At 41.7% G+C, this 561262-nt stretch overlaps 3 protein-coding genes, 3 long non-coding RNA genes, 1 other non-coding gene and 5 pseudogenes across 22 annotated transcripts; 7 read left to right on the forward strand and 5 right to left on the reverse strand.

The window, feature by feature from the left end:
* Positions 1-20561: 20561 nt before the first annotated feature.
* LOC110743970 lies at positions 20562-35490 on the reverse strand. Its single transcript, XR_002523876.2, has 2 exons — positions 30362-35490; positions 20562-20844 (listed from the first exon to the last, which is right to left on the reverse strand). It is a non-coding gene; the product is annotated as an uncharacterized LOC110743970 (long non-coding RNA).
* Positions 35491-44329: 8839 nt separating this feature from the next.
* On the forward strand, positions 44330-127804 carry RAVER2 (ribonucleoprotein, PTB binding 2). 4 transcript variants are annotated; one of them, XR_649051.3, is made up of 13 exons: positions 44330-44921; positions 66958-67024; positions 73819-74288; positions 77884-78075; positions 86632-86758; positions 99978-100063; positions 101754-101858; positions 102012-102126; positions 104163-104431; positions 109659-109770; positions 111586-111722; positions 120598-120752; positions 126087-126199. XR_649051.3 is itself a non-coding variant. In XM_009209933.3 (12 exons), exons 1-12 carry the CDS (start codon positions 44658-44660, stop codon positions 126231-126233), a joined length of 2091 nt encoding a protein of 696 aa, XP_009208197.1. In that variant the 5' UTR covers positions 44330-44657; the 3' UTR covers positions 126234-127804. The 4 variants fall into 4 exon arrangements, 3 of the variants coding, with proteins under 3 accessions (XP_009208197.1, XP_003892051.1, XP_017817663.1); XM_009209933.3 differs by lacking the exon at positions 120598-120752 and having other exon boundaries at positions 126087-127804; XM_003892002.5 differs by lacking the exon at positions 120598-120752 and having other exon boundaries at positions 44566-44921; positions 101793-101858; positions 126087-127804.
* LOC101001113 lies at positions 98172-98691 on the forward strand (annotated as a pseudogene).
* A 619-nt stretch (positions 127805-128423) lies between the features above and the next one.
* Positions 128424-365764, reverse strand: JAK1 (Janus kinase 1). 9 transcript variants are annotated; one of them, XM_021942485.2, is made up of 26 exons: positions 260156-260390; positions 179645-179727; positions 179132-179225; positions 176963-177161; positions 172686-172809; positions 168093-168246; positions 164033-164196; positions 161581-161923; positions 159508-159693; positions 155269-155426; positions 152819-152942; positions 150636-150825; positions 145909-146015; positions 142663-142806; positions 141788-141875; positions 140660-140787; positions 139906-140041; positions 139219-139370; positions 136608-136758; positions 136402-136496; positions 134763-134955; positions 133935-134059; positions 133392-133564; positions 131617-131734; positions 130921-131031; positions 128424-129819 (listed from the first exon to the last, which is right to left on the reverse strand). In XM_021942485.2, the coding sequence occupies exons 3-26, from the start codon at positions 179141-179143 to the stop codon at positions 129724-129726; spliced, it is 3471 nt and encodes a 1156-aa protein (XP_021798177.1). In that variant the 5' UTR covers positions 179144-179225; positions 179645-179727; positions 260156-260390; the 3' UTR covers positions 128424-129723. The 9 variants fall into 9 exon arrangements, with proteins under 9 accessions (XP_021798177.1, XP_021798183.1, XP_021798179.1 ...); XM_031669526.1 differs by having other exon boundaries at positions 129482-129819; positions 150636-150822; XM_021942486.2 differs by lacking the exon at positions 260156-260390 and adding an exon at positions 216175-216372 and having other exon boundaries at positions 129482-129819.
* On the forward strand, positions 136754-139328 carry LOC116276351. Its single transcript, XR_004185808.1, has 2 exons — positions 136754-136872; positions 137496-139328. It is a non-coding gene; the product is annotated as an uncharacterized LOC116276351 (long non-coding RNA).
* LOC108587306 lies at positions 213251-219082 on the forward strand (annotated as a pseudogene).
* On the reverse strand, positions 275241-281485 carry LOC103885777 (annotated as a pseudogene).
* LOC116272019 lies at positions 322206-322313 on the reverse strand. The gene has a single exon (XR_004180747.1). It is a non-coding gene; the product is annotated as a U6 spliceosomal RNA (small nuclear RNA).
* A 13494-nt stretch (positions 365765-379258) lies between the features above and the next one.
* LOC103885770 lies at positions 379259-385898 on the forward strand. Its single transcript, XR_002523894.1, has 3 exons — positions 379259-380018; positions 383414-383511; positions 385389-385898. It is a non-coding gene; the product is annotated as an uncharacterized LOC103885770 (long non-coding RNA).
* A 5002-nt stretch (positions 385899-390900) lies between these two features.
* LOC110742570 lies at positions 390901-392170 on the reverse strand (annotated as a pseudogene).
* A 68013-nt stretch (positions 392171-460183) lies between these two features.
* On the forward strand, positions 460184-542003 carry AK4 (adenylate kinase 4). 5 transcript variants are annotated; one of them, XM_003892004.4, is made up of 6 exons: positions 460184-460294; positions 460914-461188; positions 500969-501088; positions 528557-528729; positions 534565-534683; positions 535892-542003. In XM_003892004.4, the coding sequence occupies exons 2-6, from the start codon at positions 461044-461046 to the stop codon at positions 536004-536006; spliced, it is 672 nt and encodes a 223-aa protein (XP_003892053.1). In that variant the 5' UTR covers positions 460184-460294; positions 460914-461043; the 3' UTR covers positions 536007-542003. The 5 variants fall into 5 exon arrangements, with proteins under 5 accessions (XP_003892053.1, XP_021798211.1, XP_021798205.1 ...); XM_021942519.2 differs by lacking the exon at positions 460914-461188 and having other exon boundaries at positions 460222-460294; XM_021942513.2 differs by lacking the exons at positions 460184-460294; positions 460914-461188 and adding an exon at positions 461316-461777.
* On the forward strand, positions 465189-467440 carry LOC108587312 (annotated as a pseudogene).
* Positions 542004-561262: the final 19259 nt, after the last annotated feature.

The following is a 561262-nucleotide window of genomic DNA, read 5'->3' on the forward strand; positions in this document are numbered from 1 at the left end:
GCTCCTTCTCCCAGGTCTGCACCCCTACCTCCGCCCCGCTATCTGTTTCCTAGAATCCTGTCCCCTTTTGCAGTTGTCTGTGTGGTTCTCTACATGGGTATCTCCCCAGCAGTTCCAGTACCAGAGATCCCATTGTCCCTTCCCTACTCTGAGCTGCTGTCACTGTGCACCCGGACACTGCAGCAACCTCCCCATTGTTCTCTCCATTCCTTTTCTTTCTTTTTTTTTTAAGACAGTCTTGCTCTGTTTCCCAGGCAGGAGTGCAATGGTGCAATTTCGGCTCACTGCAACCTCTGCCTTCTGTGTTCCAGCAATTCTTATGCCTCAGCCATCCCCCAGATAGCTGGAATTACAGCTGTGCACCATCACACCTGGCTAATTTTTGTATTTTTAGTAGAGATGGGGTTTTGCCATGTTGGCCAGTCTGGTCTTGAACTCCTGACCTCAGGTGATCCACCCGCCTCGGCCTCCCATAGTGCTGGGATTACAGGCGTGAACCACCATACCTGGCCTTCCTCTCTCCATTCTTATTTCCTCCAATTCATTCTCTATGTGGCGGGCAGAGTAATCTTTTTGTTATTGAAGTGCCCATTCCCATGACTGATAAGTATGCATGTCACATATTATAAAACTAACCACTTTAAACTGTATAATTCAGTGGCATTTTGTGCATTCAAAATGTTATACCACCTACACTTTGAGAAGTAAAAAATGAAATCCTGAGCCCCTGGACCGACTGAACAGATACCCTATTGGCCAAGGGAACCCCAGAGAAACATTAAAAACTGATTTCCCAGTCATGATGGGATCAGAGGTCCAACGCGCCTCAGGATGCCTCTTCCTTACTAAGCTTCGACCAGAATTCTTTCATAAGGAGCAAGCAGAAACCAGCTCTGGAAAACAACAACAGACAACTCGTTCCTTCATTGCCTTTAGCCAATAATCTGAGACCAAACTGAACTCCTCTTCCCTTTTCAGTTTCAACACAGCAAGTGACCAGCATTTCTTACTGACACGAGAACACCCACCACGGACTGGTTCTGGAGGAGTTTTGTGTCTTCTAATTCATCTTTTTTTTTTTTTAAGAGTTAGGGTCTCAGTGTGTCATCCAGGCTGGAGTGCAGTGGCACAGTCGTGGCTCACTAGCAGCTTCAACCTCCTGAGCTCAAGCGATCTTCCCATCTCAGCCTCCTTAAAAGCTGGGACTGCAGACACATGCCATCAAGTCTGGCCAATTTTTAAATTTTTTGTAGAGACAGGGTCTTGCTATGTTGCCCAGGCTGATCTTGAACTCCTGGACTCAAGCAGTCCTCCTACCTCAGCCTCCCAAAGTACTGGGATTAAAGGTGTGAGCCACCATGCCCAGCTTTCTCTTAATTTCTTGAGTAAACCTTGCTCTACTCTACCTCAGAGTCTTTGCATGCACTGCTCACTCTGCCTGGACCACTTCTTCTCCAAGCCGACCTCTCCCAGCCCCGTCCCTCACCTGGATAACAACCACTCCTCCTCACATCTGCGCTTCCATGCTACTTTCTCAGTGACTACCCACGATGCACTAGCATGCAAAAGAAGTCACTTAAACACAAAACTAAGTTCAGATGTGCTCCTGCCCGCTAACAAGAGAGGGTAGCGTAATTCTTATCAAAGGGAAAATCTCTCTGTATACTGGCCTCTTCCACTTACAGAGGGAAACAAAGAAAGGCTGAAACTCTGACTCATCTGCCAGTTTTTTCTTTGTTATTAAAGGAGAAGCCTCTTTTTTTCTCTTTTTTTCTTTTCTTTCTTTTTTTTTTTTTGAGACGGAGTTGTGCTTTATGGCCCAGGCTGGAGTGCAGTGGCGTGATCTCAGCTCACTGCAACCTCCACCTCCTGGGTTCAAGTGATTCTCCTGCCTCAGCTTCCCGAGTAGCTGGGATTACAGGTGAGCGCCACCACGCTCAGCTAATTTTTGTACTTTTAGTAGAGACGGGGTTTCACCATGTTGGCCAGGCTGGTCTCGAACTCCTGACTTCAAATGATCTGCCTGCCTCGGCCTCCCAAAGTGCTGGAATTACAGGTGTGAACCACTGCACTCGGCTGGAGGAGCCTCTTTATTATGTGACATGGGTTTGCATAATAAACTGGGATAAATTGAGCTTCTGAATCAAGAAGCTGGGAGATATGTGGAAAGTCTTGAGGCAGAAACAGGACCCAAGCACAAAGGCTCTGGTACCCACAGAGAAAGGTCACCAGTGAGCATCATGACAGGCACCAGTGGAAGACAGCAGAAGGAGTGTTGAGTGTAAAGCTCCGCAAGTTTTCACTAGAGTTTCATAAACTCACACATCGAATGAGTGACTTGAAGGGAAATCAAGGAGAATGAACGAAGTTCCAATGGGCCAGGGCAGAGCAGAGAAAAGAGAACAGCTGCAGGGATGGGAGACAAGTGAAACAGAATTGAGTGGGGCAAAAGCTCAGAGCCAAGGATAGCAAAGCCCTGAGGAATTCACAGGAATCTTGAGAAGGTTATTGGACTTCCTGTAAGACATGGGATGAAAGGTCCAAGCTAATTTTATTTAAGTCTCCAAGGACAGCATGACCTCAGTGGACATCTGGATATGTGTCAGCACTCTATGCTAGATGTCTCCTTCTTGGCTCTCATCACACTTACTGCTATTTGTTTTATTTCTGCCTTCTAGCCAGCCTGTAAGCACTGCCTGGTCGGGGGGAAATCAGTCTTCATGCTACATCCTGATGCCTATCTCAAGCAGGCACATAAAACATATTTACTGAGTGAATACATTTTTTTGTCTGAACAGAATTTAAAGTGTATTTTATTTAATTTTTAATTTTTGTGGGTACATGACATATATACTTATGGGTTACATGAGATGTTTTGATTCAAGCATGCAATGCATAATAATCACATCAAGGTAAATATGGTATCCATACATCATTTATCCTTTGCATTTCAAGCAATCCAATTATGCTCTTTTAGTTATTTTTAAATGTACAATTAAATTATTTTTTACTGTAGTCACCCAATGGTACCAACAAATACTAGATCTTACTTATTCTATTTTTTTGTACCCAATAACTGTGTCCCCTTTCTCCCACCCCACCCCAACTACCCTTCCCAGCATCTGATAACCATCCTTCTATTCTCTATCTCCATGAGTTCAATTGTTTTAAATTTTAGCTCCCACAGATAAGTGAGAACATGTGATGTTTGTCTTTCTGTGCCTGGCTTATTTCCTTTACCATAATGACCTCCTGTTCCATCCCTGTTATTGCAAATGACAGGATCTCATTCTTTTTTTGTGGCTGAATAGTACTCCATTGTGTATATGTACCACATTTTCTTTACCTATTAATCTGTTGATGGACATTTAAGTTGCTTCCAAATCTTGGCTGTTGTTACGGTGGATTTTAAAGAGGAACATAAGACCCTAAAATAGGATATTTCTATATTGTTTATTTAGCCCCCATCTGAAAGCGCCCTCACTGCCAAACTGGAAATAGGGTGGAAAACACAATTGTAAATTCAAGATACCTGAAGTGGTAGGAATATGTTTACTTGCTAAAAGACTGGAAGAGATTGGAGTTGCTTTATTTATCCAAAGGTCCCACAAGCACATCAAAATCAACCTACAACTATAAAAATATCAGAAGGAAATAAAACCCTATGCTTATGACCTTAAAGTGAAGAAGACCTTCTTAGAGCCTGAAAAAGCAGAACTCATAACCCAAAGGTTGGGAAAATTTAAAAGTTTTGTACCACAAAAATAGCCTCTCCCCCGCAAAATGGGGTCGTTTTAATTACAAAAGAAAAAAAAAATAGAAGAAAGGCTTGGCACTTAGAATACTAATGTATATTAAAGCGAACTTCTAGAAACCTAGCAAGCAAAAGAGAAATGACCCAATAAAAACACTGAACTGAGAGTTCCTCTTCAGAGAAAAGACAAATAGCTAGTAATCATAAGAAAAAAAAAATTCAACCTTTTCAGAATTAGTGAAATACACACTAAAATGGGGTAAGATTTTTCAACCATAGAGAAGCCAAAACTTCAAAGTTGTCTAACACTCTAAGCATTAGTGGGAGTGCATACATTTGTGTAGTACTTTGGCAAATCTATTGAAATTTAAATGTATGTCACTCTCTGACTCAGAAATTCCACTTCTCCACACCTATACTACAAAAACACATGGGGCCAGGCGCAGTGACTCATTCCTGTATCCCGGCACTTTGGGAGACCAAGGCAGGCAGATGGCTTGAGCCAGGAGTTGGAGACCAGCCTGGGCAACATAGTGGAATCTTGTCTCTACTGAAAAAACATTAAAAGTTAGCCGGGTGTGGTAGCATGCGCCTGTAGTCCCAACTACTCTGGAGGCTGAGGTGGGAGGATTGCTTGAGCCCAGGAGGCAGAGATTTCAGTGAGCCAAAATCGCGCCACTGCACTCAGGCCTGGGCAACAGAGCCACACCCTGTCTAAAACCAAACAAAACAAAATAAAAACATATGTGCACCAGGAAATTTGGCAAATAGGTTTACTGCAGCATTTGTTGAAATGGAAAAAACTACAAACCATCTCAGTAATGACTCAAAATGTAGAATACCTATGTTATGAAATACTATGCACCATTAAAAAAAATAAGCTAAATTTCTATGCACAGACATGGTTATATGTATGATATACTGTTGGGTAAAAAAAGCGGTCGGGCACGGTGGCTCACATCTGTAATTACCAGCATTTTGGGAGGCCGAGGCGGGTGGACTGCTTGAGGCCAGGAGTTTAAGACCAGCCTGGTCAACATGGCAAAACCTCGTTTCTACAAAAAATACAAAAAGCACGTGCCTGTAATCCCAGCTACTCCAGAGGTTGAGGCACAAGAATTACTTGAACCTGGGAAGTGGAGGCTGCAGTGAGCTAAGATCGCACCACTAGCCTGGGCAACAGAGCAAGATCCTGTCTCCAAAAAAAAAAAAAAGCAAATTGCAAATATATATATATATATATAGTGATGCCTGCTGTCTTAAAACAAACACAATAAAATTATATGTTTTCTAAAAGAACAGATACATGTTTGTGAATACATATAAAGAAAAATATTATTAGGCTCTGCACCATCAGACCCCAGTAATTGCTGCCTGGTAGGGATAAGAAGGGGCAGCACTGGGCAAAAGATATTAGACTTCTGATCTGTCATGTTTCACATTTTTGCAAGATAAAATGTAAACATACATCCTTTGTATTATTAAAAGAATTTGAAATTCAAAATTAAATGCATAACAATAAGATACTACTCAGCAATAAGAAGAGATAAACATGGGCGGGGCACGGTGGCTCATGCCTATAATCCCAGCACTTTGGGGGACTGAGGCGGGTGGATCACCTGAGGTCAGGAGTTCGAAACCAGCCTGGCCAACACGGTGAAACCCTGTTTCTACTAAAAGTACAAAAAATTAGCCAGGCATGGTGGCGCACACCTGTAATCCCATCTACTCAGGAGACTGAAGCAGAAGAATCACTTGAACCCAGGAGGTGGAGGTTGCAGTGAACTGAGATGGTGCCACTGCACACCAGCCTGGGCACGACAGAGTGAGACTCCATCTCAAAAAAAAAAAAAAGAAGAAGGGATGAACATGATATACATAACATCACGGCTGAATCTCATAGATGTTATACTAAGCAAAAGAACACAAAAGAGCACATTTGTGATAGATCCTTTGATATGAAGTTCTAGAACAGGTAAAATTAATCTATAATGAAAAAAAGATCCAAGCTGCGGTTTCTTCTGAGGGTCTAAGGCTGACTGGTGAGGGACACTGAAGTCATGAAAAGATGTAGGTTATCTGAGTGAATCCATTTGTCAAAATTGTATAGTTGTGATTGGTGCATTTTGATGGATGTACCTTGAACTTCAAAAAAACAAAATTAACAAAATTGAGTATCTAGTGTTGTGTCTATCCTGATACAATGTTTTAAAAATCCATTTTACCCAAAATTAGACTATCAGTTCTTCACCAAACATGGTCATCCTGGAATTCCCATCTCTGCCATCCTATTGTTGATTACTAGTTACCCAAGACTCTATATGAGGATGGCCAGGCAGCTATGGCCACACACAGGAACATGGTTTGAGGAGAGGAATATGTTAAATTTGTTAAACGTGAACAGTTGGCAGGGGTTTTATTTATGAAGAATGAATTGTGAGTGCTGAATGGCCAGCCCCACCAAGGGGATACAGGAGAGGAATTGTGAGTCACTGACTGTGCTAACTGATCAGCATATGTCAGGAATCAGTTTACAGTGATGGGAAGCAGAATAGATTAATAGGAAAGGGATACCGTTCAGCCTTTTAATTATGGAAAAGTTGGAAAGAGCAAAGAAACAAAACAAATGGGCATGTACATGTAAGAGAAAAAGAGGCAGCCTTAGAGCTGCAGTTCTCTATTGGCTTCCAAAGGGCAATGGCCTTTTCATTGAGTCCTCTTTTCATATCTTGTAGGAACTGGGATGCAAATGTGGAATTTCAGCAGACAGTGTCTATGCTAGTGCTGAGGAGAGGGACAGGGTAGATGCCTTTCCTCCTAGGCTGATGACTAGAATTCCTGACAAAGGATAAGAACTTCCAGCCAAGTTCATCATAAGGTTTAAAATATAAAATATTTGAAGGATGTTATAAGGATTAAATGGATCCATAAATTAACAACATTACCTGGCATTAAAAAGCAATCAATAAATGTTACTTAGACCAAAAGTCACAGCAGTAGTAATATGAAGCAAAATTCAATTCAGACTAGTTTTGCTTTTTGCAAACACTTCTTAGTTAACTTCAGTTTTTAAGGACTCTAACCTTTCTCAGCTGGAAGAAAAGGCAAAGAGAGAAAATAGAATACTTTCACAACTTGATGCAGATTGATCGGATAGTTAGAAATTGCTAGTTTCCTTTTTGGGGTTAGGGATGGATGGCATGGACAGCCTGGATACTCAAGCAGTCCCTGCCATCGGGGAGGCTGGGGCAGACAGTGCAACAGCATCCAGACAATAAGGGTATGAGGCAGGCCATTGGGGCCAGAGTACCTCTGAACCAGAGCCATCCACATGAGCTGCCTTGTGGGCTATTTTCTCCATTTCTCACTGTCGCATAAGCCTCGTTCATTAATGGATTAAATAGCTGATCCTCAATGTTGGAGGACAATGGTTGAATCTATATGGGTAGTTTTTTTTTTTTTTTTCTTTGAGACAGAGTTGTGCTCTGTTGCCCAGGCTGGAGTGCAGTGGCACAATCTTAGCTAACTGAAACATTCACCTCCCAGATTCAAGTAATTCTCCTGCCTCAGCCTCCCAAGTAGCTGGGATTACAGGTTCACGCCACCATGCCCAGCTAATTTTTTGTATTTTTAGTAGAGATGGGGTTTTGCCATGCTGGCCAGGTTGGTCTCGAATTCCTGGCCTCAAGTGATCCACTCACCTCAACCTCCCAAAGTAGTGGGATTACAGGTGTGAGTCACTGCACTCGCCTATGTAGGTACTTTTTAAAATGTTTTTCTTACCATAAAATATATACAACATAAAATTTCCTATTTTAACCATTTTTAAGTGTGCAATTCAGTGGCATTAAGTACATCCAAAATGTTGTGCAACCACCATCACTATTTCCAAAACTTTTTCATCATCCCAATATGTGGTGTCTTTTTAATTCCTCTGACTTGTGAAATGATAATTTCATGACTGAATGTTAGAGCTAGAAGGAACTTGAAGATTATCTCCAATCACTGCATTCATACAAATAAGGAAATTGACACTCTTAAAGGTTTTACTCAAGGCCACAAAGCTAGATGATGGCAAGGACTGGAACTCAAATGCAGGCTTCTCGATTCTTAAGCACAAGGGAGTAGTTTGAGTAAATGAATTAATGTCTAACATCCTGCAGAGGGTCATAAATTCCTCCATCTAAACAAAGACAGCTAATTTTAGTTTATTATTGCCATCGATGGTGTCAATTTTTTAAAGAAAAAGGAAACATTTACATCTGAATATGAATAACATTAAACATTGTGTGGGGGAGAAAACATGTTTGGAAGGTATAATGGGTAATTTTATGTGTCAATTTGACGGGGCCACAGGATACCCGATATTTAGTCAAACATTATTCTGGGTATTTCTGTCAGGGTGCTTTGGATGAGATTAACATTGAAATGTGGAGGCTGAGTAAAGCAGACAGCCCTCTATGAAGTGAGTGGGCCTCAGTCAATTTGTTGAAAGACTGAATAGAACAAAAACCCTGGTCCTCTCCTGAGTAACAGAAAATTCTTCCTGCCCAACAGCCTCAAACTGTGATACTGAGATTTTTCCTGCCTTTGGACTCAAACTGAAACATAGGCTCTTTCTGGGTCTTGAGCTTTCTGGCCTCTGGAGTGGTGCTCTACCATCTGCTCTCTTAGTTCTCAGGTCTTTGAACTTGGACTGAAACTAAACCATTGGCTCTTCTGGGTCTCCAGCTTGTCAAATCACCCTGCAGATTTTGGGACTTGTCACGTGAGCCAATTCCTTATAATACATCAAGATATTCTATTGGTTCTGTTTCTCTGGACAATCCTGACTAATACAGGATTGAGTCAATATTAAGGTCCCTGGACCCCCAGCAATCGAGGTGTGCTGTGTGAGAATCACTGAAAAGTATGAATCCCCAGCAACTATCAAAGTGCCTGTCATGAAATACACAATAGATGGAATAGGCAATCAGTGTTTATTTGGATAACTAAATGACTATATCATGAATAAACTCCATCGTTTTCTCCACAGGCTAGAACTTTGGAGGTATTCAAGAAAAGCCTACAGAAAAAATGTTTGTCTTCAGTGGGAAGTTAAATAATTGACCAATCAAGTTACTTACTTATTCGTTCATTCATTTGTTGACCCACTGATGTATTGATCATATACTGCACTGTGTACCAAGCACAGTGCTAGATATTGAATATATAAAGAACGAGGATACACAGTCCTTGCCCTCCAGGAACTGGCAAGCTCACATAAATAATTATAACACAGTGTCATATATGTTACCAGAAAGATGGTGCCCCATGCAGATGTGATGAAAATGTACAAGTAGGGGTATATTTGAGGGGTTCAGGGAAAAGATAGGAGGGGTAGAAAAAATGAGTAATGGTCTACCAGTGACAGGTTGCAAACAGAAAATGAAAAAGAGGAAATGGTTGGGTAGATGGTGATTACTGCTCTAAAATTCTATACTCCTCTTTTCTATATTAGGAATGTTGCTTATAAATGGTGGTAAGAACAGTTGTTCAATTAAGCTCTACTCTAGTGCCCTGAAGCTACAGATACCCCTAATATCTTATGTTTTTGTCCCCTTTTATTGACTAAAAGTAATACCTATAGAAGTACATCAAGATTTATTTACAAGGATATTTAGTGTCTGGTGTGGTTTGGATTTGTGCCCCACTGCCTCCAAATCTCACGTCAAATTGTAATCTCCAATGTTGGAGGAGGGGCCTGGTGGGAAGTGATTGGATCATGGGGAAGATTTCTCCTTACTGTTCTCATAATCGTGAGTTCTCACAAGATCTGGTTGTTTGAAAGTGTGTAGTACCTCCCCGTTTGCTTGCTTCCTCCTGCTCCAGCCATGTAAGCTGTACCTACTTCCCCTTTGCCTTCTGCCATGGTTGAAAGTTTCCTGAGGCCTCCCCAGCTATGCTTCCTGTGAGCCAATTAAACCTCTTTTCTTTATAAATTACCCAGTCTCAGGGTAGCAGTGTGGGAATGGACTAATACACTATCAAATTATCTCATCATTTTCAATAGTAAAAATTCAGACATGAGAAAATCATGAAGAATTGACTAAAGAAACTATTATACAATTGAATACCTTGCAATCACTTAAAATTGTTTTTAAAGAATATATAATTACATGGGGGAAACGTACAAAATATAAGTTTTGAAAGAAATAAAAAATTGTATGTTTAAAACCAGATTTAAAAATATATAGACAGATCAATTTGCATAGGTAAAAAAGTAAAATGCAAATGGTAACAGTGACTTTTTGAATGTTGTGAATGTTACAGATATTTAAATTTTTCTCTATATGTCTTTGTTTTCCAAACTTGTAACAATGATTGTTATTTCTTTAGCAAAGAAAAAAAATTTATTTTACAGTGTTATTTTGGACACATAGTGAGTTAGCCAGACAGACAATTTTTCTGGAAAGTTTCCCCAAACTCCCACCCTAAATCCACAACCTCATGAAGGTAACTCCAGGATCTGTGAGTGTACAAAATGACACTACACCCTTGGCTACAGCAAATTGGTCCATAGGTGGACATCTGACCAAAGCTAAGCCAATCAGATTATATATCCTGAAAATTTGGAGATTAAAATGATTACCAAACCAAGTGTTCCTTTGAATGGAAGAGATATAAACTTGAGAGGGCGACCTTTTTTTTTTTTTTTTTTTCTTATAAACTAAGTAGAAGAGAAAACTAGTTTTCAGGAATAAGTTTTAAAAAAGAATGTTGCCAATGTATAGAGAGAAACACAGAGGAGAAAGAGCAGCAAGGAACTGCCAGATTGTCATGACAGATGTGACTCCACTTTTTATCCTTCCTGAGGCCTTGAAGCACCTCCCTTACATTCCACGATTCCTTGAGATATCCACATGCCTTATAAGATTTTTCCTTTTCCCACTTACTCTGAATCAATTTAGCTTTTTTCCCTCCAAACCAAGAAACCTATTAATACAATATCTTTGGGAGCATAAGGAGAGAAGCCACACTCGCTAAGAGAGCTTCAAATAACACTAACCCATGAGGACAAGAGCTGCATTTCTCAACTCAGGTTTCCATCACCTAGCCCAGTTTCAAGCATGTGGCTGATGCCCGTTACAAGCTTGCTGACTAACAGTCTGGAAGAATGAACGAGGTATTGCTGTGCCTTTACTCCCCTCGCCCTACATTCCTATTTAATAATTGGTAAGAGTGCATCAGAGTTAATCACAAGGACATATCTGAGTCCCCCTCTGCTCCCTATTATAGGAAAAGCACTCAGTGTAGGTGGCCTGGGAAATGTTATCTTTGGTTCAACTCTACATAATATTGTTGATGCTCAAATCCACTTGTAATTAAAGGTTAGGTGGTTAGGAGTAGCTGAAAACCTCTCCCTAATTGCTTAGGAGCAAAAAGCCTTCATTTGGAAAACCCCGAAAGTTTCTCATTAAAAAAAATAATAATGCAAATTGATGTAGAAAGGTAATCAAATGGTACTTTCTATAATTTACTATTCCTTTGCTCAGGCCTTCAAGAACAGCCATAATGTGCACCTTGCTGCCAGACCATTCTCTATGTTAAGCATTATGGTGAGTTAGAGAGAGAAAGTGCAGAGCACATTAATTGAGTCAATGGGATAAAATGTGAATGGTACATAAATAGGGTGACTTGTAAACGTTTTCAGTGTTTTTAAAATGATGAAACCAGGTCAAATTTCTCAAGTTTCTAACAACTCCAAAATCTTACTTTGGAAATGGGAACATATGTTTTAAAGTTGAGAAACCACTTGCATTAACAGCATGCCTGAATGTTGTAACAGTGTGAAGTCTTTAAGAAGTTGTCTGACCTACTAAATTTAATTAAGAGTTTTAAAAGGCTCTGGACATTGTGTAATGGACTACCTTCAAATTGCAATGTCAGGCTGTTAACTGATGGTTTTTATGGCCAATTTAAAACTCTTCTATCACACCTATGGCTTATACAATCATCTAACTCTGAAGGGAGAAGTTGATAGGACCAATAGCAAGAAAACAGAAACAGTGTGAATCACAGCTATCCAAATATTTTAAGTGCACAGTTTTAACTCTTTGGGAAATAGACTTGTAATTTTCATTCACAGTCTTTACAAGCTGCAAGTTGACATTTGTGTTAAATTTCTTTTTAGAATCATGAAGACATTCATTAAGCCTTTGCCACATGCCCAGTGCAGTGCTGAGTACTGGAAATATAACGATGAACAAAAGGGGCAACTTCTGCCCTCATATGACCTCCCTGATAAATGTCCTTCAGATTAGGATCAGAAGGATGAATACGATCATACGAAAAAGGAAAGGAAAACTGTTCCAAGCCAGGGGAGAGCATATCAGAAGACCTGAATGAAACAGAGTTTCCTGAGTTACAGTTTTAAACAGCTTTAAACAGTAACTCAAGCTTAAGGGACCTGGTGAAGTACTGCCCCTCCCAAAGTTAACTAATCCTCAGAGACTGCCAACAACCTACCTGTGAACATGCCTTTGATATGCAACCCAACCAATCCTGAGTTCACCTATCCCTGTGTTCTGAATTACATCAGGGCCAGGTGTAGCACAACTAAGGACGACTCTCTACAGCCCAGAGCCTGCCAAAATATTCGAACTGGCCAATCCTAAATCTACGTGCCCTGCCTTGCCTATTTCCCTTCAAAAAACACAATAAAGGCCAGTGCCCACGTTTTTCCCTCACTCCTGCATCCTGACCACCCTGGCACTTTCCCACGTGGCCCAGCATAGCGTGGCATGCTCCCTCCTCTTGGGAACTGTGAATAACAAACTATCTTTGCAACAGCAGTCATCTCCTGATCTGTTGGCCTCACCATAGCTGAATAAAAACAAAACCATGAATACATTTTAAAGCAGTACCTAACTCATATGTTATCATAGAATAATCAAAATGGAAAAAAAATGTTATCAGGATAAACACTGATGAGAGAAATATTAGTAAATATACTACTAACAAAGTTTTTAATACAAAACTGCAAAAAGGTTCTTACGGAAATGTTGTGCATAAGAAAGAGTGGCATTCATTCATTCAACATATATTTATTGAGCATGCTATGTGCCAGGGACTGAACTAGGTACTTGGATGCAATAGTGAACAAAACAAAGATCCCAGTCCTTGTGGAGCTTATATTCTAGTGGGGGAAGAGAGAAGATAGGTGGAACAAAAACCCATAAAATGTATAAACACAAAAACACAATGAGGGCTAGGGAAAAAGATTTGCAGGAACAAAGTGATCAGGGTGGGCTTCATGTAGAAGGTGGCATTTGATCAAAGACTTGAAGGAGATGAAGGCCATGTGGGTATCTGAGGGAAGAGCCTTCCAGGCAGAAGATGTAGCTACTGAATGGCCCTAAGATGGGATGGTGTGTGGCTGAGCTAGAACACTATGGCTCAAACAAGGTGAAGAAGGTGGAGAGGGCTGACTGGACTAGAAAAGTGACAAGTTTGGAGAGGTAAGGCTGGTTTTGGGGGAAGGGAAGTTTGTACTGGGTCTTTGGGTTCATTTTAAGCACTTTGGCTTTCACTCTGAGTGAGATGGAGACCCATTGGAGGGTTTTGAGCAGAGAAATGACCCAATCTTAGTGAGATTTTTTTTTTTTTTTTTTTTTTTTTTTTTTTTTTTTTTTTTTTTGAGACAGAGTCTCGCTCTGTCGCCCAGGCTGGAGTGCAGTGGCCGGATCTCAGCTCACTGCAAGCTCCGCCTCCCGGGTTCACGCCATTCTCCTGCCTCAGCCTCCCAAGTAGCTGGGACTACAGGCGCCCGCCATCTCGCCCGGCTTGTTTTTTGTATTTTTTAGTAGAGACGGGGTTTCACCGAGTTAGCCAGGATGGTCTCGATCTCCTGACCTTGTGATCCGCCCTTCTCGGCCTCCCAAAGTGCTGGGATTACAGGCTTGAGCCACCGCGCCCGGCCTTAGTGAGATTTTTAAAGGAGAATTTTGGCTCCTGTGTTGAGAATATAAAATAGAGTACAAGGGTGGAAGAAAGCAGACCTTCGGGACAACTACTGAACTAATCCAGGCAAGAAGTGATGAGCTCTCAAACTGGAATGGCAGCAGTGAAGAGGGCAAGAAGTGAGCCGAGTTTAGATAATTTTGAAGGTTGAGTCAACAGAATTTCGTGACACATTGGATGCAAAATGTGAAAGAGTCAAGAATAATGACAAGGTTTTGGTTAAACAAGTGGAAGGCAGAAGTTGCCATCAACAAAGATGAAACTGACTGTTGTGAAGAGACAATTAAATATAGATGAGAGGTTCATGTTGATAATATAAATTTAGCCGTTGTCATCATATCGATATTTAAAGTCATGAGATGGGTTGAGAGTGACTGCAAATGGAGAAGAGAGCTGGTACCTCTGCAGAACACTTTTCCTCTACCCTGCAAGATCAACTCCTCTTGTTTCTTTCATGTCATTGCTCAAATGTCACTTTGGTGCAACCTGTCCCCTCTAGCTGACCTCATAATTCTCTGTATATCCTGCTCTTTTTAAAGCCAATCACTTATCATCTTCAAACATACTATGTAACTTACTTACTTATGTTTATTATTTATTTTCCACTTGCCCATGCTAGAATGTAAGCTCCACTCAGGGCAGAGATTTGTATTTTTATTTTTGTTCACGGCTGTGTTCCAGGTACCTAGAACAGTACCAGCTTATAGTAAAGATTGCTGTCGAATTGCCCCATTACCATAGGGTGCATTTTTTTTTTTTTTTGGAACAGAGTCTCATTCTGTCACCCAGGCTGGTGTGCAGTGGCACAGTCTCGGTTCACTGCAACCTCCACCTCCCGGATTCAAGCGATTCTCCTGCCTCAGCCTCCCGAGTAGCTGAGACTGCAGGTGTCTGCCACCACGCCTGGCTAACTTTTGTATTTTTGGTAGAGACAGGGTTTCACCATATTAGTTAGGGTGGTCTCGAACTCCTGACGTCAGGTGATCTGCCCGCCTCAGCCTCCCAAAGTGCTGGGATTACAGGCGTGACCATAGGGTGCATTTTCTATGGGCCTCTTAGCAGTCCATCAATTCAGTATTGATCCTGGTTCTCCTGGAAGCTAGGAAAGAGATGATAACAGCTAAAGTTAATTGAGTGCTCACTCTGTGCCGGACACTGTTTTAACGGCATCACATGTATGTATATCATTTAATTCTTGCAATAACCCTCTGAGATGAGTGCTGTCATTTGCCTCATTATAGGGGAGGAAGCTGAGACACAGAAAAGTTAAGGTTTATGTCCGTTGTCATACAGCCTCGGAGAGGCAGAGTCGGTATGTCAACCCAGACAGTCTGGAAGCAGTCCGTGTTCTTCCTCTGTACTCTCTATATCCCTTAGAAGCACAGGCATTCAGGGAGTAAAGCCTCAATGTGACTCTAGATGCTAGATATCATGACCAGTATTTGCTGAAGGTGCCAGTGGCCTCCTCTTGGCATCATCCCTGATGACTCGAATGATTGTTGAGAATATTTTCTATTCACGGAATTTTAAAAGATCAAGTTAGTAAAGACTTGTTTCAATATTTTAACACTTCTTTGCTTTTTCTCATTGGTAGGAAAGAAAAAAACTGTTTCCCCAGCTTTCACCTGGAGAATATTCATATATTTCCTTCAATAAATTACTTTCCCAAATAAAATCCTTGCTTTAAGGGAAACCCAATCCTGATATTAATAATAATACTAAATTGAATATGTATTATAGGGTAACTAATTGAATATATATACCTTGGAAGTATTTTTTTGGCTATGAGAAATAAGTGGTATAATGTGCTCAGCAGAACTTATTTCTAAAAAATGGAAATAGGTTAAATTGGTCTTTCCAGTGCTGTTTGAATATTTTTATTGCTACGCTAGTGGGAGATTTTATATAGTTCTTTCCTTCTGTGTTCATCTTCCATGATGATTAAAAATTTAAATAAGTTTGCCAGAAGGTCTGTTTGGCAGCTGTCATGCCTATTAAATAGAGTGTATTCTTAGAGCATTTCATTCACTGCAAAAAGGAAAGGATTTTAGAGAAAAATAACCTAAGTTCCTGGGGGTGAGGAAGTTACAGTTGCTTCAAGTGATAGCTAACATGCAATGGATTCGTTGTGAATAGATATCACTATAATCAGCAAGAACCACAGGACTAATTATAACTTTGTGATTCAAACTTCTTTGGTTGTGGTGAATCTAACTGAGACAGCAGTTGACATATCTACCTTTCTTTGTGACTTCTTCAATTCTGAATTCAACAAGAGCAGGTTCAAAGTGAAAAACCCATGACCTCAATACTTGGCCCATGTGAAATATCTAGGTTTCACACAGCTAGTTATTGCTTGATTGTTTTGAGAGCATGCAAGTACACTTTTTCGTATTTATTTTTTCTGAGACGAGGTCTTGATCTATTGCCCAGGCAGAGGTTTCAGTGAGCTGAGATTGTGCCACTACCCTCCAGCCTGGGCAACAGAGCAAGACTCCATCTCAAAAAAAAAAAAAAGGACATGTGATCATGCAGTGGCATGATCATGGCTCACTGCAGGCTTAACCTCCATGGCTCAAGCAATCCTCTTGCCTCAGCCTCCCAAGTAACTTAGATTCAGACATGTGCCAGCACACCCAGCTAATTTTTTTTTTTTTTTTTTTTTTTTTGTGTAGAGATGGGGGTCTCACTACATTGCCCACGGTAGTCTCAAACTCTGGGGCTCAAGCAATCCTCCTGCCTTGGCCTCCCAAAGTGCTGGGATTATTGGCATGAGCCACCACACCTAGCCTGCAAGTAGGATTACATAGCCTCTTTGCAATCTATTGTCTTTTTTTTTTTTTTAATTTTTTTTGTGAGACGGAGTCTCGCTCTGTTGCCCAGGCTGGAGTGTAGTGGCACAGTCTCAGCTCACTGCAACCTCTGCCTCCTAGGTTCAAGCGATTCTCCTGCCTCAGCCTCCCGAGTAGCTGGGATTACAGGTGCATGCCACCATACCTGGCTAATGTGTGTGTGTGTGTGTGTGTATATTTATTAGAGATGGAGTTTCACCATTTTGGTCAGGCTCGTCTCGAACTTCTGGCCTCGGATGATCCACCCACCTCAGCCTCCCAAGGTGCTGGGACTATAGGTGTGAGCCACCACGCCCATACTATTGTCATATTTATCAGAGGAATAAGAAGTGCTATTCCTTCTGCAGAAGGACACTATAAGTGCTCATAGGAATTGTCGAAATAGTACTCTTCTATCTGAGCTCTTCAGGTATAAGTAGTATATAATTACTATTAAGAAAAATTATAACATTAGTACCATACATAGCTAGTGTTTTCAATTATCACTAATATTGAAGGTATTTATACAAGGAAAGTATTTAAAATGGGGCTGAATTAGCTAGGTAACAATTACCTAAAGAGCTTTTTTAAAATGCAGAGTACTGGGGAACATTCTCAAATATTCTGATTCAATTGGCTACAGTGGGGCCTAGGAATCTGGATTTCTAAAAGTATACCAAGCTGATTTTGATATGTAACCATGTATAAGAGCCAGAGTTCAAAGACATTCATATAGTCCTATCATAGATTCTTAGTCCCACTGCTAAGATCGTAAGCAATTTGAGATAGATTGTCTTATATATCATTATATCCCCCTCAATGCCCAGCACATAAAGATTTGTTGTTTGTTTGAAGTGCATTGCTTTGACATGGGAAAGTCATGCCTCGAAGTGAACACATAGTCAATAGAAATCTTCATCCCCTTTGCACAAAGCGATCTGTTAGGTAGGTGAGTGAGTCAGTTATTTCCTGCCACAATCACCCCATGGGAGAGAGTTTGGACTTGAGAGTCAGAGCTGGGTATAGGCATTGACTGTTGCCCTTGACTGCATATAATACTTAACCTCTTTCATCCTGTTTCTTCATCTGTTAAATGGGTATAATACCAACCATATAAGATCATTGTAAGGATTAAGTGACAAAATGTGTGTTAGATTCTTGCTACAAATAATGTGCTAAATATATGTAAACTGTCTTCATTATGTCTTTATATTCTTCTGTGTGGAGCTGAAAATCATGGTTCTATGAGCAGAATAGAAGAACAGCCCTGGCAACATAGCAAGACCTTTTCTCTACAAAATTTTTTTTAAAAATTAGCTGGATGTGCTGGAACATGCTTATGGTCTCAGCTACTTGGAAGACTGAGGTGGGAAGATTGCTTGAGCCTGGGAGGTTGAGGCTGTAGTGAGCTATGGTCATCCCATTGCACTCCTGTCTCTGATCATGCCATTGCACTCCAATCTGGGTGACAGAGCTGAGAACTTACATCAGAAAAATAAAAAGAAGAAATTATCATCAACAGTAACATTGTGACAAATGGCCACAAACTTGGTGACTTGAAATCACAGAAAGATATTCTCTCACAGTTTTGCTGGCCAGAAGTCTGAAATGGAGGTGTTGTCTAAGCCATGCTCCTTCTGAAAGCTCTAGCAAATAATCACTGCCTTTTCTAGCTTCTGGTAGCTCCTGGTGGTCTTTGGCTTGTGGCAACATGCATTAGTCCATCTTCATGCTGCTGAAAAAGATATACCCCAGACTGTGTAATTTATAAAGGAAACAGTTTTAATTGACTCAGTTCCACATAGCTGGGGAGGCCTCACAATTGTGGCAGAAGATGAAGGAAGAGCAAAGGGATGTCTTACCTGGCAACCAGCAAAGAGAGAGAACTTGTGCAGGGAAACTCCCCTTTATAAAACCATTGGATCTTGTGAGACTTATTCACCGGAACAGCACAGGAAAGACCCCCCATCCATGAAATGATTACCTCCCACTGGGTCCCTCCCACAACACGTGGGAGTTGTTGGAGCTTCAATTCAAGATGAGATTTGGGTGGGGACACAGCCAAACCATATCACAGCATAACTCCAATTTCTGCCTCTATCTTCACATGACCTTCTTCTCTGTGTCTCTTTGTATCCTCTCCTCTTCTTACAAGGACATCAATTTTTGGATTTAGGGCCATTTGAAATTAGGGATGATTTCATCTCAAGATCTTTAACCAATTACATCTGCAAATACCCTATTTCCAAATAACGTCGCAATCTGAGGTTTGGGTGGACATAAATTTTGAGGAGACACTATTCAACCCACTACACTAACCGCTTTTTATACAGATTGCTAAATTTCCCCCCACTCCATTTATTCTTTCTTTCTTACTTAGTAAGATAAACCTCAATTCTTAGTTAGACACAGGGCTATCCAAAGTAAAGATGTCATTTCCCAGCCTCACAACTAAGAGCATGATCATGTGACTAAGTTCTGGCCAATAAGATGTCATCAGAAGTATAGTGTGAATCTCTAAAGAGAAGAAACACGCTATTCTACCCTCTTATTCTTTCTTGTTTCCTGGAATGTAGGTGTAGTGGCTTGACTTAAGCAGCTCTTTTGGACTATAACAAATAACACACATGTTGAGGATGGTAGAGCCTGGGTTCCTGACAACTTTTTTTTAAAATTATTATTATTATTATTATTATTATTATACTTTTAAGTTCTAGGGTACATGTGCATAACGTGCAGGTTTGTTACATATGTGTACTTGTGCCATATTGCTGTGCTGCACCCATCAACTCGTCAGCACCCATCAACTTTAAGAAGTTGCCCTGCCTGGGCATGGTGGCTCATATCTGTAATCCCAGCACTTTGGGAGGCCGAAGTGGGTAGATCTCTTGAGCCCAGGGGTTGGAGACCAGCCTGGGCAACATGGCAAAACCCCATCTCTAGAAAAGAAAAGAAAAGAAAAGAGAAAAAGAAAGGAAAGGAAAGGAAAGGAAAAGAAAGGAAAGGAAAAGAAAGAAAAGAAAAGGAAAAGAAAACAACAACAAAAAAGAAAATTAGCAGGGCATGGTGGTGTGTACCTGTGGTGCCAGCTACTCAGGAGGCTGTAGTGGGAGGATCACTTGAGCCTGGTAAAGTCAAGGCTATAGTGAGCCTTGATCACACTAGGCTGGGTGGCAGAGTGAGACCCTGTCTCAAAAAAAAAAAAAAAAAGAAAAAGAAGAAGAAGAAGAAGCTACCCTATTCTGGGTTTTTACTGAACTTTGTGTAACAAAGAAATAAATTTGTCTTATGTAAGTCTTGTTTGTATAAGTCACTGTTGTTTAGGACTCTTCTGCCACTTTTCTGCTGGACCTAATCTCAACAAGTAAACTATCTGTCTTCTGTTACAAAATGGATTTGAGGTTTAAAAACTCAGAAGAAAACATTAGAATTTAATAAAAATCTTTGTGGTTCCAAATAATCAGCCCTCCATCTTAGAGTCTTATTTTCATTATAACCATATTAACTTAGTTAATAATTTAGTAAAACTTTATGTTATAGTTACTGGTTCTGTTTATTTTCTAACTTTCTTGTTAGGAGACAAACCAAATAAGATAATTTTCATGCGATGCCTCTAGCTCTTTACTTGGTTGGGCCATGGCATTGCCAAAATTCAGGAATGCCATTCACAGTGTAGCATTCTCAGGGCACCATTGCGATGTGAACAGTGTCCCCTGGAGGTGTTCAATATAGTAGCCCTGCTGCTAGGCTCCATGCCTGATGGGGAAAATTTAAAAAGCAAAAGATGGGTATGATCCTACAAATTTAATCATGTTTCGTTTTTAAACTCTATGTCAGTATCACATTCCTGAAAATAATCACTCAGGGCTCAATTGCAGACAACAAAATTCACTCCAGTTAGTTTAAGAAGGAATGACTTATTGGATTAACAGGGTTGCCTGGGCTGTACTGCAGTAATCAACAGCCTCCAAATCTCATTCTATAAAAGAAGTAAAGGTTTATTTCTCACAGAAACTATGTGAACATCATGTTGAATGGGGATTCCATTTTGTAGCATCCTTATTCCAAGTTAAAGGAGCGACCACTTTCTGGTAAATTGCTGTTACCCATGGTAGAAAGAGAGAGGTGATGAATTGTGCACTGTTTCTTGAAGCTCACATCCAGAAAGCACACTTTTGTTCTTATTTCATTGACTCAAGCAAGCCAGATAGCCAAAATCAATTCCACAGGGGCAGATGGAGCAATCCTATCATGTACCTAGTAAACAGAAAACCAGAAATATATTTGATAAACAGCACTAATGACTTCTTTGCTTACCTAAGCATCGGAAGGACTGAAGGAGGGACATCAGAACAACACTGCAGAACTGACCCATCAAGGGTGCCGCTGCCTCTGCTAAGACTGGGAAGCTACGGCCACGACAACTGATTCTACCACCACACAGCCTCAACCTCGTTGTTTCTGAAACACTCTCTTTCTTAGGGTTCCAAGGCACATTATCAACCTCCAAATACCCGCAGGGGTAAGGACCAGATACTCGAACCTTGGCTACCACTGCTACAGAAAAATAAATGGCCTCTGGGGAAAATTGGCAGACATATGCTCTCCATTTTACAAGAGCCATTTTCATCTTCCAGTTTTTGTGTAATATATCTCTGTGGTAGAAGTGAGGCTACATATGGAAAATGAGATGTAAGGAAGTCTGAAACACAGAGCCTTGAGCTTTCCAGACTTGATTGCTCAGTAAGGCACTGTACAGGGAGGTTGGAATGGAGACAGACATTCTACATTACTTTTCGTGCATTCAATATTCCTTATCTTTCATACATTCTTTCATCCATCTTTTTGTTTGTTCTTTCATCTGATACTGAATGAATTTTTACTGTTTCTAGACACAGTACTAAATGGTTGCGGGGGGAGATGCTCAGTGAGGAGGCATGTCAGGGAAAGAGACAGAAATAATGACATACTTTGAAATTATGTCTAAGAACATTTCCAGATCAAATTTAGCCATCCATGTAACTAAACTGGGAAACAAGTTTGAAATGGAGGTGTGGAAACACTTCTTTTTTACACATACCACAGGAAGTTGTTTTTTTTTAAATCGCCCAAAATTAAATAATTTAAAATGTGTAGAAATCAAAAGGTTTACTTATCCAGAGGGGAGTGATGGTTGTTGCTGCAGGAAAGTACTTGAGTGGGAGTTGGGAGACAAAAAGCACTTAGCAGATTAGTTCCTTGTAAACACTAACTGGTACCTTTATGGTTTTTCCTATTATAAGCAATGAAATACATAAAATTCAGTTTAATTAGCTGTATAAATAGCACCAGGAGAGCAAGTTAAGCCTCTTGTTCGCCACCAAGATGAGAGTAGTATTCACTTGAGAATGCAAAAATGCTTATAAAATTGTAGAACCCTTTGAACATATCTACTCTGTTGAATGAAAAACCACAGCTGTCCAAGCACCATTATTCTTCACACTGAGACGGTATTCCTGTTCTTCCTCTTCTCATCCCCCTTCCCACCCCTGTACATCTATACTAGCATCCCACAGCCTACCAGCAGCTCTGCAGTGAATTGTAACATCAGTTATGTGAGTTAGTTTTCTTTTGGAGATGGAAAAATTGCTGACTGAAAACCATTTCATTATCCATTTAAACTCTCATTCTCAACTAGCTCCTTTTTTGTTAGTACTTAAACATGATTAAGTCTTTCATTGTAAAATAAAAAATAAAAAACCTTCCTCCCACTCCCATGTTCCCCTTGAGCCCCACCTTATCTCTCCCTTCCCGTCACAGCCACACTGCTTGATGTGTGCTTGCAACGATGGCTATTCAGACTCCCTCACCTCCCTCTCACTCCTCAGCCCACAGTTACATAACTCATTCCCCACCATTCTACTAAAACCATCCTTGGCAAGGCCATCACATTCTCCCTGGGATCCAGTGGACACTTTTCTGTTCTTATTTTTCTTGGCCTCTCAACAGATTTCAAACTGTTGGAATCCTTCTTTCTTTTAGAAACTCTCTCCTTGGCTCCCAAGAATCTATGTCCTCCTGATTTTCTTCCTACCTCTGGTAGTTCATCCTCAGTCCATTTGGAGATATAATAAAATGCTAAATGAGACTCACCCTGATGTCTCAAATTTAAGCTGAAAACAAATGACATGTACCCCCATATTCAAAAGAGAAGCATAACTTGCTAAGAGAGGACAGATCTTGTCCTGTGACCCTTTGCTCACTTAGGGATTCACTGGAAGATTTCTTGAAAGACAGCTGCTGGCCAAGTATGGAGTGCTATGGCTTATTTCTGACCAAATAGAGGAGGTAAGGGGTGTGCTACTCCACTTGAAGCCAAATGAGAGAGGCAGAAAGTGAAGACTCAGACAAGTTTAGGCTTGGTGTTTTCCACAAATAAACACTGGCCTCTTACTTTTAGTTAGATGAGTGCTGAAATGCAAAAACTCTTTAGCCCACCTTCAGGCTCTTATTAGAGCCAAACATAAAATTTTGGAGAGCCTGGCACGGCCTTCAAAGGGTTTAGGAGTCTGTGTGATAAAGACAGAAGCTGGCTGAAAAGGCTCTGTCAGTGGAGTGAGCAGGAAGATGGGGAGAGATGATGGGAGCAGCCTATGTTCCCAGGGTTTGGAATTTTCCCTTGAGGTCACCTGGACTATGCGGAGATATGATAGTCATCAGAGCTGTTTAAAAATATTCTAATACTTCTCTCTATCTGGGCTTGTGGATTGTACTTTCTTACCCTCTTTCAGGTTAGCCTTGTATATGTGACCAGTTTTGGCTCATGAAATGTGGGCAGAAAGAGAGGTATTGCTTCAGGGTAGGAGCTTGAAGACTCAGTGTAGGATTCACTGTGGTTTTTTCCACCTGCTATGGTTATCACAGAAGCATGAGTCAAGAGGCATTCTCTGTCATCCTGGGTCCCTGAACAACTACAATAAGCAGAACCTTGCTGCTAACCTGAAACGTGCAGGTAGCATGAATGAGAGTGAGTATCTACTGAAATTTAGGAGCAAGTGGCATAACATAGCCCATCCTGACTAATAAAGGAAGCCAGCATTATCTTGCAAGGATCCTATCCAAGAAGTGGACCATGTAGGAGCTAGTGACTCCAGCAAGAAAAATAAAAGGTGGAGATTGTGAGGAATAGTAAGAAGCCAGTTAGATAATGAATTTTTTGAGTCAAGGAAGAGTAGAAGTCCCCAAAAGTTTTGGGGAAAGATGAGTAACAAGCATCCTGAGAGAGCTCACAAGGTCCCCCACAAGAGGAAGGTCATTTCATCATTGGTCATGGCTGAGGGCATCTGACAGCCAACTGCAAAAGAAATGTTTTTTCCATGTTTTCTCTTATCACACCTTCCTTTTTTTTTTTGAGACGGAGTCTCGCTCTGTCGCCCTGACTGGAGTGCAGTGGCCCGATCTCAGCTCACTGCAAGCTCCGCCTCCTGGGTTTACGCCATTCTCCTGCCTCAGCCTCCCGAGTAGCTGGGACTACAGGCGCCCGCCACCTCGCCCAGCTAGTTTTTTGTATTTTTTAGTAGAGACGGGGTTTCACCGTGTTAGCCAGGATGGTCTCGATCTCCTGACCTCGTGATCCGCCCATCTCGGCCTCCCAAAGTGCTGGGATTACAGGCTTGAGCCACCGTGCCCGGCCTTATCACACCTTCCTATCTTAACCTGGAGGGAACCAAGAGCAAGAGAGGAATGAGGGAAAATACGGACCAAAAAAGTGAAAGAACAGAACATAACCCTTTCCACTCCATGATTGGGAGCCTGGATCAGGCTCAAGCTGGAGGAAGGAAGAAAGTTTGGACTGGATGTGAGATAAAAGTTTTAACTTAGATTGGTCTGAATGTTTTAGTATATGAAAATGGGACTATCTGCATACCAATACATTAACAAAAATTAATAGATTTTGCTCACGATATTTTCCCCAGGTGTAATGGTTTTAATGCAATGATGGTAGAAAAAGAAAGCTATTTTCTAAGTATACCCTACCAAATGCAACAAATTCAATAGACAAGCTCTAATTCCTTTGAGAAAAACAGAACCTTAAATGTAGGTAATCCTCAGGGTTTTATCTTAGGCTCTCATCTCACAGGCTGCTTTCATACATTTACATGACTGCAAATTTCTGTGGCTATGCCTTTCCTCAAACCTGTTTTTCAGGCACAGGCCACTGTCCTGCCTGAGTTACAGAGCTGATATACGTAATTGCCTACAGGGCACTGATACTTGGATAGCTCATAGGAATTCATGCCAACTGGACTCATTATCCTCTACCTGTGGTCACCTAAACCCGTTCCCCCTCGGGGTTTCCTTTCTCTTTTCATTACCCAAGGTGGAAATGTTGACTTTTTTGCCCCTGCATGGCTCCTGATATTCAATCACCAAGTCCTAACTACCCTCCCTTCTAAGAATGTCTCCAATCTGTTCATTTCTCCACATCCCCCCTATGACTACATTGGCCTGAGTCATCTTCATCTCTCATTTGAAGAACTGCAGTGCCCTCCATCTGGACTCTGCTTCTAGTCCCACTGAATTCCAATGTATACTTTTCATTGCAACTACCAGTGATCCTTATAAAACGAGCCATTCATTCAACAAATATGTATTTCATACCTACTGTGTGTCAGGACCTGTGTTAAGCTTTGGGGGCAGGTACAGAGCACAAAACAGAGTCCTGGTCCTCATTTTTATTTATTTATTTTTATTTATTTATTTATTTTCAGACCCTGTGTTCAGCAAAATGAGCAGAAGGCAACTATTAAATGAACAAAATGACCCATAACAGGGGTCAACGAAGGATTTTAAAATCTGTAATTATGTAGTTAAGTATACTTGGAACTTTTCTGTGTATGATATGTGTGTCTGTGTTACATTAACAGAAATACTAGTATTAAGTTAGTGGATTTAGAAGAATGTGTTTTGACTAATAAAGACATAGACAAGACAAATAGATATAAAGTGTTTACATTTTACAACCAGGTAATTGAGATAAACTAAGCATGTGGGAATTTGACAACATAGAGCCAGGAGTCCTCCGAAGACTCCATTGTGCCAGCAACATTCCCAGCTGCCTTGGTTACAGGCTCACATCCCCTTCCCTGCATGGGAATGATGGCACAGAGAGAAGAGCCACATGCGAGTGAAGTCAACTATCATAAAGGATGGAATGATCTCCAGAATTTTCTGGGGATTGAAGGCCTGTTATAGCTCCCACAGATTTTATCATAACTAGTGTAAACATACTAGATGGAGGGTTTTTTGGGTTTTTTGTTTGTTTGTTTGTTGTTTCATTTTGCTTAAAGATAGGGTCTCATTCTGTCACCCAGGCTGGAGTCTAGTGATGCAGTCACAACTCACTGCAGCCTCAAACTCTTGGGCTCAAGTGATTCTCCCTCATCAGCCTCCTGAGTAGTTGAAACTAAAGGTGTGTGCCACCAAACCTGGCTAATTTTTTATTTTTGCAGAGACAAGGCCTTGCTATGTTGCCCAGGCTGGTCTTCAACTCCCAGCCTCAAATGATCCTCCCACCTCCTAAAGTGTTGACATTACAGGCACAAGCCACCACACCTTGCCCAGATCAGATATTTTTAAGTCTGTTTTGCCTGGCAACATCACTTCCTGGAAGGAACCTTGGATTAAGAGACAGAAAAAAATCTTACTTTCCTGGTGGCTTTTGTCATTAGCTTCAGTTGCAAATTGATATCTTGATGCCTGGCTGCTCTTCTACCATGCCAACCCAAGAGAGGTCAAGCTTACCCAAGGTGTAAGGAAGATATGAGGTTGCATTAGTCATAATAGACTAGGTTTGCTGTGACAATCAACAATCTACAAATTTCAGCAGCTCAGCACATAAAATATTATTTCCTACTCATACCAAGGCTGATGTGGAAGTGCTCTCCTTCCTCTAGTCATTTAAGGGCCTACATGACAGAGGTCTGTTAACTGGAATGTTGCTGGCCACTTTGTCATGGGAAGAGTGAGGGATTAGAGAACCACAGAGGGTCTTTCACTGCCTCAGCCAAGAAGTGACACACATCACTTCTGCTAACATTTTGTTAGCTAGCTACATGGCCTACATTAATTACAAAGGAGCCAGGAAGTGTAGCTTTCCATATGCTCAGGAAGGGAAAGAGAACTGGGTATTGGTGAACATCAGAAATGGCTACTATCCTAAGCCAATAGTCACTTTGTTTAGGGAGATTTCCTGACCAACACTCCTCAGTTTCCAGACTAGGTATGATGTTGCTTTGTTGTGCTTCCCTAGTCCCTTTACATCTGCTTCTATATTAGTTAGTATACATTATTTTACTGCTTATTTATGTTCCTGCCTTATTACATCTCCTCTCTGCCTAAAACACCCTTGCTCCTATACTTCGCCTGCCTAACTTTGACTTACCCTATGGATCTCAGTTCAAATTACTTCCAATAGTCATGAGGAAAAATACAATCTGAATTCCTAGTCCCATAGTTCTTCTCTTAAAAAAATTATTCACTAAAGGACTAGGGCTCCTTGTAAGGTATATAGTACCAGATCTTAGGAGAGGACAAAGCAAGAAGAGCCTGATACATCTCATTGCTGACAAACACTAAAGATGTTTTTGGAAATGCCTAATTAAGTGTTAAAAATAAGAGAGTACAGCCTAGAGAGAATAGTCACTGGGCAAAAGGTAACAAATTTGGCATTAAAAATGATCACAATAATTGGAAGATATTCAGTCTGTTTTTGTTTTTGATAGAGACAGGATCTTGCTATGTTGCCCAGACTGGTCTTAAACTCCTAGGCGCAAGCAATATTCAGTTTGTTAAAGAAGCTATGAGTTCATTGTAATTTTCAAAAGATAGAAGCTGTATAGTTTTTGTATAAATTTTGTATAAAATTGTTAAAAGGATGGCTTGAGGTTAATAAATATGTATTGAATAAATGAATGAATGAGTTGTATTTTGATACAAATAGAAAAATGGTAATTTACACAAAATTATATATTATATGAAATAAATAGTTACAACTTGGGGAATATGTTTGTCCATCGTGTAAAAATACACATAATAAGAATTTTAGTTGGGCACAGTGGCTCACACCTGCAATCCCAGCACTTTGGGAGGCCAAGGCAGGCGAATTACTTGAGGTCAGGAGTTCAAGACCAACCCAGCCAACATGGCGAAACCCCGTCTCTACTAAAAAAGTACAAAAATTAGATGGGTGTGGTGGCATGTGCCTGTAATCCTAGCTACTTGGGAGGTTGAAACAGGAGAATCACTTGAACCCAGGAGGTGGAGGTTGCAGTAAGCCAAGATTCACCACTGCACTCCAGCCTGGGCAACAGAGTGACAATCAGTTTCAAAAAAAAAAAAAAAAAGAATTTTAAATTTTTATATCAGACATAATAAAAATGGATTTGAGCTACAACAGAAACATTTTTATAATCAAAGAAGAAATTTCTGTCTGTACCCATTGTTAAACTCTAGGGTGAGCTTATTGACTAGTTTTTCTGAGGAACCTTTTATTCCACCTTGTTTGTGTATGTACACTTCTGCCTGAAAACAGGAGAATACAGTGGAACTGAAACTCCTTCAGGCATAAGATTCTCTAAGATGGTTATTTTGAGGCAGTTATAGATATGCATATCCTATGTTAGAATCAATTCAGTGGAAACCTGGGTAAGGTTTGTGAATGAACATTTTTTAGGTAAAATATAGTTGCGTCAATGTGCAGTTGCATCAAAGATAGGTTCCATAATCATGGGCACCTGGGAAACTTTCAACTGTATATATGGAATTAGCACTAACCTAGTTTACTGAGGTTTTCTTTGTTATGTCCTATCTTGGAATCTTTTTCTGTGTTAGAAAAAAATTCGCCAGCTGAAAAGTATATTAAGAAAAAGATCTGTACTCATGTGAAAACTATTCTGGAACACTACAACTTCAAAGGTTGAGTTTCTCTTACTGGGTGAATAAAAGCAAAATGCTGCCCGTAAATGGACAGTTGAGTGCAAAAGCAGAAGCAGTAATGGAATATTACAACCAAAAAAGAAATGGAAGAGCTGGCAAGAGAACTGGGATACAGCAAAATGGAGAAATACAAAATTAGCTGAAAATAGAGGCAATTGTAGGAACACTCCTTTTGAGTGGGCAGCTCAAATGTTAATGATTCTACAATAAATTCATGCTTTAACTAGAGAATCCTAGGAATTTAGATCCAGTAATATATTTGGAAAGGTGTGGGGAAAATTAACTTGAAAACCCACACCTCAGTTGGCTCAGAGGGGACGTGTGAATGTAGAATCTGTGAAAAGAAGTTTAATATGTTTTTAAAAACTGTCTGCTAAATGAGACCAGATAATTCATGCATTGATGACATGAGGCACCTGTTAGCTCAGTTTCAAAAGCAATAATTGTCCAAGGACTGTAATCTGTTACTAATCAACTATAAGACTGTTGTCAGACCTGACCTGATTGGATATGGTCTTTAAAAGTATGCCTGAATGCCAGATTCCAGTGTAGATTCACAAAAACAGCCTGGAAATATGCCAGGGGTGGAGCACTCAAGGGGCGAAACTGAAGGGGTGAAACTGAAGGGGTAAAACTGAAGTGGATTTATCTAAGACTGCAGAAGAATAAAACAAGAATGAACACATGTTGCTATGTTTTGAATGTTTGTGTTCCCACCAAATTCAAACGTTGTAATCTAAGACCTAATGCAATAGTATTAAGTGGTGAGCCATCAGGAGGTGGTTATGAGGGCTGTGCCCTCATGAAAGGGATTGGTACCCTCATAAAATGGCTTGAGGGAACTAGCTAGCCCTTTGTTGCCCTTCCACCTTCTGCCATGTGAGGACACAGCAAGAAGGTGCTATCTTAGAAGCAGAGAGCAGCCCTCACCAGACACTGAATTTGTCAGCACCTTGATCTTGGGCTTCTCAGCCTCCAGAGCTGTGAGCAATAAATTTCTGTCTTTTATAAATTACCCAGGCTCTGGCATTTTGTTATAGTAGCACAAAAGAACTAATACATATATCAAAGTTTGTAGCGGATTCTAAATATCAAAAGACAATTTGTCTCAGTTCAAGTCCTCCAAGAATCAAGACACCAAGAAAGAATGAGATGGGTAGGAGATTTATTGGGGAAAATGCCTGTGAAGAATAAAGGGGAGAGGGAGCAAGAGCAGGGGGGTGTCACAAAATACAAGTCTGAGTCTTGTACAAGAGGAGAAGAAAGGAGGATCTTGTAGAAAGAGCCCTAGACGGCAGTACAGCCAGGCCAATGGCAAGTGTGCCCTAGCATGGAATGCTCATTACAGCAGTCATGCACTGGGGAGCAATGACCCAGGGCTAGTGTCCTCACTGTGCTCTGTCATTAGCCAGGAGCACCCTGGGGACAGCATGGCTTTAGCATGAATGCTGTGCCAGATCAGAACATGCAGCAGTTAGATGTCGTCAGCCAGCTGTGTTCTTCACAGCAGGTTCTTTGGAAAGGACATCTGAGTGGCACACCGCATGGCTGCTATGGCTTAACCTTGTGTCACACAGATACGTGTTCCCACACATGTTTATAGAGCAGTCCTCCATGGTTCCTTTGAGCCTCTCTTCCTGAGAGGAAACTTCCAAGAGGGAGGCTGGCAGCACAGACAACACTCCTAGAAGCTGCAGCTGATCTCAGAACCGTAACTGGTATTCATCGTCTCCCTCCTCCACTGTCCTTTCTAAATCCCTCTCACTCTCAATCATCTCTGCCTTTCCTGGTGGCTTACCTGGTGGTATGACCCAAACTCCGATGCCTGAAGGATCTGATTCCTTGGTCATCACACCTTGTCAGGTTAATATGTCCATTCGTGTGTCTATCCATTATTATAATTGGGCAATGCAGCACCAAGAGGTGCCCAGGCAGATTGCAATGTGAAAATGCAGCCCTACTTCCTCCTGCTTTCCTGAGTCTATTACCCTGGCTAAGATTATTACTTCTCTTCTTTCCTGCTTGTCTCTGGACACAGGAGTACAAAATGCTCTGGGAGCAGCCATCGTTGTGGTTAAGTGGGACCTGTTCCATCCCTCTGGCAAGAGTATGCTTCTTTGGGGAGGAGAACCTCAACCCCTCTGAGCTCAGAGTTGTGGGAACAGGAAGTAAAAAGTTCTCCAGTAGGTCATTGAGAGTGATGATAAGTAGGTCACAATTGCTTCTATTCTCGGGTTCCGACACTCATGTATTCTTTCATTTGGAGACTCAGTACCAGATGGAGGTCTCTGGTTTAATGCAAATACTGCACCCTGAATAATGTCACCCCACCTGTCTTAGTCTGTTTTGTGTTGCTATAACAGAATACTCAAGGCTGGGTAATTTTCAAAGAAAAGAGGTTTGTTTGACTCATGGTTCTGGTGCTGGGAGGTTGAAGATGAGGCAGCTGCATCTGGTGAGGGTCTCAGACTGCTGCAACTCATGGCAGAAAATGGAAGGGGAGTGGGCATGTTCAAAGAGATCACATGGTAAGACAGGAAGCAGGAGACAGAAACTGAGGAAGCCAGAATCCTTTAACAACCCACTCTCAGGAACTAATCCGTTCCCTCAAGAGCAAGAACTCACTCACCCTCAAGGGAGGGTATTAATCTATTCATAAGCTATCTGCCCCTATGACCCAAACACCTTCTACAAGGCCCCACCTCCCAACACTGCCACATTAGGGATCCAATTTCAACATAGGTTTTGATGGAGACAAACCACATACAAACCATAGCACTATCCTTCAGATTATTGCCTGAGTTGGTTCTTCAGCTGTGCTTCAGCGAACTCTTCCAACACTTGATCTGGCTGGCTACTTTGGGATGGTGAAGGATCAGTGGATTCCATGGTTAAGGGCTCACTCTTGCACCTTCTTCACTTTAAAGCAGTTTCCCTGGTCAAATGGCATGTTGTATGGAATTCTGTGCCTGTGAATCATGTATTCTATACACCATTGGATAATAATACTGGCTGCAGCTCTTCAGGCAGAAAAGGCAAACCCAGATATAGTGTATATCACTCTGAGCATGAACCACTGGCCCTTCTAGGACAGAAGAACTCAGTAGTACCGAATAGCAGTTGGTCTTCTTGAGGAATAGTGTGATATCAGGTCTCAGTGTTGGTTTCTGTTGCTGATAGACTGCATATCCTGAGGCAGAAGTAGTTAGACTGGCGTAAGTAAGGAGGGATTCATTGATAGGGCCCATCTTTGCTACTACAGCCATTCCATTAATGTGCCCATTGTTCCAAATCTGGAGTGACCATTGCTGATGGCTAGCTAATGTCAACTGGCCAAGTCATTTTGATTATTTGGTTTTTCAGTGCCTTTTCCAAAGTGGATGCTTTCTAGGGGCATTAACATGTAATACAAAATAATCTTCTCATTTTATGTCCACTCCTTATGTCTATCCATAAGCTTCTGTGGCAGACTTTCTCATGTCTCATCTTCCAGTGGTAAGACTGCTTGAACTGCAGCCTGAGCTTTCAGAGCTCCGTTTGGCTCCAATTTCTACCCAAAGCTGGCTGTGTTCCATTTCACCCAGTTCACAGGCTGAAACTGTATTAGTCCCAATATTAAGTGTGGACGGGGTTGCCTCCAGAATTCCGAGAAGTCCAACAGGTGTTGCCTTTCCTTATTCTTAGTAGGAGATACAAGATGCAGCAAATTGTCTTTTACTTTGGAGGAGAAGTCCTGTGCCTGGCCCTGGTCACCAAATTCTTAAAAACTTTACTGAAGTGGCAGGTCCTGGGTTCTATAGAGGTCTTATCTCCTGCCTTCTGGATCTCATGTACCTTCTCAAGGCCTCCAGCATATAAGGCACCTCTTGCTAGTCCTGCCAGATCAGCATTATATCACTGATGTATTGGATCAATGTGATGCTACAGATTCTAAACCAGATGATGACAGAGGGCAGCGTGAATGTAACCCAGAGGACAAAAGTGTAAATTAACCTTGTCCAGTTCATGCCAATGTGAACTGTTTTGGATCCTCTTTTCTGATTGGAATAGATAAGAATACAATCACCAAATCAATGGCAGCATACTCTAAAGCTGAGGCCTGACACATTTACATCAACATCATGTCTCACACAGCAACTATGATTGGTGCTACTACTTGGTTGAGCATGTGGAAATCTATAGTCATTCTCCAGAATCCATGTGGTTTCTCTAGACGTCAGATTGGAGATTTCAATGAAGTCAATGGAGGTATGATCAGGACCACTCCCCATGCATCCTTTAAATCTTTAATGGTGGTTGGATTCGTCAGGGCTCTCCAGAGCAACAAACCCAATAAAGGGTGTGTGTGTGTGTGTGTGCGTGTGCGCGCGTGTGTGTGTGTGTGTGTGTGTGTCTGTGGAGAAAGAGAGATTTTTAACAAATTGGCCCATATGATTGCGGAAGCTTGATGAATCCAAAATCTGATGAGGGAGGCTGGCAGGCTAGAGATCAAGGAAAGAGTCCCAGTTCAAGTCTGAAGGCAGTCTGCTGGCAAGCTAGGAAGAGAAAATGTTGCAGATGAAGTCTGAACAAAGTCTATTGTCAGAATTTGCTCTTGCTCTGAAAAGGTCAGTTTTTTGTTCCATTAGGACCTTCAGCTGATTGGATGAAGCCCACTCACATTTTGGATGGCAATGTGTTTTACTTAATGTCCACTGAGTTAAATATAAATCTCACAAAGACATCTGGAATAATATTTGACCAAATATCTGTGCACTGTGGCCCAGCCAAGTTGACACATAAAGTTATCCATCACAGTGGTGTTAATGTCTGTCATCATTTCTGAGATGCAACGTTACTTTTGATTCACTATCTTGGCTCAGGAAAGTGGTTGTTTCAGAGGCTTCCTCTGGGCCTTCCATGCTATGATAGTTCTTACCCCACTAGCTAAGGATCTACATGATAAACCCCAAATGTAACAGGGGAGCCTGATGATACTTTAAGTCTTCAGGCATCAATATCAGCTCAAACAGTGTGTCCAAAGCCGTCTATGTGTGTTTATTCTTCTTTCTCTAGTGCATAGTCACATAAGTAAATGGGTGCAGGTCCCTTTGGGGTGGGACTGGGGAAATCACTACAGTTTATACTTACGGTATTGCACAGTGCTTCTTTAGAAACAGCCACATCTCGATCACTGCCTTCTGGGTCTGAAAATCATCTCATGATGCAGGAAGGGAATGGTGAATTATGAATTTTTATTGGCACAACTACCTTTGTCCTGCTGCCTTCTCTGTTCTTGCCTATTTCTGATGATAGATGTTAAACGGCAATCTCTTTGGCTACCTTTCTATTTTTCCCCTGGAGACACAAGATTCTGTAAGTCATTTCCACAACTTCTTGTGTGTCATGTCCCTTGACAGCTATTCCAATATTGCTGGCAGTTATAATCATGGCAGCCCTCTGACTTCTGGCAGTTAAGCATTGTTTCCTGACCTCTGCCTTCTTCGGGTACTATCGTCTCTATTGCTATTAATGAACCCAACTCTGTGACAGCTTCAGCTCTGACCCACAAGGAGAGCCACCACTAAACTTCTTACTGATGTTGGTGCCCCTCTCACCAGTGCATTCCTGATGGCCTTGGAGAATAGTGTGTTATCTGAGCCGTGCTGCGGAACATAATGTGGAATGCTGTGGCTTTCTGGTCTTGCATTATGAATTCACTTCCAGCAACCTTTATATTTTTCTTCCTCTACCATTTTCCATGGCAACTCCAGTATTTCCAGTTCACTCAAAATAGGCCATCACTGCCTCTAGGCTTCTGGGGAGCTACTATACAGTGAGTTTGCCCCATCTTGGGGGTAGAGATGGGGTTTTCCTTGCAATGATGTTAAACTCCTTGACCCAGGAAAGCACTCCAAGTTAAACAACCTCTCTGTCTCTCATACTTTGCCTTTTACTGTTTCATTATGTCTCAGTTTCTAATCTCTCTGCAGGAATCCATAGAACTTTGAGATAATCAGCCGATAGCACCATTCTTGTAGACATCATTCTCCCTATATCTCCCAAGTGCCTAAATATTTACATTAGCAAATCTGTTCCCCTCCACCAGGATGCATTTCCAAGCAGTATTCATTTCTCACATTCCACTTGGGATCAGATCCTCCTTGCCAGCCAGACATGAGTGAGCAGTCCCCAACTCTAATTTTACTGCCTGCTTTCTCAGGCCTTTTTTTGCCAAGTGTGTCAGTTGACAGCCTCTGAGTAGCAGACACCAAGCCAAAATAATATGTGAAAACAATTTTGGTGAAAACATCTGTGAAAGATAAAGGGGAGAGGAGCAGGAGTAGGTGGGGAGAGATTTCAAACCACAAAGCAGGTGTGACACTTGTGAAAGAAAAGAGGGACAGAGAAAAAATGGGGTAGGAAGAGCTCTAGGCTGCAGTGCAGCTCTGAAAAGTCTTGACCGGGTGATTGGGAAGGCTTCTCGCAAAGAAGAGGCTTTGCAAGAAGCCTCTTCTTGCAAAGAGGCTCCCATTGTAGATAATAAGCAAAAGCATGCGCAAATTCTACCTTTATTTACATGTGCATGGCTGTAGTGGATGGGTTTAGTGTACGGGTGTATGGACTGGTTTAATGTTACAAGCGTGAATGAGTTCATGTGAGTACATGGACAGCCACGAGAAATGTGCATTGATAAGGAAGGTGACCAAAAAAAAAAAAAAACAATAAAAAGCAGACACAAGAATAAAGAAGGTATAGCTTTATGGAGCCATTTAATATAAGAAGAAATCATCCTATAATCCTCAATATACCCAGAGGGTAATCACTCTATTACTGGAATCATCACGAAAGGGCAATTCAAGTTAAATGTCATCTATTTTAGGAGGTAAATATGTATACCTTAATATATGTTATTTTAAAAGAGTTTCAGCAAAATGATTTTTAATGTCACATACTTAAATGGTAAGTCCCTCCATCCTATACAAAATTTTTATAATTTAAAAAGACTTATTTCCCTGCTGGATAACTGGGTTATACTTTATTATCTTTCAAACATTCATGCTGCCTGCTCCATGGCTTCTTCTGTAATTTTATAGCTACCATTCTGCCAGTTTTATAAATTACCTTTCTGATAGAAAGTATACTACTCTCTTAGACTTCCACAATTCAGAAAGGAAGTGCCAAAAGAATCTAAGCTTTAATGTCCAAGAGTACAACTCTTTTTGTGTCATTTCATACAATTCAAGGTCCAAGGGAAATGTTTGTGGTTTGCATATTTATAATATTTATATCTTCCAAAACTATACAAATAAAAATAAATACAAATTTGTATTAGAGTAAGGGCTTAAAATATTTTTAAGGTATGTTTGGATTATGACAAACAAAAAGTCTATGAGTGACACTCTGTGGCTAAATTTAAACTAAGAAAAGTCATTTGTATTAAGTAACATCATTTAGTTGTAAGTACTCACAGGCACTGTGTTTTACTGCATAAAGTTAGATATGAGGCCATGACTGCAGTTAAATTTTGAATAGCAGAAATTTCATTCCTCTGTTTTCATCAGCACCATTATTGATTCATCTTCCTCATCATTGTTACTATTACTATATACTTGTGTATGAGTAATAATATTTATACTACTACTGCTATCATCATGTCTACACTTTCACATTCCCCTTGGTGACTCTAAATCTGAATGCGGTAAGAAAAGTGGAGAATGTGGGGACAGACCTGGGTTTGAGTTCTAAATTTGCCTCTTACTGGCTGTATGGCTTTAGGCAGTTTTCCTAACTTCATTATGTCAGGAGACTTATTTATAATGTAGGGATAATAATACGCACCCCAAACAGTGCTTGTGAGAGTTAAATATATGTAAATCACCTAGGAAGACAACAAATTTGAATTTCCTGCTAAAATCTTCCCACTATCGGAGGATGATTGCTTCTGCTTCTGGAGAAAATTAGAAGGTTTAAAGTTTATTGAACTTTTTTTTAAATATGTCACTCTCCCCTATTCTCTCTCCTTCAATAAACACTCCTGTTTATGGAAGTTGCTCTCATTCAAAGGCACCAGGAGCTTCCTAACGGCCAAATCCAGTGATCGTCATGCGCCGCTTAATGACGTTTCAGTCAACAATGAACCACATGTAGGATGGTGGTCCCATAAGATTGTAATGGAGCTAAAAAATTCCTACCACCTAGTGAGGTCTCAGCTGTCCTACAGTCATAATACAACGTATTACGCATGTATCTGTGGTGATGCTGGTGTAAATAAACATACTCCTCAAGAAGGGCCCCAGGCAGGTCCTTCAGGAAGTATTCCAGAAGAAGACATTGCTGTCATAGGAGATGACAGCTCCATGCCTGTTATTGCCCTGAAAATCTTCCAATGGGACAAGAAGTGGAGGCAGAAGACAGCAATATTGATAATCCTGCTCCTGAGGAGGCCTAGGCTGTTGTGTGTGTTTGTGTTTTAAAAACCACTTAAAAAGTAGAATAAAGAAATACATTTGAAATAGAAAAAAAGCTTACAGAATAAGGATATAAAGAAATATTTTTTGTGCAGCTGTACAATGTGTTTGCTTTAAGCTAAGTGTGCTACAAAAGATTAAAAAGGTTACAAAATTTTTAAAGTTTATAAAGTAAAATAGAGTAAGCTAAGTTTATTATCAAAGAAAGAAAATTAAAAAAAAATAAATTTAGTGTAGCCTAAGTATACAGTAGTTATAAAGCCTACAGTGTACAATCATGTCCTAGGTCTTCACATTCACTTACCTCCCATCACTCACTCACCCAGAGCTTCCAGTCGTGCAAGCTCTATTCATGGCAAGTTCCATACACAGGTATGCCATGTTCTTATCCTTTATATATTTGCTGTATTTTTTCCATGTTTAGATATATTTAGATACACAAATACCATTGTGTTATAATTGCTTACAGTATTCAGTAGGGTAACATGCTGTACAAGTTTGTAGCCTAGGAGCAATAAGCTACGCCATATATCCTAGGTGTGGAGTAGGCTACACCATCTAGGTTTGTGTATGTACATTCTGTGATGTTTGCACAGCAGTGAAATTGCCTGATGATGCATTTCTCAGACCATATCTCCCTTGTGAAGAGATGCACGATTGTATCTCCTTTATAGTCCTCATTCTATTTGTCCTCTCTGCTGCATGAATGTATTAACACTCTCCTTGAAACCTTTTGCTTCCTTGGCTTCTCTGAAGTCACTCTTTCTTTGTTCATTTCCTTTTTTCCCCTTAATTTGGGGTTTTTTAAATAGTGGGTATGACACGGATTGCAAGGTAAGTAGCAGAAAGCAGTGAATGGTAAGTTGGTTCTGCTTCTGATCCAAGAAGGAAGTCAAAGACATTCAAGGTCAATACTGTGAAGACACAGAAACCAAGGAGGTGACGTGCCAGAAGCTATCATGGGAAGCTGGGGCCAAGGATTAGGAGCTGAACACCAATAAGGTACGAGGCGACAGGAATACAGAGAATAATACCTAATGTAATCCAACTAGTTTTGCCTGACATCTTTTTCATTTTTACCTGGCTCTCATTTTGTGGGCTGGGCACATAAACAGTACAAGCAGAATCTTAACAAAAGTGCCAAATACTTTCTACTTCCTTTCCTTTCTTAAGTTGGTCCCTATAGTCCTATTTCTTGGACTTCTCTATCAATCTACAGACTTAGCTTGGATGATCTCATCCAGCCTCATTTTTTTTAACTACCATGTTCTCCTACAGTTTCTAAACTGTCTTCTGGGTCTGGCCTATTTTTTTTTTTTTTTTTTTGAGACAGGGTCTCACTCTATCACCTAGGCTGGAGCACAGTGGTGTGGTCATGGCTCACTGCAGCCTCAACCTCCCAGGTTCAAGCAATCCTCCTGCCTCAGCCGCCTGAGTAGCTGGGACTATACGTATGGGTCACCATGCTAATCTTTTGGGTCTTTTTAATCTATATGTCCTGCAATATTTGAAGCTCAGATGTCTAAATCAAGTTTAGTAACATGACTTCCTAAATTGCTACCTCTTTCAGTTGCAGCATCCACACCCATGCAATCTCTTATATGAGAAAGCATAATATAGCATTTTATTTGCTGACATCCGATAGCTCACCAAGAGTTTTATTTTTTTTTTTATTTTTGTACAGATAGAGTCTCCCTTTGTTGCCTAGGCTGGTCTCAAACACCTGGCCTCAAACGATCCTCCCACCTCGGCATTCCAAAGTGCTGGGATTAACAGGCATGAGCCACTGGGCCTGGCCTAAGATTTTTAAAAATACTTATTTATTATAATTATTAATATTTCAACATGACCGACTTTTGTCTAGCCCTTTTGCTAAGCACTCTGCTATCCCTTTATAGATAGTACCTCATCTCGGCTGGGAGCAGTGGCTCACACCTGTAATCCTAGCACTTTGGGAGACTGAGGCAGGCAGATGGCTTGAGCTCAGGAGTTTGAGGCCAGCCTGGGTAACATGGTGAAACCCTAACTCTAAAAAAAATCAGTACATGCCTGTAATCCCAGCTACTTAGGGAGCTGAAGCAGGAGGATAGCTTGAGCCCAAGAGGTCAAGGATGCAGTGAGCTGTGATAGTGCTACTGCACTCCAGCCTGGGTGTCAAAGTCGTCTCAAAAATAGATAGATAGATAGATAGATAGATAGATAGATAGATAGATAGATAGAATCTCATCTAATCTTCATAACACCCTTTAATGATAGCCTTATAGGTTTTGTTATCATCTCTGTTTTAGAGAGAAAGAGTCTAAGGCTCAGCACATTTAAAACAGTCTTTCATGCTTTAAATATTAGGTTGGTGCACAGGTAATTGTGGTTTTTGCCATTACTTTAAAGCAAAAACCACAATTACCTGTGCACCAACCTAATTGTTGTTCCAGTTACACAAAATTGAATTCAGGTAGTTTGACTCTAGATCCTGCTCTCTCGTCACTATATTCTGATGCTTCTTTGCTCTATGTGTTTTTCTCAGAAAAGTCTCACAGATCCAGCTCCTTCTCTGGCTACAGTTACACAAGGTTACACACCTGGGCTCCAAAAGCAGATGGATTTGCATTGGAACCCTGGGGCCCCTGCCTGCTGTGTGACTTCGAACAAGGCTCCTGACCTTCCTGACCTTCTCTGCCTTTGATTCCTCATTGGTAAATAAGTACATACTAGCAACATCACAGGTTGGTTGTGAAATTACATCACAGGTTTTAAATGAAATAATACAAAGAAAAAGGGAATGAATAAAAGCTTAGCTAACCTACGTAAAGCTCTATATTTATTATTATTACTCTATGCCAGTATAAGCCCTTAAATGTTTCTACTGTGTTTCAAAAGATTTCTAACTGGTCTCCCTAACATAAGAACCAATAAATTCATTGTCTTGATTGTCAGAATTACATTTTAAAATGCCAAATCTGATCATGTCACTTCCCTGCCACAAAGCCTCTAATGTTCTAATTCTCTGTTTGACCGCCTTTTATGCCATACTGAAGTATTGACTTAAAATGGAATCAACTTCTTTAAACTGGAATGACATCTTCTACCTTTCTCGTTTATTTCCTGCTGCTCTCCCAAAAGAACTATAGTCTTCATAAACGCCAAACTTATTCTTCCACAGACCTACCAGTCCCTTTGAGGCCTTTGGGCCTCTTTCTGTTTCCTGTTTCAGTACTTGCCCCATTTCATCTAGAAAACTCCTACTTGTCCTTAAGACCTAGCTCCTCATAATGGCTTCCTCTAAGTCAAAATTGAACGCCTCTCTGTGCTGCAAAGAGTACTTTATTCACAGCGTTTATGACACGGAATTTACAATTACAGAATTGCAATTACTTTCCTCAGGGAAAAGTCCATTCCCGAATAAAAATCAATCAAATCCGGTGTGTTGTTGTACAGTGTCTGGTACATTATAGACATTCAACAAATACTGCTAAATGAATAATGTGTACTGTTTATAGTTTACAAGGTCTTTTCACATACTTAACTTATTTTCATCATATTATCATAACATATAAGCATAAGAGTTTGGATACAAGAAGCTGTTGTTATTACTGTTATTATTAAACTGAGACTTAGTAAACATTTCTAGTGTTTTCCCCAATTGCAGAACTTTAAAAATACACAAAAATTACCACCAATATTTTAAAAAATAAAGGCTAAAGCTAGCATAGGGCTCATATTTTAAGAACACGGTCATTATATAGATCATGATAATTACCTGCGGGTATCGGTAAATATATTGCCGCTTGATAATTGTACTCCACTTCAAATTCAGATTAGAGTGTTCCTTTAGTATGCCATGGAAGCAGCTATTTAAAGAGTCAGGCTAAGCCTGGAATGCGAGGAACTCTTTGGAATTACAGTGGCATTCCAAAGTCTTTGCAGTTTCCATCCATTTCTTTTCTGTGGCAATAACAATTAATTCAGTTTTAAATTATTTTTAACCAGTAGATTCTGCCATTTCCCCTAATTCCTTGAAAACAGTTGAGCAAATGTAAAACATACTTGATTTGAAATCCAGGGCAGTGTTTATCAAAATGTGAGTAAGGACTCATTAGTGATATGCAAAATCAACTGTGTAATTCAAGCAATTTAAAAACGGAATAGAATAGAAAAGAATAGGAAATACTAGAATGTGCTACATGATGTAGGGGTGTGATGTTTTGTGAAATCTTCATTTCGATTGTGTGTGTGTTTACTGAATTGTGACATAAAATATATTTCCCACTGTGGCATATATTTCCCACTAGATTGGGTCAAAAAAGTTTGAAAGCCACTACCCTATACAATATAGCAATATTGCACAAGGAGTGGGATCAATTCCAAGTAGTCACTTAATAAAATTGGTTTAATAACTTGATAACATTGTAATCATGTCCCCATTGGGGCCAAAGCTGTAATTATATTACCATAACCCCCAAAACATAATCAACACCTGATTCATTCACCAGACTTAACCTCAAATAACATTTAATTATTTCCAAAAATTAAACCCATCTCTAAGAGGTGACTATTTGCTACCACAGAAACTATGCAGAATAATTTGCCATAGATTATAAAGTCAATTCCAAAAAAAGTACTTTGGGGCTGAACGCGGTGGCTCACGCCTGTAATCCCAGCACTTGAGGAGGCTGAGGCAGCCAGATCATGAGGTCAGGAGATCGAGACCATCCTGGCTAACACGGTGAAACCTCGACTTTACAAAAAATACAAAAAATTAGCTGGGCATGGTGGCACATGCCTGTAGTTCCAGCTACTCGGGAGCCTAAGGCAGGAGAATTGCTTGAACCCAGGAGGCGGAGGTTGCAGTGAGTCAAGACCACGCCACTGCACTCCAGCCTGGGCGACAGAGCAAGACTCCGTCTGAGGGAAAAAAGAAAAGCACTTTGGAAAACATTTGGAGCAAAAACAATCACTAAAGTTAGATTCAGACCACTATCCGTTTGCATGTTTATTATATTTAATTATAATCATTGCATAATTTTTTCTCAGTGAGACTTAGCCCCTATTGTACAAGAGCATTATTTTACTATTTCTGTCTTCTTAGTGCCTTTATATATGTATTATCTAGCACACAAGGGACATTTAATAAATGTCAAGGAGGTGGTATTCATTTGGAATATATACGTTGTGAAACATAATGAATGACACAAGGTTACAGCCTATGCTAAGGCTATTCACGCTTCTTTAAAGAATGTACTTTTCAAAGTCTGTCAGCTCTACAAGGTAGGGCTTTATTGGAGTTTAAAATGTATACCTTTTAAAATCAAAGGAATACAATTTAAAAGCAAAATGATACATTCCTTTGATATTAGAATATCATGGATGCAAGCAGAGAAATAAGTGCTATCATACAATGCTTGTGATAGGTAAAACTGAGGTAGTTTGGAAATACATACTAAAAATCTTTAAATATGTTTACTCTTTGATGCAGAAATTTTGCTTCTAGTTCTTCATTCTATGGAAAAGTAATGATCTTCAATTATGCATAGAGGGTTAAACTGAGTGCTGTTTACTATAGATAAACATGTCTAATACTAGGAAATAAGTGAATTATTTAATTCAATAGAATAATATGCAGTCATAAAAACCATGGTATTCAACTATATTGGCATATAAAGGGATTTAGGAGACATACTGTAAAAACCAGAAAACAGAGCTGTAAACTACAGAATATCTTTCAAAAACATTTTTATGTAGTAATAGTCACATAATGAAATTAACATTTTAAAAGTGAATAGTTCAGTGACTATTTAGTACGTTCACATTATTGGGCTACTGCCACCTCTGTCTAGTTCCAAAACTAGATTTTCATCATTCCATAAGGATGTTTGCGCCCATTATCTTCTCTTCCAGCCCTTGGTAAACACCAATCTGTGTTCCACTCTATGAATCTACCCATTCTGATATTTTATATGCATGGTATCATACAATATATGACCTTTTGTCTCTGGCTTCTTTCATTTAATGCTTTGGAGTTTCGTCCACCTTGAAGGGGTCCTTAATTCCTTTTCATGGCTAAAAATATTTCATTGCATATATATATCCCACATTTTGCTTCTCTGTTCATCAATAAATGGACATTTGGGTTGTTTCTACCCTTTGGTTATCAGGAATAGTAGTGGTATAAAAGGGTGTACTGCAGAATATCATTTTAATGATACAAGTATTAGCAGCCATTATTTTTGCGTGGACGGATTACAGGTGAATTATTTTATGCTATTTAGAACATTGGGCTTTGGAATTAATCAGAACAGATTCCATTTCCTCACGTGTAAAGTGAGGAAAACAAAACCTACGTAACTGAATGATCATGAAGAGTAAACAAATACGTATATGTAAAGCATTTAGAAATGCGTGGTTGGGGGGAGCACATGGTAAGGACTGAATGTGTAGTATTAAAAAAAAAAACTTTAAAACATCTTTTTTTTTTAAAATTAGCGTTAAAGTCTTTTATTTTATTTTATTTTATTTTATTTTTGCTAATGTACTTGTATGCTACACAATTAAGATGCATGGTTGCCTTCGCTGATGGTCATTTGGGCTAGTGCCAAAAGTTGCTGGATTGTTTGATCTGATGACATCCGTTTGACTAAGTATAGTTCTACACTGTAACTCTCCCTCCAAGTTTCAATTAAAATAATGTTCCAAGCAGCGTATTCTCCAGCCCCTCTGCCACAGCTCCTTTTCCATTCTAGTTTTTGTTTCAGCATCACTTTCTATGTTGCAGACGCCAACTACCCAGGTTTTACATTTTAGGAACCGCATGACAGGGACAGAGGGACAGGTGAAGGGCACAGGCTCTCTCATACACTGCTAGCAAAATACATTACGATCAGGTTTAACCAAACACATAAAATTTCTCCCACAATGTCCCTCTTTTTACTCCCCAGAAAATCTCATTGTAAACTCAAACTTTGCCAAATATGCTCATCTTGAACTCAGCAGAAGGGTTTTCCGTCGGGAGCCAGCCGGGCTGCGGGAGGCGCCCTCCTGCCACCCCTCCAGCCCCACCCCTGGTGTGGGAAGCCCAAGTTCGCGCCCGCAGTCCCCGCAATCCCTGGGCCGCCCCAGCGCGGGAGTTTCGAGGGGAGCCGGGGGAGAGCTGCGGCGTCACGTGGGGGGCCACCCGGGGACAGACGCCTGGGGCTGAGTCGCCCGGCGAAGCCACCGCAAAGGGGCCGCAACCCCCAGAGCTCGACCCTAGGCGTTCACGAAGGCCTCACGGAGAGGGGGAGCCCGCCCGCCCGTCCGCGCCCGCACAGGTGTTCGGGTTGCGGCGCCCGGCCCCGCCCGCGGACCCGCGAGAGGCGGGCGGGGGCGCGCCTGTACGCCGGGGCCGGGGGCCGGCGGGGGAGGTTCCCGCGAGGTGGTTCTCGGGCTCCTCCTCGGCGCCTCAGGTTTCCTCTCTCCGCCAGCCGGCTGCTGGCTGCGGCGCCGCCTCTCTCTACTCCCTCCTCCCTCCTCCCGCCGCCCCTCTTCCCCGCGGTTGGGCCCACTCTGCGGCCTCTGCCCGCCTCGCCCTCCCCCGGGCCTCCTCCCGCTTTCTCTCTCCGCTTCCCCTGGAGCCTCCCAGGAGTCCAAAGCCGCGGGGCGCCCGGGAAGATGGCGGCGGCGGCGGGAGACGGCGGCGGCGGCGAGGGGGGCGCGGGCCTGGGCAGCGCGGCGGGGCCGGGGCCGGGGCCGGGGCCGGGACTGGGACTGCGCGGGCAGGGCCCCTCAGCCGAAGCGCACGAGGGCGCCCCGGACCCGGCGCCCGCCGCGCTCCCCCCTGAGGAGGTCGCCGCACGGCTGCAGCGGATGCGGCGGGAGCTGAGCAACCGCAGGAAAATCCTGGTGAAAAACCTGCCCCAGGACAGTAACTGCCAGGTACGGGGACGGTGCTGGGGGCGACGCGTCCCGGGGGCGGCGGGGCGGCGCTCCGTGTCCAGGCTGGGATAAGGGGCGCCTCAGAGCGGTCCTGGGGAGTGGTCGGCTCCCTCGGTTTGACGGAACTCTTGGGGTTTCTAGCCTGCAGACGCCCTGCCAGGGAGTGGGGCAGATTGGGAAACTGAGGCTCTGAGAGGCGAAGCGGCTTCTCCAAGGTCACGGTAATCAGGGGCTGCTGCCTCCAAGTTCGGCCCGCTCTTTCCTTCTCCTACGGCCCGTAGAGGAGTAGGAGGAGAAGGAGAGTGGAGGTGAGTTGTGGAGCACACATTTTACTGGGGGTGGGTAGTGGGGGCGGAAGCTTCGGGACCACTTTGACAGGAGCGGGGGCTCCCGCGTAGAGTCCCCGGGGCTCGGAAGTGCCATAGGGGGGCAGGGGCACGAGAGAGCTGGGAGTGAGTTTCGCTGCTGTTGCAGCAGCACTTGACCAAGTTTCTATGAAACAACTCAGTCTCCTCAGTTTGCTAAGGCCCCAGAATAGAGTTATTGCTGCGCTCCTTGGAGCCTTGAAGCCGCCTCCTGCTATGCCAAGTACAGTACTGGAGGATTTGTTCCTCAGTAACTTGGATGAGATTTAAAGATAGCGACTCTGTGTCTTTAATCCAGATTAACTGTTGCTTTTAAGATTAGAAACTCTGCATCTATTTAACTTTTTTTTTCTTTCCTGATTTCAAAAGCTGCATGCGCATTATAGGAAAGCTAGGAAAGACAGAGAAGCACAAAGGGGAAACACAGAAATTACCCATATTTCTGATACCTAAAGATAACCATTGTTATCCTGGGATGTTGTCCTTTTCTCTTTTCCTATGCATATATATTTTTATTTTACCAAAAACATGAAATCATTTCTTTGATTCTTCAGGATTTCTTTGCTGTCTGGATGTTCACACATGTTTCACATATAACCTGAATTTATATATTGCACTGTGTGTGGTGGGCTATCCTGGTAGTTGCGGATTTGGGCTAACTTGTGTAGTTCCTCCTGTAACCGGATGCATGAAATTGCAAGAGGGCTGGCTATTGACAATTGCGTGGCAGTTCTTCCATGTGACTTATAAAATAATGAGACCAATGCCCCATTACTATGTAATGAGACCTTACTTAGCCCTTCACAATAAATATGAACATATAACCTTATAACCCGTAGGCATGAGGGGGTATTTTGTTTCAAAATGCAATGTCTGTCAATATTGTTTATCTCATCTGTCTTTCAACTCTTTCCATTCCGCCATGGTCCACTTCCCATCTGTCAGGTAATGTTTTGTGATACTACCTGTTAAGGACACCTGCAGTGGACTGATTTCTTGGAAGCAGCCTCCCCTGCCTATACAAATAGAGGACTGCAAGGGAGCTCAGGAAGGAGGAGGCTTGGAAGAAGCAGATGGCATTTTTTAAAAAACAAATTTAAAAAATAGCAGCTCTTTGTATAGACAGTCTAGGAGAAGAGAAATAGAGAAGTATCTCAATGTCTTTGTAGAATGTCAGCTGTTTTGGTTATCACAATTCCTTGCATTAATTCTAAAAATATTTAGACCCCAAATTCAAGACGTTCTGTCTATTCTTGCTTTGCTGTTGGTATCTTTCTCATTTCCCTTCGCAATAGACATGAAAAATATACCAAAGGGTCTAATAAAAGGAACAGTTTTAATTAGTGACAGAGGCTTTCTGATAATTACGCTGGGATTTGTATTTTTCAGATTTCATCTACTTTTTCTTAAACTAATATTTTCATGAATATGTTCTGCATGATTTTTTTTGGTATTTTGTGTTTTAACAATTTCCCTTAATTATAATGTCTGCTTTTTCTTATGACTGTGTTTTACTGTCAACTTACTAATGAAAGTTTAACTTTATTTTATTTTGTGTCTTTTTGCCAGTAAGGCCTACATAAAATCACCTGTGCTAAAACTACGTATTTACCCTTATGAAATCGTTAATAGGGTTTTTGTTCAATCATTAAGTAATCAGATATTTTTGAAATACTAAGTTCTTGTTCTTTTCCAGAAGAGTCTGTGTTTATTCATTCATTTCTTTCTTTCTTTCTTTTTTCTGAGACGTAGTCTCACTCTGTCACCCAGGCTGGAGTGCAGTGGTGCGACCTCAGCTCACTGCAACCTCTGCCTCCCAGGTTCAAGTGATTCTCCCTGCCTCAGCCTCCCAAGTAGCTGGGATTACGTAAGCCTGCCACCATGCCTGGCTAATTTTTATATTTTTTAGTAGAGATGTGGTTTCGCCATGTTGGCCAGGCTGGTCTTGAACTCCTGACCTCAGGTGATCCGCCCGCCTCGGCCTCCCAAAGTTCTGAGATTACAGGTGTGAGCCACTGCGCCTGGCCTCATTTCTTTATTTTAGAATATCACTTTAAGGATCAAAGACATTCATAACTCTAGTTCTCAAACTGTATTTATGTTTCTAGAAAATACTGATTAATAACTTACTAGTAGAAACCCAATAATTTCTTCTTAACCTTTGAAATATATGGGTGTTTTCTTTATTAAATGTAGTTTTCATAAATCTCAAATTTTGTTTTATTTTTTGTATAGCAGATTTATAATAGCATCCCACAACTTTATAGTTCCTATAATTAAAAGGCACACTGAAAGTATTATTTTTAACTGGAAGCTTTTAGAGGTATGTTTATCAAATACCTTATAGAAGTACTGGCTCTAAAAAAAACTGAACACCTTTATATTAAGTTCTCAAAAGCTTTCTCACTGAATAATTACTGTGCATTCAGTCAAGCCCTGTCTGGTCTGCCTAAGCTTTCTGGAATCTTCTTGGCCCTCTTTGTTTTCACAGCCTCAGCTCTGGTTCAAGTCCTTTTCATCTCTTGTTCACTGTTACAACTTTTCAGTTTGTCACCTACCTTCATTACTGTCCTGTTTCTTACATTTTAGCTCCTTCTGCATGCTGCTTCCCTTGAGGGATACTCCCGAAGCACAAATCTGATCATGTCACTCTCCTGCTCATAAAAAAAACTTCTCCTCAAATTGTCCTTAACAGTAAAGAACAGTGAATCTGAATTAGACTGTTGCAAGACTGAAATTGCTTTGAAGTTTTGTATTCTGTCTGAAAATTTTATATTAATTTTATGTTCTATTAGTAACATTGAATTTAACATAAAAACAGCATTTAACTCCCAAATTTTTTTCATAAACTTGACATGGAAAATGTACTATATTTGACTTTTGTTTTTCCATATTTCTGTATTACTGTGGAGTACTCAGATCTCAGTTTGAAAAGCATGAAATGATAGGACAGCAGTTTAAGATTTTTAGGCTTTTTGTGACTTGGCCCCTGCCTACATTTCCAGTCTCATTCCTTTTTAGTTTTTATTTATTTTTTTTGAGACAGAGACTTGCTCTGCCACCTGGACTGGAGTGCAGTGGAATGATCACTGCTCACTGCAGCCTTGACCTTCCAGGCTGAAGTGATTCTCCCACCTCAGCCTCTAAAGTAGCTGGACTACAGGCATATGCCACCATGCCTGGCTAATTTTTTAAAAATTTTTTGTGGAGACATGGTCTCTCTATGTTGCCTAGGCTGGTCTTGACCTCTTGGACTCAAGTGATCTTCCTGTGTTTGCCTCCCAAAGTGCTGGGACCACAGGTGTGAGCCACTGCACCCAGCTATCAGTCTCATTTCTGATTAGTCCCGCATTGGATTCTGTTCGTTTCTGATTAGTCTTGCATTGCATTTTTTGTTTGTTTGTTTGTTTGTTTGTTTTTTGAGATAGATTCTCGCTCTGTCACCCAGGCTGCAGTGCAGTGGTGTGATCTCGGCTCACTGCAACCTCCGCCTCCTGTATTCAAGCAATTCTTCTGCCTTAGCCTCCAAAGTAGCTGGGATTACAGGTGTGTGCACCACGTGTGGCTAATTTTTGTACTTTTAGTAGAGATGGGGTTTCACCATGTTGGCCAGGCTGATCTCGAATGCCTGATCTCAGGTGATCCGCCTGCCTCGGCCTCCCAAAGTGCTGGGATTACAGGCGTGAGCCACCACGCCCAGCCACTCCTGCATTGGATTCTATTCCACCTTTATCAAACTACCTAGATCCCCAAGTACCTCATGCCACTGTGATTTGAATATTTATACTTATGTCTTTGTTAGTGTTTTGGAATGTATTTATAGTGAGTAATTTATACTGAATAATATAATTATTTTTAATGAATCATTTATAGTCAATAGTGATGTTGCAAACACTGGTTCCTATTCATAGCCATTGTATATGTGTGTGTCTGGTCTTTTGCAACTGAATTTAGAATTTTGATTAGTTAAGGTAATGTTTTAATATTTTTTCTAGTATATGTGTTATTGTATTTCTGTAAATTGTATTATAGTTAACCTGGTTCTGTTTCAATATCGTTGTCATTGGGATTTCAAAATGGAGAAAACAGGGGCATTTGCTTCTTAGACTGTTTGTGTTCCCTTAGGTTTTTTTTCTTACAGGTCTTATGTGTGTGCATGTGTTTTGTTTTTGTCATATTGTTTACCCTAAAATCTGGAAGAGATTCTGTTGTGTAATTAGAAGACGATGTGAAGTGCTTAGGGCCAACATTCAGGATCAGTAATAGAGGAAGCAAAACATTCTATTGTCTCACTTTGGATATTATAAACTTACATTTCAAAGTACTCTAATATGATAGTTAATTTGAGAAGCTTGATGGTGAATTCACAGAGATCCATTTGAAATCATAATATTACCAAATAAGCACTTTTTAGAATCACAAACCACCAAATGTAAGAAACTCTAGTTAATCTTTTTTCGTAATTAATTTTTTTTCTGCTCTTTCTTTTTCTTTTCTTTTCTTTTTTTTTTTTTTTTTTAACGAGACAGAGCAAGATCGCTCTGTCTCCGAGGATGGAGTGCAGTGGTGCGATCCTAGCTCACTGCTGCCTTAACTCCTGGGCTCAAGTGATCCTCCCATCTCAGCCATCTGAGATGTTGGGACCATAGGCATGCACCACTGTATCCAGCTAATGTTTTTTAATTTTTTGTAGAGACACAGTCTCTCTATGTTGCGCAGGCTGGTCATAATCTTATTTTTAAAAACTAAGTATTCCTGTTTGTTTTTTATATCAGTATAGGAACAATAGAATTACATATTTTATGTCCTTTAACTGTGGGATTTAAAAATTTGTTTTCTCTAACAATATATTCGGTAATTATTACCTCTTTTAAAAATAGGGCTATTATTCTCTACTTTTTTCCTGACAATATTGGGGTGTTTTCGTTTTGAAATTATTCTTTCTTTAAAATAAAAATGCCATTGCTTACCTCCAAAAGTTACTTTTCTTAGTGTATACTATGCAAAAATTATCTATTATATTTTCTTTTCTAATGTAATTAAACATAATTGAATTATGGGTTCTACTTCTTTTTCATGTGTTTTGTTATCCTATTCTCAATGTAACAAGAACACTGAAAGCTGTTAGGGAAATGTACTTCTAGATTTCTGGGACACCACTGCCTCCTTGAGTTTCTAGTTTTGGAAGAAATTCTTGAAAAGTGTTTCAGAAATGCTGTTCTCTGCTATGAAAACACATTCAAGAAGAGGAGGAATACTTTGTGGTTAGCATCAAAATGCTGTGTTAACAGCCATTCCAAAGAAATCTCATGTCATCTATAGGTCATTTCCCAGTTAATGACTGGGTTATGCTTAGAAATTCTTTTTTGAACTTGTGACATATTTTCACATAGAATATGGTAGATAGTATTTAGTTTTCAGGTTAGCATGTTAGCCTCTATTTAAGTTATGATTGTTTATTTAAGTTATGATTGTAAGATTACACTAAGTAGTACGACAACATCTAACAAAGCTCCAGCTTTAAATGAAGTCAACTCTGATCAAAGGCTGTTACTGCAAAACGGCTTCCTATTACTGACTACCTGAGTTTTGTCTCTTGATTCTTCTCTTTGCACTTATTCTTCTTTCCTTGTGGACAAAAAGGTTTTGTTTTTTGTTTTTAGATACGGGGTGTTGCTATGTTGCCCAGGCTGGAGTGCAGTGGCTATTCACATATTCATAGGCACAATCATAGCGCACTGCACTGTGGCCTCAAGCTCCTGGCCTCAGATCCTGTGCTACCAAGCGCAGCCTTGATTTTTTAAAAATGTTTACTTTATTTTCTAATTTATTTTTTATTTTGAATTTAATTTAGTTTTTTAAAAAGCTTTATGCTTAGCTTTCCTTGCTCAGCTAAAACAGGCAAACCAAGGAATATTAAAATGTAAATAAAATTATTCATAAATTTTTAAATCCTAAAATTGCTTATCGTGTATCTCGGCTGTTTGTATTTTGTTTGCCTAATTACATAATTGCCTCACTCTAAGAGGATAGTATGAACTGAGAGGGGTAATAAGTGAGAAGTCGGAAGATCAGATCACTAGAACATTTGCCTATGCAGTACTGTATATTTTGGCTGATGATTATGTGCAGGATAGCCCTTGGTTGTTGTGCTGAATAGCTTCCATTTGCTATTCCAGATCTATTCTCCACCCTTCTCACCCCCTCCTTATCCAGGGAGGCTAACCTGTACTGTAGATTGCACCAACAAGGCTCTCTTATCCTCTGTTTTGTGGTTGCACTTGGCCAGAGCCACTAGTAGGGGATCAGAGGATTGAGGAGAGCAAGAGTGGAGCATTTATTGACCCAGCATTTATTCAGAGGTGACTGTGGGTTGGCTGCCTCCTCTTTAAAGGTGGGTTTCTATCCAGTGGCTCTCTCCATACAGCCCAGCTCTCCTGGTTATCATAACCATTCTTCTTGTCTCCTTGGGCCCAGGAGGAGTACAAGAATGTTGCTAGCCTAAGATTTCTTCAAATCTTTGTAGATAGTCTCTTTTAAAAGTTCTCCCCAATTAGTTTCCGAGCATGTCTTCTGTTACTTGCTGGGGCCCTGATTCTGTTGCCTACTCGGTCGCTTTTCTTCCTCTTGCCTATCCTAGTCGCACCCAGATTTCCCCTTGAAGACCTACCTCTTTTTTAGCAACTGTCTGATTTGGGTGGATTTAATCTCTATCCCCATCTGTAGGGGTGACATAAACGAAAGAACACAGTTTTCCCTTTCCCTAGAGGGATTGGTTAAAAGATGGGCAATAACCCGGACCGAAGCCCATCAGTCCATGATAGTCCCTTGGTCATGGTGATTATTTCAGCCTGGCTTAGCAGAGAAACTTAGGACTTGTGTTTGGTTGTTAAAGTAAGTGAATCTCTTTCTCTCCACTGAATATGAATGCAGAGACATATGACTCTGGCTGCAGCTGACAGACATTAAGGGAGCAGACACACAAAGGAGGACTGACCTGGTGGGGAAAATGTAGAGAAGCTGAGCTGGAGCCCTGATCGAACTATATCTGAAACTTAACCTACCTCTGGACTTCATATATATGCAAGCCACTAAATCCCTTTTATTGTTTCACTTATTTCAAGTTGGATCTTTTGTTACTACCAACCAATAGTATCCCAAATTAACAGGCTGGAGTGCTGTGGCAGAATCATGCCTCACTGCAGCATCAACCTTCCTCCCTTAAGCAATCCTTCCACCTCAGTCTCCTGAGTGTCTGGGACTGCAGATGCGTGTTACCATGCTGGCTAGTATTTTGTATTTTTTTCTACAGAGGGGATTTTGCCATGTTGCTCAGGCTGGTCTCAAACTCCTAGGCTCAACCAATCTGCCCTGCTTGGCCTCCCAAACTGTTGGGATTATAGGTGTAAGCCACCGTGTTTGGCTTTTTTTAAAAAAATATTTTTTGTTTCAAACAAATCCCCACAAATAAGTTATCCTACCCCATCTTCAGACAACTTTCTTTGTTATAAAGGTCTTATTTATATTTAATATATAAAATTTATTCACTTGAAGTCTTGATCCAATGTCTACCCTCTGGCAACATAGAGAATTTACAGTATTCTCCCTTTTAACTGATAACTTAAATTCCTTCAAATGAGTAGTTTTTAGGACATGATTCCAAGTTTCCTCACCATTTTGTTTATTTTTCTCTGAATACACATCATTACCACTTTGTCTTTGTGTCTTTTAAAATATGGTACCCAAAATTGAGTATGGTAGTCTAGTTGAGATCTCCCTATAATCCCCAGCCAGAACAAATTTCTCTTTCCTCTGGATGTCTATAATAACAATAACCTTTGTTTTTTCGGGTGCCTACCATGGCCAGGCACCATACTTAGAATTGTTTTAATATTATATTTAATCCTCATTTTAAGACTGTAAGATTGGAATTTCTTATTCCAATTTTATTGATAGAGAAACAAAGATGCAAAGTTGATGTCAAACAATTTGCCCAAGATCATTCAACTAATTGGTGGTAGAGTGGAGAACTGATTCTGTTTGATTCCAAAGCTCATATCCTTATCTCCCATTGTATTATAATTCCTCTGTATGCAGCTATATTGTTAGTGTTTCAAAGGGCAAGGATCGGGTAGTGTTTACCTTTGTATCCTCAATGTGTCACTTAGAAACTGACATACTGTTTCAAGAGAAATGTAAAAGAAGCAGACTACTCCCCACCTTGTTCTAAAATGCTCTACTTCCATTGATACTTGTGACCCACAGCACACTCTCAGGATTGATTTGTTAAATAAATTTTGCAGTGTAACACTGTTAGCTTTTTTGGCAGGGAACTCTCTCCATTCACTTATAATTATTCAATCAGTCAACTGTTTATAGCTTAAGAGTCTGTTGAAAGCTATAAACCCTCTCTCCAAGAAAGTGCTAATATTCATAAGCACGCAAAATTTGCATATTATTTCAAGGGGGTATGGATCTCTTCTAACTTATCCCTGATCTCATTAGGGAATTGTAGACCCTAGGTTGAAAAGTGCTGTTGCAGGCCAACAAAATTTTAGTCATGTCTTTGGGACTTTACCTGAGTAGGGACCTTTTGGGCAGATCCGAAGCTGTTGCTTCAGGAGAGTTTTCATCAGAAACTTCTGTAGGCCACATTTATGCATGGGGGTTTGAGTAGTGATCCTCTCTCTGGGCAAGAATATAAATCAGGCTCAATAATTTTCTTTTTAAACAAATCAGCCATGCTACTTCATATTTGATGCAAAAGCTTATTTCTCTCTGGTCACTCAGCAGCCCACAACTGACGTTTTAGGTTCTGTGCCTTGCCCAGGGTGGATGCTCAACAAAGTAAATTTTTAAAGAGATTTTCAAGAAGTTACAATGTAATATTTCCTCCTTAACATTTATTAAGAGTCAAACATTGATGCAAAGAATGTTTCTCTTTAAAACAAATCAAGAATATTGTCCATTCTGTTTAATGTTTTCACAATAAGTATTTCTTTATTTCTTAGCAAGAATATAAGTTTCTCTTTTGTTAGATTTTAGGGATGCAACTCATTGTGAGCCCCTAAACTTGTCTTCTAGGTATTTGGTGCTTAATTTTTTGTTTATTTGCTACTGTTATCTTTAGGTTTGTAAACTTATTTCATACTTCCCTATGTTAAGGCATTTTCTTTGTGTGTTTGAGGCTTACTGTCACATTTTTATTTCCATGTGAATGCCAAAAATAGCATTAGATTCATTGAAATTTGTTTGAATCTGTATTTGTACATGCTTTCATTGTCTTTCTTCCTGCTACTCTCTCATGCCTCTACCGTACCCCACCCTATCTGCTCTACCCTTGGACAATTGGTTTTTATCTTTCCTCAACCCACTGCCGTGATTATCTGCTCTTAGTTCCTGGCTTGCCTTTATTTCCTGGACTTTGGATGTTCTATTACCCTACCAGTTTAACTACTTGCTTTCGATTCCAAGTAGTCTCCATTTCTCTGACTTTATGCTTCGTAGTTTTTATTTTGTTTTGTTTTTTGCAGCCAGAACTAGACTAGAAAGTGATAGCAATAAACAAGAACATGTGAATCTGGAAAGTTTTACATTTTGAAATAATCTCAGACTTCCAGAAATGTTTTAAGTATAGCGTAAAGAACGTTTTCCCCCAGAACTATTTGAGAGTGCTGACCCAATGCCCAACCACCCTGAATACTTTATTGTGTATTTCCTACAAACTAGGACAACTTCCAACATAACTACAGTGCTACCCTCAGAGTCACCCTACTGCCTCCCAATCCTCAGATGCATTTAAGTTTTGGCAGTTGTCCCATCAATGTCCTTTACAGCGAAAGGATTCAGTTCAGATCACATATTGCACTTAGTTTTTATAGAATGTCTTTCCATTTTGGTCTGTATGATGTTTCTTCATGATTAGAGTCAAGTTGTATGTCTTTAGCAGGAACATCACAAGGTGGTACATGTTTTACATTTGTCTGATAAAGTTCACTTTGATCACTTTGATTCCCTTTGATTAAAGTGGTGTCTGCCAGGCATCTCCATGTAAAGTTTTCCACTTGTAATCAATAAGGATTTTGATGGGAAATGCTTTGAGACTGTTTAAGTGTCCTATCCCCCTTCAAGCATTCAGTTTATTCATTTATTTATAACAATATAGGCTCATGGTTTCCTATATAGTTATGCTCCATTCTTATTACCATTACTTATTTTGATGTTTTGTTTTAGATTTGGACAGTGGAAGCTTCAAGTTGGCCCCTGTGTCTTCTTATTGAATAAGCTTTTTATTTTGGAGTGATTTTAGATTTGCAGAAAGAGTTGCAAAGATAGCACATAGAGTTCCCATGTATCCCTTACCCAGTTTCCCCTGATGTTACATCTTATATAACCAATGTACATCAGTCAAAACTTAGAAATCAACACTGGTATGTTATTTTAACTAAATTACAGACTCTATTTTAGATTTCATTAGTTTTTCACTATGTTCCATGATTCAGTCTGAGACGCATCATTGCACTTAGTTATCGTATTTCCTTGGTCCCCATTCTGTGACACTTTCTCAGTCTTTTCTTATCTCCTATGACCCTGATGGTTTTGTTTGGGTATCTTTTAGAATGACCCTTAATTTGGGTTTGTAGGAGGTTTTTCTCAAGATAAGATTGGGGTTATAGGTTTTGGGGAAGAATACCACAGAGGTGAAGTAGCTTCCGATGACATCATATCAGGGGGTACATGACATTCACATGACTTACCGCTGGTGATGTTAACCTTGATCATTTGCTTAAGGGGATGTCTGCTAAGTCACTCCTCTGTAAAGATACTATTTTTCCTGTTCACTGTTCTTTGGAAATAAGACATTAATTCCAGCATACACTTAAGGGAAGGGTCCTATGTCCTTTTGACGTGTCCCCAGCATTCACTGAGTATGTCCTTTGTTTTCGACACAACAGGACATTGCATCTTATTTTGTAGTTTCTGTGCTCCAGCCATAGAATCAGCGGTTTCATGAAGATGCCTATTTTAGACTGAATGTTTGTGTCTCTCTCCAAATTGATATGTTGAAGCCCTAACCCCCAGTGTTACAGTATTTGGAGATGGGGCCACTAAGGAAGTAATTAAAATGAAATGAAGTCATAAGGGTGGGTTCCTGATCTGATAGGATTAGTGTCCTTATAAGAAGAGACACCAGAGAACTTGGTCTCTGCACTCATACACCAAGGAAAGGCCATGTGAGGACATAGTGAGAATGTGGCTGCCTGCAAGCCAGCCAGAAATTGAATCAGCTGGAACCTTGACTTGGACTTCTGGCTTCCAGAAATGTGAGGAAATAAATTTCTGTTGTTTAAGCCACTCAGTCTGTGGTGGTATGTAGGGTAGCTGAGCTGTTTGTTGCTGGGTCTGAAGATGGAGTGGGCATGGGCAAGGATGTTAAAGCAGTTTCTAGGAGCTGAGAGGGTCTTCAGCTGACAGCCAGCAAGAAAGTTAGTTCAGTCCTACCACCACAAAGAACTAAATTCTGCTAACTACCTCAGTGAGTGGAAATGGATTCTTCCTTAAGGCTTCCAGATAAGAGCCTAGCTTGCCTGACACCTTGATTTGGCCCTGGGAAACCCTAAACCGAAAACCCAATGGGGCCTGCCTGGACTTATGATCTACAGAACTTTGAGAGAATAATAGGTATTGTTTGAAGCAACTTAATTTGGGGTCATTTGTTGCACAGTAATAGATAACTAATACATTATTATATCCAGGTGATACTTGAATGAAAATATTAAATATTAATATTTAATTAAATATTTATTAATTAAATACAATTAAAATTTAATTAATAAATATTTAATTAAATTTTAAAATTAAATATTTAATTAATTTTAAATAGTTAATTTAATATTTAAAATTAAATATTTAAATATTGGAAAAGAGATTGTGATTTATGTACGGTTATTCTTTGGGATGGATGACTATCTAAATCTATCTCTTGGAGATTAAAGCCCTCTTTCTTGGGATGTCTGCAAGCAAAAACTGCTGAGAACCTTTTATAGCTAGATACGTAATGCTAATTAATTTGAGGTATGTAAGTATTTTCTTTTGAAGAAGTGAGTTATGAATTAGGTTAGTGTAAAGTAAGTATATTTTCAGGTTTTTAAAATTTTGTATTTTTTATTTTTTTGAGACAGAGTCTCACTCTATTGCCAGGCTGGAGTGCAGTGGCGCGATCTCGGCTCACTGCAAGCTCCGCCTCCTGAGTTCACCTCATTTTCCTGCCTCAGCCTCCCGAGTAGCTGGGACTACAGGCACCCACCAACACGCCCAGCTAATTTTTTGTATTTTTAGTAGAGATAGGATTTCACCGTGTTTAAGCTAGGATGGTTTCGATCTCCTGACCTTGTGATCCACCCGCCTTGGCCTCCCAAAGTGCTGGTATTATAGGTGTGAGCCACCGCGCCTGGCCTATTTTCAGGTTTTTTGAGCACTCTAAACATATATTGGTTTATGTTAATATTGTAAAATAATCTCAGAAAAAAAGATGCTGCATTAGAGTTGATAAAGGTAATCTATGGAAACAAAATGTCATACATTTAACAAATATCAAAGGTCTGCTTTCTGCTAGATATTGTGCTGGATGTTGGAGATCTGTTTATGCACAAGGCAGATATGTGATACTTGCCTACAATCTTATGAAAAGTGTAAGTATATAAACAGTTAAAATATGGATGATAGCTGCTGTAGAAGTTGTGATGTGGGAAAAAAAATAGGCTATGGAAACACAGATATTTAATCCAGACTTGAGAGGTGCAGTGACTGGTCGCATGGCGACAGCCTAAGTCAAATGCTGGGAAGCTACTTGCTGGGAAGGCTGAGAAATATAGTTGTTATTGGGCAGCCATGTGTTCAGCTATATGTTCTTTCACGTGAGAAAGAGAGAGCCGTCTGTGCCTTTCCTTCCAAACCCTTCTCCCAAGGGAGACAACCCCATATCAACTTCAGAGTCCAGAATCTCTGGGTGATGTACGTTCCACGAACCTTTAATTTAAGACAGAGGAAGTCACCTGAGTCGTGGGGAGAGAGATGGTAGCTAAGGGAAACAAGGGGAAGAAAGGGATGTAGAACATCCATGGCATTAGTAGTAAGATGTACCAAGACCTAAAGACAAAGAAAAGCATGGCCAAAATTAGTTCACTGTGGCTGAGGCATAGAGTTTGAAAGGGTTAGTGGTAAAATATAGGGCTGGCACATTTAGCATTACTAGATGATTGAAATTGTGTAGGCCATGTTAGGGAATTTGGATTTTATTTAATGGGATATATTTAAACAAAAGAGTGATGCAATGAGATTTCTAGCTGTCAAAAAGTAAAATTATATTGTTTTTGCTTTTAACTCCAAGGAATTGGCATAGACATCCCAAATGTTGTTCTTACCCCAATTCCCATTCTAAGATTAGGAGGCCAGTGATGCAGTGAGCTTTAGGAATGTGATGGAAATGAATATTTTATAGATTTTATTTTTGTAATGGCAATTCTTAAGATACACCACTGTACAGTTATGTTTGCTGTAGAGTCTGTCAACTGAGTTTGAATTACAGCTCTGTCACAAACTGTCTGTGCAAGTCGCTTAGTTTCTCTATGTCTCAATGTTCTCATCTTTAAAATCTGGATGATAAAATCCAGCTTTAAAATAAAATTCTTAAGGTTGTTAGGATTAAATGAGATAATGTCTATAAAGTGCCTGGGATAAAGTAAATAATCAGTAAATGATTGTTTTTATACTGCCAATAAAAAGCTGAAAGTTTATTAATTTATTTTAGGCCAAGTCAAAATGTTCTCCTGGCAAAAAGTTGGTATTGAAGTGAACTTTCCAGCCAAAAACCTGCATTGAAAGCAGTTAAAAATTTAGCCAAGTTAAAATTGATACCACATCCACTCAGCCAACATCATATATGATAGGACTGTGTTGGGCCCCCTCAAAATGCATTATCTAGTGTGGGACATCCAAATGCAGTTTCAAAAGAGGGGGAAGGGAATATATAGGCTTGGAGCTTGGGAGAGAAGTTTGAAGTGGAAATAAGAGTTTGGAGATTTACTGTCATGAAGGTGAGATTTAACTTATCTCAATGGGTGCAGAAAAAGCACTTTACAAAATTTAACACTCATACATCATAATACTTACAGCAAGCAGGAATAGAAAATAATTTCTTCAGACATAAAGATTATCTAGAAAAGCCAAAGGCAATCATATTCAATGGTGAAAGGTGAAATACTGATAGCTTTCTCTCTGAGATTAGGAACAATACAGGAATCACTAGTTTTCAAGTCTGTATTAGAAATCCCGGCTAGCACAATACACCTAGATAAATAAAGTTTAAAGATCTAAAACAAGATGTAAAACTGTCTATTTGCAGATAACATGATTGTATATAGAAAATAAAAAAGAATCTATAAATAAGCTATTAGAAATAAGTGGGCCAGGCTCGGTGGTTTACACCTGTAATCCTCGGACTTGAGGAGACCGAGGCAGGTGTATTGCTTGAGCCCAGGAGTTTGAGACCAGCCTGGGCAACATAACCAAAACCCTGTCTCTACAAAAATAAAAAATAAAAAAATTAGCTGGGCCTGGTGGTGGCACATGCCTGTAGTCCCAGCTACTCAGGAGGCTGAGGTGGGAAGATCACTTGAGCCTAGGAGATTGAGGCTGCAGTGAGTGGTGATCATGCCACTACACTCCAGCCTGGTTGACAGAGTGAGACCTTGTCTAAAAATAATAATAATAATTAAATGAATTTACTAAAATTGATACATGTAAGGTCAATATACAAGTATAGATGATATTTCTGTATACTAGCAATTGCTAGGAAATTAAATTAAAAGTCAAATTTTACAAATGGACTTCAAATAACATCAAAAATGTCAAATGCAATAAAAAAGCTAATAAAAATGCGCAAAATCTCTATACTGAAGACTATAAATATTTCAGAGAAGAGTTTAAGAAGACCTAAATAAATGGAAGAACATTCCACGTTTGTGGATTGGAAGACTCAGTATCATTTAGATGTCAGTTGTTCCCAAACTGATCTATAGTGTCAAGGGGTTTGTTTTGTTTTTTGAGATGGAGTCTTGCTTTGTCGCCCAGGCTGGAGTGCAGTGGCACCATCGCGGCTCACTGCAAGCTCTGCCTCCCGGGTTTACACCATTCTCCTGCCTCAGCTTCTCGAGTAGCTGGGACTACAGGCGCCAGCCACCTCACCCGGCTAATTTTTTGTAATTTTAGTAGAGACGGGGTTTCATGGTATTAGCCAGGATGATCTTGATCTCCTGACCTCGTGATCTGCCTGCGTTGGCCTCCCCAAGTGCTGGGATTAAAGGCGTGAGCCACTGGGCCCAGCCAAGGTTTTTTTTTTTTTTTTTTTTTTTTTAAATGGAAACTGATAAACTGATTGTAAAATTTGTGCAGAAATGCAAGTGACCTAGAATAGCTAAGATACTTTTGAAGAGAAAAAAAAAAGTTGGAAGGCTTACACTACCAGATTTCAAAGCTTACTATAAAGCTCAAATAATTTATTTAGTGTGATATTGGTACAGTGACTAGACAAGTACACTAGTGGAACAGAATAGAGTCCAGAAATTAACCCACAGAATATAGCAACTCAGTAGTAGAAAGAATAGTCTTTTGAACAGATGATGCTGGGGCAGTTTGATATTCCAATAAAAAAAATTGAACCTTGACCCCTACCTAATACCACTTAGAAATGTTCTATTAAGATGGATTATAGTCTAAATGTAAATGTTAAGACAATAAACATTGCAGAAGAAAAGATAGATCAATGTCTTCATGACCTTGGGTAGGTAAAGATTTCTTAAAGAGGTCCCAAAAGGCATTAACCAGAAAAGAAGTTATTATATGATAGATGGGACTTTGGCAAAATTAATGTCTTCTCATCAAAAAGACATTACTAATAAGTCAGTAGGCAAACCACAGGCTAGAAGAGGATATTTGCAATACCAATATTTGACAAAGGAGACTGATATCCAGAATTTATCATTAAATTCTGCAAGTTGGCTGGGCGCGGTGGCTCACGCCTGTAATCCCAGCACTTTGGGAGGCTGAGGCGGGCAGATCATGAGGTCAGGAGATTCAGATTATCCTGGCTAACATGGTGAAACCATGTCTCTACTAAATATACAAAACATTAGCCGGGTGAGGTGGCAGGCGCCTGTAGTCCCAGCTACTCGGGAGGCTGAGGCAGTAGAATGGCATGAACTCAGGAGGTGGAGCTTGCAGTGAGCCAAGATCACACCCACTGCATTCCAGCCTGGGCAACAGAGAGGCTCTATCTCAAAAAAAAAAAAAAATTCTACAAGTTAATAAAAAAGATAACCCAGTTAAAAATAGGTGAAAGATGAGAACAGGCATTTAACAAAAAAGGAATATCCAAATGGCATATTAAAAGGTCAGTAATATAATTATAAATCAAAGCAATACAAAGTAAGGTCATTGTTGGAATACACCACTCTCACCAGAATGGCCAACATTAAAAGACAGGCAAGACCAGGTGTTTGCTAGAAAGTAGAGCAGTTGGCACTCATATTCTGCCATTAAGTGTGCAAATTGGTCACAAATTTTTGGAAAACTGGCAGTTTCTCTTAAGCATAAACATATACCAGCCGGATGTAGTGGCTCATACCTGTAATCCCAACACTTTGGGAGGCTGAGGCGGGCAGATCACCTGAGGTCAGGAGTTCAAGACCAGCCTGGCCAACATGGAGAAACCCTGTCTCTACTAAAAATATAAAAATTAGCTGGGCATGGCGATGGGCACCTGTAATCCTAGCTACTCTGGAGGTTGAGGCTGGAGAATCACTTGAACCCAGGAGGTGGAGGTTGCGGTGAGCCGAGATCACGCCATTGCACTCCAGCCTGGACGACAGGAGTGAAACTCCATCTTCAAAACACACACACACACACCCCCCCCACTATGTAATTTAGCAATTCTACTCCTTAGTATATTCTACTCAGCAATTATACTCCCAGTCCATTCTTGATAGCCCCGAACTAGAAACAGTTCCAATTCCCATCAATAGGAGATGAGTTAAATTGTCGTATATTCCAAAATGAATATTGTACAGCAATAAAAAAGAGGATTTGTTTTGTCAGATATCAATATTTATAAAGCTTTATTTAGGACAGTGTAATATTAGCACAGAATAGACAAAATGTCTAATTGAACCAGAAGCAAGAGACAAAAATATCCATGTATATCTTGGAACTTGATATATGAAAGAGACGGCCTTGTAGATCATTGAGGAAAGGATGGATAATACAATTATGGTGTCGTAACAGTTGATTACCCATATGGGAAAAATATAAAACTGTTTTCCCATATGGGAAAAGGGAAAAAAAAAAAAACAGCACACAAAAATGAACTCCAAACTCACTAAAAGCTGAAATGTAAAAGGAAAAAATTTAGAATGATTGAAACACAAAATAAGATCCCTTTATGACCTTGTTTAGGAAAAGACTTCTTAAGACACAAAAAGCCTACATTTTAAGGAAAAAGATTGTTAAATTTGATATTATTAAAATGAAAACTTCTCTTCACCAAAAATCACACAAATAAACACAATGACTGGTCACACTGTAGGAGAATACATTCACAATACAGTTAACAACAAAAGGTGAGAATTCAGAATATATTATTTTAAGGATTTGGTTCACAAGGCTGTGGGGGCTGGCAAGTCCAAAATCTGTAGGGGATGCCAGCAGGCTGGAAACCCAAGCAGCTGTTGATGCTGTAGTCTTGAGGCAGAACTTCTCCAGGAAACTTCACTTGTTGCTCATAAGGCCTTCAACTGATTCGATGAAGTCCTCCTCTCCCCAAGGTAATCTCCATTGCTCAAGTCAACTGATTATAGATATTAACCACATGTACAAAATACCTTCATAGCAACACCTAGATTAGTGTTTGATTAAATAACTGGACACTGTAGCTAAATTGACATGTAAAACTAATAATCACAATGCCCTACATTATTTATTAATCATGTAATGGAAATTAAGAACACAATGAGACACAATTTTATATCCATTAAATTGACACAAGTCAGTTAACACCAAGCATTGAAAGGAGTGGATCAGCAGGACTTTTATCTACTGTTGATGGGACTGTACGCTGGTACATCATTCTGGCAAACAAGTTGGCACCTCCTTATAAAGTTGATCATTTGCATACGTACACCACAGGAGTTTCTCTCCTTGAGGAGCTCTTGCACATGAATGCCAGGGGATGAGGGAAATTTACAGGAATGTTACGGTAGTTTTTAAAAAATACAAACAGTGAACAACAACCTGGAAACAAACCAAATAATCAGTCATAGTAAAATGGATACATAAATTATACTATAGTCACAGAATGGCATAGCAAACAGCAGTGAATAAATGAATGATGGCCACGTGGAATGAGCGAATTTTAGAAACATAATATTGAGTCTAAGAATCAAGGTACAGAAGATTAAAAATAGCATAGTACCATTTGTATAAAGCTCAAAAGTGAGTAATACAAAACAATATAATGTTTGGGGCCACATGCCTACGTACAGATAGAGACCTACGTGTAAGGAGGAAGGTGGAGGAATGGGATAGTGAAGGAATGCAGAGGTGGATGCCAGTGTTGTCAGTGTTCTAGTCAAGTTTGGTAGTGAGTTTCTGGGTATTTATTTTGTTTATTACTACTAATAATAGATGTTTGGTGTTTCATCTTTTCATTTTATCAAATTACATAAAAATTAGAAAATGAACAAAAACGTGTGCTTCCATTTCCAGTCCAAAGCACTGAAATTTAAAAGTAGTGTGCTTTAATCTATGAAAACATTTCTTACACATTTTTTTAAAAACTGAAACTAAGTCTGTGAAGGGCTTAGAAGACAATGTAATTCAGGTTTATAACTAAGGTCATGCTTCATCGAAGAAGTCTAGATCAGCTGGAACAATGGTTAACTTTTTTGTTGAGGGTGGGGTGATGAGGTCATTGACTGACTGCTTTGCCATGGAAGCTATTGATCGTCTCTCTAGAAAGCATTTCATATGTGCAAAACTTGTCACTTAACTTCAGCAGGTGATACTGAATCTGGTGTGGAAATAGGTTACTAAAACTATCTAATACCAATTTTTATTAACTTGACATTGGCAGTCAGATGACGAAGTGTTTTCATCAAAGGTGCTACTTCATTCCTTAAAATCAGTAAGTTAGTGGAAATGTTATAAAGCTAGGTTAGTATAGGGAGGCTCTAATTTTGGTCTTTTTAATTATGTGTGATGGAGCATAGAATTATTTTGGCAAATGGTTATTGGGACTCTCTTTCAGGTTTTAAGTTTTTAATTTGGCCAACTTACCAAGGCGCAAATTGAGGGATGACCCACTTTTGCCTGGGTCAAAGCAACCAGGGCATGGAGAAAAATAATTGGGTTTTTCTTTGTAGGAAGCTTTGTAAGGTTTCCCAGTTGGCAAACTCTGTATCCCACATCTGATACATAGAAGAGCTATGAGTAGAAATATGGGTGTTTTCAACATAAAATTTCTAAGTTGCAAAATGCACTTTTGAATACTTAAGCTCTTTTAGGTAATTCTCTTAGCTGAATGAGTAACATAACATGCCATTTGTTTACAGATACTTGATAATGTGAAGAGCAGTATCATGTTTTCTTTATCTAGCATTTGATGGCTGTTAACCAGTGAAATGAGAGATTAGATTCTGTGCAACTAAAAGCACACACTGGATCCCTTCAAAAAAAACCCTGTCACCTTCTATATAAAGTATTGAATTAGTTGATTGACAAGATGCATATGTTATGCTATTGAGACAGTGATGTTTTCTTAATAAAGAGTACAGTAGATGTTTTTGTAAGTTCAAGAAAATGTTGAAGCTTACAAGATAAAAATTACCATAGTAATATGTGAACTAATCTTTGTAATTGAGCATAGTACCATATGATTCACCAAACACTATTTTACAAAATTGGTAAGTGTATGTATTTTTAAAAATTTCTAATACTGGTTGGTAATAAAGAATACTAAATTATCAACTTTATCTTTTATATCATAGAGGATTATCTTTTTTCACTCAGCTTTGTTTTTATACTTTGCCTAATATATCACTCTTTTTTCCCTCTTGGGTTGGGTTAAAAGGGAGAATATTTTTCAACTTCTAACTGTCTTCATATTTATCCATTTCTACATTACTTATATGATTACTTATTAGGGCACTCGTGGTATTGCTTTTATAACTGTTAATGATAGTGTACTGTTTTTAAAGTTAATGCTGGAGCGAGTAAGTCAATATGACCTAGAGGTTGAGTGTCATCCTTGGAGCCAGACGGATGGAGTGAATCTCCTCTCAGCAAGTTACTAGCTGTACGTCCTTGGCAACTTTACTCTGTTTTTCCTGATTTTTGATAAAAGTGAGTTCAGTGCCTGATGCCTTGTAAAAGCTAAACAAATGATAACTATAATGATAGCAATAATAAGATTATTATTGAATTTAGCATTTTCGGTTACATACTTAACATAGTAGCACCTGTGTCTGTTTAGCATATTCATTTGCAATATAGAACAGGTTGGCTGTAACTCCGATCTGGAGTCAGAATGTCTACCTGTGTGAGGGTCTAGTTCCTTTGAATATATTGTAACTGCATCTGCTATGTGTTATGAGTAAAATGTTTCAGGGCCACCTATTGATTTAACAGCAAAACAATTATATTCACTCTAATGTGTGTTTGAGTGCCTACCATATGCAAAGCAATGCAGGTAATATATAAATATGTAAAATCCAGTTTCTGTTCCTAAGTACTGTCAGTTTAACAGGATTAGGGAAATAAAGGAAATCTACTCTTTTAGGCACCCAAGTGGATAGAGGTTGTGCTATCAGAAAAAAAAGTTTAGGCTATGTTAGTAATAGAAGCAGAATGAACCATAAACCAGTTTAAACATCTCGGGGAGCCAAGGGGAAATAAATGGAACTGCTTGCTATGCCTTAGTAGTTGGTTTTTTCATATCTAGGGATCTCTAAGTTAAGGTTTACAATCTATTATATTTTTATATCTTTACAATTTATTTTTTCTACATGTTTGTACTCTAAGCATCTACGGGTGTATTACTTGTTAAAAGCTGTATATGTAGCATGCAGAAATGGAAATAAATATAATACTTATTTCCTCAAGAGAGGCATACATAAAGTTATGACCATTGTTAGCATAAAGGAGGGAGAGGTCACATTCTGTGGAAAATTATCGGAATCAATTTCATGAAAGAACATTTGAGCTGAGATTTCATAAAGATGCATGTGATTTCAGGCAAAGTTAGGGAAATTTAGTGACATGTTTACCTTGTGCTACGTCAAGGAATAAGTGTGAGTAGAAAGAGAACAGTATATGGTATACTCATGAGAGAGTGAATCTTCCATTTGAGCAGGATTGTGGGCTATGTGTAGGATGTCTGGTGAACCTGGAATACCTGTAATTTAAGTAAGTAATGGGGATCCATGAAATAATTTTTTTTTTTTTTTTACATAGGACATGGTGGTGGTAATGGTGGTGGTAGTGGTGGTAGGCTAATAGAGCTAGATAATCTAGTAACTGCATTTGGGTGTTTATTGAATTCGTGTTTTTTTCTCTTTCAGGAAGTTCATGATTTGTTGAAAGACTATGACTTAAAGTATTGTTATGTGGACAGAAATAAACGAACAGGTAAGGTTTCTATTTTAAGTATCTAATTTCATTTTGATTCTCCATATACTCATAGAACAAAAAAGCTTAGCGCTTTTCATATTTAAGCTAATCATGGAATTTTTAAGTCTTAAATCATGCAAATGTAACCTACACAATCTGTTTTCTGAAGGTAATATTGGTATCCTAAATATTAATTACATAAATGAATATAGTGTTACTAGAGACTTATGAATTGTTACAATGAATGTTCTGTTACAGTGAATGTTCTTCATAGGCTCAAAGTTCCTTGGTTTTAATTGTATATTACTGACTTAGTGAATAGATTGTATGACTTGACCTTTAGCTGGGGAAATTGAGAAACTCACTTAGGTTTTCTGAGTATTAGTTTTATATCTGTGAGATTAAAAGACTAGATTATTTCCTTTTTGTGCATGTAATATGCAGCTGTTTAAAAGCATCCTTTTAAGACAATAAAAATAAAGTATGGAGGATAATATAATCACTATGTACACATCCACTCCCAAATTATCAAATGGTAATATTTTGTCTTTACAAAGTATATACATAGCTAGAGCCCTCATGTAGATCTGTTGAATTTCTTGAGATTAAAAAAAATTGAAATTCACTTTCTACTATTCTGATTCCATTCCCTCCCAGCCTCCTTGTCTAGGGGCAAGCACTTATGAATTTGGTGCATATTTTCCAATTTATGCAATTATATTGTGATAGTCATTAAAGCTGTTCACAAATTCTTGTTCTTTTTCTTCTGAGCACAAGGTAAGATGGTACTTACCTGCGCCACTTTGAAGTTGAGAGTGGACTTGTAATTTGCTTGTTGATGAATGAAGTGAGAGTGGAAATGACATGAATCCCTTCCAGGTGAAAGATTTCAGAACCTGCATGTGATTTCCTGCTCACACTTCCCTATGCTAAAGTAATTGGGGAAGGTAACAGAACCTTTTTCAACTTAGGTCTCAGAGTGACTATAATGAGCAAAATGTCCTTCCTTCCTTACCTTCAGCATGGGATATGCAGCATGAATCAGATGAAGGCCTTTTGTTTTGTTATGCCATTGAGATTGTGTTGCGCAGAAGTTTGTTACCACAGTGTCTTGACTAACCTGTAATTTTACCGTATGTGCCTATATATAATTAATGGTAGTCTCTGTTTTAAGCTTTTTCATACATGGTATTCTAATATATATTTCATTTAGCAAACTTGCCTTTTTTTTGGGTTAGCTCAGTGTTGTTTTTCGGATCTTTCCACATTGATATATATAACTCAGGTTCACTGATTTAAGCTACTACATATAATTATCATGTGAATTTATTACAGTTAATGTATTTGTTACTGATTGGCATTCAGGAAGCTTTACCTTTCTCAGTATTTCAAACAGTGATGCAATGAATAGCCCTTTAGTTGACTACTAATATACATTTCAACTCTTTCTCTGTAACTGAAGTTCTGAGTCATAGGTGTGCACAATTTCAGTGTTACTAGATATTGACAACGGGATTAGAGGTAGCAGCCTTCACAGCTCACACAGAGCCAGGAATAGTGCTATTCCCACTAGTCAGGATGATAAACCTCATAATTCATGGGGCATCAGAAGGAATAATCAAAAAGTTTTTGTCTCAGGAATGGGAAAAATTAACTCAAGACAATGATGCTCTTGTCCTACCTAACGAAACTTAAAAACGAGACCAGAACGGATCAGAGTGCTTCCTCATAACTTAACCATATCCTGGAACAAAACTCAAGAATATTTATATGTGTCCAAAACATCTGACACCCAACAAAATAAAATTTACGGTGTCAGACATCCAATAAAAAAGTAGCAGACATGATGAAGAAGCAGGAAAACCTAACAAAAATCAATTAAAACTGGTCTAGAATCGACACAGATGAATTAATAAAAATGGACATTAAAGCAGTTTTTATAATAGTCTTCCATATGTATAAGAAGTTATAGTAAGATTGAACATGGTAAATAGAAACATGGAAGATATAAAATATCCAAATCAAACATCTGGAGATGAAAATTACAACATCTGACATGAAATACACTGGATAGGATTAATGGCAGAATAGACATTGTGGAAGAAAAAATTAGTGAACTTGAAAACAATGATATAAATGATCCAAAATGAAACACAGAGAGAAAAAAGACTGTAAAACATGAACAGAGTATCAGTGAACTGTGGGACAGCTTCAAGAACAATTAGAGTCCGTGGGGGTAGGAATAGTTAAAAAAAAAATTAAAGAATTAGTGGCTGAAAAGTTTTCAAATTTTGATGAAAATTCTAATCCCAGAAATCCACAGAGCTCAACCAACTTCAAGTACAAAAGCACGAAGAAAACTACAGGGTATGTTGTAATCAAATTGCTTACAGTTAGTGATAGAATATCTTAAAAGTAGCCAGAAAAAAAGTATACATCATTAATGCATTTAGTAGGACAAAGATTAAGATGATCATAGATCTTGGAAACAACACAAGCGAGAAGACTGTAGGGTAACATCTTTTCATTCTTTTCCAAAAGAAAAAAAAACAACAACAGGTCAGCATAGAATTCTTTACCTATTGAAAATATCTTTCAGAAACAGTGATGAAATAGAGATGTTTTTCAGTCATACAAAAGCTAAAAGAATCATCTCCATTAGACTTGCACTGTAAGAAATACTTAAGGAAGTTCTACAAGCAGGAAGAAAATTATAGATGGAAATCTGGACCTACCCAACAAAATGATGAATACCTGATATGGTCATTATGTGGGTAAAGACTTTTTTCTTAATATTAAAATATCTTTAAAGTATAATTGACTGTTAAAAGCAAAAGTAATAATATTACATCGTGAGATTTGTAACACATGTAGAAATAAAATATATAACGGCAATAATACAAAGGCTGGGAGAGGAGAAATGGGATTGCACTGTTTTCAGTCTGTTATACAGTACATGAAGTGGTGTGATACCATTTGAAAGTTGACTGTGATAAGTTAAAGATATATACTGTAAACCTTAAATCACCAGTTAAAATCACACAACACAGAAATCATTAATTGTATTAAATGATTTTGCCTTGGATTTTGGGACCTATGGTATTTGTGGAAGAATGTATAATAAATAACTCAATTGATAAAAGATGGTTACAGTTCTAAACTATAACCTTGCAACCAGAGATTTCTGTGGTAGATATGAGGAAAATATTATAGTAAAATAGGATACATTAGGGGAAAAAGTTTTGGCACATGCTTGCCTTCAAATTGGACCCAATAATAAACTAAATAGTAGACCATGCAATGACTTTTAAAAGAATTGGGACCAATTGTGGGATATTTAAATTTCACAGGGAAAATAATAATATAATTAATCCCAAATTCCCTTCCAGCCTTTTTTCTGTAGAGTGACATCTACCATTTCCATGAGAACCAGTGTGTGAATTTATTTATTTATTTATTTTTTTAGAGAATTTGTGCTCTTGGAAAAACATGGAAGAAGCTATAGAACAGAAAATGTGACCTCCTTTCCCTACTGCCTGAACTCTTAAATTTATTTCATTATGTTATTTAAATTCTTCCATAAAACCTGAGTTGAGCAAATGCAGATACCTAAGAAAAGGAAAAAGAGATTTTCAGTTTTAAATTTAGTTGATTTATATATGCATTTATTTATTCATTCATCTGACGCAAAACTTCTACCATACATCACGTACTAAGATAGTTGGTGGAATACATTCATTAGTAATTTAGGGAGCTCACAGTTTAGTAGGGTAGCAGGCATCTAAGCAAATAGATTATGATGTGATGTGATCTATGCAATAATCCGAGCAATGTTCAAGATAGAGAGGTATAAAAAAATAAGGAATGGTTAACTCTAAGAGAGGACCTGGGAAGGCTTCCTGGAGATCATCATGGAGTAATGCATGGACTGAATTTGAAAATCAGCTAAAAGGTTCCAGGTATTCTAAGGTATGGGGAGTGATGTTATAGGCAGGGGAATTAAATGTGTGATATATGGATACCTGAAATAACTGGATCTCTACAGGGAGCTGCAAATATTTGAGTGTTCTTGGAGAATAAAGAGCTATTGTGGAAGGGAGGAAGTATGGCAGTTAATGAGGCTGGAGTTAGATATAATGGGCATTGTAGAGTGTTATTAACAACCTGGCACTTGGCTTTTTCTGTGAGTAATAGCAGACCTTTGCATTTAAGGCGGTAAACAGGCACAGTTAAACTTCTGTTTTTTAGAGATCACTTTATTGTCACTGTGGAGAAAGGATTAAAAAAAGGAAAAGCTAGAGGAATGAAGAAAGGGAAATGGATTCAAGACCCATTAGACGAGTGGAATTTGAGGATTCCTTTTATATGGGAAATGAGGGAGACAAAGTTTAGGTTAATTCCCAGGTTTCTGATTTGTGAGTGTTGTGTGACCAGCTAAAATAGGGAATAAAGGAAAATGAGAAGTATTAGGATTTCTTTAAATTATACTTTAAGTTCTGGGGTACTTGTGTAGAACGTGCAGGTTTGTTACATAGGTATACATGTGCCATGGTGGTTTGCTGCACCCATCAACCTGTCATCTACATCAGGTATTTCTCCTAATGCTCTCCCTCCCCACACCACACTCCCTGACAGGCCCCGTTGTGTGATGTGCCCCTCTCTGTGTCCATGTGTTCTCATTGTTCACCTCCCACTTATGAGTGAGAACATGCAGTGTTTGGTTTTCTGTTCTTGTGTTAGTTTGCTGAGAATGATGGTTTCCAGCTTCATCCATGTCCCTGCAAAGGACATGAACTCATCCTTTTTTATGACTGCATAGTATTCCATGGTGTATATGTGCCACATTTTCTTAATCCAGTCTGCCACTGATGGACATTTGGGTTGATTCCAAGTCTTTGCTATTGTGAATAGTGCCTGCACTTTGGGAGGTTGAGGTTGGTGGATCACTTGAGGTCAGGAGTTCGAGAGCAGCTTGACCAACATGGCGCAACCTCGTCTCTACTAAAAATACAAAAATTAGCCAGGTATGGTGGCAGGCCCTGTAGTCCCAGCTGCTTGGGAGGCTGAGGCAGGAGAATGGCTTGAACTTGGGAGGCAGAGGTTGTGGTGAGCTGAGATCGGCACCACTGCACTCCAGCCTGGGCAACAGAGTCAGACTCTGTCTCAAAAAAAAAAAAAAAAAAAAAGAAAAAAGAAAGTAGAAAGGGAATGATTTATAGGTTCAAATGCCCTGAGAATTCAAATTAAATATGACCTGAGATTTTATGGGCTGATATGGGAACATAACCAGTATTTACAAACTGTTGTTGGCTCGTTTATTTGTTTTAGGGAAACAGAATTAAATGGTATTTTATGTCAGCATAAGGCAAAAAGACATAGAATCAAAATCAAGCCTTTTAAAAAAGGTTGTTAGAAACTAAGAGGTAGTCTCTCAATAAGGGCAGTAAAGCCATTTTTTTCTCATTTTTTGGAAAAGAGATGTTGGAACAGTTAGCTGTTCCTTTGGCAATAGTTTTCTTGCATGTGGGGCATGTGTTAAATAAAAAATGTGTTTCTTTAAATGTTAGCATCACACTCAGTATGGTGAGATACTGTTACTCTGAGAGCCGCATGGCACTAAGACCAATTGAGGGTAGGGCAGTTGAGTGAAATGACAGGCAGAATTGCCCATGCTACTTAAATTAAATCTCTGTCTCTTGCTATATCCATATTTGCTGTATACAACATATTGTCGTGCAGTTCTAATTGAATTTGGGTAAATTAGATGTTCATATGGAAGTAACTTCACTATATATTTCAGAGGGAGAGGGGGAAGAACTTGTAGGGAGCAATTTATTTGTAATTTGTGGATTGCTATGTATTTTTTTAATGGGGGCTTTAAACTTTTCCTATAAAATTGCTCAAAACCTTTTATATTCTTTTATTACAAAAGGTAAACACATTGATATGGTTAAAATGTAATTTTACCAGATATGAATGTATATAATATTTCTTCGACCTAGAATGTTATATTTGTATTATGTTTCCAGTTATATAAATTGTCATATGCATTTGTTGCTTGATGCTGGAACAACTTCATTAGATAGGACAGATTATATTTATTGTTTTATGAATATTCAAGATCTTGTCTTAAGATCAGAATCCTGTAATCTTTTCATTTTATATTATTCATCAAAAGTGTACCAAATTATAAGCGTCTGTGTGTTATATCAATCTAATTTGATATTAAGGAAATACATAAATTGGAGAAAGAAATGGCCTCCTTTATACATTTTGATGTTTTTGCTGTACCTTCATTTTTTCAGGTCCTTGCTGTCAAATAGGGTCTTTTAGAACTCTTTCTAGGCAGAAAGAAAGATTTTGTAATTTCATTTTTATTTCAGTGAAGTTTTATATAAAGCCTTCATAAAATTTTATATCACAGGTTTTTAGGTGGGAGGAGATCAAATATGTGTGCAATTGGAAATGATTACCAAAAACCCCCCAGAATATTGTCAGATTAGGAGTGAAACTCCTAATATATGATTAGGATTAGTGAAACTCCTAATATAATCCCTGTACTTTCTATTTTGGGTTACTGTTGATGAAGTTAGTTTAATGGAGGTGTCAGCATTAAAAAACACAGTGAAATAGAATAAAAAATATCACAATGCATTACATATAGTAGGGGTATTAACTCATAATTTTGTTTCAGAAAAATGTATGTTTATGTGTACCAGGTCACAGAAGTAAGATGTATTTCTTACTGTGTTTTCAATTACTGTGTTTTCACTGGCCTAGAAAACTCTTTCATTTGTTTTGTTATCTTCCAGCTTTTGTTACCTTATTGAATGGGGAACAAGCCCAGAATGCAATTCAGATGTTTCATCAATATTCTTTTAGAGGAAAAGACTTAATAGTCCAGCTTCAGCCAACAGATGCTTTGCTGTGTATTACCAACCTGCCCATTTCTTTTACATTAGAAGAGTTTGAAGAACTTGTTCGTGCTTATGGAAATATTGAGAGATGTTTTCTGGTCTATAGCGAAGTTACTGGCCATTCCAAAGGCTATGGATTTGTGGAATACATGAAAAAGGACTTTGCTGCAAAGGCTAGATTGGAGCTATTGGGTAAACAGTTGGGAGCATCAGCACTCTTTGCACAATGGATGGATGTTAATCTATTGGCTTCAGAGCTCATTCATTCTAAGTGCCTTTGTATTGATAAACTCCCCAGTGACTACAGGGATTCAGAAGAGCTGTTGCACATTTTTTCCAGTGTCCATAAACCTGTATTTTGCCAGGTAGGTATTTTTAAGAGATTATTGGAAATATTTTAAAATATATACATATGTATCTAATCTACACACACTCACAGATTTATCATGCCTGTATGATTAACACAATGGATAATTTAACTCTGCATTATTCTGTAGGGAAGACTTTGATCTCATGGGAAATTTTAAATCAGTTCCTCTGTTTATGGGCCAAAGTATATTGTTCTGTAGTTAAGTATGCCTTAGCAAATCCATTGCTTACTCATTCACCTCATTCCATCCATTCGTCACTCCATTTTTCCATCAATCCATTCATCTATCCAACTTCTATTTACCATCTTCTGTGTGCCAGACACTATGCCAAGTGTCGGAAAGGCAGAGAATGGAAAGATACTGTATCTCAATGCCTCACAGTTTTATAGAAGAGACGGGCAAGTAAGCAAATAATTGCAAATCCTATATGAAGAGTGATATAATGGAGGATAGAAAAGTATTATGAAGTTTAAAAGGAATGTGTAGTTCTATCTTAATGTGGTCACGGTAGGTTAGACATCTAGAGAAGATCCTGAAAATTGATAACACTGGCAAGACTTTTCAAGCAGTTTATTATAGTAAAATTAAATGCATTCTAATAAATAAATATATATACTATATATAACTCTTTTCCTTACAGTTTTGATGGCAACTGATCAATTGTTTCTCTCGTTTTTCTCCATTTGTTCCTTCTCCCTTTTCCCTTTTACTGCACTCCCTTCCCATCCATGCTCCTTTTCCTCTTACCTCTCTTGTTTCCTCTCCTCCTTTGTATTTTTCTTTAATCATACATTTGTTGATTTCCTATATTGCAGTAAAAATTTTGGAGTTGGAGTACCTATCTATATATGTATATAATTAAATATTTAATATTAAATATATTAAAATATATATGTTTATTATTTAACTTGATAGTTAAAATTGTATTTATCATGTATAACATGATGTTTTGAAGTATATCTACATTGTGGAATGGCTAAATCGAGCTAATTAACATGTGTATTACCTCACATCGTTATCATTTTTGTGGTAAGAACACTTAACATCCACTCTTGTAGCATTTTTCAAGAATACAATATGTTGTTATTAACTGTAGTCATCATGTTGTCCAAAAGATCTTTTGAACCTGTTTCTCTTATCCAACTGAAACGTTGCATCCTTTGACCAGTATCTCCCCAAGCAGCGACACAAATCGCCCCAGCCCCTAGTATCCACTATTCTACACTATACTTCTATGAGATCAACTTTTTAAGCTTCCACACATGGGTGAAATTTTACAGTAATATATATTTTTAACAATTTTTTTGAGACAGGGTCTTTCTCTGTTGCCCAGGCTGGAATCATGGCCCACAGTAGTCCCACACTCCTGGGTTCAAGCGATCTTACCTCAGCCTCCCAAGTAGCTAGGACTACAAGTCCACATCACTATGCCCAACTATTTTTTAATTTTCTTTTTTTCTAGTAGAGACTGGGTCTCGCTATATTGCCAGGCTGGTCTCAAACTCCTGGGCTCAAGTGATCCTCCTGCCTTGGCCTCCCAAAGCTCTAGGATTAGCTTATTGATATGTTCTTCTTGAATACTAAGAATTTTATAATGTTGTCATCCTGTGGCCTTTGAGGCCTTTGAAACAGATGTAAAGAGAAAAGCCATTTATCATTAATTGTATTTGAATTGTGAACCCCAGGGTTGGAAGAGCCCTTAGAGATTATCTAGTATAGCTTTACATGTCATAGAAAATATTTGCTACCGTTTTTTTGAGTGACCATTTAGCTTCTGCTAAAATACTTCAAAAGAGTGGAAAATTAACTAGATCACAAGTCAGACCATTGTGTCGTTGAATGACTCTCATGTTGAACTGAAATAGCCGTCTCTGAAACTGCTGATGCTGTGGACTTAAAATGATTTTGTTTTTTGAAAGACTTAAAATATCATAATTTATACCGGCATGAAGATAATTATAATGAAATAGAATAATAAAAAACTTTTTAAAGTTTTCAAAAGATTAATAAAGCAGCTTTGGGATGGTTCTTTATCAGTGGGTCTGTTAACTTTAGGCTCTTTTGCATGGTAGGTTGGCATAGACTGTATTAAAGACACAGCCTTTTACCTTGTGGTCAAGAGACCAAAATGATTAATTAATGGCTTTTACAAACTTGATTTTAAGACCTGGCTTGGATTATAAGAGGAATAGGGTTGTTAGAGAAATGTTTACAAGCCAGGCACGGTGGCTCAAGCCTGTAATCCCAGCACTTTGGGAGGCCGAGACGGGCAGATCACGAGGTCAGGAGATCGAGACCATCCTGGCTAACATGGTGATACCCCGTGTCTACTAAAAAATACAAAAAAAAACTAGCCGGGAGTGGTGGCGGTGCCTGTAGTCCCAGCTACTCGGGAGGCTGAGGCAGGAGAATGGCGGGAACCCGGGAGGTGGAGCTTGCAGTGAGCTGAGATCCGGCCACTGTACTCCAGCCTGGGCGACAGAGCCAGACTCCGTCTCAAAAAAAAAAAAAAGAAAGAGAAATGTTTACAAGAGGTAGATGTTTTTCCTTTACCTGTGTGATTGGAAAAAGCTTTGGGTAGGAAAAGATATTTGATGACAGTTTTTAAAGGAAGAAATAATGTGAAGGAAAAGATAGAAATCTGATCTAAATATACAAGGAAGTAGAAGAAAGATAAGCTTCAAAAACAAGAGAAAAGAAACTGAGAAGGACTGAGAAGTGATTTAGTTGTAATATCAGCTTATGAGATGGCAAACCCAAATAGAAGTATTGGAAATGTGTCTTCTCAAAGACATACTAAGCTGAATTTTGTCATTTATCACTTTATAGCGTGAATGTATTTAAGATAATTCAGACGTGTTCAAAACCTAGAAACGTTTTAGTGTCTTATCTTGTTCTTATTTTTGCTCTTTGTACCAGTCTTTTCAGATCCAGGACTTTAGTATCTTCCTTTACAGTCTTACAGGTGGGTGACTGGAAATAAATCGAGTTCTACATGGCAGGAGTTTATTTAGGGCACATTCAGAAATAAAAGTTGTGTGTTGCTTTTAATAAACCTGGGACACAGTTTTCCTAAATAAGATTTGCCTTGGTATACTTGACTAAATTCCTGGGATCTGCCTAAAATAGTGAAATAAAAATGAAATGTTCCTCCTACCTTCTCTTGATAATACTAACTTTATTTTCCATTGATGTGTGGTCAAATAATTTGTTCAGTATGTTTCACTGTCCATGTACCTGGTGATTTTCTTTTAAGGAAAGCTGTAATTATTGTGTCCTCATATTTTCCTATAAATTAACAGTTTATATGTTTCTTAATATGTAGAGACTATTGCCATTTGGGCTTTTACTGTTGAAATAAATAAGGAAATCAAAGAATTGAATAGAAACTTGACAGACTCCTATCTTCCTGTCTTCAGGAAGAAGTACATCTCAGCAATTAGTAAACATTTTCATAAAGAAAGAATACGTTATTTCCACCAGTATCATGCTCCAATGCACTTGTTCTTGAATTTGAAAATTATATATTGTAAATAAATGTTTCTAAGTAAAGATCAGAATTACTGTTTAATAGAATGTATTGTATCAGCTTGCACAGGATGAAGGTAATTACGTTGGTGGCTTTGCAGTGGTCGAATATAGCACTGCGGAGCATGCTGAAGAGGTCCAGCAGGCAGCAGATGGTATGACCATCAAGGGCAGCAAAGTCCAGGTTTCCTTCTGTGCCCCCGGAGCGCCAGGGCGAAGTACATTAGCAGCATTGATAGCAGCTCAACGTGTGGTAAGTTTTTTCTCTTTCTTTCTCTTTTTTTAGAGTATAGAAAATTCTAATACTATTTTAATCTATCCAATCTAGCCAAAGTAATTGATTGTCGAGTGCACTATCATTGCGTTTCCATCACACTGAAGACTTTTCCTTTTTTAAAAAAAGTTAGTTAAATGGTTTCTTTGTTAAGTCAAGCCAGAAGTCATTACCAAAAAAAGAAATTGTGTTTAGTAAAGTGTATTTATCTTGAGAAATTTTCGAAGGAATTCCATTTATTCAGCAAATATTGACTTTCTCTTGTGTTCTAAATTTTGAGTGTAACATGCCTCCTTTTTCTTTTTCTTTTCTTTTTTAAGTTTTGAGATGGAGTTTCACTCTTTCACCCAGGCTGGAGTGCAGTGGCGCGATCTTGGCTCACTGCAGCCTCTGCCTCCTGGGTTCAAGCAATTCTTCTGCCTCAGTCTCCCAAGTAGCTGGGACTACAGGCACATGCCACCAGGCCCGGCTAATTTTGTATTTTTAGTAGAGACAGGGTGTTGGCCAGGCTGGTCTCGAACTCCTGACCCCAGGTGATCTGCTCACCTCAGCCTCCCAAAGTGCTGGGATTACAGGCGTGAGCCACCGCACCCAGCGGCCTCTTTTTTCAAGAAGTTTTCAGAGGAAAGTACATGTCTGCTTTTTGCTTACGTGGCACATTGTACTTACTTCTTTATAGTAACTGTCTACTCATTCTTCTCTACTTCTATAGCCTGGAGGATCCTTGGAGATGGAGACTATACCTTCTTCACAGTTTCCACCCTAGTACTTAGCATAGTAAATATTTGTTAATTGAATGAAGGAAGGAATACATTTTTGAAGGAATTGGGAAAGACTTTATGCTGAAGGTGACATTTGAGTGTGACATTAACGAATGGATGAGATATTGACTTGTGTTGATGAGAAGTGAATAGGATTGCCAGAGAAATACAGATTTTTGCTTGAGATACTTACACTAAAATAATCATTCATTGTTTATCTGAACTTCAAATTTAACTGCACATTCTGTATTTTGACTTGCTACATCTGGCAACCCTAAAGAGGGAAAGTGAGTAGCCACTCTAGGTGGAACAGAAACTACTCACACAGTGGTATGAGCTGAATTTACATGCTTGAGGAGTGGTAAGTGGTCTGGTTGCAGAGTGAATATGAGGATGCTTGGATGTTGGCTAATGCCAAAACAAGGGAGACTATTGAGTACTCAGCCAATTACATAGGTATACATGTGCCGTGTTGGTTTGCTGTACCCATCAACTCATCATTACACTGGGCATTTCTCCCAATGCTATCACTCCCCCAGCCCCCCACCCCTCGACAGCCCCGGTGTGATGTTCCCCGCCCTGTGTCCGTGTGTTCTCATTGTTCTATTCCCACCTATGAGTGAGAACATGTGGTGTTTGGTTTTCTGTCCTTGTGTTAGTTTGCTGAGAATGATGGTTTCCAGTTTCATCCATGTCCCTGCAAAGGACATGAACTCATCCTTTTTTATGGCTGCATAGTATTCCCTGCAGACGTTTTCTTTTTTTTTTTTTTTTTTTTTTAATTATTATTATACTTTAAGTTCTAGGGTGCATGTGCATAACGTGCAGGTTTGTTACATATGTATACTTGTGCCATGTTGGTGTGCTGCACCCATCAACTCGTCAGCACCCATCAACTCGTCATTTACATCAGGTATAACTCCCAGTGCAATCCCTCCCCCCTCCCCCCTCCCCATGATAGGCCCCGGTGTGTGATGTTCCCCTTCCCAAGTCCAAGTGATCTCATTGTTCAGTTCCCACCTATGAGTGAGAACATGCGGTGTTTGGTTTTCTGTTCTTGTGATAGTTTGCTAAGAATGATGGTTTCCAGCTGCATCCATGTCCCTACAAAGGACACAAACTCATCCTTTTTTATGGCTGCATAGTATTCCATGGTGTATATGTGCCACATTTTCTTAATCCAGTCTGCCACTGATGGACATTTGGGTTGATTCCAAGTCTTTGCTATTGTGAATAGTGCCGCAATAAACATACGTGTGCATGTGTCTTTATAGCAGCATGATTTATAATCCTTTGTGTATATACCCAGTAATGGGATGGCTGGGTCATATGGTACATCTAGTTCTAGATCCTTGAGGAATCGCCATACTGTTTTCCATAATGGTTGAACTAGTTTACAATCCCACCAACAGTGTAAAAGTGTTCCTATTTCTCCACATCCTCTCCAGCACCTGTTGTTTCCTGACTTTTTAATGATTGCCATTCTAACTGGTGTGAGATGGTATCTCATTGTGGTTTTGATTTGCATTTCTCTGATGGCCAGCGATGATGAGCATTTTTTCATGTGTCTGTTGGCTGTATGAATGTCTACTTTTGAGAAATGTCTGTTCATATCCTTTGCCCACTTTTTGATGGGGTTGTTTTTTTCTTGTAAATTTGTTTGAGTTCTTTGTAGGTTCTGGATATTAGCCTTTTGTCAGATGAGTAGATTGCAAAAATTTTCTCCCATTCTGTAGGTTGCCTGTTCACTCTGATGGTAGTTTCTTTTGCTGTGCAGAAGCTCTTTAGTTTAATGAGATCCCATTTGTCAATTTTGGCTTTTCCTGCAGACGTTTTCTTAATCCAGTCTATAGTTGATGGACATTTGGGTTAGCCCCAAGTCTTTGCTATTGTGAATAGTGCCGCAATAAACATACGTGTGCACGTGTCTTTATAGTAGAATGATTTATAATCCTTTGGGTATATACCCAGTAATGGGATGGCTGGGTCAAATGGTATTTCTAGTTCTAGATCCTTGAGGACTTGCCACACTGTCTTCTACAGTGGTTGAACTAATTTACACTCCCACCAACAATGTAAAAGCATTCCTATTTCTCCACATCCTCTCCAGCATCTGTTGTTTCCTGACTTTTTAATGATCATCACTCTAACTGGCGTGAGACCATATCTCACTGTGATTTTGATTTGTGTTTCTCTGATGACCAGTGATGATGAGCAGTTTTTCATGTGTCTGTTGGCTGCATAAATGCCTTCTTTTGAGAAGTGTCTGTTCATACCCTTTGCCCACTTTTTGATGGGGTTGATTTTTTTCTTGTAAATTTGTTTAAGTTTTTTGTAGATTCTGGATGTATTAGCTCTTTGTCAGATGGGTAGATTGCAAAATTTTTCTCCTGTTCTGTAGATTGCCTGTTCACTCTGATGGTAGTTTCTTTTAATGCCCTAGAAGAAAATCTAGGCCATACCATTCAGGACATAGGCATGGGCAAAGACTTCATGACTAAAACACCAAAAGCAATGGCAACGAAAGCCAAAATAGACAAATGGGATCTAATTAAACTAAAGAGCTTTTGCACAGCAAAAGATACTGGGGTTTATAACCAGAGTTGCTTGAAGAATTAGGCCTCACTTGTTGTCACCATTTCTTAATTTCCCATTTCCCTCTCAAGTCTAATGCAATGTAGTTTCTGCCTCCACTATTCAAGTGAATCTGTTCTCATTAAGTTAATGGGGGTTTTTAAATATTCAGATCTAGTGATTACATTTCAGTCTTTTATTGGTTGGTCCCTTTGCAACATTTAAAACCTTCTACTGACTGGGCACGGTGGCTCATGCCAGTAATCCAAGCACTTTGGGAGGCCAAGGTGGAAGGATTGTTTGAACCCAGGAGCTCGAGACTAGTCTGGGAAACATGGTGAAGCCCCTGTCTCTACAAAAAGTTAGCTAGACTTAGTGGTTTGCACCTGTTAGTCCCAGCTACTTGGGAGGCTGAGGTGGGAGAATAACCTGAGCCCAGGAGTTTGAGGCTACAGTGAGGTGTGATTATACCACTGCACTCCAGCCTGGGTGACAAAGCAAGACCCTGTCTCAAAAACAAAACAAAAAAAACTCTCTACTACCTTGAATTCTGCCACACCATTCATTTTCCTATCTGCCTGTGTGTTCTTTCCCTAACTTATTTTTCCCCCTAAGAGCTGATATCAGTAGATTTCCGTATTTGGCCTTCTCATTTTCTTCCTGTTTTATATGCCTATTAGTGATTACTTCCAAGCATATAATTTCAGACCAAACTGCTCTCAGTACTAAATTAATATATCCAAAGGATTCTTAGACATTCCCACTTCATGCTATGTAAATAGTTAAATTTCACCATTTCAAAGACGACTATTTTTTTCTGGGACTTGCTTTTCTATGTTCTGTAATATCTATATATAGCATCAGTTCATCCAAACTAGAACTATGTGAATCAAAAACTCAGTTAATTGTGATTGGTCTCCCTCACCCACTTTCTAATGTAAATGTCAGAAATACTAGCACATCATTTCAATTTCACCTAAGATCTCTCAAATCCTTGGGACCTTGTCAGCATCTTGACTACTTCACTCAGAATCTTATCTTTTCTCACCTCTCGGATTAGAATAATTCCCTACGTGGTCCCATGTCATTAGTCTTTCCCCTTCTAATCCATCTTGCACAGTGCACAGGAGAGATCTTTCTCATCCTCAAATCAGCTTATGTCATTCTCTTGCTTAATATTCTTTAATGCCTGCTTAAGTTCACCTTCCTTAGCATGGCATGCAGGCCCTTTACGGTCAGATAGTAGTGACAGTGAGAAATCTCAGTCTTAAAAATAAGGTATTCTAGATAACGTTTTCTATAGGTTTTTGGTACATATCCTTTGGAAATACCAAGTTTTCTGAGTTTTTTTTAATATCATAAATAGGTGCTGAACTTTATCAGAATATTTCTACAACTATTGAGATAATCGTGATTTCTCCTTAAGTTCATTAGTGTCGTTTGAGAGTTACACATTCTATCTTTATCCTGCTGGTGATTGTCCCTGTCCCTAACTTTTTTTTTTTTTTTTTTTTAATAGAGTCTTACTTTGTTGTTCAGGCTGGAGTGCGTGGCACAATCTTGGCTCACTGCAACCTCTGCCTGCCAGGTTCAAGCGATTCCCGTGACTCAGCCACCTGAGTAGCGGAATTACAGGCATGCACCACCATGTCCAGCTAATTTTTGTATTTTTAGTAGAGACAGGGTTTCACCATGTTGGCCAGACGGGTCTTGAACTCCTGACCTCAAGCGATCTGCCTACCTCAGCCTCCCGAAGTGCTGGGATTACAGGGGTGAGCCACTGTACCCGGCCAATTGTCCCTAACTTTTTAACATGCATAGGTTTATCAGAACTTCTGTCTACCCACTTGTTCTCACCTCCATCTGCTTCCTCCTTCCTACCATACCTATCATCATATTGGTGTCTACATTTTTACATTAGGATAGTCTTAAATGTTTTTGGGTGTTTTTTATGGTTGTGTCTTTGTATATAAGATTAAAATTACGATATTGTATGCCTCAATTTCAACATATTATATAATAACATCTTGCATTTATTTCTTTTCTCGCTGGATTACTTCCTCCTAGGACATTTCGAAAGATGGTATTCTTGTGGTAAAAACTTGAGAACTTGTATAGTTGAGAATATTTTTATTTCTTTGTGATATTAAATAACTTAGATGAATTTAAAAATCTAGGCTCAGAGTTCTTTTCTTACAATACTTTGAAAATATTAATTCATTATCTTCTTGAATCTAGTGTTGATGCTTTGAGAAAGAAGATTATATTGGTTTGTTCCTTGTTCCTTTAGAGATATGTTCTTTTTAAATGGAAGCTTTTAGAAGGTTTTCTGTTGTTGTTATTGGCTGTGATGTTCTTAAATGTCACACAAAGAAATGTGACTAAGTGTGTTTTTTCTTTAGAAATCATGTTTGGGAGACTGTGAACCCTTTCACTCTATGCTCTTCAATTGTTCTTTAATAATGGGAAATTTCTCAGCCATTATTTCTTCAAAGATCTTATTTTCTTCTCCTTCAGGGACTTCTAATATCACAGGTGTTGATGCTTCTACCTCCATTTTCTTTGTCACCTTGCTTTTTCTTGTTTGTTGGAATTTTCAGTTTCTTTAACTGGATCTTTAAGATCACTGTTTTGGGCCAGGTGCGGTAGCTCATGTCTGTAATCCCAGCACTTTGGGAGGCCAAGGCAGGTGGATCACCTGAGGTCAGGAGTTCGAGACCAGCCTGGCCAACATGGCGAAAGTTGGTCTCTACTAAAAATACAAAAAAAAAAAAAAAAAAAGCCAGGCGTGGTGGCAGGCACCTGTAATCCCAACTACTTGGGAGGCTAAGGCAGGAGAATTGCTTGAACCCGGGAGGCAGAGGTTGCAGTGAGCCGAGATCATGCCATTTCACTCCAGACTGGGCAACACAGCGAGACTCTGAGATCTCAAAAAAAAAAAAAATTACTATTTTGTTTTTTAGTCACATGTATTCTACTATTTAACCTATCTGTTAAAGCACAGGGTAATAATAATGCTTCCTGAATTCCTTCAGTTTCTTTATCTATAGAATGGAGATAATACCAACTTTATAGAATTGGCTTTTTGAGGATTAAATGATCTAATTCATGTAAAGTGTTTAGAACAATGCCAAGTCTATAGTAAGTGAGGGCTGCTATTATTTTTTCTCAATACTTATGTTTTTCATAATCTAGCATTTCTCAGTGGTTATTCTTTATAACTGCTTGTCCTTCCTTCATGTTATGAGTAAAAATCCATTTTATTTTTGTAATGTCTATTACATTTATTTGACATTCTTATTATTTCCCATTCATGATTCTGCTTTCCGTCTTATAGGTGGTTCAGTTTGTTGCTTTTATTTTTTAGTGACTGCATTCTCCAAATGTCGAGCTATTTTTCTTTTGAATGTATGAATATAAATTTCCTGTGGGGGCTATCACCTTTCTGTATGTCACTGTTTAGAGGTTGTGGGGAGGGGGATGGACAGAGGGAAGCTAAAGCCTGTTCTTAGCTAGGGTTTAGGGAAGGCAGGCAAGGACCTCAGGGCAGAGAAGTTCTGCCTTCACCATCTAGGCTTGAGCCCAGCACTTTTCCTACCCCAGCCAGGCAGCCCTGCACCTTAGAGAGCCTCTCTTCATTTCCATTTCCACCCCTGCTCTTTTCCAGGTTCTTCCTTCCTCCGCTATAACTCTTCTATCCTGCAGAGTGGGTGTGGGAGGACCTGAGAAGGTCGGGGAGGTGGGAAGGTTTTCAGTGACCAGCTGGTCTGCCCGCCTAGTGTTGTCTTGTCCCCATTGTCTCTGCACTTGCGTGCCATCCTGCTGTTCGTTGGTCCTATGGCTGTCACTGGGGTGATGCTGCTGTTTTCCCACCTTGCTGTCCTGGCCAAGAAAGCCACGCTCTCTGAAGGCAAACACAACTCAAAAGCCCTTCCCTGAATTATCCTGTGTGTGGACCCACGCACTCTCATGCTCTCTGCTGATGTTTACCTTCACATCTTCTATCTCCCTAGGGGTTTCTCACAGGCTTTATGTCAGTTTCTTGGATGCATCACCTTCTCCCTCTCAATTTCGCAGTATCTGGGTTGGCAAAAGTTTCCAGTTGTCCTTGTCAGTTCTCCATTTTCTCATAGCTAAAAGTTTTTATCTTTTATGTAATTATATGTATTAATATCCCCGTCCATCAAGCTGGTTTTTAAAACTGAAAATTATTTCATATTTTTAGGAAACTACTCGATTGCATGTATGTAAGGCCAGCTCATTTTAATCTCATACTAAATTAATCAAGTAAAGACCTTTATAAAAGAGAAGATTTTGGGCCAGGCGTGGTGGCTAATGCCTGTAATCCCAGTACTTTGGGAGGCCCAGGCGGGTGGATCACGAGGTCAGGAGATCAAGACCGTCCTGGCTAACACAGTGAAACCCCATCTCTACTAAAAATACAAAAAATTGGCTGGGCATGGCGGTGGGCGCCTGTAGTCCCAGCTACTTGGGAGGCTGAGGCAGGAGAATGGTGTGAACTCGGGAGGTGGAGCTTGCAGTGAGCCGAGATGGCGCCGCTGCACTCCAGCCTGGGCAACAGAGTGAGACTCGTCTCAAAAAATAAAATAAAATAAAATAATAAGAAGATTTTGAATTATAAGGCAACCCACATTATTAAACTTCATTTTATTTTTATTTGAAGTTTTTATTTGTAAAATATAGAAACAGGGTTTCACTGTGTCACCCAGGCTGATCTTGATCTCTTGGGCTCAAGTGATCCTCCCACCTCAGCATCCCAAAGTGCCACAATTACAGGTGTGAGCCACTTTGCCTGGCCAATTAAACTTTAAATCAACATTATAGGAAGGCTCTTCTGTAGTATCAAAGTATTCATATTGTGTTAACAAGTTATTAATAACTTAAGATTCCCTTGTCATCCTTCTATTTGTATGATATGATGAGACTCATTGTACTAAATTGTCAGTCCTCTTAAAGCCAGTTGGTATTTACTTGAGACGTTCTATGAGGATTTTTTGCTGTATGTGTAATTGAGAACTGTGGTAGAGAGTATAAAATAGATATATAATATAAATCAAATTATGTTTAATATAAAATAGATCTTGTCAGATGAATGAGAATTTCTAGAAGAAAGCCTTTGAAATTATGTCTTTTGTACTTATGCTTGTTCTAATGTTTCTTATTTCTATATTCATTGCAGATGCACAGTAATCAAAAGGGCTTACTTCCAGAGCCAAATCCAGTACAAATTATGAAAAGTTTAAACAACCCTGCCATGTTGCAAGTTCTTCTACAGCCCCAGTTATGTGGACGAGCTGTTAAACCAGGTATGGACCATGTATGTATACTGATTAAAGAATGTTAGCATGAAGTTAATTTTTTCACATGTGAAATATGAAAAAATACATTTATTTGTGAAAAATATACTTAAATTAGTATAAAAATTTAAAAATTTTTCTAGGACCTGCTAATGAATTTTAATCAATAATCTGAGGTGATATATTTTGACTATTTTTGATATATACAATCTGCTTATGTGGGTTTTTTTTACTATTAATAAATGCTAAATATCAAACCTTCTCTTTAGCTCTTAGTAGACATGAATTTGTAGACCAAGGTAATAGTGAACACACTACATTGTTATAACCTGTATCCACAAAGAATTAATACTTTTCTATCTAATATTTTTAGCAGAATTATTTTGTTGAAAAGTGCCAAATTTTTGTTTCCTCTTTGTTCTTCCCCTTTTTGTTGTAAAATTGTTTCACTTTGTAGCAAATGATGAAAACATTATTATTTTCTAAGTATTATGCAAATCTTTATAATATCAGTATACATTAAATATCTACCTATTTAGTATTCTTTCTGTAGTAAGAGCTTACCTTCTGTGTATTTTGAAATGCACAACTTTTTATGTACAAAAGTGTCTGTTTCAGCATTATGAGGAAATGAATGCCTATACATTGGTCTCCCCTTATCTGTGTTCTTGTGTTCCACAGTTTAGTTACCTGCAGTCTGAAAATATTAAGTGGAACATTCCAAAAATAAACTACTTATAAGTTTTAAATTGCATGCTGCCCTGAGTAGTGTGATGAAATGTTTTGCTGTTCTGCTTCTCCTGCCTTGGCTATGAATTATCCCTCTGTCCAGTGTACCTACTCTGTATATGTTACCCACCCATTAATCACTTAGTAGCCATCTTGGTTAGTTATCACATCACCTGTCATGGTATTGTAGTGCTTATGTTCAAATAACCCTTATTTTCTTTAATAATGGCCCCAAAGCACAAGAGTAGTGATGCTGGCAGTTTGGATATGACAAAGAGAAGCTGCAAAGTACATCCTTTCAGTGAAAAGGTTAAAACGTTTCCAACTTAATAAGGGAAAACAAAATGTGTGCTGAAATTGCTAAGATCTGCAGTAAGAATGAATTTTCTATCCACGAAATTGTGAAGAAGGAAAAAGAAATTTGAACATAGCATATATAAGGTTTGGTACTATTTATGGTTTCAGGCATCCACTGGGGGTCTTGGAACATATCGCTCGCTGATAAGGGGGATCTACTGTATTCAACATTTAAGTTCAGAGCAAATATGTGTAGAGCAAATATATTAAATTCATTTATTATGTTTCCATCCCAACTGGTCTCACACCAGCTCACCTGCTGCATTTCAATTCTGGCAGTAACTACCTGGAGTTAGCACAGACCCCACAAGTTAAGAGCTCAATCTTCCATATGGCTACCCCCACTTTAGACCTTGACGCAAGTTCAGGGGATTTTCCAGGCCATGTGCACTTCTGACCAGCTAACTACAAATTTGCGAGTTCCCACAATGCCCTCAGGTTCAATAGTTCAATAGAATGGCTCACAGAACTTACAAAAGCACTCTGCTTATGAGTACATAAGGACAGAGGCAAGGGAAGATACACTTAGGGAAAAGTCTTGGAGGGTCTTGAATGCAGAGCTTCTGTGTCCTCTACCCATCAAATCAGGCCATGTCGCCCTCCCAACACATCAATATGTTTTCCATCTGGGGATCTCTACTGAACCTCGATGTCCAGAGTTTTTATTGGAGTTTCACTATGTCGGTGTGATTGATGGGCCCCATGATAGAACTCAGTCTCTACTTTGCTTCCATTCCCTGGAAGTTAGAAGGTCAGGCTGATATCCCATGGTGCAGAGCTCCACCTCTCCTTATAGAGTTGGTCTTTTGGCACAGCTGGCCCTCATCCGGAAGCTATCTATAGGTCCATAATGAGTTACCTCAGTAGCATATCAAAGACACTCCTGTAACTCAGGAAAATCCAAGGATTTAGAGTCTCCCTCTCAGGAACCAGGGACAAAGGCCAGTCAAATTCTTTATTATACAACAGTATTCATATTAAGTACTACATATAATTATTTGTGTATAAGAAGCAGCTTTGGTAGTTTTCTGGCTCAGGCTATTATGCAATTAGATATCTCTTTTACAATTTTAATGGTATAGAGATACTCTTTTTTGTCTTGACAACATGAAGGATTAGAAGCTTATTACTTCCCAAGGCAGCCTATTCCCTGGTTTGACAGTTTCATTTACTGGAAAGTTTTTATATTACTAATATAAGCAATTTTTAGCCACTTATTCTGGTTCTGCCTCTGAAGAAATACAGGATAAATGTATTCCTTCTTGCATAATAAAAGCCTCCTAATATTTGAAGACAACTACCGTGAAACCTCAGTCATTTTTTATTTTCCCTGTCTTCTTTTCTCCAGACCAGTTCTTTTTTTTACAATGCAACTTTATCAGTAAAATAAATTTCGAGCAGAGCCCCAATATATACCATAAATGTAAAAGATGTCAATTAAACAGATGAACCATTGTCAATCCATATATTTAGAAATGATCAAATCTAATGTTTTCCTTTTTAAGATGAAAGTAAACATAAATAGAGGTGGTATTTTTTTCTGCAGCTCTCTTTTTATGCATCTTATATCTCTTTGCAGATTACAGTTCTGTATTTGACTTTCCATAACATGTCACAGGACATGTGCTTTAAATCCCCCACAAGTTGTTCTCTTGTAGATGTAGTCTAGGTCTTCCGGGTTGTACCAAAATATGATGTACACAGACACAAACATACTCTGTAGATTGGTTTTGATTAGCACAGAATGCAGTGGGATTTCTTTCCTATTATCATTATATTTCCCTTAATGCAGTCCAAGATTATGTATTAGTGTCTAAAGCATACCACATTCTTAGGTCTTTTAGAAAGTATCATCTGCCTCTTTGGACTCTGGGCTATCTTTACTAATTCCTCTCAAGTATTATTTTTGTCTCTTCTTTTCATCTAAGACTAAATATTCTCCACTCTCAGATTAATGTATGGCCATATGGCAGTAGGCTTCTTTATGCTTAGCGCTTTCTCGATTTTAAGTAAGATGTTTGAATATTACACTGATGCAGAAGTTATTTCATCAAGCATAGCTTTTTCTTGTGTGGGGTGGAAAGGGAAGAGGATTAAATCATTGCCTCACTTGAGCACATACATAGCTGGAAAATGTGTGGAAAGTTTCTTGATGTTGAGAAAAAGTGTCTTGTGAATAAATTCCATTTATTTTTCTTTTACTATGTCCTTTACTGTATCTTAACTGTAACCTTGCTATATCCTGAACTCCTCACAGAGGCCTTCTCTGAGCCAACTAAATTAATGATAAAGAATTGTAATTCTTGGCTGGGCACTGTAGTTCACGCCTATAATCCCAGCACTTTGGGACACTGAGGTGGGCAGATCACCTGAGGTCAGGAGTTCAAGATCAGCCTGGCCAATGTGGCGAAACCCCATCTCTACTAAAAGTACAAAAATTAGCTGGGCATGGTGGCATGCACTTGTAGTCTCAGCTACTCGGGAGGCTGAGGCAGGAGAATGACTTGAACCCTGGAGGCGGAGGTTGCAGTGAGCCAAGATTGTGCCACTGTACTCTGGCCTGGGCAACAGAGCGAGACTCTATCTCAAAAAAAAAAAAAAAAAGAATTATAATTCTTATACCCTTGCCCTGCTTCTTTATCATTGCATAATTTTAAAAACAACTGACATATACTATACATGTACTTATTTATTGTCTGTTTCTACCACTAAAATGGAAACTCCAACTGCTATTAGATTAATTTCCCTCCCAGGTCCAATTTTGATTATGTTACTCTGACTAAGCTGATCTTTTCTCTTCAATCTAGACCTTTTAACTGCCTTCAAAAATACAATAAATATAATTATTCTAGACTTTTTTCTTTATGTGTGTACGTTCCTAATTTATTATGTAATCACTTGATAGTATAAACTGTATTTTTAAACAGCTTTAATTTAGGTATAGTTGATGTACATTAAACTATAGGTATTTGAAGTGTACGAATTGATATATTTTGATGTTATGTATATATTCATGAAATCTTTACCACAATCAAATAATAGACATATAAATTACCCTCCAAAGCTTCCTTTTGTGCATTTGTAATCCATCCGCTACCCTGTCCCCAGGAAACCACTGATCTGCTTTCTGTCACTACAGTTTGTATTTTGTAGAAACTGGTATAAAAGGAATCACACAGTCTGTACTGTTTGGCTTCATTCACTTAGCTTACTGTTTTGAGATTCGTTCATGTTGTTACATGGATTAGTAGTAGTTTTTCTTTTTATTCCTGAGTAGTATTTCATTCTATAATTTGCTTATTCATTGATTTGTTGATGGACATCTGGATTATTTCCAGTTCAAGGCCATTACAAATGAAATCTCTATGGACACTTGTGTACTAGTCTTTATGCTTTTATTTCTTATGCTTTTATTCTCTTTGATAAATAACTATCTGTGGAATGGCTGAGTCATATGATAGATATATATTTAAGTGGTGAGAAACTGCCTAGCTGTTTTCCAATGTGGTTGAGCCATTTGACATATTCACCATCAGTTTCTAGGGCTCCAGTTTGCTCAGTATCCCCGCCACTACTTGATCTGTTGGTCTTTTTAATTTTAGCCTTTCTAGTGGATGTATAGTGCTCTCTTACTGTGGTTTTAATTTGAATATTTCTTTTGACTAATGATTTTGAGCATCTTTTATTGTGCTTATTTGTCATCTTTATATCTTTGATGATATGTCTTTTCAAATATTTTGTACGTGTTAAAACTGAGTTGTTTGTCTTCTTATCAAGTTGTAAGAGTGCTTTTTAATATTACATACAAGTAGTCTGTTGGATATATGGTTTGCAAATATTTTTAACAGTGTCTTTTGAAGAGCAAAATGTTTTATTTTGACAAAATCCAATTTATTATTTTTTCTTTTATAATTTGTACTTCCTGTGTCATATTTGAGAAATCTTTGCCAATTTCAGGTTTTCTAAGATTTTCTTGTATGTTTTCTTGGAGAAAGTTTTATAATTTTAATCCCTATATTTAGGTCTATGATCTATTTTGAGTGAATTTTAGTTTATAGTATGAGGTAAGAGTCCAGATGTTTTTTGTTTACGTATAGTTATACAGTTATTCCAGTATCATTTGTTTAAAAAGCTTATGTTTCATTGAATATTTTGACATTTGCCAAAAATCAGTTACCATATATGCATGAGTCTATAACTAAACTCTGTTCATTGATCTAAATGTCTGTCTTTATAAAGTACTGTCTTTATATCAATACTGTCTGTATACCAAAATACATGTGTAATAAATCCTGAAATCAGTTAGTATAAGCTTCAACTTTATTCTTCTTTTTCAAAGTTGTTTTGGCTATTCCAGGTTCTTTGCATTGGCTTATAAATTTTAGAATCAGAGTGCCAATTTCTATGAAAAATGTCAGCTGGGATTTTGATTAAGATTGTGTTGATTTGTATGCTAATTTAGGCAGAATTCACAACAATTCTGAGGCTTCTGATTGATAAGTATGGTATATCTTTTCAATTATTTTGAGGCAATATTTTATTTCTCCCAACAATGTTTTATTGTTTTCAGAATATGAATCTTATACATCTTTGGTCAGATTTATTCACAGTATTTCATATTTTTTGATGTTATTTTAAATGGTACTGCTGTCTTAATTTCAATGTCCTATTGCTAGTTGTTAGCATATAGAAGTATAACTGATTAAATACATATTTATCTTACATCCTACAGTCTCGCTAAACTCACTTATTATTTCTAGTAGGTTTTTGTTGGGATTTTCTATGTAGGTGATTATGTTATCTACAAATAAACACAATTTTACTTCTTTCTTTCCAACATATATGGCTTCTATTTTTTTCCTTGCTTTTTTGCATTAGATAGAAATTCCACTGTAATTGTGCACAGAACTGGTGAGAGCAGACATCCTTGCCTCATTTCTGATCTCATGGAGAAGGCATTCATTCTTTGATTATTAAGTATTATCTTAGCTAGAGTTTTTTTCACAGATTTCTTTTATTAAACTGGGGAATTTGCCATCTATTTCTAATTGCCGAGTTTTAGCATGATGATTGCTGGAATTTGTTGAATGCTTTCTCCATATATCGAGATGATCATATACTTTTCCTGTCTGTTAACATGATATATTACATTGATGATTTTTGAATGTTATATCAACCTTTTATTCTTAGGATAAACCTCACTTAGTTATAGCATATTATAATCTTTTTTTATATATTGTTGAATTTGATTTAATAACACTTAGTTTGAAATTTTTGCACCTATGTTTATGAGGTATATTGGTCTGTAGTTTTCTTCCATTGTAATGTATTTTCTGGTTTTGTTATGCTGCCCTCATGGAACAATTTGGAAAATATTCCCTCTCTTCAGTCATCAGAAGAGTTTGTGTTCAGTGCTATTATTTCTTGCTCATATGTTTGGTAGAATTCGCTAGTGAAATCAGCTGTGTTGAATTTTTTAAGGAAGATTTTTACACATTTAATTTCTTTAACATATAAGAGCTATTTCAGGATATTGTTGTTCTTAAGTGAGCTTTACTAGTTTGTATCTTTCAAGGAAATTATCTATTTTGTGTAAGTTATCAAATTTATTGGCATAACATTGTTCATAGTATTTCCTTATTGTTCTTTAATCTCTGCAGGATCTATAGTGATGGCTCTTTCACATTCCTGATTATTTTTGTCTTCTCTCTTTCTTCCTGATAAGTCTGGCAAAAGGTTTATCAGTATTACTGATTGTTCCAGGGAGCTGGCTTTTGTTTTCATTGACTTTCTCTGGTTGTTGTCTGTTTTTTATTTCATTGGTTTCCACTTTATTTCTCTCTGCTTACTTTGGACATATTTTGTTCTTCCTTTTCTGGTTTTTTAAAGTAAAACTAGATTATTCACTTGAGACCTTTCTTTTAATGTGTTTAGTATTACACATTCCCTTCTAAACACTGTATCTCATAAATTTTGAATGTTATATTATTTTCATTCATTTCAAAATACTTTTTGGTTTCCATTTTGATTTATTTGGTCCATTGGTTACTTGTAAGTGTCACTTAAGTTCCAAAATTTGAGATTTTCTAGGTTTTTTTTGTTATTGATACCTAATTTAATTCACTTGTATTCAGAGAAGATACTTTGTACAACTTAAATTTATAAATTAGAATTTAGACTTGTTTCATGGTTCAGAATACAGGCTGTATTGGCAAATATTCCATGGACACTTGAGAAGAATGTGTATTCTGCTCTTACTGGATGTGGAGTGTTCTATACGTGTCAGTTAGATCAACATGGTTGATAGTGTTCATGTCTCCTATATCCTTACTGATCTTTTGTCAACTTATTCTATCAATTATACTGAGGAGAGGATGGGGCATAATGGGAGTCCTAGCCATAAGCAAAGGGTAAGAGCAGGTAGGCAAGATGCTATGGACATTTTCAGACTGTTTTTATTCTGATTGTTGTTTCTGTTGTTGTTATAAACTGGAAGATACTGTGTTCAGTAAAAGCTGTGAAGAAAAATATATTTCAGTGTTTTATAGTAAAATGCAATGATGATCTGGAAAAGAAGAGAAGTTGTTGAAATTTTTAATCATAATTTTGAGTTTGTCTGCTTTTCCTTTCAGTTCTGTGAATTTTGCTTCATATATTTTGAAACTTTGTTATTTGGTGTACAAACATTTAAGATTGTTGCATCCTTTTGATTAATTGGCCCATTTATCATTACAAAATGGTGATCTTTATCCCTGGTAATATCCTTTGCTCTGGATTTTTTTATATTAAGATAGCCACCAGCTTTTAAAAATTAATATTAACATATCTATCCATAGATGTTTATATGTTTAATAAAATATATTTTAAGTTGCCAAGTGGGTTTGTGTTTTCTATTATCTTGGAAAATCCTTTTCTGATATTTGCAGTGTTACTACTAGCTACTTCATCAATAATGTGTGACTTTTTTTTTTTTTTTTTTTTTTTTGAGACGGAGTCTCACTCTGTCGCCCAAGCTGGAGTGCAGTGGCCGGATCTCAGCTCACTGCAAGCTCCGCCTCCCGGGTTCACGCCATTCTCCTGCCTCAGCCTCCCGAGTAGCTGGGATTACAGGTGCCGCCACCTCGCCCGGCTAGTTTTTTTGTATTTTTTAGTAGGGACGGGGTTTCACCGTGTTAGCCAGGATGGTCTCGATCTCCTGACCTCGTGATCCGCCCGTCTCGGCCTCCCAAAGTGCTGGGATTACAGGCTTGAGCCACTGCGCCGGGCAATAATGTGTGACTTTAAAGTAATGTAGTTTTAAAAATGTTTTGATATCTATTATTTGTGGTTTCCATAATAGTTTTTTGAGGGAAGAGACTTCTATTAATCTTTCATAGATAATACATCTAGAGCTTTGTAATTTAGATGTATTTCCCCAGGTGGTCATTAATTTAACAAGAAGGGATGTGTCTTAAAAGCTCTGCTTTTTGTACTTCAACTACAGAATTAAAAAAAAATTAACTCCTCCACTCAAGTTCTTGTCGTTAAAAAATTTTTAATTGACATGTAATAATTATACATATTTATGGGGTACAGACTGATAGCCCAATATGTGTATATAATCTATAATAATCAAATGAAGGTAATTAGCACATTAACCACCTAAAACATTCATCATATCCTTGTGTTGGGAGCCTTTAAAGTCCTCTCTTTTAGCTATTTGAAAATATACAATAAATGTTTGTTAACTTAGTCACCCTACAGTACTATAGAACATGAAAACTTAATTGTCCTATCTAGCTGTAATTTTGTATTCATTAACCAACCTGTTCCTATCATCCCCTTTTACCTTCTGTTCCCAGACTCTAATAACCATGATTGTACCTTCAACTTCTATGAACTCAACTTTTTTAGCTCCTGTATATGAGGGAGAACATGCAGTATTTATCTTTATGTGCCTGACTTGTTTCACTTAATATAATGTCCTCCAGGTTGCTGCAAATGACCAGCTTTCCTTTTTTCTTATGGCTGAATAGTATTCAATTGTGTATATGTACCACATTTTCTTTATCCATTCATCTGTTGATGGACATTTAGTCCATATCTTGGCTACTGTGAATAGTGTTGCAATAAACATCAGGATGCAGATCTCTCTTCAAGATACAGATTTCTTTTTCTTTGGTTTGTTGTTGTTTGTTTTTTGAGATAGAGTCCCACCCTGTTGCTCAGGCTGGAGTGCAGTGGCATGATCTCAGCTCACTGCAACCTCTGCCTCCTGGGTTCAAGCGATTTTCATGCCTTAGCTTCTCAAGTAGCTAGGATTATGGGCGTGCACCACTGCACCCTGCTATTTTTGTGTTTTTTAATAGAGACAGGGTTTCGCCATGTTGGCCAGGCTGGTCTCGAACTCCTGACCTTCAGTGATCAACTCACCTCAGCCTCCCAAAGTGCTGGGATTACAGGTGTGAGCCACTGCACCTGGCCATGATTTCCTTTTCTTTGGATAAATATTCCTTAGTGGATTGCTGGATCCATATGGTAGTTCTGTATTTGTTTTTTTGAGAAACCATCATACTGTTTTCCATAATGGCTGTACTAATTGGCATTCCCTCCAGCAGTGTAAGAGAGTTCCCTTTTTTCCGCATCCTCACCAGCATTTATTATTTGTTTGTCTTTTTAATAATTAGAATTAGCCATTCTAATTAGGGTGAGATGATATCTTACTGTGGTTTTGACTTACATTTCACTGATGATACAGATGTTGAACATTTTTTCATATACTTGTTGGTCATTTATATGGCTTCTGAGAAATATCTGTTCAGATCCTTTGCCCATTTTTAAATTGGATTAATGGGGGTGGTTTTATTTTTATTTTTGCTGTGAATTGCTAGAGTTCTGTGTATATTCTAGATATTAGTCCTATGTCACATGAATAATTTGCAAATATTTTCTCCCATTCTACAAGTTATACGTGTTCACCTTATTGATTGTTTACCTCATTGTGTAGAAGCTGTTTAGTTTGATAAAATCCCATTTGTCTATTTTTGATTTTGTTGCCTGTGCTTGTGAAGTGTGACCCGTAACATCTTTGCCCAGATCAATGTCCTCAAGTGTTTCCCCCATGTTTTCTTCCAGTAGTTGTACAATTTTTAGCCTTGCATTTAAGTGTTTAATACATTTTGAGTTGGTTTTTATATATGGTGAGAGATAAGGGTCTAGTTTCATTCTTTTGCATATGAATATTCCATTTTCCCAGGATAATTTATTGAAGGGGCTATACGGAAGTTATTTGTCTAAGTCTAGTAATATTTTCTCTAATTCTCCACACTTAATTCCCTATCACTTGCAGAAGAGTTATTTTCTGTGTACCAGTTTTCCACTCAGAAATGCCTTTTTCTCATTGAAGTAGATAATAGAATTCTAAATGAGTCCTCTTCCACATATCCTCACATTATTATAACTTTCCTGAAATTATGCTGGGATGAAACATTCCCTCCAATCCTGCATACTCTGGGCACTTCCTCCTTTGCTAGAGAGAATATTGAAAACTGTTGAATTAAATAGTTTCCTATGGCTGTCTCACTGGTATCATTCTACTCCTGAAAACCAAGAAGTTGTATCATTCTTGTCTTCTGAGGCAGTCCCAATGTAGACTTAGATGGATACTAAAAATTTGGTTAGAATGAGGATTTATTTCATTCATTTATTTATTTCGCCTGTCATAGTACAGTGTTTTTTTCTTTTACTACATATATATTACAAGAAGATGTTACTAGTACACTAAGTTTGTATATTTTATATATATATAATTTTATGTATTATTATTTTGAAATGGAGTCTCACTCTGTCAGCCAGGCTGGAGTGTAGTGGCGTGATCTCAGCTCACTGCAACCTCCGCCTCCCAGCCTCAAGCAGTTCTCCTGCCTCTGCCTCCCAAGTAGCTGGGATTACAGGCATGTGCCACCATGCCTGGCTAATTTTTGTATTTTTGATAGAGACGGAGTTTCACCATGTTGACCAGGCTGGTCTCGAACTCCTGACCTCAAATGATCCTCCCACCTTGGCCTTCCAAAGTGCTGGGATTACAGGTGTGAGCCACTGTGCCCAGCCTAATTTTGTATATTATGATTATTCCAGTTATTTTACAATAGTTAGATTAAATTTCTTCATATATTTTCTATCTCATGGTCCTTTTTGTGTCTCTATCTATTCTAAAAACATCCTCCCCCCCCCCCCTTTTTTTTAAAGTGAGAGCAAGTTTATTAAGAAAGAAAAGGAATAAAGAATGGCTTCTCCAGGCCGGGCGCGGTGGCTCACGCCTGTAATCCCAGCCCTTTGGGAGGCCAAGGTGGGTGGATCTCAAGGTGAGGAGTTCAAAACCAGCCTGGCCAACATGGTGAAACCTCGTCTCTGGTAAAATACAAAAATTAGCTCTCTTCAGTTCGTGCTTCCAAGATGACAAAGAAAAGAAGGAACAATGGTCGTGCCAAAAAGGGCTGTGGCCACGTGCAGCCTATTCACTGCACTAACTGTGCCTGATGCTTGCCCAAGGACAAGGCCATTAAGAAATTCGTCATTCGAAACATAGTGGAGGCCGCAGCAGTCAGGGACATTTCTGAAGCGAGCATCTTCGATGTCTATGTGCTTCCCAAGCTGTGAAGCTACATTACTGTGTGAGTTGTGCAATTCACAGCAAAGTAGTCAGGAATCGATCTCGTGAAGCCCGCAAAGACCGAACACCCCCACCCCAATTTAGACCTGTGGGTGCTGCCCCACATCCCCCACCAAAGCCCATGTAAGGAGCTGAGTCCTTAAAGACTGAGATAGACTATTCTCTGGAGAAAAATAAAATGGAAATTGTACTTAAAAAAAAAAAAGTTAGCTGAGCATGGTGGTGAGTGCCTGTAATCCCAGCTACTTGGGAAGCTGAGGCAGGAGAATTGCTTGAACCCAGGAGGCCGGAGGTTGCAGTGAGCAGAGATCGTGCCATTGCACTCCAGCCTGGGAAATAGAATGTGACTCTCTATCAAAAACAAACAAACAAACAGACAGACAGACAGACAGACAGAATGGCTGCTCCATATAGCAGCCTGGACATACAGGCATGGACCACTGGTTGCCCATTTTTATGGTTATTTCTTGATTATCTTGATTATATGCTAAGCAAGAGATGGATTATTCATGAGTTTTCCAGGAAAATGGTGGGCAATTCTCAGAACGGAGGATTCCTCCCCTTTTTAGACCATATAGGGTAAATTTCACACGCCGCCATGGCATTTGTAAACTGTCATGTTGCTGGTGGGAGTGTAGCAATGAGGACGGCCAGAGGTCATTCTTGTCGCCATCTTGGTTTTGGTAGGTTTTAGTCGGCTTCTTTATTGCACCCTGTTTTATTAGCAAGGGCTTTGTGACCTGTATCTTGTGCCGACCTCCTGTCTCATCTTGTAACTTAGAATGCCTAACTTACTGGGAATGCAGCTCAGCAGGTCTCAGCCTTACTTTACCTGACTTCTATTCAAGATGGAGGCACTCTGGTTCAAACATCTGTGACACATCCCTGCCTCCCTTTTGTAAGTTTTCTGTTCTAAAAACATCCCTTTTGAAGCGTACTCTGGTATTTAGACTCTTAGACTTGATTATGAGTATTGTTCCCATTTATTCTTTTTATGTCTGTGTACAAGTTTGCAGTTTCTTTTGATTTTTTAATGTAAATATTTGTGTGTACATATATTGTCTTCTCAATTGGATTTTATATAAGCTTTTCAAGGACAAGGATTGTATCTTGTCCCCTACTCCTACCCTCTGCCAAAATGCCTGAAATACCTAAAAAACCACTGAATAAATAACATGGGTTCAAATGAGTATTGTGCTTATTAAAAGGTGGATATGTTTTGTTGCACTAAATTCTAGAGAAGATTAAGCCTAGGTTTGGAGTTTTACGATTATGGCAGAAGGCTTTTGAATTTTAAAACAAATTCCAGGGTTGAATCTCAGGGAAAGGTGCCTGTCACTTTTGACCAGTGACAAAGTCACTATGTCATTGAACTTTCAGTGGATTTGTTAATAGTTTAAAGAAATATTCATTAACCCTTTTGGAAGCTTGGTTTTTTTAAATTTTTAATTCCATATATATATTAAAGTTTTTACTTTTATTTTCTCAAAGCCGTTCTTGGGACACCTCACAGCTTGCCACATCTGATGAATCCATCCATCTCTCCTGTATTTTTACATTTGAATAAAGCACATCAGGTACATAAATAACATTAAGTACTGAAGCTTTAAATATTTGGAGTGAATATCTTGTTTGTTCTTAACACTTAAAGTTCTCAAGAAATTAAATGAGTATTTTGCTTTTAAAGAAAATCTTTAATAAGTATAGCTATGTAAAATTATAGCTTAACGAGTACATCAGATTCAATTAAGCTAACCAAAGCAGTAGTTATATACCACAATGAATATTATTGATTCCAATTTGTATGGCATTAAGAAGGAAAGTGGTATATTTTTTCGAGATAATAAATCATTTGTTCAAAACAGGGCTTCTTATGTGGTCTTAACTCAAAAAAATATTTCTAGAAAGAAAATATAAATGAACAGTAACTCTTAATTCCTAAAATTTAATGAATATTATAAAAAACAACTCATGTATATGAGAATAGAGTATATGTTTCCTACTTTTTTTAGATAAATATTTTAAATGTGTGTTTATAGATTTAAATGTCTGTAATATTAGAGATAAGCATTACTCATTAATTTCAGGTACTGTTTAAGAATATAGAATTCTAATTACAAATCAAACAATATATAATAGATGCTTAATATAAGTTGAATGAATGAATATCTGGTCCTAAATCCGGCTTTTGTTTTTCATCCTTAGAGTCTAACACAGGACTTGGTGATACATTATAGAGTTTTTATTCATTCCATTTACTCAATGTATTTTATTGAGTATCTGACATATATGTATTAGACATTGTGCTAATCATTGAGGCTACTGTGTGGAATGTAACATTTAAAGTCTATGTTATTATAGAATTTCAACCAGTAGGGACAACACATTAAACAGTTAATTACAATAAGGAGTGAAGAGTAATATGAGAGGGGAAGTTCAGAGTATTGATAATATTCCCTGTATTTTAAGAGAAAGACCAAAATGCTTTACCTTTAAGGCCCATACATTTGAGCTAGCTCCTCCTGCCTCTCAGCTCACTACACATCACTGTCCCACTACAACAGCCTGGTTTTGGTCCTCAAAGGACTTTGTTTTCTCCTCCTTCGGTCTTTTCTTCTGCTGGTCCTTCTTCCTGGAATACGAATACTTCCCACCCCAACATCACCTAATTCCCTCCCAGACTTCAACTACAGCCTTCAGATTGCAGTACAAGAATTAGTTCCTCCAAGAAACCTTCCTTGAATCGTCCAGGCTAAATAACATTCCTCCACTATTTGTTCTCATAGCCCCTTGCATTTTTCCTTCATATGATTATCATGTGTAATCATGTGGGTTTTTTTAATTATTATTAATTAATGGCTCCCTTCCTTAGGGGACTGTAAGATCTATGAGGGCAGATCTTATTGTACTTCTCACTAAGTAGCACAGTGCCTGGCACATAGAAAGTGCTCAATAAATCTTTGTTGAATGATTAAATGAATAAATAAATGAATGAATAGAATGTCACTGTCATTGAAACCAAAAAGGGGTGAGAGGAGGGAAGGAAGGATGAAAGAATGTAGAATTAATTTCATGACTGCATGGCACCCCTTGTATATTATTAAAAGAATTAACTAACTTTGCCTGTTAAGTTGGAAAGTGAAATATTATGTTTAGAAGCAGTTACTTTTACTCAGATCGACTGGAGAATTGAACTTTAAAATGAATCGGGTTATACAACATGTAGCTTTTCAAAATTAAACTAACAACGTTTTGTCATTTTCACAGAGCTCAGTTATGGGTAATACTTCTAATTTATTCCTTCAGAATCTTTCTCATATACCACTGGCACAACAACAATTAATGAAGTTTGAGAATATTCATACTAATAATGTAAGTATGATATCATTTTTTTCTTTTAGAATCAGTTCATTTCTTTTCTAGAATCAGGTTGTGGATCAGGTTGTTTATGAATTTTCACATGTGTAACTTTTTTTAGGTTATATCTTATGGCCATGGGTCTTACCTTTTTTTCTTCTTTTGTAGAAACCCGGCTTACTTGGAGAGCCCCCAGCTGTGGTATTTCAGACTGCACTAGGGATAGGGTCAGTGCTTCCATTGAAAAAGGAGTTGGGACATCATCATGGAGAAGCACATAAAAGTAAATGATGTGTATTTACTGAGAAGTCAGTAAACAGTCAGGTTTGAGATTTAAAGATAGTTTACTTATGTTCTCCTTTTATTTACAGGGAGGTCAAATTTGAGTTTTATTTAGTCATTTAAAATTTCGAGAACCCTCTTGGCTTTTTCTATTTTGAATATTGGTAAGTTACTGATGGACTTGCTTCCATGCCAAGATAAGACTTTCCCTGTTGGATACGCTTTAATATTTTATGCAGGTTCACAGCAGTGCAAGGCAAAGACACAGATCCCTTTGAGACTGACATGCTGCCCACTGGGCTGACAGCACATATGGATCCATTTGGGATAAGAAACCTTTCACTTTTATTTTTAAAAATCTAGTATTTATATATTTAAAGTTTGATTATTTATTTTTATTATTTAAAAAAATTGAACCTCTAAATCAGTAGTCAAAGAAAACTAATGTGTGTACTATGTGCTTCTAAAAACGTGGCAAACAAAATAGCTTTTTTGGCAGGAAAACAGGAGCATGGTGTTATACTAAGACTTCTTATTTGAATGTGATTTTGAAGGGCGCATTTTCAGCTTGAAGCTTAATTGAAATTTGCTTAGAAGTGAGCATGCTGAGTAAAAACAGAAGGTCCACCAATAATTTTTTTAAAAAGTCAATTAAATATGGGTAGCTTACTTAACCTTTTGTCCAGTGATCAAATAACTTAGTTCTGACTGTTGAAATTGACTGGACAAAAGTTAAGCCAGTGAAGAAATTTTGTGATATCATGGGGTCTGTCTTTCCAAAAAATTAAATTTTCTATGTCTAAAAGCTTATGTAAATGTGTATTATTTGTGTTGAATTAACTAATAAACTATTTACTTTAGTATATGCTGCTTTAAGAACATTGAATAGTGTCCAGATAACTATATTCTAAGCATTAGGGGAACCAAAGCATCCATCTCTAAATGATTATTACTGAAAATAATTGAAGAAATTTGTTTAGTAAATTTATAAAATGGTAAATCTTAGTTGTCAAAATTAGCTTTTTCCATTTAATTTTGACCTATAGATTTTTTAAAAGGTGGAACGGTTCAGAATTTTCCTATTAAAACTTTTAATAGGAATGTTGCCAGCCTGGGCAACATGACAAAACCCTGACTCTACTAAAATACAAAAAATTAACCAGGCATGGTTGCACACGCCTGTGGTCCCAGCTACTCAGGAGGCTGAGGTGGAAGAATCACCTTAGCCCAGGAAGTTGAGGCTGCAGTGAGCCATGATTGGCGATGGGAGTGGGACCCTGACTCAAAAAACAAAAATACTGTTTTTATTTCTCCCAGAATTTCTTGTTATTTTCTATAAATAAAAACATAAAACTTTCATGTATTAAATTTAGTGCTTATCTGTTAACAAATACTCATTTAAAGAAAGAAGCCAGTGATATACTGATAAGTGTTTAACAACAAGCTCTCTAGGTTGAAAAAACGTCTTGATTTGTAGCATTTGTGCATTTCTGTTTGTGAATACTCCAACTGTGACTGATTTCAGGTTACCAATATGAAGACATTTAACTCAATAGCTGGGAAGGGGTGTGTATTAATAGCTCTCATGAGCTGATGGAAGCCAGCTAACCAAATTTATTATTGGATTCAGTCAAAACTTCATTAAATTTTACTTTCAGATAACTTTTTAAACTTAAAACTTAATTATTTCCATCAGTTATGGAAACAGTGAAGCTGCAATGAATGGGCATTAAAAAAAAGCACTAATATAGCTTAAATGCCAATTAACAATTATATATAGAATTTAAAAACTTAAAAATTTCATATATTTGAGGTTACCCTGAAAGTTGCTGAAAATAAGAGCATTATTACTATTGTAGATTTTTGTTTTTTCATAAAGGAGCCCCTAATTAACAACCTCTAACCTTACCTTTTGCTGTTATCTAACAGGTACAAATTGGTTTCTCTGCATTTTGCTCATACTTAACAAAATCAAAAGGACTATTGCGAATAAATATTTTCTAACTAAAAGCTTTTTGCATTTGTGGTTTGCTACAGCATCTAGCCTGATTCCAACCCAAACAACGATAACAGCTGGAATGGGCATGTTACCATTCTTTCCAAATCAGCACATTGCTGGACATGCTGGGCCAGGGCACAGTAACACTCAGGAGAAACAGCCAGCCACGGTGGGAATGGCAGAAGGAAATTTCTCAGGGTCGCAGCCTTATCTTCAGAGCTTTCCAAACCTTGCTGCTGGAAGCTTGCTGGCAGGACACCATAAGCAGCAGCAAAGCCAGCCAAAAGGCACAGAGATAAGTTCAGGGGTAAGAAAACTTTGCGTGCACACAGATGTGTATATACCTACATATGTATATATATTCCATTTAAATTGTATCTTAAATTGTCATGTCAATGAAATGATGACTTTCTCATAGTTTACATTTACTTCTCAAAATTGAAGAAAACATTGCAAAATCTGTTTGCAATTTTTTTAAAAAATATGTTATTAAAAATAAGCAAACAAAAAATCCATTTTTTGATAAGTTATGCTAACTGGCATTTGGGACTACCTTAATTATTTGCCAGTTTGTAAGTAAAGTAATTTTAATTTGTGTAAAATGAGTTATGTCTCTTACAAATAATTTATATGTGGATTATTTATTCCAAAAAGTTTGTGACATACATGGTTTTCAGAAATACTTGATATTTTAAATATAAGATATAAACTAATTTAAGTTCAGAATTTTGTAGTTTGAAAAAGCTTAGGAGTATCAATACTTACTCACTTATATAGTAATGTTATTTGTAAGGCTAAGTACATGTTAATGCTGTTCTTTAAAATATACTTTTTGTGTATCTTAAATATGTAGTTAGTAGCTAAAGTATTTTAATATTTAAAGGCAGAACAAATTTTATCTGGAAAATATCAAACCCAGCTATTAAACTCTGGTCTGTTCAAACTAATCTGGTCTTTCTTTTAATTCTGGAAGTGTTTACCCAATCATTTTATTGGTTAATATACCACTGATATTTATAAATGTTGTAATAAGTAGGTAGACTAAAGTACATCTAATTTTTATTATATTTGTACCCCAAAATACACTGTGGTTTGTAAGTGGTATAAAACTTAGGCTTAAGCAGTTTGTAAGGAAAAAAATCTATGTAGTTTCTTGTATTCAAATGTCAAAATAATAATACTGAATTTGTAAGAGATTTTAGTGTTACCTAGCCATAGCAAGAAGTATGACTAGAATGCCCTACAATTGTACATTGAGAAAGCTAAGGCAGTTCTCTCTTTTTAAAATTTTTTTATCTTTTACTTTTTTATTTTATTTATTTTTTTTGAGATGAAGTCTTGCTATGTCACCCAGGCTGGAGTGCAGCGACGTGACCTTGGCTCACTGCAACCTCCACCTCCTGGGTTCAACAGTTCCCCTGCCCCAGCCTCCCAAGTAGCTGGGACTACATGCACGCACCACCATTCCTGACAGATTTTTGTATTTTTAGTAGAGATGGGGTTTCACCATGTTGGCCAGACTGGTCTTGAACTCCTGAGCTCAGGTGATCTTCCCACCTTGGCCTCCCAAAGTGCTGCTATTACAGGTGTGAGCCATTGCGCCTGGCCGTCAGTTCTTTATAGAATAAATTTTAAAAATTTATCTGCAGTGTTCATTGCTTGGGTCATTGAGGGAAACTGCACAAATAAAACTTGTATATGAATACTTCATATCTCTTTGCAATCTTTAGTTCACTGCAAGCATCAGAGTCTTTAGAAGAACTGTGGATTTTAGGTGATTCACAAAATGGGCAAATGAGTCTGTCTACAAGAAGACAGCCAAAATAGGGGCAGGTTCTGGAAAATAAGTCCTGCGAAGAAGAATTCAGGAGAAGTGGATATATGGAACCTGGAAAGAGACAACCAAACATATACATTGTTAAACCTATTTAAAGAGTAGTCATATGGTATTATGTGTACCTCCAGTGGGCAGAACTACCTATTAAGTACAACATACAATAAAGCAGATTTAGGCTTAATATAAGGAAGAACGATTCAAGCTTTTAAGCAGAGAGGAAGTTTATTTCACAAAGATGTGACTGTCATATCACCAAAAGCAATTAAGCAGAAGACCCCAGGTGAGCATCTGTATAGGATGTCGTGTTAATATAAATGATCCCTCTTCCTCTCAGTAGGGGTTGGACCAGGTAACCTCAGTGTTTTCTAACTGTGAGATTTTTAGACTTGGCTGAAATAATTAGTTTAACTTTGCTTCAGATGTTTAGAACTGCATCTTTAATATTGTGTTGGCCAGTAAGTCTTGAGTCTACCTTTTTGTTTCCAGAATCACCTCTAGTGCAAAAAAAAAAAAAAAAAAAAAAGAGAGCGAGAGATTTGGACTCTAACTCCCAACCTTTGAGAATTTTATTCAGGGAGACAGGGATAATATCCAGTTTCTGTTTATTGTGGTAAAATTAAAATATACGTAACATAAAATTTACCATTTTAAGTGTAGAGTACTGTGGCTTTAAGTACATTTACAGTGTTGTGCAGCATCATTGCTCTCCATCTCCAAAACTTTTTTGTCATCTCATACTGAAACCTGCATCTGTTAAATAATAACTCTCCCTTTTTCCCTCCCACTAGCCTGGGTAACCACTGTTTCTACTTTTGTCTTTATGAATTTGACTATTCTAGATACCTAGGTGACACAATATTTGTCCTTCTGTGTGTAGCTTAGTTCACTTAGCATAATGTTTTCTAGGTTCATCCATGTTGTAGCATGTATCCAAATTTCCTTCTTTCCTAAGGCTGAATAATATTCCATTGTACATATATACCATGTTTTAATTCAGCCATCCATGGACATGTGGGTTGTTTCTACCTTTTATTGTGAATAATGCTGCTGTGAACATTGGTATCTGAGTCCCTGCTTTCGATTCTTTGGGGTATATACCCAGAAATGGAATTGCCGGATCATACCATAATGCATGTTTAATTTTTGTTGGAACTGTCATCCGTTTTTCCACAGCAGCTGCACCATTTTCCATTCCTGCCAGCAGTGCACAGGGATTCTAATTTTCCAACATGCTCACCAACACTTGTTTTCTGTTTTAGCTGTTTGTAACAAAAATACCATAGACTGGGTGATTTAAATAACTTACATTTATTTCTCACAGTTTGAGAGGCTGGGAGTTCTAAGAGAAGGTGCCAGCAAATCCAGTGTTGATGAGGATACTGTTCCTGGTTTTCAGATGACCATCTTTTTGTTCCATTTTCACATGGTAGAGAGCTGGAGCAAGCCCTTTCATGTCTCTTCTTATAGGAGCGCTAATCCCACTCTTGAGGGCTCTACTTTCATGACCTCATTACCTTCCAAAGTCCCCACCTTCTAAGACCATCACATTGAGGCTTAGCATTTCAACATATGAATTCTGGGGAGATTTAAACATTCAGTTCGTAGTCGTAGCCATCCTAGTGGTTGTGAAGTGGTATCTCATTGTGGTTTTGATTTGCATTTCCCTAATAATTAGTGATGCTGAGCATTTTTGTGTGTGTTTATTAGTCATCTGTATATTTTCTTTGGAGAAATGTCTATTAAAGTTTTTGCCCATTTTAAATCAGGTTCGTTTTTGTTGTCATTGTTGAGTTTTTGGGAGTTTTCTATATACAGTTGACCCTAGAAAACACAGGTTTTAACTGCACAGGTCCACTTATACTTGGATATTTTCCAAGAAATATAGTGGGAAATTTTTTGGAAATTTTAAAAGTTTGAAAAAACTCACAAATGAACCCCATAGCCTGGAAATATTGAAAAATTAAGAAAAAGTTATATATGTCATGAATGCATAAAATATATGTAGATATTAGTCTAGTTTGTAATTTGCTACCATAATATATACTCAAACCTATTATTAAAAAGTTAAAATTTAGCATACATGACATACATACTTACAGACAGTACATGGCACCATTCAGTCAAAAGAAATGTAAACCAAAATAAAGATGCAGTATTAAATCATAACTGCATAAAATTAACTGTAATATATACTGTACTACTGTGATAATTTTGTACCTACTTCCTGTTGCTATTGAGATGAGCTCAAGTGTTGAGAGTATCCACTTAAAATGCTGTGTGTTGCTAATCATCTCCATGTGAGCCATTCATCTCTCCAGTAAATTGCTTATTGCAGTAAAAAGTGATGTCTCATCATGCTTGCATATTTTTCATCATGATTAGTGCAATACCATAAACCTTGAATAACACCTATGATCCATAAAAATGCCACTAGTGGTACTAGAAGGGCTCTCAAGAAGCAGTGTCATGACATTATAAGAAAAAGTCGAATTGCTTGATGAATACCACAGATTGAGGTCTGTAGCTCCTGTTGTCCACCATTTCAGACAGATCCATATTGTAAACAAATGACATAATTTATGGTATTGATAAGTACTACAGTACTGTAAATGTTTTTCTCTTATGGTTTTCTTAATATTTTCTTTTCTCCACCTTTAATGTAAAAAAAACCAGTGTATAACATATGTAACATACAAAATACATGTTAATTGTTTGCTATTGGTAAGGCTTCTAGTTGACAGTAGGCTATTAGTAGTTAAGTTTTTGGGTAGTCAAGGGTTATACATAGATTTTTCCACTATGTAGGGGGTTGGCACTACTAACCCCCATGTTGTTTCAAGGGTCAACTGTACTAGAATCCTTACACCTAACTAATTACATAAAAATATACTGATATACATGTTGAAGAAATGTGTGTTTCTAGCATCATCCAAATGTGGAGTTGGAATTTATTAAACTCATTTATTTTGTTTGACATTATATTTAGTACCAGAGGTAAATAAGCTTTGCTTTTGTTATTTGGTCATAAAATATAAAATAAAACTCTCAATAAAAATATTGATAACAGGCCAGGCGCAGTGGGTCACGCCTGTCATCCCAGCACTTTGGGAGGCCAAAGTAGGGGCATCACTAAGGTCAGGAGTTCGAGACCAGCCTGGCCAACATGGTGAAACCCCATCTCTACAAAAAATATTTAAAAATTAGCCAGGTGTGGTGGTGCGGTTCTGTAATCCCAGCTACTCAGGAAGCAGAAGCAGGAGAATCGCTTGAACCCGGGAGGTGGAGGTTTCCATGAGCTGAGATTGCACCATTGCACTCCAACCTGGGCAATAGAGTGAGATTCCATCTCAAAAAAAAAAAAAAAAAAGATAGATAGATAGATAAACAGTATTTCTGGAAAAGAGATATGGAATTTAGTTTTTCTTGTGAAGATGAATTCTTTCCTGGTTCAAGTGAGAAGATTGTACAAGATATCCTTTCATTCTCTTTTAGTTCTAAAGTTCTATGGCTCTAGAATAGTTTTTTTAAAAACCTAATTGAACAACTAATAGCAGGTGAAATGTGATCATTTTAGTCAACATCCATAGATATTTCATAAGTACACTAGATGTATTGAAAAATAAGTACTTCTGTGTTCTTCATTTTTATTTTCATGTTCTTCTCATTAAGTACCCCCTCCTTTGTTTTTGTTAAATAGGCTGCCTCTAAGAATCAGACTTCACTCTTGGGAGAACCACCAAAAGAAATTCGGCTCAGTAAAAATCCATACTTGAATTTGGCAAGTGTGTTGCCCAGTGTGTGCTTATCATGTAAGTAGGGGCTCAGTATTCTTGTTGTGGAGTTTTATTGAATACTTTACATAATGAGTTTTACTTTAATTTTTGACTTAATGGAAGCAAATAATACCTATTGGCCAAATTATAGGCCTAAATTATTCTTTAAATTAAAATAGTAATTAAAACTAAGACACTCAAAATGTGTGCTATTTTATTTAAGGAAAACATTACAACTCATAGAGAATCATTTTTCTTAACCAGAAGTTTAAACCTATAAGTAATCTTATATATCTTGAGTGTTTGAATACTCCCAAAATGTATGAGCTACCAATAATTGGTAGAAGTGGAATTCTCATTCACTTTTTGGAGGAACCCCTCAAGCCTTCAATTACTATAAATCAGCTATTCATTCAAATGTCGTTTTAAGAGAAAATCACAAATGTGATATGCTCCAGGCACAAGGATGTTCACTGCATCATTGGTTGTAAATAGTGGGAAAACTGGAAAATACTTAATATTTGTCAATAGGGGAATGCTAAAATAGTTCATCATATAATTGAATACTGTGCAACTTTTTTTTATAATTGAGGGATATTTATGTGTACTGATATGAGATGAACTCTAAAGCATATTTTGGCAAATATATGCATAAAATGATTCCATTTGTGTTTATTTAAAGTTATAAATCCTTACATGTATATACTTGAGTGTGCAAATGCATGAAATAAAACCAAAAAAGTAAATTCTAAACTATTACCTCTGGGAAGAATAATAGGATTAAATAAAAAGAGATGAAAGATGAATTTCATTTTTAATATATATCCTCTGTATTTTATGAAATATCCTTGAACCCAAACATTAATTTGTAATTTTTTTTGAGCTGGAAAAAAATGTAAGTGCACTTCTAGTATAACTGTTATATATTGATCTGGTCTGAAAATTGATGGTGACAATTATTACATTTATAAGAACGGTTTACATTTTTTATACCTTGTTTTACAGACTAGACACACACGCACGCACACACACACACACACACACACGTTTTGTTTTTTTGAGACAAGGTCTCACTCTGTCGCCCAGGCTGGAGTGCTGTGGTGTGATCTTGGCTTACTGCAGCCTCCACCTCCTGGGCTCAAGTGATCCTCCTACCTCAGCCTCCCGAGTAGCTGGGACTACAGGCATGTGCCACCAAGCCCAGCTAATTTTTTTTGTGTTTTTTTGTGGTTTTTTTTTTGTTTTTTTTTTCTGTGAGACAGAGTCTTGCTCTGTCACCCAGGCTGGAGTGCAATGGCACCATCTCGGCTCCCTGCAACCTCCACTTCCTGGGTTCAAGCAATTCTTAAGTCTCAGCCTCCCAAGTAGCTGGTATTACAGTCATGCACCACCATTCCTGGCAAATTTTTATATTTTTAGTATTTTTTTGTAGAGACGGGGTTTCACCATGTCACCCAAGCCAGTCTCGAACTCCTGGGCTCAGGCAGTCCTCCCACTTTAGCCTCTCAAAGTGCTGGAATTACAGGCATGAGCCACTATGCCCGGCCAGACATATATGTTTTTTAACCTTTCCACCAAAATTATTTACCCATGGGACAGGTGTCCATTTTAAGTTGTTTCAAATGAATGAGACAGTATTATATACTGTGTTTTCCCGGGGGAAAATATATCTAGTTATATGTTGGCAAATTAAAATTTTGTTCTATTTGATAATATGCGGTTATAATTTATAATTTATAATAAAATATAATTTATGTGTATAATATAATTTATAATTTATAAAACAATTTATAATAAAATAATTTGTTTAAAATAACCTAAATAAAATAAACTTGTTGATTCTGCCTTTAGCCCCTGCAAGTAAAACCACTCTTCATAAGACTGGAATTGCAAGCAGCATTCTGGATGCAATCTCTCAGGGAAATGAATCACAACACACATTGGAAAAGTGCATTGCTTATTCTCCACCTTTTGGTGATTACGCACAGGTAAATAATTCCCAGGTTCTGATGATACACAGAAAAATTGGTTCAACTATATATTGAGTTCACTGAATATGAAATTGTGGTTCCTATATTATTAACACAGGAAAATCAAATTGCACTGATCTATGTATTTCTTACTCATCATTTGAAATTTGGGAATGTGTTCAAGACATTATTTAGTATCATTTTGCACTAGATATTTACCTCTCATTGTTTACCTAGTGGTTGGCAAATTACAGCCCATAGACCAAATCTAGCCCACCACCTGGTTTTGTAAATAAATTTGTATTGTAACACAGCCATGTCCATTCATTAACATATTGTCTATGGTACTGACATGCTATAATAAAAGAGTTGAGTGATGACAACAGAGACTATGTGGCCTGCAAGATTAAATATTTACTATCTGGTTCTTTATAGAAAAATGCTGCTAATCTTTGGTTTGCACTAGTATAGACCTGAGAAACCCAAGGGAATGCCTCTGTTCTTCTCCACTGTTTGTAGATGTAGAAAGATGATCATATTTACAGACACTACTGTGCTAACTTCTAAGCCAGTCAATCAATAACATAAAAGTATTATGTTCATAAGATATCCTGTGTCATTACTTAAATATGTCAGTTTTGCTTTGGCCCTTCTTCAGCTTACTCTTAGCAGTGTACGCTGAGTATATATCATGTTAGCCCTGTGTGATTATGGAATCATAAGAGTCTTATAATTATCAGTTCTGACTCTTACTGTCCTAGAACAGCCAGCTTCTTCTCAGCTCTATCCTGTTCGTTGGAGCCTTGTCTCCACTTGGATTTCCTTGGAGCAGCTCTGTGTTTGCCTGACCTGTCTCTAATAAACTTAGAAAAGAAAATTACTTAGAACAATTGACGCCTGATTATGCCTTTTTAATAGAGTACTAGAAATAACCCAAGTTCTGTAAAAATGGTGCAGCAGGATATTAGTGAAACATATGACGTATCTTATATACCTGGGACAAGATGGGAAAATATGGGTTGGGTAGATGATGTAATTAGGTGACAGTATATCTGTATTTAGAGAACAGTGATCACAAATTGCTGCAATCTGAAAGCATTCTCTTATATTGATTCATAAGACTCATCTTCAGTCCTTTATTAGATAACATTTGAAGTAATGACTTAGATAAAGACATTAATTGGAAAATTTATAAGATATAGTCCTGTACAATTCCAATTTGTTTCTTTTCAAGAAGCAAACTTTTTATAAACAGAAGCACGATAAATTTTTTAAAAATTCATTAAATACGTATTTAAGCTTTAAAAATTTTTTGAACTTACCTTTTATTTCTTTTTAAATTTGCCTTTTTCTTAGCAGTTTTGCTTGTTAGATTACTATGATTTATTATATACTTATATACATAGAAAGACTTTCTCATTCACACATGGAGAAATTCTGGAATAATGATGCCTTTTTCATTGCTGTATGTCTTCCTGCCTCCACACTTGCTTGCCCAGAGATATGGTGGGGGAATGAATCCTCCGTGCACTGTTCAGTGTCTCCTTTGACAGTCCCTGCTTCTTGCGCATGCTTGTTCATAAAATGGGATTTGTTCTGTCTCTCATGTTCTTTCTTCCTTATAAACTTAATTAAATGTTACTAATGGAACATTAAAGTAAATGGAATTTAACTAATGGAACTAAAGTAACTATTATAGAAAAAGGTGGTCGTGTATTAGGAATTCCTTCCACTATTACCACTGCTGGGATGAAGGAAGAAGTCTAAGGGAAAGGAACCAAAAGTGTTTGTTTTCTTTTTAACACTTGCTATATGCTTTGTGACGTAAGTGATTACTATTTCTAACAACCTTGTGAGATTTAAATGACCGCCTTCATGATACAAGTGGAGAAGCATGAAGGGGTAAATAATCTCTCCAAGTTCATACAGTTGGTAAGTGATTTCTTGATTCCAAAGGCCACATTATTTATACCATTAAGAAGTTTCTTCAGGCTTCGAAGTAATATCTGAGAGAAACTGTGTGGGCTGCTCTGCTTATGAATTAGGAGAGATGAATATGTCAAGGCATAGAGGGACAAAATAATCTTTATCTTCAATAAAACTATCAGATTTAAAAACCTAATTGGCATTTCCAGTATTGATGATGTTGCTTGTATCATACTATTTCCCTACAGATAACCATTATTAGAACTGGACTAAATATAAATGAAAACCAACTACTTGAAAGCACTAGAGAATGAATGACCAAAAGCAGGCGGAAATGCGAGAATTATTCCTTAAAACAGGATAACATCACTGTATGATATTTGTGTTTCTATAGGTTTTTGCCTGATACTACTCCCTAGATGGAGAAAGCTGCAGTCTCACCAGCTTAAGGAGTCAGATGACGGAGTTCAGGACCGTTAGCAAGGATGTTAAGTGAAGGGGGAAATTGTGGAAAAGAGGGGGTTGCATAAGAAGGAGCCTCAAAATCTGTGTGTCAACTTAACCCGAATACAGTTGGCTGGCCCCTAAACTGTGTTTGTATGAGGGAAACTCCAAGGGACCTGGTAGAAAACAGCTGAAAGGCTAAAAGAACTGAGAAGAGATTCAACTCCTCTCCAGCGCAGAGGAGACAGAGTTTGGAGTTTGAGTTCAGCAAAGTTAACTCCTTCTAGAACAGAAATCAACATTCATCAGAGGAAGATAATAGAATCTGTAGCCTCTACAATATATTATAGTAATCAATATGTCCAGTAGAACAAAATTACTAGATAGTTGAAGAAGCAAGAAAATGTGACTCACAATTAAGAGAAAAAGTAGAAACTGACCCCAAGGTGACCCAGATGTTGGTCTTGTAGACAATAACCACAAAACAGCTATTATAAATATGTTTAGGAACTTAAAAGAAAATTAATAATGAACAGATATGGAATCTCTGCCAAGAGATATAAACTAAAAAATAACAACTTTGGAACTGAAAACTATAGTATCTGAAATAAATACACTGGATGGGCATAGCAGAAGATTGGAGAGGCCAGGAAAAAAGGTTCGGTTAACATGAAGACAACTCAATCTGAAGAACACAAAGAAAAGAGATTTTTAAAAGCCCAGTGGAACATATCCTCAGGGACCTGAGGGAAAATATAAAGCAGTCTAAAATGCATGTAAATGGAGTCCTGGGAGAAGAAGAGAAAGATAATGGGGGCACACATTATTTGAAAAAATAATGGTCAAACATTTTCCAGATTTGCTTCAAAAAACTTACAGATCTAACAGGCTCGGAGGTCCTCCTGCATAGCAGGATAAATAAAAGGAAATTTTTACCTAGGCACATTATAGTTAGTATGCTGAAAACTATAGTTATAAAGAGATAATCTTGAGAGCAACCAGATAAAAACAATGCACATTATCTTAAGACAGATTTCTCAATCTTGGTACTATTAACATTTAGGGCTGGATGATTCTCTCTTAAGTGGGAAGGGCTATTCTGTGCTTGTAGGAGATTTGGCAACATCCTTGTCCTCTAACCCCTAGATTGCCCCCACCAGCACACACACCATTGAGAACCACTGGGTTAAGGCAACAGTAAACATGCAGGTGACTAAAAAAGATTATATATTTTCTCTTAATTTATTTAAAAGCAAAAATTTTAACATATAGGGTTTATAATGTATATAGATATAGTATATTTGATAGCAATAGTGTAAAGGACAATAAGGTAAATGAAATTATGGTTTTGGGGTTATGTTTTACATGAAGTACATCAAAAGTAACTCTAAGTAGGCTGTGGTAAGTTGTGGAACGCATATTGTAATCCATACAGCAACCATTAAAAAATTATACAAAGAGATATAGCTAAAACATGAACAGTTTAATTACAATGAAATTATAAAAACATTTGATTAAGCCAAAATATGCCATGAAAGACAAAAACAACTAAGTCTAATAAAAACAAATATCCGAGTGGTAAACCCAAATTGAACAGTAGTTATAATTCTATCAAATGAAAACAGCCTGCATTATAACAAATTTTCTTTTCTAATATTTAAAAATTTTTAATTTTAGGTTTGGGGGTACACGTGAAGGTTTATTACATAGCTAAACACGTGTCACAGGGGTTTTTTGTGCATATTATTTCATCACCCAGGTATTAAGCCCAGTATCCAATAGTTATCTTTTCTACTGCTCTCCCTCCTCCCACCCTCCACCGTTATGTAGACAGCAGTCTGTTGTTTCCTTCTTTGTGTTCATAAGTTCTTATCATTTAGCTCCCACTTACGAGTGAGAACGTGTGGTATTTGGTTTTCTGTTCCTGCATTAGTTTGCTAAGGATAAAAGCTTCCAACTCTATCCATGTTCCCACAAAAGACATGATCTCATTCTTTTTTATGGCTGCATAGTTTTCCATAGTGTATATGTACCAGATACCCAGCCTGTCACTGATGGGCATTTAGGTTGATTCTTTGTCTTTGCTATTGTGGATAGTGCTGCAGTGAACATTTGTGTGCATGTGTATTTATGATAGAATAATTTATATTCCTTTGGGTATATACGCAGTAATGGGATTGCTAGGTCCAATGGTAATTCTGTTTTTAGCTCTTTGAGATTTTGCTACACTACTTGCCACAATGGTTGAACTAATTTACATTCCCACCAACAGTGTATTAGTGTTCCCTTTTCTCCACAACCTCACCAGCATCTGCTATTTTTTGACATTTTAGTAATGGCCAATTCTGACTGGTATGAGATGGTATCTCATTGTGGTTTTTGATTTGCATTTCTCTAATGATCAGTGATATTGAACTTTTTTTCATATACTTGTTGGCCGCGTATGTGTCTTCTTTTGAGAAGTGTCTGTTTATGTCCTTTGCCTACTTTTTAATGGGGTTGTTTGCTTTTTTCTTGTAAATTTAAGTTCCTTATAAATGCAGGATATTAGCCCTTTGTCAGATGTATAGTTTGGAAAAATTTTCTCCTATTCTGTAGGTTCTCTGTTTACTCTGTTGATAGTTTCTTTTGCTTGCAGAGGCTCTTAATTTAATTAGATCCCACTTGTCAATTTTTGCTCTTACTGCGATTGCTTCTGGTGTCTTGTCATGAAATCTTTGCCCGTTCCTATGTCCAAGGAACGATACTGCACTAAAACCTCCAGTAAAATGTTGAATAGAAGCAGTAGAAGTATATATTTATGCCTTGTTGAAACTCTGTTGGAATAGGCACATAGACCAATGGAAAAGAATAGAGAGCCCAGAAATAAGGCTGGACATCTGCAACCATCTGGTCTTCGACAAAGTTGACAAAAGCAATGGGGTAAAGACTCCCTATTCAATAAAAGGTGCGGGGATAACTGGCTAGCCATATGCAGAAGATTAAAGCCAGACCTCTTCCTTACACCATAGACAAAAATCAGCTCAAGACGGATTAAAGACTTAAATGTAAAACACAAAATTATAAAAACCCTGGAAGACAACCTAGGCAATACCATCCTGGACACAGGAACACACAAAGATTTTATGACAAAGTATGACCCATACACAAAGGGAAAAGTAATTAATAGAAATTGTCCGTAAAAAGTGCAAACACTGGACTTACTAAACAAAGATTTAAAATATTTTCAAAGAATTAAAGAGAGCCACGTTTCAGGAACTTTTAAAAAGTATGAGAGGCCAGGCGCAGTGGCTCACGCCTGTAATCCCAGCACTTTGGGAGGCCGAGGCGCGCAGATCACGAGGTCAGGAGATCGAGACCATCCTGGCTAATATGGTGAGACCCCATCTCTACTAAAAATACAAAAAATTAGCCGGGCGTGGTGGCCAGCGCCTGTAGTCCCAGCTACTTGGGAGGCTGAGGCAGGAGAATGGCGTGAACCTGGGAGGCAGAGCTTGCAGCGAGCCGAGATTGTGCCACTGCACTCCAGCCTGGGCGACAGAGTAAGACTCCTTCTCAAAAACAAACAAACAAACAAAAAAGCAAAAGTATGAGAACAACATCTCATCACATAGAGAATATCAATAAAGAGAGAAATTATTTTTAAAAATCAAATAGAAATTCTATATTTGAAAAGTATGGTAACAAATGAAAAATTTACTATAGCACAGCAGCAGATTGGAGCAGGAAGAAGACTCGACAAACTTGGAATGTAGGTCAATTGAAATGATCCAGTCTGAGAAACTGAAAGAAAAGAGAATGAAGAAAAATGAACTATAACAATGTAGGCAAGGATGCGGAGAAATGGGAATCCTCATACAGTGCTAGGGGTTGGTGGGATATAAAATGGTGCAGCTGCTTTGGAAGAGTGTGGCAGTTTGTCAAATGTTAAAGAATTACCAGATGGCCCCAGGATTTGACTCCTAGGTATATCCAAGAGAATTGAAAATGTATGTTTATACACAAATGTGTACATGCATTGGCACAGCAGCAGCATTCATAACAGCCAAAAAGGAAAACAACCCAAATGTCCGTCTAGTGATGAATGAATAAACAGAATGTGGTAATATCCACGTGATGGAATATTACTCATCCATAGAAAGGAATGGAGTACTGATCCATGCTACAACATTGGCGAACCTTGTGAACATTACGCTAAGTGAAATATGCCAGACAAAAAGTACACATATGATATTCCATTTATATGAAATATCCAGAATAGGCAAATCCATAGAGAATGTAAGTAGATAGTGGTTACTGGGGGCTGGAGGAAGGAGGAGTTAGGGAGTGTGATTAACAGGATTTTTTGGGGGAGGGGAGAGTGATAAAAATACTCTAGAATTCAATTGTGGTGATAGTTGTTCACAAGTTGGTGAACCTTGTGAATCAACAAATTTTGGACTCTTTAAAAAATAAGCTTCAACTGTACTAAACAGAGAACAGCATTTTCATTTAGTGTTTTAGAGATCCTAAAAGTAGCTAGTTATAAGCAAACAGATCAGATCCATTTTTCAAGATCTAGGTCTAATTAGAAATAAGTTTTAAATGCACTACCCCTTCCATTTCTCTAGTTAGTTGTACAGAATTGCCATTGAGCTGTAGTTACTAATTTTCTCAAAGACTGTATGTCTTGAATATTTGAACTGTGATTGAGAAAACTTAAATCAGAAATAAATTATTTAAAAATTTGTAGTATACATTGTAGCAGTGATAATAGCATTATAGTCAGCTATGTAAACCTGTCAATATGAATGTACAAATTGAGTTTGAAATTTCAGATTCTGAGGTCCATCTATGTCAAATGGTTGGGAGAAACCTACCTTAAAAGAGAAGCTTTTAAGCCACTTTATTAAATGTCTATTAAACACCTAAATCTAACATCTAATTATAATTTATCAAAGACAAAACATTTCACCCTTCCCCTTTAATTAAAATAGGTAAAATAGGTCAAAATATATCTTAAGCGTCTTTCCAGTTTGACGTAGTCGTTAGTCTCAATAATGTAAAAAAAAGTAAGAGTTTTTTCAGCTGTTTAATATGACTGCTTACGTTGTGAATTTTTTTTTTTTTCTTTTTGAGACAGAGTCTTGCTCTGTCACCCAGGCTGGAGTGCAATGGCACAATCTCGGCTCACTGCAACCTCCACCTCCTGGGTTCAAGTGATTCTCCTGCCTCAGCCTCCTGAGTAGCTGGGATTACAGGTGCCCACCACCATGCCCAGCTAATTTTTGTATTTTTAGTAGAGATGGGGTTTCACCACGTTGACCAGGCTGGTCTTGAACTCCTGACCTCAAGTGATCTGCCTGCCTTGGTCTCCCAAAGTGCTAGGATTACAGGCCTGTGCCACTGCGCCTGGCCTGATTTTGATTTTTCATTTGACAGTTGCCATACGTGGCAGTTGTCCAGCGTGCAGCACAGCAGTGTTATCTGCTTGCACGGTGTGTTCTTGTGTTGCCCTGATTCCAGGGATCTCCCCTGCCAGGAGGCTGACTGCCTTGTTCCAGGGAATCAACCACAGAATATATGATGAGATGATGTGATGAGGGAAGAGGAAAGAAAAATGAACAAAAGACCTGGAAAATGCTTAGTCCTTTCATACAGAGCTGAATGCTGCCACCCAGTGGTCAAACAATGCAGGCCGACTTGCCAAAAAGTACATTATATTATGTAATGAATGCTGTGTGGATTTTTGTATGGACCGTGATAGATCCGAATCTCGTGACAAACACCTATCATACAAAATATGTTTTAAAACATAAGCCCACATTAAACAACAATTATGGGAGCACAGGTTATCTATATATTAACCCTAGACAATAAGTTGGAAAGTATTTTTAAAAAGTGATTTTGGTTAAAAACTGGAATTAAGGAAAGCAAGCTATTGAAATGTATTTTGGCTGGGCGCGGTGGCTCATGCTTATAATTCCGGCACTTTGGGAGGCCGAGGTGGGTGGATCACCTAAGGTCAGGAGTTCAAGACCAACCTGGCCAACATGGGGAAACCCTCTCTCTACAGAAAATACAAAAAATTAGCCAGGTGTGGTGGTGCACGCTTGTAATCCCAGCTACTCAGGAGGCTGAGGCAGGAGAATCGCTTGAGCCCAGGAGGCAGAGGCTGCAGTGAGCTGAGATCCTGCCATTGCACTCCAGCCTGGGCAGCAGAGCAAGACCCTGTCTCCAAAAAAAAAAAAAAATTAGTGCTGTGCAATACCTTTTTGGGGATGAATTGTTAAATCCAATGTTAGGACTTAACCATTATTATGAAGAAAAGTAGCTGAGAGGCAAACATGAATATGAACATTGGAAACATTTATGTATGTATATATGAGACAGATATTTTTTATTAGTTATATCATTAATGTCACAGAATGAAGCATATTGATTTTGAAACATTTTTAACAATGGGAGAAAGCTGTATTTTTAAATAAAATTTTAAAAATGTTTAATGCAGAAATGATAATAAAATTAATTCATGTTTCTGTAGGTCTGAAATCTAAAAGCTGGACTTGAAGCTATAAGAAAGGGACATTAGGGGCTTGATTCAGATCTCAGGAGAACTAGTGCAGTCCAATTTTGGTTCTCCATATACCTGACTCCACTGAAGAGACAAGACTTAGAAAAGGTGAAGTGGAGCTGAAGGTAAGGGTGAGACTGAGGAGTCCTAGAGGCAGAATTTTCTGAAAACAAGTTTCATTTTGTATTTAAAGGACTACCTGCTAAATGCTTATATTCTTTTCAGAAGAACAACAATAATAAATACCTTTAATTGGACTGATAGCAGATGAGCCTAATGGAATTCACTGTTGACATTAACATATCCCAAAGGAATCTTCTAAGGGATAGTCAAGATTCCCCTTTCCCCAATTCTTATGAGAGCTATGAAAACTAGCCACCAGTTCAATTATTGACATGAGCTTAAAAATTGAGCTTAAGATACATTGTAAGTAGCAAACTGGCAGTCAGCAAATGATATGGTGACATTCTGTTTCTGCATTCACTTGGAAATGAATGGGATAAAAGTCTACATTTATATGAAAATAAAAAGATTTGCTTTAATAAAAGAAAGAAAAATTTTTTTTAAATCTAAGATAAAATAGCAACTGCATAGAGAATGGGTTGCATAGTAGATGTGTGCAAAAGATTAGATTGGTGAGCAACAGTTAAAAGAGCCAACTAATTTGAAATTCTAACAAGAGGGCAGCTGCCCAAAGTGAGAAGCACATTAATCTTTGCTTTGGTAGGCTCTAGTAGATTATGGTGTCCAGTTTTGCCATGCCAGAGTGTCAGAAACCATAGCCCATGACTATTCGCTGAAGGAATTGGGAATGCATGCTTAGAAAATATTTTTTGAAAGGTATTCATTTACTCATTCAACCAGTATATACTGAATGTCTACTATATGACAGGACTGTTCTAGGCACTAGAGGTATGGCAGTGAACAAAACATCAAAATTCTTATAAGAATGGAACTTACATTTAGGGGAAAAAATTAGTAAAAGGAATAGTGATCGCTGTAGAGAAAATAAGGTGAAGGCTAAAGAGTGTCTGGGAAGACTTGGAGTTTAAATATGTGGTCAAGGAAGGGTTCATTGTAAAACTGATTCTTGGGCAAAGATCAGAGCTTTAGGGAGTGTGCCACATGAGTATCTATGTAAAGTGCGTTCCAGGGACAGGGAACAGCAAGTGCAGGGGTTCTGAGGCAGAAACATGCTTGGTCTGTTAAAGGAACAGCAAGCAACCTTTAGGGCAGAAGAGGAGTGAGCAAAGTGGAGAATAGGAGATGAAGTCACAGTGGGGTGGGGGAGGCAGAGCTCACAGACAGTTTGTGACCTTTTAGGCCCTTGTAAGGACTTTGGCTTTTACTCTTAAGATAGAAAGCCACTGGAATGTTTTGAGTATAGGGATAATTGACTGTATTTATAGTTTAACATGTCTAGCTGCTGTGTTAAATAATGAATGTAGAACATAGCAGGGTCAGTTAGGAAGCTGCTGTGGTACAATTCAAGTAAAAACACTGACTTGGACAAGCCTGGAAGCAGCAGAGGCAGTGATATGTGGCTGGGCTGGAGACATTTTTTGGAAGGTGGAGTCAATGGGGTATACGAGGGTAAGAGAGGAGCCAAGGCCCCAAGAGTTTTGGCCTAGAAAAATGAATTTGTTACTGATTGAGATGGGCAAGACTGTGTGGGTGGAGCAAGTTTTATGGGTACGTTTTAGACGTAAGATCCCTAAGTGAAGATGTTCCCGTATTGGTGTTCATTATACAAGTCTGGAGGTGAGGGGAGAGTTATGGGCAGAGGTATATATTTGAGAACCATCACATTCCTGTAAATTGCTATAATTGTGAATTGCATGAAATTGGATGAGATCACCAAGGAAGTGAGGGTAAGTAAAGAGACCAGGAGTCAGTCACTGTGCATCTTAAGATTTCTCTTTCGATTTTGTTTCCTTGGTGAAATAGAAAGCAAAGCATCAGCTGAGAGTGAAGATGAGGGTGTATTGCTGGGGCTTCGAGAAAAGAGAAGGCTTGAAGTAGTCAGTTAGGGGAGGGGAGATAAGTGGGCAGGGTAGGGTGGGGATATAGTAGGATTGCCCAGGGGCACGAGAGTGAGGGGCCTCCGCTGAAGTTATGCCCATTCTGATAAGGAAGTATTAGACTTGGATTGTACTTCCAAAGTACAGAATGGAACCACTGGGTGCAAACTATTCATAGAGTGGTTTCAGCCAACCCTAAAAAAGACCCTGCTAAAGATGAAGTCCCCTAAAATGACTATTGTGTGTATTTGATTTCCACCTGAATATTAGACTTGTAAAACTAGAATATTACAGTTTCTCTCAAGGTCTTCCTTTTGTTTAGTATTCAAAGCATAAATGCTTATCAAAATTGTTTTCAGATTTTCTAAGTATACCACTTTGTTCTGTCTCATCTGTAAGTTTCATGCTAAATTTTAAATCAAGTCTTAAATCACATATAATCTGTGTGTGTTTGCTCACATGCATGTGAAGGGAGAAGTTCAATAGCCTCCTGGAGAAACCTAATAATGCCTGTCTCCTTCATTGCCATACTTTTTACGGAGCTGCTTATTAATCTTGCCATATTCCAAGATCAAGGGTATGGTCCTGTTTATAGTCCTTAGCCTGGCATTCCAGCCCTCTATGACTGAGGCCAGCTTCATTTTTCAACCTCATCTGCCACTGCCCTCTTCTGCCTGCCAGCTGCTACCATCACAGGCCTGGCTTTTTTGCCATCTGCCTTTGCACAGGCCCTGCCTTTCTCCTGGAAGGGTCACTGCCTGTCTCCTCATGTCCATATATGACCTCACTTCCAAATCCTAACTCAGATGCCATCTCATCCATGAAACCAGTGCCTGTACCTTTCAAGCCCCCTCCCCCATTTTCCTTGTCTGTAAAAAGCTTTAGCACTTCACTTCTATTTCTCTTTTGTCAAAGTGGAAGTCCCCTTTTAGAATTATGTTTTGCATTCCTCTTCCTTCCCCTCCTAGGATATGAGCTATGGGAGGGCATAGTCCAAGTTTCATTCATCCAGGTAAACCTCATAGCACACAAACTCAGTGCCCACAATAGATCACTTATAAAGGAATGAATGTCTATATCCTGCAAATACAAAATAGAAGGAAAAATATTTGCTAACTTTATATTCTTTCCCTCTTTTGTGTTTTGTTGTGGTGGTGGTGGTGGTTCTTATGTAGGAATTTATTTCTCCCAGAGCACTGAGCTTTGTTTCAAAATTTTAAATCGTCATTCCCCATTCACCAGTCCTTAGACTAGAAGTTAGATCTTTGATAGGGCATATCAGAAGGATTACCTTTCTCCCAGTATCACAAGGGCTATAGTGAAACCCATTTTATTTTTTTTTAAGGTTTAAATTTTTAATTGTGATAAAAATATAAAATTACTATTAAATATTTAAGTGTACAGTTTAGTAATGTTCAGTATATTTACATTATTTTGCAACAGATCTCTAGATTTTCATTTTACAAAAAATCTGATAGTAAACTGTACTTTTCCCACTCTCTCCCTCAGCTCCTGAAGAGAACATCATTTGACTTTCTGTTTTTATAACCGGGACTAACTTTTATATCTCACATTGGTGTAATCATACCATGTCTGTCTCTTTTTGAATGTCTTATTTTACTCAACGTAATGTTTGCAGGCTTTGTCTTCATTGTAAGATGAGTGACACCCACTTTCATTTCCTGTTCTAATATTTTCCTGTGCTGCTCAGTGAAGTTTTTTGCTGATCTCATAGGTCTCAGTTGGTTCTGTGAATGGTGTAGCACCATTGGGAAGCCCTTTGAATAAAAGAATGAAATAAATTTCCTATCTGGCTTCTGACAGTGAAGATGGTATAGAAAGACAGAAACCCAGGCTGCTGCTTTGCTACATGCCAAGACACGAAAGAATAGATAACTACATGGGGAGAAGAATTGGGGAAGGTGGGTGAGAAGAGCAGGAGCATCCCAGATCCCAGAGTGAACTGTCTGCTTCCCTCCCCCAGTCTTTGGAAAATCTATTTATAGAATGGACTGATGACTTATAAGAGGAGGAAAGCTGCTAAAAAGAATTCTTTATACCTGAAGTAAGGTCTGATGGTGTTAGTGGCTGGGGTTCAACGTTCAGAAAGATCACCTACCAGCGAAGGGGCCCTAATGAAGAAGGCAGCTGGAGAGAATAATGAAGAGGCTGGACACTGGGAGGAAGGGTTTTTGGGGCAGAGGCTCTGCCTAAGAGGTGAGCAAGCTGTTTGGTGCAGCAGCCCTTCTCTAGGGCTGCACCCTTGTCACCATCAACTCAGCTTCGACAACTATCAACTTACGGCGGCCGGTCTCCTTTCATCTATCCTCTCACCTGCTTCCCTTCCAACATATTCCAACACAAACCCCAGATATACTTTACTACTAGGGAAAAAAATGTCGAGGCAGAAATTCAAGCCAGATTCTTTGCCCATCAGCTTCACTCCTTTACACTGGCTTGTGTGAAGACGCTTTGTATCGGCCTGTCCCCACAGTAAGCCACATTGAAATGAAGTACCAGAGGACGCAGTCTGGTCATCCCTCTTCCTAACATGGACCATTGAGAACTACTTTAGCAAGGAGTTGAGAGAGACGTATCATCTGTTCCCTCTGAGGCTGGCTGCACTTTTAAAAATTGTGACTGTTGTTGGTTCAAAAACAACTGCAGTTTTAATTGCAACGTGAGAAGGCTCCTGTGTGTTGCTGGAAGCTTTACTCATCAGTCATTTCTAAGTTCTTGCATATTAAGTCACATAATTCTGCTTTGATAAGCTTGTTGCACTTATTTTTGTAAAAGCTAAAACTAAGAGGCATTAAGCTGAGCAGTGCTACACCATCTAATTTACTGTGCTATCACTGTGACCACTTGTGAGGACATCTGGCCCACTTTCAGGTTAGAATCTCTGGGATGGTGCCTGAAAATCTGCATTTTAATATGCTCACCAGGCGATTATTGTGGAGACCAAAGCTCTTGAGTTTCCCATTGCTCTCTAGAATGTATCATGTTGTTTTCCTTGATGTCATTTGTCAGTTTCTACACCTACTGATTTATTCTCTCACCACTCCTCTTGTCACCAGGCACACTTAACATCTAATTCAATATGCAGCTTGATTGACACTCGGTGTTGATATTCTGATTCCGTGGGTTTAACTAGCTGTGATCAGCAGAAGCAACTGCACGCAGTGCTCTCATTTTTCTTTTCCCAGAATGTTGGGGTTGGGAGTGAAGGTGCTGAGACTGGTTTGTTTGTGTCCTGCAGAAGTTCCAAAGGTGATGTTGATACAGAAATTAAGGGGTTGTGTATTTTTTGATAGTTTGGGTATTTATCCTGTTATTCTGTATTTACCAACTCAAAGTAGAATGCTTTTCTTATAAATATATTTCATGAATAAGCCAACTTCAGATTTTAAAACTAGCTGCAATTTTATTTTCTCATAGGTGTCATCTTTAAGAAATGAAAAGCGAGGCTCATCATATCTCATCTCTGCCCCAGAAGGTGGTTCAGTGGAATGTGTTGACCAGCATTCTCAGGGCACAGGAGCGTATTACATGGAAACTTACTTAAAAAAGAAGCGAGTGTACTGAGTTAAGCTCTCTCCTAATAACCCCCTAAGGTTCTCTGCAGTATCTCTGCTGTTCATCGCTGCCTTAACTTCATTCAAACTAGCCATATCCTTTAAATACGGGTTTATAATTTCCCAGAAGGAACTGTGTTGTGCAGCAGGCAGAAATGCCAAATAAAAAATAGCAATAAGAAAAGACATCAATTGAGGACATTTTCCACTAGAGTCAGATGCATCTTAATCAGTGTGCTAACTTACAATCCATTGGAGAAACTAACAATGTTCCACTATTCCTTGTTTGAGGACTGGGAATAATTCTGACACCATCTATAAAAGTTTGAAGCAATAAATGGGAAGCAGTGTTGTTTCCCGAGCCTTAGAAGAATGAGTTTCTTACAAGCCAATGTGCATTTCAATTTACTTTCCCTAGAAGTAATTGCATTTTTACATTTTTAAGACTTTTCCTAGAACTACAAGGGTGCAAGTACCAAATGTGCTGATGGTAATATTATAAAGATGCTCTACATGCATCTTTACATCTTTAATTGTACTCAATTACACCCACACCAGCCACACAAAATTAAACCCGGTAAGAGAGTGACAGTGATGTCAAAGGTATCCAGTACTACCGATGCTTTAAGATGTTGTTTACCATTTATACCTTCTGTGAAAAATAGAAGGTATTTTAAGAAAAGTAGCTTTGGCGATCCAATAAAGGGGTTGGCACACTACAGCCTCGGGCCACATTTGGTCTACCACCGGCTTTTGTGCTGCCTGCAAGCTAAGACTAATGTTTACATTTTTAAGTGGTTGGAGAAAAAAGAAAATTTATGACGTGAAATTTATATGAAATTGAGATTTCAGTGTCCATAAATAAAATTTTATTGGGACGTTGCCATGCTCATTCATTTACATGTTGTCTGTGGCACTCCTATGCTACAATGGCAGAACTGATTAGCTTCAACAGACTGTATGGCCTGCAAAGACCATATGGCCTAAAATTTTGACTATCTGGCCATTTATACACAGTGTTTGCTGATCCCTGATCTAATAGCACTAATTCTAATAGCAACTATTCCTTTTAATTCACCTAAAGACAGACCTTTAGCCTTTGAGAGAGACTTGTAGGTGGAAAGGACCATGGGTTTCTGTGCTCATTTCATACCATATACTAGTAATGATCTAATGACGGGCCTATTTTGATCACTAAATGCCCTATTTCCACAATATAGTAAAGCAGTCAATACTGCACTTGCTGATGGAGTCTTAAGGAGTCACAGTATTTATAACCACTCTGAGCTAATAAGCTATACCTCACTCTCTGCTCTCTCTCTCACTCTTTGATAGTGTATTAGGATGAAAAATCAGTTATTTAACACGATTTACTTGTGAAAGAAGATTTATCTTTACAGAATATGACTTTTGACATCACCATTTCTTGAAGACCTTGGTATTAAATGCATGAGAAACCTTTTGCCATCTAGAAATTTCTAAGTTTGTTTATTGTTGTAAGACTGTAATTAATTGATAGGGAATTTGGGATCTCTATCCTGCGCTTTTTGAAATCAGATCATTAAATATCTTGTCACTCTGGGGACTTGTTATTTTTAACTATGATGTGGATATCCTGTTTTAATTATGAAGTCTAGAATTGGTACATATGTTGTATGCTTTGTAAAGAATTTCACTTGGTCTAATTTATTGCATATAGTAGCTTCTGTTGGAAAATGACAGCTACAAAGTTTAAGGTAATTTCTAAGTATACTACCTATAAATAACTGATAAAAATTAGGCATCATCCAGTTATATAGCAGATGACTAATGGGTTTTTCACACCCTGCACTTCTCCTTCCTATTATTTTCCTGTTGCATTCAGCCTCTTCAGTGCTTAGTCACACCTCCACTATGGTGCAAAAACAGAAGGAAGGAAAGATGGTGAATTTTGCATCAGAGCTGCAAAGTGAAAGCAGGAAGAGGTTGAAGGAAGTAAAACAAAGGTGTCTGGACTACGGCACAGTGGACATGCCATCCATACTGGCCTGCGTCCCATTATCACTGGGCACAATAATGAAGTGCAAATCAAGTGGTGTTAGTAATAAGGACCATAACCCACCCCCTCCTCCCCCCAAAACTATACTGTTATTTTTCTATGTTAGCAAATTGTTTGAAATGCTTTGAAAATGAAATCTTAATATTAAAAGGCATATGCATGTAAAGTCTTTAGTATATTTATTTGTATAAAGAGTAAACAAAGTGCATATAGAGTGGCCACAGGTTTGACACAGAGACCTTGGTGTTGTAGGCTATGAACAAATTTAAATGGCAACTTTATTGCTGCCATTGAATCAATCCTGAATTTGGGCTCAACAGGTGAAAAGTAACAATATCAAACAAATACTAAACAGCATAAGATTTTCAGACTCTTGGTCATAAAGGCCTTAATAGTTCACATTGAATCAGTGACTAAACGTTTTTGGTTACCCAGCTACCTCCAAGCAAACTGAAAACTGTCTAGTGGATCCTGAAGTTCATTAGTGCCTCTAGCGGGGACTTTCCTTTCAAGTGTTGTACCATAGGGTGATGGTAAAAACAGGGATCAACCCTTGTAGATCGGTGGTAAGTATGGAAACACTCTAACAACAGTGCAGCGTACGTGGCATTCAAAACCAATGCTGGAATAGCTTGCTCCAAAGTGGTAGAGTTATAAAAGGACATACATTGACATTTCTTAAAAGCATGTGTAATAGCATCCAGGCTCTGGGAATGAGTTCTGATTAAAGGTATACTGCTTAGGAAAGCACTGGCACAGGCTTAGTTCTCGAGAATTAACATGCAGCTAATCATCTATTCCACAGCTATCCCCCCATGTAGAACCAGTTTTCTCAAAAATGGGTGCTAGTGGTCACCCAAGGGAACAAGAGCTAAGCCACTGGAGAAACAACTCATAGTTTTAAGTCCTACTGGTGAGAGAATACAATCATTTTTGTACAGAAACAATATATACTACCTGGTATCTAATATTTTAAGAATGCATGGTCTAGTACTGTATAGATATTGAAATCTGAGGGCTAGGTCCATCAATCTTTATGATTAATGTGCCAGCAAAACATTTCAGATCAGCTGGCAGCAGGGAAAAGCAATCATCTTCAGACATTATTTTGGTCAACTCCTCTTGTTTTCAAAAATCCCCTTTTGGTATGCAGTTGTGACGGTGAACTAGCCAGAGGAAATGGTGGCATATTCTTTCCACAAGGAGGAGTGCTTAAGTGCTTTCAAATATTTTGGTTGTCATTATGTGTCACTAAGTTACCGGTACCAAATTTAAAGAGGAACTCCTTACTCATATTAAGCACTACAGCGTGACTTACACATGTATATGTACTCAAGTATGAGTTCAATGACTTTTTGGACAGAACACAAACTGTTTTCATTACAAATTTTTAAAAAATGGCTTGGGCATTTGTTGTGGGAGGAGGACTTGATAATCTGTGGAATTTAAATGTTATTCATGCTTATTTTAAAAGTGCTTCAAATCCTTCAATAAGGTTCTGAAAGCTTGTCCGATTGGATGGTTGGAATTCCCAGCATTTCCTCATAAGTTGATAAACCTGTAAAAAGAAAGAAATAACAGTAAAAATGTTAGATTTGGGAACTTTAAAAAATGTACAGAAACATCGGCCGGGCGCGGTGGCTCAAGCCTGTAATCCCAGCACTTTGGGAGGCCGAGACGGGCGGATCACGAGGTCAGGAGATCGAGACCATCCTGGCTAACACGGTGAAACCCCGTCTCTACTAAAAAATACAAAAAACTAGCCGGGCGAGGTGGCAGGCGCCTGTAGTCCCAGCTACTCGGGAGGCTGAGGCAGGAGAATGGCGTAAACTCGGCCGGCGGAGCTTGCAGTGAGCTGAGATCCGGCCACTGCACTCCAGCTTGGGCGACAGAGCGAGACTCCGTCTCAAAAAAAAAAAAAAAAAAAAATATATATATATATATATATATATATATGTATATATATATATATAGAAACATCAAGAGTAAGAAAATAATTTTGGAAATGTAAATGACTTCTCCTTAAAGACCAGAAAAACGAGTGTTTGAACAGTTTAAAACACAGAAAATGGGATACAACTCTAGTTCATAAATAGTATTTTAACATTTGAGAAGCTCAAGGGTTGACTGACTGCAGTAAAATCTAGGTCATACCTGTAAACCGGTTAGAGAGTGAAGCTGAATCTCAGTTCAGACTTAAACTTTCCAGACTGGCTGCCTCACTCTCTGACTCATACTGTTCAGTGTGTCTTACGCAGTCTCAAGAGTTTTTAGTATTAAAGGGCTCAGTTCACTTAGAAAACTGAATACATACTATAAATGCTACTAATAAGTGGGATAAACTAACACACAAAAAATGCAATTATATATATTTGTCACACTAAGGCTACACCAAAACCTGTCCCTCTGGGGCAAGCAAGTGGATAAAGAGGGGCTGGCTTTTGGAGGGAATCCTTGCTCTGAACCTAACTGGTGGCTATCATCTAGCCCCAAAGGCGATTTCTCAGTTATCTTATGTGAAATTCAGCTTCAGAAAACTATTTTATAGGACTTCACTGCATCATTTCCTCGCTCTCCCCTCTACCCATTTCTGGATAACTCAAGCTGCGAAAACACAACAGAAATGGAGTGTTACTACTGTGACGTGGCCCATAGATACCTCATCTGGACAGTTAGGCGGGCACGGCAGGCGTTTTCCTTCTTTTAATGTATTCACAAGTCTTGTGACTGTCATCTGGCCATGGGTTGGGCCTATCATTTTCAGGAACAACTATATAAAATAAAACCAAACAAAACATTTAACTTTGCATGTATTTACATAAATGCCAAACAGATTAAGGTGAAATTTCTACAATCAACTGGAAATTTAAGTAGCAATAAAAAGGCTTTTCCCCTTAGTAACTTTAAATAAAAATCCAAAATCCTTATTAGCTTTCAATGATCTGTCTCTAACCAATGTCTTAGACTCTACCAGCCACTCCTTGTGCTGGTGAAGGAGTCTGTCCCAAGAAAATGATCTGATTTAGGAATGAAGGAGGCGCAGACAAGGCTGGTCCCTACCCAATGCTACCCCACTTAACTTGCTCATTTTCCCATAAAACTGCCGTTCATCTCTACACAGATAAGATCCTTGAGAGTCAAGGCCATCCTATGGAACTCTGGGCTCATTGTGAAAGCAAGACTTGAGAGATCCACAAATAACTGTCAAGTAGCAAACCAAGTTAAGTGGGAAAGTGACACTTTCCATTATAATACATTGATTGGATTCCATTTAAAAACAAAAGTTAACCAAGCAGAGGGATGGACACATTTTAAATGGGTACTGGATTCAAATGAAGAGAAAAGGAGGACTTACAGCCATGGGACTAGAATCTGAATCACAGTAAGTCAGCAGCTCATGCAGAGTGACTCCAAAAGACCAGACGTCAGAGGCGATATAAAATTTAGATTGCATTAAACATTCTGGAGCATACCTTGAAAGGAAGCAGAACACAAAACTTCATTTCCTGGGAGGCACATTCCAACTGACATTACAGGATAACTGAAAAATCACCTCTTTGGTTTTTCTTATAATTTAATAGAGCATCTGAGTGTGGATGATGTTTTACACGTATCATGTATAAGCTGCTATGGTGCACATCTGACCTATAGTACAGCATCCTTTACAGGCTCTCGGTAGCACGCATCTGCCCTAAAATAACACGACAAGTCTGTGCTCTTCGTTCACTGAGAACATGCTCTCGGTACGGGAGGAGGTGGCCATGTAATGATGAGCCCCAGGTCTGACTGCCTGCAGGCTCAAAATGAGGTATCAGTGGCCTCACTGCCCAATGTGGCGTCACTGTCCAATCCTCTTCCAGCATTACCTATTTTGCTGAATGATACCCACTTGCCCAAGCCAAAAATGAAGGCATTCCACTGCACCCAATCTCCTTAAATACTCCTTGAACCTACTCACTTCTCTCAAATCCTACTGTCACTATCCCAGACACTGTCCTAGTTCATGCTGTCACTGGCTCTGGCCTGAGCTGTTGAAGCAGCCAAATCAGACTCCCTGGCTCCAATCTTGTTCCCTTCATTCAATGGTGGTCTTTTTAAAACAAAGTCTCCGTCCTTAAACCCTCCAGCAGCATCCCACTGCTCTTGAGATGAAGTCCCAGCTTCATGACTCAAGCTTCCTCCTGCAAACCTATTCCACCATCCAGCCTCGCTTTCAGTTCCTGGGAAATCAACTGCTCTTGTCTCATTCTTCCTAGTCATGCATGCTGTCTTGCAACCATCTGTCTAAACCCGCATGAATCTTTCAGGTTTCATCTGAATACTCATGACTTCCAGAAAACCAAGCCCGACCCCTTCTGTATGTTTCCTGCTCCATGCCAGTGGCTGCCTAGCCTGTTAAAACTCTAAACTCGGCCTACTTGTTCACCATATCTCCCGTACTGGCACAAAGCAGGACCCTGATGCATTTCCTTAAATTAATGAATGAAGACGTTTAGGCTCCATAAGTGGGAAAGGTCTATGTTTGTGTCCATGTGGGATGCACCTGGGGAGTGCTGACTGGTTATGTGGCAGGGTGTAGTAGAGATGTAAGCAACCTCTCCCCTGGACAGTGTTCCCGGCTGAGACGTGGTTGTAGCCAGTGTGTGGCCTTCTAACCTGGGGGCCTCTGGTGATTCATGAGAGACAGCCAGGTCTCCCACAGGTTTTGCTCTGCTCTGTCCAGGAGTTCCCTGAATCTGCAATGCCCACTCTGTCCTACAGCTTCCCTCTGCATGGATGTGTTTAAGAAAGGAACTAGATCCCCTTCACCTGCTCACAGTTTTAAGAACTGCATCAGATGAATGCCCTCTCCTGGGAAGCTGGGAATGTTGAGCTGGTGGTTAGATTTCTTTCATTCCTTGGAAGACGGTGTTAGATGAAGCGCAGGGATTTATATAGGCTGCTTTCAATGAAACAGCTGGAAAGGTGTGTTTCTTGAAGATAAATATCAATCAATTCCAAATGTTCTAAACCTTCTCTAATCTTGAGTCAGGCCAGAGGAATGAGAGACATTAATATAGCCAGAAAGGGCCTATCAAAACTGTAAACTCTATGACGCATTGATAAAACCTGGCGGTTTGGTTCAGTTACCAAAACACAGGGCTGTCCCGGTCATCCTTGACGGTGTAATACTCCTTATCGGTTTCAATTGCTTTGGTTAAACCGAAGTCTCCAATTTTCACTTGGTGTTCACTCTCAACAAGGACATTTCTTGCTGCCAAGTCACGGTGAACATATTGCCGAGAACCCAAATAGTCCATCCCCTGAGAGAGAGAAGTAAAAGTCAAGCACATAAAGTCACTTTAGATTGTATTATCTATCACTTCATCAGAGAAAACAGAAATGTCATTTCATTCACATATCACTGACAATTTTTTTGGTTCTGACTTTTATGCAAGAGTATTAAGACCAAACTGATTCAAAGAAATATACATTAAAACAACCATATTTAAATCCATTGACTTTCTTAGTAGAGGCTGACTTTTCATCTAAATAATGCAGAGAAAGACAAACTTAGTATAATTATCATAAACTTTCCCACTTGGAGTCAAATTACAAACCAATTACCCAGGACAGAGCGCCTGATGTCTGAATCTGTAACATGCTGTCTTTATTTATTTATTTATTTTTTACCTTACAAATCTGAACGGCATATTTTAGCTGCTGTTTGAGGTTAATTTTGTTCTTATTCTTTGGAAGATACTCCTTAAGGCTTCCCGAAGGCAGAAATTCCATGATGAGCTTAATACCATTTCCTCCTGTTTAGAAAAAAACACCCATCAGTCTGAGGCTGCCAAATGAGGGAACCGTGGGAGAGGCAAGGGCACAGGATCTGAGACAGAGGCCCTGAGGTGATGTCAGCTTCACCCCTTCATCACAGGCATGTTACTTGACCTCTTATGCCTCAGGATCCTCAGCAGTGAATGGAGATGGTAACACTGGTGTACCTACCTCACAGGCATAAGCACTTACTGAGATAACAGAGTGCTCTGTAAACCACAGGCAAATGATCACTTTCAAAAATTATCAGCTCACTGTCAATTTCACTACCATGAGTAGATACTGGCTTGCAAATAAGATACAATTATTAGTAAATATTACTTGCCACTTTGATTTAGACAACTAGAAAATGAAATACCCTGGCTAGTATTGGATCAGAACAGGGAAGTGGGTGGAGGTGGAGTAGGAATCAGTTTCATAAGGCATAAGTGCAAGTGACGTGGAGAGACAGTGCTGGAGCCAGCCCCTGGATGGAGGGGGCCTGGGTGGCGTCCTCAGGAGCCCTGCAGCTGCTGAAGGATTTGACAGTACATATGACTTGGAAGCCTTGAGAGTGTGGGAACTACCAGCTAGCATGTCAGATGCCCAGATAAGGCCACGGGCTGCCTGTTCTGCACTGGTCTTCATGACCCTAGACAGTCACCAAATCTTTAAACCGGACCCCGGCCTTGCGCAACATACCGTCTTCCGTGCAGATTCCTTTGTACTTCACAATGTTCTCATGATAGAGGTTCCTTAAGATCTCGATTTCCTTTTTCAGATCAGCTATGTGGTTACCTCCACTCTCAGGCTTCAGAGATTTGACAGCCACCTGCTCCCCTGTATTGTCCCCTTCGGGGTCATACCTGCAGAGCTCAACCTTCCCAAAGTGGCCCTGGAGGGAAAGATGCATGTGCTGTTATCAAGGAAGCCCCAGCGTAGGCCACAGAACACAGAGAAGTCTTGCTGCTCACAGCCTGAGGGCCAGGGGTTCTCGCCGTCTGGCCTTGCAGGCAGAAGCCTCTCACCTGGACTGTACCTGCTCACTACAGCCCCCGTGCTCTCTTGGCCTCACAATCTGTCCCCTCCGTTACTAAGACAAGGAAAGTAGCAGGTGACGATGAACCAACTCATCAGTCCCAGCTTCCATGAACATGTAACCCACAGGAAATGAAGGTTATTTCTGGACCTGCAGGACAACTGTGCCGTTCTCTGAAAGCTCTGGGCTCACATTACAGGACAGGCCCCACAGCATGGCTGAAAAGAGCAAGAGCATGAGGAGTCTTTAGAAGACGTGAGATCAGGTTCCAGCCAAGCCACCTGACAGCGACAGGGGTGGCCAAGTTCCCTAATCTGAGCTGGCTCCTGATGTACTCACTGTATACAGAAACTGGCCTCAGGGATGGTGGGGGAAAGTAAGGATGCCATGCTTCTGACAATGCCTGGCACAGAGGCTGGCACACAGCAGATCCTGGAGATGTATCAAGTCTGTTTCATTAACCAGACTATAGAACATCTGTATAAAGACACAAATCTCAGTAGCTTCTCTAGTCACAATTAACTGTTTGGAAGCTCCCATTTAAGGTCCAAAGAAAAGCTGGTATTTTATTTTGGGATTCTGTGCAATAAAGCTATCCCTCCTTTAAAGAGCCTTACAGGGCTGGGTGTGGTGGCTCATGCCTGTAATCCCAGCACTTTGGGAGGCCTCCTTGCTTGAGGCCAGGAGTTTCAGAGCAGCCTAGGCAACACAGCAAGACCCTATTTCTACAAGAAAAAATAAAAAAAATATTAGCCAGCATGGGGGCATGTGCCTGTAGTTCCAGCTACTCAGGAGGCTGAGGCAGGAAGATTGCTTGAGCCTGGGAAGTTGAGCTGCAGTGAGCTATGACCATACTACTGCACTCCAGCCTGGGACACAGAGTGAGACCCTGTCTCTTGGGGCAGGAGAAAAAGAAAGAAGCTTACAGGATATATATGCCCAGGAAAGTCAGAGGCAGAGATTTTCCTATTCCACCATATCTATACCTACTCCCCCATCTACCCATTCTCTTCTGTCCTGTAGAGAAAAATCAAGTCTCTCAAGGGAGCTGCCCAGAGTCCCGTGTGCATACACAAGTGTGCACGCAGGCGGTGACATGCATTCCGCCCGTGCCCTGGTGTCACATGGAGAAAAACACAATCCCTTGTGATGAAAGTGGCCCCCAAATGCAGTAAGGTGCTTTCGCTCATGGACCTGGCCCCAGAATGAAAAAGGATGGAGAGAAGCTGTACGTGCAGACAGAGGCGCTGTGAATGGCGGAGGGCTCTGCCGTCAGGAGCAAGAAGCACGGGTGTAACTTACCTCTCCCAAGTCACGGATCCTCTTTAGGAAGCGCTTCTCAAAATGCGTGGGGTCCACTTCAGTTGCTGGCTTTTTTTCTGAAACAATATCTGGATCTAACAGAAGAGAAAAGAAAATAGAGTGAAAGGCAGGCAATTGCCAGGGACTGCCACCCAGGCTCCTGTTTCTCCCCAGGCTGCGTTAAAGCAGCACATGGCAGGTCTTACTCTGCTCTTCAAGCTTATTAATGTCTCTCATGATGGCTCGAAAGAAGGGCCTCTGATTGGGGTCGTAGTTCATGCAGCGGGTCATGAGGTCAGCCAGCTCCTTACATGATGGTGTCACTGGCCTGCACCGGCTTTCATAGAATCTCTCTTTCTGAAACAAGAGGGGCACATGGAAGAAACCAAAGGAACCACTTACAAACTTCTCAGCCGCAGGTCAGATGGAAGTGCCAATTCCTCATTCGATTCTCAACATCTCCACTTACAGGTAAGTTTCATAAATGTTTGTTACTGTTGCCTTCTTCTTGGAAGGGGAAATCACAGTCCTAATACTGAATAATCCAAATTCAAGGAGACTGGGCACTATAGCCCAGTCCCAAAAGGCTTCATTCAAGTAAAGGCATGCAACCTTTCTGGAATACAACTGGGCAACATGTACAAAAATCTTCAGATTCTTCAAACCCTCTGATGCATTAATTTCAATGACTGAATGACTCAGAAATAAATCAGATATGAACAAACATTTATGTATAAGGATGTTCCCTGCAGAATTAGATAGAACACTGGAAATCTGAAAACTTAAATGCCAACTATAAATTTAGTCAAGTAAATTAAACAAAACAACTCTTACGTTAAATTTTTAAAAATTATGATTTTATCTCACAGGAAAGCCCTCACAGTATTAAATGAAAAAACTCAAGAATTTTATATAACTCTATCTAGCATGGCCCCAATTTTGTTTAAAAAAGAGAGATACAAACAGGCTGGAAGACAAAATGCCAAAGTGTTAACAGTGGTCAGGGATGACAAGAATGCAGTGATTGCTATTTTCTTTTTTTAACAGTTTCATTTTTAAAATTTTCTTCAACTGTTTATTACTTTAAACTTTAGAAACAAAGAACTTATGCTACTTTTGGAAGACGAAGTGAAACCACTGCATTCCAGTTCCTACTTTCTAGCTGGACTCCAAGGGTACTAAGTTCCTCTCTGGTCCCCGTGGGCCCTGGGGTGGGGTGGGGTGGGCAGGCCCCAGAGGACAGGGAGGAGGGAGGACTAGAATTAAGGAGCTGAGAGCTGCTCTCGTCCTTGAGTGTCACTCACACATCGCTGCGGCAGTGCAGCCTGCAGAAAGGCCATCTAACCCAAGGGGACTTAGGTAGAGAGAGACCCCTATTTTATTAAAGATATGGGTCCTTCCTTACACCACCCTGTATGCTGTTCAGCCTGGGGAACGCAGCACGTGCTCAATAAACACTGACTGATGACAAAGGGTATGTTGTTTCATTTCCAAGGATTCAAGGAAGTTAAAAATAAAAATGAATTTCCCAAAAGCCTAGGCTGAAAATTCCAAATAGCAGATCTGTAGATCCGATGGTTTCCCCGCGGTTTAAGATCCTTTCCCAAGTCCTGCACCATCTTTAACTGGCAAGTCATAGAGGTTCTACCTCTTCAATATCTCCCACCATGCACTCTGGACTCCCGCTGCCATTTCCGGATGTGGGGCTCTCACTGCTGAGAGCCTCGGGGCCCTTGTCTCCCTCCAGGTCTCTCCTCTGTCTATCCCAGCTACTGCATCCAGGATAACATCCCAAGGCCAACCTCCAAGCCCCTCCCTCCTCCACCCAAATCCTGCCTTGTCCCAGGCCACCCCCAGGAAGATGTAGGCTCTGCAGCCTGAAATCAGGGACTTTAAACATCTGAACCCAAATGGCCTTTCCCACCTGATCACTGTTACTCCTTTCCCCATTCCAGATACTCAAGGCCAGGCACACCAAACTACCCAGGCTCCTGGCACAGCACTGAAACCAGGCTTTCACAGCCGAAACTGATGGTTGCCCCCTCTAAACATACGGAGCACATTCCAATTACAGTCACTGAGATGAAGGGACAGTGGTCTTTCATTGTGATTTTTACTACTTTACCCCTTTGGAGTCAGAGTCTCTACTTCTTCCACAGGTACATCTGGAGGACAGGTCCACACCTCACCTGTTTTGCATTCTAGCTGAGGAACCCAGGTGAGTGGGGCTACCTGAGTCTCAGTTACCTGATCTGTCAAATAAGGGTAATGACACCCTCCTACCTAATTTATAGGGCTCTTAGGGTGACACTTTCAGGTATTCTTTCTGGAATTCTTACCATTGTTATTTTAGCCTAAATCCCTACCATACCTTAAGGCCCTCAAGGGAAGGCAAGGCCTCTATCTTATTTTATTGTGAACCCCCAGCCTTTCCCTAGCTTGATGCCTAATACAACATAGGAACTCCATACATATTTGCGTGTTAATTTTGCTGAATAACAGGCACTTAAAATCTCAGATAAATAATACTATAACATCTACTGAGCTTGTACTGTATGCCTATCACTCTCTCTGCATTCTTTAATCTTCACAAAAACCCTACAAGGAGTTACTGATTATCCCCATTTTACAGATGACGAAACTAAGGCTCACGGAAGTTCAGTTACATTTGTGAGGTCACACACCCAGTAGGCCTGTGAAGAGATTCAAACCCATGCCCATCTCTTCCCACAGTGCCAGGCTTCCGACAACTCCTGGGAAGTCCACGAGCGCCTGAAAGCCCTCACTTGCCTCATACCCTGGGAAACACCTGCTCACCTCAATCAGTGTCTTGTCTTTCAAGGGGATCTCGCCATTGTAGCAGATTTCCCAGAGCGTAGTTCCAAAGCTCCACTTGTCAGCAGCCACACTCAGGTTCTTGGAGTCCTCAACACACTCGGGAGCAATCCACGGGATTCGTTCAATGCACTCTGGAAGACAACAGACACACTGACAGAGCAGTTTCTAGGATCTCCCGGGGATTTAATTACTGTCACTGCAGCCAGAACAGTGAGCCAATGAAGGAACTACTTCAAGCAGTGTGTCCAAACGTGGCCCATGGCCACATGAGTCCCATGGGGGTTCTGCAGGCGTGCAGGCCTCCAAGCCTCACCCAGCACTTCTGATACATCAATCTGGGTCACAGCCAGCAGATGGGTCCTTGCCTCCAAGCTCCCCAGAAGGGTCGTGTGGAGCCAGGCTTCTGAAGCCCTGGCCTCAGGATCAGCAAAACATCCCAGGGTGGGGGCCATCACCCAGGGCAGGGGACGAAAGGGGGCTTGTTCAAGGGCTTAAGAGAAGGCAGGAGATCAAGACCATCCTGGCCAATATGGTGAAACCGTCTCTACTAAAATAAAAAAAAAAAAAAAAGACTCTCTAAAAGGAGACCAACCCCAGCCCAGCCCTTCTCCCTGCTGACTTGCCCCAACTCAGGATGGGGCCAGAGGGAAGAGAGGGGAGACACACCTTGCCTAGACAGCACCGTAATGGGGATGCCAGGGTCACTGAGCTTGATGAACGGACCACACTCGCTGTCGATGCCCTCACGGGCCAGGAGGAGGTTTTTAGTACACACATTTCCATGGACCAGGTCTTTATCTTCCTGCAGAGTAAAAAGGGCAAGTTTAACCAGGCTGCTCCTTCCTGTACTCTATTTCCAACCCTGGTCCCTGAGGTCATCTCTTCCTACCTCCAGCTACAGCCAGATCCGGACAGCCTGGCCCTGCCACCAATCATCTGTGTGACTTAGGCACATCACAGGTGCCCCTCGGCTCCAGCTCCCTCATCACTGAATGTGGCTAAATAGTGGGGCATATCTCACTGGGCTTCATGAGCATGACACTGATGAGAATCTGTGAAACGCCTGAACAGCTGAGCCATGGTGAGCACTCCACACGTGTCAGCTGCTACAGAGGCTGGCAGTTCACTCATTCACTCAACACCTACTACACTGCTTTCAGCCTTGCCATCTGCAGTATGCAGGTCGGTCCTCTGACATGCTAACATTTCCCACTAAACAGAACCATGGAGCACAGGGAACGGCCCCAAATGACCGTCTTCAGTAAGCACCAGGCACACCTTTGTCCAGCCACAGAGCCCTGGCCCCATGGAACCCAAGAACAGGCCCCTCCAGCTGCTTGGCTAGCACCTCCTTCCTGCCACCCCTCCCACAACACTCTGGTTTCTGGTGGGACCATTATGGACATCAGGACATTCTTACCAAGTAGCTCAGGGCACTGGCCAGCTGTTTGGCAACTTTGAATTTCCAGGGTGTAGTAAGGACATCGCTTTTCCGGTGCATGAAGAGATCCAGAGGACCCCCTTCCACAAACTCTTCCACCATGATATCTATAGGCACAAAAATAGCCATGTCTGGAACCTGGTCTATGGGACAGTCCTCTCCTTCATCCCCTTACAACAGCCCACTTTAGTGAACACTACTCAAGAGTACACAGATATCCTTGGGGGGTGCAAAGGTGCAGGGGCTTCAGAGCTGGAAAGGCCAAGTTCAATCCCAAGCTCTTCTTCTAAACGGGTGGCACTGAGCAAGTGACACTTCTCTGAGCCTCAATTCCCTCATCTGTAATAACAGATGGCAGCTCAATGTCACAAGGCATGGAAAGCCTTGGCAGAGGGCCTGACACAGAACAAGGGCTCTGGGAACAGCCGCCGCCACTGCTGCTGTTCTACAACACACTGCGATGCCGAGGTCAGGCCGCTCGCACGGCAAAACTTCCCTCTCCACAGGACTCCTGTGAGAGTACACCGAACAGCTCACATTGCCGGATTTCACAGGGAAGAAGTCACTTGGGGTTTAAAAAAAAATCGTTCTTCTTCCAAACTTATATGTCAGGAACTCAGTGGCCAAGGCCACCCCTCCATCTCAGTGTGCAGCAGCAGCCCAAGGGCCCACCAGCTCAGTGGCTTGACAACCAAGAAAGGGCCAAGCCTGCCTGCGGCTGAAAGGCAGGCCAGTCCACTCGAGGGGCCAGCGTCTTGCTGCCCGTGGGGTGCGCTCACCTCACTCACCTGCCCAGAGCTCCTGGAGCCTGACTCTTGGGGCCGTGACCTCATTTCACTCACCTCAGCCTCCCAGGTCTAGCACAGTGTAGAGTTCTTGCCAGCGTTGACAAGAAACATTACACAAGTGAATGAAAAGCAATCGGTTTTAGTTCCACCTCCACTACTTACTTAAGCAAATGATCTGCTCCGTCCCTCAATCTCCTCAATCGCACAAAGAAAGGCAAGAAGTCTGGGCAACATGAGGGTGGGAAGAGCCCCTACCGTCTCCACAGCACCCAGGCTCCCCAGCTAGGCCACCCACCCCTTCAAAAGAGAACACACTTACTCTCCACATCGCGGACACAGACGCCATAGAGGTACACGATGTGTTTGTGGGAGACCTGTCTCATCATGCTGGCTGCCTCGAAGAAGGCCTGTAGGCAAGCAGGATACACGAATGTCTCAGGCCAGCCTCTAGGGGGCTGCTCCCCAGGGGCTCTGTTGAGGGAAAAGCCAGTGGACCCAGGGAAGCTCACCACTGTCGCCACCCCGGGCCCTGAACATCAATCCCCTGGCCTTGACTGTCCAGAGGCACTGCCAAGCCTTGTTCTCTGGGCCAATCTGGCAGGGATGTGAGATTTCTTTAGAAAACCTAACAGGATGCAGAGCAGGGCTGGTGGGAGAAGCTGGCTAAGAATTTTCCCACTGGATACTCATGCCCACCTCTCTCTCTTCCTTTCAGCTCTGGGAAATACCCATGTTTAGCACTATGCTGGAACAAAGGGAAAATGAAGGCAGCCAATCTCTGCTCAATATTTGACTGTGTCACTCTAACAGTCTGTGGGATCCTGGGTGAGTCCTTTTACTCCTCTGGGCTTTAATTTTCCAGACTGTGCGTTGAGAGCCATGGACTGTATCAGGAACTCTGAACCATTTGGCCAGTCCTGGGGCTCCACAGCATGGCCACCTGGACCTGTCCTTAGGAAAGGTGGGGGGTGGGGGTGGAAGGGAGGGCACGGGATGAGTGTGAGGAGCTGCTCAACCCACCTCACTCTACACACAGGGTCCACTAAGATCATATGTGGAGAAAAAAATTGAGTAAAAGGCAAGTTTGAAAACCACTGGGCCACAAGAAGTGCAAGGGTTCTTCTCAACCCATCGTGTTCCACTGGCTCTGGAAATGGGAGAGGGGAGGGGAGGAATTCAGAGGAAGACACTTGCCAGGGAAATATCCCTGTGGCTGGGGTCTAAGACTTTGAGGATCACTTTTATCTTCTTCTCTTCGGAAGTTCCTTCGTCATCCTTGTAATCCATCAGGGTCCCAGAGTAGATGTGTGTTCTCGTGCCTCTCCCAAGGTGCTCGCCCTGAGGGAGGAAGCAGAAGGCTGGGGTGACCTCTCTGTCCCCTGCAGTGATGGACCGTCTGGGAATGGCTCCTCAGTGGGAACATGGACGATCAGTGGGATGGGACAAAGGCAAGAGGGCTCCCTGCCCCAGCTCATGGTCCCCAGCGCCTTGTCCTTGTCACGTCTCCTGAGAAAACAACAAGCTATTTGGCCAAACACAGTGGTGACATTTGCTGGGCCCCAGGAGACGGTCCTCCTACTCCCTAAATGGCTCCTTGCTTTCTACCCCCAGGACAGCCTCTGGCCAAAACACAGTCCTAACCTGTCAGGACACTGCAAACAGGACCATCAACGGCCAGCCACATGGGTCCCACCCCAGGCCTCCAGAGAAGACTCAAGACAGGAGCCCCCAGGCAGCTCCTCTACTCACAGGCTGTGCTACCCTGTGAAGAGGCTTGCAAATCCCAGCTCTACTACCCGCTGGCCATGTGACATGGGGGCAATCTCTGCCCACTTTCTGCAAATGGAGGTAATAATGGTACTGACCTCATAGGGCTGTGATAAGAATCAAACCAGGAAATAGGGACAGAGGCTCCTGGTACAGACTCAGGCATACGGGGGGGTAGAAACCCATCTGGTGGGCCCATGTGTTATCTGAAGCCCTCTGGCACAGGTAGGCACAGTTTCTCACACTGGAACCATGTGTTTCCCATCCATCTATCCAGTGTGTGTGCTCATGTGTATGCATGCATACTGGGATTTAAAGTTAGTGGTGCAAAGTACACCGGCATTTGCCCTGGCAACCTCACAGAGGAGATGGCAATGTGAAGATGATGGTGGAGACTGGGGCGATGTGTCCTGGATTTCCTGACATGTGAAAGGGAACAATACCCCCGGATGAGTGGCAGGAGGACTGAATGAGATGATCCGTGCAAAGCCCTGGCCGCACCATAATCTATTTCTGAGGACCCTTCCAGTTCAAGTTGCAATAATTCTGATTTTAAAATTCTTAATATTTGGAAATCGAAATGGGATTCACGAAACTTAGGCACTGTCAAGTTGTTGACATTAGCCCCACAAAACTTGTAAAATGAAGGTCCATTATTCTATTATTTGAGGACCCCCTGGAAATGCGGAAAATGGACTGTAGCTTATACCAAGGGAATCAGTCTTATCCCCCATAGGAACATACACCATTGTTAATCAGGTATATTAATTTGCACAAATGCCACCATTTGTCATCTGTCAGAGCCGAATGGCGATGCATCCACCCTGTCTGCTGTATCCTGGCAAGGTCTTTGGCTATTCATTAAAGTTGCATCTGTCATGAAGTGATCCATCAAGGTTATGGGAAGCTGTATTCCCAGAACATCCTGTAAAAGCCATATGCTTTCAGAATAATTGCTCTTCCCGTGGCCAAGTCATGATACCATATGCTGTCAGGATTCTGCAGGGCCCCACAAAGGCCCATATGGCCCACTTCAGCCTCCTCTGATGCTGTTCCCTCCACCTTGCCTAGCTACTTGAGCTCATCCTCCAGGATGAGACCCTGCTTACCCCCCAGACAGGGTCTCACTCTATCACCCAGGCTGGAGTGCAGTAGCACAATCATGGTTCACTGCAACCTCAAACTCCTGGCCTTATGCAATCCTTCCAACTCAGCCTCCTGAGTAGCTGGGACTATAGCTGCATACCACTACGCACAGCTAACTTTCTCATTTTTATTTTTAGTAGAGATGGGATCTCATTGTGTTGCCCAGGCTGGTCTTGAACTCCTAGGCTCAAGCGATCCTCCCACCTTGGCCTCTCAAAGTGCTGGGACTACAGGTGTGAGCCACTGTGCCTGGTCTGGGACTCTGCTTTGATATCACTTCCTCCAGGAAGCCATCTCTGTCCTCTCAAGATTAGGTCCACATCCTCCTGTACTTTCCTACCTTGGAACTTGACTCTTGCGAATGTGATTACCCCCTCAAAACAGACAGGAGCCTGCTGAGGCAGCAATTGTGCATGGCACGTGTAATGCTTGATCTCTGTTGGCTAAGTGGATGTGGAAGGCATGGAGGATGGTGGTTACCTGCTTGGAGGCTTGAGGGGAGGGAAAAGAGGCAGGCCCCACGGACTATGTAAGTTCTACACAGAAAAGAGGCTATGAAACTGTGGCTCTGGCGACTGTAATCTCAGGACATAGCTCTGACACCACAAGGGGAATAGAGAACAATGATGGGCCTTTGGTGAAGAAATGTACCACGATGGAAGTGAGGCAGTTTAGCTGTAGATTTCCACTCCCTCAATCTCTACCCAACAATCTCAGGGACTCACTGAAAAAGGTAAAGTAACAAACCCCCGTGTGCCACTCTCCCCGGGCTCCTTCACAGCAGGCAGCTTCCGCCTCACCCTCCAACACCCCTAAGGTGCTGCCATCTCCCCAGGTGGTGAGTGGCACCGTGCTTGCTTCCCTCCAAGGCTGCCACACCATCTCCCTGATACCCCAATGCGTGGCTCTATGCAACAGGGCCGCAGTGCAGCGGCAGAATAGAAAGTGGGCTTTCCCTGGGTCTCACACCACCAGCAACAGCTCCAGGGCAGCCCCTGTAGATTCCGGGCAAAAAGGCCTCCAAAGGCCGGGGTCTGTTTCTCCAGATAGCTCTCCTTCAGGCCTAGACTGTGCATGTCCTCTTGTCCCCTCCCTGTGTTCTCTCCTCCCCAGCTCTGCTCCTTCTGGAAGTATCATCAGAAAGTGCAGGACTGAACTCTGGAGGTGCTCTGTCACACAGCCTGCTGCAGGCAGCGAGGGGTGACGGCCATGCTCCCCTGTGGAGAGCCACCTCCTGCCCTGCCACCCCCTCAGCATTCCCTCACCACAGAAGGTTCCTGCAGTTCTAGGGAACCCCAGAAGGCCTGACCAAACCACTTTCCTCAAAACATGTCTCTGAGGAGCGTCAGCAACGGTGAGGAGGATGGAGGCACTGGTTGTATGGTTTTTGCCATCAAAGGAAAGTCTCCCTGTTCTTTTTCTACTAAGATTTCCCCAAACACAGCCTTCCTTGCCCCAGATCCCCAGGCTGCTCCACCGCAGGGAGGCAGGACCACAGCCGGCCCACACCCTGCAGCCGTGACTCACCTGCACCAGATCCTTCTTGAAGATCCGATCAAAACTCAGCTGGCTCATGGGGTAGACGGGCTGCCACTCCTGGGCTTTCTTAGTAGCCACCAGCAGGTTGGAGATTTCTGTGGAAGAGATTGGAGGAGTCTGAGCACAGCACCCAAGATCTGAGTTCCCGGACAGTCAGCGTCTACTGAGCCGGGGCCGTGGGACCCGTGTGCAGGCACTTGCTGCTTCAGTCATTCAACAAGTGCTTACTGAACAGGCACATGGCTCCTACCCTCCAGGAGCTCACAGGGTGATGACAGAGCCAAAACTCCCAAATCACCAATTAAATGGAAAGCTACAATTTGTTCAGCTCCTCTAAAGAACAGGTGTGTGGTGCTCCAAGGTTGGTACAGCAAGATCTGTTCTGGTAAGAAAGGTCAGAAACAGTTTCCCCAACGAAATTAAAATTTTAAATGTAGGACTGGAAACCAAAAGAAGTCAGAAACTGTGTCCATCTTATTTTCTGCTCCACCTCCACAGCCCGGTACATAGCAGGCACTCAATTATTATTTGTTAAATGTGTGAATGAATGACTGGCGTCTTTCTAAAGATGAGAGCTATGGAAGGAAGAAGCAGTACCCAGGCCCAGGGCATGACAGGAACCAGAGGAGGTGAACAAACACTGGTTTTGAGCCAGAAGATCAGGGCAGGTGACCCAGAACAGTGCCCTATCTGAAGCTCCTGGTACGAGCGGTGCCTGACACGGAGGAGGCGCTTACCAAATGCCCCCTCAATGTGCAGGTTTAAGTAGACTATCCTCCAGATTCTACTGATTCAAACAGAAACCCAACACATTATTAAATCCTCCAGGCCAGGAAATCCACAATCCACAGAAATCATCTTTTCCGCCATGAAACTACTGCAAGGAACGAGGTTATCGTAAGGCAAGAAGGGACCTTCCAGATCCTGACTAGCAGGGAAAGTATTCCGGGAATCCCTGAAGACTTGTGTCTATTCATCAATTTTATTAACTGAAGCAGGAATATTAGGAAAATGACAAAGAACATGCATTTCCCTTCACTTCCTCTTTCCTACACTACAAGACAACGACGAGTTAGGGGAGAAAATGAAGTCCTGATTCCTAGACTGGAACAGAAGGAAGTTCCTAAAAGAACATCTGTAAAAACAGCCAGGCATAACCCACGGAGGCCACCACACACACCGCTGGGAGGCAATGGTTGCTGAGTGCCGGGTCCCTGCACAGGGCCACGTCTCTAAACCTCACTATCCCTCAGGACAGGGCGTTCTTTTCCTTTCTAATTTTTTAAGCTCACATACTCCGATTGCTTTCTCTGTGCCAGCCGCTGTTCTATGAGCAACATACACATTAACTCCTTCGTCTTATGACAATCCTATGGAATACACAGTATTCTTATCCCCATTTTATAGATGAGAAAAGAGATTCCAAGAGATTAATTGGCCCAAGGCCACGCAGTTCATAATCTTAGGATTCACACTGAAGTCAGAGATGGCTCTAGTCTCTACCCTTCCCACAACATACCTGGCCCTAATCGGAAGAACAAATGTGGGTGCCAGAAACAGGGCTCAGGGAGAGGCTCCCCTTGTTCTCATATCCTGGGCACTCCTTTCTCCAGAGGCTGTTCCCTCCATACCGTTTTCCTGACTCTACCCTGTTACCTGGGGAAAATCCAATTCAGAGGCAACTCAGGCTCAACTCAACTCAGGAGAAAAGGCATCAAGAAGGGGCCCCATGGCTGGTGTCCGCAGGCAAGAGGCCAGGCAGCAGAGCCACTTGGGAAATGAGAGAGGGGAATGGAACCGAAGCCATTTATGGACTATTCTTTGCATGGGCACTTCGGGGAACATGGCACCAGGGTCAACAATGTGAATGGGGGAGGCCACAGTGCCTCCATGAAGGTGTTTCCTCACTAGAAAAATGGGGGCCACAGCTGTGTCCCTCATAGGTTACCGTGTGGATGAATGGGATGACGCAAGGCAGGGGCTGCCTTCAGCGCCTGATATGGAGTAAAACGCTCCCTGACTGGTTGCCACCGTGATTATGACTGGCATTACATCTTAGTCACTATTACCATCCTTCCTGTATCATCCGGGTTCCAGAGCCCTGGGCAGTGGACTGCAGAAGTCCTCAGTATCAGAGCTGACTGCACAGATGAGGATTTAAAAGGACTGGTGGAAAACGGGCCCAGGAGCCCCCTGGGTCGTTATGGAGCTCTCCACATGGCCTCCCTCAGACTTGGAGATGGACAGTGGGGCTGGACACAGGACCCAGGACCAGAGATGCGGGACCTGCTGAGCCATCACGCCCACTCTGAGTGGCCTCCTGCTTTTTCATTTTGCTTTTTATTTATCCCATGAAGAGTTTCTTAGTTGCATTTTCAAGTGAGAAACCCAGATCAGGGTCTGGCTATCAAAACCCCGTGGTTAGGAGGGCAGAGGAGCTGAAGAACCCAACACAACATTCTCATGTCTAATCTTCACGATTTCACCACTTCTCTAATTTACAGATGGCAGAAGGAAGAGAGAGAGCTCTGGGGGACCTATCTAAGGAAGCCTCACACACAGGCCTTATTCTTACTCTCCCAAGGTCAGAACTGGTCCTTGCTCTAAAGTCCTAGGCTGATGGCTAGTCCAAATCCCCACTCATCCTCTACCTAAGTGATCTTGGGTATGTATAATTGGGATAACAATACATTCTGGGTTATTGTGAGGACTAAATGACTTACAACATGAAAGATCTCCAAACAATGCCTGGCAAATTGTAAGCCCTGCTCACATGATAGGAACCGTTCTTATTAATTATTGCTACTATTATTCCTACTACCTATACTACTAGCTACATGGCCTTGAGCAAGTCACTTACCATGTCTTAAGTCTCAATTTCATCACGTTTGTAATATCTACGAAAAGCTACTGTGTAGATGAAATAAACAAGGTAGGCACACAAACTGCCTGGGCCATAGTAGGCACTCGCCATCCAGCAGCTCCTGCTACCTGGTTCACCTGACAGGCATTATTCACGCTGATTCCGTGCTGGGCACTCTCCTCTCCTCCCCACAAGCCCACAGAGAGGTGAGTGAGACTCAGGTCCTGTCTTAAGAGCCCACGGTCAGGTGGGAAAGGCAACAGGAAACACATTCAGCACTGAGTTTCAGGAGCCTCAACTGGGGTTCGTTCCAGTGTGTTGTTGTGAATAAACAGGGCTGTTGGGCTTTAAGGTTTGAACTCACTCTGAGGTCTCACAGTCAAGTGGCAGATGTGTTTTTACCTTTGCGGAAAATCCTCAAGCATGAAAACAAAGGCTGCAGTTATTCTCTGAGCCTGGCAGGAAACCCTATCTGATCAAGAACACAAGTCCTTCCTCTTTCACCAAGTTCAGTGACGAGCCCCTTGCTGAGACCAAAAACTGATTCAAACATCAAGAACCCAGGTCCCTTTCTATCCTGGTGCTGCTTCCTCTGCCCACCCCTGGTGGTGTGTGGGTTCATAGACACGTTCGCTTGTAAGAACAAGATGTGTCCCAGATAAAGACTCCTCAGAGGGTCTTCCTCTGACACTCATGGGGCCTCAGTGGCAACTGTGCTGCTCCTTCTCTGAGGCCTTCCTCCTTCTAAGGGAAGAACCTGACGTGTGCAGGGCAGCATCTTGAGGTGAGGACAGCAAAATCAACAGTTCTCAAGAGCTAGGGCACGCGGGTTAGGCCTGGCCCTCAAGCCCCTCTTTGATGCTGACCTTTGATGAGACCCACTTCGCTCTTCTGGGCCTCAAGTTTCTCATCTGTAAAATAAGACAGTTGACTGTGTGACCTCTACGTGTCTTCCCAGTCCTCACATTCTAAGAGACAAATCCACCTGCAGAACATCAGTGACACGTTCAAGAGGCTTAACAAGGAACAGCTGAGTGGCTCACCCCTTGGATTCATTTCACTCCCTGATCCTCCCTGGCCCCCATGGCCTGCAGGATAAAGACCCAGCTCCATGGCACAGCACCCAAGGCCCCCACACCCTAAACTCAGCCTCACCTGCCCCTCCTTTCCACCTTCACCTTCATGGTAGCCCCCACCTGTGCCTCTGTTTGCACATGCTGCGATGCCCTGACCGCACTGGCAACCTCCCACTCATCCTCCCACACTCAGTTCAAGACTGCCTCCTCTATGCAGCCCCCTGTGCTATGGAACTCAGGGATTTTGATCATCCTTTTCTGTTTGACTCCAGGGTATGATATCTATGTCGGTTAAAACACCCATCACAAACTGCAGTGGCCTCATTCACCTGTAACACTGGCATTAGACTGGAAACCCCCAGAGAGCAGGGACTGGGCCTTACACATTTCTGATTGTTTGCATCTGATATAGTTCTTGGCCCACAAAAGATGTACCAGGAGTCTCTCTCAGATAAATAAACCAGTGACAGGAGACCTCTCAAGGCATTTTATCTTAAGGAAGAAAGAAGTTATTTTCTGCTTACTAATGCTGAGCATGCCTCTTTCTGCAGCCTAATGAGATGCTGAGAAAGGTATATGCCTCTTCCATAGACAATGCTCACACTCAAGGGACTGGATGTGAGTTGGGCACAGAAGTGTAATAAAACTCAATAAAGAACACCTAGAAACTGTGGGGAGGGTCCACTTGGTTTAAGCCAGCCAGCGTGTTTTGGTCGATCTGAGTCTCAGCACATTACTGATGGGATATAGCTTGGCTCTGGCATGGGGAGACGAACCTCGGGGCTTGGGCTGGCAGCAGCGTTTCAACATGAAGCTGATGTTATCCGTGCGCAGGATCTGCTTCTTGAGGTGGCTCATGAGGTCTCCCAAGCTGGGGAAGCTGCGGTCCGAACCATGCAGGCTGTAGCGGCCCTTCTGCACCTCGATCTGAAAGTTCTTGAACTGCTTCTGGGCACCCTGCCCCTGCTATTCAGAAAATGACCAGAAATTAAATGTTTAAAATGGGGTCAGGCGTGGATATATAAGACATTAACATTAGGGGAAGCTGCATGAAGAGTACGGAGAAATTTTGCACCATCTCTGTAACATTTCTGTAAATCTAAAATTAGTCAAAAATAAGGTTTATTATCAATAAATAATCCAACCAACAACTAAATAATAAAACAAGGTCCAGGAGAAGGCATTGATAAAAGGGAGTTAATACTATAGCAGACACAGTAGCTATTTCTACAAAAGCGTCACTTGGTTTTTCACCTGTAAGATAAAGTTCATGAAAATGCAACCTCATAGGATTGTTGCTACACTTATATAACGTGGTGTTTTGAAAAACTTAGTAAGCACTTTATAAAGTCCAGCAAATATTATGTATGAGGTATATCATTATGATGGCAAAATTTCTCAAGGAACCGCCTCAAACTGAGCCCTGCCAGGCCATGTCTCTACTTGAGAAGAACCACACTGGGAGCTGGTGTTCAGTGTCTGACCCAGGTCTGGGACACTGTGGTGCCAGATAGGAGGTATAAGCAGTTTTCCTTCATGGACTCTTTTTGTACAAACTAAACTATTTTAGTGGTAAAAAATGAGGGCCAGAAAGACTTACTTAAGGTGTAAACTAGGAGACGATATTCAAAATCTCAGTTACTTCAACTGTACAATGGGATTAGTACAATGGGATTAGGTAGGTACTTCAACTGTACCTACCTAATATGGCTATTACAAGGCTTAAACAAGCACAAGTAGGTACAATGCTTGGCACAGGGTCTGGTGGGCCACAGTGAGTGGTGGGAGTAATCATTCCTATGACTGCTGTTTTCCCTGGGTGATGCGACATTGTTAGGGACTCATGGACACTCTTGGTACTGTACAGGCCAATTCCACTTCAGGAGGGGGCTGGGCTGTCTCATGCATTCCTCCATCGTAAACACATTAAGCTTCCTCCAATGACTGATGAATAGACGGCAAGCATCCTGGAAAGGCAACGAGCCTGACAAGCTCTGAGCCATGGAGCCCCGAGGCCCAGCTGTTCGGGAAGAGCCTGGGCAGGTGGTGGTGTCCCTGCATTGCCTCATCCAGGACACTTGGCAGCGCTGCTTCCTTCCGCCCTTTCCTCCTCCCATTCTTGACTGAGTTCAGCCCCAGGGGTTCACCAGTGAGCTTGTCCTTCCTGCGTCTGCCCTCCGTGCCAAAGGCCCCTCCATGTCCCAGGTCTCCCCATGCATGTGGAGCCTAATCAGTACTGATTAAAGTGTATTGATGTAAGTATTTTGTAAAACTCACTGTCTTTTAAAATATTCCACTTTGTATTTTTTTAAATTACATGATAACAAAGGCATTTGTGGTCTAGTGAGGGGAAGTCAGTAATTCTGGCGAATATCTTAGCCATCAGAATGTGTCTCACATCATCCCCAGCTTCAGCTATGCTTCAATCACTAAAAGACATCTCTATTAATTGTTCTAAGATGAGGGGGCAATTTGTTAAAGTGTCTGAAGCTACCATTTGGAAAAAACTGTGTTAGGCCATGTGGATGAAGTGGCATTTGGGTGCTGGTTTGTACCAGTGAATGCTGTAGACAGGCATAGCTCTGGGTCTGAGATGATGTTGGCACTGAGTCTAAATAAACCACTCTAAATAACGACACTATACTTTCTAAGTGTTGGGTTTGAATTGGTTTTCTGGTCATGTTCCATCTTCCAGAGCCATGGGGGACCCCCACCATGGGTCCCATGAAGGAAGAAGGAAAGGGCCCTACAGGGGAAGGATGTAGGGGTCTGGCTGCTGGGGAGCGGTCTCCTTTTGAGAGCAGGGGCCCTTGCCTGACCTCCCAGGGATCTCCTCAGAGACCGAGGCTTTTCAATTCCACCCTGCAAAGGGTGGTTCTGTCTGCAGCAGCTCCTGAACCAGGCTACACTGGACACCTCATGGCTGTATGGCCTGGTCCAAGCCAGTGTCCTGACTGACCTCAGACTTCTCAAAGCAGGTGACGGTCATGAGGATGTTGTCAAAGTCGGTGCAGCTCCACCTCAGCACGTACATCCCCTCCTCGCTTCCTTCTTGCCGCAATTTATTGATGGCGTATTCTGTACTAGAGGGAGAAGTAGGCAAAGGGAAAAAGAGCTCACACCAAACAGCACAGTGAACCCCTGGGCTACCCACTCTCCTGAGCTGCCTCAAGTGTTAACAGCCCCATCACACTATCTGCCCAGGATCCTAAAATCCCCTCTGATGCCATCCACGAGCATAGTGGAAATACCGAGTGGCCTCAGGACTGATGAAGTCGCCAAGGTTGAGAAGAGGATTCAGCCTCCTGCCCAAGGCAGTGAGCCCTGCTTGTCCCCACGTTCCCCACATTCCCCACAGACATCGTCTCCAGCTCGAGACAGAAGAGCCTCTCTGGAGGCTGGTGATGAGGAGCTGCCATGCCTCCCCTCCACCCCCAGCCAGCCCAGCGGGAGCACAGACCTCATGGGGGTGGGAACTGGAGGCCGTGTTGTTTATTGTTGTATCCCCATGGGCTCACACTGAGTGAATACATCAGTGAGGATTGGACAGATGTCAGTAGGAACAGACCTGTCTTACACTTCTTTGTATCCCCAGGACCAGTGAGTCCTGGCATGTAGAGGGCAGTGAACACTGGCTGAATACATCCCTGCATGAGGTTACTAGCACCTGGTGAGTGCTGCTTGCTAAGTACTGGTGAGAGAGGGCTGCCATGGTTCATGTGTTTCCAGAGGCAGGGACATTACGTACCTTCTAACTGCGCCATGCCTTTGCATGTGCTGACCTCTCATCTGGGTACCCTTTCCCCGCATTAAGGCCTGGCAAGCCGTCATTGATTCTTTGTTTTAACCAGATATGAATGCCACCTACTCTAAGCAGGCTCCTTAGGCAATGAATGTCAGCATCCCATCAAACATGAAATATCCATTCATTCAACGAATACTCACTGAGGGCCTACAATGTGCCAAGCCCTGTGTGTGTTAAGAAAGCAGAGAGCAATGCAGCCCCAGCCTTTGGGAAGCTCATATTCTAGGAGGTGAGGGTAGTCAGACCAGGAACAAATGTTATGTTATGTAAATAAACACAGTATCTCAGGAGGTAACGACTGCTACTGAAGGAAAATAAGGCAGAGTGCAGCAGCCAACATGGATGGAGAAGGGAAAGAGGTATGATTTTATATAAGGTGGTCAAGGAAGACTTCACGGATAAGGTGATATCTGACTAGCACCTGAAGGAAGTGGAGGCTGTGCAGATTCTGGAGGAAGGGCATTCTGGGCCAAGGGAAGAGCGAGTGCCTGGGCCCTGAAGCACAACCATGGCTGGGACATTGGCAGAAGACGCTTTTCGAATGCACAACCCCTTGCTCTGCCATTCTTTGTGTGTGTTTCCCTATGAGTCTGTGAGCCTCTCAAGGCCAGGGCCATGTGACTACTAAGCTACCTGTCCACAAGGTAGCCGGAAGAGGGAAAAAGGTGAGAAGCACATCATGTGGAAGGTGGCAGAAGAGATGCTTCCCCAGATATTCTGTGGTCTGAAAAGAGAGGCTCAGAAGAAACACAGCAGCTGGCTGTTTTCCTTTGCCTGAAGGGCTGTCATATGTAAGAGAAAGTCAACAGAATCCCTGTTGTCTCAAAAGGCAGAATTCAAGTGAGTAGACAGAAGTTACAGAGAAGTCAACTACAGCTCCATATCAGAAAGGTATGTACATCTCTCACAGTCAGAGCTCGAATCCATGGGCTGCCTCATACATTGCCCATCACCAGAGGTATTTGAGCACAGGCTGCCAGTTCTGAGATGCAGGTGGGACAAGACATCCCACACAGCCCTTCTGGCCTTAAGGCTGTATCACCCTCACGGTCCCCACTGTTCACCTGGCACCTTGGGACAAGCTGACTGACAATTCCATTTACTATACTGTCTCATGCTGAGATCTTCATATGATCTTTCTTTTTCTTCTTTTATATATTTTAGAGATGGGATCTTGCTATGTTGCCCAGGCTAGAATGGAACTCCTGAGCTCAAGTGATCCTCCCACCTCAGTCTCTCAAGGAGCTGAAACTATAGGCACATGGCAGCATGCTCAGCTGTGTTCTTCAATTGCCCGCATTGTTTGACACAGCAAGAAATCACAAAGGGTAGTACTTCTTGATCAGCTATGAAGAGGTGAGAGGGTTAAACTATGAGAAGAGATCCACATAAAGAAGTAGCGTTGAGGGGCTGCTGCAAAAAGGATGGTAGGAGATTACAGGAAGGCCTGACCAGAGCTTGGACAGCAGGGAGGAAAGGAGGACAGCCAACAAGTACCAGGCAGCATAGTCAACTGGCCTGACCTAAACAATGATGACATGCCCCGTCACTAAAACATGGGCTCTCTGCACACCAAAGGCAATAGAAAAGGTTCTAGGACCAACCAGATTGGACCATGACAGCCATTCTGTATGTTGTGGACGATCAACGGGGGGGCCACGTCGGTGCAGAGGTAATGATGGGCGTCTGCAGTGAGCCGGAAGTAGCCATCTACCAGTGACACAAAGGACAAGGCCTCCTCATGGGAAGAGAGCTTCAGTTCCTATTGAGAGAGAAGAAATCCCCATGGTTACATCATGTCTCTATCAGCTTAAGCAGCTGACTCTATAGGGAGGTACATGGTGAGAAGATTTTTATAACCCAGTGGGAACCTCAAAGGGAAAACCTTTTCATCAATACTAAATATACCCCTTGCATGCATGCATTTATTTATTTATTTATTTATTTTTAAGATGGGGTTTCACTCTGTCACCCAGGCTGGAGTGCAGTGGCAAGATCTTGGCTCACTGCAACCTCCGCCTCCTGGGTCCAAGCGATTTTTCTGCCTCAGCCTCCCAAGTAGCTGGAATTACAGGCACCTGCCACCACGCCTGGCTAACTTCTGTATTTTTAGTAGATACGGGGTTTCACCACGTTGACCAGACTGGTCTTGAACTCCCGACCTCGAGTGATCTCCCACCTTGGTCTCCCAAAGTGCTGGGATTATAGCCGTGAGCCACTGCGCCCAGTCTCCCTTGCATTTACATAGGACTTTCACTGTTCAACACATTTTCCCATCTATTATCTCAAACTATCAGATGAGGTTAGTGTATGCGTGCACGTGTGTGTGTGTGTGTTGCGGGTGACGTGGTGGGGGAGGCTGTGGCAGGCAGGGAGACATGCAGAGAAGCTGTCCCCCGGGTCCAGACGGGAGAAGAGGAAGCCTGAATCAAGGTGGCAGAGGCATAAAAGTAGAGGTGGGAAGGGGCAGAGCATGCACCCTGATCTTGGCACTAAACAGTGACTGGCTGAATCAGCATTATTCCTGCTTGGGAGAAAAGAAACAGAGGCAGTGTGGTTCATCTCATAGCAGACCTGCTCTATAAGGTGAAACTCCTGGATTTTAATCTAGGAATAATCCCAGGCCCAGTGAAGAGGTTGCTAGATTAAGCCTAGGGAGCTCTGAGAGCTGGAGGGAGCAGCGCGTCTTACTCAGAGTGGGAAGGGGCAAAGGCACCTGTGGAGAAGGAGGGAGGGGCTTTCCATCAAGGGAGGTGTTGTGAAAGACACCTGTGTTGTAGATAAGGGGTACTTTTGTCTTGATCACTGATCCCTGGAGAGACTGCCCATTTAACAGGAACTATGAGGTCAATCAAGAACGTTTCCCGGCAAGGGAAGGTATGCAAAAGCCGTGATTTGGAGCTTTGACTCACAAAAAACATTAAAAAGCATCTGAGGCTTTAAAAAAGAGCAAAATGACTTTCATAGCCTGTAGAAAGGAGAGGCAGCTGATAGACACGAGAGGACAGTGAAGGGAAAAAGGAGCAGGGGGGACAAGCCACTCGGCAGGAGAGAGGTCAGGGGCCTAGTGCAGCTGTGATGGCGAAGGAAGCATGCCTGGGGCTACGAGCAAGGAGGCCTGGAGAGGGCAGGGTCACCACAGGAATGGTGCCTTAGGAACGAAACAACACTGAGCACGCTGCCTTGCGGGTGTGACCAGGCACCCACCTGTGGATATCCCTGAAGAGCAAATTCAAGATGCTCTGGAACAAGGGGTAGGCTGGCCTGGGCAGCCCCTCACCCAGCCACATGATAAGCAAGACCACATCTGCACTTACGTTTCCTGAGAGCAGGAGTCTAAACAGAAATGGGGATGCCAAGGAGATGCAGAGAGAAGTGACTGATACATCAAGGTCTGACTTGACAACATGCTGGTATCAGGGTTTCTTCAAAGTACTGCCTGATTAAAGGGCTTGGAAATCCCACGGCTGGGAAGGGACAATGAGGGCATGAGATTCTAAACAGGCAGCATGGAGCAGTGGTCAACCCTCAGCTCAGGCTCCAGAGCCAGCTGCTCTGGGTTCAAATCGCAGCCTCGCCACCTGCTAGTAGGGTTATGCATATGGAATCATCATTTTTATAGGTCAAAATGGTCAAATATTGGTAATTTCAAATATTTTAACCTAACAGCTGTCTGACCTTGGACAGGTTACTTAACCTCTTTGGTGCCTCAGTTTCCCCCTAACATACCCACTCATAGGGTTGACATGAAAATTAAAAGAGGTGATATTTGTGAAGTGCTCAGAATAGGAAGTGTCTGACAATAGTAAGGGCTAGCGTGGTAAAGAAAAACCAACTAATGGAGGTATCAAGTATTTCTTTCTTCCTGACGTCCTCCTGCTCCCTCCACAGCACTGTAGCCTGGCATAGAGTCACTGGCCCATGTGGCCAGGGTGAGCTCTGACTTACATGATGGGTGCACCAACTTGCGTTGGTGCTAGACTTGACTGTGTCAGTCAGGACAGGACAGGATGGGGCAGGCTCATAAAACGTGCACCAAGCATGCATCATGTTGAAGAGCCAGATCACGGACATGTCAGCCTCTCCCTCACTCCCTTCAGGGTCTCTGGGGGATGATAATGCCTTAGAAACCAAAGCAACACAGGCAAAATGCACAGGCAGACACCAGACAGAGCTGGGCAAGTGCCTGCCACTTTCTCCCTAAGTGACCCTGTGCAAGATCCCATGTCTCTTGATTAGTCTCAGATTCCTCATTTCAAAGTAGAGCTGATGCTCGGTCCTCTAAGGTTCTCATAAGGACTAAGACAGACAAGACACAGGCACAGCATATAACACGGGGCCTAATATCCAGGATGCAGCATATAACACGGGTACCCTAATATCCAGGATGCAGCATATAACACGGGGCCTATTATCCAGGATGCAGCATATAACATGGGGCCTAATATCCAGGATGTGCTCCATAAACAGCGCTTATTTTCTCGCTCCATTTCGCACCTTTCTACTAACGTCCATCTGAGCTCTTCTACTTCTCTCTTCACTTTGTTTTTACTATATTTTTCTAATAAAATTAATGTATGTTTTTTGTTTAAAAAAAAAAGGAGGGGAGAATAAGAAAGTTAAAACCATTCATAATGCCACCATAAATAAGTAGCTGTTAATATTTGATTATTTTTCTAACAGCATGTGTATACACAAGGATACCTATTGGTATTTTGAACAAAATTGGTCCCATTCTATAGGTAAAGTTTTGTATCCTGCTTTTTTCCCTGACCCTTTTTTCCAGGTCATTAAAAAATTCAGCAATCTGACTACCTAATGTTCTGCTACTCAGGCAAATTGTGATTTATTTTCCTATTCTCCTATTATTGTATATTTAAGTTATTTTCAGAATTTTGACACTTTAAATACTAGTGGAATGAACATTCTTATTCATAAACTACAACCTGCCTCTCACATCGTTTCTGGAAGATAGATTCGTTCTCTAGATTCCTGAACAGAGGGATATATAAATATTTTCAAGGCTGTTAACAGGTTGCCAAACTGTTTTCCAAAAGGTTATACCAGAAAGACAAGTTATTCTGAATACAAGAGAGTGACTGTCTGCCCTAAACCGTATCATCAGGCTCTTCCTCAGCACTGAGCGTTATCCTTGTGACACGGTATCTGCCACATTTTGGCAGAATGTGGCCTTTCCTGGTGTTGGTTCCACTCACCTGAAGAGTGCTCACTGTCTCACCAGCCGCTCTCTCTGCATGCTGTTGGCTGTGACTTCCCCTGACACAAACAGGTTTATTTTGGCAGAGTTCCCACTTCCTGCTTGTTTAGATTATGTCCTCAAGTGATACCAAAAAAGAGGAAGTGAGATTAAACACCCCTTCCTCTGTCCGAGAGTCACTGGGGTGTGCCTGACACCACATCGATGACTGCCACTGTGGCCGAGGCTCGCTTGAGGGCAACGCAGGGCTTCCTGCTTTGCACTTCAGCTCAGCAGAGAGGCCGTGCCGGAGCCCTTGGGAGGAAACACTGACATTCGCTGGTTTTCTTTTCCTTCAAATCCACTAGCTTTGTGAATTAAATATTGATGCTGAGGTATATTTGGGAGGGAAGCAAATCCTAAGTCGGATTCACATTTCTGAGACCAAAGAAAGGCACTGGAATGTATCGGTGTAACTTTAAAACACTGATAATGCCTTGGTAATAGGAACTTTTTGGCTTCAATAAGAAAATCCTATTTTCTCTTTAGGACAGGAACTTTGAAAATCATGTGCTACAGAACGGAACTCAGCAATTCTCCCTCTCATCACCAGATCCAAACTTAAGAGCTTCTGGGACAAACTTACCATTTTCTTGTTGTCCTGCTTGTTAATGCTGACCACAGACTCCTTTATTACAATGTGAGTGATTTCAGGGAAGTAAGAAAAATTGTTCCACTCTTCCCGGATCTTGTTTTTCTCCTCATCCTTCTTGTGTTTATTTTCCAGTTTTTTCCGCTTCAGTTTATTTTTTTCCTTTTCAACAGAAACAACCTGATAAGATACATGAAAGGGACAGAGTTAAGTTGCTTTTTTCTTTTTCTGTTGGTAAAAGGTCAATGCTGCTGGCAAACCTCTGCAGGGCCTAGGCCCAAGGAGGAGAAAGCCAGCTCGTCTGGACTTGCAGAAGGACTGGGGGAGTTGGCACCCGCAGGCTTAGGACCAAAGAACTGGGTTGTATCCGGGAATCCTGGGCTTTCACATCTGGAAGACACCTTAATGAGCACATTGTCTAAACTATATAATACACAATGTGCATGGAAACTCAGAAAGGGAAATCACTGCTCACTAGACATGCATCTACATTCAGGTCTCCTCACTTCCAGACTACTATACATGCTTTGACACAGACAGATAACATACTCTTCCCAATTACCACTGGGCTGAACATGAGCTTTCTCCTTCTCTCACCAATCGTCTTGACTTTAGAACAGCACTCGAGTCGGGATTTTCAAGAGAAGATATGCATTTCATGCTTGAAATAATCTACACACTGAATAATATATATCTGCACAAGGGAAAATATTTTGTGTTGCATGAGCCCTGGAGACCAGAAATCTAGGTTAATTACTTAACTCTGCCAATTACTTAACTAGTTACCTCATCTCTTTGAGCCTCGTTTTCCCTATTCATGAAATAGAGAGCTTACATCTTCACAGGGTTCTCTGAGATTAGACAAGTGCTAACGAACATAGTATATAGAACCTACTATATAGAAAGCCCTCAGTAAGTATCAGGCATTATTGTTTTAGCATGAGAATAAAACAGGAGGAGAAAATGAGTCTCATATTTTATTTATTTAATTTTTTGAGACAGTATCTTGCTGTCACCCAGGCTGGAGTGCAGTGGCACGGTCATGGCTCACTGTAGCCTTGACCTCCCAGGCTCAGGTGATCCTTCCAACTCAGCCCCCCAAGTAGCTAGGACCACAGGCATGTGCCACCACATCCTGCTAATTTTTGTATATTTTGTAAAGATAAAGTTAGGCCATGTTGCCCAGGCTGGGCTCGAACTCCTGGGCTCAAGTGATCTGCCTGCCTCAGCCTCCCAAAGTGCTGGGGTTACAGGTGTAAGCCACTGCACCCACCCACATTTACTTTAATATTATTAATTACAGTAATAATAATTGTAACAGCTATAATTTATTCAACATTTATTATATTGCCAGGCTTTGTGATAAATGTCATTTAGTTTCTTCACAACCTTATAAGTTAGACAGTACCTCCATTTAACAGATGAATAATTTCTAGCTGCTGATAAAGGTGAAATAACTCTCCTAAGGTCATATAAGTCATGAAGCTAGGATCCAAACCACGTCTACATGGGTCTAAAACCCATGCTCTTAAGCCACTCTGCTCTATTTCTTCATCCAATAAATATCTCATAAAGAAGCTTCCATAAAGCAAAATCAATTAGTCAATTTCATGGAGCCAGAGGCCTAACTTCAATTCTTGGCACAAATGCTTATTAGTCATAACCTCGGGCAAATTTAATTTCTCTGTGCCTCTTTGTATTCATCTGTAAAATGGAGATAATAGCAATACTTCCCTGAAAGGTTTTTTTATTTTTAGAAATAAATGAGTTAATACCTGTAAAATGCTTAGAAAAGAACTTGGCACATGGTAAACACTCAGGAACTATCTGCTGTTATTATACTACTACATATTATACATGTTGTTATATTTCCCTACATAACTCAATAAATACTTATTTAGACCTTGTGCTAAGGGATGAAATAAAAGATGAATGATACATGGTCTCCTAAATAAACTCAGCCTATGGGAGTGACGGACATGCAGACAGATGACTCCAGCAGGATAAACAGCATACGCTATGTGACATGGGAATCTTCTCTTTGATCGACTGCCAACAGCCACTTACATTTGGTTTATGCCTCCACTGGATTCCAAGATTCCCAGTCACCATCACTTCATAGTACAGAACGTTTCCACTGTCATTCGAATGAAACCAATTCATCTCATTTTCTGATGAAATCAGCAACATGGAAGTCTCAAATATTTCAGCGCCATAATGTTTTGTCAAAGTTTCCAAGGTAGCCAAGTATTTCACCTTCAGGTCATGCGTGGACACGCTGCTGTCACAAATGGTCTTGTTGTTAAATTCCTTTAGGAAATCCTTGAAAACATTATTTATCCGCATCCTGGTGAGAAGGTTCCTCTGTCTGATGGACTTATTCAATGTTTCTGGAATATATCGCTTGTAGCTAAAAGAGAGTAGAAAAGTACATCTCTTTTTCATGTACAGGTTAGGAGAAAATAGTTGAAAAACAAATCTAAGTCCATGAATCCACATGTTGCCAAATGGGAAAGGGAGATCTACTCCCAGAGGACGTTAGATGGAGTAAGCACTGAAGATGACCACCGTAAGGAGATGGAGGTGAATAGAAACTGGGAAAGAAAAGAAAAGTACATGCTCCACAGATTTCACTGAAACGGGAATTGCTACAGGTATTGCCCAATTTTCTGGGTCACCAAGGCAGGGCATCTACATTTTTGCTTGCTAGCTTCACCATTCTTGTGCACATTAGTACTCATATCTACACACTGTTATTAGGATTGAGCATCGATTAGAAAACGGTCTGCAAGGTGTTAGGAGCAATTATCTCTTCGTGTGATGAGAGATGCTTTGTATGTTCTATTTGCATGTCTGATTTATAACTTTTCTAAACAAATCACATTTTTTATTTTAAAAATGAGAAAGACAGGCTGGGCACGGTGGCTCATGCCTGTAATCCCAGCACTTTGGGAGGCTACGGCGAGTGGATCACTTGAAGTTGGGAGTGAGAGACCAGCCTGACCAACATGAAGAAACCCCGTCTCTACTAAAAATACAAAAGTAGCTGGGTATGGTGGCACATGCCTGTAATCCCAGCTACTCAGGAGGCAGGAGAATCACTTGAACCTGGGAGGCGGAGGTTGCAGTGAGCCAAGATCACGCCATTGCACTTCAGCCTGGGCAACAAGAGCAAACCTCCGTCTCCAAAAAAAAAAAAAAAAAAAGAGAGAGAGAGACAGACAGACAGAGACAGACAGACAGACACAGACAAACTAATGCTAATTAATACAAAAGACTTAGTGTTCGCCCTGTGACTATGAATCAGATATACTATTTAAAAGATCAACAGGTAAGCTGAAAGATTAGTTACCTATCCAGGTGCTAGTGGGCGAGCATCTACAACAAACAGAATCTAAGAAAGCTGATATACTGCTAGAACAGGAGTCAATGTTGAGAAGAACGTTGAGTGCCCATGAAACAAAGAACAAGTCCACTGGGGGCCAAACAAATATGGAGACTGGTCTGCTTGTTACTTCCAGGACTGAGACAGCACCTGGCCCCAGGTCATCCCTGCTGCATGGAGTGGCTTCAGAACAGTGGAAAATTGTGAAGTTTGGGATTTATCCTCAACAAATGTTGTGATTTTTCTTTTAGATTAATGTAATATAATAAAGAGAATTAGAGAAGAACTGTCATTTTTCAACTCAGCTTATGAAAAAATAAAGACAAAGTGCCCAAAGTGAAGGCCACAGAAAAAAGAGAAAGCAGCAGTTGAGCATGTATCGACTCAATCCCTGCATCACTGAGGAGCAAGCTGTGATCTGCTCTAGACTCTCTGGTCAAGCCAAGGAGAAACAAGCAGCAACCTTATGAGAAGACGCACACTGCCTATCACAAACAATGCAGCTACGAAATCCCTTCTTGAAAATGAGACTGTCTTCATTTATGACAATCCTAATAACCCGTTGGTGAAAAAAAAGCTAACTGATGTCACAGGTGGACAGAATTTAAATATTCCTTCACAGAGACTTGATCTCAAATGATACTTTTAAGTAAATGCAGTTTCCTTGAGAAATTTAATAGTAGTTGATCAATTCTCACATTAGAATTAACAGCTCTGTAGTGAACTTCTACAACGCATTGAGTTCAGGCTGGGGATGGTAGTAGCTGCTTCTAGAACCGTATTGAGAAGGATTTTTAAGATGGGTCCAAAACAAAAGGAAAAAATGCAGTGATAGAAGGCAGTGTCCACCATGGACAAGGAGGGGATGGAGAAGGCCTGGCAGTCACTAATTTTATTGGCATCCTCAGCCCAGAAATTTCACCCAAGCACAAATTTCTGAGATTAGCAGCCAACATCCAAAATCAAGACACAATTATAATTATTCTACGTGTATGTAGTCAACATTCTAAGTAAGATCTGGGTTTCACAGAGAGCAAGGGTCAGCCAAACCCTGGCAGTAATTAAGGTGAAATGTGTAAGAACATGTAGAAACATCACCATCTTCACAACACTTCGGCCAGCGGGAAGCTTTACCTGATGTCCTTGGGCAGTTCTGGCAACTGCATCTTCTTCATCATGGCATAGTGTGAGATGGCCAGGACAGCCATCCCCAGACACTCGTTTTCAATATCATGCCCATCCTGCTCGGTCTTGGGGTCTCGAATGGGAGCCAGGCATTTCACCAAATCATACTGTCCCTAGGAGCAAAGGGGAGAAACCACGAGAGCCCACCCGTTATTGATCTTGAGAGGAAGGCTCCCCACACAGGGAGGTGCTGCCTAGAAATGCAGCACAGCAACAAGACGAATCAGACTGACAGTTTCTCTAGCATCAGAGCTCTTTTCAACAGAGTTGGGTGTAAAGGGGCTCAGGAGATGTCCTCCCACGCTCATTCATTTAACAAACATTGACTGAGCACCATGCCAGGTGCTGGGGAACAGTACAGACATATGAAGTCCCTTCACCATAGAAGTGATGCTGACAAACACTGCGTACTAGGCCTGGACTGCGCCAGAGCAAGGGAAGGTGACACTGGGCTGAGGTCTGATCATGCATTAATTCCACAAACGTGCTGAGATGGCCTTGTCTAGGAGCTGGGTGTACAGGGTTGACCGGGCTCTCCCCTCCATTCTGGTGTAGCTCTAAAGAAAGGGGAACATTCCACAGTACATCATCACCATGTGTACATTTTCCCACATCTACCGTTCGAGTTTCCCATAGTGAAATGTATCACCAAAACATACCCCCTCACTGATACAGGTGCACAGCATTCTAAGAACTAACGCGAACTTTAAACACAAAAAATAAAACGAGGCTAACCAGCAGTGCCCAGCCCAGCTTCGTATAGAGTGAAAACGATAATTCCAGTGCCAGCTCCCACTGATTAAACCCAGCCTCAGTGCTGCCAGACAGTGCTTGGTTCCCTTATTTAGTCCTCATAACATCTTAAGAGGTGGATGTTAACATCATCACCTCCAACAGATGAGGAATCTAAGGCACAAAATGGTAAACAGCCCCTATTCAGTCACTCCTTCATTTGGTAATTACTGAGAACTAATTATGGGCTAGATGTTACTCTAGGTGCTGGGGATACAGCAATAAACTAAACCACGTTCCTGATCTCCTGGAGATCCTACGCTAAGAATAAAGAAAAGAATAAATGAATAGGAATACCTAATGTCAGGTAGTTACAAAATCCCAAGTTGAGTAGAAGAACCGAGTACCCTGGGGGCTCAGGACTCGGCAAGTGGTAGGCTGGGATTAAATCTAAAACTGACCAGGACCTCTGTTCAATGCCATACTACAGCTACACTCAGTCTTCAAAAACTGACTTAAAGTACATAGAACGCTAAAGTATGAACTCTTCAGCCTTTCTCCAGCTTGCAGCAAGGCAGGCACAAAGCCTGGGAGAAATGTTCCTGCATACATGAGATACTCTCTTTCCCTGAAGAACTTCAGATTAATGGTTTTTGGATGGAGAGCTCCCACTGCTCCAGTTTCTCTTCTTTTCACCATGGGATATCTTGTTTCTCTCAAGTGAGGAAAGGTCACTGACATTCCAAAAACTTCTGAGGAACAATGATCTATGCCAGTAATGTGTGAAGAGCAAAGCAAAACCTGAAACTGTCTTCTTGGGCTGTGGTTTTTTGTAAACATTCACTGTAAAGCTACCTCAAGTCACTTATTCCTGAGCCTCCAAAAGGTCAGATCTAATGCCACGCTTATTCTTGAAGTATGACACACTCTTCCTTTACACCTCTATTCCCGGGAAAGGTAAAGAATAAATCTTAGCTATGGATACACAAAACTGGGAAGCTGAATCCAAAAAGACCAATCTGAAAATGGCCAGTTCATTTTCTTTTTTTCCCACACAGTATCTCCCTGGGGCTGTGCACTGTTCCCTTTCTCTGTTGTCTCTATGGCAGTTCTAAGGCATAGACGGAATGGAGATAATGCACAATTAGTAACTAAAGCCCTATAGTGGGACGTAACTCTGACACAGATACACTGATACGTGTGTGATCTCACACATAATGGTATACTCTAAGGAATGAATAAAAAGAACATGTACAGGAACACCTACATATGCAGTTGTTCACAACAGACTATAAAGTAATAGCATAATAGGGAAAATGAGAAAAACAGAAAATGTTCAGGAACGGGTGACTAAGTTAAATAAATGACAGCTTTTCCTCTGGACTCCAGCCTCATTACTCAATTTCCTAACTGAAATCTCCACTTGTATGTTTCACAGGCATCTCTGAAAAAGGACTCCTGATTTCTGCCCTTTCCCCACCCTCTTCCCCCAAGACTTTCTCTGTGTGGAGAATGACTCCATTATCCATCTGACATCACCCAAAACAGAAACCTAGTCATCATCTTTGATTCCACAAATTCTCTCAGCTTCCACATCCAACTCAACAGCAAATCCTACCAATTCTATCTTCAAGATGAAAGGCAAATCTACTCATTTTTCTCCACTGCCACTGTTGCTACACTAGGCCAAACCAGCATTTTCTCTCCCAGGATCATTGCTGCAGACTCTCAGCTTGTATGTTTGAAGTGTACTCTTAGACCCAGCACAATCTACTTTCCACATATAACAAGAATCATCATTGACTTGAAACATACATAAAATGAAGCCTTCCAAATGGCTTCCTACCACACTCAGGATTAAAGCATAACCCCTTGCCAGCTCCTACAAGGCTCTGTGTATGCGATCTGCCCCCACCTGCCTCTCCAGCCTCGTTCCCCATCACCCTCCTCTGGTCTGCAGCCACATGGCCTCTCCTCGCAGCTCTACTGGCCCTCAGTTCCTTCCCCCATTCTGTTCCCTCTACATCAGATCTTTTCAACTGAGGCTGATGGGAGACTCGGCAATATTGAAGACACTTTTGGTCATCACGCTAAGGAGAGAGTGCTACTGGTATCTACTGGGTGGAGGGCAGGGGTGCTGGTAAATACGCTACAATGCACAGGGCAGGTCATCACAGCAAAGAATCATCCGGTCCAAAAGGTCAGTAGTGCTGCTGCTGAGACACCCTAAATGGAAGAAATACTCCCTCACCCCTCTCTTAGAATTACAGATTCCTTTTTATTCTTCAGGATTCATTATAAATGTTACCTCCTTAGAGAGACCTTCTCTGATCATATGATTTAAATTAGGTCTTCCCATTCAACCCCCCTTCTCCATATTCTCTATCACAAGCTTCTGCCTTCACAGTACTTTCCATAATTGCTTATGTATTATCTATGTATCATTTTATTTGCTTGTTTTCTAACTTGATGTACATCTGATGCATGCAGAGGCCATGTCTGCCTTGTTCACTCCAACATCTCTAGCACCTTAGCAGGTACAAGTGTCTGAGGCAAACAGTACACAGACATCCAGTATTTGTTGAATAAATGAATTGTTACAAAGTCATGAAAACAACGAAGATCAATATTTTAATTGACATTTGAAGGACAAACAATAAAAAAATCAGATGAATAAAAAAGCAGTTTATAAAACAAAATAAACCATAAAATATTTTCAAACTCTACATAGTATCTAAATCTGCGTGTTAAAATCAGGAAGCATACTACCAAAAATCTTAGTAATCTCAGAGTAAATGTAATTTCAGGTGATTCTACCTTCTCTTCTGTTTTTTTTCTAGCGTGTAATCTTTCTACCCTACCACCAGTGACAGAGTGGCCATCTCCTTCCTCCCCAAACATTCCTACGGCTGCTGAGAAGTGCCTTCTTCAGCCCTGTTGAATTACATCTTCTTTCAAGTAGAGCTTCCCTCTGACCTCTGCACACAAGGCTATTAATAGGAATGAAAAATAAAATGGTAGGAGGTGGGGAACAAGAAAGGAGTAAGAAAGAAGAGAAGCCCGAAAGCCCACAAGCTGGATAACCAGCCTCTTGGAATGCTGAAATGCTGCCTTTTGTCTCCTCACTTGGGGCAACTCCAGGTGTGGCAAGAACTTACCCAGAACAGGCCATAAAGCACCCTAGCACCACCAAGTTCAGCTGCACCAGGGGGTCTGAGCTCTACAATGCCTCTCCCACCCCACAAACTCCAGCTTCTCCTGGGCCCAAACTTCCTACCTGAGCAAACAGATACTCCAGTGAGCTGGCATCAAGGAGAGGGGTTGCATCTGGAACCTTTTTTTTCTCGTAGCCATTTTTCTGCTTCTTTGGAGAATGACGCCACACTGACTGCTCATTGTCGTTGGTTCCATGCCAATTGGTGAAATAGAACCTGGAAGGCAGGAAAATGAATGCCAATTGTGGCAAAGGGGACCCAGATGTGGGCAGGGCGACCTGGCTCACCAACAGTGGTCAGTGCCAGAGGCTAAAGTGTCCTGAGAAGCAGGCAGACAACCCTGCCCCTTGCAGCCCTCACCATGTCTTTCTTTCTTACTAGCACTGTGTGAGAAGTGTCCCGTCAGCACCTCTTCTATGACTCGGGGAGCAAAAGTGACTTCCCGAAGATCACAAAGACAGCTCCTCTGACTTCTCACTATGCTTCCAGAATAGGGAAACACCTGCTGACTGGAACTCCGTGCTGGCCACAGCTCCCCTGCATGCTTACTATCAGCCGCACTGCTAAGCCCATTCTACCTCGAATCCAAGACCAATTCGATTGACATTTTAACATTCCTGAAATTCAGTTTCATCACACAATCAAGATATACAGCTTACATGGCAGTGTTTCCTACTTCCCAGATTGCTGCTATTAAACTGATGGTGTGTTTTACATGATGAATAGGGTTTAAAAGAGAGCTGCCCAAACATTACCACAAGCATCATGAAACAAGTTAACAAGCACTTTATATATATATTATGCTATTTAATCCTCACAGCAACTCTACAAGGTAGGTTTCATTCATTTTACAGATGAGGAAAACTGAGAGTCCAAGAGGCTAGGTGACCTAAAACTACAAAAGCCTGTTCTCTTAGCTACTACAGTTGACTGTTGAACAGCATGGGTTTGAACCACAGAAGTCCACTCATACACAGATTTTTTTTCAATAAATATGTTGAAAATTTTTTCTGGAGGTTTGCAACAGTTTAAAAAAACTAACTGATGAACTGTGTGGCATAGAAATATTGTTTTAAATTTCAGAAAAAGGTACATTATGAATACATAAAATATATACAGGTTACTAGTCTATTTGTGTGTTAACTGTTTATGTTATTGGTAAGGCTTCCAGTCAACAGTGGGCTATTATTAGTAGCTATGTTTTGGAGAGTCAAAGTTATATATGGATTGTCAATTGCACAGGGGGTTGGTGCGTCTAACCCTATCCTCCATATATAACTTCCTCTGTCACCTGTAAGAAAAACACAATGAGTTCTGGAATGTGTGGAAGTGACTAAGGGAAGTGACTGAGCCAAGCCAGCCCAGGCCATCTCTAGGCTATAGACTCAGCTGGTACCTAGGTCTCTTTCCCTTGACTTGCACATGAACTAATGAGAAAAGAACCATGTCATAGAGAAGCAATAAATACAACTCCCTCTTTCCCTGTGAAAAGCTGCTGCTACACTTCAACATCTGTCACTGTGCTATGTTTGCAGAGCCTAAAACAAGCCAGGCCCCGAGTTAGGGACCGGGATACAGAGGGCTCTCAGGCATGTTTCTCGCACTCCGTGAGTTCCTGTCTCTGGGAACAATTGGTCAGGTCCAGCAGCAACTATCCAGCAACCCATAATGGGGCACGTGTCATAAGCAGGACTACACTGTGACTTTCATAGGCCCTAAACACTTTTCCCTTCCTCCATAAGAAATATTACAAATTATATTTCTCACCTATGTTTTCTGATTTTAAGTGAAATTAGGCATTTTATGGGCCCCTAACAAGTGTGTGCTGTGGGCATTGTGCTTAAAGAATAAGTTGTCCTTGGACAAATGAGAGTCTCCGGCAAGGTGCCCAAGGAGAGAGACAGGTCGCCCTCCACTGCCAGGGGAGGTGACAGAAGGGGAAAAAGGCAGATGTTCCCTGAGCTGACCGAGCCACGGCCTTCTTCTTCCACATCCTACTGAGTCTCTGTGAGAGAGTCCTTGGACCTGGTAGAGATGAGGGCCCAACAAACTCCCTCTGGGCAGAACACAATCTTCAATCTGGTCTGAACAAGGATATTCTTCCAGGCTGCTGAGAGCCCTGTGGGACCATCTTTGGCTTGGAACCCTTTAGGTCAGATATTCAGACAGCACCAGGCTGAGGAGACCAAACATAATGTGTAGCTTTTCCACTAGAACAAAGGCTAAAGGTAAACAGAAGATCAGGGAGTCTAAAATAAGGCCGACAGCTTTCTCCTTAATAAGATGTCAAAAATATTAACAAAACTTTAAATCTGTGACTACCAGGATCAGTACCCTCCTTATCACCCATAAGGCCAAGCTTAAAGACACACTGAAGACAGACATTCCACACACCTTTTTAAAATTAATTATCAAGGTGTTCATCAAACCTGGTACACAAAAATTCCAGATACTATAGCATGCCAATGGAAAAAAAATTTTAATGACATTAATAAATATAGAATGATACCTGCCTATATTATTTTTCAGAATGATGTGGAGGAACAAAGAAGGAAGACAAACAGACATCAATCAGAGATATGCATTGCAAGTTTTTGAAAAAATTATGTACAGATAATTGCCTATTTTAAGTTTATATGCAGATATTATACACAAAGAATTCTCTTCACACTTCTACAAAATTTTTTGAGGGACAGTGAAATTCAATTGTTTAAAAAAGTAAGAAAATACTTTTTGAAAATGAATACAGAATGTTGTCTTACGCTAAGATATATTATAAAACAACAATTGTCAAAAGCATTATCTAAAAACAGAAAATGATAATTGAAATACAAGAATATTTCCCAAAGTAGAGCTGGTATTCCACTGAAATAATCACCAACATTTATTTTCATTTACACCTCCTTTAGTGGTGAGATTATGAGGTTTCAAAATTTTTGTAGTTTGTCATCAGGCAAATGTTTAAGCTTAGGGTAGTATTTTTTTTTTTCAAGTTCAAAGAGCCTGTGGTAACAAAGCAATATCCTGTTGAAGCACAATGTCAGGTACAGAGTCAAGGTGCTAAAAGTGAAGCAACTCTGCACTTCCAGGCAGCTAATAGAAAGAGGGAACAGTAAAGACGGCCTTTAATAGCCAGGCATTCAGACAACCAAGACTAATGCCTCACAGAGAATGGTAAAGCTACTAAGACAATTCATTACATGTAAATTTTTGAGTTAACTCTCTTCCCTTTTCTGGGTATTAGTTTTTCCACTGAAAAAAAAATGAGAGTTGAATTAGGTAACTTAGGTCTTTTCTAAGTACTAAAAGTTACCATTCTAGACTCTGAGCTGAGTGCAGAAACCTAGAGGCAGAGAATTAGAACCCAGTGACTTATCCCCTGCAGACTTCAAACTGCAATAACCCATTTCATGCTGATCACACAGTCAATCCTCAGGCCACAAAAAGCAAGATTACATGTGGAAAAACAAAGCCAATAGCCAGAAGGCTCAGCTGGGACCTGAAATCTCCACGGCACACAGCTTTCCTCTCCAGATGAGACTTTGGTTAAGTACAGAAAAAAACAGGAAAAAGTCGGCTCTAGGATAATTATCAAAGAAAATTAGATCTGGTTCAGTGTCCACTGAGAAAAACATCCCAGTCATTTTGTAATGGTGATAACTCCGCCAAATTCTCCCAAAAATAACAGCTGTGATACTGTGAAGAGCCTGAGATTTCAGAGGGTTTTTCTAGCAAATCCCTGCATTCTATTAGCATCTGAGCTAATCTACTGATTTAATACCTATGTAAGTTAACCTGTGTTTCAAAAAGGATCCACCTATGTATAATCTCCGCTGCTAAACACACATGTTAACTTCTGCTCAGCAAGTATCTAACTAATATATTTTCCATTCTAGTTACTGCAAATTTGTTTACAAACTCAGGAGACTGCAGCTATTGAAGTACTGACTGTGTCACCTTGGGATATACTGTGACATTTCACAAAGTCTGAAATATGGGAGAAAAGGCAGGTGCCCATCAGAAGAAAAATTACAGCTCCACAGCCAAAAATCCTCTAGGAGTAGTCAAAACATCCACTTCCAGGGAGCAAGACCAACCTAGAATTTCTAGTTAACACTTCAGGCAATGTTTCTCAAGCTTTTCAGTTTCAACTTTTAGTAAGAAAAATATTTTATATCATGACCTTTATATATAATACATACATACATACATATATATGTGTATATATAAAAAACATATCTCAAAAGTTTAAATAATATATTACGTATATATGCTGATATTATCTATTTTCCCCTGTTTCTTTTTCTTAAATTCACTAAATTAAATTGAATTCATAACTGTGAATCCACTAAATTAAATTCATAACTATGATTACCCATTTGAAAATCTCTGCTGCAGGACACTAATTCTATTCAAAATATCCTCTGCATTATCAAGATTTCTTTTCTAAAATGTGGCAGAGGAAGGTGATCAAACTCATCTTGAATTATATTCCAAATACTGAAGAAGTCCTTTCTCATATCAAGCAAATACAAAAGTTACAAATTACAAAAATGACTACAACACTTCTTGGTAAGTGACTCAGGGCCCCAGGCTGACCACTGTCCCTCAGTGCAGAGGGAGCCAGGCAGGTACCAGGTCAGCACTTCCCATACCTCATCCGGTAGTGGAGTCGGAGGGACATCTTGTCATCAACGGTGATGGTGCGATTTGGAGCATACCAGAGCTTGGTGTTCTCATCATATAGGGCAAAGAGGTTGTGACAAAGAGGAGAGATACCTGAGGAAAAGTAAAAAACCACATCAGAAAATTAAGACAGATACATTTGGCCATCTGTTTCTAAACCCAATGTATGCAAAGATAAGGAACTCTCTCAAAGATAAGGAATTCACAAAGAATCTGGGTCACTCGTATCCTCTTAGGGCAAACAGATTTCCAACCAGGTTCAGTCAGGCTGTTTTGATCATAATCATCAAGAACTATGACTCCCCAGAAATATGCCCTATAGCTCCTGGCAAACCAAATTTAGATCATTTAAAAATAAAACTCTGATGACATTTTTCATTACAGGTATCTGTGGCAGTGTCTTATCAAATCCAGCTTTAAAAAACCCCCTATCTGAGAGGTTCACAGAGGTTCAAAGTGCCTGATGTGCACTTTGCTAATCAGAAACACTCTGGGAGTTGGGGAAATCTTCCATCTGTTTCCTACAGAAAGCATTTAAACAATTCTAACACACTGTGATTATATATCAAACATGCAAACAAATTCCTGGCAGTAGTATGCAAAATGCATATTAGAATAAATAATAACCAAAGTGATTTTTGTCAGTGATTAAAATCTATTACCATTAATAATAAATATACTTCTTAAGTACTCTGTATGATTATCACAAATATTTTTTATTTAGTAGCCAACTAGCAAGAAGATATATGGCTTCACAAAGCTGGCCCAACAGTGCTCCCCTGCCTCTCCACTCCACCAGTTGCCTCCGTCAACACGAGAATGATGGGAAAGACCAGGGAGATTATGAAGTCACTCACTTCTACGCCCATGATTAAAATTTTATGAACCTGTAACATAGGCAGGTTGGGGGGGAGAATGACTGCCAATAATCAGCTATTACTGGTATTTTTTCATAAGCAGCCAGGCCTCAAACTAAGATGAGGTAAACTTAAATGACAAAAAACCTGGGAGAATATGAGGTAATAGACATTTGTTTCCCAAATCGGACATCTGCAGCGAGACTGACACTGACAGGGCCCCTCCCTGGCCCAGCCTACCCAGGCCGGGACTCTCTCCAACGCAGACACTGAGTTAAGAAGCTACAAACACCTTGGCAGCTATCTAGCGCTCTCCTGAACACCTCAATCCATGCTTCTCAAGAAATGTGAACAGTTACCCTTCAGAAGTTAGTCTTTCTTATAAACCAAGAATATGGAGATAAACTTTAAAGGGAAGTTTTCCTTGGGAACATGGGCAAATGGCTTTTGGATTCAGTATTATTGGGACAAATAATTCAAATATGCTATAGGTTTTCATTCCTAAAGTGGCTTTTGTGGACTGGGCTGGAAACCCAGCCTGTCTTTATACATATCCACATTTGAATGTGCACCAACACTTACATATCTGAAGTGTAACTTATTTTATTCATGAAACTGTCTGTAATTCTAACACAGGTCTGATTCTAACAGTATTACTACCCATAAAGAGAAAGATCAAAGACATATCTCTTTATATAAAAGTGCTGAGTAGTAAAACAATAACACTAACACTTACCGAGGGCTAAGTGTCAGGCATCAGGCTAACAGACTCTAAATTTATTATCTTGGCCGGGCACAGTGGCTCACGCCTATAATCTCAGCATTGTGGGAGGCCCAGGAGGGCAGATCACTTGAAGTCAGGAGTTCGAGAATAGCCTGGCCAACATGGTGAAACCCCATAGCCGGGCATGGTGGTGTGAACCTGTAATCCCAGCCACTCGGGAGGCTGAGGCAGGAGAATCGCTTGAACCTGGGAGGTACCTGGAGGTAGCAGTGAGCCAAGATCGTGCCACTGCACTCCTGGGTGACAGAGAAAGACTCTGTCTCAAACAAACAAACAAACAAACAAACAAACAAATTCTTTTTTTTGGCTGAGTGTGGTGGCTCACACCTGTAATCCCAAAACTTTGGGAGGCTAAAGCAGGAGGATCACTTGAGGTCAAGAGTTCGACACCAACCTGGGCAACATACCAAGACCTCGTCTCTATAAATAATAAAAATGAGTCAGGCATGGTGGCACATGCCTGTAGTCATAGTTGCTTAGAAGGCTAAGACCAGAGGACCTTTTGAGCCCAGGAGGTCACAGCTATAGTGAGCTATGATGGAACCACTGCACTCCAGTCTAGGGGACAGAGCAAGACCCCATCTCTAAAAAATATTAAAATTTTAAATTAAAAAAAAAAGTATTACCCTTTAATCCTCCTGATATCTAATGAGGTAAATACTGTTTTGACCATTTTGCAGATGAAGAATCTGTGGTCTCCTGAGATTTAGTCTGATTCAAGGTTACTCATCTAGTAAAGTGCAGAGCTGAGAATCAAACCAAGACACAGCTACTGAGGAGGTGAAGCAATAAGAACTAAAAGAACAAAACTTTACCCCACAGAGGTGAAAAACAGGAAAGAAAACAATACTGCCCTCAAACATCACTTTCTATAGTAACAGTGAGAGCTACAAGAACCTGTGGCATTCAGTATGTATTTCTGAAATTAATGAGCTTCTGCAATATTCTGTTGAGCCAGTTACAGAAGAGACACCACTCATTTTCTATAAGGTAGGCTAGAAACCAACACCCCAAACTGGCTGATCCTGAGCCCAGAGTTATAGGAGGCCCAGCGACTGTGCCTATCCTCAGACTCATAGGCTCTCTCCTCTCATCTCTTTCCCAGCAGCTCCTTGGTCCCTCATTAACGGTAGCCCAATGACTGCAAAAATGACCCTTGCTTACAAACTGAGTGAGGTTTATACCTGCTATGCTGATGGCAAGAAGCTTGGTGAAGAGAATAAACACTGTAAACCAAATCTCAAGGAGAAAGGGAGAAAACAAAAGAAACAAAGTCTTTAAAAAATACTTTAGAACCACTGATTTACATCTAGGTGTTACAAATACATTTAAAGCTGCTGTCTAAAGATGGTTATTTGTACACGCTGCTGCCTAGTCAAAATAACTTCACAATATTACTGGATTTTTCCCACTAATAATCTGTACCTCAGCCCATTTTATCCTATGTCAGGTTTAGTTAGTAAGAGCCTACTATGCTCTTCCCTATACCATGAGCCTCTCCCCTTTTACTGAAACTCTGGTGTGTGAAGCATTTTCGGCAGAAAGACAAATATCAGAAAGAACGTAGGTTTTCTAAACAAACTGTATTACTAACAAGATAAGCAATTATTAAAATAACCATGCTATCCCCTCAGAGTTGTTCTGAGAGTTAAAGGTGGGAGAAGTAAAGCAGGGATCAGGCTGTATGGCATCACAACTGGCTACTTCATCATCATTAAACGAGTTGATCGAACCTTTTTAAAATAGCTTTGAGATATAATTTACATATTATAAAATTCTTCCATTTTAAGTGTACAATTCAACAGATTCCAGTGTATTTACTGAGTTGTACAACCATCACCACAATCCAAGTGGATTAGATCTGTGATTTAACTTTTAATTTCTACGATTTAACCTGTCACTTAAAATTAGGCAAGCAAAAACTGCCAATATCCTTAAGTTCAAAGGATGAAAGGGACTTTGGTTTCCCACCTTCTGAGGGCAACAGGCTAACTTTAAGACAACTCTCACTTGAAAGGAGAAAAAATAGCTTGTGTTGTTGAGAGCCTCGTTGTCCTTTTTGCAACTTGGCAACTTGACTAAGCCACAAAGCAACACTCAGCTTCTCACTTCAACTCAGCACCATGCACAGGAGGGCAGGTCATGGCAGCAGAAGGAGGGGTCAAACTTTTTAGGAGAACTTTTGAATAATTATTCAGATATTGAGAGACGCTACTTGCTGAGCAGGGACTTAGTCCCAGGTGCTTTACGTAGCACCTCATCTAGTGCTGATATTATTCCAACTGTACAGATGTGGGGAAATGAGAATTAAGCCTGGATCCACAGAAGTCAACCATCATTCCCTGGTATCTTACAGTTCATTAGTGACAAAGCAGAAAGAAGCCACTCCGCAGACGAAGAAAGTGAAAAGTGAAACCCTCAGAATTAGAATCACTGGCCTAAGGTCACGTGCAAGTGGCAGTGGCGGAGGCAGGGAAGAACCTCTGACTCCAGAGTCCACAACTCTTTCTGCTCAGCAGAGCTCCAACGGGTAGAGACCCCCAGATCTTCTTCTGAACCGGTGTGTTGGTGAAACCCCCAGCCCTGGGCAGCTGCCAGTACTCACGGCATGCCTGTGCAGCCCTGATGCACAGTTCCTCTGCTGTATACTCTCCACTGCCCAGCCGGAGGGGCTCCCTGTCCGACATATAGAAGATCACTTCCACCCCTGGCTCAGGGACCTCCAGGTTCACCTCAGTCTTCTTGGAGCTCCTCATTTTAGCACAGAAAGCCATGGCATTGCAGTCCTCTTTTATATTTAGATACTGTTGTAGACGGAAAACAAGACTATGTGGTCACTCTATGCGTTAAAAGTTCTTATGGCAAAAGGGAGTGTTCTGAAGGTAAAAAAGCAGAAACATTTGGTGTTGGATACATACATACCTCTCTCCTGCCCCTTCCCTTCGTGGAAACCAAACATGTCAGATCTTACAAGAGATGAAACTACGGAAAATAACTAATTATGCATACTAATTAATGAATTGTAATTCATTAATTATGTATTTTTGAAAATACGGTCAGACCATATTTTCAAAAATCAGAATAATTTTAGACATGGCCTGAATTTATTTTCTCCGTTTGCGCCCAGGTTGTAATTGAAAAATGTAGCCCCTTCTGGAACTAATGATGTTAAAGGACTGATTATTAATTACCAATTCTGCTGCTATTTCTACTGGAATCATGCAAGCTTTGAATAGACTTATGGCAAGAATCAGTGTTTTAATTTCATGTCCATCTCCCACTAAACAGCAAGCATGGTGAGGGCATGAACCATATCTTATCTCTCTTCACATCCCCACCTGAGACAGTGCACACAAAATGGTGACCAATTCATGTTCGTAAGTCACTTGGAAGGGCCATAACAATTAATGAATGGAGCCCGGTTCCTATCACCCCAGGAGGACCGGCAGCAGGGCAGGAGGAAGCCTTGCTTTGGAACAATTAGAAAACCCTGGTGAGAAGCTTGCAAGTAAGTAATGCACAGAAGCACCCTCCAAAGGGAGGGCAACTAGGGCCAAACAACCAACCTCAGCAACTTAGCCTTGGGCAAGGCCAGAAAGGAGGAAAGAAACAAGGGAAAGTCCTACACATTCTTTCTTCTTCTTGCCTGATACCAATGGGTACAAACAAATTCGCTGACCCCACACTCCTACTACTTTCTTCCTGTCTGCCAAGCCAACCTTCACTCAAACCCCTAATGTCTCCGTAACACATATCAGATCCTCCAAGGGCTTCCCATTAGTCTACAGAGCAATTCTGAGACTCTGAAACAGAGCCCCGCCACCTTCATCTGGCCGGCCGGCCTTCCTCGCCTTATCTTCTATCACTCTGAGCTTCTTGCTTCATGCTTGAAACCCACAAGGCTGTCGCTGTTACCGTATCCTCCCCAACCCAATGCTGCTTCTCACCCTCCTGCCTTCACTCACACTGATTCCTCTACAGGAATATCTTTCTACCTTATCCCTTGCATGGCACACTTAAACTTTCTTTAGAATTCAGCTCAGATATTGCCTCCTGCAGGAAGCCTTCTGTGAACCTCCACCCCGTTCCCTAAGGCCCTCACTTCTTGCTCCTAAACTTATCCCACTGCACTAACCACAGGAAATTTAAGCATCTTACTCATATGCCTATCTGTCTTTCTCTAACTTGCACATGCTGTGAGTTCCTTGAGATAAGAACTGAGTCATCTGTCTCTATATCCGTAAGAAACACAGAGGCTTACACATAGTGGGTGCTTGCAGAATGACCCAAGGAGGCTCCCCCAAACAAGAAAAGTCATACAGGGCAGACAGCAGTCACAGTTCTCTTCACCAAAATTCATTTGTTTGGTCTATTAGCTCCCCTGGTGAGGAGAGATTCTGAAAAGAGGGACATTAACCAGATATGCCTCAACGCTACAAACTGAGAGGTTTTCAATTTTAACTCTTAAATTTCCAAATAAATCTGAAGACCAGAATCTTCTGGAAACCAGCCTGAAAGAGTAAGTTCATAATTTACCTTGAAATTCAGATCAACACGCAAGACCACTTGAAAACCTGGCACTAAACCCCAACCCCATCCCACACTGAAAAACTGTGATGGAAAACAGAGTAGCTAAAAGCCTGCTTCATAATGTAAGATATATCTTTGTCCTTGAGATTCTTTATAGATGTGACAGGGGAAGAATCCAAAGACAGTGTTGAACCCTTTAACTCTAAGGAAATAAACAGGCAAATGCATGTAATTATATACTTACAAGATGTGACATTGTTTGAAATAGGAAAAAATCCAACTGACAATGTCCAGTAGGAGAGGACTCACTAAACAAAACAGGCAGGACTACTATGTGGCTGTCAAAAAGGATAACATAAAGCTGTATGTGAATCAACACAGAAAGATGCACAGGACATTTTGCAAAGTGAAAAAAGCATAATATGGATAGTATGATCACGCATATTCGCAACATGTATAATATGATTATTCACATGCATATTAAAATCTGGAAGAACATACAATAAATTGTTAACAGTGGTGAACATCTAGGAGAGATTATAAGGGAAGTTTAACTTTTACTCTGTACCTCCTATACTTTTGTAGTTCGGATTTTTTTTTTTAACCAGCATACTCAACATTGGGAATGAATAAATACATCAATTTAAAAAAATTAAAGGCAGTAGCACCAATAGCCCTACAGCCTCAAGAACATGGTTTCATTAGTTTTTTTAAAGTCAGATATTTTCCTTTTTAAAAAATATGCAAATCTACATACCTGCATTTATTCAGCTGTCCAGTGTTCCCCAAGAAGCAGACTGGATTTTCTTCTCTACTTTCCAAAGCTTCTTCAGAGAAGAGCTAAAGACAAAAATTAATAAATCAGTGGCAGAGGTAATTGCATCTGAAAATAAGAGGGCATTTTCCTTAACGAAGCAGCCCAAACCATAAGCAGGCAAGAAAAAGCATTTGGGAGGAAGAAGGAAAAAAACAAAACAAAAAAATGACCTAGGACATCAAGAGAACAGAGAGACATCTTAGGGTGCAAACGTCAAAGAGGATACTAACTTCACCTCATCGAGAAAGGAAGCCAGGGATTTCTGGTTCCTGAGATGGAGTGTCCTGTCCAATGTAAATGAAGATTGTGTGCTTTTTCCATCAACAACCCCTCTCCTGATTCTGTGAACAATAGTTTAGGACATCCAAAACGCACACTTTAATTTCTCATTCCTTCTAGAATTACCCTCCCCCAACCTTGTCTACACACACACAGAGCTTTGTATTATTTCAACAGCTTTCCTTGTTGCTTCTCACAAATTCTATAACAGTAGAATCAAATTATTTTTGCAAATAATAAGCCACCAACCTTGGTGCTTCAAAATTTGTTCTCAAATTAACGGTGATTATCACCTCAGTTTTCTGCCTGGCCGCTCAACACATTTTATCAGAATCCAGTTTTAGGAAGAGCACAGTCCCAGGCATTACAGGGCAGCAGCAAAGGGGAAGAGGGAGATGGGTTACCTCTGAGGCCACCAGGCCAGCATCCCCACATGGCCTTACAATAGAAGGTTGGAGACAGCACAAATGGAAACACAAAAGCAACCTAAAATCGATAGTGTGAGTGCGTCAGGATGCTGTTAGCTCTGGTGACTAACACTGGCAAGGGCTGGCTGGGGAAGGCTTTCTGCAGTGGATAAGACTTAAGTAAAAGTCATGATGGAAAGCCTGGCAGGGGAGACAAGTATGAATTTGATTGTGATGACTTTGATTTGGCTATTTTGGTATGGCCAATTTTAACAAGATTAAAATCATCACATGAACGTTTTTTAAAAATTAACATAATCAATTGTTTTAATCACTTGAATAAACACCCTGCCCTGCCTCAAAACAGCAATTAGAAACTAGCTACATGCTAATGACTTGCTTCTGCTCAGAAGCAGGACTTCAGATGCTACACTTAAGAGATTTACTCTTTCAACAAGTATTTTCAAACAGCTCTGCAGAAACTAAGCTAATTCAAAGGACAAGAGCAATACGGTCCCTGCCGACGTGGAGCTTATAGTCAATAGGAAGAATGGAATCAAACTAAGATGTACAGAAAGAGGTCATTACAAAGAGCTAAAATGCTATGAAGAAAAAGTAGAGAACATAAAATAGAGGGAATGTGATCTGGTCTGGGGCTCAAGAGGGAAGGGACATTGAGCTAAGATGCAATGGATGTCCAGGGAGGTGGGGCATGAAGCCAACAGGGAGATAGCAGTCTCAGCAAAAGGATCAGCATGTGTAGGGGAAAGGTCCTGTAGCAGAAAGGAGCTACGCTGGTCTCTCCAGTTGCTCGAACAGGAAAACCTCACAATACTCCTTTTTACACTTGGGTACCCAACAGCACTAGCCAGTCCATAGGCAGTGCTTGCTAACTGCATGTCTGGAGCCTGTCTACCCCAAGTTTCCCCACAGCACACCGTTGTCAGCTGCCGAGGATCAGAGAAAACTGACCAGAGGGGAGTACTGAAAAGCATGCCTCAAACCAGGAAAGGGTTACAACTCAGAGCCTTTGAGGAGAGGAAAAGACCTGTAAGTTCCACCAGACCCAGGCTCCACTCAGAAGGGCTACCACATAAACCTTTTTAGAACTTACAAAGGTGTTTTGTTGTTGCTGTTGTTTGCGGTTTTTTTTTTTTTTTTTTTGAGACGGAGTCTCACTCTGTCACCAGGCTGGAATGCAGTGGCATAATCTCCGCTCACTGCAACCTCTGCCTCCCAGGTTCAAGCAATTCTCATGCCTCAGACTGCCGACTAGCTGGGACTACAGGCATGCACCACCACACCCAGCTAATTTTTGTATTTTTAGTAGAGATGGGGTTTTACCACGTTGGCCAGGATGGTTTCGATCTCTTGACCTCGCGATCCACCTGCCTCAGCCTCCCAAAGTGCTGGGATTGCAGGCGTGAGCCACTGCACCTGGCCAGAACTTACAAAGCTTTTTAATATGCACCATCAGACCATGTGTTACTTCAACTTAGGAGTCATGAACTTCTCTTAGTCTCATGTAAGATTCAAGGATCCAACTAAAATCACTAAGGTTCTTCTAGAACTAGAATTCTACAAAAACCAGTAATCAAGGAGAGTCTGGTTTTCCAATCATTCTGTCTCTTCTATAAGTAATACTACATTGCAATCACATTATACCTAATCTTCAAACTGACCTCCAGTATTATTGAACAGGACAGTAAAATGGTATACATTTGTGCTGCTTAGCCTAGAGATTAAACTATTTGAGAAAACAAGAGTAGCAACAGAATTTCTAGACAATATGCATTAACTGTGATGCTTTTGAATGCCGATTCAATAACGACAAAGTCGCTACTCTCAGGAAACTGCCATTCTGGTGATAAAAATAGAAAACACCCACATAGCACTTAGAAGACATGGCAGGCACTGTTTTAAGCACTTTAAACCTAAGACTGCTGATCCACTTTATATGAAATGACAACTGTCCTCATTCAGGATGACAAGTGGGTTTTTGTTGTTGTTGTTGTTGTTGTTGTTTTTTGCGCTACAGCATTTGTGTAATGGCTTCATCCAAATAATATTTCTTCTAAAATAAACCAGACAATGTGATCTAGCCGATTATTTTTAGAGCAGGTAGAAAAGGAGCAAGATCAGTTTATATTAATAAACACTTTGGAAAATTCCAAGAAATAAATTCAAGTTTCTTGCTGCAATATACAAAAGGAAAAATCATCAATGCTAGAAAGATTCACCAGGAGCAATCACAAAATACCCTTTAAAAAGAACATGATTCACTGGGTTCAATTCCCAACTCAAATTATAAAGAAGCTTTAAGAACAGGAAGGACCAGGATGAGTAATCTGAAGGTTTTTGATGATAGCAGTGAATTCTTCCACCCTAATTTATTTATAAAATTGTCAAGGATTTGAAAGAAACTACCTTTCTTTTCATGACAAAGGATTACTTTTGTAGCTCAATTTTGTAGGTGCTGCTTTACATGAAAAAAAAAAAAATCAGGGAAATGATGTGGGTTATTCAAATTGCTTTAGTTTACCACAGTCTTATGAAAAAGACAAGTATATCTGATACTTTCTCAACGAGGGAAAAAATAAAAGAAACAAAACACAATTCTGTGGGTTGGAACAAAGCCTCACTGCAATAGATAAAATGTCACAAGTTTTTCCAAGATGCAAAATTCCAAAAATCTGTCTGAAAACACTGGAACTCTCTTAAATTTTCAAGGGCATCTTTTTAAAGACTGGTATCTGTGCAAGGGAAGAACATACATTTTGGATAGTGGACAAAGAAAAACAGACTATTTTAATGTTCATAAGTATGATCATCAGAATGAGACTGCTTTGGCCAAGGGCCACTGCCAGATTTTTACAGTCAAAAACAGACTGGTTGACGGTGAAATTCAATGACAAGAATTAAAATACTATGGATATCTCATTGTTTTCACTAAAGAAATCATCACACCTACAATGAATTACTTTGTGTTTGCCTTAAAGGAATCAAACCTTTTGATTTCTGAAGTAGAAAATGCAAATAAAATGTTGATGAATTAAGGTATGAACTCAGAAAAATCGAAAGAAAAATACGAATTTTAAAATGCCCTGAAATCAGGTTCTTAGTATCTTAGGAAATTTTAAGACTAAAAATGTTAAGCCTTAATAAACTATTTCAGCAGGCACCAGTCTTCTTTTTTTTTTTTGAGACGGAGTCTCGCTCTGTCGCCCAGGCTGGATTGCAGTGGCCCGATCTCGGCTCACTGCAAGCTCCGCCTCCCGGGTTCACGCCATTCTCCTGCCTCAGCCTCCGGAGTAGCTGGGACTACAGGCGCCCGCCACCACGCCCGGCTAGTTTTTTTTTTTTTGTATCTTTTAGTAGAGACGGGGTTTCATCGTGTTAGCCAGGATGGTCTCGATCGCCTGACCTCGTGATCCGCCCGTCTCGGCCTCCCAAAGTGCTGGGATTACAGGCTTGAGCCACCGCGCCCGGCCTACCAGTCTTAACTTTGGTGAGGAAACCTGTTACAACAATGAAAACTACAGGAGGACCAGCATTTTTTTTTTTTTTTTTTTTGGTCTTTAGTGCTTTATCCTCAGCACAAATTAGGTGATCAAGAAGTATGTTCAGCAACAGCTGTAAATGAAAGATGAAGTACAAAGTAAGCAACATTATGCAATGAAAAAAAAGCACAGTAATCCAAGGTGTATAGGTTCCCACTGATTCTATACTAGTAAGTGTGACCATGAGCAAGTCATTTTCATCTGAGACAGTTTCCCTACCCATTAACCTAAGAGGAAACATCCTGCCTAGAGGGTTGGTGCAAGGATTAAAAAGATCTTTTAAATGAGAAGTTGAGGCAGGAGGATTGCTTAAGCCCCAGGAGTTTGAGTCCAGCCTGGGCAATATGGCAAGATGCTGTCTCTTTTTAAAAACAAACAAAGAAAACTTTCCAAAACTCTTCATCAAGTACCTACAATGCCCTTTTTGCAAGAGGCTACAGATGTGTAAGCGTCCAAAAAGGTATTGATGCAATACAAAATTGTCTTATGGCAGAGGACTAAAGTGGGCTATGAATCTGCTTCGAAGAGCAAAGTCTAAATAGGGATTCTGAGCAAAAGCCTAGTTACAAATCAAAGCCCCATTTCATAAAGCTCAGATGACACAGCAAAGCAGTAAAGAGCACGGGCTGGAGTCACTGCGAACTGAGTTTGAATTCTGGCATCTCCACGGACTAGCTGTCGTAATCTTAGGCAAGTTAGTTAATATTCCTAACCCTCAATGCTCTTGGTATAAGTAGGGAGATAAAAACAGCATTTATCTCACTGGGCCATTAAGAGTTAAGTCAGTTAATGCATATAAAGTGCCTAACAAAGTTTAGCATGCAGTAAGCACTCATATTTTGACCATAATTTGTTAACCTGATTACAGCTTGATGAAATATACAGTTCCAGTCAAGGAGAAAAAAAAAAAAACAGTAGCTACTAAGAATTTCAATATCTTGTGCCTGGAGTTAGGCACTTGCACTTAATTCTCATAAAAAGCATGAGAGGTTTTAGGCTAATCAGCGAGAGTGCCAGGAGTCAAACATGTGACTCCTGATTCCAAGGACCCTGCTCTTTCCACAGCAGGGAAAAACTGCTCTGAACTGTTCCCATCACCAACACCACTGTCTTCTCTGGTTTTTTAGTACTTTTCATAGTCTAACAACCACCCAGGAGACTGATCTTACTCCAACACCCTTCCGTAGACTGAAAGAACTGTCATTTTAAAAATCACTGCAGTGTCCCAGCCTTTCCTGTGTTCCTGCTCACTACTAATGCTCTGCCCTGGCACCACTGCCACAGTGTGAGAGGAAAGTCCTAGCAGCATGTGGACAGGGAGCCTTCTAACAGCCTAACCTACACAACAAGCCAGGGAAACTGCCAGTGGCTTCACACCCATGGAGCCACGGAAAATGACTTGTATCTATTGCTACCGGAACCCCACTGCCATGCCGAGACATGGAATAACAGTTGTGATGAAAGCATCACAAGACACTGTAAAGCTGAGGGATTCCAGCCAAAAGGACGACATCATATAAATACAAAATCTGCTATTTTTCCTGTCAGGAAGTCAGAATTATGGCTTTTCTATATGCCACTCCTGCCACACAGAATAACTCACTTCTAACTATAGCAGCAATTCCAGGAATACTCCAGAACCGTAAGTGCTGCTTCATTTACAATAAACTAGGGATGATTAAATAATCAATGCCAGCTCAATGGTTCGGTGCTTCGCACTGCTCCCAACGAGCCTGCATTCAGTGAGAGATAGTTTCTGATAAAATACAGTACTTTGCTTAAAGTCAGTAAGTGTCTTCCTAAAAGCCACATTGTACCAAGAGACTTTGTTACTTTTCCTTTTTTTAAAAAAAATTTTTCTTCTTTTAAACTAATTACCACTAATACATCCAAAATGTTACTAAAGAGCAATGAATATAAGATTTAGTGAAGCCATCCATATCCTTACCCCAGGGTCAAAGGCTTGGTGGCACAAATGGACACTCAAAACATGGGGTGGTGGGGAGAATGGCTTGTCTTCATAGTATGTGCTTTTGTGGGGGGTTGGGGGGATGGAGTCTCGCTCTGTCACCCAGGCTGGAATACAGTGGCACGATCATGGTTCACTGCAGCCCTGACCTCATGTGTTCAAGTGAACCCCGTGCCTCAGCCTTCCAAGAAGCTGGGATAACAGGCACACACCACCACACCCAGCAATTTTTGTTGTTGTTGTTTTTGGAAAAGGGTTCCCACTATGGTACCCAAGGTGGTCTCACACTCCTGGGCTCAAGCAATCCTCCCATCTCAGCCTTCCAAATTGTTAAGATTACAGGCGTGAGCCACCTCGCCCAGCCACAATATGTGCTTTTTAATCATTTATCCCAAAAATACTTCTGAAGCACTTGTGCCATCGCAATAAAACCTTGCATTTGTATACCACTTTATGGCTTAAAAAGGGCTTTCACATCTATAACCACATTCGAGTTTCACAGCCCCTTCAGATGAGAAGACTTGGCTAAGGCGTTCCCACGGTCAACTGGCCAGTGAGAGGTGAGATAGGTCTCAAACACATTTCTCAGCTCTAGCCTCACTCCCCTTTCCGTTTACCACTCTGCCCTGGGCAAGGTGTGGGACTTAGGGGAATCCAAAGAAGTAACACACATGTATCTGAACATGCCAAAAGTCTTACAATCTACTGACAGCTGGGAAGACTAACATATACACAGGAACCCCAGGGAAGAGGCTGTGAGGGCATGCTGGCTGACAGACATTAAGAACCATGGGAGTCAAAAAGAGAGGGCACAAGGGCCATGCTTTGGGCTGAGAGGGGATCAAGGAGACAGGAATCTGCTCTCAGTTTTCAGAAATGGTGAAGACTGAAAAAGAGAGAGGAAAGGTACAGCTGTTCTTTTAAAAAAAAAAAAATGGTCAGGAAGAAGGAAAATCACAAGGACAATTGTACAGGAAAGAGTATGCAGACCAGGAAGAATCATGCAGGAAAAAGGCAGACAGCAAGGAAAGGAGGGGCGGCTGCAACAGGAACAGAGCCTGTGTGCAAGCTTCTTCCCACCAATCAGAAAGAGGCCCATGTTCCAGCCCAGATCCACTAGGACCTGCCTGGTCTTGAGCAAGTCTCCTAACCTCTCTGAGCTCAAATCCGGTACTGGATGCCCTCCAAAGTTCCTTATAGAAGCAGTGAAAAGCCTGCTCTTGGAGTCACCCTAACCTGGGTCCAGATCCCAGCTCCAACACCCACGGTCTGAGACCTTAGGCCAGTTTCTTAACCTCTGTTGAGTTTGTTTCCTCGGAATAACAGAAGTATCTACTTTACAGGGTTGTTGTGATGATTCAAGATTTCCCTAAATCTCTTAATGCTAAAATAAAATGCTCACACCCACTAGGAAATCAGTTTTCTGTGAGTATACACAGGGCTTTTAAAACGCTTAAAACTGAAAAAAGAAACAGAAATAAAACAAACCCTAACTTACAAAGGTTTGAAACCATTTTGTGCGGCACCTAACACAGCTCATTTTTTATTAACATGTATTTCCAAAATGTCACAATGTAAAGACACAGAATCTCCTGCTGATAAGCCATCTGACAAAGCTTGAAGGTACCCATAATTAAAAGAATACACAGGAAACAACCCTGAATCCTTCCACCCCTTGCTAAATCTTACTATTTGTGTCTACCAAGCATTCACCTACTTCCTCTCACCTGTCACATACTAAGTTCACTTAGGGCAGACAGCAGTCTAACACGGTTCCTGTATCCACTCAGTGTTCTTGGGTATAATCAACAGAAACCAGCTCTGCTTACCTAAGGGTAAAGTGAGTTTAAGGAAAAGACAGACGGACAGAGGAACAGCCTGATAAGGACACCACTGCTCGCACAGCCTCCACCGGTCACCAGCCATCACCAGGACTGAACTCCCAACTCTGCTGCTTCCATGAATGATCTCAAGCCACCTCTATGTTTGCACCACTCCCTCCAAATTCAAAGTCCTGAGAAGGAGGAATCGAAGAGGTTGAACCTAGTTTGCCCTCAGTTATGTGTACGCACCTCCTTCAGCTTCCATAGCAACAATGGGAGACCACTTTAGAAACAAAGGGTGAAGGATCAGATGCTGGACAACCCCCCAGATGGCAAATGTCCATTCCAGTTTATGCACCACAGGTACTCAGCTATTGCCGCAAAATATGAGTTAGGAGAGAAAACAAAATGAGGCCGGGCACAGTGGCTCATGCCTGTAATCCCAGCACTTCAGGACACCAAAGCAGGTAGATCACTTGAGGTCAGGAGTTCGAAACCAGCTTGGCCAATATGGTGAAATCTGGTCTCTACTAAAAATAAGAATAAAAAAGTTAGCCAGGCGTGGTGGTGGGTGCCTGTAATCCCAGCTACTCAGGAGGCTGAGGCAGGCGAATCGCTTGAACCCAGGAGGTGGAGGTTGCAGAGAGCGGAGATCATGCCACTGCACTCCAACCTAGGCGTCAGAGCAAGACTACGTCTCAAAAAAAAAAAAAAAAAAAAGAGGAGATCTCAAGAAAAATCCTTCTCTACATGGCCCCCCTACACTTGGCCGCCTCAACCAAAAAACTGTAACCACTTTTTATGTTCAGCTTTGAAACTGCCCTGCCAACAAAGACTCCAATCTTAAACTGCTGGCAGAGCTCTCAGCGAACCCTATACGCATAATGAGTAATGCACTTAGTCTTCACCAAGGTGGCAGCAGCATCAGGGCAGAGCAGGATTGGCAGGTCACCATGGCGCCTCCGGAGCCACTGTGCCACCTCTCACTCCTCCTCAGTCTGCCCCAGTTTCCCCTAGCATTCAGCCAAGAATCCAGTTAGGGTTACACATCACTGTCTGATATCCTAGGAACCTATGCTGACAGCCATGCTTAAAACAGCTTTCAGTCTTTTTTGACCATGATCCACAGTAAAAAATGTATTTTATAGTATATATGTGTGTATATGACATGTAAGTTTCACAAAAAGATATTGATCCTTACTATGTGCCATTCCACAATCTCTACCTTCTATTCTATATTTTCTTACATTTAATATATTTTTAAATGCTAAACGAGACCCACAAAACAGATTTCACGGCCCAGTAAAGATTAACAGACTACAGTTCGAAAAACACTGTTTTAAAGGACCCAACAAGGTTACTGCTAATCAAATTTACCTTATATTTGTTTTTATTTCAGCAAATATAAGAAAGTGAATATAAAACAGTGAGACATTCCCCAGCTGAATATGAAACAGTGAGACATATTTCACCTCAAACTTCTTTGGTGACCAGAAGATTCCTTCTCTTTTCCCACAATGTGTAGCTTATGATCTTTCAATACAAACAGCCGGACTGAGACCCACACAATGCATATTCACAGTCTTCATTCCACAGTAACCTTCTCCTCCCAGAAAGCTCTTCAGCTGATTACCTCCCACAGCCATATAATGGTACCACAAAGATCAAGAATATGCAGAAACTATACCCACAAAGCATGGAAGGTCTATTTTTAAAATTCTGCCAAACCACTCTTCTTATGCATGACTTATTCCCACAGTCCCAGGTGTCTAACTTCATGATCACATCTAGGGATGCTTCGTACAACCTAAAGAATTCAAAATCCATTCTGTGTACCTTGCAACTATGCAAAATTTTCTATGTATTTCATGGAAACAATGGTTATCATGAATGAAGAGTTCAGTGTATGCCTATCAATGGGAACTACTCGGCAATGGGGAAGCTATCCAAGTCTTGGAGATATAGATGGTAGATGGGTATCCTGAAATAGGTTAGGAATCTTTAATTATATTTCCCTATCAATGAATTGAAAAGGGTGATCAGATGCAGTTATTCTTTCTCAAGATAAATGCTCCTTTTTCCACTCTGCACATAGGAAGGCAGTCTCAATGACATTTTTTTGCATCCTTGAAGCACAGTTCAGAGCATGTCTGCATTCACAATTCTTTTACAAACAGCCCTTGTCTAACAGACAACACTTGAATTTAGCCAAACTGGCATCCATTTCAAAGTACCAAACTATTTAGTGGCAATGCCTGGTCTTTCATTCCACTTAACTTTTCTTTTGGTTTCTTTGCGGGGGATGGGATACACTACAGACTCCAGCCATGGAGCTTCTTTTGTCTTTCCTTCCCGGGAATAAAAGTGTAGAAAAAGAAGACTGGAGGACTGCAAGACTACTTAGCAATTAGTGGAGGCAAATATTATGGTAGGATGTAAATGACTAATTGGGCTAAATATAACTAGGAGAAATAACTCACTTGTTCCAGGACATCATTAATTAAGTAAAATTAACAAAAACGCATTGTGTAAAGCCTGCGAAGCACAGTTCAGTGAGAAGAAAAGATATATCGCCAAAGAAGAATTAGCAACCCAAGCACGTAGCAAGGTAATAATACCTGACTGACTGCCAAACACAGGACACACCCGACCAAGGGAAAAGAGCACTTCTGGAGAAGGTGTGAGAGTGGGGCTGGTGTAGTGAGTTTGATCGGATCCAGGGGACGGCAGGGAGAACCAGCATGGTAGGGTTGACTGTTCAGGCTCAGGAAAACCTCAGCCCTGCCACTTAGTAGCTGGTTTTGAATAATTTTTAACTTTCTTGACTGTTTTCTCATTTGCAAATAAGGAGAATCATAATTATTTTACAGGCTTATTTTAAACTCTTGGAAAAATATACACATAAACACAGTAGGAAAACTGGCTCACAGCAGGCTTGCAATACTACTACTATCACTACGAAGAAGGTGGGATACAAACAGGATGAAAACAGGAGCTGAGTGAGGGGAACATTCCAAATAAGGAAAAGTTGAAGAACTAGCAAAAGAAGGAAAGTGGGGTTGGGCATGATGGCTCACGCCTGCAATCTCAGCACTTTGGGAGGCCAAGGAGGGTGGATCACTTGAGGTCAGGACTTTGAGACCAGCCTGGCCAACATGGTGAAACCCTGTCCCTACTAAAAATACAAAAATTAGCCAGGTGTGGTGGTGCGCACCTGTAGTCCCAGCTACTTGGAAGTCTGAGGCAGGAGAATCGCTTGAACCGGGAGGCAGAGGTTGCAGTGAGCTGCGCCACTGCACTCCAGCCTGGGCAACAGAGCAAGACTCCATCTCAAAAAAAAAAAAAAAAAAAAAGAAGAAGAAGGAGGAAAGCCGGAGGGTAAGGCACTTGACTGAAAACTAAACAGGTTTGTGCAGAACTGAAAAAGATGAGGTAAGGAAGAAAACTGGGCCCAGGTTACAAATGCCCCCCTAAGGAGTCCGGATTTTCCTCTGAGGGGACACTACCTAAGGAGAACCCAAATCCCCAGATTCATGTGAATTCCTCAGAAAGAGGAAAGTCCCCAGTACGTGAAGGTGTGCTACATGGGGTGGGGCCTCCCACACACAGGAGACGATAGGAAAGGCAAGGGCACAGGACACCTGAAATTCAACTGCGTAAAAGTAATATCCTTCTTTTTAAAGATTCTTAATGAATCAGCTACTTTTTGATGGATATATAGGCACTATACATTGAGAAAGGACAATAAAATTTAACTGAGCAAACAGTTCAAATACTGCTACTGGTAAGAGCTAATTTGAATATTCATTTGAAGGATCCATAGCTTTGCCCCACCTTGCTATACACACACACAAAAAGGAAACTTCTTTAAAAAATAAAATAAAATGAGAAGCTAGAGGTTTTCTTGTGTAAATCATGATGTTAATGAGTCAGAAAAAACTTTCCCAAAGCTTGTCTTCCTGGTTGTCGCGTCTAGCTGGGACATCCACTAATAGCACTGGGGGAGTCAACATTCTGCTGCTGGTGATTCATCCTCCTCTGCTAGCACAGTCGGAGGGACCAGCGAGTTCATGGGGCTGCCCTTGGGAGTCACTCTGAATTATTTTTGTAACATCTTGTCCTTGGATAAAAGGGAATACCGAGTCAGAAACTGGAGGCCAGGCGGCCATCTATTACTCAGTAGAGTTGTTTACACAGCCCTGTTCCTCTATTATCCAGAATTCAGTGTTCTGGGTAACTGATAAACTTAAGGCACCTATGTTTTCAGGGAGCTGAATACAGCAATTGCACCAAAGTCAAATTGGATGAAATTCTACCTTCCCTTGACTGATTCAGAAGACCGTATCAGACCTTCTCAGGCATGACTGCAGATGACAAAGAGATTATTAGAACCTGATTTCAACCAATTTTCATCTCACAAGCCTGTGAAATGTGGTCTCAAGGGTGTGGGAGAACTTTAGTTAGTAAAATTTGCATAAATAGTTTCCTTCTACTGCCATCCAGTTAAACAGTCTCCAGGAGCTTGCATGAATGCTTTATCAGCTCACCAAGCTCTCTGATGTATGTCCAGCCAGGTGTTTCCCGAACATTTACGGGCCTGGCCAAAACTGTGCTTGTTCAGTGCATTTCAGCTGTATATATAGCTAATAATTAGCAGCAGAAATGTGGCACAAACCCAAATCTCATGGATCCTACATTGCACCAAAATAAATATTAATGAAGGCATCTCTGCCTTTTTATTCTTTCTCCAAATGAATTTTTAAAAAAGCAAAGATGGCTTAACTGCTCATGACCATTGACTAATATAAAAATCAATAAAAAATCAATAAACATAATTATATACTTTTTACAATTTACAAAGCACTTTCAATACTTGATCTCAATCCTCACAAAAATTTGAAGTATCATTCCTCTTATTTTACTCATAAGCAAACTAAAGCTTAGAAACACTAAGTGACTTGCGAAAGATCACATGTATTTATTACCTAGGACTCAAATCCAAGTCATTAGACAGCAAAGGAAATGGAAACAACTAAAGGGAAAAGGACCTATAATCATGGTGAAAAGGTGAAATCTCAGTAAATTAAAATTGTTTCTCTAGTCAGTAAAGTTGGTGTTATACTTCTTTTTAAATGTAAATATAAGCCTGGATTAGGTAGAAGTATAAATTACTGTCACCTATAAACTATAGGTGGCAACTATAAAAATCATTTAGGCTCATCATAAATGTGTACATTCAACATTACAGAAAGATATCACTGAAAAGCCAAAGTTCCCCTCCCTCCTCCCAGAGACAGTCACTCTTCAGTTTTTGGTAAGGCTGAGCAATCCAAATCAAAAAATCTGAAGTCTGAAATGCTCCAAAATATGACTTTTTGACCAACATTTACTGAAGGAAATGCTCATTGGAGGATTTTGAATTTTCATATTTGGGATGCTCAATAGGTAAGCATAATGCTAATACTATAAAATCCAAAAAATCTGAAATCTGAAAAATGTCTGGTCTCAAGCATTTCAGATATGGGATACTCATCTGTACAACCTTCCCTGAGGACAATTTAGCTCCACGTTCCATTTGGACTTGAAGATTCTCCTACGTTTTGACACAAGAACCTTACAATATGGTAATGAAAAAATCAAATTGAAAAACAGCATGTATAGGATGATCCTGGCTATGATGCAGACACACACATGTAATCCTAAAGAAACGGTGACAAAATGGATGGGGAGGACATTACAAGAATAATAACCTGTGAGTATTCCAAGGTGCTTGTGATACTAGGGGTTACTTCATTTTGTACATTTTTAAAGATCTTCTAAGTGTTCTGCAACAAATATGTGTTACTACACTAATGAGGGGAGGAAAGTCATTCCCCCTGGGTTATACAGGAAATTAGGGCTGGGAGTAGGAATTCAGGAGAGCCAATTCACCTCTCTACCTGCTGCAGTGGCTCAAGATTGACTAGCAATTCAAAGCAATTAAGAGATGTGGCCGGGCGCGGTGGCTCACGCCTGTAATCCCTGCACTTTGGGAGGCCGAGGCGGGCGGATCACGAGGTCAGGAGATCGAGACCATCCTGGCTAACACGGTGAAACCCCGTCTCTACTAAAATACAAAAAATTAGCCGGGCGCGGTGGCGGGCGCCTGTAGTCCCAGCTACTCGGGAGGCTGAGGCAGGAGAATGGCGCGAACCCGGGAGACGGAGCTTGCAGTGAGCCGAGATGGTGCCACTGCACTCCAGCCTGGGCGACAGAGTGAAGACTCCGCCTCAAAAAAAAAAAAAAAAAAAAAAAGAGATGTGACAAGGCAAAATGTAATTATTTGTCAATGACTGAGAGATATTACATGCTATGACTTCAGAGGACAAAGAGATCATTGTATCATGGAATTATTCCATAGGATTCGTAAGTCAGAGATTTAAGAACGTAAAGAGAACAGATGAGCTCCATTCTAGAAGAGAAAGCTGTAATCAAAGGTAACAGACATCAAATCACCAAGCCAGTTCTGGGGACAGTTAGCACAAGACTTAAGACAAGCATTTCATGAAGAGAAGAAGACAAGACTTAGAAGGCAGGCTGGGGTCAGACTGAGATGAACTGAGACAGTGAAGTGGACAGATATCTTGGAGTCCTATGAACTGCTACCATATCCACTTGGGGAGCAAGCCCTAATCGTTCTAACTCTGTTGTCTCTGTTCTAACTCTGTTGTCTCTATCCACTTATCTCCCAAATTATCGTCACAATCTCCTGAAAGTTTCTGCCTTCATTCTCATCTGCTTCTATTCCAAGTCTCTACAATGCTCTATGGTGCATTTTCAGCATGCCTTCTCTGACTATCCCCACTTCCTTCCAGAAGTACTCACCTAATTCATGCAGACACCATAGAGCAGGTGCATTTATAAAACTATTTTATAATATTAAATGTGTAGTTTATATGCCAAACTGAATTGAGAGGAATTATTTAACTTCTTATTTTGTATTCCCTTCCACCGTGGTACCCACAAAGGAGCCCACATGCTTACTCTTCTTCCTAATGGAACACCATGACCTGAGATTTCCCAGTGTGCTGAGAGGTGCGTGGGCCTGGAATGATAAATAAAGTCTAATACAGTATGTCAAGTCAAGTCAGCCAGCAGATGAAAAAACTCAAAACACCAACCAGATGTTGGTTTCTGTTACAGAAGAATCACTGACAAATTGTGAACCAAAACTTAGACACAGTTTTACAAGAATTATCTTACTTATAATTACATTGCCCTATAATGGCATTTAAATTTTTTAACTTATTTTTTAAGTGCATAATTCAGTGGGTTTTAGTGTAATCATAGAAGTGTGCAACCATCATCACGATCTACTTCCAGAACATTTCATCACCCCAAAAAGAAACCCCACGTCACTCTCCATTCTCCCCTATCACATCCTCTAGCAACCACTGGTCTAATAGCCTAGTCTAGACATTTCATAGAAATTGAATCATGTAATGTGTGTGTCTGGCTTCTTTCACCTACAGAATGTCCTCAGGGGATCCATGCTGTAGCATGCACCAATGCTTCATTCCTTTTTGTGACCAAATAATACTCTATTGTATAGTGCATTTACATTTTTTAAAATATCATTTTAGAGAAGTAAAATAGGGATGACAATACTCTTTAATCTTAAAAATCACCATAGGAAGCCAAAATAATATTATCAGGGGTGTATTCTTTACCACAGTTTTCTAATTTAATCATTGTGAGTTCAATGGAGTCTTCACTTCCTTAAATGAGAAAATTGAGGCTCACAGAGATTACTTAATTTCCCAAATGTCATTGTAGCTAGTAAGCAACAACACCAGAACCAAAGTGTATTTTACTCCCTTTAGTGCTCTTCTCAGCACCAACCATTTCTAGAACTACTTCATGGTCCCAAACAGCCTCCTCAGCACTAAAAGGAGTAAAATCATCAGTCCTGTCATTTTTGCCATAGTTGTAAGACAGACAGCAGCAGCATCTCTCTGTCAACCCGAGGATAAAAGCTAGAGGGAAAATGTTTCAACCCCTCACTCATCCATTTGCTCTCTCAACAAAGAGTTGCTGAAAAACTCCTATGTACTATGCCCTGCACAAGGATCTGAGGATATAACATGAGCACTGGGGATGCCGTGCCTTTACTCATGGATTTGGAGAGAGAGAGAGAGAGAGAGAGAGACTGAGACAGAGAGAGAGAGAGAGAGAGAGAGAGACTGTGTGTGTGTGTGTGTGTGTGTGTGATGGCATGTTAAGATGGAAGAGACCTGAGAACACTTAAATAATGGGAAGAAGGGATTTAAAGGATGAAGGTAAGGCCAGGGAAAAGGATAAGCTACTAACCAAAAGTCAGAAGAGGGGAGTGAATGGGCACCAGACCCCAACACGCAGGGGTGGCAGAGACAGCTGATTGCATGCCATTGTCCTTCCCCTCCTTCAACAGTAATTTTTAGCTGTGCACCAGAATGCTCACAATAGTGACTACAATTGCCAGCTTCCTTTGCAGCAAGATATGACCACATGAGTAAGTTTGGCCAACAGGATATAAGCAAAAGTATTGTGTAGCAGCTTCTGTCCTGGAGGCTACTGTAAGGCCTTTGCCCCATTTTCTTAATTCCTTCTCCTGTCTGCAGCCTGGAATATGGATGCTGCCAACACGGCTGGTGAGGACAAAGAACATACCCAAAAGATGACAACATGTGAGCTGAAAGAGCTGAACTCTGTGAACAGTCACCACATCAGCGTGGGCCATATTCCTCCAATGTTTTGTGCATGTGCCCAAAAATACATCACATAAAATTTACTATTTTAACCATTTTAAGTGTACAATTCAGTGGCATTAAGTACATTCACAGTGTTATTATTCATTATTCATTCATATAACCAGTATCAATCCATTTCTAGAATTACTTCATCATCCCAAACAGGAAGTTGGTATCATTAAATAATAACTCTTCATTCCTCCCTCCCCTAGAGCCCATGGTTACCCATACCATACTTTCTGTTCCTATAAATTTGACTACCCTAGACACCTCATCTAAGTGGAATCATACAATATTTCCTTTAGTGTTTGACTTATTTCACTTAGCATAGTGTCTTCAAGGTTCATTTGTGTTGCAGCATATGCCAGAACTTCATTCCTTTTTATAGATGAATATACCATTGTATGTATACATCACACTTTGTTTATTCATTGGTTGGTACACACTCAGATTATTTCCACCTTTTGACTATTGTGAATGGAACAACAGTTCCTAATGAGTATTGCTGTTAGGAACCAGTGATGTACAAGTATCTGCTGAGTTCCTGTGTTCCAATCTTTTGGGTGTACAACTATGAGTGTAATGTTAATTCTATGTTTGATTTTGGGGGAATTGCCAGACTGTTCTCCATAGCAATTACACCATTTTACATTCCCACCAGCAACGCATAATGGTTCCAATTTCCCCACATCTTCATCACTTATTTCCCAGGTTTGCTGTTGTTTATTTTTTAAATGATACCATTCTAATGAGTATTCCTCTAACTTTTATATGATAGCAAGATAAAGAACTTTTGTTCTTAAGTCACTATCACTGTGGATTTTCAATCACATCCAGCCGAGTTAGTCCTGACAAAAACAGAGGGACTTGCCCCCGGACTGGTGGTTAAAAGATAACTGTTTCATTATCGTAAGAAAGAGTAATGTAAGAATGGACATGAATATATCCAACTTTGCAGAAAATCTGTAAACTTTTTTTTTTTTTTTTTGAGACTAAGTCTCACTCTTGTCACCCAGGCTGGAGTGCAATGGTACGATCTCAGCTCACTGCAACCTCCGTCTTCCAGGTTCAAGCGACTCTCCTGCCTCAGCCTCCCGAGTAGCTGGGATTACAGGTGTGTGCCACCACGCCCGGCTAATTTTTGTATTTTTAGTAGAGACGGGGTTTCACCATGTTGGCCATGCTGGTCTCGAACTCCTGACCTCAGGTGATCCACCCGCCTCAGTCTCCCAAAGTGCTGGGATCACAGGCGTGAGCCACTGCACCTGGCCCAAAATCTGTAAACTTTTTATTACCTGCTCCAAAACTGACCCCAGCTAGCACATCAGCTGTAAAGAAAGCAGCCCTCGTGGCATGGGGACAGAGGGAGCAGAGCAGGGACACAATGAAGCCTGGATATGTGTAATTCTCTGAGCCTGTTCAAGGTGAGCTTCTAATACAAATGAGATAATGAAAGATAGTAGGATTGGTGAGAGGACAGGAAGCCTAGTGGATAAGTGCACAAGGTTTAGAATCACACACACCTGGGTCCTAATTCTGGCTTTTCAGCCAGGAGGTATGTCAACTTAGACATGTCCCTAAATCTCTGAGCCTTAGCTCTTGTATCTATAAAAATGGGAATAATACTAGCTCTTATCTCTTAGTGCTGATAGCATCATAAAGTCTTTGCCAGGGATAAAAGGACTATGTGGCTGCTGCAGTAACTATTACTGAAAGACACTTCCTGTCATGAAAGTTATGTTAACATAGCCCAGCTGTGCTGTAATTCACACATCTGATGCAGGGTCAGAAATAATGTCCAATATATCTTTGTCCTGTAGATTATCACGATCATGCTCTAATTTGGGACCTCTCCAGGGCACATTCCATGCTCTTAGGAAAGTTAATGACTTGACTACAAGTTTCTTGAGAGCAAAAACAAGATCACTCTTCTCTGCAGCCTCAAGACATAGCTAGTTCAGTGCTCTGAATCTAACAGGTATATATTTGTTCAGTAACATTTACTGAGACACTACTATGTGTCAGGCACTGTATTAGGCACTACGGTACTAGTAAAAACAAAAAAGGCAAGATTCTTTAATATAGAAACAGATATAATTTTTAAATATTGATTTAACAAATCAGAACCAGAAAATGTCACAGTCAGGAGTGACATTAGTAATTGATTAATTCATTCAATCTGCTCATACTACATATGGGAACACAAACCAACAGAAATAAGTATCAAGCTCAATTTAAAAGTAAGAATTAAATTAGCATTCCCAAATTATGTTTTCTGGAACCTTGTACTTCCGTGCAATGATAGTAACTGTTCTACGTACATATCCTTCTAAAAAGAGAGACAAGGAAAATGAGGGTCTATAGTGAAAAAATTGGAGAAACACTGGTTAAACAGAGTTAAATAATATTTTTAACAGCAAGAGCTCTTAATCCTTTCATATGTTAATAAACGTAGTGAGTCTCCAACTCTTAAAAAATCATCAGACCAAGGCACTTCTTTTTTAACGGAATATACATTTGGAAAAGTCTGCATCCGATGTTCCCTATGCTCTCTTTCATTTCTCAAATTCTATAGATTTATCTGAGAGCATCAATCTCAGAAGACCTTCCTTACTGGGTAGATGACTTAATATACCGGATTCTCTAGAAAAAGGCATTCATTCACATGTATCCACATTACACACACACACGCGCACACACACACACACAACCGTAAAAGTGGATAAACACAAGCATGAGATAAAATCTAAGATTTCAATATAATAAGATCAGACCAAAACAGTGTCCATGAAAGCAGGGGAGAATGAGTCATTTTTGCAATTTTACCTTCAAGCAGGTATTCCAGAAGGTAATGCCCAGAAAAAGTTATATTTACCTAATACTCAACAACCCAAACACCTGGGAAAAATCCTTGCAATTCTGATAAAACAGGTAGGCACAAAGAAAATAATCCAAAGAGGGGGAGAAAATATGGTCACCTAGGGAACAGTGGAGGCTCCTTTCCTCAACTCCCTCCCAAATGATCCTCTGCCTTTATTTGACTTGGTCTTCTTGTTTTTTTCCCTTTCAACCCACTTGATCTTCCTGTTCTCATCCCACATCTTTCTGCAAGTCTTCTCCGGGAGCTGGCCACAGGGTCTTCCCAGAACAGAGCCCACGGTTCAGGAAACCCTGCCTCATCTCCAGTGGGAGGATGGTGACAGAGAAGGGGCAGAGCAGAGTGAGATGAAACAAGTTCAAACAGCTTACTAAAACCTGGGAACCCAAGCAGATATCTGTTCACAAAAGCAGACAATGTCAACTGTATCCAATTCACATTTAGTATGTATACATGTTTTTATAAATGTACATAGCTCTACATATGTCAAATATCAGTGTTAAATTTTTTTAGTATGAGAATCCTGTTAAAGGTAATAGCTCATGGATCCCACTGCTATATATATTTTTGGACTAATAAAGACAGAAATAATCGTATTGAAAACAGACATTGTATGGTAGGCCCCCTGTAAAATTTCCCAAATACCTTCCCTGTCTTCACTTCCTTGAATCCCAGACTTACACACCTACACACTGGGAACCTCTGCCATATAACAAATTTGCATACACCTCACCCAATCCCATAAAACAGACCTTTAGAACAAAAATCAAGTGAAAAAGTGATTTCTCCATGTAACCTCCCTTACTCCTATATTTAGTCATGTAATTAAGCACCAAGTCGTTTTTGATGTGTGTTTATGTGTACATATCTCACACGTTCCCTACAAACAACCTAAATAAGGAAAAGAGGTCAGGTTCTAGCATTCTCCTTCTCAGAACCCAGAGGGAGCTCCCCCACTTCTCAGTCTCCAAAGGTCGGTGGCCCAAGCACTCAGGCTTCGATATTCACTTTTTCTCTATCTACTGAAGTGATCTCACTCTGTTGCATGATTCAAATGCCACATATATGCTAACAATGTCCAAATTTCTATCTCAGAACTCCGATCTCAAATATCCAACTACCTTGGGAGGCCAAGGTGAGTGGACCACTTTAGGTCAGGAGTTCAAGACCAGCCTGACCAACATGATGAAACCCCACCTTTACTAAAAATACAAAATTAGCCGGGCATGGTGATGCATGCCTGTAATCCCAGCCACTTGGGAGGCTGAGGCAGGAGAATCATTTGAACCTGGGAGGCGGGGACTGCAGTGAGCCAAGACTGCACCACTGCTCTCCAGCCTGGGCAACAGAAGCAAAACTCCATCTCAAATAAATAAATAAATTCCAACTACTTCAGCATCTCTACCTGGAAGTTAACAGGCATCATCTATATAAAAAGCAACCTGGAATTCCCACACCATCAACACACACCTTCGCCCTCCTGCCCAGCATTCACTCTCTCAGTAAATGCCAGTATTCACCATGTTGTAGGCGCAAAACCCCCCAGCAGTCAGTCTTGACACGTCTTTCTCTCACATTCCACATCTAAACCATCACCAATTCTATCAGCTTTAGCTTCAAAATATGTCCCATATCCCACGATTTCTCACTGCCTCCACTGCTACTACCCCATTCTCAGTCACTATCATTGTCTTAACATAAGCACCAAGAAGGCAGGGCTGTGACAGTTTTATTCTCTGTTGTATCTGCAGTGTATGATAGACAAAGCTCAGTAAGTGGTGAGTGAATACATAAATATTGACACAGGGAGGTGACATGACTCATTGAGTAAGTAAATGGCAAAAGCCAGGTTCTGAACCCAGATCTCCAGCAATCAAGGGAAGGACTGTTTCTGCTATTCCACACTACCTCTTAAAGCTTTAAAGGAAAAACAGAATGGAGTATACTACTACATTTCATGCCTGTGCTTGTTTCTCTTTTTCCTTTTATCACTATCTACCTACAAAATGCACATACTCAAAACTCCTTGTCCAGCAGACTTCTCCTCTAAACAGTGAGGAGAAGCACAAAAAAAAAAAAAAAAAGGAATATTTATGGATCCAAAGTACAGTAAACTTTCCAGTAACACCTATATAATTGGGTTTGTTTTGGTAAAATTGTATTTTGTAAAAAGAGAAAACATGATAGGGAAGGAAACAGTTCAGATGCTTCCACAGCCTAATTCCAGTTCTGAAATGAAAATAACAGTACATGGGGTTGGGAGTGGGGGTGTTTCTAAGATGTGGAGATGTATGCATACATTCTATCTAAATATACTTTTTTTTTTTTTTTTTTGAGACGGAGTCTCGCTCTGTCACCCAGGCTGGAGTGCAGTGGCCGGATCTCAGCTCACTGCAAGCTCCGCCTCCCGGGTTCACACCATTCTCCTGCCTCAGCCTCCGGAGTAGCTGGGACTACAGGCGCCCGCCACCTCGCCCGGCTAGTTTTTTTGTATTTTTTAGTAGAGACGGGGTTTCACCGGGTTAGCCAGGATGGTCTCGATCTTCTGACCTCGTGATCCACCCGTCTCGGCCTCCCAAAGTGCTGGGATTACAGGCGAGAGCCACCGCACCCGGCCCTAAATATACTTATATATTCCTCCTGGCATCCTTAAAGGAGGAAATGGCTATTAGAAAATGAAAAGGCTGGGTTGGGGAAGGTTATAATTCTGAAAGAAAGAGTAACATTGTTCTAGCACAATAAACTTCTGGGCTTTTCTCAGCAAAGCAGAATTTAGAAAAAGTGCTGGACCCATTAAAGGCTCTGCCATAATAAATCCCTTCACCTCCCTGAGCCCCAGGTTCAATAAGAGCATACAAATAAGATGTGTTTGGACACACAGCGGGGAACATCACACACTGGGGCCTAGTGGAGGGTGAAGGGTGAGAGAAGGATCAGGAAAAATAACTAATGGGTGCTAGACTTAATACCTGGGTGATGAAATAATTTGTACAACAAACATGCATGACACAAGTTTACCTATATAACAAACCTGCACATGTTCCCCTGAACTTAGAAAAAACAAGATGTGTTATGAATGCACCTTCAGCCCTGACATGCCAGGATCTCCCTAATTTTATAGGTGGAGCCCCCTGAAAGGCACAGAAGTTATAAAACATACATACTGCTGAAACGCACATGTCTCCTTACTACGAAGTAATAAGGACTACTAAAAAGCAAAGTAGACCCAGCTCACACCAAAACTGTATTCATTAATTGAAATACAATTATGACTCTTACTCTTATTCTCACTAGCCTAAATCCTTTTAAATCATGTTTTTCCATTATGGAACTTGAGACATGCTCAAAAGTGTATATAGCATTGTACCATCTGTCCAAAAATGAAACTGGTAAAGAAAAAAAAGTGACAAAGTAGACTACTGACCTCCTTAACAGACAGAACATTTCAGACACTTTAGGAATACCCATTTATCTCTAAGTAGTATTGGTTACACAAAGAGAAGTCAAGTCAGTACTGCTCAGGTTAAAACTTTAATGCACTAATCACAAGTAATTCTTATCAAATTCTTAAACATTACACCTCTATTAAGCCATACATAAGGCTAGTTTTTCCAGTCCTTACTCTCAGGGCGGTGACCCTCTCAAAATGATGCATCTATTCAGCTCTATCCGTATTCATCTCAACATGATATGGGGCTCTCTACTGAGCTACCATTTCCAAGTGTGCCATTCCTTTTCACATATTCTACTGTGCAGCTTTCAACATGTTCAGGCAAGTTGTCCTTCTTATTTGTTCCAATTAGTAAAAGCTTTACTACGCAGATTGAAGAAAATATACATTAATTATGTTTTACTTAAATTAGTGCTTCTGGGAGAAGGTCCCAAAAACCCCAGAGCAGAAGCAGGTGGTTAAGGTTCCTATCTTGCCTAGTCTTCAGGTTTTTATTCCTTTTACTAGTAAAATAGTATTTGAATAATTTTAATCAATGTTCAAATTGCTGTATTTCAAGCTTGCTAAAATGGAAGTTTACGCCCACAATCTTTAGAATATATTGTGTGTATGTCCATGGCAAACATACACACACACACACACACACACACACTCTCCCCTTGTTAAAATAAATATTCAGTGTACACTGTATTTATGAATATAACCTCTATGCATAGGAGAAACTGTATAATCAGAGGCAGTCTTTCTCCAGCCCAGAAAGCAAGCAAGTACTAAATTCCCAGGCCAGGTCCTAGGTCTCACAAAGCTCTATAATCATAAAAGTCCAAACCCATGAAAACACTACGGGCAATATAACAGACACAGATAAGTGATTGCTGAGTGAGTGAATGAATGAATGAACAAACGAGCTAATTTAAAAAAGACAAAAGAACTGAGATTCTACTGCTACTGCTATCTAGCATTACGCTAGCTATCTGCGACATTTTAATTTCTCCTTCCTACCAAACTATCTAGATGCAACATAAGGCATTCCAATCAAATGTGATGTTTTCTTTTGTTTCCAAATTACCGCTTGGTATTTAATGGTGTATCTCTTTTCCTAGTTTTCGGGAAGCTTGTTAGCAGTGGTTGCTGCTCACAAGAGCTGCTGACAGAGAAGCTGGCACATGCACCCCACCTGAGCCATGGTGAAAGAGGGTCTCAGAGGCAAGCACAGCTGAAAGCAGGTGGGGGCGAAGTAGCGTTTAGTAGAGGGGAGAGGATGACACAGAAAGGAAACTAGCTTGTGAGCAAAGGTTTTAGGATGGAGGGAAGAAGAGGACAAAACAAGGAAAAAAGGGTAGCTGGGAAAAATGACAAACAGAGAGAGACGGAGGGAGAGCCAGTGTCATAAGAATTATTCAGAGAAAAGAAAACAGATCTTCTAGGCCAGACACAGTGGCTCCCACTTGTAATCCCAGCACTTTGGAAGGATGAGGCAAGAGGATCGCTTGAGGCCAGGAGTTCAAGACTAGCCTGGGCAATACAGGGAAATCCTGTCTCTACAAAAAAAAAAAAACAAATTAACCAGGTGTGGTGGCACACGCCTGTAGTCCCAGCTTCTTGGGAGGCTGAAGTGGGAGGATCACCTGAGTGTGGGAGGTCAAGGCTGCAATGAGCTGTGACAGCACCGCTGCACTCCAGCCTGGGCAACAGTGAGACCATCACACAAAAAAATAAGACAGGGTCTCAAAAAAAAAAAAAACCAGGAACCTGCTCTTATTCCCACCTGCATACACTGAGTGTTATCAATCATTTGTCCAAAAGCTTTAATAGGCAACATATTGGTGCTAATTTGTTCTCTTTAGCCCCGTTCTGGTGGGAGGTGACCTTGGTGGGATGGTAGATCAAAGTATATTCTCTATTGATTCTCAGGCAGTAAAGGTCTCCGTACCACAAAAGCGTGTGCCTTCTAAATTTCAAACAATTTCATGAAAATAATGTTGAAACTATGATACCATCTTTATATTCGTTATTTATTTAATCTTTAACTTAACCCACAAGATTCCAAGGCAGTTTATAAGAACACATTGAATAAAACAGAAATACATATTTTTAAAATCCAAGACTAAGGAGATTAACATGGGACAAAAAGTCAAGGCTAGTGGAAAGTTATTTGTAGGGTACTGCTTTCCACATAGACATGAAGGATGGGCCACAAATTTGGCTTTGAGTTTCTTAGGGGTCGAAAAAAAAAAGTAGGGGAGAAATATGATCAAATGTGCTGCTCATTGTCAAAAAAGGGAAAAGAAAATGTTATTCGAGGAATGAAAAGTTTTTCTGATGGTAGTTCTTAAATTTCTCTGGGGGAAGAGGGAGCATTTGAAACTTCATCTAGAGCTTCTGTGGTCTTCCCAATCACTTTGGAGGGTTACACTGTACTTAGAAATATCGAAATATCAACATATGGCCGGGCACGGTGGCTCACGCCTGGAATCCCAGCACCATGGGAGGCTGAGGCGGGCTGATCACTTGAGGTCAGGAGTTCGTGACCAGCCTGGCCAACACGGCGAAACCCCGTCTCTACTAAAAATACAAAAACTAGCCAGGCATGGTGGCAAGCGCCTATAATCCCAGCTCTGAGATTACAGTAGGAGGCTGAGGCAGGAGAATAGTTTGAACCTGGGAGGCAGAGGTTGCAGTAACTCGGGATTGCGCCACTGCACTCCAGCCTGGATGACAAAGCAAGACTCTGTCTCAAATTTAAAAAAAGAAAAAAAATCAACATAGGGCATTTAGATTCCAAAAAACCAAGTCAGAACATCAGCCAACAAACTGTACTCTTCATTTTTAGTGTTCTTCCACAAAGACATCTCCCGCTGGGGTTCCTCTGTCCTCTGCCTGCCCTTGGAATTTACTTTAAGATGCACCAACCAAAATGGGCAATTAAAGTGTTTAAAATGCTAATACCATGATAAACAAGAAAATTATTCAGGAGTGAGGACACAAAAACAATTATTATCTACTGACCAATGTAGTTGGAGAGGTGAACTTTACATAAAATCGAAGAAAATTACCAGAAAGCATCTAAGAAATGCTTGATTATTTGGTGAGGGATCTGGGGCCACAGGAATGGGCCAGAAAACCTTCCTACTTCGAAAGATTAATAGTAAAAATGGATGGGTGTTATGAGTACAGAGTGACCATGTAATTTATCAACCAAACTGGGATACCTCAGAGTTAAAGAGTGTGCTATCAATAATTAAACCCAACAACAGGTGTAAACTGGGGCTGCCCTAGGCAACCAGAGACATATGGTCACTCTGTGTTCATCACAGCTTTACATTCCTAACACATACATGTCCTCATTACACCCCCAACAATACCATGCAGGATAGAGGCCGATAACATTGTCTCCATTTTACAGATAAGAAAATACATGCCAAAAAGATGAGTGAAGTAACGAACTCAGGTTTTGCTAAAAGAAGTATCTGAGTTGAGACTCCATGCAGGTCTACTGACTCCTAACCCAGTGCCCTTCCATTAAATCATCTAAGTAATGACCTGGACCCAGTCAAGTATCGATGATATGCACCTAGCTAAGTTCCTTCTCTTTTCCGGTAACAGCAATAAAAGTTGAAAACATTTTTAAATGTCAGGAGAAAATATCTACCTTTCAGTTTTAAATCCAATCATAGCTAGGTTCATATTTTGAGTATTTTACATTTCTAACAGGACTTTGTTCCTGATTTCACAATTTTCTGTTATTTCATTTCAAATGATCTAAATATAGGCAAGGATCCTAGACAATAACAACATAGATTCATGACGGGCTTAAATTCAAAACTCTCATAAAATTAAATTCCATTAATTCAGGCTCTCCATTTTATACACTACCAATAATCTTTCTCTGTTTTCCGACCCCTATGTCATCATCCGTCTTATATTAAATAGCAAATGATTAGGAAATGTTTTACAGAATTATTAGGTAATAAATGGTCACTCCATCAAGTAATTCTCAAACCCAGCTGTATATCAAAATTACCTGGGAGCTTTTAAAAAATATATGAATTCCAATCTTTACCCTATATCAATCAGGGTCTCCAAGGCTGGAACCCAGAGTAGACAATTTTTTGAACTCTCAGGTGATTCTGAGGCCCATCTGCTCTAATACCAATCCAAATCTGACCCACCCAAGACTTCCAAAGTAGACACAGCTAACCCCTGACTCACTTGCAACCACAGTTATGTCACTCTGCTCTCTCCTCTGCAACCCACACATGATTTCTTCTTACGATTTTCTTTATCCATCCTCTACAATGCAGTAGCATCCTGCATTTACAGGCAGTTAAGGCCATATACATTGCAATTAGAAAGCTGTGGGGCAGATCCTAGTCACTCCTTCCAAGACCATAACCAACGTCTTCTGAACTAGTCTATGTCAAAAGATAGTAATGGTCATGATCATAACACCAATTATAAAAGCTGATATTTGCTAAGCACTTACTATGCCACTAACAATGCTAATCACTCTGCACGAATGATCTCAATTGCCACATTAACCTTGTAAAGCAGGACTATTCTCATCCCCATTTTATATTCCAGGAGAACTTTGCCAAGGTCATACTGCTGGGAAGTAGCAGAGCAACAAAGCAAGGTCCATTTCTGAAAGGTAAACCACTCCTTGTAAAAGTACTTCTAAAAGGAATCAGTAGTCCTTCTGGAAAATGAAACATTTAGGCTTTGAAGATGCATCAAAGGTAACTTTTCCAGTGTATGATTTGGGGCTTTGCTGATTGGCTGGTTGGAAAGAAATTGGATTCAATGTTTCAAATGCAACCTCACAGCCCAAATATTTCTTATTCTCTAGCTGTTCCACTGGATATGGTAAAATGAGCTTCCACCTAGATGTGTTTGATTGGTAGGGTGGCCATATACATATAAAAATTATATATAAATTTTTTTGAGATAGGTCTCACTCTGACACCCAAGCTGGAGTGCAGTGGCACAATCTTGGCTCACTGCAATCTCGGCCTCCCAGGCTCCATGCTGAAACCTCCCACCTCAATGTCCAGAATAGCCGAGACTACAGGTGCGCACCCCATCACGTCTGGCTAATTTTTGTATTTTTTGGGTTTTTTTGTAGAGATAGGGTCTCGCCTTATTGCCCAGGTTGGGGTGTATATACAATTTACTGTACAAACTAGGAGGTATTAAAACATCAGGAACTATTCATAACTATACTGGGAAAATAGGAATAGGCATATAGTGGAACATATGATCACCCTACTGACAGCAGAATTCCAAGACAATAAATCGCAAGTGAACTGCCATGGACTTACTCAACACCATGGCTCAATTTCACGCAATAAATAATTTTTGTGTGCCTACAATGTGCCAGCCTCTGTGCTAGAAATTGGTCATACAATGGTAATAATTCCTATGAACCAGATACTAATAGAACTGACCATTCAACAGTTACAAAATGATAAGCTTTGTATTAAGGAGAAAAATCAAACTGCAGAATAATACATATGGCGAGATTCCATGAGGGAGGAAAGGAGGAAGGAAGGAAGGAATTGAAACACAGTGTGTGGGAACAAAAATAATCCTCTAACTCCATGTAAGGGTGGATCAGATGAAGTTTCACAAAGAATGTCCTGGGGCTGGGATTTGCAGAAAAATAGATATTAAATAAGAGAAGCAGGTGGGACTGGAGATAGCACATTCCTGGCAAAAATAAGAGCATGTGTAAGGGCACAAGTTTGAGAGCATGTAGAGGTCCTTTCATGAAGTGCACATTGGTGCACTGGAGGGTATGCTGGGGGGTGAGTGGCCAGAAATGGGGCTACAGCAGTGGGGAGGGGCAGGCGTGGTCAACCCTCTAGACCATGTTGAGTAGCCAGGACTCTACAATGCAGGTTAGAGGAGGCCAGTGAATGTTGATTTTGAGAAAGACCAATGTCAGGTCATTTTGAGAGCAGCTGACAGAAGGCAGAGACCAGCAGTTTGGAAGCACTTGCAATGGTTCAAATAAAAGATGATGTTGAACCAAACACTTATGAATTCCCTACCTCAGACAAGGGGCCAGGCACTAGGGATTCAAAAACAAACACAATCTACTCGCCGTCTTATGAAAAGTGAGGTTTAAATTAAGAGACAGATATGGGAACAATTTTAATATGAGAGAATGACCACAGATGCTTTAAATAAAAGGTTTAAGTTAAACAATGGAATGCTTCTGACTCTAAACACTTTGAGAATTGCTAAAGAGAAAGCTAACACAACGTTTAGAGGTTGTAAAGTCCCAAAACAATGAAATAAACAGCTGAGGAGAAAAGAACCTTTCTGAGAACTATCCAAGGCTGACCTCTTTTATTAAGTGGTTGTAAGGAAAACTGGGAAACATCTGGGCAAATACATGGTTTGGTTTTGTTTTTTTGACAGAGTCTCATCTGTCACTCAGGCTGGACTGCAGTGGCGTGATCTCAGCTCACTGCAACCTCCGCCTCCAGGGTTCAAGTGATTCTCCTGCCTCAGTCTCCTGAGTAGCTGGGATTACAGGCATGTACCACCATGCCCGGCTAATTTTTGTACTTTTAGTAGAGACAGGGTTTCACCATGTTGGCCAGGCTGGTCTTGAACTCCTGACCTCAAGTAATCCGCCCGTCTCTGCTTCCCAAAGTGCTGGAATTACAGGCATGAGCCACTGTGCCCGGCCAAACACATGGTATTTAAAACACAACTATAACTATAGTATTGCAACGTGGGGAATGTGTGATGGGTGGGTCTTTCCTCAATACAAGATAAGGCACAACACTATTCAATAAAAAACCTCTCTAATTTTTTAAGTCTGACCCAACTTCAAATCCTACTTACTAGCTATGTGACCTTGAGTCAATTATTTTACCTGCCTCTCTTCACTATAAAATGAGAATAACCACATATACACCTTACAGGATTGTGAAGGTAAATGAGGCAGGATTCCCAGCTAAAATGGCAGATTGAACACAAATACCCAATTTCATTCCCTTCTGAAACTCCACTAAAATACAGAGTTTTTTTTTTTTTTTTGAGAAGGAATCTCGCTCTGTCCCCCTGGCTGGAGTGCAGTGGCGCGATCTCGGCTCACTGCAAGCTCCGCCTCCCGGGATCATGCCATTCTCCTGCCTCAGCCTCCTGAGTAGCTGGGACTACAGGCGTCCGCCACCGTGCCTGGCTAATTTTTTTGTATTTTGTTTAGTAGAGAAGGTGTTTCACTGTGTTAGCCAGGATGGTCTCGATCTCCTGACCTTCTGATCCGCCCACTCCGGCCTCCCAAAGTGCTGGGATTACAAGCGTGAGCCACCGCGCCCGGCCTGTAGTACATATTTTTAAAACATATAAAGTAGTATGATAAATACAGCATGTTTTTAAAACCAAATTCACAAATACGTAAGGGGAATAGAAGAGGAGAAAACTACAACTTTGGAAACTGGAAAGTAGTTGGATGTGTAAAAAAAAAAAAAAAAAAAAAAAAATGACATCAATAATCCACAAATACTGAATCCCAAGCTGACAAGAGCAAAAGCTGATAACCAAATCAACATATACCACAGAAGTCTCCAAAGTCACAGGAACTGGAAGGAAGCAGCAGAACTGGGGTGAAGAAAGAGGGCTGGGGAAAGGCATTTGAGAAAAAGAATCCCCTTGGTCACTCCTCCGCCCGAGCAAAAGTCTAGACCAGCACTGTCCAGTAAAACGGTCCACAAAACGTTCTGTATCTGTGCCGTGCCCAGCACGGCAGCCAGTCACATGTGGCTACTAGGCACTTAAAAGACGGCTAGCGTAACTGAGAAACTGACTTAATTTTATTAAATGTTAATTTAAATTTAAGTGGCTACCATGTGGCTAGTGACTATTTTATTTTAAGGAAACACAGGTCTACAGGTTTAGTTTCTGGAAAGGATAAGACAAAGGGTCCTGTAACTAGAGATGCCAGGCAAAGCATGGGAAACTCCATGCACGCAGAAAGACGGCATCTGCACACATGCTGAGTGCTGGGGGCCAGGATGCTACAGCCTTCACTCTCTTCCTCGCAGCTCCAGAAATGCTGGCAGCCAGTCCCTAGCCCTCCAGGTGAGGGACTGAATACCGTCTTCTGAGGAATGTGACCATCTCACCAGTACTGACCTAAAGACACAGAGGTTGGGAGTTCCCCAATTAATGGCTCACTCTTAGTGATGTCCAAAGTTCACCAGCCCCGGGCACATGCTCAGCCTTCCTCCAAGTTTAATCATAAACAAACAGCCAAGGTAAACAGATGTCTGAGGAAAGCCTCTAATGCAGACATGGAGACAGAAAAAAGCAACTCAGAGAAAACATTACGCAGAGAGAAAACTTTAAAAATTAATGTCTTCAGAAAGATAAAAGAATACCTTTTATTTATGAATCAAGAATAAAATGTTTCTTTTTGAAAGTAACATTTCAGAGAAAAAAGGAGCTCTTGAATATTAAAAAGACAACAGAAATGAAAACACAGCTGGGAAAGGGCCCTACGGAACTTTCTAGGTTGATAGAAATGTTCTATATTTTGTTTAGGATGGTAACTGCACAAGCATATATGACTGTCAAAACTAAGCCAAAGAAACACTTAGGATTGACACGCTTTGCTGTAGGTAAACAATACCTTAATTTTCAAAAGCTAGAAAGTTTGGAAGATAATGTTTAGGAAAGGCCAGGTGCGGTGGCTCATGACTGTAACCCCAGCACTTTGGAAGGCTGAGGCAAGGGGATCTCTTGAGGTCTGGAGTTCGAGATCACCCTGACCAACATGGTGAAACCCTGTCTCTGCTAAAAATACAAAAATTAGCCAGGCATGGTGGCGTGCACCTGTAGTCCCAGCTACTCAGAAGGCTGAGGTGGGAGAATCGCTTGAACCAGGAGGCAGAGGTTGCAGTGAGCCGAGATTCCGCCACTGAACTCCATCCAGCCTGGGTGACAAGAGTGAAACCCTTTCTCAAAAAAAAAAAAAAAAAAAAAAAAGAGGTTTAGGAAATAGGTTAGAAAAGAACAGTTTGAAAATAGGAGAAAAGAGATAAGAAAATTAAAAGGGCCAATCCAGACAGTCACACGTCTGAATTCCTAAAGAAAAGACAGAGAAAGTGGAGGGGAGAAAATCATCAGCAAAACCATTTGAGAAAGACTTCCCAGAACCAAAGGCTACCAGTTGCCAGGTTGGAAAGGCCCATCAAAACAATGGAGAAAAAGACCTGTTTGGGTCATTCCTGGGAAACTTCAGAACATTAGAAACAAGGGTCTATAAGCTTCCAAAAGAAAATAAAACAGGCTACATTCAAAAGATCAAGGATGGAGAATATTCTCAGGCTTTTTAAGAGCTGCACCGAGGAAAGAGACAGCCACCCAATGCCTTCAAAATTCTGAAGGGAAACAACTTCCAACCCAGAAGTCTATAACCAGCCAAATTATCAACAAATTATGAAGGAAGAATCAAGACACAGTTAGACATCAAAGATCTCAAAAAACATACTGCTATGCACCCTTCTGAAAATAACAGGAGACAGGCTCCAACACAGGAAATAAAGATTAAACAAAGAGGAAGTGAAGGGAATTCCCAGGAGCACAGAACAGAGTGGTCTTCTTAATCATGCACTGATGAAGTTCCTGTTCCCGCGCTGTGTCCTGCTGCCTGAATCAGCAGAAGACTATTTCACCCCACAGAAGTATTCCATGTGGCCTATTCCTGAGAGCTGGACATAAGCCAGGGTGGAGCAGCCCATCCCTCTTGACTCCACTCCTCCCAGGCTCCCAACAGCTGGGCCCACTGCAGTCTTCCAGGCACCCCCAACTATGAGAAGCCCTGTTTCCCACAATTCATTTATGATCTTTTCCACTGACTTTCCCAAAAGGGTCCCTGAAACCTCTCAACTCTCGATCCAGACTTGACCCAGAGTTTCTGTTCAGATCCGGGGTAATGAATTCAACCACAGACCATGAAGCTCTTCTCCTGGGAGCCTTCATCTTGGCATCACTGCCCTTTTCTTATATACCGAGGTTTATGCCTGCTTTGGGGACATATACACTGGTAGGAAGGAAATGATTGATACCAAAATGAGGGTGACTGTTACCTCTGAGGGAAGTGCAGTGCAGTACCAGGTGATTTCTAAGACACCAGTAATGTTCTCTTTCTTAACCTGAATGGTGGATACATAGGTATTTTTCTCTAACTACACACATACTGTTTATATAGTCTTCTCTATGTTGATATGTTTTTGAATTTAAAAAGTCCCCTCCACAGAAAATTAAATATATTTCAAGACCCTAAGTAGATACTAATTAATTTTCAATTACGTTATTCTGAGATACTGCTTAGTCAAGAGCCTGGCAGCTAAGCTAATTCTCTCCTTTTAAATCAGAGGCCCTTGCTGAAAACATGCTCCACTAGGTCCTTGGTCAGGCCAAGAAGGAGCTGAGTTTGATCCCCCTCTTTGTATTTAATGGAGCTAGCAGTACCAGAGCAGCACTGTATGTCTTGCATCTGGCATTTCAATCCAGATGTCAGCTGGGCCAGAAAGAATGACCCAGGGCCCTGGAATAAACTGGGTTCCAACGAGCAATACAAGTTCTACTCAGTGAATGTGGATTGCAGTAAATGAAGAAAGAAGGTCCAGACTTCTACATGAAATGTTTCACTATAAAGCTGCTTAGAATGAAGATTTTCCAGGCTGGGCACGGTGGCTCACGCCTGTAATCCCAGCACTTTGGGAGGCCAAGGCGGGCAGATCACGAGGTCAGGAGATCGAGACCATCCTGGCTAACATGGTGAAACCCTGTCTCTACTAAAAAAATACAAAAAATTAGCCGGGCGTGGTAGCAGGTGCCTGCCGTCCCAGCTACTTGGGAGGCTGAGGCAGGAGAATGGCGTGAACCCGGGAGGCGGAGCTTGCAGTGAGCCAAGATAGCGCCACTGCACTCCAGCCTGGGCGACAGAGTGAGACTCCGTCTCAAAAAAAAAAAAAAAAGAATGAAGATCTTCCAGAAGCTATGTGCACAATTTTCCACTTAAGTAGGAAATATTTATCCTTTAGATACATGAAATCATGTTGATATATTGTGTTGGAGATTAGATTAATAAATAACTGAAACTTGAAAAAAAATCAATTACCTTATCCTCTCCAGTAATCAAATACTGTGCTTCTTTAAAGACCATCCTGAATGGCAGCAACTTTCTAAAATTCTACCTAGGCAATAATCCCCTGGACTTTCATCATGTGCCAATTTGTGCCATTATTTACTTGTAATGTATGTCTCCTTAGCTAGGTTGAAAACAGAAATGAACAAAAGCATGACTTTTCCTAATGAGTCTTTCCATTAGCTACTATAAAAACAATAATGGTCCCAAGTCAAATGGCGTGGGGCCTGACAGACACACTAGATCCTCTCAGGACAGAGTCAGGTTCTTGGATGAGGTCCTTCCATCACTCAGTGCCTTCCCACCTCCAGCACCTGCTAAGCACAGGGCCTGGCACAGAGTGAGAACTCAAGTGTTTCTCGATAAATAATAAATGACATCAGAAGAAAAAAGTGCTAAGAATCATGTGACAAATATGACCCAAGTAATTAACGAAAAAGTAGCTCCCTATTGAAAGGTAAAAATCATGGTGATCATTTCTGGTTAAATGAATCAAACAAAATTTTTAAGCATAAAGAGGAGGTGTAGCATTAAGGATAATCCTTGAAAATTATATCCAAATCTGAAATTGATAAACACGGAAAAGTGGCTTACATGAAATGAACAGTAATTTAAATGGAATAAATGGGACAGGTGTGGTGGCACACGCCTCTAATCCAAGCATTTTGGGAGGCCAAGGCAGGTGGATCACTTGAGCCCAGAGTTCAAGACCAGCCTGGGCAACATGGCGAGACCCCATCTCTACATAAAACATAAAAATTAACTGGGTGTGGAGGCACGTGCCTGTAGTCCCAGCTATTTGGGAGGCTGAGAACTACTCAATAATTGCTTAAGCCTAGGAAGCAGAGACTGGAATGAGCTGAGATCCACTGCACTCCTGCCTGGGCGACAGAGCAAGACTCTGTCTTAAACTAAACTAAGACTAGACTAGACTAAACTAAAATTAAATAAAATTAAATTAATGCTCGCAGTGGAAAATTTCTCATCCAGCACTGATGACAGCATAGTGTGGACTGAATGAGTTCTAACCCTGCCTCTGCCAGAATCTAACTTTGGGCCTTGGATAATTCAAGGAATCCTTCTGGCCCTCAGTTTTCCCCACTGTAAAACAGGCAGGCAGAATAAATGAGCATGAATCTCCCTAAAGGCCAACAGGGTTATAGGAGTCTATATATTCCTGCTTACTGAATCACTGCCTAAGTATCAAAGCAGTACACAAGAACAGGTCCAGCGCAAAACTGTCCCTAATATCCTACTGGTAGAGAAAATAAAAGACACAGTTTCCAATTCAGGTGCTTTTGTACAGTCTAAGTTCTAAAAGCTTTTTATAAATGCTATGCTTTAAGACAGTTAAATGTATCCAGTGACTTTTAACCTGAAAACTGCTAAAGCCAAGGAAAATAATATAAGTTGAACTCATGCCCATTTCTATTACAATTCCATTTTTCAAAGTAACTCATATGTGTGCATGACTCACACATCTGAATATGATGAGATGTTCCTTTATCATTTCATCTTCTATGCCAGTAATCCCACATTACAGAGTGCCAAACCCCTTTAATAAGTGTAGCACACGTTTCTACTACACTCCAAAATCCAGCACAAGACTGCTGCATTAGGAAAAAAATCTAAGTGAGCATTTCCGGGCTTTGGATCACAGAACCCCAAGTCAGTTGTCAAAAATATGACTCCCTCGCCTCTGCCTTTCTGCACAGCCGCCTAGACTACTGATAACTGAATGCATAACAACTATCCTTCAGGCTCGTACAGACATTTAGGCAGCCCTTTGAAGTGTACAAAGCACTTTCACATCTATTAACTGATTTCCAGTGACCTTCTGGAGTGTGTAGGGAAGATGTTATCACATCCATTTTACAGATAAAGAAACAGAGATTCAGAGAATTAAGTGACTTGCATAAGGCTATGCAGCTAGCAAGTGGCTGAACTGCGACAAGCACTCAGCTCATTTAAAACGAAAAACTGAGCTCTTCTCACCAAACTGGTGTGTAACCTAGGGATAAGAAAATAAATGGTTGAAATAAAACCTTTTAGAAATTTTTGTGATTATACTACTGGGAGTAGATCAACCTTTTATAAACACTGCAGCTTCTCTATTCCCTTCTTAGTCCCTTTGTATGATGAGTTGCTAGAGTAAGATGGCTTACCCATTTGGACTTGACTCCAGATATACCTTCTTTCCATTTCCAACCAAGAAGATAATTATTGAACTCTGTCCTTGGAATATGAAAAACCAGCTATAGCATGACTTGAGTCAACAACAGTAAAGAGAGATTAAGTAATCGGCTGCAAATCACAGAGTTGCACAGGCAGAGTAGATCAGCATAGGGACTTCAATCTTCTCCCTACAGATGGACATTGAGACATTCCGTCATCCTTCCTGAGACACAGGGTTTGCAGCAGTTCTTTCAGGGACAAAAATTCCCTAAGCAGCCCACAGTGCTATTAGTTTCCTCATTTGATTGTTCTTATGAGAAAAAAAAAAAAAAAAAAAAACACTATTAAATGGTCTCCCCAGTTAGTTACTTGGGAACAACTAACCAGACCATCCCTGTACCCTGTATAAATAAAAACAAGGTTTTTTTTTTCACATTGACCTGATAATTTCATTGGTAGCTACAATTAACTACACAATACTTGGAGGTAGGGAGATTCAATCTGTATCCTCACCTTTAATTATACAATAAGGGCTGGAATCCCCTGTCAGTTTATTCAGCCAAGCTTACAAGAAGTCACAATGTGGGAATTTCCAAAGCCAGTCAAACATCAGGAGTATAAATGTCACATACCTAGACTTCTCAGTTTACAAACACATTTTTTTTAAAGCTGACTAGTAACAATATAAAAATCTTTCCTCCTGTTCACCACTTCAAACATTTAGTATGATTTAGGTTTTTGGTTAACCATGCTTGTCAAATGCTTTAAGGTGCTAAATTACTAACTGGGCTGGAACTTTCTAACCATACCTCATTTAAATTCAATCATAGATTACATATCAAACACTTAAATTTCCAAGTCTTCAGCCAAATGAGATCTGCTTTATAATCTGAATAGAAAATGGTTGGTAAGTAAACAAGCTAATCATGATCACCATCTCTAGAGCAAAAGTATGAAAAGACCATAAGGAGTGGCTTTGACATCAGTCAAACTTGAGTTTAAATCCTGGCTCTGCCACTTACGAGCTGTGTGTGGTCCTGGACACTTGAGCTTCTCAGCCTTAAATTTCTGCATCTCTAGTATCAATTCGTTCTCATCTAACTGTTGTCAAGGACCAACCACAGTAGAAATCATACATTAGGTACTAAATTAAAAAGACACTTATTAGCTACTACAAAAGTAAATTTGGAATACAAGCCAATGTGACTCTGTAGATAATAATAACCTGGAAAGTCGGGGTAGGAAACAATTGCAGGTTCTTTCTACTAATATTCTACTTTCTACCCCTCAAGACCCATCTCAATCCAACCTCCTCCTCCACTACTTAGCTCCATCAACTCCAGCCTACAATGACTGACACAACATAATTAGCACTTCATTAAACATTTTATTGTGTTTCTGGGATCACTACTTACTGGTCCTAACACCTATCTGTCTAAGGATACCTTAAGCAGAATGGGTATCTGTGTCTCTAACTTCCAGTCTCACTACCCCTTCATTATTCTAACTCATTATAAACTACATTGAGGCCACAAGTGATTACACAATGCCATTTAATTAGAAGTGTGAATGCTTGAAAATACAAAAATCACCCTTGAACAGTTAACAGGTAATTTTAGCTTATTAAACACACATTTTTAAACACTCCAAAACCACTTTGGTTCAGATCACATGGGGACATTCCCATTGGTTGGCTGTGGTGACTATGTCACAAATTAGAGTCCCTTCAGCTAAGATTCTCAGGCCCAGGGTGCTGTGACTAAACCACTGTAACCACTTCACATCTACTTGTATACTCCCATTTTCTAAAACTTCAAAACCACCAGACAAAAACAACTTTATTCAAAGACAGAGTTTAGAATCAAGGCCACACATACCATGACTTAAAACAAAATGAAGCTTAAACTCTCCCCCACAGACTTCTCTGCACTTTGCCAGGTCTTACTGATACGGTTCCAATGCATCAGACCAACGGTTCCCAACACCTCCCATTCCGACTCTTGCTGTTTTTTAGAACATATATGTCGTAATGCTCTCCCTTTACTACCCTGAAATGAAAATCAAAAATAATATAAACTATATGCAATTTCAAAATAATATAATGTCCTAACTATAAATAAAGAATTTAAAGAAATCTGTAAGAATATATATCTCGGCAGTAATTGCTCTATCACGAGTACATCAGGAGACATAATGAAGTAGTCTAACACAACAGAACAACCCTGAATGCAATAACTATAAACGCAGTCAGAATCTTGCATATTATTCTTGATGACACAAATACATGCACACCAACATTGGCGAGTGATTTATAAAAATGGTAAACAGCTTTTGGCAAAGTTACAAATAAAATAGTGTAGTATCTTATATAGTACATTGTACCAATTTACATAGTAGTGGCATTCCTAGAAAATTAAGGGTATATCAAAACAATGCAAAAAGTCCTTTACATAAAATGGAATTACAGGTTCTAGGTTCAGAAAATTACGAACAGGCTTTCTCCCTGCAAAGAAAGTCTGGGGAGACATTTGAAAGTCATGTAGGCTACAGAAAAATTATTCTATCCACAGGACTATTGCTGTGCACATTATAGGATTCCTAGTATTCCTAGCCATGACCTCCTAAATGTCAAAGGTACCCAGCCCAGCATCAAAGAGACAAACAACAAGGGCCCACTGCCCCAGCTGTGCTCTGCTATGAGGCCAAGTAAGGTCTTACTGTCTTTGTATGTCATGCACCGACCTTAGAACTATGTGTGGCTCCTAAGTAGGTGATCAGTGAGTCTGAGGAAGTGGGTGGTAGTTCTTCTAAAATTCCTCTGTTTGTTCTGAAGTACAGAAAAACAGAATCAGTACTTTCGGCAAATTGAAAGATAGCATCTACTGGACAGGAATGTAGAACTGCTGACATTCACTTAAAGCCACAAACACTTCATAGGATGCTATTATTCCAACCCCATAATGATTATCTAAAATCAGGACAGCAAATACACATGGTGGGCAGGGGCTGAACAGGCAAAGTACAAAGGACTTTTAGGGCAGTGAAAATACTCTCTGCAATACAATGATGGTGGGTACATGTCATCATACATTTGTCCAAACCCATAGAATGTACAACTCCAAGAGTGGAACCTAATCTAAACTATGGACTTGGGTGATAATGATGTCAGTGTAGGTTCACCAAGTGCAACAAATGTACCATTCTGGTGGGTAATGTTGGTTATGAGGGAGGTTACGCATGTGTGAGATCTGTACCTTCCTCTTAATTTTGCTGTAGGCTGGGCACAGCGGCTCATGCCTGTAATCCCAGCACTTTGGGAGGCTGAGGTGGGTGGATCACCTGAGGTCAAGAGTTCAAGACCAGCCTGGTCAACACGGTGAAACCCCATCTCTAATAAAAAAAAAAAAAAAAAAATACAAAGAATTAGCAGGGTATGGTGGCGCATACCTGTAATGCCAGCTACTTGGGAGGCTGAGGCAGGAGAATCGCTTGAACCTAGGAGACAGAGGTTGCAGTGCACCAAGATTGCACCATTGTACTCCAGCCTGGGTGACAAGAGGGAAACTCTGTCTCAAAAAAAAAAAAAAAAAAAAAAAAAAAATTGCTCTAAACCTAAAACTGCTTTAAGAAAATAAAGCCTTAAGGAAAAATAAAACAACAAGAAGAAAACTGTGTATACATCATGGCCTGATGTCCCACAAAGTCTGGGAATGGCTTTAATATCCATCTCAATGTGGCTCCAATGAGTCCTGCCAACTGATTAGGCTTCCTAACCTCAAAAATATGGGAGAAGACAATTAGTCAGTTTAAACTGACTTCCTGTGGGTAACTGGGCCTTCCACACCATGCAATCTAGTAATTCTGACTACCATCATTCGAGCACTTACCATGCTCTTCAGGCGCATAGTGCCATGCACTTATTTGACCTTTATAAAACAATGAGACATGGTATAAATCCCTACTTTACAGGGAACTAAATGAGGTCCAAACACAAGATCCAAGGTCAAATGCTGTTAAAGCCCAGACTATACAGCCCAGATCTATCTAGCTCCAAGCCTGTGCCAGTTATTAGCAACCACCTATAAAACCACCTGCCTGGAGAAGTGGGGTCATAAAGCTTCCTACTAGAGTGGTATCTCTCCTCTGCATGAACCCCAGGAGGTGGGCAGGCCCCTTTAGCTAGATGACAGATAGCATATCAAATAAAAGCTAAAACAAAATTCCTCTCTGCTGCTCAGCCAGAATCACAGAAAGCTGGGAAGATACCCAAATTTATCCTTAAACCGAGTTGTGGACCCCAGGACCACACATTCCCTGATGCATAAAGATTCAAAGCTTCAGAATGGCATCAAGCCCCCAGTGAGTGCTGGCTCTAACCTATCTTCACTCTGGTTCCTGCCTCTCTCCTGTGGCCGGTGCTATTGTCCCCAGACTCCACTTTCCAGCTCTGAGTACACACTAGATGTTTGCTCACCAGATGGTGCAGAGGAAATGCTCCTCCTGCCTGCTCAGTGTATGTGACTCCTGCCCATTTTTCCATACTCAACAGCAGGATCCCCTCCCCCAACCCCCAAGTGGCTCCACACTGCCCAGGTGGAATGAACTGACCCACTTTAGAGCCGTAGCAGCACTGTTCATGTACACACTTTCCTCAGGGCCCTTACCCCTGTCCTCCTTACATTACCAATTATCAGTATACACGGTCATTCCCTAGAGGGTTAGCTCCTAATGTACCCCTGTATTCTCCTACAATGCTGACCACAACTACCACCACCACTAGATATACAGTCCACCTGATGAATGCTTATGATATGATATGGCTGCCATTCTACACACGTTTTGTTTAATCCACATATTAGTTTCATTTTACTGATGAAGAAACTGAGGTCTGGCACGACCCAGCCTTCACTGGCACTACAGCAGAGTAGACATCAGCACAGAGTCTGGAACCAGAACACATGTGTTTGAATCTCAGCTCTACCACATGCCAGCTGGGAAATCCTGGGTAAGTTATTTAGCCCATCTGTGCCTCAATTTCCTCATCCGTAAAACAATGATCGTAAAATGTGCTCCATAGTATTTTGGTCAGCATTAAAAGAGTTAATGTATGTGAAGGCACTCAGCACAGTGTCTGGACATAGCAGGAACTAAACAACTGCTTGCTACTGTTATCATCACTGTCTCCAATCTTGTCTTCCATTATGCCTCAAGTCCATATTTTTATGTCCTCAAATATACCAACTACTTCCCACCTTTGTCCAAGCTGATTCTTCAGCCTTGACTGCTCTCTGCACGCCAGTTCCTCACCATTCTTTGGGTCTGCTTATGTGCTCACCTCTGACGGGTGTTCCCTGACAACCCTATTAAGAAAGAGCTCTGTCTCTCTGGCCCGGTCTCCCGTGTCCCTTCTCACTACCCTCCAGCTCCTATTAATTTTAGCACATCCTTGTTTCTTTTCCTCAGGTCACTTGTGACAGCCTAGAATTGTTATGTGTTGATCCATGTATTTGTTTTGTGTCCACATCCTCACTAGAGATGAGGGAAAGAACTGCATCTGTCTTCCTTTTTTTTATCTTCATCCAGCCAAGGGCAATGCTCAATAAATATTTGTTGAATAAGTGGGCAAATGAACAAATAAATGAGGCTCAGAAAGCTTAATAATTTGCCAAACATTACACAGACAGTCAACAGAAAAGACAAATTTCAAACCCAGATTTGACTCCAAAGATGGTGCTCTTTGTAGCTTGGTACCCTGTCTCCTTTTACACTACAGGTACTTAAGAAGGAGCTGCTGAATTAATAAACGAATGAACTATAGAATCCTTAAGGTAACAGGTCGCTGATGGTCACGCTGCTACGGGGACAGCAGGAACTAAACACCCTGCAAAGTGCCATTCTCTCTATTTGGTCAACGCCATGTATCAATCAACTCAAATGTCTATTAAGCAGCCACAATGAACACACCTGTGTAATGCAAAAGAATAAAAAGCCACTGTAATTGGCTGGAAGATAGCAGGTAGAATCAGGACTACAGCACATGGTTGGGCAGGTTGGGCACTGCCAAGAATGCCCAACTGAGGTAAGAAAGTGATGGCTGAAATCCAACCTGCCTTTTACTAGCCAGGCCACACTCTCTGGTGCAGGGCTACCCCACTCAGACAAGGTACTGTTTTCCAGTTTTCACAAAGACAACATATAGACTGGCAGCAGTCCTACGGAGGGTCAGTCTTATTGCTTAAGGCTGGGTCTCTCATACTGTGGGAGTCAAATGGCACAAAAGGCACTATAAAGAACACAATGTCCCTCCCAACCTGCCAGTGCCCCTGAAGCAGCCACTTGCGGTGAAAGTGTTCAATGCCATGAGATACTTATGATAATACAAAAATAGGGAGGGATAGCTGGTTCCCTCACTGCCACCTTTTAACTCAGACTAGTCTATCATATTGGCCTTGTCAGAGTAGAGAAGCCTGAAAGTTGGGACCTGTATAGATTAAGTTTCCATGCAATAAAAGGTGATGAGAAAGATTCCAGAACAAAGAACACTACCAGAAAAAGTAGGCTCAGGCTGGGGACCCCAAAATCACGCATTTCCCTGTCTCCCTGAAGCCAACTCTCACTGCACCTAGTAGATATACAAGAGTGCATTCATGTGCATACACACATGGACACACAAAACTAAAGGAAAGATGTCACTTGACTGCACAGCTTCCTGCCCGCTCCAGAAGTCCTAACTGCTCAGCAGACAAAAACAGCTTAGAGGAGCATGTGAAAGATTTGGATTTTCAAGCTATGTTCTGAGCAACCAAAAGGTTGAGTGCTATAAAACTCTGCAAAAAAATTTATTCAATTTTGTTTTTAAGATAATATATTAACGATTTTAGAGATTATAATAAACTTCTACAGATTCAAATGTTATTGGAAATTTTAGTCCACTGATGATGACAAATGTGTTCACATTATCTTTCTGTAGACCTCAGAATAAAGCTGCCCTTGCCAATTCTAAGCTTATATTAGTATCTTATAAATATATCACTGATTCTGAAGGAAACTGGAACTCTCTTTTTAAAAATTCAGGCCTGTACTTGTCTGGTGCCTTAAAATTGTTCAAGCAAGTATACTGCTATAGCACACCTGCAGTATGTTCAGTTAAATGCCAGGTAAATCTCAGGCACATCTGCTGGCTCATGCTCTTATCACATGGGAATAGTCAGTTATACAAAAACAAATGAATTCATAACAGGCTGCATTGTAATAAAAAGAGTGAGCACACATTATCATCTGTCTTGCAGATTGTAATAAAGAATGAAAGTATTTGTTAAACAGTGTGATTCTCCTTGGAGACCAAAGTTCCCCCTATTCATCTTTCAGGCTTCTGGATCAATTTAATTAAAGAGTATCCTGAAATTGCAAGGTATTAGTAAACTATTTTTATCTACACTTACTTATCCATGCAAATCAGACTTTTCTATACTGCAAACGAAATTAAAACCAGATGGAACCTGGATAATGAAACTGGCATTTGACTGGGGACTGCCACTCAGAACCCAAGTTAAAATTCAGTGCTCACTAAAGCAGCTTCATTGTTCTCTTGACTTCACCATAAGTAAATGGATGATTCTTGTAAGTTATGATACCTACAAGTCTAAACTTACAAAATTAATTTCTTGTAAGTCCATTTATGGTAAGTAAATGGATGATTCTTATAAGTTATGATGCCTACAAGTCTGAACTTATAAAATTAATCTCTTGCAAAAAGAACAAAGCTGGAGGCATCACGCTACCTGACTTCAAACTATCCTACAAGGCTAGAGTAACCAAAACAGCATGGTACTGGTACCAAAACAGACATATAGACCAGTGAAACAGAACAAAGGCCTCAGAAATAACACCACACATCTACAACCATCTGATCTTTGACAAACCTGACCAAAACAAGCAATGGGGAATCTATTTAATAAATGGTGTTGGGAAAACTGACTAGCCATATGCAGAAAACCCCTTCCTTACACCTTATACAAAAATTAACTCAAAATGGATTAAAGACTTAAACGTAAGACCTAAAACCATAATCAGGACATAGGCATGGGTAAAGACTTCATGACTAAAACACCAAAAGCAATGGCAACAAAAGCCAAAATTGACAAACGGGATCTAATTAAACTAAAGAGCTTGTGCACAGCAAAAGAAACTATCATCAGAGTGAACAGGCAACCTACAGAATAGGAGAAAAATTTTGCAATCTATCCATCTAACAAAGGGCTAATATCCAGAATCTACAAAGAACTTAAACAAATTTACAAGAAAAAAAACAACCCCATCAAACGGGGAGAAGGATACGAACAGACACTTCTCAAAAGAAGACATTTATGTGGCCAACAAACATAGGGAAAAAAACTCATCGTCACTGGTCATTAGAGAAACACAAATCAAAACCACAATGAGATACCATCTTATGCAAGTCAGAATGGCGATCATTAAAAAGTCAGGAAACAACAGATGCTAGAGAGGATGTGAGAAATAGGAACGCTTTACACTGCTGGTGGGAGCGTAAATTAGTTCAACCATTATGGAAGACAGTGTGGCAATTCCTCAAGGATCTGGAACCAGAAATACCATTTGACCCAGCAATCCCATGACTGGGTATATGCCCCAATGATTATAAATCATTCTACTATAAAGACACATGCAAACATATGTTTACTGCAGCACTGTTCACAATAACAAATACTTGGATCCAACCCAAATGCCCATCAATGATAGACTGGATAAAGAAAATGTAGCACATATACACCATGGAATACTATGCAGCCATAAAAAAGGATGAGTTCATGTCTTTTGCAGGGACATGGATGAAGCTGGAAACCATCATTCTCAGCAAACTAACACAGGAACCAAAGACCAAACACTGCATGTTCTCACTCGTAAGTGGGAGTTGAAAAATGAGAACACATGGACACAGGGAGGAGAACATCACACACTGGGGCCTGTCAGGGAGTTGGGGGATAGGGGAGGGATAGCATTAGGAGAAATAACTAATGTAGATGACAGGTTGATGGGTGCAGCAAACCACCATGGCACACGTATACCTATGTAACAAACCTTCACATTCTGCACATGTATCCCAGAACTTAAAGCATAATAAATAAACAAACAAACAAACAAACAAACTCTGTAGTACACTGAGATTCCATGTGGGACTTGATATGAAATAGGGTTCCTCAGTTTTCAAAGAGTCAAAACCACCATGCTGGATTCCCTCAAAGACCTCTTCATGTTCTAATATTCAGAGGAAGCAAATTCTAAGTACACTTGGATTACCTGCTCATCCTTGTTCAACTGCACTCCACACAGTCTACAACTCCCATAAGACAGGAGGGCCATTCCCATCAAAAGTAAGGTTTCATCTACCATGGGCAGGTGGTAGCTGTCCACGCTGCGTGCCAGTCATCCAAGTCCCCACCACCCCTGGCAATAGGGTGAAAACTTCAGCCCTCCCCAACCGCGGCAGCCGGACACCCAGCATTTGGCACAAGGCTGACTGGTTGTGCTTACCACGCTCTGGAGATATCACCTCTAGGAGCTCAGACCAGCATTCAGAGGCCTAAACCTTCGGGGTAAAGGAGGCAATCCTTTTGTGTACAGGCTACTCCCTCTCTCCTACTCTCCCATCTCTGCCTATCAAAACTCTGTTATTTAATGGTAAATTGTTACAAAATTACAAACTATCGGGAGGCACTCTGGTAAGTGAATAAAAAGAGCCAAAAAATAGGAACCCATGTGACTCTCAGAAATGTATCCTAAGAATACATAATGTGGCCGGGCGCGGTGGCTCAAGCCTGTAATCCCAGCACTTTGGGAGGCCGAGACGGGCGGATCACGAGGTCACAAGATCAAGACCATCCTAGCTAACATGGTGAAACCCCGTCTCTACTAAAAAAATACAAAAAACTAGCCGGGCGAGGTGGCGGGCACCTGTAGTCCCAGCTACTCGGGAGGCTGAAGCAGGAGAATGGCGTGAACCCAGGAGGCGGAGCTTGCAGTGAGCTGAGATCTGGCCACTGCACTCCAGCTCAGGCGACAGAGCAAGACTCCGTCTCAAAAAAAAAAAAAAAAAAGAAAAATAATACATAATGTACACACACAGAGATCTAGCTATACAGCTATTAATCCAAGTGTTGTTCATAACAGCAAAAAACTGAAAAAAACCTAAATGTATTTTTTAAATGGATATTGTCTCTAAAAAAGGAGGTGGGGTAACAGCCAATCAACAAAGTGCCCACAATATCTTTAACAACAATAATAGCTATATGTTAGACTACTTACCGTATAACTGGATCCTCTAATAAGGTTCTTTACATCTCATTTAATGGTCACACCAACGCTGTGAGGTAGACATCATGGCACTTTAGAAATAAGAAATCTGGGCCAGGCGTGGTGGCTCATGCCTGTAATCCCAGAACTTTGGGGGGCTGAGGTGGAGGCATCACGAAGTCAGGAGATTTGAGACCAGCCTGCCCAACATGGTGAAACCCCATCTTTACTAAAAATACAAAAATTACATGGGTGTGGTAGCGCATGCCTGTAATCCCAGCTACTTGGGAGGTTGAGGCAGAAGAATCACTTGAACCAGGGAGTCGGAGGTTGCAGTGAACCGAGATTGCACCACTGTACAACAGCCTGGCGACAGAGCGAGACTCTGTCTCAAAATAAATAAATAAATAAGAAATTTGAGATTCACAAAAGTAGTAATTAACCAAAGGTAATCTAGCTAATAAGTGTCAAGGTTGGGTTCAAACCTAACTCACTCACCCACTCTTGCATCCAACAAACATTTATTAAGCATTTACTGCGTCAGCATGATGTACATCATGCTGGGGCTTTCTTTTAATTTTCATTTTGAAATAATTTTAGGTTTACACAAGACCTGCAAAGATAGCACAGAGAATTCCCACATACCTTCACTCAGCTACTCCTAACACTAATGCTATGGTTCTTTTTTTTAAATTGATAAACTGCAATAATCATTCATTTCACCATCAAATAATCGAGAGGGCACTAGGTAGTTCCGGCTGGCACCCGCCTCTGCCTGGGACTGCCCACAATCTCTGTTCCCCACTGACATCTGACTCTGCACTGCCCTCCCAACGCCACCATCCCAAAGGTCAGACAAGGGAATTAAGAAAATTACCACGAATCAAAGGTTTTTTCTCCCAGTAAGAATTAAGCCACTGCTAATGGGAAGTAAAGCCATGGAAAGAATTATACTTTTAAAACAAGTACGGAACCTCTGAGAAATCTCAAATAGGAAAGAACAGTAATAATGAGAAAAAATAATAAATACAATTAAACACTACACCAGCGTTAGTTATATGTGCCAGGCATCATGCCAAACGCTTTATATTCATTGAATCCTGAACATCTCATAAGGTGGATACCACTGTTATCGCCATTTACAGATGAGCAAAACAAGGTACAAAGAAGTTAAGTTTTACTCAAAGTTCCACAGCTCATAAAAACACTTCCCTTTCCAGGGAAGAAAAGAGAACACAAGGCTCCCACCCCTCTGTTTTGAACTTCGAAGCTATTTTTAACAACAATGGCCACAATCCAGACATCAGATGTGACCAATCTCCAGCTCAGCGAAACTATTCATGAGTGCAGCATTTTTCAGCCCTTGAGTAGTCTCTGCCTAAGTGACGTATCCCTCTGTTATACATGTTTCCAAGCAAGTGGCGAAATTTCGGAGGGACTTGCACAACACTGCCAAAAAGCAGGATTCCAAAAGGCCTTTCACACTTGTTTTCACAATGCCCCAAGACTACCTGCCTCTCGTCTGCACCGCCCTCTCAGCAATCTCTGCAATGGGCTGATGCCTGCTCCTCAACGGAAATTATTCAAAGAATACATTAGATGCCCTTCTCATGCTGTACTACACTGACTGTCTCTACAAAATTGTGGTGCCAGAATTCACTTCAAAGGATCTGCATGTCTCTGACTACATGGCAAAGATGTAGGGTATAAAAAGGGAATCGTCTATTTCTGGCACCACAAAATGCAATCTATTTGCCTCACCAAGCACGCTGCTGCTCTAAAGAAAGTTTTTGCTTTCAAAGAATCCTGGGTTTGCCTTTAAATTCACATTGTTTCATACTGAAGTGACTAACTTTGAATCATTCAAAATCGCTGTGGCCTTAGAATTTTCAGGCACTACAGAATATACTATATAAATATGAGCATTCTCAAGCAATACACACTAAAAGACGTAGAGCCAATGGCCCAACCCATGTCCACCTCTGGAATTTGGGAGCTGACAGAAAGTGACCCAGAACCACTAGAAGCACAAAGTAGAAGGAAAGATAAATGCTGGCCAAAACGCAGGAAGGGACAGGGTATCTTAGGAAGCTGGAAAACATGGAGAGAGGTAAAAGGACCACAAGCAGCCCCTGTTCCCGGTCACCAATTGGGATCAGTGGAGGAGAGTTTCAGTGGGATCCCAGGAGACATCTCTCAAATGACCTCCAGCTCCAGTCCTGGGAAACTTGCTCAACAAATGATGCAATAAATAACACAAAGGAACAACATATGAAGCTGCTTTTTATTTTTAAGGCTGTAAGAACCTCTTGTCATAGCTCTGAGAAGGGGAGACAGAAGGCTGGAGGCAGCCACACAAAGGAACCAGGCAGTAAAGAGCAGGGTCCGTTTCCTAAGGGGGAGACCTGGCATGACTGCGAGCAGAGGTTGTAGTGACTCAGCAGGATGAATCCACAAAGCAGTAAAGAAAAACAATAGTGAAGGGAGAGCTTGACAGCCATTACGAAATGAGAGGCGTGAGAAGCTCGGGTTGTGGACCCACAAGAGTGCCCCCTCAACCTTGACTGTTCCCAAGGCTCTGTCCACCTGTGTTCTTTGAAAACCTTCCAGTAGATTACTGGACCTACAGAGTTCTGGTTCATCCTCTCAAAGTCCAGGTCAGATGCCTCACCTTTCCAGTGAAGTCCTGTGGACTCCAAATGTAGTCACGGTCTCTTCTCTGTGCCGCCACAGTACTTCGTTAAACACATTAATTACAACCTTAGCTTACATTGTATTGTAAATGTCACCTACCAGACTACCCTGGCGGCTGTGATTATATTTTACTCATTTGTATTTCTCACAGTCAGTGCCTAGAACATAGTCGGTGCTCATCAGATGAATGAATGTCCACTAGTAGGACCCTCTAGTGTTCCTAAGGCCACAGCACTTTTCAGGAAGATTCATGATCAACTTATAAAACCAATTTACTTGAGGACCAATCTATTTCTAGCTGTGGGGATATGCACCACTACTCTCCCTGCTCCCTCTGAAATAGGAACGAGGAAGCTTCTCCCTTGATTCCATTCTAGCCATGGGAACATTCCATTTATTGTGCCATACATGGTGCACAATAAATCCAGGAATGCTAGAGTGCAACCTGACAGGATCCAGTAGGAACATCTTAGAAAAGACCTGTGTGTATCTCAACACCTAGGACAGCTGCCCCAGAAACAGACGGTCTAGGGACACACCCTTGCCCCTCCCCATTTCACAAACTCATGGCTAGAATGGAATCTAGAACAAGAATGCAGATGCATCGGACATCCTTGGGGATGACCTTGCCAAACAAATTAAACTACTTCCAATCTCACATCCACCAGATCAAAACCTAAACTAGGATCAAAATCACTCATTCATACTGGGAGGGTATTAAAATAAATATTTCTGACCCTTTCCCTCCTCCACCCATCAGATGATGAAACAAGAAAGACCAATCATAATTCTTTTTTTTTTTTTTTTGAGACAGAGTTTCGCTCTTGTTGCCCAGGCTGGAGTGCAATGGCATGATCTCGGCTAACTGCAACCTCCGCCTCCCAGGTTCAAGTAATTCTCCTGCCTCAGCCTCCTGAGTAGCTGGGATTACAGGTGCGTGCCACCACGCCCAGCTAATTTTCTTATTTTTTAGTAGAGATGGGGTTTCCCCATGTTGGTCAGGCTGGTCTCGAACTCCTGACCTCATGATCCGCCTGCCTCAGCCTCCCAAAGTGCTGAGGTTACAGGTGTGAGCCACCACGCCCAGCCCATAATTCATTTTTAAACCAACTCTCCAACAACCTGTCCTCTTTCCTCCTACTCAGACTGAATGAGAAGTCTAGTCTTGGCAGTCCCTTGATGTTTATCCAGCCTTTCCGGCTGTGACAGAATACTTGATGCGCTACCACAGAATTGCTTGCAACGCTGAGGGGTCATCTCTAATGCTAAGAGAGAAGAAGAGGGAAAGTCCCTGGAGAGCCACCATATTGAGTCTTCACAATTTCATCTAGTGGACTGTGGAGCCATAAATGGTGTACAATAAATCCAGGAATGCTAGAGTGCAACCTGACAGGATCCAGTAGGAACATCTTAGAAAAGACCTGTGTGTATCTCAACACCTAGGACAGCTGCCCCAGAAACAGACGGTCCAGGGACACACCCTTGCCCCTCCCCATTTCACAAAGTTCCCATGGGGTCTTGTCTCCTAGTCTCTAGCCTTACTCCAGTGTCAATATGGGATCCAGCAGGAAGAGGCCAATGTGCAATTACCAAATAACACTCCCTCATTGACTGAGTTGCCTATTCTCCTTCCAGGCTCAAGATCAGAGATTAAGCAACAGAGGAGAGGTAGGAGTTTATCAGAGAATCGGAATTTCAAGGTTGGAATGGACTCTACAAAACATTTACCCTTCTCCTCCATGGCAATAACTATCCATACTTTCATTATTAGGCCTGATAAACCTCTACATTTACCCTCAGCTCCACAGGCCCATGGATGGTCTTTAAGAGTATTTGGTATTTAAGATAAGAATACAAATTTGACACAGTGCACCCTCCAATGCAAAGTAGGAATTGGTGGGCACCCTGAAAGAAGTATCCTTGTTAAACCTCTAAGACTGGACCTACAGAGTTCTGGTTCATCCTCTCAAAGTCCAGGTCAGATGCCTCACCTTTCCAGTGAAGTCCTGTGGACTCCAAATGTAGTCACTCTCTTCTCTGTGCCGCTACAGTACTTCGTTAAACACATTAATTACAACCTTAGCTTACATTGTATTATAAATGTCACCCACCAGACTATCCTGGTGGCTGTGATTATATTTTACTCATCTGTATTTCTCACAGTCAGTGCCTAGAACATAGTCGGTGCTCATCAGATGAATGAATGTCCACTAGTAGGACCCTCTAGTGTTCCTAAGGCCACAGCACTTTTCAGGAAGATTCATGATCAACTTATAAAACCAATTTACTTGAGGACCAATCTATCTCTAGCTGTATTTCTCTTGTATTGTGGAAGAATTAATTCATTCTTGGGGAAATCCAGTTATTTCTTCCATGAATACAAAGACAGGTACCTTATGTCACTCACCCATCACCTGTCTAGACACCCAGGACTTTCACAAGTATGACTGGAGAGGTGAGGTCAAACACAAGAGCTGAGAAACAGCGCAGCCCTGTGACCAGCAGCCAGGGTGCGAGCCCAGCTCTACCACTCACTAGCTCTGTGATCCTAAAAAGCAGGAAAACACTAGGATCTACCTATCTCATTTGCTTGTAAAAAGATTAAGTTAGTTAATCTACTTAGAATACCATAAGTGCTATATTTCTTCCATAAATCAAGAGGCTGAGCCAACGTTTCTTTGAAACATGCTATCCCACGTTTGTGAGAATTTCCAGTGTGATAGCAGAAAACAGTAGGTTGCACCATATGAAACTGCCAACATTTGACCATTTTTATGTACAAAAATGGTAATTTTATATGAATAAATCAAATATATATGAAAAAGAATACAACGCAGCACATTTTAAATCATCCTAAATGTTTAAAGCTTAGGTCTTTTACAGAAAATATTTCAAATGACTGTTTCAAAAAAAAAAAAAAAAGGACCAACTGTCTGTATGGGGCTAATCCTCCCCACCCCACCCCCAGTTTGGTCTACAGGACCTCATATAGACTGAGCAACTTTGGCTATTTGGGTAGCTGCTCCACTGCCAAGATGGATCCCAGCCACCACCTGTTACTTTGACAACTCTAGTTTCAGGGCTACCAGGACCATTTGCAAAACTTACACCCACAGAAAACTCAAAGGTTCCAGAGGCACAAGCCCCAACCCCCAGAGAGCGCCACAGCATTCTTCTCCTTCTAGTAGTAATTTGGCTTCCAAGAAAATCATCTCATGCTCAGGCCACAGTCAGAGTCCTGACCAGCACCATAGAAATTTCAGCCATTATTCTAGTTGTATGGAGTCATTCAAAATATTAGTTCCGGGCCGGGCATGGTGGCTCAAGCCTGTAATCCCAGCACTTTGGGAGGCCGAGACTGGCGGATCACGAGGTCAGGAGATCGAGACCATCCTGGCTAACACAGTGAAACCCCGTCTCTACTAAAAAATACAAAAAACTAGCCGGGCGAGGTGGTGGGCGCCTGTAGTCCCAGCTACTCGGGAGGCTGAGGCAGGAGAATGGCGTAAACCCGGGAGGCGGAGCTTGCAGTGAGCTGAGATCCGGCCACTGCACTCCAGCCTGGGCGACAGAGTAAGACTCCGTCTCAAAAAAAAAAAAAAAAAAAAAAAAGAACAAAATATTAGTTCCGAAAGAAGTTTCAGAGGCCCAATGCCGAATATCTTTTACCTTTGCTAATTTTTCCATAAATTGAAAGCCTTTCTAGAAAGAAAGGAGCATATCACTGTTAAAGTTCAATTATACAACACAGACCCTCTCTGGGTTATATTTGTAACTTCCTGTCCATGTATAATTATTTCAAAATAAAGTGTCTAAATAGGCTTTAGTGGAACATTGATTAGTAACTGAAAACCAAAGCAGACTTAGTTGATCACAGAATGACAGAAAAAAAAAAAAAAAACCTGGAAAATGTTGACCTCATTATTTCAGTTTTTCAGACATATCCTTAAAGCTGGGTCAAACTGATCCATCTACAATTCAACTGAACATTTGTTATTCTACATTGGAACAAGGAAACTCATCCATTGATCACTCCAACATTGTCTGAGATACACTAAATTATTCTCACTGTAAAAGTTTCTTGAACAGAAAATGTCAAAATCTTTTTTTTTTTTCCCCTGAGACGGAGTCTCACTCTGTCGCCCAGGCTGGAGTACAGTGGTGCAATCTCGGCTCACTGAAAGCTCCGCCTCCCGGGTTCACACCATTCTTCTGCCTCAGCCTCCCAAGTAGCTAGGACTACAGGCACCCAGCCACAATGCCTGGCTAATTTTTTATATTTTTTTGTAGAGATGGGGTTTCACTGTGTTAGCCAGGATGGTCTTGATCTCCTGACCTCGTGATCCCCCCACCTCGGCCTCCCAAAGGAGAATGTCAAAATCTTTAATGCTAAGAAAGAATATGATTTCATGGCTGAAAAAAAAAAAGTTATTTTTTTAAAAAGTTCAATTATACTAAGATATAAAAAAATACTCTTTAGTAAAGGACAACTTTGATGAAACCTTTTAGATGTACTGTGTGATTTTATGTCTTCAGTCCACTACAACAGAAAGGTTCTTTTCAATGACTCCCCCAGTAATAATAGGATAGTAGCAGAACCTTTCTGGCCTATAAACTAAGCCTAGTTAGGAAACAATATCCAGAAGCATTTATACTTGTCTGAACTCTTGATTCCATGTTATTACATGAACTAAGTGAAGACCTGAACCAAGATCATCAGACTTCTATTAAGGCACACAGATGATCTGACTGGCTCGGGCTTAATGGTCATGTTTCAGCTTCATTTTATTGCTCCGCTTCCCTTGACACCAGAACTATTTATCTCCTCTACTTCTCAACACTAATAACATTTATAAATTCCAAGAACAGTATTCACTGTAAATCAAACTAGTAAGTAAACTCGTTCTCCAACACCAAACCACACACTTTCATGTTTCTCAACTAAAAGTAGAGTTACAAAAGAAACTGAGAAACACCTCCTCATGAAGTCTCTCTTAATATTTTATGTCTACATAAGGATATGATGTGGGTAGCGGTAGATGGCAGCACCACAGTGTCTCAGGATCTGTTCTCTAGTGCCCCCCCAAAACAGAATCACAGGTCTCTGCCCTCCCCTGGCATTCTTAATATTATAATTAATAGTTAATAATTAAAATACTTAACTAACTAAACTAAACTGAAGATCCATCTAGCATTTTTTTCTTTTCTTTTCTCTTGAGACAGGGTCTCACTTTGTTGTTCAGGCTGGAGTGCAATGGCATGACCATGGCTCACTGCTGCCTTGAACTCCTGGGCTCAAGCAATCTTTTCATAGGACTTGTTGGAGCAACTGTGTTTGGAGAGCTATCTGAAAGACAATAACATTTTTCCCTGAAGACATTCTTGCCCCCAGGGCACACTTTTCTGGCTGCCATCAACCCTGCTGCCTAGATTCAATGAAATGGGGATGTCAAATGATTCTGTGAGCAACAGATCTAGGCATGAATGTATACACATAAGCACAACTCATACCTCTAAGGGTGACCATACAGCTAGGAACAGCAAATGGCAGATTACCACGCATAACACAGGACAAGGGAAGAAGTTCAAACATCTACTCAGCGCCTACTCCAATACATTCACACAAGTTCACAACAGTTTCACAGTTTGCAGAATTTTGGAGTCACTAGTTTGTAGTAAGCGGAGAGCATGGCTTAGTGGTAAAACGCATGAGCTCTGAAGTCAGAAAAGACTTACTCATTTATAAAATAAGGTATTTAATTTCTCCAAATATTGGTTTCTTCATCTTTAAACGGGATAATACCACCTATCACAAAAGGGTCGTTCAAGGATTAAATTAGGTACATACTAGGACCTGGGCACATAGGAGATACATAATTTATAAGATCCTAGTCATGGATATAATTCCTAAATAAGGCTTAAAAAAACTCACAGAAAACCACATGGTTTCATTCTGCACTCTGAAATCCAGCTGGTATTATGCCACTAGTGTACATGTGCTACATAAGTCAATAAAAGTGGGAACCCAGAGACGAAATAAGCGAATAACTACTTAGACTGTATGTCCCCCAACTGGGTGGCTCAATACTATTCCTTCATAAATAAAGACCAGGATGCAAATATACTCGTGTGTTGTAACAGTGCTAAGTTTCACTGTTTTGGAACACACATAAAATATGAGTTCTCCAAAGTAAATGCTGCTGAATTTCATACAAATATTCACGAACATTACATGTTGCCAGGCCTTCTCACTTAGAGCTGTGTATAAAATACAAATAACTAGATGTCAAAAAACCTATAAATCTTATGAGAGCAAGCCCTACACACAGGCATACTGGTAGCTTCAAGGAGAGAAAACGGTGAAGTTGACAGAAAAACAACAGAAAGCACAATAAGAAGTCCAAAACTAGTTAGTGTGGAACAAATACACCATGTGTGTACGTGTGCATGCAAATACATATAACTCAACAGACCTGCAGGGAATCCCTATTGTAAAAGCCATCATTTACAGAAGATCTAGCTTATACCAATTTCAATTTCTTTCTTTTTTTTTTTTTTTTTGAGACAAAGTCTCACTCTGTCGCCCAGGCTGGAGTACAGTGGCACAATCTCCACTCACTGCAACCTCCGCCTCTCAGGTTCAAGCCATTTTTCTGCCTCAGCCTCCCGATTAGCTGGGATTACAGGTGTGCGCCACCACACCTGGCTAATTTTTGTATTTTTAGTAGAGATGGGGTTTCACCATGTTGGCCAGGCTGGTCTCCAACTCTGGGGCTCAAGTGATCCACCCACCTCGGCCTCCCAAAGTGCTGGGGTTACAGGCATAAGCCACTGCACCTGGCCCAACTTCAATTTCTTAAAAAGTGAAGAAAATGAGGTTAAGAGAGGTTTACTGTTTGTAAGCAACAGCGTCAGCAGGTGGTGAATTTAAACCCAGGTCTTTCTACTCCAATTTATGCTAGGCCCCATAAACACGGTGCTCAACACAAATTACACTTGTAACTGAACATGATTAATAAAGAGAAAATAAACTGTATTCAGTCACTTCAGTTCAAGTACAGAAAAAATATATTTTCAGATTTTTTTCATTAAAGTAGTTAAAAGTTTTGGCCAGGCACAGTCAGTCACTCATGCTTGTAATGCCAGCATTTTGGGAGGTCGAGATGGGTGGACCACCTGAGGTCAGGAGTTCAAGACCTGAGCAACACGACAAAACCCCGTCTCTACTAAAAATACACAATTAGCTGGGCGTGGTGGCGCATACCTGTAATTCCAGCTACCTGGGAGGCTGAGGCAGGACAATCACCTGAACATGCAAGGCGAGGGTTGCGGTGAGCCAAGATTGTCCCATTGCACTCCAGCCTGGGCAACAGAGTGAGACTCCATGTCAAAATATAATAATAACAAAAATAAAATAAAGTAGTTGAAGTTTTGTGGTCATTATAAGAATAAATTCTCACCATCTAGAAAACGGTTAACCCAAAATGATTTATTCCTAATGGTTCAAAAGGGCCAAGAATTTATTGTAACTTGCATCCACATCTGGGAAAAAAAAAAATTCATTCCTTAACTCTAGAGAAACACTTTTAAATAAAAAATGTGGCATCATGACTACAAACTCTTTCACTTGGGGCTTTCACTGGGACTTATCCAGTTATTATTCTGACAATAATCGGAAACGAAAAATAAAACAAAGATGATTTATCCTGACCAATCAAATATTTTAGGGACCAAAAAAAATAAGTGAATTAAGTCAACAATTATTTCAAATTTCCCATGGTTAGAATAAAAAGAACCAGCCTCCTTTCAGAGTCCTCTGCTCTGTCAGAGAAACTGGGGATGGAAACGGAGCCTCAGAGCTGTGATGTTACATTCAAACTCCCACAAATGGCCTTAATTTTAAAAATGAAGAAACCAAAGCTCGGTGCATGTCATGACTAAATGCTGGTCTCAAAATCAACTACTATCAGATTTTCAACATGAATCCAGGTACTTGACTCTCTAAGTTTAGTGGAAATGTCTAAATCTAAAGACTAAAGGAAGAGTCTGAGGTCAGGCCAGTATCCCCTGGGACTTTCGGGTGTTCTCTAGGAGAAGCAAGGAAGATTAGGCGGGTGTGGTTTACACTACAGATTCCCAGAGAAAGCCCTACCGACTGGAGCCAAGTCAGCCTGGAGCGACTGTGTCAGCTTGGTTGTTCCTGACAAATACAAGAACGATCCAGAATTAAATAAAATCCATGTCAAGATAAATAATTAAAACAGGCCCATTTTTATTATTTACAATTAGGTCCTATTTGGCTATAGGAAATAACTCAAAAGTCAGTTTTTTTTTCAGTTTTCCTAATTCTTCCAAAAGACAATATCTAATCTTTATTATATCAAGTTTTGACTACGGGACATCTGGAACAGGAACATCTGGGCTCTCCTAATTAGTAGCATTATAAACATTACTTCCCATATAAAGGTTCAGAGTTGACACCTATTACCTCATTAGATGACCATAACACCCTGATTGGTGGTCAGGTGTGATTTCCCAGAAGAAACCAAGTCTAAGAAGAGGTTAGACCACCTCCTCAATGTCTCACTGGCATCAACTGCCTGAAGACAGTCTAGGGCTAGGACCTTGTGACTCTAATGCCCTTTTTATAGTTTTAGTGTAAATTTTCAAATGTGTTTAAAAAAAAAAAAAGCAATTTGTAAAAACATGGATTTCAAGTTGGTGGGGAGATAATAACTTTTTGTGGTAGGACAACTGGATAGTCAGAGAAAATAATAAAATTAGAATCCATCTTACATCATAGACTAAAATAAACATCCTATCATTTCAAATGACAAATATACCAAATATTAAGTTTAAGAGTTGAATATTTGTAGAATTAGAGGCATCAAAAGATCTCTCAAACATGACACCAGAAGCAAAAGCCTTATAAAGAAATGTGTGATAGATTTGAGTTCATGAAAATATAAAACTCCTATAACAAAAGCTCTTAATATATAAGTAAACTTGAGGAAAAATATCTGTACGGTGGCGTGATCTCGGCTCACTACAACCTCCACCTCCAGGGTTCAAGCCATCCTCTGGCCTCAGCCTCCTGAGGAGCTGGGATACTCCTGAGAACAGGTGCCTGCCACCACACCCAGCTAATTTGTGACAGAAAGCTAATATCCTTAACACATGTAGCTTTAATAAATACAAAAGACAAACACACCAATAATAAAATGAGCAAAGGGCTTGACTAGGCAATCCACATCAAAAAAATGAGTTCTTAAACTTGAAAAAAAAAAGTTTAAATGTACCAGTAATTAAATATCTACAGAGTAAAAGATAGATTTATCACTTTTTACGAATAAATTGGAAAATTTTAAAAAATTACTATATCCACAAATTGAGTATGATGACAATGGTACTCTCATTTAGGAATATAAATAATATGTCACTTTTGGAGAGCAACGTGTATATGTCTTTTGACCTAGAAGTTCTAATTCCTGTAGGTTATTGTTTGCTAATTCTAGAAATATATTCTAAGCAAACAATAACATACAAGATTTAGCCAGAAGGATTTTCATCGTAGGGTTGCTGACTAATAAGACAAACATAAATGTTCATCCAGGAACAGAGAACCATGGTGAAGCCATCCAATAGAAATCCACACAAAAACATGTGCATGTGTTGGGGGTGGGGGGATATCATTACTGAAGGATGTTACAATAGTCATGATACACTAGCAAATGGAAAAAAGGTTTATGAAACATTATGCAGTATATAATCACCATTTATGTTGGGGATACACACACATGATTGAGACGATACTCATGAAAACATTAACAATGGTTGTGAGAGTCCGAGTAGTTTTTGTCTTTTCTCTGGATTCTAAATCTTCAATAAATAGGAATAACTTTTATAAAAAGTTGTGAAATTAAAAAAAAAACAAAACAAAAACTTCCAAGGAAGGGAGGCAGCAGCCAATACTGCTTTAATGCACAGAGCAACTGATTCTCCCCCCAGAAGCACTGGGCACCTCAGGCTCACAACACACCCAGTCATTCCATCCTCAGGTCCTGAGATAGGAACAGGAGCACATCAGGATGGGCAGAACCCCTAGTCGCATGTCACACTACAATCTCAAACCCTGGCACCTGCTTGGAAAGCACTCCAACAGTCCACTGGCCCTTAAGGAACCTCCTGCACTTGTCAGTTCTCTCCATGTTAACAACATGGCAGCTCAAAAGAAGGTATACAGCAAGTGGTGAGACGTGTCTGCAATGCACAAAAATATGTAAATCTCAAGGCATGGGAAAAGGTACTAACCCCATGGGGAGCAAATGAGAATATTAATAAAAATTATTAATGCAATTATCTTTTAACCCAGCAATTCCACTTCTGGGAATTTATCTGACCTTCTACATACAAAGTTACACAAATAGCACTATTTATAACAGCAAAAGTGCAGAAGCAAATAAAATGTCCCTTATGTGGGAACTGGTTAAATCAATCATGGTCTATTCACATGAGAAAATACTTGATGTCCTAATAAGGAAAGAGAGGAGGATATCGGGAAAAATGAAAAAAGCAAAGTGTGGAACAGTATACAGTATATATTTACCTTATGTACAATAAAACAAGAATAAGAATATATACTTACATTAATAGGTCCTAGAGATGAAAAGAGCACTTAAGGAAACAGGGAACGAAGTTGATGGACAAACAAAAATGGGAGCAAGCCTTCTCAATTTGTACCCTGTTATACTTGTTTGCTTTCTTTCTTTTTTTTTTTTTTCTGTGACAGAGTCTTGCTCTGTTGCCCAGGCTGGAGTGCAGTGGCATGATCTCGGCTCACTACAACCTCCACCTCCAGGGTTCAAGCCATCCTCTGGCCTCAGCCTCCTGAGTAGCTGGGATACTCCTGAGTACAGGTGCCTGCCACCACACCCAGCTAATTTTTGTATTTTTAGTACGGATAAGGTTTCACCATGTTGGCCAGGCTGGTCTCGAACTCCTGACCTCAAGTGATCCACCTGCCTTGGCCTTCCAAAGTGCTGGGATTACAGGCATGAGCCATGGCACCTGGCCCTGGTTTGCTTTCTGAACCATGTAAATACAGTACCCACGCCAAACAAAATATCAACAATAATAGTAATAAAAATAAGAAAATGTAAAGTTTAAAAATGCTTGCCAAGAAAGCCTTGTTAAGAGTGAGATCTACCACCCACAGCGGGAGGAGCATCAGAGCTGAACAATACAGGGATCCTCACACAGTGATCCTCTTCTATTCCCCTGGAAGAAGACAGGAGAGAGGAAACCACTTCCTGACCACCTACCACTGGCTGTGTGTTCTGCACATGTTATCTCATTTAATAGTCTAATTAACCCTAGCAGGTATAACCAACCCCCTCTCTGCAAATAGGTAAATGGTGGCTGGCAAGGCTTTAGGTAACTTCCCCAAAGTCACAGGCCTACGATCAGACCTCATGCTCTTGTCTACTAAAACCTGCAAAGGTAAATATTTATATGTCATAGTAAAAACTAAAATCTTCTATGTCAGCCAGCTACCCATAATCATACTTACTTCCACAGTGTTCTCTAATGTTCTTTGTTTTCTAGATTTTGAGAAGGTGCTTGTTGAATAAAGCAAACATTTTGCTGTTCTAAATTTTCCACTTACTGGGCACCAAAAAGAGTTAATTGTGGGCAGTTTTTAAGGAAAAAAAGATGAACATAGTTTTAAATGAGAGTTATCCAAAAAAGTGGCAGTTCACAAAACAACTGAAAGCAGGGTCTCAAAGAGATATTTGGAAACCGGTGTTCATAGAAATATCATTTGCAACAGACAAAAGGTAGAAGCCCCCAAGCATCCAACAACAGATAAATAGATAAACAAAATGTTGTATATACATACAACGGAATATTATTCAGCCTTTAAAAGGAAGGAAATTCTATCATACACAAAAACATGGATAAACCTTGAGGATATTATGCTAAGTGAAATATGCCAGTCATAAAAGGACATTATGGACAATTCCACTTATAAGAAGTAGCTAGAGTAGTCAAATCCATGGATAGAAAAAGTAGAATGGTAGTTGGCAGGAGCTAGCAGGAAAAAGCGATGGGTAGTTGTTATCTAATGGGTACAGAGTTTCAGTTTTGCAAGATGAAAAGAGTTCTGGAGATTAGTTATAAAACAACGTGAATGTACTTAATAGTACTGAACTGGAAACTTACAAATGGCTCACACGGTAAATTTTATGTTGTTTATTTTCTACAACGTAAAAAAAAAAAAAATTTTAACTGCCAGTTCAAGATATTACAGCTGACATCTGTTTTTATCTCTCTAGAAACTATCACAGTGTCCAACCTGACCCCCATCCATGCCTGCACTGTCCACCTTCCAGACCAAGGGGTGACACAAGCACAAGTCTTTCAGGGAGATTTGATAAACAGACATCATCTTGGGGCAGCCAATGTGTTCTCTATTCAAATCATGTGGATAAAACCTCATTGTGGCAGAAAATAAGACCAACGAACAGGAAGCAGAAATAGGCAGGATTCCTACGGAGAAGGAGAGTGCCTTTATATCCTTGGAGCCCATGAGCCATGGGTCCTCCCCCAACCCTCTTAAGACATAGGCCAATAAATCCTTTTTTTTTTTTAACTTAACCAAAAAATAATACAGATACCCAATAGAAAAGCAGTTTCACTGAACAACAGGTACCTGAACAAGAATTTTCTCACCACAGATTGTTTTGGAACTTTATCCGCAGTATCATACATCTCTACTAAAACAGTAGTACACAAGTCCAAAATTTAGGTAGTATAATTTCAAATTTAACATAACATTTCCAATTCAGCCAGAATACTCTTACACCTCTGAAGGGAACAAAGAATTTTTCAATTTAAATCTATACTATGTAATATACAGAGGGAGAGATATACAATTCACAGAAAGTTTATACAGAAATAGATTTGGAAATACAAATGTTTCCAAATTACCTGAGGTATAATATAGAAGAGAGTGCCTAAATATTACCCTGAAATTGAGGTTTTGGGTGAAACATTCGAACAATTGAGTCCAAGAACAGGAGGGTAATACATAGAGATCCTTTATCTATGCCTTATTTGAAGAACTGAGATCTCTGATGCAATGCTCCATGTGCTATAGGTTGCCTTGGTTTGGTTCCCACTAATTACTGACCAGGCTTAAACTTATTAAATCCAAATCTCATCAATGAGTGATTACTGACTGTCTAGGTATACTGACTCTCGTACAAACCAAGACACATGGAGAAAGCAGCTCATATACAGAGCATGGTGCTAGGCTCTGCAGATTTTGTCTGACTTAATGCAAGCAAAAAGGATATCTAAAAAGCTATCATGCCACATACTAATGTCAAACCAGTTTCTTATCTAGAATCTGAAAGACACAGCATAAAGCTGAACAGAGGTGCCCGAGGCAAAATCTTAAATATGAACTGTGTTCCCCAAGGAGTGTAACTATAAGCTTGTTACAAGTTTTTGCAAAGATAAACTACCCTTGTTGATTTCACAGAAGCAGATCTGACCAATAAAATAACTTTCAAACATAAGGAATACTATCCGTGTGAAATCACTATAACCACTAATCAGCACGAGATGCATGTTCTGAAATTGCTTTTGGGCTTCTCTCTTCATTATGAAAGATTAGCAGCCAGTAATTTAATCATAATGAGGAAAAAAAGAAGACTCTATTTTTCGTGGAAGGCTTTTCAACGCTCACTGCAACACACCTGGTAAAAACAAAATGACAAAGCTTATCTCTCCCACAGGATTATTTTCCAGCCATTTAACGTGGCTTCCACCTCACACCTCCAGAGTAAATCTTAGAATGTGGCAGCCCAGAATGTTAATGGTACTTGGATGGAAATCTAACTCTTAAAAATACTGCTCAGAATTCTTGCAGTCTCTAAGGCTGTATACTCACTAAGGAATCTACAGAACTTAGTGTCCTAGAAGTAAGAGAGACCACAACATATTTAAGAACCAAAAACGGTCAGCAGGGCAGGAGTGCTGACTGCAAGAATGAGAATGGAAGGAAAGGAAGGCTGCGACCATGAGAGGCTCTTTATACCATGCTAAGGAGTTTGGATAGACTTAATCCTAACAGCAAAGGGCAGCTAGTGAAAGATTTTAAGCAAGGCAGTGATGTGTTCAGATTTGCATTATAGAATTGTTTATCCTGGCATCACAGAAAATATCCCCACTAAGCAGAAAAACACCAGTCATCAAAGTAGAATACATTTCCCAACTAACAAAAAGTTAAGCAAAAGGCAATACGTCACTGTCTTAGGGAAATCGGCTAACTTATGTGAATTTAACCTGACTGATGTAAAAGTCAAAGCCCCGCCCCTACTCCTATTAGTCATGCAAAAATGTACTGTATTTACTAGGGTATTTCATCAGCCTAGAAGTAACATAAAGTTTGTTTCCTTTATTATAACTAAGTTATACAAAAATAAAAATAAAAATCCTCACTACAACTTCACATTCAAGTGCACGTTCTGCACTTACAGAATATCATTTCCCAATGAGAAAAAGCATCAAAAGCAAATAAATTATTTTCATGTCATTTGAAGAAAACTGTATCTGCCTATGATAAGGAATTATAATGGTCAGTATTTGACATGTTACTTGTCAGTGGGTTGCCTGTACAACAGTCAGGAAATTAGCAGCTTCCTGCCAATGTTTAAGGCCATTTGTGATTTAGGTTTCTCTTTAATTTTCCAGAATTACATACTAAAAGTCATAAAATCAGTTATAACCTTTGACACAGTAAATCTATGCATTCATCCTAATAAAGCAATTAGTAGCAGAAAAATGCTATTTGTGTGTTTTTAAAGGTTCCCTACAATATTCTGTAAAAATAGAAATAGCTTAAATATTCTATCATAGATTACTTAAGAAAAATACATTAACACAACTAAATACTACATAACCATTCAACAAATGATTATTACAAAGACTCTACTACAATAGAATAAAAAAGTTTAAGAAGACAGGTATATGTATCCAGCAATGAAAATTACATAATACAGTACATATTTATATATTATTGATAAAGACTAGAAGAGAATAAGCAAAAACATAAAAGCTTAGTGTAGGAGTAAAAAATATCAACATTAGGCCAGGCGTGGTGGCTCACACCTGTAATCTCAACACTCTGGGAGGCCAAGGCAGGCAGATCACAAGGTCAGGAGATCGAGACCATCCTGGCCAACATGGTGAAACCCCGTCTCTACTAAAGATACAAAAACTAGCTGGGCGTGGTGGCGCACACCTGTGGTCCCAGCTACTCTAGAGGCTGAGGCAGTGAAATCACTTGAACCCAGGAGGTGGAGGTTGCAGTAAGCCGAGATCGCGTCACCGCACTCCAACCTGGGCGACAGAGCAAGACTCTGTCTCAAAAAAAAAAAAAAAAAGTCAACATTAAAGAAAGTATTCTTATTAAATGCTTGCAGAATTATTATTACAATTTTAAAAAACTAGAACACAGTTTTATTATTCTTAGGAACAAACTAATCGTAGGCTGATTAGTTTGAACAAACATCCACACAGGTTTGGTGCTAGTCATCCAGCCAGCCCTTGGACTGAGCACTTAGAACACCTCACTCACCAAGTAGCCTGATCTCTCTTCTCTCATAAGACACTGCGCTTCAGAATCCCCACGGTAAGGGGTGGACCCTAGACAATCCTAATGTCTCTTAAATAACCTCTAAATCTTCTACCCATAGATATATCTCAACCTCCAGAGAAGTATTTGAACAAATGAGTATTTTATTTCCTAAATTCTCTATGTGACTACCTTCTGTACCATTTTATTGCTCAGTAACAAATCCAGCATGATGATGGATAAAAAAACAATCCCTAAAGCGGTGACCCAGACAGGTCTTAGGCAAGTCACTTAAAAGCTCTGATTCCTTTATTTCTCTGCAGTAAAATCAGAAGGAGGTATTCTCAGGTGACTTCAATTTCTTACACCTCTTAAAAGTATTACAAGATTTTATGATCATTGTGTGCTAATAACCCTTAAACAGTATTTACCAGACAATGCCTATGAACTCAGAACCAGAAATTCAGGTTCACGGTGGGCCTCTTCTTCATGACTTCTTAAAACCATTAGAGCTATCAATTCTAACCTGAGAAAAGTAAACAAGACTCTAAGCCAAGAAGAAATTTGTTTGACTGCTTTGCTTTCTTCCAATATTCAAAGCAATACCTGTACTCATAAGTGTCTGGCTCCCAAATATCTTTCAAAGTCTCAATTCGACCTAGCATAAGCAGTATTTTCATCAGACTGGCAACTGTGTGGCAGAATTCCTCTTTCAATGTTGCCTGATCCTTACTCCACTGATTTTTTTTTAATTGAAATATATCAAGCATACAGAAAAGTATAAAGAACGATCGATCTTTAAAGAGGACTAAATAAGTCTCTTCTCAGGGTTCCCACTACTTGCCAAACAAAATGACAGTGGGTCAGTGCACAAAGGTCAGCAACAGTGAGGACAGTTAACCAAGTAAGTGCAATAACGTATACATTCCAGAATATGTCGCTTCAGGCATGACACATAAGCCCTTAAAGCATACCAATGCAGGTAACACACTCAAATAAATACACTAGCAGCCCTTAGCTATAAATAAGTTCTGCCTTTTAAAGAATTCATTCCCAGTTGGTTGTTTGAAACTTGGCGCACATTTCCCCCAGACACACTGCAGTAAATGTGGTTAAGTTTCCAAGCCAACACACAAAAGGCCAATTTAACACATAAAGTATCTGAAACACTATACATTTGCCCTGCCAAAAGAGTAGGAAACATTACTGCAGCCAAAAAGAACCATAAGTGATTTTGCCATCTCAAAAGCAGGAGTGTGAGGGAAAGCAGAGTGCAGGTTCAGAAGGGGTGCAGATGGAGTCTTGAGGCAGTGCCTGGAGGCCTTATTAAGGCAAGTGAGCTTAGGGATTGTGAAACCAAGGGCCAGGTTGGCCTGGCTTTGATCAAATCTAGGTTCCTCCACTTAAAAGCCAGGTACTTTTAAATATTTTCAACCATTCTAAGGCTCAGTTTATTGATCTGAATTTCTGGCACAGAGTAAACATTCAATAAATAATTAGGCATTTTATATAGTTTTTTCATTTGCTTGAGACTGTATAGCTTTCCATTTTTCTTGATATAAGAGTATCCTTAACACCTGGCTGGGTTTATGAGTCATCATTAGAAAATGTTCAGTTTCCACCCAAAACAAAAACACTTTTTCAAAGTGTCTAGGCAAGAAATGTATAGGAAAGGGATCGATGAGAATGTACTGCACACTAGAACAAGACAGCCTCAATCAAAATGAAGCAACTAACACGGGACCAAAGACAGAAGAAAAAGGAGTCTTCCAGTAGCAGAAGATAAGAGGGAGATAGTAGGGAACTTCCAGATAACTTATAGGCTGTTTACACAGGGAGGAAAAGAGAAGAGGAACAGTAAATAATACTGGTAAACTCCAACAGGGTATTGGTACAAATACAGACAAACACACACATACATCCACACACATTCTCATTTAATTTTCACAATCCCATAAAGTAGGGGCCATTATTATCCTATTATCCTTTTACAGATGAGGAAACTGAGGCACAAAGAGCTTGAATAACTTGCCCAGGATCATTCAGCTATGATTAATCATAAGCCATGATTCAAACATACAGACTGGTTGCAGATTTGGGAGTCTAAACCACTATCTTATTACGATGTTTCTGTAGTGGGAAGCCAACTATTTGCATAAGGAGGTTTCCTAAATCAGAGGTTCATAACTTGAACAATATTTACCTATAAAGTTACCACTTATAAAGATGTAAACATTATGTAACAATTTACAGATTTTCTGGCAATATTCAGTATTTGGGGTAGCAGTGGGTAACTTTCATTAAATGCTGCTGGATCCCAGGCACTGTCTGAAGCTATTTTGTAGGTTCTACCTCATTTAAGCTTCACAGAACTTCCTTTGTGACAGGTGCTATGAAGTCCATTTTACACTTGAGAAAAATTGAGGCTCAATTATGAGCCCAAAGACACAGAGCTAGTAAGCGGCAGACGACAGCCTCACATCAGCTCTTCCTAGTTCCAAGTCCAGCACGCTTTTCATAACAGCACATCTGGTATGCTCAGACTCACTCAGGTAAACACGGGACATGTTATATAACAGCCAGGAATATAAAGCAACAGTAAATCTCGTCTGACTTAAAATGTCAAAAATAGCAATGCAACTTTTAAACTAAATATTTCACAAAAAATATACCAAACTTTCTTTAGGACAGCTAAATGAACCCAACTGCCCTGCCCCAAAACCTAAAAACAATTCTTTATTTTTTGAGACAGAGTCCTGCTCTGTCCCCCAGGCCGTAGTGCAGTGGCACCATCTCAGCTCACTGCAACCTCTGCCTCCCAGGTTCAAGCAATTCTCCTGCCTCAGCCTCCTGAGCAGCTGGGATTACAGGTGCGTGCTGCCACGCCCGGCTAATTTTTTTTTTTTTTTTTTTGTATTTTTCGTAGAGATGGGGTTTCACCATGTTGGCCAGGCTGGTCTCGAACTCCTGACCTCAAGTGATCTGCCTGCCTTGTCCTCCCAATGTGCTGGGATTATATGCATGAGCCACCGTGCCCGGCCTCAGGTCTTCTTTATATCTAACAATACCAAATACTGTATTGTACAGACGCATCAAGGCACATCTCCAAGGACCTAAAACTGCTTCGAAAACACTAGGTTAGAAGAAGCAAGTTTCCTAGGTTCTCATTTTAAATAACAATGTCAGGAGAGAGAGAAAGAAAAGGACAAGTGACAATCCAGGAGAAAAAAGTCTCTCTGAAGAGCAGAATCATGTTTTGTTGTTGTTTACAATGCCAGAGCGCCTCAGATTTGAATTCTAGTTCTGCCATTTATTAGCTCTGTTTGCTCATCTGGAAAATGATGCCAGTAAGATCCAAGTCTCTGGCTATTACAAAGATTAAATTAAATATCATATGCAAAATACATAACCCAACAACCGACACAGTAAAAGCTTACTAATCAATAGTCTCACGCCCTTGCCTACTCTCCTCCCCACGTGGGATGACGTGCCACAAATCCCACAGACCTGGCAGGACATGACCTACCCCAATCACGCATTAACTTTCAGACTACCAGATCCTTACAAGGTGCTTTGCTCATTTTCCACCAAACCCACATCATGATTCCCATATTGGCCCAAAGCCTTTTTGCCTGCTTTACATAGGATAAGTATCTGTTTTATTATCTTGTTGTCACCACAGGTTGGGGAAACCAAAGGGCAACTATTTATTATTCATATTTCTATTGCCCCTCTCCAAACAAAGGAGAGTTGAGGCTACCTATATAAATACAAAAGATCTAGACAACACAACCATCAATTAAAAGAAGGATTTAACACATGTGATAAGTAATCTGATGAGGAGACTGAGGCAGAGAGATTATTGTAAGAAAACTGGATAGCAACTAAAAACAGGCAAATAACTTATCTTTGAGCTTTCTAGCAAGGAAACACAATGAGTTACAGATCACTTTTTTTTCTTTTTTTCTTTATATAAAAGAAAACATATCAATTTTTTTCTTTGAGGAGAGAGATCAATAACTTGCCCGAATTTATTTATCTAAGCCACTGGCAGAGCCAACAAGTCTTCCAAAATACTTGATGATCCTTTACAAAACTGTACCACTTTATACAACAATCAAGGATGTAATTTGACCAAACTCCCTTCAGTAAAATGTTCCCACTTTGACTCTCCTGCGAATTTTGTACAATTTGAACAAGTGTACACAGAATTTGTGTTTATTCAATAAATAGCCGTGTGCCTACTGGGAAAGGCAACATTACGATGAAAGAGATGGTTCCTGCCCTCAAGGGCCTCGTGACTACATGGCGGAGATGTGTCTGCAAAAGAACTGAAGCACAAAGCGGAACATGACGTGCTGGAACAGAGGATTACACACCACCAGAGGACTATGTGTATACACACTGCTTGTTAGGGTAGGGAGGGGCAGAGGAAGAGACCAGGGACATCTGAAGGGGCCTTGAAAGCTATGAAATTCTGACAGATGGAGAACATGAAGCATGGGAAAAGTGCATTAAACGAAGAAGAAGAACACAGAAAAGCATGGGAAACATTTGGGACCCGAAAGCAAAATAATGAACAATCTGTTTTGGGACAGTGTAGCAGGAGAGAAACAGGAGAGTATGCTAGAAAGTTAAATTGAGGTTTTAGCACAAGGAATCTTTACTATCAGACTAAGGTGGAGCTTGGATTGTTTTCTACAGGCAATAGGGGCTTCTACAGGCTTGTGATCAGGAGTCAGACACAGAAAGATAAATACCACATACGCTCACTTATAAGTGGGCGCTAAATAATGTGTGCACATGGACACAGAGTGAGCAATGATAGATCACCCAGGTAAAGAAAGCCAAAGGAGGCCAGGCACAGTGGCTCAAGCCTGTAATCCCACCACTTTGGGAGGCCGAGACAGGCGGATCACAAGGTCAGGAGATCGAGACCATCCTGGCTAACCCCGTGAAACCCCGTCTCTACTAAAAAATACAAAAAACTAGCCGGGCAAGGTGGCAGGCGCCTGTAGTCCCAGCTACTCGGGAGGCTGAGGCAGGAGAATGGCGTAAACCCGGGAGGTGGAGCTTGCAGTGAGCTGAGATCCGGCCACTGCACTCCAGCCTGGGCAACAGAGCAAGACTCCGTCTCAAAAAAAAAAAAAAAAAAAAAAAAAGAAAGCCAAAGGAAGGCTGCAGCAGTAGGGACAGTAAGTGGCAAAGGTGCTGAATACGAATACCAGGGAGGGAGCCCTGAGAGGGCCTGGGGAGGATGTGGGATGGGGCAAAAGCAAAGGGAGAGATCAGGGTTAGTCTAAGGCAGGGGGCAGCAGATTCTGGCCTGCGAGCCAAATCTGGCCTGCTGCTGCCCATTCTGTACAGCCAATAAGCTGACACATTTTTAAATGGTTGGGAAAAAGAAGAAAAGTATTTTGTGACAAGTGAAAACAGAAATGTCAGTGTCCATACATAAAGTTGTATTGGAGCACGGCCACACTCACTGGTTTACATGTCTACATTGGTGCTACAGTTGCAGATTCAATACTTGTGACAGACCGTGCTGTGCTCAAAGCTGAAAATGTTTACTGTCTTTGCCCTCACAAAAGTTTTCTGTGAGGCCCACACCCTGCTGGCCTAGGGTTTTCAGGGTAGTGGATAGAGATGGTATGAACCCAAAACAGAGAAATCATCCATTATTATGACAATGGCTCAGAAAGAAAGATGGTATCAATCTTGGAGCAGTTAAATGGGAGGTGTCAAAGGACACACAGCAAGGCAGCCCAGTGTGAAATGGAAAGCTCATTCCACTGCAGGGGCCCACACTGGCTATCCCCTCTGCCTAGGACATTTTTCTTACGGATCATTGAACTGCCTGACTCCTACTCATTACTTGTCCTTCAAGGCTGAGTTTAAATGTCACTTTCTCAGACCAGGAGCCCTTCTCCTAACCCCTCAACCTAAGTATTCACTACCCATACCTTGCTAACTTTCTCTACTGCACTTACCACCACCTGAAATTATCTTGTTTATCAATGTGTTTAACATCTTAGACTGCTGGCTACTTAAGGACAGGGACCTTTCCTCTCTTGTTCTCCAGTGTCCCCAGTGCCTTGAATAGTGTCTGAAACTGTGCAACCAGTATTTGGGGGAGGTAAGGAGCAGAGAGGAAGGAATATAAATAAAAAGGGACAACTGGAGCTCAGGCAAAAGTGGGTCATCTGCACCATTTTCACAACATATAAGATCTACCATTCACAGAACCTTTAGAAACATCCTCACTGGGGGAGGAGGAGAAGTGAGAGAAAGAGAAGATACTCAAAAAGAGAACAGAGACACACAGAGAAAGGAAGTCCTTACTGTGTCTCAGAAGCCAGGCAGCAGCAGGGTTGAGGAACATCTGCCAGGAAGGAGGTTTTCAGCAGCATGAACTGTTTTAGATAACTAGGGCAGAAAAAAGGTGTTAAAATGTGACAGCAAGAAGGTCACTGGTGACCTCAAGGAAGCAGTCTCATGAGTGTGGAGGTGGCAGTCAGTTTCCAAAGGGTTAAAGAATGAGTGGGTGGGAGGAAGTGAAGGTTTTCAAGGCATTTATTTGGCAGCAGAATGAAGGGAAAGAGGAAAGAGAGGTGCTCTAGGGGCAGCAGTGAGTGGGTGGGATCCTTCTTCCGTTTTTTCATGGGACACAAATCTCATCATGTTACTACCCTGCTTAAAAACTTCAACTTCCCCTAATGCATTATAAGGCCCAAAAGTAATATAGTACATAAGGCCCTGCTTGACCAGGTTCCTTCTTGCCTCACCAGCCTCCACCTTTGTTCTCCCTGCACCAGCTGCAGGGTGTTGGTTCCACCATAGGTCCTTGGCACATATTGTTGCCTCTCACTGGAAATCCTCCTCATTCTCTTAGCACAGCTCTTTCACCCTTCAGATTTCCATGTATAAAAGTGTACTGCAGAGGCCCCTTTTCTTGCAGCCCACCTCTGACATCTCTCCTGGTACTCAGCATCATTGTAACAAACAGTAATACAATTGCTGAATTGTTTTTTCAACCAGCAAGGTACTTTTCTAAGGGCAGAAGCCAAGTCCGTCTTGTTCTCACACACATGTGAGATCTACAGAGAGTTGCTGAACAAAGGAACAAACATGAAAACCTAACAGCATTTGTATTTCAGCCAGCTTGTAGATGGTAAGTGGCCGCCTGCTTCCTAAATCACATCAGGTGGGCTTACAATTTGTTGGGGCCAATATGACTTCCTCTGACTTCCTCCTGCTTCCAACCAACCCAAGTGAATAGTCATTCTACACAAGTAAAAACACGAGGTTCCTTGGAGTTACCACCATACATCAAATGATTTTCCCAAAAAGATAACCCATATACTGTGATTCGTGGACTTGCCTAAAGTTTCACAGAATGGTTTTAACTAAACAAAATCAGTCAGAATATTAAGACATTATGCATATTACCTTTCAGTCTATGTTATGTGAATTAGTGCTAAAATGGGTTTGCAGGTACACCTGGCAAAAAAGCCATTGTACCTCTTTATAATATAAATTGCATTTGTCCGCATCCCTGTGTGTGATGCACCAAACTAGTTTAATAGCAAGATTTTTCTCTCGGAAGATACATATTTGGTAGATTATTTTTTCCTTGAGTTGTTTTATCTTTTCTTAGTACAACATAAACATTATTTTAAATTATAATTGAAAAAAATTGTTATAAATTATATAGCCTCACTATAATTTGATCAAATTAACTGTGCGAGCAAGCCTACAGATATAATTGTGCTTAATTGAATAAACTGTTGTCAGTTCCAATACCCTTAAGTCCTTAAAACACCATTATAAACAAACAAAGTTGCATTCATTACAAGTGGTTCTTATCTATTTCTACGTTATATTCAGACCAGTCTGAGTTACCAAGTGTACCTGAAAATAACAGACCTAAATTTATATTTTAAATACCTACAGGTCAGCCTTTTCAGCTGAAGTGGACTTTCCTACCCACTCCCCCTCCATACAAATCAATTAGGGAGCTTTACTGTCTTTCTCATTCTAGAATGGGAAGACAAGAGAAGATACAGCTAACTCCTTTGCTGTCAAAGCATATGGGATGAAAATGACATCAAGAGCTCTTTTCCAATCACGTGGCAACAACTGTTCTTGAGTATAAATAATGCCCAGACCCAAGAAACCAGTCCAACATATACATCACCAAGCAGGAAATACATTTAAAATACTGTAAAATACACATCTATGATTAGAAGGAAGGGCCAACTTTCTGTACACTTTTACATTTTGGGTAAATCTTGCTTTAGGAAAGCAAAATATGTATATGGAAACAGAAACTGTAAAAGGGCATTCCGTAGAAACTGAATACATATTTCAGAGTCCCTTTAAACTCTTATAATTCCTTACCAGCAAAACTCCCTGGAGTACTATCTGATTTACAAGATACTTAATTTCCACACAATTCTGAAGACACCATTTTACAAACAGGTATACATGGTGCCTCTGCCAACAGCCCACAACTTGCTAAGTAAACTGAATCAGTGAGGTCAACACAGTATCTTCACATTAACTTTCCCGGAAAGTCGAATACATTCCTACCAAATTATATACCTTGGATGGCACTTTAAATTAAGTAAAAGCACCTTTGCTAGTCATTTTTCCTTAAAAATAAAGTAAAACCTAATTTACCTAGCACCTTTGGCACTGTCTATGTAATAAACCCTTCTAGATTTGAGAAACTGCCTTCTTTTTTGATTCACTCATTGCTAATTGAAGTCTTTCTAACATAGAATATATCTGTTAGTCTTTGTTTTGTATCTACTGGTGGCATCTTCCCTACTATGTTGAAACATTCTGAATATAATTTGAGGTTTTTTTTTTTTTAATATACAGCCTATCTACCACTCATTAAAATAAAATAAGTCAGGCATGGTGGTTCATGCTTATTATCCCAAAACTTTGGGAGGCCAAGGCAGGAGGATTGCTTGAGCACAGGAGTTCGAGACCAGCCTGAGTAACAGAATGAAACCTCTCTCTACAAAAAAACTGGAAAATTAGCTGAGTATTGCGGCACCTGCCTGTGGTTCCTGCTACTCAGAAGGCTGAGGTGGGGAGGACTGCTTGAGCCCAGAAGGTCAACACCGCCTTGAGTTATGACCGCACCACTGCACTTCAGCCTGGGTGACAGAGCGAGACCTTGTCTCAAAATAAAATAAAATTTAAAAATAGCTAGCACATTTTTAGCTCATGCTGGCATCATTTCAAAATCTTAAGCATAGTCATTCATAGACAGTACCTAAACAACCTCAGAGGTAGGTACTGTCTTTATTCTCATTCTATGGATAAGGAAACAGGCGTAACTTGCTCGCAATCTCTTACAGCTAGGATCAAACCACACAGTGTAGATCCAGAGCCTCCAAAAACAGACTATCAGAATCAGAAAACAAAACAAGGCTAAAAGACAATCAATCAGTCTGTTTTCTACTCAGAGGTACCATAAATTGATGTGATTTAGTCTCCTACAGCTGGATTCAAGTTATTACTGTCTTCTACGCAGAAGAAGAGAGCTCCTCTTAGGTTTCACAGTCAGCCTTCTCTCGCAGATTACTCTTAAATAACTCTCCCTGAGTTAAAGCAAAGATTCCTCACTGGTGTTTCACCCTGAAGAAAACCTCTTCTTTGAATTTGTCTACAGAAATTCTCTGAAAGTAGCTTCTTATATTGTCCCCAGACCCCCCTGCATACCTCCTAACCCCTAAATGAGATATCTGAACTTGCCCTTTTCTGCTAGAGACATGAACTTTCACTTCATTTATGCTCAACAACTTGACCTCTTCTTCATAGCTTGATGATCGTTACCAGTACCAATCACCATACTGTGGTGTGATTAACAATGCAACCTCAAATTGCTAGCATGTTGACAATGGTATTTGCCCTCCACTAAATGCCCCAGATTGTTTCACTTTTGAGTTTTGGTTCTCCTTGTCATAAACCAGTAGAAACTCCTTATTCACTTCTAAGATAAAAATTAACACTGCTTGCCTCTGAGAACATGTCTTCCTGTATTCATCCACTTAACAACTCTTGTCTCTTACATTTGTTGTATTTAATCTTCTAATGGCTTAAAAACCAGTTAGATAAACTGTCAAAAAATTCTTTATAAATTAAAAGCAAATCAAATACTCCACTGTAAGGAAAGCATGGATGAACTTCATGACATCTTGCTTGGCTCGAAGCCTTTCTTGTTTCCTAGCAGTCTTCTGGATAGTTGATAAATGGCAGATAATAAAGGGCGTTTTCTGGGATGGGGAGGAGAGAGTTGCACAATGGTCAGATGAAGCTGACCCTTCAAAGAACTCTCAGTGCTACAGGTCTTCCATTTGCTAATAATGTTATTCTTGAGCTTGGAAATTTCAAATGGCTTCTAATCTTCCCTACTCATTCGTTCAACAGAGGCCTCAGTCCCCAACCTAACACTGCTCACAAACTTGTGGAAAGAGTTACAGTCTTCACAATCTGGACCCAACCTGCATGTCCTGCCCTACCTCCTACCGCTCCCTCCCAAGCAGTCTTTGCTCTAATCTAGTGGCCACTTCCAAGTCTGCCACTGACACCACGTACACGCCCACTTTTATGTCTTTGCTCACACTGTATCTCTGTCTAGATTTCCTTCCCACCCTAAAACAAAGGAACTCCTACTCACTCCTGAAGGCCCAACTCAAATGAAGCCTCTTCAAAAAAGCATTTGACAAGGACTCCAAGCAGGGATTACCTCTCTTCAGGGTCCGGGAGCTCTTAATTCCGACCGCTACTACATAACACGTTGAGTTACAGCTATGTATACCAAGTTTATTTCCATATAAACTGTGTCTTATCCTTCTGCCAGGCACTTAATAGGTACCAAAGAGATGTCTGTGCATACAAAGAATGAATTAATCTGTAATATTAAAAAAAGAAAGACAACAAATAAGGGGAAGCTACTCCCTAGTCCTCAGACTTCAAAGGAGTGCCATGAAGGCTTCTAGGAAACATTCTACAATCACAAAGATTTGCTCTTTTACACGTCAACAATCTGCAACTACAAAACTGAACATGCCCTCAGGGTCTTCCACTAGACTGTAAATTCTACGAGGACAAAGATTTTTACCTGTTTTGTTGTCTGTCTATTCACTCTGAGATTCACTGCAAGAGCTCAACAAGTATTTGCTAAATGAATAAAAGAATGTACAAAATGCTAGTGTGAATAGTACTGTTAAGTAAATTCAGTTACCACAGATTAAAAATATCCCAACAAACGCCAGCTCTATCTTCTGGCCAGAGTAGACTTAAAAGAAATTATCCTTTCGCTTCTAAAGCAGGTCTTGCCTCAGAATTGGGCAGTTTATCCATAGAGCACCAAGGAAGAATGTGTGCCCACTGTCAACTATGAAGAATCACAGATCATAAACCCTCAGAAGTGGAGGTATCATGGAAATGAGCTTAATGTTTTATGCTTTCCTGTTGCCTTAAACTGCCAAGAATGCTGGTGCACCTCAGAGGGAAGAATACTCACAGGAATTAGTTTCCGGCCCCTGAAACCCAGTCATTTCAACATGACAGCTGTTTGAAATCCCATGTTACCAGAGGGTTTGTGTGACAGGAAGCAACAGTGGCACACCTAGCTGAGCACAGGAGAGAGTAAGAAGCAGAGAGGAAACAAGCTGAATGAGAACGTGGCTTGGAGGCAGCAAGGAAAGTACAAAAACAATGAACCAGGCCAGGCACGGTGGCTCACGCCTATAATCCCCTTCACTTTGGGAAGCCGAGGTGGGCGGACCACTTGAGGTCAGGAGTTTGAGACCAGCCTGGTCAACATGGTAAAACCCCATCTCTACTAAAAAACAACACAAAAATTACCCGGGCATGGTGGAACGTGCCTGTAATTCCAGCTACTCAGGAGGCTGAGGCACGAGAATCACTTGAACCTGGGAGGCAGAGGTTGCAGTGAGCCTAGACTGTGCTACTGCATTCCAGCCTGGGTGACAGTGAGACTCCATCTCGAAAAAAAAAATTAAAAATAAAAATAATAAAAACAATGAACCAATGTCCCTGATGCCTACTATAATGTAATTTACCTTTACATCGTAATTATTAAAAAAGAAAGAAATGAAGGGCACAGAAACAAGGAACACCTTCCTTGGTCACCAGCTACTCTCTCCTTTCTCATCATTAATTCTCTGAATCTTAACTGCTCTTATAGAAAAGAAATTGGCATCGATGTGAGCGTGCTTAAATGGACAAGGGAGTAGAGCATGAACGACTTGTTCCCTCTATTTTCTACTTTCCTATATTTTCTAATTTTTCTATAGTGAGTTCTCCTTATTGTAACGATAGGAGAAATAATTTTTTTTAAAGAAATCATAGAGCTAAAAAGTACATGTTCTGACAATAAGAAAACGAAGTACACTAAAAAAACCTTTACCCCAAAATATGAATAACAAAGAATTCGATAATATCAAACCATCCACAGGCAGCTTTTTACTCAACATATTGCCTTAACCCTGGTTCCCTCAACTACCGGTAAATCTAATGATTCACTTATGAAAAATACTCTTCATATTAGTTATGATTTGCATAGCATGTCACAGTTTCCATGCATTATTTACCTGATCTCCCCCCAAAACTCTGCAAGATGACCAGGGAGAATATTTTTATCTCCATTTTGCAAATGAAGAAAATACGTGCCCTGAAGTGAAAAAATCTGCCACCGCAAGAGCCCAGATATTCTTGCTCCTTACTCAGTATTCCAAAACAGGACTTCTCAACCTGGGCACTACTGAGATGGATAATTCTCTGTTTGGGACGGGGGGGCTGTCTTGTGTGTTATAGGATGTTTAGCAGCATCCCTAGCCTCTAACCACTAGATGCCTACCAGTAGCACTGCTCCCTTCCCCCAAGTTGCAACAACCAAAAATGTCTCCAGAAACTGCAAATATCTCCCTGGGTGCAAAATCGTACCCAGCTGAGAATTACTGGTCTGAAAGAATCTGCAAAGTTCCTTCCAGCACTCCTGTTCTATGACAAGGTTCCAGATACCACTAAGCCACAATAAATCACAAAGCATCCAATGTTACTTGTACTCAGCGAGATTCCATTAATAAACCAATTCCCCATCCACTTAAAATAATGCTTTTAAATGTGAAAATGAACAAGAAAACTTGGTATGAATATTCACATCTCAGACAATAAATCTAACGGCATGCTATTATCTCATCAGGACATAAGGACATACAAAATGGGATGTGTGTTTGAGGGGGAAAAAACACCAGAGGAATCTGAGAATTAGAAAACATAGATCTTGGTCTTTGCTGTGGAGTTAGTTATACCTCAGCGTTCCCTTGTTCTCTCTATACCAATGAGTATCAACCTACACGTTCTCAATGCTTGTTTCAGTCGGAAGTATAAGGCTTTAGCCAAGCTCATGTTAAGATCCTAAATTACAACAACAGAAATATAGTTACATTTGGGGAAATATTTGAATTATTTTACCTATATCTAATTTATGCATTCTCGCATTCTCTACAATCATTTCCCGATGGCAGTAAATAATTAGCATAGTATGGAATGGGGAAACCATTTAAACTGGCTGTATTCAGTGTGGAGTATCACAATGCAATCCTAGCAGTAAAAAAATATAGTTTTGTACCTACTAACAGAAACTAAAATCGGTCAAAGTGGTTAGTTAATATGATATACAGAATTAAGAAGAGGTTATGATTATTCTTATTTATAATGTCCAAAGTCATTCAAGTATGATGTCCTCACATCTTTAAGTGTGATCTGGATCTATACAGGGGAGACATTTTCTCCACATTACAAAGCATATTGTACCAGAAATGTCTGGAACCCTGGCGGTCTCCATTAATCTTCACCACAAAGTACAAAAGAATACATTGATCCTTCAACGAAAATAATTCCCTGGTCTTGGAAACCATCACAGTCACCAAAAGCAAAATCAAGAAACAACACATAATGGGGTTTTGGAAAGGGAAGAACAAAGATTCAATCAATACAAGTTGCTCATCTTCAACAAAATCTACTGTGCCTATACCCATACGTAACTCAAATCTTTTCTTTAAAAAAAAAAAAATAGCCAAAACCAAACACTCCCTGATTACATCTGTCTCTGCATTATTCTCATCATTTAACTACCCATGTTTTACTCCCTGAAAGAAGTAATGACAATTTTATACCACTGTAAATTCCTACCACTGAGAGAAAAGTCCTATGACTCGGGGAAAAAAGTGTCAATGACATGTATAGTGATGTACTCAACCAGCGGCAGAAGGCAGCTCACAGCCACGTAGTAAGAAGAGTGGCAGGAAGGACGGGGTCCTCTTCCCCAGGAACACACAGGAAATCATGGAGTGCAAACCCTCCAAAAAACGTGTGCACAAACACCTGGCAAACATCGCATCTTTTATTTAGAAGTTCCTTAGTAAACACACATCCAAGGAGCCCACATCCCAGGGACCCTGGGGAGTCACTTTGGAGGAGTGTTTATTAGTCCTCTGATGCTCCCGGTCGCCGACAGCGCGCGGATGGAGTTGGAGTGAGGGAGCCAGAGACCAGTCCGTTTCGGTTAATCAGTCCCTTTCCAGTGGGATTCGCAATTCCCCGGGTGTTTCTCTCCCACTGTTCCCCTTCCCTGGTCCTCTCGCCCAGGGTCACCTTTCCCACTTCTCGCTGGCTACCTGAGGCCTGATTCCTAACAGAATCCAAGAGGGGAGGGGGCGTTTCCCGAGTTCGCGGACGCCCAACACCCAGCTCCAAATCCCAGAAACTTTCCCTCGCTGAGACCGCAAGGAAGGAAAAAAGCTAAGACCCTCAGCCTCCGTCCGGGGGCCGAAGAAGAAAACCTTTCTGCGCCGCGACCCCGGCCGGGAGCTGGCGGTCAAGTGGGTGCAAGGAGCTAGGGACGTCAGCCCTCCAGCCCGCGCCTGTATCTCGGGGTGGTATAAACAGGATGTCAGACAGCGCGCTCCGGGGTTGTTTGTGAAAACTTGCCGTGCGCGCTGGGGGAGGGGGCGGCCTGGCTTAACCGCTCCCCTCCCGGCCAGGGGCCCCCGCCCGGGGACCTCCTCGCTGTCCGCCGGCTCCGCGGGGCTGGAAATCCCCGCCTTCCCCGCCCCAGTCGCGGGGTCCTGAGCAGCGCTCAGGAGCAGCCCGGGCCGCGCAGCGTGAGGACCGACCGAGAGCGGTGGCTGCGCCTCCGGCTAACCCGGGTTGCGCGCCCCTCGCCTGCCGACCGCGGCCGCCCCGGCTCCTCCACCTCCCCCGGTGACACTCACCACTTCCGTGTGCGCCTGGGCCGGGCGGCGCCGGGTCGCTGCGCTGGTTGGGGTCGACCGGCCGGCTCGCTAGGCGCCCAGCCCCGCGGGGCCCCAGCGCGCGCGCGCCCAGGGCTGAGGAGGGGTCGCGGCGAGAACAATCAGGATAGGGCGCAGGCCCGCGCTGTCTGCGGCTCCGGGTTACTCCGCGGCCGCCGCGGCCTGCGCTCAGCGACGCACCTCCTCCCGTCCCGCCCCGCCCCGCGGCCGGCCCCACCCCCGCGGTCGCCGGGCCCGCCCCCTCGCGACGTCACCAGCGGCAGCCCCGGAAAGCGGGGCGGGGCCGCGGTCCCGGCGGAGAATCTGCGCCTCCGGCCTAGCCGCCCCGCCCCCATCCGGCTTCGCTCGCGAAGCCACCCCCACTCGTCTCTCTTCACCGCGTCTTCTACATTCTAGAATGTAGAAACTCATCTAGGAAGCGAGGTCAGCCAGCGCGAGGAGTAAAATTGCCAGGATTCGCCTGTAGATTGAACCCTCCCAGCTCTGGAGCCCCCTCCGCCACACCTTTGTGCGCTCGATGCAGAAATGCATCCCCCTCCTCCGTGTACGCTGCGCTTTTTACCCCAGCTGAGTAGGAGGGGAGCTAGTGGAGCACTAGACTAAAAAGAACTTAAGAATACAGCCCCCAGCTTCGACAAGCTACTGCAGATCCAACCCATTCCGTATTTTAAAAGCTCTTTACGAAAAAAAAAATAAAAGCGTATGTGTAATAGGAGTTAGAACTACATTCACTAATACCTAATGCATGTAGAGCGCTTTTCATTTTTTTTACTAATAACCTTTCAAAGTAGTAGTATCATTTTATCCATGAGGAACAAATTAAGTCTTAAGTATGTTAATCAAGGTCACACTGTAGCCACAATTCAAACTTCGTAGGCAGTCCACGGACAAATCCTAACAATTTTATTTCCTTAGGTATCTCTCCAGTCAATTCACTTGTCTATGTTCCGGCAACATGGTCCGAGCTGCCACCATCTCTCACCTGAAGGGACCACGAACACCTCTTAAATCACTGCATTCACTCCAGCCCCCAATTAATTCTCTACAATGAACTTTCAAAAATTCAAATCTGTTTCATACACTCCCATGCTTAAAACACTCCAGCGACTTCCCCCTGACAATCCCTGGATGAAAATCCTCCGAGGCCGTGCACGGTCAGAATTCTGCAGCTTCAGGGCTGTGGACAGAGGCTGCCCCACCTGTGCTGACTTCACTAACCCTGCTGGACAGTTCCTGACCACTTGAGTTACTGCAACTGAAACTAAGCAAGATATTCTGGGTGTGGAATAAAGTCAAGCATCCGAATTAGACTACTGAATTTGAGGTTTGGCCTCCACCACTAACCACCTGTGTTGCCCTAAACAGTTCTCAGTTGACTCAATTCTCAGTTGAGCAGTAGACAAAATGAATTCCAAAGTGCCTTCCAGAAGTACAGAGAAGAGGACCAGAGAAGACCGGAGATCAGAGCAGACAGGGAGGCAACCTGGGTTGCCTGCGTTGTGGGTGTTTGTGTGCAAGTCTTGTCTCGCCTGCCACACTCTGAACAACACCTCAGGGCTGTTTGCATCATTTTCTTCACCTGTTAAATAGGGATAATGCCTTCCTTAAAGGGGTTTTGCTGAAAGTGAACTATGATAATATAGCCCACATGGCACGGGCTCAGGAAGTGGTAGTAGTTTTTATTGAGCTGGACCATAAAGAACAGGTGAGAGTGACATGAAGGGAGACAAGAGACGTGAAAGAACAGCATTTCAGGTGAGGAGGGTAAAGAAAAAGGAAAGTCAGGAAGGCAGCAGTGAACCCATTGTGCCCACGAATAAATCTGGCTGTTCACAGGGTGGAATCAGGGGTTCAGTTTAGATCTGTTCGTCTGTAACAGACATTGTGCTAGGTGATCAGAATTCAGAGGAAAAAAAAAAAAAGACTAGGTTACTGACCTCTGAATGCTCAATGTGCAGTCAGAGAGACAAGCAAGTAACATTCAGTGTGATTCCCGGTCCTGTAACGGCGATCACAGAAGACAGTCACCCAGCCAAGTCTGAGGAAGTCAGAAGAAGCTTCAAGTAGCAGACACGAGGCAGGAGTCAGGAGGTGGCGGCATATTCAGGCAGTAATAGTATATGCTGGCTGGGTGTGGCAGCTCATGCCTGTAATCTCAGCACTTTGGGAGGCTGAGGCAAGAGGTTTGCTTGAGGCCAGGAGTTTGAGACCAACCTGGGCAACATAGCAAGACCCTGTCTCAAAAAAAAAAAGGGCCAGGTGCAGTGGCTCGCGCCTGTAATCCCAGTACTTTGGGAGGCCGAGGTGGGCCGATCACTTGAGGTCAGGAGTTTGAGACCAGCCTGGCCAACATGGCGAAACCCCGTCTCTACTAAAAATACAAAAATTAGCTGGGTGTGGTGGCGGGAGCCTATAATCTCAGCTACTTGGGAGGCTGAGGCACGAGAATTGCTTCAAACCAGGAAGCAGAGGTTGCAGTGAGCTGAGATTGCACCACTGCACTCCAGCCTGGGCAATAGAGAGAGACTCCCTCTCAAGAAAAAAAAAAAAGGTAAACTAGCTGGGCATGGTGGCACATGCCTGTAGTGCTGGCTACTTGAGAGGCTGATGCTGGAGGATCGCTTGAGCCCAGGAGTTTGAGGCTGCAGTGAGCTAGGATCACACCACTGCACTTGAGCCTGGGCAACAGAGTAAGACCCCCATCTCTTAAAAAAAAAAAAAAATAAGTAGGCCAGGTGCAGTGGCTCAAGCCTGTAATCCCAGCACTTTGGGAGGCCGAGATGGGCGGATCACAAGGTCAGGAGATCGAGACCATCCTGGCTAACACGGTGAAACCCCGTCTTTACTAAAAAATACAAAAAACTAGCCAGGCGAGGTGGCGGGCGCCTGTAGTCCCAGCTACTCGGGAGGCTGAGGCAGGAGAATGGCGTAAACCCAGGAGGCGGAGCTTGCAGTGAGCTGAGATCCGGCCACTGCACTCCAGCCTGGGCGACAGAGCGAGACTCCGTCTCAAAAAAAAAAAAGTATATGCTGTGTGACTGGGGAATGAGAAAAGATGAACCCCATGCTAAAACTTTTGCCTTAAAAATAATAGTGGTTTTTTTGAGAGATTTAAGGTTTTTGTTTTAGAAGAATCACTCTAGGGCAAGTGCTCTCAACCTCAGCACTATTGACATTGTGGGCTGGAAAATTCTTTGTTGTAGCGGAGGTGTCCTGTGCATTGTAGGATGTTTAGCAGCATCTCTGACCGCTGACTACTAGGTGCCAGTAGCAACTCCTCTTGTTCCCCCATCACATTCCCCCACAACTCCCCACCCTCCTCTCCCAGCTGTGACTTCCAAAAATGTCTTCAGACATTGCCAAATGTCCCCTGGGGTGCAAAATCACACCCCACTGAGAACCACTAGTCTAGGGATAATGTGGAAGATGAATTGGAGGGCAAGGAGATTAATTACATGTCATCGTAAAACTGCAAGATGCAAGGGATGAGAGCCTATCTAAGGCAGTGGACTGGGGAAGGGTACTGAGGAAGATGCAAAAAGCCTGAGGAGGTAGAATGGACAGTGCTTGGTGACTGATTAGTTGTGGCTACTGAGGCAGAAAGAGGAATCTCACATGACTTCTAAATTTTCTGAATTGGTTGACAAGCTGACCCAGGATGCCACCGACTGGATGCCACCGACTAAGCAGGATAAGAAATTCAGTTTTATGTTTGAGAATAGGAAAGTTTTAAAAAGTCACTGAGCCAGGCATGGTGGCTCAGACTTGTAATTCCAGCATTTCGGGAGTTCGGGAGTTCAAAATGGGTCCAGGAGTTCAAAATGAGACCAGCCTGGGCAACATGGCAAAACCCCATATCTACAAAAAAATACGAAAAATAACTGAGCATGGTGGCACACGCTTGTGGTCCCAGCTACTCAGGAGTCGAGGTGGAAGGATCACTTGAGCCCAGGAGATCAAGGCTGCAGTGAGCTAGGATGGTGCCACTGCACTCGAGCCTGAGGAACAGAGTAAGACCCTGTCTCAAAAAAAAAAAAAAACGGCCGGGCGCGGTGGCTCACACCTGCAATCCTAGCACTTTGGGAGGCCAAGACTGGTGGATTGCTTGAGGCCAGGCATTCAAAACCAGCCTAGTCAACATGGTGAAACCACGTCTCTACTAAAAATACAAAAAATTAGTTGGGCATGGTGGTGGGCACCTGTAATTCCAGCTTCTCAGGAGGCTGAGGCAGGAAAACAGCTTGAACCCGGAAGGCAGAGGTTGAAGTGAGCCAAGATCGCGCCACTGCACTCCAGCCTGGGCAACAAGAGAAAAACTCCGTCTCAAAAAAACAAAACAAAACAAAACAAAACAAAACAAAAAGGGCCGGGTACAGTGGTTCATGCCTGTAATCCTGCAGTCCCAGCACTTTGGGAGGCCAAGGCAGGTGGATCACCTGAGATCAGGAGTTCAAGACCAGCCTGGCCAACATGGCAAAACTGTCTCTACTAAAAATACAAAAATTAGCCAGGCATCATGGCATGCACCTGTAATCCCAGCTACTTGAGAGGCTGAGGCACAAGAACCACTTGAACCTGGGAGGCGGAGGTTGCAGTGAGCCGAAAGGACACCACTGCACTCCAGCCTAGGCAACAGAGAGACTCTATCTCAAAAAAAACAAAAAGTCACTCAGTAGAGTGACATATGATATATAGTAGAGTGACATATGATATATGTCTATATACATATGATATATACATATGATATGATATATGTATATATACATATATACATATGATATAGTAGAGTGACATGATATATGATATACATATGATATATAGGAGAGGCACAATAGTGTAAAACAAAAGAATACAAATATTTCCTTCTAACATGCAATCCATGACATACATCTAAATTTAAATAAACCTTCTAACATGCAATCGGTGACATACATCTAAATTTAATTAAACCAAATGCAGTGTAGAAGCCTCTTATTAGAAAATTATCTAAAATAATAATAACCGCCCAACCGTCAATCATACACACAGTTTCACACATAAATCTTCATCAAAAGAACATGTCCTAGGGCCGGGCGCGGTGGCTCAAGCCTGTAATCCCAGCACTTTGGGAGGCCGAGACAGGCGGATCACGAGGTCAGGAGATCGAGACCATCCTGGCTAACACGGTGAAACCCCGTCTCTATTAAAAAATACAAAAAACTAGCCGGGCGAGGTGGCGGGCGCCTGTAGTCCCAGCTACTCGGGAGGCTGAGGCAGGGGAATGGCGTAAACCCAGGAGGCGAAGCTTGCAGTGAGCCGAGATCCGGCCACTGCACTCCAGCCTGGGCGACAGAGCGAGACTCCGTCTCAAAAAAAAGAACATGTCTCTGTCAGTCTATTCCTCTGCAAAAGCTATTGCTTAGATAACAATGGGAAGATATGTTAGATGAAAACAATGATGTCTGCCAACAACACTAAACTAAACTAAAACCCCATTGTACAAGTCATGAAATTTTTTTCCAAAAGTTGGAATCTAGAGAAAAATTAGACTGTAATCTTGCAAACGTGATGTAAATCAGTCACCATATTATATATTTTCTTCCCATTATCTTTTTCCACGGGGCATATTTTTCATATAGTCATGGCATACATGTCACTTTGTAAACTGTTCCTTAAACTTAATTGTAATTTGTAAGCATATTTCAATGTTTCTACACAAGTCTTCATAACGAATGAACTTTTTCATGCAAATAATTTTTTTTTTGAGTCAGAGTCTTGCTTTGGAGTGCAGTGGCACAGTGACAACTCACTGCAGTCTTGACCTCCCAGGCTCAAGTGATCCTCCCACCTAAGACTCCCAAGTAGCTGGAGACACAGATTGACATCACACACCCAGCTAATTTTATTTTTTGTAGAGACAGGGCCTCTGTATGTTGCCCAGGCTCAAATTCCTGGATGCAAGCAATCCTTCCACCTTGGTCTCCCAAAAAGTGCTGGGATTATAGGCGTGAGCCACTGCTCCTGACCTGATTGTTTTCTTAACCTGTATCACTGTCTAACATTATTCTAATTATTTATTAATTTACTTGTTTTCAACAATTTTCGTGACTAGGAGCTTTTTCTGTCTTATTTCACTTATGTGTTTGCAGTACGGAATAGTGCCTGGCACATAGTTGGCACACAACAGATATTTGCTGTTTTCGCCTATCTAACCTTAAGGAGAGGGGATACCTTTGGAATCACAGAGAACATCACAATGCAAACAAACAAAAACCCACAACAATTCAACATGGTTGAGTAAAAGAAAATGGAAAAATTCTGCATGTATAGTTTTTTAGGGCAAATAACATGCCGTAAAATGCATATCAAAAGTATGACAGATAAGGCCGAGCACGGTGGCTTATGCCTGTAATCTCAGCACTCTGGAAGGCCTCATTTGAGGTCAAGAGTTCGAGACCAGCCTGGCCAACATAGTGAAACCCATCTCTACTAAAAATACAAAAATTAGCTAGGCATGGTGGCACGTGCCTGTAATCCCAGCTACTCAGGAGGTTGAGGCAGGAGAATCGCTTGAACTCGAGAGGCAGAGGTTGCAGTGAGCCAAGATCACGCCACTGCACTCCAGCCTGGGCAACAGAGTGAAACTCCATCTCAAAAAAAAAAAAAAAAAAAAAAAGTATGACAGAGAAACCTGGACAACATGATGAAACTGTGTCTCTGCAAAAAGCAGCCAATTGTGATGGCATGCACCTATAGTCCCAGCTACTCAGGAGGCTGAGGCAGGAGGATCGATTGAGGCTGGGAGGTTGAGGCTGCAGTGAACCATGACCATGCCACTGTACTGCAGCCTAGGCAACAGAACAAGACCTTATCTAAAAAAAAAAGAAAAAGAAAAAGAAAAAAGTATGACAGATAAAATATTGCTATCTTTATTAAAGATCTCATTATTACACATTGACAGAAGATACCATGACCCTAGTAGATGGTGGGCAAAGAACAAAAACAGATAGTATTCCCCCTACATACTCTTCTACATGCACATTGATATGTTAAAAGAAAAATAGAAACTAGTGAGAAAACACATAGAAAATCATTAACTTCTTTAATAATTGTAAAAATTCAAATTAAAGCTACAAGCTACATTTTTAAAACATTAAAGGGGCCGGTCGCGGTGGCTCAAGCCTGTAATCCCAGCACTTTGGGAGGCCGAGGCAAGGTGGATCACAGAGGTCAGGAGGTCGAGACCATCCTGGCTAACAGGTGAAACCCGTCTCTACTAAAAATACAAAAAAACTTAGCCGGAGGCGGGTGGTGACCTGTAGTCCCAGCTACTTGGGAGGCTGAGGCAGGAGAATGGTGAACCGGGTGGGCTTGCAGTGTGAGCTGAGATCCGGCCACTGCACTCAACCTGGGCGACAGAGTGAGACTCTGTCTCAAAAAAAAAAAAAAAAACATTAAAGGTACAAACTATTTGAAAAATTGTAATGTCCACTGTTTTAGCCCTGATGTGGTATACGTTTTTCAGGGCAGTGTAGATTTGTGGAAACTGCATAGAAAGTAACTTGCCAATATTAATCTATGAATTAATCTAAAATTATATAGTCCATTTTACTCAATCCCATTTCTGTGACTGTGTTCTAAAGCAGTTGTTTTAATATTCAGTTTAGGCTGGATGCAGTGGCTCATGCCTGTAATCCCAGCACTTTGGGAGCTCAAGGTGGGTGGACCACTTGAGCTCAGGAGTTTGAGACCAGCCTGAGCAACATGACAAAACTCCATCTCTGCAAAAAATACAAAAATTAGCCTGGTGTGGTGGCTTGTGCCTGTAGTCCCAGCTGCTCAGTAGGCTGAGGTGGGAGGATTACTTGAGCCTGGGAGGTTAAAGCTGCCGTGAGCTACAATTCCACCACTGCACTCCAGCCTGGGTGACAGAGTGAGACCCTGTCTCCAAAAGAAAAAAAAACCATTTAATATTTATTGTTTAAAAATTATTTGCATAGGCTGGGTGTGGTGGCTTACGTCTGTAACTCCAGCACTTTTGAAGGTTAAGGTGGGAGGAATGCTTGAGGCCAGGAGTTCAAGACCAGCCTGGGCAATATAGGAAGACCCTAGTCTCTATAAAAAAAAAATTAAAAATCAGCTGGACTTGGTGGCATGCACCTGTAGCCCTAGCTACTGAGAAGGCTGAGGCAGGAGGATTACTTGAGCCCAGAAGGTAGAGGCCACAGTGAGCCATGATTATGCCACTGCACTCCAGCCTGAACAACAGAACAAGATTCTGTCAAAAAAAACAAAAAAAAAGAAAAGAAAAAGAAAGACCAAAGAAGGAAGGAAGGAAGGAAGGAAGGAAGGAAGGAAGGAAGGAAGGAAGAAAACAAAGATTTAAGGCATATAAAGAGTGGGGAGGAAGACATACATGTTCATTCTATTTTTTTATTCTCTTTTATGCACCTAAATATTTTACACATTCAGTATTTAAACCATATAAGATTTCAATGGATGTTCTGAAGTGTCAAAATTGCTATTTTTTTAAATCAAGACTGTCATTTTCTATTGAAAATATAGTATTAAGTAAATGTTCACCCTTTGTTTAACAATCCCTTCCCTCATCTCACTTTGCAAAAAAAAAAGGAAAAGGAAAATCAAGTGTTGAACCTCTTACAGCTTACAGCTGAACTAAACTTTGACGCTGACTGAGCAGATCTTTCTCTACATGCTCACTAACCCAATGAATCAGGTGGTGAAATGATTAGACTTACAGGAAGGAGGCCATTTTCTATTGCTTAGTACCATGCAAACAATAGGCTGTCTAAAATACTTATTCAGAATGACAGACAGTAAGAAAAAATCGGATTAAATGTAACGGGAAGGAAAGGGAATATACATAATATTTTTACCTTACAGGTATCATGCATGACATATAATAAAAGTTCAACAGATATTTGCTAAAGATACAATTCAGTAAAGAAAAAGGATGAAAAGCAAATGAATCATGTATGTATATATAATTGTAAATGTCCACATTATCTTTTTAGACTAAAAATTTTCAGGTAATTGTCCAAAGTAGAACTTCGATAACTCTGTCATGAATTCAATACATAGGTATCACATATTTGGTATTATCCTAAAGTCATTGCTTGAGGAAAAAACTTGATTCTGATTTGGAGAACTTCCTCCCCCAACTTCTGTAGAACATCAACTTTACTTCCTCAGGTACTTCAACTCTCATAAGATGTCAACTTCACTCTCAGTCTAACTGCCCCACAGATGAGTAGTTAAGGTAACTTTGGAGTAATACCAACGTAAGTTTAAATTTCAGCTCAGCTCTGCCACTTACTAGTGTATATCCCAGGCAAGTTCCTAAATTAATCCTGTTTCCTTATAAATAAAATTGGAATCATACTACCTAGCCCATTTACCTCGGTAAATGATTATGAAGGTTAGATAAGAAGGTATATATAAACTAACTCTCCCTACCATAGTATGGCATATGGATCTGCCTTTAACTAGTTAGCAGGTAGCTGGGGAACATACTTAATTCAGGTCCATTTGGAAACTCATCAGACAAGGATTAGCCAGGCAAGAGATGTATTGGGGGAAATGCCTGTGAAGGATTGAGGGAGAGAAAGCAGAAAAAAAAAAAAAGCATGGAAAGCCTCCAGACCATGCTGCAGCTCTGACATCTGTGGAAGAAGAGAGGGAAAAGGAGATTATGGGAATAGAGAGTCAAAGACTATAGCACAGTTCCAAAAAGGCCCTGGTTAGGCCAATCAGAGTCCTTGAGCCAAACTAGCCACTGCTCACAGGAATTAGCCAGCATTTTCTTTCTTTCTTTCTTCCTTTCTTCCTCTCTTCCTCTCTCTTTCCTTCCTTCCTTTCTTCTTCTTCTCCTTCTCCTCCTTCTTCTTCCTTCTCTCTCTCTCTCTCTCTCTCTCTCTCTTTCTTTCTTCTGATACAGTTTCATCCTTGTTGCCCAGGCTGGAGTGCAATGGTGCAATCTCCACCCACTGCAACCTCTGCCTCCCAGATTCAGGCTATTCTCCTGCCTCAGCCTCACGCAGCTGGGATTACAGGCAGGTGCCACCATGCCCAGCTAATTTTGTATAGCCTTTTTTTTTTTTTTTTTTCTTTTAGAATCAGGGATCTCACTGTATTGCCTGGGCTGGAGTGGCTATTCACAGGAGTGATCATAGTATACTACAGCCTTGAACTCCTGGCCTCAGGTGATCGGCCTTAGCCTCCTGTGCAGCTACGACTATGGGCATGCACCACTGCGCCCCAAAAGAACTGACCAGCTTTCATATACCTGCCATGCTCAGTCATTGGTATGGAAAGCCTAGCTCTGTGCAAACATAGTGGTGTGTGCGCAGAGGCAACAGTTGGGGCTGTCAGTCAGTCATGCTCCCACAGCAGGAGATCTGAGCAGTGCACTTTCATGGTGGCCACATTTCGTACACTGGACTGCACAGATCCACCTCTACATGCATGCTTGGGAGCAGCCTCTCCACAAGTCCATGGACTGCTCTTCCTGAAGGGAAGCTTAGAAGTGATAGGTTAATAGGACAAACTATGGCCAGTTCTTAGGCCCAACCTGGTTCTCATCCTGTCGCTTTTGCACGGTCCATTTCCCTCACCCTTAGCTATCACCTCGGCAAGTCCTGATAGCTTATTGAGAGATGTTATGTGGTGATGTGACCCAAATCTTCATTCCTCGTGGATCTGAGCCCTTTGTAGTCATACCCTTCTCAAGCCAGGAGCACGACACACACCCAATCCTAATTCCAGTGAGTCAAGGGAGTACCAGGAAATGCCCAAGGAGATCTGGGTTCCACACATCTTCCTCCCTAACCCCATCCACTTCCTCGGGCTGATGGGGATGGATTTCCCCCTGTCATGATGGTGACTCTTTTCTCCTGCTGGTCCCTGGAGACAAGGAATTCAAAGTGCCCTGGTGGCAGCAGTAATTTGTAATTCAATGGGACCTTTGTTATGTCCCCTGGCAAGAGTACACTGAGTTTGGGGACCAGGATCCTTACCCCTTGATTAACACAGAGTTTTGGGGACTGGAAGGATAGTTCCCAGTGGGTCACTGGGAGTGATGGTAAGTGGGAACACGCCTACTTTGACCCCTTTGTTCCTAGATCCATTTATTCTTTTTATTGTGGACACAGTGCCATATAGAGGTCTCTGATTCAATGCATATCCTGCAGGATGTCATCCCAGCCTATTAGAGGGTTGCCTCCTATCGCTGCAGGTGTGCCTTTCCAAAGCCATTTCCACACTCTGTGAAGTCAGCTGCTCTGGGTGGTGTTACATTTGACATGTGAACTCCACAGTCATGGACCCCCACATTTTGAGATTTTATGTAGCATCTTTTTTGGCTACATATTTGCCCCAAAGGACACTATGCACTATGAACCATCTTTGCAATTCCTGCAGATCATGCCACCTTGGCTGCTCCTCTGACCTTGTTGGTTATTATGTAATTGTGACCTCATGGCTTCTGGGAGTTACACACTTCCAATTGGTCTCTATTCCTTGGCCAGAATCCCCATCATACCCATGGCTGTTAAGGAGCTCAGCTCTGGGATCACTATTCTGCTTTGAGCAATGCCCTGCAGAGGAGGCTACTTATTATACTTCTTAGTGACGCCAGTGTCTCTCTTAACAGTGTATTCTACTTTTTTTTTTTTTTCCCTGAGATGGAGTCTCGCTCTGTCACCCAGACTGGAGTGCAGTGGTGTGATCTCAGCTCACTGCAAGCTCCACCTCCTGGGTTCACGTCATTCTCCTGCCTCAGCCTCCCAAGTAGCTGGGACTACAGGCACCCGCCACCAAGCCCAGCTAATTTTTTTTTGTATTTTTTAGTAGAGATGGGGTTTCACCATGTTAGCCAGGATGGTCTTGATCTCCTGACCTCGTGATCTGCCCACCTGGGCCTCCCAAAGTGCTGAGATTACAGGCGTGAGACACCGCGCTTGGCCAACAGTGTATTCTGAATGGTCTTAGTGAATAGTGTGTTCTTTGGGCCTCACATGGAACATAATCCTCCGTGGGTCTTCTGGTCTTACATAATATTTCCATCCTAACATGCCCCTTCCCTCCGCCTTTTAATCTTTCCTCTACTTTCTGCCAGGGCAACTTGGGCTTCTCCACTTTACCAAGGTTTAGCAACCACCTTTTCCAGGCTTCTAAGAGCCACCCCACGGTAAGTTTACCTCATTCTCTAGGGTCCTTGCTGGGGTATTAGATCCTGTGTCTTGAAAGAGTGCCCTTAAGTCTGAGCTCCAGAAATAGCTATACTTCTCTTGGGCAATGTTCCTTATCACTTACATAGCTGATTGTATTTCTCCCTTTGATCTGATAAGAAGTTCAGAATCAGGCCAGGCGCGGTGGCTCAAGCCTGTAATCCCAGCACTTTGGGAGGCCGAGACGGGCGGATCACAAGGTCAGGAGATCGAGACCATCTTGGCTAAAACAGTGAAACCCCGTCTCTACTAAAAAATACAAAAAACTAGCCGGGCGAGGTGGCGGGCGTCTGTAGTCCCAGCTACTCGGGAGGCTGAGGCAGGAGAATGGCGTGAACCCGGGAGGCGGAGCTTGCAGTGAGCTGAGATCCGGCCACTGCACTCCAGCCTGGGCGGCAGAGCGAGACTCCGTCTCAAAAAAAAAAAAAAAAGAAGTTCAGAATCAAAATTTAATCATACATCTATTACATATACAGGATACAGATATATAGAAACTTATAACGTGTACTTTCTATATTATCCTCACAATAGCTTTTTTTTTTTTTTTTTTTTTAAAAACAGGAACTCCCTCTGTCACCCATGTTGGAGTGTAGTGGCACAACCACAGCTCACTCCAGCCTTGACCTCCTGGCTCAGGCCATCCTCCCACCTCAGTCTCCCAAGTAGCTATGACTACAAGTGCATGCCACCATGCCCAGCTAAATTTTGTTTTATTTTTTGTAGAGATGAAGACTTGCTATGTTACCCAGGCTGGTCTTGAACCCCTGGGCTCAAGCAGTCCTCCTGTCTCAGCATCCCAAAATATAGGCATGAGCCACTGCACTCAGCCATTTTTTTTTTTTTTTTTTTTTTTTTTGAGATGGAGTCTGGCTCTGGGGAGTGATCTTGGCTCACTGCAAGCTCCACCCCCGGGGTTCACACCATTCTCCTGCCTCAGCCTCCCAAGTAGCTGGGACTACAGGCACCCACCACCACGCCCAGCTAATTTTTTGTGTTTTTAGTAGAGACGGGGTTTCACCGTGTTAGCCAGGATGGTCTTGATCTCCTGACCTCATGATCTGCACGCCTCGGCCTCCCAAAGTGCTGGGATTACAGGCATGAGCCACTGTACCCGGCCCTTATTTTTAACTTATTTTCACTTCATACTGAATCTCTTACTTGCATTTATTGACCACACTATCTGCCCGGCACTGTGCTAAGTACATATGTGTTATCTCATTTAATCCTGCCTTCCCTACTGTGGGATCTTGAGCAAGATACTGAATTTCCATAAGCTTTAATTTCATCATCATCAGTAAGTAAGGATGATGCTAATGTCCACTTTGTAGGATTATAATGAGGATTAACGATGGTAGTTAACATCAGTAGTTATTAAAATATACTTGGCTGGGCATGGTAGGCTGAGGTGGACAGATCACAAGGTCAAGAGATTGAGACCATCCTGGCCAACATGGTGTAACCCCGTGTCTACTAAAAATACAAAAATTAGCTGGGTGTGGTGGCATGTGCCTGTAGTCTCAGCTACTCAGGAGGCTGAGGCAGGAGAATCACTTGAACCCAGGAGGCGGAGGTTGCAGTGAGCTGAGATCACGCCACTGCACTCCAGCCTGGGCAACAGAGCAAGACTACATCTCAAAAATAAAACAAACAAACAAACAAAAAAACCACTCAAATCTTTTTGCCTAAAACAACTCAAAAAATCTGATTTAATTATTGTACAGGATATCAATATAGTAATGTCCAGAAAGATAAACATTAGTTTGTTATAAAAACACTTAACATACAGAGCAGAATAAGTGTTACTAATCTTATTTATTATGGCTTTAATCTAATTGAAGGCTTTTGTGGTTCCTATAATTAATAGCAACATAACAGAATCAATAAAGCTTAAGACATAATGAATGTCCATACCAAACACTCATTTATGGGGTTTTTGAAAAATAGGTAAATGAGATGATGTCCCCCTCTGAGGCCAGTGAGCCCAAGGATGTTTTACTTTAAAATCCATTCAGTTTTACAGGAATATCAGATTGCTTTGGGCTGACTTACTAACCATGATAATGAGGCTTATTCTACTCCTGGGATTTAGTATACTGTATTAATAATTAAAACACCTTATGAGCAAATGCTATTCTGACAACCAAGCCTGGGGTGCTGGAAAGACCGCTGGATCAGAAAGCAGGACACTTGTATGCTGGATGAGCTCTTTTATAGATTTAAAAAAAACTTAGGGCAGTCTTTTTAATGTCTCTGCTCAGATATCTCCTTAGTTTGGATCACATTATTTTATGATGCCTATCAGCATCAAAATCCTGTGCATCTTTATTTTTTTAACTTTACTGTGTCCACGTATAAGTTATTGGCCACAAAATCATGTATGCATTTGACATATGGGATAACTGAAGTGTAAAGTTTAAATTACATTCCAAAAAGCAATAGGAAAATAAATTGTAGCTGAACAAGAATTGGCCAGGCACAGTGGCTGCTGCCGCTAATCCCAGCACTTTGGAAGGCCAAGGAAGGAGGATCACTTGAGGAGTTTAAGACTAGCCTGGGCAACATAGTGAGACTTCCTCTCTATAAAAAGTAAATGAATAAAAATTAGCCATGCACAATGGTGTGCAGCTATAGCTCCAACTACTTGGAAGCCGAGGTAGAAGGATTGCTTGACCTCAGGAGTTTGAGGCTGTAGTGAGCTATGATCGTGCCACTGCACCCCAGAATGGGCGACAGAGTGAGACCTCATTTCTTAAAAAAAAAAAAAAAAAAATAGAAGAAGAAATAAAATGAAATAAAAATAGAAAAGAATTAGATGTGACTTCTTCCCAAGTTCTAATTTTCTCTTATTCTGCTAGGAGAGTGATACATAGAAATTATATATTCTCAGAGGTCTATGGCATCCAACGCTTCAAGTCAATTCAGCAAATACTTATTCAGTACAAGTATGTGCCAAGCACCATGTTAGTTTTTGATAGCATGATGCATGATCAGTAACAATCAACTGATCAGCTACATGTATAGGGTACCATCCTAGGCCCTTGGCAGGGGTGGTCACTCTTCCTGTAGTGTGTAGAGGAAAAGGCAAGACATCCATCTGAAAAAAAGAGAATCAAGCGTCAAATGGCTGATACAGACATAAATGTCATAAGATTTCAGAGACAGGAAACATCACCGAAAATCCAGATAGACTTTATGGGGCTTGTGAAATATGAACTGAACCGTGAAGGACACTGAAAAATCAAAGAGGCAGAAAAGTATTAGGTCTATTTAACTGGCATTTATATCCTTCCCAGAATTGTTAAGATTAGGTTTATTTTTGTGTCTGAAACGCTTGTGTATTGTCTTCCCTCAATGTTAGGTACCACGACAGCAGAAACCATGTATAATACAATATTTATATTTGATTCAGCATGACAGATACTTATAGAGCATCTGCTATACATCAGACACTGTACTAAGTAAGCTTTTGAGGGGAGGGAAAGATCAAGAAGGAAAGAGAAAAGACTTGGAGATAAAACTCAGAAGTCAGATGAGGCCCTTTTGTTGCTGAAAGATCTGGGTAAACTTGGTTTGAACTCTCAACACATTGCCTGAACTATGGAAGTGTAAAGCCCTTTCAAGAGCGAGGTAACTTTTGGAGGGCCACTTCCGCCTCCTCATTCTACTCTGTTTTGCACCATGTTACAATGAAGGCACTCACACAAGGCTCCATGGGTTTGGCAGCCATCCCTGAAGATGTAGGTAGGTAGGAATCACAGCTCTGCTGCCCCGATGGCTGCTTTCTCCATTTTCCCTCTGCCCTCCCTCCTTTTGCCCTCGTGTTCTCCATCACCATTCATCTCATCTCCATTTTGCCGCTCAAAATTTCCAAAACCTCCCTGCAGTATGCACAGCAAGTTGACCCTCCTCTAACAGCTGGATCCTTGGTCTCAATTTTCTACCTCAAGTGTGTTCCAACCTATTTATTCGATTACACCTAATTTTCCAACTGATTTTTTCCAAGCCTAGATGCTTCTATTTTCAGGAAGAAATCTGGCACCAGCTGTAAAGCAATGGCAATATTTTCTCCACCTTGTTACAGAGAGATAAGTGCCCCGGTAACTCTAAGACAAACCCACAGGTCTATGAAGGGACAGAAGGAAAGTACAGGAAATGAGTCAGGAAGGGTTTTTTGGGCCTTTCTAAGTGATCTCTCTCTCTGTCCTGAATTCATACAGTATTTATTGCCTACATCACTCCTTGGAAATGTGTCCTTGAATGCCTTCTATTGCTGTTTGTCTTTCCTTCTGTTTGTGCTCTATCTCCCTGACCAGATTTTTTGCAGTTCCAGTACGGCAGGCTTTTCCCTTCATCCCTGGAACGCTCATGGCACCTGGCCCAGTGCCCCCTGGGTCAAATGGGCCTCACTGATTGGTGTGTTGAGTCTCAACCTATGGGAACTTTATGATTTGCCTAGTTTCACAGGACCTTCCCTAAATTTTCCTAAAAATGTCACATGGCAGGTGTTTTAATTAAAATACATTAAAATATCTCTAAGAATGCACTGAGTATTTAACCAATTTGCTTGAGATGGCTGGAGATGTCCACTCAAATTCCAGCAATGAGGAGCTGGAAAGGACTAATGTGTATTTAAGTACCCTTACTTCCCAGCCATCTGCTTTCATTCTCACAGTCACCTTTTGAGGTGAGATTAGGTGATTTGCCAGAGTTTACACTATTACAGGCAGGAACTGAAGTTTTAACAGGGCACACCTAGCTTCAAAGCTCCTGTTCTTTTCACTGTCTTACACCTCCAGGATATAACATCCCTTTAGAGATATTCAAATTCTCATCATCACTAAGAAGAGCAGTTATCCACTAGGATGCAAACTAAACAAACCGCCCCAACTCCCACAACTCCAGTTAGTGTCCTGGAGTTGGAAAAAGAAAATTGACTCCATGAACTTGAACAAGTGGCTTCACCTTTCTGAGCTTCCAGTTACTTACCTGTACATATACAATTCTACAGAGTTGAAGTCAACACTAAGTTAAATCTCACACACACACACACACACACACACACACACACACACACAAAACCAGGGAAGCAGTCTTTCTGTTGGCTGAAAAGAAGATCAATTGCATTCTTTGAAGATTTCAAGTGTTAAGTTAAAATCCTCCTTCCTTTTACAGAGTGTAAAATGGGAGCTGACACTCAGGTCTGACATTCAGATTAGTTGGGCAGGTGTCTTTTAATTGGGTTAACGCATTACATGATTTGGGAGGGGCATTAGCTGACTCACACAAGAGCAGATTAACCATTAACCCAACTCATGCAGCAGCAGCCACAGTCCAGGAGGTAAATTGGCACCACCATCTATATTCTTTGAAGCCCTTCTGCACAGTAACTACCATTGCCCCTCAAACAGGGCCCTTTCAGATTATTGCAGTCAGCCCAGGTAGGAGGTAAAAGGGTTGAAGGTGTGACCATTATAAAATACAAGGAAGTTCTTTGGGGGAGGGTTTGGGGGAATGGAACGATTCTCCCCAGTCCCTTAATGACACCAAGTCCTGCTGGCTTATGTCTCTAAGACCACAGGCTTGGCAGTGAATGAGAGCTGAGTTTTAGCTCTGCTTCATCCTAGTTGTGTGGCTGTGAGTAGTACATTACTACTTTAAATCTCAGGTTTTTAATCTGTAAAATGGAAGTGATAATATTTTCTGTCTTTTATTACGTGTACATTCAGAATTTTTATCTTAACACAAAGAACCAGAGTAACATTAATAATAGAAAATCCATATGGAAATATTCACAATCTGGTCAGTGAGAAATGGGAAAACAACTTCCCTGCCTTACTGCGCACCCACTGTTTGAGGAGCCAGAAGTAGAGGTGAAGGTGGAAGAAGGTCACCTTTTCCAGCTAAACCCCACTGCATAGCTATGTGCATTTTTATTCAAAGTCTCAATAACCAGAGGAAACAGTGAGAACTGAGAACCAAAATACTGTTATTGGCAAGCGTTTGGCTAAAGGGTCTGAGATGTGTAAGCACCAAGAAGGGAAAGGGACATCGAGCAACATATGAAAAAGAGGGCTGTAGGAACAAACACAGAGGAAATAAGTCCACAATAACCTACTTCCATCCAGAGCAAAATGACAGTGCACATACATTCATACTCTTAAGTATAGGCTACACTGCACACTGACTCTTACTATCTCACACATGGCCTATTGGAAAGATTCAATCCCCCTAAGGGCACTCGGCACAGGACCACGGTGGCATGGCAACAGACATAGACAAGCATGCTGTGACCCTGAAGCAACAGCACATGTTAGATAATAATCGTTCAGAAAAAAAGTCTTGTCCCAGAGCTGAGGTTACAAATTCCAAGTAAGCTATAAACATTCTTTTTGGAATTCCTTTAAAGGTATGGGTTAAAGTAAAATAAAAATCAACACCTAAAATCTCCTAAAGAACAAAATGGAGAAATAATGAACCTCTACCAAGAACCAATTATTTTAGGTTTCTCATTTGGATGGCTCTTCCACCAGATGGGTGGTGGGGTTACTTAAAAAGTAATGAGTCTACTGCAAGGGGAAGGAGTTGTTTGGTCCAGTGAGAAGGAACAGGCTTTCTATAAATAACTTTCCCTTCCCTGGACTCCATCCAAAATTAGAACCCATCAACCACAATTAACTACAATGCCCATCTTAGTTAATAATCCTGGATTTCAAGTAATACTACATATAAACTATAATTTTAAAGAAAAAAGTTCCAAAAGATATCAGTAGCTTTACTATACAGGCATATGACTTTTCTGAGAAATTAAATTTAAGAGTTTCCGTCTGAAGGACAGAAATTGTTAAGAGGTAACGAGCAGACCTCAGGCATCACATCATTTACCCTCCAATAATTAACTTCATTTCTCCCTAAATTCTTCTTATTGCACCTTAACTTCTCCAGCATCAAATCTTCTACTCTATAACCTCTTTTAAACACTTCCTTTAAACCTCAATTTCCTCATGTTTTCATTATTGGGCATAATATTTATGTAATTAAACCAGAAGGTAAAAATAAATAAAACTAAAGTAATTTGCTGTGTACAGCTGTATGGAAGTGAGAAAGGTGCTCTTACATAAACCCTCTCTGCCTTCCACAATGTGTATGTATCTGCTTCCTGGTGAGTCTGAGGTTGGGAGAACTGCATCTTACTTTTCCTCCCCTATATCCCCTAGTGGGCAATATTAAAACCCAAGGGAGAAGAGCTGGCAAAGTTGTCATATCCCAAGTGGTCAATCCCTCCTGAAATGAAGGTAGGTTCACTTGGTCTTTCCTATGCAGAAATGAATGTTCAAGAAATGAAATATTTTAAAAGCCATTGAAAATCCAACAAGCTCCAGCCTTGTTGAGGGAGAAAGGAATCAAGTCGCAGCATTCAGAAGCAGCCCTGGGTTCATCCTGATGAGGTCTCTCCCTCTTTCAGGGAGAGGTGGCTTTCCCTTGCTGGGAGGGAGGTGGAAGGAGGCATGACTTAGACATGGGTGGTGGTCTCCTTAGCAGGCTGGATACTGTTCATCTCCACAACGCAGTTCTTCCAGATCTATTTGCATCGTGTGCCCTCCCTTCAAAGGCCTGTGTGATATCCTCAAAAGTCCTGTAACACGTATCAGGGACTTTGAAGAAAGTAAAGATCAAGAAGGTAATGAGGAAGTCAGTGAAGATAATAAAAACGTAGGCTCCTAAATAGTAAGCAGCAGAAGGGAAGAGCAATCCGACTAGGAAGTTGGAGGTCTGGTTGCAGCAGCTGGCCACTGCCATCACAGCTGGGCCAGGGCCCTGGCTGAAGAGTTCAGCCACAATAAACCAGGGAATGAGGCCTTGCCCAATTTCAAAGAAGGCCACGAAGACCAAGATAGCACCAATACAGACAAAGCTTATCCCATTATACTCATCCTTTAATAACAAACAGTCATGAGGATGGAACAAAAAGCCATCCCTCCAAGGCCTATCATATGTAGAGTCCTTCTTCCTGCCCCTTCCACCAAAAATAGGGAAACTACAGTGAAGATAGTATTAACCACACCACACGGATGGTGACACAGATAGGCTGTTGAACACCTGCACCCTTGAAGATTCCTGTTGAGTAATAGAACACAGCATTGATTCCAGCTGAGAGAGCTGGAGCATGATGGAAATGATGATGGGCTGTCGGTAGCTGGATACTCTAAAGAGCTGCAGCATAGTGACTTGCTTTTCTTGTGCCATCCTTGCACTCTCATCTTTCATCTCCTGGATGTCTTGGGATACATCCTGGGTGCCCCACAACCATTGGAGGATCTCCTTAGCATTCTCCTCTTCTTTTCTGTTAATGAGCAAGAATCTGGTACTTTCAGGGCAAAATGGAAGGGCTGCACTTTATAGCATAGCAGGAGAGATGGGAAAGCCTAATAGCATGGGCCACAGCTCTTCAGACCCCAGGATGAATTTCAGACCAAAGATCTGGGTCACCAGAATTCCAACAACAATGCCCAGCTGGTTGAGAGTGCCAAAGACACCTCGCAGGGTAGTAGGCGAGATCTCTCCAATGTACGTGGGCACAAAACCTGTGCAGAGTCTGCAGAAGAGGCCAATAACCAAGTGGGCCAGGATCAGCATTTCAACCAACTCAGCTACTTTACACAATCGCATAAGGCAGCCGCCAGTGACAGCCAACAGATTAATGGTAAGCATTGAATTACGCCTGTCAAAGCTGTTGACAAAGAGTCCAGCGGAAGAGCAGCCAATCATACCACCAATGGAGAATATGGCCAAAGACAAGGACCAGAGGGACAAGCGCAACATCTCAGAGGGAGGGGTATTTGCCTTATCCTTCAAAGTGTTGACAAATTCCCTTACGATAGTCTCAGGAGCACTGATGATCCCAGTGTTATAGCCAAACTGGAAAGAGCCAATTGTAGCAATTGTGATGGCGAAGATCAGAGATGGAGTGGCCTTCTGTGTCCCCCATGGCCTTAATCTAATTCTTTTTTTTTTTTTTTTTTCGAGACAGAGTTTCACTCTTGTTGCTCAGGCTGCAGTGCAATGGTGTGATCTCAGCTCACTGCAACCTCTGTCTCCCGGGTTCAAGCAATTCTCCTGCCTCAGCCTCCCAAGTAGCTGGCATTACAGGTGTGCACCACCACACCCTGCTAATTTTTTGTATTTTTAGTAGAGATGGGGTTTCACGATGTTGGCCAGGCTGGTCTCGAACTCCTGACTTCAGGTGACTCACCCACCTCGGCCTCTCAAAGTGCTGGGATTACAGGTGTAAGCCACTGTGCCTGGCCCCTAATCTAATTCTTTTCAAGTCTTTAAGAAAGATCTAGGAGTGTGATTCCAGAGACACCTTTTTCAACAAATGAAACCTTCAAAATTTCCTTCTTGGCAGCAAGTTTTCTCCAGGTCCTCAGGAACGCTCTAAAACTCTTACCATTACAGCATCTCCTATTTTCTGTCTTCTAAAGTTGTTGTGAAGATTAAGTTAAATAATAAGCTGGGTGCAGTGGCTCATGTCTATAATCCCAGCACTTTGGAGGGCTGAGGCAAGAAGATCACGTGAGCCCAGGTGTTATTCAAGACCAGCCTGGGAAACATAGAGAGACCCTGTCTCTACAAAAAATAATTAGCCAGGCATGGTGTTGCATGACTGTAGTCCCAGCTACTTGGGAGGCTGAGGTGGGAGGCTTGAGCCCAGGAGGTCAAGGCTGCAGTGAGCCATGATTGTGCCACTGCCCTCCAGCCTGGGTGACAGAGTGAGACCCTGCCCAACTCCCCTCCCCCCCAAAAAAAGAATATAAAGCACTTAGTACCGTATCTGGCACATTGTAAGCTCTTTATAAAGTTGGTTATTATTTTATTATTAGCAGGGACCAAGGCCTTAACCTTGTAAGATGCAGGGAAATAACAAAAAGAAAGAAAGGCTCCCTGTTGCTGAAGAAGCCAATGCCACAGTCAGGTGCACAAGGTCTAGCACAATTTGGTTCCCAGCCAATCTTACCCTAAGGTTACCTGCACGCACTCCATGAAAACTTCCCTTAGTTCCTCAAGGTAGGCAGAATTCCTCCTTTAGTTTCCCAGAGTACTTTGCATGTACTTTCCTACTTCCCCTTATCACACTCCATTCTATTTTGCTTGCATATCTATTCACTCTACCCTACCTTATCCCAGGCTGTGAGTTTATGGACAGCAGGAACCAAGCAGTCATCCTTGTATTTGCAGCCATAGGCATTCTGTAAGTATTGGATGAGGATGAAGGATGGATGGATAGACAGATAGGAAACACAGGATAACTAGCGACTTGGTAAAGGATTAGGTCTGGGTACCCAGGGGACCAATTAAGACAGTCATTGCTTCACAAGCTTGACTAAGGCTGGATCTGAAAAGAAAAGCAGAGGACATGACATATGCAGAATTGTTTGCCTGGTGAGGGTAGTTAGGCAATCTACATGTGCCTCCAAGGGAAAAGCATGGCTAGTTGGTGACTGCTGACAGAGTTGGTATCAGGCAGAACACCTTGGCAACCAGAAGCCAAGGCAGGATGATGCCTCTAAGTTTTTGTGCAGCCTGCAAAGTTAATAGATTAGTCAATTAGGAGCAAGTCCTTTCAAGTGTGGTCAGTTTCAGGCAGACTTGTGGACAATGACTATTCTCTCTGTGATTGTGTTCACTGTAAACAATGATGCAAGATCTAAAGATAGAAAGGGGATATGAAACGTGGTTCTCACAGAAGATGGACTGTCTGGAAATAACATTTCCAAGTACCTAGAGTATAAAGTATTTTATAACATAGGGCAATATAGAGGGCGACGCTGTATCTTGACTTTTCAGAAACCATTCTTATTTTATTCATTTTGTTCAAAGCAATTGAGGATGATAATATTTATTGATTGATCACTTATTGTGTACCTCATACTTTTGTGTGTGTGTGTGAGATGGAGTCTTGCTCTCTTTCCCAGTCAGGAGTGCAGTGGCATGATCTCAGCTCACTGCAAGCTCCGCCTCCCGGGTTCATGCCATTCTCCTGCCTCAGCCTCCCGAGTAGCTGGGACTACAGGCACCCGCCACCACGCCTGGCTAATTTTTTGTATTTTTTAACAGAGACGGGGTTTCACCGTGTTAGCCAGGATGGTCTCGATCTCCTGACCTTGTGATCTGCCCACCTCGGCCTCCCAAAGTGCTGGGATTACAGGTGTGAACCACTGTGCCCAGCCTGTGTACCTCATACTTTTTAAGAAAGTGATATGGTAGAGTTGGCCTTCCCTGGTTCTTGAGAGTCAATTATGTGTGTGTTTTCACAAGCCTGCCTGCATTAGAAGATTTTACACTGGCATCTTAAATTCAGCCATGTCAGGAGTATTTACACCATGGAAACTGGCAAACACTAAAAAATCAGGGTTTTCAGTCCCATCCCTTCTGAGAGCTGCTTGTCAAACATTTACTGCACACTACTGATTTTACAATAAATGATCCTAATTAGCCCTTCCCATATTCCTACTTTACAGATGAGAAATTGAAGTTTGGAGATTAAATAACTCACTTATTACAAACTTTTTGGTGGCAAAGGCAGGATTAAAATTCAGACCATCTGTCTCCAAAGTTCATGCATTTAACCATTTAATTATTTGCAACACTTTATTTTTAAAAATAAGGGGGAAGGTCGGGCGCGGTGGCTCATCCCTGTAATCCCAGCACTTTGGGAGGTCGAGGCGGGCGGATCACGAGGTCAGGAGATCGAGACCATCCTGGCTAACACGGTGAAACCCCGTCTCTGTTAAAAAATACAAAAAATTACCTGGGCATGGTGGCGAGCGCCTGTAGTCCCAGCTACTCGGGAGGCTGAGGCAGGAGAATGGCATGAACTCAGGAAGCAGAGCTTGCAGTGAGCCGAGATCGCGCCACTGCACTCCAGCCTGGACGACAGAGCCAGACTCCATCTCAAAATAATAAATAAATAAATAAAGGGGAAAAAACCTACCTTATATCCTAATTTTAAGATTTCAAACCCTACTTAGGTCAGCAAAATGGCAGAGTAGGCAGCCCCAAGCTCCTGTCCCTCCATAGAAACTCAAAAAACAAGCAGAATCTGTAAGAATTAACTTTGTCAGACTCTGGAAAAAAGTCAGAGGCTTACAGCAACCAAATGGATGCTGAATTAAGAAAAATAAAAAATGGGCCAGTTGCAGTGGCTCACGCCTGTAATCCCAACATTTTGGGAGGTCAAGACAAGAGGATCTCTTTAGTCCAGGAGTTTCAGACTAGCCTGGGAAACACAGTGAGACCCTGTCTCTACAAAAAATAAAAAAATAAAAATTAGCCAGGCCTGGTGGTGCATGCCTGTAGTCCCAGCTACTGGGGAGGCTGAAGCGGGAGGATCTTTTGAGCCTGGGAAGTCAAGACTGCAGTTAACTATGATCTTGACACTGCACTGAAGCCTGGGTGACAGAGTGAGTCCCTAACTAAGATAAATATATATATATGTATATTATATATATACATGTATATATTATATATGTATATATGTGTATATATAATATATATATAATTAATATATATATAACATATATTAATATAGAGATAAGACTGGGCATGGTGGCTCACGCCTGTAATACCAGCACTTTGGGAGGCTGAGGTGGGCGGATCATGAGGTCAGGAGTTCGAGACCAGCCTGGCCAACATGGTGAAACTTCATCTCTACTAAAAATACAAAAAATTAGCCAGGCATTGTGGCACACTCCTGTAATCCTAACTACTCAGGAGGCTGAGACAGGAGGATTGCTTGAGACCAGGAGGCAGCGGTTGCAGTGAGCCAAAATCGTCCCACTGCACTCCAGCCTGGGTGACAAAGAGAGACTCCGTCTCGAAAATAAATAAATAAAGTAAACTCAAAAATGGTAGGAAAGTTTTGTGGCATTTTTATTTGCTCTTACTCCACACCTTACCTTGCAATGGTCCTGAAGACAGAAGCCCATACTGCCAGCATGTGAGTGTGGTCCCTGGTTCTAGAGGGAGCAAAGCAGACTTTATTCGTAAATTATTGTGTAGATCGGTTTTAAACTGTCTGAGGGTACATGAAGGACTGGCACAAAATACTCACCTCTGTGTAACTCTGAACTAACCCAGGTTGGAAAAGCAGCAGGCATTGCTTGAATCATCGTAAGGTAGAAGAACAAGGCCTGAGGCAAGAGGTCACAGTTGAGACATGTGATAAACCACCTAAGGCTTAGGCAAAAAATTTGAGGACAGAGTTTCTTTGGGAAGGTAGGACAAGCAGAAGCATCTGTGTATGCAGGGAATTTAGAAAGCCATGCATGGACCCAGGGCAAGATGCTTGTCAGAAAAGATGTGATAAAAACTTCAGCTTTCATCACAGTTGATTCCTAAGCTCAGTGCAAGCCTGGCTAAGTGTTGAAGGAGGGCCCCAGTACAGACCCAATAGGCAAAGACTGAGAAAAGTATTTTTGTTTGTTTGTTTGTTTCGTTTTTTAGCTCTTGACATTCAGGTAAAATTCTGTCAAAACACTCACTGAAGGCCAGCCGTGGTGGCTCACGCCTATAATCTCAATACTTTGGGAGGCTGAGGCAAGCAGATCACTTGAGGTCAGGAGCTCGAGGCCAGTCTGGACAACATGGTGAAACCCCATCTCTACTAAAAATACAAAAATTAGCTGGGCGTGGTGGCATGTGCCTGCAATCTTAGCTACACAGGAGGCTGAGGCAGAATTGCTTGAACCTGGGAGGTTGCAATGCGCTGACATCATGCCAGTTCACCTAGGCAACAGAGCAAAAACTATGTCTCGAAAACAAACAAACAAATAAACAGACAAAAAAAACCCACTCACTGAATACAAGCGAAGGCACAGAGACTTCAGCAACCACAGCGACCATGACAAAGAGAAGTCTCTGCAAACATAGGAAAAGTTACCAGAACAAGACTACCACAGGCCTCAACAATGAAAACAAAAACAACCACAATAAAGTAAAATAAAACAGTAAACCCCAAAGAAGGAGAAAAATCTTATTTTCAGAGTTGCTACAATATACTATTCAGAAGTCCAGTTTTCAAAAACAAACAAACAAAAAATCACAAGAAGGTACACAAAGAAACAGGAACATATACTTCAATAAAAGAAAATATGGGTCAGGCACGGTTGCTCATGCCTGTAATCCCAGCACTTTGGCAGGCAGAGACAGGCAGATTTCCTGAGCTCAGGAGTTCGAAACCAGCCTGGGCAACACGGTAAAACCCCATCTCTACTAAAATACAAAAAATTAGCCGAGAGTGCTGGCATGCGCCTGTAGTCCCAGCTACTTGGAAGGCTGAGGCAGGAGAATGGCTTGAACCTGGGAGGTGGGGAGGTTGCAGTGACCCGAGATTGCACCACTGCATTCCAGCCTCGGTGACAGAATGAGACTGTCTCAAAAAAAAAAAAAAAAAGAAAAGAAAAGAAAAGAAGCTGACAAAAACCATGCATGAGGAAGCCCAAATATTGAACCTATTAGACAAAAACTTTAAAACAATGGTCTTAAATATGTTCAAAGAGCTAAAGGAAAATGAAGACATAAAACTAAAGAAAATCAGGAAAATAGTGTATAAACAAAATGAGAATACCAATACAAAGATAGAAATTATGAAAAGGAACCAAACAGAAGTTTTGGAGCAGAAAAGTAGTAGAATAACTGAAATGAAAAAACCACTAGAGAGGTTTGTATTAGTTTGCTAGGGCTACCATAACAAAATTTAACAGACTGAGTGGCTTGAACAACAGAAATATATTTTCTCACAGTTCTGGAAGCTGGAAGTCCAAGATCAAGATGCTGGCGGGATTGGTTTCCTCTGTGGCCTCTTTCCTTGGCTTGTAGATTGCTGCTCTCTTGCTACCTCTTCACATGGTCGTACTTCTGTGCATGCACACTCTGATATCTCTTCTTCTTATACGGACACCAATCATATTGGATTAAGGCCCTAACCTAGCCATTTAAATCTAATCATCTCAAACTAAATAATTACATTTATTTTAATTTAATTAGTTTGATCACCAGGAATGCAGATGCCTGCATTCAAAACTGCTATTCAACATCCTACTGAAAATTCTAGCCAGAGCAAGTTGACAAAAAGCAGAAAGAAAGAGCATCCAAATGACAAAGAAAGAAGTAAAACTGTATCTCTATGACCAAAGAATCTACAAGAAACCTACTTGAGCTAATAAATGAATTCAGTAAAGTTGCAGGTTACAAGATCAACACACAAAAATCAGTTGCCTATACATCAGCAGTGGATATTTGAAAAGGAAATAAAGCAATTCTATTTGCATTACAATAGCATCAAAAAGTATAAGATACTTAGGAATACATTTATCCAAGGAAGTGGAATATTATACACTGAAAACTATAAAAACATTGCTGAAAGAGATTAATGAAGATATAAATAAATGAAAAGATATCCACATTCATAAATTGGAAGACTTAGTATTTGTTAAGATGACAATACCCAAAACAATGTACAGATTCGACACAATCCCTATAAAAATCCCAATAGCTTTTTTGCATAATGGAAAAAGCCTATCCTCACATTCATATGCGATTGTGGCCCAACACGTTGGCTTACACCTATAAGCCCAGCAGTTTGGGAGGCCAAGGGCGGGTGGATCACCAGAGGTCAGGAGTTTGAGACCAGCCTGACCAACATCGTGAAACCCCATCACTACTAAAAATACAAAAGTTAGCTGAACGTGGTGGCTCACGCCTGTAGTCCAAGCTACTCAGGAGGCTGAGGCATGAGAATCACTTGAACCCGGGAGGCGGAGGTTGCAGAGAGCCAAGATTGTGCCACTGTACTCCAGCCTGGGCAACAGAGTGAGACTCAGTCTCAAAAAAATAAAAAATAAAAAATGCATATGGGATTGCAAGGGACCTGAAATAGCCAAAACAATCTTGGAAAAAAAGTCAAGGCTGGAGGACTCACATTTCTGATTTCAAAATTGACGAAACTACAGAAATCAAAACAGTATGACACTGGCATAAGAATAGACACAGAGACCAGTGGAATATAATTGGATGTCCAGAAATAAACCCTGTCATTTATAGCCAATTGATTTTTGACAAGGGTACCAAATCCATTCCATGGGGGAATGTATAGTCTCTTCAAAAGATGGTGCTAGCACAACTGGATTTCCACATGGAAAAAAATGAAGTTGGGCCCCTACCTCACACCATATACAAAATTTAACTCAAAATGGATCAATGATCTAAATATAAAAGCAAAAACCATAAAACTCTTAGAAGAAAACATAGGGGTAAATCTTGGTGACCTTGGATTTGGCAATGGATTCCAAGATATGATACCAAAGTACGAGCAACAACAACAATAAATAAATAAATAAGACTTCATCAAAATTATTAAAAAACTTTAATATAAACTGAGTACAACAATAATGCAAAAAGAACACTGAATAAAAGTTCTTAACAGCATTGGCAGACCATATTTTTTGTCCAGCAAAGGCTATTATTAATAAAGTGAGAAGGCAACCCACAAAATGAAGAAGATATTCACAAATCGCATATTTGATGAGGATTGACTATCCAAAATATGTAAGGAACTCCTACAACTAAACAACAGAAAGACAACTCAATTTAAAGACAGGCAAAGCACTTGAAAAGACATTTTTTGAATAGATATTACAACTCCCAATGAGCACATAAAAAATGCTTGACATCATTAGTCATTAGGAAAATGCAACTCAAAACTGTAATTAGATAAGTACTTCACACCTACAATGATGGCTTCAAAACAAACACATATAACAAGTGACGGCAAAGATGTGGAGAAATTGGAACCCTCATACACTTTTGGTGAGAACACAAAATGCTGCGGTCCCTATGGAAAACAGTTCAAAAAGTAAAACATAGAATTACCATATGACCCAGGAATTTCATTCTTACACACTCAAAAGAACTGAAAAGAGAGATTCAAAATGCTAATATTCATTGCAGCATTATTCAACAGCCAAAAGGTGAAGCAATCCAATTCTATCAACAGATGAACGAACAAAATGTGGCATATGGACATTATATTTCCCAGCCATAAATAGGAATGAAGTTCTGATATATGCTACAATGTGGATATATCCTGAACATTATGCTAAGTAAAATAAGCCAGACACCAAAGGACAAATATTGTATAATTCCACTTATATACAATATATATCTAGAATAGGTAAATTCATAGAGACAAAAAGTAGACTAGAGTTTACCAGGGACTGAAAGGAGAGGGGAATGAAGAGTTATTGCTTAATGAGTACAGAGTTTTTGTTTGAGGTCATGGAAATATTTAGAAATAGGTAATGTTGCTGGTTGCACAACATTGTGAATGTAACTAATGCCACTAAAATATACACTTAAAAGTGGTTAAAAGGGGCTGGGCACAGTGGCTCATGCCTGTAATCCCAGCACTTTGGGAGGCTGAGGCAAGCGGATCACTTGAGGTCAGGAGTTCAAGACCAGCCTGGCCAACGTGGTGAAACCCCTGTTTCTACTAAAAATACAAAAATTAGCTGGGCATGGTGGCACACGCCTGTAATCCCAGCTACTCAGGGGGCTGAGGCAGGAGAATTGCTTGAACCCGGGAGGTGGAGGTTGCAGTGAGCCAAGATCACGCCACTATATTCCAGCCTGGGTGACAGAGTAAGACCCTGTCTCATTAAAAAAAAAAAAAGATTGGTTAAAATGGCATATTTTGTGTTATATATATATTTTTACCACAATTTTAAAACTCTGTTCATGTCTGTTAATCCCCACCTAATTTTCCAACATCTTCCTATCTACCTCCTTTGAGCCTAATTTTACTCACTTCTCTCCCAGTTCTCAAAGTCTTTCTCCTACATGATCCTTGGTAACAACTGTGGAGAGAGGTGCAGCAGCCCACACTGTGCGCTTGCCAAATGTCACCATGTTGACAAAAACTATACAAAATAGGGCATTAGGAAAAAAGAAACCTTTAATATAAACTGAGTACAACAATATGTACAAACAGAACATTGAATAAAAGTTCTTGAAAGCACAGGCAAACCATATTTGCTAGCTTTAGAGATTTGTGTAGGGGGATGAGTGTTCTCCTGAATCACCTCCCTAAATGGTTCAAGAAACAAAGGTGTGGCATTCCAACTTTGTGAAGCTGACTGTTACCCAGGTGTCAGGCCACAAAGACTGAGTCTCTTAAAAAGATTTAGGCCCTGCGCGATGGCTCATGCCTGTAATCCCAGCACTTGGGGGGGGCCAAGGCGGGCAGATCACAAGGTCAGGAGATCGAGACCATCCTGGCTAACACGGTGAAACCCCGTCTCTACTAAAAATACAAAAAATTAGCCGGGCATGGTGGCGGGCACCTGTAGTCCCAGCTGGGACTATCCCAAGTAGCTGGGATTACAGGCGCCCACCATCACGCCTGGCTAATTTTTGTATTTTTTAGTAAAGATGGGGTTTTGCCATGTTGGCCAGGCTGGTCTTGAACTCCTGGCCTCAGGTGATCCACCCACTTCGGCCTCTCAAAGTGCTGGGATTACAGGCATGTGCCACTGCACCTAGCACCTTATTTTTTTGAGACAAGGTCTCTCTCTCTGGTGTCCAGGCTGGAGTGCAGTGGTGTAATCACAGTTTACTACAGCCTCAACCTCCTAGGCTCAGATGATCCTCCCACCTCAGCCTTCCAAGTAGCTGGGACTACAGGCACACACCACTACACCCAGCTAATTTTTGTATTTTTTGTAGAGACAGGTTTTGGCCATGTTGCCCAGGTCTCAAACTCTTGGGCTCAAGTAATCTGCCTTCCTTGGCCTTCCAAAGTGCTGGGATTGTAGTCATGAGCCACTGCACCTGACCTGTAGCCATTTTATATTGTACACAAACTTTCATCAAATAAACATTAAGTCATTTGAGAGTAGTGGCAATGTTGTGCACTCTTGCAGCCCCCAGAGCCTGATGCAGTCACACATGTAATGAGCCCTGAAGAAACATATCTTAGTTTTATGTGGCTATGAACAAAATACCTGAGATTGGATAATTTATAAAGAACAGAGATTTATTTCATACAGTTCTGGAGGCTGGGATATCAGTGTCGAGGGCTCTTCTGCTGCATCCTACCATGACAGAAAGTGGAAGGGCAAGACAGCATGCATAAGAGATGGAAAGCACAGTCTCAGCCCTTTTACAATCAGTATTAATCTATTCTTGAGGGCGGAGCTCTCTTGACCTAAACACCTCTGATTAGGCTCCATTTCCCAACACTGCTGCATTCAGGATTACATTTTCAACACACGCTTTTTGGGGCACACATTCAAACCACAACAGAACACATTTTAATTGAATGGCCAAGAAGTGACTTGGAGCCCAGGATAAAGCACTGGATTTGTCATTAAAAGACTGAGGTTCTAGTCTTGGTTTTCATATGGGTGCGCTTTGTGCCACTGGACAAGAAACTTCAAGGCAACTCTCATAATCAGTCTCTAAATTAGGCTAATAGGGCAGCCTTACCCACTTTCAGGAAGAATTACAATAAGAGTTAATGTGACACTATACATGTGAAAGTATTTGGCAATTCCTAAACTGCAAAAAATAAAAATAAATTAAAAATTAAGAAATACCCAGAATCCATCAGGATTGTATCTTGAATCTATGTAAGCAACCAAATTCTCCTAGTGTTGTCTTTATTTTAGGCTGTTGGTAAATGTTCCATAATTCTGGTCCTATAAAAAGGCATAATAAAGGAAAACAAAACCTGTTGGCTGCTAATCATTTACAATCAGATCATTGACTCAACCAATTAACCAATTACACTTAAAGCCCATTTGAAACCTACTGCCAGGATTAGGAGATTGATAGATTTTTAGCACAAAGGCGTATGCTCAAAACTCCCATTAGCAGTAATGGGAACTATGCCCGTTAGGTCCATCGAGAGATGAGAGTTGAATGTGATCTATAATCTATCTTGCTTAATGTCATCAGTTTCCCTATAGCCCCTTCAAACAACCAGACGCCAGTGAAATGCCCTAAATGGAACTAATAGCATTGAATTAGGAGAATATTAACAGTCTATTTCAGTGAGGCTTTCCAACACAGTAAGTCTGTAGGTATTTCAAATCTTGACATGCCTGTGCATGTTTTTTGTTTGTTCGTTTATTTAAGGAGGAAGGTAATTCTTTAATAATGAGAAAATACTAAAAGAGGATAATTTATATGACTATCTCAGACAAACTATTTCCCCTAATACTTGAGCTTTTTGTTATATAAAAAGTGATCAGTTGAGCCTTATACAGATTACAAAATCATTCACATTGCCTTTAGTTTACAAGAAATGAAGAAACCAAAAGAAAAGGGAAATTGGCCTTTTGTTTTGTTTTTGAAACGGGGTCTCTCTCTGTCACTCAGGCTGGAGTGCAGTGGCATGATCATGGCTCACTGCAGCCTCAAACTCCCTACTCTCAGGTGATCCTCCCACCTCAGCCTCCTGAGTAGCTGGGACTATAGCTGTGCGCCACCCCAGCCAGCTAATTTTTATATTTTTTGTGGAGATGGGGTTTTGCCATATTGTCTAGGCTGGTCTTGAACTCCTTGGCTCAAGCAATCCACCCACCCATTTTGGCCATTGAAAGTGCTGGGATTATAGGCCTGAGCCACTGTGCCTGGCTGACATTGGGCTCTTTTTTTTTTTCTTTCCTTCAAAATAATCATTGAAGATACTCTTTAGACAGTCACAAAACATAATGCTTGGTTAAAATTTTCCCAACCACATAAGCAAGAAATATAATTTCTCCCTTACTCTTACCCCACATGCATTATCAACTCCTGTCACATCATCTTTTAAATACTTGATATCTGCCCTTTTCCTTCTAGTGCCATCATGCCCACCCTAGTTAAGGCTCCTTTAAAGCAGACTCAGACTGAGCCAATGACTTTCTAGTTGCTCTTCTTTAAATCTCTTGACACTTCAATCCATTTTGCACATTCTGTAATGCATAGAATGTAAAATTTTTGAGAGCAAGAACTATGTCCTATATTTCCCCATATTATAGATACAGTGATATTTCCTGAATTAAAAATCTAGACACATAATCTGACAATTACATTTATAGAGAAAAAGAAACAAATCTACAATTGGACTTTTCCTTCCACATTTGTGGTTATTGTATCGAACAGATGCATTCTAACAAAATGCATTCTGCATCATATAAACACAATACACATCGGTTGATTGATGGGTTAATTGCTTAGTCTGTTTAGAACGGAGATTGTAAACTTATAAAGATCAAATATGGCCCACAGTGATTTTTTCCCAGCACATTAAAACATTTTTTAAATTGTTTGCCAACACTTAAAAATTGCTGATTTCACATAAAAATCAGGCTACGCTTGAGAAATCTGAAGAACACTGGATTTTTAGACATCAGCTCAAGCTAAAGCTCACCTAAGATGGGAAAATCTAACAAAGCTGCAAACCCTAAAAGGGCTGCACTTCCAGTGCAGTGATGAACAGGAAAGAAATCTGCTGCACAGAAAGGAGCAAGGAAACTTTCCCATCTGTACCTTGGCATTTGGTAAAGGAAATATGTATATTTCCTCTTTCAATAATTTATATCCAAAGTTGATACTCTCATACACATGGGTTTGCAGGTCAATTCACCCACTTACGTAGTTAAAAACAAAAACAAACAAAAAACCAAGAGAGAGAGATTAATTTGGTCCTGGGTAAGTCGTTAACCCCAGGCAACTAGTAAAAGTAAACAGAAATAATCTCTGAATGAATGTAACATCAATCTATGCCTCAAGTAGTTTCTACAGATAAAATCCAAGGAATATAAACTCAGAGTCAAAATCCACAAAACATAAAAGTAAACGGCACAATGGGTAAAAACTAGACGGAAGAGATGGTAAAAATCGTACCTGCAGTCTTCAAATGTAGAATGACAAGACATAGAATATAAAATAAGAATGTTTAATATTAACTCACATGGCAAATATTATTTGAATACCTTCTATTTGCCAGGTATTGTTCTAAGCTTTAAGGATAAAGTGGCTAACAAAATAAACACCCTTGCTTTAAAGAAGGTTACATTTTAAGAAGGGGAGACAAATTACTTAATAAAAGATGTAGGATGGTAGGTGGTTTAAAAAAATCTAGAAGAGAGATATGGAGTATTATGATATAGGATATTTCACTGTCCTTAGAGCCACACGGGGATTAGCTTTGGGTATGAGAGATAACCTAGAAGTCCTGGACTTTTTGTGTGACTGACATAAACAAGGACAACAGCATAATGGGTTTATAATGGTTGCAGAGAGTGGTGGTATGAGTGTGGGAGTGTGGGGCTGTGGGGGGTTGTTGTGGGGAAGAGTCTCTTCTCCAGAACATAGAGTCCTGGGCCTCCCTTTTCATTCTTGACAATGCTTATGTGAGGGATAGAGAAGGAATGTTCTTCTCCAAGGCACAGGTTACCCCAGGGATCCCTCTTGTTTCCTGCTGATGGAAGCCCAGAGCCATGAGAGAGCCATGGGGGGCGGGTCTTTTCCATGCTATTCTAGTGATAGTGAATAAGTCTCACGAGATCTGATGGTTTTAAAAATGGGAGTTTCCTTGCACAAGCTCTGTTTTTGCCTGCTGCCATCCATGTAAGATGTGACTTGTTCCTCCTTGCCTTCCACCATGATTGTGATGCCTTCCCAGCCATGTGGAACTTTGAGACCAAATAAAACCTCTTCCTTTTGTAAATTGCCCAGTTTCTGGTATGTCTTTATCAGCCACATGAAAATGGACTAATAGAGAGGTTTAGGACCATACTTAACAATAACTACAGCACTTAAGTGTGATGAACATGGTAGTACATTTGACTGATTTTTCTGCGGTTTTCATTTCAATCCTCTTTTGGGATATTTCCCTTGTAAATCTTCCTATCCTTTGTTTTCTCTCCTCAGGAATGATTTTTGGGGTCCACAGAAGACAGCGTCCTTCACTGGGTTAAGTGATGAGATCTAATTTCATCATGACCTTGAAGGTTCCATAAATCACTTTCTCTTGTTGCTACGTGAACAAAGTCCAAACCTTCTCATTATGACATAATAGGCTGTTTATTTGCCTTATGTCACTGCCCTCCTTCTCAGCTCTACTCTCAGTGCAAGCACATAAGATAACTCACATGTGTTCATTTATTTGAACACATACCCAGGCACCTTGTTTCCGTATAGGACATTCCCTTTGGCTCTTTCTCTGGCTTTCTCATCCTTCTTCAGTACTCCCCATTAACTTCCTCTCACCTCTCAATCTGTTAGTTTCAAGAAAGTCAGGTTGGGCGCAAAGGCTCACGGCTGTAATCCCAGCACACTGGGAGGCCAAAGTGGGAGGCTTGAGCCCAGGAGCTCGAGACCAGCCCGGGCAACACAGGGAGACTCCACCTCTACAATAGAAAATTTTAAAATTAACTGGGTGTGGTGGCACATGCCTGTGGTCCCAGCTTCTTGGGAGACTGAAGCAGGAGGATCACTTAAGCTAGGGAGGTCAAGGCTGCAGTGAGCCATGATCACACCATTGCACTCCAGCCTGGGCACCAGAGTAATACCTTCTCTTTAAAAAAGAAAAAAAATAAAGTCTACTGGTCCTTCAAGACCCTCCCCAAACTGGGCGGGCACCTGGCTGCCCAAAGCTTTCTCTAACCGTATCTATGGCACCTTGAACTACAGTGTATTTTTTTCAGGTCTGTGCTATAATGTATTCATCTCTATATTCTGGCATGCCTGGCATGTGATGGGCACTCAAGCAATTTTTGGTAAATAAACATTATAGAAAGTCTGGGAAAATACTGGGGGTTAGGGGGAGAGAATCATGTCTTTTTTTTTTTTTTTTTTTTTAAGATAGAGTCTCACTCTGTCACCGGGCTGGAGTGCAATAGTGCGATCTTGGCTCACTGCAACCTCTGTCTCCCTGGTTCAAGCAATTCTCCTGCCTCAGCCTCCCGAGTAGCTGGGATAACAGGCACGTGTCACCACGCCCAGCTAATTTTTGTATTTTCAGTAGAGACGGGTTTCACCATGTTGGCCAGGAGGGTCTTGATCTCCTGACCTCGTGATCTGCCCACCTCGGCCATCATAAGTCTTAAAAGATCACTGTAGGGCAATCCTTATTCCTGAACCCAGCAATACCACTTCCAGGAAATCTACCTATGCAAATAATTGAGAATGTGTTCAGATGTAGTTACAGCTGGGCAAGATGAGTCCTGCCTGTAATCCCAGATACTTGGGAGGCTGAGGTGGGAGGATCACCTGAGTCCGGGAGGTCAAGGCTGCAGTAAGCCATGATTGTGCCACTACACTACAGCCTGGGTGAGAGAGACCCCATCTCTTTAAAAAAAAAAAAAAAAAAAAAAGAATAAAAGAAAAAAAATAACTACAAAGCTGCACACTCCAGTCCTGTTTAAACAGCAATACTTCCAGACACAATTTTTAAGTTCTTCAATCGGGCTTTGGTTAAATACATGTACAATGGAATACAAAGTAGTGATTTTAAAACATGTATGGAAAATATTTTTCCATGATATTTGATTCAAATGAAAAAGGTGACAAAGCATTGTGCTCGATGTGATTACATATAATGCTGTACATCAGATTAACAGTGGTTTTCTGGGTGGTGGGATTTCCATTTATTTTCTGATTCTGAAAAAAAATCTGATTTTTCTGCAATGCATAATAATAATTTTTGTGATTTTTAAACAGGAGGTTTTTTTGGGGGGTTGGATTTTTGTTTTGTTTTGTTTTTGAGATGGCGTCCCACTCTGTGGCCCAGGCTGGAGTGCGGTGGCGCCATGGAAGTTTGTTTCTAAAGGGTCCTTTCCTTTGGAGCTCCAACTCTACTAAGAGGCCATTCATATTCCCAACATTCCAGGGTGCCTAAGGGAAAGACCTGGCCAGTTATTTCAGCCTCAATTCACAAAATGGGGCCTTGGGAGGGGAAAAACAGCTGCTCTAGTTGGGCAGTGATTATTAAAACCCCCCGAAAATGGAGTGAATAATTTCCAAGATCTCATCATGTTAGAAAACTTTCATTCGCCGATTTCACTTTTCAAGTGAATCCTAAAGCCTATTTCCTTAATCTTCACAGTTTTGGACATTCCACAGCCCAACCCATGCGTTTCTCACTGGGCTGCAGTGATTCCCCTTGTTACCAAAAGGGGCCCAGTTCCCGCCAGCAGAGGCCTCCTGCGGAGCTGGCCGAGGGACTCCGGGCTGGGTCCCCCCTCCTTGTGCGCTGGCTGAGGGCGAGTTCAGTGACTGATTTCCGCTGTCCCGGAGGTCCCCGCCCACGCCACTGCCAAGGCTAGGAGGAAGTCACGTTCAGGCCTCAGAGCCGGTCTGAATCTTCCAGGAGAAAAAGAGGGGGTGCATGTGTGTGTGTGTGTATGTGTGGTAGTGTGTGTGTTGTATGTCTAAGAGGTAGCAAGTGTGTGTGCGTGTTATGTGTTTTTGAGAGGCAGCAAGTGTGAGTGTGTGTATGTGTGAGAGGTAGAAAGTGTGTGTGTAGGAGGTATGTGTGCTTGAGGGGCAGCAAGTGTGTGAGTGTGTGTGTGTGTGGTATGTGTGCTTGAGGGGCAGCAAGTGTATGAGTGTGAGTGTGTGGTATGTGTGTTTGAGGGGCAGCAAGTGTGTGTGAGTGTGTGGTATGTGTGTTTGAAGGGTAGCAGGAACCCTTGCTTGGTGTCTGTCAGTAACTAGATGGTGATGCAGGTAAGTGATTTTCCCGTTGAGTGGATTAAATTCCTAGTCTGTCAGAGAGGGTGTTGACCTAGAATGACTGCGCAGGTCTCCTGTCCAGTGTTAAGGAGCGTGAGTGCCCTGATGTCCCCAGGAATGCTGCAAAAAGAGCGAAATGGCATATATCAGGCGTCCCCGAGATGCTGGCATCTATGTTAACACTATCTTATTTCATCTTCCAACTACTCCTTATGATAGGTGCCCCTGATCCCAATACAAGATTGAAAATAGAGGCTCAGAGTCTGCGGAATGCTTTCCAATATGCATACACACACACACACACACGTATATATGTATGTTTGTGTGTATATATGTGTGTATATATACACATATGTGTGTGTGTATGTATATACTTTACAGCCCATTTGGGCAAATGAGTGAGCCCCAGCCAGAAGCAAGTGCCCCCTCTGCCCCTGGGCAGTGGGCTTCGGGACGGCCACGCACCCATCTCATGTGTTACCTGCTCGCTGCTCTCTAGAGTCAAAGCCATTTAGTGGCTGATCCAAGAGAAGTATGAGCTAGTGGCATGTCGAGACAAACCTGGATTTGATTCGCAGCTCTGCCTTCTGTTTGACTACAAGCAAGTAACAAACTTTTGGAGCCTGTTTCCTCACTTCTTTTTTTTTTTTTTTTTTTTTTGAGACGGGGTCTCGCTCTGTCGCCCAGGCTGGAGTGCAGTGGCCGGATCTCAGCTCACTGCAAGCTCCGCCTCCCGGGTTCATGCCATTCTCCTGCCTCAGCCTCCCGAGTAGCTGGGTCTACAGGCGCCCGCCACCTCGCCCGGCTAGGTTTTTTTTTTGTATTTTTTAGTAGAGACGGGGTTTCACCGTGTTAGCCAGGATGGTCTCGATCTCCTGACCTCGTGATCCGCCCGTCTCGGCCTCCCAAAGTGCTGGGATTACAGGCTTGAGCCACCGCACCCGGCCGTTTCCTCACTTCTAAGTGACGCTAATAATAGTATGTACGTCACAAGGATAGTGACATAAGTGATGACTGGGACCAAACTTGGATCACCAAGCCTGCACCCAGGGAGCGCTCAGTAACGCAGCGCTGAGGAGTAGGCCGCCCCAGAGGGCTTCCAGGTTTGAGTGCAGGCTCCCGCGGAGCCGGCTGGATGCGTCACCATCCGAAAGTGCGAGCCTGGCCGGCGGCGGCGCAGGCGGGGGTACCGCGCTGCTGGAAGCCCGGGAGCTCTTCCCGCAAGCGCGAGCCCGGACTTCCCGACCGCGATCGATGTGGCCAGTCTGCGCCTGCCGCAGTTCCCGCTCGCACCCCGGCCGCTCGCAGAGTCCCGGGACAGCGCCGTGGCGGGCGGGCGGTCTCTGCCCCCTGGGGCGGACGCACGCACGCGCTGCTCCTTCCAGGTCCCGGCGGGGAAACGATGCTTTCTTGGCCCGGGCTTGTGGCCAGCGGGAACTCGGCTGTCCGACCGCGCCGTCGCGCCTCGCACGGCGTGAGACAATCTAGCATTTTTTTTTTTTTTTTTTTTTTTACAGAAAAGCCTTGGCACCGTAGCAGCCTCCCCCGCTTCTTCTCCACTAGGACGCCCGCCTGACTAACCCCATTGCACAATTCCTACCGTGGAACTGCCGCGTGACTCGGCGGGAGCCCAAAAGTTTCCCAGGTTTCCCTAGCCTAGAAAAGCGTGGGTGGGTGTCCTGCCCTGACCCCAGGCACCCTTTAAGTTGTATTTCTTCGGGTAACTGGGGTGCCCTTTAAAGTGTAGACATAGACCTTTATTTTGAAAGAAAGAAAATCTCAGGAGCTCGCTGGCCCCCCAGGTCTAGGTTGGCGCCGGGTGACTGCAACGAAACGCGTTTCTTTTCCCATGTACATTTTCAGACGGTAAAAGTGTTTCGATCTGTTTGGGGAAGAAGTCAGGCGCTGGTTTTAAAGGAGGAAGGGGAGTGATGCTTAAAAGCAGAGACACAATCTGGAGCGCTCCAAGAATCATAGTGTTTATTAACAATGATTGTGCTTAGTAGACACTGCGAAAATATCAAACAAATGAATATTTGGAGGAGGGATTTAAATGGGTGTCTACAGGCCAACGCTTTCATTCTGCAGAGAGAAAACCTAGGGGTTAAGTGATTTGCCTAAAGTCACCTGGCCAATTAATGTGGAAGGCAGGAATGGAATCTGTCTCGTTTTAACTCCAAATTTTCGTTATGAGAAGGGTGCGTTTTCCTCTCTTTATGGGAAAAAAAAAAAAACAAAAAACAAAGAAACAAAAAAAAAAACCTTCTGCAGTAATCTCTGTAAAGCCTTACTCCACTCCCTCTGTCTACGCATCTAAAGCAAACATACAAAACACAAAAGAAAACAGCAATCCCCAAATGCAATGCATGCACTCAAATAGGCTAAATTTGGCAGTGCCAAAACAAGATAGTAACAAGGCATTTTAGTTCTTATTCCTGTAAATAACACTTTTTTGTTTTGTTTTGTGTTTTGAGACATATTCTTGGTCTGTCACCCAGGCTGGAGCGCAGTGGCACGATCTCAGCTCACTGCAACCTCTGTCTCCTGGGATCAACTGACTCTCCTGCCTCAGCCTCCTGAGTAGCTGGGATTACAAGTGTGCACCACTATGCCTGGCTAATTTTTGTATTTTAGTAGAGACGGGGTTTCACCATGTTGGCCAGGCTGGTTTCAAACTCCTGACCTCAGGTGATCCACCTGCCTCGGCCTCCCAAAGTGCTGGGATTACAGGCATGAGCCAATCTGTCCAACCAATAGTACTTTCTTATTCACACAAAATATGTAAAGAAAAGGAGGAATAGGAGGAGGAAACAGAATAAGCAAAACAGTGCTTCTCCAAGATGATATGGAAAATACCAAGCTCCCACTAACCTTACTTTTGTAAGTAAAGTGTTTGGTGCTCTGCATAGAAACTGCTGGACTCATGAGTGACCATCAGGGTTGCTTTAAGATTGTCAGTTATTTCACTCAGGCTTTGATTGGATTTGTTGCTCATCTTTCAGAATAGACAGATGCAATCTGTGCAAACACAAGGGACTTCAATGACAATCTTACAAATAGCTTGATAGCTTGTTGTCTTTGATGTTTCTAGGCTGACCAGCTATACCAAATGTCTGATTTAGGGACCAAAATTGCAAAACAAGTAGATGTGACGATCAAAGGGAATCAAGACTATAAGTAGGGATCATGAGTAAAAATTCTTTTATGTGTTGTCCGTGATGTTTCCACCATAATTACAATGTGGTTATAATAATAAAATCCAAGTACAAGTTCTTATCCAGGAAGAAGCTGGGGCTTCTGGTGATGAGCAGACCAGAAGACCAAATTGTGAAATGTCTCATTTTAGCTAAATACGTTCTGAAATGGAGACAATTCTCATCTTTAACTCTGCTTTCTTCACTACCCTTCATTTCTGATATCATGAAGGTAGGGATGTATACTAATGTCCATAAATTTTTGAAATTCTAGGAGGCTAAATAGAATCTGTTAATTTTAGTTTGATAATCCACAATATTTCTGATATCAAAGCATCATCTCCTATATTTTTTCCATACTGTGATTTCTAGTTTGTTATTATACCAGGTTACTGAATCAGAACTCAAGAAACAAACCAAAAGCATTTTATCACACGAAAACTGTCTTTTCCAATGCCAGGCATGTTGGCTCAGTACTGTAATCCCAGTACTTTGAGAGGCCAAGGTGGGAGGATCACTTGAGCTTAGGAGCTCAAGACCAGCCTAGGTCTTGAATAGGGAGACCTTATCTCTGCAAAAAATTACCCAGGCATGGTGGCACTCACCTGTAGTCCCTGCTACTCGAGAGGCTGAGGTGGGAATATTGGTTAGGCCTGGGAAGTCAAGGGTGCAGTGAGCCATGATTGCACCACTGCACTCCAGCCTGGGCCACAGAGTAAGATCTTGTCTAAAAAAAAAATTTTTAAAGCCAAAAAACTATCTGTTCCAAGTCAGATTTTAAAAATAACAACCATTGTGAATGCAAATAATACTTTTTAACATACTATATATTTCATTCAACACCACTACAAAATTGATGTTGAAACTTTTTTTTTTTTTTTTTTTGAGACGGAGTCTCGCTCTGTCACCCAGGCTGGAGTGCAGTGGCCGGATCTCAGCTCACTGCAAGCTCCGCCTCCCGGGTTTACGCCATTCTCCTGCCTCAGCCTCCCTAGAAGCTGAGACTACAGGCGCCCGCCACCTCGCCCGGCTAAGTTTTTGTATTTTTAGTAGAGACGGGGTTTCACTGTGTTAGCCAGGATGGTCTCGATCTCCTGACCTCGTGATCCGCCCGTCTCGGCCTCCCAAAGTGCTGGGATTACAGGCTTGAGCCACCGCGCCCGGCCGAAACTTTTTGCTGAGAAAATATTTCAGGACAATTTCAATTGCTATCAACATTAATTTAACTATAAGATGATATCTATCAATGTCATCATCCATGTTTATGGATTGGAAGGCAACATTTATTTATTTTTATTTTTATTTTTTGAGACAGGTCTTGCTCTGTCACCTGGGCTGGAGTGCAGTGGTGTGATCAGTTCAACGCAGCCTCAACCTCTGGGCTCAAGTGATCCTCTCACCTCAGCTTCCTAAGTAGGTAAGAGTATAGGCACAAGCCACCACGCCTGGCTAATTTATTTTCGTTTTTTGTAGAGACAGGGTCTCCCTATGTTGCCCAAGCTGGTACCAAACTCCTGGGCTCAAGCAGTCCTCCTGCCTTGGCCTCCCAAAATGCTGGGATTACAGGCATGAGTCGCTGTATCTGGCCAGAAAATAACAGTTAAAAATGTGAATTTGAGCCAGGCACCGTGGCTCATGCCTATAGTCCCAGCACTTTGGGAGGCCGAGGCAGGTGGATCACCTAAGGTCAGGAGTTCAAGACTAGCCTGGCCAACATGGTGAAGCCCCATCTCTACTAAAAATACAAAAATTAGCAGGGCATGGTGGCACGTACCTGTAATCCCAGATACTGGGGAGGCTGAGGCAGAAGAATCATTTGAACCCAGGAGGCGGAGGTTGAAGTGAGCCGAGATCGTGCCATTCCTCTCTAGCCTGGACAACGAGCAAAATGCCATCTTAAAAAAAAAAAAGTGAATTCTCTGTGGTTATTAGAGGCCGGAAAGGGTAGTGGGAGGGGAAGATGATGAGAGGTTACATAACAAATACAAATTTACAGCTGGATGAGAGGAATAAGTTCTAGTGTTCTATAGCACTATAGGGTGCATATGGGTAACAATAATTTAATGTATTTTTTCCAAGAAACTAGAAGAGAGACTTTTGAATGTTCACAACATAAAGAAAATCTTCAAGGTGATAGATATGCTAATTACCCAGATTTGATCATTGCACATTGTACACATGTCCTGAAATATCATTGTATCCAATAAATATGTACTGTGTCAACTAGAAATAAAGGGAAAATCAATTAATTCTTTAAAAATATGTGAGTTATCTCCAAATGACCTATAGATTTGATTGCAATTCCAATTAAAATCCCAGCAGACTTTTTGATGGAACTTGACAACTTAATTATAAAATGTATATGGAAGTGCAAAGGGCCAAAATTAGCCAAGATGATCTTGCAGAAGAATAAGTTAGGGGACTTGCCATTCCAGATATTAAAATTTTAAAAGTCATAATAATGAAGATATAAATAAGTATTGGTGAGGGATATAAAAAAAAAATCAATGAATTTGAAGAGAGAACCCAGACTTAAATCACTCATATATAAATGGAGGCACTAAAGAAAGATAAAAGAAACTTTCAGTAAATGGTGCTGGGATGATTGGGTATCCATAGTCACAAAAATGAAATTGGACCCTTACTTTATACCATACATAGGAATAATTCCCAGGTGAATTAAAAATCTGGCAAAATTGTAAAAATCTTAGAAAATAATATGGGAGAAAATATTTGTTACCTTGAGGCAGGAAAGTTTTCCTAAATAAGACACAAAATACACTCGCCATAAAATCAGTAAACTGCAGTACATTAAAACTGAGAATATTTATTCATCAAAACTCTTAATATAACACCTACCATCAATTGGGAAAAGATATATAATTGCCCAGGTGCGGGGCTCACGTTTGTAATCCCAGGACTTTGGGAGGCCGAGGCGGGCGGATCACAAGGTTCAAGACCAGCCTGGCGAATATGGTGAAACCCCGTCTCTACTAAAAATACAAAAATTAGCAGGCATGGTGGCGCACATCTCCCGCAGTCCCAGCTACTGGGGAGGTGGAGGCAGAAGAATTGCTTAAACCCGGGAGGCGGAGTTTGCAGTAAGCTGAAATCATGCCACTGCATTCCAGCCTGGGCGACAGAGGGAGACTCCATCTCAAACAAAACAAAACAAACAAACAAACAAAAAAAATTTGTGAGTCAATGACAGACTAACACAAGGTAGGAAAATGGGAAAAAGATTAAAACAGGTACCTTATAAAAGAGGAAACTCAAATCATCATAAACATATGAAAAGATGCTCAACCTTGTGAGTAAGAAGGAAAATGCCAAGTAGAACCACATTAAAATATTTTTGCATACCCAACACATAAATACAAGTAAGCCTGACAATTTCAAATATGGAAAATGCTGTGGAATGATGGGAATTTTATACACTGCTAGTAAGCTTGTAAATTTGTACAAGTACTCTGAAAAACAGTTTGGCATTACCTAGAAAGATTGAACATGTATATATCCTATAACTTTGCAATTCTGCCCCCAGTTATATACCCTAGAGGAATTCTTGCAGTAGGAAACATGTACTTGAATGTTCATAGCAGCATTGTTCATAATAAAAAACTGGAAGCAATCCAAATGTCCAACAAAAATACAATATATAGTCTCATGTACTCATTAAAGGGGATACTGTTACACAGCAGTGAAAATAAAGAACTAACCAGGCACAGTGGCTGATGGCTGTAATCCTAGCACTTTGAGAGGCGGAGGCGGGTAGATCACTTGAGCTCAGGAGTTCAAGACCAACCTGGGCAACATAGCAAAATCCCCTGTCTACAAAAAATACAAAAATTATCCAGGTGTGGTGGCACGTGCCTGCAGTCCCAGCTAATTGGGAGGCTGAGATGGGAAGGTCAATTGAGCCCAGGCGGTGGAGGCTGCAGTGAGCTGAGATCATGCCACTACACTCCAGCCTGGGTGAGTGAGATCCTGTCTAAAAAAAAAAAAAGAAAAAAGAACTAACATCTACGCACATCAATGTAGACGACAGGAACAAAATGTTGAGAGAAGCAAGTCACAGAAGAAAACATACACTATGGGCTGGGTGCGGTGGCTCATGCCTGTAATCCCAGCACTTTGGGAGGCCGAGGTGGGCAGATCACGAGGTCAGGAGATCGAGACCATCCTGGCTAACACGGTGAAACCCCGTCTCTATTAAAAATACAGAAAATTAGCCGGGTGTGGTGGTGGGCGCCTGTAGTCCCAGCTACTCAGGAGGCTGAGGCACGAGAATGGTGTGAACCCAGCAGGCGGAGCTTGCAGTGAGCCGAGATTGCGCCACTGCACCCCAGCCTGGGTGACAGAGAGCGAGGCTCCGTCTCAAAAATAAAAGAAAAGAAAACTACACTACGATTCTGTTTATATTAAGTGGCCCAGGCTGGAGTGCACTAAAACTAAATATTAATAAAACTAAACACTATTTTGTTTAGGGATGCACACAGGTGCTGAAGCTAAAAACAACCAAGGGAATAATGATCCTAAAAATCAGAACATTGATTATCTTGGTGGTGTAGGGAGAGGTGAGCAACTGAGGAGGCCTACACAGGGAATTTCTGCAACATGGACTATATTCTAAATACTTCTTAACCTGGAAGAGGTTAAACAGAATGCTCACTTTATTTTTATTCTTTAAAATGTACATTTTTGTCTTATACATTGCTATGTGAGTATGGTGACTTAAAAAAAAATCTATTCAATTAGAAATAAAACAAATATTGGCCAGGCACGGTGGCTCATGTCTGTAATCCCAACAATTTGAGAGGTCAAGCAGGCAGAATGCTTGAGCTCAGGAGTTCGAGACCAGCCTGGACAACATGATGAGACCCCATCTGTTAGCCAGGTATGGGGGTGCTACTGTGGAAGCTGAGGTGGAAGGATCACTTGAGTCTGGCGGGGGGAGGGGCAGGAGGAGGTGCGTGGTCCAGGCTCCAGTGAGCTAAGATTGCGCCACTGCACTCCAGCCTGGGCAACAGAGTGAGACCTTGTCTCAAAACAAACAAACAAACAAAAACAACACAGAAATAAATTATACTAGAGGTTTTATAGTTGGGAACAAGAGTCTTAGCTCTTAGCTCTAAACCAAACCAAACCAAATAAGATTATTGTAAGTTAAGCAGTAAATACAATTTGTGAACTGTCATGCTCAGACACCAGTCACACCCATTTTAGGACATCTCACAATTAAATGTTTCACTAACCATTATGCCCACACTAACATAGAAGTAAACAATAAATATGGGCTTTCTAAGCAAGAGAGATTTTACCTCTTCACATAAGTGTGAAGAAATAATACAGAAGTATCTGTTTCTTAAAATGGAGAGGTGAGTTTGGTAAACTCAAATTGTATTTGGTAAACTGATGAATCTCTTAAGGTTTTTTTAGTAGTTCACTATGTCATAAACTTAGCTTTCTCATCCACACAGACTGAAATATTTTTCAGGACAGTATCTGAATTGGAAAATATCTTCAGGTCTAGGTGATTCGCTTCGTGGCTTTTCTTTAATTAAAATGGCTTCCATTCTTTCTTCTTTTTTATTTTTTAAAGATGTGGTCTTACTCTTTTGCCCAGGCTGGAGTGCAGTGATACTCTCATAGCTTACTATAACCTTGAGCTCCTGTGCTCAAGGGATCCTCCTGCCTCAGCCTCCTGAGTAGGTGGGACTACAGGTACTTGCCACAATGCATGGCTAATTTGTTTATATTTTGTAGAGATGGGGTCTTGCTGTGTTGCCCAGGCTGATCTTGAACACCTGGCCTCAAATAATCCTCCCATCTTGGCCTCCCAAAGCACTGGGATTACAGGTATAAACCACCACACCCAGCCCAGTTTCCATTCTTACAGGGGAACTCATATATCTGATTTCATATTTCCCTTTCTCAAACAGGGGCCTTATTTTGTTGTTTCAGTAGCAGGTACTTGCCATATTAGCTTAACCTGTAGATTCACTGAATTATGCCTTGTATATAAAGTATTTGATCTTCATAATATTTACCTTGACCCATCGAGAAATTATTAAATAGTAATGCACTCAATTTAATAAGCTAAGTAAGTTTTGTCATCTGACCTTAGAAAGTTCCATCTAAGATGATTAACATTTTTAAAAGGAAAAAAATGTTAATCCTTATCTTCCTTATCTACAGTTCCTGTTTGCCCAGTAATGTCAGATAATCATGATTTTGAAACAAAGTGATGAAAATCAGTAGTTTAAGTTCCAACTGAGTGGACCTAATAATAGCCAAGCACACAAGTTCAGCCTGGGGCTTGGGTAGTCAAGGAAGCTTCACAGATCAAAAGTAACTGGATAAGCGCTTAAAGGAAGACACAATCAGACTCACTTTTATGAATGTAAATAGGACAAAGACAACTTCAGGAAGCCCAGTATTTGATAGAACCCAAGGCAGGCCTGTAGGTGGGTTCCAGAAAGGAAGAAGATCCGGGTGCCATACGGGAGAAACATCCAGACTTGGTCTCTTGTCTTCTCTCTGTAGGTCTGTCTTATTCTTGTTCTTTTTTTTTTTTTTTTTTTTTTTTTTGAGACGGAGTCTCGCTCTGTAGCCCAGGCTGGAGTGCAGTGGCCGGATCTCACTTTGCCTGTGTGTCTGGATCCCATGGATCAGATAACCACCCCATCACTCCTGTGGTGATCCAGGTCTGGTCACCTGGAGAGAGGCTGATCCCTACTCTTATTTCTATCTTTCTTGTTTTGTTTTTTTTTTTTGAGATGGAGTTTTGCTCTTGTCACCCAGGCTGGAGTGCAATGGTGCAATCACGGCTCATCACAACCTTCGCCTCCTAGGTTCAAGCAATTCTCTTGCCTCGGCCTCCCAAGTAACTGGGACTACAGGTGCATGCCACCACGCTCAGCTAATTTTTGGCATTTTTAGTAGAGACGGGGTTTCTCCATGTTGGTCAGGCTGGTCTCGAACTCCTGATCTGCCCACCTCGGCCTCCCAAAGTGCTGGGATTACAGGTATGATTTTTTTTTTCTTTTTGAGACAGAGTTTTCCTCTGTCATCCAGGCTGAAGTGCAATGGCACGATCTTGGCTCACTGCAACCTCTGCCTCCTGGGTTCAAGTGATTCTCCTGCCTCAGCCCCCTGAGTAGCTGGGGCTACAGGTGTGCGCCACCATGCTTGGCTACTTTTTGCATTTTTAGTAGAAACAAGTTTCACCATGTTATCCAGGCTGGTGTCGAACTCCTGACCTCAGGTGATCCACCTGCCTCAGCCTCCCAAAGTGTTGGGATTACAGGAGTGAGCCACCATGCCCGGCCTCTTATTTATTATTTCTAAGTTCCCAGGAGATTTAGATTGTGATTAGCACAGCTTGGGTTTGGTGACAACCCCTGATCCAACCAACTATGATTAGGGTGGGAATCCAGGAAGCCACCCCTGTGGGATGGACAGACCACCTAATGATCACCCACTACAGAAGTGTAGGACAGAAAAGCCCAGGGGAGCAGGAAAGCAAGGAGAAAAGCCCAGGCAAAAGCCTGAAGACAGATATATGTATGGTGTATCCTAGTAACATTGAGTAGGGCAATTTGCAGCTTGATACATATGAGTTTATGCAAAAGTACTAAGAGATTAAATTGGAGAAATAGTTTGAGGTCACATTAGAGAAATTCCTGAATGTCAAACTAAAAGGTTTAAATTTTCTATGAAGTTCATTTTTTTTTTTTTAAGAGACAGGGTCTCATTATGTTTCTCAGGCTGGTCTCAAAATCCTGGCCTCAAGTGATGCTCCCACTAAGGCCTCCCAAAGTGTTGAAATTACAGGCATGAGCCAGCATGCCCCGCTGACATTTCTTTATAGCTGTACAGGTTCAAATAACTAGTAGTCGTCGTCGTTGTCTTCTTCTTCTTTCTCCTCCTTCTCTTCCTCCTCCTCCTCCTCCTCCTCCTCCTTCTTCTTCTTCCTTTTTCGTGGCAGGGTCTCACTCTGTTGCCCTGGCTGCAGTACAGTGGCATGATCACAACTTATTGCAGCCTCAGCCTCCCTGGGCTTAAGCGACCCTCCCAGCTCAACCTCTCAAGTAGCTGGGGCTACAGGTGCATACCACGTGCCTGGCTAATTTTTAAATCTTTTGTAGAGACAGGGGTCTTCCTATGTTGCCAAGTCTGGTCTCAAACTCCTGGGCTCAAGCAAACCTTCCGTCTTGGCCTCCAGAAGTGCTGGGATTACAGGCGTGAGCCACTGCACCTGGCCCCTTGTAACAAGTCTTAATTGAAAACATATTCACAAAATCTTTGAAGGTTAGGAAATATATTTAAATGCTTATGCTCACTACACACTTGTTTATAATAAAATGTTAGAAACAACCTGAATGTCCACCGATAGAAGAATGGTTAAAGCACTTATGCTATAGCCATCCTGCAGAATTTAATACAGTCATTAAAAGGAATGATGTAAAGCTATAATCACTAAGATAAAAAGATCTGTTAATTACAGAAAAAAATTGCATAGGATGATATGTATAGTTTGATTCCATTTATGTTAAAATATTTCAAAAACACATAGCTTTTAAATAGGCAGAAACATTTCTAAAAGAACATTCATGAAACTGTTAAAGTGGTTTCCTCTGGGGAAGGAAGTGGAATTGATGAGCGGGTAGGGGTGGAGGTAAAGAGTGACATTTACATTTTATGACATTTGTTAAATGCTTAAAAAGAAAAAAGTACAAATGTATCATTAAAAATTAAATTACATTGGGAAACTTACTGGAAATGAAAAATAATTAAATTAGGAAGAAAGTTAATTCCATTTTCAATAAGAGAGGGAAAAGGACATGTACCTAGTTTCAAAATTAGAATAATAATACCTGCCATTTCTGAAGTGGCTGGCAGTTTACAATTGATAACTAACACCTGCTACGATCCAGACATATGTTTAGCCTTTTATATATGCTAACTCATTTAATTCTCACAAAGACCCTATCAGATAAATACTGTCATTCTCCCATCTTACTGATGAGGAAACTGAGGTACAGAAAGGATGAGTTACTGGCCCATGGTCACATTGCCAGTAAGTGGCAGAGCTGGGATTCTGGCTCTTACATCTCAGCTCTTGATCCCCTTTGCTAAATTACACTTATGCAAAGGCATTTTTATATTGAGTCATGTGCCCCCAAACCTACTGTCCCCCATGTCACATGAGAGAAAACTAGGACCCCTATCTTAGCACACTGCAATGGATTATTTTCATGCTCATGTACCCACTAGACTTTCGATGCCATCATGCAAGTAATCTCCAGTTTATTGCTGCTATATCTTAGTTTTATACTTTGACACACAGGAAGTGGGCAATTTTGAATGCTGTGGTGGTTTAAATTGTCCACAAGTTTTTTGGCACTCTCTTTAAGAGGTAGAATCTAATTGCCCTCCCCTTGGGTATGGGCTGGATTTAGTGACTCACTTCTAATGGATAGAATAAAGCAAAAGTGACATTGTGTGACTTCAGAGACTAGGACATACAAGGCACTGTGGCTTCCTGCTCTCTCTTGCGCTTGCGCTCTCTCTCGCATGCACATTCTCTCTCTCTCTCTCCCCCTCTTTCTCCATTGTCCTCCTGCCCTCAGAATGCTTGCTCTGAGGGCAACCAGTTGCCACGTCATGGGGAGAGGCCTACGTGGTGAGAAACTGAGGCCTCCAGCCAACAGCCAGCAAGAAACTAAGGCCTCCTGCTAACAGCCACGTGGATGAGCTTGGAAGTTGATCCTCCCGCCTCAGTCATGCCTTCTGATGACTGCAGCCCAGCTTTCCTCTGGACTGTATCATCCAGTTAAGCTCCTACCAATTTTGTAACCTTTAGAAACTGTAAAATAATAACTGTTCATTGTTCGAAGTCACTAAACATTGGGGCAATTTGTTACACTGCAATAGATAACCAATACAAATATTCTTTATTTAAAAAAAAATAGATGGCCAGGCATGGTGGCTCACACCTGTAATCCGAACATTCTGGGAAGCCAAAGCAGAGGAATTGCTTGAGGTTAGCAGTTTGAGACCAGCTGGGCAATAAAGTGAGACCCTGTCTCTTAAAAAAAATTAGTAAATAAACTAGCCAGCCATGGTGGCGTGCCTGTAGTCCTAGCTACTTGGGAGGTTGAGGTGGGAGGAAGCTATTTTCCTACTTCAAGGCCATCCAGCACTTTGAGGCTGTAGTAAGCTACAATTGCACCACTGCACTCAAGCCTGGGTAATAGAGACAGACTCTATCTCTAAAATAATAGTAATAATATATATGTTTATATTCACAACTTGAATATTTATGAAACATATTAATGTGCTTTTTTCTTTTTCATTTTCATGTATATGATCTTTTCTTTAGTAGACCAAAAGCATTCATTTGCCCGGGGGCAGTGTGTGGAGGGTGGGATTAGAACTGTCAAAGTAAAAATTTTAAAAGGGAGAGTTAAAAATCAGCTTCTGGCTGGACACAGTGGCTTATGCCTATAATCTCAGCACTTTGGTAGGCCAAGGCAGGAGGACTGATTGAGCTCAGGAGTTTGAGACCAGCCTGAGCCACATTGTGAGGCCTCATTTCTGCAAAAAATCAAAAAATAAGCTGGGTGTGGTGGTGCATGCCAGTAGTCCCAGCTACTTGGGAGGCTGAGGCAGGAGGATCAGTTGAGCCTGGGAGATTGAAGCTGTAGCAGCCTGGGTGGCAGAGCAACACCCTGTCTCAAAAAACAAACCACCACCAACAAAAAACAAAAAACCAGCTTCTGATATCCAAAATAGGATTTTTCATTGAAATAGTTACTTAGAAAGCCAGAAGAAAGGTAAGAAAATATATTTTCCAGATTCCTTTTACTACCACTGACATATCGAAGGTTATACCTGGTAAACTAGATCATAGTTTCTTTTATAGTATAAGGAGACACATTTTTTCACTGTGATGACTAGACCATTGAGCTCGCTGTCCCAGGATGGAGCAAGGATAAGATGTTGAGGAAGTGGAATGTCTGAACCTCTTCCTGTTCTAGTGGATGGCAGGGAGAAGAAGGGAAGTGGAGTTAGGAAAACTAGGTAATAAAAAGTTCTCTCGATGCCAGGAATAAATCCCAGGGAAGGAAGGTGTTTTAGACCGATTGAGGGGAAGGCTAAGGCCTGAGGGATTTCTCTTCTATTTCCCATTTGGGATTCCAGAAAGAAATCACTAGTTAAGGTGAGTCAGCAGTACAATTGGGTAGGCCCAGAAGAGGAAAGAGAGCAAAATAGAGTAGTCAGAAAAAGAGGGCCCAGTGTGGGCACCTGTTAGCTCCTGTGTGATGTGAAAGGCACTCAGATGTTCCTGCATCTCTGGTGGAGAACACAGAACCCAGCTCAGCTGAGAGATAACGGCTCTGTCATGGGGAGGTTGAAGTGACCCCACAGCAGAAGTGGAGAGGAAGTTGTTAAACAGAAGCTGTGGCCGAGACTCAAACAGGCCTATAGCGCTGGTGAGAACCATGGTGGTCTGAGTCGTCTGAGGTCTGAGGTCTAAGATCCTGACCAAGTAGAGAAAAAGGACTATCCTAGGAAATACCCCAGCTGCTGAGTAAAGATACCAGCAGAAGACGATAAAGAGCTCACCTGTGAGGCCTCAGTGGACACCAGTCCAGGAGCCAGCCTAGGGCAGCTCACCTCAGTCACCTGACTATAGAAACTGACAACTAAGAATGTTAGATTGAAGATCGAGTATCAAATATTAAAATAATTATTAGAAATAAAATTAGAAGCATCAAAGTACTCATAAGACAGTAAGGAATCAGCAGCACAAAATCTAAGGTATACTGAATACTGAAGTCACTTTTGCCCTGAGGACATTTGCCAATACAGCCAATTTGAGCCTCTAACTCCTAAGGAGGAAAGTACAAAAGAAAATTCACCAAATTAGCTAGGCATGATGGGCTGCACCTGTGGTCCCAGCTACTGGAGAGGCTGAGGCAGGAATATCACTTCAGCTCAGGAGTTCAAGGCTGCACGTGTTTGTGCCACACTACTGTACTCCAGCCTGAGTGACAAGAGTAAGACCCTGTCTCAAAAAAAAAATTAAAAATTAAAAAAAATAAAAGTCTGGGGGCAGTGGCTCACACCTGTAATCCCAGCACTTTGGGAAGCCGAGGTAGGCAGATCACGAGGTCAGGAGATCAAGACCATCCTGGTTAACACAGTGAAAACCCCGTCTCTACTAAAAATACAACAAAATTTAGCTGGGTGTGGTGGCGGGCACCTGTAGTCCTAGCTACTCCAGAGACTGAAGCAGGAGAATGGAGTGAACCCGGGAGGCGGAGCTTGCAGTGAGCTGAGATCGTACCACTGCACTCCAACCTGGGCAACAGAGTGAGACTGTCTCAAAAAACAAACAAACAAACAAACAAACAAACAAAAACTGAAAGAAACAAGAAAATCCATCAATAGAACTGGAATTCAAAGGCTACATTTTCCCCAAATTTCTACTCTAAAGGGACTGCTGCTAACCAGTACAATGAGATAAAAATTTCATCTTTGAAAATTTGTAATCACTTGCTGGCAATATTGAAGTTATAACCACAGGGTGGTCCAAAGCAATTGAAGCCACAAATTTCATTTAATTTGGCGCCATATTGGTGAAGTCCCTAGGAGTCAAAGGAACAAATACAAATCCATTTTGAGAAGTTACCCTCATCCTGGGTCTCAATGTATTTAATATAACAAATAATTTTTCAAGGTTAACAAGCAGTACTGGTAAAAAACAACTAAGCATACATAATAAGCACCACACATGAGAGCTAGAAGAAAGGAAAGAGTAGAAACAGAGTCAACAAGACTTCAGACAGCCACTGCACTCCAGCCTGGGTGCCAGAGTGAGACTCTGTCTCAAAAAAAAAGACTTCAGACACTGGAATTATCAGATACAGATTATAAAATTATGCCTACTATTGTTAAAGAAATAAAAGATGAGCTTGAAAATATGTTCAAGATACTGGAACCAATAAAAAGTGACCAACAAAATTTTAAGAACAATAAAATTAAACTTCTAGAAATAAAATTTACCATTACTGAGATTGAAAGCAAAACCAAAACCAGCAGCTTAACAGCATATTAGATACAACTGAAAAGAGAATTAGAGAACAAGAAGGTTGGGTCATAAGATTTTACAGAATGAAGCACAGAAATTTAAAGAAATACAATATATGAAAGAGAAATTAAAATTCATAGAAGATAGAGTGAGAAAGTCTAACACATATTTAATTAGAGCACTAGAAGAAGAGAGATTATATGGCAGAAACAGTATTTGAAGAATACTGGCCTAAACTTTTCCAGAACCTATGAATGAAATTAATTCACACACTCAAAAGACCAAACAAATCCCAGGAAGGAAGGGGGCAGGAGCAGAAGGAGACGAAGAAAAAGAAGAAAAGAGGGAGGGAAAGGGAAAAAAGAAGGAAAAGGAAAGAAGGAAGAAAGAAAAGAAAGAAACAGAGAATGGGAGGGAGGGAAAGGAAAGAAAGGAGAAAAAGAAAGAAAAATTCATACTCAGATTCAAGTGAACACCAAAGGAAAAAATTTGAGGGCAGGACAAGTGTGGAGATCATTATCAAAGGAATGGCAGAGAGACCACTGACTTCTCAGTAGCTGCAATGGAAGCCAAATGACAATACATTAACATACTCCATGGGTTGAAAGAAAATAATTGATAATCTATTATTCTATTCTTAGTGAAAAAAATCTTTCAAGAATGAGGATAGTATAAATATATACATTTATAAAACCAAATAGAAACACAGAGACTTTGCTATTAAAAGGAATTCAGAAGGGTGTCATTCTGGAAGAAAGAATGTGATCCTAGATGGATGCTCTGAGGTACAAGAAAGAATGAAGAGTAAAGAGAGTGGTAAGTACATGAATAAATGTAAACAATGCAAAATTGTGCATAACACAACATAACAATGTAATATGAGATGAAAAAGTACGATAAATACACAAAAATAAAAGCATGCAAATTAAGAAGAGAGTAAATGAAGTTACTGTTTCGTTTTTGTGGTATTGAGCACAAGAATAACGTTAGTGACTAACTTTTTACTTAATAGGTGATATATACATATAAACATGCTAGGCTAAACTCTAAAAAAAAAATGACAAAATATAGCTTATAAACTATTAGAGTTTAAAAAAAGGAATAAAAATAATACAAAAAAAGAAGAGAAAAAGAAGTATATAAAAGTAAAGCAAAGAGAAAGCAAAATGTAAAGTGATAGATTTAAAATATTAGTTACTAATATCAGTTAACTAAAATAAATAAAATATAAATGGATTAAATACTTCAGTTAAAAGACAAAGCTTCTCAGAATGGATAAAAATTGATAAATATTCAAATAGGTTGAAATATAAAAATGGAAATAGATCTACCCTGCAAATATAACTCCAAAAGAGCTGGCATTCTTATGTTGAGTACACAAAATAGACTTTAAGCCAAAAATCATTATTGAAAACAATTTGGCAATTCCTCAAAAAGCTAAAAATAGCATTACCATATGGCCCAGCAATTCCACTCCTAAGTATTATACACATATCACGAAGAATTGAAAGCAAGGATTCAAACAGGTACTTGTATACCAGTGTTCATTGTAGCATTATTTACAATAGTCAAAAGGTGGAAATAACCCATGTTTCAAACACATGTATGAATAAAATGTGGTATATACATACAATGGAATATTATTCAGACATAAATGGGAGTGAAGTTCTAATATATGCCCCAACATAGATAAACCTTGAAGACATATGCTAAATGAAATAAGCTAGATGCAAAAGGACAAATATTGTATAACTACACTGACATGAAATAGCTCAAATAGGAAAATTCGTAGAAATGTAAAGTAGTAGTGCAGCCACAAATTATATGAGGGAAAAATCAGAAGATCCATACAGAGAAATGGACAAATCTACAATTACATGGGAAATTAAAAAATACATCTCTCAATAATTGATAGAACAAGAAGAAAAATCATTAAATAGGCTGGGAGTGATGGCTCACGCCTGTAATCCCAGAACTTTGGGAGGCCTCCAAGGCAGGTGAATCACCTGAGCTCAGGAGTTCAAGACCAGCCTGGCCAACATGGCGGAACTCCATCGCTACTAAAAATATAAAAATTAGCTGGGTGTAGTGGCACAGCCTGTAGTCTCAGCTACTCGGGAGGCTGAGGCACAAGCACAAGGAGGCACAAGCCCCTGGCTTGAACCCAGGGGGCAGAGGTTACGGTGAGCTGAAATTGCGCCACTGCACTCCAACCTGGGCGACAGAGGGAGACGCTGTCTCAAAAAAAAAAATAAAAATAAAAATAAATCATTAGAGGATTCAAACAATAATGATTAATAAAATTGATCTAATAGAGATTATATATATTTCATTCAACAACTGCAGAAAAAAATTCTGAAGTCCACACATAATATTTCAAAAATGTACTCATACATAGTCATTAAAGCAAGCCTCAACAGATTTTACAAGATTAATACAGAAGATGTTTTCTGACCTAATGTGATCTAACTATAAATCAATAACAAAAAGGTAAACAGAGCATCTCCATGTTTGGAAAATTAAAACCATGCTTCCAAATAACTCATGGGTCAAAGAAGAAATCATAGTGGAAAAAATTTTTCATTGTGAACTGTGCCTTTTTGTTTTTTGACAGAGTCTTGCTCTTGTTGCCTAGGCTGGAGTGCAGTGGTGGGATCTCACTGCAACCTCCACCTCCTAGGTTCAAGAGATTCTCCTGCCTCAGCCTCCCGAGTAGCTGGGATTACAGGTGCCCGCCACCACGCCCGACTAATTTTTGTTTAGCAGAGACGGGGTTTTGCTATGTTGGCCAGTCTGGTCTCGAACTCCTGACCTTGGGTGATCCGCCTGCCTCGGCCTTCCAAAGTGCTGGCATTACAGGTGTGAGCCACCACGCCTGGCCATGAACTGTGCCTTTTTAAAATGTGTGAGTTATTTAAAAATTACTTCATATCAAAAACTTGTAGAGTAATAGCTAAAAATTGTTTACAGAGCTGATTTATAGCCTTACATTTTATATTAGAAAAGAAAAAAGGCTAAAAGTAAATGAACCAAGCATCCACCTCAGGATATTAGAAATAAACTGCAAGATAAACAGAAATAAAGTAGTAGGAAAGAGACAACAAATAAGAACAAAAATGTATAAAATAGAAAAACTATGTAATAGGAACAATAAAGCCGATAGTTGATTGATTCTTTGAGAAGACTAAAATCTTTGGTGAGACTAATGAGAGGCACACATACACACACACAGAGGGAGTGAGAGAGAACACACACACAACCACACACACACGCTATCAGGAGTGAAAAAGGGGATATTACTTCAGATGTTGTACACACTGGAAGATAATAAGAGGATATAACGAATGACTTAACGTTAATCCATTTGACAAAGTACACTATATGGACTAATTTCCTCGGGGAAAAATCAACAAACCTTATAAAGATATGTAAAAAACACGAGCGTGATTCTGCTAAGAGAGCATTTGAAAAAAATAATACAGGCCGGGCACGGTAGCTCACGCCTGTAATCCCAGCACTATGGGAGGCTGAGGCGGGCGGATCACGAGGTCAAGAGATGGAGATCGAGGCCATCCTGGCTAACACGGTGAAACCCCGTCTCCACTAAAAATACAAAAAAATTAGCCGGGCGTGGTGACGGGCGCCTGTAGTCCCAGCTACTAGGGAAGCTGAGGAAGGAGAATGGCATGAACCCGGGGCGGGGGGGCGGAGCTTGCAGTGAGCTGAGATTGCACCACTGCACTCCAGCCTGGGCGACAGAGCGAGACCCTGTCTCAAAAACAAAATAAAATAATATAATAATAATAATAACAATTAATCCTGAACAATCCCATGATCATTAAATAAATTGAATTGTTTACAGAAAATCCACGAAGAAAATTCCAGGACCTTTCATGTGAGTTCCACCAATCTTTTAACGAACAAAGTATTTTAATATCACATAAACACATACAAGAGGGAACAATTCTCAAACTCATAAGACACTAAAATTCATGTGAAGACTATGGCAAAATAAAATTACAACCTAATTTGACCTGTGGATATATGTTGAAAAAAATCTGAAACAATATATTAGCAAACTGAATCCAGCAATACAAAAAGATAATAGAGAAAAGCAAGTTAAGTGTATTCTAGGAATACAAAATTGGTTTAATATTTGAAAATGAATCAATGTAATTTGTCAGATTAATAAAATAAAGGAGAGAACCCATATGACCCCCCAAACATATTTAGGAAAAGTGAATGGTAAAAAAAGTCAATATGTATTCTTAATTTTAAAAATCACTAAACTTGAAATAAAAGGAAACTTTTAAGTCAAATAGGGTACCTACAGAAAATCTATAGCAAACATCATGCAAATTAGCAAAGTTGCTATGTCAGAAGATGTGAGGCTAGGCACATGGCTCACACCTGTAATCCTAACACTTTGGGAGGCTAAGGCAGGTGGATCACTTGAGGCCAGGAGTTCAAGACCAGCCTGGCCAATGTGATGAAACCCCATCTCTACTAAAAATTCAAAAATTAGCATGGTGCCTGTAATCCCATCTACTCAGGAGGCTAAGGCAGGAGAATTGCTTGAACCTGGGAAGCAGAGGTTGCAGTGGGCCGAGATCGCGCTACTGCACTCCAGCCTAGGTGACAGGGTGAGAGTCTGTCTCAAAAAAAAAAAAAAGAAGAAGAAGAAGAAAAACAAGGCCGGGCACAGTGGCTCACGCCTATACTCCCAGAACTTTGGGAGGCTGAGGCGGGTGGATCATCTGAGGTCAACAGTTCAAGACCAGCCTGGCCAACATGGTGAAATCCCGTCTCTACTAAAAATACAGAATTAGCCAGGCGTGGTGGTGCATGCCTGTAATTCCAGCTACATGGGAGGCTGAAGCAGGAGAATCGCTTGAACCCAGGAGGCGGAGGTTGCAGTGAGCTGAGATCATGCCATTGCACTCCAGCCTGGGCAAAAAGAGCGAAACTCCATCTCAAAAAAAAAAAAAAAAAAAAGAAGGTGCATGTCACTTTAGTTTTGCTAGACAATGCCACATTCTTTCAAAGTGCTTGTGCTAATTTATACTCTCAGCAACAGCTCATGAGAACTCCCATCACCACTCCACATTATCACCAAAAGACTGTAAATCACCGTCCTAGAGAACTCTTGCAATGTGTACTATAGACAAGTACAAGAATTTTCTTAGCATCATTGTTCTGAGTAGCTTGAACCTGGAAACGACTCACTGTGCTTTTGGGGAGGCAGCAATATTTTATATCTGGATCACAGTACTGGTTATATAGCTGTTCATTTTATAATTATTCAAACTGCACATATATGCTTTATGCACTTTTCTATATGTATTGCATATGTTTCATTTGAACTTCTACAAAGTCATTATATTCTTCAAAGAAACTTCCACACATTTTAATAAATCCTACCTGATTTTACAATTACCGCTTGTGGTTCCTATAAGAAACTTGTCCATATTAGTTAGGGTTCCACTAGAAAAGAAATTATTTGTACAAATTTGATAATTTGAGAAGAGTTTAATTTAAAAGGACCATCTACAAAGGTGTGGACCATCTACAAAAGTGGTAACAAAATACTCTAGAACTAGTAACTTGGCGTGCCTTTCCCACCCATTGGAGCAAGGAAAGAAAGCCTTTATTAGAACCAGGAGATAGAGCTATGTGGAGAGAGCTGCTCATGACATAGCTTGAGCTATGACCTCTAGTGGAAAGACAGAGCCAGTTCACAGAACAGTGACCTCATACAAAGGGGATAAATACCCTGATCTTGCTCTTCTCCCTTCCGTCTCCCAGTCTTCTGTCTGTGCTCCTTGTTGCTGAACCCAACCTGAAGCCAGAACACAAGAGAATCTGTGGATGTAATGCATTTAGGTTAACCATCCAGGGAACCCAGCAGAATGGAGCTGGGCAAAGAGTAGATTCGGAGTGATGAGAAGTTGCTCACATGTCCACCTGAATCTAAAAATGGTAGCCACTTCCAGTGTTTTTCTTTTAAAATACAAGGTTTGGGGAGAAGAATAAATGACCAAGGGATTGAAATTACAGTTGGTATAACCCCTGCTTCTGCAGCTGGTGATAAGGCATACACTGGTATTCAAGGCTACCTTCTTCCACCTCCCACTTCTGCTCTTTCCTTCCATCAGCACTTCAGCAGGATGTATTTTACCTCTTTCCTTGTCCCAGGCTACTTGTCCCATAATAAAGATGCTTTTGCCTATTTTCCAAAGTAGATTTGGAGAGACACAAACTTCGTTGCATGTAGGATATGAGACACTGATAATCTTGTCTTTATTGGGTGGCTGCACTTTTCCATTGAGCAGACCACTGGGCCAAGGAATGCTAAGAAGTTGGTCATTGAATCCCTGAGTTCTAAACATAGCTCTCCCTGTCTATCCCCACTAGATAGCAGCAATCTAATTACTGCTATTAAGGATATATCACCCCTTTTCTATATATTGGTTCTATGAGGAACCCTTAATGGCTCGGGGTAAGTCTTAGCTTTCATTTCATTGGAACCATGTCTATTATACTTCCCATTTTTTTAGAAGAGGACATAAAACCAAGATAATTTGTAATATTTGCCTAAGAGTGCACAGTTAGTACAACAATGGAACTAGAAGCTCAGCCTCCTGACTTTCAGACTAATTTGCTTCCCACACACTGGAGGAGTAGAGCTGTATCTTATCACTGTAACAGGTGGAATGGGAAACAGCAATAACACAATGTTAGACTGTGATAAAGGTGACTCAAGGGAGGGAGAAATACACAGTAGCAGATGTCCCGTAAATATTAAGGCACTGTAGAGAATAAGACATTTGTCATCCTGCCATCTCATTGTGCCAAGCTACAGGAGTAATGTTTTTGCCCTGTGTTTTTCCAAAGCAGGGCCTCTTCCAAAACAATTCAGGGTGATGACTACTTGAGTGCATTATAATGTGTTTGCTAATGAATTTTCTTGATATTGGAAAATAACATTTTTCTTGTGTAATGTCCCCTCTCCTTTCTCTTAAAGGAGCCCACATTGCCATTTATTTTATTTTTTATTTTTCTTGGTCACAGAGAAGTCCATGCTAGTGAAGCAATTAAGGGCTCTTTCTAACCCATAAATCACCAACAAAATGGATATTCCAGTGCACCCATAGGGATTTGAGGGCTCATGTGAGGGAAGTCTGTAAATGACTCTGCATTTTAGGATTTCCATAGCCTTTCTGAGGCCCATTAAACTGATCAGTAGGTAGTAAGTGATGAGGCATAAAGCTGGGAGGTGGGGTGATGTAAAGAAAAAATTAACAAATGAGACTGAGTCAGCCAAAGTGAAAATTTCGTTTGTAAGGGTTGGTGCCTCTTCAGACTTCTAAGCAACTTGAAGAAGGTAATCACCATTTTATTATTTTTATTATCTTATTTATTTTTAGACTTTAACATAGTCAATACTGGGTTGCAGTACCTTGCTAAGAGGGAGGAGAACCAACTTCATACATTAGTGTCATGCTAAAATATTCATTGGGGAAATTAATATAGCATTTTATTTAGGGCTTTCAATGTATATATCAAAGGAGAAGCTAATCAGGGGAAATTCAGTCTATTCTTAAGTTGGTGGGGAATGATATTTTTTGATAGGGAGTTTTTCACACCTGTTAGATCATATAAATTCAGTGGATGCTTTTTTTCCTCATGAAAAGTGAGGAAGCAGTAAACATTTAAAACACAGTATTTTTTTTTCCTGTCATCCTTACACAGGGGCCATGCTAATCTTCTCTGTATCATTCCAAGTATTAATTATTTTTAAGTGAAGTATTTAATATGCTGATCTTAAGGTTCAATTCAATGACTTTTAAAAAAAATTTTAGAGGCAGAGTCTCATTCTGTCATCCAGGCTGAAGTACAGTGGAGTAATCATGGCTCACTGCAACCTCAACCTCAAGCCCCTGGGCTTAAGTGATTCTCCCACCTCAGCCTCCTGAGTATCTGGAGACACAGGCATACATAGCCATACTGGGCTAATTTTTTTTTTTTTTTAAGACCAGCTATGTTGCCCAGGCTGGTCTTGAATTCCTGGCCTCAAGCAATCCTCCCACCTCGGCCTCCTGAAGCACTGGGATTACAAGCCTGAGCCACCATGCTTGGCCAATGGATTTCAATAATTGTACACATTCATGTTACTACCATCTAAACTTCCAGAAAGTTGTCTCATCCTCTTGTCCCTTTCTAGTCAAATCCCTTTCCTTCTGACTAAGGGAACCTCTTTTTTTTTTTTTTTTTTGAGACAGAGTCTCGCCCTGGTGCCCAGGCTGGAGTGCAGAGGCAAGCTCTGCCTCCCGGGTTCATGCCATTCTCCTGCCTCAGCCTCCCTGGGACTACAGGCGCCCGCCACCACGCCCGGCTAATTTTTTGTATTTTTAGTAAAGACGGGGTTTTACCGTGTTAGCCAAGATGGTCTCGATCTCCTGACCTCGTGATCCACCCGCCTCGGCCTCCCAAAGTGCTGGGATTACAGGCATGAGCCACCGCGCCTGGCGGAGGGAACACTTTCTGATCCTATCACCATAGATTAGTTTGCCTGTTCTGGGACCGCATATAACTAGAGTCATACCACATTTATTATTTTGCGTCTGGTGTCTTTCACTCACCATGGTTCTAGAATCATCTTTTTTTTTTTTTTTTTGCAAGTATCAGTGGCTTGTTCCTTTTATTGTTGAGGAGTATTCCTTTGTATGAATATATCACAATGTGTTTATCCAATCTCCTATTGCTGGACATTTGAGTTGTTTTCCATTTTCGGCTGTTATGAATACAAGTATTATGAGCATTCTTGTACAAAACGTTTTGTGGACATATATTTTCATTTTTGGGGGGTATATACCTGGGAGTAGAATAGCTGGTAACTGCATGTTTAATTGTTTGAGGACCTGTCAGACTGTTTTCCAAAGTGGCTGTACCACCTACATTCCTACCAGCAAGGTACAAGGGTTCTAATTTCTCCATATCCTTCCAACACTTGTTGTTCATATTTTTTATTACAGCCATCCTAGGGGGTGTAGTTATATCTCATTGTGGTTTTGATTTGCATTTTCCTAATGATTAATGATGTTGAACATCTTTTCAAGAGTTTATTGGCTACTTGTACATCTTCTTTGGGGAAATGTCTATTCATATCATTTGTTCATTTTAAATTGGGTAATTTGTCTTTTTATTGTTGAGTCCTAATTGGTTCTTAACGAGTGAAATTGAATTGAGAAAGTCTGTTGTAACAGGTAAGCCTCTTGCAGTTGAAAGTAACCAAAAATCCAACCTACATTATTAATTTAAGCATTCATGGAATTTGTTGTATCACAGACCTGAAAGTTCTTGGAGGTAGTTCTGGCTTCAAGAATGTCCTGGTCCAGAGCAAAAAAAAAAAAAAAAGGTTGGGGGTGGTGGTTCACACCTGTAATCCCAGCACTTTGGGAGGCTAAGATGGGCAGATCACATGAGGTCAGGAGTTTGAGACCAGCCTGGCCAACATGGTGAAACCCTGTCTCTATTAAAAATACAAAAATTAGCTGGGCGTGGTGGCAGGCACCTGTAATCTCAGCTACTCAGGAGGCTGAGGCACGAGAATCGTTTGAACCCGGGAGGCGGAGGTTGCAGTGAGCCAAGATCACGCCATTGCACTCCAGCCTGGGCAACAAGAGCAAAACTCTGTCTCAAAAAAAAAAAAAAAAAAAGTGACACCAGGACCAGATTTCTTCCTCCTCCCCTCTTAGCTCTGTTTTCACTGTGTGAGCCCCATTCTTGGACAGGCCTCACCAATTAGAACAGCAAGATGGCTATAGCATCTCCAGTCACACATTCTTCCAGGTTCAGGCCAACTGGAGAAGAGTGCTTGCTCACAGAAGCACTGGCAAAAAGACTTACAGGTCCTGACTGATTACAGACCAATCCGAACTGCAGTGGCCAAGAGGAATAGGTACACTGATTTAGGGGGATTCACAGACCCCATTTCCAAAGCAAGGGTTACAGTCCACCCGAAACACACGGATTCCAAGTAGGGGAGAAGCGAGTTCTCCAGAGAGAAATTAGAATACATTTACCAAAAGAGGAGGAAAAGGGATGTCAGGGATATCAAAAACTAGCAAATGTCCACTACAGTGCTTCCCAACCACGGCCTCACTAAAAATCAACATGATTTTTATCTAAGCAACTAAGCAAAGAGGTGAGGCCACAGAGTAAAATACTATTATTGACACAGGAATATAGATAAAGGCAAAAGAATAGTTAGCCAGCAGTAAAATCATTAAAATGTCACTAAATTTAGCATCTGAAGACCTGGCTCGAATCCTAGGTTTGCTACTTGCTAGCACTATGACCTTGGAAAAAATCACTTAACCTTCCAAATCACATTTCTTTCTTTCTTTCTCTTTTCTTTCCTTTTTTGAGACACGGTCTTACTCTGTCACCCAGGCTAGAGTGCACTGGCATGATCATAGCTCACTGTAGCCTCAACCTCCTAGGCTCAAGAAATCCTTCCAGCTCAGCCTCCTGAGTAGCTGTGACTACAGGTGCATACCACCATGCCTGCCTAATGTTCATATTTTTTGTAGAGATGGGGTTTTGCCATGTTGCCCAGGCTAGTCTTGTACTCCTGGACTCAAGTGATCCTCCTGCTTCGACCTCCCATAATGCTGGGATTATAGGGATGAGCCATCACACCCAGCCAAACCACATTTTTCTAAGCCATAAAGTAGCAATTACCTCAAAGTATAATTCCAGCATCATAGGTTGGTTTTAGAAATATAAACTTGTAAAAGTGCCTGGCACATAGAAGATATTCACTCTGAAATCCTGGGTCATAACTTTGTCTACCTGCTTTCCATGTGATCCCACCCCAAGGCTGCTTCCTATCCAGCCAGTGTTTGCTTTCCGGATGGGACTGCAGAGATTTCCACAGAAAATCTTTTGAACCATTACCTTACTGAGCCCCAAACTGTAATTTCAGCTATGTGATTAGAGCATTGTTCTACCAACACTGAGAATGGTTTCTGGCTGGAATATCAGCGGAACATGGTGAGCCAGACACAGGTAGTCCTTTGAACACAGCCTGGGGTATAAGACAGAGATGATCATCACAGTTGGAGATCTAGAAAATGTCCCTGGAGACCTCAGAATCCCATGGTTTGGCTTCCAGGAGTGGAAATGAGTGCCAACTTCCCCTCTCAAAGCACACTGCCCCTCTGGATTCTAGTATGTTAACTAATCCCTTCCTCCTCCAGAACAGGAAAGAAGGAAGGAAGGGTTTAAAACTGTTCCATTGGTAGCCTCAGAATTTCTACATAAGGAAAGCTTAGGGGCAGCCATCTGGCTGCTATGAGTTTCTAGAGGAGTTGCTTTTGAAATTGTTTGCATTTTAAATAAGAAGGTTTGGCCAGGCGCAGTGACTTACACCTGTAATCCCAGCACTTTGGGAGGCAGAGGCAGGTGGATCACCTGAGGCCAGGAGTTCAAGACCAACCTGGCTAACATGGTGAGACCCCATCTCTACTAAAAAATACAAAAATTAGCCAGGCGTGGCAGAGTGCACCTCCGGAGCCAGAGAGGTAGGAGAATTGCTTGAACCTGGGAGGTGGGGGCTGCAATGAGCTGAGATCGCGCCACTGTACTCTAGCCTGAGCAATAGAGTAAGGCTGTCTCAAAAAAAAAAATTTTTTTTTTTTTTAAATAAGCAGGTTTCATTCAGATTGTATACTACTTGAGATGGCCTGGGTAGGGCTGGCTATCTGGAAACTTTTTTTTTTTTTAAGACCGAGTCTCACTCTGTTGCCTAGGCTGGAGTACGGTGGTGCGATCTCGACTCACTGCAACCTCTGCCTCCTGGGTTCAAGCTATTCTCCTGGCTCAGTCTCTTGAGTAAATGGGACTACAGGCACACATCACCACACCCGGCTATTTTTTTTTTCTTTTAGTAGAGATGGGGTTTCACCATGTTGGCCAGGCTGGTCTTGAACTCCTGACCTCAAGTGATTCACCCACCTCAGCCTCCCAAAGTGCTGGGATTACAGGTGTGAGCCACCGCACCCAGCCAATTATCTGGAAACTCTGATCATCCTTGACATCACTGCCAACTGACCTCCTCCAATTCCCTTGGTCTATCTCTGACTGATGCCGGCAGAAGCAGCAGAGTAAAATCTCCTTACATGTATTTTTGCTCTGCTTCCTGTCAATCTGGGTCCTCTAGGAAGCAGACAGACACCAGGATGGGTTTATAAGTGAAAGCACTGGGGTGTAATAACTGTGAAAGGCAAAAGGAGAAGGGAGCTGGAGAGGGCAGGGAAAGCCTTAAAACCATGTTGCAGGTCTGAGACTTGTAAAAGGAGAAGGGTAAGGAAGGATGATTGTGTGGGTCAATAAAGTCTCAGACTGTGGTGCAGCTCTGGAAATGTCCTGGCCAGCCTAATAGGGAGTCTGGCACAAGGATTGCCCTCAAAAAAGTCCCACGTTGTATGGCAGTGGTTATGCCCTTGTACTCCTGCCATGCTCAGTCATTGGTAGAGGGCTGCCTGGGAGAAAGTGCTGCACCCTGGATGCTGGGGCAGAGTCAGACTGGAAGTTGTCAGCAAGCATTCTGCATTCCTTGCAGCAGGTTCTTTCTGGAAGGGAGGTCTGCATGGCACACTGCCACAGCTGGCACAACCCCAACAGCCGCCCAGCCTTTTTTGCTCTTATTCTGCTCTTACCTATAATCAAGCTCACAGAAGGGAAGTAGAGTGCTGTTGTGTTCCACAGAACTGCCTGAGCTCTTTTTATGATTCCTTTGGGTGAAACCTCAGTAAGTCAATCTATGCCTTAGGTTTCTCGTCTGAAATAATTCCTTTGCCTGGAGTTTCTCATCTGAAATATTTCCTTTGCCTGGAATGCTTTTCCCTCAGCTACCCTAGTAACTCAATGCCTCATCTCCTTGAGGTCTCTGCTCATGTGCTGTCTCATCAGTGAGTCCTTCCCTGACTAATTAAAATAGCAGTCCCCTCACAATTCTTATTCTCCTTCCCAGTGTTATTTTTCTCCATGGCACTTACACTATCTAATTTAAAAAGTTTATTTCTTTTTTTTTTTTTTTTTTTTGAGACGGAGTCTCGCTCTGTAGCCCAGGCTGGAGTGCATTCTATATTCATCATCTGTCTCCTTTGATTAGAATATAATGGATGTCAAGTCAGGAGATTTTGTCTGCTGTTCTATCCGTAGCACCCAGAATAGTGATTAGCATATAGCAAATGCCATTAACTATGTGGCCAATGGAAGGAAGGAAGGAAGGAGGGAGGGAGGGAGGGACTGGTATAACCACACGAATCATGTAAAAGTTGATAGATACCACTAATCCTTTCTCATTCTGATGCAAACTTCATATGTAAGATCATCTAACCCCTTGAAGAGAGCAATGAGGTCACTGAAACTTATAAAACTGTGTCACTAAAAATTGGAACTTTAAGTTAAAGACAGAAAACTTACTTACTAATTGCATTCTTTTTATCAGATACCATGTTACATGTTTTTACATACATTATCTGCTTTAATCCTCCTAATAGCACTGAGATAAGGGTTATCATCCCTATTTTGTGGGCAAGGAGGCTGAGGCCCAAATAACATGGCCAATGTCACACACAACTGGAAGTATGGAATTTAAATTCAGATTTATCTGATAGCAACAAATAAGAAACAGACTTCAGTGCCAAATAAGAATAGAGGAGCTGGGCTGGGAGCGGTGGCTCACGCCTGTAATCCCAGCACTTTGGGAGGCTGAGGCAGGTGGATCACGAGGTCAGGAGATGGAGGCCATCCTGGCTAACATGGTGAAACCCTGTCTCTACTAAAAATACAAAAAAAAATTAGCCAGGCGTGGTGGTGGGCACCTGTAGTCCTAGCTACTCGGGAAGCTGCGGCAGGAGAATGGCGTGAACCCAGGAAGTGGAGCTTGCAGTGAGCCGAGATCACACCACTGCACTCCAGCCTGGGCGACAGAGCAAGACTCTATCTCAAAAAAAAAAAAAAAGAAGAAGAGAGGAGCCAAATTAGATCATAATTTGATAGTAAAAACATGAACAAAGTAAAAGAATCATTACAAAAGACAAAGGAAGGAATTACTTTTACTATGCAGGAGTTCAAGGCTGAATATCAGTTACCCAATCCAATGAAGTAACCATCTACTTACAATAGGGGGTATTTACTTTCCCTTTTTTTTCTCCTGAGACAGGGTCTCACTCTGTCACCCAGGCTACAGGGCAATGGCATGATCATAGCTCACTGCAGCCTCAAACTCCAGGGCTCAGGTGATACTCCCATCTCAGCCTCCCAAGTAGTTGGGACTACAGACATGTGCCACTGTGCCTGGCTCAAGCAATCTGCCTGCCTCAGCCTCCTAAAGTGCTGGGATTACAGGCGTGAGCCAACACACCCAGCCTATTTTTCCTTTTAAAAGTCTGTTATGCAGAAATACCATTTGACCCAGCAATCCCCTTACTGGGTATATACCCAAAGGAATATAAATCATACTGTCATAAAGATACATTCACGTGTATGTTCACTGCAGCACTACTTGCTATAGCAAATACTTGGAATCAACCTAAATGCCCATCATTGGTATTTGAAAAGAAAATGTGGTACATATACACCATGCAGTACTATGCAGCCATAAAAAAGAATGAGATCATGTCCTTTGCAGAAACATGGATGGAGCTCGAGGCCATTATTCTTAACAAACTAACGCAGGAACCAAAAACCAAATACCACATGTTGTCACTTATAAGTGTGAAGTAAATGATGAGAACGCATGGACACATAGAGAGGAACAACAGACACTGGGGCCTATTGGAGGGTGGAGAAAGAGCATCAGGAAGAATAACGAGTGGGTACTAGGCTTAATAGTGGGTAACGAAATAATCTGTACAACAAACCCCACGACTCAAGTTTACCTACATAAGAAACCTGACATGTACTTCTGAACTTAAAAGCTAAAAAGTTAAAAAAAAAAAAACAAAAAAAGTCTGTTATGGACTGCATGTGTTCTCCCACACCAAAATCCATATTTTGAAGCCCTAATCCCCAGTGTGATGGCATTAGGAGGTGGGGCTTTGGGGAAGTAATTAGGTTTAGCGAGGTAATGAGGATGGAGCCCATGGTGAGATTAGTGCCCTTATTAAAAGAGGAAGAGATACCAGCACTCTCTCTGCAACATGTGAGGGCACAGCAAGAAGGTAGCCATCTGCAAGCCAGGAAGAGAGCTCTCACAAGGAACTGAACCAGCTGGCATCTTGATCTTGGATTTCCCAGCCTCCAGAATTGTGAGAAATAAATTTCTGTTGTTTAAGCCACCTAGTCTACAATACTTCGTTATGGCAGCCCAAAAAAGCTGAAACAAAGTCTCAGAAACTCATAGACATGTAGTATCGGAAACCATCCCTTAGAAGAGAAGGTTTCTCATTCTTGCAGTAAAAAGCCAGTTAATAAAAATGGGAGGATGGAATTTGAAATCATCAGTGAATGCTAAAACTAGTGGGTGAGTGTTTGATGAGGAACAGAATATTGACATAGTCCCCAAAACCTCCTGACAATTTTTTTTTTTTTTTTTTGAGACAGAGTCACCCTGTCGCCCAGGCTGGAGTGCAGTGGTGCAATCTCTGCTCACTGCAACCTCCACGTCCCAGGTTCGAGCAATTCTCCTGCCTCAGCCTCCCAACTAGCTGGGATTATAGGTGCACACACCATGCCCAGCTAATTTTTGTATTTTTAGTAGAGATGAGGTTTCACCATGTTGGCCAGGCTGGTCTTGAACTCCTGACCTCAGGTGATCTGCCCGCCTCTGCCTCCCAAAGTGCTGGGATTACAGGAGTGAGCCACTGCACCTGGCCTCAATGACCAATTGCTTTTTTAATTACAAAAGGAAAAACAGTAGCCGGTGTAGTGGCTCATGCATGTGGTCCCAGGACTTTGGGGGGCAGAGGTGGGTGGAATGCTTAAGCCCAGGAGTTTAAGATCACCCTGGACAACATGGCAACACCCCATCTCTACAAAAAATACAACAATTAGCTGGGCGTGCGGGGCACACACGTGTAGTCCCAGCTACTCCATAGGATGAGGTGGGAGGATCGGTTGAGCCAGGGAGGTTGAGACTGAAGTGATCCGAGATCAAGTCACTGCACTCCAGCCTGGGCAACAGAGTGAGAGACCCTGTCTCGGAAAAAAAAAAAAAAGTTAAAATAGTAACTTTACAGTGGGGAAATATGGTGGATACTGCCTTAACCAGAGATCAAAGTACATGATGTTCTAAGATAAACCACCATCACCTACTTTCTCATATAAAGCGCTGAGAAGGAAAAAAACACTACTTCTATGGTATTTCTGCTCAAAATATACAACCTGAATGTACTCATTAGGCAAGTCAGAACATTTTAGAAATTATTTTGTAGAACATTCTACAAAATAACTGCCCTATACTTTTTTAAAAATTTCAAGTAAGAGAAAGTCAATGAAAAGTTGAAGAACTCTTCCAGATTAAAGATTACAGAGATGAGACAACCAAATGCATTGCATGGTCTAAGGCTAGATTTGACCTGGGAAAGTCAAACAACTACAGAAAGGCATTATCAGGGCAATTAATGGAATTTGTCCACGGACCCTGGATTAGATAACCGTATTGTATCAAAGTTAAATTTCTTCTTTTAATCATTTTGCTATGGTTATATAAGAAAATGTCCTTTTTTCCAGCAAATAATCTGAAGTGTTCAGGGGTCTCCTAACATCTCCTGTCTCCAATTTACTCTAAAACTTTTCAGAAAAAAATCATACACACATGCTAGAGAGAGAGAGAGAATGATGAAGCAAATAAGCTAAAACAATTGATGATTCTGGGTTAAGGGCACACAGAATTGGAGACTGTATCAAAATTAAAAATTAAAGAAATGTGCTTTGTATCTCAAAGACCCTCTCTTGATGTTAATCTAGGGGCTGGAGAAACATTTCAGGTAATTAGCACAGATTTTTATTTTTATTTTATTTTTTCTGGTGAGATGGGGTCTTGCTTTGTTACCCAGGCTTGAGTGCAGTGGAGCGATCTCAACTCACTGCAACCTCTGCCTCCCGGGTTCAAGCAATTCTCCTGCCTCAGTTTCCCGAGTCACTGGGACTACAGGCGCGCACCACCATGATCAGCTAATTTTTGTGTTTTCAGTAGAGATGGGTTTTTGCCATGTTGGCCAGGCTGGTCTCAAATTCTTGACCTCAGGTGATTCACCCACCTCGGCCTCCCAAAGTGCTGGGATTACAGGCATGAGCCACCACGCCCGGCCTAGATTTTTTCTTTAAAGCTTTGAATTATTTTGGAAATCAAAATAAGAAACTCAGGAGAGTTCCAGAATTCACAGCGCTAATTTCTATTGGAAATGTAATTTACTCTTTGTTCTAAGTGCTCATCAGATACTGCCTAAGTACTGGTCATTCTGTCTGAAGTGGTTGTTTACAGCGAGCCTTTTGCAAAATGGAACATTTTCTAATGCCAATTTCGTAAATGGAAACATAATATATGCAAAAAAGAAGAAAAAAAGGCTAAAGGAAATACAATGAATCCACTCAATTTCAAATGACCTGGCTTTATTTTCTTAAACTTGACATTAATTTTATAATCCTTCCACACATGAAGCTTGAGGTGACAGTTGGATTGTTTAGGGAGAAATCAGTGGGTGTCTATTTTCTTATAAAGTACTTATAAATTAGAAACTACATATGGCCATCTTCTCAGTTTCTTCATGCATCCGTTTTTTAAATTACCTTGGCTCCTGTCTATTTCTCTACGTTAGACTGCCCACCAGTGTTATGAGGCACCTACTAGGTGCTGTGAAAATATAAAAGACTGAGACATGGGTCTCTGTGGCTGAGACCACTATTTAACAGCCATTCTTTCTTGGAAACAAAAAACCTTTATTGTTGGGTATGTCAGTGTACTTGGCTATAAAATATTTCCCAGCCTTCCTTGCAAATTTGGTGGCCAATGAGCTATTAGCGAGACTTCCAGAAAAAGTCTTTAAAATTTGGCTGGGAGGCCTACCCTTTACCCTTAATCCTTTCCACCTTGCCTGGAACAGAAATATGAGGTCTGGACTTCCAGCAGCCATCTCGTTAACAGGCCCCCACCCTGGGGATGGCAGAGGAAACAGCAAAAAGAGGCTATGTTCCTGTTTTTGGATTTTAGAGACAGACTCTTCCTCTGTCACCTAGACTGGAGTATAGTGGTTGCAACCATAGCTCACTGCAGCCTCTAACTCCTGGGGTCAAGGGATCATCCCAGCTCAGCCTCCCAGGAGCTAGGATGACAGGTGTGGGCCCAATGTAATAATAAAATAATAAAATTTAATTTTTTTTTTTTTTGTAAAAATGGAGTCTCAGTATGTTGCCCAGGATAGTTTCAAACTCCCAACCTCAAGCAATCCTCCCACCTTGGCCTCTCAAGGAGCTGGAATTACAGGTATGAGCCACCACACCTGGTCTCAACTCCTGTATCTCCAGAACTAGTGACTGAATGCAACTCTTAAATTATATAGTATCTGATTTCATTAACAAATTTAGGAGAGACTAATGCACACAAAACAATTAGAAAACATTTTCCATTGACTCCCATAGTACCAAAAAAAAAAAAAAAAAGGAACACTTCTGTATAGTATGTAGTGTAAGAGAAAGTATAGGTAGACAGAGTAAGAGCTTTAGAATCCATCACTCCTGTAGTTCACTCTTCAGCTTAGCAATTTAGAGTTTGTGATGTTGGGCAAATTATATAATGTTTCTGAACTTCTGTTTCCCTTTTCATTAAATGAAGATGATAATAATTACCTTGTGTAATTGGAATAAGGAGTAGAGATAATGGGCCTGGCACTCAATATGTGCTTAATAAACAATAGTAGTAATTTATAAGCTATACAAACTCACAGAAAGAAGAAATTGATATGGATCAAAAGCTTAGAGAATAAGTAGGATTTTGTTGGTAGTGAAGGATGAAAATATTTAGGATGGATAAAGGGGAAAGGTATTCTATGTGAATAAAAGGAAAGGCAAGTACAAGTGGGTAGAGACATAGGGATTGGCTGAATATAACATATTTGATAACTATAAGGAAATTAACATAACTGGTACTGAAGGGTTGAGGAAAATGGGATGTCATATAAATAGGGTGAGATCAGGATGGCACAGAGGGTGTGGGATCAGGCTGAAAGCCAAAGAGAATATACATGACTTGATATGGAAGAGCAAGGAGAATTCATAAATTTTGTACAAAAGGAAGGATCAGGACAGACATAATAAAAGCTCGTTACCCTAAGGTCTTCAGTTATCCTAAGTGATTTTCCTTTGGAACAAGTGACAAGGAAATGACTCTGAGTGCCAAATGGAAGGTGAGTGTCTAATCCAAAAAGGTAGCCATTAATTTAATGGAAAGATTGTCTAATGGCAAACATTAATCTAGTTGTTAGAAAGGTACTATGGGGTAGCTTGAGTTCACACAAGCTTTCTTCCTGTGGTTTCGCTATAAAATGAATAATTATGGCAAAGGTGTTTTTCGCTTAAAAAAAAGTAATCAAGCCAATCAGACAAAATATGTTTCTCCATACAAACCATGAAACACCAGCTGAAATTCACCGTTTTGTTTCTCATGGTATCTTTTTTTCTCTATCTCATTTAAAAAATTATCTTAGTGGCCGGGCACGGTGGCTCATGCCTATAATCCCAGCACTTTGGGAAGCAGAAGCAGGCAGATCACTTGAGGTCAGGAGTTCAAGACCACCCTGGCTAACATGGTGAAACCCTGTTTCTACTAAAAATACAAAAAATTAGCCAAGCGTACTGATGCATGCCTGTAATCCCAGCTACTCGGGAGGCTACATCTGAAATAATCATAGCAATCATAACTAAAATAAAAGAGCTGGCCAGGCGCAGTGGCTCATGCCTGTAATCCCAGCACTTTGGGAGGCCGACGCGGGTGGATCACGAGGTCAGGAGTTCGAGACCAGCCTAGTCAACATGGTGAAACCCTGTCTCTACTAAAAACACAAAAAATTAGCCAGGTGTGGTTACGCATGCCTGTAGTCCCAGCTACTCAGGAGGCTGAGGCAGAAGAATTGCTTGAACCCAGAAGGTGGAGGTTGCAGTGAGCCGAGATTGTGCCACTGTACTCCAGCCTGGGTGACAGAGACTCTGTCTCAAAAAAAAGAAAAGAGCGGCAGTTTGGGATGATGAAGAAGTTATTGGGATGATAGTGTGATGGTCGCACAACAACGTGTATGTATTTAATGTCACTGAATTGTACACGTGAAAGTAGTATACCTTGATTAAGGTGGGAAGATTGCTTGAGTCCAGGAGTTTGAGACCAGCCTAGGCAACATAGTGAAACCCCATCCCTACAAAAAAAACTAAAAATAAAAATTACCCAAGAAGAGTGGTACATGTCTATAGTCCTAGCTGACTGAGAGGCTGAAGTGGGAGAGTCACTCGAACCCAGGCGTTTGAGGCTGCAGTGAACTATGATAAAGTCACTGCACTCCAGCCTGGACAACAGAGTGAGACCCTGTCTCAAAAAAAAAAAAAAAGGAGAGAGAGAGAAGAATATGGTCAAAATTGTAAATTTTATGTTGTATATATATTGCCACAATTTTTAGAAAAATGAAAACAAAACAAAAAATCCCCAAGAGCTAATAGATATCAAGGACTCCTTATGTGCCCTTCTTATAATCCTTGACAAGGATGATTTTATTTCATCTTCTTAACAACCCTATGCAGTAGGTCTCAATATTATCCTCATTTTACAAATAAGCAAACAGAAACACAGAGAAGTTAGGTAACTAACTCTGGCTACATCCCTAGTAAGTGGTAGTGTCCGATTTGAATTTAGGCAGACCCCACAGCCTGGCCCCCACTGCCATTCCTTATGCCTGCTAGAAAGAAGAGGGCAGAGGCCCCAAAGGCAGGGGACCCTAATCACTCTTGCTCAAGAATCTGATATAAAAGATAAAGAAATTCTGGTCAGATAGTGGTTGGCTCTGGACTTTTGATTTAGACCTGGGGTCTCTGGTTCCAAGGCAAGTCAAAGCCCTGTGCAACTGTATTCCCAGCTATTCAGGAGGCTGAGGTGGGAGGATTGCGTGAGCCCAGGGATTTGGGGCTACAGTGAGCTCTGATCACACAACTGCACTCCAGCCTGGGCAACAGAGAAAGACACCATCTCTAAAATTAAAAAAAAAATAATAATAATAATAATAATAATAATAAAGTCCCCAAGCAGGTCAAAGTTATAAGGGAGCAAGGAGCAAGGTATGGGCAGCAAAAGTCTAAAGGAAATAAGAGACCAGAGGAGATTGAGGGGGATTGTCTGACAACTTTCCGGTTTCTATGTGTCTTGCACATTGTATCTTCGTGACTGCCTATGTGCTTATTCACATAACTGCTTTCACTTAGGCTACTCCAATGAGCTTTGCAATTTGCAACCAAATGAGTTCTAATTCTTCTACAAAGTATTTCAAGAGTAAAGAAGAGCTGTGTATGCAAAAATATCTAGAGCATTGCTCTTTATAATAATGAAACTTTGGAAAGAACTGAGTTGTCCAATAACTAGGGAACAATAAATTGTACTATGTCCATTCAATGGGCTATTATGTAATCATTACAGTACATGAACATAAAAACTGTGCATAACTAGAGTAATTACAATAGTCTTAAAAAATAAATACATGCTTATAAGGATTGAGAAAAGCTGGGTGTGTTGTTGCATGCCTATAATCCCAACACTTTGAGAGGCTGACGCAGGTGGATTACTTGAGACCAGGAGTTCAAGACAGCCTGGTTAACATAGCAAGACCCCATCTCTACAAAAAATTTAATAATTAGCAGGCCGTGGTAGCACATGCTTGTAGTCCCAGCTATTCAGGAGGTCAAGGCTGCAGCGAGCTGTGATGACACCACTGTACTCCAGCCTGGGCAACAGTGTGAGACCTTGTTTCTGAAGAAGAAAATAATAAATAAAACAAATAAATCAATAAAGTAGTTATAAAGTGGCTGCCCACCCTCTGCTTGAACAACTTTGGTGACAGAAGTGCCCAACTTGCTCCTCTCTTTGATTGCCTTGTTACAAAGTTCTGCCTTATGTTTATAGTTTCTTCCCCTTAGCTCTAGTTTTCTCTGTTGAGGTCAAGTCTATCCCTTCTTACATGGGAATGTTTGGGGCCCTGTGGATGCACAACCTGTGCAACAGGGCACTGTGTCCAGAAGGGCCCCAAGCTTGGTTTAATGCTCTTTTGTTGCCATTTTGAAATCCTTTTTTTTTTTTGGAGACAGAGTTTCGCTCTTGTTGCCCAGGCTGGAGTGCAGTGGCGCCATCTCGGCTCACAGCAACCGCTGCCTCCCTGGTTCAAGCGATTCTCATGCCTCAGCTTCCTGAGTAGCTGGGATTACAGGCATGTGCCACCACGCCCAACTAATTTTTGTGTTTTTAGTAGAGAAGTGGTTTCTCCAGGTTGGTCAGGCTGGTCTGGAACTCCCGACCTCAGGTGATCTGCCCACCTTGGCCTCCCAAAGTGCTGGGATTACAGGCGTGAGCCACCGTGCTCGGCCATTCCATTTTGAAATTCTTAATACTTTTTGAACAAGGGGACCCACTTTTTCAGTTTGCATTGGGTCCCACAAATTATGTAGCCAGTCCTGAAAATATTTCAAATAACTTTTATGTCAAAACTCCCCATTCCTTTAGACATCTTTTTTTTATTTTTATTTTTATTTTTGGTTTGTGTGTTTGTTTTCAGACAGGGTCTCGCTCTGTCACCCAGGCTGGAGTGCACTGGCGTGATCTTGGCTCACTGCAACTTCCGCCTCCCAGGTTCAAGCAATTCTCATGCCTTGGTCTCCTGAGTAGCTGGGACTACAGGCGCCCACCACCACGCCCAGCTAATTTTTGTATTTTTAGTAGAGACGGGGTTTCACCATGTTGGCCACGCTGGTCTCAAACTCCTGGCCTCAAGGGATCTGCGCACCTCGGCCTCCCAAAGTGCTGGGATTACAGGTGTGAGCGGCCACACCCAGCCAGCACACACACATACATACATATTAACCTCATCTGATAGCTTGAGATAATAGATGGGAAAGTGTTTTGAACAGTAAAAGTCCTATGAAAATGCAAGGGGGCTAGGCATGCCACCACTGCCGACCTAGACATCCTTTTGACCATCCTGGTTGTTCTCTGACTTTGTTCCCACAACTCACTATAGACTCTGGATATGATTGAGTCAGTGTGGAGTATAGAGATAACTCAAACACTCTTGTTATAAAAGTTCCTAGTACATAAGTTTTTAGTAATAGATAATATTTATACAGTGTTTACTATATGGCAGACATTATGTTAAACACATTATTTGTGTCATTTAATCCACAATCTTTATAGTTAAGAAACAGATTTATCTCCAGTTTACAGATAAGTAAACTGTGGCTTCGAGAGGTTACATCATTTGTAAGCTCATACAGTCAATAGGAGGCAGAAAGAAACTCAAACCCAGGTTTGACTGACTCTTTTACACTATGTTCTACTATGGCTTCTCTCAAATTATTAGAGGTATTCACACTATTTGGGGAGGCTAAAGGCAACACACATTGAGCTACGTACCTGCAGTGATCTTACTGTCAATTACTTTTGATCTAGGGTGATTCAGCAGGGAAGGTATTTTTGGATGCTGACTGAGTTCCTCTGACACAGCCATTGCCTTTTCTAGGTTTATGTGCTCTATTTGGTTCCTTCCTGAGGATTCGCCCCCTTCCCCTAGGCTTAGCCTCTGTATTAGTTTCCAATAGCTGCTGTAAGAAACTACCACAAACTTAGTGTCTTAAAAACAACACAAGTTTATTATCTTATAGTTCTGCAGGTCAAAAGTCTGAAATGCAAAGAGGCACAGTGGCTTACATCTGTAATCCCAGCACTTTGGGAGGCTGCAGCGGGTGAATCACCTGATGTCAGGAGTTCAAGACCAGCCTGGCCAATATGGCAAAACCCTGTCTCTACAAAAATTACAAAAATTAGCTGGGCGTGGTGGTGGGCACCTGTAATCCCAGCTACTCTGGAGGCTGAGGCAGGAGAATCCCTTGAAATTAGGAGGTAGAGGTTGTAGTGAGCCAAGATTGCCCCACTGCACTCCAGCCTGGGCAACTAGAGCGAGACCCTGTCTCAAAAAAAATAAATAAATAAAATAAAGAAGTCTGAAATGGGTCTCAAAGGGCTAACATCAAGGTGCTGGCACAGATGCTTTCCTTCTGGAGACTCTGGAAAGAATCTGTTCCTTGACCTTTCCATCTTCTAGAGATCACCATCCTTCTGTGGCTCGAGGCCACTTCACTCCAGCCTGTGCTTCAGTCATCACATCTTCTCTGACTCTCCTGCTTCCCACTTGTAAGAACCCTGTGATTACCCTGACCCGCCTGGGTAATCCACCTGGGTAATCCACAGTAATCTCTCGACCTCACAATCAGGGGATGAGCAACCTTCATTCCATCTGCAACCATAATTCCCTCTTGCATTTAGCATAACATGTTCTCAGGTTCCAGGGATCAGAATGTGGACCTTTATTCTACGGACCATTATTCTGTCCACAACAATCTCCCTACTCAGCCCTCACATGCACACACATGCCCAGTTCCTCCTGTGCTCTGGATTTCAGAGCCTTCCCCGTCTCACTTGCCTACCCATGGTGGCACTCTGGTTTTTCTGTATTCATTCAACAAACATTTTATAGAGCACCTATTATGTCCTAGGCATTTCGCAAGGAGCAAGAGATACCAAGGAAAAAAACATAGTCCTGCTTTGAAGGACCTTACATTTCAGTGGAGCTGATAGAAAAATCATAAAACACAAGAAAACATGGCAAATGTTGGGATGGGGTAACGGAAGCCCAGGAAGTGAAGGGGCACTGAGGACTTGGGGTCTTGGGAGGGCAGGGACATACAAAGATGTATATCATCGCTCCTACTGCTATCACGGATCCACCATTTCAGTGTAGTGGGTATCATCACGGAAAAAGACGGCCCGCGATCTGGGCTCAGGACTTCCTGAAATGTCAAGTGCCCGAAGTGATGGCAGGCAGGGCTGGACTGCTCAGAGACCGCAAAGTGCAGGGACACACAGACCTCCTGAAGGCCTGGCTGTCGCACTGGCCAGGGCAGGCAGCAAGAGTTCCTTATCACCATGGCGAGGAGACCCCTGCCAAGTGGAAAAAGCTATTTACAGTGTTAAAGGGGGAAGAGCTCATCCCAGTAGGTGATTTTCTCATTTCCCCAGGCTGAATCTGACCTAAAACAAACTTTCATTTTCAAAGCTGAAAGGGGACAAATTGCTACATACACGAAGATGGAGTTTAGTTCCTCTGCGTCTCAAATATGGAGTCTGAGGAAAAAGCCAGTACCCCGTAAGCATTGGATGTTTTCTGTCTTAGATACTCTATCAGCCCAGAACCCTGGATATGCCTAGCGACCCACCTGTGCTCCAACTTATGCTCTCTGTGTCATCTCCTACCTGATGGCCTCTGTGTAGTCCTTATCATGGCAAACAAGACACGATCATCTGATTCGGTATGTTCTTGGACACAGACATTTCACAGGAACCATGGGGCACTGGTTTCCAGCTCTGTACTGAACTCTACTGTCTCCTTTCAGAAACACAAGCAAATACATATACTATATATAAATACAGTCGGTCCTCCCATCTGAAGATTCAACCAACCATGGATCAAAAATATCTGGGCCAGGTGCGGTGGCTCACGCCTGTAATCCCAGCACTTTGGAAGGCTGAGGTGGGTGGATCAACCTGAGTTCAGGAGTTCTAGACCAGTCTGGCCAATATGGTGAAATCCCATCTCTACTAAAAATACAAAAAATTAGCCAGGCGTGTTGCCAGATGCCTGTAATCCCAGCTACTACTTGGAAGGCTGAGGCAGGAGAATCACTTGAACCTGGGAGGCAGAGGTTGCAGTGAGCCGAGATCTCGCCACTGCACTCCAGCCTGAGCAAAAAAAGCAAAACTCTGTCTCAAAACAAAACAAAACAAATCTGGAAAAGAAAAACAAAACAAAAAACCCCTCAAAACAGAAAACACTACAATAAAAAATAACAAACTTTTAAGCAGTACAGTATAACAACTATCTACATAGCATTTACATTGTATTAGGTATTACAAGCAGTCTAGAGATGATTTAAAGTATACGAGAGGATGTGCGTGGGGTAAATGCAAATACTATGCCATTTATTATCAGGAACTTCAGCTTCCATAGATTTTGGTCCCTGAGGGAATCCTGAACCAATCTCCCTCAGACACTGAAAGACAACTGTATATACTTTTCCTTTTCTTAGTCTCCCTAGTTATGAAAAACCAGGCACTCTTATTTTAAAAACACACACACGTACACAAACACACCCCCAAAATTTCCCTTTACAGTGGCTCGTACACAAAAAGCGTAGAGAAGACTGAATTCATGTTAAATCAGGTGACTTGATGAAATAACTGGTGTTTTATATAGGGCTTTAGAGTTGGCCGAAGGTTGTCCTGGCCATTGAATTTTGCTCCTTATGACAACCTTGTGGAATAGCTGTCTTTGATGCGGGTCCAGTAAGCACTAGGTACCTGTCAAATCCAGAGTCCTCTTCTGAGAACACTGACTGAGTGGGGACTTTTCATGTTTTACTACGTTTGATAAAATCACTTCTGTTCTTTGTCTACAGCGAATTAAACTGAGGATGAGTTTAACCCTCTGCTTTTCTGCTTTTAGTCCCTATCTGCTAGGTGTTCATCAGTCTCAGCCAGAACACCTCTATGACATGGGCATCACCTCCAAGGCAACCTCCATCTTCAGTTGGTTCTGACTGACGGCCAGAGAGAGAAGCGTAAAGATTCTCCTAGTGCTTCTGCAAGAGAACCACAGAGAGAAAAACACCTTTCAAGGGGTTTGGTGTGGGCCCATTACAGGTTCTATATGTTGGAAATGACAAACCAACCCAATCAGATCCTTTCTGCAGGACAATATGAATGACAGGTGGTCTCAGAAAAAGTAGATGATGGAATCTAATGTTTTTCACTCAAAATAGTGCATGAGACCTGCTGTTTATCCCAATTGCAGAAATATGAGGACTTGGAGTTACTCTGTGACTAAAGACGACATGGTATTACATCTTTGTAATTAGCCTCCATTAGTAAGGGGAATATAACATAAAGTCCTAATTTTTTTTTTTTTTTTTTTTTTTTGAGATGGAGTCTCGCTCTGTTGCCCAGGCTGGAGTGCAGCAGCGCGATCTCAGCTCACTGCAAGCTTCACCTCCTGGGTTCACGCCATTCTCCTGCCTCAGCCTCCCGAGTAGCTGTAAAGTCCTAATTTTTATGCCTATTCTAAAGGTAAGGAGATGGAATCTCAGAGATATGAAGCAATCCACAAGGTCTCCTAGCTAGGAAGTGGCACCTACCTTCAATAACCTTAGTTACAGATTCTCATTAATTAAAAAAAAACTAAATAGAAAAACTTTTTTAAATGCATAGACTTCAGATAATAAAAACAAAAACCTATACCACAATTTGGAAGAATCTCCAGGGAGTCATCTACATTGAAAAAAAGCCAATTCCAAAATGTTACATACAATATGATTTTATATATTTGTATATTATTTGTTTTTGTTTTTCTTTGTTTTTGAGACAAAGCCTTGCTCTGTTGCCCAGGCTGGAGTGGAGTGGCGCAATCTTGGTTCACTGCAACCTCTGTCTCCCGGACTCAAGTGATTCTCCCACTTCAGCCTCCCGAGTAGCTGGGACTACAGGCATGCACCACTATGCCTGGCTAGTTTTTGTGTTTTTGTTTGTTTTTTTAGATGGAGTCTCCCTCTGTTGCCCAGGCTGGAGTGCAGTGGCACAATCTCAGCTCACTGCAACCTCCACCTCCTAGGGTCAACAATTCTCCTGCCTCAGCCTCCCAAGTAGCTGGGATTACAGGGGCCCACCACCACACCTGGCTAATTTTTGTATTTTTAGTGAAGACAGGGTTTCACCATGTTGGCCAGGCTGGTCTCGAACTCCTGACCTCAAGTGATCCACCCGCCTCAGCCTCCGAAAGTGCTGAGATTACAGATGTGAGTCACTGCGCCCAGCTGAATTTTTGTATTTTTTAAGAGATGAGGTTTCACCGTGTTGGCCAGGCTGATCTCAAACTCCCTACCCCAGGTAATCCACCTGCCTTGGCCTCCCAAAATGCTAGGATTACAGGTGTGAGCCACTGCACCCACCCCTATTTATATAACATTTTTAAAAGGACATAATTTTAGAAAGCAAGGATAGGCTAGTGGTTGGCAACAGTTAGAGATACAGATGGGGTGGGGTTTGGAGGCTTAGCAGGCTGGGACTCTGAGCTGGTGGTGTGGAGATGGTTGCTTCTGCTTTTTGGCAAAGTGCAGAGCGAGCTTTAGGTCAGATGCTTTTCAGTGAGCCCAACACAGGAAATCCTTGGATTTCAGGACAATTTCTGCGATTACTGTCTACCTTAGAGAAAGTAAATGAAGTTCCAAGTTTTTCAAATGGGTTAGTGTGACATTAGGATTAAAACCTAGGTACTTGCCTGTAGAAAAAGAATGCTTATGGCAGCTTGGTGCTGTAGAGAGTCAACTTGGCCTTTAAGTGAAGGTGAAGAATGATGACAATCTGCAAACCATTGCACCTGTGTTGTGGAAAGTCAGGGTGACCAAATGACTTAAGAAGTAGAGCCTGAAAAAGTAGTTCCAATTGGGTCTCATTGTTTTTGCTGAGCTGGTGGCTATTTGTAGCCAATAGGCCAATGGCAAGGGGAAAGCTGTACACGCAGTTTGGGGGGCAGTACAAGAGAGGAGTGAAGCGAAAGAGGACAACTGAGTGCAACAGCAAGATTCATAGCTCCAGCGGGCTGTGTCCTGCTCTCACCCTTGGAGACTGCAATGCTCTGGGCAAGTCTTTTCTCTCTGTTTGTTCCTCTGTTTGTAAAACATAACAATGAACTGTTGCCCAGCCTACATTACCAGGTTGTTGGAACAAATGGAATGATGCAGGTAAAAAATACTGTGTGATTATAGATTAGTAATGGGATTTGGTAGGATTCCAAATCTAGTGGTCCCTAAATAAAGAATTTCTGTACCTATGTTTTAGAAAGTAAGTCAACTCAGTCTGAAAACTGGTGGGTCCCCGGTCCTCGGTCAGCACGGCTAAATGATTGGGCCTTGGCAGCACCTGTCGCACTCACCATGCGTTCTTGTATTGGGTCATACAACTTGGGAGGAAGAAGGCATGATGGCCACATCAGAGCTCTAATAACTTCAGCAGACTTCTTACTTTGCTTCCATGGCTGATCTCTGGCCCAAAGCCAAGCATATAGCAAGTCTAATGAATGAATGAATGCTTATCTAATTTAGTGAAGGCTTTTTTTCCCCCTCCTTTTCTGCTTAATTTGGTCAGTTACTAAGATTGGAAGTGACAGACAGGCTAAGAGAGACTATCATAGTGGGTAAGGGTCTAGCTAGAGACCCTCTGGGAGAGTGGCAGTTAGAGTTCGAAAACCTTCTCTGTGATGTGGCATTTGTGTGGTGGGAAGCATGAAATCACAGTGGCTCTGGAGTCGGGGGTTGTGTGAGTGACCTAGCTCTATCCTCTGTGAGCCACAGTTTCTGCATCTGTGCAATGGTGATGATGACAGTGCCCTCCTCATAGAACTGTCATGAGGACGAAATGAGATCAACAGATACAGAACAGCCGGCACAAGCAGGAACACAATAATATGGGCCCTTTCCTTTCTCTTTCCCTTCTTCAAATGATAGGAAGATGTCATCACTCCTCTAAAATATCTCTCTTGCAAGTTTTTGAGAGAGAATGAAAATGAGAGCCTCAAATAGCTAAGCTTATCCTCTTTATAGCTCCTGGAAGTAAATCTTATCAAGCTTGGGATTTGGAGTCAGACAAACATAGCTTCAGATCCAAGCTCCACCAATTACAAGCTATGTGATCTTAAACACATCAGTTAATCTCTCCTAATCTGTCTTCTCAAGAGCTAAATCATATCTAAGAATATGGTTGTTTAGAAAGTTAAATGGGTGGTGTATGTAAAGTGTCTAGGACAGTATCTTATACACAGTCACAACTCAGTCAGTGGTCATTCTTTTAAGAACCGTCTTGGGTGTGGCAGAGGGAGTGCACAGAGAAACAGAGGGCAGAGTGTCCACAGACATCACTATTATTTTTCATAATCATCAGCAATCCTTGGTTCCACCTGTGCAGCACTTTCTTCCTACCAGAGTTCAACAATAGTTCACTTTAAAGGACTTGGGGGATGTGAATGAGCAACAGGGTGGTATGATGTATTCCCAATACCCCACCTGCAGTCCCAGATGAGGCACTTAAGTCAGACATGGACAAGCTGGAGGCCATGCCAAAGGGAGCCAACAGGATGGAAAATGGTTGGAAAGATGCCACACAAGGAGTATCTGAGGGACTGGGACAAGAGACACCCACGAGTGAGTATAAGTAAACCAAGATTATATTTTCCTTTATTCTGTCATTCCTAAAGGGGAGAACTCAGACCAATGGTGGAAGTTACCTGGAGATAAAATTCAGCTCGATACAAAGAATTTTCCAACAATGTAGTCATTCAATGACAGTGTAGCTGTCCATCAGTGGAACAGGCCATTTGGTTGAAGGAGACCTGAGTCTCAAATCTGGTACTGGCGATAGGGTTGAAGGGGGTTGGTAGGCTGGCTCAAATAGCTCCCAGGTCTCTCACAGCTCTGAAATTCTGTTTTTTTGTATTTTCAGTACAGATGTGGTTTGGGCATGTTGGTCAGGCTGGTCTCAAACTCCTGGCCTCAAGCGATCAACTCGCCTTTCTCCCAAAGTGCTGGGATTACAGGAGTGAGCCACCTCATCCAGCCCCAACCTCTTTTTGTTGTTATTGTTAACTTTTTCATTTCTGTCACGCACAATGGCCCACACCTATAATCACAGCACTTTAAGAGGCTGAGGATCACTTGAGGCCTGCAGTTCAAGACCAGCCTAGGCAACATAGTGAGCTCCCATCTCTACAGAAAAGAAAAATTAGGCATCTTGGCATATACCTGTAGTCCTAATCACTTGGAGGCTGAGGCAAGAGGATAGCTTGAGCCCAGGAGTTGGAGTCAACAGTGACCTATAATTATGCCACTAAACTCTAGCCTGGGTAAAACCCTGTCTCTAAAAAAATTTTTTGTTTCATTCTAACAATACAGTGGAGAAAGGAAGCTACTGTTACCGTTAATATTTAAAAACTGATTTTGAAGTTAAAAATTACTTCCACTTTCAAACACCTTATTTAATCCCATGAACCTCAGTTTCCATATCTGTAAATGGGGATGATATTTACCTATATAGATTGGTCCTGAATGCAAAAACATTTGAACCTGGTCCTACTTGGTAGGGACTTACCTCATAACTAAAAAGTCATACATCTCGCACAGAGCTTACATTCTAGTGGAGTTACACAGCGTTAAACACAGTAAGTAGGCTGAAGTACGTTAGTGTGGATGTACTGTGTGCAAGTATTAATACTATGAACAAATAAGGCAGAAAAAGGGACAGGGAGGGGGATGCAGCTTCTGTGAAAGGATTGAGATAATGCAGGCAAAAAAATCAGTTATGGACAGTTCAACAGAAAGTCCTTGAACAATATTAGCTATTACCACCACGGGGACTTCTGAGCTCACGGACCTACAGTTAAGTGCATCATCCACTTCTGAACGATTAAATAGGTAATGTGTACTCAAAGAAAAAAACAAACAAACAAAAAGGAGTGGATCCTAATGTTGTTTGCACATGGAAGAAAGGAATCAATGAAAATGTCATGATTTGGGGGTTCCGGCATAGCCTCATTTGTCAAGGATGCTGGTAAGAATCTGTGGAAAGTTTAGAAATGCAGAAACCTGGGCTTGAACTGAGTGACATCAGGTAAGTGATCTAGTTTTTCTAAGCCTTTGTTTTCCTCGCATTTGACCAGGGCTGCTGCGACACTCAGTCATAACATGTAAAATACCAGATACATGGCAGGTATCGCTAGCATATATTATTACCATTGTCCAAGCAAACTCATGTGAATTTTCAGAGATTTTCAGTGTGCTCAGGATAAAAAAATAAGGCACTATTTCTCAGGAGGGCACATTCCACAATAATGTGTTACTAGGAGTTGGACTAAGGTCACTTGTTATGAGAACACACAAGGAAAACATAAGGAAGTATTCAACTGATTAAATGCTCAATCCATCTCTTAGCCTTACTAGCTCCTTGGCTGCAGTCTTCAGAATCCCAGAAGATGCAAACAAAGACACACTGATTCACTTAAAATAGTTCTTCGTATAAATCTGAGGGTTTAGCCAAAAAGCAGTCCAAAAGGATTTATGAGGTGTGCTTCCCTTCCCAGAGCCTGCAAGCCGAGGAGATACACAGGCTACCTTTAATCAGCCCGAGTTTCCCAGACACCTCTGTAGCGTCGACCCTTTGCTTCTTACCGCTCTGAGAGTCTTGGGAAATGGGCATTTAATGTTTTCTGTTGAACTTTTTTCTCATGGGGGCAGCTGTACGAGGAAGGGTTTCTTTCTGCTTTCCCAGGGGAGAAATCAGAAACCACTTCACTCCCATTTCTGCAATTTCAAAAGCAGATGAAATCTTTGAGGCATTTATTGGTGTTAGTACCTTGTACACTATCCCACCCCTAAGACAAGGGGAGCTATTTCTAGAATTGGAAGTCCCTCTTTCACTGTAAATAACCTTTTCCTGCTGTCAGGGGGCTTGCATCCACAATCTGCCCCTTCCAGGAGCAGCTGTAACCATCTGCACTTCAAAAGGAGTAAGGGGGAGCCTGGCATGGTGGCTCATGCCTGTAATCCCAGCACTTTGGGAGGCTAAGGCGGGAATATCTCCTGAAGCCAGGTGTTTTGTGACCAGCCTGAGCAACAATGAGAGATCCCGTCTCCACAGAAAAATTTAAAACTTGGCCAGGCACGATAGTGCACACCTGTAGTCCCAGATACTCAGGAGGCTGAGGCAGGAGGATCCTTTGAGCCCAGAAGTTTGAGGCTGCAGTGAGCCATGATCGTGGCCCTGCACTCCAGCCTCGGTGACAGAGTGAGATCCTGTCTCAAACAAACAAACAATAACAAAAAACGCAACCCAAACAACAACAAAAAGACTACATAAAAACTCACTTCTTCATGAACTTCAAAAGAGGTTGGTCCCTAGATGAACCACCCACCTTGGTGGGCATGAGCTTTCTGACTGGCCCTGGGTCCCTCCTTTGGGATAACATCTATATCCTAACTCGCTCTTTAGGGTACATGTTTGTTGAGAGGCACTGCTGGGGTCCACAGATGGGTTACAGAGGGTACTCTTTTGTGGGGCACTAGCAAAAAAGCTTAAGTCCCAAGCCATGGTCCACATATTCACTGGAGGCCATGATGTCCAAGGAACCTCATATCCTCACCCCACCAAATATAGTGTCGCTCCCTGTCTCTCTCCTCCCTCCTTCTCTTAGCATTGCAAGCCCTGGGCTTGGGGAGCTCTTTCTGGAATAGTGGCTCACCAATTTTCAGACAAATCGTGACGTCAAATTTGCATGCTCCCCTTTGCTGAGAGAAATTCCCACAAAAGGTGTCATCTCCCCCTCCTCCAGTCATCTTTTTATTGGGGTGAAGGGTGGGGGCAATGTGAGAATTGGTTCTGCTGAAATGACACCTTTTGAAAAAGCTCTGCAGGAAAATACTGGCCACAGAGATGCAGATCTCTGACCACAGAAAGTGGGGATTTTGAACACCTTGTTTTTAGCTGCGGGTTCTTCTCACCCATACTTAGCAAACAGGAAACATTCCACTCACATCTCACACTACATTAGTTTTCTACTGTGAACTGCATGGCAGGCTTATGCTAGACACCACAAACACAACAATAGGTAAAGCCATGGTTCCTGTTCTCATGGAACTCACCATCTAACGAGACATTAAAAATACGCACCCACAACACACGTGATTCAACTGTGACAAGTGCTCTGAAAGAAAAGCACAAAGTGCCATGAGATCGGACCTAGGCAGGATGTCAGGAAAACATCTCTGAGGAATCAGTGCTTAGCCAGAAACTGAAGGATAAGAGGTAAGGTGAACTGAATGGTAAGTGTGTTCCAGACAGAAGGAAATGCACCTGACACAGAAAGGACTTGATTCCCTGACCAAGGCCAGGCCAGTCAACTGGGTACAAGGGATGCGAGCTGAGGAGTAGGTGGGACCACACTGCCCAGGGCCTCATGGGGCAGCTGAAGAGGAGGAGCCACCAAAGGGTTTTAACCCAGAGGGTTTTTAAGTGATGGCATGATGAAACCTTCATTTTACAGAGGTAACTCCAGCTGAAGAGTGGAGAAGGCATCAGAAAAAGGCAAAAGTGGACAAGGGAGGCACTGTATAGTGCAAATTTTAAAGCAATTTTACACATCCTGGGTCTGTTTCGAACCCTCACCTACTAATCAATATAATATTAACTTCTTACATTGTTTCTGGACTCAAATCCCTGCTCCATCACTGACTAGCTGTGTGGCTTAGGGACCCACTGGGAGCCTGAAAGCCTCCTCAGGTTCTTCAATTATGAAATGTGGAGAACTCTTCTACTCTTTGAGGATTTCAATGAGGATGAAATGAGCGCTTTGGTACACTGGCGCTCAACAAATATTGACTCATCTCAAGCAAATAATTGTCAATTAATAAAATAAAAGGAGAAAGGAATACCTCTTCTAGCTATTTGATCCAATTACTTAAAATGCTACCTGTAAATTATGCAGGGGATAAACATTTATTTAACACTAGCAAATTTTATGCTATTAGACTAGTGCTATTAGAATAGCTTGAGACCTGATAGGTATGTTTTTTGGTTTTTTTCTTGTTTTTTGGTTTTTTTAAAACAGATGTTAGTGAATGGTAAGTGGAAAGATTCATGTCTCAATATACACTATATATTACACTATGGTAGACTTTTAAAATTAACAATCCATAATTCCCTCTCCATAAAAAAAGGTGTCTATATTCCTAGTGACACGGTTTTCCAGAAATCCAGGAATTTCTGCCATTCCAGAGGATCTAAGCTTCTACACTACAAATATTGCTGTACTACGGTATCAGCAAATGTAGCACTCCTCCTCAGTCTGATGTCCACAGCACACCCGGGTTGATCACAGGTAGACCTAGACAGGTGGTTACGGCACTCCTTCCTGTAGAGCCCAGATGTGGTCTCAGACGTCTTCCCAGCAAAGTGCCCTAGAAAGCTACCCCCCAATGGACCCCAAAATATTCCTGGTTCGAAGACACTCATTTTCAAACTGAAAAAAAAAAACAATGGGAGTCTAAGTAATTTTTCTGGAATTTCATTTACAAAGATAGTAGCCAAAAAGTGAAAATACATTTTCTACAGACTAAATCAAAATGGTTCTCTATTTCTTCTCACTTTTTAACATCAATCTCCTTATAATCTCATGGAAAATAAAATACAGTAATAGTCCAAATGTACAAAGCAAGGTATGATCAGCCTACTTTTTACTCCACTTCAATTATGTGAATTTTAACATATTTACATTAGACGCATGTATTACAACCCGAAACCTTGTCAGACAGCTTAAAGAACCCAGCTGAGAATGTTCCATGCCTGCTTGCTTATTTATTTATTAAGAGACAGGGTCTGCCTGTTACCCAGGCTGGAGTGCAGTGGTACCATCCTAGCTCATTGCAGCATCGAACTCCTGGGCTCACGCGATCCTGCCTCAGCCTCCCGAAGAGCTGGGGCTACAAGCATGCGCCACCATGCTTGGCTACTTTTTTTTTTTTGGTAGACAGTCTCACTTTGTTACTCAGGCTGGTGTTGACCACCTTGGTCTCCCAGAGTACTGGGATCACAGGTGTGAGCCACCATGCCCAGCTCAGGCACATGTTCTTGTACTTGGCAATCACCTCCAGTGGGAATCCTTACACTTATCATGTCTTAAATATGAAAGAAAAATACAAAATGGACTTTTGGTGCCTCCCTTACCTAACTTGTTTATGCTTGATGAAGTATCCTTGTGGTTAAAAATGATGACTAGGCCGGGTGCGGTGGCTCACGCCTGTAATCCCAGCACTTTGGGAGGCGAAGGTGGGTCGATCACGAGGTCAGGAGATCAAGACCATCCTGGCTAACACGGTGAAATCCCATCTCTACTAAAAACACAAAAAACTGATCCAGGCGTGGTGGCGGGTGCCTGCAATCCCAGCTACTTGGGAGGCTGAGGCAGGCGAATGGCATGAACCCAGGAGGCAGAGCTTGCAGTGAGCTGAGATCGCACCACTGCACTCCAGCCTGGGTGACAGAGCAAGTCTCCATCTCAAAAAAAAAAAAAAAAAAAAAAAATTAGCCAAGCGTTGTGGTGCATTCCTGTAATCCCAGCTACTCGGGAGGCTGAGGCAGAATTGCCTGAACCCAGGCGGCAGAGGTTGCAGTGAGCCGAGATCACGCCATTGCACTCCAGTCTGGTGACAGAGCAAGACTCTGTCTCAAAAAAATAAATAAATAAAATGATGACTAGAGGCCGGGCACAGTGGCTCACACCTGTAATCCCAGCACTTTGGGAGGCTGAGGCAGGCAGATCACCTGACGTCAGGAGTTCGAGACCAGCCTGGTCAACATGGCGAAACCCCATCTCTAAAACAATTTAAAAAATTAGCCAGGCATGGTGGTCCATGCCTGTAGTCCCAGCTACTCGGGAGGTTGAGGCAGGAAAATCGCTTGACCCCGGAGGTGGAAGTTGCAATGAGGCAAGATTGTGCCACTGCACTCAAACTGGGCAACAGACCAAGACTCCGTCTCAGAAAAACAAAAACAAAAAATGGTGACTGGTAATGGTGAAGACAAACTATGAATAGACCTGTAAATATGAATGCAGATTTTAAGGAAGCAATTTTTAAAGGAAAAAAAATTCTCTTGAGTGTAAAAACGTCTAAGAGGCTTGTCTCAAAGAGCAACTGATCTGAAAGAAAGATACTCACTTAAGAACGGGATAGACAAGCCAACGTGGTGGCTTAGGCCTGTAATCCCAGCACTTCGGGAGGCCAAAGCAGGAGGACTGCTTGAGCCCAGGTGTTCAAGATCAGCCTGAGAAATACAGTGAGAACCTGTCTCTACAAAAAAATTTTTGAAAAATTAGCCGGGCATGGTGGTATACACCCATAGTCTCAGCTAATCAGGAGGCTGAGGCTGCAGTGAGCCAAGATGGCACCACTGTACTCTAAGCCTGGGCTATGAAGACCCTGTCTCCCCTGGGGCCCCCAAAACAGGATAAGGCAAGTTTGTGGCACACTTACAACTGGTTGGTTATTCAGAGAAGCTAGAAATGTACTAGGCATAGCAAAATATTTGAAATTAATGTGGCAGACAGGAACAAGAGCTAGCTGTCTGCTCCAGCTCTGTGTGGGATGATCAAGGTAGAATACTGTGCAGGATCTGGTGGGTGTAGTCCAATGTTCCTAAAACTAAAATCTGATTTCCAAAGCATGACCCTAAGTGAGGACTTTGTGATGAAACAGATATGGTCCACAAATGAATGTTTTTTACCCACAGCTAATAAAATATGTGATCCCTTAGGGAAGGTTATTGCTATTTCCAGCCTCAATGGTTATATTCTTATTATCAAATTTAAGCATATAACAAATAGGAAAACTATTTGTGACAGACAGCAAGTTGTAGGATGCACCTTTAATGAAGCTGCTAATACTTGACTTTTAAGAGTAGGATACTTTTTAAAACTATACTTAATACTAATGCTATTGTTTTATTTCATATATTGTATGTTTATATTTTAAGAAATAACATGCCACATTTAAATGCTGCTTTAGTCTCTTATATGTATGATTATTTATATATATGATTTCCCTAAGAAGGCAAAGGTCTGAGATTGGTGAATCTTCAAGTAATTTGAAACACTAAATTTTTAACATTACGAGTATTTCAAATTACTTGAGGATTCACCAATCCCAGACCTTTCCCTTCTTATGAGTTCTTGCAGAGTTTGTCAGAAATTCCTTTTCTGTTTAAGAAAACTCCAAAGAATTTCAGGAGAGGTAGCATAACTCCAAAGAGGTGCACAGTCGAGGCAGCTGGAACAGGGGGGGACCAGTGAGTTGCCCAGTTTCACCAGAAAAGACACAAAGCCAACAAGAGATGCTACATCAGCTAACTTCTTGTCCACACCTTTTTCTCATTGTTTTTAATACTCATTGCTACTATATTTAGTTTTCTTTACATTTTACACAATTTTAAAGCTATGCTATGTTGGAAACCCTGAAACATGTGTAAAGGACTTCAGATTAGAGAACTTGAAATGCATAAAGATATGGCAATTACATTTTACTTGCTTACTTGAAACAGCAGTTATCTTCACACTGAAAACTAAAGGAGAGCAGAGAAATCAACTAAATCCTGTTTTTGGCTTGAAGAGGATTATTATCCTGAATCTCTTTTACTGTGGTAAAATACACATAAAATTTTCCATTTTTAGGTGTACATTGTGGCATTAAGTACATTCATGTTGTTGTGCAACTAACATCATCCATCTCCAGAATTTTTTCATCTTCCCCAAATACAACTTCATTAAACACTAACTCTCCATTTCCCCCTCTCCCCCAGCTCCTGGCAACCATCAGCTTCCTGGCTGTATGAATTTAACGACTCTAGGGGCCTCATATGAGTGGAATCATACAGTATATGTCCTTTTGTGTTTGGCTTATTTCACTTAGCACGGTATCTTCAAGGTTCATCCATGTTGTAGCATATGTCAGAATTTTCTTCCTTTTAAGGCTGAATCATATTCCAATGTAGGTATACGCTATATTTCATTTATCTACTTATCCATCAGTGGACACTTGGGTTGCTCCTACCTTTTAGCTATTGTGAATCATGTTGCTATAAACATGCGTGTACAACATCTGTCAGACTGCCGCCTTTCACATCTTTTGGGTATGTATCCAGAAGTGGAATTGCTGGATTATATGGTATTTCTAGGTTTATCTGCAATCTTCCCATTCTCACATACTTCACCTAAACTGAAAAATGCAATGAATACACCAACCAAACACATATTGTGTTTTAAGCAAGGCAGTGGAAAAACCCCATCGGATCTGTCTTGCATCACTTCTCACTTAACCTGTTGGAACACCTTACATCTAAGAAATGCCTTGAAGATGCCAAAGACCTCCAGGTCCAGGCAAGCTTCTGGAACTCCTGCTGCAGACTGAGCCTCAGCCTTCTTGTTTAGAGGAAAGGGGACCCAGCACAACTCTGTCCGCAGGGGTGACTGCAAATGACACCTAACACTGAGTTCTACAACACCCCACAGGCCTGGCTGTAGATTTTGGGGTCAAGGTTGGGTAAGTATAAAACCCAATGAATTTTTATAAAACTAGTAACGGGGAAAACAGGAAGATCAGGGAAGGTGGTGAAATCTTCACCAAGGCCAATGTTTGCACAACACGTTACTTCTTGAAGCACTTTTTTCCACCTGCTGAAACACTAAACATTAGGAGTGTTTCAAATTACTTGAGGATTCACCAACCTCTTAACTTTCCCTTCCTAAAAGTTCTTCCAGAGTTTCTGTCAGAAATTCCTTATAAGAAAACTCCAAGGAATTTCACGAGTGGTAGCATAATAACCGGGGAGAGCCCTGTCTGTAATTAATGAAAAGCGTAGTGTAGCTTACACAGCTTAGAGAAATTGTGGATCTATGAGGAGATGTGAAGGTACTGGGCTATAATGTGGTCAATGTATCTGAAAAATAACAGTTCTGGGCCAACCAAGTGTGGTTCAAGGGGTCACTACTAAGAATGATTCCTCTTTGGGTAAAGAGGGAAGAGACACTAAAGGGAACTGCAATCGCCAGCAAAGCAACACAGTGACCATCGATGTCTGACGACTGGCACAATGAAGGACAAGACAGAACCTCTCTGTATCAGGGCTACTCCCTTCCAGTTCTGTTTCTTTCCCATTGTGTCCTAGTGGAGGACCTGATAATACACCTGGCCCATATCTAAGACATGGAGTTGGCAGTGCTGATAGTAGGTAAGGTTCACAGTATGTTAAAAAGTCACACGAGGCTGGGTGCAGTGGCTCATGCCTGTAATCTCAGCACTTTGGGAGGCTGAGGTGGGAGAATCACTTGAGGACAGGAGTTCAAAACCAGTTTGGCCAACATGGTGAAACCCCATCTCTACCAAAAATACAAAATTAGCTGGGCATGGTGGCACACACCTGTAATCCCAGCTACTCGGCAGGCTGAGGCACAAGGATTGCTTGACCCCGGGAGGCAGAGGCTGCACTGATCCAAGACTTGAGCCACTGCACTCCAGCCTGAGACTCTGTCTTCAAACAAACAAACAAAACTCATATATGGTTTTCCCCTCCCTGGCCCCTCTTCTCTCTGTGGTAGGTAGGTTCAAATTAGGGCCTGACCTCGGCCATCTCCATTCTCTTTGCTCAAGCATGTCTGTCACTGCTTTGGGTTCCCACACCAGTCAGACATCCACAGGCTCCCTGATACAGACATGAGCCTAGGAAGAGGTAACATACCCAATTAGGCTCTCAGCCTAAAATACATTCCATGAAATTACCTGAGCCGTGCACAGTACTGTGATCTAACACATAATCAAAGTCATGCACTTTTGTTTCTTGCTTGCTATTGTTACATGTGTACAGTGTCCTTAGGAGTCTAGAGGGAAGAGGGATGATTGGCAGAGGGCATGTGAGAAATCCTGGGTTCTCCAATAACCACCTTTCACCCCTAGCAGTACTCTCTAGAGTAAGATGGAGGTTGAAGATGTGTGCTCTGTTAAATTTCCTAATCATGACTGGGTGTAGTGGCTCATGCCTGTAATCCCAACGCTTTGGGAGGCTGACGTGGGACGATCAATTAAGCTCAGGAGGTCAAGACCAGCCTTGGCAACATAGTGAACTCTTGTTTCTACTAAATTTTGCAGGTGGGTGGTCTGAGCCTACAGTCTACTCGGGACTACTCGGGAGGTAGAGGCGGGAGGACTGCTTGAGCCTGGGAGATCAAGGCTGCAGTGAGCTGTGATCACACCACTGCACTCCAGTGTGGGCCACAACAACAAAAAAATTTCCTAGTCTTTCATGCACATCTGATGCTGGCTTGGTGTTTACAGTTTCATATTCCTGAAATCGATTTGTGCCAGATATCACTGCAGACTAGTCCTTATTTGATAGAAATAAAATAACTTACATTTTACTTTCATGTAAAGGTGACAGCAGCAGCAATAACAAAGGTATTCAGTAAATATTCTTTTGAATTAGGCCAGATCCTAAATATCCTGAAAGAAATATGACATGTCACTATCTACTCCTTCAAGACAAAGATACACTTTTTTCTTTCCTCACTTCAGTAAGCCAGTCTACAATGATGGACTTTTATTTATGTAATAATTTCAATACTGTTCAACATATTGGGCTTTTTTTTTTCTCCCTGTAAGTAGAATCTGATTTTGAAATCTAGCAGTGTACCAACAAATGCCAAGCTGTTCTAATTAGGTTACCTTTCACATTTATAAAAATGGTACAAAGTTCTCTGACTACCATTCCAGAAATACTAACTCATACTTACCTATTTTCAGTCTCCTAAAGGTTCCAAAGATCTTAATATATGTTCACTCAGCACAACACTGCTGCCCCAACAACTACCCCATGTTACAAAACAAGACAAAGAGAAGCAGAATAACTCTCCCTATGCCCCGGGAGAAGTATGACAGAGGTACAGGGTAAGGGGGTTTCTGGGTCCCGGCCACCTGTTTCACATTCCTCTTTTGCCTTCTTTCTTCCTGGGCACGGTGAGGCTCCTCTGATGGAAGGCAAGATGGCTGCCATCCTTCAGTTATCACAGTACTGTACCTTTAGAATGGACAGCATCAGCACTGTGATAACTGAGCCAGGGCAGCCTGTCAGTCACTGTGTCGGTCAACGGCATCCTTTCTTGTGGCTGCATTACTCTCTCTGAAGGCTCCCCATGAAGTGAAGGACTAAAAGATCCCCTTCTGGTTGGAGACGTGAGGAGGCAGAAGAAAAAGAAGGATCAGGGCCCAGCAAGTGGTGAGGCTGAAATATTAAAAGGCCCAGTTGAATTATATTAGAATGAAAGATGAACACATGACTTATACATATTAATGAGGATGAACAACTGCATGATTAGGTTTTCACTCTGATAATACATCAAATATGCAGTAAGCCTCCAGCATATTTCACACCCTATTTCTTCCATGCATGGATTCACTGACTGTGCCTCCCTGACCTCAATCATTGATTATATATATACTGAGGAACTACTATGTTCTAAGGCCTCTTCTAGATGTTCAGGAAATAAAGATAAATAAGACATGATTCCTGTCTTAAAAGTGCTCATAACCAAACATGACAATAATACGTCACATCTGCCAAACATTCAAAAAGGGGCTAGCAATGAATTATTCATTAATTCATCAAAAAAGGATTCTGGAAATAGATTAAATATTACCCCATTTTATAGATAGAAAAAAAAATACAACTTAGAGAGGTTAGGTGATTTACCAGAGATCATATATTGCTAAGTTTTGGTGAACTCACGCCCAGATCCATGCCAAATGAGTGAACCCAGTGCTTTGTTTTCTCTACCCTACCCTAGCTGTCCAACTCCATCAACTGGATATTCAGTTTACACAATTTCCACAAACAAAAGGATTTCTAAAAACATTTACTTTTTGCTTAGTTTTCTCAGTAACTGAGATCATGAAGCAGAAACTAGTGGGGTTTTATAATTAAGAAGGAAAATGCACATTAGCAAAAAATGACTCTCAATCCTCTTGCTCTGAGTGCTAAGAATGCACTCAAATTAGTAACATTGATATTTTTCACCATAGTATACGTCAATTCTGTACCTATGGTGATACAACCTTCAGAATACCTTTTTAAAAAGTAGTAATAACATATACACATTACTTGCTTTTAAATTATTTGTACCTTTGAGATGTACTCTGAAGTCATTTTAGGGATGCTTCTTACTTTTAATAAAAAGTACAAAGGATTCTGAAATTGGAATTCAGGCATCGGAATATCAACTTATTAAAACCATGATTCACTTGGGTTTTTTCCATGTCATAAGGTTTCAAGTTATTTCAGTATGAGTGGAACTTGACAGATATTTGAAAAATAATTGTGTTTTCATTAGGCATTTGCTCAATTTCAAAGACTCATTATATGCATATTAGATATTCGCACTGTACTTCAAATAAGTCAGATAGATGAATCGATTCTTTATAAAGATCAGCGGAAGTCAGAAAATAAGAGTACACTGAATCTAACTCAACTATTAACTTTATGTACTATGAAAATGACCTTATCTTCAGAAAAGTAATATCCAATGAAACAATCCACCTACACACAAATTAAAACAACACTGTCTAAAATGCAAAAATATCTAAAAATTAAGGAGGTCAACATCTAGGTCTTAGCCAACTGTAATACAGAGTTGAAACACGAGAGGGCAACGAAGATTTAAAAAAAACAAAAAATCACAGTTGGATCCCATAACCTAAGGTTCTTGGAAATAGTTGCACATTTTTACCCAAATTATAAACATCTGCTGCGTGAACAAAGATACTGTGATGATTTTAGAGTAAAATTTTAGATAGCCATTCCACTAAAAAGGTTAAGAAGATTACCAACGAATATTTCTTGACCACAAATTCTGTCAGCTTTGGAAAAATGAATACTTACCCTGAAATACTGAAGGTTGGGTAAGTTATGGAGACAAATAAATAATCCTGACATATTCAGTAGTTATTAGACTGTTCTTCACCAAAATAAGTATTAGTGTGATTCAATGTCTAAATATGAAATATAAATATGAAGCGAATGTACTGCAAAGTTGAAATCCACTCTATTAGCCGTCACCAAAACCCATGCAACAACTAAACATTTTTGGTACAATAAGTAAAAGATACTTCCTTTTTCTCCTTACTTTTTTGTCATTTGATTCCTTTCTACCTAAATGAGAAAAACAAAGAAGCCAAGCATCCATAATAACAAGCAGCAAATTGTCATTATTCTGTGAATAGTTACTTAAATTAATATTCTCTCAGATTCTAAAGCAGTTTCAAGGGAGAAAAATATGGGTTTTCAAAATGGTATTTTTAAAATAAATGCTTCAAAAATGTGTCTTGCTTTTTCTTGAAAATTATGTTTATAAATATGCATTTCTGAAAATTTAAATCCATCAGAAGTATTTCTTTTTCAACATGTTTCTTCTAAGAAATGAACTGTCTAAACTTATAAACAAATGACTACAGGTACTCAGGCTACAGTAAGAAAAAATAACTGCATACTAAGAGAGGAAGAGAGAAAACAGTGAAGTAAAATGCTTTCTTCCAGGACCCAAACTGATTTTAAACTAGTTCTTCTATGTTAAAAATGATACAACTAGGAACAATTTCTTCATCACGCATATACCAAATATTATCACAAAATCAGGTACTTATAGAAAACTGGCATACCAAAGAACTTTTAAAATAATATGGAGTACAAGGCCAGGCATGGTAGCTCACACCTGTAATCTCAGCCCCTTAGGAGGCTGAGGCGGGAGGATTGCTTGAGTCTAGTTCAAGACCAGCCTGGGCAACATAGTGGAAGCCTGTCTCTACAAAAAATAGTATTAGCAGGGTATGGTGGCACAGGCCTGTAGTCCCAGTTATTTCGGAGGCTGAGGTCGGAGGATTGCTTGAACATGAAAGGCTGAGGCTGCCACGATTGCACCACAGCACTCCAGCCTAGGTGACAAAGATCTTTTCTCAAGCAATCAATCAACGTGGAATACAAAATATAAGCACAAAAAACACACTACATCCCGCTTATTTATAAACTAAAATGAAAATTCTGTTTTAAACCTTTAAGTATCTGATTATATATTAAATAATTGAAGGTAACATAAGTTGTTGGCCAAGCAAAATATTTGAAAATACTTTTAAACTATAGTTTAGTATATTTAAATCCACTGGTCTTTTAACAAGTGCAATTTGTTTTCCAATTTGAAAATCATCATCTAATTCGGTGATACTATATAAAATGGCCAAATTTGACCACACTGAAATGTTATAAATATGTCAGCGAAAGTTGCTCAAATGTCAATTACTGCTTTGTCACAAGTACACAGAATGTATACTTGCATTTTATTGCAAAATTTTGCTATGCTGGGTTTTTAAAAACTAATTTGTGCCAAAGATTCATGGGGGTGGTAGGTTAATTTTCTTCTCTTTGATGAAAAAAGAAATAGGCAGAAAGGCAAGAAAAAGTCAAGGACCACTGCCCTATGCAAAGTTAGCCCCAATTCTCAAAGAAAAGCATTAACTGAGAGTGATTAGAGGAGTGTCATCATTTTACTGACTGAGCACTGGCCCCTAATTAATCTCATGCTACATGACTTTAGCAGGTCCATGTGGATGAAAAAGAAAAAACCCTATGGACACAGCAACACAGAGGAGAATGAGCTTTCTTCCTCATGTTAACCAAGAGTTTAGTCCAAAAAGGCTCCAGGAGACTAAAAATTTATAAATACATGACTGGCCCCTCTATTATATTAAATGGGCCTCTCCCCTTCAAACATGTACCCAGCACAAATATTTTTAGTCCAACTGTATACTCCACAGTTAATTTACTTTCCGATTTTGCTCTATATCACATTTCACCACTCTCACCCCTCAGATTTTAGATTTTATGGTTTGCTCACAAGTCAGTTTTATATGCCAGATAACTTCAAAATGATCCACCCCTGGCTAAACATCTCTAAAAACCCTGATGGTCTCCAACTAATCTATGATTTCCTTATTACTGCAGCACCACCATTCGAAAATGCTGGGTCTCGGATTTTCAAATTCCCTTAATGGACAGCCAAAGGGGCCAATACCAAAGACTTGCAATGACCTCCAACTGTACAGCCTTGGGCTGTTCCAGGAATACAATTACACTCCACGTCCCTGCAGGTTCCATCTTTCTCGAAGCTTCTATTCCCACATCTACAAATTGAACGCATTTCTACTAGTAACACATGCCACAGTGGCACTGCACTCATTAAGTGTTGTGTTGTATACTGCAATTTAATGTGGTGCTGTTTATATCTTATTTCCTCAAGTCAAGAGGACTCTTTCTAAAGTCAGAAACTGCTTTACTCACATCCCTTCACAACACTTAGTGGTCATTTCCACAAAATGCTAGCTCAACAAATACTGATTAATTGATGAACCTCTCCATTTCTCAGGGAGCCTCTAAAGAGTTATCAACAAGAGTATGTTTAATTCCAGTCTGTCTACAAGGTCTTAGGTGAGGTGTTTGGCAGTTTGTCATCTATAAAATAAAGGGATAGCACTGAATAGCCCCTAAGTTCCTTCCAGTGCGATTTCTGAATCTCATTAGACAAAACCCAAAGACAGCACTACCTCTATTCATGTTAGCACTGTACTTTTTTTGGAGGAAAGGAGTCAGCAACCTTGTGGGCCCAGTCACCAGTGGAACCGTGATTTGGTGGGGATGGGGGCAGAAAGTAGATGAAGCAAAGAAAAAAGAAATGGAAGTGAGTGACAGATGAGTAGAATTACTAAAATGCCACCAGGTGTCACAATTGTTACTTTGCCACACATTGTACCTTTTGCTATGCCCAGGATCTTTTTACAAAAGCAGCAATAGCCAGGTATGTGGGTATCCAAATTTTCCCATCACACCCCTGCTAGCCGTTCTAGAACCTGGGACTTTTACACTGATCTATTGTAATAGTAATAATGTAATACTTGGGGTCCCCAATCATCACATGGAACACAGCAGTGGAAAGTAGAAACACAGATATGAAATAACAATATTTCATACAGTTACCACTTTTGAAATTAATCCATGGGGCTAGGCACAGTGGCTCATGCCTGTAATCCCAGCACTTTGGGAGGCCAAGGCGGGCGAATCGCCTGAGCTTAGGAGTTCAACACCAGTCTGGCCAAAGTGGGGAAACCCCATCTCTACTAAAAATACAAAAAATCTGCCAGGCATGGTGGCGCACACCTGTAGTCCCAGCTACTCTGGAGGCTGAGACAGGAGAATCGCTTGAACCTGGGAGGTGGAGGTTGCAGTGAGCTGGTATCGTGTCACTGCACAGCCTGAAAGACAGAGAGAGACTCTATCTCAAAAAAAAAAAAAAAAAGAAAAGAAAAAAAAGAAATTAATCCACAGACAAAAAGGAGTGATGCAGGCCTGAGCTGTCCAATGAAGTATAATAAAAGCTATACATGTAATTTTTAATTCTCTAGTAGCCACATTAATAAACACGTGGAATTAATAGCATATTCACTTAACCCAATATATCTAAAACATTATCATCTAAATATGGAATCAACATAAAATTAATGGGCTATTCTACTGTCTTTTTCTGCACTAAGTCTTTGAAATCTGAAGAGTACTTTCCACTTACATATCCCAATTCTAAACCTTCATCAAAATACTTAATTTTTCTTTGAATTTCAAAACACTTAGTTTCAAAAGTAGATGCGTAAGCTCAAGTATGTTTCCAAACATAAATAAGCTTTCTAAAAACTAAATCAAGTTATCAATTTTTAAAATTAAGTAAAATTTAAAATTGAGCTCTTCCTCACCCTAGCCATATTTCAGGTGGTTAATAGCCGCGTGGCTAGTGGCTACCATATTAGGGCAGGTATCCTGTCTCTGTCACCTGGATTCTTTCAAACCTGAACCAGAGTAAAAGATGTTACCCCATCAACCAGCAAGTCATCTTACAGCACCCACCAAGTGCTCAAATTATACCACGTATTTTCTGCTCCACTTCCAATCCTTAAGTTGTCAACACTTCAGTGATTATCATTTATTAGGCAGCCCTTCCAAAAGACTGAGTAACTATTTTAGCTCAGAGAGGAAGACATACCTCAATTCAGGGACTGAATGGAGACATTGAGATTCAAAGATAAGGAGTTAATTTCCAAGGTAAAGCTGGAAATCCTGACATCCTTACTTCTTTGTCCAAGGTATCAGTCATCCACAAAAGTTACAATTATTGTTTATTACAGTTATTGTTTATGAGCCTCTCAACTTACATACTCACAACAGCTGTCACTGCATCCTTTAGGTTCTCTGTCTTCCTGAAGTGCCCTCCTAGCTTCCTGAAACAACATTCTCTATCTAGAGCAGATTCTGCAGAGGAGCCCCTCTTTCATATTCTGAAAAGTGCTTGTTATTGTTCACACATCAAAACTTAGGAATAATAAATGAATCTTGAGCTATCCTATTTATCATTCAGTGGTCTAGGTACCCAACTCTAGAGGAAAGTTTTTCTGAAATACATGGAAAGTATCCCCCAACCCTCCCCTCAAGGAACCAATTATGAACACTACACAGTCTTCTCTTCCTTCTCACTCCCCATGTCAAAGTTCACTGTGTTCTTTCTGCAGCTGATTTAAAAGTTGATCTTTTCAAGGAGCTGGATTCCTAAGGTAGTTCTATTTTGAGCCTTCTTCCTGTTCTGAAGCTAAAGTTGGAAGGGCTTAGGTGGTGATGTCATGGAAGGGAGACTGTTGGTTTTTACAGGAGGGTCTTCTCCGGCAACTCTGCGGATGCTCAAATGGGGAAAACTGAGAGCGTTACTTTTGACCTTTTCCCCCCTCCTTCCCTTTAGAATATCAGCTATTCCTTACCAGCAAGAAAACAAGTTCAAATAAGCCTGCAAACAGATTCACATATTTTACATGCTAAACATCTAATAAATGAAAAGACTAAGAAAAAGAAAAATGCCTCACTGTAAAGAAAAGAGGGTGACAACCTCTTTCTCCACCCGTCTCCCCAAATACCTGTAATAGGACAAGGGGAAAGAGGAGGGGAGGGTCAACTGGTAAGAAGAATAAAGGGATTATAAAGCTAGGAGGCTTTTAGAGGGAAACGCTGTTGGAATATTCAGGACAGAAGGAGACCCTTGGGTCCCTGCTCTTCCTCTGCGTTCTCCTCCCTTTTGGAATGGTTAGACTTGGGCTGGGTGTGTCTTCTGCTTGGGAGGCGTTTTTTTGGCGCTGGAAAAGCAAAAGGGGCCAGGGTGGGGCCTGGGGAAAGAAAGCCAGAGACAGGCTGCTTAGGCCTGGCTCTGGGTTAAGCTTAGCGGGAAACTATAGGGGGCTATGGGATGAGAGCAGATTCTATTAGAAGACCCAGAGGGGAATAAAAAACAGCGCACTGGCCGAAGGGGGTCACATCTCTCTCTCCCTCAACCTAGGCCCAGGAGCTATTTGCTGGTTGGTGGGGGACACGTCCAGAGGGAAGAGAAAATCCCAAAACATCTGCCGACCACAACTTGCCGGGGGAAAGGGAGGCTGGGGACAGACATGCCAAATGAAATCAGCAGGTGAAAGCAACAATTTTTGGCCAATGCTGGGATTGGGGAGGGGAATAACTAAGAACCCTGGAGAGCAGAGAATTCCCTGGTTTCTTAGCTCACCTCTCCTCCAAAGCGCGGATAAGCACAGGTGTGGTCTTTCTCCAGGAAGGTGGCAGCTGGAGAGTGCGGACAGCAGAGTGAGGGAAAGAATTCCTCGCACAGGAAGGCAGGGAGAAGCCCTCGGGTCAGCTGCGGCCAGGAGCCGGCGTCTCCGCCAAGTCCCCTCCCCCTTCCTGAAAACCGACCTGGACCAGCACAAATTACAGCAAGGCACCCCCTCCCCAATAATGTTTCTAATAAAAGAAACAGACCCTCATGCCTATATAAAAAACCGCGAGCTCTAGCTGAGGGAAATAAACAGGTGAGCCTGGAGAGAAGCGGGAAAAGACTGAGAATGGGAGAATGAAGGGGTAGAAGGCGTTCCCGAACGTGCAGAGAAACCGAGGCTTCCCCGCCCTCCCTCCACCCTCCTCCCCTCCGGCCAGGGAGAATCTGCGTGGCAGGGTGCAAGCTAAAAATACCACTGACGGACCCCTCTTCCCGCCCCGTGCCCGTTCTCCCCTCCTACCCGAGACTCCAGCGTCCCGGCCTCGTGGTAGCGCCCGGTCCCCGGGGCCGCGCGGGGCTCGCCCTCTCTCCGGACCGCCGCCGCCGCGGGGACTCCGGTCTTCCTCTCTCCTCCCTCCCTCCCTCCTCCTCCTCCACCGCCGCCGCCTCCTCTTAGACTCCTCCCGCCGGATCCTTCATGTAAACAACATCCAGGCTCTATTTACAGTCGCCGCCGGACGGCGAAGGACCCACGCCAGCACCCTGGACGCGGGCGGGGGCGGGGGAAAAGCGAGTGCGCAACATTTACACACACACCCCGCCCCTCCGCGCCGATCCCCTCCGGGGGGCCGAGCCGGGCGCCCGGGGCTCCCCGCGTCGCCACTGACACCCCAACGAGGGCCGCGCAAAACCGCGGAAATGCCCATGGGCGAGGTCGCCCCGCTACCCCTCGGGAAGAAAACACGCGCGCGCTAACAACAACAAACCCAGCCCGGCAACACCCTCGGAGTCGGTCCGGGAGTGCTCAGGCCCGGCCCGCCCCGCGCCGCCGCCCCCGCGCCCCGCCGCCTACCCCGAGGTGACGAACTGTGTGCGGTCCCCCGAGCAGGCTGAAGGCAGGCGCTAGACGCCCGGCAGTGGCGCGCCCTCGCTCCCGGCGCCGCCTGGCCCGCCCCCAGACCCCAGTGCGGATGCCAAGCCGGCCGAGCCCCACGGCTGCGTGTGCGTGTGCGCCGCGGCCAGCCTCGCCGGAGCCGCTCTGTGCGCCCCACGGCTTCCCGCGCCCCCAGGCCGGCTCCGACGCGCCGTGAGACGGGGCCGGGAGCCCAGCGGCCAACGCTCCACGGCGGCGCACGGGCGCGCACTCGGACGTCCACACTCCGCACCCCGAGCCCCGCGCGGCCGCACGCCCCACGCCGCCTGCCGCCCGCCTCCCGCCTCCCGCGGGCGCTTGGCCCCGCGCGCCCCGCCGCCCCCGCGCCCAGCCGCCGCCCCCACACCCACCTGCGCCCCCGGGGGTCCCGGGCCCCCCTTCCTTTGTTCTTCCCGCTATTTGCATGAGGATTATCTAATGACGCAGCAAGGCTCGCCACAACGTGACCGTCGCCATTTTTCTGTTTTTATTCTATCTCTGCCATGTGATAGATGGCGGGGGGGTTGGAAAAGGGAGAGAGACTGGATTAAAAAAAAAAAAAAAACTTCCGGGTCTCATGACCGGGAAGGGAGAAAAACAAAAGGGAGACGAGACACAACTCTAGGGGAAGGATGTGTGTGCGTGCGTGTGTGTGTGAGAGTGTGTGTACGTGCGCGCACCCTCCCTCCTCTGCTGCTAGAAGGGAGGCTCCGGCAGCGGACAGGCAGCATCCATCCTCCCACCCTGGAGACCAGTGACCCCGGTGGGTCCAGCTCGCACTCTCTGGCTGTGGCGGTCGCCTGTCCCGGCCCCGCACGCGGCGCAGAAGCTGGGGGAGCTGTCAGTCTGCTCCCCTCCTCTGGCTGCCTTCTTTCGCCCATCCGCTCCAGAGCTCGCTCTCCCTCTCCGGCGGCTGTACCGTTGTGGGCTACGTTCAGAGAAGTCTCACAATTGCCATGAGCAGGGACATAATAGAGTTTAAAGGCCGCCGTATTTCCTAAGTTTTAAAACAGTTTGCTTCGACGCTGTTGTTTATGACAACCGCATGGCAACACCAGGCACAATCTAATGTAGGTTCCAATTCTTCCCCTCTTTCTCTACCCCCGTTTTCCCCGTTTTCCCCCTTTTCCCAGTGTGGGACACACCCAGGTGTGGTCTTCAATGGGGACTGGTTTTGTGGGGATGGACCATTCAGTACGGATTGATTTATTTAAGAACCGCTTATTTAAATAAGTGGTTGTTCAGAGTCAGAGAGGAATGTTTCAGAAGACAGTTGCATAGAGCAAGGTGGATTCGTGTTACACTGATGTTATTCACATTCAGAGGGCGTGATACACATTTCATTCTTTCCGAAGTTCACGGTTGCTGAAAAAAATTTGGGAACTCTGCCACGTTTTCCGGTGAGATACAGAATTTTGTACTCGTGTTTACTACTGGGTTCCCTTCTGTGACTTTCACTTTTGTTTCTCGTGAATTTCCTTTCTGGTTTTGGGTTTTTTGTTTTTTGTTTTTGTTGTGTGTGGGAGGGGGGGGGGGGTTTTTTGGCCTCGATTTCATAATTCGGAGCAGAAATGGACTTTATAGTTGAGCAGGGTTCCTGGCTTTTACAGGCAGAGAAACAGAGGCTCTGAGTAGTGCTAGGAGTTGCTCTAGGTCACACATTTAATTAGAGCCCAGCCTGGATTGTGCCTTGCTCACCTGTCGTTTCTCTTAGGGGTTGGCAATAGAGGATAGGGTGGGGATGGAACTCACAGAACATCGCTATGTGATTGTTGTGAATTATTTTTATTAGACTCACAGAGTTGACCACTCCCCTCTTTGTGCACCCACTGTGTGGTTTTTACATTTATTTCCTGGTGCCTTTCACAGATCAGCGTACAGCACAGTTGCTGTGTCTCCCTCTGAGGCTAAGCTCCAGAGGGCCATGCCATATTCATTTTATATCTCCCATATTTAGCACCATGACTAGCAATGAATGAACAAATGAAGGCCTGAAGAGGATCTTTTCCATAATTCCATCCTAGGAAATTCCTTGCATGTTTCTGGTGAAGGTAGAACACTGGAGATATTTTTTGATTCTTACACCTTTACAGACCATTTTTGGCAGGCTTCTTTAGTTACAAAGCCAGGCAAAACATGTTTTGCTTTTCTCAATTTTTAAAATCAACTGCTTCCCCCCGCCCCCCGCCCCTCGTTTTACCATATTTGGTTCCTCTTCTTTAAATTATTTCTAATTCATATGAATAAATTAGTTATGCCAACCCTTGCACTTTGTAAGTTGCTTTTGCTTTTAGACTCCAAAAGTTTGGTAAAGTTTAAGCTGTGATTTAACCGTGCAGACTGGAGGCAAATCATCATGGGCAAAAGAGGGCTGTTGAAAAGATGTTAGCATCAGGCAAAAAGTACACATTTACCAAACAACAAAACAAAACACAGAATAACTGCCATATACAATTACATTTACAGCTCAGAGGAGGATCTGGATTGTCACAGATATGATACATCTAGACTGTTAAGGTTGCATTGCATATCTGAACATGATCTGCATGTATTCCTCTGGATGGGGTAAATGAAGTTAGTATGAATGATTGTAACATGTACAACCCATATGTTCCTGATAACAACAATGTGATAATAATTTAAGTGTATCATCAGTTTGCAGTCAAGGTGGAGATGAAGTCTAATTATATACGTAAAGTCATTTGTTCTTTTAAATACAAAACTGAACAGAAAAAAAGAACATGGCTCAAAATATAGTTTTAAGAAATACCTCCATACCTCTTGTCTTACACACATGTGCACTCACACATTTTTAAAATATCAAACTTTAGTCTTCTGAGGTACCATGTAGTGACTGATTAAAGAAAGTTCTTATAAACACCTCACCAATCTTCCTGTCTCCAATATATACTTGAAAATGACAATTCCTGGAGTCATGTTGAGAGCATAGACTTTGGAGTCTGGTATTAATCTCAGCTCTGCCAATTTGTTAACTGTGTCAGTCTGGGCAAGTTACTTATCAGTTGCGATTCTTAGTTTCTTTACCCATAACATGAGCATTATAACAGCTAGCTCAGAGAAGAGTTTTTAGAATTGAGGTATAATTAGAATGTATTAAGACATATGTAAAGCACCTAGCATGATACTTGGAACATAATCTTCAATAAAGGGTCATTATAATAATTTTTAAATTGCATTTTATTTACCCCATGCACTTCCCAGAATTATTCTTTCCCTTTTGGCTGCCTGACCTTGGAATTCAATAAACCTACTATTAATGAAAGTTCTGTGACTGTGAAGATAAATCAGAATAGTTCCTGCCCTCAAAAAATTCACACATCAGCTTTGAAAGAGACACAGATACAAGAAACTAGACTGATAATGGTAACTGAAGGAGAAGAACACTTTGTACCAGTTTATGATGATCTACTTGGTATGTGTTTAATTAAGATTGGTTTTTTTTTTTTAAGATTTGCTAATATCCACACAATGATAAAGCTTGTGGAAGCAGGAACATTCAAGAAAAAAACTCACATTTTCACATAAATGAAGAATATTATCTTTAAAACTCCATCTAGTCAGTATAATTCCTCAGCTTTAAAAAACAATTTTCTGGTCCATTATAAGAAGCAGGCTTCTTTTGCATTCATGTGAAAAATATGCCAAGTTGTACCTTTGAAGTAATGTTGGAGAAATGTAGTTAATAGGAAGCACTTCTGGTTGTTAATTACTTAGACCACTTTAATCAAAAACTATTTTTCTGAGAAACTTATTCCCAGCCCTGGGTCAGGTGCTAAAGAAACAAAGATGATGAAGATACAGACTTTGCCCTTATGGAACTCATAATCTAAGAATCAAATGTTTATTGATAACCTACAGGGGATGCAATATGGAAAGAGATATTGAGCTTAGTCTATTGAGAGATTGATATATACACATATCTTTCTAGCTTCCTCAAGAAGTATGTGATTGACACTGGATTTGGGCAAGACACTATATTATATGTATAAAAATATATTCTGTGCTCCACCAGAGCTTTTTGTTGTTGTTGTTCCTTAAAACAAAGAGTAGGCTGGGTGTGGTGGCTCACACCTATAATCCCAGCACTTTGGGAGGCTGAGACAGGTGGATCACAAGGTCAGGAGATCAAGACCATCCTGGCCAACATGGTGAAACCCCATCTCTACTAAAAAAAAAAAAAATTAGCTGGGCATGGTGGCATGCACCTGTAGTTTCAGCTACTCGGGAGGCTGAGGCAGGAGAGGCAGGAGAATCACTTGAACCCGGAAGGTGGAGATTGCAGTGAGCTGAGATCACGCCACTGCAGTCCAGCCTGGTGACAGAGCAAGACTCTGTCTCAAACAAAACAAAAACAAAAATGAAGAGTAGCTCTTGAAAGAATAGTTCGGTCTCCAGAGCCCAAGTGAACCTGGGAGCCTTGCTAGCTTTAGGCAGAACTGTGAAGTGGATTAAGTTATTTTCAATTTCCCTCAAATCTGAACTATTGAAATCACTTTCTGGTCTCTCAGTTCCTGTCCTTCTGAACTCTGTTTTGTTTCCCACAGGCTATTACAATGATTCTAAAACGCAAACCCTGTTATACTGTTCCCCTGCTTATAAAAACTTTCCTGGCTCCCCATTATCTGCCAAGCATGGCACACAAGACCCTTTGTGATCTTGCTCTGCCAAGCCTTCCAGCCTCATCCTCCATCACACCCACAGGAAGAGTTGCCAGATTTAGTAAATAAAAATGTGAGATCCATAGTTAAATATAAATTTCAGATAAACAATAAATTTTTGGCATAAACATGTCCCAAATATTGCATGACACATACTTATACTAAAACATTTCCATTGTTTATCTGAAATCCAAATTTCAGTAGGCATCCTATATTTTATCTGGCAACGCTACTCATGCCAGGCTGATTGATTAACTTTCCAATTCCTACTAGTCTCTTCTTGCCTTTGCAGGTGCCTGATAACCTCTACACCATGTCCCTTATCCACATGATATTCTTTGCTACTTCTTCAAAGCCAGGCATGGAGTTCTGGAACTCTGCGGGTGTGAGCTTGGAATCCAATGTGCCTGAGGACGGGCCTCGCCACCTCTGTGCTTTGTTTACTATCTGGGCTTCTGCCCCAGTTCCTGTTCACCCTTTCCATTCTCCCTCCTGGAACTGGAGTTCTGCCCTGAACCCCAGTTTACTTGGCTGGAGTCCACATATAGTTTTTCACCCTTGCCAGCTCTCTCTCTGGGACTGTGGGTAAGAGCCGTTCTCCCATCTGCTGGGTGGGCTTCTGATCTAAACAGGATGGATCATTGAAACCTGCCACAGATGCTGCTACTTTTTTGTCTTGCTTGCTACAAAGGATGGACAAGAAACTCAAATGAAATCAAGTTTGTGAAGTAGTTTGTAAAGTGTAACATCTCCATTATGGTGGTTTAACTTACAGAGAAAGTTCGAGCTCTTACTGGTATTGCACATGAAAGCCCCACTGTAAAGTGCCCCAGATTCCTCTTGTTTCTGCTCATGCCTAGTGATATATGATGCTGAAAATGATGTGGAAAATGTCCAAATGTTCTTGAATTTTGATTAGTACATTCTGCCGCACTGGTTATTGCATTATGGATGGAGACGGGAGAATTGCTTGAACCCGGGAGACAGTGGTTGCAGTGAGCCGACATCACACCACTGCACTTCAGCCTGGGCGGCTGAGCGAGACTCTGTCTCAAAAAAAAAAAAAAATTGTAATTTTATGAACCAGGACATACCTTTTCACAACTGAAACCAAAGTCTCACGAACTGTCTTATCCTAAGTATGTGTAATGCACTCTATTTTCTGTTTTATTTCATTTTTTAAAAAATTGGTCAACCCATCAGATTAATTTTGTAACTCACTGATGGATTGTTACCTGCATTTTCCCAGACACTGATATGCACTATCTAATGAGATTCCCTATATTAACCAACTGATTGGGACAATTGCTAAATGCAATTGTTAAATTGCATTTAGTGCTAGGGCCATAGGAATCACCCTGCCCACTAAAGGAGTGAGGCTACCTCACTGAGGTAAGTCACAGTTGTTCCCACTGCTAAGATCAGAAAGTGCAGTACTGCAGCCAGACTTTCAAAGCTACCTGAGATTAATATATATAATTCCTGGCTGGGCCATTTTTAAAAAGGGATAGCTGCAAAATTACCACAACTACATTTATCTTAGAGGGATATTGTTTGGAGGCAACTTTTTCTTAGACTGTTTAAATCATTCCTGGTTAGGTTAAAGAGACTTTTAGGTTTCTGAGGTTTCACGTCAATTTCAGAGATAAGAAAATATAAAATAAAAGCTCACTCACTGCTATGATTTTGTTTTACTCTCCGTTCCCTAAATAGTGAGCCGATTAGTCTAATATTCAGATTTCACTCTAATCGGCTGCTTTGAGAGTCTGGGAAACACTAGATTCCAAAGAAAATAAGGAAATGTATATACATATATGTATATATAAGTATGGTCCAAATGGAATGGAAATACTACACAACATGTTAGGAATTCTTCTTTTGATACAGGTACTCAATCCAGTCCTCTTCTGCCCATCTCCTTCTCCTAACATGTCTTCCCTAACTTACAGCTGCCTCATTCCTTTTTTTCCTTCTGATAGAGTTTTGTTGGTTTTGTTGATCTTGGAAAGATCAGTTTCAGCTCAGTGGTGCACAAAAGCTGGATTGGAGATAATTTAAGAGAGAATAATAGGAGAAGAGGAATTAGAAACAGCTAGTATAGACAACTGGCTACAAGGGTTACAGAAAAATAAGATGGTAACCAATAAGGGAAGTGCAGTCAAGAGGAGATTTTTGTTTTTGAAATGGTTGACACAACAGCATGGTTGTATACTGATCCAGTAGAGGAAAAATTGATGGTAGGGTAGACAGGGAGGATTTGCTGGTCTAGTGTTCTTGATTCTGCGAGAGGGGTGAGATCTGATGCACAGTGGAGGCTTTTGCATGGCTGCACCAAGAATGCTTCCTTATTGACAGGGAGAAAGGCAGGGCCTAAAGCCTTACCCCTGCATCGATAAGTGGGCATGGTAAGAGTGAATGGAAGTTCTCTTCTAATTCTTCAGTTTTGTCAGTGAGGAAAGAAGCACAGTTAGCAGCTGAGAGTGAGAATGGGGGAGAAGAGAAGAACAGAGATGAAAATGTCCGTGAATAGAGTAGGAGAGTGAAAGGACCAGGGAAATACAGGACATTCGCTGGGAAATAGCAAGAGCCTACTTAAGTTCCTAGTGACACATTTAAAGTAAGACCAAACAGCATGGTGTGTGGGTGGGTGGGTGTGTTTGTCTATCTGTCTGTCTGTTTTCCATCTATGACCAGCTCATGGGTACAGAAACAGTACAGGTGGAAAGTTGGATTTAACTGGAGTTGCAATTTTGCCCACCAGCATGACAGAATTAAGGTGGTCAGGGAGTTCAGGGAGTGGTTATACAGATCGACTCTGACATTTAAGCTGGTTAAAGATGGAACAGAGGGCTTCATATGGCTATGGCTATGGCAGTTAAGACAGAAATGGTGACTCAGATGTGCCTCCCTCTGGTCTTTGCATGACTGGCTCCCTCTTGTGGTTCAGTCATTCTGTGATCTCACCCTTTTAACTGCAGAGGACTTAAGTTGTTTTCTTACTACTTTCTTTTATTTATCCACCCAGCATATCTGTGCTATGCTTTATATTATTAGAATATAAGCTCCATAAGAGCAAGCACTTTGTCAGTAATGTTCATTGTTTTATAGCCACAGCACTTATTTGACTTATTTGGCAGAGTGAAGACAACAAGTATTTAACGGAAGAATGAGGAATGATTAGAACATGATTATAAGGCCTTTGCCATCCTGCGCATGGTCTTCTACATGTGCTCCTGTTCGTCAGTTTTCTCTTTCTAACCTCCACCAAGAGAAAGAAGATGCTTCCCCAGGGTTAGGGCTACTTGCTAATCAATCCACTCCAGGTCTCCCACAAGGCCTTCCAAGGCTCTGGGGAGGCCAGAGCTCAAGGAGAAATTTACCCCAGAGTTACTGAGGCACCAGATGTTTCAGAGGCCAGCCAAAGAGGAAGGAGGTGCCATAAAGACCTAATTGCTTTCTGTTTTGTTTTGAATTTGTTTTTGTTTTTTTTTTAAGACAGGGTCTCACTTTGTCTCCCAGGCTGGAGTGCAGTGGTACAATCTCTGCTCACTTCAACCTCCACCTCCTGGGCTCAGGTGATCCTCTTGCCTTAGCCTCCCAAGTAGCTGGCACTATAGGTATGCACTACCACGCCTGGCTAATTTTTTAATTTTTTTGTAGTAATGGGGTTTTGTCATGTTGACCAAGCTAGTCTTGAACTCATGGGCTCAAGCGATCCACCTGCCTCTGCCTCCTAAAGTGCTGGGATTACAGGACTGAGCCACCGCATCCAGCGTAGAATACTTTCATCACCACAAAAAGTTCTCACCTGCCTGTTTGCAATCCGTCTCTGCTCCCACTCGCAGCCCTAGGAAACCACTGATCTTTCTGTCTCTACAGTTTTGCCTTTTCTAAAATTTTCATATAAACAGATTCACACAATATATAGTCCTTTGTGTCTGAGTCCTTCAATTTCTTATCATGTTTTTATTGTGAATAATATTTTACACTATAGATATACAACATTTCGTTTATTGAGTCACCAGTTGATGGACATTGTTTCCAGGTTGAGGGCTAATTATGAATATACTGCCATGAATATTTGTATACACATCTTCCTGTGGACATAGACTTTTTATTTCTGCTGGGTAGGTACTTCAGAGTTGAATTGCTAAGTTAAATAAGTTTAAGTGGCCGCACCATTTTACATTCTCACCAGCAATATATGAGTTTCTCCATATCCTGGCCAACACTTAGTCAATCTTTTTGTTTTAGCCATTCTAGTAGGTGTGTAGTGGTATCTCACTTTGGTTTTAATTTGCATTTTTCTGATAACTTACGATGTTCAGCATCTTTTCATGTGCTTATTTACTATTTATATATCTTCTTTGGAGAGAAGATATGTAATATTTAAGTAATAATTTTCTTAAATATTTTGTGCATTTTCTTTTTTTTTTTCTTTTCTTTTTTTTTTTTTTTTTTGAGACAGGATCTCACTTTGTCACCCAGGCTGGAGTGCTGTGGCACAATCACGGCTCAATGCAGCCTCAACCTCCTGGGCACAAGTGATCCTCCCGCCTCATTCCCCCAAGTAGCTGGGACTACAGGCCCATGGCACCCTACTCAACTAATTTTTGTATTTGTTTGTATTATTTTGTTCCACCATGTCACCCAGGCTGGTCTTGAATTCCTGGGCTCAAGCAGTCCTCTAGCCTTGGCCTCCCAAAGTGCTGGAATTACAGGCATCAGCAACTGTGCATGGTCTATTTTGCTAATTTCTTACTGGGTTGTTTATTTTCTTATTTTTCTTATTGCTGAATTTTAGACATTTTTAATATATTATGAATGCAAGGCCTTCATCAGATGTATGTTTTGCAAATATTTTCATTTCTCAGTGGTGTCTTTTGAAGAGCAGAAGTTTTAATTTTTATAAAGTTTTAACGTTATAAAAATTTTTTTTCTGTCATGTGCAAGAAATCTGCCTAATGGAAGGTTGCAAAGATTTTGCTCTGTTTTATTCAAGTTGTTGTATATAATGTGAAGTTAAAGTCAAATTTCATCTTTTTGCATGTGGTTATTCAGCCGTTCCAGCACCTTCTGTTGAAAAGACTATTCTTTCCCCACCGAATTACTTGGCACATTTCTTGAAAATCAATTGAACCAAAGTGTGGGCCGCACAGTGGCTCAGGCCTGTAATCCCAGCACTTTGGGAGGGCAAGGAGGGCAGATCACCAGAGGTCCAGAGTTCAAGACCAGCGTGGCCAACAGGGCAAAGCCCCATCTCTACTTTAAAAAATACGAAAATTAGCCAGGTGTGGTGGCACGCATCTGCAATCCCAGCTACTCAGGAGGCTGAGGCGGGAATATTGCTTGAACCCAGGAGGCAGAGGTTGCAGTGAGCCGAGATTGTGCCATTGCACTCCAGCCTGGGTGAGAGTGAGATTCTGTCTGAAAAACAACAACAACAACAAAAAAAAAGTGTGAAGGTCTGCTACTGGATCTTCTATTGTTCCATTTATCTAAATATCTATTGTTCTGTCTTTATAATGCTTTCTTGATTATGCTAGCATTGTAGTAAGATTTAGAATCAGGTAAATCCTTCAACTTTTTCTTTATCAAAATTGTTTCACTATTCTGGATTCTTTGCACTTTTCATATACTTTTTTGCCACATGAAAGTTATTAGCTTATTAATCTTCTTATGAAAAGTCCACACAGTAGCTGCAGATAATGTCACTGAAGCATCTTTATTCCTTTGGCTTTTGCCAACACCACCATTGGCCTTTGCAATGGCGAGTTTCTTTGTTCTGTTCTTGTGTTCTTTTTGAGGTCTTTTCTTCTCATCCAAGCCACGTCTTGCAAGTCTATGTTTGGCTTCATTTTTCTTTGCATAACCCAAGGAATCATAAATCATGTCAAAGCCAGTTGTCTTGCCACCACCAAAATGAGTTCTGAATCCAAATACATTCCCACCAGCAATATATGAGTTTCTCCATATGCTGGTCAATACTTGTTCACTTTTAGCCATTCTAGTAAGTGTGTAGTGGTATCTCATTTTGGTTTTAATTTGCATTTTTCTGATGACTTATGATGTTCAGCGTCTTTTTTATTTTGAGACAGAGTCTCACTCTGTTGCCCAGGCTGGAGTGCAGTGGTGTGATCTTGGCTCACTGCAACCTCCACCTCCCAGGTTCAAGCAATTTCCATGCCTCAGCCAAGTAACTGACCAGTGTGGTCTTGTACATTTTGGATAGTTTTTCCCAAATTTCTGTGTTGGGTACTGATAACTTTCCAGGGTGAAGGACATCAGTGACCATTTGTTCATCTCAAGGAGTTGACTGGTCATAAAGTTCCTGGTTCAGTTAGTTACTGTGTCATTCATGATGGCGATCAATCCTCAGGTAGCCACTTCCATATACATTTTAGGAATAACTTGTCAATTTAAAGAAAAAAAGGCTGGACGTGGTGGCTCATGCCTGTAATCTTAGCTCTTTGAGAGGCCAAGGCAGGAGGGTTGCTTGAGCCCAGTAGTTCAAGACCAGTCTGGGCAATATAGTGAGACGCCTTCTCTAAAAATAATTTTTTTTTTGTAATTAGCCAGGCATGGTGGTGCACACCTGTAGTCTCAGCTACTTGGGTGCGCTGAAGTGGGAGGATTGCTTGAGCCTGGTAGTTGGAGACCAGCCTGGGCAATATAGTGAGACCCCTTCTCAAAAAAAAAATTTTTTTTTTTTAAATTAGCCAGTCATGGTGGTGCACACCTGTAGTCTCGGGTAGTTGAGGGGCTGGGGTGGGAGGACTGCTTGAGCCCAGGAGTTTGAGACCAGCCTGGACAATATAGTGAGACCCCTTATGTTAAAAAAAGTTTTTTAATTAGCCAGTCATGGTGGTGCACAACTGTAGTCTCAGGTAGTTGAGGGGCTGAGGCGGGAGGATTGTTTGAGTCCAGGAAGTTGAGGCTGCAGTGAGCCATGATTGCACAACTGCATAGAGCAAGACTCTGTCTCAACAACAACAAAAATAGCCTATTAGGATTTTGACAGATATTACATTGAATTTATTTTATTTATTTATATATATATTTTTTTGAGAGAGAGAGTCTTGCTCTGTCACCCAGGCTGAAGTGCAGTGGCATGATCATATAATATCTCACTGCTACCTCAAACTCCTGGGCTCATGGGATCCTCCCACCTCAGCCTCTGCAGTAGCTAGAACTACAGGCACATGCCACTATACCCAGCTAATTTTTTTTGTTGTTGTTGAGACAGGATCTCGCTATGTTGCCCAGGCTGGCCTTAAGCAACCTCCAGCCTTGGCCTCCCAAAGTGTTGGGATTACAGGCTTGAGCCACCACATTCAGCCTACACTGAATTTACACATCAATATTGGGAAATTGTCATCTTAACAATATTGAATCTTCCAACTCATGGATATCATATCTCTCCCATTTTATGTAAGTCCTTTTAAATTTATCTTGGCAGTGTTTTGTACAAGTTTGCCTTTCTCTTGTCTAATTTATTCCTAAGTATCTTATTCTTTTGATGCTCATTAAACAGACTTACTAGTTTTGATACGTTTTTGTAGATTCTTTGCAATTTCTTACATACAAGATAATGTTGCTTGAGAATCACAATAGCTTTTAAACTCTTTGCTCACTGCCTCTCAGTTAACCCTCTCACTCCATCTAGCACCCAAGACCATAGCCCAAAAATATCCGAATGCTTCTCTTCTAAGGATAGAGTTGTGTGTCCTTAAATTTCTCCTAAAGATTGGAATGTTCCACCAACAGTAGTGTTGATCTTCTACTATGGAAGTGTGCTACGTCCATCTCTAGTACAAAGATAAACATGTCACAAGAACCATGCATTCGTGCACTTAGGATTATTTTCCCCTTTGCCCCTGTGACTTGTGTGTATCTTTGCTTCAGTCATTGACCAACCATCCTACAGATGGCTATACTCTTTTAGATAAGTTTTAGGTAAGTTTCTGTCTGTAGTAATTTTGTCTTTGCTCAAATCTCAGACAGTTCTCTCATAGTTACATCTTGACCACTGGGATATTTTTGGATCCTGATTCTGCCATTCAACATATTAGTTATTGCAACAAAATTCATGCTTTCTCATATTTGGGCAGTAAATCATAGTCTTTAGCCAAGTAAATTTTGAACAAAATTCTTATAGCAGAGACAGACCACTGTGGCATGGCATTGGAGACCTTCTCTCTGGTTGCCTTTGATCAGCAATTAGTACTCTTTAGGAATGATTGCTCTGCTAATTACACGTGAACTTACCTATGCTTCCTTTCTTCAACTGTAAAATGAGGATAATAATAGTACTCTCCTCACAAGACTGTTGTAAGGATTAGATGACTAAACATATGTAATGAAGTCACAGTAGTATCTACCACAGAGAAGTGCGCAAGAAAGTGAGTCATGTTGGGCATTGTGGCTAATGGCTGTAATCTCAGCACTTTGGGAGGTCGAGGTGGGAGGATCACTTGAGCTCAGGAGTTCAAGACCAGCCTGGGCAACATAGGGAGACTTCATCTCTAAAATAAAAGAAAGAAAGTGAGTCATTATTATTTGGGGAAGAAAGAAAAGACTCTACAGTCAATAGCGTGGCCTTTATCCTTGCCTTTTCATTTCCTACCTGTGTGCATCCTTAGACAAGTTATTTAACTCTTATCAGTTTCTTCATCTTAAAATAATTGTAAAAACAATGCCTTATTCATAAGGTTTTTGTGAGAATTAAATGAAATAATGCAGATAGAGTAACACCATGTATGACACTCAATCAGTATTTGTTGCAATGATAATCACTGACATTCAACTTGTACACATTTTTATCTCCCCTCCACTGCAATCCTCCTGTCAAATTATTTCCAAAAGCTTGAGGATATTTGGACACATTACATTTATAGCACTTCACTGATCAACCTACTTGATAACTTAGTAGCCAGTTTAGAGCATTATGGTTAATTTAAGTCATCTTTTATTTATTTATTTTTATTTATTTATTTTTTTGAGACAGAGTCTTGCTCTATCACCCAAGCTGGAATGCAATGGCGCAATCTTGGCTCGCTGCAACCTCCGCCTCCCGGGCTCAAACGATTCTCCTGCGTCAGCCTCCTGAGCAGCTGGGATTACAGGCACTCACCACCATGCCCAGCTAATTTTTGTATTTTTAGTAAAGATGGGGTTTCACTATGTTGGCCAGGCTGGTCTCAAACTCCTGACCTCGTGATCTACCCACAGATCATGGCCTCCCAAAGTGCTGGGACTACAGGCATGAGCCACCGCACCCAGCTAAGTCATCTTTTAAAATTCTTCTAAAATTCTAAAATGCCAGCAAAATTCTTATTTAAATGTTTAATTTATATATATACACATATATGTATACAAATATATAATGGCTAAAATGTTAATTTTGGGTTCATTTTATGAGACTCTAGACTCGTATGTTGTATATGCTATATGTAGTGTTTATAAGAGTACTCGGGGAATCAGTCCTTGAAAAATTGTGTTCATTTTATAGGCTATGAGGCACAGTTTGATTATTCAAAGTTATTATAAAGGTATATGTTTGTTTTTATCACTGCTTCTTCCTTTGATTTATTTGGTGCTGAGAATGTAGCTTAGGAATGCAACCACCAATGACAGAGCTGTTTCTATGAGAAAATAGTCTGCCCCTCAGTGATCAATTGTGATATGGAATCTAGGACTCACTGTGGTGGAAGCAGTTGCTGCTTGCCAAATCACAACACTCCCTGTGTGTTAGGAAAAGACATCCCAAATCTGAAAGGTAGGATTTCCACAAAACAAATAATTCAGAAGTTAATGCCTCATAGCAACTAAGAAGTAAGACTTGATTTTTTGGTGTAGTTTTTTCAAAGTATTACATGTCAAATTTTCTAAAAGTATCTGTGTGTGTGGGTAATACAAAATGTTGCAAGTCAGAACCACTTGGATTTTATTTTCTATCCTGTGCACTGTTAAAAAGAATTGGGGCACATTACTTATCAATTTTATTTCTTTTTTTCCCCAAAATGCAGATAATAATTACAAAAGATTAAATGATAAATATAAAGTACAGAACATAGTACCTGGCACATGGTAGGTGCTCAATAAATGTTTCCTTCCTTTTTCATTGTCATTGATGGTCCATTACAAAATATATATTAAAAGAAAAGATGCTGAAAGCCTGGTAGATTTGGGTACTTCTATGTCAAAGATACCATTCATGGCCTTTTATAAGTGATTCAAAAAATTAACATGTGCCTCAACTTCTACCTTGCTGTGAACTCTCGAAAGGTGGCAACAAATCCTTTTAGAGTTTCTTACAACAGAGAAAGTCCAACTGTGATGCTACAGAATATTGGCTCCTCTGTTGTGTTCTTGGATTTCCTCTCAACAGTTGCTTGCTGTGGTTTCTTAGGTTACAGGTACAATTAGTGAACTAAGGATTTAAGGTATGAGGTTTATTATTATTATTGGCTTTAATGTAACTATGGCTTATGCCTTATTATTTCTGGACTTCAGTCATCACTGTCATTATCAGACCTGCTGATCATCAGTCATTTCAGGGCCAAAAATAACAAAAGCACCAGAAACTGAAATACTGAGGACAATATAATCAACTCTGTTATTCAGGGACTTATTATTTCAAATCTCCGATTTAGAATTTGTTAGAATTTCCCAACTGGATGTGCATTTGAGTGTAACTTTGTTATGTGAGTAGCAAAATACTTTGCAAAGCAAAATAATAAACAAGATTTCAGGAGGAATGTTCAACCCGCTAAAGAAAACAGTAGGATGAGAACATTGAGAACCCATAGAGGTTTCCATTTACTTAAAGAATTAGAAGCATGCATGTATACACTAAGATACCACAATATATTTGGCTGATCTATTTTCTTCTCTGTCTCCCTCATTAGACTTGGCTTTTTTGAGAATAGGAACAAAGTTCCTGTAAGAGTAGGTTTTTGTACATGTTAGCTAAATTAGTAGGTCCTTCAGTGCTGCATGGAAGGCTTAGGTGTTAATCATATTCATGAATTTCTTACCAAACACACACACACACACACACACAGACACACAGGTGCAAAATTCTGTCAGTAGGATTCACTGAGCTGGAGTTAGGATTGCAAGAGGTTTGTTGGGGATAATTATGCCTATAAAAGATAAGAGTGGGGAAGAAGCAGGATTGTGTAGGAAAAGCCTCAGACCATGATGTGGATCTGAGAATGTCTTGGTTGACCCTCTGGAAAGTTCTGGAACAAAGATAACTCATTAGAAAAGCCCCACATTAGGCAAAAACAGCCAGGCCCTAGTATCCCTACCATGCTTAGTTATTGGCTGGGGGATGGCCAAGAAGAGCATGACCTCAGCTCAATAGCTGAGACAGATCCTGCAGATGCTAACAAATGGAGGCTATTGGCTAACTGCAGTGCTTGCAGCTGAGCAGCAACTTCTTTCTTAAAGGAAGATCTGAGTGATGCACCTTTGTGGTTACCACAAGCCCTGAGATAATGAACCTCCCTCATAACACAAATTCAGATATGAGGTGATTGACTCTGATTGCCACTTCCAAAAACATCTGCCCACCTCTTCTCTGAGGAAGCATGAACAGAAAGTCTTGGGTGGACAAAGACAGAGAGCTGTATTTCACTGAGTCCCCAGGGTCTGGAAACTTGTTTGACAATAAGAGAATCAGCCAACTGGAAGATTCGGTGAATTGCCACTGTTGAAACCCAGCCAGGGCCAGATGTGGTGGCTCATGCCTGTAATCCCAGCACTTTGGGAGGCCGAGGTAGAGGGATTGCTTGAGCCCAGGAGTTCAAGACCAGTTTGTGTAACACAGCAAGACCTCTAAAGATAATTTTTAAAATTAGCCAGACGTGGTGATACACACCTGTGGCCCAGCTACTTGGGAAGCTGAGGTGGGTGGATTGTTTTAACCTGGGTGGTCAAGGCTGCGGTGAGCCATGATTGCACCACTGCACTCCAGCCTGGGTCACAGAACGAGACCTCATCTAAAAGGAAGGATGGAAGGAAGGGAGGGAGGGAGGGAGGGAGGGGCGTGGTGGCTCACACCTGTAATCCCAGCACTTTGGGAGGCCCAGGCAGGCAGATCACGAGGTCAGGAGATCGAGACCATCCTGGCTAACATGGTGAAACCCCGTCTCTACTAAAAATACCAAAAAATTAGCCGTGTGTGGTGGTGGGTGCCTGTAGTCCCAGCTACTTGGGAGGCTGAGGCTGGAGAATGGCATGAACCCAGGAGGCAGAGCTTGCCTTGAGCCAAGATCGTGTCACTGCACTCCAGCCTGGGCAACAGAGCAAGACAAGAAACAGAAAGAAACAAAGAAAGAGAGAAAGAGAGAAAGAGAGAAGGAAAAAGAGAGAAAGGAAGAGTGGAGAGAGAGGAAGAAAAGAAAAAGAAAGAAAGAAAAGAAAGAAAAGAAAGAAAGAAGAAAGAAAGAAAGAAAGAGAGAGAGAGAGAAAGAAAGAAAATCCAGCCAGCCACAGTTCCCAGAATCATTTTCATGAATATTTAAAGTAAAGAGGACAGTCACTAATAGGAAGTGCTAAACCACAGCCAGGGGATGGATGACACCAACTGACTCCCCTTCCGAGTCTTCCCCAGCCAGCTGCTCAGGTTTTTCCTGGTTGTTTCAGTAATCTCATAGTATCAAGGCCCCACATTTCTTTTCTTTCTTTCTTTTTTTTCTGTGAGACAGGGTCTCTGTCACCCAGACTGGAGTGCAGTGGGGCAATTATGGCTCCCTGGGTGATCCTCACACCTCAGCCTCCCAAGTAGCTAGGACTACAGGCACACACCATCGCACCCAGCTAATGTTTGTATATTTTGTAGAGAGAGGATGTTGCCATGTTGCACAGGCTGGTCTTGAATTCCTGCGCTCAGGTGATCTACCTGCCTCAACTTCCCAAAATGCTGAGATTACAGGCATGATCCACCATGCCTGGCTTTCTTTTCTTTTTTCTTTTCTTTTTTTTGGGGGAGCGGGAGAACAGCATCTCACTCTGTTGCCCAGGCTGGAGTGCAGTGGTGCAAACTTGGCTCACTGCAATCTCTGCCTCCAGTATTCAAGCACTTCTTGTGCCTCAGCCCCACAAGTAGCTGGGACTACAGGTGCACGCCAGCACGCCCAGGTAATGTTTGCATTTTTTGGTAGAGACAGGGTTTCAACATGTTGATCAGGCTGACCTTGAACCTGACCTCAAGGATCCGCCCGCCTCGGCCTCCCAAAGTGCTGGGATTACAGGCGTGAGTCCCCATGCCCTGGCCTTTATTTTCAATCATATAAGTCAAACATTCTCTTCGCAGAAAATTTAGACAGTACAACTTATTCTGCAGAATAAAATAAGTCACTCGTAATATCACATCCCAGAAACAATTATTCTCAATTTTGTTTTCCAGTCACATTCATAACAAAATATGCCCCCTCCTCCCTCCAGTGATCTAATGTCATATACGTTTTCCAAAGACAGGCCATTCTTGCAGCCTGCCTGGACTGAGAAGCTGGCAGTGCTAGGGTCAGATGGCAGAGTGCTGAGAGGAAGAAGAATGGATGGGGGATACAGAGTAATCACCTTCCAGAGTTCTTTTTTGATTGGGTACTCTTTGAGGGTAGATCTGAGCATCCTGGGGCCTCATGTTGAAATGATCTCTGTCCTCTTTTTGGCCTGGAGTCAGGCAGAGCAAGTAGAAGTTCTTGGGTGTGGGAAAACATGGGGTTAAGGCAAATCCATTCCCTGTACCCATCCGTGTGTATGACCACCACCCAAGCCACCATGCAGAATTGCAGACAGACTCCTTTAGTTAATACTAAGTCCTTATTGTGTAATAGAATATTTTTTCTTGCCCTCAAGAAGTTTAAAGTCTAGTGAGAGAGACAGGAAAACTGACCTTTAAAATACATCATGCTGTGGCCAGGTGTGGTGGTGCATGCCTGTTATCCTAGCACTTTAGGAGGCCAAGACGGGTCGATCACTCGAGTTCAGGAGTCCGAGACCAGTCTGGGCAACATGGTGAAACCCTGTCTCTATTTTAAAAATTAATTTAAAAAGATTAAAATATATCATGCTTTGAATGTGGTGGCTCCCATCTGTAATCCCAGTACTTCGGGAGGCAAAGGCGAGAGGATCATTTGATTACAGGAGTTCAAGACCAGCCTGGGCAACATAGTAAGACCCCATCTCTACAAAAAAGTTTTAAAAATTAGCCAGATGTGGTGACCCATACCTATGGTCCCGGCTACTTGCAAGGACAAGTTGGGAGGATGGCTTGAGCCTAGGAGGTCAAGGCTATAGTGGCCTGTGATTGTGCCACTGCACTCCAGCCTGGGTGACAGAGTGAGACCCTGTCTCAAAAATTTTCTAAAAATTAAAAAATAAAATACATCATGCTATTTGCTAAATAGCAAGATGTGTATGATACTGTGAGAGACGAGGGAGTAAACACTGTAACATATAAGTCAGAACATGATGAATAAGTTGGCATTAAAGGGAAAAGGGCATTCAAGGATGACAGGAAGCTAAGACACAAGGGAATGAGAGATAGGCGGCTTGGGGATGAGAATTAGGCTCAGTGAAACCAAAAAACAGTTATGGAAGGGGCAGGGTTTTGGGGTGATGGATTTCACTATATCAGGTGAATACCTTTCAGGTATTAGGCTACAGGTATTTTGTTGTTGTTGTTATTGGTTTTGTTTGTTTGTTTGTTTGTTTTTGAGGTGGAGTCTCACTCTGTCACCGAGACTGGAGTGCAGTGGTGCGATCTTGGCTCACTGTAACCTCCACCTCCCAGGTTCAAGTGATTCTCCTCCCTCAGCCTCCTGAATAGCTGGGATTATAGTGCATGGCAATTAATTTTTGTATTTTTAGTAGAGATGGAGTTTCACTATGTTAGCCGGGCTGGTCTCTAACTCTTGACCTCAAGTGATCCGCCCACCTTAGCCTCCCAAAGTGCTGGGATTACAGACATGAGCCACCATCCCCGGCCGTAACATTTAATGAGATGGAATCTCTGCTTCCAGTCAGGCCACAGTCTGGTTGAGAAGGCCCCTGAAGTGATGTTTGAGACCCAGCAGCATCATTAATTCTGAGAGTTCCACTATAGCAGTTCTCAGTGTCCACCTCAAGCCAGTTAAGCATTTAGTAACACCAAATTATTAGACTTTCCTTCTAAGAGAATTTACATCTGAAATATAACAATTAACCAACTAATTTAATTTTTAATAACTCTTTTATAAACTCTAGGCTCATAGTTTTAAAATGTATTTAATGCACACATATTGCATCCCCCCCAAAATTCATATGTTGAAGCCCTAATCCCTGGTACTGCAGAATGTGACTGTATTTGGAGATAGGGTCTTTAAAAAGGTGATTAAGTTAAATGAGAGCATTAGGGTCAGCTCTAATCCAAACTGACTTTATAAAAGGAAATTTGTACACACACAGAGACACCAGTGGAGTGTGTGCACAGAGCAAGGACCATGTGAGGACACAGGGAGAAGATGGCCATCTGTAAGCCAAGATGAAATCTCTTCAAAAGAAACCAATCCTGCTAACACTTTGATGTTGGACTTCTAGCCTCCAGAACTGTGAGAATATAAATTTAGTTTAAGCCAACTAGTTGGTGGTACTTTGTTATGACAGGCCTTGCAAACTAATAGATATATGATCCTGCCAGTAAAATGCATATGTACATGCATTTTAAAATGTATTCATGGTTTTCCTGTGTTAAAAAGTCTGTACCTCATCTTATAGAAATCAGGAACCATTGAGATAGTTTTTGAGCAAAGGAGTGACAGGACCAGATCTGTGTTCTAGAAAGAGAATTCTGATGTCAACTAGGAGAATGAGTTGGAAAGGTGGTGATATGGTTTAGCTGTGTCCCCACCCAAATCTCATCTTGAATTTCCATGTGTTGTAGGAGGGATCTGGTGGGAGGTAATTGAATCATGAGGGCAAGTCTTTCCTGTGTTGTTCTTGTGATAATGAATAAGTCTCATGAGATCTGGTGGTTTTAAAAATAGGAGTTTCCCTGCACAAGCTCTTACCCTCTTTGCCTGCTGCCATCCATGTAAGACGTGACTTGCTCCTCCTTGCCTTCCACTATGATTGTGAGGCTTCTCCAGCCACATGGAACTGTAAGTCCAATTAAACGTCTTTCTTTCATAAATTTCCCAGTCTCAGGTATGTCTTTATCAGCAGCATGAAAACAAACTAATACTGAGACTGAGGGTAGGAAATCTGACAAGGAGGCTGCTGCCATCAGTAGAGTCACCAATCCCTTGATGAAAGGCCCTGAAACATTTAGAGGGTATGCTGAGGGCAGGGGTGCAAAGGGGGGTTTACCCTGGGGAAAGAAAGGCATTTTGCACAATATTACCCATTGACCTGAATTTAAACTTTCATCATGGCGTAGGCTAGCCTTGGTGACAAAGCATTTGAGGGAAGGTGACTTTGCTTGTGCAGGAGATCCCTAAGTGTTGGACACCAGTCTCTTACAGAGAGCTGTGTGTTTCTTTTTCAGATATTTGCTGTTCTTGGCCAGGCCTGGTGACTCATGCCTGTAACCTCAGTACTGTGGGAGGCCAAAGCAGGAGAATTGCTTGAAGCCAGGAGTTGGAGGCTGCAGTGAGCTAAGAAGCTGCTGCTGTACTCCAGCCTGAATAGCAGAGCAAGGCTCTGTCCAAAAAATAAAAATAAAAATAAAAAGATTTAAAAAATTAATTTGCTGTTCTTTACTTGGCCTGCCAACTGAGATATCTACTTGTAGCCTAGGAAAAATTACTTCTTAGGTAGATAATTAAGAGATTTTATAAATTTACCACATGGGAAAAAGAAATAGTTTGGGGCTTGACATTAAGATACCAGGTTCAAACGCTGGGTGTTTTCCAGACTAGCAATTTGATATTGTTTAGATCTTTTTACTTCTCTGGGCCTTAAGCTGCTGATTGGTAAACTGAAGAGAGGAAGAAAAACAATTCTTCAGTTTTCTTATATCCAAGGCACTGTATACTGAAGATGTTCCTAATTAGAGGGTGTTTATACTATTTAATACTCAGAAAAACTGTGAAATATTACTATCCTCATTTGACAGATGAAAAAACTAAGGTTTGTCCAAGAAGCCAGCAATCAAACTTATGTGTCAAGCTCTAAACCCACAATTTCTAAGGCTCCTTCTAAGTCCAAAACGCTGTAATTCATGTGCAGTACCTGGAACATTTTAGGCTGAATAAACGCTAATGTCTAATCAAGCCACAATAGTAAAAACAATAGGTTTTCCAGTGATTACTAAGTGGCTGCGAAAGAAGCACTCATCCAGCAGGGAAATATAGTTTCTCACTGGCAGAGAATGTAACAGGCAAAGGGAGGCCAACAATAAGTCAGCAATTTTTCAGGAGCAAATGACATTTTTTCAAGTTGAAATTGTAGAACTCTGTAGTCTGGAATTTGACTCAAACTCTGGGACAAGTGCTGTAGGAATGGTGAAAATAAATGCCCTAAATCATGTTAGACCCAGATTAACTGGGTCTAACATGGGGCATCTTCTGATGCTGCTGCTAAAAGGCTCTTCTCCAATACTAACATGAAGCAGAGAAGAATAATCCAGGTCCCCTAATTTCAAGTCTAGTGTCCTTTCATTGTCCTCAAGTAGCTTATACCTGGGTTGAGGAAATATACAACTCTTATCTGTTCTTTATTCATTCATCCACTCAACAAGCACTTATCAAGCACTGTCTATATGTTAACACAGAGTTGTGTATGGGGACATAAAAGCAAGATCCCACTGGGCACAGTGGCTCATGCCTGTAATCCCAGCACTTTGGGAGGCTGAGGTGAGTGGATTCCCTGAGGTCAAGAGTTTGAGACAAGCCTGGCCAACATGGTGAAACCCCATCTCTACTAAAAATACAAAAAATTAGCTGGGCATGGTGGCAGGTGCCCGTAATCCCAGCTACTCGGGAGGCCGAGGCAGGTGAATTGTTTGAACCCAGGAGGCAGAGGTTGCAGTGAGCCAAGATCGTACCACTACACTCCAGCCTGGGCAACAAGAGCAAAACTCCGTCTCAAAAAAAAAGCAAGGCTCCTGTCTCATGTGTCCATGTGAAGAGACCACCAAACAGGCTTTGTGTGAGCAACATGGTTGTTTATTTCACCTGGGTGCAGGCAGGCTGAGTCTGAAAAGAGAGTCAGCAAAGGATGGTGGATTATCGTTCGTTCTTACAGGTTTTGGGATAAGCGGTGGAGTTAGGAACAATGTTTTGCGGGCAGGGGGTGGATCTCACAAAGTACATTCTCAAGGGTGAGGAGAATTACAAAGCATCTTCTTAAGGGTGGGGGAGATTACAAAGTACATCAGTTAGAGTGGGGCAGAAACAAATCACAATGGTGGAATGTCATCAGTTAAGGCTATTTTCACTTCTTTTTTTTTTTTTTGATCCCAGCTATTCTGGAGACCGAGGCAAGAGACTTGCTTGAACCCGGAGGCAGAGGTTGTGGTGAGCAGAGATTCCGCCACTGCACTCCAGGCTGGGCAACAAAGGGAGACCCTATCTCAAAAATAATAATAATAATAATAATAATAATAATAAAGAAAGAAAATAAAGAAAGAAAAGCAAAGCAGGGTCCCCTGCTTAGCAGGGGTTTATGGTTGTGATGGGGGAAACAAGGAAAGCAACAAGAATAGAGGGGAGCCCAGGAAATCATGGGTACACAGAGGTGGGACATTCTGCTTAGACTGCAGAGGGAGGTAACCAGGAAAGAATTCCAGGCAGTGTCACTTGAGTAGAGTCCTGAAAGATGAGCTTGGAGAAAACCTAAGCAGAGACGGAGAGAAAAGCTCCTGCCTAGACATGGAGACGAGAAAAAACACGGCACCTGCAGGAAGGGCAAGTCATTTGAAATACAGTGGTGGGAGAAAATGTTATTGCTATTGTGTGGTTTTTACACAAGTACATTAGGAGTTCAGAGAAAGGAGACATTTTTAACCCCAGTAATGATAATATCTTACATTTTTTATAGCACTTTACAGTCTGACAAAAGAGTCTCTACCTTATCTCATGGGTTTGACCATTTCTTTTTTTTTTTTTTTTTTTTTGAGACGGAGTCTTGCTCTGTCGCCGGGGCTGGAGTGCAGTGGCCGAATCTCGGCTCACTGCAAGCTCCGCCTCCCAGGTTTACGCCATTCTCCTGCCTCAGCCTCCCAAGTAGCTGGGACTACAGGCGCCCGCCACCTCGCCCGGCTAGTTTTTTGTATTTTTTAGTAGAGACGGGGTTTCACCGTGTTAGCCAGGATGGTCTCGATCTCCTGACCTCATGATCCGCCCATCTCGGCCTCCCAAAGTGCTGGGATTACAGGCTTGAGCCACCGCGCCGGGCCGGGTTTGACCATTTCATAGATAAGGCAAATGAGGGTCAGGAGGTCAAATGCCTTGGGCATAGCCTTACAGGAAGTGAGTGGCAAGGCTGAATCAAAAGCTCAGGGATTTTCGTTCCCAATTCAGAATGGGATGGAGTGTCAGAGGACTCTTGGCGAGATCAGCTGTGTTTTGTCCTAACTCTGTGCTCACAGAACCACACAAGGGGCCGCCTAGGGACGGGAGTGTCTCAGTTTAGGGGGTTCTACCAGACAGGAAGGAGCTAAATTTTAGAGACCCATGACAAGACCACAACATCTATCCAGGACATAACACCTCCTGGAGCCGTGAAAAGAGTTCTGGCCTCTGTGGAAGCGCTTATCTTCTAATTCATTCCGTTTCTATGTATTTATTTTATTTTTAGAGACAGGGTTTCGCTCTGTCATCCAGGCTGGAGTACAGTGGCATGATCTAGCTCTCTCTAGCCTTGAACTCCTGGGCTCAAGTGATCCTCCCACCTCAGCCTCCCGAGCAGCTGGGACTACAGGTATGCACCAGTACCTCTGGCTAAGGTTTTTAAATTTTTTGTAAAGACAGGGTCTCGCTATGTTGCCAAGGCGGGTTTTGAACTCCTGGCCTCAAGTGATCCCCCCACCTCAGCTTCTCAAACTGTTGAGATTACAGGCATGATCCACTATGCCCGGCCCTATTCTGTTTCTAATAAAAGGGCATTACTTGTCTCTGTACTCCATTTTCTTCATTTGCCAAATAGACACAATAGCAAGACCATTTCTGCCCTCCCTGTCTCTCAGGAAGGACATTGCATAACTCTGGGGAGCCCTGAACATTCAGGGATGGCCATTGGTGCTCACTGCAGGGATATCACGTCAGGGTTATAAAGGTGAGAGAAAGGTTTTTAAAGTGCAGGTGTTTCACAAATGCAAGACAATACTTTTATCTGTTTGGAATGGGCTGTACTTAGGAGCTGGGGAAGAGGAAAAGGGAACGGTTTCAAGCAGTTCTATTAGGTTGGTGCAAAAGTAATTGCAGTTTTGGCAATTACTTTAATGGCAAAAACTGAAATTACGTTTACACCAATACTTCACTCCTCACCTTTATCCCTGTAGCAGGGGCTGCAGGTGGGCCCCCCATATTCCTTGACCTTAACTGCTTCCATGGTTGCCAGCCTGAATACTAATTGCCAGCACCTGGGTCTCTTTGCCTAGGGGTGTTCTCTGGATGCCAGTGATCACTATGCCTTCGCCTGCTGCAGGCTGGAAGCACCATGGGGCTAGCTTTCCCTGACAGTGGATCTCAATCATTGCCAAATGGGATTTGGTAGATAAGTACCCTGGCTCCTTCCTTTTTGTTTGTTTGTTTAGACTTTCGAACAATTTTTTGTAGTAAAATGTAAAATCTACCATCTTAACCATTTAAATGTACAGTTCAGTGGCATTAAGTACATTCACCTTTTTGTGTAACCACCACCACCATCCATCATCCATCTCCTGAACATTTTCATCTTCCCAAACTGAAACTCTGTACCATGAAACAATAACTCCTCATTGCCTCCTTCTCAGCCCCTGGCAAACACCATTCTACTCCTAGACTACTTTCAGACTCCGTTTCTTCTTCCATTTAATAAAAGAGAGTCCACTGCTGACCAATGGGATTGTTTCTATATGTGGAGGCCTTCTCGCAAACTTGTGATTGAGTTTTTTGTGGAGAACGGTAATAGGAAATGGGATTGTAGAAAGAAGAGAGAGACAAAACTGGATGAGGATTTCATACTGGGTGTTGCATCCACAGGTCTCAGCAACCCTGCACGGGTCTGCCCAATTCTTGCACATCAAAAGTTGATCTTGTGAGCCATTTCCATGCCTAGATCCACCAGCACCTTTCGTAGCTTTCCCCTGTTGCCGGCAGCATGGCTTCTCATAGTACTGCCGAGGCTTAGTGCCCTCAATCAGCCTATCCATAGTGAGGATTCTGCTTAGGGTCCTGTATGCACCTTCCATGTTCCTTTCCCATACCATCACAGTCCTGGCAATGAACTTCAGATGTTTTGCCATGACCTTGGATTTAACTCTCCGCTCTGCAGGACCTGGTGTGTTCAGTACCTAGCTGACCCGAAGGCTTCTCCTCTTTCCTCTTTTGTGGGGGTAACTACACTGGTTCCTGGAGTTCTCCAGCAGAGTTAAGTTCTGGTTGCCTCTAGTGATGACTTGCTTGGTAACACAATTTTTACTGGTATCTGTTCCTTCCCTACCTTACTTCTCCACTGTTCTACCAGCATTTCCTGGGGTCACTTCCCAAATAAACAACTTGCACTCCGTTGCTTGTCTCACGGTTTGCTTCTGGGGAAACCCAAACCAGGATGACCCCTCCCTGAGTTGTATGCTGCTTTCAACATTGTGGAAGGGGTTGGAGAGGAAAACTGGGGGGAGATTCAGAAAAATAATTTATTTATTCATTCATACTTTCTACACCCAGCAAATACTTATTAAGCATCTATTTCATGCCAAGCACTGTGCTAGGTACTGGCTAGAAACCCCATCTCTTAGGACCTTGAGGAATCCCCCATCACTTGAATCCTAGCTCACATACGCTAACCCCATCTCTGTGGATTGCAGATGGGAGTGTTATTAGAGGAGACTTCATGTGAAGAAGGTGGGGCCCCGAAAAAAGGAGGAAAAAATAGAAGTTCTGGGAATGTGTGGAAGGGAAATGGACAAGAGGAAATAATGGTCAGTGGGGAGAATGAAATTCACAAATGAAAGGAGCACAGGCCGGGCTTGGTGGCTCAAGCCTGTAATCCCAGCACTTTGGGAGGCCGAGACGGGCGGATCACCAGGTCAGGAGATCAAGACCATCCTGGCTAACACGGTGAAACCCCCGTCTCTACTAAAAAATACACAAAAACTAGCCGGGCGAGGTGGCGGGTGCCTGTAGTCCCAGCTACTTGGGAGGCTGAGGCAGGAGAATGGCGTAAACCCGGGAGGCGGAGCTTGCAGTGAGCTGAGATCCGGCCACTGCACTCCAGCCCAGGCGACAGAGCGAGACTCCGTCTCAAAAAAAAAAAAAAAAGAAAAGAAAGGAGCACAGGCATACCTGTGTTCTTGGGGAGCCCCTGAGTCTTGGGTGATCAACTGTCAGAGCAGAAAAGAGCCTTAGAGGCCACAAGTAACTCCCCTTCATTTTACTTCTGGAAAACTGAGGACCAAAGACAAAATCATTTCGTCGACCCCTTGTGCAGTGAGTGCTTTTCTCTTGAGGGAAATAAGACAGTATCGGTCTTTCTTAAACTTTTTCATTATTGCTGCCTGTCCAGGAACCTTTTTTTTTTTTTTTTTTTTTTTTTTGAGACGGAGTCTCGCTCTGTCGCCCAGGCTGGAGTGCAGTGGCCGGATCTCAGCTCACTGCAAGCTCCGCCTCCCGGGTTCACGCCATTCTCCTGCCTCAGCCTCCAGAGTAGCTGGGACTACAGGCGCCCGCCACCTCGTCCGGCTAGTTTTTTGTATTTTTTTAGTAGAGACGGGGTTTCACCGGGTTAGCCAGGATGGTCTCGATCTCCTGACCTTGTGATCCGCCCGTCTCGGCCTCCCAAAGTGCTGGGATTATAGGCTTGAGCCACCGCGCCCGGCCTGTCCAGGAACCTTTTTACACATTTTTCCTAATCACTTCCTCTAATGAAATGTTAATACCACAGATACATTGTATCTCTGTTGTGTGGTATAGATAGATTTGTTTGTGTGCTATATCTATTAAAAAGTAAGATATTTTTCCAACCCCTGAGAACTACATTTGCCCTCTTGGGCGTGATATTACCCCTGTCGAGAATGTGTGAACTAGAGAGGCCAAATGTGGCCAGGTTACTGAGGCCTTAATAGTTAGACAGAGAAACTGAATTTAGTAGAGTAAGCAATAAGGAGCCATAGTAGGTTCCTGAGCAAGAGCATGTGGTGAGGAAAAATGTGAAGAGCCTACTCCACATAGTAGTATCTACCAAACACTACGTGCCAGCTACTCTGTTAGCACCACAGAAATCACGGAGGGCAAGGCAGACATGGCTCTCCTATGTCCTTACGGGCTACGGGGAAACATACAATGCTAAATATTTGGACAAATAATTATTCGTTAGAGTTTTAATAAATACTACAACCACATTTATTATGAACTTTATTATTTTAATTAAAAACTTTATTTGTACAAATTTATGAAGTACATGTGAAATTTTGTTACATATATATAATGCGTGGTGATCCAGTTGGAGGTATTTAGAGTATCCATCACCTGAGTACAATACATTTGTGTTAATTGTAGTCACCCTATTCTGCTATTAAACATAGGATTTATTCCTTCTCTCCAACTTATGTTTGTACCCTTTAATCCACTTTTCATTCTCTCCCACTGCCCCCACTCACACTTCTCAGTCTCTGTTATCTGTCTTTCTACTCTCTACCACCCGGTGATCAAATTTTTTAGCTTCCACATATAAGTGAGAATATGTGATATTTGTCTTTTTGTGCCTGGCTTATGTCATTTAAGAAACCTCCAGTTCCATCCATGTTGCTGCAAATGGCATGATTTCATTCTTTTTTAATGACCAAATAGCATTCAATTGTGTGTATATATATCATATTCTCTGTACCCATTTATCCACTGATAGACACAAGTTGATTGCACATTTTTACTATTATAAATAGTACTGCATGAGATCACACCACTGCACTCCAGCCTGGGCAAGAGAGCCAGACTCTGTCTCAAAAAAAAAAAAAAAAAAAAAAAAAAAGGCTGCAATAAACGTATGAGTGCAGATATCCCTTTGATACCTTTATTTCTTTTCTTTTAGTAAAGTAATGAAATTGCCAGGTCAAATGCTAATTCCATTTCTAGTTTTTCCAGAAATATTCGTAGTTTTCCATAGTGGTTATACTAATTTACATTGCCATCAACAGTGTATAAGTTCTCTTTGCTCTGCACCAGCATCCTCACCAGCATCTGTTATTTTTGTCTTTTCACAACAGTTATTCTGGCTGGGATAAGATGGTATCTCATTATGGTTTTGATTTTCATTTTTCTGATGATTAATGTATTAGTGCGTTCTCACATGATGATGAAGAAATACCCAAGACTGGGTAATTTATAAAGGAAAGAGGTTTAATTGACTCACAGTTCTGCATTGCTGGGGAGGCCTCAAGAAACTTATAATTATGGCAGAAGGCAGAGGAGAAGTAGATACCTTCTTCACAGGGCAGAAGGACAGAGTGAGGGCAAGCAGGGGAAATACCAGCTGCCTATAAAACCGCCAGATCTCGTGAGACTCATTCATTATCACGAGAACAGCATGAGGGAAACGGCCCCCTATGATCCAATTAACTCCACTTGGTCCCGCCCTTGACACATGGGGACAATGGAATTTACAATTCAAGGTGAGATTTGGGTGAGGACACAGAGCCAAATCATATCAATTAGTGAGGTTTCACATTTTTTCATATACCTGTTGGCCATTAGTATGTCTTCTTTTGAGAAATGTCTATTCATGTCCTTTACTCACTTTTTAATAAAATTATTCATTGTCATTGTTGTTGCTGTTTCCTGTTGTTTGAATTCCTTGTTTATTCTGGATGTTAGTCTCCTGTCAGATGAATAATTTGCAAATATTTTTTTCCATTCAACAAGATGTCTCTTCACTCTGTTGATTATTTATTTTGCTGCGCAGAAGCCTTTTTATTTAATTAAGTCCCATTTGTGTATTTTTGTTTTTGTTGCCTGTGCTTTTGAAGTCTTGGTCATAAATTCTTTGCCCAGACCAAAGTGCAATAGAGTTTTCCCTGGGTTTTCTTTCTTGTGTTGTTATAGTTTTGAGTCTTAAAAATTTAACCTTGGCCGGGCGCGGTGGCTCAAGCCTGTAATCCCAGCACTTTGGGAGGCCGAGACGGGTGGATCACAAGGTCAGGAGATCGAGACCATCCTGGCTAACACGGCGAAACCCCATCTCTACTAAAAACACAAAAAAATTAGCCGGGCGAGGTGGCGGCGCCTGTAGTCCCAGCTACTCGGGAGGCTGAGGCAGGAGAATGGCGGGAACCCGGGAGGCGGAGCTTGCAGTGAGCTGAGATCTGGCCACTGCACTCCAGCCTGGGCGACAGAGCGAGACTCCGTCTCAAAAAAAAAAAAAAAAAAAAAAAAAAAAATTTAACCTTTTAATCCATTTTTGACTTGATTTTTTTCCAGGTGGTGAAGGATAAGGGTCCAGTTTTTTTTTTTTTTTTGGCATGTGGCTACCCAATTATCTCAGCACCACTTATTGAAGCAGGTATCCTTTCCCCACTGTAAGTTTGTGTCAGCTCTGCTGAAGATCAGTTGGTTGTAAGTATGTGGCTTTATTTTGGGATTCTGTATTCTGTCCTATTCGTCTATGTGTCTATATTTAGTCATACCATGCTGTTTTGGTTACTATAGCCTTGTAATATATTTTGAAATCAGAAAATGTGACTTCAAGTCATGTTCTTTTTGCACGGGATTGCTTTGGTTATTTGGGCTCTTTTTGGGTTTCATGTGATTTTTAGGATTTTTTTTCTACTTCTGTAAAGAATAATGTTGGTATTTTTCTAGGGATTAATTTGAATCTTTAGATTGCTTTGGACAATATGAATATTATAACAAGATTAACTCTTCCAATCCATAAGCATGGGATGGTTTTCCATTTATTTGTGTCCTTTTTACTTTCTTTCATCAGTGTTTTACAGTTTTCCTTACAGATCTTTCACCTCCTTGTTTAAATTTATTCCTAGATATTTTAATTTTTTGATAGCTATTATACTATACATGGGATTGCCTTCTTGATTTCTTTTTTGGCTAGATTATTATTGGTATATAGAAATGGTCATAATTTGTATACATTAATTTTGCATCCTGCAACTTTACTGAATTTATTTATCAGAACTAAGAGTTTTTGGTGGGGTCTTTAGGTTTTCCTACAAATAAAATAATATCATCAGCAAAGAGGGACCATTTGAATTCCTCTTTTCCAATCTGGACACCTTTTGTTTCTTTCTCTTGCCTAATGGCTCTAGCTGGGACTTCTAGTACTATATTGAATGAGAGTGGTAAAAGTGGGCATCCTTGTCTTGTTCTGGTTCTTAGAGGAAAGGCTTTCAATTTTCCCCCACTCAGTATAATGTTAGCTGTGGCTTTGTCATATATGACCTTTATTATTTGGAGATATGTTCCTTCTATGCCTAGTTTGTTGAGAGTTTTTATCATGAAGGGATGTTGAATTTTAGCAAATGCTTTTTCTCTATCTATCAAGACAATCATATGTTTTTTGTCTTTCATCCAGTTGATGTGATGTACCATGTTTATTGATTTGTGTATGTTGAACCATTATTGCATTCCTGGTATAAATCTCACCTAATTGTTTTATACTATCTATTTAAAAAATTAATTAATGGATTTTTTTAAAAAACACGGGGTCTTGGGCCGGGCGCGGTGGCTCAAGCCTGTAATCCCAGCACGTTGGGAGGCCGAGACGGGTGGATCACGAGGTCAGGAGATCGAGACCATCCTGGCAAACACGGTGAAACCCCGTCTCTACTAAAAAATACAAAAAAACTAGCCAGGCGAGGTGGCGGGCGCCTGTGGTCCCAGCTACTCGGGAGGCTGAGGCAGGAGAATGGCGTAAGCCCGGGAGGCGGAGCTTGCAGTGAGCCGAGATGGCGCCACTGCACTCCAGCCTGGGCGACAGAGCGAGACTCCGTCTCAAAAAAAAAAAAAAACACGGGGTCTTGCTCCATTGCCCAGGCTGAGGAGCAGTAGTGTGATCTTGGTACACTGCAGCCAGGACCTTTTGGGCTCAAGTAATCCTCCTACCTCGGCTTCCTGAGTAGCTAAGACTACAGATGGTTCACACCACCACGCCTGCCTAATTTTTGTATTTTTTGTGGAGACAGGGACTTGCTTGGTTGCCCAAGCAATCCTGCCTTGGCCTCCTGTATTATCTTTGTAATGTGTTGTTGGACTTGGTTTCCTAGTATTTTTTTGGAGACTTTTATATCTACGATCATCAGGAATATTAGTCTGCAGTTTTCTTTTGTGATGTCCTTGCCTGGCTTTGTTATCAGGGCGATACTGGTCTTGAAGAATGACTTAGAAAGTATTGTCAATTTTTTTGGAATAGTTTCAGGAAGATCGTTATTAGCTCTTCTTTGTACATTCAGTAGAATTCACCTGTGAATCCATCTGGTCCTGGGCTGTTCTTTGTTGGGAGACTTTTTATTACAGATTCAATCTCTCTACTCATCAGTCTCTTCTAGGTTTTTATTTCTTCCTGATTAAGTCTTGGTAGGTTGTATGTTTCCAGGAATTTATCCATTTCTTCTAGGTTTTCCAGTTTGTCAGTGTCTATTTGTTCATAATAATCTCTGAAGAACTTTTGTATTTCTGTGGCATCAGTTGCAATAACTCCTTTTTCATTTCTGATTTTGTTTTTCAGAACTTCTCTTCTCTGTTAGTCTAGCTAGTGATTTATCAATTTTGTTTATCTTTTTGAATAACCAACTTCTTGTTTTATCTTTTTTTTTTTTTTTTTTTTTGGAGACAGGGTCTCACTCTGTCACCCAGGCTGGAATGCAGTGGAGTGATCAACGGTCACTGCAACCTCCTGGGATCAAACGATCATTCTGCCTCAACCTCCTGAGTAGCTAGGACTACAGGTACATGCCACCATGACTACCTTATTTATTTTCTTCTGATAATGTTTGGTTTGGTTTGTATTTGCTTTTCTAATTCCTTGAAGTACCTTGTTAGATTGTTAATTTGTAATTTTTCTTTTTTGGCCAGATGTGGTGGCTCATGCCTGTAATCCCAGCACTTTGGAAGACCGAGACAGGAGGATCACTTGAGGCCAGAAGTTCGAGACCAGCCTGGCCAACATGGTGAAACCCCATTTCTATTAAAAATACAAAAATTAGCCAGGCATGATAGTGTGTGCCTGTAGTCTCAACTATTTGGGAGGCTGAGGAAGGAGAATCACTTGAACCGGGGAGGCAGAGGTTGCAGTGAGCCAAGATCTCGCCACTGTACTTCAGCCTGGGTGACAGAGCAAGATTCTATCTCAAAAAAAAAACCAAACAAACAAAGAAAGAAAAGAAAAAAAAAAGCCCCTTCTTAGTGCAGCTTTTGCTTTTGCTGTATCCTGCAGGTTTTGGTATGTTGTAACTCCATTTTCACTTATTTTAAGAAATTTTTTATTTCCTTCCTGATTTCTTCATCGACCCACTCATCATTCAGGAGCTTATTGCTTAATCTCCACGTTTTTGTATAGTTTTCACAGTTCCTCTTGGTATTGATTTCTTATTTTATTCCATTGTGGTCTGAGAGGATGCTTGATATTATTTTGATTTTTAGAAATTTGGTTGAGAGGCCAGGCGTGGTGGCTCACGCCTGTAATCCCAGCACTTTGGGAGGCTGAGGCAGACAGATCACCTGAGGTCAGGAGTTTGAGATCGGCCTGGCCAACATAGTGAAACCCCATCTCTATTAAAAATACAAAAATTAGCCGGGTGTGGTGGCACGTACCTGTGGTCCCAGCTACTTGGGAGGCTGAGGCAGGAGAATCACTTGAACCCAGGAGATGGAGGTTGCAGTGAGCCAGATTCACCACTGCACTCCAGCCTGGGTGACAGTGCGAGACTCCATCTCAAAAAAAAGAAAAAGAAAATTGGTTGAGACTTGTTTTGTGGCCTAACATATGGTCTATCCTGGAGAATCTTCCATGTACTGAGGAAAAGAATGTATATTCTGGCCAGGCGTGGTGGCTCATACCTCTAATCCAGCACTTTGGGAGGCCAGGGCAGGTGGATCACTTGAGGTCAGGAGTTCGAGACCAGCATGGCCAACATAGTGAAGCCCCATCTCTACAAAAAATACAAAAATTAACTGGGCGTGATGGTGTGCACCTGTAATTCCAGCTACTTGGGAGACTGAAGCATGAGAATTGCTTGAACCCAGGAGCTGGAGGTTGCAGTAGGCCAAGATCATGTCACTGCACTCCAGCCTGGGTGACAAAGTGAGACTCTCTCTCAAAAAACTAAACTAAACTAAAATAATAATGTATATTATGCAGTTGCTAGAATGTTCTGTAAATTTCTGTTAGGTCCATTTGGTCTAAAGTCCAGTTTACATCCAATGTTTCTTTCTTTCTTTTCTGTCTAGATGATCTGTCTAATGCTGAGAGTGAGGTCTTAAAGTTCCTGTCTATTATTGTATTGCAGTCTATCTCTCTCTTTTTAGATCTAGTATTATTTGCTTTCTGGTGCTCCAGAGTTGGGAGCATATATATTTAGAATTGTTATTTCCTCTTCCTGGATTGATCCCTTAATCATTATATAATGACTTTCTTTGTCTCTCTCTTTTTTTTTTTTTTTTAAACTACTTTTGACTTAGTCTGGTTTTTTTTTTTTTTTTTTTCTTTTTTTAATATATAGTCTTGCTCTGTCACTCACGTTGGAGTGCAGTGGTGCGATGTTGGCTCACTGCAACCTCTGCCTCCTGGGTTCAAGTAATTCTCATGCCTCGGCCTCCTGAGTAGATGGGATTACAGGAGCATGCTACCATGCTGGGCTAATTTTTGTATTTTTAGTGGATACGGGGTTTTGCCAAGTTGGCCAGGCTAGTCTTGAACTCTTTTTTTTTTTTTTTTTTCTTTTTTTTTTTTTTGAGACGAAGTCTCGCTCAGTCGCCCAGGCTGGAGTGCAGTGGCCGGTTCTCAGCTCACTGCAAGCTCCGCCTTCCGGGTTCACGCCATTCTCCTGCCTCAGCCTCCCAAGTAGCTGGGACTACAGGTGCCGCCACCTCGCCTGGCTAGTTTTTTTGTATTTTTTAGTAGAGACGGGGTTTCACCGTGTTAGCTAGGATGGTCTCGATCTCCTGACCTTGTGATCCGCCCGTCTCGGCCTCCCAAAGTGCTGGGATTACAGGCTTGAGCCACCACGCCCGGCCTAGTCTTGAACTCTTTACCTCAGGTGATCCACCCACCGTGGCCTCCAAAGTGCTGGGATTACAAAGTGAGTTTCTTGTAAGCAGCATATTGTTAAATCCTGTATTATTACTATTATTATTTTAATCCATTTAGCTATTCTGTATCTTTTAAGTGGAGAATTTCACCTATTTATGTTTAAGGCTATTATTGATATATGAGGCTTTGTTCTTGTCATATTGTTAATTGTTTTCTGGCTATTTTATATATTCTTTGTTCCTTTCTTTCTCTCTTACTGTTTCTTGTGTGCTTTGGTGGATATCTGTACGGATACCATTTGAGCTTTTTCTCTTCCTCCTTTGTGTGATTGCTTTACCAGTGAGTTTTATACTTCTGTATGTTTTCTTGATGGTAAATGTCATCCTTTTACTTTCAGGTTTGGGACTCCCTTGAGCATTTCTTATGGGGCCAGTGTACCAATAAAGAATATCCTTAGGCCAGGTGCAGTGGCTCATGCCTGTAATCTCAACACTTTCAGAGGCCAAGGTGGGAGGATCCCTTGAGCCCAGGAGTTTGAGACTAGCCTGGGCAACAAAGCCAAACCCCATCTCTACAAAACATTTAAAAGTTAACTGAACTTGTTGGTGTGTATCTGTGGTCCCATTTACTTGAGAGGCTGAGGCAGAAGGATCACTTGAGCCTGGGAAGTTGAGGCTACAGTGAGCTATAATCATGCCACTGTACTCCAACCTGGGCAATAGAGTGAGACCCTGTCTTAAACAAACAACCAAAACCCTCAGCATTTGTTTGTCTGTGAAAGACTTTATTTCTCCTTCATTAATGAAAAATAATTTTTCTGGATATAGTATCCTTGGCTAACAGGCGTTTTTTTTTTTTTTTTTACTTTCAGCACTTTGAATATATCATCTCATTCTCTTCTGGCCTATAAGGTTTCTGCTCTGAAACCTATTGTTAAGCAGCCAGGGCAACATACTGAGACCGATCTCTACTAAAAATTAAGAAATTAGCCAGGTGTGAAAAGCCAGAGTTCAGGAGTTTGAGATCAGCCTGAGCAACATAGTAAGACCTCATCTTTACTACTAATAATTTTTTTAAAATAAGCTGGCATGTCCAGGTGTGGTGGCTCACTCCCATAATCCCAGCACTTTGGTGGGATTACATGTAGTAACTAGAACTACATGCCTGTAGTTCTAGATACTTGGGAGGATCGCTTGAGACTGGCAGGCCAAGGCTGCAGTAAGCAGTGATCATGCCACTGCACTACAGCCTGGGCAACAGAGTGACACCCTGTCTCAAAAAAAAAAAAAAAAAGGAAAGCAATCCACTGTTAGTCTGATGTAGCTTCCCTTGTAGGTGACTAGATGCTTTTTTCTTGCCATTTTTAATATTTGCTCTTTGTCTTTTATTATAGACAGTCTGGACTATAATGTGCCATGGAGAATACATCTTTGCATTATATCTTCCTGGGGATCGTTGAGCCTCTTGTACCTGGATGTCTAAATTTCCTGCTAAACTTGGGAAGTTTTCATTTATTATTTAGTTAAATAGGTTTTCTAATTCTTTTACTCTGTCTTAGCCCTCAGGGACACCAATAATTAGAATATTCAGATGCTTTATGTTGTCTCAAATATCATGAATACTTTGCTTATTCTTTTTTCTTTTCTTTTTTTTTTTTTTTCAAGATAGGGTCTTGTTCTTGCCTTGTCCAGGCTACAGGGCAGTGGCACAATTATACTTCACCGCAGCCTTGACATCCCAGGCTCAAGCAGTCCTCCCACTTCAGCCTCCTGAGTAGGTAGGACTACAGGTGTGTGCCATCATGCCAGCCTATTTTTGTTTTTGAGACGGAGTTTTGCTCTTGTTGCCCAGGCTGGAGTGCAATGGCACAATCTTGGCTCACCACAACCTCTGCCTCTCGGGTTCAAGCAATTCTCCTGCCTCAGCCTCCCGAGTAGCTGGGATTACATGCATGCGCCACTGTGCTCAGCAAATTTTGTATTTTTTTAAGAGATGGGGTTTCTCCATGTTGGTCAGGCTGGTCTCAAACTCCCAACCTCAGCTGATACGCCCACTTTGGCCTCCCAAAGTGCTGGGATTACAGGAGTGAGCCACCATGCCTGGCCATGCCAGCCTACTTTAAAAAAATTATTAGTAGTAAAGATGAGGTCTTACTATGTTGCTCAGGCTGGTCTCAAACTCCTGAACTCAAGCAATCTTTCTACTGTGGCCTTCCAAAGTGTTGGGTTTACTGACCTGAGCCACTGTGGCTGGCCTCATTCTTTTTTTCCTTATTCTTATCTTACTATTTCTTTTTTTTCTTTTCTTTTCTTTTTTTTTTTTTTTGAGGCAGAGTCTCGCTCTGTTGCCCAGGCTCGAGTGCAGTGGCGCATCTCAGCTCACTGCAAGCTCCGCCTCCCGGGTTCATGCCATTCTCCTGCCTCAGCCTCCTGAGTTGCTGGGACTACAGGCGCCTGCCACCATGCCTGGCTAAATTTTTGTACTTTTAATTTTTTTTTGTATTTTTAGTAGAGATGGGGTTTCACCATGTTAGCCAGGATGGTCTCGATTTCCTGACCTCGTGATCCGCCCGCCTCGGCCTCCCAAAGTGCTGGGATTACAGGCGTGAGCTACCACGCCCGGCCTAAATTGTTTCAAAAGACTTGTCCCGATGTTCTGAAATTCTGTCTTCTGTTTGATCTAGTCTTTTTTTTTTTTTTTTTTTTTTTTTGAGACGGAGTTTCCCTCTTGTTGCCCAGGCTGGAATGCAATGGCACGATCTCGGCTCACTGCAATCTCCACCTCCCGGGTTCAAGTGATTCTCCTACCTAATCCTTCTGAGTAGCTGGGATTACAGGTACGCACCACCATGCCTAGCTAATGTTTGTATTTTTAGTACAGATGGAGTTTCACCATGTTGGACAGGATGGTCTCAATCTCTTGACCTCGTGATCCACCCGCCTCAGCCTCACGATTACAGGTGTGAGCTACCGCACCTGGTGATCTAGTCTATTGTTGAAGCTTTCTTTTCTTTCCCTTTTTTTTTTTTGAGGCACACAGTCTTATTCTGTCACCCAGGCTGCAGTGGCATGATCTGCATTAACTGCAACCTTCACCTCCTGGGTTCAAGTGATTCTTGTGCCTCAGCTTCCTGCGTAGCTGGGATTACAGGTGCATGCCACCACGCCCAGCTAATTGTTTGCATCTTTAGTAGACACAGAGTTTTGCCATTTTTGACCAGGCTGGTCTCAAACTCCTGAGCTCTGGCAATCCACCTGTCTTGACCTCCCAAATTGCTAAGATTACGGGTATGAGCTATTGTTGAAGCTTTCAAGTGTATTTTGTATTTCCTTAAATAAATGAATTCTTCAGTTCTAAGCTTTCTGTTTGGTTTTTTTTTTTTGAGACTGAGTCTCCCTCTGTCGCCCAGGTTCGAGTGCAGTGGTGCGATCTCTGCTAACTGCAAGCGCCGCCTCCCGGGTTCATGCCATTCTCCTGCCTCAGCCTCCTGAGTAGCTGGGACTACAGGTGCCTGCCACCACACCCGGCTAATTTTTTGTTTATTTAGTAGAGATGGGGTTTCACCATGTTAGCCAGTATGGTGTTGATCTCCTGACTTTGTGATCCACCCGCCCCAGCCTCCCAAAGTGCTGGGATTACAGGCGTGAGCCACCACGCCCGGCCTGTTTGGTTCTTTATAAAAATACCTCTGGTAAATTTCTCATTCATATCCTGAGTTGTTTTTCTGATTTCTCTGTATTCTTTTTCAGAATTCTCTTGTAACTCACTAAGGTTCTTTAAAATCAGTATTTTGTGAATTTCTTTTTTATTGGGATCTACTGATGGAGAAGTATTGTTTTCCTTTAGTGGTGTCATATTTCCTTGCTTTTTCATGTTTCCTGTGTCCTTGCATTGACATCTGCATATCTAGTATAATTGTCACTTCTAATTTTTTGAAATTGCTTTGCAGGGGAAGACTTTTCCCTAAAGAAGTGTATACGTTTTTGGTTAGATAGGGTGTCGTTGGTTGGTCTTGATTTGGGGTGCATGCAATAGCATGTGGGCTATGTGATTTCTTTTTTTTTGAGATGGAATCTCAGTCTGTCACCCGGGGTTGGAGTACAGTGGTGCGATCTTATCTCACTGTAACCTCTGCCTCCCAGGGGTTCAAGCAATTCTATTGTCTCAGTCTCCTGAGGAGCTGGGACTACAGGCGCATACCACCATGCCCAGCTAATTTTTGTATTTTTAGTAGAGACGAGGTTTCACCATATGGGTCGGACTGGTCTCAAACTCCTGACCGCAGGTGATCCACCCACCTTGGCCTCCCAAAGTGCTGGGATTACAGGTGTGAGCCACCGCACCCAGCCTAGCTGTGTTTCTTCAGCTATAAATGGCATCAGTGGCATCCATGCTTTTTTGGTGGCTCTAGGTGTGGTTATCGGTGGAGTCTGTGGTTAGGTTTTGCTGGAACTAGGGTGCCAAGTGGGCCAGTGTTTGAGCCCCAGTGGCAGTAGTGGTGGGCCAAGCAGTGTGTTGGGCATATGTGCAAATTCTCAGGCCCCTTGGCAGCTGGTATGCTGTGGGCCATGGCAATAGCAGTGGTGGAACAAACCCACTGGAGTCCAGGAGGTCCATGGTGGTGTTGGTAGTGGCTGTGACAGGTTGCGCAGGCTAGTCCCCTGGCCCTCTGGTGATGCATGCAGTTGGGTGATAGCTGTAGTGGTATTGGCAGGTTGGGTTGACCCAACCTCTGGGTAACATACTTGAGTACTGGTGGAAGGAGACCAGGCTGATAGACATGTCCTCAGGCCCCCTTGGTAGTGCATTCAGGTGCTGGCTGCAATAGGAATGGGCAGCGTGGCTCAGATGTGGGCAGTGGTGACTACACTGTGGGCCTGCCACCATTGAAGGTGGAGCCCATCTCTGCTGGAGCGGCCAAGGCAGGTAACTGCGGGCAGTGTAATTTGCTCACGCCTTTGTCCCACAGTATTCTGCCGCAGCAGCAGTGGGAATTTTCCTTGGGGTGCATGGGACTGCCCAGCCTCCCCTCTCCCACCTTAGCCCAGTGATGGCAGCAGCAGCCCAGACCCCAGGGCAGGATGCAGACCTCTGGGAGCTTGATTCTCAGAATAGCACCAAGCTGCAGCTGCTTAGGACATGGATGCCTATGGGACTTTGTGTGTGTTCCCTCTCTGGAGCAATGCTTCTGTGCCTTTTTTTTTTTTTTTTTTTTTTGAGACTGAGTTTTGCTCTTTTGCTCAGGCTGGAAGGCAGTGGCATAATCTCAGCTCACTGCAACCTCTGCCTCCTGGGTTCAAGCAATTCTCCGTCTCAGCCTTCCGAGTAGCTGGGATTACAGGAATCCACCACCGTGCCTGGCTAATTTTTGTATTTTTAGTAGAGATGGGGTTTTACCATGTTGGCCAGGCTGGTCTTGAACTCCTGGCCTCAGGTGATCCACCCACCTCGACCTGCCAAACTGCTAGGATTACAAGCGTGAGCCACCATGCCCGGCCTCTGTGCAGTCTTTAGGCAGCTCCCTATGTTAGTCTCAAGGCCCATGTGGGTTGTGGGGTTCTCCTATAGCTAAGACTATAAAAGGCTGTGGTGGGAATGTGGAGCCCTGGGGCTCTTTCTTACCCTTTTCCCATATCAAGGGGCTTTTCCTGACTCCCAGCTGATCCCAGCCAATCAGACTGTCTTGCTTCCATCTGCTTACTTGCTTTCCATGCTTCTCATCACTTCTCTGTTGAATCTCAGTATTCTCTCTTAGATGATCTAGTTGAAGTCTATTTATTTATTTTAGAGATGGGGTCTCACCCAGGCTGGCCTCAAATTCCTGGACTCAAGTGATTCTCCTACCTCAGCCTCCCAAGTAGCTAGGACTACAAGTATGCACCACCATGCCTAGCTTATTTTTTTATTTGTTTTGTTTAGCTAGGATTTATATAGTGCTTATTATAGTCCAGATGCTATGATAAAATATATACAAGTGTTAGCTCATGTAATTCTGTGAAATAAGTATAGTTATCCCTGTTTTACCGATGAGAAAACAGGCACAGAAAGTGCCTTGCTTCAAGGCACACAACTAGTACTGGTGGAGCTGAGATTCAACTCAGGCTTTATGGCTCTAGAGTCAGTGTTCTAAGCCACTTATGACTTGAAAAATAGAACCTATTTGTGCAAGACATAACCTTTATTCAGCCTGAACCCAATGCTAAATGCCTACATAGATTTGTGGACTTTTTGCAATAATGCTAATAGAGCTAAGGGGTACAAGTTGGAGACTGGCAGACTAGAGGACTTTTAATCTCTGTTTGATTCTAAATTTTATAATCTCTATAGAATTTTTGTAAAGGAGGTGGTAGTTAAGGCTCTCTCAATTTCAGCTAATGTAACAAGGACAAACCAGCTGAACTTGGGCTCCTTTCTCAGAAATGAGCATAAGAGGCATTCACCCTTGTGCTATAGACAAAAGAAATGTAGCACAAGGGCTGTAACTAAGTCACATGTGTCTCCAGGGAAATACATGCAGGCCTTTGGAGTTGAAACTGGAGCGGCAGTAAAACCAAAAACATATGCTCACTCTTCACTATTCAGCCACCTCTGAACTTCCTCCTCATCTTTTTTACTGTTACCAGTGAAATATATTTCTGAGGGATTTTTAAAAAGGATAGCTTACAGAGCATCCAGAAACCTACCCATCATTTGTAATTTCTTCCTTTAATTGAAAAACCTTTTTTTTCTTAGTGGTCTTATCCTACTGCTCTAGAAGAAAGCTCAAGATACCAGTTTGATGGACAATGAACTAAGCCCAGAAGAAATCTCTCTCCAAGCCTATCTTCTTGTTGCTGTCCTATCTGTATACTTGTTGGACACCTACTCTATGCCAGACACTATGCCAGGTATTGGAAATACAAAGATCAACAGGACTCAGTTCCTGCTTTTAAGGAACTCATGGATGAGTAAGGGAGACAGATATGTACATAAATCATTGCAGTGGGGGCTGGGTGTGGTGCCTCACACCGGTAACCTCACACCGGTAAAAAACAGTAGCACTTTGGGAGGCTGAGGCAGGCGGATCACCTTAGGTCAAGAGTTTGAGACTAGCCTGGCCAACATGGTAAAACTCCATCTCTACTAAAAATACAAAAATTAGCCAAACACAGCTGGTGCATGCCTGTAATCCCAGCTACTCAGGAGGCTGAGACAGGAGAATCACTTGAACCAGGGAGGTAGAGGTTGCAGTGAGCTGAGGTCACGCCACTGCACTCCAGCCTGAGTGACAGAGTGAGACTCTGTCTCAAAAAAAAAAAAAAAAAAAAAAAATCATTGCAGTGGGGGGGATAGATTAATCCATATACCACATGCTCTAGGATATTTTTAGCCTGTAGTCTTTTGCACATGTGGGTCCCAAGGCCAGGAATGAGTTTCTTTGGTTCTACAGCAGGCTGATTCCTGTGGGATGGAGCATGGCATAGGAGCCCCTAACTTACTACAGGGACATCAGAGAAAGATTCCTGAAGGAGGAATGTTAACCCTGTCGAAATGCAGAATTCCAGGTCTGGAGTGGGGCATCACATACTGCATTTCTAATGCACCCAGGTGATACTGCTGCTGGCCCTCAGACCAAACTTTGAGTATCAAGGATGGCTGGGAAGTATGGGTGCTGTGGGGATAGGGATGAAGAACGGGAGAAAGAAAGATGATCCAAGCAGATGGGTCTGCTGTGAGCTGTGCTGGCTCAGCCATAGTGCTTTCAGGGACCTCAGCGGTACAGGCTATGAATGAAAAAGAGAAAGAATGGCATGGGAATGGTGGACACATAGGAGAATATCTGTGAAGGAATGGCAGACTCAGGCCTTCATGGCAAGTGAAGGAGGCCTGAAGTAATGGACATAGCACCAGAAGCTGAGATTTGTAAATATAGGGATGAAAAACTAATGTTTCTTGAACATCTGCATACCTCTATCCGTATCCTTATCTGTATCTACACCAATGTCTGTCTGTCTTTGGCATTTCATTTGTCCTTGCAACAGCCTAAGAAGTAGAAAATGGAGATTCAGAAAGATTAGGTTAGTTGCTGCAAGTCACACAACTAGGAAGAGGTGGATTCCAGCAAGAGCTAAGTGGGAGCTGGGCTCAATGGGACTATAATCCCAGCACTTTGGGAGGTTAAGAAGAGAGGATTTCCTTAGGCCAGGAGTTCAAGATCAGCCTTGGCAACAGAAGGAAACCTATCTCAAAAAAAAAAAAAAAAAATTGTTTTTAAATTAATCAAACACGATGGTGTGTGCCTGTAGTCTCAGCTACTCCAGAGGCTAAGGTGCGAGAATTGCTTAAGCCTGGGAGTTCAAAGTTAGAGTAAGCAGTGCTCATGCTACTGCACTCCAGCCTGGGAGGCAGAGCGAGACCCCGTTTCTTCCAAAAAAAAAAAAAAAAAAAAAAGAACAAAAGAACTAAGTAGAGTGTCAGGACTCAAATAAGTAGATGGAGATTCAGAGAAGAGCTTTTAGTCCAGTGGGCAATTCAAATATAAATGGAAACTTGGAGCCCTCGTAGAGTTGCAGAGCCTGGGTCGGTAGATCAGGATTTTGGAAGGCTGGAATCTGAGGGTGGCTATGGCAAGGGACTAGGGCTCCTGACAGATTCAGGGAGCAGCCCAATCCCAGACTCCCATACTCCAGCGAAACTCAGGCTGAAGATAGAGGGGCTGTCACTGTCAAGATGGCTAGAGGACTCCATGGTGAAACCCCGGAGAAGAATTCCATGACGGTAAATGGAAGGGCTATTGAAGACAGGAAGAGAGTGCAGAGCAATATTTTATTCACTGGGTAAACACAAGGATGGGAAAATCTAGAAATGAAGACAAAGCCTTATTTACATTTTAAGAGATTTTCTCTCCTGCCATAATATAATCATAACCTTCTTGAAACATACAGTCTTATTTATTTATTTAGAGACAGGGTCTCATCTGTTGCTGAGGCTGGGGTGCAGTGGTGCAATCATGGCTCACTGCAGCCTTGACCTCCTGGGCTCAAGCAATGCTCCTGCCTAGGCCTCCTGAGTAGCTGGGACTACAGGCGCGTACCACCATGCCTGGCTAATTTTAAATTTTTTTGTAGAGATGGGGTATCGTTATGTTGCCCAGGCTGGTCTCCAACTCCTGGGCTCAAGGGATCCTCCCACCTCAGCCTCCTGAACTGAGACTGCAGGATGAGTCACTGTGCCCAGCCTCACAGATTCTTTCTTAAGCTACTCAATGCAAAGGCTTTCCCTACCTCCACCCATTTATTTAATGTTAAATAGAGACTACCTGTTTAATATCCAAGGACTGCTACTTTAACTAAGAAACATCTGAATAAGGCTGGGCACGGTGGCTCAAGCCTGTAATCCCAGCACTTTGGGAGGCCGAGGCGGGTGGATCACGAGGTCAGGAGATCGAGACCATCCTGGCTAACATGGTGAAACCCCGTCTCTACTAAAAATACAAAAAACTAGCCGGGCGTGGTGGCGGGCGCCTGTAGTTCCAGCTACTTGGGAGGCTGAGGCGGGAGAATGGCATGAACCCGGGAGGCGGAGTTTGCAGTGAGCCGAGATCACGCCACTGCACTCCAGCCTGGGAGACACAGCGAGACTCCGTCTCAAAAAAAAAAAAAAAAAAAAAAAAGAAACATCTGAATAAAATATGTTTGTTTTAGGAATGAAATCGGTTCACTTAATTTCTAATTAGCCATGTTATTCCAACCCACTACTTTATGACTCATTTATTTCCTTTATCAGAAAAACTGAAGACATATTTACAAGTTTATATTTTACAAATAGCTTTGTACAAACTAGGAATTGGGGGGTACTCCCTAAGTAAACATAAAAATAAATTGCCTTCTGTTAAAAATAAAAATGTCAGCTGTGTATGGTGGCACATGTCTGTAGTCCCAGCTACTCAGAAGGCTGAGGCTGGAAGGTGGCTTCTAGGCTGAAGCGAGCTATGATTGTGCTACTGCACTCCAGCCTGGGTGACAGACTGTCTCTAAAAAGAAAAGGTGAAAATGACATGGTTTAGAGTATGATCCATGTACATGCATTTCCCTATGGCAGAGAACAATAAAGAAAGCAGGATACTGGAAGAATCTCCTATGTGGATAAACAAATCACAGGTTTTATGATGGCAGCCTGGTGACAGAAACAATAGGATAGTTACATTTATCTTATTTAGCAGGCGGATTGTTATTATTATTATTCATGCATTATTCTGAATACTTTTACAAACATGATGCCACTTAATCCTGTGAGGTAGGTTTTATTACTACTCCCATTATACAGAGAAGGCCTCTCAGGCACAGAGAGCTGAAGTCACTGCCCAAACCTTAAGAAACACATAGCTCAGTGGGGACACCAATGCTCAAATAGGTTAAAATATTTGTGTAAAACCAGAAAGAAGCAGGAAGGGATGAGGATTCCCATCTCCAGAGTCTCAAGTCTTGCTTTTTTTTTTTTTTTTTTTTTTTTGAGACGGAGTCTCGCTCTGTCGCCCAGGCTGGAGTGCAGTGGCCGGATCTCAGCTCACTGCAAGCTCCGCCTCCCGGGTTCACGCCATTCTCCTGCCTCAGCCTCCCGAGTAGCTGGGACCACAGGCGCCCGCCACCTCGCCCGGCTAGTTTTTTGTATTTTTGAGTAGAGACGGGGTTTCACCAGGTTAGCCAGGATGGTCTCGATCTCCTGACCTTGTGATCCGCCCGTCTCAGCCTCCCAAAGTGCTGGGATTACAGGCTTGAGCCACCGCGCCCAGCAAGTCTTGCTTTTTAAGTTAAAATGTAAGATTTTAGAAACAAGAGCATCATTTCTTTGATATATTCTCCAGTCCTTTGTGCCTTCGCTATACTCCGCTCATACCATTTGTGTACTTATACCACTGCCTTGTGAATAGTTATATTCTTTTCTTCCCTACTAGACTGTGAGCTGCTTGAGGGCAGCGACTGTGTGTCTTTTTCTTTTCTGTATGGGCAGCAGCTAAGCACAGTACCTGGAATATACTAGGTGCTCCATATGCTTATTGAAGTTTGGGTGGTTTTTGTTTGTTTGTTTGTTTTTGTTTTTGTTTTGTTTTGAGACAGCGTCTCACTCTATCATCCAGGATGGAATACAGTGGTGCAATCACAGCTCACTGTAGCCTCAACCTCCTGGGCTCATGTAATCTTCTCACCTCAGCCCCCTGAGTAGCTGGGACTACAAGAACGTGCGAATATGTTAGGCTAATTTTTTTGTAATTTTTGTAGAGACAGGGTTTTGCCATGTTGCCCAGGCTGGTCTTGAACTCCTGGACTCAAGCAATCCACCTGTCTTGGCCTCCCAAAGAGCTGGGATTACAGGCGTGAGCCACTGAGCCCAGCCGTTTATTGAATAATTGGATGGATTCAACTCTTGATTCTTTCCTGACTTCTGATGCCAGCGAAGCCTGGCCTCGAGGAATAGGATGGTACCTGGGTTACCCGATGGCTCTGTGCCATGAATGTTTCATAACTGCAGAACAATTGCTTGTTCTGAGCTTGGCACTATGCCAGGGAGATGTCTGACTGAGTGGTCTTTTGCAAAGTAGCCTTGATATTCTATTTTTCCAGTTGTTTTAGTTCTTGTAGATTTTGTTTTCTTCATATACGCACCAGGGAGTTTCATACATTCTTCTTTCTCTCTGCTTGTCAGACTGTCTACAGTGTCCTTCAGTGCTTAAGCTGTACATGTCATGTAAGAACTTAGGATAATAGTAACTTTTTATTTAGGTAAATTAACAATTTGTTCAGCACTTCTTATGTGTTAGGTACCTTACATTCATTATCTCTTTTAATCCTCAAAATATCCCTGTGAGATATTTTGTATAGTACTCCCCCACCCCCGCCCCGACAGCCCTTTTTCTTTTTTAGAAGGAGTCTTGCTCTGTCGCCCAGGCTGGAGTGCAGTGATGCAATCTGAGCCCACTGCAACCTCCAATTCCGGGGTTCAAACGACTCTCCTGCCTCAGCCTTCTGAGTAGCTGGGACTACAGGTACATGCCACCACTCTGGGCTAATTTTTTGTATTTTTGGTGGAGATGGGGTTTCACAGTGTTAGCCAGGACGGTCTCAATCTCCTGACCTTGTGATCTGCCCGCCTGGGCCTCCCAAAGTGCTGGGATTACAGGCATGAGCCACTGTACCCGGCCCAGTACCCCATTTTATAGATGCTGAAAATGGAGGCTCAGAGAGGCTAAATGATTGATCCAAGGTTATGCAGCCATTGAATGCAAAGCCAAGATTCTCACCCAAGTATATATGTGGCTGTGTTAGGCCACTTTTGTGTTGCTATAAAGAAATACCTGAGGTTGACTAATTTATAAGGAAAAGCAGTTTATGAGGACTGAATCAGAAGGAAACAAAAAAAAAAAAAGAAAAGAAAGAAAAGAAAAGAGGCTTCATTGGCTCAGGGTCTGCAGGCTATGCAAGCATGGATCCAGCATCTACTCCTGATGAAGGGCTCAGAATGCTTCCAATTGTGGTGAAAGGTGAAGGGGGAGCAGGTATGTCACATGGTGAGAGGAGAAGCAAGAAGGTGATGGTGGGGGAAGGTCCCAGACTTTAAACAACCAGATCTCATGTGAACTAACTGACCAAGAACTCACTTATCACCCAGGAGATGGGGCTAAGGAATCTGCCCCTATGATCCAGTCACCTCCCACCAGGCCCTGCCTCCAACACTGAGAATCATATTTCAACATGAGATTTGGAGGGGACAAACATCCAAACCATATAATTCTGCCCTTGGCCCCCGAATCTCATGTCCTTCTCACATTTCAAAATATAATCATGCCTTTGCAATAGTCCCCCAGAGTCTTAACTCATTCCTACACTAACTCAAAAGCCCCAAGTCCCGTGTCTCATTTGGAAATGAGTTCCTTCCACCAATGAGCCTATAAGATAAAAAATAATTTACTTCCAAGATACAATGGTGGTTTAGGTGTTAGGTAACATTCTTGTTCCAAAAAAGAGAAACTGGCCAAAAGAAAGGAGAAATAGACCCCATGCAAATCCGAAATCCAGCAGGGCAGGCATTAAATCTTAAAGCTCCAACCCAAGCCTTGACTCTATGTCCCACATCCTGGGCGCACTGGTGTGAAAGGTGGGCTCCCAAGGCTCTGGGCAGCCCCATCTCCATGACTTACCTGTCTGCTCTCACGGGTTGGAGTTGAGTGCTTGTGGCTTTTCCAGGCTCAGGATGCAAGCTGTCAGTGGTTCTACCATTTAGGGGTCTAGAGGGCAGTGGCCCCCTTCCCATAGCTCCACTAAGCAGTGCCCCAGTGAGAACTGTGTGAGGGCTCCAACTCCACATTTCCCCTTGGCATTACTCTAGTACAGTATTTCTGTGGGGACTCCACCACTGCAGCAGACTTCTGCCTGGGCACCCAGATTTTCCATACATCTTCTGACATCTAGGTAGAGGCTACCAAGCCTCCTTCATTCTTGCATTCTGTGCACCTGCAAACTTAACACCACATGGAAGCCACCAAGTCTTATGGCTTGTGCCCTCCAGAGTCATGGCCCAAGCTGTACCTGGGGTCCATTGAGCCTTGACTGTACCTGGAGCAGCTAGGATGTGGGGAGCAGTGTCCTGAGGATGAGCAGAGCTACACAACCATTTAACCAGTCTCTAAGAAGGTCCAAACTTTCCCTCATCTTCCTGTCTTCTTCTGAACTCTCCAAACTCTTCCAACCTCTGCCCCTTACCCCAGTTCCAAAGTTGCTTCCACATCTTGGTTATCTTTAAAGCAATGCCCCACTTCTCAGTCCCAGTTTTCTGTGTTGGTTCATCCTTTCAGTGGTCTAAAGTCATACCTGAGGCTGGGTAATTTATAAAGAGGTGTAATTGACTTATGGTTCTGCAGGCTGTCCAAGCATGGCTCCAGCATCTGCTCCTGGTGAGGACCTCAGGAAGCTTCCAATCATGGCAGAAGGTGAAGGAGGAGCAGGTGTGTCACATGGTGAGAGCAGGAACAAGGGGGTAGGGGAGGTCTCAGACTCTTAAACAACCAGATATCATGTGAATTAACTGAGTGAGAACTCACTCATTACCAAGGGGGTGGTGTTAAATCATTCATGAGGGATCTGTCCCCAAGATCCAATCACCTCCTACCGGGCCCCACCTCAGGGGACAAACATCCAAACCATATCAATGGCCAAAGAGTATGCTCTTTCCACTAGAGCACACTCGCTATAAAGTATGGCCCAAAGTTAAAATAACAACAACAACAACAACCACCATAAAATAGGAAGGGAAAGTCCTGCCTGGCTATGTGCTGGTAGTTTTTACAAAGTCTTAGCAATTTGAGTGATAATAAGCTGGGTAAGTTGTCAGTGTTGGCCAGGGTGAGGGTGGGCTGCCAATTAGGCAAGCAGTGAGCTAGACTACCTTCATCAACCCAGAAAACATCCAGAATGAGGAGTGGAGAGTCCTGCTCTATTCTGTACTGAAGCTTCCACATCTAGAAGAGTTATTCATTCATTCAGCAAATATATTGAGTGCCTAGTTTATGCCAGGGCAACTGCTAAGAACTAGATAAAGAAGACAGATACATTCTCTGCCATTGTGGAGTTTACATTTGTGTAATTGTTGTTTTCAGTCCTGGATGTGACAATTAAGTTTGGATGTTACTGGACAAACTAAAGACTGTATTGAGAAGTAGGACCAGGATGGTGAAAACAGAGGAAGGAACAGTTGAAAGAACTAAGAACAGACAACAGCGGTGACCGAGGGATGAGATATCTTTGGCACTTAAAGGTCTAAACACGACAAATGATTATGCTGGCTGTTTTCTGCACAGCCAGCGTCAAAAAAGAATTTCCTCATAAGTAACGAAAAGATTGCCTCTAAAAATAGTAAGCTCCCCATTACTGGAAGTGTCCAAACAGAGACTGGTAACTTTTCAGTGACGTCATAAAGAAAGGCAGTGTACCTGAGGCAAAAATCATGGAATCTGTGGATTAATTGACTCGACACTATAAATATTATCTGTGTGACTTTGGTACACAATGGCAAAGCCCATAGTCAGCCTTCAGAAAATGGGGTCAAGTATTATTAGTATATAGGTAGAGGTGGGAGCAGATGGCCATTAAGTCTCTTCCAAGTACATGATTCGGTAGTTCGGTACTTAACCTCTTCACTCCTAAGTGAAATTTTTACAAAAATGCTTTCTGAATATCCATGACTACTATCTAAGTACCCTGGTTGGGGGAGGGCAGAAGAAGGGGTAAAGAAGAGAAGATTCCTCTTGTGGGCTCTCAAGTCTTCCCAAAAGTTGCTGATGTCATTGTTTTTGTAAGGTAAAAGAGAGAAATGTCTGGTTCTTCTGGAAAATGTGATTTTCCTTGCCGAACCAATAGTTGTTCACGTTTGTTTTGCCCTGACTTCCTTTTGCAGTTAATCTAATAATGGCCATGCATGGCACTTCTCTAGGGTGTTTGTATTTTAGGGAGAAACACATCCAAATATGAAGGCAAAAAAGAAGGAAAAAGACAAAAAAAAGGGGCCACGTGTGGTGACTAACACCTGTAATTTCAGCACTTCGGTAGATTAAGACAAAAGGGTTGCTTGAGCGCAGGAGTTCAAGACCAGCCAGGGCAACAAAGTGAGACCTTGTCTCTACAAAAAGTTTTAAACATTTGCCAAGTGAGGCCAGGTGGAGTGGCTCACGCCTGTAATCTCAACACTTTAGGAGGCCGAGGTGGGTGGATCACGAGGTCAGGAGTTCGAGACCAGCCTGACCAACATGGTGAAACCCCGTCTCTACTAAAAATACAAAAATTAACTGGGCATGGTGGCGGGTGCCTGTAATCCCAGCTACTCAGGAGGCTGAGGCGGGAGAATCACTTGAACCCGGGAGGCAGAGGTTGCAGTGAGCCAAGATCATGCCACTGCACTCCAGACTGGGTGACAGAGCGAGACTCCATCTCAAAAAGAAAAAAAAAAAATTCGCCAAATGTGGTGGCACACACCTGTAGTCCCAGCTACACAAGAGGCTGAGGTGGGAAGGATTGCTTGAGCCCAGCAAATGAAGGTTGCAGTGAGCTGAGATCACACCACTATACTCCAGCCTGGGCAACAAAGCGAGGACTCTGTCTCAAAAAAAAAGAAAAGAAAGAGATTTCTAATGGTGAAAATTAAGGCACGACCCAGTAAAACACACTTCTGTTATGAACAGCAAGGGCCCCTAGATCATCCTGAATAAATAGGCCCTGGCAGTGGGAAATGTGATCTGATTTTTCCTCTTCCTCTGCCATGGAAAAATTCCACTCCCACCATGCGCAGCAACTTTGGCTAAGAGCCAAGAGGCAATCAGGCTGCCTTTTTCTACTTTTCTCCTTCCTGAGAACACAGAGGTCCAATGGGCCATTCCAGAGCGTGGGCTTCCATGGCCTCACTGCTATCACTCAGCAGGCTAGTCAGTTTCAGAAAGATTTCTGCAGCCCAGCCAGAGAGTTTTCGCTTCCTTTCCCACCCCCCGCCCCCCACGCCCATTTTTCTCCAGATGTACTATTATAGCAAGCTAAGCAGGGGATCCTTTAGAAGGAGTCAAAGGAATCCTGCTTGTTAGAATGATTTTTAGACTTAAAGCACTGGTTGAGGGCTTTTATCTTCAAAAAGTGTGTGTTGGGGGGATTTTTTTAAAATTTGGGTTTTCCTTTCAAAGTGCAAAAGCAATGCCAGCTTGAGGGAACAAGTCAAACAATACTATTGTGTAAAACAGTCAACAATATCCCTTTCTGCTGAATTCCCTCCTCCCCACAACCAATGTGAACTTTTGATATGTATCTTTTCATACCTATGTATGTCTGTGTGTGTATATATATACACACACACATACATCTATATATATACATTCACATGTCTAGAGATTTTTGACGTAATCTTTTTAAAATGGGACTATATAAACCTCTAAAAATAATTTCCTTTTTTCATCTATATTTCATTCAAATTCCTCCAGGCTAATACACATAGATCTAACTTGTTATTATTATTATTATTTCTTTTGTTAGAGAAAGGGTTATTGTTCTGTTGCCCTGGCTAGAATGCAGTAGTGCGATCTTAACTCACTGCACCCTCCAACTCCTGGGCTCAAGGGATCCTCCCGCCTCAGCCTCCTGATTGGTTAGGACTACTGGCATGCACCATCACACCCGGCTAATTTTTACTTCATTTTTAAATTATCTATAGAGACAGGGTCTTGCTACGTTCCCCAGGCTGGTCTTGAGCTCCAGGCCTCAAGCAATCCTCCCCCATCAACCTCCCAAAGCACTGAGATTACAGGTGTAAGCCACCTCACTGGGTCTTATTATTTTTAACAATTTCATAATATCTATAGTTTGGATATCCCATATTTTATTTTATTTATTTTATTTTATTTTATTTTTTTGAGATGGAGTCTTGCTCTGTGGCCCAGGCTGGAGTACAGTAGCCAGATCTCAGCTCACTGCAAACTCCACCTGCCGGGTTCACGCCATTCTCCTGCCTCAGCCTCCCGAGTAGCTGGGACTACAGGTGCCCGCCACCTCGCCCGGCTATTTTTTTGTATTTTTTTAGTAGAGATGGGGTTTCACCGTGTTAGCCAGGATGGTCTCGATCTCCTGACCTTGTGATCCACCCGTTTCGGCCTCCCAAAGTGCTGGGATTACAGGCTTGAGCCACCGCGCCCGTCCCCCCATATTTTATTTTTATATTCCTCTATAATAAATATTCAAGTGGTTTCTGATGTTGTCTTTTGCCGCTTGAAATAATATTGCATAAAATATTCATGTATCTATGTTATTTATTCATACTTTTAGTTTAGTAGATGAGATTTCCAAAACTAGAACTTCTGGGTTCACCTGAGGATTTTAGATTTTACCAGAGGGAAAGATTCAGTGCCTTAGCAAAACACATAGGCCTTTGGCAACAGCTTTTTCCTCTTTTTTGGGAAGGAGGCCTGGAAAAATAATGTCCCTTTCTATAATGTCCCTTTCTCTTCCTTCCACACACCATTATTCTCCTGCAGTAGAATGGGCAGGGATAATATATCCTTTGTAATTCAGCAAAGAATAAGAATTACCAGTTTGCTTGATTGTTAGAGGATACAAGAGAAGTCCACATTAAACAACCACATATTCCTCCAGTAAGTTTTTTGTTGCTGTATTTTTTCCTTCATGAAAAGCTAGAAAATAAGAAAGAGGAGGCAAAAAGGATGGGTTGCACATTGCTGGGCTTTAATAGGCAAATAATTAAATGATGGCATCTGCAAAATCATCAGCTTATCTCACATTTAGGGTACGAATATATATCTTTCTTTGCAGACCAGAGAAGAGAGGAAGTCAGATAAATGAGAGATGAGATCACAATAAACGTCCACCTTCATTATTCATTTCGAGTTTTCCTGCCCCAGGAACTCATCGAAGCTGAAGGTTGGAAGGGGTCAGATGTCATCTGGACTGTTTCCCCATTATGTCTGCTCTTGTCTTATTCCTGGATTCTACATACCTCCGTAACACAGTTGTGTTGGATTATTTCTTTATTTCCTTCCATCCTTCAAAACACTACTGAGCGCCTCCAAAGCTATATAATGCCAGCCCTGGGACAAGGAGGAAAGAAGCAGACCTCTAAGCCAAAACAATTTATATAAATAGGGCTAAAAGGTGGTCATGCCTGTAATCCCAGCCTCTGAGGCTGAGAGGAGGGCGGATCATGAGGCCATGAGTTCAAGACCATCCTGGCCAACATAGTGAAATCCCCTCTCTACTAAAAATACAAAAATTAGCCGGGTGTGGTGACACATGCCTGTAGTCCCAGATACTTGAGAGGCTGAGACAGGAGAATTGCTCTGACCCTGTGAGTGCATGGCTGCAGTGTCGATGTGACGTTCATTGCACTCCAGCCTGGGTAATGTAGAGGGAGAGAATCTCGGCCCCAGGAAAAAAATATATATATATATATATATATATATATATAAAGAGGAAGAAAAATAACTAGACTTAACATTTATAAGGAATGATAGGAGCATGTACTGCTCCTAAGGCAACAGACCACAGAGGAGATGCCCCTAACAGAGACACAGCCTAGGTGTACGGGTACTGAGACAGGGATAGAAAGATTAAGTTGTGACTTTAAGATTGAAGAAAATTTTGCCAGCCCTGAATGTTCAGAAGGTACAGCACAAACAGAGGCACGGACATCAGTAAGGACATGACATATTAAAGTTTTCATTGAAATTAATTTGGAAGCCTGTAATCCCAGCACCTTAGGAGGTCAAGGCTGGAGGATCACTTGACCCCAAGAGTTTGAGACTAGCCTGGGCAACATTAGCAAGACCCCATCTCTACAAAAAATTAAAATAAATTTAAAAAATTTTTAGATGTATCTGGAGTAGCAGAAATATGGGCTGCCTGTGTAGAGTAGTGAAATATGAGGCTGGAGAAGTCAGCAGTGGCCAGATCTTAAAAGACCACCTGTTCCTTGCTAAGAAGTTTGTGTTTTATCCTAATGGAAATTGAGGTTTTTTTTGTTTTTTTTTTGTTTTTTGAGATGGAGTCTTACTCTGTCTCCCAGGCTGGAGTGTAGTGGCACCATCTTGGCTCACCCCAACCTCCGCCTCCCTGGTTCAAGTGATTCTCATGCCTCAACCCCCTGAGTAACTGGTATTACAAGCATGTGCCAACATGTCCACTTAATTTTTTAGTAGAGACAGTTTTTCACCATGATGCCCAGGCTGGTCTTGAACTCCTGGGCTCAAACAATTCACCTGCCTCAGCCTCCTAAAGTGCTGGGATTACAGGCATGAGCCACTGCACCTGGCCAGAAATTGAGATAATTTTAAGTATAAAGTGATGGCCAGTTGTGGCAGCTCACGCCTGTAATCCCAACACTCTGGGAGACTGAGGCAGGAGGATTGCTTGAGGCCAGGAGTTTGAGACTAGCCTGGGCAACATAGTGAGACCCCATCTGAAAAAAAAAAAGAAAGAAAGAAGGAAAGAAGGAAGGAAGGGAGAGAGAGAGAGAGAAAGAGAGAGAGAGAGAAAGAAAGAAAAGAAAGAAAGAAAAAGAAAGAAAAGAAAGAAAAGAAAGAAAGAAAGAGAAAGAAAGAAAGAGGAAGGAAGGAAGGAAGGAAGGAAGGAGGGAAGAAAGAAAGAAAGAAAGAAAGAAAGAAAGAAAGAAAGAAAGAAAGAAAGAAAGAAAGAAAGAAAGAAAGAAAGAAAGAAAGAAAGAAAGAGAAAGAGAAGTGACACGATCAGAAATACATTTCATAAAAGTCATTCTAGGGTTAGTGCAGAAGGTAAGGTCAGGGGTAAGAGACTGGAAGCTGGAAAACCAGTTGGGAAGCTGGCAAGCTGGCAAGAAATAGCAAGAAATGGTAGGAAAGGATCTGCATGAGGCAGCGGCAATGGACAGAGACTGAGATACTAGATAAAATAAACTGGTCCTGTGACTCTTCCAACATGGAGGAAAAGAAAGTGGGAAGAATCTTACGGACATTTAGGTTTCTGGCTTAGTCAGCTAGGTGGTCCCACCAATTTAAATATAGACTATTATACAAGAAGTTGATTTAGCAGGAGAGATGATGAGCTTATCTTCTGACATATTGAGTTTGAAGTTTCCAGGATATATCCAAGTAGAGGTGTGCAAAATGATTAAATATGTGAGTGTGGAGTTCAGAAGAGAACTGCGGGTTAGAAATATAAACTTTGGGCTGGGCGCGGTGGCTCAAGCCTGTAATCCTAGCACTTTGGGAGGCCGAGACGGGCGGATCACAAGGTCAGAGGCCCGAGACCATCCTGGCTAACATGGTGAAACCCCGCCTACTAAAAAAGTACAAAAACTAGCCGGGCGAGGTGGCGAGCCTGTAGTCCCAGCTACTCGGGAGGCTGAGCCACAGGAGAATGGCGTGAACCCGAGGCGGAGCTTGCAGTGAGCAGAGATCCGCCACTGCACCCAGCCTGGTGAGCCAGAGCGAGACCTCGCCTCAAAAAAAAAAAAAAAAAAAGAAATATAAACTTTGGCTTCATCAACATGTGATTGGTAGTCGAAGCCAAAAGCACTGCTGAGATCACTCCGTAAGAAAAGACAGAGTGATGGAAAAGCAGATCAGAAGCCCGGGCATGGTGGCACATGCCTGTAATCCCAGCACTTTGGGAGGCTAAGGCAGGTGGATTGCTTGAACTCAGGAGTTCAAGACCAGCCTAGGCAACATGGTGAAACACTGTCTCTACAATATATACAAAAATTAGCTGGGTGTGGTGGTGCATGCCTATGGTCCTAGCTACCTGGGAGGCTGAGGTGGGAAAATTGCTTGAGCCCAGGAGGTTGAGATTGCAGTGAGCTGTGACTGGGCCACTGTACTCCAGCCTGGGCAACATAATGAGACCCAATCTTTATAAAAAATAAACAAAATTAGCTGGACATGGTGGCACATGCCTGTAGTCAGAGCCACTCAGGAGGCTGAGGTGGGAGGATTGTTCAAGCCCAAGAGCGCAAGGCTTCAATGAGCCATGGTTACAGCACTGCCCTCCAGCCTGAGTGACAAAGCAAGATGTTGTCTCCAAAAAAAAGCAAAACCAAACAAACAAACAAACAAAAAACAGTTCAGGTGTGGTGGCTCACACCTGTAATCTCAGTGCTTTGGAAGGCCAAAGCGGGAGAATCATCTGAGGTCAGGACTTCGAGACCAGCCTAGCCAACATAGTGAAACCCTGTCTCTACTAAAAATACAAAAATTAGCCAGGTGTGGTGGTAGCCACCTGTAATCCCAGCTACTCGGGAGGTTGAGGCAGGAGAATCGCATGAATCTGGGAGGCAGAGGTTGCAGTGAGCTGAGATTGCACCATTACACTCCAGCCTGGGCAACAAGAGCCAAACCCACCCCACACACACAAAAGAGTCTTAGCACAGTGGCCTACTGCAAACCTGCTACCCGGGAGGCCGAGGCAGGCAGATCATGAGGTCAGGAGCAAGATCAGCCCTAGCCTCCCAACATAGTGAAACCTGCATGTCTATTAAAAATATGAAAACATTTATGCTGGGCACGTAGTACACTCTTTCCTTAATCCCAGCCATTTGGCAGCACGAGAGCAGAAGAATTGTTTCTGAACCCAGGAGGCGGAGGTTGCAGGGACAACTGCTTTTACCTAGCCTCAAGCGAAGCAGTGCAGACTGTCTCAAAAAAAAAAAAAAAAAATTGGGTTGAGGATGAAGAGCTCAAGAATAAAAGTGAGATGGGATGGACAGAGAAAAGCAGGAAAACTAGAGAATGATGTGGCAGAAGCCAATAGAGAAAGGACTTTCAAGGTGGAGAGAGAGAAGTCAAGAGTTGGTAAATGTTGCAGAGTCTAACAAGGTTTATATTGACAAAGGTCTTGTTATTGGATTTAAGAAACAAGAAACAGAAGGCCATTCTCCCTTCTCATGTGACTCTTTGCCTCAAGATCCTTGTGCTTTCTGTTCTCCCTTTATAAACTCCTCTTCACCCCAACTCTCCAGATACCTGCATGTCTTACACCATAACTTTGGTGAGATCTCTGCTTAAATGTCACCTTTGCAAAGAGGCCTTCTTTGACTATTTTATATAAAATAACATTATTTTCTTGCCAGCCCCTTATCCAGATGAACTTTTTATCATGGTACCTATCTCTACTTGACATTATAATTATTATTTATTAGATAATTGTTTGTAACCCCTACTAGAAGGGAAAGCACATAAGAGCGGGGATTTGTTTTGCTTATGACTGTATTCCCAGAGCCTGACACAGAGTAGGCCTTCAATAAATATGGTTGAAAGAATAGTGACGGAGTGGTCATCTTGGTAACAATAATTTCAATGGAATGGTTAGGACAGAAGTCGTATGCACAAGGCCAAGGCATGAACGACAAATAAGGGAGAGGAGACGCAGAGTGAACAAAATTCTTTCTGGAATGGAAGGAGAAAGAGCTAGAGAAGACAAGAGAGCTCAAGACGTGAGAGAATCAAGCTGGCATGTATATCAGAATGGGAAAGCAGTAAAGAGGAAAAAGTGGAAGAAACATAAGAGGACATAATTGAGAGGCGAGGATTCAAAGCGTGGTGGACCCATCTTGTCTTCCACCAGGGACTTCTCTTCCAGCAAGAAGAGAAAGAATGGCATAAAAGGGACTGTGACGTAGGTAAGTTTGGGAGACGTGGGTAGTTCAGTAGTTTCCTATTTGAGTGGCTACCGCTTACTGAGTACTCATTACATGCCAGGCACTATGTCACCATCATATTTAATCCAAACTACAACCATGCAAGACTACCATTTGACCTTCAAGAAAACTGGGCTGGCCAGGCACGGTGGCTCACTCCTGTAATCCCAGCACTTTGGGATGCCAAGGCGGGAGGATCACCTGAGGCCAGGAGTTCGAGACCAGCCTGGCCAACATGGTGAAACCTTGTCTCTACTAAAAATGCAAAAATTAGCTGGGCATGGTGGCGGGCACATGTAATCCCAGCTACTCAGGAGCCTGAGGCAGAAGAAGCACTTGAACCCAGGAGGCGGAGTTTGCAGTGATCCGAGATCGCACCACTATACTCCAGCCTGGGTGACAGAGGAGGACTCCGTCTCAAAACAAACAAACAAACAAACAAAGCGAAAAAAAAAAAAAAAAACCTGGGCTGAGGAGACAATTAAACAATTCATGCAGTCAACAAGTAGGTTGCAGAGGTGAAGCTCAAACTGCAGTCTTCTGATTCGGAAGTTATGTATTTCCCTGTGCCTTTTGGTAGACCTCTCCATAGTTGGTTACCACGACTCTTGAGTTCTGTTCTTTATTATCTTCTTACCTGGTTGGTAGGATGTCTGCCTCAGTCCTGAGATATTTTGCCTGATCCTATCTTGTCTCATTCCTTTTTTTTCAGTCCTTGGGGACACTGTTTTGATGACCAGACCCAGTTTCTTCTATCTGAATGTCCATTTATGTCATTCCACAAGGCTTGGTCATCCCTGCTGGATGGCTCTAGTCCCAGCTCCCGATTCCTTACTACTCTAAGTAACTAGGTTAGTAGAAAATTAAAAGTCATGATAACTAGACATTATAATGTATATGCTTTATGCACTAAACATCTATTATTTCTCTTTTTTTCTTTTTTTGGGGGGTGATGTGGATGGAGTCTTGCTCTGTCGCCCAGGCTGGAGTGTAATGGTGCGATCTTGGCTCACTGCAACCTCTGCCTCCCGGGTTCAAGCGATTCTCCTGCCTCAGTCTCCTGAGTAGCTGGGATTACAGGCATCTGCCACCATGCCTGGCTAATTTTTGTATTTTTAGTAGAGACAGAGTTTCACCATGTTGGCCAGGCTGGTCTTGAACTCTTGACCTCATGATCTGCCCGAGTGCTGGGATTACAGGCGTGAGCTACCGTGCCTGGCCAACACCTATTATTTCTAATCCTGACAATTCCAGATAAGATATAAAGAGACAATGGCCTTCAAATTGGGATATGTGTACACCCTCCTCTGTGTCAGGAAGACTTCCAAGAGGGATACAGGTATGGATAATACTATAGTCTGAATGTTCATGCCCTCTTCAAGTATATATATTGAAATCTTAACTTCCTAGTGATGGTATTAAGAGATGGGGCTTTTGGGAGGCGATTAGGTTATGAGGGCAGAGCCCTTTTGAGTGGGATTAGTGCCCTTATAAAAGATGCCTGAGGAAGCTTGTTTACATCTTCCACCATAGGAATACACACTTAGAAGGTGCTATCTATGAACCAGGAAACTGGCATTCACAGACACCAATTCTGCCGGGCTGTGACCTTGGACTTCCAAGACTTCAGAACTATGAGAAATACATTTCCGTTATTTATAAGCCGCCCAGTCTATGGTATTTTGTTATAGCGGCCCTAATGGACTAAGACAAATAGGTTTAAATAAATCAGTTTTCAGATCCTGAGCTTCCATATGTGCTGGTCCTAAATTGATCTTCCTGATAAAGTGGACTGAGGGAGATGCAGGTCCTTTGTTCCTACCTTCCTACCCACCTACTACTTCACACAAAGAGAGATGTGCACTCCATCCATCTTAAGCTTACTTTGGTGCATTGCTCTGGGGTAAAAATATCCAAACAAAGAGGCAATTAGAAATATTGATGATGGTGTTGAGAACTGAGTAACCCTAATAACTGGGTATCAATCCCTTTTTGTAAGTCAGATGGTTTCTAATATTTTGTTTTCAACAAAACTGAAGGAGATCCTAATTAAGGTTGACAGTAGATAGATCATCGAAAAATCATTTTCGATGACATATAACTATGTGATTCTTTTTTTTTTTTTTTTGGAGACGAGTCTCACTCTGTCGCCCAGGCTGGAGTGCAGTGGCACGATCTCGGCTGACTGCAACCTCTGCCTCCCGGGTTCAAGCAATTTTCTTGCCTCAGCCTCCTGAGTGGCTGGGATTACAGGCGCCCACCACCACGCCCAGCTAATTTTTGTATTTTTAGTAGAGATGGGGTTTCACTATGTTAGCCAGGATGGTCTCAATCTCTTGACCTCGTGATCCGCCCCACCTCGGCCTCCCAAAGTGCTGGGATTACAGGTTTGAGCCACTGTGTGCAGCCAACTCTGTGATTCTTTTATTTATTTATTTATTATACTTTAAGTTCCAGGGTATATGTGCACAACGTTCAGGTTTGTTACGTATGTATACATGTTGGTTTGCTGTACCCATTAACTTGATATTTACATTAGATATTTCTCCTAATGCTATCCCTCCTCCAATCCCCCACTCCATGACAGGCCCCCATGTGTGATGTTCCCCACCCTGTGTCCGAGTGTTCTCATTGTTCAGTTCCCACCTATGAGTGAGAACATGTAGTGTTTGGTTTTCTGTGCTTGCGATAGTTTGCTCAGAATGATGGTTTCCAGCTTCATCTATGTCCCTACAAAGGACATGAACTCATTGTTTTTATGGCTGCATAGTATTCCATGGTGTATATGTCTCACATTTTCTTAATCCAGTCTATCAGTGATGGACATTTGGGTTGGTTCCAAGTCTTTGCTATTGTGAATAGTGCCACAATAAACATGTGTGCATGTGTCTTTATAGTGGCATGATTTATAATCCTTTGGGGATATACGCAGTAATGGGATCATTGGGTCAAATCATAATTCTAGTTCTAGATCCTTTAGGAATCGCCACACTGTCTTCCACAGTGGTTGAACTAGTTTACACTCCCAATGTGTTGCCCCATTTCTCCATCCTCTCCAAGCATCTTGCTTGTTTCCTTTTTATTTTTATTTTTATTTTTTTTTTTTGAGATTGGAGTCTCACTCTGTCACCCAGGTTGGAGTGCAGGTCGGATCTCACTGCAAGTCTGCCTCCCGGTTTATTTATTCTTTCCTGGCTCAGCCTCCCCGAAAGTAGCTGGGATCACAGGCGCTCACCACCTCGGCCTTCAAGCAGCCTTTTTGTATTTTTTAGTAGAGACGGGTTTCACTGTGTCAGCCAGGATGGTCCTCCCCACTCCCACCCGCGGATCCCACTTCCCGCCTCAGCCTCCCAAAGTGCTTGTTGTTTCCTTTTTAATGATCGCCATTCTAACTGGTGTGAGATGGTATCTCATTGTGGTTTTGATTTGCATTTCTCTGATGGCCAGTGATGATGAGCATTTTTTTCAGGTGTCTGTTGGCTGCATATGTCTTCTTTTGAGAAGTATCTGTCCTTATCCTTTGCTCACTTTTTGATGGGGTTGATTTTTTCTTGTAAATTTGTTTAAATTCTTTGTAGATTCTGGATATTAGCCCTTTGTCAGATGGGTAGATTGCAAAAATTTTCTCCCATTCTGTATGTTGCCTGTCCATTCTGATGGTAGTTTCTTTTGCTGTGCAGAAAGTCTTATGTTTAATTAGATCCCATTTGTCAATTTTGGCTTTTGTTGCCATTGTTTTTGGTGTTTTAGTCATGAAGTCCTTGCCCATGCGTATGTCCTGAATGGTATTGCCTAGGTTTTCTTCTAGGGTTTTTATGGTTTTAGGTCTAACATTTAAGACTTTAATCCATCTGGAATTAATTTTTGTATAAGGCCTGAGGAAGGGATCCAGATTCAGCTTTCTACATATGGCTAGCCAGTTTTCCCAGCACCATTTATTAAATAGGGAATCCTTTCCCTATTTATTGTTTTTGTCAGGTTTGTCAAAGATCAGATGGTTGTAGATGTGTGGTGTTATTTCTGAGGCTTCTGCTCTGTTCCACTGGTCTATATCTCTGTTTTGGTACCAGTACCATGCTGTTTTAGTTACTGTAGCCTTACAGTATAGTTTGAAGTCAGGTAGTGTGATGTCTCCAGCTTTGTTCTTTTTACTTAGGATTGTCTTGGCTGTGTGGGCTCTTTTTGGGTTCCATATGAACTTTAAAGTAGTTTTTTTTCCAATTCTGTGAAGAAAGTCATTGGTAGCTTGATGGGGATGGCATTGAATCTATAAATTACCTTGGGCAGTATGGCCATTTTCACGATATTGATTCTTCCTACCCATGAACATAGAATGTTCTTCCATTTGTTTGTATCCTCTTTTATTTCATTGAGCAGCGGTTTGTAGTTCTCCTTGAAGAGGTCCTTTGCATTCCTTATAAGTTGGATTCCTAGGTATTTTATTCTCTTTGTAGCAATTGTGAATGGGCGTTCACTCATCATTTGGCTCTCTGTTTGTCTGTTATTGGTATATAGGAATGCTTGTGATTTTTGCACATTGATTTTGTATCCTGAGATTTTGCTGAAGTTGCTTATCAGCTTAAGGAGATTTTGAGCTGAGACAATGGGGTTTTCTAAAAATACAACCATGTCATCTGCAAACAGGGACAATTTGACTTCCTCTTTTCATAATTGAACATGCTTTATTTCTTTCTCTTGCCAGATTGCCCTGGTCACAACTTCCAACACTATGTTGAATAGGAGTGGTGAGAGAGGGCATCCCTGTCTTGTGCCAGTTTTCAAAGGGAATGCTTCCAGCTTTTGTCCATTCAGTATGATATTGGCTGTGGGTTTGTCATAAATAGCTCTTATTATTTTGAGATACATTCCATCAATACCTAGTTTATTGAGAGTTTTTAATATGAAGGACTGTTGAATTTTGTCTAAGGACTTTTCTGCATCTATTGAGATAATCATGTGGTTTTTGTCTTTGGTTCTGTTTATGTGATGGATTACATTTATTGATTTGCATATATTGAACCAGCTTTGCATTCCAGGGATGAAGCCAACTTGATTTTGGTGGATAAGCTTTTTGATGTGCTGTTGGATTCAGTTTGCCAGTATTTTATTGAGGATTTTTGCATCAATGTTCTTCAGGGATATTGGTCTAAAATTGTCTTTTTTTGTGGTGTCTCTGCCAGGCTTTGGTATCAGGATGATACTGGCCTCATAAAATGAGTTAGGGAGGATTCCCTCTTTTTCCTATTGATTGGAATAGTTTCAGAAGGAATGGTACCAGCTCCTCTTTGTACCTTTGGTAGAATTTGTCTGTGAATCTCTCTGGTCTTGGATTTTTTTTGGTTAGTAGGCTATTAATTATTACCTCAATTTCAGAGCCTGTTATTGGTCCATTCAGCAATTCAACTTCTTCCTAGTTTAGTCTTGGGAGGGTATATGTGTCCAGGAATTTATCCATTTCTTCTAGATTTTCTAGTTTATTTGTGTAGAGGTGTTTACAGTATTCTCTGATGGTAGTTTGTATTTCTGTGGGATCGGTGGTGATATCCCCTTTATCATTTTTTTATTGCATCTATTTGATTCTTCTCTCTTTTCTTCTTTATTAGTCTTACTAGCGGTCTACCAATTTTGTTGATCTTTTCAAAAAACCAGCTCCTGGATTCATTGATTTTTTTGAAGGTATTTTTGTGTCTCTATCTCCTTCATTTCTGATCTTAGTTATTTCTTGTCTTCTGCTAGCTTTTGAATTTGTTTGCTCTTGCTTCTCTAGTTATTTTAATTGTGATGTTAGGGTGTTGATTTTAGATCTTTCCTGCTTTCTCTTGTGGGCGTTTAGTGCTATAAATTTCTCTACACACTGCTTTAAATGTGTCCCAGAGATTCTGGTATGTTGTGTCTTTGTTCTCATTGGTTTCAAAGAACATCTTTATTTCTGTCTCCATTTCGTTATTTATCCAGTTGTCATTCAGGAACAGGTTGTTTGGTTTCCATGTAGTTGTCCGGTTTTGAGTGAGTTTCTTAATCCTGAGTTCTGATTTGATTGCACTATGGTCTGAGAGACAGTTTGTTGTGATTTCTGTTCTTTTACATTTGCTGAGGAGTGCTTTACTTCCTATGTGGTCAGTTTTGGAATAAGTGTGATGTGGTGCTGAGAAGAATATATATTCTGTTGATTTGGGATGGAGAGTTCTGTAGATGTCTATTAGGTCTACTTGGTGCAGAGCTGAATTCTGGATGTCCTTGTTAACCTTCTGTATCTTTGATCTGTCTAATATTGACATTGATTATCATTGATCTGTCTCATAATTATGAATCTGGGTGCTCCTGTATTGGGTGCATATATATTTAGTATAGTTAGATCTTCTTGTTGAATTGATCCCTTAACCATTGTGTAATGGCCTTCTTTGTCTCTTTTGATCTTTGTTGGTTTAAAGTCTGTTTTATCAGAGACTAGAATTGCACGCCTTGCTTTTTTTGCTTTCCATTTGCTTGGTAGATCTTCCTCCATCCCTTTATTTTGAGCCTATGTGTGTCTCTGCACATGAGATGGGTCTCCTGAATACAGCACACTGATGGGTTTTGACTGTTTATCCAATTTGCCAGTCTGTGTCTTTTAATTGGGCATTTAGCCCATTTACATTTAAGGTTAATATTGGTACGTGTGAATTTGATCCTGTCATTTTGATGTTAGCTAGTTATTTTGCCCATTAATTGATGCCGTTTCTTCCTAGCATCAATGGTCTTTACAATTTGGCATGTTTTTGCAGTGGCTGGTACCAGTTGTTCCTTTCCATGTTTAGTGCTTTCTTCAGGAGCTCTTGTAAGGGAGGCCTGGTGGTGACAAAATCTCTCAGCATTTGCTTGTCTATAAAAGATTTTATTTCTCCTTCACTTATGAAGCTTAGTTTGGCTGGATATGAAATTCTGGACTGAAAATTATTTTCTTTAAGAATGTTGAATATTGGCCCCCACTCTTCTGGCTTGTAGAGTTTCTGCCGAGAGATCTGCTGTTAGTCTGATGGGCTTCCCTTTGTGGGTAACCCAACCTTTCTCTCTGGCTGCCTTAACATTTTTTCCTTCATTTCAACCGTGGTGAATCTGACAATTACGTGTCTTGGAGTTGCTCTTCTCAAGGAGTATCTTTGTGGTGTTCTCTGTATTTCCTGAATTTGAATGCTGGTCTGCCTTGCTAGGTTGGGGAAGTTTTCCTGGATAATATCCTGCAGAGTGTTTTCCAGCTTGGTTCCATTCTCCCCGTCACTTTCAGGTACACCAATCAAATGTAGATTTGGTCTTTACACATAGTCCCATATTTCTTGGAGGCTTTGTTTGTTTCTTTTTACTCTTTTTCCTCTAAATTTCTCTTCTCGCTTCATTTCATTCATTTGATCTTCAGTCACTGACACCCTTTCTTCCACTTGATCAAATTGGCTACTGAAGCTTGTGCATGCATCACGTAGTTCTCGTGCTTTGGTTTTCAGCTCCATCAGGTCATTTAACGTCTTCTCTATGCTGTTTATTCTGGTTAGTCATTTGTCTAATCTTTTTTCAAGGTTTTTAGCTTACTTGCAATGGGTTCAAACATCCTCCTTTAGCTCAGAGAAGTTTGTTATTACTGACCTTCTGAAGCCTACTTCTGCCAACTCGTCAAAGTCATTCTCTGTCCAGCTTTGTTCCATTGCTGGTGAGGAGCTGCGATCCTTTGGAGGAGAAGAGGTGCTCTGATTTTTAGAATTTTCAGCTTTTTTGCTCTGGTTTCTCCCCATCTTTGTGGTTTTATCTACCTTAGGTCTTTGATGATGGTGACCTACAGATGGGGTTTTGGTGTGGATGTCCTTTTTGTTGAGGTTGATGCTATTCCTTTTTGTTTGTTAGTTTTCCTCCTAACAGTCAGGTCCCTCAGGTGCAGATCTATTGGGGTTTGCTGGAGGTCCACTACAGATCCTGTTTGCTGGGGTATCACCAGCGGAGGCTGCAGAGCAGCAAATATTGCAGAACAGCAAATATTGCTGCCTGATCCTTCCTCTGGAAACTTCGTCTTGGAGTGGCACCCGGTTGTATGAGGTGTCAGTCAGCCCCTACTGGGAGATGTCTCCCAGTTAGGCTACACGGGGCCAGGGACCCACTTTAGGCAGTCTGTCCATTCTCCGAGCTCAAACACCATGCTGGGAGAACCACTGCTCTCTTCAGAGCTGTCAGACAGGGATGTTTAAGTCTACAGAAGTTTTTGCTGCTTTTTGTTCAGCTATGCCGTGCCCCCAGAGGTAGAGTCTATAGAGGCTGGTGGGCCTCACTGAGCTGCAGTGGGCTCCACCCAGTTCGAGCTTCCAGGCTGCTTTGTTTACCTACTCAAGCCTCAGTAATGCTGGACATCCCTCCCTGAGCCCAGCTGCTGCCTAGCAGTTCAATCTTGGACTACTGCACTAGCAGTGAGCAAGGCTTCGTGGGCGTGGGACCCACTGAGCCAGGTGCAGGTTATAATGTTCTGGTGTGATGTTTGCTAAGACCATTGGAAAAGCACAGTATTTAGGTGGCAGTATCCCAATTTTCCTGTTACAGTCTGTCCCGGCTTCCCTTGGCTAGAAAATCCCTGGGCCCCTTGCATGTCCCAGCTGAGGTGATGCCCTGCCCTGCTTTGGCTCACCCTCCATGGGCTGCACTCACTGTCCAACCAGTCCCAATGAAATGAACCTGGTACCTCAGTTGGAAATGCAGAAATCACCTGTCTTCTGCATCAATCACGCTGGGAGCTGCAGACCAGAGCTGTTCCTATTTGACCATCTTGGAACGGACCCCATATTTTAAACCAACTATGTGATTCTTGACATACAACTCAGGAGTTCAGAAAACTGAGTGATGTTGCTATAATAAAATTCCTTTTATTCCTATCTTCTTATTCATATGAACAGTTTTCTTGACTGTTAATATCCATAGAAACAAAACATAGAAATAGAATTGAAATATAATCTATTCTAGTAATAGTTAACATTAACTCATAGATTCATGAATATGTTGAAAACAACAACAATAAAAACCAGCTCATTGAAAGATGCATTTTCTACAAAATTTGCTTTTTTTTTTGAGACAGGGTCTTGCTCTGTCTCCCAGGCTGGAGTGCAGTGGTACAATCTTAGCTCACAGTAACCTCAAACTCCAGGGCTCAAGCAATCCTTCTGCTTCAGCCCCCTGAGTAGGTGAAACCATAGAAGTGTGCCACTGCACCTGGCTAATTTTTAAAATTTTCTTGTAGAGATGAGGTTTTGTCACTGCCCAGGCTGGTCTCAAACTCCTGAGCTCAAGTGATCCTGGTCTCAGCCTCCCAAAGTGCTGGGATTACAGGCATGAGACACCAAGTCCAGCCCCAAAATTTGTTTTAATATGTGAAAACAAGTTATTAACATATATATACACACACACACATATATATATGTATATATATATTTAAAAGAGCTGTTATGTAAGAATGACCTCATGGATAAAATAAATCATGGTAGAATACAATTTTGAAGGAGAAGTGATAGAGAAATATGAGTCCAAGAAGAAAAGGGAATGATATAAAATGTTCAGGTGGGGCACGTGGCTCACGCCTGTAATCCCAGTACTTTGGGAGGGTGAGGCAGGCAGATCATCTAAGGCCAGGAGTTTGAGACCAGCCCGGCCAACATGGTGAAATCTCATCTCTTCTAAAAATATAAAAATCAACTGGGCATGGTGGTGCACCTGTCATCCCAGAAGACTGAGGCATGAGAATTTCTTGAACCCAGAAGGTGGAGGTTGCAGTGAGCCGAGACTGCACCACTGCACTGCAGCCTGGGCGCCAGAGTGAGACTATGTCTCAAAAAATTAAAAGAAAAGGTTCGGGGACTATAGACCTGTTCATGTATTTTTTTTTTTTTTTTTAACGAATGATATGCATATAAACTTACTTTTTGTTTTCTGGTTTTGTATCTTTTTTTTGTTTGTTTCTGAGGCAGGGTCATACTTTGTCACCCAGGCTGAAATGCAGTGGCACAACCATAGCTCATTGCAGCCTCGACCTCCTGGGCTCAAGCAATCCTCCTGCCTCAGCCTCCTGAGTGGCTAGGAATACATGCACTACCATTGTATTAGTCAGGGTTCTCTAGAAGGACAGAATTAATACAAGATATATATATATATGAATATATATAGAAATATATATAAAGGAATATATATATTTACATATATATACACACACACACACACACACAGGAGATTACTAAGTATTAACTGACATAATCACAAGGTCCCACAGTAGGCCATCTGCAGGCTAAGGAGCAAGGAGAGTCAGTCCAAGTTGCAAAACTGAAGAACTTGGAGTTCGATATTTGAGGGCAGGCAGCATCCAGAATGGGAGAAAGATGTAGGTGGGAGGCTAGGCCAGTCTAGCCTTTTCATGTCTTTCTGCCTGCTTTATATTCGATGGCAGCTGATTAGATGGTGCACATCCAGATTAAGGGTGGGTCTGCCTTCCCCAGTCCACTGACTCAGATGTTAATCTCCTTTGGCAACACCCTCACAGATACACCCAGGATTAATACTTTGCATCCTTCAATCCAATCAAGTTGACACTCAGTATTAACCATCACAACCACGCCCAGCTAAATCATCCCATCCCAGCTTCCCAAAACGCTGGGATTACAGGTGTGAGCAACTATGCCCAGTTCACTTTAAGTTTTAAACTTCTTTGAATATATCTTTAAAAGTGATGCGGCCCTTTCTTTCTGTCTCTTATTGAACCTAAGTTGGAAGAGGTGACTGTGGTCTCAAAATGGAGGTAAAAACCACTACCTGGTTACTCCCAGCCTGACACCAGCTACTGCCAGAGGACCAGGACCCAAAGGAATCAAAGCAGTTGAGAAAAGTGTTTATTGGTAGCTTGAGGTTTCAAACTGCAGGTGGGGCCAGGTGCAGTGGCTCATGCCTATAATCCCACTACTTTGGGAGGCCAAGGTGGGATGATTGTTTGAACCCAGGAGTTTGAGACCAGCCTGGGCAACACGGTGAGGCCCTGTCCCTACAAAAATTGTTTAAAAATTAGCAGGGCATGGTAGTGTATGCCTATAGTTCCAGCTACTAGGGCAGCTGAGGTAGGAGGATCACTTGACCCCAGGAGTTCAAGGTTACAGTGACCATGACTGAGCCAATGCACTCCAGCCTAGACTATAGAGTGAGACCCTGTCTCCAAAAAAATAAAATAAAATAAAACTGCAGATGATAGTTTAAGTGAACATTTGGAGAAATAGGGCATACTCATACATTGCAAGGTGATGAGCTCTCCCAAACAAAATGTTCCAGGGACTTTGATTTTCTGACTTACTCTCGTGTTGAAGATGCGGCAACACGTGATCACCACACAAAGTTGACGGGTGTGTAGTAGATAGATCCAAAGAGAATTTTTTCTAGAGGAGATTCCTTAAAGCCTGGTGCTCATCTCACAGTGAAAAAATCTGGGGGACTGTGCATGGTGGCTCACACCTATAATCCTAGCACTTTGGGAGGCCAAGGCAGGGGAATCACTTGAGTTCGGTAGTTGGAGACCAGCCTGGGCAACAGAGTAAGACCCCGTCTCTACAAAAAATACAAAAATTAGCTGGGCATGGTGGTGTGCACCTATAGTCCCAGCTTCTCAGGAGGCTGAAGTGGGAGGATCACTTGAGCCTAGGAGGGGGAGGTTGCAGTGAGCGGAGATCGTGTCACTGCACCCCAGCCTGAGCAACAGAGGGAGACCCTGTCTCAAAGAAAAAGAAAAAAAGAAAAACATTTTGAATGGTGGTATTAAGAATATAATTTGAAAGACTATTTTGAAAATATGGGAAGACTGAAATTATAAAAGTTATAGAAGACAGGAAGAATAGAAGAGAGGATTTGATTTTGTAATTTTGATTATTATGATATGGTTGGTAAAACTATTGTTCAGAATATTGGTACCGTTGGTAAAACTATTGCTCAGAAATTCTTTTTTTTTTTTTTAGACGGAGTCTCGCTCTGTCACCCAGGCTGGAGTACAGTGGTACAATCTCGGCTCACTGCAAGCTCTGCCTCCCAGGTTCACGCCATTCTCCTGCCTCAGCCTCCTGAGTAGCTGGGACTACAGGCACCTGCCACCACGCCTGGATGATTTTTTGTATTTTTAGTAGAGACGGGGTTTTACCGTGGTAGCCAGGATGGTCTCGATCTCCTGACCTCGTGATCCGCCTGCCTCGGCCTCCCAAAGTGCTGGAATTACAGGCGTGAGCCACTGCGCCCAGCCGTGCTCAGAAATTCTTAACTCGGCTGGGCGCTGTGACTGAGGCCTGTAATCCCAACACTTTGGGAGGCCGAGGCGTGAGGATTGCTTGAGCCCAAGACTTCAAGAACAGCCTGGCCAACATCCTGAAACCCCGTCTCTAGTGATAATACAAAAATTAGCTGGGTGTGGTGGTGTGTGCCTGTAATCCCAGCTACTCAGGAGCCTGAGGCAGGAAAATCGCTTGAACCCAGGAGGGAGAGGTTGCAGTGAGCCTAGATGGCACCACTGCACTCCAGCCTGGATGACAGAGCAAGATTCAGTCTCAAAATAAATAAATAAATAAAATAAAATAAAGAAACAATAAACTCTTTTTTTCTTCTCTTTCTTTCCTTTCCCTCCCTCCCTCCCTGCCCCTCTCTCTCTCTTTCTTTCTTTTTTCTTTCTTTTTGTTTCTTTCTCTCTTTCTTTTCTTTTTCTTCTTCTTTTTTTTTTTTTTTTTAACAGGGTCTTGCTCTGTCACCCAGGCTACAGTGGTGCAGTGGTGCAATAATGGCTTACTGCAGCCTTGACCTTTTGGAGCTCAAGCAATCCCCCCATCTCAGCCTCTCAAGTAGCTGGGACTACAGGTGCATGCCACCATGCCTGGCTAATGTTTTTGTATTTTTTGTAGAGATGGGGTCGCACCATGTTGGCCAGGTTGGTCTCGAACTCCTGACCTCAATTGATCCACCTATCTCGATCTCTCAAACTGCTGGGATTACAGGCATGAGTCACCACGTCCGGCTAGAAATAACAAACTCTTACTGGACATAATTGTGAAGTGAAAAAGGCTGTTTTAAAACAAGTGGTAGAGTCTGCTGGATCACAAAGAGATCTTCACAGTGGATCTGACAACTTCATGGGTCATGGAGGAAACTCTGGAGGTGGTGGAGGGAACTCTGCTTGCAGTGGAAAATTCAGTGAAAGAAGAGGCCATGGTAGTGGAGGTGGTGGCAGCACAGGTAATTATGAAGGACATGATGGTAGATATAATAGATTTGAAGATGGCGGTAACAACGGTGGCAGATATGGTCCTGGTTATAGAATTAGAGGGTATAGTGAACCGGGATATAGAAACCAAGGCAGAGGCCAGGTGCGGTGGCTTATGCCTGTAATCCCAGCACTTTGGGAGGCCGAGGTGGGAGGATCATCTGAGGTCAGGAGTTCAAGACCAGCCTGGCCAACATGGTGAAACCCCATCTCTACTAAAAATACAAAAATTAGCTGGGTATGGTGGTGGGCACCTGTAATCCCAGCTACTGGGTAGGCTGAGGCAGAATTGCTAGATCCCTGGAGGCGGAGGTAGCAGTGAGCCAAAATCACACCGTTGTACTCCAGCCTGGAGACTGAGTGATGGAGAGAGCCTCCATCAAAAAGGAAAAAAAAAAAAAAAGAAACCAAGGTAGAGGATATGGTTGTAGTGTTGGAAGATATGATAGTTACAACAAGGGAGAAAATTTTGGCACATTTATTTAAAATGTTCAAAAATTAAATATAATTAAATACAGTTAACAAAATCTTGTTAACAGTAGTGGCAGTGGGAATTATAGTAATTTTGAAAATTATAGTGGACAACAGCAATCAAATTATAGAACCATGAAGTGGGGACTGTTTTGGTGGGAGAAGCTTGGGCAGTCCCTAGTGTGTGGCTATGGATCTGATGGTATAAGTGATAGACGTGGTAGTAGAAGGTTCTTAGCAGGAGAGAAAAGAGGAATTGTCAGAAAAGTTGCAGATTATTTTGAGATAGTTGTCCTAAATGTAATAGAAGAATTATAAAAATCTGCCACAAAGGAACAATGATCATCCATAGCTAGAAAAGTTTCTGCAGCTTAAACAGTAAACCCTTCTTGTTTAAGACTGTTATAGCCACAGTTTGCAAAAAGTACAGTTAATAATACAGCTGGGCACAGTGGTTCATGCCTATAATCCCAGCACTTTGGGAGGCCTAGGCAGGGAGATCACTTGAGGTCGGGAGTTCAAGACCAGCCTGGACAACATGGTGAAACCCTGTTGCTACTAAAAACACAAAAATTAGCAGGGTGTGGTGGCGCATGCCTGTAGTCCCAGCTACTCAGGAGGCTGAGGCAGGAGAATCGCTTGAACCCAGGAGGCAGAGGTTGCGGTGAGCTGAGATCGTGCCACTGCACTTCAGCCCGGGGGACAGAATGAGACTCTGTTTAAAAAAAAAAAAAAAAAAAAAATTTCAGTCTAGTGTCAATTAGACGTACATTGCTGAGGTATTTTATCTATTGCAGATTTTTTTCCCCTTTTTATTGCATCAGGCATATTGCCCTGTAAATTGTGGTAGTGATACCAGGAATAAAATATTAAATAATTTTATTGGAAGCAGAGGATCGCCAAGTTGACTGAGGAGGGGTAAACTGGCCCAGGTTGGAAACAGAGCAGGTGAAAATTCTCATGCTGGTTAGTAGTGGAGTCACACCTGTGAGTAGCCACTGCACTTTATCCTGGGCAGCAAGACCCTGTCTCTAAAAAGAGCAAGGAATTTAAAGCTTAAAAAAAAAAAAAATTGATGCAATCGTTTTAAAAGGTCAACATTTATAATACTCTGGAAACTACACCCTTTGTAATTACTTAATGATTTAAATTCAAGATATCAACATAAAAAGGTGCAAGAAGGTGTATGTTATACAACAATTATTTTAGGGGTATGTGAATAAAAACACATGAAGACCACAGTCATAGAGGAAAGAACACAGGGTTTGGAGTTTGGAGGCTTAGAGGCTGTTTCCTAGCTGTGTGTCCTAGGGCAAGTCACTCTGCCTCTTCAGTTGCAGCCTCTGTGCTATTATTAAAATGGATTTAATAGTGGGGAGGATTAAGCCAAATAATACACATAAAAGAGGCTGAAATATGGTAGATAATAAATATTTCTTCCTCTCTCCTTACAATACAGTAAGAAGGTATTGATTCATCCACCCAACAGTAATTTTTAGCACCCATGTGTCAGTCACTATTCTAGGAGCGAGGGATTCAAGGTGAATGAAGCAAGCAGGGTCCCTGGAAGATGGATAAGAGTGGGCACATGGGGCTGGGCAAGGTGGCTCACGTCTGTAATCCCAGCACTTTGGGAGGCTGAGGTGGGTGGATCACGAGGTCAGGAGTTCAAGACCAGCCTGGCCAAGATGGTGAAACCCTATCTCTACTAAAAATACAAAAATTAGCTGGGCATGGTGGTGGTCGCCTGTAATCCCAGCTGCTTGGGAGGCTGAGGCAGAGAATTGCTTGAACTCGGGAGGCAGAGGTTGCAGTGAGCCAAGATAGTGCCACTGTACTCCAGCCTGGGTGACAGAGCAAGACTCCATCTCAAAAAAAAAAAAAAAAGAGTGAGCACAAGGAACCAGACTGCCTGGCTGGAATCCCCTCTTTACTAGCTGGATAATCATTGACAACTCACTTAACATGTCTCAATTTTGTGGTCTGTATGACAGGGATAATAATAGCACCTTGAAGAGTTTATGTGTTGAGTTGTTAAGGAGTCAGCACCGTACCTGGCACATGGTATGCACCCGGTACATGTGAGCTATTCACGTTATTCTTCATGAAGCTTCCATCTGATGTGGGGAGAAGGAGGTGAGAATATTTGTCTGCTTCTTACCTGTAAAGAAACTGAAGTTCAGAGAGGTTAAGTAAACTGCCTCCTAAGTCAAATAAATAGGAAGGGTGGAGGTGACACTTTGTCCTCTGTCCCATCAGACTTCACGGCCTGCACTATTTCTGCCATGCTGAGTCGGCTATTTCATGACAGTTCTTCTCTCTCTTTTTTTTCAAATTGAGATGGAGTCTCGTTCTATTGCCCAGGTTGGTGTACAGTGGCATGATCTTGGCTCACTGCAACCTCTGCCGCTTGGGTTCAGACAATTCTTGTGACTCAGCCTCCTGAATAACTGGGATTACAGGCGCCCGCCACCACACCTGGCTAATTTTTTTGTACTTTTAGTAGAGACAGGGTTTTACCACACTGGCCAGGCTGTTCTTGAACTCCTGATCTCAGGTCATCCACCTGCCTTGGCCTCCCAAAGTGCTGGGATTACATGTGTGAGCCACCGCGCCCGGCCGACAGTTATTCTCGAGGACATTTCCCATTGCAACATTCTATTGGTGGGAGAAGGAGTTTTTTTAAAAATAGTTTTCAATGGAGGACTTAGAAAAATCTAAAAACACAATTTATAAGCCCCCAGAGCTCTTCGTTACCTCAGATCTGTACACTGAAAAGTCTAGTTTCTTTCCTTTTGTGTAAAACAGCATCTGTCAGATTGTCACAAGTCATCTGGAAGAATTCAGAATTAGACCCAGGAAACATGTAATGCATGGAGGCGGTGATTGCCTTACATTCAATATAATATAAACTGGTCTTTGCTTTAAGTTTTGAGGCTATGCCATGCTCCAGACACTTTCCTAAGTGATGAGGTTATCAGGTCAAATACAACAGTCTCTGCCTCTTTACAGTTAGTGCGGAGTTCCACAAGAAACCTCAGTGTAATCCTAGACAGTGACAAAATGAGAAACCAGCAGGAGGAATCCTGAGAAGGAAGTGATTAACTTAGCTGTAAGCCAGGTGGGACCTCAGAGGAGTGGCCTGTAAGCTGGACCATGAGGGATGAGCAGGCCCTCTTTAGTCCGTTCTTATGCTGCTAATAAATACATACCAGAGACTGGGTAATTTATAAAGGAAAGAGATTTAATTGACTCACAGTTCAGCATGGCAAGGGAGGCCTCAGGAAACTTACAATCATGGCAGAAGGAGAAGCAAACACCTCCTTCTTCACATGGCAGCAGCAAGTAGAAGTGCAGAGCGAAGTCAGGGCAAAGCCCCTTCTAAAACCATCAGATCTTGTGAGAACACATTCACTATCACAACAACAGCAACATGGGGGTAACTACCCCCATGATTCAATTACCTCCCATGGGTCCCTTCTGTGACACTTGGGGATTATGGGAACTCCAATCAAGATGAGATCTGGGGCTGGGCGTGGTGACTCACGCCTGTAATCCTAGCACTTTGGGAGGCCAAGGTGGGTGGATCACCTGAGGTCAGGAGTTCAAGACCAGCCTGGCCAACATTGTGAAATTCCATCTCTAGTAAAAATACAAAAATTAGCCGGGTATGATGGCAGATGCCTGTAATCCCAGCTACTCGGGAGGCTGAGGCAGAATTGCTTGATCCCGGCGGGTGGAGGTTGCGGAGAGCCGAGAACACGCCACTTCAGTCCATCCTGGGCAAAAGAGCAAAACTCCGTCTCAAAAAAAAAAAAAAAAGAAGGATGAGATTTGAGTAGGAACACAACCAAACCAAACCATATCACCAGAGAAGAGGAAGAAGAGGATCCTGGGCCTGAACAAATATCTGGAGGTCGGAAAAGGAAAGAGCTAGGCAGGAGGGGCTGAGACACTCTGGGTGGGAGGGAACACTGTGGTGAGGCAAGAAGGTGAAGCTCCATGAAGGCAGGGATCCTTACTCACTGGGATGTCAAAAATGATGCCCGGCTAACACTCAGTAATTACTTGTTGGCTAATTGGTAAAATCCTACCTCTTCCCCCAGAGATTCTGTCTCAGTTGGTCTGGGATAGGGCTGTGGCACTGGTATATTTTAAAAGCTCTCCGGGTTATTCTGATGTACTTCCAGGTTTGGTACCACTGAACTAAATGAACGACCTGAACCCATGGAGATGATAAAAAAAAATTTTTTTTGAGACAGGGTTTTGCTCTGTCACCCAGGCTGAGTGCAGTGGTATGATCTCAGCTCACTGCAACCTTGGCCTCAGGTCTCAAGTGATTCTCCCGTCTTAGCCTCCTGTATAGCTGAGATAACAGGTGTGTGCCCCCACACTTGGCTAATTTTTGTATTTTTTTTTTGTAGAGATGGGGTTTCACCATGTTGCCCAGGATGGTCTCAAATGCCTGGGCTCAAGCGATCTGCCTGACTTAGCCTCCCAAAGTGCTGTGATTACAGGTGAGAGCCACCGTGCCTGGCCGAGAAATTTTCTTTATAGTTTTCTGTGGGTCAGAAGCCCTACTCCTTGAAAAGACCTCAGATGATGGTATGTGGTATTTTCCTATTTTATGGAGCTTAGGGGCGGGAATGTAAACTGCCAAGGATTTGTTTGCTCTTGTCTTTAATTCCAGCATTTTGGGAGGACAAGGCAGGAGGCTCGCCTGAGACAAGCAGTTTGAGACCAGCCTGGGCAACATGAAGACACCCCCATCTCTACCAAAAAATATTAGCCAGGTATAGCAGTGCATGCCTGTGGTCCCAGCTACTTGGGAGGCTGAGGTGGGAGGATCTGCTTGAACCTGGGAGGATGAGGCTGCAGTAAACAATGATCATGCCACTGCCCTCCAGTCTGGGCAACAGAGCAAGATCCCGTCTCAAAAAAAAAATCTGGTAAGTATAGTAAAATATTAATGGTAGAATCTAGCTAATGCGTATACAGTTGAGTATATAAATATTTTTCAACTGAGATATATTTTTAAATTTTTTCTTTTTCTTTTCATTTTTGAAACAGGGTCTCGCTCTGTAGCCCAGGCTGGAGTGCAATGGTACCCAGGCTCAAGCCCTCCTACTACCTCAGCCTCCCAAGTAGCTGGGACTACGGGAGCCTGCCACCACTCTTGGCTAATTTTTAAAATTTTTTTGTAGAAATGGGGTCTTGCTGGTCTTGAAATCCTGCCCTCAAGTAATCCTCCCACGTCTGCCTCCCAAAGCATTGGAATTGTAGGTATCAACTATCATGCCTGGCAGAAATTTTTCTTAATAAAATGGGGAAAAAAATTAGCTTGAGCCAAGGATAAAACACACTAACTGAGTCTAAATGAGAAATTGTAGAAACCTGAGTGTCATTTAGACCAGCATTCTACAAGGAGGCAGAGAGAAGGAGCTAAGTTAATCACTTCCTTCTCAGGATTCCTCCTGCTGGTTTCTCGTCTTGTCACTGTCTAGGATTACACTGAGGTTTCTTGTCTCCTGTGTGGAACTCCGCACTAACTGTAAAGAGGCAGAGACTGTTGTATTTGACCTGATAACCTCATCACTTAGGAAAGTGTCTGGAGCGTGACATAGCCTCAAAACTTAAAGCAAAGACCAGGTAGAAAGGCCAGTGGTGCTGGGAGCTCTATGTTGGTCTGCTTAGCTAGAGCAGAAATGGAGGACTCTGCTGACAGAGGCCAAGATACTGATTCAGCTGGGTGCAAGTGACCTTGGATAATTGGACTGATGTCTCTGCACCTTAGTTTCTTCATCTCTTAAATAGGAGTCACATTAACGTCATTGTAGGTACCAAACTCAAAGAGCTGTTGTGAGGATCAAATGATATATCAAACAGTTTTCAAAGACAGATAGAGGGACTTTCCAAGAGATACGATGGCACAGATGATTTGAAGGGAGTCAGTGTCTGGATTTCCATTTCCATATGTAATTCTGCTAGAAAGAATTAATCTGAGAAAATGCTGAGTGTTGAGGTGTTATGCCAGTTGTCCTTTTCTGCTCACCTTTCCTAATCACTCATACTCCATTTGGTAAAATAAAAAGGCATGCTTGTCCCTATCTTGTTACGATACCTTGCATTAGGTGTAAAACCTTCCAGGCTGGGCACAGTGGCTCACACCTGTAATCCTAGCACTTTGGGAGGCTGAGGAGGGCGGATCACCTGAGGTTGGGAGTTTGAGACCGGCCTTTCCAACATGGAGAAACCCCGTTTCTACTAAAAATACAAAACTAGCCAGGCATGGTGGCACATGCCTGTAATCCCAGCTACTCAGGAGGCTGAGGCAGGAGAACCGCTTGAACCCAGGAGGCAGAGGTCGCGGTGAGCTGAGATCGCACCATTGCACTCCAGCCTGGGCAGCAAGAGTGAAACTCCGTCTCAAACAAACAAACAAAAACTTCCAGGGCTCCAAAGAGATTACTGAAGATACTAGAAGAGGTGAAAGCTCTTTGAATGCAGGCAACATGCATTCAAAGCAGGGCTGGCATTTTTTTTTTCTGATTTAACACATGCCCTGGGAAGGAAGAAGTATGGCCTCTGGAATGAACTATTTTGGCCCCTGTTGGAATGTTCTAAATTCAGTTACGCTGTAGAGTGGGCTAGGGATAGGATGACAATTTTTGTTTAACAAACTCAGCCTTTCTATCCCCTGACGGTTGTCGAAGAATCTATCACTTCTTCTGATAGGAGGCTTTTTGATAGCCAAAAACAAAGCAAAACAAAACAAAACAAAAAGGGTGTGGGGAGTGGGAAAGATAGGTAAAAAATATTGAAGAGAATAACAATTTTATTTAGGAGCAAATTCTTAGCGGGGCTCTCTCTATCTCCTCTCTCTCTATCTCTCTCTCTCTGAATTCAGAAGTGAAATGGTTGTTATGGGGATGTGTCTTTTTTTTTTTTTTTTTTTTGACACAGAGTCTCGCTCTGTCACTCAGGCTGGAGTGCTGTGGTGCAATTTCAGCTTACTGCAACCTCCACCTGCTGGGTTCAAGCGATTTCCAGCTAATTTTTGTATTTTTCGTAGCGACAGGACTTCACCATGTTGGCCAGGTTGGTCTCAAACCCTGATCTCACATGATCTGCCTGCCTCAGCCTCCCAAAGTACTAGGATTACAGGTGTGAGTCACTGTGCTTGGCGGAGGTGTGTCTTAATCTGTTTATTTGAATAGAAAAATGTAGTCAGATCTTTACTGACCAAAAAGTTTTACTTGGCCCCTTGGTTTGACAGTGAAGGCTGACTTTGCTAGTTAGTTAATAGGTAGACATTTTTCATAAATCAAATGAGCTAAAAATATAGCACTGAGATTTTGAATAAAATATATTTAAATCACATGATGAGAGAGAAACGCTTTGTCAAAATTTTTATTACCCAAGGTATTTTGAAATTAATATTTTTGGCCGGGCGCGGTGGCTCATGCCTGTAATCCCAGAACTTTGGGAGGCCGAGGCAGGTGGATCATCTGAGGTCGGGAGTTCGAGACCAGCCTGACCAACGTGGAGAAACCCTGTCTGTACTAAAAATACAAAAAATTAGCCAGGCATGGTGGCGCATGCCTATAATCCCAGCTACTCAGGAGGGCTGAGGCAGAAGAATCGCTTGTATCTGGGAGGTAGAGGTTGCAGTGAGCCAAGATTGCGCCACTGCACTCCAGCCTGGGCAACATGAGTGAAACTTGGTCTCCAAAAAAAAAAAAAAAAAGAGAGAAATTAATATTTTCATTTCCTAAACCTTTCTGAATATATCAGGTTAGTCAAAATGTTTCTAGGTAGAAAAAAACAGGTGTAATTTAATAATCATTTGATAATTCTGGAGAGAGTCTTTTTGGCAAATGTTTCAGAAACTGAGAAAGTGAATGACTCGTATGACTGGACAGTGAACCCTTTTCTAAGTCAGGTGCTTTCTAATTCTTTGCTTGCCACAGAATTTTGGGAATAATCAAGTTTTAGCCAATAGATCACTAAACAATGCATTTGTTTATTTATTTATTTAGAGATGGAGTTTGACTCTTGTTGCCCAGGCTGGAGTGCAATGGCACGATCTCAGCTGCCCACAACCTCTGCCTCCCTGGTTCAAGCAATTCTCCTGCCTCAGTCTCCTGAATAGCTGGGATTACAGGCATGCTCCACCATGCCTGGCTAATTTTGTATTTTTAGTGAAGAGGGGTTTCTCCATGTTGGTCAGGCTGATCTCGAACTCCCAGCCTCAGGTGATACGCCCACCTCGGCCTCCCAAAGTGCTGGGATTACAGGTGTGAACCACTGCAGCCGGCCTAAACAATGCATTTTAATGATAGATCACTCTGCGATTTTTGGAATACAATTTGGAAGGACTTCAAAGAGGTTAATGACGTTACTGTAAAAAATCTTCTATTCCCATCCGCTGCCTTACATAAATGAGATTTCTCAATACTTTTATCTATGAAAATGGAACATAGAGTGGAATTAATGTTGAATACTATCTCAGCTGAGCAATTATATTCACATGTAATATGCATATGAACTAATTTCTTAAAATTATAATTTATCTTAGAGGCATTTATTATAAAGTATTAATTTTTATTTAATGATTTTGATCAAAATTAGTAATGCATTGGTCATTTTGCTCATTAGTGTACTACTAATAATTCTAATGATAACTTAATTCTGAACACTTGGGTTCTAAAAAAGTAGAGCTCATGATCACAGGAGATTAGCAAAATTAATTTCCATCTATATGCATATTTTTCTTGCTGAGTATATTAGGGTGATCAAGAAAAGTCTTCTAAGAATAAATATATGTTATATCACAGTAAAATGGAGGGAAAGTGGAGTGGAAATTTTGGTTCAAGGTGAAAAAGAATTCACGTAAAAATTTGGCTGTCATAAAAGAGCTTGTTCATGTAATTTCCTGTTTTTCTTTTTAGAGACAGTCTCACTCTGTCTACCAGGCTGAAGAGCAGTGGCAGTGGTACAATCATGGGTCACTGCAGCATTGAACTCCTGGGATCAAGCCATCCTCCCACCTTGGCCTCCCAGGTAGCTGGAACTACAGGCACATGACACTATGCTTGGCTAATTTTTTAAATTGATTTTTGTAGAGATAGAGCCTTGTTATGTTGCCCTGGCGGGTCTCAAACTCCTGGCCTCAAGCAATCCTCCTGCCTTGGTCTACCAAAGTGCTGGGATTCCAGGCATAAGCCACCATGCCTGGCTTTGTAATTTTCAAGAGGATGCTAATGGCTATCAATTTGATATGGTATTTAGATTTCATTACACACATTAAAGGAGTGATGTGGCCGGGCCCAGTGGTTTAGACCTGTAATCCCAATACTTTGGGAGGCCAAGGCAGGAGGATTGCTTGAGCTCAGGAGTTAAGACTAGCCTGGACAACAGAGTGAGACCTGGTTTCTACAAAAAGTAAAGAAAATTAGCCAGATGTGGTGGCGCGTGCCTGTAGTCTCAGTGATTCAGGAGGCCTAGGTAGGAGAATGGCTTGAACCCGGGAGGTTGAGTCTTCAGTGAGCTGAAACTGTGTCACTGAACTCCAGCCTGGGTGACAGAGTGAGACCCTGTCTGTCAAATAAAAACAAATAAATAAATATTTTTTAAAGGAGTGATATAAGTTTTATTTTAAAATGTGGGTATTTATAGGATGACTGGAAATTTCACCCCTTAAAACATTTCACATTTATGACATACAATTTTAACAGTCAACGTCAAAATGTGTCTGGGTTACATGTTTCAAAATAATTTTGGGAAGTATTAGGATACAAAAGTTCAAAGGCTCCTGATACAGTGTATGTGAAAAAATCATCCCCTCACCTATTTCTCTCCTTCCTGCGTATTCCAGCTTGGTGTGAGGGGCCGTTTTCCCTTAAAAGCCAGAATCCTGAGCACCATCCATGCTTCTCTCTATTCCTCTACATCTAACCAATTTATGCTGTATCTAGGCAAAGCGTGTGTTCATCTCTTCTTTTCCATTTCCCCTGCCATTGTCTTATTTGAAGATCCTAAGATCTTTCTCCTAGAATATTGTTTTTGTTTTTTTTTTTTGAGGCGGAGTCTCGCTCTGTCGCCCGGGCTGAAGTGCAGTGGCCGGATCTCAGCTCACTGCAAGCTCCGCCTCTGGGTTTATGCCATTCTCCTGCCTCAGCCTCCCGCTCCTACAATATTGTTAACATCTTCTTAATTAGTTTGTCTGACATCAGATTCAACTCCTTCTACTGAGTTATCTGTGAGGAAAGAATTTATCTTTCTTTTTCTGTTTTTGCTTTTTTTTTTTTTTTTTTTTTTTTTTGGAGATGGCATCTTGCTACATTGTCATGGGTGGTCTCAAATTCATGGCCTCAAGCTATCCTCACGTCCCAGCCTCCCAAGTAGCTGGGAATATGGGAGTGCCCCAGTGGGCCAGCTCCAGATTTATCTTTCTAAAATATCAAGTCAGTCACATCACTCTTGTACTTGTATAACTCGATGATTCTCCATTCCTTTAAAATAAAATCTAAATGGTTAGGATGGGCTGGGCATGGTGACGCATGCCTGTACTCCCAGCGCTTTGAGAGGCCAAGGCAGTTGGACCACTTGAGGTCAGGAGTTTGAGACCATCCTGGCCAATATGGTGAAACCCCGTTTCTATCAAAAAATACAAAAATTAGCCAGGCGTGGTGGTGCACACCTGTAATCCCAGCTACTCAGGAGGCCAAGGCATGAGAATCACTTGAACCCCAGAGTGAGTCGAGACTGCATTCCAGCCTGGGCTACAGAACAAGACTCCACCTAAAAAAAAAAAAAAAAAGTTGGGCATGGTGATGTGTGCCTGCAGTTCCAACTACCCCCAGAGGGGGGGGGGGGGGGGGGGGGGGGGGTGGTCGCTTGATCCCAGGAGTTTGAGGGTGCAGTGAGCCCTGATCACATCACTGCACGCCAGCCTAGGCAACAGAATGAGACCTCCATCTCTTACAAATAAAACAAAACAACACAATTCAATAATTACCAGTTTTGCTAGAAAGGCTTCTTGTGTCCTCAGACAGACTTGAGTGCTTTCCCCCTTTCTTTTTCTTTTGTTTTTATTTATTTATTTATTTGAGACAAAGTCTCACTCTGTCGTCCAGGCTGGAGTACAATGGCATGATCTCGGCTCACTGCAACCTCCACCTTCTAGGTTCAAGCGATTCTCCGGCCTCAGTTTTCCCAGTAGCTGGGATTACAGGTTCCCCCCACAACCACGCCCGGCTAATTTTTGTGTTTTTAGTAAAAATGGGGTTTCACCATGTTGGCCAGGCTGGTCTCGAACTCCTGAACTTCATAATCTGCCCACTTAACCTCCCAAAGTGCTGGGATTACAGGTGTGAGCCACCATGCCCGGCCTTGTTCTTTATTTTATGTATTTATTCAGAGCCTATCACATGCCTGGCACTCAGCGAGCACAGCAGAGCTGTTGGTTCCTTACCCATATTCCCCTCAGCCCTCTCATCAGATCTTCTGCAGAAAATTCTTGTGCATAGCAATGGCTTTCTGGGTCTTTCTGCTTGAGGGATGCCTCAGGAAAAACCTTCTACCAATGAAAAACAAGTTGGTGGACAGATATCCCAGGACAATTCTGAATTGTGTTCTACACAGCCATTCAGAGGGTCTCTGTGAGGTTGAGTTCCACTTGCTCATAGAGGTAACTCACTAATTCAGTATATTGTGTTGGCCTTTCTCCCTTTCCTGTTTGACTTTTTCTGTCCTTTACTGTGCTATCTAGGACCACCTCTCAAAGAAGTGACTTGATCCATTTCATTTTCTCAGGAACTGGGGCAATCCCAAGCCCAGACAACTAGACTCTGGGGATAAAATTGTTACCGGTGGAGGGTGCCCAGGTTCTTGGCGTCTTGAACAAAGAATTGGACAACACTCACAAGAAAAGTAAGGAAAGAATGAAGCAACAAAAGCAGAGATTTATTGAAAATGAAAGTATGCTCCACAGGGTAGGAGCGGGCCAGAGCATAGGGGCTCAAGAGCCCCATTACAGAATTTTTTTGGTTTAAATACCCTCTAGAGGTTTCCACTGGTTACTTGGTGTATGCCCTATGTAAACGAAGAGGACGATGTAAAATTACAAAGTCATTTACTTGGTGTACGCCCTATGTAAGTGGAGGGGATGTTACCTGTCATAGCTGAAGTGTTTCCATTTGAATTACTTCTAGGAAGTCCTTAGGTTCCCTGCCTCCAGGCCCTATTCTCCTGCCTCAAAATGGTGAGCATTCATACTTTACCATATTGCATGGAAATATCAATAGTAATGTAAGCTGCATAAGGACAGAGATATTTGTGTTTTATTCATTGATGTGTTGCCAACATCTAGAACAGTGTTTGAAATATAGTGTTGAATGAATAGTAGCACTAGCTAATATTTATTGAGGGCTTACGATGTGTTTGATGTCATTTTTCAGAGATAATTTAACTCTCAAAACCTGCAGTATGAAAATAGAGATATTAGAGGTCGGGCACTCAAGCCTGTAATCCCAGCACTGAGGCCGAAATGGCTGGATCACGAGGTCAGGAGATCGAGACCATCCTGGCTAACACGTGAAACCCGCCTACTAAAAAATACAAAACTAGCCGGGTATGGGCTTCTGTAGTCCCAGCTACCGGGAGGCTGAGCAGGCCATGAAACCCAGGAGGCATGGAGCTTGCAGTGAGCTGGAGATCCCGCCACTGCACTCCAGCCTGGGCGCCAGAGCGAGACTGGGCTTCAAAAAAAAAAAAAAAAAGAAAATAGATATTAGTACTACAGGTATCATTCCTCTTTGGATATAGGAGAATTAAGGTTAAACAATAGGTCTAAATCACCCAGCTTGTAAGTGATCGCTGGAGCTCAGAAATTAATACCCCAAAATATGGGGCTTTGACTTAGTGAATTGAAGAAGCCTCAAGATCTCTCTGACCTCCCACCTCCACCGTCTCTCCCAAAGCACAGGATGAAGTTGAAGTTCCTTTATCTGCCTAAGATCCAGACCTACCAAGAGCAATTGTTTTTAATTCTCCTCCTTTTAAGACCAAAAATGTAACCACAGCTGAATAGACCCTTTCACGAAGCAACTTTTCTGCCTCTTTCATTCAAATTCCAAAGAGAATGATTTACAAGTTAATCTCTGTTCCCATTCGCTGATCTATTCATTTTTCCTCTTCTCCCCTCCAAAAATCTATTTTTCCACCATAATCTGTTTTGCTAAGATGATATATAACTTTCTGAACCCTACTGGGAGAGTAGGTAATCACTGTGTGATTACACGTTAATAAAATGTGTATGCTTTATCTCCAATTAATTCGTCTTTTGTGAATTGATATTTCAGGGAACCTTAGGAGAGCAAAGAAGTATTTCCCTTGGCTCCTAGAGTAACATTTAAAAATAATCTCTAGGCTGGGCGCGGTGGCTCAAGCCTGCAGTCCCAGCACTTTGGGAGGCCGACACGGGTGGATCACGAGGTCAGGAGATCAAGACCATCCTGGCTAACACAGTGAAACCCCGTCTCTACTAAAAAATACAAAAAACTAGCCAGGCAAGGTGGCGGGCGCCTATAGTCCCAGCTACTCGGGAGGCTGAGGCAGGAGAATGGTGTAAACCCGGGAGGCGGAGCTTGCAGTGAGCTGAGATCTCGCCACTGCACTCCAGCCTGGGTGACAGAGCGAGACTCCATCTCAAAAATAAAATAAAATAAAATAAAATAACAAAAATAATAAAATAAAAATAATCTCTAAATATTTTCATAATTAAGCGGGGTGCAGTGGCTCACGCCTGTAATCCCAACACTTTGGGAGGTCAAGGTGGGTGGATCACCTGAGGTCAGGAATTCGAGACCAGCCTGACAAATATGGTGAAACCCCATCTCTACCAAAAATACAAAAATTAGGCCTGGCTCGGTGACTTACGCCTGTAATCCCTGCACTTTGGAATGCGGAGGCAGGTGGATCATTTGAGGTCAGGAATTCGAGACCAGTCTGGCCAACATGGTGCAACCCCATCTCTAAAACAGATACAAAAAATTAGCCAGGCATGATGGCAGGAGCCTGTAATCCCAGCTACTTGGGAGGCTGAGACAGGAGAATTGCTTAAACCCAGGAGGTGGAGGTTGCAGTGAGCCGAGATCACGCCACTGCACTCCAGACAGGGCGACAGAGCAAAATAAAAATACAAAAATTGGCCGAGTGTGGTGGCAGGTGCCTGTATTCCCTGCTACTTGGGAGGCTGAGACAGGAGAATTGCTTGAACCTGGGAAGCGGAGGTTGCAGTAAGCCGAGATCACGCCACTGCACTTCAGCCTGGGTAACACAGGGAGACTCCATCTCAAAAAAAAAATTTTTTTTAAAAAAGTTATTATATCTCTATTTATCTACCTATATCTTATAATTTCCCTGGCACATAGTAATTACTCAATACATGCTAATTATCATCTTCTGCTCTTAACAGAAGCCCAAACTTAGAAGTCTCTCCTAAGTGGGATCCGCTTTCCTTACCCAGCCTTGAGGAGCTAGGCTTGGACAGAATAAACTCAGTATTCAGTTTCAGCCCCTTCATCCAGTTGGAGCAGGAAGAAAGCTGTACTTCCTCTGGCAGTTAACTTTGCACAGAGGAAAGACACGCCCAAACACATCTGATCTCCAGGCATGCCTACAAATCCCAAGGCAGCTTCTAGAAGGAATTCTGCTATTGATTGTGGTTGGGAAGATGGGAGTGAAGAATGTGAATGACACAGTCCTGTCCATCCCCATTACCAGATGTACAAATCGAAGCAAAGTTTTGAGCAAGACATCATCATTGTATCATTATGTTTGGGGGAAGAGAATAAGAGATTGTTAAACTGCTTTCTAGTGTTTCAAGGTGAAGAGACCAAGGGTGGGAGTTCCACATCTCCCTGAGAGCCTGCCTCTATCATATACTGTTATTCTAGGAATGATTTGTAAACTCTGTTGCTCATGGAGAATAGTGGGCCATCCCAGGTAAGAATGTTGATTTCTTTCCTTCTAGTTTTCTTTTTGTAACAGCTTGGGAGCTTTTTTCTTTTCTTTTTATCTGAGAGGGCAGGGTTGTAAAATAAGTGCTGCTGCCTTTTCAAACCCTGTTAAGATGTTACAGGTTAATTGAAGGGGTGGCCTGCCCCTCCACACCTGTGGGCGTTTCTCGTTAGGTGGAAACGAGAGACTTGAGAAAAGAAATGAGACACAGAGACAAAGTATAGGGAAAGAAAACGTGGGCCCAGGGGACCGGCGCTCAGCATACAGAGGCCGGCACTGGTCTCTGAGTTCCCTCAGTATTTATTGATCATTATCTTTACCATCTTAGAAAAAGGGAAGTGGCAGGATCATAGGATCATCATAGGGAGGTCACCAGTAAGACATATGAATAAAGATCTCTGTGACATGAATAAGTTTAAGGAAAAGTGCTGTGCCTTGATATGCATATGCAAACATCTCCATAAACCTTTTTAGTGCATAAAGAGCAGCACTGCCGCTAGCATGTCCCACCTTCAGCCCTAAGGCGGTTTTCTCCTTTCTCAGTAAACAGGACATACAATCGGGTTTTACACCGAGATGTTCCATTGCCCAGGGACGGGCAGGAGACAGATGCTTTTCTCTATCTCAACTGCCAAGAGGCCTTCTTTCCTCTTATACTAGTCCTCCTCAGCACAGACCCTTCACGGGTGTCAGGCTGGGGGACGATCAGGTCTTTCCCTTCCCATGAGGCCATATTTCAGACTATCACATGGGGAGAAACCTTGGACAATACCTAGCTTTCCTAGGCAGAGGTCCCTGCGACCTTTGGCAGTGTATGTGTCCCTGGGTACTTGAGATGAAGAGAATGGTGATGACTTTTCAAAAGTATACTGCCTTCAGGCACTTGTTTAACAAAGCACACCCTGCACAGCCCAAAATCCTTTAAACCTTGAGTCACCACAGCACATGTCTCTAGCAAGGACAAGGTTGGGGTAGGGTCACAGATTAACAGCATCTCAAATACAGAATAAAATGGAGTCTCTTGTGTCTACTTCTTTCTATATAGACACAATAGCAGTCTGATCTTTCTTTTCCCCACATTAATAACCACGTGGGCTGGTAAAATTGGGGCTAAGATGATTATTTCACTTGTAAGAATGTATTAGGTCGGCCGGGCACAGTGGCTCATGCCTGTAATCCCAGCACTTTGGGAGGCCAAGGCAGGTGGATCATGAGGTCAGGAGTTCAAGACCAACCTGGCCAAGATGGTGAAACCCCGTCTCTACTACAAAATACAAAATTTAGCTGGGCGCGGTGGCAGGCACCTGTAATCCCAGTTACTCAGGAGGCTGAGGCAGGAGAATTGCTTGAACCCAGGAGGTGGAGTTTGCAGTGAGCCGAGATCATGCCACTGCACTCTAGCCTGGGCAACAGAGCAAGACTCTGCCTCAAAAAAAAAAAAAAAAGAATGTATTAGGTCACAAATAATACCATGTTAGTCCCTTATACACCATGTATTCTTCTTTCAACACAATCTTTTGGCTTTCTGAGTATTTATTGAGTGCCTACAGAGAGAAAGGAACAGCACATGCTAGGACAGATATCTTACTACTCCTTCCCATTATTTTCCATTATTTTCTTTTCTGAATCTCTGCACGTGTGAGCCATTAGCCTTTCTGTTGTCTTTCCAGAGAAGCTTCACAGGAGGCAAAGAGAGACATAACTCTATCCACTCATTCATGCAGCAGTCCGTCTTTTAACAGTGTTTGCTTGATATTCTCCATGTGCTGCATTTTTACTAAGCTGTGTGGAAACCATGGTAAAAAAGATAAAGCCAAGGCCGGGCGCGGTGGCTCACGCCTGTAATCCCAGCACTTTGGGAGGCCGAGGCGGGCGGATCACAAGGTCAGGAGATCGAGACCACGGTGAAACCCCGTCTTTACTAAAAATACAAAAAATTAGCCGGGTGCGGTGGCAGGTGCCTGTAGTCCCAGCTACTTGGGAGGCTGAGGCAGGAGAATGGCAGGAACCCGGGAGGCGGAGCTTGCAGTGAGCCGAGATCGCGCCACTGCATTCCAGCCAGGGGGACAGAGCGAGACTCCATCAGAAAAAAAAAAAAAAAAGAAAAAAAGATAAAGCCACTATGTTAAAGGAGCATACAGTCTTCATCAAATGCAACAGAAATAAACATGAAATTATGATACATGACAATGATGGAGAGATGTGGTAGCTGGAACAATGGGAGTTTGAATTTAGAGGTAAGGTCAGTGTCGTGCCTGTGAACTGTTGTTTAGGTGATATTCTTAATCATAGCATTACAAAAATCTGGTTAGTCATATTAAGTTTTTTTTTTTGTTTTTTTTTGTTTTTTTTTTTTTGAGACGGAGTCTTGCTCTGTCGCCCAGGCTGGAGTGCAGTGGCTCCGTCTTGGCTCACTGCAACTCCACCTCCGGGGTTCACGCCATTCTCCTGCCTCAGCCTTCCTGAGTAGCTGGGACTACAGGCGCTCGCCACCACCCTCGACTAATTTTTTTTTTGTATTTTTAGTAGAGACAGGGTTTCACCTGTGTTAGCCAGGATGGTCTCGATCTCCTGACCTCGTGATCCGCCCACCTCAGCCTCCCAAAGTGCTGGGATTACAGGCGTGAGCCACCGCGCCCAGCCCATATTAAGTTTCAAAGATATGGCCGGCCGAGACGGGTGGATCACGAGGTCAGGAGATCGAGACCATCCTGGCTAACACAGTGAAACCCCGTCTCTACTAAAAAATACAAAAAACTAGCCAGGTGAGGTGGCGGGCGCCTGTAGTCCCAGCTACTGGGGAGGCTGAGGCAGGAGAATGGCGTGAACCCAGGAGGCGGAGCTTGCAGTGAGCTGAGATCCGGCCACTGCACTCCAGCCTGGGCAAGACAGCCAGACTCCGCCTCAAAAAAAAAAAGTTTCAAAGATATACTTTGAGGTACATTAGATTATGTGCAATGTATTACCAATAGTGGAGGAGATAATTTGATGTGGTACTATAAATGATTCAAAGTGGTACGTGGTCTGAGGCCCAGCATGGTGGCTCATACCTCTAATCCCAGCACTTTGGGAGTCTGAGACTGGTGGAGTAGCTTGCAATTAGGAGTTCCAGGCCAGCCTGGGCAACATGGCAAGACCCCCGTCTCTCCTAAAAATACAAAAAAAAAAAAAATTTCTGGGTGTGGTGGTGCATGCCTGTAGTCCCAGGTACTTGGGAGGCTGAGGTGGGAGGACTGCTTGAGCCTGGAGGGCAGACACTGCAGTGAGCCAAAATCAACCCACTGCACTCCAGCCTGAGTGACAGAGCAAGACTCTGTATAAAAAAAAAAAAATTAAACTGAATATTAGAAAGTACTCCCTGTCTTATTTTGAGCCATGTGATTTCAGTTAAGCAGAGAGTCTCATTTAGATGCTGTATGTCTTAAACAGCTTTTAACACTTGGTAAACAAACTCTCCAACCTTCATCCCACCCTGCTTGACTCTGTGATTTTTTTTGTTTTTTGTTTTTGTTTTTGTTTTTTTTTTTTTTGAGACGGAGTCTCGCGCTGTGTCACCCAGGCTGGAGTGCAGTGGCACGATCTCAGCTCACTGCAAGCTCCGCCTCCCAGGTTCAGGCCATTCTCCTGCCTCAGCCTCCGAGTAGCTGGGACTACAGGCGCCCGCCACCACGCCCGGCTAGTTTTTTGTATTTTTTTAGTAGAGACGGGGTTTCACCATGTTAGCCAGGATGGTCTCGATCTCCTGACCTCGTGATCCGCCCGCCTCGGCCTCCCAAAGTGCTGGGATTACAGGCTTGAGCCACCGCGCCCGGCCCCTGTTTTTGTTGTTTTTTTTTAAGACAAAGATTAAGCTCAGAAAATCAACAGGTGGTAGATTCCAGCTGGTATTTGGTACCTTATTTGGTTTTTCTTGTATTTATTTCAGTGTATCCTTTTACCTATGGTTAGTAAGTTATTATTATATACAATTTCTTTTTCAAATAAATTTATTTACTTATTTATTTATTTATTTTTGAGACAGAGTCTCACTTTGTTCCAGGCTAGAGTGCAGTGGTGAGATCTTGGCTCACTGCAACCCCTATCTCTTGGGTTCAAGGGATTCTCTTGCCTCAGCCTCCTGAGTAGCTGGGATTACAGGCGTGCACCACCACACCCAGCTAATTTTTGTATTTTTAGGAGAGACGGGGTTTCACTATGTTGGCCAGGCTGGTTTTAAACTCCGGACCTCCATCCACCTTGGCCTCTCAAAGTGCCGGGGTCAGCCACTGCACTCAGCCTCAAATCAATTATTTAAACATACTGAGTCAATAAAAAAAACAAAAAACAAAAAACAAAAAACAGAAAAAAAACATGATAAGCAAATAACAGCCAAGGTGGTACAAGGTTATGGCAAAACTGTACAAATAGGTGGAAATGACTGAAGTTTAGAAGAACAAGAGCACTGTGCTCAGAATGAGGAAATCTGATTTGAGGCCCGGCTGCCTCACCAGCTAGCTCTGTTACCTTAGGCAGATTGCCTAAGCTCTCAAATCCTTCATTTTCTCATCTGTAAAAACAGGAATAAGAATCTCTGTGCCACCTCTTTGCAGCTTGTAAGAATCTGATGAAGGAATATTTAAAAGTGTCATCAAATGTAAACTTTGTACTATCGTCCCAGGCAGGCAATGCTGCATGATGTTGAGTGTGCTCTGAGGGATAGAGACTTGCCAACATGAACAGATTATTACAAAGTGTATATGTTTGAGTATAGAAACCTCAGATTTTAAAGTGTGAGAGGGGAGACAAAAACATAAATAGTTGTGTAATAATTCAAAGACTGTGGTAAGTATTACAAATGGGTTAAAAACCCTAGACAAAGGAAATACGAAGAAGTTAATTACCTGAGTGTATGTATATGATAAGAATGGCTATCACTTACTGAGTATCTTTCAAGCACCAGGGAACTGACTAGGTGCTTTGTTGCATTATCTCGTTCATTTCTCACAATTCAGTAACTGGGTTTAGAAAGGCTAAATAATTGACCCATGATTAATACTGGTGGTGATGATGTTTACGACTGAATACTTAATGTATGCCCAGCCCTGTGCTGAGTCCTTTATATACATGATCTCATTTAAGTTTCATCACAAGACTTTGAGGTATTATTTTCCTTTTACAGATAAACTAAGGCTCACAGAGATCATGAAATTTGCAGCTAGTGAATGGTGCTGTTGCAATTTGATCTCAGGTGTGTTGGACTCCAAAGTCTGTTTCTTCATCTTCTGCTTCACTTCCAAGTCAGCAGCAGCTGAGCTGAGGGACCTTGAGATGGCCTTGCACTGGGATGGTCCGTTGAGGGCTCTTTTGTGAAATGCAAGGTTCCAATCTTGACTTGGTTTCTCTAATGTGTGTCACAACTCTTTGTTTCATAATTTATATTCCTAAAAGCATAAAGTCCTAGAATCATGTGAGTGGCTAGCACTGTTCCATGACACTATAAGGTGATGTTGGTAAAGACATTTCAAAAGTAGACAAAAGATCTAGGTGGTAGGGTAAGGTAGGGCTATAGTATAGCTAGTCTGTGTGCGCTAAAAGTCATATTTCCTGTGGAAAGTTACAATTATTGATAGATAGGAAGGGATCTTCAGGATGTACTAAATCCAACCTCCTCATTTTACAAAGTAAAGAGGTTAAGGGTCAAAGGTCATACATTGGCAGAGGAATCAGGACACCACACATCTTGTGTCTCAATGCTTTGTTCACTATGGCAGTGGTTTTCAAGGTGTGGTCTCCAGATCAGGAACCTCAGCATCACCTGAGAACTTGATGGAAATGCCCACCTTCAGTCCACTGAATCAGATTCTGTGTCAGGCCTCTAGCCCAAGCTAAGCCATCATATCCCCTGTGACCTGCACGTATACATCCAGATGGCCTGAAGCAACTGAAGATCCACAAAAGAAGTGAAAATAGCCTTAACTGATGACATTCCACCATTGTGATTTGTTTCTGCCCCACCCTAACTGATCAATGTACTTTGTAATTCTCCCCACCCTTGAGAATGTACTTTGTGAGATCCACCCCTGCCCGCAAAACATTGCTCCTAACTCCACCGCGTATCCCAAAACCTGTAAGAACTAACGATAATCCACCATCCTTTGCTGACTCTCTTTTCAGAGTCAGCCTGCCTGGTGGTGGTCTCTTCACACGGACGCGCGTGGCACTGTGCAGGTGGAGCTCAGCAACATGTTTCAACATGCTTTCCAGGTGATTCTGATGCATGGTCACTTCTGAGAGCCACTCCGAAGAAGTATCTGCTACATATTATACATCATATGCCCCTACCCCCAAACCCCCAAGTTCTTCTCCCACTTTGTTCCCAGATGAAAGTTTGAAGGGGCTCAGTATCAGGTCTACAGCATACTGAGATTTATTTATTGATCATTTATATGGGACAGACTCTCGCCCTGTCGCCCAGGCTGGAGTGCAGTGGCGCGATCTCAGCCCACTGCAACCTCCACCTCCCACGTTCAAGCGTTTCTCTTGCCTCAGCCTCCGGAGTAGCTGGGATTACAGGCATGCACCACCACACCTGGCTAATCATTGTGTTTTTAGTATATATGGGGTTTCACCATGTTAGGCTGGTCTCATACTCCTGGCCTCAAGTGATCGTCTGCCTCGGCCTCCCAAAGTGCTGGGATTACAGGTGTGAGCCACCGCGCCCGGCCACACTGAGACATTTTAGCGGGAGATCAGTCTATGGAACAAACACTGGTCTGGGGTTGGTGGCCTGGGTGTGCTGTCTGGCCAATTTTGTGCGTGGAGTAAGCAGTGGGGAGAGGCGCTGGGTGTCAGGAAACTATGCCAGGCCCTGCCCTCCACCAACTCCAAACAAAGAGCAGTCAGAAACTGAGAGGTAGTTCTTCTCCACACCATCCTACTACTTGTGTCCCTCACCTTCTCTGAGCCCTGGGTATTGGCGCTGGGAACTCTGCAATGGATTTCCTGAAAGGCAGGTGGCCTGTGGAAGGAAGGCAGAGGAGGGGGCCTGCAGAAGGCAAAGGTGTACGGAAGGTATCTCTGCGCCCCTGCTGAAGATTTTTCACTTTATCCTGAAGGGAAGACAGTATCTGAGGCCGGGAAATAATAAAAATTGATTTTCACTTTAGCAACATTCCTGGCAACTGCACGGAAAATGGAATGGCACAGAAACTGGAGTCTTATGGGCAGTTATCCCACTAGTTGGGGTGGGAAATTAAAGGTTGTGTGTAAGGTGGGCACAGATCTAACAGAACGGGAATTGGGATATGCAGGGGAAGGTGGGTGGGGGAAGACAGACTCCATTTGGACTTGGTGAGTTATAGGTGCAGCACCAACATAATGCGCATGAAAGTCCTGGAATCATTTACCAAGAAGGTCCTGAGCACAGGTGAGTGACATCCCCTTCTTCCCTGTTCCCCAAGGCGCCTAGACTTTGGAGTCGGTCAGTCTTGGGTTCCAGCCTCCCGCTAGGACGCAATTTCTTGACCGCAGGATTCCTGTTGTTCACGGCTAGATCCCAAGCGCCTAGAATAGTTTCCGGCACACAGTAGGCACTCAACAAACATTTGCGGAATGAATCAATGAATGGATGGTCACATTCCATTCCTCGGCTGTAAACACAATGAAATCACCTAGCCGCAAACTTGGCGCACAGTAGGCGCTCATCAAGTTGTATTTTTCCCTTCCCTTGCAGGAGACCGCGGTACCCAGGCGACCGCGAAAGAAGAAAAGGAGTTTCTCTACCGCGCGTGGTCTGCACTTCGCTTCGCCCCCGCAGCCCTCGCTGGGTCGCGGGGAGCACGTGGGCCAGGCAGGCTGGGTGGGAGGGGAGGGGAGGGGAGGGGAGGGGGCGGTGGCTAGCGGCTCGCGCGGAGCCGGTCTCCCGGGCTTACGTAAGGCGCGAGTCCCGCGCGGCCGGCCCGGGCTCCGCGACTGGGCGGGCGGAGACGGCGCCGCCCTGCAGGAACCGGGCTGGAAGCCTCTCGGAGTGCTGCCTCCAGCCAAGGTGTGTGTTTATTTGATTGCTTTTGGTGGCAAGGCGCGGGGCTCGGGCTCGTCGCGCGCCCCACGGCCGGGGAGCGCATCCGCCAACCCCGGGCGGAGGTGGGCCCCTCCGAGCGCGCGCGGGCGGTGGGCAGCGGCGGCAGCTGAGACGCCGGGGGATGTGACAGCCGCCGAGGAGGGGGCGAGACGCCGACCACACGTTTCCCACGTGCGAGGACCCGGCAGGGGCTCAGCCCCTAGGCCGCTCGGTGCGTGGGGCGGCGGGGGCTGGCTTTGAGTCACCCCCTTGTGCCAGCTTCCCCGGCTTGGCGGAGACTGGCTTGGGGATGCCCGGCCGCCCGGCCGCCCGGCCCCCTTCTCGGACGCGGCGTGGGGAGCGAGCTGCAGGAAAGGATGAAAGTGGGACTGGTCGCGCCGACCTCTGACCCCTGGAGGCCGAGTCGGCAGGGCGGGGCACGGCGCGCTCGAGCAGCTCTGCGTGGGGGCGAGGAGGTGGAGGAGGGCGAGGAGGTGGAGGAGGGCGGGGAGGTGTAGCGTGGCGCTCACTCCGCCTGCGACTTGGTCCCGGCGCTGGGCTGAGGGGAGGGGTTGTCTTAAAAAGTCTCTCCTTCCCCCTGTAGGGGCGGTCGGCGAGTCCCAGTGCGAGCTGAGGGTGCCAGAGGTAGGGGGCCGAGAAACAAAGTTCCCGGGGCTCCCTCCGGGGCCGCGGTCGGGGCTGCGCGTTTGGCCGCCCCCCTCCTCGCGAAGGCAATGGCTTCCAAACTCCTGCGCGCGGTCATCCTCGGGCCGCCCGGCTCGGGCAAGGGCACCGTGTGCCAGAGGATCGCCCAGAACTTTGGCCTCCAGCATCTCTCCAGCGGCCACTTCTTGCGGGAGAACATCAAGGCCAACACCGGTGAGGGGCTGCGGGGACGAGGGCTGGGGGCGAGCCGCGTTGGGCTGGGGTGAGGCCCTGGAGGGACTGGGGCTCCCGGATCGCGGCGCCCTTCCCCCGCCCGCGTGTGGTCGTGCAGGCTCGTACGTGCCGGGGCGCATGCAGCTGGCGGCCGCGCGGCTTAACCGCGCCCGGGAGGAGGCCGAGGCTCCAGGGGCGGCCGGTGGGAGGTGCCCGCGGCTCTTGACTCCACGGCTCCTCCTGCCGCGAGGAAAAGCCCGAACCACCCGGGCGAGGGAACGAAAATTAGGCAGGGAAAACCCGGAGCTTCCCTCTCACGCTGCCCTCTTTAAGGCAGAGCCGCCCCCCTACCCCTTAGCCCTGGCCCCCTCCCGCGAGTCCCTAGAGAGCCGCACGCCCCCTCCCGCGGCAGCCCAGAGGCGGAGCGCCGCCCACCTGTGGCAGTCGGGCGGGGCTGCGCGCCGGGGAACCTGTGGCGCCGGCGGGCTAGCAACCTTGCGCCTCTCCAGCCCCTCCACGCAGCCTCGGGGCTCGGGGCAGAGCCCTGGGTGGCTTTGAAAGGCCTGTCTGTTCGCTGTCGCCTTCTAAGGTAAACTCTTCCCAGCAACTCCCCCTCTTCCCGAAGCCGCCGGGCCTGGCCGTCAGGAGACTCGGAGGAGACTCGTTCTGATAAATTACATTTTGAATGCAGCTTTCCTGGAAATGGCTTCTTGAGCTGCCTCCCTTGGCTTGAGATGCCTCCTTTGGCCGGCGTGGTGAACTTGGGGATATAGAACGCCTGATTTCTTAGTCTGACGGTGTTGAGTGCGTCCCTTTCCCCCTCTCCTCCCACTCCACGTTCACACCAGTTCCAAAAGAATTGGCGTTAAAGGGCGAGAGGTAGCGGTTGTGCTGCTGCGAGGCTCTTAACCCTATTGGGATGGAGATACTGGTAATTAGCAACTCCTTTATGAAAAGTTGTTCTTCCCAGCGGGGGTCCTTTACTGTCGCTGCAATTCTCAAGGGTGTCCAGGGTGGTTATTGCCCATCATGGACTAATTATCCGGGGATCTACATTTCAGAAGCACAGAGTGGTTTGAAAAGGAAGGTGGAGGACAGAACCGGAAAACAAAATGAAAGCTTTAAAGCAAGGAATTAAGTATCTGCAGAGTTTTATTCCCGACCTCTTAAGCAGGTTGAAAAAGCGGGCTTTTACAGGAAAACTCTTCCCCCACCCCCATGTCTCAAAAGGAAGAATTATGTGTACCAGATTGCACTTGAGTTTTCTTTTGTGGGTATTGTTACCTCAAGTGCGCCTATTTTGATTTTGATACATTCAAATGCATTTTATTCTTGGAATGCTGCATTTGGAACGCGGTTGAGGGGAGAGCGGCCTGAGAGGGAAGGCTGGCTCTCATCCTGAGGGTTTTGTGTTTAGGTTGGGCTTCTTCATGATAGCATGGAGTCAGTGAAGGAAGACAGCGAGGAGAGATGAGCCCATTCCGTAATTCTCTGCATCTGACTAGGTGACTTGTTTCCTTCTATGAGCCTATTCTATAGTTCTCTGTACCTTACTTGGTGACTTGTTTCCTTCTGGAATGAAGGGCTTCACACTGTCCATCCTGGGACTGGACTCAAAGCGCTTTCCATTTTTAAAGAGTGTGATGGGAAGTGGCTTATTTCTGCACTTTCTTAGGGGCTTTGAAAATTTTCCATTTGCTCTTTTCCCTTGTTCTCTCTCTCTTTCTTTTCAACTTTCCTCTGTTCTAAATTGTAGTTTCCATTCTCTTTCAAATGCCTTCATTTCCTCCCCTGTGTTCGTCCCTGGAGTGAGAAGTGACTATGAAATGTTTAGATTTTCTTTTTTCTGTTGGGAATCAAGCAGTTTTTTGCATGAGCCAATTAAAAAAAAACTTTTATCAAAGAAAGAAAAAAATAAAGGACAGCAATTTGTTTTGAAAGTGGCTTGTTTCTAGTGGACTTTCGGGTTATCGGATTATTTTTCTCTCTCAGAAGGTCTGAGAATCTTATAGGCTTACTGCCTGGTAAATAAAACATTCCATTCCACGGTATTTTTCTGTCTGTTACCTGCTGTTGGCTTTTAGCTAATTTCCTGGTGGGAAGCACAACCACCCTTCTGTATGTACCCTTTATAATGGAAGGTTTGGAGGAGACGATGAAGCACAACAAAAACCCAGGAAATAAAACCGTGTAGGAATTTGAATTGGAAAGTAGCTCCAGCCATCTGCTCCAGCCTGGATTTGGGCACACTCTTGTCTACATGGCTTTCCTCCTCCTGCAGCCTGGTAAAAAGCTGCTCTTTCAGGAAAGGGCCATTCTGATGTCATTGCTTCTTGGAAGTCTTCCCTCACCTCCTCTGGCAGAATTCATCTCTTTCCTCTGCACATTTTTTTTTTTTTTTTTGAGACGAATCTCGTTCTCTCACCCAGGCCGGAGTGCAGTGGCGCTATCTCGGCTCACTGCAACCTCCACCTCCCGGGTTGAAGTGATTCTTTTGCTTCAGCCTCCCAAGTAGCTGGGATTACAGGCGTCTGCCGCCACGCCCAGCTAATTTTTGTATTTTTCGTAGAGATAGGGTTTCACCATCTCTACGAAGGTTTGAGGCTAGGCTGGTCGCGAACTCGGGACCTTAGATGATCCACCCGTCTTGGCCTCCCAAAGTGCTGGGATTACAGATGTGAGCCACCGCACCTGGCCTTCTCTGCACATACCTTATTGATTCTAATGTTGCAGTCACATATCATGCAGTGTAAAAATGCCTGTCTCTCACCCAGTAAGATATCTGCTGAGTGACTCTTGCGTGTCAGTGCTCTAGGTGCTGGGGACAATAGCATTGTTTAAGATAATTTTGTGCCTCTTTTATTTTATTATTATTATTTATAGATATGGGGTTTTGCTTTGGTGCCCTGGCTGGTCTCAAACTCTTGGCTCAGTCTCCCAAAATGTTGGGATTACAGGTATGAGCCACTGCACCTGGCCCATTCTTGGGCCTTTTGTTCTTTCTGTCTCTACCATTGCACACTTCCCACTCTGAAACTTGGAGGACAGGGATCAGGCGAAGTACCTAATGCATAAAAGGAGCTTACCAGGTTTGTGTTAAAGGCCTGGGTCACAAATTCTAGACAGTACATCTTAATCCAGAAGTCAAGCAACCTATAGCATGGAGTCCATTTTGTTTAATTAGCTCTGGTTTATGGTAAAAGTTTGTACTTAATATGGATCTGAGATTAGCTTCATGATAGCTGTCACCCATTGGCCCTTCCTGCACTGCCTAAAGTGGTATAGGCTGAGGCTTATCAGATACCTCTTTTGAAGAGTCACCCCCATATCTTTGGCTCAGATTTTCTTTAGCACACTGCAAGAGTAAATAGAAGGGAAAGTTCTCTTAGATTGTCAGTAGTTGGGTCTTACACTCTGTCATAAGGAATATTAGCTTTTCTCTGTGTATGTGTATGCACATGTATGTATGAGTACACACACACACACGGACTGGCACTTTATGTGAGTCCCATTATAAATTCTGATCAAATTCTGATATTTAATGATAGATTCTTTTATTGGGTCATATCTAAAGGATATGCAAATCTTGTTTTAAAGGTTGGAGAAATAGTGATATTTTTTAAAACCACGTTATACTGGATCTACTATCTCAAGTGCAGGAAAACTGGCACATCTCCGTTTGGAAGCATCTTGGACTTCATTGAGATAAAAGATGTTAAGGAACAAACCTGTTTCTGCGCACGCGCGCGCGCTCTCTTCTCTCTCTCTCTCTCTATATATATATATATTTTTTTTTTGAGACGGAGTCTCGCTCTGTCACCCAGGCTGGAGTGCAGTGGCACAATCTCGGCTCACTGCAACCTCCGCCTCCCAGGTTCAAACAATTCTTCTGCCTCAGCCTCCTGAGTAGCTGGAACTACAGGCACGCACCACCATGCATGGCTATTTTTGTATTTTTAGTGGAGATGGGGTTTCACCATATTGGCCAGGCTGGGCTTGAACTCCTGACCTCGTGATCTGCCTGCGTCAGCCTCCCAAAGTGCTGGGATTACAGGCGTGAGCCACTGCATCCGGCCTCTGCTCTCAGTATTAACTGCAGCTCTTGCTGGAGTTTTGCTGATGGGACTAGCATTTCAAGTTAGTCTATGGGCTGAGAGCCTCTTTTTGAAAAAGATGGCCTAGTTCAGAGGGCCCAGGGTTTTTTTGGTGCTCATTAAGTATAAATGTGTGTCTTATGTAAGAGGGAAAACTTCTGAGAACTGGAAGATAGAAACATTTTATTAGAGAGACTTGAGAGGCAGAGTCTAACAATGTATCTAAAACAGGTTTCTATAGTTATCCTTTTTATAGATCATACAGAGTCTTGGCTTATTACAGGGTTTCTAGAGTATATTCTATTCCATTTCCCCTCATAGCTTGGTGAGACTCAGGAAGTAGCACAGGTCAAGCAAGGATCTGACTGGTTTTGAGACCTCTCCAGTCCAAAAGTCCACTTCATATACACTTATTATTATTGCTTTTTTGGTTTCTTTGTTTGAGGATTTTCACACGTATTTGAAGAACACTATTTGTGACTTGAGTAAGGCATTCTGTGACAGTAAGTCTGCCTTAGCCACATGCACGGTGAATCTTTGCACATCCTTCCAGTGGGATTTTTTTTCTTTTGTTTTGAGGCATAGTTTCACTCTGTGACCTAGGCTAGAGTGCAGTGGCATGAACAGGGCTCACCGCGGCCTTGACTTCCTGGGCTCAAGCGATTGTCTTACCTCAGCCCCTTAAGTAGTTGGGGCTATAGGCATGCGCCACCATGCCCAGATAATTTTGTATTTTTTTTGTAGAGATAGGGTTTCTACTTGTTGCCCAGGCTGGTCTTGAACCCCTTAGTTCAGGCAGTCTGCCCGCCTCGGCCTCCCAAAGTGCTGAGATTCCAGGTTGTGAGCCACCATGCTTGGCCAGGATCATTTGTTAGAAGTAGTTTTCTTCTGATCAAAGTCATGCCTTGTACAAAATTTAGAAAATTGTTTTAAAACGGTAGAAGAAATGGAAGCAGTAAGTAAAAAATTACCCTTAATTCCTTAAGGGTAATTGAAGCTAATAAATTAAAGGCGCCTGTCTTAGGTTGTGTGTTTAGGGAAGGCCTCTCCAGGAGGTGAATGTCCTTATTCATACTATAGAGAATGAGCTTGTGATGATTAGGAACAGAGTGTTTCAGGAAGAAGGAACAGCAAGTGCAAAGACCCTAAGGTGGGAATTAGCATAGCGTGTTTGAGGAACGGAAAGAAGTGGCAGTATGTTTGGAGCGTGGCAGGCAGAAGGGATGTGGAAGTAGGTCAGCTCAGGTCAGAGAGACGAGCAGGTGCCAAATCAGGTAGAGCCTGGAGGATCCTGGTAAATATTGGATTTTATTCCAAGGGCACTGGAAAGACAAGGAAGGGTTTTACATAGGACAATGACGTGAAAAGATTTACTTTCTAAAAGTGGATCTTTTGCCTGCTGTGTGGAGAGGTGAGGAAAAGGGAGACCAGTATGGATGAGGAGAGTGGCCTGTGTTTGGAACTTGTTGGTGGCAAAGGAGGAGAGAAATAAAGGGGTTTGAGATATGTACGAAGGCAGAGCTGACTGGAATAATGAATTGGTTGTGAGAGGTGATGGAGAGAAAGAAGTCTACAGTGAATCCTAGGATTTTGCCCTGAGCGCCTGCCTGGGTGAATGTGCTATAGGGTTGAATGAACTAGAATGTGGCTAACCAATCTTTTTGGAACAGCACATGCGTGGGCTAGCGCCTTCCTTTTACCTCGTTGCACTCCTGAGAGCAAGATGGGTCACCAGCAGCTGTACTGGAGCCACCCCTGAAAATTCAGCCAGGGTTCTCACTCTTGTCACGTCTGTTCAAACCGGCACGGTCTGATCCAGAAATATGGCCTTAATACATGCTGCCAGTGTTTCTGTCAGTATGCGAAGGATATCAGCTTTATTAAGTTGGACTAAATAGTCTTCCTTCGAGGGATTATCCAAGGCATCTACCCAATAAAAAACCATGATAGTTCTTTGTACATCAACATTTAAACAAATAATGCTCTTATAAATGTCATTGTGTACAAATCACTGGACAAATACACTTTCTTTGGGATAGGTTTCTGGGAATAAAACTACTGGCCAAAATAGAACTTAAATCATAGTGATAATTTTTTTTATTTTTTTATTTTTTAAAGATGTAGTCTTGCTCTTGTTGCCCAGGCTGGAGTGCAATGGCGCGATTTTTGGCTCACTACAACCTCTGCCTCTCGGGTTCAAGCAATTCTCCTGACTCAACCTCCCAAATAGCTGGGATTACAGGCGCCCACTACCATGCCTGGCTAATTTTTGTATTTTTAGTAGAGACGGGGTTTCACCATGTTGGCCAGGCTGGTCTCAAACTCCTGACCTAGGTGATCCGCCTGCCTTGGCCTCCCACAGTGCTAGGATTACAGGCTGAGCCACCATACCTGGCTGACATAGGGAGCGTTTTAAACGTAGCTTACAAATGTTCACTCAAGTTCTTGGTAGTTTATAGGTGCTACTTTATTTGTGTACTTTTTGGCTTAGTAAGTGTTTCAGTTAGGCCAGGAGTTCGAGACCAGCCTGGCCAACATGGCGAAACTCTGTCTCTACTAAAATACAAAAATTAGCTGGGCTTGGTGGCGCGCGCCTATAGTCCCAGCTACTTGGAAGGCTGAGGCAGGAGAATCGCTTGTATCAAGGAGGCAGAGGTTGCAGTGAGCTGAGATTGCACCACTGTACTCCAGCCTAGGCAGCAGAGCAAGCTCTGTCTCAAAAAGTAGATAAAAAAATAAAATGAAAAATATTTTATGTAGGTATAGGTATACTTCATACATATATAAACTGATTTTCTGATTATAGAAATAGTATGTATAAGTTAGCAAAAGTTTAGAAAGATGAAAACAATCACTTGTAATTTACCAACTGGAAGGAAAAGTTATTGCTAATACTTTTTTTTTTTTTTTTTTAGATGGAGTTTCGCTCTGTTGCCCAGGCTAGAGTACAGTGGCACGATCTTGGCTCTTGGCTCAGTGCAACCTCCACCTCCCGGGTTCAAGTGATTCTCTTGCCTCAGCCTCCCAAGTAGCTGGGATTACGGGCACATGCCACCACGCCTGGCTTAATTTTTTGTATTTTTAGTAGAGACAGAGTTTCACCATATTGGCCAGGCTGGTCTCGAACTCCTGACCTCAAGTCATCTGCCCACCTCGGCTTCCCAAAGTGCTGGCATTACAGGCGGTTGAGCCACCATCCATGGTGCTAATACTTTTATATACAGTATATCCTTCTAGACTTTTTCAGGAATACACACATACACATATATTTTGAGTTACATTATTATTGCATTGTATTATAGTATTACTGTTTTGAAAATTGCTTGCTTTAACAATGTATCATCTAATATTTTCCAATTCTGTTAAATACTGTTTTTTAATGTGAGTTAGATACTTATGTACAATTCCAATATTCATATATAATTTGTTATTCCATTTTTAATTTTGAAAATGTAATACAGATACATGCAGATGGTAAAATTTTCAAATAGTATGCTAGGAATAGAATGGAAAGTTTCACACCCGTCCCTGACTCTTGGTTCCCCAGTTTCTCTCCACAGGGGGATCTGCTTTTAACTTTTTTTGGATGTTTATCCAAAGATTTTGTTATATATCTATAGCATTTATGTGTCATATCTATAGCATATTATAGTAGTGCCTCTTTTTTTTTTAATGTACACATTCATTCTTTCTATTACACTTAAGATTAGATATTGGTTTCCATCAGCATGTATCAGTTTATTCTTTTAAAAAGATATCTGCATTCTCTTTTATTGTACAGATATATCATAGTTTGAAATCACACATTTAAATATTGAGAACCAAAGAAGCTTTGTTTATGTGGGTTATACATATAGATGTTAAATGTATTTGAAATTAAAATTGAGAAAATTTGCTGGCTGTGGGGGCTCATGCCTGTAATCCCAGCACTTTGGGAGGCTGAGGCGGGTGGATCACGAAGTCAGGAGTTTGAGACCAGCCTGACCAACATGGTGAAACCCCGTCTCTACTAAAAAGACAAAAATTAGCCGGGTGTGGTGGCACGCACCTGTAATCTCAGCTGCTCTGGAGGCTGAGGAGGGAGAATTACCTGAACCCAAGAGGCAGAGGTTGCAGTGAGTCAAGATAGCACCACTGCATTCCAGCCTGGACCACAGGGCGAGACTGTGTCTCCAAAAAAAAAAAAAAAAGAAAATTGAAAAAATTTAAAAATATTAATTCATCAAAAACAATAATAAATCCACTGTATGTTAACAGATTTCTGTGAAAATTAACTATTTTCCAAAATGAAATCTAATGAGAAAAGTGCTGTTGTTTTTGCACATTTGCAATTTTTTTTTTTTTTTTTTTGAGATGGAGTCTCGCTCTGTCGCCCAGGCTGGAGTGCAGTGGCCAGATCTCAGCTCACTGCAAGCTCTGCCTCCTGGGTTTACGCCATTCTCCTGCCTCAGCCTCCTGAGTAGCTGGAACTACAGGCACCCGCCACCTCGCCCGGACGTGGTTTCACTGTGTTAGCCAGGATGGTCTCGATCTCCTGACCTTGTGATCCACCCGTCTCTGCCTCCCAAAGTGCTGGGATTACAGGCTTGAGCCACCGCGCCTGGCCTACATTTGCAAATCTTTCTGGCCTAATAGAATAAAACTTTATTCTCATATCTAGTTCTTCATTCGGTCTTTGGTGCTATGCTGTTTTGGTTAAAGTATTTGAAGAATATCCGGTTTTATACACATGTAGTTAAAGGGGAACTCATGGACCCCTGAAAAGGTCTCATGGACTCACAGGAGTCCTGGAACCACAATTTCATCAGTCCGCTGTTGACTGGAATTTAGGTTATTTATAGTCATTCGATATACAGAGTGTGCTGCACTGAATGTCCTGGTAAATGTGTCTTTCAACAAATGTTTGAGTGCCAGGCAATCTTGGCTTGTGGGATGCAAAGAGGTGAAACAAGGTCTGTTCCCTGAAGGAGCTGCTGTTTTTTGGTGGAGACAGGCAGTCAGACAGGCAGGCAAACAAGAAGAAAATAACCCAGTAGGGCCGGGTGTGGTGGTTCATGTCGGTAATCCCAGCGCTTTGGGAGGCTGAGGTTGCAGGATTACTAAAGACCAAGCAAGTGTCCAAGACCAGCTTGGATAACATAGCGAGACCTCATCTTTACTAAAAAATAGTGTAAGAAAATTAGCTGGGTGTGGTTGTGCGCATCCGTAGTCTCAGCTACTCAGGACTTTGTTGAGGCAGGAGGATCACTTGAGCCCAAGAGGCTGAGGTTGAAGTGATCTGTGATCATGCCACTGCACTCCAGCCTGTGCAACAGAGCAAGACCCTGTCTCGGAGAAAAAAAAAATTAATTGAGGCTGCAAGATGTGCATGCTTACAGAAGAGGCAGCTAACCCAGCATTTAGGAGGAGATGAGATTTGGGAAGGCTTTTTAGGGGAGGCGATTCCCGAGTTGAGTTTTGACAAATGAGTACAGCTACAAAAAGATGGCGTGGTCATTGTCATAGCGTACCTGAAACTCCTCTTCTGGAGGAGTTTATGGTCCACAAGAGGTCCTTGCTTTTATGGCTTGGCCTTACTTTTTCTATTATCATGTTAGTCCGCATCCATCTCTAATGATGTTGTCAAAGGGAAGGGTTATCATGCCTGCCCCATATCACCTTTCCAGCCCTCATTACTTGTGTTTGCCTTTAAGATATACATAAACATAGTGGCATTATAGTATATGTATTTAAATTTCGGCTTTTAACTTCTGGAACTGAAGGATGGCAAACAATCCTGAAACTAGTAAATTGAGCTTCAAACTGTTAACTGTAAATTCACCCATTCTGAAGGGCATGTTGAATTACCTGTTCCCTTCAAAATCTACCAAGTAAATTGTTAAATCGTATTAGATTATGCTAGTTGGCTGTTTAACAATCTGTATTGGTACATATTGTGAGGTTTAAGGACTTGGAAATTTTGTAAATTTTTTGGATGATGTACTTTCACAATGGACAATGGATCAGACATCTCAACCGTGTATTTTTCTTTAGCAAACTAGATTTTTTCTTTTTTGTTTGAGACGGAGCCTCACTCTGTTGCCCAGGCTGAAGTACAGTGGTGTGATCTTGGCTTACTGCAATCTCCGCCTCTTGGGTTCAAGTGGTTATTGTGCCTCAGCCTTCTGAGTAGTTGGGATTACAGGGTCCTGCCACCATGACCTGCTAAGTTTTTTTTTTTTTTTTTTTTGCATTTTTAGTAGAGACGGGATTTCACCATGTTCGCCAGGCTGGTCTTGAACTCCTGACCTCAGGTGATCTGCCTGCCTCGGCCTCCCAAAGTGCTGGGATTACAGGTGTGAGCCACCGTACCCGGCCCAAACCAATTTTTTTTCAAAAAGCATGAGTAGATAATAGAGGCTTTTGGATTACTCTGTGTATTTTACTCCCTCCATTTGATGTTTTAAGCTCTCAGGTTGACCTTTGAGACATAGTACAAAAGGTCTTGTTTGTACAGCTTCATGTAGTTGAATTTAAATGGTTGATGTTATATTTTAACAGTCTCTAAGTTCTGAGAGTTTTTGTACTAGTTAAACAACAGATCCAGCAGCAAGCATCCCTTACTTAGCCAGACGGATAATACTGAAATAATGCAGAGTCATTCTTGTTTATCATCTAGCTTCCAAGAAGCTAGAAATCAACTATTTTCTGATCTTTAGCACCTTTTGTCTGGGCAGCAGTAACCTGTGACCCTGACATTTTATAATTCTTGTGACTTGGTCATAACCAACATTTGCAGTGGGCGAAGCAACTGCCAGGCCCTGGACTGACTAATGAATACATATTATCTCTAATTCCCACACAGTTCTCCAGAGCAGTTGTTGTTATATCATTTGCTTTACAAATAAGTAAATGGCCTCAGAAAGGTTGAGTAACTAACTTGGTCAGGTGCAGTGGCTCATGCCTGTAATCCCAGCACTTTGGGAGGCCGAGGCGGATGGATCACTTGAGCCCAGGAGTTCGAGACCAGCCTGGGCAACACGGCAAAAGCCTGTCTCTACAAAAAATAACCAGAGTTAGCCAGTGTGTGTGGTGGCGCATGCCTGTAGTCCCACCTACTTGGGAGACTGAGGTGGGAGGATTGCCTGAGCCCAGAAGGCTACAGTGAGTCTATAGTGAGGCTACAGTGAACTGTGTTTGAGCCACTGCACCCAGTCTGGGCAACGGAGCGAAACCCTGTCTCAAAAAGAAAAAAAAAGTTGACCGAGCGTGGTGGCTCACTCCTGTAATCCCAGCACTTTGGGAGGCCGAGACGGGCGGATCACGAGGTCAGGAATTTGAGACCAGCCTAGCCAATAGAGTGAAACCCCATCTCTACTAAAAATACAAAAATTAGCTGGGCATGGTGGTGTGCACCTGTAGTCCCAGCTACTCGAGAGGCTGAGGCACAAGAATCGCTTGAACCCAGGAGGCGGAGGTTGCAGTGAGCCAAGATCATGCCATTGCACTCCAGCCTGGGCAACAGAGCGAGACTGTCTCAAAAAAAAAAAAAAAGAGTTGAGTGACTTACCCTAAGTCAAACAGCTTTCCACACACAAACCTCCAGAGAAGTTGTTGTATCATTTACTTACAAACAGGTATGTGGCTCAGAAAGGTTGAGTAACTTGTCCTAGGTCGAACAGCTAGTTAAAGAGAAACTAGCATTCAAACCTGGGATTAAACTTCCATAGTTAGGATTAAACTTCTTCCCATTATGTTGTGCTGACATCTGAGTACTCTAGAAACTAGTGAAATACTTGTCTTATAAATACCATGTAGACACAGTATGTCTTCATCTGTTTGTGCGGCTATAACAAAATACCTGAGATCGAGTAATTTATAAACAACAGAAATGTATTTCTCACAGTTCTGGAGGCTGGGATTTCCAAGATGAAGGTGCTGGCAGGCTTGGTGTCTAGTAAGGCCTGTTGACTGCTTCCGAGGTTGCACCTTGAACTTTGTATTCTCACATGGCAGAAAGGATGGAAGGGGAAAAGGGCCAAAGGCCACATTAAGCTTCTTTGATTTTATTTTTAATTTTTCTAATTTTTAAAATTTTCAACTAGAGACAGGTTCTCACTTTGTTGGCCAGGCTGCTTTTGAGCTCCTATACTCAAGCAGTTCTCCTGCCTCAGACTCCCAAGGTGATGAAGCCTCTTTATAAGACACAAGGCTTAATTTATTGTTTTTGTGTGGTTTTTTTTGGAGATGAGGTCTTGCTCTGTTGCCCAGGCTAGAGTGGAGTGGTGCAATATTGGCTCACTGCAGCCTGAAACTCCTGGGCTCAAGCAGTACTCTTGTCTTAGCCTCCAGAGTTGCAGGGACTACAGGCGCGTGCCACCATACCTGGCTAATTTTTAAATTTTTGGTAAAGATGAGATCTCCCTTTATTGCCCAGGCTGGTCTTGAATTTCTGGCCTCAAGTGATCTGCCTGCACCAGCTTCTCAGAATGCTGGACTCACAGGCGTGAGCCACTACACTACAGGGGAGGAGCCCTCATGACCACTTAAAGGCCTCACCTCTTAATACTATCACATTGGTTATTAAGTTTTAGCATGTGAATCTGGGGGGCACGTTCAGACCATAACACCATGGATAGCAGGGAACAAGTATGCCGAGGCTTAGAAGGCCCTTTAAGGGTAGGGTAGAAGGATGTACTTTTTGTTATTGTTGTTCTGTCCCTAAAACATTTAAAAAAAAAAACCTGAAAAAGGAAGCACTGACTTCCTGCCATAATAAAAAGGACCAAAGGAGGTCAAAAATAGAAGCCATTTGTGTTGTGAGGAGGTAGAAATTGCTTTTCATCATAATGGTAAGAGTTCAGGAATAATGCCTGAACTTGGTGTTATTTTATTATTCATTTGTCCCATTTGTCACATGTCCCAGCGTTAGGTATGGGGAGGCTGGCAAAAAAGTAGAACTTGTTCTCTGTCCTTGAGGTACTGACAGTGTAGGGTTTGAGCTCTAAGTTCTAAATTATGTTCCCAGAAGGCATGGCGGTGCGCGCGCATGCATGCAGGTACAGCATGGGCGTCATAGACAAGGCAGCAAGGAGTGCTTTGTTCACATGTACCTTTTGCCTGTAATGCCTTTCACACTTCTTTAATCTCTCCTCTCATTGCTTCCATGAAGCCTTTCCACACCTGTTGTAGCTACAGGTCATTTTCTTCTCTAAAATTCTTATACCCAGTGGTACCTTTAATTTGTTATTCATTATCTTTTGTAAGATGTTCTATTTCATAATTTCAGTTATTGTCTGTTGCCATTTGAATAGAAAATTTTTTTCATGATGGTTCAGTTCAACTAATGTTTTAATAGGCCGTAATGAGAGGAGAGGAGACAGAAAAAATAAGACACCTCATATACCTTATGTCTTGTACCTGATATCTTCTGGAAGTACGCTAAAGAAAATAAGATAAAGAAAATAAAGAAAATAAAGGGTGGGAAGACTACTTGTGATTGTGAAGTTAGAGGCCTCTTTGAGGAGGTAGTATTTAAGCTGAGCTCTGAATAAGGGTAGGAGTCAGGCATGTGAAGATTTGGTAGCAGGTGGGGCACAGTGGTTCACGCCTCTCACTTTGAGAGGCTGAGGCAGAAGGATCGCTTGGGGCTAGGAGTTTGAGACCAGCCTGGGTAACAGTGAGACCCCATCTCTATGGAAAATAAAAATAAAGTTAGCTGGACGTGGTGGTGCAGGCCTGTAGTCCCAGCTACTGGGAGGCTGAGGTGGATCACTTGTGCCCAGAAGGTGGAGGCTGCAGTGAGCTATGGTCACACCACCGCACTCTAGCCTGGGCGATAGAGTGAGAACTGTCTTAAAAAGATTTGAGGCGGCGGAAACAGTATGTGGAAAGAGCCTAATATAGGAGTGAACTCAGTAAGTGGAGAGGAGCAGGGAGGAGGCTGGTGTCTCGAGCATTTTAAGTGGGGAGGAGATGGTAGAAGTGGAGACTGTATGTAGGGCCTTGAGGCATGGCCAGGAGTTTGGGCTTCATTGTAACTGGGTGAGAATCCATGGAAGGTTTTTAGGTTGTTACTTTTATTTATTTTTTATATGTAACAGCTATACTGAATGTAACATTTGCATACAGTAAAATTTATTCTTTAAAAGTGTACAAATCAGGGCCGGGTGTGGTGGCTCATTCCTATAATCCCAGCACTTTGGGAGGCTGAGGTGGGCGGATCATGAGATCAGGAGATTGAGACCATCCTGGCCAACATGGTGAAACCCTGACTCTACTAAAAAAATAAAAAAGTGTACAAATCAGAGGTTTTTCTGTATTTTACAGAGTTGTAAAACCATCACCACTATCTAATTTCGTTAACATTTTTATTTCCCCAGAAAGAAACTGTATACCCATTAGCAGTCACTCCCCATTTCCCTCTTGCCCCAGCCCCAGGCAATTACTACTCTAGTTCTGTTTGTTTGTATGGATTTGCCTATTCTGGATAGTTGTATGTTAATATGTGTGACTTTTTGTGTCTGGCTGCTTAGCATGTTTTCAAGGTGTATCTATATTGTAGTATGTATCAGTACTTTATTCACTTTTATTGTCAAATAATTTATTGAATGGGTATACCACATTTTGTTTATCCATTCATTCGTTAATGGACACTTGGGTTGTTTCCTGCTATGGGACGTTTGTATGTAAGTTTTTGTGTGGATGTAAATGTTCATTTCTCTTGGGTATATACCTAAGAATAGAATACAGGTTCATCTGGTAACTCTATGTTTAATAGTTTGTGGAAGTGCCAAACTTATCCAAAGCAGCTGCATCATTTTACCTTCTCACCAGCAATGAATGAAGGTTCCAGTTTCTTCTCATCATTGTCAACTTTTACCTTCTGATAAAACAAAAACTTCAGCCAAGTTTAATTGAGCAATGAATGAGTCACGAATCGGGCAGCCCTCAGAATCACAGCAGATTCATAGAGACTCCAGCACAGCCACATGGTGGAAGAAGATTTACAGACAAGAAAAGAGAAATGACTACAGAAATCGGAAGTGAGATACAGAATGGCTGGATTGGTTACAGCTCGGTGTTTGCCTTATTTGAACACAGTTAGAACACTCAGCAGTGTATGAGTGGTTGGAGTATGGTCACTGGGATTGGCCAAGACTCAGCTATTGTTACAGGCGCATACTCCTAAATTAGGTTTTTAGTCTTATCTACCTAAGCCATGTTGCAGTTTGTCCGCAAGTGTAACCTCCCAATGGGCTCACCTTGCCTGCTGCCTAGACAGAGCTGATTTATCAAGACAGGAATTGCAGTGGAGAAAGAGTAATTCACGCAGACCTGGCTGTATGGGAGACTGGAGTTTTATTATTACTCAAATCAGTCTCCCTGAGCATTCAAGGATCAGAGTTTTTAAAGATAATTTGGTGAGTGGGGCTTGGGAAGTGGGAAGTGCTGATTAGTCAGTTGGAGATGGAATCATAGGGGGTCGAAGTGAGGTTTTCTTGCTGTCTTCTGTTCCTGGGTGGGATGGCAGAATTTGTTGAGCCAGATTATGGGTCTGGGTGGTGTCAGCTGATCCACTGAGTACAGGATCTCCAAAATATCTCAAGAACTGATCTTAGATTTTACAGAATGATGTTATCCCCAGGAGCAATTTGGGGAGGTTTGGACTTTTGGAGCCAGAGGCTGCATGACCCCTAAACTGTAATTTCTAATCTTGTAGCTAATTTGTTAGTCTTGCAAAGGCAGGCTGGTCCCCAGGCAAGAAGGGGGTCTTTTCGGGAAAGGGCTGTTATCAATTTTGTTTCAGAGTCAAACCCATGTACTGAATTCCTTCCCAAAGTTAGTTTGGCCTACACCCAGGAATGAACAAGGGCAGCTTAAAGGTTAGAAGCAAGATGGAGTCGGTGAGGTCTGATTTCTTTCCCTGTCATAATTTCCTCAGTTATAATTTTGCAAAGGCGGTTTCACAAGGACTCAAATACAGAAGTATGGAGTCCTTCTCAGATCATATTTTGTTTGCTTTAACCACCCCTCACTCCCTCCCTCCCTTTCTCTCTGTTTCGATTTTAACTACCCTGTTGAGTGTAAAGTGGTATTTCATTGTGGCTTTGATTTGTATTTCTCTGAGGACTAACAATGCTGAACTTCTTTTCATATGCTTACTGACCATTTGCATATCTTCTTTGGAGAAGTTCCATTCAAATCCTTTGCCCATTTTAATTGGCTCATTTGTCTCTTTATTGAATTCTTTATATATTCTGGATACAAGTCACTTATCAGATATATGATTTACAAATATTTTCTCTTATCCTGTTTCACTTTCTTGATGGCTCCCTTCAAAGCACAAGTTTTTGATTTTGATGAAGTCCAGTTGATCTGTTTTTTCTTTTGTTGCTTATGCTTTTGGTGTCATAGCTAAGACACTATTGCCTAATCCACAGTGTAGCCATTGTTTTTAAACATGGGACTGACATCTGACTCACATTTTGAATAGATCACTCAGGCTATTTGGAAACTGGGGTTGAAAGTTCTACTGTGAAACTTGGGAGAACAGTTAAGAGGCTGTCAGTATTGGCAGACAAATGGGTAGACTTTAAACTTATTAAGCACTTGTAAAATCATTCTATTCCAAAAGCATTTTGTTAATCAGAGTAAGAAATGGTCTCTGCCTTCAACAATTTGCAAGATAAAAATACACCTAATTAATTATTTTATAAAGCAAATTATATTGAGTGCTATAAAAATAGGAATGAAAACACTTTTTTAAGAACAGTAGAGGGAAGAGTTACTTGTATGAACTTTTATTAAGTTCATTTAAAAAACCTCTGGTGTCTAATATACAGTGCTTAATAGTTGTTTGTTACACCTCTGGACAGAAGAATTAGAGGGCTTTGGGAAAGATGGCGTTAGAACTGAGCCTTGAAGGATGGGCCAGGTAGTAGTAGGTGGAAACATGTGAAAGCAGGGTATTTTTGATGTAGGGATCATGTCTGTGAGTAGACAATTAAAATTAAGGCAACTTTGTGAGGTGAGATGACACACACCACACCTGTAGTCCCAGCTACGTGGGAGGCTGAGGCAGCAGGATCACTTGGGCTCAGGAGTTCAAGGCTGTAGTGCATGATGATCCTGCCTGTGAATAGCCACTGCATTCCAGTCTAGGCAACACAGGGCGATCCCATGTCTGGGGGAAAAAATAAAGGAACCTTCACTGAAACCTAGAGTTGGAGGAATTATAGACAAGAAGCTGGAAATGCCCCTTGGGGCTTACATGTAATTCCAGATTGAGTTCACAGTAGCTCGTGGGTGATGAATGCCTTCCTCAAACTCCTTTTGGTGGCTGTTTTTTGTAGCAGAGTGTGAAGTGGATTGTAGTGGGGGGAAACTGAAGCACAGCTAAGATGGTGCCACAACAGTTTAGATGGGGTCTAGGGTAACAGTAATGGATAAAAGGGGATGTGAGAGGAGTGGGGGTAGTGATGGCAGTGTCTGATAGGACTGTAGGAGAATGGTGGGTGGGGCAGAGCCAAGTGCTGCCTTTTGAAGGGGTGAACTTGAATGACTGTGCTGGGAAAGTGGTCCAGGCAGTCCAGGCGTGAAGAGGATAATGAGCTTAACATACCTGTGAGAAGTTTCAGGTGGAGGTATCTGGTGGCCTTTGGCACAGCAAATGGTGGGCACAGGGAGTTAGCTATATGCTGTAGAGAAAATATAGGTGGACTTTAGAGGCAGGCATAACTCTGGCTCTACCGTTTCCTAGGGGGAAGTTAATTAAACTTGATTCCTGAGGGTCAGATGGGGTCGTCTGTGTGAAATGCCTGGCAAGTAGGGGACTTTTCTCTATTGTTTGTTCCCTTCTTTTCTGGAGTCCTAATGCTTTGATTTCATTTATAATCTTCCTTAGTGAATGTGGAGCTTTGAATGGAAGCACTAGCACAATCCAGTGGGATTTAAGCTGTGTGTGCGTGTGTGTGTGTGCGCGTGCGCGTGTGTGTGTGTACCACCCAGCAGAGGCTACACTTGCTCACTGTTTATAAACCCCCTATTAGTTGTGCTGTCCTTCTGTTTTCCCTTGTACTTCTCTTGTGTTCAGTCTTGTCCAAACAAAAATATTTGCATTAAAGTTATGTGTCTTCCTCTTTTGGAAGACTCCTTGAATCCATAATTGCTTTTTAAAATTTTTTTGAAACAGTCTTGCTTTATCTCCCAGGCTGAAGGAATACAGTGGTGTGATCAAGGCTCACTGCAGCTTCAACCTCCCAGACTCCAGCAATCCTCCCACCTCAGCCTCCCGTGTAGCCGAAACTATAGGTGCTCAACACTACACCACCAATTTTAAAGTTCTTTTGAAGACGGGGTCTCACTATGTTGCCCAAGCTGGTCTTGAACTCCTGGACTCAAGCAGTTCTCCTACCTTGGCCTCTCACAGTGTTGGGATTACAGGTGTGAGCCACTGGGGCTGGCCATACTTGCTTTTTACAAATTGTGTCATCTTGGCCAGTGTGGTGGCTGGCTCCTGTAATCCTAGCACTTTGGGAGGCCCAGGTGGGCGGATCACTTGAGGTCAGGAGCTCGAGACCAACCTGGCCAACATGGCGAAACCCTGTCTCTACTAAAAATACAAAAATTAGGTGTGGTGGCTTGCGCCTTTAGTCTCAGCTACTCAGGGGGCTGAGGCAGGAAAATCACTTGAACCTGAAACCCAAGTTGTAGGGAGCCAAGATCAGACCACTGCACTCCAGCCTGGGTGACAGAGCAAGACTCTGTCTCAAAAAACAAAAACAGAAACAAATTATGTCATCGTTAAGAGGGGCAGTTTTCTAAGTTTTCCTGTTGCTCTAATCGGATGGATTTTTTTTCAGGGCCTTTTAATGTGCTGGGCTGCTGATATATCTGATTCAACTCCTGGTCTGCCTGGTCTGCTTTGTTTTTTGAACTCAGCTGCTTCTGTTTTTTTTCTTCTGCATGACTGTGGTAGAACAGCCAATGTAGTTTACAAGAGAGCTATAAAATATTGATTGCATGTATGAGTACAGTTTCCCAGTTTTCTTAAATGGTAACTATAAATACTGTCTCAGGATATAATTTAGTTTTTCCAAAAGGGAAATAGTTTTTTTTGTTTGTTTGTTTTACTTGTGTTACTTCAGTGGCTTAGTTTAGAAAACAAAATCAAGGATCTAGCTTGGAGCACGAAAAAAATGCAAGATCTCCTTTCCGTGGAGCTCAGAGTTCTGTTTTGGTTTTCTAGGGTTCTTAGAGACTAAACACTATGCATAACAATGAATGTGTTAATTTTAATGATTTGTTCCATTTCTTAATGTCTTAGAATTGGAAGAGATTTTAAGTCATTCTGTCCAAGTGGCCATTCTGTGCTGGATCCCTTCTATAGCAGCTGACAGCTAACTCGCCTTCTCTGGAAACAGGCTCTTTCATTGCTGGACAGGTCTAATTGTTGGAAGATTTTTTTCCCCTTATACTGAGATGAAAGCCAGCTCCTTGAAACTGTCATCCATAAACTGTCATCCATTTGTCCAACTTCAGTCTTTTGTTGTCACATAAATTAAATCCACTAGCTCTTCAGATAATTGAAAATAGTTGCTAGGCAGCACTTCTCTGACTTAAGTTGTCTTTTTTTCCACCAAGGAAAATGGCCCCAGTTCTCTCTACCATTCTTCCCATATCATTTCTAATTCTTTTTCAGCCTTTCACCATGACCCTTTTAAACTGCAGTGGCCACCACTAACAACTGGTTAAGTGTGGTAGAACCACTGTAGTAGCTTTAGCAGGTTACTCTGCATTTTTTTTTTTTTTTTTTTTTTGAGACAGAGTTTTACTCTTGTTGCCCAGGCTGGAGTGCAATGGTGTGATCTCAGCTTACTGCAGCCTCCGCCTCCCAGGTTCAAGCTATTCTCCTGCCTCAGCCTCCCAAGTAGCTGGGCTTGCAAGCATGTGCCACCATGCCCAGCTAGTTTTGTGTTTTTAGTAGAGATGAGGTTTTACCATGTTGATCAATCTGGTCTTGAACTCCTGACTTCAGGTGATTCACCCGCCTCCCAGAGTGCTGGGATTACAGGTGTGAGTCACTATGCCTGGCCCTGCATATTCTTTTTGTTTGTTTTTGTAAAGATGAGGGTCTCTGTTGTGTTATCTAGGTGGGTCTTGAACTCCTGGCCTCAGGTGATCCCTCCCCCTTAGGCTCCCAAAGTGCTGAGATTATAGGTACCAGCCACCATACTCACCACACCCAGCCACCACACCCAGCCTGCTCTCCATATTCTATTCTCTTTCTAAATAAACACATTATTTGGAAAGTACTTCTGAACATTGTCCTGCAGGCCACACTCTAGCTCAGTTAGTCTCAAAAGCCTACCTGCCATATTTGAGGGTGCATACCAGGGCTGTCTCAGAACCTACCAGCTACTCCAGGACTCAGATCTGTAGTTCTGTCCCTTTGAGTCTGGCCAGAGATTTTCTCCCTTGGCTTATGCTGAAGAATAAGATGGCTATCTAAAATCAATGGCAGGACAAAAATGCTGGGAGCATGGTGAAACTAACACTTAGCTTAGGCCAGGTATAGTGGCCCACGGCTGTAATCCCAGCTCTTTGGCAGGCTGAGGTGGGAGGACCACTTGAGGCCAGGACTTCTGAGACCAGCCTGGGCAATGTAGCAAGACCCTGTGTCTACAAAAATAAAAACAGCCGGCTGTGGTGGTGTACCCCTGCAGTCCCAGCTACTAGGGTGGATGAGATGGGAGGATTGCCTGAACCCAGGAGTTCAAGGATACAGTGAGCTATGATTACGCCACTGTACCCCAGCCTGGTTGGCAGAGTGAGACCCTGTCTCAAAAAAAAAAAAAAGAAAAAAACTTAGCCTAAATATTGCAAGATATTGTTCAGCAGTGAGCAACTCATGACTGAATTTCCCCAAATTATCTTTAATTATAGTTAATTTGGATTGTTTCCATATATCTGGATTTTCTAAAATCCAGAACTGTATTGATTTATACCAAATGACGTGGTGATGCAAAGCTCAGAGAGGTAGTGTGGTTGTGTTTAAGAGTGTAGGCTCTGGATTTAGATCCTGATTTGACCACCTAGCTCTGTGACCTTCGGCACAGTAGTCGGTGTTTTGGGTTTACTCATGTGTAAATGAGAGTAATGGTGGAGCTAGCGCACAGGGTTTTCTAGTATTACGCAGATTCATGCATACTGACGGCCTGGGCAGGGCAAGGGGAGTGAAGCTGAGGCACTCTCCTCCAGTGAAGAGTTTAAGGGGGCACCAAAAACACTCAGCAATCAAGATAAATAATAGTTTAATGTGATAAAATGAACAACATACCAAAATTTCAAATAAATTCCAGATCTGGCCTGGTCAGGATGAGGGTGAAGTAAGACTGTCAGACATATGTAGGGTCGGATCCTATTTGCATTTAAACTTTCCGTAGTTTTTTTAATCATGGATTTTTTGGGCGTGTTTAAAAGTATTACATTAAAGTATTATTTTTTCTTGGTAATTGGTTGGCCGGTTTTGTGTGTGCGTGCGGCCCCTCTTCAATTCTTTGCTCACAGTCCCTCACTCCCTCACCCTAGGGTGGTGTGAGGCCAGTGTATTGGTATTTGTTGTTAGTAGTGATTACCCTAGGGTTAGTTTTGTAGAGGACATGAATTTTAGTGCCTCATGGAAAGTCCTGCCATCCCCCCGCCCCCCAGCCCCAGGACATTTTCTGTTAGGTTGTCTCAGAGTCCCAATCCAAATCTCATAATTAAGATCAGTTTTAAGGTATTACAGGATGTCATTCTTTCTTGTCTTCTGTTAAATGGTGCTTTGAATGTCATGTTTCAAACACTGCTGGAGCTCAGATCCCAGAAAATGAAAAATAGGTGCACTTAGCTTATGCGTAGAGGAGCCTAGCCAAACCAAACAGCACGTTTGAAACATTGCTTTTCCTTTATGGCTGAGATTGTGAAAGACAGCCACAGATGGTGGCTGAGCTCTAGCTGGAACTGCTGTTAGTTGGCGCGAGATGTTCTAAGTGACAGGAGCCAGGAACTCACTGTGGTGTTTCTAGAAGTTAAATTATGATGATAGGATCTTCCTGTAATACTGGTTCTGTTTCTTGCCTTTAGTTATATCTTGGAAATCTGTCACATCGTTAGTGACTGGTGAAAGGCCAAAAAAGTTTGCAGAATCAACTATTTAAAGCTTCGTTTTTGATAGTTCAAGTGTTATGCAAGGCAGAGCAGCCCTCTGTTAAGGGTTTCAGGCTAGGCATCTTCCTTGTTAGGGTGTCATTCCTGTTCTAATTACTGGTCTGTCTTTTCTTCTTCTTCCCTTTTTTTTTTTTTGAAACAAGGTCTTGCTTTACCATCCAGGCTGGAGTGCAGTGGCATGATCATAACTTAACTGCTGCCTCCACCTTTTGCTCAAGAGATCCTCCAGCTTCAGCCTCTTGAGTAGCTGGGACTACAGGCACATGCTACCATGCTTGGTTTGTTTTTGTTTTTGTTTATGTTTTGTACAGATAGGGTCTCACTGTATTGCCCAGGCTGGTCTGGAAGTCCTGGACTCAAGCAGTCTGCTTGCCTCAACCTCCCAAAGTGCTGGGATTACAGGCGTAAATATAGGCCTTTTTTTTTTTTGGATATAGACTTATTCCGTGTTTCAAAAATAGTTGCTTTTTTATTTATTTATTTTTATTTTATTTATTTTTAAATTATTATTATTATTTTTTGAGACGGAGTCTCCCTCTGTTGCCTAGGCTGGAGTGCAGTGGCACAATCTCCACACGGCAGCCTCCACCTCCCTGGTCAAGTGATTCTCCCGCCTCAGCCTCCCTGGTAGCTGGGACTACAGGCGCCCGCCATCACACCCGGCTAATTTTGTTTTTTCAGTAGAGACAGGGTTTCACTAAATGGCCAGGCTGGTCTCAAACTCCTGACCTCCTGATCTGCCTGCCTCTGCCTCCCAAAGTGATGGGATTACAGGCGTGAGTCACACACCCAGCCAATAGTTGCTCTTAAAAGGTCAGGTAAAACGAATGTTGTTGATGCTTTGCCTAAAATATATAGGGCTGAATAGACTGATAATCACCATAGCAGCTATCGTTGGATTTTATTAGGTTTAAATTTATCTGAAGATTGTCATGTCTTTAAGTCGCAAAGAAGTGGAATCTAATTATATACTTAGGGCCGGGCATGGTGGCTCGTGCCTGTAATCCCAGCACTTTGGGAGGCTGAAGTGGGTGGATCACTTGAGGTCAGGAGTTTGAGACCAGCCTGGCCAACGTGGTGAAACCCTGTCTCTACTAAAAATAAAAAATTAGCACATGCCTATAATCCCAGCTACTCAGGAGACTGAGACATAAGAATTGCTTGAACCCAGGTGCAGAGGTTAAAGTGAGCCAAGATCGTGCCACTGCACTCCAGCCTGAGCAACAGAGAGAGACTCCATGTCAACTCTCTCTCTCTATATATAAAAAATATATTATTATATATTATGTAATATATAATATATTTTATATATAGTTGTATAATATGTAATATATATTTTAAACTCATTCCACTTCCCAAATATATGTATGTTATATATAATGTTATATAATGTGTGTGTGTGTGTGTGTGTATATATATATATTTGGGAAGTGGAATGTGTTTAAAACGTAAACTTTATGCTTTTTAAAACGTAACTTTTGTTTTTTGACTGATTCCTTGGTGAAGTAGCTTTACTGCACCAATTGATCATCTTTAAAGACTGCAGGTATCTTCTGGTTTAGTGTTAAATGAAAAGAAAAAAGGGAGGGGATATTCTTGTCTCAAATATGTCACCTTCTTTGTACCAGTTTTTAGAGAGCAGCTGTGGCAGCTGCTGAATTATATATGCCTGCTTTGTTTTCCTCCTTTTATTTGGTGGTGGAGAAAGTGTGACAATTTTAAAGTGACTCTAAAATTAGTATATCTGGTGGAGCATTCAATTTCATGCATGTGTTATTTGGAATAGCAATATGGAATCAAATAAGATGCAGAGACTTGGGTATAGAATAAACTTACTGATGGAAATCAAGGGCCTGATGCACTGCAGGCAGTTTGATTTATGATGGAAACACCCTCAGATATCCAGGAACTCATATTGGAATAGAGACAACTGTGGGAATAGATTGTCCTACCAGAAAGCAAAATCTGGCAGAGTTTGAGGTTTCCTATTGGGAATTTGATCAGCTCGTTTTTAGATTAATTAGTAGAGTAAGACTTCCAGAGTTGCAAGACGAAACCCAATGCTTTCTTCTCTTCCTCATTACTATTTCTACTTCTGGGCCATCTTGGCCAGCAAGAGCTTATTTATTTTATTTATTTATTTATTTATATGAACTCTCACTCTGTTGCCCAGGCTGGGGTGCAATGGCATGATCTGTGCTCACTGCAACCTCCGCCTTCTGAGTTCAAGCAATTCTCCTGTCTCAGCCTCTCGGGTAGTTGGGATTGCAGGCATGTACCACCATGCCTGGCTAATGTTTTGCATTTTTAGTAGAGACGGGGTTTCAACATGTTGGCCAGGCTGGTCTCAAACGCCTGACTTCAAGTGAGCCACCTGTCTTGGCCTCCCAAAGTGCTGGGATTACAGGCGTGAGCCACCACGCCCAGCGTAGCAAGAAATTTTTGAACCACAAATCTTGGTTGTCAGTACTGAATCATTATGGTGTGTGGCGTGGTAGTGGCTACACCATATGGGAGTAGATGTGTTCTCATGGTGGAGGATATTAGTGACCCTGGGTGACAGTCTGTGGCACCTGGCTTGCACCACAGAGTTAACATACAACTTTCTCACTTAACAGGAGATCAGCTGTCCCTGTCTCCTGTTTTATCTGCCACATTAGAAAGACTCGGGCCCTCATCCTTTACTCAGTGGCTTCACAGCACTCCACACCGCATCTCTAGTACTGGGTATTCTCCTTGGTCACCTCTTCCTCAGATTGCATGCTTCTGTACTTTTTCACTTCTGCCTTTCAGTCTTTCCTTGGAAAGGCTGCCCTTTCTATATGACTTCATCCCATGTTGGACCTTACCCTTCTTCTTTCCTTCTCCCAAAGCACTACTCATACCTGTAATCCCAGTACTGTGGGAGGCCAAGGTGGGCAGATCGCTTGTGCTCAGGAGTTCGAGATCAGCCTGGGCAGCATGGTGGAACCTCATCTCTACACAATACAAAAAAAATTAGCCAGGCATGGTGACACACGCCTACAGTCCCAGCTACTTAGGAGACTGAGGGTGGCAGGATCCCCTGAACCCGGGAAGTCGAGGATGCAGTGAGGCATAATCGTGCCACTACCCTCCAGTCTGGGTAACAAAGTGAGTCTCAAAAAAAAAAAAAAAAAAAAAAAGACCACTTAGGTAAGGTGGTTGTATTAAGGTTTGGGGTGATGGGGATTAAAGTCTGGTGCAAGGAACTTGACATGGCCGGTTAGACACCAGTGTCCTGAAAACCTATCAGCCATTCCCCACACACCCCTTCAGCCACTGCCTGCCCCTCCCCTGGCTTAGGTTCAGCTCATTGATTTCTTGCTCTTTCCCCTTCTGGAGATTCTGTTCTTTTTCTGTCTCTCAGCTTTCAATCCTCCAATACCAGAAGGATTTGGCTTTCTAATCCAGAATGTTTCCCTCTTCACCCTCAACCCCCTAAATAAACCCTAGCCTTACCTTTATTGATCCAAAAACTCATTACATTGTTTTTCCTGAATGAAGGGGCCAGAACAAAGCATAGGCAGATGTTTTGACACTCTAGTTGGTTTTTTCCAACCTGATCAAATTTTTAGGTGAAGTTTATTTTCCCCCAAGTCTCTCTAAGAATGCAAGGAACTTGTTTCCTTAATTCAGAGACTGAGTTTTCTTAATTTTCTTTCTTAAATTCAGAGACTCAATTTCCCTTTGGCAAAGACAGACCCTCGAGTGTCAGGGATTATTATTATTTTTTTTCTTGGCTACAATTTGCCTTCTTTTTTCTTTTTCCATTCTTCATTTACTCACTTAATTTAAAATTTTGTACTTATGGGATCCTTTGCTCCCTGATCCTTTGTTTAAGTCACTCAGCACAACAAGACCTGTCCTTGAGATGTTCTCGTTCACAAGGGGACAGGGACAGATGGTTGAACAAAGAATTACGGTGTGAGAGAAATTGCTTGAGGAAGTGAGGGAAGGCTTTGGACCCAGGGTCTAGGGAGCCACTTGCTGTAGGACACGTGTTAAGAGTTCAGGCTTTGGAACCACATTGCCTGGGAAGCCAGCCAGGCAAGTTACTCAAACACTTTCTATTTCTTCAACCACAAACCAAGAATAATAATGGTACTACTTCATACGGTTGTTGAAAGAATTAATTGAGATAATACATACAAGGGATTATAAAAAGACTTGGCCCAATATTTGCTTATTTATTTTTTCTTTTAAAATTTTTATGGATATTTATTTTTAATGTGCTTCACAGTAGGAATGAGCTTAACCCTGCAGTTACGTGAAACATATTTTAATAATTTATAATATTTTCTCTTTTTGTGTGCCAAACACTTTTTATTTTAAACAACCAAAATAGTGGTCATAGGCCGGGCGCGGTGGCTCAAGCCTGTAATCCCAGCACTTTGGGAGGCCGAGACGGGCGGATCACGAGGTCAGGAGATCGAGACCATCCTGGCTAACACGGTGAAACCCCGTCTCTACTAAAAAATACAAAAAACTAGCCGGGCAAGGTGGCGGGCGCCTGTAGTCCCAGCTACTCAGGAGGCTGAGAAAGGAGAATGGCGTAAACCCGGGAGGCGGAGCTTGCAGTGAGCTGAGATCCGGCCACTGCACTCCAGCCTGGGCGACAGAGCGAGACTCCGTCTCAAAAAAAAAAAAAAAAAAAAATAGTGGTCATGACCTTAATTTGACAACCCACGGTCCAGTGCTTCCTAAGTGTTTCATTACTGTTGCCACTGGTATCGTTGTTCTTGCTAGCTGTTGAAGGATGATTGCGTGTTGGCCCGCTCAGTGGACCACTCGACCTTGCTGAGAGCTGAGGAGGTCCTGTCAGAAGAGTGTCCGCATCAGCTCCCTCCCTGTTCCCATTTCCCTTCAGGAGGTTGCTGAACAGCACACATTTTTGGAGCCCTTGCTGTAGTTCTCTAACAGGGCATTGCCAGAGTTACTACAGAGAGAGAGAGGGAAGACTCTCATGGGCAGCAGTAGCAATCCATCCTGTGTGAGCAGATGGCACTGGAGAATAGCAGCCTTGCTTCTGCTGAGCTGCAGCCAAGATCCTGCTCAGGGAGGCAGCCAACAAGGTGCACGGCACAGCCGGATAGATTCACACTCCGGGCCTTGTGCAGTGGCAAGGAATTACTATTTGTGTTGCTTTAAAAGTGAGTTTCGTCCTTATCCTCTGAATGCAGCTAGTACTTGGGCTATGCTCAGGTTACAGGGAGGCTGTTCTGTGGTTTTTACAGAGTAAGAAAATCCAGAGGTCCCCTGAGATTTCCAGTGTAATCCTAGTCTGTAGGGCTGAAAGTGCCTGCTAGAGTGGATACCAAGGCAGATTTGCAGAACATGAGCTTGAGGAGACAGTTAAACATTCTGGGTTTAAAACTCTTCTGTGATTTTGGCAAATCTTTCAGATTACTTGCCGTTTTCCTATTTGCTCCCTTGCCCAACTTCTGTTGCATTCATCCCAATCTGCTTTTCTCCTCTGCTGCTTATATAAAGCCGCATGTGGTATTACACCAGATGTTCATGGTGTGTTTATGAATGCATGTGTTCCTATCCTGGGCCAAGAAAATACTCTTGACGTAGGACGTCCAAAATTTTTTGGCTTATGAAGCTCCAGTATCTTTTACTTTCATGACTTATTTAGTTTTAAAAGAAGGTTACTGTACTGTTTTATTCTTTGAATAAATATGAAGGATCAAGTAATAATTGATTTGCTGGCGGAATGAGAAAACCTAAGGAGAAAGAATTGGCTGGATATCCTTTGTGCTTAGAGATTGGATCACCTTCTTTTTCAGTAACGCCAGCCCCTCCCCTACCCAAAGTCATGGCTGTTGTCCATGCATCTTTTTATCTTGGCTATTATAGAAACATACCCACTGCCAACACATTTCTGGACCCTGGATACAAAATTAGACTAAGTGAATATAAATATCCAGTCTGGCTAGAGAGAAAAGAGTGAAGAGGCCTCACAAAGCATTGGCCCTTATTCTCAGGAAGTGTTCTAGGGAAGGAATGGTAAGAAGAACACTAACCGATGATTCAGGCCTGAGTTCCTGTCCTGACTCCCACCCTCACGTTTAGAATGGTCATGATGATCAGTTGCTTTCGCTGCCCGTAAATGCCGGGAGACTCTCAGTCTGTAAAGTCCCCTCCTCACCACAGAGATGGAACCTTTGTGGTTTAAGGGAAGCTAGTGTGGGGAGGCTAGTCCTCTACCCTTCACACAAGGCCCCAAATGCAGGGAATTGAAGTGCCACCGCAGAGACTGCAGAGGTCCAACGGTCTACCTCTTTCTTGCAGATGAGGAAACTTGAGGCCATGGTAAGTGAAATACGTTGCTGTGTTCAGAGTCCTGTGGGCAGTGAGTTGAAAGCAGAACAAAGAGCTGGGACTCCTGATTCCCAGCCTGGCAGTAGTAGTTCCTGGTATCATATATGCCATTGCCTCGGTGTGAAGCCGTTCCAGTGTGTCAATGTTTTTAAAAAGGGATTGTCCCTTGATAAAATGCAGATGTCAGGAAATAAATCACATTACAAATTCTTTTATTTTTAATCTCCCAATTAGTGATTAAGAGATGCGCATTTGTACTTTTGAGCTCAAATCTAGGTTAAATAATTTTTCATTTTACTATTAATCTGCTTTTGACTTAGGTAATAATCGATTGTGCAGATCACAGATTTGAGTAATGTTGGCTACAACTTCCTTTGGTTGAAGACCAACAATAATTGCCCCTATCGTGAGCTAAATATTGCAGACTAAATGGCAAAGGAAAGGTATTGAAAACAGATGTATTCCATGTGAGGTCTCTTTTCCCTCAGAGACCAGTGATCGGTGACTTGATGCCACGAGCATACTAGTCTAATGTCCAAAGGAACAAAAATGAGTAGGATTATAGTCTTTATGATTTCAAAGTTTTTAAAAATTATATTAAATAAGTTGTAAACCTGTCTTTGTTACCTTCTTTAGAAATAGCTTACAAATCTCTACTGGCTTGGGGTTTATTAGGACACTTTTAGGGTAAAGTTTATCTGTGTCACACAGACACCCAGAAAAGATGGCTCAAAGAGAAGCAGTTGGGCTTTGTTGGTGAAACCTTGTACAACCTCCCTTGAGGTGACTTCCGTGTACCTATATGTTAAAAACGGTAAATCATTTCCTTAATGCTAACCTTTCTGCTGCTTCTGTCAGAGAATACTTTGGAATCCTAATCTCAGAAGTCTTTCAGAGTTGACTCATGCATTTTGTGGGTGTTTAAGAATGTCAGATAGCTTCAGGAGGAGCAAGCATCCACTTGTGGGAACAGATCCTTCCTTGTTAAGAAATTAGGCTTGGGATCCAAACACAACCTGTGGTAATGATCTTTCTGCACCAACTTGTGTAGACTGAAGCAATAGTTGTGAGCACCAAGGGCAATACGCACCAAATGTCCACTTATGTAGTCTAATCAGGTAAAAGAATGCTTAATTCAGTAATTTTCCTCAGTTGTTCAAGGCTTGCCAAAGAATCAGACTATAAGATAGCATTTAAAGAAAACATTGCTGCACATGATGTTTCATTTGTTGAGAAGGCTTTTCTGAGTCTTAATTGCCTGAAAGTCATGACCGTGACTGTCAGAGGTGAACGATACAATGCGTAAGATATGGTAAAGGGTGTAGTGAGAAGTTCATCTAATAATTTGTAGAGTCCTATGGATGGGAAGGTGGAAGAGTTTAGAGGTATGATACTTCTTCATCTCAAGTAGAGTGGCTCTCGCTTGACTGTTAAGATAGCCTCTGGCCTCAAGGGGATTATAATCTGCTCTGGAGGATTTGTAAACAATGTCTGCTCCACTGGAGGAGTGAAATGTCAGGTAAAGGTACAAGGCCACTGCATATGATTGTACAAATCGTGACCTGTCGGGGGGAACCTGGCTAAGGGGTGTGCGGGGCCTGCAGTCCAACCCTGGTTCTGCCCACCAAGTGTTCCCAGGCACACAGCTGAGTCTGCCTGGAGAAATGAGCATCGTGAAATGTGTGCATAGTCACAGTGTGTTTACTCAGCTGGGGGCCCACAGGGCTGCCTGTGCCCACAGGGAACACCTCTGTAATACAGACACTGAATGGACTAGCTTTAGCCCATGTGCTGGTGGATTACAGAAGTGGGGATTAACTCTCAAGGTAAGATAGGAGAAAAATGATCCGGGAAAGCTTCTTGGAGGAACACACAAACTGAAGGGTGTTTCTTCCAGCCAACTTTTCCTAGCCCTTCAGAAGCCCAACTCCAGTGTGGTAAGCTTCTTTCGGACCTGAGGTCAGATTGGAGTGTCCACCTCTGTGTTCTGTCCTATCTTTCTTCCACGAGTCTGTAGATTGTGGGAGGGTAGGAACCACAGTTGCACTTGACTCTGTGCCTGGTACAGACAAGGGGTCAAAGGATGAACGATAAGGAAATGAGGGTGGGAGGTAAGGTTGAGAAGTAGTTTCTGGCTAGATCAGAGAGACTTTGAATGCTATCCTAAGGAGTACTCATCCATGCCATCCTACAAACCAAGGAACACACTGTGGTGTCAGCAAGATAGTGACTTGTGCCACCTTGTGTTTTCAGAAGGTCTCTCTTGGAGTTGTGTCTAGGATGCATTGGGGGAGGGAGAAGGTCTGGGAGAGAGGAAAGGAAGCTGACTGGTGAGAAGGTATGGATTTAAAGGATGCTTATAGTTTGGTAGGAAGCAGCCACATAGAAACTAAGTTTTTAGTTAGTTAGAGATACAGTACCTAAAGGAAGTGGTGGTTATACAGAGCAGAACCAGGTATTTCCTTACAGTCATCAGCTCAGTTCTTTAGTAAGAACCTATCCCTTTTATACAGGTGCTAGCGTCATGTTTCAGCAGGGTGTACGCTAACATGCAAAATATTTCTGTTCAAGGAAATGCTCACAAACATTAAGAAGCAGTGTGTAGTGATTAAGAAAATGAACTGGGGCCAACTTGCTTGAAGTTGAGTCTAGGCTGTATAACATATTAACTCAGTTACTTTGGGTAAGTTACTTAATCTCTCTGTTTCAGTTTCCTCATCTAAGAAATAGGGAATATTATACCCTAGACTTCATAGATATTTGTGAGCATTTGATGAGTTCATGTATACAAACTTTCTAGAATTGGCCAGGTGCGGTGGCTCATGCCTGTAATCCCAGCACTTTGGGAGGCCCAGGCAGGAAGATCCCTTGAACTCAAGAGTTTGAGACCAACCTGGGCAACATGATGAGACCCCATCTCTACAAAAAAAAAAATTAGCCGGGCATGGTGGCATGTGCCTGTAGTCTCAGCTACTCTGGAGGCTGAGGCGGGAGAATTGCTTGAGTCTGGGAGGTGAAGGCTGCAGTGAGCTGTGATCACACCACTGCACTTCAGCCTCAGTGACAGAGTGAGACCCTGTCTCCAAAACAAAAACAAAAAAGAAATGGTCTAGAACAACCCTTGGCACATAGAAACAAATACTTAGATCTCCATGTTCTTGAATGAAATTTGCAAAGCAGCATCATTCCAAGTCCTTTATACATATTATGTTAATCATATACAACTTTCAAAACAACCCTGAGTGATATTATTCCCGTTTTATTGATGAAGAAACTGAGGCACAAACTTGACTGAGGCAAAAATATACGTGACAGAAGTCTTATAGCCTTTAAGTACTGGTGCCAGGATTTGAACTCAGGCAGTCTGGCTCTGAAGAGTATGTACTTGACCAATTATACTGGATTCAGAATTTTCTTTGGGCCTGGCGCTGGGGCTCATGTCTGTAATCCCACCACTTTGGGAGGCTGAGGTAGGAGGATCACTTCAAGTCAGGAGTTCGAGACCAGCCTGGGCAACAAGGTGAAACCCCATGTCTACTAAAAATACAAAAACTAGGGCTCATATCTGTAATCCCACCACTTTGGGAGGCTGAGGTAGGAGGATCACTTGAAGTCAGGAGTTCGAGACCAGCCGGGGCAACATGGTGAAACCCCATGTCTACTAAAAATACAAAAATTAGCTGGGCATGATGGCACCTCCTGTGGTCCCAGCTACTCAGGAGGCTGAGGTGTTTTCTTCATAGTTACCCATAGCAAGTGTCAGGGAGTGATTTAAAACTGTATTTTTGGTATGAAGGAAAAGAAGGTCAAGCTTTGAACAAAAACCAATTGAAGGGTGGATACTGGATGTCTAAAATGAGTCACTTAAGTGCCAAAATGCCTTAAATTTAAGAGTTTCTGCCGTAATTTCTGCCTCTAAAGGACTTTGACGTCTATTTTTTTAACCAAGGTTTTTTATTTTTTAAAACTTATTTTCTTACTGGAAGAGATTCATCAAAGTGATATTAGGGATAATTTATAGAATGAAGTTTTTCTTCACTGTATTTTTTTTCCCCCCAAATAACTACTTTAGTGCCAAAATACTCTTACAAGTGGGGAGATAAAGAACTTGCAGTTTGAAGAATCACAAAGCTATACAGTTCATCTTTGACCAGGCCCCTTGATGTATGTATGTGTGTGTGCATGTGCGCGCACACATGTGCACTGCTGTTATTAGTGGTATTTTGGTGAAGGGATGATACCAGGGTGAGCAAGCCTTCTCCTAGTTCTGTCCCATACACGCAGTCTGATACTTCAGGGTAGAGCAGTCTTACAAGGGACTTGAGCTCGTTTACAGGGGTCTTTCACTCTCAGCATTTTCTGTAGAACAATGAAAAGAACATTGAGTAATTATCTCTTTCTGGTGACTTAGCCAGGCATCTTGGAAATTTGCTGTTTTGTGAACATTCCTTCAGCTCTGTCTTGTGTATCTAGTTTGCCTTCACTTTACAGACGGTCAGAACAAAAAGGTAATACAGATGTGTGGGTATATGTGTGCTACAAAGGATAACAATTTTGTATCTCCCACCCAGCCCAAGAAACAGAATGGTATCAGTACCCTTGAAGCCCCCATAGCTCCTTTCTCCATCTCTCTCCTCCACCACTATCCTGCATCTTGTAATTATTCTCTTGCTTTACCATATACTTTTGTATATGCATGTAGCCCTCAACATTATATTGTATAATTCTGTGTTAGACTTTTACATAAACTGGCAGGCTCGTAAGGCAAAAAGCTATAGAATTAAGCCTTTTTTTTGGAGACACAGTCTTGCTGTGTCGCCCAGACTGCAGTGCAATGGCGCGATCTCAGCTCACTGCTACCTCCGCCTCCCGAGTTCAAATGATTCTCCTGCCTCAGCCTCCCAAGTAGCTGGGACTACAAGCGTGTGCCACCATGCCCAGCTAAGTTTTGTATTTTTAGCAGAAACGGGGATTCGCCATTGTTGGCCAGGCTGGTGTCAAACTCCTGACCTCAAGTGATCCGCCTGCCTTGTCCTCCCAAAGCGCTGGGATTACAGGTGTGAGCCACTGTGACCGGCCAGAATTAAGCCTTTATTATTTTTATTTTTGGGTTGTGCCAGTAAATGATAGGAAGCCATTCTTATAACTTGACCTTATTTTGATAGGCCAAGTTGTCATCTGTTTGATGTCACCTGGCCAAGCAATATGAAGACAATCACAGATAACTTCTGATGCCCCCTCCCTTTGTGGTTTCTCTGACACTTAGGAAAATGTGCCACAGCCTGGCACAGAGTAGTTGCTCAGTAAATTTTTTATTTTTTAGAGGTAGGAGTGCCTCTCTCTGTTGCCCAGGCTGGAGTGCGGTGGCGCAGCCATAGCTTGCTGCACCCTGGAACTCCTGGGCTCAAGTGATCCTCCCACATGAGTCTCCGGAGTCGCTGGGACTACAGGTGTGTGCCACTATGCCTGGCTAATTTTACATTTTTTTTTGAAATGGGGTCTTGCTATTAATATGTTGCCCCGGTTGGTCTCGAATGCCTGGCCTCAATGGATCTTCCCGTCTTGGCCTCTCAAAGTGTTGGGATTACTGGTGTGAGCTACCACACTCAGTTCAAGGGTACGATGTTTGTATCTTGAGTGCCTTGTGTGGTACCTGGTGCATAGATTTGCAGAAAATTTTTGTTGGAGAAGTGGTGTGTTCAGAGAATTTTCAGCTGTGGTTCTGAGTAATTGGAGTGGCTTTGGAATCGAGGTGATGATCTGGAGTGAAACAGGAGTAGCTCTCTCATAGGTCATTGCATGGCTGACTTTTCCTTTCCTGAGTCACAAAACACACTTGTCATTGTCCTTTTGCTGGCCTTGCCTGCATTACTTATTGAAAAAAGTATATGACAAAGAGAGAAATAAGACATTCAGATAAAAAAAAAAGAAAAAAAAAGACCTCATTTGCCTTTGCTTAAAGCATTAGTAGTTGAGATTTGATCCTGAGATGCTTTCTTTCCAGTTGATGGATTTTACCTAACTAAAGTCAATTATTTTGAGGTGTTAATCACCACTTTTATTAAAACAAATCTTTTTGTCTCCAGTGTCAAGAAACTAAGGTAACCTAGTTGACTTTCTGTAACCCTGGACTAGTATTTTAGAGATAATCTCTTCAGTAGTGAAAGGTGAATTGGCTGGCAGATTCAATGTTTGACTAAACGCTTTCATTTAGCTTCTGACCTACAGCCTTTCTTTGACTGTCAGTGCTTGAAGACGTTCTTCCAGGTGTACCAAATGGCCCCACACCTGTGTAACATTTGCTGTTGCTGTTTCCTTCTTCTCATTTCCCCTACCCAAACTAGTTCACTTCTATTCCTATTCATGTTTTGAAATGCTGAAGAAATGAGACTGGGCTGTGAAACCTAATATGACCATCTTTTTTTTTTTTGAGATGGAGTCTTGCTCTGTCACCCAGGCTGGTGTGATCTTGGCTCACTGTAACCTCCGCCTCTTGGACTCAAGCTTTTCTGCCTCAGCCTCCCGAGTAGCTGGGATTACAGACAGGCATACGCCACTGTGGCTGGTGAATTTTTATATTTTTTAGTAGAGACAGGGTTTCTCCATGTTGGTCAGGCTAGTCTCAAACTCCTGACCTCAGGTAATCCGCCCACCTCGGCCTCCCAAAGTGCTGGGATTACAGGTATGAGCTACTGTGCCTGGCCTAATATGACCATCTTAACTAGTCATGATCACACTTTGCTTGTATTATACCTTTTTTCTAAAGGTTGCTATCTGGTGAGGTTGGGCCATATTTGATTTTGGGATAATGATTCTATGGTAACTCTCCAAGATGATCAGATTGATTTTTGCAAGGTAAAAGAAAATTCTCTTATCTTCAGGTGTTCATTCATGCAACTTATTTTTTAAATTTTTTAAATTTTAATTTAATTGTTTGAGACAGAGTCTCACTCTGTCGCCCAGGCTGTAGTACAGTGGTGCAGTCTCAGCTCACTGCAACCTCTGCCTCTTGGGTTCAAACTATTCTTGTGCCTTAGCCTCCCAAGTAGCTGAGATGACAGGCATGCATCACCATGCAGCTACTTTTTTGTATTTTTAGTTGGGCGACTGTGTTGCCCAGGCTGGTCTCAAACTCCTGGCCGCAAGTGATCCGCGCCCCCTTGGCCTCCCAAAACGCTGGGTTTACAGGCATGAGCCATCAGCCTGGCCCATGCAACACATTTTTATGGGGCGTCTAATATATGCCAGACTATATTTTAAGTACTGAGGATGTGGCATTGAACAAACTATTTTAACGTTTCCTTCATTGAGCTGATAATTTCTAGTAGAGGGGGCAGAAAGTGAATGAAAAAATACCTCTATGTAATTAGATCTGGAGTTCTAGAAAACAATGCAGAATACACATTTTGGTCTTTCACCTTGGAAGATGTATATTTATTGTTTATCTACCTTAAAGTTTGGTGGATGAGACTAAGAATGGGGCTCTCGGCCTAGCGTGACTATTGCAGAGTGGGACAGCACCCAAGTTGCCAGTTACTCCATGCATCTTTTCTGATAGTGATTGTTTAGACATAGAACATAGATACCACCCAGGTATTACCCAAGAGAACTGAAAACATACACTCACACGATGTATATGAACATTCACTGCATTGTTATTCATAATAGCCAAAAAGTAGAAACAACCCAAATATCCATTATATGTATGAATAAAATGTGGTATAACCATACAATGAAATGTTATTTAGCTATAAAGAGGAGTGAAATATGGATATGTGGTACATGGAAAACATTATGCTAAGTGAAAGAAAACAGTCACAGAAAACTATGATTCCATTTATAAGAAGTGTCCAGGGTAGGCAAATCTACAGAGACCAGAAAGATTAGTAGTTGCCGGGGGCTGGAGGGAGATGAGAAGAAGGAGTGACTGCTAATGGGGCAGGGTTTCTTTCTGAAGTAATGAAAGTGTTCTGAAATTAGGGAGTGGTGATGGTTGCCCAGCACTGAGAATATACTGAAAGCTGCTGAGTCCTAGATAAAAAAATGGCAGATGTTATAGTGTGTGAATTATCACAATAAAGCTGTCATAAAAAATACTGGGATTACCTTCTATTTGAAGGTGAGGATCTTATGAAGATTAAATGAAATGAAATAACATAAAGCACTTAAAGCCCAGTGCCTAATGGGCTTTAATCAACCAACTAATGGTGGTTGTTGTCGCTCCTAAAGTAATACTGTTTAAATATCTCTAAACTGGAACTTTTATTTATTCACTGCTACATCTCCAGAATATGACCTGTTACGGGGTGTGCAGTCAATAAATATAATACTTGTCGAATGAATGTGGCTTGCTCACATTCATGTTTAGTCACATTCACCAATGGGACTGTCTTTCTTGTTCCGCCTCTTGCAGCATGTTAGGGAGTCTGCATCAACTGGGCCTGTGGTTTGAGCTTCTTGTCTACTGGTAGTACTCAAGAGGTATGGAGCTCTTCACAGCCCATCTTTCAGTGCTTAAGTTGGGGTTGGGGGGGTATGGACGCAGTCTGGGGAGGCAAGGGCTCTACCTAAATTAAAGGTGAAAGTGGGGAGGCCAGGCATGGTGACTCACGTCTGTAATCCCAGCACTCTGGGAGGCAGAGGTGGGCGGATCACTTGAGGTCAGGAATTGGTGACCAGCCTGGCCAACATGGTGAAACCCTGTCTCTACTAAAAATACAGAAATTAGTGGGGCGTGGTGGTGCGCACCTATAATCCCAGCTACTTGGGAGGCTGGGGCAGGAGAATCGCTTGAACCCGGGAGGCAGAGGTTGCGGTGAGCAGAGATTGTGCCACTGCACTCCAGCCTGGGTGAGACTCCATAGGAAAAAAAAAAAAAAAAAAAATTGGGGTCAAATGATTCTTGAGCCTTTTTCTAGTAATATAATTCTGCTGATTTTATTTTATTTTTTTGAGATGGAGTCTTGCTCTGTCGCCCAGGTTGGAGTGCAGTGGTGCAATCTCAGCTCACTGCAAGCTCTGCCTCCTGGGTTCACGCCATTCTCCTGCCTCAGCCTCCCGAGTAGCTGGGACTACAGGCGCTCACCACCACGCATGGCTAATTCTTTGTGTTTTTAGTAGAGATGGGGTTTCACTGTGTTAGCCGGGATGGTCTCGATCTCCTGACCTCATGATCCGCCCGCCTTGGCCTCCCAAAGTGCTGGGATTACAGGCGTGAGCCACCATGCCTGGCCTACTTATTTATTTTTTTTGAGACGGAGTCTCGCTGTCACCTGGGCTGAAGTGCAGTGGCACGACCTCGGCTCACTGCAGCCTCTGTCTCCCAGGTTCAAGTGATTCTCCTGCCTCAGCCTCCCTAGTAGCTGGGATTACAGGTGTCCGCCACCACACCCAACTAATTTTTTTTTTTTTTTATTTTGAGATGGAGTCTTGCTCTGTTACCCAGTGCAGTGGTGCAATCTTGGCTCATTGCAACCTCTGCCTACTGGATCAAGCGATTCTCCTGTGTCAGCCTCCCAAGTAGCTGGGATTACAGGCACCCACTACCACACTCGGCTAATTTTTGTATTTTTAGTAGAGATGGGATTTCACCATGTTGGCCAGGCTGGTCTCGAACTCCTGACCTCAGGTGATCCGCCTGCCTTGACCTCCCAAAATGCTGGGATTACAGGCATGAGCCACCACACCTGGCTCTTTGTGTTTTTTAAAAAAACTGAATTGGTCTGTTGAGAATGTGATTCTCTCTCTCTGTCTCTCTCTCTTTTTTTTTTTTTTTTTGAGATAGAGTTGTTGCCCAGGCTGGAGTGTAATGGCGCGATCTCGGCTTACCGCAACCTCCACCTCCCGGGTTCAAGTGATTCTCCTGCCTCAGCCTCCCGAGTAGCTGGGATTACAGGCATGTACCACCACACCCGGCTAATTTTGTATTTTTAGTAGAGACAGGGATTCTCCATGTTGGTCAGACTGGTCTCAAACTCCCGACCTCAGGTGATCTGCCTGCTTTGGCCTCCCAAAGTGTTGGGATTACAGGCGTGAGCCACTGCGCCCAGCCGAGAATGTGATTCTTAAGCATTCATTATCAGTTCCCCAGAGAGCAGAGGATTTCATTTGTGGTTAAAAAAATCAAACAACAAAAAACAATAAAACACAAATTTAGTTCTTAGAAATGTACAGATTTAAACTGATAGTTTGTTCTGCTGAACCTAACCACAATTTCTACATGTAGGAAATTAATATTTTAAATGAAGATAGAAACAGTTTTCCCCTGAAAGGATTTATATCATTTTCTTAAAACTTCACATCCTTTTATGAACTTGGCATTCCACTAATAACACTGAGTTGCTTTTACAACTGTGTCGGCAAGGTGCCATGTGCTGATATTGAGGTTGATGAAAAGAAGTAAAGCTGCTGCTGTTTGTATTATGTGGCATTCTTGCTAGACCACTGGAACTTTTTTCCTTTGGTCTCTGTAAGGAATGGTTGTGCTTCTCACCTTCCTTTAGTCTTCTGTACATTGTGTGCTTGATCACGTTCCTTGTTACCGCAAACGGTTGAGAGGCTCAGTGCCCAATTTGTGGCCTGCCTCTAGGAAGTATCCAGGGCTTCTCTCTATCAGCCTTTTTATGTACCATCCTGCTTCTTGACTTTATTTTCTACTCTTATTTTTTTTTTTGCCCAATTTGTGTATTTTTCTTTCTTTCTTTTTTGTTTTGTTTTTTTTTCCTGTTGCCCAGGCTGGCATGCAGTAGTGCAGTCAGTGATGCAGTCAGTGAGCTTGAGCTCACTGCAAGTGCAAACTCCTGGGCTCAAGTGATCCTCCCACCTCATCCTCCCAGAGTATTGGAATTACAGGCGTGAGCCACCACACCTGGTCACTCTTTCTTCCTTTTCTTCTGGGGGGGTGGGGGGCGGGCTATGGTATCTCAAAGAGCTGCTTTTATACTTTTTTGGGAGATAAATGTGTTAAATAAGCAGCAGTCCCACCTTATTGATGTGAATGTTTTAAAAACTTAAAACATACCTACAACTACCTAGAAATTTCCTCGCATATCAGGAAGGATGGAGAGAAGGCAAAACTGTCAGAAAAGAGTTGGTAAGCTTTGTGTTTGGGAAGTTTTTGAAAATCTTTTTTTTCTTGTCTTCTTAATAGAAGTTGGTGAGATGGCAAAGCAGTATATAGAGAGAAGTCTTTTGGTTCCAGACCATGTGATCACACGCCTAATGATGTCTGAGTTGGAGAATAGGCGTGGCCAGCACTGGCTCCTTGATGGTGAGTTGAAACTGTGGGTAAACCGAATTTCTGGGAATAGTCAGTTAAGGTCTTGCACACTCTCTTAACTTCTTACTGAATGGAAAATGCCTCATTTTCTAAACTTTCTGTCCGTTATTTAATGTTGCAGTTTGGCAACATGATAGGAACCCATTGTGGTGAAGCCTTTTATTTCTTCTGTCTCCAGATCACCATCATGAGAACCACTGACTTGAAGCAAACCTTCACTAAATTTCTGTTATTGCTTCAGCCCTTTTGTTTCCATAAGTCATCCTGAGTATAACTCCTCTTCAAACAGAGGTTCTTTCATTCCCCATAAGACACACAAAATACAATTATGAGTTATTGTTTTTCACCTGTCAGATTAACAGAGATAGAACATTGGAAAATCCTTTATTGAGTGTATAGGAAACAAATGTTGTTGAAAGTATAAAATGAGCAACCTTTGTAGAGCAATGAGCATTATATATACTTTCTGATCCAGCAGTTCCATTCTGGATTTCTGCCTAAAGATGCAAGGAGGTTTATTTTAGCATTATTGGTAAATAGGAAGACACTGTTACTGACACTATAAAATAATCATTATATATGTGGTATTCTGAGGACACAAAGAAGAAAATTATTCTGTTGGTGGGAGGAGGGGTTGGAACAACTGTATGGAAAGTGATGAATAGATAGATGGTCCTCACGTAGATGAGTGGGGATAGGGAAGGTCTTTTTTTTTTTTTTTTTTTTCAGCAGAGGGACAATGTGAACAGGGTGAAAGGGGAATGAGTTGTCTTAGTATTTTTTCTGAGCCAGCAAGCAGAGATTGGCAGAGGAAATCCTGGGGTAGATAGCCTTTGATTTTGCATAAAGGTGGTGGAACTGGATTTTGTTGGCTTTAGGGAGCACTGAAGAGTTGTTAAGTAGGGGTGTAATATGATCATATTTGTCTCAGAAATACTATTCTGTTAGCAGCACAGGAGAGATTAGGTGCTGGGGCGTGGAGGAGAGTTGTGACTACAAACTAAAGATCATTGGAATAACTGGACTAAGGGATGTCAAAGGCCTGAATTTAAGCAATAATAGCAGTGGGATGGAAGGGAGGCACCATTCATAAGAGAGTGGGTTGAGGAGAAAGAATTGATAGGAGCTGTGGCTGATGTTAGGTACTACAGCCCCAGGGTTTTCTTTTATTGCCTTCCAGGCTTTTTGAGTTTCTTAGCTTTCATCTAAGAAAGACCCTCTCTACACTTACCTAGGCATGTTAATTTCTCTAGACTTTACTTTTAACTCACAAAAGTTAGCCCTTTTCTTAGTCTGTTTTCTGCTGCTACAACAAAGTACTTTGGGCTGGGCAATTTATAAAGAAAATAAATTTATTTCTCATGGTTCTAGAGGCTGGAAAGTCCAAGAGCATGGTGTCAGCATCTGATGAGGGCCTTCTTGCTGCATCATCCCATGTCAGAAGGCATCAAATGGGGAAGAAGTGCATGCCTCTGAGAGGGAATGGGAGCTGAACTTATCCTTGTATTAGGAGCCCATTGTTTTATCTAGAACCCACTTCTGTGATAAGAGCATTAACTCATTCATGAGGGCAGAGCCATTATGACCTAATTACCTCTTAAAGGCTCCATTTCCCATAACATTACATTGCCAATTAAATTTTTTTTTTTTTTTTTGAGACAGAGTCTCGCTCTATCCCCTAGGCTGGAGTGCAGTGGCGCGATCTTGGCTCACTGCAAGCTCCACCTCCTGGGTTCACACCATTCTCCTGCCTTAGCCTCCTGAGTAGCTGGGACTACAGGCACCCGCCACTGAGCCCGGCTAATTTTTTTTGTATTTTTAGTAGAAACGGGGTTTCACTGTGGTCTCGATCTCCTGACCTTGTGAGCCGCCCGCCTTGGCCTCCCAAAGTACTGGGATTACAGGCGTGAGCCACCACGCCTGGCCTATTACATTGCCAATTAAATTTCAACGTGAATTTTGGAGGGGACATTCAAACCTTAGCATTCTGCCTCTACCCACCTCCCCACCAAAAACAACTCATGTCCTGCTCACATACAAAATACATTCATTCTATCCCATTAGCCCCCAAAGTCTTAACTTGGTCTAGCATCAACTCAAAAGTCCAAGCTGAATCAGACATAGGTGAGACTTATAAAGTACAATTAATCCTGAGACAAATTTCCTTCAGCTGTGAGCCTGTGCAATCAGAGCAAGTCATTTACTTGCTATGGTAGGAAGGTGTATGATGGACATTCCCATTCCAAAGGAAGAAATAGGCAAGAAGGGGCAGGTGGTCCCCAATAAGTCCAAAATCCAACAGGGGAGACATTAAGTCTTAAAGATGGGGAATAATTTCTGTTGACTTCATATTCTGCCTCTTGGGCACACTGGGATGGGAGTTGGGCTCCCAGGGCCTCAGAAACCCCACCCGCTATGGCTTTGCTGGGCTCAATCCACTCAGCAGCTCTCATGGGTTGGAGTTGTATACTGGTGGATTTACAGTTCTGGGGGGTGTTGACAGTGGCCCACTCCCATGGCTCCACTAGACATTGCCCTAGTGAGGACTCTGTGGAAGCCTTGACCTCACAGTTCCACTGGGCTTTGTCCTAATGGGGGTTGTCTGCAGTGGCTCTGCATTCAAAGAGTGCCTGGCATTCTTTGAAATCTAGGTGGAGGAAGCCATGACCTGTAGGTCTTGCATTTTGTGAGATGCCACCAAGGCTTATCCCTTTCCGAGCAGGTCGAGCCATGCCTGAAGCTGTTTGAATTATGGCTGAGGAGGCCAAGGAATGCTATCCATCTCCTGAAACATTCTACCCTCCTAGAGCTCTGGGTCTGTGATGGGAGGAGCAGTCTGGAAGATCTCCGAAATGCCTTTTAGGTCTTTCTTCCATTGTCCTGATTGATAGCACCTGGCTTTCTTCTAGCCATGCCAATCTCTTTAGCAATAGGTTGTTTGACCACACACTTAATATTCCCTCTTGAACATGCTTTTCCACTCTGAACATGGCCATGCCGAGAATTTTCCAAATTCTTCTGTTTTGCTTCTCTTTTGACTATATGGTTATCCCTCCGTATCTGCTGAGGGTAAGGGGTGTGGGAAGGGATTGGTTCCAGGACCACTCCCTCATACCAAAATTTACGCATACTTAACCTCCACGGTCGGCCCTGTGGAACCCATGGGTACGAAAAGTCAGTCCTCCATGTGCAAGGGTTTTGCGTACTGCAAATACTGTATTTGGCCAGATGTTGTGGCTCACACCTGTAATTCCAACACTTTGGGAATTCCAACACTTTGGGAAGCTGAGGCAGGCAGATCACTTGAGCCCAGGAGACCAGCCTGGGCAACATTGCAAAACCTCATCTCTATAAAAATTAGCCGTGTGTGGTGGCATGTGCCTATAATCCCAGCTACTTGGGAGCTGAGGTAGGAGGATCACTTTAGCCTGAGAGGTTGAGGCAGCAGTGAGGTATGGTCACACCACTGCACTCCAGCCTGGATGACAGAGTGAGACCCTGTTTCAAAAGAAAATAAAAAATATTCGTATAAAGTGTGCCCTCAGAGTTCAAACCTGTATGGTTCAGTGGTCAACTGTATTTGATCGTCTCTTTGCTCTCACATCTCATTTTATGCAATTAAAGTAACTACACAGCAGCTTGAAAGCTTTACTGCTTAGATATTTCTTCCACCACATATCCTAGTTCATTGCTCTTAAGTTTTGCACTCCATAAATCCCTAGGGCACGGACAAAATTTGCCAAGGTCTTTGCAACTGTATAACAAGAATAACTTTTACTCCAGTTTCTAATACCTTCTTTTCTGTTTCTGTCTAAGATCTCATCAGAATGGCCTTTACTGTCTAATTGCTGCCAATATTCTGGTCATGACCACTTGAGTAATTTTTTTTTTTTTTTTGAGAGATGAAGTCTGTCGCCCAGGCTGGTGTGCCATGGCATGATCTCAGCTCACTGCAACCTCCACCTCCCAGGTTCAAGCAATTCTCTTGCCTCAGCCTCCCAAGTAGCTGGGACTATAGGCATGTGCCACCACGCCCAACTAATTTTTGTATTTTTAATAGAGACAGCGTTTTGCCATGTTGGCCAGGCTGGTCTTGAACTCCTGACCTCAGGTGATCTGCCTGTCTCAGCCTCCCAAAGTGCTGGGATTACAGGTGTGAGCCACTGTGCCTGGCCCATTGAGTAATTTCTGAGAAGATTCAGACCTTCCCTACAGCTCCCCTCTTCTTTTGAGCCCTTGCCAGAATTGCCCTTGATGCATCATTCATGGCAATCTAGGGTGTTACTAGCCGCTTCCTCCAAATTCTTCCAGCCTCTACCCATTACCTAGTTCCAAAGCTATGGCCACATTTTTAGATATTTGTTATGGAAGCAACCCCACTCCTTGGTATCTATTTTTTGTCTTAGTCTGTTTTGTGCTGCTATAACAGAATACCTCAGGTTGGGTAATATAAAGAAAAGAAATTTATTTCTCACAGTTCTGGAGGCAGGGAAGACTAAGACCATGATGCTCACAACTGTTGAGAGTCTTCTTGCTGTGTTGTTGGAAGGCAACACATGATAAGAAGGCTCACATAAGAGAGGGAATAAGGGGTTAAACTTATGCTTTTATCAGGAGCCCACTCCTGCGATAACCAACCCATTAATTCATTCATGAGGGCAGAGCTCTCATGACCTGATAATCTCTTAAAGGCCCCACCTCCCAATACCTTTAAATTGGCAATTAAATTTGAACATGAGTTTTGGAGTGAACATTCAAACTGTAGCACCCCCCAATGCTTTTTGTGTAGATATTTATCATGACTGATAAACTTTGACTTTGCCACCACCTAACAGTAATTTCTCTAGTTTAAATTTTTAAATTGTAAGTCTTCTCACCTTGCAAAATGAATTTGTGTAGTTTTAGGGAACTTAAAAATCTGTGTTTAAAAAGGATCGTCTGTGTTAAACTCCCCTGGAAAGAGGGTTAGTGTAATAATTGAGAGCATGGACCCTGGTGCTGTCAGACTGCCTGACTTGAATCCCCGCTCTGCCACTTTCTAGCAGCCTGTGTGACCTTGGGCCTCTGGTTGCTCATGGAACACAACTTAGCAAAGAGTGGCAAAGTGAGCAAATATATGTAAAGTGCTTAGAAGAGTGCTTGCCCTGTATAAGTACTATATGAGTGTTTGTCATTATTTGTTGTGACTAGTGTACAGGTCCTGAAGTTTTTTGGGTGGGGGTGACTATTTGAAGTATCCACTTCAAAAATAGCTCTAAAAGTATTTAGCCAGGCAGAATAAAAGTCAGTTTCAGTTATGGAATGTTTTCTGTATCTTTTCAGTGCTTGTTTTTGCCATGACTTCCTCTCAGGGTTGAATAACTGAAGTTCTTTGACATCATAGGCCTGTTTTAGTAAAGTACGTCAGCCTCCCAAGTGATTTGGTTAGTATTTCTCTCCTTGAAAACCCATCTGGTCACTTTTTCAGTTGCGACTTTTCTTTAAAGCTCTGGAATAAATCCATTTGGCAAGGTGTGGAGTGCGAGGGATGCCTGGTTCCTATGTTCAGCTTTAGACTCCTTATGTTACACAGGCACATGCTCTGCGGAGGATGTGCCTGTTGAGCGTGCTAAAGGTGATTGAATGTGGAAAGGTCGAGAAAGGCATTCTGATGACAGATGACTCATCATCTTGGTCCATATGGCTGTAGAGAGGCATCCTGCAAATGGTGGGTGGAAATGAGTAGAGTGGATCCAAGCCAGGGGAACCCCAAGTGGGGATGTGGGGAGGGGAGGGAGGGTGAGTGCTCTGTGGTTTGGTCAGCTTTGAAACGTTCAGCACTACTTTCCCTTCACTGTGCTTTCCAGTTGGGTAAGAAATATTCTTGTTTTGTTTTGTTTTTTTTGAGATGGAGTCTCTTTCTGTCATCCAGGCTGGAGTGCAGTGGCGTATCTTGGTTCACTGCAATCTCTGCCTCCTGGGTTCAAGCGATTCTCCTTCCTCAGCCTCCTCAGTAGCTGGGATTACAGGTGCACACCACCATGCCTGGCTAATTTTTTGTATTTTTAGTAGAGATGGGGTTGCACCATGTTGGCCAGGCTTGTCTTGAACTACTGGCCTCAAGTGATTCGCCCGCCTCAGCTTCCCAAAGTGCTGGGATTACAGGTGTGAGCCACCGCACACGGCTAATTTTTCACTTTTTTAAAAAAGGGTCGTCTATTAGTCCGTTTTCACATTGCTGATAAAGACATACCCCAGACTGGGTAATTTATACAAGAAAAAGGGTTCAATGGACTTACAGTTCCATGTGGCTTGGGAGGCCTCACGATCATGGCAGAAGGCAAGGAAGAGCAAATCACATCATACATGGATGGCAGCAGGCAAAGACAGTGAGCTTGGCAGGGAAACTCCTGTTTTTAAAACAGATCTCATGAAACTTACTCACTATCATGAAACAGCATGGAAAAGACCTGCCCCCATAATTAAGTTTCCTTCTACCTGGTTGATCTCATGACACGTGGGAATTGTGGGAGCTACAGCTCAAGATGAGACTTGGGTGAAGACACAGCCAAACCACATCAGGCCAGCAGTGAGGTATAGCCATAGAGAGAGATGTATTAGTAACTGTTTTTTTTTTTTTTTTTTTTCCTCCATTTCTAAACTTGCCTGCTTACCTGTGCCTTAAAATAGCAATCCAGAAGTTTCCCCAAATCAGTTCTAATTTATCTTTATGTACCAAGATGTAGTAGAATTATCTGCCATATTATTTTAGGGGTAGCTATCAAAATATTTTAAATCGGTATTTCAAAGTTTGGTTTTGTAGAAAAACAGCCTTAAATTTTGGAATTGTAAATGAAATGTAATTTAATCCTTTTCATTGGTAATAATGATAACCTTTAGCGCAAGAGTCATCATTTGGTCCATGGTTGTATTTGAACCCTGGTTTGTTTGTTTCATTCTGAGCAATGCTGAACACTAACAAGTGTTTTCTGAAGGTAATTCTGTTTTTAACATAAGTCAGAGTAGTTTGAATGTGTGCGGTGTTTTTGTGTGTGTCTGTTTTCCCTTAGAGCTAAATGATTTCAGACTTGAGATGTTCCTGGCTACGCAGTCACTCAGAGCCCTTGGTGTAGGTGTATGTTCAGAAACTAGACTGTAGATGCTAGAGCCAGAGTATTTTGCCCTGATTTTGCGAATGTTTTACCATACGAGGCTAGTACATAACAGCTTTGACCTTATCCTCTCCACATTTTTCCTTCTGATTCAGACCTCTGAGGAGTGTCACATCCCACTGGGCAACATATGTCTGTAGAAAAAAGCCAACAGTATCTTCTGAATCACATCTTTTAGGAAATGCCAAGGGTAGTTTTTTTTCTGTTGTCCTTGTGAATCTAGGGTATGTTTCAAGAAAAAAATGTATAATAGATTTGTTTAGAAGGTCACTGAAGAATTCTGCTTTCATAATAAAAAAAATCAACTTTTTCTTCCTGCGTGTGTGTGTTCACGTGTAGGAGGGCAGTAGTTTATCTTAGTCATTTATCTTTAAGTATTTAGCCCTGAAAAATCATTGCCACATAACCCTTCTATCTCAGGTTGTTACTAAGGCAGTGATGTGTATTCTGGTATCTTGAATGGAAAGCTTAAAGCAATTCTGGTGGTTTCTAAAGAATGAAGAACAGTTGTAAAATTTGTGGAACTCCACTAGGGTGCCGTGACCATCTATGCCTGTCAAACGTGGATTGCACAATTAAAATATTTGGTTCCTCACCATTGTAGCTCTGTTCCTTCAGTAAGCATTATATATTATATATTATGGGGTTATTATAATATCTAATAGGTCCTGGATATTTCTAAAGTGAATAAAGTACAAGTATAACTAACTTTGCACTGGGCTGGTGACAGTAAAGAAGAATGTGTGGAAAAGAGGGAATAGAGGTAGACTAAGCTTGTCAAGGAGCTCCTGATGTAGGAGGGTTCAGAGACATATATTCAGTCACACATGGTACAGGTGAGGTGTTCCAAGAGGTAAGTGGAATGATTTTTGCAAGTAAGGAGTGGCATTTTTGGTCAAAATGATTGCATGAAAAAAGATGGGTGTTTAGATTAGTCTTAGTGCTACATTTCTGGAAACTCTATCCATGACCCAAGACAATGTAAATATGCCTGACGGTTTTTTTTTTTTTTTCCATCATCCAAAATAATCCCAGCAGTTTGGGAGACAGAGGCAGGAGGATCACTTGAGCCCAGGAGTTTGAGACCAGCCTGGGCAACACGATGAAAGCCCCTCTCTACAAAAATATAGAAAAATTACCTGGGCATGGTGGTGCACGCCTGTCTATACTCACAGCTAGTCAGAGGCTGAGGTGGGAGGATCACCTGAGCCTGGGGAGGTCAAGGCTGCAGTAAGCTGAGATCACGCCACTGTACTCCAGCCTGGGCCACAGAGCGAGATTCCACCTCAAAAAGAATAAAAATGAAAAGAATTTGGACAGTGACCCTTAGATGAATGTTATTTTCTTTGTTGGCGTTTTTCCCCTGGACTTTGAACATAGAGTTTGATCAAGGCATTTCTTTATTGTGTGTTTGGTTTGCATGAAGGATCAGCAGTTATTTGGAGTTTGGTTTGCATAAACAATTATTTTTGGGCTGGGTGCGGTGACTCATGCCTGTAATCCCAGCACTTTGGGAGGCTGAGGTGGGCGAATCACGAGGTCAGGAGCTCGAGACCAGCCTGGCCAACATGGTGAAACCCCATCTTTACTAAAAATATAAAGAATTAGCTGTGCGTGGTGGTAGGCGCCTGTAATCCCAGCTACTCGGGAGGCTAAGGCAGGAGAATCGCTTGAACCGGGGAGGCAGAGGTTGCAGTGAGTCGAGATCATGCTACTGCACTTTAGCCCAGGCGACAGTGCAGTAGCCTAGGCGACTCCATCTCAGGGAAAAAAAAAAAAAAGTAACCAGATAACTGTAACAGTGTTCCCTAGAATGCTGTGTCATTAAGTTTGTGTTGTAAAGCAGGTTTGACAATTTTTATCATGTTAGAAGAAGGAATTGTAAAACCCAAGACCTGTGTTTGATTATAAAGCTTGACTATCTCTTATCCAAAATGCTTGGAACCAGAAGTATTTTGGATTTCAGATTTTTTGGATTTTAGAGTATCTGCCTTATACTTACTAGTTGGGTATCTCTAATCCAAAAAAAAAAAAAAAAAAAAAAAAAAAGCAAAATCTGAGATTCTTCAATAGGCATTTTCCTTGAGGATCATGTTGGCACTCAAAATTTTGGATTTTGGGGCATTTCAGAGTTCAGATTTTCCTATTAGGGATACTCGTACTTTCTAACATAAGTATTTGGATATTCTCAAATAAAATAATTTGTAGACATAGTGCACTAAGACCAAATGACTTTGCTGGAAGAAGATAGGCAATAAGAAGAAAGAGTGTATCTGCTTCACTTAAGACTAGGTAACAGGTTTTTTTTTTTTTTTTTTTTTTTTGATGGAATTTTGCTCTTGCTGCCCAGGCTGGAGTGCAATGGTGCAATCTTGGCTCCTGCCTCAGCCTCCTGAGTAGCTGGGATTACAGGCGCCTGCCACTATGCCTGGCTAATTTTTTGTATTTTTAGTAGAGATGGAGTTTCACTTTGTTGGCCAGGCTGGTCTCAAACTCCTGACCTCAGGTGATCTGCCCACCTCGGCCTCCCAAAGTGCTGTGATTACGGGTGTGAGCCACCGTGCCTGGTCTAGGTATAACAGTTTTCTAAACAGAGTAATACTGGTTGAGTTACACAGGAAATACCACTATTCAGTGGGGTTGTGAAGAGACATTTGAGTGACATGTGACCTGAAATTTTAGCACACTGCCATCTTCTTACACACTTTATCCAAAGTACACAGCGTGATCAGACTTTGTATCTAGCTGCTGATTCCACTGAAGCTATTGCTACTCCTTTGTTAATGCTCCTAGGTGATTGCATGAATTTCTTCTGGTGCTAAGCATTCATAATTTTCGAAAAGTACTTATTGATCAGCAGCTGTGTGCCAGACACCACAGTAGAGCAACAAAGAGACTACGTGGGGCCTGGCTCTCCTGATACTCCAGTAGTGTTTTCAGCTGTTTTTTTTTTTTTTTTTTTTTTGAGACAGAGTCTTGCTCTGTCGCCAGGCTCAGTGCAGTGGCGCGATCTCGGCTCACTGCAACCTCCGCCTCCCAGGTTCAAGCGATTCTTCTGCCTCAGCCTCCCAAGTAGCTGTGACTACGGGCAGTGCCACCACACCCAGCCAATTTTTGTATGTTTAGTGGAGATGGGGTTTCGCCATGTTGGCCAGGATAGTCTCCATGTCTTGACCTGGTGATCTGCCCGCCTGGGCCTCCCAAAGTGCCGGGATTACAGGTGTGAGCCGCCACGCCCAGCCAGTTTTTAGCTTTTCTGCTACCCTAGGCAGTGAGGGTTATCTTTAATTTCTTTAATTTAAATCAAAACCCTGGTAACTCACTTTTTCTCTTAGTGACTTTTCCTACGTTCTGCACCCTTGATGTCAATATGAGCTCAGAGTAGCTGACTGAAAAACATGATAAAGCCTTGGATCTTTTCTCTTTCTCATTTGATATAGATTCTGTCCTGCGTTCCTGTCCTCCATGTCCATTTCCAGTGTTTTTCTTCTGATTGATCTGACTGCTGCTTTGGGGTGAGGAACAATTGTACCATAGTATAGTAGACAATGGTGGTTTATTTTATGTGTGTCTCAGAGATTGACTAGATTTTAACATTAAAGAACATTAAGGGGACAATGTGAAAAACATATGTATACACATATTTGACTAGACCTTAGAAAAGCTTGGTTCATGGATCAATAAACAAATTGAATATACATTTTTTGTGTCTTGATAAGCTAGGCATCCGTCATTCCCAAGAGGGAGTAGCATGCTTCCTGACCTCATAGTCCAGGAGTGCTGCACAAATGGTTGCAGAATAGGTAGGGTCTTAGGAGCACCAGTGAAGAGGGAGTGAAAGGCGACGGCTGGTGCAGAGAGGGAAGACCCTCTTTTGAAGGTGAGGGAGGCAGGTATTAGGAAGGCTTCCTGGAGAAGTGGACACCCAGAATCATATTTGCAAGGTGGGAATGAAGCACATTTTAGAGGGAGGGAAGATCACGTGGAAAAGCTCTAGAGTTATGAAACAACGTGGTGTGTTCTGGAAACCACAAGTAGTTGGGTAACCCTGGAGCTGAAAATATGAGCAGATGAGGCTGGACAAGTGGACAGGGGCAAAGGTTAAACCTTTCATGAAATTTAGATTCAGGGAGTTGAATAAGTGTCAAAGTTAATATTAAAAATGAGTTAGGGGGAGTTAAAAGTAAAATTTAAAACTTTGAGTTTAAAAGTGTGAACAACATATTTTTTAACTTTATTTCCAACATTTAAAAGTTAACTGGATTGACCGGGCACGGTGGCTCACGCCTGTGATCCCAGCCCTTTGGGAGGCCGAGGTGGGCGGATCACGAGGTCAGGAAATCGAGACCGTCCTGGCTAACACGGTGAAACCCCGTCTCTACTTAAAATACAAAAAATCAGCTGGGCGCGGTTGCAAGCGCCTGTAGTCCCAGCTACTTGGGAGGCTGAGGCAGGAGAATGGCGTAAACCCGGGAGACGGAGCTTGCAGTGAGCCAAGGTCGTGCCACTGCACTCCAGCCTGGGCGATGAGCGAAATTCTGTCTCGAAAAAAAAAATCACCCCTCGTCCATTAAACCTTGTGTAGTAATGTAAAACAAAACAATATAAAACTCTTGATTGTCCTGTCACCAATAAGGGAACCTAGATTTTGGAGAGATGGACAGGTTGATTAGGGATAAAGGGAGAATGAGATGTGGAAAACTGCAGAGAATTTAATTTTATCTTTTTCTGTAATACATGATCACTATAAAACATCCAGGCCATATGGAGAATTGCAACAGAAAGCAACAAATCACCTGAAATTCCACCAGCCACAAACAACCAGGGTGAACAGTTGATGAAAAGCATCATTCTAGATACCTCCCTGTGCACATATGTAGATAGAAATGTGTAAGAAGGCATCAGACTTTCTGTGCTTTAAAAAAGTATTTAATTTTACTGAATTTTTTTTTTTTTTTTTTTTTTTAAGATGGAGTCTCACCCTGTCACCGAGGCTGGAGTGCAGTGGCACAATCTCGGCTAACTGCAATCTCCGCCTCCCAGGTTCAAGCGATTCTCCTACCTCAACCTCCCAAGTAGTTGGGATTACAGGCACGCACCACCATGACTGGCTAATTTTTTATATTTTTGATAGAGACAGGCTATCACCATGTTGGGTAGGCTGGTCTCAAACTTCTGACCTCAAGTAACCCACCCGCCTTGGCCTCCCAAAGTGCTGGAATTACAGGTGTGAGCCACTGTGCTCATCCTTAATTTTATTCAAATTTAACAATAACAAAACTAAAGTGAACCTGAAGGAATTATTACTGAGCTTCAGATAAATCTTTTTTCATCACCAAGGATATTAATTCCTATGAGAGCTCTTCAACATTATAAAAGCCACTAGACTGACATTTGTTTTGTTTTGTTTTAAATTCACATTTCAAATTTAGACAGGAGGCATTGTCTCTCTACAGTGAACCATGAGGGAATTTATACTTCCTTTAACCTCCTCTCACCCTTCGTCTCTCTCAATTTTTTCTGGCTTTTGTCATTAAAAATTTATTACAGTTTTCTTCTGTGAATGTAATGCCTCAGTTTTTTTCTTACATTAAAAAAATTTAGATGAATTCTGTGCACTGGTTCTTTTACCCACCTCTACTCATTTTATTTTGATTAATCTCTTGGTTATATCTGTGAATATACTAGAAATCATTGAAATGTACACTTTAAATGAATTAATTGTATGGTATGTGAATTATATCTGAGTAAAAGTGCACTGCTGTTTAACACAGCTTTTTCATTCAACACTGGGTTGACTGGATTCTGTTGGATATTTTTTTTCGTCCCTCCCTCTTCTCCCCTCTCTGCAGAAAAGCTCATAATATGTTTGGGAATGTCTAATTTTTCTACAGTTAGATAACTGTGATATTTTTGAGTTGTTCTTTTGTCTTTCAAAACATTGCAACCATTGTTTCATTGTCTTCTGGCCTTGTTCCCCATTTTATTTTATTTTTATTTGTTAAATAGAGACAGGGTCTTACTCTGGCACTCAGGCAAGAGTACAATGGTGCAATCGTATTAATAACTCACTGCACTCTCAAACTCCTGGATCCTCCCGCCTCGGCCTCCCAAGTAGCTAGGACTACAGGCATATGCTGCCATGCCCAGCTAGTTTTTTATTTTTTGTTTAGACAGGGTCTTGCTATGTTGCCCAGGCTGGTCTCGAACTCTTAGGCTCAAGCAAACTTCCTGTTTGAGCTCTCCAGAGTACTTGGATTTACAGGTGTGAGCCACTGTGCACAACCCTTTTCCACCTGTTTCAAGGTGATTTTTTTCACCCCGGTTATTTCTTCATACTTGAAGTCAATAGAATAACTTGATGTTGTTTTTATTTATTTCTGTATGTCCTATATAGAGTGTGTCCTCCTGATCTGCAATTCAGTTCTTTCCTTTCAGGGAAGTTTTCCTGTATTACATCCTTTTTGTCATTTGTTCAGATTTTCTATTTCAATAAAACTAGTTATATTGGATATTCTATTGACTATTTTTTGTCTTTATACTTTAAATTTTTCTTGCTTCTGTGTTTCCTTCTACTTTCAGGCACACTCGTGTCTTATTTTTATTTTTTTTTTATTTTTTGAGACGGAGTCTCACTCTGTCGCCCAGGCTGGAGTGCAGTGGCCGGATCTCAGCTCACTGCAAGCTCCGCCTACCAGGTTCCTGTCATTCTCCTGCCTCAGCCTCCCGAGTAGCTGGGATTACAGGCGCCCGCCACCTCGCCCGGCTAGTTTTTTGTATTTTTTAGTAGAGACGGGGTTTCACCGTGTTAGCCAGGATGGTCTCGATCTCCTGACCTCGTGATCCGCCCGTCTCGGCCTCCCAAAGTGCTGGGATTACAGGCTTGAGCCACCCCGCCCGGCCACACTCGTATCTTTTATTTTGAGGCAGGAGAGAATGAAACTTTGTTTATATTCCGTAACTGTTTGATTTTTCAACCTGTACCTGCCGTGCACCTGTGCTGTGGGCCCTGGCACTTACTGTTCCCTCTACCAGCAGTGCCCTGTCTCCAGATATCTGGGTGGATTGCTGGATACGGATCCTTACACAGAAAACCATTCCTCAGAAGGTCTGTCTTGTACCATTCTGTCTACCCACGTCACTCTTCTTACATTATTATAATGTGACATTATGTATTTATCAGCATATTTGATTTTCCATTCCTCCCCTATCCCTCCACCACCAGTGCAGGCCCCAGAAAGCACAGGTTATGTCCATTTTGTTCATGGCTGTATTACCAGTACCTATAACAGTGCTTGGCATATGGTAAAGACTTATACGTCCAGTTGTAGACAGGTCATGCCTGCAATCTGTAGCTGAGCCTTTAGAAGGTATACTTGGATTCTGTTACTTTTCTGGGGATAGAAATACAGGCCTATGGTGAAATCATTTACAAATTTCTTTAGTCTTAATTGCAATACAGTGGGACCAGTTTTCCCCTAATTTGTATATGGGGACTTATATTCAAAGAACAAGCAGGCAGGCCAGACGCGGTGGCTCATGCCTATAATCCTAGCACTTTGGGAGGCCAAAGAGGAGAATTGCTTGAGTCCAGCCTGGTTAACAAAGCCAGACGCCATCTGTGTGCACGCACGCGCACACACACACACACACAAAATCCAGGTGTGGTGATGTTTTGCTTGTAGTCCAGCTACTTGGGTGGGGGGTGGCTGAGGCAAGAGGAACCCTTGAGCCCAGGAGTTAGAGGTTGCAGTGAGCTATGATCACATCACTGCGCTCCATCCTGGGTGACAGCGAGACCCTGTCTCAAACAAAACAAAACAACAAACAAACCGAGCAGAATTCTTAAACGGAAGAGCTTTTAAGCAAGGGGTTTGCAGATGACAGCTCCTTCCTCAATGGAATATGCATTTGCCCTTATGGGGAAAGGGCTCAGTGATTTTAGTGTAACTTATTTAAGAATGAGGGTTATAAGGTAACAGTTTTATCTGTGTCTTTATTCAGGAAAAATCATTGCAATGATCCCAGAGGATCTCAGTGAAGCCATTTGGGAATTTCCCCAAGAATTCCTACCTGAAAGGAATTCATCTTTTATTTCCCTAAGCCTCTTTGAAGATGCACACTTGTGGTTTAAAACCAAATTTTCTGGAGTACTTACCTTCTGCTTGTTAGTGGATCACCCAGTAGTGATTGTAGCATATCTAGGTTTTTAAAGTCTTTTTTTCTTTCTTTTTCCTTCCTCCTCCCTTCCTCCTTACCTCCTTTCCTGCCTCTATCTTGCCCTGTCACCCAGGCTGGAGTGCAGTGTCACGATCACAGCTCACTGCATCCTCAGTCCCTTGGGCTCAAGGAATCCTCCCACCTCAGCTTTGGGGGTCTTTTTCTATTAACCTATAAGCTTCCTGAGGGCAGGACCCACTTATTTCAAATTTCTCAAACCCTGGGATCTATAACTAGTGTCCCAGGAAGCTTCCATGAGCAGGAAGTGGGTTCTAGAGCGCTCGGCACGGTGGGGAGTATGGGGCTCACAGAGTGACAGGAGGGAGCATAAACTTCAGTTGCCAACATCTGGAGCACAGCTGCTGCTTTTGTTTTCTTTTTTTTTTTTTTACTTCTACTTTCATTTTAGGTTTAGGGGATACTTGTGCAGGTTTGTTACATGGACTACAGGCCCCCGCCACCACGCCCGGCTAATTTTTTTATGTTGGTGGTAGAGATGGGGTTTCACCATGTTAGCCAGGCTGGTCTCGATCTCCTGACCTCGTGATCTGCCTGTCTCAGCCTCCCAAAGTGCTGGGATTATAGGCGTGAGCCACCGTGCCCGGCTACATGGGTGAATTTCGTGTACGGATGATCCTGTCACCAAGGTAGCATAGTACCTGACAGGTAGCTTTCCAACCTCTGCACCCTGGTCCTGGTTCAGGCAGTCCCTGTTGTCTGTTGTGCCCATCTTTGTGTCCATGTGTATTCAGTTAGCTACCCCTTGTAAGTGAGAACACATGGTATTTGGTTTTCTGGTCCTGTGCACGTTCTCTTAGGCTAATGGCCTCCAGCTGCATCCATGTTGCTACAAAGGACATGATCTCATTCTTATTATGGCTGTGTAGTATTCCATGGTATATATATACCACATTTTCTTTATCCAGTCCACCATTGATGGGCATCTCTGTTGATTCCATGTTTTTGCTATGGTGAATAGTACTGTTATGAACATACAAGTACATGTGTCTTTTTGGTAGGACAATTTGTTTTTCTTTGGATATATACCCAATAATGGTTTTGCTGGTAGTTGTAAGTTCTTTGGGAAATCTCCACACTGCTTTCCACAGTGACTGAACTAATTTACATTCCCACTAGCAGTGTATAAGTGTTCCTGTTTCTCTGCAACCTTGCTGGCATTTGTTGTTTTTTGACTTTTTAATAGTAGGACAGCTGCTGCTGCTTTTCACCGTCTTTTAATAATAACTGGATGACATGGAATCTGGAGGTCTTTGATACAAATGTACAAGTAAACGTTGTGTAAATAGATAAGGAAAGTATAAGATAGGAGAGAGAAAAGGCCTTTATGTAGCAGGTTTTGGTGGTGATTAATTTGCTACTAAGGCTTCCAGTTGGTGGTGTGAATGATTTGAAATCCTGGGCTAGGGAAGGCTGTGGAAGAATAACCAACCACCTGCTTTCAACTTTAAGCTAATCATTCAGTGATTGAGTGTCATGAACAATGGCTTGCATTTGTAACTTGGTTCTTACTTACTCAACAACTGGAAAGAGATCGGTGGTCCGAAGCAACTATGTTAGCTCCAGATCTTAATGGAGGTAGGAAGGGGGCTGATGTCGCACAGCCTTTTCACAAGCTGCCAACCCCAGGCGGATGTTGGAAGTTGCCCTTCCGAACTGCCCTTTCATTTCCATCAGGCGGAGGGCTTGCTTTGCTGCCTGGGAATGTGGTGGTGGACTCTGGCTCTGTACCCTTCCTGCAGAGTGAATGCACTCCAAATTAGAAAAACAGAAGTGTCCTACTTTCTATTCCCCACCACTGCCTCAGCTTGTTGCTGCGGCACCTCCTGCTTCAGCTGCCCTTCCTTGGGCTCTTGGCATGGCTGGGAGGAGCAGGTGCCAAGGCCCAGTGGCCAGCACTGCTGGGAACGCAATACCAGTCAGGAATTTAATGATATCTCACTGCACTTAGTACATATCTTGGGGGGTCTTAAAAAAAACAACCTGTAGATGTCACAATTAGTGATATAACAAGACAGATTCTGGAAGTAATTTAAAAATATAAAATTTCAGCTTTCAGTCTGGATTGGCTGTTTGAATGAAAAGAGTGAGCAGCTTTTCTAGGCTTGGTTAGGGGATGAGGAATAGGGATAGTCTGGTGTGGAAACATGCGGTGGAACAGTCCCCTCTGAGGAGCTAACGGGAGGAAAGTAAGCAGTCCATGCTTAAACATGATCTTTATTTTACGTTAGCTATTGGCATTTCTCCTTCTTCAACAATTAATGGAATATATTCACATTTGGAATGGGCTAATTAAGGAACCTAGAATAACGCTAGTCAGTCATTTAGAAAGCCTTTCTTGGAGTGTTCCTTTTAGTAAATGTAAAAGCATACTTCAACTTGTAATTCTCTCTAAATGGAAAAATTATAAATGCTGCCACCTGTTGACAGAATTTGAGTGTGCATTCTACTCCACTTGGTCAGTGATCCCTGACCACAGGGGATCTTACTGGCTGGATAATGACCCTCACTAAAAATGCTTTAAAATGTGCTGGTCTGACTGTACCTCATCTGACGTTCTGTTCTTGGCAGCTGATTGGTGTGAGAATTACACCTGAATTGCTTTGATTTGTTCAGCCCAACTTGTGACACAGATGTAGATCAATTTAAAGAATGCTAAAGCTCCTATAGACTCCACCATTTTCAGGCACCATTTCATATTGTATGCCCTGAAGCCTTAAAGTTAGGATCTGTGGCTGAAAAGTATGTTTTTCTTTTTCTTCTCTTTTTTTTTTTGAGATAGAGTCTTGCTCAGTCACCCAGGCTGGAGTGCAGTGGCATGAACATGGCTCACTGCAGCCTCACCCTCCTGGACTCAAGTGATCCTCCTGCCTCAGCCTCCTGAGTAGCTGGGACTAAAGGCACGCACCACCATGCCTGGTTAATTTTAAATTATTTTGTAGAGACAGGATCTCACTTCGTTATCCAGGGTGATCCCAAAATCCTGGGCTCAAGTGAAATCCTCCCAAAATGCTGGGACTGTAGGTGTTAGCCATTCTTCTCGGCTGAGTGTCCATATTTTAAAAGTCTTGTAGACGAATAAATGCTGCTACTCACTTTGTAGAGCCCTTGCCCTATGTCTAACCAGAGTGAGAGAAAGCCCCTCTTCAGGACCTGTGACACCACACCTGTGACATAGCACCCCAAACTTTGGAGGCAGCCTTAGCCTATCCCCAGGGCCTTTGTGACCACTGCTGGGTCTATCTAGTTCACCACACTTGCCCTGAAAATGGCACTCTTCGAGGCCAGTCACTTCCAACTCTGCCTTTCATTTCTGAAAGGAAGGTAAGCCATCCTCTTATTCTCCTTTCTTTTATATCTGCTTCGGTTTCTCTATTATTGATTCCCCTCCTCACCTTACCCTCTGGAATCCTTTTTCCTGACAGTTTCCCCCACCCTCCTCGCCACATACCCCTGCTATTTGCAGAAGTCTCCACTTTCTGTAATAAAGAGAACCTAGATTTCCCCTTAGGATGCTACTTTCTTTCTTGTCTTTTCTGTTACCAAGGACTTTCTCCTATGTGAAAATCTCATGTTGGGTGATGGTGGTGGTGGTATTATTATTCTGTCTCCTAGTGTGTCTTTCATCCTTTTCTGAAAGCTCAAATCTATCTTTATCCTTCATGTCTTTCTTGTTCCCAAACCTGCTGTTTGTCTTTTTACCTCCAGTCCCACATTGCTTTCATTTTTTCCAAGTACTGCCCACCCCCTGCCATGCAGTTTATCCTGAGCTAGCCACTATTCTGGAATTTACATATAGTAATTTACTTATTTCTCATAATGACTTTATGAATTAGGTATTATTATTTTCATAGGCATAGAGAAGTAAAGTAACCAGGGTCACAAGCAAGGGGCTTAGCTGGACCTCAAACACAGGCAGCTTGCCTCTGGATCTATATTCCTAACTGTGAATCAACTTTTCCTTAGTCATGTGTTTCAGGTCATGTGCAAAGATGCTCATTGCAGTTTGACTGGAAACACCTTGGATGTCCGTCATTAGGGGATTGGTTAAATTATGCTTTATCCAAACCATGCTGTAGTCTGCAGTTATTAAAGAGCATGATTCCCAGCACTTTGGGAAGCTGAGGCAACAGGATTGCTTGAGGCCAGGTGTTCAAGAGCAGCCTAGCGAACAAACCAAGACCCTGTCTCTGCAGAAGAGAACGAGACAGTAATATGTGTTATGCAGAAAAAAATCTCCAAAGAGAAAAAGCAAGGTGCAGAACATTTGTTGTTGTGTATGTGGGAAGAAAATCATCTGTACGTGCAGTGCTGGATCAGGCGGTTCCTGAAGCCATACAAGATTTGGATTCCTCAAGTCGTTTTGTAAGCTGCCCGTCACAGACATCAGGATCAGGCATTTCTCCCTGTCTGAGAATTTGCTTCTCACAGTCTGCCGTTTTCTGTTCAGGAGGAAGACAACATGGTGTGGTACATGGCATGTGATTGTAGAGACAAATAGCACTTCATTTAATCTAGGTTCATCACTTATCATGTGATCTTGAGCAAGTCATTTCACTTTTCCAGCCTTGGTTTTTACAGTTTTCAAATGGGGATAAGGCCTACCTGACAGAATTATTGTGACTTTTGAGATAATATTTGCTCATTCAACAAATATTTTTATTCGGCACCTACTGTGTGCAAAGCACTCTTACAGCACTAAGGATATAGCAGTAAACAATAACTTAAAATGTTCTACTCTGATTTAGCTTACTTCTGGTGGGAATAGAAGCACTTATAAAGTAAATTGTATATGGTAAATGGTGATATATACTCTGAAGGAAAACAAAAGGAAAATAAAGGGTGAATAGGATTGTTGGCATGTGGTAGAGTGCAGTTAGAGAAGTCTTAACAAGGCACCACTGGAGCCAAGATTTGGAGGAGCTGAGGATATACATGGGAGTCTGGAGCAAAAGTGGAGGGGACATGAACTGTGAATGTCCAAGGTGGGCACATGCGTGCCTGCTTGAGAGCTGCAAGGACGCCAGTATGGCTGGCATGGAAACATGGACAGAGAAATGAGGTGAGAGAGGTGGCAGGGCAGGGGCCCAGGTGGGTAGGCCTTTGCAAGCCTGTACAGGCTTTTCCTCTGCATATAATATATCTGGCACATCAGGGATGCTCTTCAAGTGGTAACTGTGATGATAAGGATGCCACCATGATGCTCTGCTTTTTAGGTAGGTAGAAGAAAGATAGATGGCGTAACATTGTAGGCATGATCTCAGTGCACTGCACCCTCTGCCTCCTGGGCTCAAGTGACGTTCCCACCTTAGCCTCCCAAAGTGCTGGGATGAGCCACTGTGCTTAGCCTAGGATCCTCCCCCCAACTTTTTTTTTTGAGACAGGATCTTGGCCTCTCACCTAGGCTGTAGTACAGTGGCACAATCACAGCTCACTGCAGCCTCGACTTGCTGGGCTTAAGCGTTCCTCCTACCTCAGCCTCCCACCTGGGACTACAGACGGGCACCACCATGCCCACCTAATTTTTGTACTTTTTGTAGAGATGAGGTCTCACTATGTTGCCCAGGCTGGAGGATTCTTTTTAACAATTACTTTTTATATGCCTGATACAGCAACATCGTTGGATAGAAAGAGCACTTTAGCAGAAATCTAAGGACCTGATGTCATATGCATTGTGCTGTTGGCTTTCACTGAATCCAAACTTAAACTGAGGGTAATAACTTCTCTGTCCACCTCATAGGGTTAATGAAAAGAATAAGAGATAAGTAAATTTATAGAAATGCTTTGTGAACAGTTTCGTATATGTGAAGCATAAAGGCTATGTTTGCTGAGCTGCAGACTTGGAAGCCACGTAGTCCAGCTCCTTCGAAGGCATAGTTGTCTTGTCTTTGTGAATGCTTCTAGAAGAGGGCACTCACTACAGAAAATACCACAAATTTGCCACTTTTCTTGATTTGGATCCTTAGTTACAGTTAACAGCCTGCACGTGCAGTGGTTCCTTAGAAGTTGTGCCGTGTTGCTGCCTCAAGGTACACTTGTACTATCAACAGCTTAAGAGTGAGTCTTTGTGTTGACTCCATCTGTAACCCAAATGAAACCCCACCATGATAAGGTGTTGAACTGGATCAGGAAAGTAGATTAAGGAGCTTTACTATTAAAGAGTCAGGTAGGTGGTGAAAGGGGCAAACTGAGAAACCAAGGGAAGGAGGCTTATGGAAGTAGTGGCTGTGTTGTGCCCAGGTTCTGTGCTGTGCTGGGGTTGAGCTCCCTGTGACTAATGACTACCCGTGCCGAGCTGTAACTGCCACAGAGAGCACCAGGGACTCCCCAAACTCTTAGAAAAAACCCAGAAAAGGAATTAAATGTGGGCAATTAAATGTGGGTGGATGAGGGCCTTTCTTTGCTGCTGCTGCTTTTGTATTGAATTGGGAAATGAGCTGAGCTTCTAGGTGAGCTCTACCAAAAGCAGCGGCGACTGTTTATTAACCAGCACACTCTCCACGTGCCCAGCACTTTGCATCTTATACATTTTACAGGGATTGTCACCTCTTTTTTTTGAGATAGAGTCTCACTCTGTCACCCAGACTGGAGTGCAGTGGCGCGATCTCCACTCACTGCAAGCTCCGCCTCCTGGGTTCACGCCATTCTCCCGCCTCAGCCTCCCGTGTAGCTGGGACTACAGCCACCACTATGCCTGGCTAATTTTTGTATTTTTAGTGGAGACGGGGTTCCACCGTGTTAGCCAGGATGGTCTCGATCTCCTGACCTCGTGATCCGCCCGTCTCGGCCTCTCAAAGTGCTGGGATTACAGGCATGAGCCACCGCGTCCGGCAGGGATTGTCACTTTTAATCCTCAAACTGCCCTGTGCAGTAGGCATTACCCTTTGTCATGGGCTGAGTTGCGGATGTGTCCTCTGACCCGGAATTCGTGTGTTGAAGCCCTAACCATGCCCCTTCCCCCCGCCCCCGCAATACCTCAGATTGTGACTATATTTAGAGATAAGGTCTGTAAAGAGGTGATTAAGTTAAAATGAGGTCATTAGAGTGGGCCCCAATCCAATCTGACTGGTGTCCTTATAAGAAAAGGACATTTGGACATGGATACATAGAGTAAAGACCATGTGAAGGCAGCAGGAGAGATAGCCATCTATGAATCAGTTAGAGGCCTCTGAAGGAACAAACCCTGCTGATACCTTGGTCTTGGACTTACAGCTTCCAGGATTGTTTAAGCTACCCAGTCTGTGGCAGCCCTAGAAAACGAATGTGCCCTTGCTTTTTTTTTTCTTTCTTTTTTTTTTTTTTGTGGTGGTGATGGTGGTTGTTTGTTTGTTTTGAGATGGAGTCCCTCTCTGTCGCCCAGGCTGGAGTGTAGTGGCACGATCTCAGCTCACTACAACCTCTACCTCCCGGGTTCAAGCGATTCTCTTGCCTCCGCCTCCTGAGTAGCTGGGATTACAGGCGTGGGCCACCATACCTGGCTTATTTTTGTATTTTTAGTAGAGATGGGGTTTCGCCATATTGGCCAGGCTGGTCTTGAACTCCTGACCTCAAGAGATCCATCCTTCTTGACTTCCCAGAGTGCTAGGATTACAGGCATGAGCCACTGTGCCTGGCCCCTTTTTTCATATCTGAGGAAACTAAGGATCTGAGAGTATATGAAACTTGCCAAAGTTCTCATAGTTACGGCTAGGTAAAGGCCAGGGATTAAATCCAGGTGTGTCTGTTTTCAAAGCATGTGCTTATACCTAATGTGTTATATTGAGTCTTGAGAGTGTCTACCTTAAGGCTGTTTCTCCTCACTTTTGAAATAGTGAGTGGCACCCAGATCTTTGACTTATGTCTGGTACATTGTTCTTACTAATATACCATGCTTGCTCCCCTGCCACTACTTTCCTTAGAGGTAAGATACTGGACAAGTACATGAGCGCCTCTGGAGAAGAACTGCTCAAACAGGTGACTAAGTTAGGGACTTCATAAATCTGGAAAGATTTGCATGTGTTTGGGACTTTCCTTCCCAGCTGTCTTCTGATGAAATGAGATAGAGGCAACTTGTTCTTCAAAGTGGTTTTTTACCTGCTTAGAAGTAGAGTTAAGCCTGACAGAAAAATGGGGCGGATGAGTGTTTGGTATTATACTTGCACTGTTGCTGTCACTGAGAAGTTTGGTGGTTTGTCATGAATCAGGGGTAAATATTAGAAATACCCAAGCCCTGCTCTCACTCCTAGATGTTCTACTCTAGGAAGTCTGGGGACAGGATCTGAGCATCCATCATCACTGATTTTTTTCTTTTCTTTTCTTTTTGAGGCAGAGTCTTGCTCTGTCACCAGGCTGGAGTGCAGTGGCGTGATCTCGGCTCACTGCAACCTCCGCCTCCCAGGTTTCAGTGATTCTCCTGCCTTAGCCTCCTGATTAGCTGGGATTACAGGTGCCTGCCCATGCCCGGCTAATTTTTGTATTTTTAGTAAGAGACGGGGTTTCACCAAGTTGGCCAGGATGGTCTTGATCTCTTGACCTCAGGTCATCCACCTGCCTCGGCCTCCCAAAGTGCTGGGATTACAGGCCTGAGCCACCGCACTCGGCCCTGATTTTTTCTTTTGAGTCTTTCTTGATGATTTTGATGTGTCTCATCAAATGGAGAATGCTTGAAGTTGTGGAATGGTTTATTTCTGTAGTTGTTCCTTCTAAACCAGCTTCAGGTACCTGTTGCTTGTAGTCTAAACCACTGGAAATTCATTATCATCTGTGGTCATTAGCAGGTCTGAATGTGAGAGTCCAGTAGGTAGCAGGTGCTATCCAACATGTTTTTGAAATTTGTCTTGCTGAGTTCAACCTATGTTGTACACTTTGCGTTTTACTCCTCCAGAGGGCTCCAGAGCTCAGCTGAGCAGACTGGCTTGTACCCTCATTAGACAAGGAAACTAGCCAATAAGATTCAAGCTTTTATTTGTTGGAGGAACTAACGTTACATTATCTTTTAGAGCTTCCTATTCTTTTCTAGTGGTTACCCCCACCACCCCCTACCCCACCCCCTACCCCACCCCAAGCTGTCAACCTCTATCTGAAGGATATAAAGACTGTTTTCTTGTCAAGGTCACAGAAGCTAGAACACAAGGCAGGGACTGTCGCTAAGATTTCAGGTCTTTAGAAGAGGGATCTCTAAAATTCTTTGTTTACATTTATCAGTGAAAATATTGAATTTACATCTTCAATATATGGATAATTATGTATAAATTATTTATTTACCCGTGCAATTTCACTCATGTGATACCTTTTTTTTTTTCCCCCAACAGTCTTACTCTGTCACCCAGGCTGGAGTGCAGTGCTATGAACTCAGCTCACTGCAACTTCTGCCTCCCAGGTTCAAGCAATTCTCATGCCCCAGCCTCCCTAGTGGCTGGGATTACAGGCATGTGCCACCACACTCGGCTAATTTTTGTATTTTTAGTAGACATGCAGTTTTGCCATGTTGACCAGGCTGGTCTCAAACTGCTGGCCTCAAGTGATCCACCGGCCTGGGCTTCCCAAAGTGCTGGGATTACATGCATGAGCCATCATGCCCGTCCACTAATACGACATTCTTTTAAAAGAACGGCCCTCCCCCTTCCCCAAAGTTCAAATATTTTCTTTATATACTCCAATGAAGATAACTTTGGAAGCCACTGCTTTAGAAAATGCTTTTCATTGGTGCAGCAGAGGTTTGGGGGGAAAGAGTTTATAGATGATTTTGAGGTTGTTTGGGCTGTAGGTACCTTTTTTTCCTTTTCTCTTTCTCTTTCTGTTTCTCTGTCTTCTTTTCTTTCTTTTATTCTTTTTTTTTTTTGAGACAGGAGCTTACTATCTCACTCTGTCACCCAGGCTGGAGTGCAATAGTGTGATTGTAGCTCACTGCAGCCTTGAACTCCGTGGGCTCAAGTGATCCTCCCACCTCAGCTTCCCAAGTACCTGGTACTACAGGTGTGCATCACCAGTAACAGCTACTTTTTTAATTTTTATTTTTGGTAGAGATGCATTCTCTCTACATTGCCCAGGCCGGCCTTGAATTCCTGACCTTAAGTGATCCCACTGCCTCGGCCTCCTAAAGTGTTGAGATTACAGGCGTGAGCAACTGTGCCTGGCCTTGCAGGCAACTTTTTTTTTTTTTTTTTTTTTTAATACTTTAAGTTCTAAGGTACATGTGCATAATGTGCAGGTTTGTTACATATGTATACTTGTGCCATGTTGGTGTGCTGCACCCATTGACTCGTCAGCACCCATCAACTCGTCATTTACATCAGGTATAACTCCCAATGCAATCCCTCCCCCTCCCCCCTCCCCTTGCAGGCAACTTTTTATTCCAGTTGTCATCTTGACATTTTAGTGAAGAGTGGGTTGTCCAGGGAAAGGCAGAACCTGACGGGCATTGAGAGGGGATTTTATGTGGATGACTCACAGGCAGTAAGGAAGGCTTTGGAGGGAATATTGGAGAGTTTACAAGCAATAGGTATCTGAAGCAGTAGTGTGGGTGGATTTTGTCACATTCAACTCAGTGAGCACTCAGAAATCAGATTGGCATTCACACAGACTTAGGGGTTTCAATGCAGTGCTGCACATTCATGTTTGAGCCACCAACTTTCTACAGTAAGGAAAGGAGTTCTTTGAATTGTGAGTGCTGCAGGGCCATGAATACCCATTTTTAAGTTGTCATCTTGATACTTCCAATTTGGAAGGGTAGAGATGGGCTGGTATTCTTATCTGAATGGATTTAAAGTTTCTCTTCTGGATATTCCATCTTTTATTATAATTTCAGCTCTTCATCCACCTGGTTCTTTTACCTAACTAGGATATAAAGACATTTTTAAAAAAGTGATATTAGATCCAGCAAGATTTTTGTCAGAGCAGATAAACTGGAGTGATTTATTTAGGAAAAAGTTACCACTATGCAGCCCCACCCAAGCCAAACCTGGAGTTACATTGAGGTCAGTCTCTGAAGAAAAGTGTAATTTGGGGTCATAAGACCTAACTCCTGAGGTCACCCAGAGCTTATACTTAAATCAGAAAAGGAAGAGATGCCCATGAGCCCACATTTTAATTTTGTTATTTCCACACATTTAGAAAAGTAGGAAGAATAAGTTTTGCAGTATCCCAATAGATTTAAAAACTCTAGTTCCCTTTAAAATCTTTTAAATAGACTTAAACAATTTAAAATTTTTTTCCAGCTTTATCACAGTATACTTGACAAATAAGTGTATATATTTAAGGTGTACAACGTGATGCTTTGATACATGCAGTGTAACATGATTACCACAGTCAGGTTTAATAATTAACATATCCATCACCTCATACAGGTATGATTTCTTATGTGTGTGGCGAGAATCCTTAAAATCAGCTCTCAGCACATTTCAAGTATACAATACAGTATTTATGATAGTCACCATGTTATTAATCAGATTGCCTACTTTGGTTAAAGTGCAGAGTCAGGTGAAGGTCTGGGTGGAGGATCATACTTTAATTGATTTAGACTCTAAAATAAATGTATATAGTTAGTTTTGCTAACCTAAGAACCTACTCATAAACGGCTAGTGTTCAAAGGATGTAAGATATGATATTTCCCTTCACTTCTTTAACAGAAAGTGGAAATGAAGCTGATGTAACTTGCTGAGGTCACACAGGTACTTAAGAACAGAGAAAGGACTAGAGCCAGGACTGGTTTAGTGATTTTTAGTTTAGCGCATTTAAAATTTTTATCATGTGATTCCTTAATCTTTGAGTCTTCCAAATGCAGAAGCTAGGTTATAGAATAGCATATTTTATTTTAATACTACATTTATGGAGGTAGATGTTCTTGGTTAAAGCTCTTTTTTAAAAAATAATTTCAACTTTTAGATTCAGAAGATACATGTGCAGGTTTGTGGCATGGGTTTATTATGTGGTGCTAAGGTTTGGGATGTAAATTATCCCATCACCCAGATAGTGTAAAGCTCCTTTTAGAATGGTATATGCAAATTTAATTCTGTCGCTGAAAATGTTTCAAGAACTAATTGGAATTGGGCAATATCTTGCGCATTTGACTTGTATTGTTTTTGGCATTTAGGTTTTCCTAGGACATTAGGACAAGCCGAAGCCCTGGACAAAATCTGTGAAGTGGATCTAGTGATCAGTTTGAACATTCCATTTGAAACACTTAAAGATCGTCTCAGCCGCCGTTGGATTCACCCTCCTAGTGGAAGGGTATATAACCTGGACTTCAATCCACCTCATGTACATGTAAGAATATACAAAGTGCTTTCACAACCCGACGAGAAAAAGACAAACAATTTCCATTGAAAAGTGGAGAAAAGGATATGAGTAGACCATTCAAAAAAGAATAAATCTACATGACTAAAAAACATTTTTTGAATGTTCAAAAATGTAGTCGTCAGGGAAGGGACATTTAAGTATTTAAATAGGATATCTCTTTGGATCCATTAGACTCGCAAAATCAAAATATAAAAATTTTAATTTTATATTTATTACCGATAAATATAGGTATATAATGTATATAATTATATTTATTTAAAAAATAAAACAAAGTCTATTGCTGGTGGGATCTGGGGAAAATAGTACTCTCATTGTTGTTAGCTAAAGTATTTGTAGCCTCTTTTTAAAGCAACATAGCAATGTATATTATGAATTTTAAGTAAATATTTAATTCAGGCTACTTTTAGGAGAATAGCTGTGGAAATGGAAGCATTAGTAGATTAGGTCATGTATACACTGATGTTTGTTTCAAGGTTGCTGTAGTGGCCAAAAAACAAAACCAAAAAAAATCTCAAAAAAGCAAATGAATGTTCATCTATAGGGAAATGGTTAAATGAATTGGAGAATATTTATACCATCTTGGAATATAATATAGTCAGTAAAAAGAATGAATTAGCACTACTTAAAACTTAATACACCTTATTTTTAGATAAGCTTTAGGTTTACATAAAAATTAAATGGAAAATCCCCTCCCTCACTCACGCTTCTCCATTATTAGCATTTTGCATTAGTGTGGTACATTTGTTACAGTTAATAAACTAATAATAGAAAAGTTATTAACTAAAATTCATAGTTTGCATTGGCGTTCTCATTTTCTCTTTTATAGTCTGGATTTTGACAAATGCACAATGACATGACATTTGTCCATCATTACTGTCTTATACAGAATCGCTTCATGGTCTTATAATATTTCCTGTGCCCTACCTATTAATTCCTCCCTGATTTTCCCCAAACTTCTGAAAACTACAGATCTTTTTGCTGTCCTTATAATTTTGCCTTCTATAGAATGTCGTATCATTGGAATCATATAGTATGTCTGCTTGTCAGACTTGCTCCTTTCACTTAGTGATATGCACTTACACATTCTGTGTTTTTTGGAGGCTTGGTAGCTGATTTATTTTTGTAAGTGAATAATGTTCCATTGTATGGATGTACCACAGTTTATTCATTTTGAAGAACATCTTGGTTCCATGTCTTGGCATTTATGAATAAAGTTGCTCCAAATATTCATGTGCACAGTTTTGTGCAAATGTAAGTTTTCACCTATTTTGAGTAAAAACCAAGGAGTGTAATTGCTGGATTGTAAGTATATATTTAGCTTTGTGAGAAACTGGCAAAAATTGTCTTCCAAACTGGTTATTTGATTTTGCATTTCCACCAGCAGTAAATGTTTCTATTTCTCCACATTGTCACCAGTATTTAGTGTAGTCAGTGTTTTAGATTTCAGCCATTCTACTAGGTAAGCATTATAGTTTTTTGACATGGAGAAATCTTCTAAAAGTTTTTTTCTCTTCTTTTTTGAGATGGAGTCTTGCTCCATCACCTAGGCTGGAGTGCAGTGGTGTGATCTCGGCTCATTGCAGCCTCTGCCTCCTGGGTTCAAGTGATTCTTCTGCCTCAGCCTCCTGAGTAGCTGGGATTACAGGCATGTGCCACCATGCCTGGCTAGTTTTTGTATTTTTAGTAGAGACGGGGTTTCACCATGCTGACCAGACTGGTCTCGAACCCCTGACCTCAAGTGATCTACCTGCCTTGGCCTCCCAAAGTGCTGAGATAACAGGTATGAGCCACCGCGCACGGCCCTGAAAGTATCTTTCAATGAGAAGTACAAACAGCAGAATGATCCCATTTTTGTAAAACAGTGACTACACCTCTTTATATGTGTATCTGTTGGTGTGTTGAGTGTGTGATCTCTAGCTTTATAAGATCAGGGAGAAAGTCACGAGGGCTGTATCCTGGGCTGGAACTGGATGAGGGAAAGGAATCATAGTTGATGTGCAGAGTGGGCAGGTGGTTAAGTGACTAGGGAAGGCTAAAGGAATAAAAAGATTACCCTTAAAAGGTTCAAAGTATAACATTGATACAGTTAGCTCAAATTAGACATGTGTAAAGGTATATGTATACAGATATTTTAACAAATTTACTTAAATAATTATTGTTCTTTTTGATAAAGACTTTTTGGTTTATCTTTATGATAAAGACTATTTATCTGATAAAGAGAGATTGAGTTGTCTTTACAATAGTGAACTCCAGTTTTGGGTGGTAGGTACTATTACTTGTTATCATTCAATGTGGAATGCATGGCATTGTGTCTTATTAGGTTAATCTTTATGGAAACATTATTACACTTGAATATAGATGGAGTCAGTAATTACTATAGAAAATTACTTCAAGGGGCTAAGAATGGCTTCCCAACTCCTGGGTGCCATTGTGTCAGTAAAGTCCCAATGAGACTTTTTCACTTGAGTTAAGCACTCCTTTTGAAGTCTTTTAAAAATGTAAAAGTGGGCCAAGCCTATTGGCCTGGGGGGGTCAAGGCTGTAGTGAGCTGTGATTGTGCCACTGCACTTCAGCCTGGGCGACAGAGTAATACCTGGCCTCCCTCCCACCTCCAAAAAAGGTAAAAGTTCTGTAATTATTTTATTAGATCCCTTCCTGATACCTGTCTCAAGAAGCTATGATGGGGGAAAAATGGGTGGGAGTAAAAAAGGAGTTCTGACAATACAGATGGGAACACTGAAGTCCAACACAGATGCTTTACATTTTGGCTTTGTCCAGACCTGCCGATGCAGAGATTCTCATAAAATTTGAAAAGCCTTACCACTGAGTTGCTTTTCAAAGCCTGGATTTCTCTCAAAGAACATGTGCAATTACCATGCTGCTTTTGAAGACCTTAGTGAAAGTGCTAACCTAGATCAACTCTACCAGCTGTGGTGAAGTGGCTATGTTGTCTGGGGTATATACCCTGGGGTTCGTCATCTGGCGCCAGGAAAATTTAGGACACGGACACGAAGAGTTTAGGAGCGGAGGTTTACAATAGGCAGAAGAGAAGAGAAAGAGAAACGGCTGTCTCTCTGGAGAAGAGTGCGCTCCAAGTGGAAAAGACCAGCTGGTGGTGGATGCCCTGGATTTTATAGTCCAGGGTGAGGAGATGGTGTCTGATTTACATAGGGCTTACAGATTGGTTGGATGAGGCACGACGTTTACATAGTGTTCAGGGAAGGCTGGTGGCCCCACCCTAATCTTATTATGCAAATGAACTCTCCGTGGCCTGCCGACTTTTGTCTGCTTCTTACTGTACACGGGCTGACAAAGAGAAGGGAAGATGGAGCCGCCATCTTGAACACGTCTGGTCCGTTGTTGCTGCCAGCATTCTCCCGTGCAAGCTCCCAGCTTGCTTGTCTATGTCTGCAGCTCGACTTTACAGGCTGCTCTTTGTTAGAAAATGATTTGGGTTGCTTTTCATTAAAGAGAAAAGCCTTACTGAGGACTTCCATCCCCTTACTAGCTGCCTAAGTGATTTCTTCTTAACTCCTATGTCAGTGGTGGCCGGGTTCCCTGGGAAGGAGGGGCGCCGTTGCTCTAGCATCATTCTGCTTTCTGGAAACAGGGTTGTATTCGCTGATGCTTTGAAATTCTGGAAATGACTTTCTGAGCCTTGTGACTGTAAGTAAAATAAAGAACGTGGCAGTAGAGGTAATATACAGCCTTCTCCCATCCCCATCTCTCCTGTCATGTTGGGTTAACAACCATGGAATACACATGTGATAATTACATGGCTCACTCATAAATCGTAAGAATAAGTCATATACCCGAGGTCCTGAGCTGTAATGGAATTTTAGTGCATTTCAAATTTATAGCCAGTTCCTGATTATCCGGTTGAGTTGCCTGTGCCTCTCGGTTCTGTTCTGGCCTACCTTCTGACAGATTTATTTCTTGTGACTATCTCCCCTGGTGAGTAATAGTCATGGACATGGGAGGCAAAATTCAAAACGTGTCCATTCTGCAATTTGTAAGGAGCTATGATTCCTGGGGAGATTAAAACAAATTGAAAATCAAGGTTTTTTTTTTTTTTTATTATAAATTTTCCATTCTCAGAATGTTTGTCCCTGATTGTCATGGGTAATTTAATAATTCCTATTTTAATACACCTTTAAATATGTCATTTAAAAAAATATTCTAATTCATGCCTTCTATTTCTCTTTTCCTTAATAAATGTCATTTTTTATTATTAAAAAAATTTTTTTTGAGACAGAGTCTCGCTCTGTCACCCAGGCTGGAGTGCAGTGACATGATTTCACTGCAGCCTCTGCCTCCTGGGTTCAAACGATTCTCCTGCCTCAGACTCTTGAGTAGCTAGGATTACAGGCACCCACCACCACGCCTGGCTAATTGTATTTTTAGTAGAGACGGGGTTTTGCCTTGTTGGCCAGACTGGTCTTGAACTCCTGACCTTAAGTGATCCGCCCACCTTGGCCTCCCAAAGTGCTGAGATTATAGGCATGAGCCACTGTGCCCCACCCAACTGATAAATGTTGTCATATATGATGAGAGTGGGGAGTTCTTGCCTTTTTTCCCAAATTTATAGTGTGTTCAATATTTAACCCTATGTATGATGTCAGCTATAACTTTATTATAATGTGCTTCATGAGATTTTTTTGGGGAGAATAGAAGGCTAGCAAAATAATTAGACAAACACACTGCAGAAAATCATATACATTTTCAAATCAAATACATAAGACCAGCCAGGTGCAATGGCTCATGCCTGTAATCCCAGCACTTTGGGAGGCCGAGGCAGGTGGATCACCTCAGGTCAGGAGTTCAAGACCAGCCTGACCAACGTGGTGAAACCCCGTCTCTACTAAAAATACAAAGATTAACTGGGCATGGTGGCAGGCGCCTGTAATCCCACCTACTCGGGAGGCTGAGGCAGGAGAATCACTTGAACCCAGGAGGCAGAGGTTGCAGTGAGCTGAGATAGAGCCATTGCACTCCAGCCTGGACAACAGAGTGAGACTCCATCTCAAAAAAAATAATTAAATAAATAAATAAATAAAATAAAACCTGTATTAATCAGAACTAGCAGTTAAGGTATATTTTTTGTTTATTTTACATTGAGAAAGCAGCAACACATAAGAAAAGCTAAAGTGTTTAACAAATCAACACCAGCTTCCCTTTTGAGTAATATAATTTAGGTGAGGACACAGTCACTTCAGTTTTTTTTTTCCTTCTGTACGTTCCTACAGCGTATGTCATTATTCGATCTAGTAAAATAACCTGAATAAGGAAAATTTCATAGAAGCGCCAGGATAGAATTGGAAAGCTGGCAGAGATGGTACTGAACTGTATTCTCCTAGATTAGTATTTTTCCTAAGTAAACCAAGTTGGTTTTTTGAGATTTTGTTTTCTGCATTGAGAACTCAGGCTTTATTTTAGAAGACAAGGTAGTTTTAGGGATATTTAGAGAACCAAGATGACATTGTCTAAAGGTTTATTGTTGGGGGAGGTTGCATGGAATTTTAGGCCGAATTGAAAGTAGCATTTATCAACAGCACTGGAACATGTTTGAAAAGATCTGAACTGTTAATAAAGATTTAATGTCAGCTCCCAGGAAATAAGGTTAACATACTGTTAAGTGTGCTATTTCTTTTTCTGCTACTCTTACAATTAACACTGTCACCAAGGCCTAATTCTTCATGTGGTAGGAGTCAAAGGTGAATACATGGTTTTGCACAGAAAAGTTTTTACCTATGAAATGGCCCAACTGTTGTCTATATTAATTGTTTTCTTTGGTATTTGTAGGGTATTGATGATGTCACTGGTGAGCCATTAGTCCAGCAGGAGGATGATAAACCTGAAGCAGTTGCTGCCAGGCTAAGACAGTACAAAGACGTGGCAAAGCCAGTCATTGAATTATACAAGTGAGTGTGCTTCGATATTTTCATGACAAAGGACAGACTGGAAAGGTGTGGAGCCTACGGGGAAGAACACTGGGCTGAGGCAGAGTAGTGTTTCTTTAAGACAGATAAACACTAACAACCCAAAACCTTCCCAGAAGTCAGATGAAATGCTGGAGCTGTACATGAAAGATAAGTTTCCGTACTTTTATCCTGAAACTGTTAGAACATAAGGACCCCAAACCTGATCATCTCTATCTGTTCTGGATGTAAAACAACATTGAGATTTATTTTCATTTTCTTAAAATTTTAAGTGACTAAGATAGTGGTCCCACATATGTTGATACTCCCACATACAAATATCTGGTTCGGATAGAAGATTAGAAGAGACTTTTGGTGTGTCCCTTCTTGAAGTGTCTGCAGGGAGTTTAACAAATAAAGGCTAAAACCATAAAGCAGAGATTAAAAATTCAAATGGCTGCAGGGGCTAGGGCAGGTATTGGAAATGAGTCTCAAACATGGTGAGGGATGTGTCAAGCTAGGCAGCTGAATGACAGTTGAACTGGACAGGGTGGCTGCTCCAGCCAGTTAGCATTCTAGGGCACACAGGCCAATGATTCCCGTTTTTCAGGAAGAGCAGAAGTCTGGCTTTCTGTGTGTGTGTTTTGGGGGAAATCTCAGTTTCCATATTGGCAACATATTTACATTTTTTAAATAACATGCAAGTCAAACAAATCTCTATGCTGAGTGCATTCAAAACAGCAGTTTATACTCTCTGTTACAATCACTTTCTGGCCTTGTAGTCCCCAGGAAATTTAGCAAACCTTTAGGTGAGAGTTTTATGATCATATTATTACGATACAGCAATCATGTGTTCCATGATTCATTAAGTAATAAGGGTTTTAATATACCAAAGCTTTTCAGTGGTTTGCTTTTGAAAATTGTATATTGAGGCACATTTGGAATGGTGCCTATAATGCTATTCTTTGATATGTTTTAAAGGGGAGAAAAGAGGTGGCATCATGACAAGCATACCAGAATTGCAAAAGCTATGACCTTATTTAGGTACACCCAGTGGAAGTGTTGATACCTTTGAAAGGGGCTGGTTTAGCACTTAGTGTGATATATGATATAGACCATAAGATCATGCTTGTTTTATATCTAGGATCTTCAGCACTAATATGTGGAGAAGAAACCAAAAAAGCCATTGTATGTTGGACTTTGTTTTTCAGGAGCCGAGGAGTGCTCCACCAATTTTCCGGGACGGAGACGAACAAAATCTGGCCCTACGTTTACACACTTTTCTCGAACAAGATCACACCTATTCAGTCCAAAGAAGCATATTGACCCTGCCCAATGGAAGAACCAGGAAGATGTGGTCATTCATTCAATTGTGTGTGTAGTATTGGTGCTGTGTCCAAATTAGAAGCTAGCTGAGGTAGCTTGCAGCATCTTTTCTAGTTGAAATGGTGAACTGATAGGAAAACAAATGAGTAGAAAGAGTTCACAAGAGGCCCTCCTCTGCCTTTGAAAAGGAAGGTCACCTACACCTGTTTAAGGTGTCTCTGCACGTGTCTCAAGCCCGTCACAAGAAAGCAAGTACAGTGTGGATTTCAAGTGGTGTGTAACTTCAGCTCCAGCTGGTTTTTGACAGCTGTTGCTGTGGTATTCTTTTTTACACATGATGGTGATAGTTTCTGGTTCTCCCCATCCCCACAAAGGCTGTTGAACTACAGCACCAGGAAGCCTGAGAATGAATCCTAAGGGCTCCAGCCCAGACTTCGTCCCAGGCTTTCTGGTGTGTGCCCCCCTGGTAACGGTGAAATTGAAGCTGCTTCCTCACAGTGGTTGTTTCTCTGGTCTTGAGTGACTGTGTCCACAGTTCATTTTCTTCCGGTAGGAATAACTCCTTTTCTGTATCCGCACTCCATGGAGTCTCTCCTTTTCAGACATCCTGGGATGAAAGAATTTGGCTTTTTTTTTTTTTTTTTTTTTACATCTTAGGCCGTTAAACAAAACTGATAGTTATTACTCTTATCCCTCTCAAATTATTCTAAGAACTGAGAGTGATGGGGTTGTATTGAATTTCTGTATGCACCGGGAACTGAGCTATGAAGAGGATCTTATTAAACTGCTGGTCTGACTCATGGATTGACACTTCCTTTCTTTTATTGTGAAAAAAAAAAAAACCCTAAAAGTCTTGGGAACCCCCTTAAAGTCTTTTGGGAATCCTCAAAAAGCATGGGAAATATAAGTATTTAGCTACATAAATGTTGTAAGATCATATTTTATGTATAGAAGTAATAAGACCGTTTGGAATTACTAGACTAATTGAATAGTTACGGTTTCTATTCAGTACAATAAAATGTATTTTGAAAGTGCTGCTAACTATTGATGCTGACAGTGTTTCACTCCTATGAGTGACCCAAACATATTATAAATAGGTGGTAAAGGGAGTGGAGCCTGTGGGGTTGAGCAGAATGTTGTACTAACTGTGCTTGGACTAAGTATAACAGCTTTATGATTATGGGAAAACAAAATCTTTATTTTTTTTTTCTGTTCCAAAGATTCATTCTGTGGGGTGGCCATAAAGTCTAGAATTAGATACTAATATTTTGTCATTCGTTATAACATAGTATCAATAAACCATTTGTTAAAAGATTTGCCTGGTTTCCAGACTTGGTGGCCACCTTGAATAATTCTTCCTATCCTCTGGGAAGGATGATGAAATTTATTCCTGCTGCCTTAAAAATATGTATCCCTTCTTCATGCATCATGACTGTCCCCAGCGAGTATCCTTTACTATTCCTGGGAGTGACTCCTGTCTAACTTTTCATACTGGTGAGAAGAAAAGAAGCCTATTGTAACACTTTAGTGATGTTGAAACACATTACTTACTTTGTGAAGATGTCCCAGTGAATGCTCTGTCAATTCACTGCCGTATGTCATCTATATGATAACGAATGCATCTTCCTTCTAAGTACTGCCCAAACTCTTGCCAGCTCCTCTCCCATTGTCCCTTCATGTGATTATTTTTTGGCTACCTTAGTGGAAATATAGACCAGTCTTCTCCCCATCCATCCTCTCAAACATAATGAGATTGTTTATTTTTTAGATTTATGCAGTGAAAATGCCCAGTCAGGTCTATGAATCGTCAGTGCATTATATTGACTCTGAGCACTTTAGAATGTAGAGTTGCAATTGAATGCCAGCTGTGGAGATGGGGTGCATATCAGATATGTAGATAAAGCTCAGGTTTGCTGGGGAACCAGGTATAGAGAGAAATAAGTCTGATACGAGGAAAATTGCACAACTTAGAGTAGTTCTGCTATAGATAAAATTTCCACAAAATAGGAAATGTAGAGTTATTCTATAGAATACTAAAAAGAGTAAAGACTGCTTTTTGGAAACAGGAAAATCTTCAAACTTCTTTCTTCACTTCCCTTTGTGTTTAGCTGACCCTCCAATGTGATCATTGCTTTTAGAGTTTGGGAGAGGTATGGGAAGTGGCCTGATCCCTGCTTCCATACTTCACTCCTCCATCCATCCATCCTTCCCCTCCAGCTAAATGGACAATTCTAGCCAACACTGAGTCACTCTTAAGTCTCAACAGTGGGTGTGTTTGCTGAGATTGTCCAGCAGTTGAGCAGTTTGGTCTCACCTCCCTCGCTAGCTGAGACCAAAAAGAGACAAATACCTTTTTCATGGTCTTAGAAACAGAATGCTTATTTCGTGGTCAGTGGCTTTTAAAAAATCTATTTCTGGTTTTCTTCAACAAACTCACTAGTTTTCCCTTAAATGATTTTGTAAAAATTAAAGTTATCTTGAAAATGTTTTGGCAAAAGTAAAATTAAAGGGACATCTTTTTTTTTTTTTTTTTTTCCTTCTGTTGCCACACATGGCTGTTCCTTCACCTTTAAGCAAAGAGAGTGGTTCAGCTGGTTTCTAAGATGCCAACCTGACCTTGCATTCTGTCATTCTACCCAGCTCTTAGTTCAGTTTGCTTCCATTATCCTAACAGGCTTCTTACTGACTTAGAACTTGGAAAGGCTGCTATATTTAATACTCTCCAACACTAACGCAGACTTAAGATAGATACTGTTTATTGAAAATCTACTGAGTGAAATGTGCGGTTTTAGGACCTTTATAAACATCTCATTTAATCTTTCTAGCATCCTGTGAAACAGCCATGATTTCATGTTGATAAACAAAGAAGACAGGGGTCCCAGGGATGTGAAGCATTTTGCCCAGGCTTCTGCTGCTGGTGACCAGTGTAGCTGGAACTCCAGCTCAGGTTTTCCTGACTCAGAAGACTGAGCTTGTTCCTCGATGTTATTAACAGCTACTTGTGTCCAAGCAACCAAGGGCCTTGAGTCTACTTGGTTCTGATTATGGCCTCACATCAAGAATGATAGAGCTAGTCTAGGTATGGTGGAGCTGGTCCATGCCTGTAGTCCCAATGCTTTGGGAATCCTTGATGGGAAGATTGTCAGAGGCCAAAAGTTCAAGACCAGGCTGGGCAATATCACAAGACTCCATCTCTACAGAAAAATAAAAAATTAGCCAGCCATGGTGGTGTACACTTGTGGTCCTAGTTACTCAGGAGACTGAGGCAGGAGGATTGCTTGATCCTAGGAGTTCGAGGCTGCAGTGAGCTATGATTGCACCTCTGCACCCAAGTCTGGGCAACACAGCGAGACCCTGTTTCTTAAAAAAATAAAAAATTGCAGAGCTCACCAAAGTGATGTTCACCTTTTTATGACGTCCTTTTTTTTTTTTTTTTTTTTTTTTTCCTTTGCTTAAGCAAAGAAAGCTGCTAGAAGAGAGTCTTAGTTTTCCTGCATAAGACCTCCCTTATGAATAGAATAAACGACTGTCAGAGTAGGCTGGGCTTGGGCCCAGGCTAAACTATGAAGGAAGCAAGCTCATATCCCTTAACTACCCTTTCGGTGTCCATTGGGTTGTGCCCCGGAAGTGACCTTTGCCTTTGAGCCATCCCCAGCCCATGGTGCCCACACATAGGCTTTTGAGCTCCTTGGAGCTATCCAGACCCTGTTCACTTTTCCTTCCTGAGATTAGAACAAATCACCCCCTTACTCCCACACCAAACAAGGTCTTGATGATAAAGTAATCCTTAAAATGCTGGTAGATAAACAAGCGATGATGAAGCATCGAACACAGGTTAGCTCCTGACTTTTGTACCAATGTCTCTGTGTTCCATTAGACATTAACATGACTCTTGAGTGCCACATCCAAACCTTTGCCCACCATCTGCTGCTTGTGCAACAGTTGAGGCAGTAACCAGGGGAGATTCACTTCCTGTCTTGTCCTTCCCCAGGGATCACTCCCCTGCTGCCCTCTAGCAGCCAAGCTCAGATGAGCTCCATTGTTACTCTAGGTGTGCCCATCTCTTTGGTGGGGAAGGAGAAAGGTAAGAATAGCCATGAATGAGGAAGGATTCTTGGAGGGAGGGGCCGCTGTGGTTTTTCCTGCTATTTAAGATGTTGAGACCAGATAACTTTAGAAAAATGCCTGCACAAACCCATAAATAGTGCTTTTATAAAGTTTATAAAACTTTATAAAACCTGAGTTCAGTATTTGACATTAGCTTTTTGTCCAAAGAATTGAAGCCTGCTGGAGGTCTTTGCTCAAATAATAAATACTGCATATTTCCAAATGTGTTCAGGTATAGGCACTAGGTACTGTCTGTTTACTCCATGTTAGGTACATTACATGCATTGGCTAATCAAATCCTCATCAATTACCTATGTAATAATCTCAACTTGCCTCCTTGTATTATAAATGGAAATAATCCTGTTTATTTTAAATGGGTTTTCATGTACCTATAGGGATTAGTCAGGAAATTCAAAGGGCCTTTTTTATACCTTTTCCTAGTTTGAGCTCCCTGTTCTCTTTAACAGATAAAACAACATACTTGCTTCAGCCTGGATTCTTTGTTTTTGGTGCTTTGGTGCAGAGACAGGAAATGGGCACTCAGAGTCACACTGGTAGTTGCACACTGTATCTACAGAGGGCGTGTCTCATCTGTACTCTGCTGGGTTACAGGATTTCAGGAGGTATTTGTGTCCACCTGAAAATTCCGTTTATTGCCTTTCATTTAACAGTGTCTTTGCTTTCTGCAGTTGGTTTTGCTAGAGAGGCAATTCATAAGGTGAAGTCCTGTTCATGGTAGACTTGCTTTCTCACTATCCCCTTCAATTTTTAGTAACTCCCTGGTCTATTTGGTGTCTTTAAAAAAAAATAACCTGGTAATGGAGACTTCTTTTAATATGGAAATGTGGTCTGGTAGTAAGTTACTCCTTTCCACATGTAACTGACCCAGTCTGGTTTCCAAATGAGAAGTGTGCAAGCCCCAGATGTTGAGACGCCGTATTTCAACTGTGAAAAAAATCTGCTTCCTGCATCTGTTGAAATATAATTGTTCATACTTGCCATCCCTTATCTTTCTTGTAATAATATGCACAGTTTTTGCCAGAATAAATGCCATTATCTGTATGCTTCAGGGAATTTCCCAATTTGATCTGTGTGTGTGTGTGTGTGTGCGCGCATGTGTGTGTGAGAGAGAGAGAGCTGCAGTAAAACACTTCTAAAGGGTGAAAGCTCTTGTATGGCATAGATACCTTCCTCTGGTAATAATTAGGTTATTCCCGGAAGCACAGTGTCATTCTTTAAATAAAAGCTTTCCTGTTTAAAGCTTTTCAAAGGAGCAGACGATCTTGAAGATTTCCCCTAGCGTTGATATGTATCTAATTCATTTTATAAAATCCTTCTTGTCTTCATTTTAAAGCTTTGGCTATAGTCAGAAATGTCCTAAATAACAAACTATTTTGTATTTAATTTAGAGAAGAGTAAAGGGAAGAAAAATGAAAACTCAGTCTTTATGTAAGCTCCAAGGATATTAGGGCTTAGAGGGCTTTTCTAGTTTTATGAGAATTTGTACTACTGATTTTTATATATTCTTGTTTTTGAGATGAACAGATCTCTGGGGAAATTGTTGAGTTACAATGGCATTTCACTGTGATCCCTCTCAAGCTCACATCAGTTCTGTAACCCAATGACGACCTGTCTCTTCGGTTTACTGTCCTGTGAAATGTCAGCTCAAGTTTCCCAGAAGTTGTGTGTTTATGATGAGTCAGAGTGCTTTTCCTCGGTGGGACAGTTGCTGGCCCTCTTAATTTTGGTGTATGTGCTTCAAAGTATCTAAACCTCCAGTCTGATCTGTATATGCTATCCTGTTAATTGTATTATTGATTATTTTGATTATCTTGCTTGAAGGTTCATACTTTTGAATTTGATAGAAATAAAGTTTTTTTCTGCTTATAACTAGTGAATTCATTTAATGTTTGTATAGCTTTTTATACTTGATAATATAAAATTTCACAAATACTTTCATTGATGCCACTCTGCAACTACTACATTACCAACAATGTTGTCTCCAATTTGCAGAAAAGCAAGATCCTGAACCAAGAATTATTATCCCCAGTCCTGTTTTCTTTTCTGCTACACCATATTGCCTTATTTGTATACCCTTAAATTCCTATTTGTCCAGCACTTTATTGTTTACAATTTTAATGTACATCCTTTGTTGTTTTTTTCCCCCTAACCTCTAGACAACCAGGGATCTTTTTTTTTTTTTTTCTTGAAACAATTAGATAATGTGAGCAGATTCTCTCCCTGTTTTACACATTAGGAAATTCGATCGGATTATGTGACTCTAAGATTGTAGCATCTGGGATTACTCAGCAGAAGCAGAAACTATAGCAGGTCTATCACATGGGAGCTAGAACCATGAAGAAAATAGAGCTGCTGTAGGCGAAACTCCCTGAGATAGTGAGGGATGGGGAAAAATACTCTGGCGTTTCCCAGCCTCACACTCTTCCGTCTGTGGGGCAGCTTCCCTTAGCTGAACCCAGCCAGAAGCCAGCTGACATAGGAGGCTGAGAAACATGTTCTAAAGGCTTGTCCATGCTGCTGAAAAGGCAGAGGAAAGGGGAACTGAAAAGGATGGCAATGTGGTAGATTGTGTTAAATTTAATGACATCCAGTCCCCTCCTCTTTTTTTTTTTGAGACAGAGTCTTGCTTTGTCACCCAGGCTGGAGTGCAGTGATGCAATCATGGCTCGCTGTGCAGCTTCAACATCCTGGGTTCATGTGATCCTCCTGCTTCAGCCTCATTAGTAGCTGAGACTACAGGTGCATGCCACAATGGGCTAATTTTTTTTTCTGATTTTTTTGTAGAGACAGGGTCTCACTATGTTGCCTAGGCTGGTCTGAAACTCCTGGGCTCAAGCAGTCCTTCCACCTTGGCCTCCCAAAGTGCTGGGATTACAGGAGTGAGCCACTGTGCCTGGCCACTTTCCCTTCTTTTGGGAGGATTTTACACCTTGACCCCATTGGCTCCAGGCTTGGACATATGGTTTGCTTTGACCAGTGAAATGTGGGCAGAAATGACGTGTGCCACTTCTGAGCAGAAGTTTTAGGAGCTAGGGCATGGTCACCATTCTCTTTTCCTTTTCAGTGAGACTGGCGACCTCACAGAGCTCTTTCAACCTGAATCCTAAAGGGAAGACACGGACCAGAGATGTAGCCAATCCATCGTAGATGAGCAGTGTACATTAAAAATAAACCTTTGCTTTACAAGCCACTGAGATTTGGATAGAGTTTATTTTCACAGCATAACTTAGCCCAAGCTGACTGATAAAACCGGGCCTAAGACTAACATATCTTGTCATCCAGTTATAACTTTGATTCTTTTATTATGCATTTTTATGCTCTCGGGTTACAAAGATGAATCAGACCGAGTTTTTGCCTGGGACTTCTTCACAATGTACTGGAGGAGATGGACATATTATTAGATTACTCTATACATGACTGTTGGAGTTGATCACTGCGCCATAAAGGAAAAAACAGAGGTAGTAACTCTCTCGGCTGGCCAAGTAGAGCCCATGGAAGAATAATATTTGAGCTGAGTGATGCATGCAAAAGAGAACCCAAGCAGAGGAAATGCTAGGCACAAGAAAGTCTGAGCATGCATGGCAGGTGGAGGCCACAGCAGTGTGAGGCAGGACTGGGGAGATAATGGTAAGATTGAATTCTATTGGGAAGCACCTGGCCTTCCTTTGGTTCGTGGTAGGCAGTATAGACTATATTGCCAGAAAATGACACCTTCAGATTTGCATGATAACGTCGTAACTGTACCATGGTCTGAACTAAGATGTGGTAGCAGAGTTCAACAAAAAAGGATGGTTGGATAATAACAGAAGAGAAAAACTTAAATGACACTAGGGAACAAAAATGAGTGAAATAGTGGTGAACGTGAGGCAGTAAGGAGTAGGGCTGTGAGGACTGGAGGACGCTGCCCTATCGGAGGGGAGCCATTGCTCAGTTCTGGACAGTTGTTACCGTCTTAAGGGCGGTGGCTCAATGCTGCCACAATTATTCAATTTGTCAAAAGAAGCCAAAAATTTGTGTTTCATGTGAAATTTTAAGTATTTGCAGTTTTAAAAAATTAGGGGAGGGCTTTCCAGTCTTAACAACAACAAAAAAATGCAGAGTTATCAAGAATTCTGTTTTTATTTTTATTTTATTTTATTTTATTTTATTTATTTATTTATTTATTTATTTATTTATTTATTTATTTATTTATTTTATTTAATTTTTTTTTGAGACGGAGTCTCGCTCTGTCACCCAGGCTGGAGTGCAGTGGCCAGATCTCAGCTCACTGCAAGCTCCGCCTCCCGGGTTCCCGCTATTCTCCTGCCTCAGCCTCCCGAGTAGCTGGGACCACAGGCGCCGCCACCTCGCCCGGCTAATTTTTTGTGTTTTTAGTAGAGACGGGGTTTCGCCGTGTTAGCCAGGATGGTCTCGATCTCCTGACCTTGTGATCCGCCCGTCTCGGCCTCCCAAAGTGCTGGGATTACAGGCTTGAGCCACCGCGCCCGGCCTTATTTATTTATTTTTGAGACAGAGTCTTGCTCTGTTGCCCAGGCCAGAGTGCAGTGGCGAGATCTCTGCTCACTGCAAGCTCTGCCTCCTGGGTTCACGTCATTCTCCTGCCTCAGCCTCCCAAGTAGCTGGGACTACAGGCGCCCACCACCATGCCCGGGTAATTTTTGGTATTTTTAGTATAGAGACAGGGTTTCATCGTGTTAGCCAGGATGGTCTTGATCTCCTGACCTTGTTATCCACCCGCCTCGGCCTCCCGCCTCGGCCTCCCAAAGCTCATGAGCCACTGCGCCCAGCCGAGAATTCGGTTTTTATAAGAGAGCACTACTCATTTAAATCACTTGAGTTTCTCTCCTGCTCCATAATTCAACTGATGTGATGTTTTCCCATATTAATTTCAGCCAGTGAATATGTGCATATCCAGTGATGATTCTCTCTCTTTCTCTCTCTCTCTCTCTCTCTGCCAGAGCGACTACAATCAAGGCACCTTTTGTCTTGCTCAGGACCACAAGGAGTTGGGGACAGGGAGCCCTACTATTTGAAAGTGACTAGGAGCTGAGCAGTGCTCAGTCTCTCCTGTGGCCAGTTTTTCTCCTGCCAGGATCCTGGCATCAGTCCCTTTAACAAACCTAGAAGGCCTCCCATGAACAAATTATATCTCAGGTCCCATTAGTAGTTAACACTTTGCATCCCTGCCAGTCTAGTACCATATAACCTGAGAGAGGGATGCTATTTCCTGACAAGGAGGAATCAGAAATACAAAAATGAACGGTCCATAACTAGACCAGTCAGGACAGACCAGCCGTTCTCTTCAAAGTAGTGACTCAGATACACTGACCCCTCCAGATCCACTCACTATGTCAACCATCCTGGGGGCACTGACCATCTCAGACAGGCCACTCTGGACATATTGGACACCATGACATCCTGACTATTCTGGATACATTGATCATATACACCCACCACAATATGAAAGCCTTCTATTAGTCCAACAGGGTTAAGGAGAAGAGAGTAGACTAAAATTGCTTAGAGACCTGGATGAACCATCTTTTATATTTTATCTTCGTTAAAAAAAAAAAAAAAAAAAAAAACCTTTCGTATGTTTCTTAAGTATAAAGATAATTTAAAAGAAGTGACTTATTTAGGATATACATGAAAGTCTTACCTAAAAATTTATAGATACTGCATTTATAAGTTGAGGCTAGATAGTAAGGACTCTTTGACGATAATGACACATGCCCAGATCTGAATCTTTCTACACATTTCAAAAACCATACAGGCTTGGCATGGTGGCTCACGCCTGTAATCCCAGCACTTTGGGAGGTTGAGACAGGAGGATTGCTTGTGCCCAGTAGTTCGAGGCTGCAGTGAGCCAAGATCATGCCACTGCACTCCAGCCTGGGCAGCAGAGCAAGACCCTGTCAATACATAAATAAATACATGCATATATATACACATACATACATATACATACATACATACAGCTCAACAAGGACAGCAAATAAAATTATAACTCGTATCTACTACATACTAAGAAATTTAATATGAACTCTCATTTTATTTAAAGGGGAAATCATAGTCCCAGCTATTAAGCTCAGGTAGAAGGAAGAGAAAAACAGGAATTATTTGAGAAAAGGAGAGTGCACTTGGGTCCCAGAGAGTCTCACACTAAGTGGAGAAATACTAAGAATACCCATACTGCATCACAGCACTTGCTACTGGGGAATTGAAGGGGCTTGAGAGTGCATGGGGCCAAACATTTAAGTCTTCAGAGGGTACTGCTTCTGGGAGAGAACAAAGGAACTAAGAAAGGAAAGGTATCTCTTGGAAATTTGGTGATGAAGATGTAAGAAAAAGTTGGAAATTAAGAATCCTACAGAAAGAAGAGTTTCATAAAAATGATGACATATTAAACTCTCCCTATCACGCCTCACTCCATGCAGAGAAAATAAAAAAAAAAGAGAGAAAGAGAAAAAAGATGCTGTTCATTAAGGAAATTGCATTTTACTGTACCAACTGAAGAGGGCACTCTGAGCTAAGAAACCTAGTAAACTACTCAACTCCTTCAACCCCATTTGTAGAAATACCTGGCCCAAGAAAATCCAACAGTCTTGAAAATAAACAGAAAATCCAGCAGTCTTGAAAATGAACATCCAAAATTATTTTTTAAAGAAAAGAAAATGAGAATCAAAATTCTTCAGCTGAGGAAAATATTCAACACCCAACTTCAAGGCAGAGAAAACTGCACAACACTTCAACATAAATCAAATAGTACCAATAACAAGCAATGACATGTAAAAAACACACAAAACAGAAACTCACAAATGCAAAATAGAAGTGGATACAAAACAAAAATTTGTGAAATGAGTTGACTGAACAAAGCAAAGAAAATGAAGGAATACACTAATCCTAAAAATTAGGGCTAAATTATAAGGTATGCAAGAGTGTACAAATTCAAAAAAGTATACAAAAGACACATGAAAAAGTGGAATGAAAATTTCCAAGAGAATTGAAACAAAATGAAAAAAATGAAAAGCTGCAAAAGAAAAGAATAGCTAGAGAAGACAAAGAAGATCTAACACACCTATAATTGAATTTTCTAAAGAAGAAAAAACAGTGAATCGAGACTAATATTCAAAGCTATAAAACAATAAAACGTACCAAAAGATTAAGTTGAAAAATCCTGAATCTATTTACTGAAAGGATGCTTTGTGTGAAAATTAACCCCGAGTTGTCAAGTGTAAGATATTTTCTTGTGTGCCCAGGAAAATACCTATAAACCTCCAGGCAAAAAGACCACATGATTCAATACACAAATCAAACAACAATGGAGCAGTGCTTTTGAGGACAGAAAGTGTGAACCATGGATTTTTATATCCAGTTAAGCTGATCTTCAGTTATCAAGGTTGATAAATAGTTTTAAAATGCAAATTCAAGTTATATTTTCTTCTCTCTTTCCTTTCTTCCTTTCCTTTCTTTCCTTCCTTTCCTTCCTTCCTTTCTTTTCTTTGTCTCATATTGTCCTCCAGACTGGAGTGCAGTGGCATGATCATAGCTCACTACAGCCTCAAATTCCTGGGCCCAAGTGCCTCAGCCTCCAGAGTAGCTGGGACTGTAGGTGTGTGGCACCACACCTGGCTAATTTTTAATTTTAATTTTAATTTTTAATTTTTTGGAGAGATGGGATCTCACTATGTTGCCCAGGCTGGTCTTGAACTCCTGGCCTCAAGCAATCCTTCCACCCTGACATCTCAAAGTCTTGGGATTACAGGAGTGAGCCACCATGCCTGTATATTTTAATATTCCTTATTAGGAATCTTTTTTTTTTTTTTTCTTTTTTTTTTGAGATGGAGTCTCGCTCTGTTGCCCAGGCTGGAGTGCAATGGCATGATCTCGGTTCACTGTAACCTCCGCCTCCTGGGTTCAAGAGATTCTCCTCCCTCAGCCTCCTGAGTAGCTGGGACTACAGGCACACAGCACAACACCCAGCTAATTTTGTATTTTTTTTTTAGTAGAGACGGGGTTTCACCACATTAGCCAGACTGGTCTTGAACTCCTCACCTCGAGTGATCCGCCCACCTCGGCTTTCCAAAGTGCTGGGACTACAGGCGTGAGCCACCACCCCCGGCCCTTATTAGGAATCTGTTAACACTTGATAACAAGCCTCATTAAACCAGAGATAACTGGAGAAAATACAGCAAGTAACTGTGGTGAGCATGTCCTTTATTTAATTGAAGAGACTAAATTGAAGGCAGAGACAAATGGTGTGAGGATAATGTGTAAATGTTATATGTCCAAAAGTAGAAATAACAGGACTAATGAAATAAAAATACAGAAGAACAGAGGGAGACAGAGGAGAGCAGAATAAGTTACTTGATTGCCATATATGTAATAGGTAGAAACTGGAAGGTATTTGTAGTAGTCCATTGTCATGCTGTTAATAAAGACATACTTGGGACTGCGTAATTTACAAAGGGAAGAGGTTTAATTGACTCGCAGTTCAGCATGGTTGGGGAGGCCTTAGGACACTTACAATAATGGCGGAAGGGGACACAAACATGTCCTTCTTCACATGGTGGTAGTGAGAAGTGCCCAGCAAAAATGGGGAAAAGCCCCTTATAAAACCATCAGATCACATGAGAAGTCACCATCACGAGAACAGCACGAGGGTAACCACCCCCATGATTAAATTACCTTCCACAGGGTCCCTCCCACGACACGTGGGGATTATGGGAACTATAATATGAGATTTGGGTGGGAACACAGCCAAACCGTATCAGTATCATTTAAAGTTGACAAACCAACTAGTAGAAGACTAAGTAAAGTTGTGGCAGCATTATATAGCATATGAATAGAAAATAAAAACTTTTCTAAATACCAAATAAATTGAAAAAGGACAAAGAGAAAAGAATATATAAATGTGGTAAATTTAATACTTATAATAAATATAAAATAATATGATGAGCTAAGACCGAACACGTCAGCCCTATCCATAAATGTAAATGGGTTTAGTTAATCTACTTTAAAAAAAGGTTTTTCAGAGAAGCTCACAAAACAAAATCCAAGTCTATGGTATACAATGGTCATATCTAAAATAAAATTATTCTGAAAGAGGACGTACAAGGAAAATGCAAACAGTAAGAAAACAGGAGTTGTGATTGTGATATAAGAGAAACTAGAATTCAGACCCAAAAATGCTAAATGAGATCAAGAAGCACACTTCACACAGTTCACACAATCCACACTGAGGATATAATAGATATGAAATGCACCAAATAATACAAAACTCTGTCTAGAAAAATCGGGGCAAACCCAGAAGTACGTAAGGTTTTTTGTTTTGTTTTTTGTTTTTGTTTTTTACAAATTAATGCACTATATGTATCTAGATACAGAAATTATAAATAAGTTTCTAGGAGGGTAGGAAAGATTCAAAATAAACAATCAATACTTATTAAACATTTTCCCCAACTTCTTATTTAGAATTTTCCCATCTACAGCAAAGTTAAAGGAATTCTGAACCTGGGGCTCTTTAACCAGCATCAGCAACTAAAATTTTTTACATTTACTTTCTCTCTCCACTGCCCTCCCACTTTCTTTTTTTTCTTTTTTGCCAAAACTTTCTAAAGAAAGTTATAGACAACATGACACTTCATCTAGGGTGACCCATCATCTTGGTGTTGCCCAAGACTGCCCAGTTTTAGCAATGAAAGCCCTGAGTTTAAGGAAGTCCCCTAGTCCCAGGCAAACCAAGACTGTTGGCCAACTTACCTCTAAATGTATTAGTATGCATTTCTTAAAAAATTTCCTACACAATCACAATGCCATTTTCATAAGAAAATGAACATTAAAATGATTAAATATTCTCATCTAATCTAGTCTTTTATATTTGCCTAATTATCCCAAAATATGTTCTCTGGTTACCCTTATACATGCCCATGACTGCCCTAAAAGCAGGTTTCCCTTGGTAATTAGTAAGTGATCTGTGGGGTCATCTAAGAAGTTATACCTATCCTATTCCTCTAATAACCTTCATTTAATGGTTTTCATATCCACTGATAATACTTTCCTGAATGAATTGTTACCCTGAGAGTTACAAAATGGTCATTTTCTATTTTTCTTTTCTTTTCTTTTCTTTTTTTTGAGACGGAGCTTCACTTTTTATGCCCAGACTGGAGTGCAATGGCATGATCTTGGCTCACTGGAACCTCTGCCTCCTGGGTTCAAGTGATTCTCCTACCTCAGCCTCCAGAGTAGCTGGGATTATACGTGTGTGCCACCACGCCCAGCTAATTTTGTATTTTTAGTAGAGACGGGGTTTCACCATATTGGTCAGGCTGATCTTGACCTCCTGACCTCAGGTGATCCGCCCGCCTTGGTGTCCCAAAGTGCTGAGATTACAGGTGAGAGCCACCGCGCCCGGCCTAAAATGGTCATTTTCTAATTATATCATTTCTTCTATATTCATTAGATTATATTCTTCTGTTAAAAAAAGGAGCTTTCCCCTTTTGCCTTTGTCTGTTTCTCTTTCTCTGTGTCTTTTTGGCAGGGTGGAGGATTGGTATCACTATCCAATTTGATATCACTATCCAATTCTTTTTTCAACTTTTATTTTAGAATCAGGGGGTACATATGCAAGTTTGTTACCTGGGCATATTGTGTGATGCTGAGGATTGATTGGGGTGTGCATGATTTTGTCACCCAGGCACACAGCGAAGTACTCAACAGTTTTTCAACCCTTGTCCTTCTTTCTTTCTTGCCTTCTAGTAGTCCCCAGTTTCTGTTGTTGCCATCTTATGTCCCTGAGTACTCAATGTTTAGTTGCCACTTATAAGTGAGAACATGCAGTATTTGTTTTCTGTTCCTGAGTTATTTGCTTAGGATAATGGCCCCCAACTGCATCTATTTTGCTGCAGAGGACATGACTTTGTTCCCTTTTACAGCTGCATGGTATTCCATGGTGTATATGTGCCACATTTTCTTTATCCAGTCCACTATTGATGGGCACCTAGATTGATTCCGTGTCTTTGCTATGTGAATAGTGCTGCAATGAACATGTGAATGCATAGGTCTTTTTTGGTAGAACAATATAGACCCAGTAATGGGATTGTTGGGTCAAATGGTAGTTCTGTTTTAAGTTCTTTGAGAAATCTTCACACTGCTTTCCATGGTGCCTGAACTAATTTAGATTCACTATTCTGTGGGTTGTCTTTTTACTTTTAGATAGTGCCCTTTGACACACAAAAGTTTAAATTTGTCACCTAATTTATCTATTTTTCTCTTTTAAGTACCAATTACTTAATACATGGTCACAAAGATTTATCCCTATGTTTTCTTCTAAGGTTTTATAGTTCTTATATTTAGGTTGTTGATCCTTTTTTTTTTTTTTTTTTTGAGACAGAGTCTCTCTTTGTAGCCCAGACTGGGGTGCAGTGGTGAAATCTCAGCTAATTGCAACCCCCGCCTCCTGGGTTCAAGTGATTCTTGCGCCTCAGCAACCCCAGTAGCTGGGATTACAGGTGTGTGCCACCACGCCCAGGTAATTTTTGTATTTTTAGTAGAGATGAGGTTTCACCATGTTGGCCAGGCTGGTCTCGAATGCCTGACCTCAAGTGATCCACCTGCCTCGGCCTCCCAAAGTGCTAGGATTACAGGCATGAGCCACTGCACCCGGCCCACTTTGCATTAATTTTTGCTTACGGTATGAGGTAGAGATTCAACAATTCTTTTACATGTGAATGTGCAGTTGTCCCGGCACCATTTGCTAGAATGGTCTTTCTTTCCTTATTGAATTGTCTTGGCACCCTTATTGAAAAAATTGACTGTAAGTATATGATTTTATTTCTAGACTCTCAATTCTACTCCATTGATCTATGTCTATCTTTATGCTAGTACCACACAGTCTTTATGGCTGTAGCTTTGTAGTTCATTTTAAGATAGAAAGTGTGAGCTCTAAACTTCGTTCTTTTCTTTTAAGAATGTTTTGACTCTTCTGGATCCCTTGCATTTCTATACGAATTTTAGGATCAGATTGTTGATTTCAGAAAAATAGCTAGGATTTTGATAGGGATTTTGTTAAATCTGTAGATCCATCTGGGGAGTACTGCCATTTTAACAATATTAAGTCTTCCAATATATGAATTTGTGATGTCTTTCCATTTATTTAGTTCTTTGATTTATTTCAATGATGTTTTATAATTTTCAGTGTACAGGTCTTAAAATTTATTTTGAAAAAGCTTATTCCTAAGTACTTTATTTCTTTGATGCAGTTGTAAGTGGAATTTTCATAAACTCATTTTGAGATTATTTATTGCTAGTATGTAGAAATACAATTGATTTTTGTATATTGATCTTATATCGAACTCCTTTATTAGCTCTAATGATTATTCTTTCTCATTCTCAGATTGTCCCGAATTTGGTCTGACCCTCTTCAAGTTGTTCTTGTTTCCTGTTAATGTGGTACCATCAGTGTTTGAGTGCTTCTGTGAGTTTTGGCATAAGATCTCACAGTCATCCAATACTTTCCCTTTCAAGACCTGGAATTAACTATTTTTCAAAAGAGTCTTGGTTTCTTTTAGTGGGGAAGGGTATTTTCCACTTCTTAATTTTAATTGTTTTATCTTGTCCAATTACACTAGTTAATATTTCCAATACACTGTTAAATAGTGATGGAGATAAAGTCATCTTTGACTTGTTCCTGACCTTAGAAGAAACATCTCTTCATGTTTCTCCATTAAATAAGAATTCTTAAATTTCCTGTTTTAAAAGTTTGCCACATCCCTTTTATTGATTTTTTTCTGAAACTTAATTATGGGTATATGTTACAATCCATTCAATTTATGCTTTTATCTTTTAAAATCCCCTTCCTGGTGCTTTCTTTTAGTTCAGTTTGTTGTTTTTCTAGCCCTTGAGAATTTAATTCATTTATATTTGTTATGTTTCATATGTATTTAAGGTTGTGGATTTTTTTCTGATATTTGTCGTAATAGCTCACAAATTCAGAAATGTAACATTTTTCATTATAACATTTTTTCCAGAAATTTTCCAATGTTGTTTTGTATATTCTCTTTCACACAATAGTTGCTCAATAGTTTTTCTTTTAGATTTCTAGATAGAAGGGCTTTTTAGTTTTGATATTAATTTCCAGCTTTATTGCATTGTGACCAAATAATTTTTTTTGTATTATGCCTACTTTACAGAACTTTTGAAGATATTTTTTGGTCAAATTTTGTGACTCTCCATGAGTGCTTAAAAAGAAGGTATGTTCCTCTGTCACTGCATATCTGCATTTAAGTCATGGACTGTGAAAGAGTTCAATTATTAGATTCATTAAGTGTTGCACTGGGACCCAACCAATCAGCACTCTCGACTCAAAGGCCCCCCCACCCACCAAATTATTCTTAAGAACTCTGATCGCTGAATGCTCTGAGAGACTTATTTGAGTAATAATAAAACTCTGGTCTTCTGCACAGCTGGCTCTGCATGAATTACTTTCTCTATTTCAATTCCCCTCTTTTGATACATTGGTTCTGTCTAGGCAGTGAGTGAGCAAGGTGAACCCATTGGGCAGTTACAAATTTGAGGGCTTGTCTGGGATTGCCCTTGTGGGCAATGGTTCTGTAGTTCCCCTCTGGTGACAGATCCTGAGGCCAGCCCAAGTGGTCATCTAGTTCTCTTAAACTGGGGGCTGACTCCGGCACCATCTCTAGCAATGAAGCACTGCCAACCCAGTGAGCTGACATTTGTGAACCCACTGATACCACTCAACAGATTCCAAACTAGAGATTCAGCAGCAAAAGAAAAGGTGACGTGTACAAGAGATACCCCTGTTTCTCCTTCTTGCTTGCTGATTCTTTACAAACAGTCTGGTTATATTTCATTTCCTCCTTACTGGGGATATACTCATGAGTCATGGATTCCTCAAATGAGTTTCTGACTTTATTTAACTTCCAACTGGGCTCTTCAGTAGAACCCCAAATCCTATTTTATCTCTATTGTTTCAGACTCCTCTTATGTTGAGTTTTGATTTTGTCACTAAAGGTGTTAGGGAGTAGGAAAAGTAGACTATACATTCCCTCCTTCACCACACTTGACTACCTTTATCTCATGTCTCATCTAGGAGACCTAAAACGGGGGGAGGAGGAAAATCAGAGGGACAGGATCCAGTAGTCCTAGAGCAGGACTCCTGCAAAGATCAGTGGGAGGGGAAGTAGATCCATGTATTTAAAGTAAGGTCACACCTGTTTTATCATGTACAAGCCTTTCTTCTTAGCCTTGGATGGTTCAGTGACTTAGATGCAAGTAAAATCATGCTGATGAGATTTACAGCTGGGAGGGATCACTATCTGGATAAAAAAATAAAGATTTCAAAAGACCTTGAGTCTAGGTCAAAACAACAAAATGCAATTAAATGCTAAGTTCTACATTTATGTTTCAAAATTCAGTTACGAAAGTATATAGGATAGGAGAGACATGGCTTGATAACAATTTATATGAAAAAATTCCAAGATTTTAGATGACTCTAAATTAGCTCAACCTAATGTTAGAAAATCTTTCACACCCTCAAAAACATCTGATAAAATCTTGGTTCCTGTAATAGAAATGTAGTATTGTATTCAGGTTAATGAAAGTGATCATATCATTGAACTCGGCAGTGGAAATATTTCCAGATATATTTATTGTAAATAAAAAATATGAACAATGTGTAGATTATGACACCATTTGTGTAAATAATATCATGTATATGTGTATATGTGCTAGCCTGTGTGGAATAGATATGAACAACATTCTACATTTAGGTTTCAACATTCAGTTGCAGAAGTATAACCTTCATAAAATTTTTAAAAGTGCTTTCAATCCTTTCTCATGGCCATGCATCTTGGTAGACATTGAACATAGAAGTTGGGCAATATATGAAGAACTTAGGAGGGCTCTAGGTTCTATTTTTTAGAAAGATATTGTGAAAGGAGAAAATATTCAAAGGAGAACGGAAGGATATAAAAGGAGCAGAAGGAGGGTGTGACAGGGGAGGGGACACGTGTTCATATTCTTCATAATGAGCAGCCCAAGGCAGAACAAAGACCAGCAACAAAACATCATAAGAAGACAGTTCTATGTTCAATTCAAGGAAGGTCTACAAAGCTCAGATTATCCTGTTACGGATAAGACTGAGTTTCCTTTCCTTTGTGTCCCCTGACAACTGGGATGATGATATGTTATAAACAATAATGCATACCATTTATTGAGCGTTTACTAAGTGTTTTTCACTATCTTGTTTAATCCTCTCTACAATGCTATGAAGGGCAGAGATATTAAATAACTTGCCCAAGGATTGAGTGTCCACCCACAATCCCACAAAAGAGGGTATGTTGGTCTTTTTGGGCTACTGTAACAAAATACTATAAATTGAGTTGGGTAGTTATAAACAACAGAAATCTCTTTCCTTCTTTTTATTTTCTTTCTTTACACCTTTGACTTCTTAGGCTCAAGTGAGCCTCCCACCTCAGATTCCCAAAGTGTTTGATTATAGGCATGAGCCACTATGTCGAGCCCAGAAATTTCTTTCTCATAGTTGTAGAGGCTGGGAAGTTAAAGATCAAGATGTTCAGTGTACATTAGTTGAAGGACAAAGAATAATCTATAGCCAGTGTGGTGGCTCACGCCTGTAATCCCAGCACTTTGGGAGGCCAAGGTGGGTGGATTGCTTGAGGTCAGGAGTTCGAGACCAGCCTGGCCAACATGGTGAAACCCTGTCTCTGCTAAAAATACAAAAATTAGCCGGGTATGGTGGTGGGTGTTTGTAATCCCAGCTACTTGGGAGGCTGAGGCAAGAGAATCTCTTGAACCTGGGAGGTGGAGGTTGCAGTGAGCCAAGATTTCACCACTGCACTCCAGCCTGGGCAACAGAGTGAGACACCATCTCCTGCTCCAAAAAAAAAAAAAAAAAGAATAATCTCTAAAAAGGAGTAAGCCATAGTGAAATAAGAAGGGCTCTGGAGTAAAATGCTCTGCTTGTGGCTATAGATCTTGAAATGAGCCCAAGGTATGTGAAACATGTTTCTAGAGCAGCCCTTGTCCAATAGAACATTCTGGAATGATAGAAATGTGCCATGACTGTGATATACAATAGATAGCCACTAGCCACATGTAGGTATCACTCTTTAATCTTGTGAACTTTTTAGCAAAATGAGAGTGCAGCCTATTTGACAATCCACTGTAAGGTTTGATATAAGTGGATGTGATGTTCAGTGTACATTAGTTGAAGGAGAAAGAATAATCTCTGAATAGGAGTAAACCATAGTGAAATAAGAAGGACTTTGGAATAAAATGCTTTGCTTGTGGATATAGATCTTGAAACAAGCCCAAAGTACATGAAGCATGTTCCTAGAGCAGTGATTGTCTGATAGAATGTTCTGGAATGATAGAAATGTTTCATGACTGTGACATACAATAGATAGCCAGTAGCCACATGTAGGTATCACTCTTTAATCTTGTAAACTTTAGATTAAAAATAAATTTAAAGTGGAGACTACCCTTAATTGTTTTCTGCACTAATGACAGTCCTATCGTCATTGCCATTGGGGAAACAGAAACATGAAACAACACTATTGGCTCCAGTGGCTCCAGAGGCATTTGGGTTAGGTTATATAGTTTAGCTTATATTCTGGAACTTTCAGTAAAAGAGGACGGGCAACAGGGTTCTTCAAGCATAATAAAAGACATTTAAATAATGAAGTTTCAAGGATGTGATCTTCTCCAAAAACCAAAACCTTCTCATTTCTCTCTCTTTAGCCACACACATGCATATACTACACATTTATTGATTCATTGCGAAAAAGAAAATTGCCATTCTGTCAGGTATGGTGGCTCATGCCTGTAGTCCCAGCACTTTGGGAGGCTGAGGTGGGAGGATCGCTTGAGCCCAGGAATTCAAACCAGCCTGGGCAATAGAGTGAGACCTCATCTCTACAGAAAATAAAACAATTAGCTGGGTGTGATGGTGTGTGCCTATAGTCCCAGCTACTCTGGAGGCTGAGGTGGGAGGAATGTTTGAGCCTGGGAGGTTGAGGCTACAGTGAGCTGAGATCATGTCCCTGTACTCCAGCCTGGGTGACAGAGTGAAACCCTGTCTCAAAAAAAAAAAAAAGTCATCCTTTTTGTCTGTCACTGTCTCTCTCAATGGACAAAGTACTAGAGTAAGTTACCATTTACTGAGCCTATTTGATCGTTTACATGTAACAGCAACACTCATCACATCTGTGAAGTAGGTGCTAGGTATTATTTCCATTTTACAGATTGGGAAACAGAAACTTAGAGAAGTTAGGCAAGTTGGCCAAGGCTGTAAAGTTAGTCAGTGGCAGAGCCAGGATTCATACAGTTGTGCTTAGCTGGAAAGTTTAGGCCCTTTCTACTAGCTCTCCTCCACTCACACCACACCCACATGTGCATATACATGCACGCACACACACACAAATCTTGTATCCTGTTGACTTTGAGTACTGTCATATTCATATTTCTGGACCTAGCTTTGTAAACACAATGACATGCATGGAATTCAGGATTTTTTTTTCCCCATTTTGTTTTTCTCCATGCCCAGTGAGCCAGATGTACAAATAAGTGGGCTTACTTGGTTTGCATTTTTGACATTTGAAAAGAAATTCCATGTTGCTCATGCTCATGAATGTGCCTCAGGCACTTGGGTGTTTCCACTTGGTGGAAGATCTTCTCTCAGACCACATTCTTTTCCCATGGACTCCAGGGACTGTGGCAAAAGCCTGCCACTGGATCTGCCTGGAGCAAGCAGTGACTGTGGGAGTCAGAGGCTTCTGGTCTTTTTTCAGCTCCAGTTGGAAGAGTTCCATAAAATCATGTGATGTTTGGACTAAAAGGGCAAGCTAAAGAATGTCCCTTGCATCTTTCTCTGACCAGCGAAGTCTAAGCAGTGAGCAAGGGAGCCTCTCCAAGCAGCTGTTTCAATCCACTGGATGTGCCAGGACAGTGGAATAAAAGGTGAGTCTCTAAGCCAGGCCCAGTGGGGCTATTAACACTTAGCACTATTTCAGAGCAGCCCGTGAGAGTCAGGATGCACAGGGAAGGATATTGGGAGGCCCTGGAAGGGAACTTCTAGGTCATCTGGTTAAGTTCCCTCCACTAATGGGAGGGAGTAGCAGTGTTGGTGGTCAAGAAGTGAGCTAGGAGAAAAAGGGACATAGCTAGTCTTTCATAGATGGTTTGGTTAACCAGGACTACACTTCTAGGTGTCTTAACCCTAAGGCCAGGTAAAAGGTCCCAGGACAGAGGACAACCCTAATTGGTGGCACGTGGCCACCGTTCCTGAGTAGCTTTGCTAACTAGATCACTTTTTTTTTTTTTTTTTTGAGACAGGGTCTCCCTCTATCGCCCAGGCTGGAGTGCAGTGGCGTGACCTTGGCTCACTGCAACCTCTGCCTTCAAGTGATTCTCCTGCCTCAGCCTCCTGAGTAACTGGGATTACAGGTGCGTACCACCACGCCTGGCTTATTTTTGTATTTTTAGTAGAGAAGAGGTTTCACTATTTTGGCCAGGCTGGTCTTGAACTCCTGACCTCAAGTGATCCACCTGCCTCGGCCTCCCAAAGTACTGAGATTACAGGTGTGAGCCACTGCACCCTCCAGTTTGTTTGTTTTTTAATGCTGAGTTTTGAGAATTCTTTACATATTCTAAATACTCCTTTGTTGGCTATGTGGTTTCAAGTATTTTCCCCAGTTGGTAGTATGTCTTTTCATCTTCTTAACAGGGTCTTTCACAGAGCAAAAATAATCTTGATAAGGTCCAACTTAACAATTTTTCCACTTATTGTGCTTTTGGTAACAAGCCAAAGAACTCTCTGTATAGCTCTGGGTACTAGAAAATTTTCTCCTAGTTCTTTCTAAGTTTTATAGTTTTACATTTAAGTCTAGAATCCATTTTGACTTGATTTTTGTATAAGGTATGAAGTTTGGGTCCTGGATCTTTTCTCTCCTTTTTTTTCCCTACAGATATCCAATTGCTCCAGCATCATTTGTTGAAAAACACATTTCTTCCACTGAATTGTTTTTGATCTTTTGTCAAAAATTAGTTGGACAGATTTATGTGTGTCTATTCTATTTCTGGGTCTTTAGTCTGTTCCGTTGATGTATGTGTCTATTTTTCTGCCAACACCGCACTGTTTTTGAAACTGTACCTTTATAGTAGGCTTCAAATTTGGGTGGAGTGATTCCTCCCATTTTATTTTATGTACACAAACACTTTTTCTCCCCGCCGCCACCCAATCACTTGAAGGCATGTTAAATGCATCATGGCTCTTTATTCCTAAATGCTTTCATGTGCATTTTCTTTCATTTTTTTTCATATTTTTCAATTTTTAATAAGAGAGACAAAAGGTTTCACCACATTGCCCAGGCTGGTCTTGAACTCCTGAGCTCAAGCCACCTGTCCACCTCAGCCTCCCAAAGTGCTGGGATTACAGGCGAAGCCACTGTGTGGGGTTTCAGTGTGTATTTTCTTAAAATAGGGGTATTTTCTTACATAATCACAGTGTAGTTATCAATGTCAGCAAGTTTTTTATTGATAAGCATTTTTCTCTAATCTGCTACCTATATTTAATTTTTTTTTTTGTAAAATTAACTCAGTAATATGCTTTACAGCCTTAAAAAACAAAAAACAAAAGACTACAAAACAGGGTCCAGTCTAGAGTCAGGTATTGCATTTAGCTGCAATGTCTCTTCGGTCACCTTTTTTTTTTTTTGAGATGGAGTCTTGCTCCGTCTCCCAGGCTGGAGTGCAATGGGGCAATCTTGGCTCACTGCAACCTCCGCCTCCCAGGTTCAAGTGATTCTGCTGCCTCAGCCTCCCAAGTAGCTGGGATTACAGGTGCACGCCACCGTGCCCAGCTAATTTTTGTAATTTTAGTAGAGACGGGGTTTCACCATGTTGGCCAGGCTGGTCTCAAACCTCCGACCTCAGGTGATTCATCTGCCTCGGCCTCCCAAAGTACTGGGATTATAGGCGTGAACCACTGTGCCCAGCCAAGTCACCTCGAATCTAGAACATCTCCATAGCTTTTCTTCTTATTTTATGACATTGATACTTTTGAGGAATACAGCACTTCTCCGACCCTTTTAATAGTGGATTCCTTGTTTTGGGTTTATCTGATGTTTCCCCATGATTAGCTTCACGCTGTGCATGTTTGGCCAGAAGACTCCGTAAGTGATGTGTCTTTCTCAGCATATCACATTAGCAGGCATTCGATTTTCACCTGTCTCCACTGGTGATTTTTTTTTTTTTTTTTACAGAATGTGACTCTGTCAGCCAGGCTGGAGTATAGTGGCACCATCTCGACTCACTGCAGCCTCTACCTCGCTGGGCACAGGTGATTCTCCCACCTCAGCCTCCTGAGTAGCTGGGACTGCAGGTGTGTTCCACCATGCCTGGCTAATTTGTGTGTGTGTGTGTGTGTGTGTGTGTGTGTGTGTATGCATTTTTGGTAGAGACAGGTTTTTGCTTTGCTGCGAAGGCTGCTCTTGAACTCCTGGGCTCAAGTGATCTGACTGCCTTGGCTGCCCGAAGTGCTGGGATTACAGGTGTGAGCCACCGTGCCCGATCTCCACCAGTGATTTTAATTTTGGTCACCTATAGAAGCTCTTGTCTGATACTGTTTGGGCCTACAAAAATGGCAATTTCATAATTTGACCTAACGTAAAACCTTGATTGAGGTTTTAGATATCTAACCTGTACTCTCTGATGCTCAGCTTCCCCATCTGCTGAGTTTGGAGATTGTTTCTGCCCCCCGAGTATTATTCGGGAGGCTGAGGCAGGAGAATCATTTGAACCCGGGAGGCAGAGGTTGTGGTGAACTGAGATGACGTCATTGCACTCCAGCCTGAGCAGTATGTAAAATCTGCCACATAAAAAGCATTCTATAAATATTAGCTATTATTATTGCAGCCAGGTCGTGTTCAAGGGCGTTGGTTTTGATCTTCCTCTCAGTCTCTCGCAATTCCAAGCAAAATCTCAACAGAGACCAGTGGTGGCATGGGGATAGGGTGAGGGAGCTTCAGTTCCGCCATTTCAGTTTCCTCATCTGGAAAATGGGAAACGCCTCCCACACCATGGGGTTGCAA

The sequence above is a fragment of the Papio anubis genome, chromosome 1 (genome assembly GCF_008728515.1).
Source record: "Papio anubis isolate 15944 chromosome 1, Panubis1.0, whole genome shotgun sequence".
In the NCBI taxonomy this organism is placed as follows: domain Eukaryota; kingdom Metazoa; phylum Chordata; class Mammalia; order Primates; family Cercopithecidae; genus Papio; species Papio anubis.

Coding starts and splice junctions, on each gene's coding strand:
- RAVER2 (XM_009209933.3), top strand. CDS start 44,658: ATGGCGGCGGCGGCGGGAGACGGCGGCGGCGGCGAGGGGGGCGCGGGC. Junction 67,025..73,818: donor GGACAGAAATAAACGAACAG/GTAAGGTTTCTA, acceptor GTTATCTTCCAG/CTTTTGTTACCTTATTGAAT. Junction 100,064..101,753: donor ATTTGAATAAAGCACATCAG/GTACATAAATAA, acceptor TCATTTTCACAG/AGCTCAGTTATGGGTAATAC.
- JAK1 (XM_021942485.2), bottom strand. Junction 168,247..172,685: donor CGACTCCACTACCGGATGAG/GTATGGGAAGTG, acceptor CCTGCCTTCCAG/GTTCTATTTCACCAATTGGC. Junction 140,788..141,787: donor CTGTGTCCGCGATGTGGAGA/GTAAGTGTGTTC, acceptor TTGTGCCTATAG/ATATCATGGTGGAAGAGTTT.
- AK4 (XM_003892004.4), top strand. CDS start 461,044: ATGGCTTCCAAACTCCTGCGCGCGGTCATCCTCGGGCCGCCCGGCTCG. Junction 461,189..500,968: donor GAACATCAAGGCCAACACCG/GTGAGGGGCTGC, acceptor TCTTCTTAATAG/AAGTTGGTGAGATGGCAAAG. Junction 501,089..528,556: donor CCAGCACTGGCTCCTTGATG/GTGAGTTGAAAC, acceptor TTTGGCATTTAG/GTTTTCCTAGGACATTAGGA.